At 40.4% G+C, this 576,716-nt stretch overlaps 10 protein-coding genes and 3 long non-coding RNA genes across 23 annotated transcripts; 8 read left to right on the top strand and 5 right to left on the bottom strand.

Moving 5' to 3' along the window:
* The first annotated feature begins 3,105 nt into the window (after positions 1 to 3,105).
* On the top strand, positions 3,106 to 85,389 carry ryr2b (ryanodine receptor 2b (cardiac)). 3 transcript variants are annotated; one of them, XM_074646224.1, is made up of 104 exons: positions 3,106 to 3,239; positions 6,633 to 6,752; positions 7,208 to 7,312; positions 8,930 to 9,004; positions 9,147 to 9,225; positions 9,375 to 9,487; positions 9,856 to 9,979; positions 10,876 to 10,972; positions 11,060 to 11,134; positions 11,593 to 11,749; positions 11,878 to 12,042; positions 12,584 to 12,705; positions 14,433 to 14,616; positions 14,703 to 14,838; positions 16,144 to 16,239; positions 16,449 to 16,567; positions 17,359 to 17,492; positions 20,718 to 20,959; positions 22,270 to 22,462; positions 22,730 to 22,949; positions 23,185 to 23,289; positions 23,450 to 23,553; positions 24,368 to 24,451; positions 24,664 to 24,823; positions 25,110 to 25,257; positions 25,535 to 25,743; positions 26,909 to 27,083; positions 27,281 to 27,489; positions 27,655 to 27,841; positions 28,181 to 28,313; positions 28,668 to 28,782; positions 29,110 to 29,270; positions 30,517 to 30,676; positions 30,888 to 30,974; positions 31,126 to 31,352; positions 31,638 to 31,851; positions 31,961 to 32,587; positions 32,707 to 32,907; positions 33,013 to 33,124; positions 33,261 to 33,401; positions 33,922 to 34,198; positions 34,396 to 34,510; positions 36,051 to 36,183; positions 36,584 to 36,687; positions 37,038 to 37,173; positions 37,964 to 38,150; positions 39,523 to 39,631; positions 40,759 to 40,879; positions 41,581 to 41,750; positions 42,198 to 42,418; positions 42,990 to 43,080; positions 43,671 to 43,811; positions 46,670 to 46,833; positions 47,089 to 47,167; positions 47,958 to 48,047; positions 48,310 to 48,447; positions 48,604 to 48,681; positions 50,579 to 50,654; positions 50,813 to 50,936; positions 51,159 to 51,274; positions 51,665 to 51,741; positions 53,377 to 53,489; positions 53,716 to 53,765; positions 53,914 to 53,974; positions 54,508 to 54,755; positions 55,545 to 55,626; positions 56,420 to 56,550; positions 56,692 to 57,012; positions 57,120 to 57,357; positions 57,727 to 57,814; positions 57,931 to 58,017; positions 58,186 to 58,347; positions 58,568 to 58,630; positions 60,151 to 60,273; positions 61,179 to 61,291; positions 61,602 to 61,698; positions 64,311 to 64,441; positions 65,110 to 65,161; positions 65,377 to 65,430; positions 66,149 to 66,248; positions 66,586 to 66,665; positions 67,369 to 67,445; positions 67,897 to 67,970; positions 68,268 to 68,348; positions 68,662 to 68,750; positions 68,998 to 69,126; positions 69,991 to 70,095; positions 70,356 to 70,437; positions 70,551 to 71,839; positions 71,972 to 72,045; positions 72,340 to 72,475; positions 72,548 to 72,634; positions 73,450 to 73,662; positions 74,182 to 74,312; positions 74,530 to 74,572; positions 75,697 to 75,833; positions 77,641 to 77,701; positions 78,068 to 78,214; positions 78,412 to 78,546; positions 79,669 to 79,825; positions 80,089 to 80,153; positions 82,030 to 82,130; positions 84,072 to 84,123; positions 85,098 to 85,389. In XM_074646224.1, exons 1-104 carry the CDS (start codon positions 3,192 to 3,194, stop codon positions 85,191 to 85,193), a joined length of 14,865 nt encoding a protein of 4,954 aa, XP_074502325.1. In that variant the 5' UTR covers positions 3,106 to 3,191; the 3' UTR covers positions 85,194 to 85,389. The 3 variants fall into 3 exon arrangements, with proteins under 3 accessions (XP_074502325.1, XP_074502322.1, XP_074502324.1); XM_074646221.1 differs by lacking the exons at positions 3,106 to 3,239; positions 6,633 to 6,752; positions 7,208 to 7,312; ... (2 more) ...; positions 9,375 to 9,487; positions 9,856 to 9,979 and having other exon boundaries at positions 10,877 to 10,972; XM_074646223.1 differs by lacking the exons at positions 3,106 to 3,239; positions 6,633 to 6,752; positions 7,208 to 7,312; ... (4 more) ...; positions 82,030 to 82,130; positions 84,072 to 84,123 and having other exon boundaries at positions 10,877 to 10,972.
* On the bottom strand, positions 29,538 to 30,105 carry LOC141773984 (uncharacterized). Its single transcript, XR_012595214.1, has 3 exons — positions 30,006 to 30,105; positions 29,719 to 29,905; positions 29,538 to 29,637 (listed from the first exon to the last, which is right to left on the bottom strand). It is a non-coding gene; the product is annotated as an uncharacterized LOC141773984 (long non-coding RNA).
* Positions 85,390 to 121,639: 36,250 nt separating the features above from the next.
* Positions 121,640 to 235,690, top strand: chrm3a (cholinergic receptor, muscarinic 3a). Of its 3 annotated transcripts, none has more exons than XM_074646226.1 (3): positions 121,640 to 122,081; positions 157,331 to 157,436; positions 231,819 to 235,690. In XM_074646226.1, exon 3 carries the CDS (start codon positions 231,838 to 231,840, stop codon positions 233,779 to 233,781), a length of 1,944 nt encoding a protein of 647 aa, XP_074502327.1. In that variant the 5' UTR covers positions 121,640 to 122,081; positions 157,331 to 157,436; positions 231,819 to 231,837; the 3' UTR covers positions 233,782 to 235,690. The 3 variants fall into 3 exon arrangements, with proteins under 3 accessions (XP_074502327.1, XP_074502328.1, XP_074502326.1); XM_074646227.1 differs by having other exon boundaries at positions 121,640 to 122,046; XM_074646225.1 differs by lacking the exon at positions 157,331 to 157,436.
* A 3,087-nt stretch (positions 235,691 to 238,777) lies between these two features.
* fmn2a (formin 2a) lies at positions 238,778 to 292,414 on the top strand. The gene is made up of 17 exons (XM_074646228.1): positions 238,778 to 240,966; positions 244,848 to 245,011; positions 249,052 to 249,204; positions 251,189 to 251,988; positions 252,743 to 252,884; positions 260,159 to 260,246; positions 265,662 to 265,723; positions 271,850 to 271,941; positions 272,043 to 272,172; positions 272,277 to 272,423; positions 274,165 to 274,224; positions 274,861 to 274,981; positions 278,333 to 278,425; positions 284,965 to 285,016; positions 286,795 to 286,944; positions 291,228 to 291,309; positions 291,527 to 292,414. Exons 1-17 carry the CDS (start codon positions 238,818 to 238,820, stop codon positions 291,551 to 291,553), a joined length of 4,512 nt encoding a protein of 1,503 aa, XP_074502329.1. The 5' UTR covers positions 238,778 to 238,817; the 3' UTR covers positions 291,554 to 292,414.
* Positions 292,415 to 293,230: 816 nt separating this feature from the next.
* grem2a (gremlin 2, DAN family BMP antagonist a) lies at positions 293,231 to 302,029 on the bottom strand. Of its 2 annotated transcripts, none has more exons than XM_074646231.1 (2): positions 301,532 to 302,029; positions 293,231 to 294,817 (listed from the first exon to the last, which is right to left on the bottom strand). In XM_074646231.1, the coding sequence occupies exon 2, from the start codon at positions 294,814 to 294,816 to the stop codon at positions 294,238 to 294,240; it is 579 nt and encodes a 192-aa protein (XP_074502332.1). In that variant the 5' UTR covers position 294,817; positions 301,532 to 302,029; the 3' UTR covers positions 293,231 to 294,237. The 2 variants fall into 2 exon arrangements, with proteins under 2 accessions (XP_074502332.1, XP_074502330.1); XM_074646229.1 differs by lacking the exon at positions 301,532 to 302,029 and adding an exon at positions 294,925 to 298,027.
* A 1,667-nt stretch (positions 302,030 to 303,696) lies between these two features.
* rgs7a (regulator of G protein signaling 7a) lies at positions 303,697 to 393,563 on the bottom strand. 3 transcript variants are annotated; one of them, XM_074646234.1, is made up of 18 exons: positions 393,376 to 393,516; positions 392,178 to 392,297; positions 340,527 to 340,623; positions 333,386 to 333,436; positions 318,779 to 318,885; positions 317,181 to 317,232; positions 315,366 to 315,430; positions 314,957 to 315,033; positions 314,673 to 314,754; positions 313,050 to 313,124; positions 312,800 to 312,898; positions 312,432 to 312,493; positions 311,973 to 312,083; positions 311,728 to 311,853; positions 308,400 to 308,586; positions 308,101 to 308,190; positions 306,369 to 306,405; positions 303,697 to 304,986 (listed from the first exon to the last, which is right to left on the bottom strand). In XM_074646234.1, the coding sequence occupies exons 2-17, from the start codon at positions 392,253 to 392,255 to the stop codon at positions 306,385 to 306,387; spliced, it is 1,380 nt and encodes a 459-aa protein (XP_074502335.1). In that variant the 5' UTR covers positions 392,256 to 392,297; positions 393,376 to 393,516; the 3' UTR covers positions 303,697 to 304,986; positions 306,369 to 306,384. The 3 variants fall into 3 exon arrangements, with proteins under 3 accessions (XP_074502335.1, XP_074502334.1, XP_074502333.1); XM_074646233.1 differs by lacking the exon at positions 393,376 to 393,516 and adding an exon at positions 393,237 to 393,334 and having other exon boundaries at positions 303,699 to 304,991; XM_074646232.1 differs by having other exon boundaries at positions 303,703 to 304,991; positions 393,376 to 393,563.
* LOC141773988 (uncharacterized) lies at positions 325,894 to 361,786 on the top strand. Of its 2 annotated transcripts, XR_012595216.1 has the most exons (4): positions 325,894 to 327,691; positions 343,984 to 344,075; positions 353,877 to 354,016; positions 361,613 to 361,786. It is a non-coding gene; the product is annotated as an uncharacterized LOC141773988 (long non-coding RNA). The 2 variants fall into 2 exon arrangements; XR_012595215.1 differs by lacking the exon at positions 361,613 to 361,786 and having other exon boundaries at positions 325,897 to 327,691; positions 353,877 to 355,887.
* Positions 393,564 to 402,066: 8,503 nt separating the features above from the next.
* LOC141773989 (ubiquitin-conjugating enzyme E2 D4-like) lies at positions 402,067 to 406,462 on the top strand. The gene is made up of 7 exons (XM_074646235.1): positions 402,067 to 402,253; positions 403,845 to 403,908; positions 404,091 to 404,122; positions 404,332 to 404,409; positions 404,579 to 404,684; positions 405,919 to 406,012; positions 406,106 to 406,462. Exons 1-7 carry the CDS (start codon positions 402,230 to 402,232, stop codon positions 406,149 to 406,151), a joined length of 444 nt encoding a protein of 147 aa, XP_074502336.1. The 5' UTR covers positions 402,067 to 402,229; the 3' UTR covers positions 406,152 to 406,462.
* A 5,755-nt stretch (positions 406,463 to 412,217) lies between these two features.
* Positions 412,218 to 496,455, top strand: bicc1a (BicC family RNA binding protein 1a). The gene is made up of 21 exons (XM_074646236.1): positions 412,218 to 412,750; positions 439,530 to 439,576; positions 451,922 to 451,991; positions 458,659 to 458,738; positions 461,506 to 461,664; positions 463,787 to 463,840; positions 468,919 to 469,101; positions 473,265 to 473,516; positions 475,060 to 475,191; positions 477,424 to 477,628; positions 480,520 to 480,681; positions 482,369 to 482,556; positions 482,683 to 482,824; positions 484,374 to 484,527; positions 485,797 to 485,956; positions 486,046 to 486,085; positions 487,888 to 488,042; positions 488,226 to 488,382; positions 488,927 to 489,090; positions 490,865 to 490,964; positions 493,300 to 496,455. Exons 1-21 carry the CDS (start codon positions 412,552 to 412,554, stop codon positions 493,425 to 493,427), a joined length of 2,931 nt encoding a protein of 976 aa, XP_074502337.1. The 5' UTR covers positions 412,218 to 412,551; the 3' UTR covers positions 493,428 to 496,455.
* Positions 496,456 to 502,187: 5,732 nt separating this feature from the next.
* On the top strand, positions 502,188 to 504,182 carry LOC141773500 (uncharacterized). Its single transcript, XR_012595136.1, has 3 exons — positions 502,188 to 502,624; positions 502,833 to 502,909; positions 503,626 to 504,182. It is a non-coding gene; the product is annotated as an uncharacterized LOC141773500 (long non-coding RNA).
* A 6,198-nt stretch (positions 504,183 to 510,380) lies between these two features.
* LOC141773992 (phytanoyl-CoA hydroxylase-interacting protein-like) lies at positions 510,381 to 532,140 on the top strand. The gene is made up of 5 exons (XM_074646240.1): positions 510,381 to 510,904; positions 522,288 to 522,484; positions 523,608 to 523,782; positions 526,340 to 526,457; positions 529,286 to 532,140. Exons 1-5 carry the CDS (start codon positions 510,799 to 510,801, stop codon positions 529,824 to 529,826), a joined length of 1,137 nt encoding a protein of 378 aa, XP_074502341.1. The 5' UTR covers positions 510,381 to 510,798; the 3' UTR covers positions 529,827 to 532,140.
* LOC141773991 (protein FAM13A-like) lies at positions 530,773 to 557,419 on the bottom strand. 2 transcript variants are annotated; one of them, XM_074646239.1, is made up of 22 exons: positions 557,152 to 557,418; positions 555,918 to 556,037; positions 555,644 to 555,845; positions 555,259 to 555,468; positions 552,390 to 552,570; positions 550,257 to 550,437; positions 548,981 to 549,102; positions 543,286 to 543,495; positions 543,023 to 543,131; positions 541,983 to 542,080; positions 541,358 to 541,412; positions 539,680 to 539,760; positions 538,077 to 538,278; positions 537,038 to 537,287; positions 536,680 to 536,812; positions 536,130 to 536,211; positions 534,238 to 534,470; positions 534,045 to 534,128; positions 533,778 to 533,882; positions 533,318 to 533,532; positions 532,175 to 532,276; positions 530,773 to 531,746 (listed from the first exon to the last, which is right to left on the bottom strand). In XM_074646239.1, exons 3-22 carry the CDS (start codon positions 555,699 to 555,701, stop codon positions 531,620 to 531,622), a joined length of 2,838 nt encoding a protein of 945 aa, XP_074502340.1. In that variant the 5' UTR covers positions 555,702 to 555,845; positions 555,918 to 556,037; positions 557,152 to 557,418; the 3' UTR covers positions 530,773 to 531,619. The 2 variants fall into 2 exon arrangements, with proteins under 2 accessions (XP_074502340.1, XP_074502338.1); XM_074646237.1 differs by lacking the exon at positions 555,918 to 556,037 and having other exon boundaries at positions 557,152 to 557,419.
* A 1,322-nt stretch (positions 557,420 to 558,741) lies between these two features.
* LOC141773995 (monocarboxylate transporter 9-like) lies at positions 558,742 to 568,531 on the bottom strand. 2 transcript variants are annotated; one of them, XM_074646244.1, is made up of 6 exons: positions 568,164 to 568,531; positions 567,133 to 567,399; positions 565,728 to 565,871; positions 563,344 to 563,439; positions 561,620 to 562,498; positions 558,742 to 560,369 (listed from the first exon to the last, which is right to left on the bottom strand). In XM_074646244.1, exons 2-6 carry the CDS (start codon positions 567,329 to 567,331, stop codon positions 560,185 to 560,187), a joined length of 1,503 nt encoding a protein of 500 aa, XP_074502345.1. In that variant the 5' UTR covers positions 567,332 to 567,399; positions 568,164 to 568,531; the 3' UTR covers positions 558,742 to 560,184. The 2 variants fall into 2 exon arrangements, with proteins under 2 accessions (XP_074502345.1, XP_074502344.1); XM_074646243.1 differs by lacking the exon at positions 568,164 to 568,531 and adding an exon at positions 567,488 to 567,641.
* Between the last annotated feature and the right edge of the window lie 8,185 nt (positions 568,532 to 576,716).

Raw genomic sequence — 576,716 nt, forward strand, 5'->3', positions numbered from 1 at the left:
CTTTAACGTGTGTGCTGAAGTTGTTTCCACATTTAAGACCTAGAACTATACGCTGATTCCTGATTTGTATACAGCTGTTTGGCTACATGTTACCTTTCCGTATACTCACGTTCTATACCGTTTGAGAATAAAATTAAGAAATTGTATTTAAAGAAGTTCCATATTGTCATACACGAATGGAGTATTTAAATATACAGTAGTGGCGATGCTTTAACCAAAATCTGCTAGTTACGTACATGCTCTGATGCTAACTCTATGCAATTTGCTTTCTGCTAAAAACAATAATGTAATGAAAAGAATGATAAATCAAACATTTTGTGTGCTTGATTTGGCACCCTTTTGCAATTTATGAATCATCGAGAGTGCTAAAGTACTGTCGAAGTTATCAAAGTAGTGGAACTCTCTGTGAAGAGGATCATTGGCCGCTTCACACAAACTGAAGCACAAAATTAAATTTAGATGCAAGCAATCCCGTTTAACAGAACACTGAACATTACCTTAGTCACCACTGATCTCTATAGACCCAAGAGATCTTCTCATTTTTGGTGAAAGCTTTGATTTGTTGTATAGGAAAATAAAAGATACTCAGGCGGTACTATCATCTTGAAGACATTTGCTGGCTTTGTTATCAACAAATTCAGTGAGTTAAACTTTGTACTTAAGGGTAATGGATTAATTAAATGGATAGAAAAATAAAGTTTGTGACTAATTCAAACAATTATTTCAATGAAATAAATCATTACTACTAGTACTATGTCTTTCATTTGTAATTTGTCACCATATTGGAAAATATTTAAAGCCACAATTCACAAGACTCAGTGATCAGAAAGTCTGAACGATTTATTTTGATCAGAAGTGGTTGTGGTTTTACTTGGTATAGAATAGTGATATATGCAATGACATCTTCTGAAGCTCCAATTATTCCTTCCTTATTCCTGCTTGATGTAGGAATTTGCTTTTTGTAGAGCATTGCCTCAAGATGTCTGGATGGCATTACAGAACAGGACAGTGAATCACAAAATTCAAAAGGCTTCTCTCTTCGAACACCATGAATGTGGTCAGCAAATGTCAGGGCAATCAACCTATTACATTATGCAATATCTTCTGTGGGAGCGGACTGTTTGGCGCTAGGGTGGTATAAATGTAAATCCAATTTTATTCGGAATGGAAAGGTCATGTAACCAAATGGGCAGGGGTCATCTGGGGATAATGAAGCCATCAGGGAATTTGATTGTATTTAGCCCATTTGATTTTGACATATTTGGTGTGGTAGCGAGAGAAAAGTCAAGAGGTCATCATAAAACATTCTTGTTACTCCCTCTGGGCACTGTGAATATCCAAAATCCCAAAGAAATCCATCTGTTAGATTGCAGATACAAAAGGGACTAAAGGATTAGTAAAGTGAAAGTTATGACCAGATTGTGTCTCTGGAGGAAATATTGGGGGATCATTAAAATCAAGCAGAAATACAAACAGGAACTTTTTCCTAATAAATTCCAAGATGTTTCCGAGGAAGAAAGTGGAAGATTGAGACAGTTAGAACACTTCCAATTAATTAAGCTCATACTGTAGATTATTAAAAAAAACAAAGTCTTTAGTCACAGAAGGTCAGCTAAACAAAAAAGACTAAGGTTTCAAGAAATAAATGACTACTTGAGTATTTCCATTTCATGCTACTTCATAGGCTACTTCTACTCCACTACATGTTAGTGCCAGTATTGTACTGTTTACTCCACTTAATTTGACAACAGATACTAGTTACCTTGCAGATTCTGATTATATATGTGAAATATAAATCAACTAATAAATTATGATGTATTAAGCTGATGGAATTAGTCCCACCTATACCAGCTGTAACATTGGTGACATTAATGCATCAATTACAATCCAAAAATGTAATATTATAATATTCCTCAAAAGAGGAACAGGACTTGTTGCTGAAATAACCTTTACTATCAAAAGAGCCATTTTAGGCAAAAAAAATAATAAATAATCTGTCTGGAGCCGCAAAACATTTGAGCATTGTGATGAAGGTAACACAGTTTATAGTCTAAGTTTATAGTATATAAGTCTAATGCAGTGAGGGCCACAGTGCAAATACTACGGAGTATTAGGGCCACATTGAGGGAAAAAACATGAGATTTCCAGAATAAAGTCATAATTTAACAAGGAAAAAAAGTCGTAATATATCGAGAATAAAGTCGTAACTTAACGAGGAAAAAGTCGTAATATTACAAGAATAAAGTCATAACTTAACGAGGAAATAAAGTCGTAATATTACGAGAATAAAGTCGTAACTTAACGAGGAAAAAATTTGTAATATTACGAGAATAAAGTCGTAACTTAACGAGAAAAAAAGTCGTAATATTACGAGAATAAAGTCGTAACTTAACGAGGAAATTTTTTTTAATATTACGAGAATAAAGTCGTAACTTAACGAGAAAAAAAGTCGTAATATTACGAGAATAAAGTCATAACTTAACGAGAAAATAATCATAATATTACGAGAATAAAGTCGTAACTTAACGAGTAAAAAGCCGTAATATTACGAGAATAAAGTCATAATCTAACGAGGAAAAAAAGTCGTAATATATCGAGAATAAAGTCGTAACTTAACGAGGAAAAAAGTCGTAATATTACAAGAATAAAGCCATAGCTTAACGAGGAAATAAAGTCGTAATATTACGAGAATAAAGTCATAATTTAACGAGAAATAAAGAAAATAACACATAAAATTACTACTTTATAATATTACGACTTTATTCTCGAAATATTCAGATTGCATTTTTTTCCTCAATGTGGCCCTAATACTCCGTCGTACCATAGACCTACAAAAATTATAAATAAAAATGAAAATGAAAATAAAAAAGTTATTCAGCCACTGGAGAGGGGCTAAAGAGCCGCAGGTTGCTGACCCCTGCCCCAGACTATAAGGAGAAAATATTTATCAGGTAGAAATGTAGATACTGCAGACCATAGACTGTATGCAGGCCTTAGATACTGCAGATCATAGACTGGATGCAGGCCTGGACCTTTAACCTTTCTACACAAAAAAGATGGCGTCAGGACCGCCCATTCAACCAGACTCCTCCCCTCTCATCCACGGCTGTACACACCTTCTCACTCCCGCTCCTCCAGTCCTCCTCTTTCTCCTTCTGTGCCACCAATGTTGCTCAAGTGTGCTTCAAAGAATGGCTGACACTGGAGAGGCCGACGACGAATTCCAGTTTCTACGAACGGTGAGTCAGCCATCTTTCAACCTCGTTTAGATGTAATGTTACCAGGCTGATATTTGGTCCAGAACAGAGAGGATCATGGGAGAGGATGTGTTAACCAGCTAAACTCCACAGGTGTCAACTAATTAGCTAGTTAGCTAATTAGGTAGTAAGCTAACTTAGCTCTTTGGAAGGGAGCCTCAATGTCTCATATTCTTGTTTTAAAACAGCTCAATACAGATTTAAAAGACTTTATTTGTGTAGCTAACATTAGTCCTCAGGAGTATAGTGTCTATAAGGATAAAAAAAGTAACGTTACCTAGAGGTGTTCATTAAAGTGTCCAACTCCATGTTTGCTAGTTAACACTATTTTTCAATTCAATTCAATTTGCTTTATTGATCATGACTGTCAGGTGAACAATATTGCTAAAGCGTCAATTCAATAATAAATAAGAAAAAAAAGAACAAAATAAAAACAAAAACATATATAAACATATATACAATTCATAATGCAAATTACAATATATTGATATTTAAAAAGAACATGCATTAATGTAAATGGAAAAAAACAATAAAGAAGTAATTCATGTTTGTTGTGTCAATAAAACAAACAAACAAATAAAAAACAATTAATAACAATATATTGCAATATCAAAGGATTAATGTAAAAAAAAACACAATAACAACCATGAAATAGAGGAGTAAATAAAAGGCAGAGTGTGAGTTACATCTATTATGTGTTGTTGTGGTTGTCTCTTAGGCTGTGACATGCACTGACACTAACTTTAGGCTAACGTTACATCTTTACACACTGAAGTTCAACTCTTTTTTAAAGATAAACTGCAACCTAAGAAGCTGCAACATATTTTCTTTCATTATCGTATCACCTCTGTTTTAATAATGTCTACTTTTCAGTGACTTATTGTATTAACAGATGAGCTAACATTAGTTTAATATCAAAATCAAGTATGACCTTATGATGCAAATAAAAGTTCTTAATTTCATGTTCTTCTTTTTTATTGAAATTATGTTGTATTTATATAAGTATAAGTAACATTAATAACATTTAATTTATGAATGTGCTTTACTTTTAGTGCACAGCTCCCCCAGCTGCATTTTTGCTATCTTCATCAGTTTGTTTGGTTTTGTCACTGACAGTAAAGGAAGACCACAAATGGCTTGTTTCACCCTCACTGCAAGATGCTATCATTGCTCCCTCGGTGCAAGTTGTCCTCTCACAGCTTGTTATCTTTACCCTCTGATAAGGGCATGTCACAGGCAGAGTGTCTGCTGTGGATATGAGACAAACACATACTTGCAGTGATGAGGTGGTGATATAGATGGTTACTGAACCAAGCACACAGATCAATCCGCAATATGAAATTGCACTGTAGATATCTGTGTCATACATTATTTCATTAAATGCAGGGTTCCCCCCCAGGACATTTATCAACCGAGGCTGGAAGCCACCCCGATCTGACGGATCTTGCCCCATGATCAATTTAGTTGGTAGATGACAGCAGAAACATACTGGTTAAATATATGCCGTTTGTGAAATAGCACCTCTGCTATTTGTCCCTGAAGGTCAAATAGCATTTATGTCATAAAAGTGTATTCATATTTTTTATGATGCTAGTAGAGGTGGTCTTTGTTTGATGCAAGGTGGTCCGCCTCCTCTTCAAATGTACAGATTGGAATACATAGACCAGCTTCAGTTTCAAATCCAAAACGAGACTTTTTTAAAGTCTGTTGCAGCTGAATAAACATTTTCCAATTGCCAGGCCTTTTGACATTTGGATTAAGTCCTGTAGTTTAGTAAATTTCCACTTGCCAAATGTACCTCGAAGAAGAGCCGAGTCCTTTAGCCATCTGAATGCCCCACAGTGCCTCAGCGGTGGGCAGTGTGTTTGACTGAATGCAGAGTACTGCTGATATGAAGAGTGGAAAGAAGGGTGAATCAGGGGTCAGACAGTGCAGTATCTTCCCAATATGGAGGTATGGAGAGGTGTTCGTAGTCCCGGCTGAAATTTGGAGACCAGTTGTCTGATGTTCCTCTCTATAGTTCCTTAAATAGATGTGAAACGCCTAATTCGTTTCACGTGGTTCGTTTGGCATTTAACTGAAGATAAGATGAATTCTAGGTGAGAGAGATCTACTGTACATGCCTTTACAGTAAGGCTTGACCATGTTTCGCTGATATATAAGCAAGGCTCTATGCTTACATTTATTTTTAGGGGCACTTATAAAACCTTCAGTAACAGCTCATCATTTAATATATATACTGTATATTTTCATGTAATCTGTTCAGGGGTTTTGTCCATACTTGGCAACCTTGAGACCTCAAAAATAGGGAGGATTTCAAAAAACAAAGCGAGGGGTGATTCAGAGACTTTGTTTCCTGCATTCTGGTGACATTTAAAGAATGAAATTGACAAAATAATAAGAACACTGCAACGAAATTTTTTGTTAAATAGGCCAACTTTTAATTTTACTTTTAATTCTCAGGAAAGAAAACTGAACAATTTCACCCCTCTGGCGTGAACTTGTGTGAATCTCTGGTATAAACTAGGCTAATTCTAATTCATCAGTTTTCATTCATTCATTCACTTGTTGCCCCTGCTTGAGTATTTCTTTCTCTTAGTACTCTCCATTTCTCTCTCCTTCTCTCACTCACTGAAGGCCCTTTCAGATACAATGCGATAACGGCACCACTGAGCTCTGAAACCTGTTATTTCACACACACACAGCTCAAACCGTGCCACGGTGTCACGAGCAGCTCTCCTCCACCGGGAAAAGACAATTGGTGTAGCTCTATTGCCGTCCGGCTGGAAACAGTAGGGCTTATGACTTATACACACTGTACAGTGCCAGAAACAGGTTGAGATAACGAAAAAGGAAAAAAAAGGTGTGAAAAATTGCCATAAATCGGGAGAAATGTGGGAGAAGTGTGAAACCGGGAGAGGCCAATGAAAAACGTGAGTTTCCCTGGAAAATCGGGAGGGTTGGGAAGTATGGCGTCATTTATTTCTTAGATATTTGTGGGTTTGTTCACAGGATTCCTAAAGGTCAAATGTAAGCACTGAATGGGTATGTTTGGTCACCATACCTGACGACGCTGTTAACTCCCTTAAAAGAATTCTATTAGCCGTAATATGAAATTCAGTGGTGATTTGTAGTGTTCCTGCTTCAGAGCCTACATTTCAGAGGGAGCGCCGAGTGCTAGAATTTCTTTTGCCATGATGGTCTATAATTGATCTGTATCAGCTTTGACCTTCACAAACAAATCAGTTGAATCTTAATTTGTTTTTCATTTTATGAATGTGCTTTTTTTTTTTTTTTTAAATATGTAGGAATCTGCAACTCTTATGCACATGAATTTGTGCTCATGGCTGCCATCTGTGTGTGTGTTTTCCTCAGGGAGATGAAGTGGTTTTGCAGAGTACCTTCACCTCCCATGAGGAACATGTGAAGCTCTGTCTGGCAGCAGAGGGATTTGGCAGCAGACTTTGCAGACTTGAGCCCACCTCTAACTGCAAGGTAATATAAAGAGCTCTACCTCCATTGTCTTTCCTCATTGCCAGAGCAGTCTTATTTGTCAATTATTGTCACACTTCATCTCTCTTTAAATTTGGAATAATAAAAGAGAGATGTGTAAAATGATGCAAATAATTCACAAAAAAAAGTTTAGGAATGTTTGACTTTTACAGAGTTTCCTTCTACAAATCCACCTCTAAATTAGTAACTCATCATATTTAATATTTCACAATGTTAAATTCAAGTTTAATGTTTCTTACTCATTTATTCTTTATCTTTTTATATGTCTTGTCTTTGGGTGCCAGATTTGCTTCTTTTATTCACAGTTTGGACTGCCAAATTCCCAATTCGCTGTGGTCCTTGTCACTGCTAATTGCACTATTGGCCCGTGAATGGAGTCGACAGATATGAAGCTGCCTCAATGACACACGCTCTACTGTCTTTTTTATTTCTACCAGAATGTTCCTCCAGACTTGTCTGTATGTGGCTTTGTCGTGGCCCAGTGTCTGTCTGTTCGAGCCCTGCAAGAGATGCTGGCCCACAGTGAGCACCTGGCTACAGAGGTGAGAGTCTTCTCTTCTCCCAATGCATCTCAACACTCCTGAAACTTATGTTATTTGCAATGTATATATCAATGTCACTGTGACATCCATACTATAATTTATGGAATTGGATTTAAGTACCATAATTGGAATTTCAAGATACTACAGAACAGTGCAGGAATTTCACCGGCAGCTAGTTGCCGTCATGACCCCTCTGTCTGGCCTTGATGCCCTTCTGAAAATGACCGTATCTTTCCTGTCAATACGGCTTTGAGACATCAATGTCTTTTGTTGAGATTCTGAATTCTTATTGGACAAAATCAAATGAAACGCTGTGCACATAACCAGAGGTGGGTTTGATTTCCAGCCTGGTATGAGCCACTGAAAACCGGGCTATTTATGACAATACTTTGACACTGGGCGCAGCTGCGCTGCATTCGTTGGAGCTGATCCACTGTAGACAATCAGACGCAGTGCGTTTCAGAAGCGTCCCAGAAGTGGCTCTCCATTCTGCTCCGCTAAAAATACACGCTTAGTATATTTTTGACAGAGCTGCAAGTGTCTCCATCGCTGGTTGAGGGGATGCACCCAAAACTGGCTCCTTCTCCTTCTACCCCCTTTTTCCTTTTTGTAGCCTTTCAAGGAGGAGAAGAAAATGTGAGCGTTCTCCTCCTGCTAACAGGCACTGTATGTGAATATGGACACAAACTAATGATAAGGATGACTGTCTTTTCAACAACTAAAACACAGCCACACATCTTTGATCCATGTTGTTCATAACTGGAATTTAAATTTAATTTATACATTTAATTTTATAACTTTGTCTGTAGACTAACAAAGTAGGAAATAACAACTTAAAAATATTGGTACATTTTAAATACCAATAAATTATTTTGTGATAGAAACAAACAGCTTTATTTATTTATTTGTTTCTCTGGTAGTAATACTATGTATTAAAAATAAAATCATCCTTAACCATTAAGTTAAACTCATTATTTCCATCGACTTAAAGTCATTGTTTATTGATGGCCTTGCTGCCCTGGCATTTGACCTTTGTGCCCTCAAAAAACTGACACCAAACACCAAAGGGCCAAGTGGCCTTGACCCTAAAATGATGAAAAACCAGGCCTGCTACAGACACTGTCAAAATACTGTCAAGATACCACTGCCACAACAAGTTGCCAGGTTAAACTGAGCTCATATCAGCCTTACTTGCAGTTGAAAGTAAAATACATGTTATTGTACTGACCTCTACTATTTTGTAAACTGTTGACCACAATATAGACCATTATTTTAGGGATTTGGACTGTTCAATCATCTGGAGGAACAAGGTTAACACAATCTTATAGCATTAACAAATAAAGCCATTGTAAAGCTGGAACAGCGTTAAGTATTTACAATACAATCATCATAAAATGTGATTATTTTGTTCGCTTGTTACTTAACAAGCGAACAAAATAATCACATTTTATGATGATTGTGTCTTTTATTTGCTCTATTCTGCTTAATTATTTGCTATTATTGAAATTGATCATTTTTTCATTTAGTCTTCGTTTCTATTTCTTTTTTAGTTTATTCACTTTTCACTCTACTGTGGTGTTTACTCATACTCTGAGTTAATGTGAATGTGATTCACAGGTGGGAGCTGGAGGAAGCCATCGCACCCTTCTGTATGGCCAGGCAGTGTTGTTCCTACACTCATACAGTGGCATGGTGAGTCATCTTGATATAATGCAGATATACATCAGAAGGGGTCAGTCTTACATTGCCAACAGTTTTATTAGTTTTTTTTCATTTTTTGTTCATATTTTCACTGAAATATACAGAATATCTATTGTTTATTTCACTCACACAGTATCTCAGCTGCTTGTCTTCATCTCACGCTTCAACGGACAAGCTGGCTTTTGATGTTGGTCTGCAGGAGGATAAAGCAGGTATTTGGTGCTGGGCCTTTTTAAACCGATGAAATTTGTAAATGTTTTTCTTTCAAATTCTTTGTTGAAATACTTTTTACCAAACTGTATATATCATGTGGAAGAGCAAAAACTCTTCTTGGTATATATTCTCTGTGTGTGTGGCTCAGGTGAGGCATGTTGGTGGACCGTCCACCCAGCATCCAGACAGAGGTCAGAGGGTGAGAAAGTGCGTGTTGGAGATGACCTCATACTGGTCAATGTTTCCTCAGAGAGATATCTGGTGAGTCAGTGTAGAAGTAAAGATGTTTATGCTTAAATGACAAAGAATCTGCTTTAATTATTTCAGACTATATCCAATGTCAAACACCCTCTAACCTATTTAAAGAAATCACAAACTACTAATTAAACATTTGAAGCTGTGTGTTCTTTCCCACTGCATTTCTTCTCCATCTTTCTCCGGAGCAGAATCAGAAACTGCTATATATATCATTAGTTTAATTTCCTTTGACTTAATTCGGTAGTTGGCAATCTGCATTCTCTCCGCCTCTGATGAGTTGATTAGCATAATTGTTTATGATAACAGCTATTATTGTAGAAAAATCAGAAGTTGTATTCATTGTTGATGAGCCCATTTTTGTTTCTTCCCAGCACCTGTCCTTTGGCACTGTATTTGACAACAAAAGCTTAAGTGACAGCCTGATTGTCAATGCAGCCTTCCAGCAGACTCTCTGGAGTGTCGCTCCCATTTGCTCTGGAGGTGGAGTCGCTCAAGGCAAGTTTTGTTTTCTTTTTGCTATCTAAGCATATTTGAAAAAACAAACTCTCAATCTCTAAAATTATATAATCCAACTGATTGTTGTGTCTAAGAAACGTGGTCAACGAGGTATTCCAGCCACATGTGATGTCCTCTGATGTTGGCGATGAGTCACAATCAGGTTGCAAATGTTCAAGTGCAGACTTTTAATGATGTTAGTTAGCACTCTGTATACGCTATACGTGTTCAGACCAATAGCGAAACAAATCTTCACCTCGCTTTACTTGCGCGAGTTGGACCGCCGGTATCATTTGTCTTCATTCGCGCTAGACGAGCCGGAGAGGAGAAGGAGCTTGTCTTAATAGATACCAGCAACTTTTCTTTCTGCCATTTCCGCCATCAACCATGGAAGAAATAACCACTGTTGCTGCTTTGTACATGATTGTGGAAGTCCCAGATGTCAGAAAACCAAACGGCGTCGTGTCTGGGTTCATAACATCACCCGGCGGCGAGCTGTATTCAAAAACAGTGCCATTGCACTGACTGTATCTAGCCAGCCACACGTCGCTACTGTTGTATGAACCCAAAATAAACAGATTGTGCTGTGATTTAATTACAATAAACAGATCAAAAGGATGCCGAAATAACTAAATTTCTCGCTTGAGTTGAAATATTTCAACTCCCGCAAATGATGCAAATTTTGCGTATTTGCATCTATTCACCTCTTTGCAATGACTTTGTTTGTAATAATTTCGCTCTTGGTGTGAACACACCATAAGAGCTGTGCCTACAGTTACTATGAAGCATACTCGCTTGGAGTAGTAACCCTTGTTTAACAGTTACAGCCTGCTTCAAGATGCAGTAAAATGCCTCTTTCAGTATATTATGTCTGGTGTCCGTTGTGCTAATTCTAGGATACCTGAAGGGGGACGACACATTGCGGCTACTCCACAGCCATAGTGACGCATGTCTGACTATTCCGTCCACAGAGCAGGGAGAGGAACTGCAAAGGTCAGTTGAAGGGAGCAATGTCCTGTCGTGTCAGCTAGACAAATCGTCCTTTAATTCTGTTGTCATGTCTTTTTTTTCTTAATTTAGGATAATGCATTATGAGATTGGATCAGTCTCCAGCCATGCCCGCTCTCTCTGGAGGCTGGAGATTCTGCGTGTTGTGTAAGTAGACATGGGATGTGATGATCCGCTCACTTTCAGTTTCAAGTAATATTTAGCCTCATATAAAAGAATGGTATTTTAAGCTCGACAGTTATAAACTTATTTTTGGAAAATTATCAAATTTTGAAAATATTTTTATAGTCTCATTTGCAGAAAAAAAAAGAAAATAATGAACACATAAGCACAGCAGTTGATTATCGTTAGTATTATATTGCACACACTGCTGCTAGTCATTGCCAGAGCAGGGCCCAGAATTTCTGTTTCTGCTGTTATTGCCCTCAGAGGCTGGAACCATATCTAATATCACTTGCCCAGAATGGAATTAGGGTTGTGTATCCCCTGCTTGCTCCCCCGCCATTTCAACAATAAAGAGGGAAAACTAAATGTTCTGGACTGCTCAGTGTCCTTCGAGGGAAAACAAAACCAACTAAAAACATAATTCTCTTGATACACCTTAGTTGGAGTGGTAGGCACACATGCTGGGGGCAGCCTTTTCGGCTCCGCCATGTGACCACTGGGAGGTACCTGGGTCTTACAGACGAGAAAGGCCTACATCTGGTTGATCGAGACAAGGCCGACATCAACACAACCTCCTTCTGCTTTCGATCATCGAAGGTCAGGAGTCACATGAGAAATACACTGAACTTTTTTAAGACTGCTACAGTATGATCAATTCAGATCAGTTTATTATTTGAGAAACACATCTGTTTGTGATACGTTCAACAATAGATTTTCTCTTACAGGAGAAGCTTGACGCTGGCACAAAGACTAACGTCGATGGCATGGGGATCCCAGAGATCAAGTATGGAGACTCCATTTGTTATGTTCAGCATGTAGACTCTGGACTCTGGCTCACTTACCAAGCTATTGATGCCCAATCTACACGCATGGGAGGGGCGCAGCGAAAGGTAAACCTTTTAGATAAAATAATATGATAAGAGAACCATTATTGATTAATCAAAAGGGTAAGGCTCATTTTATATAGAGTGATGACATATTTTTGTAGGCCAACCCGGAAATTAGGAATCGCACGGTTTCCCTCGACTAAAACCCAATGGGATGTTTCCATTTGAGTTTTGGATTATTGCAGAAAATAAACTCTGTGGCAAACAAACGTTTATGATGCTTACACCTTTTTATTCTGTAAGAGAATTTCCACAAATGAAACAAAACAAACTGATTTTTGAAGTGTGAATGCAATCGTTAAAATCTCTTAGGCTATTGTAAACCAAAGACCTTATTTCAGGCATCTAATTAAAAACCCATTGACTCCAAAATGAAGGACCTGGAAGTGTTAAAATACTAAAAATGTTTCGGGTTTTAGGATTCATTCCTGCACCACTCTATATTGACTATCTTATAAGAATGTTGAATATGAAAATGAACTGAATTGCACTTTAGTATAGTGAAAGAATAGATGGGAAATGATTGCAAATACTGTGTTTCCAGGCCATTTTGCACAGCGAGGGCCATATGGACGATGGGCTGACGCTGTCTCGTTCTCAGAGGGAAGAATCTCACACTGCCCGACTCATCCGGAGTGCTACTCTCCTCTTCACTCGCTTTATCAGGTACTGCATGCCATGTCTAGACCCTCAGTCCGTGTAACAATGTCTCTATCAGTGGTATCCATGAATGACTGAGTGAAGGGTGTTGTTTCCCACTGTCTAGTTGTCCTCGTTAGAGCTAGACCGATATACTGGCCTAGCCGTTATATCGATATTTGCTTATTGCAGATGTATTGGTATCCGTGTATATACCGGCCGATATGTAACAATGTGTCTCCATTACATAGTTTGTTTACCAGAGAGCACTGACAAGTTGATTTTTCCTTTCTTTTTTATACACATTTTTTTTAATTGACAATCAGCATCAAACACATTTTCTAATATTGTATGCATACATCATCCATTTATGTTTGTTTGAAATTACCCATTTTAAGATTTATGACAAACACAGAGAAAAGTAACAAACAGTGAAAACTATGTGCATTTGCACATACTACTATGTGCATTTAGGGAGACATGTTGATTTTTCAACTGTAAAATGCCCCATTCACTTTGTGTCTTGGTCACATTTCTTTAAAGGTGCTAAATTCCAAATTCAGAGCATATCTATTGCCTCCATGTGACTCTACACGGTGATGGCTGAGCTGACGGCTAGCAGCAAATGGTGCTAACAGCACGAACAGTGCGAGCAATGGCAACAGTGCTGACAGCTAACAGAGTTCACCTGAGGGGGAACCGGAGGGTGGATGCTATGCTTCCACGACAACACTGTGGGTCAGGACGGCGTTATCAGCGGTAACTGCTGTATGAGCGCAGTGCAGAGCAGCGGCGATTAGCTAGCCAGTGTGTCACACACACTGGGACTCAAATGCACTAACATACTGGTTGAGCGGCCGGACCGGCTACGTAAACAAAGCACAGAGAAGCTCGGATTACAACACACACAGAGGGAGAGTGACTTCATTCTCTGCTCAGGATGCCATTACTCCACTATATATAGCACCTTTAAAAAAAAAAAGGAAAAAAAAAGATCTAAGTGATGCATGTCAAGATTATTTGTTTTCTTGTGTTTATGGTTTAAAAAAAATCACAATCGGCCGATATACCGTTATTGGATTTTTTAAACTCAAATATTTAGGTGGCTTCAAAGGCCTTAAAAATCCATTATCTGTCATTTGTAAGTCGTTGTCGTATACGAGTGGTACTTCATTTAAGTATCACAAAGCATCCAAACTCTATGACTATGTATGAGATGTGCCACACACACACATAATACCCCGTTACACCACCACAGACTTTGGCTGTCTTGGAATATCCCAAAAAATATCCTGTGGCATACAGTACCATAGCAATAACTGAAGAAAATTTCAAAATACCATGGGAATACAACCATGCTTTTAAAAAGCTAGAACTGCATAATTAAACACTGAGAGAAAACTCTGGAAGATGGAATAACTTACGTCTCAGATACTCAGACTTTCTGTTTTTCTGTCTTTAAAAAAACAAAAATAACATTACATTTTCAAGGACTTTAACATCTGTATATAACACCCTCTATAATTAGACCTTTGATAAGGATAACATATCAGTGTCATAGATACTTCCAAGGGCCAGTCATATTGGTCAACTTCCAACCCGATCTTCTTTTAATGATGGCAGGAAGATTTGGAAGTCTGGTAGTTAGCCAGGAAATAATCACTTCTATGATATATTATTATACTTAACCTGACTTTTCTTTAAATAACATTTCCCGCTGGGATTATTAAAGTACTCTATCCATCCATCTTTAGGAAACTGGATGGTTTTACTCAACAAGGAAACCTGACATCTGTCAGCCTGCCAATGGAGATAGTGACATGTAGTCTGCAGGATCTGATAAACTATTTCCAGCCTCCACCGGAGGGGCAAGGCCATGAAGCTAAACAGAACAACATGACAGCGCTAAAGAATCGCCAGAACATGTTTCAAGAAGAGGTAAATCTATATGTGTGAATTAATAAATCACCCTACATATGATATGTTTATCACTGTTCCATAAGTATACCCCCTTTTCTTCGCAGGGTGTGATAGATTTGGTCCTAGATTGTATTGACCGTCTACACCAATATAGTAGTGGCTCTCATTTTGCTGAGGCTGCCCAGAGTGACACAGGAGAAGAGTGGGAGACCATCCTCAACCGTTTCTATGAGCTACTGGGTGAGAATTAACACACATCTTCTCAGTATAGATGGCTCAATACCACATTTTCAGTTTCAATACTGACACCACAACATTGATTATCTACTGACACAGATACCAAACAGATACACCTTTTCCTCTTTAATATTTACTGTGCTGTTAATAACCCATTAAATGCATTTTACTTTACTCAATAGACATCTTGAAAATCATCCATCTGTTTTTCCGTGAAATACATTAGTTGTGTGTTATGCCTAGTTCACACTACACGTCTTTAGCCCCGATTTTCCACTCCCTGACAGTTTTGGGAGCTCCCCAACAAAAGCGCCAGATCAGAGGCACATTGGCGCTCGAGCATCGTGTGTGAGCTGCTCAAAGACGAGAGCTGAGAGGCTCGCCGATGCCTCACACAGACACATTCCAGATATCTAGCATACTAAATATCTGGGCCTGTCGGGGACTCCGGCCACAAGCTACAGCGAATGAGAGCACAAGACACGGATTGAGGGGTAACCTGGGGGAGGAGCGGGTCGCCTGTAACAAAAGGAACTTAGAGCAAAGTTGTTGTTGCACCCAGAGGAATAAATCATAAAAAAAGAGTGTGGTAACTAGTGGGAAAAATGCTATTTTGTAAACACGTGCCAACAACAGCATCAGCATTTTGTTCAAGTTCAAGACCTGAGAATTTCAGTGGAACAAAACTTCTTAACATACAAAAAAGAAAAAACAAACAAACTGTAAACTGTCATGATGGCTGCGAATGCTAGCTTCCCTTTTGTGACTTAAACCATGCACATTAAAATCAGCTCGCCTTAAAAGAATGTTTAAAATCTCATTATTCCAGCCGCATTCTTAAAACATTTTTTTTCCAAGCTAGTAGTACACAGCTCTATGCATATAATCTTACATTTCTGACAGATCAATAATCAGTGTGTAGACACCACTGAGGGCGACGCAGAATTCAGATAACTTAAGACAAATACATTTTAAATTCTATTAAACATGGTAATACCTTATTCTAGTCATTTACCATGTATTTCTCACAGGTGTTATCGTGACAAAACATGGTTTGGAGACCTCATCAGGGATTCCTCCTGGTGAAAGATCTTGTAATGTGTGACCTCCTGTCGCCGCCTGTCAGTCATGTAGTGTGAAAACCACAATGACTTAAAGACTCACGATTATAAGACAGCAAGTTGTGTAGTGTGAACGGTACAGCGATGTGACGACTTTGAAAGTCTTGTAGTGTGAACTCGGCTTAAGTGACTAAGTCTTGTGAATCCTGAACATTGTTCTAATAAAATCCTTCCTTTTCTCCTTCAGCTGCTCTGATCCGGGGAAACCGTGCGAACTGTTCACATTTCTCAGGTTCTCTAGACTGGCTGATTAGCAGGCTAGACCGTCTGGAGGCCTCTTATGGTTGGTTGGATTTGTGGGCATTTCAATAACAATCCTTATGATATTTTTGGTACACCTGTGTTTGAGTTGTTTTACATCAGTTAGATTATGTAGTGAAATATTCTTTCTAACATTAGTTATCATATCTTATCTCAACATCATGGCGAAAATATAGACAGTAAGTGCAGGGTATCTTCCCGACGGTAATGAGCTATTGCTTCCATGTACAGGAGTCTTGGAGGTTCTACACTGCGTCTTAGTGGAAAGTCCTGAAGCACTCAACGTCATCAAGGAAGAACACATTCATTCTATCATCTCTTTTCTAGACAAGCATGGATGCAACCACAAGGTAATGTTTGCAAGGTTTTCGTGTTTTTTAAATAAAAATCGTGAGTTATGTGCATGCTTTATCAAAAATGGAAAAAATGTTGTTTTTATTAATTCAGTTTATTTCTCAGGAACAGTGCATATTAATAAACATTACTGTAAATATGCCAGAATTAGCCAGGAGGCTAGTTTTTATCCGTAGTCCCAGGGCAGGTTTGAAGTTGGCTGCCTAAAACTATAATCATTTAAGGCATATCGATTACAGTAAAAGTAAAACACAGACAGACATAAGCAGAACACAGACATGGGCCACAGTAAAAGCAGAGTAAATTATGGCTCAACAAAACAAAAAGCAAAAACAGAGAGCGATATGAGCAACAAGACAGCAGTAGCACTAAGGTAAGTCAAGCAACAGGGCAGTTTAGCGGCATACAAGTTGTATATTGACAGACATTTGACAAATGATAAAGGCATCCAAACCACTGCTGACAGATTTGGTGGCTTAAAAGCCATGTTAACCAGTTATTGTCCTTGTTGTGATGTTATTTCTGCATTTATTGGCTCAATTCAATTTAGATTTTTAGGGTAAAAACACACCTGTTATTATCTTTTCTGAGATGACATTTACACTGTTTTGTATGCATATGCAATATGGTTTGGAAATGAAACGAACTCAGTATTTCATCAAAAAGAAAAAACACAGAAACAAGTATTGCAGCTGTTAGCAGATTTTGATCTCTTCCCTAAGGGGGGATCTTTTCCATGTGTTTATCGAGCTATTGCCGGATGAAGTGCTGACAGGTTGTGTTGCAGGTGCTGGAGGTGCTGTGCTCTCTGTGTGTGTGTCACGGTGTAGCTGTGCGGTCCAATCAGAACCTCATCTGTGACAACCTGCTGCCAGACAGAGATTTGCTGCTTCAAACACGACTGGCTAATCAGGTCACCAGGTACAATTTTAGAATGTTTTAAAATCTCTAAATATGACTTTGTTTTTGTTTCTGAATCTTCTTCTGCATTTAAATCTGTCTCTAATGATGTCTGCTTGTCAATTACTATACACAAAAACAGACGTACAAAAGATATCAAAATCACAATATTTGTTATATCTGTGATATAAAAGAGCTAGGGCTGGACGATATGACCAAAAATGTTATCGCAATATGTTTTTTTATATTGATCGATGTTGATAATTATCACGATATATATTTAGTACTACTACTAATAATAATAATGCTCAAATTACAGTTTTAAGCGTATTCTCCTTAAGACAAAACCCTAAATAAATCAATCAATCCAATCAATCAATGACTTTATTCGTCCCCAGTGGGGCATTGTTTATGCAGCAGCTGGATGAATACATTTAGCACACATAAAACACAGTGAACATAAATGCAACACTAAGACAAAAAAAACATACAATAAATACACAGTAAAAATACAGTCAATTAAAAAAACAAACAATAAGTCAAACCATTATGCAAATAACTACCTATACTATAACTTAGGAGGGAGATGGCAGAGAAGGTTAATTATGATTTATAATATACAATTATTTATTTTCAGAAGTGCTGGGTTGATTACATATGTGCAGTATATATGACACATGATGGCCATCTCACTGCTGCACGCTACTTTTGCAGAATATTTGCAGCGTCTTGCCTGCAGAATCCATGGAAGGCTTCTGGGTTAGTCCTATGTTAACTTGAATGAGGATAAAATAATTGAATCGTACCTCTCTTCTAGACTTTTCAAATGTTATTGGATCGAATTAATCGAATGCAGATAGTGAAACGAATCATTTCATGGGAGTTGTGACGCTCAAATGAATTTATCCACAATTTATTCACAACCGTAGTGACGGAACGTTAGGCTACGGCGGAGCCTACGATGATGAGAACTCAAAACAACTTCATAATAATTTTATCAAAAATATATCTCTAAATGTATCATAATCGTGGAAGATTTCAGAGTGAAAATGTTTGAGATTTGTTTTATCGCCCAGCCCAAAAAAGAGCACATTTAAAAATCACGTGTGTAGCGATGGAGTGCATGTTCCCATATGCTATCTTTGCTTTTATTTAGCCTTGGAGAATCAATGAATGAGGGCTTTTGTTTCTCTAGCTCTTTTCATCCTTGGGTCGTGCATTTGTTTGGCTGAGTGCTGTTTGTCAATTGTAGAGAGCTCACTGCTGCGGGTCTTGGTCTATCTGTAATTATGTCCACATCCTTGATGCAGGAAATACTTCAGATTTCTCCGCAGTACAGCACTCATCTTTTCTCTAACAGACTTGAGTTAATTGAAGAATTATTTGTCTCCTTCAGTGTCGTCTCTTCATTTGTTGCACCAATTGCTTTTTTTCCCGAATGATGTCTGAGCACAGATGTTCTTCGTCTCAGCCTCTTCCAATGAGATTTTGGAAAAGTTGCTTGACTTAATCTTTGGACATTTTTATCCAGTTTCATCATATTTCATCTCTGAATATTTTGGCCCGGCTGTGCCAGTCTGATCTTATAGGCAGTTTCCATTTCCCTTTTCCTTTGAGCTTGTTTTTTTTTTTCACTCCATCTGCCCTTTCTTCCGTAGCAGCTGCCTTCTTTTATCACGCTTTTCTCTATCAGCAGCCGATTTCGTTCCTCAGGCCTTATAGCTTATTTTGTTTCAAATTTTTTTTCGCACCTGCTCAGTCCATTCCCAGCTCTCTCCTCCTCTTCAAGCCATTTCTCATCCTTATCACTTCTACTGCTTGTTCAACTAAATGCCTCGTTAGTGCACTTCTTTTATCTCATCAATTTCTTTTCTCTTTTCCATCTTCTCCTTGCCCACCACATTTTGTCAATGCTTCCAGATGCCCCTTTTTCTATTCTTTTTTCCTTATCCATACTTCTGATCCATTTTTATCTAATCTCTTTTAGCATCTTAACCAGGTCACACATTTCTCTCCGTCTTTTTCCCATTCTCTCAATTCCCTCTGTCTTCACTGTCAAGGGCATGGTTAGTGTCACTATATGAACTGGCCTTTATTCTCAAGACACTGTGTTGGCCAGACTTATTTCCAGCAACATATTGGTGATTTTCTTGTCCACATACCTCCATCATATTATCATACTCTGCTTCTAAATGATCTGTGGTAATTCAGTTTCAGTATTGATATTGGGGATGGCAAAAGGAGGACCTCTACAAGAGCCTGGTTCAGTATGTGTTCATTCATTTATATATTCATACCAATGCAATGTGCTGTGCCCTTGAGAGTTGAGTTATGCTCTGTGGGAACTGGAGAGAGTACCAAAGGCCCTGTGATGGTGATGAACCCTTACAAACAGGATGAAAGCCGGTGGGATTGAGGTGTAAAGCGGGATGGAGAAATGAACAGCAACAGTCAAGCAGGGATTTTTTCCATAGATGTGATTTTTACAAGTGATCACACACAAGTTACAAAAAGTTCCACAACTCTCAGCAATGTGTAGCTGGTGTACAACAAAAGCAGCCTCACAGGTGCAGCAGATTCTACCAGCTACCCTCTCTCTCTGACACCCCACTGCTTTCCCACCTGGCATATCAATATCTACGGTCTCTACCATTACACAGTGAAGGACACATAAACACTCCTACAATAAATTAAGTCATATATATACAATTTACCCTTACCAATATTTCTTTATTTATACAAAAAAATACAAACTAGAGACCTAGGGCATTCAGAGGATGTATGGCTTTCCTAGGTATGTTGACAATAAGGATAACAATAAGGGGGTTTCTGAGCAGTTTCCAGAACAGAAGTGCTCGCCATCCAATCGCCGAAAAATGCAATTCTTGCAGAAATCTCCAAATGTCAAAAGTTTTTTATACCAAATCACAGCATGGCTTTTTCTGTGGTGTTCCTCAAGGTCTTGGTGTCTTAATGTTGTATTTTGTAGGGATTATTGATCATTTTTATCAATTCTTGAGTGGTAAAAAATGGTTAGATTTAGCACCAATTCTAAATCTAAAATCAAATTAATCTCCAGGTTCCCAGCTTTCAGATGATGTACACCACTTCTATGTGACCTATACTTTTGACCGGCTATCTCCCCCTAAATACCCCCCGTCTCCCCTAAAAAAGACAAAACAACAGGTCTATTGTGCGTCTCAGCGGGTTAAGTTGTTTGTGTTGTTTTGTTTGTCTCCACCACAGCATGAGACCAAACATTTTTTTGGCTTTGGGGGAAGATTCAGCCCAGCATCGGAGGTGGTACTATGAGCTGGTTGTGGATCATGTCGACTCCTTCCTCACATCTGAGCCCACACACCTGCGTGTTGGCTGGGCTCGCACTGAGGACTACCAGCCCAGGCCCACAGGTGGTGAAGGCTGGGGGGGCAGCGGCGTGGGAGACGACCTCTGCTCGTACGGCTTTGATGGGCTTCACCTCTGGTCAGGTGAGGATGAGAGCAAACAAGAGATAAAAGATTCAGTCATTCACTGAAATATGATTATGATTATTTCAGTCGTGTTTAGTTTAGTTAGGCCTAGGAGGATCTAGGAGTGCAAGATATCTATAAAGAGCATAGACCAGCAGAAACTGTCAGCAAAACATTGTAAACAGACTGTAAACATACATACACATACAATATACACATGTTGTCTAGAATATAATGTAGGATGGGATATCACTTCCACAGGAAATATTTAAAATAGGGCTGTCAACCATTTAAAATATTTAATTGCGATTAATCGTATTGTCCATAGTTAATTGGGATTAATCGTAAATTAATCACACATTTTTTATCTTCTTATTTTTTATGGCTGCTTCATGCAAATGTATATGTATATATTTATTATTGGAAATCAATTATCAACACAAAACAATGACAAATATTGTCCAGAAACCCTCACAGGTACTGCATTTAGCATAAAAGATATGCTCAAATCATAACATGGCAAACTCAGACCCAACAGGCAACAACATCTGTCAGTATGTCAGTGTGCTGACTTGACTATGACTTGCCCCAAACTGCATGTGATTATCATAAAGTGGGCATGTTTGTAAAGGGGAGACTCGTGGGTATCCATAGAACCCATTTTCATTCACATATCTTGAGGTCAGAGGTCAAGGGATCCCTTTGAAAATGGCCATGTCAGTATTTCCTCGCCAAAACTTTGCATAAGCTTGGAGCTTTATTATTATTTAGCCTCTTTCACGACAAGCTGATATGACACGAAACAACCTCCAAAAGATCGATTGCGTTGAAAACAATTAGTGGTGTTAAAACGAATTTGCGTCAAATTGAATTTAGTGCCAAAAGGACATATATGGGATTTGTATTACTGTGGCTACTTTAAAAGAGCAACAAAGAAATTCAATAAAATAGATGTTTTTTAATTTGCCTGTTTTGGATTCTCAGCAGCTCGTTCCTTTAAGCCTGCATAGAGAGAGATTGGGAGTAATAATAATTAATCAACAGCAGCAGCAGCAGCACTAATGCTTGCAGTGAGTGATGCAGCAACAATACTTTTGGTTTTAAAAAAAAAAATAGTTTATGCCACATTGAGATCAGTTCAGAAACTTGCATTTAGTTTTATTGGAGTTGCTGTGGGGTTTTTAAAGTACTGTAAATCCTTGAATCTTAAAAAACATGTTGCTGCACTTAAATGCCGTCTGTTTTGAGTTTAGGAGAAGCTAAAAACAAACAATACAAAAGAAATCTGAACCCGGATGACTTCAAAGGCTGTGTCTCCTGAATCTCAGGCTGCGTGGGCCGCAGGGTGAGCTCTCTCTCCCCTCACCTGCTGAAAGATGACGATGTGGTCAGCTGCTGTCTAGACCTCAGTGCTCCCTGCATCTCCTTCCGGGTCAACGGTCTGCCTGTGCAGGGCATGTTGGAGAACTTCAGTGCTGATGGACTTCTTTATCCTGTTATCAGCTTCTCTGCTGGAGTCAAGTCAGTAGTGGAGATGTGTTTTTGTTTAACTGGTCTACATAGCATTAAAGTACATTTTGCTGTATTACTGAATACAGCAAAATGTACTTTAATGCTATGTAGACAAGGCTGTCCTTTTTTCTATAGTAAAGAGTAATAATAAATGTTAAAGAAAAGTCAAAACTTTACTGAAACATCATTCTTTTTGTCTCACGTAATGCTTTTGTCTCTGTAAGGAACTCAGTACATACAGTACATGTCTTCCGTTTTCCTGTTTCTGGAACTCAGGGTTCGTTTTCTGTTTGGAGGACGACATGGAGAGTTTCGCTTCTTGCCCCCACCAGGTTTTGCTCCATGCTCTGATGCTCTGCTGCCGAGAGTCAAGCTGAAGTTAGAGCCATGTCAGAAATACATCTTGGATCATGGAGAGGGGAAACAAGAGCTCATTGGCCCTTTAGTACCTGCCACTCCAGTGACCTTTACTCCCACACCAGTAGACATCAGCAAGGTAAAAAAATCTGCATAGTCAAACAGATGTTATTAAAAAATCTTACTTTTATTTATTTATTTTTTATTTTAGAACGTTGATTTAACTTTTTGGACAGGAACAGATTTAAGATTTAGAAAAATATAATATTAAATTGGATATAAAGATATTTATATCAAATTGAAGTTGATCCTTTGTGTAGAAATATACCATATCGATGTAGTTTAGTTACCTTTAACTCATATTACCCTCTTAGGTGGTATTGCCTCAACAACTTGAGGATATCCGAGAAAAAATGGCTGAGAATATCCATGAACTCTGGGCAATGGACAAGATTGATCTTGGATGGACACATGGACCTGTAAGAAATGAGAAACATCAATAATTTAATTACATTGCATAAAAGAAATCACCTTGTCACATAGTATGTAAAAGAATAATAACATTGACTACTTGACTAGTCCAGCTCGCTTCAGTTTTACTTGGCGCATAAAAAAAAAATATTGGCCTTTGTCAAACAGGTGAGAGATGAAGTCAAGAGGCACGATCCGTGTCTGGTGGAGTTCTCCAAGCTGTCTGAGCAGGAGAGGAACCAGAACCTTCAGATAGCTCAGGACACCCTCAGGTGAGCTGTCTGCTATCTGCATCATACAGTACACAACATTTTTGAAACTTTTGAAACTTTTCCACTCCACCCACACAACAAACAGCTTAACCCTCTGAGACCCACAGTAGACCTATATTTTGTCTTTTTAAGGGGAGTACAGGGGGTATTTAGGAGGAGATAGCAGGTCAACAGTAGATGTCACATAGAAGTAGTGTACATCATCTGAAAGCTGGGAACGTAAAGAATAATTTGAGATGCAGCTCAGCACTGTGTGTCAAGTTGTTCTAGTCATAAATCAGAAAAGAAAATAATAATAATTAATTAAAATACATTGTGAAAGTGTATAAGGGCTTAGAACATTAGAATGAAAGTACATGATGGCCATTCCCATGCTCTATCATGTCTCATAAGTTGTTGCAGCAATGTTTGGGTTGATACCATTTGTATACCAAACTGCTCAGAAACCTCCTTATTGTCAATATAGCTAGGAAAGCCATCCATCCTCTGAATGCCCTAGGTCTGTAGTTTGTGGTTGTAAAGTTTCATGAGGCTGTGATTGTCCTAGAGGTCACCACAGATCATTTTATACAGTGAGGGCAAGTTTAAAAAAATGTAGCATGACCTGAATGGTACCAATTACTTAGATTTTCTAGTGATATGATACCAGTCTCTTCACTATAGCTCTAAAACTGAGCCCTGCTACAGCCTCTGAAAAATGTAAAGTTTGCCGAGGGCGCCGGCGCCCTTAAGGAGTGGAGGAGGTTAAATTTACATATTTTTGATGCTTGTTTTCACGATGAGTGAATGGTTTCTGTTTGTTTTTCTACTGGAGGACTCTCCTTGCCCTTGGCTTCCACATTGGTTTGACTGATGACCACGCTGAGGAGAGAATCAACTACACAAGACTAGCCACCAAGTATGTACATGTTTGGTTGCATTTTGTTTGGAGTCCTTGCACATATGAATGTCATGTTTGTCACCGTTGTTTTTTAGCCCAACATGTGAGTTGCCTCATGTCTATTTTTTCATGAAGAGTTTGCCTAGGGCAGCTCAAATTCTGAGTTTACGATATTTATTTTAATGTGATTTCCATTTTGACACGCATCCATTTTTCATTCCCTTTCTCAGGTATGAGCAGCCCAGTGGCTATAGACCGGCCCCAGTAGACTTGAGCCAGGTTTTTCTGAGCCCAGCCCTCGAGGAAGTGGTTCACTTGCTGGCAGAGAACGATCATAATGTATGGGCCAGAGAGCGCATCAAGCAGGGATGGACCTATGGAGCCCAACAGGTTTATGTTCTGTATTTCTGCATTGGCCAGACACTGCTGAGGAGGAAATGCATTTGAACAACTTGTTTTCAGTCCTAATATTGTATGTAACCGTAATCAAAATTAGCTTTCTTGTTTTCAGATAGTATTAAGAGTATAGTATGAACAGGTATTACCTGTACATTGTCTCTCAGTCACAACATAGAAATGCACATAGTAACAACCTGCTCTGGCAACACAATCACTGATACTGTTCTCTGACTAATGTAGTAGTCCATTTTTTTCCTCTTTGCGTCTGTGATTTTAGGATGTGAAAGCGAAGCGTAGCCCGCACCTCGTGCCCTACAGCCTTCTTGATGAAAGGAGTAGGAGAGTGGGCAGGGAGAGTGTCAGAGAGGCCGTCTGTACTCTGCTGGCCTACGGTTACAGCTTGGAACCTCTCAACCAGGAACGGAGTATGTCTCAAAGCCCTGTCATCAATCTTATCCATTATAGCTCAGTTCAGTTCACTGTTGTTTATTGTAACCAGCATAAGATAACGCATGCAATGTTTAGTTAAGATAAGGCTCTGTTTGTTATCAACCAAATGAGTATTAGTTGCACCATTTTACAGAATATTCACAATACTGCAAAATATGTTAAAAATACACTGTTTTTAATGGGGGTTGAATGAAAATCAAGTTATTATTTTGGCAGATAACACAACATTTTTTCTGTTTCTTGGATTTACAGCCACATTATCAAATCCATGTCTCTTCTCTGCCGAGAAGTGCAGAGTGTTCCGACCAGATAAATCCTACTCTGTGACCCGGGGGAAGTGGTACTTTGAATTTGAAATAGTGACAGCTGGTAATATGAGAGTGGGCTGGGCCCGACCAGGCTGCACCCCTGATAAAGAGCTCGGCTCAGATGACCAGGCATTTGTCTTCGATGGATTTGAGGTGAGATATTCAAATTTGAGAGTTCTTAATATGACCACAATAAACGTCAATAAGCCCACATCACAATGTGACTTTGTTAAAGCCCCAATATGGATTTTTTTCCTCTTGTCATAATAAAACATGGCTTTATGTTCCCACAGTTCTTAATTTCCTCTCACAGTATACAGAAATATAATATGACTGGATCTAATAAAAATTCAAAATCTGTTTACAAACTGGTGAGTTTTGGCAGTGGCATCGGAAATGATGCCAGATGATGTTTTGTAGATCAGACAGAGACAGAACTGTGGTCTTATGCTTATCCTTTTCTGTAAAACAGCCGTCTAATGAGAGGAATTGAAAGAATTAGAAAGTCAAAACAAAATATCTAACTTCAACATTCAGGCACTATCATCTAAATTCAACCCCGGTGCGTGACCAAAAACACAGCTGTAATTAAGATGTGTGACCCTGATTAAACAGTGCCAGCGCCAGTACCAGTTTCTGCTGGACTATTTCCATATTATTTAAAGATAATAGACATAAGCGCAGCCACTGTTATCTGCTGAGTTGAGTCTAATGATCTTGTTGGCATCTTATCTCATGCTGTGCCTAATGGTTTTTTCACCTCTTTTCCTGTTGTGTGAGGCTTTTACACTCCGGTAATTGAAATTACAATTATGACAAGTAACAATTAGGTTGTAAATACATAAAATGTGGGGTCTTCCTAGTAAGAATTATATTGCAGATATCCAGAATGCTCATTCGTCATTTGTCCTAGGAAGAATGTCATTGTGGATATCTGAAATGTTCATTTTGATTAGGAAGAATTGCATTATAGATATCTGCAATACATATCCAGTCTAGCTATTAAATGTAAAAATGGCCACTTATACTTTTTAAGGATTTAAAGATATCTTAAATTGAATTTTGGATAGGAGAAATAAAGTTTTAGATATCTTAAACAATTTTTACTAGTAAGAATGTCATTGCAGATATCTCTAATTGCCATTCTGACTAATAAGAACACAATTTAGACTAGGAGGAGAAATATTATGTAAATCTAAAATACATAAAGTGTATTTTGGATAGACATGAGTGTAAACTTGACTGGTTGGCGGAGGCATACAACCGCGAGGCGGTAATTCTAGTTCTTTCTAACTCCTTGTCTTCCTTCTGCTCTCAGGCGCAGTGGTACCATCAGGGCGTTGAGCCCCTGGGACGTCCGTGGCAGAGAGGCGATGTGGTGGGTTGCTTGGTGGACATGGCTGAACGCACCATGATGGTCACGCTCAATGGAGAGGTGCTGTTTAATGACAGAGGATCAGAGCTGGCTGCCAAGGACTTTGATATCGGAGACGGTCAGAAAGAGTTTTTTGACTTTATACAGTGTATTTCACAGACTTAGTTACTGTTTATTAAACTGAAAGTTAAGACATTGTTTTTCAATGTGGCAGTGATATCCTTTTTTTTTGAGAAAGTCCAAACTATATCCAAGACTTAAATATATTTATCAGACGGAAATATCTTTTATCCTGTCTCTCCCCATATATCCCAGGCCTGTTGCCTATGGTCAGTGTCGGGGTGAACCAGGTGGGAAGGCTGAACCTGGGTCGTCAAGCGGGCTCTCTGCAGTACTTTACTGTGTGTGGCCTGCAGGAGGGCTATGAACCATTTGCTGTCAACATGGCCAGAGACCCAGCCCTGTGGATGAGTTGGAAACAGCCTCAGTTTACCTCTATAATGCCTGATGATCACAACCTACAGGTTAGTTTTTACCAGTCTACGGGCTTTCGTTTATCTAGTAGCTTGGTGAATATGTCTTCTCGAGCATGTAGTATGGTGCAGTGGCTGTGTGGGCTCCAGAGTCGCTTATAGCACTGCTTAATTGACAGCACTGATCCTGAAAATCTTTGTCAAATCTTATTCAAGGTCACTAGAGTCGGTGGCTCAAAGGATTCCTTATCCAGCCTGAGGGTTTCTCAGCGGTTGTTTGCACACCACGGCGGAGGCAGTGAGATGGGCTTTTACCGGCTCAGCATGTCCATCCAATGTGCTGCCATCCTCACAAGCCCTGCGGGGGGCGTGCTTCCACTGGCCTCCAACTCTCTCTCTCCAGGTTCAGATGCTATTACATCATGTCATATCACATACAGTGTGTTCAAGTTAGCCCCAGAGAACTGGGCGGGAGAACTAAGGTGACCTCACAATAAGGACCACAATAAGGATTTGTTTGGTTCCTCATAGGTTCAAATGACAAATTACATTACCCCCGATGCAGCATGTCAAAATGACGTAGCTATTACGAGATGAAAATTGAGTGAAAATTGACTGTGTGAGATCTGTGTAAGTGTTCTTTGCAGTTATCCATTGATATTCTATCCATTCTGACCTTGCTGTGTTGTTCTGCTTAAGCTCCCCAGGGCCCTGCTGTAATTAATTCCCATTGTCCTTTTAGGAAGGAAAGAGCAGGAGGAGGTGGACTCTGACTTTGAAGTACTGATGAAGTCAGCCCACAGCTTTGCTGGCTCAAGAGATGAGCTCAACCATAAGGATCATAGTCACGACAAAACATCAAGATTGAAACAACGGTAGGTTGCGGAGAAACTAAAACTGCGATCATATGTAATGAAATGTATGTAATTTGGAATATGGAAGAGTAAACACAAAAACATGACATTTGGGTCATTAGTGTTACTTTAGCTAGAGTAATAATGTTCCTGTTATTTAGAAATGATATCTGTATGCTTGTCCATATTTGTCTGCCGGGTGATTAAAATGACAAAAGCATGGTTTTGACTGAAGTTTTCCCCAAATGAAATGACAAAAAAACAGGAAATGAAGATTGTTAAAAGAAACAAACAGAGCAAACAGGCCCTCTGTCTCACCTCACTGCAGCGTTCATTGTGCTGTGTACGAATTAATGTGCATTTCTGTTCTGCAAGGTTCATGCTGAAGAGGACTAAGCCAGAGCTGGTCAGCAGCAACTCATCTGCACGGCTTCTAGAAGATGTCGTAGTCGACAAAGATAACCATGATCACCTTATCCAGAGCTCCAGAGTAAGGCTTTCATTTGCTTATCATCTCATCTCATCATAACCACAGCACATACAAAAAAACAACGCTAATGAGAAAACAAAATATTATGTACTGTTACTTCTAAATAATTCAATAACGCCCATAAACAACAGAAAAGGTGAAATGTATTTGGACACTTTGCTGCCTCATAGTGCACTAAAATGAAACTAATTGCACTGCAGGGCTTATGCACATACATTTTGCAGCTCTTCAGCTCCTTTCTGGACCATGTAATTAGTCACAATAAGAAAACGTACATTGCAAAATGCAAATACCGAACGATGACACCGACTGCCCTCTCTGTTTCAGTATTACTACTCAGTGAGGGTTCTTCCAGGCCAGGAGCCGTTCAATGTGTGGGCAGGCTGGGTGACCTCTGACTTTCATCAACACGACACGACTTTTGACCCTGACGATGTCCTCACTGTGACAGTCACCCTCGGAGATGACAGCGGCAAAGTCCAGGAAAGGTTAGTATACACCAAGACTGTTAATGCTATATTAACTCATGTGAAAAAGTTCTCAATCATCTTCTTTTGAATTTTCATGACAGATTAGCAGCAAACTGCCAATAGAGATGCACCATTTGCAATTTTCTTGGCCAATTTCAATTAACGAATTTCCAAGCCTGACCTGCCCATTACGATTTTTACCCAATTTCCTTACTTTCTAAGAACTATAATTTATCACGCTGTGGTACAGGTGGACCCAAACGCAGGACACTGCCAAGAGGTTGGTGAAGTTTTAAGAAGGTTTATTGAGAGACCAGGCTGGACGTGGGTGGGTGATGTAGGCAGGCTGAGGTTGCACCAGGGTAGCAGAAAGGATGACAAGAATCTCGGAGGACAGGAAACAGACACAAATTAATACAAGTTACAGGAATAAAAAGGATCTTATTACTAAGCTTGGCATAGCTACCGCGGTAGATGAGATAATGATCTGGCAGGAGTGGTTGACAAGCCGGGGTAGATATACTGCAGGCTGATGAGAAGCAGGTGTGCAGACTGGGAGGGATGATTAGCTGATTGCAGACAGGTGTGTATGATGAGCAGAGCCGAGAGCCAGGAGGACCACGCCCACACACACAGACACCGACACGGAGGTGCTGGAAACACAAGAAACACTAGGAAATAAGCCGGAGCACGGCCATGGCCCTGACATAATAGACAGCATACACAATTGACATTGACTATTAAATAACTTACTTTTTTCCAAAACTGCACCAAGTTACACGACCTACTCTTACTCAAACAAATCTCAAAATAAAAGTGCTTAGGGCTGACCCAAATGCTTCAAAGCTTCAACCGTTGCCATGGTAATCGACCTCCAAACCAGTATTCGAATGCTTCGTTGTTGTTGTTTTTGGTGTGTGTATGTGTGTGTGTGTGTGTGTGTTTGAGAGAGAGAGAGTAACAGAGGGAGGGGGAAGAGAACATTATTACTAACTTACTCGAAAGGCACGTTCACTTTTTGGCACGCCTGCCACGAACCTGTGATATTTTGTGTGTGTGGGGCTATGATGTTACTGTCTGTGCCGCTGTCTGCACAAAGTGAAACCATCATGCGGCTTGTGTGTAAATTTGAGCGGCAAAAAAATCTGATATATGACTCGGATCGACCGGTCACGGCTGATCAGCTGGCAACCGGACGGTTTCGACCGCTGGCCAATTGATTCGTCCATTTCTAAATTAAACATATTCCTATCCTTTTGCACAGTGTGAAGCGGTGCAACTGTTACATGGTGTGTGCTGGAGAGGCAACAGGCCTGTCTCAGAGTCGGAGAAGTGCAGGGTTGGAAATTGGCTGTTCAATCGACACAACCACTGGGCTTCTCACGTTCACCTCCAGTGGAGTGGAAATGGCCACCTTCTACCAAGTAGGTCACACAGGAATCTACGAATCAATGTTTTTGTCAAAGTAATACATGTATATTAATCTAAATTTAATACACATTAATCCTCATTTTGACCTACATGTATGTCTGTTACGCTTGGGAAAATCACTTATTGAAGTAATTATCGTGATTAATGTTTAACACGGAGCATCGCATTGTTAACCTGAGGTAGTATTGTTTCACCGCTAATCAGGTGGAAGCCGGTACAAAGCTGTTTCCGGCTGTGTTTATCAAGCCCACCACGAGCAACATGTTTCAGTTTGAACTGGGACGCGTCAAGGTAAAGGAGCTTTTAATATTTAATCCTGTTAAAGACATTAGACATTTGACCTTTGTCTGCTTGTCAATCAGTGTTTCACCCTGTTTTATTCTTTATAAATGTTGAGTGGTCTGTTACACCTTTCCCTGTATTTGTCTTCCTCTCGATCCAGAATGTGATGCCACTGTCAGCAGGTTTGCTTCGCAGCCAAAGAAGGAATGCCGCTCCTCAGTGTCCTCCAAGGTTTCAGGTCCAGCATCTCAACCCGGTTTCATGGACCAGAGTACCAGACCGTGCATTAAAGGTGATGGTGGATCGGCCAGATGAGCACCACGGCTGGAGAGTCCAATGCCATGATCCCTTGCAAGTCATGACCCTGCAGATCCCCGATGAAAACAGGTTAAAGAGCTGGAATAAATATGTGTTTTTGCAATTGGGCGTGCAGATTTAAATGCACAGGAAGTGATGCATGTGTTGTTTATCGTGTTGCTTATCAACCCACGTGCCTCTTGTTCCGCTGTGATCTGCAAGCACCAGGCAGCACACGCTTGGTTAGTGTGTAATATTCATCACTAATGCAACAGGCTGTAGCATTTGGTGCCGCCTTATTATCAACTAAAGCTTTAATTTGATCTTCAGCAAGCAACAAATACTGACACTGTCTTTTTTTGATGACACATCTAGGTCTGTTGACATCTTGGAGCTGTCGGAACTTGACGACCTCTTGACCTTTCACCACCACACTCTCCTCCTGTACTGCTCTTTGTGCGCCCTTGGAAACACCAGAGTTTGCCATGCCCTCTGCAGTCACGTGGACCAATCCCAGATCCTTCATGCCATTCAGAATCCCCACCTCCCTGGCCCACTCCGCTCTGCGTTTTATCAGCTTCTTATTCAGGTGATGCTTGTTTGAGTTCATGTTTTTTCTTTAGGTAACATTCATCAATAACAGGATGAGGAAATGTTGTTCTTCGGAGAGTAGATACATGAGTATTCTTGTTCTCTAGGTTCACCTCAGCAGCCACACCGCAGCATGTCACCTGATGAACCACGAATACATTGTGCCTATGACTGACCAGACCAGGGAAATCACCCTTTATCCCAGCCCTGCTAATGGTGTTAATGGGGAGAATGGTCAACCTCAAGAAGGCATTTCCAGCACTGGTCTCAGCACATCCCTTAAACCACGGATGCATTTCTCATCTCCTTGTTTTGTCAGGAGTGATGGGATGGACGGAGTTGCAGCAGGTGAAATAGCCTGCACAGACAGCCCAGAAATCCCTTTGGACACATTGAAGAACCTGACTGTGGAGATGCTGACTGATGGAGTACGGGCTGTGGGTCAGGGTGTGAGGGATCCTGTAGGAGGCAGCATTGAGCTTCTGCTGGTTCCCCTAATTAGACTGTTCTACACCTTACTGGTTATGGGGGTATTTGGGGATGAGGATCTGGGGAAAGTTTTGAGACTGATAGAGCCGAGAGTCTTCTCGACAGATGCCGAAACCCTCGAGAAGGAAGAGAAAGAAGAAGCTGGTGATGATGAAAAAGAATGGAAAGGGGGCAACGAAAAAGAAGATGAAACGCTTAAACAAGGACTTCTCCAAATCAAGCTTCCAGAAGCCGTCAAACTTGAGGTGAAAGAACTAGTACATTTCTTTGACGCTTGTCTTTCTTCTCCTTCCATTTGATGTAATTTTGGATTAGCTTCAGACGCTACATTATTATATTCATATAAGATCTTGTTTTTCTCCAGCTCTGCCATCTGCTGTCCTACCTGTGTGATTGCCAGGTGCGCCACAGGGTAGAAGCTGTGGTTGCCTTCTCTGACCACTTTGTGGGTCAGCTGCAGGAGAACCAACGCTTTCGTTACAACCAGGTCATGCAGGCACTCAACATGTCTGCCGCTCTCACCGCCCGCAAGACAAAGGAGTTCCGCTCACCTCCACAGGAGCAGGTTGAATTTTCTGTGTTATGTTAGCCAAGAATATTAAGGTATAAAATGCTGTGTTGTGGTTTCTGGAGCTGTGCACTGTTTGTGTCATCTGTGACCTGTCTTTAGATCAAAATGCTGCTGAGCTTCAGAGAGGATGAGCAGCAGGAGAACTGTCCTTGTCCAGTGGAAATCCAACAGCTCCTGCAAGACTTCCACCACCTGCTCAACACACACTGTGGTTGGAACACTTTTTTTATTTGACTGATTCATTATTAATCTTCATTGAGCCAGGCCACTATAAAAAAAAGCTTTGTCACAGCACTTACCGTGATTGCCACCCAGTAAATCTCATCTTTTTGGCTGCTATTGTGCAGGCATTGAATTGGACAGTGACACAGCGGATGAAGAGGATGCCGAGATGTCTCTAAAAGATCGACTTCTCAGTCTGGTGGCGAGAGTCATTGGACTGAAGAAGACACCAATAGAAGTGGAGGGGAGTAGACCGCAGAGTGCCAGTAAGTGCATCTAGGTTGTGAAAGCCCCTTCTTTGTCTCACTTTGTACATTTTTAGCCTATTCATTTACGTGCACATTGGGATCGTGTAACATGTTTTGATTCAGGATCAATACCATATAGAAACATAGCTGAGTTGTAATAAGAGAGGAGATGGGTGAAAGTGGATATGTGATCAGGGATGGGCATTTCAAGCAAAAGAACTATTCGATAATCACTGAGAAGTTTTAGGCGCCAACAAAGATAGTAATCATATCACATCCATACATGGTCAGTAGTAAACAGCTGTTAAATAGTAATAAGTTCAGGTATCAGAATTGGTATCGGGAAAGAAAATAAAATGGTATCGGAACATCTCTACTCTCTATTGACATATCTGCTGTAGCAGGTCCAACTAAATCCTTGTGTTGGACAACTACCTAAAAATGTAACATAAAAAAAATCCCAAAATGTAATAACATGACTTATTCAGTCTCCACTCTTCTGCTTTTATCACTACTTCACCTGCTGGTATTTCTTCAGAGTCCCTCAAAACGCTGATCTCTGAGACGATGGTGCATTGGGCTCAAGAGACTGAGATGGAGGACCCTGAACTGGTTAGGGCTGTCTTCTCGTTGCTGCACCGCCAGTATCAGGGCCTCGGGGGCCAAATGGCAGGACACCTCTGCAGAGCCTATACAATCAGCCAGGCGTCGGTAGAAGACACCATGGCTCTCCTGTCCTCCCTGAGCCAAATCCGCTCCCTCCTCAGTGTCCGCATGGGGAAAGAAGAGGAGCGGCTGATGATCAGAAGGCTAGGGTAAGGGGACATTTGCAATGCGTCTTGGGTTTACTTCATTTGACACCTCTGGATTATTGTGATCTTGTGTAATTATTTCTATTGGTTAATTACCAACATACTGTATATGCATCATAATATTATTTGTGGTGTGAAAAATATTCTTACAGTTTTTTTTTTTTGGTTATTTTTCCCTGCATGCGCTGTTTTATACACAGGGACATCATGAATAATAAAGTTTTCTACCAGCATCCAAATCTAATGAGGGCATTGGGGATACATGAGACAGTGATGGAGGTGATGGTCAATGTTCTTGGAGAAGGGGAATCAAAGGTAAGAGACACATTTATACTGGTAATATGGAGAAAATGTGTGTAACAAAGAAGCAGGGGCCTCATTTAGAAAAGTCTGCATAGAATCCACATTAAATGTTTACGAACATACAAATGAGGAAATTTACATACGGCATAAAATAATCTGATTTATAAAACTGTGCGTACGCCTCCCAGAACACAGTTTCCTTTTGAAAATCCCAAACCAACTTGGAAATGTGCGCACATGGATCGGCCTCATATCCTGCCCTCTAGACGCCCACATTCAACCATAAATGATCAATGCAAAGCACCTCATGAATGTTTCTGCATAGAAATTAGCCTGTTGATCAATGGTTCTTTACGGTGAATCACGGCTGCTACCAAGAGGACGACCAAGAAAAGGAGTTTTTCTGACACTGGGAGTGCCAGTGCATCCTCCATGCAGCATTACGAGTGTCACCGCAGTGTTTATATGTTTAAAGCAATCACACTGATGAGACAATCAGTTGTAGCCTATCCCCCATCCATTTGAAAATGGAAATTAGGGCAAACTTGGCCTGCATTATGATTAGGACTCATAATGAGGATATGGAGTGTAACGATTGTGCGAGAGCTGACCCTGGCTGTATTTACGAACTTTGACACTGTGATAGTTGCATCGGATAGCTGTTTTGCAGTTTGTCTATATATACTGTATTTTTCCTTATCTAATAAACCATAAATAAATAAAGTCTTGTTCACTGCAACAATTTAACACACAAAAAGTCTATGAAAATTAAAGTCGAACTTGGTGATATATACACAATATTATTAAAAGTATTGACGCTCTGTTCTACAAATTCTTTAATGCTATTTGATATAATCTTGTTATCTTGGATTTCTACCACCAATGATGATAATTTCATCAGCTGCGGTGGTTCACAGCTGACCACGATCGTTGGTAGTCCCGCCCTCTCCTGCGCTCCGGGATTGCAGACAACGCTGATCAAATATTGAGCGAAATTTGATTTGAGTTGGCTTATATCTTTCACATTTGAAAGGTGCTTATGCAATAGTTAGGTTCAAAACACTGCTGGTTTGAATGTTTATGATAAAGTGGATCTATGAGTATGAAGTGAAATAATAATAATGCCTCACATTGAATTTCTACAATCTCCAATTCACCACCTCACCATCTGTTTTGCCAATTTCCCCTGTCTCATTAATGTGCATACGCATGGGTGAGATTTTCCCTAAATATACTCACATTTCCATGTCAAGTTTCTTTTTATAAATCACAATTTATGCATAGAAAGTGGAATACGCATATTTTAAGCCCTTTTTTGTGTGTACGGTTATAAATAAGGCCCCAGGTCATTTCATTAGTTGGTTACTTGAACAGTATTGGTATTCCATAGGTCATGTTCGAAAGGTAAAGGTTGAAAAAGCCAAAGGTGAAACACTGTGTTACAGCCGAATCATTAATAGAGCAATAACTCCCTGCAGTACAGTCAGTTGTATCATCTACCGCCTCACGTCTTGCTTCTCTTAATATCCATGCATTGATTATATTTTCGTAGGAGATAACCTTTCCCAAGATGGTGGCCAGCTGCTGTCGATTCCTGTGCTATTTTTGCCGCATCAGCCGTCATAATCAGGGAGCCCTGTTTGACCATCTCAGCTACCTGCTGGAAAACAGCAGCGTTGGCCTAGGTAAATCTTATTCTTTCACTTTTCTGTGTCAGTAGTAACAGAAACTCTTATATAATGTACTGTAATGCAATAGCCCTTCATAACAATACAGAAATCAATTTGTCAAGGCTGCCAATTGTTGAGGCCCTAGTTCGTAGTGCTGTTGCAAGGCTGGCATTCAATTTTAAACATGTAACATTGAAAGTTTTACTAAGGTAGTCTACTAAGTAAGAATTTATTGCAGGACTGTTACACAATAACACATAATACACTTTTACTCTCTGTGAGGACATTATCTTGCACAAAATAACCCTGTGAAGGTGATAGGAGGTTGTCCCTGTGATGAAAAGCCCCAATATTCCTGACATTATACATAGTTTATGAGTTGGCGTTCAGATTGTTTTATGACTTCGTCCCTTAGCTTCACCGTCCATGCGTGGGGCCACTCCTCTGGATGTGGCAGCGGCCTCTGTTATGGATAATAATGAACTGGCCTTAGCGCTGAGGGAACCTGACCTAGAGAAGGTGAGTTCATATTCTGTGCCTTTTCTCTACAGTACTGCGGTAAATAGTCTCCATTATGTCATATATACAGTATATTATGTCTGCTCTGGTCTATAACTAACATGCTCTGCCACTCCATATTGTTTCGCAGTGTGATTGATATTATTTGATAATAGATAAAAAAAAAAAAAATACATCTAACACTGCACCGATTCCTTCACTTTCATTTCACTCATCTTTCATTTATTTTCGGGTGTTTAGGTGTCTCTGTCATCGTCTGTGAAATCTCAGTTGTCTTTGCTGTACCCCATTAGTTGTATAGTAGCTGCAATGACTCGTTATCTGTTACACTAATCTAATTTACTATCCAGGTGGTTCAGTACCTTGCTGGCTGTGGTCTCCAGAGCTGTCCGATGCTAGTGGCTAAAGGCTATCCTGATATCGGATGGAACCCTGTGGAGGGCGAGCGTTATCTGGATTTTCTACGTTTTGCTGTCTTCTGCAATGGTAACCTGTTAGTTCTCCCATTCATAAGACATCCTGTGATTGTTTAAATGTAGCAATTCTGTAGATAGGTGTTATTCTGATAATATCATAAAGAATTTACCTAATTACATAAACTCTATTGTCCCATTGTAGAAATCTGGTTGGCTTGATTATTTTATTTGACCATTTGTTTTTAAGTGAATTTAATTTTTTTTGGGCTGTCTGAAAAAAGCCTAAATTATTTCATTATCTGTATTATTTATGTATCCAGTTGTACTTTTGACTTTTAACCTATTCAGGGCATTCATCACTTCTCAGATATTTGCTTCAGTGCTAGAATAGCAAGAGCCAAAGTTAAACAAAGTTAAAAAGGCACAAGAGGCTGCGTCATGTCATGCTCCCAATTAAGTTAGCTATTTGCAATAGAGGTAATTAACTCTGCGGTTCTCCTACTATCGATTTTCTTACTCTGAACTGGTGCCCTCAAGGCATCAGTTCAAATTGTCCTTGAGGGTGTTGACAGTTCAGTCAAATGGGATTGAATTTCCATACCAAGTGCCTCTCAGTGATTTCAGCTGCATCTGTTTTCTATACAGTCTATAAGCTGTGCATATATTGACCTGGGTATCATTATTCTATTGGTCGTCTTGTTGTGTTTTCAGTTTATTGATTTCCTTTACTATGAAATCAATTAGAATATCTGAGAGAATTAGATTCGAAAACAAACAAATGCCCTCCCACACACAATCCACCATTTCTTCCAGTCCACCTGATGGTTAGTCTTTATCTTCTGTGCGTTTTCTAACCCCAGGTGAGAGTGTAGAGGAGAATGCTTACGTGGTGTTGAGGTTGTTGATTCGTCGGCCTGAGTGTTTTGGCCCTGCCCTGCGAGGTGACGGGGGAAATGGCCTCCTGGCAGCCATGGAGGAAGCCATCAGGATCTCAGAGGACCCTTCTATGGACGGACCTTGCACCACCTACCAGTCCAACAGAACACTGTCAGTATTAGATGTTGAGTACTGCAACGTTTTTTTTGAGTATGTGCATGTATGTGACACATAATTTAGGAACCGATACTGAGTTTCCACCAAAAGTTCCCGGGACTATTAGTACCTGGAACTACTTTTCAAGGAACTAAAAGTTTCCTTCAGCACACTGTTGTCTGTGTTTCCACCGCGTCCTAAAGACTTGCAAAGATTAGGCAAATTATTCCGCTGACGTATGAAGAAGCAACATGACATGGGACGAGGACTGCTGGTGGTCACAGAGGTAAACACACTCTGCAGCCTGCAGTTCAGTATGTCCGCCTGCTTCATCTAAAAAAATCACGTTCAGTACAAAATCAAGAAAGTACTAACCCCCGACCAAGGCCTTTTTGGGGGATTAAAAGGCCCCATAAAATGTCCCCAGAACTTACTTTAGACCCTGGTCCCTGCAGTCGAAACGCGATGAGTTCCTCAAAATGTTCTTAGTTCCAGGGGAGGGTTCCTGCGGTGGAAAAGAGGCTTTAATCAGGTATCATTAATTTGATAATGCTGCAATCAGTACAAAATTATTTTGATTCTGTACTTTAAAAATTGGTTTAATATTGTACACACACAAAGTGTCTATGCATGAAAAGCTGTCTAATGGATACTACTGGTTTTGACCTCAGCAGTTGGCAAGAATACAGGCAGTTTTAGTGCATCACATTTTATTTTCTATTTTGTAGTGTAGAGAAATACTCCTAAAATAAGTTTCAATGATTTTCTGCTGTATCACTTTTTCACACAAATTTATAAGCTCATTGATTGTGCACTGAAAGTTCTCTGGCAAATGGAATCGGAGTTCAAAATGAGTACACTTAACCGGCGTCAAGAGATTTTGTACGTGGATAAGGATTTAATGTAAATGCTATACTTTTTGTAAGCAGCATTGAAAATCAACTAAATGTAGTAAAACATTTCATTTTGTACCAGCCTGTTCAGCTCTGTTTTTTTATGCCCTATCATAATAAGTCCCAGGAGTAATTTTCTCTCAGGCTTTGTGGAGCATTTCTTGGCTGGAACACAGCTTCTGTGCTCAGCCGACCGTCCCTTGGTAAATAGAGGTTAAATAAGCTAAATACAACGCAATAATGACACTGATTATTTATAAGATGCGTATTTGGGATTCATGTAGGGTGGGAGCTGACTGCATCTCTTCTATTGCAACCGTCAGACTTTTAAATAAATATTAAGGTCATTTGAAATTAGGAGGAAAGATCTTATCTCGCTAATAGGCTGCTTTATTTAGGGACAATCAATCATTTGATTCTGTTAAAAATTATGATTAATGATTTATTTTAGTTCATGACAAGCATTTGACCGCTATGATTGTTTCCTGTAACAGAGATGTGGTCCAGGACAATGATGATGACCTCATTCACATGGGGCATGCCATCATGACCTTCTACTCAGCCCTTATCGACTTGCTGGGACGCTGTGCTCCAGAGATGCATGTGAGTGTTTTCCCAGCTTTCAGAAGCCCTCCTGCATCAATATCCGCTAATGTCTCAAACTATAAAGCCTAATGGAAAAAGTCTGCAAACTGCTTTTTAAAGAATGAGTCAGAATGAGACAAACAAACAAACAAATTGTCAGCTTGCTTTTACCTTTCCACAGAATGGCCTGGTCCACTTACTGTATGTTCAGACATAAAACTGAAAACATTTAAAAGGTAACTTTGGTATTTTTCAAGCTGGACCCTATTTTCCCATGTTTTTGTGTCTAAGTGACTAATGGGAAACGATGCAAAGTGGTCGCGCACATCTAAAAAAAAGGTTTAAGGCAGGTGCTGGGCTAATAGAATACAGCAATGAAAACATAAAGGTCTGCACACTGTAGCTCCCTTAAGTGCAATTTATTGGCACATCAATAACAATAGATTGTGCTTGAGGGAGCTACAGTACACAGACCTTTATTTATGTTTTCAGAAGTAACTAATGAGAATAACATTTACAGGATATTGAGAGTAAATGACTTACGCCTGTCAGAATTTACACACTAGGCCAGTTTGGGGAGTGAGCATGTTTACCTGACTGTCAGCATGAGTGCATTATAAAAATTGCCTTTCGAAAGGATGCATTTTTTTGTCTTTTACAGTGGCATTAAAGTGCAAAGGCAAAACAAGAGAGGGACATTTTTTGTGTTTCATCTTTCAAACATAAAGGCTGATCAAAATGCCTTATAGAAGTCTCAAAATGCATTACAAACTTTAAAAGATATTGATAAAGCAAATAAAATTGTAAAAAAGTAAACAAAATGACAAATTAACAGAACTACAACACTCGCAGGAAATAAATCTGCAAGAGTTAACACAACGAAGTTTCAGAAAACTCTACTTAGTGTCTCTGACACAAATTACGTTTGTACTGCAAAATGGGACGCAACTCAACATTAGGATGATGTCTCCAATATATTATAGAATCAGTGTACATCCTTACACTGAGGATACCATATAATACAATATATGTACATAGCAATATATCTTTATTTGTTACTGTATCATTGCGTATTATGCCTAACAGGAATCCATCATAAGCTGTAATTGACTGACCAAAAACAATGTTTTTGAATTGTTGTCCAGTTGATTCAACGAGGCAAAGGAGAGGCCATCCGCATTCGAGCCGTTCTGAGGTCGCTCATCCCCATTCAGGATCTTGAGGGAGTCATCAGCATCTCCTTTCAAATTCCTTCAGTGTCTAAAGGTCAGATGAGCCTACCGGCCAATCTTACTACAATAAGTTCAGCTTGTATTAAGCCATTGCACAGAAAGCTGACTTGTCTATGGATGCCTATTATCATTTTCTGTAAGATCTTTTTTTTTTATTTACTCATTAGTCATTAAAGGCAGAATGAGTATGATTTGTCCGTTGCGGTTTGTAAACACAACATTCAAAGTTGGCCTCTCCTCCCGGCTCAATGACACTAGCCAATGCGTTTAGGGATCTTCAGTCTTTCTAGCTAATGGGTATAGTATTTGTGTCCAGACAGGAGAATTTAGCGGAGCTTCTCAAGCTTCCGACTCAGACGACACCGATTACAGTGTCAGCTATGGCAGAACAGAGCCCCGGGGGGAAGAGGGGCAGAGAAACGGCCGTAAACGTCCCGAACACAGCAAAATGAAAAGATTAGAGAAAATACAGGCAGAGGGCTGCAGGGTCTCTGCAGATACAGACACCGCCACACACTTCTAGCGGGTCATAAGTGATGATTGAGAGGGATTATCTTTTTTTTATCAATCTATACATTGTTTCTTATTTTTAGGGAAATCCTACGTATTATGCCTTTAAAGCCCCACTCTGAGATTTTTGTAGTTAGTCAGCTTCCTGTCATGTCACCATCCTGTACAAGATGAGTACAGATTATGTCATAATATCTGATCTTTACTTTTCATTTGTTTGTCCAGATGGTCTTGTGGTTGAGCCTGACCTATCTACAGTGTTCTGCCCAGACCACAAGGCAGCCATGGTTCTGTTCCTGGACCGGGTTTATGGCATTGAGAACCAGAACTTTCTTCTCCACCTACTAGAAGTTGGCTTTCTGCCTGACCTTCAGGCAGCTGTTTCTCTCGACACTGTGAGCAGAGAAAATCCTATTTTGTTGCCCTGCTCACCTGCTTGATAGAGCCAGTTTAAGATTGTTGCAGTGACATGTGTGACTCTGTATTGATCCAAGCTGCACCCCATCACCTATGGAAAATATCCACTTCTTATCCCTAGCATTGACTGTACCATATTATAATATTACTGTGATTGTTGAAAATCCTTACTAACAGGATCAATTTGCGTCTGAAAAAAATGTGTGTAACTCAGATTTCTTCTAATGAATTGGTGTTTTGTTTTCCATGAAACTTTATTGCATGCCTCCCTCCTGATACAAGTAGATTTTTCAGCTTTAATCTTAACTCTTTGTTCAATCTGCCTGATCATGGTCCCCATTTTCTTCTTGCTGCCTCTTCACTCCATCTAGTCTGTTTTAGTTCCACTTGGACTCTGTAAGAGTAACCTCTCTTTTCCATTGCAGGCTGACTTAGGGTCCACTGATATGGCCCTGGCCCTCAACAGATACTTGTGTACATCTGTGCTTCCCCTGCTCACCAAATGTTCAGCTCTCTTCTGTGCTTTAGAGGACCACGCTTCACTGGTGGATTCTCTCATCCAGGCAATCTACAGCCTCTCCAGGGCTCTTAGCTTGACCACGGCTCAGAGAGACACTATTGAAGATTGTTTGTTGGCTGTATGCAGGTACTGCTTTTAGTTGGTATGATGAAAACAACCTACAGAGTTAGGGTTCTGTCTCTGCTTACTGCAAGGAGTAGTTGCTGTTGTTGTCTGCAGATAGAATATTGATTTTTCTGCAAGTTGTCAATATGTTATATATGTTATGCATTCAATGTTATATTTTGAAGCTGCATCTTCTGTGGTCTGACATTTTTAATTCATGAACTTTTGCACCATTAGTTTTCTGTATCCATTGATCTGACGGACTTTTTGCTGTTTGACCAAATCACATGTTGAGAAGAGAAATGAGAAACAGCAAAAAAAAATTGTTAATTGATGCACACGCATAAGTTCACTCATTATGTTTAATGAGTCACTATAAAGCCTGTTTTTGCCCAATTTAGATGTATTTTGCCAAAGTCAATAACAATGTTGACAAATTAGTTGCATCTTGCCCATGGCATCTTCTCAATTATATGTGACATTCTTCTGAGACATGATAATCAGTCATGACATCATTCATCTGGTGTGTGTGTCGGTGGATGTGATATGTATCTGCTCATGTGACTAATGCTGCCCTCATTGGCGTCCTCAGTAAACTTCAACCATCTATGATGCAGCCTCTTCTTCGACGTCTCGTCTTCGATGTTCCCCATCTCACAGACTACAGCAAGATGCCACTAAAGGTGGATAAACTAAAAGCATTTTACTACAGTAAACACCGATCCGCCATAACATTAGGACAGCATGGGCACCCTGACTGGTCTGCAGCTACTCAGCCCCATACGCAACAAACTGCGATGCACTGTGTGTTCTGACACCTTTCTATCTGAACCAGCATTAACTTTTTCAGCAATTTGAGCTACAGTAGCTCTTCCATTGGATCGGACAACACGGGCCAGCCTTCGTCCCCACGTGCATCAATGAGCCTTGGGTCTGAACCTGTCGCCGGTTCACCGGTTTTCCTTCCTTGGACCACTTTTGGTTGGTCCTGACCACTGCAGACCGGAAACATCCCACAAGAGCTGCAGTTTTGGAGATGCTCTGACCCAGTCGTCTAGCCATCACAATTTGGCCCTTGTCAAAGTCGCTCACATCCTTACGCTTGCTCATTTTTTCTGCTTCCAACACAAAGTTCAAAATTCTAAATGTTCACTTGCTGCCTAATATATCCCACCCTTAATGTTATGGCTGATCGGTGTATGTGAAAACATATTTGCATGCCAAGTTAAAATGATACATTTTATTGACTTTGGTCAATACTTTCATCCACCAGCTCTTGACCAGTCACTACGAGCAGAGGTGGAAGTACTACTCCCTAGCTGGAGGGCAGTGCGACCAGGATTTGGCCTCTGAAGAGGAGCTCCACCTGTCTAGAAAGTTGTTCTGGGGCGTATTTAAGGCCTTGGCAAAGAAGGTAAACCATAATGAATACCTGTGTCAATCTCAAAATCACATTGAAGCTATTTACAATTGGAATACAGTAGCAACCGCTTATAGTGATCACGGTTACAGCCGTGATCAACCGCTTATATGGATCAAAAAGCTTGGGACGGAATCATTCCTTTACAAATGCTGTTTAAGTAATCCGCTTATAGTTTTCATTTTAGTTCTTTTCATACATGACAACATATGAAAAACATTTTAAAACTACGTTAGACTAATGTTAATTGAATTTTTGTTTTGTTTTTTACTTTACTCTCCTGATACTTTGCCTCGTGGACCGTCTGATTTCCGGCTGAATACCTGATGCTACGTGCACATTGATATCTAAATGGGAAAAGGAAAGTAATTTTCTCTGAATAAACAATTAACGCGAATGGGGAAAGCACTTGTGGTTGAAGCCGCCCTCATCAAGTGGATTGATAATGCCTCGTCACGTAATGCCCCCAAAGTGAAACTCTGCAAACTCTCTCCTCTGAACCACAGTGCCGGCAGCTCATGCACGTCTCCCTCCATACCTCTACCAAGTGAGAGAACGAGGAGCCCCGGCAAAGGGGCGCCGTTCTGCATGCATGCTCGTGCTGCAGAGCCAACCAAAAACGGCAAAGCGTCACCCTTGGCGAAGCGATCCGTTTCATTACTTTGTATCCATGTAATAAATATATAAATATCAATTAGATGGTGATCTGCATTAGAACTGAAGCACAACAACAAAATATTGGCTTTAATAATCATCCGCTTAGAGTAATCAATTTGACCCAGACAGACGTGATCACTATAAGCGGATTCCATTGTATCTAGTGCAGCGCCCGTTCGGGGCGTGACTGTCAGAATGGGTCGATTGCTTGGCTCCCAGTATTGCTGCTAGCAGACTTGTCATGGGGGTGTGCCTGTTCGGAACGCATGCCCGAGTGGGCTGATTGCTTGGCCTCCGAAAGTGCTACTTTCAGCATTGTCGAGAACCACTCATCATTCGTTGACTCCAGGGAAGTGAAGAACAGTTAGTATATCCAGCAGCAAAAGTGGACTGCAGGCAATGAGCAGCGGCCTGTAAAGTCCTGCTGCAGACGACATGCTTGACTCTCTGCAGTCTGCAGAGCCCTGAAGCCCCGCCCCCGGTTGCTGCACAGAGCGTACATGTCTAGAAGGGAACCCTCAAGTTGAAAACTCTCGGGTGACTCGCTGCCCAACAACCCATCCTAACGTTAACTATTCATGATCAAGGACTAACCTCAACGATCTGGTGAGAGTTTCGCAACTTCTGGGTTACCTTTTAGATACGACCGCGCTGTTTGCTTGTTTATTCAAATTTAGATAAATATTGAACGTGTCGTGTGTCCAAATTGCACCAACTTTGACACTGCACATTTTTGGGTCCCCAGCAATACACCCACCAAGTGTGAAGTAGATCAGATGAACGGTTCTCGAGATATGCAAAAGACATATATACACATATAGACACAGATTCCTTGCTTTATAGCTAGATATTTTCGTGGAGCACCAAAAACTTTGTAGAAAATTAATAAATGTTTAATATTTGGACAGGTATCCCATCATTGATTTATCGCCTCTTCTTTTTCCAACCTCCTCAAAGTTCATTGGAGGAGAAACAGCAAAATACGTATTTGATTTTCTCCGTGAGTAAACTTCTAGAAGGATTTCAGTGGAGCATGATATAACACACTTGAGATTAAGAGTACATGTTTCAAATCCTCCCACCTCTGCACCAACTTCTGGGAAATGTGAGAAACATAAGCAATAACTGGATCTTTCCTCAGTTGACTGTATGCATGGACCAGCATACTTCTGAACTGATACTTACCTCATAAGAACCTTCACAAGATCATTACAGGCCCACTTGTGACCCACATCAAACAGCCTCAGAAACCGAGAACAGAAGAATCTCTTCAGAGAACAATGACAGTGTATATGTAGTGAAGCTTAAGTGTACAGTATTTCAGTTGCCCTATTTATTGTACTACTATGCTTATTTTAGATTGGCTACAATTGTACAAACCACTTAGTTAAGCGTGTTATCGTTGGCTTCATGCAGTAACCAGATTTCTTGATCATCATGTAAACGAGAAACTTCTCTTTTATTGGGATAAGGGATTTCTCAGCTAAATTCCAGTTGGGGAAATGGGATTTCTTGACCACTTAACAAGGTCTCCAACAGGGTTTTTCAGCCGAAGTATTTCTGCAACAAGGGTAGGTCTTTGTATCCAAAATAATTAAATCCAGTGTTTTATTAAATTGGATGGTTTCCTCACTTTAATAGTGTTCCGTTTGTAAAATTCAGACACAGACTCAAAGTAAAAAAAAAGCAAACAAGGACATAAATTGTTACTGCTGCAAGCAAAGCACCAAAAACCAGGCTTAACCAATATCATCCAATAGTAGAGTTGCAGTGCCAGTTCTGCAATTGGATGTCAGCTCTGCAATATGCTTCGGTATTGATTTGGTGCATGTGTGTACATAAACATAATAACAGCGCTTTTGAAAATTATAAAAAGCTGCATAAAGTGGAAAGGTGCATTCTGTCAAAATTGTACCGACCATGTCACGTTAACACACAGGGCTAAGAAATCAATGATGTATATTGATGATGTATCATTCCCTCTTAGAGCAATCACTGTCTTCTTGTAAAATGTGGAGGATGCTGACAAACAGACTGTTTAAATCAATAATTACAAACTTTGTTCTTCCTATTTTTTTGTATCTCTGTATTATTTGTCCCATTTTGTCTTATTGTGTCCCATGCTGTCTCTTTTTCTTCTTTCCTTCCTCACGCATTATGTTTCCAATACCCCCCTTCCTTCTCCAACTCTACAGCCCTATGAGCTTCAGTTATTCAGGCTGTGTGTCCAGTGTCTGGCTGCAGTGGCCAAGGCCCTGCCGCCTGACCACATGGACTCAAGCTGTGTGTCCCATACAGAGGGAAAAGCCTCGATGGACACAGAAGGACACTTTGACCCCCAACCTGTGGTTACCTCCAAGTAAGACACTGACCAGGGAATAGCATACTGTATGTTGATTCTGGATGACCTGTTCTGCTCCAGGAAAAGTGTAAACTGTAATTTGGTAGACACAATTAACTTTGGGACAACTTTTAGGTCATTTTCAAAAGAGGTGTGGATATAAAAATGTATTTTCATGCTCTTGATAATTTTTCCCATTAATAATGCGCAGTTGTATCCTAATGTGTTACTGTGCGATAGAGCTAAATTATGTCATTTCTTTCCCTGCACTAGCGTGTCAGTGCCAGAGAGACTGGAGTTTGTAGTGAACAAGTATGCAGAGCACACTCACGAGAAGTGGTCACTGGAAAAGGTAATATCACAATAATTACTCCTCAAATCTGAACGGCCTGTTAAAGCTGACAAAGTAGAGTTGATGTATGATATCTTGGTCAGGACTGAACCACTTAAAGTTACTACGAGGAACTTTCATTTTGTATTGAATGTGGCGGTCCCTGTGGGGAAAAGTGGTAGTGTTTACGAGCACCAGAGTCCCTTCAGAAAACCTCTCATTTTACTGCAGCAGGGTCTGACAGTCTGCCCCGCGCAGTCCTGGTTCTAGTTCTCCTGGGCATCCCTTCCTTTCAGTTGGCCCAGCAATACGGCATGGGCCTCCAGCAGCGTGATGTCTGTGTTGGCTCCGAGCAGGGACCAGCAGAGCAGCGTGGCAAAGCTCCACTCCTGGCCAGAGGAGAAGCCGCTGCTACCTAGCAGCAGCGAAGCCGGATCTGGGTCTGTTCACGGTTGGCTGCCGGAGGCCCCTCTGGAGTCTGAGCTAAAGGAGTTCCTGGTGAACCGCATGATTTCATCTGATTCCGGTGGCACTGATGATGATCGTTAAGAACAACTGTATATAAATAGCCAATCATCTTGCTGATGGTCTCATTTATTAATGTTGGTCATATAGAGGCTTCAGTATTACGTTGAGAGTGTTTCGTAAACAGTTAAAAGTTCCTCATAGTAACTTTAAGAATACATTCACAAGATCATTTCTCTGCTTGATGATGATGATCAATGTCAAAATATCTGTGTTGTGTGGTTGAGCTAATATATTGATGTCTGCATATTTTCTATAACGTGTGAATCTGTGTGTTATCTGGCAGTTTGCCAACGGCTGGGTTCATGGGGAGCAGCTATGCGAGAGCACCAAGGTTCACCCTCTCCTCAAGCCGTACAGGGCTGTGGCAGAAAAGGTAGAGTGAGAAGTCAAAAAAGAACAAAAAAAGAAAGCAGTGAACTGAGAAATCCCAGAAGCACTTGCATACTTAATGTGGTGTATGTAATATAAAAGATTAAAATGCCTTGGTTCGTGGTCTTTGTTGTATGGAATGGACAACAGACTTCTTTTCAAGTTTTTGAAATATGAAAATAGTTCGATGCTGTTGTTCTGCTGTCCTTCCTTGACCTTCAGTTCAGTTTTATATGAGGGATTATCTATATTTCTGTGTTTTCCAGGAGAAGGAAGCATACCGCTGGGCCATTAAAGAAACGATAAAGAGTATGCTGGCCTTTGGATGGACCATAGAGAGAACCAAAGAAGGAGATGCATTTGGCACGCATACCTGCGCACAGAGAGTATCTCAGTCTGGACAGGTATATGTACTCCATAGGCCACATTCACTTAGCCTCCGTGCACCAAACGTGTCTGTTCTAGTAAAAGTAATCTCATTCATGACTAAACTTCTTCCCACTGGACTCCCTACTGAAAGTTTTTTAATTGAGTAATCAGCCATTTGTTGTCTGCCATAGCTGTCTTTTGAAGGAGCATCAACCTTCAGCCCCAAACCTATGGACATGAGCAGCATCACCTTATCATGGGACCAATGTGTAAGTCATTTTTTTTTTGCTTTATACTTTATTAAAGTAGGTACAACTTTCTCTGTACTTTAATCCTGGCAACCAATCTGCAGAGTTGGTAACGCTGACCTGTCACCAGTGTTGTTATAAGGCAAATACATTTGAATAATCCATATAATATCTTGCATGGCATCAAGATTATAATTGTGAGTTGTCAGATGTAATGTAAGTGGCTCAACACCCAGAGACCCACGTAGACCCATTTTTGTATTTTTTTAGGGGGGTCAGGAGGTCTTTAGAGGGAGATAATAGGTCAACAGTATATGTCACATCAGAAGTGATGTACATCATCTGAAAGCTGGGAATCTGAAGATTAATTTGAGATGCAGCTCAGCACTGTGTGTCAAGTTGTTCTAGTCATAAATCAGAAATAAAAAATAATCAATTAAAATATTTAATCGATATTAATCACATGAGTGTCTATAGTTAATTGAGATTGATCGCAAATTAATCACACAATTTTTATCTGTTCAAAATGTACCTTAAAGGGAGATTTGTCAAATATGTAATTCACTTATCAACATGGTAGTGGGCAAATATGCTTGCTTTATGGATGTATATATTTATTATTGGAAAGCAATTAAAAACACAAAACAATGACAAATATTGTCCAGAAACCCTCACAGGTACTGCATTTAGCATATAACATATGCTCAAATCATAACATGGCAAACTGCAGCCCAACAGGCAACAACAGCTGTCAGTGTGTCAGTGTGCTGACTTGACTATGACTTGCCCCAAACTGCATGTGATTATCATAAAGTGGGCATGTCTATAAAGGGGAGACTCGTGGGTACCCATAGAACCCATTTTCATTCACATATCTTGGGGTCAGAGGTCAAAGGACCCCTTTGAAAATGGTCATACCAGTTTTTCCCCACCAAAATTTAGCATATGTTTGGAGTGTTATTTAGCCCCCTTTGCGACAAGCTAGTATGACATGGTTGGTACGAATGGATTCCATAGGTTTTTCTAGTTTCATGTGGTACCAGTATCTTCACTCTAGCTTTAAAACTGAGCCCGCTACAACCTCCGAAAGATCGATTGGGTTAATGCGCCAAAGAAGTTAGTGGCGTTAAAAATGAATCTGTGTTAACGCGTTATTACATTAACTTTGACAGCCCTAAAAATAATTGATTAGTTAAAACAAATTGTGAGGAACGCCATAGAAAAAGCCATGCTGTGATTTGGTATCAAAAAACTTTTGACATTTGAAGATTTCTGTAAGATTTTTTCAGGAATTGGATGGCGAGCACTTCTGTTCTGGAAACTGCTCAGAAACCCCCTTATTGTCAATCTACCTAGGAAAGCCATCCATCCTCTGAATGCCCTACGTCTCTAGTTTGTGGGTGTAACGTTTTATGAGGCTGTGATTATCCTAGAGGTCATATACATACCCAATACATTTAATTCCAAGACTGTTAAGGGACCATTAATGTACTCATACATTTTCAAATACACCATAGGTGAAAATAACTGCATGTGATTATCATAAAGTGGGTATATCTGTAAAGGGCAGACTCATGGGTACCCATAGAACCCATTATTTTCTTTTAAAACAACTCAGCGACACAAATTCCACTGCCTGGAAAGTGAAGTCGCCTTTAAAAGGTAAAATCATCTACCATTAACATAACATGTTTGGAGTGCTGTGTAATCATATTTGAGCTGCAGGACCCATTTTTCTTGATGCATTTCCTTGACAAAAGTAGTTTCCTTGTTGGAAAAGTGGGCCCGGACTCTCCACCGGATCCATTAGGATACTGTCTGCTGCCAGCTGCTTTGAAAGCAGAGTGAAAGGAGCTGATATGTTTGTGGCAGACAGTTGAATATAGATTTTTACTTTTTTCTTTTTTTTTTTCTGTAGGCTATGGCTGAACAGTTGGCTGAAAACTACCACAATGCCTGGGCTAAGAGGAAGAAATTAGAACTTGAGAGTAAAGGTACCATACTATGATGTCAACATTTTATATTTCTTCAAGTCGTCTCGTCTTCTCTCGTCTTGTCTCGTTTCCGCTCATCTCCTCTCCTCTTCTCTTCTCATAGTAAGCACAGAACAGTCAACACAGTTGCAATGTATTTGACTCATTTCTGTTCTCAGGAGGGGGTGGCCATTCAATGCTTGTACCCTATGATACCCTGACTGCCAAGGAGAAGATTAAATTCAGAGAGCGAGCCCAGGATGTCCTCAAGTTCCTTCAGCTCAATGGTTACACTGTGTGGAGGTGAGTACAGAATGAGCTTGTGATTGCGAAAGGGCAATGTGATACAGTATGTATGAGGTGGGTAGCAAATGAGGTGTTCCATTTTCATTTCACAGTGGTGTGCAGGCCTTTCCTGGAAATACAAAATACATGGCCAGATTATACAGTGATTAAGGTTAGAACTCTCTGTCTTTTCAGGTAGCGATGTGTCATTATCCCTGTTTTCTTTCACTTCCTCTACAGGGATCGGAAGACAGTGGAGATGGACTTTCCAGCCGTAGCCAACTGCTTTGGCTACACTCTCCTTCAGCGGCTGCTCTCTCACACCGAGGATGCCCAAGAGCACATGTTGGAGCTGGGTAAGATGATAATGTTCATGACTGTAAAGGCCAAAAACATAAATCATGGAAATAAAACACATAAAAGAACTTTCACATTATACATCCCAAAGGAATGAGTACATTATGTAGCTGACACTGTAAGGTTTTGATCATACCGCTGGGCCTTGAATCTTCACATTTGATCATTAATGAGCAGCAGTCTCTTGCGTCTATATTCAGCCTGTCCCCTCAGGGTAGATTTGATTTGAACCACAAAATAGCTCACAGCAGGCCTGGGTATGTGGACTGGTCTGTCTTATGTGAAAATTACCTCGAAACACTTTTATTATTTATATTATTCTATTTTATCTGCAGTATTGTGGTAGTTTAAGTCTTTGATTTTGTATTTCATTGTGTTTTTCTTTCCAGAGGTGATGCAAGCCAGAGGACAGATGTCTAAAGGAGAGAGAGCTCCACACCAGCAACCACTTCATTTTTTCCCCAAGGTTTGCTTCTGATCAAATACATATCTAAGCACTGTCGAAATCTTCTGTCTGACATGGAATTTCTAACATTGACTTAGCACCCTTCCAATTAAATTTTTCCAATGCCGTTTTCTTTCTTCTCCTTAGCCTTTTTTTTTTTTATTTCATTCACGTCATCTAATTAGTTTTGTTAGATGGTTGCCATGGGCAACCCCTCTAAGTAAAACCCTTTGTGGCTGTGTAATTTATTTAACCATTTTGGAAATCCATGTGGGCGTGTCGATTGCCATCAGGACATTGATTAAAGCTTCCCACACAGTTCTGCCTCCAAGGAGTCAGCGAATGAAAAGGGTTTATTTCTCATTGATGGGGCCCACTGAGTCAGACCCAGTCAGCCAATACAGTGAACAGTCATGCCTCAGATCTCTACACCCCACACCTCCTCAACCACACGCTCAAACAACCGCCCACGTCTCTGTCTGTCTGGCTGTCTGGCTGTCCATCTGTCTGTCTTTGAATTGCTAGTGCTTCATAAGAATAGCTAATAAAGTGCAAAATGTTTCCCCCACAGGTCCTTGTTGGGTCCATCATTACGAACTCATGTTAAACAGGCAGGCACTGCTCAGACCTCCAAACCATTTTTGAAATTGTAGTCATGATCACAATCGATTTAAATATTTAATCGCGATTAATCACAAATGAATCGCACATTTTTTATCTGTTCAAAATGTATCTTAAAGGGAGATTTGTCAAGTATTTAATACTCTTATCAACATGGGAGTGGGTAAATATGCTTTCTTTATACAAATGTATGTATATATTTATTACTGGAAATCAATTAAAAACACAAAACAATGACAAATATTGTCCAGAAACCCTCACAGGTACTGCACTTAGCATAAAAAATATAACCAAATCATAACATGGCAAACTCAAACCCAACAGGCAACAACAGCTGTCAGTGTGTCAGTGTGCTGATTTGACTATGACTTGCCCCAAACTGCATGTGATTATCATAAAGTGGGCATGTCTGTAAAGGGGAGACTCGTGGGTACCCATAGAACCCATTTTCATTCACATATCTTGAGGTCAGAGGTCAAGGGACCCCTTTGAAAATGGCCAGGTCAGTTTTTCCTCGCCAAAATTTAGCATAAGTTTGGAGCATTATTACGCCTCCATCTCAAACAAGCTAGTATGGTTGGTATCAAAAGATTCCTTAGGTTTTATAGTTTCATATGATGCCAGTATCTTCACTCTAGCTTTAAAACTGAACCTAAAACTCGCAAGATGCGTTAAAGAAATAAGTGGCGTTAAAACAAATTTGCTATAACGCGTTGTTATTATCGTGTTAACTTTGACAGCCCTAATCACAAGACACTCAAATTGGCTGAACTAAGAAATGATGAACAAGACTTCCAGATTTATCTTTTTGATGTAATGGTGCAGCCATAAAAAAAAAATGTGTCTATGAATTAGATATTCCTCTCAGCGAGTGTGATGTACCTTCAATGAAGCACTAGGAAAAGAAGGCACAGAATATAATATTATTTTTAAATAGAACTTTGAAGCTACAGTGGTCAGAGGAAATTTAAGGGGAATTGTGGGTAATACATGTTGATTTATGAAGTGACCTTTGACTATTACTCCATTCAACAGGTAATCCTTCCTCTTTTGGAACAATATGTGATGAGCCACCGTCTGTATTTCCTCACCACTTCTCTCTGCTCGCGAAGCCATGCGTCAAAAAAGGAAAAGGAGATTATTGCAAGGTATGTGTTACTCCCAACAAAACACACAGTATGTTGATAACACCAGCAGTATTTTAAAGTTTTCTTAAGCTCTTGCACATTGTATTGTATTGGGACAATTCCTTTGACGTGTTTTGCATAATAATTTTTTTGACAGAAGAAGCCTCATTCTTCTGATTATGTGTCCCGTATGTTTTCCCACTCCTCTCTCCTCATTACTGCACTTGTCTTTTCTCCTCACATCCAGTCTCTTTTGTAAGATTGCAGCTCTAGTAAGACACAGAATCTCACTCTTTGGTAAGGATGATGTGGAAATAACTCATTCTTGTTCGTTGATTCCTTGGTTTGCTCTTTGAAATGTAACAGTGTGAGATTCAACTTATTCCATGTGTGTTTGTGCATGTTCTATAGTTGCATATCTTTTCATCTCTGTGTGTTTTTCCAGGAAACGAAGCCTCAACAGTTGCAAGCTGCCTCCATGTTTTGGCTCAGGCTCTGGATGCCAGGTAGCTAGATGGCACTACCGTCACACTCTGCCAGAATCGATCTCCTTGCTCTGCCTGCGGTCACATCAGTGTCACACCACCAAGTCTGAGGATGAGATGACTGGTGTAATTGAGCCACTGATACACTGATGCTATCTAATTGTGGTTGATATCACTTTTACTCCCTGAGGACAACGCCTCTGAAGCATGACGCTAGAAGTAGAATCTAGGCTCAGCAGAGATTGATGTCATTTGGACTTGCCTGGTGGATAGATTAGCAACTGATTTAGTCCACTTAACTGCTTTTATTATAGCTTGCCGAAAGAGACACTGCATGCCACCTTTAACATTTTCATTTTCTACACTTCTCATTTAACATAAAAAAAAAAGAAAGAAAAAGAATTATAATTTTCACGGAAAGTCTCTTCTTTTTTTTTTTTTAGGTTACAACCTGTTCACACATTGGCAATAAAAAACGATTAGAAAACTTTTTTATGTGTAAAAACTTACATACAGTCCCTTTTAACTGCCATTTTTCCATCCTTTGACCTTAGGGCATTGATGAAGTCAGCACCAGAGGCTATCCAAGCATCTCTGCATTCATTCTTTGAGGCGGCTGCAGCGGATCTGGAGATGACCGTGGAAAACCTTTCTGTGACCTTAGTCTGTTTGCCTCCGAGTAGGAGTCAACAGGCTAGAGGAGTGGCCAAGGTTCTCAGCTTCACCACCTCCGTTCTCCTCCCCACCCTCACTTCCCTCTTCCAGCATCTTAGCAACCAAAACTACGGAGTGGACCTTCTGGGTAAGGGCGGGAATAATGTCTCAAATGAAAGTATGATGGATGCATTTTACATCTTAAATACACCCTAAAATACACAATAACAAATACAGTCTGTTTTATTGGCAGAAATAGAATATAATATCAATAAGTATGTTTTCTTTAGTGTATAATAACTTGAGATATGAATTGTTGTGTTTTCGTTACCTTAGAATGAGCTGTTTATATTTACATACGGAGCGGATCCAACGAACAAACCATACTCTGGCTCGAGATAGGGCCATTCACATTTTTCGCGTTGGCTACCTTAATTGTCCTACACGCTTAGCGGCACACAGGACAATTTTCCGTTGGTTACAATCTGAAACCTCCCCCGTTAGATGTCGCCAAATCCTACACACTGCACCTTTAACATACCTTCCTCTACCTTCACAATAGTACACATACAGTACAAGCACCACCACGTGTTGTCAGTAGTGTCGTTCGTTTCCCTCCGTATGCTATGGAGCTGGATGAACAGCTGGTATCCACACCCCTGAAAACACTCAGGGACACCCTCCACTCAACTTCCTACCTTCCAGATCTTTGAAACCGGCTCTCATTAAGTGTCTCAGTCATTGCCACATAGCAGCAGGAGCATATTGTCTCCCTCACTAATATCCTGACCTTCCAGGAATCATTCATTATATGAAGCAGCAGCCATCCTGCTAGTCTGTCTCTCCGTGATTGTACGCTATCAGCTTTCCTACTCAGTGTCCTTTGGCGGAAACCTAACAGGGATTCTCAGCTTTAAGTATCACCTTGTCTTTCCAGTGGGGAGTATCCAGGTGTCCTGTTACAGGATCCTCAACAGCCTCTACTCTCTTGGCACCAGTAGCAGCATCTACATGGAGGGGTACTACCTATATTGCTATGTGCTTTCAGAGTGTGTGCTAAATGCCTCTCTCCATTTAATGTCTGTCTTTCGGTTTTGAAAAAAATGATACGTCTTACTTAAATGTTACCTTAACAGTTTTTCGTGCATACTGTACATACAATACTTGATCATAGAAATCACAGACATTATGAAATACTCAAATTGTCCACTGCAGTAGCCTCACACTCAAACTAACGTCAGCTAGCCACGCTAGTCACTGTCACCAGCTTCATTTAGTGATTTACCACACTGACAGTGAATATTCATGTAGTGTATGTGGCTCAGATCTCAGTGTGAAAGCCTCGGTTAACCCGCTACACGACAGCTTTTCGTAATTTTCTCTCCTGTGACGGTGAGTTTCTTTCCCCCAAAAGGGAGCGCAGCCTTTGCGATGACACGCTGCTGGTCTGGTCTATAGCTTGGAGCCATAAAGCCCCTCAGTTATATCTTATTTAGGACATAGCAGAGGAACTAATTGGAGATCTGTGTTTTTGGATTTATTGTTGGTGCAACCAACTACACAGCAACTCTTCGGCATAGCGTTATAACTTACCGGTTTGTTTAAAGTAGAAGTTTGGAGACATGTTTCAAATTCCTCTGTTTATGCTGTTACCGTCTTCGAGGGGCACACGATTGTTTTCCCCCAAAAGGGGGCGTGGTCATATGAGCCTACTCTGGATGACGTATTGCCGGTCTGATATATAGAGTTTGATATGATTTAGACATTAGTCAGCCCCGTGCCTATACGTCCTAACACAGCATTCCCATACAGGCAGAGGTCAGCAGCAGGTGCTTGTCTTGCAGCCCTGACTGGGACTTTTCCTGTATGCTTCCTGGAGCCATCCCTAAACCAATCCAACCCTTACTCCATCTACAACACCATGAGTGCTTCTGAGAGAGAAGGTAATAGACAAAAACACTGTATACAGACTGATATTTATCAGTGTTGTCCATTTGATCTTGGCCTCCTTGAACAGCTCTCACCCCCACATCTTAACCCTCACTGTTTTCTCAGCCTTATTTTCCCACATCTGTTTCTGTTAGACCTGGGGCTGCCAGATCAGGTGGTGGACATGTGTCCTCTCTTGCCCTCTCTGGAAGAGGCTCTGGGGGAAGTAGAGGACTTGGCAGGTGCTGGCGCCGGAGCTCGCCAGGCTCACTACATCCATGTCACGAAGGTCACTTTGCCTATGCTGTGCAGCTACATGTCCCGCTGGTGGCACTGGGGCCCTGAGGGCCAGCAAGACAACCCAATCTGCACCGCTGTCATTCCTCAACATGCTAGTGACCTTCTTGGCCACATTCTCCGTATCATCCACAACCATGTGGGAGCAAGCCAGGGTGACTGGATGAAACAGCTGGCAGGTATTGTGGTCATGTACAATACTGTGACTGATTGGATTTCTTTATTCCACATCAGTTATGCCCTTTAATTTTTTCTTCCCACCATTAACAGTTGTCATGTCTTTCAGTTTTTTCTCAGCCAATTATATGCAAAGCCCGCAGTGAGCTGTTAAAGAGCCACTTCCTGCCACTGATGGAGAAGTTGAGGAAGAGGGCCGAATGCGTGCTGCTAGAGGAGGAGCAGATGAAAGCAGAAGGGTGCGATACCTCTGAAGCAGAGATGCAGATACAGGAGAAGTTCACTGTGCTGGTGCGAGACCTCTACGCCTTCTATCCCCTCCTCATCCCATTTGTGGATTCTAATCGGTAAGGCATGCTGCCAAGGAGCTTAGATTTTTCTGCGACCAAAAGCTTGTGGAGTAATTAGAAGTTTTTATAGTCTCAGTGGAAAGTGAAACTTATTTTACTCTAATTGATGATGACATTATCCACCAGTAATTAGCATCTGGCCCCTGAAGTTCTTCAGAAACCTTTTGATCTCCAAATTAATTTCCATTATTGTTGGCGAAACAACTCTCGGTGAATTGAAAAACAATGAAAAATACAACTAAAACATATGTTTTTTTTGACGATACAAATAGAGTAAGATGGATGTCGTTAAGCTTACATACGTTTAGCTTTACAGGAATAAACTTTGTAATGATACTGTGTGTTTTTTGCTTTGTCTTGTCTCAGAGCCAGCTGGCTGAAAGAGTCAAACCCTGACGCTGAGCAGCTGTTCAGCATGGTGGCAGAGGTCTTTATATTCTGGGCCAAATCTCATGTGAGGATGACACATTGTGTTTTTTAATTATTCCTCTCATGTCGATGCGATCCAAATTAATATTGTACCCTATTAATCATGATATTTATTTTCTTCACCCTTGTTTGCCATAACAGAATTTCAAATGGGAGGAACAGAACTTTGTGGTCCAAAATGAAATCAACAACTTGGCTTTCTTGGTCAACAACGACAAAATGTCCAAGGTCAGACATATTTCTGAATAGACCTTACAACTGATGTACAAGAACGGCAACTCTTTAAATCATAGACACTGGTAGTAGTTGTATGGCAATCACAAAAAAAGTTGTCAACTGCCAGTTAAGACTGAAAGTTAATTTATCTCCATGGCTTTAAACACTTTTGAATACTAGTTTGACCATGAGCAGAGGAGGATGAAGAGGAAGGGAGATCGTTATTCCACACACACCTCTCTCATTGTGGCATCCATGAAGAGACTGCTCCCTGTGGGACTCAGGGTTTGTTCTCCAAGCGACCACAGCCTTATCATGTTGGCTAAGAGCGGCTTCACTCAGGTCAGTCGGAAATGTACCAGCATTAATGTTGTCCTCATGGTGACAAATCCTTTGATGTAATGAGTGTATTTATATGTTATTCTGCAGTAGATCACAGTATGATAACCGTCACCTTTTATACCACAGTTTACCGTTACAACCCTAGGTGAAGTTGAGTGTCTTAAAATATCTATGTGTATACAGTATATATTTAATTTTGGCCTTTGTTTGCTTTTCGCAGAAGAACACCCAAGATGAGATTCGAGAGCGTGTTTTCAGTTGCCTTATACATCATCAGAGTCGGGTAAAGACTGTCACTGGATTTCCATTTTTGTGTTCTAAACATTATTTGAAGGAGTATTTTAATTGAAATAAGACGTAAAATAAGTTGAATTGAAACAATATCAAATTAAAGAAAATCCTAAAAGAATGATGTGTTGACTGATATGGTTAGTGGAATTCCTATATCACCTATATCCTTAGTTGGAGCAAAAATGTTAACGGGATAATAAAACGCAAATTTGTTTTAATGGCAATAATTACTTTAACACATTAACACAACTTGCGATTTTTAGGTTGTAGCAGGCTCAGTTTTAAAGTTAGAGTGAAGATACTGTCATCATATGAAACTACAAAACCTAAGGAATGCATGTCAAACTAGCTTGTCGTGAAGGAGGCTAAATAACGCTCCAAACTTACGTAAACATTTTGGTGAGGAAAAACTAGTATGGCCATTTTCAAAGGGGTCCCTTGACCTCTGACCTCGAGATATGTGAATGAAAATGGGCTATATGGGTACCCACGAGTCTCCCCTTTACAGACATGCCCACTTTATGATAATCACATGAGTTTGAGGCAAGTCATAGTCAAGTCAGCACACTGACACACTGACAGCTGTTGTTGCCTGTTGGGCTGCAGTTTACCATGTTATGATTTGAGCATATTTCTTATGCTAAATGCAGTACCTGTGAGGGTTTCTGTACAATATTTGTCATTATTTGTGTTGTTTATTGATTTCCAATAATAAATATATACATACATTTGCATAATGTATAATGTGTATATATATATATATTCATTCATTCCTGTTTTGGACTATCCTTAGAGTATTAATAAAGAGTACATCTTTTCGACATCCTGCAGACATTCTGCATATTCATTGCCATGCCTGAGTAAATGTGACTTTTAATTTGTGGAAGGCAGCAAGTGTGTGATAAATTAAATTGAAGAATGCTCTTTTAGCCTGCAAAATCATAAGCGGTTTCTTTCTGTTCATTTACTCATTGTTCATCAGAGACATCAATATGACATAGTCACAATACTGTTCAGAATATGCATGTAATATTTGATTATTTATGAGTCAGTGATAAATATGTTTATTCATAAGTCAGTGAGGAAAAAAAGCTTCATTCTGCTTTGTCATTACCATAAATAAACTTTTTAAACAAACATTTGATCATATTTTTTCACAGCCTATGATCTATCCTTTGTTGATTGTATGAAAATGTGTTATTAGTTGCAGTGAAATAGTCAGCTTTGTTGTTGTGGATCATTTCAGAATTCAAGCAAGGAAATTAAAGGCAACAGAGAAAGACAGATTCAGCTTTATTCTTTAATTATGTTTATGAGCCTACCAGTTTCAAACCAAGCTCCTTCATTTATTCTTTCATGTGTTTTGATGGTGCTTGCTCTGAATTCTCTCTTCTCATTACCATAGCCCTTTTACCCCTTTAGGACCTCTCCAGTAGCCTTCCTAAAAATATATGTAATTGAATGGTTGAAATACAAAAGAAACAAACATGTCGTTCTTTTTTCTCTTTACAGGCGTCAAACTGTTTGAGGCAGGAGACCCTTTATGCTGAACACCAGCTGAACACCGTCGCTGACGCCCAAAGGACTGTAGACAGGGTTCTGGAAATAGCTCGAGTCCTTTATTACCTGGACCAGGTGAGCTTTTAACCCCATGACCCATGTAAAGCTGAGACTCTTGTGGATCCAATGAGCCCAATTGTATTCATGTGTGATGATGTTAGTCCCTATAGGAGACATTTCATTGTAGTGAAGCCATTTTTTTTAATTTTACATCACTGTATAAAATGACCTGTGGTGACCTCTAGGATAATCACAGCCTCATGAAACGTTACAGTCACAAACTAGAGACCTAGGGCATTAAGATAATGATTGGCTTTCCTAGCTACAGTATATTGACAACAAGGGGGGTTATGAGCAGTTTCCAGAGCAGAAGTCCTTGCCATTCAATCGCCGGAAATGGCGAAAGTTTTTGAAACCAAAAGTGGTTAAAGCAATTTGTGTAGCAACCCAAAAGCTGCTACAGCAACTTATGAGACATAAAATGTGCACGGCAATGGCCTTCTATCATAATGTTCTTAACCCTTTTACTTATATACTTCACAATTTATTTTAATTAATTAATTGTTTCATGTTTATTTCTGATTTATGACTAGTACAATTTGACACACAGTGCTGAGCTGCATCTCAGGTTCCCAGCTTTCAGATGATGTTCACCACTTCTATGTGACATCTACTGCTGACCTGCTATTTCCTCCTAAACACCCCCTGTACCCCCCTAAAAAAAGACAAAAACAGGTCTATTGTTGGGTCTCAGAGGTTTAAAGCAATATAAAAACATCATCTGTAAAACAATTTTGTCTGAATTTCATTTGATGTGATGCCTGCAGTGCTAATGCATGATAGATGCAAGACAAATGCTTGAGCGTGAACCTCTACAACAGCTACCATTGAAACCCCTTAGGGTCCATCGGAGGTTCATGTGCACTTCCTTTTTACATTATCTATGTAACATCTTTGTTAATGTTTGGTTTCGGATTCAGGTGGAACACCCGCAGAGAAGTAAAAAACCTGCGTGGCATAAGGTCTTATCCAAACAGAGGAAACGAGCAGTGGTGGCCTGCCTAAGGATGGCTCCCCTCTACAACTTACCCAGGTACAAACATATGATGATTACATTAGCATTAACACATGAAAATCCTGTCGTATAGGAATAATATTTGAGTCTGTGTCTAGTGAATTATAGATGAGGCCTAACACGCTTTACTCCGTTGTGGACGTAACAATCCTCTCCTTGGATAGGCATGAGAGGCTTGGATGAATGATTAATAATTGGTCTAATCAGAGTTCTTTTATAGCTTAATAGTGTCCTTCTAGGCTGCCTGTTTTTCAATCTCGTATTAGCATTTGTCTATGCAAATGCTCATCTCTTGTTATCTTCTCACCCTTCCCTCTTTGTTCCCCAGGCACAGAGCTGTCAACCTGTTCCTCCAAGGCTACAATAAAACCTGGATATCAGCTGAGGACCACAACTTTGAGGAGAAGCTCGTGGAGGATTTGGCTGTGAGTGGAAAAGCAAGCCATATTGAAATTAGTAGTTTAAAATAACTCTCCTGTAACATACTGCAGTTAAAAAAGGCATATATTCTGAATTATGATCAGGTGAGAAACACAAATTACCTCTTTTCCTATAACCCAGATTTTTTAATCAGGAATGTGTTTGTACCTCAAATATGGCCCATAATTGCTTCTGATTCATTTGTTTATTTAGTTCATTTGGTTCATTTATTTAGTTTGTTTATTGCAGCTTTTGACTTTGTTCAGCACACTTTGCAGATTACTATATCAGGGATAGATGCTAATATTATTAAGCACTGGCCCCAACCCCCAAAATATGGTGACCAAAGTACATTTTTGGTGGCCCTAAATGTATGTGAAATCAATATGCAATTTAACACAATCTTCCTTAGCTGTAACATCAACAGAATGAAAATATGGAATTATTTATTTAAATTAAAAACTAATTTTTTTTGTTCTCTCACAGTCTCTTAGTACGCACACTACAAAACATACAGTCTATCTTTTTCACATTCACTAACAAAGACCACGCCGATAATGGTATGACGTATTGGAGATGGAGGGGAGCAATGATGATGTAGGAGGAATGGGTTAGGAAGGAGGATGAAGGGATGGGGGTCGAGGGATGAAGGGATGAAGGGTTGCAGATGGGGGGATAAGGGGAAGAAGTGTCGTAGAAGGATGAATGGAGGAAAGCGGTGATGGACAGGTGTCGGCTGGAGGCGGAGGGAACCGGGGGAGTCGAGACTCTAAGTGGGGAAGCTGTCTGATTTTTACAGTGCTCCCAATGGTTCCTGTAATCAAACGAGAGAGTAAGGCGCTGAGAGAAAAGAAAAAGGTGTTTTGGGGGGAAGGGATGTGAAAGCAGAATCAAGGGGAAGTGAACGGATCAGGTGTGCTTATATACTTTAGCTGCGAAAGTGGGATGTGTATGAGGTGTGGTCTTTGTTCCCAAACTTAGTTATAAAACTTCATTAAAACATACATTTCAAATGATAAGGAAATAAATGATTGTCATTTTTTTTTTAGATTTGCTTTGATTTGATTGGCATCATTCATTTTAAGGATGTATTATAAGCTGCTTAGAGCTAGTGTTAGGAAGTTAAGCAGGTCATAATTCCCTCTCTAATATCTATTTTATATTGCTGTGAAAGCATCTCCTTCAAACTATTTATTCAAGTTTCACACAAAACGCTAAATTTTTTCAAGATTAAATTTTAACACATCATGAACACACCATGATAATGTTATAATTTACCTTTGCTCAAAACATACAATACATTAACTTTTACTGAATACAGCTTAAACGCATTATAATGTAGAAGTATCATTATGTAGTCGGTAGAACTCGGTGGGTAGCTCTGTTATTTAGTCAAGCAGGACTGTGATGCCCACCGGCTGCTATCAGCTAACGGCGACAAGAAAGCATTAATGCCGATCTCCCAATTGAAGCCCTAAAGATAACTCCTCTTTTCAACTTCATTAATCAGCCGTTCCTCGTACATTTAGTCGCTTTCAAAGCGAGTGACGGGAATAAATAGAAATGTTAGCGTCCGACAAAAGTTCAGACGCTCGAAACCAGTTAGGACACTCAAATAGAAAACAATGCAATTAAACTGTTTCATTCGGTATGCAGATTATGGTTACAGACACCATAATCTCATTGAGATGCAGCCTCATTCTCAAGAGAGACCTGATGAAGCTTGGTGGCCACCGGGGGCCACCTACAGAGGATATTTGGTGGCCACAGAGTAGCTTTTTGTGGCCATCGGGCCATGGTCAAAACCACCCAGACAACTTTTTTATAAATGTCCATTTTACTCGTCTATATCTCAAAATTCTGTAGTGAAATTGATGACCTGCAAGGGCATTTTTTTGCCCTCGGTTGAGCTTTTTAGGCAGCACATCCTCTTAGCTGCATACAAATTCCACCTACTTTGTTGCAACAAATTCACACTGTATACTAATTGTGCTGTTATTGCAATACACATGAAATAAACATGCTTTACTATTCCCAATAGGAAATAATGCAAGATACTCAGTCACCAGTCAAACCATTTCTATGGGAAGCCACCACAATTTTTTCTAGTTTCTAGTCTAGTTTCTAGTAGTTTAACATCCTTTGTGAACATTAAAACATTAAACAGTTTCATGTTTTTTCCAAAGATGTAATACTTTTTTTCTAATATTAAAGCCATCTCACTCCCATGCACAATTTGGTCAACATCGATCCTAAGCAAATTGAATATGCTAATGAGAATAAACTTCACTTTGCTGTGTTTTCAGTGTGAACATGCTGTATTCTCAAACCTTCTCAAATTATGTTATTAATACTTTAAACATTTGAAATTGATTTGAAAAAGTTAAAACATCAAGGCCTTTTTGAGTGTATGTATATTTAGCATACGTTCCAAATTAAACTGGTTTTATCTTCTCTGTGCACATAAACATGATCATGTTATGTACGGTAGTGTATAGATTGGGTTTGCCAGAGAGCTAACCTGCTGAACGTTAGTCAGCCACCAGAGTGCCAGTGTGTGACTTTATTTAAGAGCACACACTGTGGGCTTTTCTCTCTCTCTCTCTCTGGACTGCAGAGGGGAGGAGTGATAGAGCTGTATGGAGGTGACAGAGAGGAAGAAAAGGATGTGGAAGAAGGTGCCAAACGAATCGATCCCCTCCTACAACTCATTACACTCTTCAGTCGAAGCGCCCTCACGGAAAGGAGGTGTGTGTGTTCATTCTAAAAGCTCTCATGCAGTAAAAAACACTTTTATTTCTGATCCTACCCATCACCATGTCAATACTAGATTCATCAGAAGCGTGATTTTTCTGTTCAACATCTGTGGCCACTGCTTTCTGAAATCTTGAAATCTATAATATGTTTCAATTCTTTGTAGGTTCACATTGCAGAAATGTTTGTGCTCTTCTTAGTCATGCATGATTTCTCCTACCAATCCCACTGAGGTATCGCTGTGATATTCTCATGATATTCTTGCAGAGACTCGCATGCCATCTGAGAGCATAATATTAAATCAACAATTTCTCTCCACGTCACTGTAAAGACATTAAGGGGTGGGCGGGCACTCTCACTGCGGAGATGTGATCAAATCACCCAGGTTCCAGGTGTACTGGTGTGGTCAATAAAAATGTACAATACCACTGGGTAGACTTGTGAATAAAACGGTCCACACGCTGCTTGGAGGCGTTTTGAGGTGGTGCTCCATTTAACTATGTTACTCAAGGGGATCACGCTTAGGCACTGTGAATGGATCCAGTGAGAATCAGCTACAGATTTGCCTGGACTCTGTCATTGACTAGCCATTTTTAGAATGCTGCGTCTGTCCATACTTTAATATACACTAATATTATCTCATCCGCCTTCCCTGTTCACAGTAAGCTCGGAAATGACGCTCTCTATAAGTCCTACGCTGCTATCATGGCCAAGGTAATAAAACACAAGAATGGTCTCATTTGAAGTATCTAAATGTTTAATATGTTCAAATAATGTATGATGTATTATAATTTTTTTTTGCTCATGTCTTTGTGCACGTCACATGCAATACATAACAAGAGTTTTTTACATTTTGTACCTCTTCTATATTGATTATTTTTCTCCCTTTTTTTCATCACCACTCTGCGTTTGTATGTTTGATCTCCCAGAGCTGCCACAGAGAGGACGATAATGATGAAGAACAGGAGGTGGAAAGCTTTGAAGTGAGAGAATGGGCTCTGTTCAAAATGCACCTTAAAGGGAGATTTGTCAAGTATTTATTATTCTTATTAACATGCGAGTGGGCAAATATGCTTGTTTTATGCAAATGTATGCATATATTTGTTATTGGAAATCAATTCATAACACACAATATTGTTCAGAGACCCTCACAGGTACTGCATAAGGCATACAAATATGCTCTGATCATAACATGGCAAACTGCAGCCCAACAGGCAACAACAGCTGTCAGTGTGTCAGTGTGCTGACTTGACTATGACTTGCCCAAAACTGCATGTGATTATCATAATGTGGACATGTCTGTAACATGTCCACATTGTTACAGACACATCTTGAGGTCAGAGGTCAAGGTCCTCTTTGAAAAGGGCCATGACAGTTTTTCCTCGCCAAAATTTAACGTAAGTTTGCGGCAACATTAACCCTCCTTCGCGACAAGCTAGTATGACATGGTTGGTGCCAATGGATTCTTTAGGTTTTTTAGTTTCATGTGATACCAGTATCTTCACTCTAGCTTTAAAAACTGAGCATGCTACAACATAAAATCACAAGTTGTGTTAACGCATTAAAGAAATTAGTGGCGTTAAAACAAATTTGCGTTAATGCGTTATTGTGTTAACTTTGACAGCCCTAATATAGATATATTTCTATTCTAAGACAAAGTAGTTTAGATACAGTAGTGAACTTAACCTTTCTGTGGCTCAGGAAAAGGAGATGGAGAAACAGAAGTTGCTGTACCAGCAGGCCAGGCTGCATCGTCGTGGAGCTTCTGAGATGGTTCTGCAAACCATCAGTGCCAGCAAAGGTACAGTAGGAAAAATGTAAAATACTGATAAATGATTTATAATACCAAATATAAGAAATGACTTATATTAAGGTTACTGTGTTTCTTAGTTGAGGGGCTTTTCTCTTTAAGTAAATCGTTGTTGCTTTAGTATGAGCCAGTCGTAAGCAAGTTACTTTATATTTGGTGAATACTAAAACAAAGATGAGCTGACACTGAGTAGTAGAGAATAAAGTAAAGCATGTCTTTGTACTTTGTCCCCTTTCTTAAAATGTCTATCATGATCTGTAGTAGCCCGTTATTCTTTTGAGTCGGTACTGCAAAGCCTCTGATTGTGATACATTTCACATCCTTTCAGGGACCATGGGCTCCATGATTGCTCCTACGTTGAAGCTGGGTATTGCTGTTCTCAACGGAGGGAATGCCATTGTTCAACAGGTACAATACTGCACCTCAAATCACACAACTTGTTTTTCTTGGGGTCCCCAAAATAGGTTTGCAGAATATAGAGTTTAATATCATGAAACAAAATATTATTATAATTAATACAGTTGAAATAAAGAAGAGGTAAGATTAGATTAGGTGACACTAAAAAAATAAGTTTTATTGCAGCAGCTAGATTTATTGCATTCAGGAGAAAAAATATAAGCACAACAATTTTGTGTATTAAAAAGTATATTAATGATTACTGATCAGTAAGTAGAAAAGTAAAGCTGTAAAATATACAGTAAACAGTTTTGGACTGTGGAAGATGTGGCCTGCTGTTATAGCAGCTGCATAACAAACAACGATGATGTTTTTAATGAATAGAGAGAGTTTTCATGTCATGGTGGCACATTATGCGATGGGCTCAGTAATGAGTACTGAGCCCATCGCTTTCATAAAGGACCTTGACTATTTATACACTAGTGTTTTAGTTCAAATTCAAAAAGGGCCAATTCTTCAACATGTACACTTTTTCCCTATTCAGAAACATATCGCTTTCATATTCTGCGTCTTCTTATGAGCATGATGCCTTGACTCGGAGATACTGCAGCAAAGCTTGCATTAATGAAAACATGATTATAAGTTAAGCATATCAGCTTCAGATGAGATCCTCCTCCATTTATCAGACCTCGTCTTTGATGCTTTTGTGTGATAGAAAATGCTGGATTATCTGAGAGAGAAGCAAGACGTCGGCTTCTTTCAGAGCATGGCCGGACTCATGCGGTCATGTAGGTGAGTGACTGTCGGACAAATCTCTTGACGAGTCCCGTCAAAATGTCACAAAGGCTTTCAGACTTGATTGATGAAAATGATAAGAGTGCAAACACTTTTTTTTAAATCCTTTTGTTGGGGGCGGCTGTGGCTCAGAGAGTAGGTCTTCCACCAATCGGAAGGTCGGCGGTTCGATCCCCGGCTCCTCCGGTCACATGCCTTGAGCAAGCCACTTAACCCCAAATGCACAATGGTGCATTGCTATTTAAAAGGTGTGAATGAGTATTTAGATTAGATCCTGATGGGCAAAATTGGTGCCTTGCATGGCAGCCTCTGCTATCAGTGCATGAATGTATGTGTGAATGCTGACATGTAGTGTAAAGCGCGTTGAGTGGTCGGAAGACTACAGAAGCGCTGTATAATAGCAAGTCCATTTACCATCCATTTATGTGTGTGGTTTTCTGCTATCCAGTGTTCTGGATCTGAATGCATTTGAGAGGCAGAACAAAGCAGAAGGATTAGGCATGGCCATGGACGAGAGCTCAGGTACTGTATTCATATGGAAATGTAAAAAAAAAATCTGTTTCTGTGAATCCATGTTATAGCAGAAGAGCCAGCTGTGAGATCCCTGGACTTGTACATACTCTAGTCATTCACACTCCAAAATCCTATTTCTTTCTCTGCTGTCTCCCTTCACTACAGTGTGAGGTGACCCTGTTTTCTTTCCTTTTTTTTCTAAATTCTTTGCACGTTTTTTCTCATTCATTCTGTCGTACCTTTCCTACAGTATTACTCCATTCCTTGTCCTTCACCCTATTATTTCTTGTCCCATCTTTTTCCCAGGAGAGAAGGTGATGCCTGACAAAGATATAACCTGTGACCTATTCCGTTTTCTACAGCTGCTCTGTGAAGGACACAACTCAGGTTATTTGTCCTATGCTGTATCCATTTACACACTGTCACAAAGTGCGCAAAGATTATAATTGTTGTCTGTGAGAAAAAGGACCACATACTGTAAGAAAGAGAAGAAATCAGGCTTTGTTGTTTTTCACTTCAATGTCACTTCATAATTATGGTAATCGGAGTTTAGCACTGATTCATAATTGCTGCTCAAAACACTTTAGCTTCGCTCTAGTCGACGTTTATTGTTTAATTGCATTGTCTACACAGGATGAATATTATTGCGACGCTCTTTTGATGTTATATTCAGCATGCTCTTACGTCCTTTATGTGTTAGATTTCCAGAATTACCTGAGAACACAAACAGGCAACAACACTACTGTCAACATCATAATAACCACTGTGGACTATTTACTGAGAGTACAGGTAAGCCTACAATGATGCTTGGCTAACTAAATAACTAACTTGATGATCACTACAAACCTTTACTTGGCTGCTGTGTAAATACGGGTTCATCTGTCATCAGATTGAAGATTCCTCAAATAGTAAATTCATCATGATGTAATAATAACATTATATTTAATCTTTTATTGATCACAATGATATTTTGTATAAAAAAAAATGTTTTATTTTAGCTCACAAACCACAAATATTTTGCTGTGCCGCACTGTAGGAGTCCATCAGTGACTTCTACTGGTACTACTCAGGGAAGCATGTGATTGATGAACACGGACAACAGAACTTCTCCAAAGCCACGAAAGTGGCCAAACAGGTCTTCAACACACTCACTGAGTACATACAGGTCGGTTTCCATTATGGGTTACAGTGTTATACGGTGTTCCATGCATAATTCTGTGAGTTCCTACAGAACATATATATATATATATATTTTAAGGCTGTCAAATTTAACGCGATAATAACGTGTTACTGCAAATTTGTTTTAATGTTAAACTAATTTCTTTAACGCATTAATGCAACTTGCGATTTTAAGGTTGTACTGGGCTCAGTTTTAAAGCTAGAGTGAAGATACTGGCATCATAGGAAACCAGAAAACCTAAGAAATCCATTGATACCAAACTTACGCTAAATTTTGGATAGGAAAAACTGTCATGGCCATTTTAAGAAGGGGTCCCTTAACCTCTGACCTCAAGATATGTGAATGAAAATGGGTTTTATGGGTACCCACGAGTCTCCCCTTTACAGACATGCCCACTTTATGATAATCACATGCAGTTTGGGGCAAGTCATAGTCAAGTCAGCACACTGACACACTGACAGCTGTTGTTGTCTGTTGGGCTTCAGTTTGCAGTGTTATGATTTGAGCATATTTTTTATGCTAAATGCAGTACCTGTGAGGGTTTCTGGACAATACTTGTCATTGTTTTGTGTTGTTAATTGATTTCCAATAATAAATATATACATGCATTTGCATAGAGCAGCATATTTGTCCACTCCCATGTTGATAAGAGTAGTAAATACTTGACAAATTGTCTTTTAAGGTACATTTTGAACAGATAAATAATGTGCAATCAATTTGCAATTAATCACGATTAACTCTGGGCAATCATGCGATTTATCACGGTTAAATATTTTAATCGATTGACAGACCTAATATATTTGTCAGAAAGTTGTGATGTTTCTTAAAATGATCAGTGTGTTCCTCCAGGGCCCATGCACTGGGAACCAACAGAGCCTAGCTCACAGTCGTCTGTGGGACGCTGTAGTGGGTTTCCTCCATGTCTTTGCCCACATGCAGATGAAGCTCTCTCAGGTATGGCACATTATTTCCCTCTAAAACTCTGCTGAGACATAACATTGTGGATGCTCTAGGTGATGTGTAGTGTACCGTATAGCACTCATTTTTGTCTTCTGGCAATGTTATTTCAAAGCATTTACTGTTAATCTGCTGTTGCACTCATTGTAAACTGCCTCTGGTAATGTGTCTTGTAAATATGTAAAATGTAAGATATGAAGTGACTCTGTTACTATTTGCTAAAAAATTTAACCGTAAATATATTTTCTTATATACAGGATTCAAGGCAAATTGAGCTTCTGAAAGAGCTTATGGATTTACAAAAGGACATGGTTGTATTTTTGCTTTCCATGTTAGAAGGCAAGATTTCCAATTATTCTGTTTTGTTTTTTTTACAATTTATGATCATATAATTTTTACAAGTTGTTACTAATCCAGAACTTTATTTCTCTGTTCGTGTCTCTTCCCTGCAGGTACCGTCGTGAATGGAACTATTGGAAAGCAGATGGTGGATATGTTGGTGGAATCATCAGGCAATGTGGAGATGATCCTCAGGTTTTTTGACATGTTCCTCAAACTTAAAGACCTCACCTCCTCAGACGCCTTCAGAGAGTACGACCCTGATCGTAAGGGCTGCATCTCCAGGAAGGACTTCCAGAAAGCCATGGAGAATCGCAAGCGTTTCTCCCAAGCTGAGATTCACTTCCTCCTCTCCTGCATGAAGTCCGACGATAGTGAAATTGTGGACTACGAGGCCTTTGTGGATTGCTTCCACGAGCCAGCCAAAGACATCGGCTTCAGCATCGCGGTCCTCCTCACCAATTTGTCCGAACACATGCCCAACGATGCGAGACTTGGGACGTTCCTGGAATTGGCGAAGTGCGTCTTGACTTACTTCCGGCCCTATTTAGGACGCATTGAGATCCTCGGCAGCGGGAAGCGCATCGAACGTGTCTACTTTGAGATCAGCGAATCCAGCCGCACACAGTGGGAGAAGCCTCAGGTCAAAGAGTCCAAGAGGCAGTTCATTTTTGATGTCATCAATTCGGGTGGAGAGAAGGAGAAAATGGAGATGTTTGTCAATTTCTGCGAGGACACCATCTTTGAGATGCAGCTAGCAGCCCAGATATCTGGCTCTGATGCTGGAGAGAGGCACGCTGATAAAGGAGGAGAAGAAAAGAGTGAAGATGAAGATCTGGACAACAAAGGAAGGTTTTTCATGCATCATTGGTTGCTATTGCTGATATCTCTACTTTCTGTCAAAAACCTGAAGGCGCTGATGAAGATGACCCTGAAGGATATCCTCATGTCAGCTGTGTTCTTCCTCAGATTCATCGTTATGGCTCAGGTCTGGTGCATTTGTGTCGTAATCCGCAGTATCTTATACGTGCTGTACATAGCCTTTGTTAATGGTGGTTTCATAGAGGGAGCCAAAAGGATGAGGATATCGGACTTGCTCGGTGGTATCCTAGAGCCAACTCTTGATGAGGTCATGGAGGTGCCAAGTGGTGTGGATCGGCTGAGGAAGTACTCTGCCAGTTTCTCTTCCCAGAGAGAATTGAGGGAGATGGGGCATGTGGCAGCTGTGACCTCCCCCGGGGAGGCCGATGTACTGTCAGACGTATTCGGCCTTAAAGTGAAGAAGGATGGAGGTCAATACAGACTTCTAACACAAGCCCTCACTGCCAGTCTGACTGACCTGTTCAACACAACCTCCAAAACGATTGCCACCGCCGATACTTCTGAGAAGCATCAGGGGACGGTATTTAATTCATTTGCATCTTTTGGATATGAGACGAGTTTTGTTCCGAATCATTTTCTAAAGTTTTGTATTGCTTTGATACTGTACTGAATCGTATTAATTTTTCATTTCCTCATGAATTTTAACTGACAGCAACTTAAGGCCCACACAGCCACAGAGGAGAAAACAGAAGATGAGGCGATGCCTGAATCAGAGAACGCAACTTTGTGAGTCTCTTGCTTCCCCATTAAATATTCAAGAGGGATTGTTTAACTTTCTCATAACATTTGAAGTATTGGATGCTGAGTTAGTTATGGTAGATTAAATAATTACAATAGCATTTGCATTACATTACAATGCACCTGGTAGTAGTGAGAGTGCATGGTGGGTCTAAAACCAATAAAAACATTGTCAAATTAAGCACTGCGGTGATGATGTCACACTTCATCAAAAAACAACTTGAAGTTATTAAGAAGTAAAAGTTTGATTTCATCATCGCTTGACCCTCCGTCTGTTTGCAGAGGGAAGGAATCTGAGAATAAAACTGGGAAAGCAGATGCAGAATGGAAAGCCAAGAGAGATAATAAGTCAGAGGAACCAGAGAGCCAACACTCTGCCCTCTGGGAGATGATAAGCACACATAACAAGAGCCTGCTGGTAATATACAAATATACTCATACTGTACATGCTTATGCATACACATACTGACACTAATCTTTTTTTTTCCAGAATTACTTTGCAAGGAATTTTTATAATATGCGTTTGCTGGCTCTGTTTGTCGCCTTTGCAATCAACTTCATCCTCCTCTTCTACAAGGTGAGAGTTTGCTTAATGCTTTGGTTTCAAAGTGGTGTCAAATTTGGAAAGTAATTAAGAACATCCAGTCAAGAACTTGTAATTAAAGGTTCTCTATCTACATTCAGAGCATTGATAGAGCAGCAAATAACTATTTGCTATGTAATGATATAGAGGAGTAATGTCTACCTGAGCTGTGTGTGTTGTAATCCGAGTTTCTCTGTGCTTTGCAAACGTAGCCAGTCCGGCCGCATGTGCCTTTTAGTGCATGTTTAGTGCATGTTTAGTGCATGTGAGCGTGCCCTGCTCACTGCCGCCGCTCTGCTCTGCTCTCATATGGCGATTACAGCTGATAATGCCGTCACGACCCACGGCGTCGTCACGGAAGCGCACTGCCCACCCTCCGGTTCCCCCACAGGTTAACACTGTTAGCTCTGTCAGCACTGTTGCCGTTGTTTTCACTGTTAGTGCTTTTAGCACTGCTGCGAGCCCCCTGCTCAGCCATTGTCATGTTGAGAGCTGCGTGGAGGCAAAAGATACACTCTGAATTTTGCATTGAACACCTTACCACCTGCTTCTTTGTACTTCAATACTACACTACATTACAGAGGGAAATATTGCACCTTTTACTTCAATACTTTTATTTGACAGCTGTAGTTACTACTTACTGAAGAGTAGATTTTACATACAAAACATGGGATCATCAGCACAACAGTCAACATAAACAGCACCTGGACCAATCCGTGTGTTCATCATACTTTGTCAAAAATGTATGCTTGTATGTCTTTGTGAAATCACTCTTACTGTCTCTTACTGGTCTCTTACTATCTTCCCAGGTAGCATCCTCGCCTGCATCACAAGCAGAGGAAGGAGTGGTCGTATCTGTCAAGAGTGAGGGACTGGACTCTGCTGCTGACGACGACAACAAGGGCAGAGATTACTTTGTGCTGGAGGAGAGCAGTGGATACATGGAGCCATCACTCCGTTTCCTGGCTGTAGCTCACACAATCATCTCTTTCTGTTGCATTATCGGGTACTACTGCCTCAAGGTACACTGGCCCGAGCACACAGCCTCGTTGTGTATATTCGCGCTCATGCGACCGTGGTGTAGTTCGTTTATAGCCTAACATTAGCTTCTTACGTCTGGCGATTGCATTCACACTTCAAAAATCATAAAAGTGGTGTTCATTTGTGAAGATTATTTTACGGAATAATAAAAAATAAAACGTGTAAGTATCATAAACGTTTTTTTGCCACAGAACTTCTTTTCTGCAATAATCCAAAACCCAATGGAAAGATCCCATCGGCTTTTTATCAAGGAAACTAGGGCGATGCTAACTTCCTGGTTGGCCTACAAAAATACGTCGTCCCTGGAGCACTCTCTTATATAGAATTAGAGTATATTTCAAAACCACAGAAGAATTGACAATTAAGCACATTTCTTACAAAGATAGGCTTTGACTCATACAGCTAATTTGATTTTCAGAGATTTGAAGTGTTGCCAACTCAACGTCAGACTGTTCATTTACAGAGACGAGTAATCACTGTATTGCATTTTTGATTGGCAGGTTCCATTGGCAATCTTCAAACGTGAGAAGGAAGTGGCACGAAGGCTGGAGTTTGACGGGCTGTATGTGACAGAGCAACCCCCTGAGGAGGACATCAAAGGGCAATGGGACCGACTGGTCATTAACACTCCGTATGTTCACAGCCATATGATCAGCTGGGCTGATTTCATATTAACATCAAACATGTTTTATGCTTTTAAGCTTTTTTTTGAGCAAATGGCACCTATTTATAGTCATGCTACATGTTGTACGGTACAGAAATGTTTCACTTACAGTGATGTTTCAGTTGTTAATACGTTTTTAATGACAATTTTGGTACTATTTTTATACTATTTTTTGTCTTTTCAGATCGTTTCCAAGTAATTACTGGGATAAATTTGTGAAGAGGAAGGTAAAATCTTCTGCAGTTTGGATTTTGCACAGCAAGATATTATATATTATATTCTAAATGTGCTTATGGATGTATGTAATTGTGTGCGTATTTCACTCCGTGACACTTCATTAAGAAACTAACTGAAATGTAATGAGCCATTTAATGGCAGTTGTAATTATTCCCCTGCCTGTTACCTAAACAGTTTTATTGTCTCCAGAGACAGGGCAACACTTATAGCTTCCTCACGTGGATTGCCTCTCCTGTTTATGAATATTATCATTTGTGTTAAGAACATTTAGTTCACCTGGAGAATTTTCAAGAAAAGCAGGTCTGTTAAATTTAACTGTAATACTTTAACTGGTTTTACTAGTTCACAGATGAATTAAATCAGGATAGCCAGTTATAAAAATGTTAAAAGTCTTCAAATGGCTGTAAAGGAGCATATCCCATCTCCATTTTTAAGTGTTTGTGCTAATCCACTTTTGAGTTTGGAGGTTGCAGATATTGATTATCATACGTTGAAGTGCTTTGTAATAACAAAATGGCTCTGTAATAAAACTAGACTTTGGTTGGCTCTTGCTTTAGGACAATAAATCAAGTGACAACGTTTCTTATAGCCACGGCAGCTCAATAAGAAGAAACCGTTCATATGGAATATGATTAAATTACGTAAATATTTACTAGCCAAGGTTCACTGTACATACACATTTTAGTAGAAAGGTAAAGAGAGAAATATAATATATATAAGATATATATATAAGATACAAGATATATATAAGATCTGTAAGATTGCAACCAATAAAAATAACAGACCAGAGTTGCCATCAGTCAGTCAGTCAGTGGTTCTCAACCAGGGGTCCCCAGAATAATGGGGAATAGTATATTTTCACTATTTAATTCACTATAGAAGTGAGCCCGATGTGAGTAAGAGTCCTAAGAGTCACTATTTTTTTTTGTTCAGTAGCTATCATAAGCAGCACCATCATCTTGTCAGCAGAACTAAGCTGCCATCTCATTATGACACCGACCATGCTGAAGAGTTCAGCCTCTTACCTCTTGCTTTCTCCTGTCATTCTTTATTCAGGTGAAAAGGCACCGGAGAGACTATTGTTTTATGTAAATCTGTCTTCCTTCTCTGTCAGGTGATGGATAAGTATGGTGATTTTTATGGCTGTGAGAAGATTAGTGAACTCTTAGGTCTGGACCAAGCTGGATTAGACTTCAGCTCTGAGAGAAATGAGAAGAGGAGACTCAAAAGAGACGCTGCCTGGAGTGCTCTGTGAGTAGAAAAAAAAAGTCCTTGCCATCTTACATTCTTAAAGGGATCTGTGGGAAACTGTAATTTATTTTGCATTGTATGCAGTTTCAGTTTCACAAAAATGTGGATTATTTAATAGGATAGCATTTGTAATAGTTTTTTCTTGTCTGTTTGTCATACACTGAGGCATGACGCATCAAAGGACACAATGTTCAAATCATATTTATTTTTTTAAATTTCAGTATAGTATAGTGTGTATATACTGTGTATATATATATATATATATATATATACAGTGTATATATATATATATAGGCTGTCAATCAATAGACATATTTAATCGTGATTAATCGCATGATTGTCCTTAGTTAATCTCAAATTAATTGCACATTTTTTATCTGTTCAAAATGTACCTTAAAGGGAGATTCGTCAAGTTTGCTGCTTCATGCAAATATATGTATATATTTGTTATTGGAAATCAATTAACAACACAAAACAATGACAAATATTGTCCAGAAACCCTCACAGGTACTGCATTTAGCATAAAAAATATGCTCAAATCATAAAATGGCAAACTCAAGCCCAACAGGTAACAACAGCTGTCAGTGTGTCAGTGTGCTGATTTGATTATGACTTTCCCCAAAACTGCATGTGATTATCATAAAGTGGGCATGTCTGTAAAGGGGAGACTCGTGGGTACCCATAGAACCAATTTTCATTCACATATCTTGAGGTCAGAGGTCAAGGGACCCCTTTGAAAATGGCTATGCCAGTTTTTCCTCGCCAAAATTTAGCACAAGTTTGGAGTGTTATTTAGCCTCCTTCATGACAAGCTAGTATGGCATGGTTGGTACCAATGGATTCGTTAGATTTTTTAAGTTTCATATAATGCCAGGATCTTCACTCTAGGTTGAAAACTGCAGCCTGCTACAACCTAGATATCACATTTCGTTAATATGTTAAAGAAATAATGGCGTAAAAACAAAATGACGTTATCGCGTTAATTTTGACAGCCCTAATTTTAAATATTTTTTTCTTGTTTATGTTTGTCATCCACTGAGGCGTAACGTATCACAGGACACAATGTTCAAATAGTCATTGTTTTATTTATTTCAGGATAATATATACTGTATATATATATGTATATATATACATATATATATATAGTTATAAATAATTAATAAATCTTGCCTTTGAAAGGTATGCTAGTATGCAGTCGAGCAGGTGGCTGTACACAAAGCAGCCTGCAGTGATGATAGCAATGTGGCTTCCTTCTCTGGAGAGTAGCTGCGAGTGGTGTTTGCATACAGACGGCCCGGTATTGATAAAAAAGGGAAATGTTCAAATAAGGAACTCAACACAGCTCTTTCTCTAATGCATTTTAGAGGTGAATGGGACTCCTGAATGACCCCTCTGCTGAACATTTACCACGAGGGGCTTGTTTACGGTATATCCAGCTCTTTTCTTGGCCTTATTAGTAACATCTTAAAATAAAAAATTTTCAGACGTTTCGAGTGCTGCTGTCATTATTAATAGCCTACGCCATTATAAATAGCCATTTTCCTAATACTGCGTACGTGTCTTAGAGTATGTGTGTGTGTATGTGTGTGTTACCTAACAGCGGCGGCCAGACAAAAGAAGGTCCTAGAACAGTATGTTGCACTTGAGGAAGAACAGGACATTCTGTAACGGAGCCACATCACAGACAAGGCTCTTTTAGAAAAGACACTGTAGCAACAAGGGGCTGATTTTTAGTCATGGCCATTTTGGCCTTTTTGTCAATGTTCTTACCATCATGTATCCGTGTGATGATGCCTATTTATTTCAGATTCAACTCCATTGACGTGAAGTACCAGGTCTGGAAACTCGGCGTTGTGTTCACTGATAACGTAAGTTCAGTTCCGTCTAATATTTAACGGCTTTTGCTTTGTTTGTGTGTGCCCTCTTGTTCCTACAAAAGCCAAGATAAAGGTGTCACTTCCTGCAGTTTGTAATAACAGATAATGTAATACGACCGAGCAGTGTGTGTAGAACATATCTGACGTTTTATGACTTAACCCTCATTTGTTTCATCTCTTGTTCTGCTGTGCTAAGATTTAGTTTGATACAATTGCACACGCTGCAGGAGTGACGGTGGTAATATCCTGTGATTCTGCCCTTATCTAAAATACACATTTGTCTCTACACATCTGTCCTGGTAATCTATATTGCCTGTTTTTTTATGTGTGTATGTCCTTGTGTGTGTGTGCTCACAGTCCTTCTTGTACTTGGCCTGGTACATGGCCATGTCGGTTCTGGGTCATTATAACAACTTCTTCTTTGCTGCCCACCTTTTGGACATCGCCATGGGCTTTAAGACACTTCGTACCATCCTTTCCTCCGTCACACACAACGGGAAACAGGTGTGTGTGTGTGTGTGTGTCGTCCTGTCTTTAATTCTCTCTCCATCTGTCTTAATGTGTGCTCATATGAGCAGTTTGCATGCATGTGATGTTTGCTTTCACGCTGTAGGGTTATATTGAGTCTTTTCTAAGATGAAGAAGCGTATTACAGCCCATCTGCCTCTGCCTATCCCTTTGTAATTATGTGTGTTTGTCAGTTGGCCCTCACTGTGGGCCTGTTGGCGGTCGTGGTGTATCTCTACACCGTCGTGGCCTTCAACTTCTTCAGGAAGTTTTACGACAAGAGTGACGACAAAGACGCTCGAGACATGAAGTGCAACGACATGCTTACTGTGAGTTAAATGTGCATACAAAACACACACACACGCACACACACAGCAGTCTGTCTCTCCACATGCATATATCCACCTATCTATCCTCTCTATCTCTCCGTGTTTATCTTTCTAACACAAACACAGCCACACACTTCATTCTCTGCCTCCTCAGATTGAGAGGGGCTCGAGGAGGATTCTGACAGTGATCCCAATTGTTGAAGTAAGAAACAGCCTCTCGTCTGAGTCCTTCCACTACTTTTCCATAAAGTGATGGACACATGGATAGAAAACAGTCCCTCAAGCCTCAGCAAAGCTTCTTTGTTTGGCTATTCACAACGTTAACACCCCGCCGCCTGCTCTATTCTAATGCGGACTCCACTGTCACTCACGTAAGCAGGCGGATGGGCAGCGATAGCATTTGAATAAAACCCTACCATTATAGGAGGCAGGGGATATTACATTAAATCCTCAGTCGCACTCGCCGTGTTATCGTCTATGCTGGGCTTTTAGTAGCACTTTTGCCACAGTCATTTGCGATCCCTCTCCCATGACTACAACACCACAACATTGTTTTTTAGACACATAATGCAAAATGTCAAACAATATGAGTCCAAAAACGAGCAGATGACATCTCACTCTTTACTGTTAAGTCTCCTTCTGATGGAAAAAAAGTTTCTGTTTTTGTTGAAGTTACTTGTGGAAAATAGCATCCTTCGCACTCACTGTGTAAAAACACAGTACAGTCCTTGCTAGACAGCTATAATGCTAATTCTTTTTGCCTCATACTCTTACATAAACTCCTTGTGGGGAAATAGGGTCTGAGGCAATGAATACTGATTGAAAAACTTCTACTGTTCTGAGAAATTGTATTAAAATACTGCCTGTTTGAAACTTTTAAATGCCTTCCCAAAAGCAACTAGCATGGAGACGACCATGAAAATCGATTGAATAAATTCTCCTTTTGTTTTGCAGCGTGAATTTTCATGTAGTGTTATCCTTGCAGTTTGGACAAACACTACTCTTAGAAACCTTACATGTCCTCGCCTTACGTCGTAGCCTTGTCAAACAGCACACAGACGGAGAAAAAAGGAAAACATAGAAAGCATAATATACATTAAATGTAAATGTGTTTTCTGTCAGTGCTACATGTTCCACATGTATGTGGGAGTGCGTGCGGGCGGGGGCATCGGTGACGAGATCGAGGACCCCGCCGGAGATGAGTTTGAAGTGGAACGCATGGTCTTCGACATCACGTTTTTCTTCTTCGTCATCGTCATCCTCCTGGCCATCATCCAGGGTGAGTCACACACGGCAGAATTTGTTTTTAGGAATGCAGCTCAGCATCGACATGTATTCCACATTTACACAGACGCACACGGATACATTTTATTCCCCTTGTTTGAGTAGAACCTGTTTGATGAATTTGTCACGCGTCTGTTTATTCCACCGAGTCCTTCAGTGACACCTGTCATTCAGAGACGAGCACAGCCGTGCACATGCATACCTGCGCACAAACAGATACGCAGACACACACACTATTGTGTCCTTTTTTGTCCCCAGGCTTGATAATTGATGCCTTTGGGGAGCTTCGTGACCAGCAGGAGCAGGTGAAAGAGGATATGGAGGTGAGATTTGACACTTTCTCTCGCACACACAAATACACGCTCTATGCACAGACGTTTGAGGTTGTACGGTATGCTGTGTCAAATTTAGATACAAATACTATTGAAAGATACATACCTACTACGTCAGTTGTAATTTAAGCGCGTGTGAAGAGATGACTGTGTGCACAAGATTGGTAGATAAAGTAAATTCAGTTGTTGTGTGATCTCGTGTCACAGGAAATGATAGTACCATTGGCCTTGATGAGAGGAAACCATTATCTCTTGCTCCTGAATAATTAGTGGATAAGAACAAAGTTCAATCTGAGAAAAACAAATCCCTGATATTTCAGCGTAATTGGCGCACATGGAATAATACATTTTTGATGAAATATCATCGTATTTTCTGTTGACTGTTTCAATCGTTATTTGCTCTGATCTTTCAGTCTCTAAGGCTTGTTTCCCTCTTGTCACGCTGCTGCTTGCATACTGACACAAGTGTAGTGTTGTTAGAGAATTTTATTTGGAGCTTTGTGAGTGGAGGCCCGATGCAGTAGAATACTAATGAAGATGCATTTCTTCTTGATTACGATTCCACAAATTGCGCCGCTTAAAGCTGCTGAACCAGACTTAGATGTAATGCTTGTTTTGTTGGAGCCTGAGGAGTAGCTTTATTGACCAAAGTAGCCACAGTGCATACTTAGTGGTATGCCTCTAAAGGCTTCACAAGGTGTGAACCAAACTCTACCAGAGCAGACTCTGCAGGTAGGATGCTGGGCACACGGTACGCGAGAATCAAGCCCATTTGGGCCCGATCCCCCCCCCTCCCGACAATCGTCAGCAAAGCCCCGATTTATTGATGTTTCTAAAGATTATCTTTCCAGATATTCCTGTGGTGTGAGATATGTTAAGAGTATTGTTTACATCCCCTGATCGGCATCAGTCCGTCCTGGCCACACCGATCTCAAATTGTAAATATTAATCATGATCAAAATTAACGATGGGATATCCTGTTGTGTGTGGGGAACCCCGAGGACAGAAAACATTTTCTAAACACAATGTTAGCGTGTTTCCTCATTTTTCAAAAATCCAGAATAACACTTATTAAAAGTCAGATTTTTCATGTGATCTAAAAGTTTCAAAGTTATATTTGTTACTTGCCCAAAGTATGTCAGTACCAAATTTCAAGACTTTTGACCAATCAGAATAAATGTTGTGGCATTTTTCCATATCATACTAAATATAGTTTTCGGGGCACAAATGGGTGTGCTTTCATGTGTCTCTCTCTCGTTTCTTTCCCACTGTGTGTGTCACATTTAAAAGTCTGGGAAAAGCAGCTGTAAATATTTGTGACACTGTTTTATTTAGACACAATTTGCTCTGCTGCAGTCGGCAATGATAAATCAGTTTTAGCTACTTCCATCCTCCCATAATCTGTAGCCCTACAGTAAATAGGAGTCCACTAAAATACATATTTGAAAAAAACATTTTCTGTCATTCTACCAGCAAAAAAGCCTTTGTACGGCTACATAGTGAATAATTGCAAAAGTAATTTGACTGCTTAGTTCCCCCAAAATGATGCAAATCCTCAGCAAATTTGCCCCGCTGTGTCTTATGAAAACCTGGCAGCGAGTAATCCTGGGAGTATTAACTTGCTTTTATTTACAGTCTTTTGCCTTTTGAGTGTCTTCTTTGTAAAAAGAAACAACTTAAAAGGTGTCATATTGTTGTGCTCGCAGACTAAATGCCACATTTGAGTCACAGAGCACTAAAACAAAAGGCCTCTGATCTAGAGGTTTGGACTGTATTATATATTTGTTTCTAATATACTCTAGAGAACTTGATGTTTGTCCAAGCCTGTTTCATGAATCATCCATGTCTTACATCTCTCCTCCTGCAGACCAAATGTTTTATATGTGGAATAGGAAGTGAATACTTTGATACGGTCCCTCACGGCTTTGAGACTCACACTCTGCAGGAGCACAACTTGGCCAACTATCTGTGAGTTGATTTAATGCTCGCTACATTCATGCCTCGAGCTGCCAGCGTCTCGACCTAATAATTTTACATACTAAATACTAAAACTCACTATTTGATGTGTTGTCACTAAAAAGGCAGATATGTGGGATGTTGCCTTTCACAGATGTAGGGAAGAGTAAATCTTCTGCATGCTCCACCATCACTAAACCTTAACATAAAAAGAAATTACACCTCCATCATTTTTATTAGTTAATCATTCATCCATTTGGCTGTTCAACAGTTTATCCCTGTAAACCTTTAGGCCTGTTCTTTGAGTGAAATATTAACGGCATTGTCATGTTCACCTTACCCAATGGACCCCTCAGCACTTGCATTTATATTTCAGATTCCAACTGCTGTCTTGTTTCATATTTATCAATAATTTACTAATATGTGCAACATTTAACATCATATCATTTTGAAGTTTGAAAATGACAATCATGTAAAACGCTGCACGCCTCACAGTCTTAGTAACAGGTGCTAAGGACCAAACTCCATAGACTGAGAGGAAGTCCATCGGCTTAAAGGGATAATTTGAGTGTTTAGAAGTAGGGTTGTATGAGGTACTTATCCATAGTCAGTGTATTACCTATAGTAGATGACGGTCGGCACGCCCCCAGTTTGAAGAAACAGGCAGGATTTACCGCACCGAAGCAAAGCAATGTACTGCTGTGGACGGTGCCGGCAGCAAAACGTATTTTAGTAACCTACAAGAAAGGCTTACCTAAAAAAAGTCAAGATCATATATAAATGTACGCTATATTTAGAATATTTTCACCGCTTTATCTTGCCGTCAGACAACACTTTCCGACGAGGAACTGAACTGAAATTGAAACGTATCTATGATCTCTCCAAAGCCACCAGACTCCGTTGACAAAAACACTATAAATACGTTTCACTTTCAGTTCAGTTTCCCATCGGAAAATATTCTAAATATAGCGTACACTTAAACGGATATCGTTTTTTTTCTTTTTTTAAGTGAGCCTTTCTTTGAGATGGCTAAAATTAATTTTGCTGCTGGCCCCGTCTACATCGCTATATTGCTTTGCTCCCATGCCGGTACTCCTGTCTTTATTTCCAAACTGGGGGCGTGCCGACCGTCATCTACTGTAGGTAATACACTGACTATGGATAAGTACCTCATACAACCCCACTTCAAAACACCTGAACTATCCCTTTAAAATGTCAAAAAGCTCTACCGCCACAAGCAGGTTAGAATCCACCAATCGCAGAACGTCAACACATCTTACAACATCCATATAAGGCTTTTTGATCACAAACAATATTACAATAGAAAATGTAATAGAACAATCCTTGTATGCTATGAGAAAAACATGACGATACAAATAAAACTCATTACAAAAGGATAAAATAAAAGTGAGGGAATGTTTGTGTAGAGCATCAAATTGATTATGACACAATTTTCTTTTAATGTTTTTGCACACAAACTGAGTAAATTAACACTTCTTCCACTATACGCATGGTTAAAACCGGTTATTTGGAAGATGTTGTTGCGCTGTGCACGGTCACCACATCAGTAATTGCCATTAGCAAGAGCTTATTGAACCTAATTAGTATGGATTCCTCGCTTTGTTTGCATCCTCTCACTGATGGAGTCTTCCTCCTCATGTCTATGTGTGTATGGTGGTCCTTCATGCAACATTTTAAGCTCAACTGATAAAGGTCTACTTGTCTTCTTGTCAATCATCACATATTTCCAAGCCTTTAAGTAAATAACCTGATTGTCAAAATGCAGCATCATCTCTAGCTGTGTTTCCACTTGAGATACCTAACAACTGCCTCCATAATCCCCACAATCCCTGGACTTGTGCACACGCTCTTAATTTAATGTAATGCTGCAACTTTCTGTGTGTGGGAGGTATGTGAGTCGCTACATGAATTCCCTCTTCTGTATCCTTGCAGATTTTTTCTGATGTACCTTATTAACAAGGATGAAACCGAACACACGGGGCAGGTATAATAGTTGTCTCTTCTGTTCTGTTGCATGATCCAATCAAAGTGAGAACAAGGATGTGCACTTTCAAAGCCCTTAAACAATTCTACTGTCATTGCCAAATGTCACATTCCTTAATATATCCTTCCACAACGGTTCCTCCACGTCTCAGTGCCCTATTTATTCCAGTCATGACAAAGCTGTAGTGTAACCTTTTCAACTTAGACAGAATGCATTCATTCTGTCTCTCACGAGCCCTATCAGCTCTGACATGCATATTTTATGATAATGCACATGCCAGGCATACCCCTTGTGATTATAATTCTGCTTTTTAGTCATAAACCATTGCAGTATTGCAGCTACATATTTGAAGTGGGGGGGGGTTTCAAGTATTTTTATTCGCCTGTCTTATCTTTTCACTATAACATATTTTAAAAGACTTGTGGAGGAAAGACGAGCGCTTCACTGTAAATCAGCGGAAACATTTCACTGCGTTTAAAGAGCTGCAACTTTTTCCTCTTGTGTCTTACACTTAGTGTACTTAAATCTATGAAAGGGATGTGCATGAGAATAGATGAGGACAGGTTTCATTCTGAATGCTGCACAGTGTAATATAAAAATAATAATTAATCCATTCTTTTTTGGATTTATCGTGGTGGCACAGAAAGTATTTTAAAAGGAAGACAGTATTACATTTTTTATCAGCCTGAAACATTTTGGACTATTGGGGGGCTTTTTCCTAATAGAGTTGGGTCCTGGGACTCATCCCTAGATATATACTGTGTCTATTCTTTCAGCTTAGTGTTTTTTCTCAGGTGTAAATTAAAGACGGAGCTGCTAGGTGGAATGTGGAAAACGTCTCTCCGTCGGGACGGACAAATAATGACAGAAATTGAAATAATATTCTCTGTGCTCACTGTTTGGATTGTTATGTTGCTGAAGAACGGCATAGTTAATGACTTAAAGATATACTGCAACTCTGTTGTCTCTGCCAGGAATCCTATGTGTGGAAAATGTACCAGGAGCGTTGCTGGGAATTCTTTCCTGTGGGAGACTGTTTCCGTAAGCAATATGAGGATCAACTGGGATGAAAGAGATCGAAAGCCTTCCTAGATAATGGCATCACACTGAAGCCATCTTGATTGATGCACTTGGACTCACTAATTTACCTTGACTTTTGTGTGTGCACTATTGATTTTGGACAGATTTTCCCACAAAGTATACTTTACATTTATGCTAATCAGTATTTCAAAATTATATTGATTAAATTATTTGGAAACTAAAGAATGAGGACCACTTGTTTGTGTTCAGATTAGGGCTGTCTATCAATTCAACTATTTAATCGCATGATTTTCCATAGTTCATCACGATTAATCGCAAATTAATCACACATTTTTTATCTGTTCAAAATGTACCTTAAAGGGAGATTTGTCAAGTATTTAATACTCTTATCAACATGGGAGTGGGCAAATATGCTTGCTTTATGCAAATGTGTGTATATATTTATTATTTGAAATCAATTAACAACACAAAAACAATGACAGATATTGTCCAGAAACCCTCACAGGTACTGCATTTAGCATAAAAAATATGCTCAAATCATAACATGGTAAACTGCAGCCCAACAGGCAACAACAGCTGTCAGTGTGTCAGTGTGCAGACTTGACTATGACTTGCCCCAAACTGCACATGATTATCATAAAGTGTGCATGTCTGTAAAGGGGAGACACGTGGGTACCCATAGAACCTATTTTCATTCACATATCGTGAGGTCAGAGGTCAATGGACCCCTTTGAAAATGTCCATGACAGTTTTTCCTCGCAAAAAATTCCCAAGTTGCGTTAATGCGTTAAAAGAATTAGTGCCGTTAAAACAAATTTGCGTTAATGCGTCATTATCGCGTTAACTTTGACAGCCCTAGTTCAGATACAAAATGTACTTGCTGTTTGTTTTGGGGATCTCATGTCATGTTCTCGGGTCTACAACAAAAGTATTTAGAGTTGCATGACAGTTTACTGTTTTATACGTCATTATTTCAAGTAGTCAAAGCTGGCGATGCAAATTCAGTTTTGACGGCACTTTGCTGACTGCATGTGTCTCTGTAAAGCTCATGTTTTGTGAATGAAGTGATTTGTCTTTCTAATCACAGCCTCCCATCCCTTTTCCCCCGTGTGACATGCAGATAAACACTCTCCCTTTGGCATTTGTTCCTTTTACCCTCCTCTTCCCTGTTTCTTCACTCTCTTTCTTCTTGTCTGCTGTGCTCATCTCTCCAGGATCCTTCTCCTCCTCCTGTCCTTGCTCCTTATTCTCTTTTTTTCCCCCTTCCTTCGGCTCTCCTCTCGTCCCTCGTCTCCAGCTCTTTTCCCTGCTCATTATCGGCCACGATGTAGCATGGCAGCAGGTGTCCCAGTGCTCAGGTCAAGACATTGCCATGGAAGCGGATCACCGAGCATTAATGACGTGATTGACCGCTGTCTCCGATGGACGTCTTTGGGGAATCCCCATGTACAACTCATTGAGTTTTGTTAAACTGTTAACAACTCACACAGAGTGTGCATGTGTGCGCGGAGCTTAGCAGCAGGATGACAGGCGTGGGACGGCCACCTACACATATTGTCCTCATTATGCAAAAGGTCGAACGCAGGGCAGACACAAAGTCTGCTACCGATATGTATTCATGTTGTTTTTGAGTCATGACTTGTAAGCATAGTTAGAACTCATTGAAGGACCAGAAAAAAGGTTTTCAGGTAAAAGATGAGAAACTTGCTTTTTTCTGAGAAATGGAAACATTTTGGATTATTGCTAAGTGGCTAATGCAATAATTCAAATCAGGTTTTATACTGTAGAATATAAAATTGCTACTGTCTGAATTAGATTGTGGCACTTGATTGCTGCACTTTCCCCATTCAAAGAGCTATAGTGGTATAACTGTCACCATTAGGACTGAGCAACGTTTTGATTAGATCTTTAATCTCTGATGTGTGAGAATCACCGATGTGAGAGATGATTTAAAGGCCCTGAAAACATATTCTCTCTATCAGCTTCTTGCTTACTGATGGGTTCCTTAATGAATGCACACTTTTCTGCTAACAGTTTTGTTTATTCCACATCAGAGGTTTCTGTGTTTGTGCTTTTGTCTTTACTCTTCTTCTTGCCTTGTTTGAATGAGAATATGATGACAGCTGGTGGGGCATGTTTTCATGTTGCTAGGCCAAGGCCACTGTCGATGAGCATGCAGCCACAGTACGTGCAGGTTGCTTTGTTGAGCCGTAAAGGGGGGGAGGAGGATCCATCTGGGTCCAGTGGGATTGTAGGTGACTTAGAAATGAAATTTCATCATCCTCGATATTGAATTGGGGAAAACCGAGCCTCGGGAGTTGGAATGGAGTCGAGAGGAATCCTCTTACTTTTCATTTCATGTGCTGTGTTGGCATGGGGGATGATTATTTGTTCGACATAAATGCTGACAATCGTAGGCCTGTTTTCACCGTCCTCCACTGGAATCTAAGAGGAGTGAGACTGGATTGTGACCTGATGCATCTAATTTTAGAATTATAAGTTGGTCTTAAAACTCAGAAGTGATAGTTTATAATTTCTTTTATCCAATTAGCAACAGTGATATCATATATTGTTGTTTTTTTTGGGGGGGAGGGTTGTGTTTTGTGATCTTAAATACCTACCTCACTATCATCTTCACCAGTTGCTGTGTTAATGATGCCCCACTGTAGCTCCAAATGATTTCATTTCATATACTGTAGCTTCGTAGTTCCACTATTATTTCTGTGGTTCCCAGCTACAGGAACTACTGTACAGTACAGAGGAATACGTCGACCGATTTATGTGTTCTGTGATCTAGCTGCGCCCCCATTACTGCGGTGGCATGTCGTAGTGAATCTACTGTCTGCTAACCGTGTTAACTGGTGACTTTCAGCCGAAAGCGTTCGTGGTTGCTCGTAGTAGCTTCTGCAACTGGTTGACGTAGATAATAAACACAGATGAGTATGTATTTAAAATGTATTAAAGTCAAATTGAAGGCTTTTACGAGGACACCTACGTGCTCTGTTTGTGTTCTCAACAGCTGCCGTTACTACAAGCGACCGCGACGCATTCGGCTGACCGTCACCAGTTAACACAGTTAACAGACACGTTGAACGTGTTCTGTTTGTGATGCCGACCGATTAATGATGTTTACTTTGTGTTCATTAGGTTGCCCTATTTAGAGCAACTAATCTTATATTTCCCAATAACACTACAGTTAGTTGATCCACCTAGACAGTGCCTTTAGCCCACCAACGTAAGTTACGCTAGCTAAACTGTGTTAGCTTAGCTGATGTTACTTGTTTCACCCGAACTCGTAGACATTGTTGTCAATAGTAACGTTACATAGAAAGTAAAGGTAAAAGTAGATAATTGTACACTTCTCAGAACAGCTTGCATTCAAACTTGTCCATATTGTAGGGAGACGCCACCGCAGTATTGGCGATTTGGTTACTTCCGGTGTTTCCCCGGATTTGTCTATATACTAAACAGATTAGGTTACTTATGTCAGAGGTTTAAATACCACTTAACGATCAGATTATTTTGGCCCTGTTCAGACGTGGTATCAACATGCGTCCTGAGTGATCCGATCACTGCTGGACAGCTCTAAGCACAGGTGTGAACACACTCAAAACGCATTGAGATCCGATCGCTCGGACCACATTCAGAAGTGGTCTGGGCCACATATGACCACGTTCTTTTAGCAGTGTGTATGCGAATGTTTCCTGGTCCACATTAAGGACGGCCTACTCAACTGATGTCCCGCTTGGATCCCCGGGGTCTCACTGCGCTTCCCTTGTGAATAGACAGGCAGATGCGAGTGCTTGTCTGCCTCGTGGCATGGAAACGGCTTCTGTGCACTACTGTATCCTGTCGGTACAATTGAATTTTATTAAAACATATCTTATCTATAGGCTACAGATCTGCAGACTATCAGACTAGGCACGCAAAGTACATTATTATCATACTGTTGGAGATGTGTCAGTGTTTTTGATCCGGTGCTCTGCACAGAGCTGACCCCCGTCCCGCCAAACGTGGCTGTGTTTCGGCGGCATGGAGGTCTCCAGGGACCGCTGGTCCAATAACCTTATATTTTTATATTAATACAATGTACACAAATTCACGAATATGTAGGATATTACTACTGACATTCCTGTAATATTATGTTGCAACGTCTGCTGTATTAGCCATGTGTTTACTACGTGTTTATTTGCATATAGAGCAGGGAAGTAAGATCGGATCACAAGTGGCCACTCAAGATGCATGTGTGAACAGACGTACTTAAAGCTGTCCATTTGTGATTGGATTACCCAGGGTGCATGTTAATGCCAGGTCTGAACAGGGCCTTTGACCACATAGTCAAATTTTTCGAATTGAGTATTGTGCCTATAAAAGAAAGGGGAAACAGGATATCCCCATTATAAATACATGTAAGGAAGGGTGCATATACAGCACCAAAAAGCATTTTCTTGCAGCACTCTATTTCATCCTGCTACTATCTATAAATAAGACCTTATCCCTGTTGAAGATTCATGAGGATCATAGCTGCCAGCTCCAAAGCCACCAGAGTCTAAAAACTAGTTGATCGGTTGCCATATCAGCCTTATTCCAGAGATTGAGGAATGGGCAAAACCTCTCTCATCAAAATCCCATTTCATTTGGAATTTCATCCCATTCTAGTTTGTATAAAAATCAATCATACCGTCAAAACACCAAACCCACAGATATCCAACCCCTCTCTGCAGGAGACACGCGGTACAATTTCACAAGTAGACTTCCACCAGTTGATCTACCAGAACACCATGTATTTGAAGCAGGGCACCCATCTCCCCCAAAATAACCCAAATTAAATATACAGACTTTTCGGTGGGTAATTGCCACATCCGCTTCTTCAAAAGATATTGTGGATAAGATGGATGTCTGTCTGTAGCCGCCAAGCTTTCTGCTCTATTCTTCTTCTTGATCTTTCCATTCTGTGGCTGAATAATGCTGAGGCCAGAATGTCTGGATGTAGTTTAGGTTGTAGAGCAAAATTGACACTGTCTGCTCGAAGTATGAACAGTACTATAACAGTACAATAGTACGTCATGACACAGATCAGGTCCCTAATGTCTAAGAAGAAAGTAATGCATTTGAAATCTGGGTTTCCTCTGTAAAGGAAAAGGGATGAAACTTATTTTGAACTGGCTTTGCAGCTGATGTGGGCTTCTCTTCTGTGCTTCTTCAGTCAATGCAGCCACCTTATTACTGTGTTAAGATAACTGCCACTTCCCTCAATCACAACCATCCAACACTGACTACCAGCCAGACATACTGATATTAAACACTTGCACATACTTGTCTAAAATGTATTTGGCATGCACAAGAGAAAGTAATTTCCTTTCCACAATGGTACTGTAGGTGCTGAAAATACAGACCTAAAATGTAGTATTTTACTTACAGAGTTTGTAACCTGCTGAAGGTCGAGCAGACCTAACATAGAAACTTAATTAATATTCCAGCAGTAAGTGCACATGGGAGAAGTTTGCCTTCAAGGCTTTCTGCCAGAAATCTCCTTAGGTTTAGGTAACAAACCTACTTGAAGCCAGTGACTGTGGGAGTTTTTAATTTTTTATTAAAGTTTTTGTACCATTACAACAGAATATGAGCAACATTAAACCAGCAGAGGAGACGTGTACTGGTTTACAACATTTGTATTTTGGTTATTATTTTTTTGGTTCCCTCGTCTCAAAGTCGATGTTTTTTTTTAATTGGTTTTTGGTTTGATGCCTGAAATAAGGTCTGTGGTTAACACAAGCTGAAGACATTTTAACATTTTGTTCTACGAAAATACATCAACAAATACCCCACTCGAGAATTTTGAAGCCTTTACGTGTCTGCAAAAAGGTGGTTGCTAACAAGTGGCTAAATGAGACTACTAAACGTCATCATGCCGAACACTAGTCCGCCTTAGCTTAGTGGTGGTGACGTGAAGTCATGTGACTATGGTGTAGTTTGTTTATAGCCTGACGTTAGCTTTTTACTTCTGGTGATTGCATTCACACTTCAAAAATCATAAAAGTGGTGTTCATTTGTGGAGATTATCTTACAGAACAAAACGTGTAAGTATCATAAACGTTTGTTTGCCACAGAGCTTATTTTCTGCAATAATCCAAAACCCAATTGAAAAATCCCATTGGCTTCTTGTTGAGGGAACCCAGTATGTTGCTAACTTCCTGGTTGACCTACAAAAATGTGAGATCCCTGCACCACTCTATATTGCTTCCCAAGGTCACTGCAACTACTGCAGTTTTATCCATACAAAATATGCAGAGCTTTACAGAAATTAAAATCTTTACATATTGTCTCACCAAAACCCAAAACCCAGACCCAAAGCAGATATCATACATGCTTTACTGCAGAGTTCCTTAAGTTCACTGGTGTCATACAACCAGTGGGCAACCTCCGGGTCTGAAAAGTGAAGCCAATACAGAAGTGCCTTAAACATGCATTCTTCATAATATCCAGCAGGGGGCGACTCCTCTGGTTGCAAAAATAATTCTGATTGTATAGAAGGCTATGAGAAAATGAGCCAACTTCTCACTTGATTTATTACCTCAGTAAACATTGTAAACGTGAGTTTATGGTCTCAATCTCTGGTTTCAAGTCTTCTTCAATACAGCATGATGTTCATTTAGTAATTTATGGTCCCATTTAGAGTCAAAAAGACTATAAAGCAGGATATGCTTTAGGGCGTGGCTACTTTGTGATTGACAGGTCGCTACCATGGCGTTGTCCGGTCTGGGTGTTTGTCTTAGAACTTTAACACTTTTCAGCTAATGAAAGTTAATTGTAACAATTTGGTCGCTAACAATTTCTTATTCAGTTTTTGGTTGTACTTAGCTCCACCCTGTTGCGTCACAACCAAGATGGCGATGGCCAAAAACCAAGATGGCGATGGCCACAATGCCGAACTTGAGGCTTCAAAACGGCAGTCCACAAAACCAATGGCTGACGTCACGGTGAATACACCCACTTCTTATATACAGTTTTTGCATAAAACCCATTACAAAATGCCAGTGGGCCTCTCAGCGACATACAGTAGAAATCATATTAACTCATCCGACTCTGTGACATTCGTGCAAAATGCATGCAGTGACTAATGGAACCAGCCGTGCTTCTCATAGTCTTCAATGGGAAATCAATGCGCCATGGATTCATCATCCATAGCCTTCAGGTTTGCATTATTTAAAGACGTGCTTGTAATGTACAGTGTGTGTAGCCAACAATAAGGAATGTAGGAATTAGTATCCGCATGGGCAGATGGCTTTAGGTTGGCATACAACAGCTGTAAAAAATGATTACGGATATGGGGGCATGTGGCTGAATATCGCCTCAGATACTTGCGGTTGTTTGGGAGATAAAGCCTCTGCAGCCAAATATGTCATAGAAATGTAATCTGACTGGTAAATCAATAAAAGATGACAAGAGGAGAGAAAGTAGGGGGGGAGAGTGCAGCTGTGAATTGACTCATACCTGAGGCCAAGTATGCTGAATTAAATATGAGAAGCGACTCTCTTTTGTTACTGCCTCTGATTTCGCTTTGGGAGCTCTTGTCTCAAACTGTGGCTGTTTTGCTCATAAATTCTGTGTTACGAGTCTGTAATTGTCGTTTATTGATTTTATCTTAACTCTTGGCAGTGTCGGTCTGTCCTTTCTTTCTTTGCTTGTTTTTGCAGTCTTGTAAAATTTTGTTGATTTTAGTGTGCTGGCACCAGGAGTGCTGCTAGTGTTTCAGTATGAAAGGACATATTTGGTGATGTGAACAAATGATCAATTTCATCCTCTCCAGTACATAAAGGGAGTACTGTGTGTGCATTTATGGGCACCTTTTGAGATTAAGCTTCAGCGATCTATTTTTCATCCATGCTGTCATCCCCAGACACTCTCTTTTCCAAAGTCACTTTCTTTGTTCCTTTTCTTAGTTTCACTGACCTGTCAGCAAATCACTTGAAGCCCTTCTGCTTCTGTGTAGCACATGAGGGCTTCTTAGGGAGATGCACAGGTAGAGTGTGGTCATGCATTAACAATAAGGCAAGTTCTTCAGTTTAAAGTCACAAAAGTTGCTTTAAGGATAGGAACTCTTTCTTTTGTTGCTCGTATTTACAGAGGCACAAATCTTTTAGATCCACCCAGTATTGGCTGAAGAAATAACCTTTTCTTCCTTACATCATTTCCCTCATGCAATAAGCAGTCTGTACTGACCTTATTGTTTCATTGTTCCTAGTATCTATCATTCACAACATCGAGTGTGCGTCAGAAATACTTCCCCTTTCAGTTGATGAAATCCTTACAGTCATTTGAAGTCATCAGCACACCCTTTAAATTAAAAAGCGCTGCACCAAAACGCTGCACCATGACGCATGTTGATCCACTGTGGTGATTAACTCAACAACGCTACCTCATGACTAGTAACCTCGGCAGTGCTACTTTTGGCCGAGTTTTCTCTTCCATTCTCCAGTAAACTTGCGGCGGCGATGTGCTCTGAGTTCAGGCTGGTGCACGCCAAGAGTAGAGTACGAGAAGGGAGGCAGGGAGGCATCTGATTGGTTCTTTCCAAGTGGACCGCAAGGCAGTGATTGGTAGACGTTTTTACAGGATTACAGCAGCTACAGATGACGTCTCTATTCCGGTACTTTTTCAGAGCTCATAAGTAATGGATCGCTGTCGGGGTGTAAAGACCATTTCAACCAATAGAACAAATAGTGTATAATTGATAACATTGTCAACCCTGCCTTTAACCATACAAACTTTTTCTGTGGCATCAATCTTGGCCACTCCTCTGCCAGTTTATGTAAACCATCTGTAAACTGTTCTTTGTTAAATTAATATGAGGGTGTCTGAAACCAGTTATCTTTGTAAATCACAACTCTATCAGGACAGTCATGCAAAATGGATTATTACGGGGGATTGCCAGTTTATGCAACCATGGCGAGCATCTTAAAAACTTCACTCACAGAAACATATTAATCCCTCAACTAAAAGCAACAAGATAGCAGTCTTTTTCACAAGGATTGTGGCCATGAAATCCTGTACCTGCAACAACAATTTTGTATATGATAAGAAATGTATCCTCTATTGATCTCATGCAACTCTCTTAAACCTTTTTCAGGCTTTAAACTGCCATATACTGTAGAATTACTTAAATTGATCAAATCACAGCGTTAGAATCATGGATGTATAAAGAGTTCTGGATATAACGTTGGAGGCGGGCTCATGTTCATTCCTATGAGAGTTGCTCAGTGGCGCATGAAGCCAAAATGGCTCGACAGTCGAGTGATAAAGTATCCGGATCATCCGGCGATCTTCGGAATCCATTGGGCCCGTAGAGCAGACGCAGTAGCGTTTTCCTTTAACCCTGCCTCCCAGCCCTCTGTGCAGGTCTCATTCACGTGAACGGAGGAAGAGAAATAACTGGATTTGGCTATTAGTGCATTTTACAACTTGAAGGACCGAATGATTTAAATAAGGGCTATTCAAGTGTTTGTATTGGGAAGTTGATTTACCTCAAAACAATTATCCACTGATTTACAGATGTCTCTTTCCCAATGTGAGTCTTTTTTGGGCCCGATGGCATTACGTGACGGACATGGAAGTTGTAGTACCGCCGTTTGGCCACTATGAAAACTTGCTTCAAAACCCGGCGCTCTTCCAGGGGGCTTGCTTAGAATGTGTTGCAAAAATGGACCCTGAAAATTCCATCCTATACATGCTGTCATGCTATCCAAAAGTGACGATGAATAAATGTGTGAAATGATGAGACCGTGCAAGGTCAGAAAAGAAGAAATAAAGCAGACGACACGATGGAAGGTTATTTTCCCAGATGCCTGTGGCTTTGACTTTAGTACTTAAATATAAAAATGACAGATGAAATTTACAACTGCTATGTATTTTATCAACAGAGAGGACATCTCACATTCTTTGGTGTGTGCAAGTAGGAAAAAGTTCTGCTAACTGCATTGAAACTGAAAGGTGATAATACAGCATTTTCGGTGGAACACAATGTTATACAACACAGAATCCAAAACCTGCAGAGAAATCATATTGCTCTTGTTATTTGTTCACCCTCATTTCCTTTCCAACACATATGATTTATTGTCTTGCTTTACTCCAATTGTTCTTTTAAAGTTTAAGGTGGCTGGATCTTATCCCAGTATCTATTTGGGGAAGGCAGGGAAGCACCTCAGACAGGTCACATCCATCACAAAGAATGAAAATTTATACCTGCGGACACTTAAGAAACTCCAATAAACCTACCTTGCATGTGTTTTGAATATGGGATGAAACCAGAGTGGTAAAACACAGGTAAACACAGAGAGAGCAGACACACTCAGAAAGGGCTTTATTGATAATATAAAGACAAACAAGTGGGTTTTTCAATCTAGACCATATTTTCTATTTCTGGGATCACAACTGCTGTGTCTCAGGCAATATGTAGTTTATCTGTGCTCAAGACCATATTCTCAGTTTTTACATGTATTGTATCATGACAGTCAGACAGATCTCTGCCTTCTCATTACAACTCTAATTTTCGTATAGAGTAACTGTCTTCCAGTAAACAAGCATTGCCACCAGTGACGAGAGAAGGGCCTTCCAAATTACCATTTAGATTGGACAACTCAATGCCAAGAGAAGGCCAATTACTCAATGAGGCTTTGGTAAGGAAAAGGGATAGAGGATGGCTGGAGAGTGAGTAGATATCTCAGCAGGTGAGGTCCTTTTTTGCATCACTCCTCTTTGAATCCCGTATCACAGCAGCATCTTATTTCATTTCGATGGCTGTTACTTTAAAATCTGCAGAGAGAGTGGATTTTGTTTCTGCAGGGCTGTTCACGCCAGTGATCAGAGCTATTGAAATTTGAAAGGAGACAGGTGCCGCCTTTAATAATTGAAACTGCCAAATTGGCTCAGTCAAAGGTAAGCCCGAGCAGTTGAGGAAATTACCCATTTTCCAGCCAAGTGGAATTATATGCATTTCAAAAAATCCACTTTGAGGAGCACTTGTTTATTGGCAGGAATTATTAGGAATTTAACATCCATTTGATTTCTGTCGTTGCACAGAAAGAGGGAGACTAACCTGAAGCCAAGAGAGATGAATATCAATATTATTATTAATCATCATTGTATTCAGTTTCTAACTACTAAAATCCGGAGTCTCAAGGCTGGCTCGGTTTAAAAGAAAGAATCGTCAAAACTGTTTTTGTATCCACAGCTGTCTGGACATCTGCCTGCTCAGCTGTTATCTTTAGCTTATGTGTATGTGTGTGTGTGTGTGTGTGTTTGTGTGTGTGTACACACAATGTTGAGGAAGGAATCCAGTAGAATCAGAATCAGTTTTATTTGCCAAATACATACATACAAGGAATTTCACTCAGTTTTTATGCATCTCTCTAAACGTCTTACACAGAAATAGAAATGACAGCTAGGGACAAGGACAACAAAGCTGGACAAATAGGTAAGGAATATTCAGGACTGTGATGTACACAAGTAGTGAAAAAATAGGTGTATATATAAATATTATATATATATGTATATATATATGTTTATGTATATACATTATATATAGCCAACAATAAAATAAAAACGTCTATATACAAGTGTTCTTTAAGTGTAAACAATACAAACAGTGCAAAGAAATAAATAGTAGTATGTAGATAAGTAATGTGTAATTTGTAACAAAAAAACTAACTTTTAGCTCAAATGAAATATAAGAAATTATTTTTTATTATTAGTCTGACAAATATATAATATTGCACAGAATTCAAGTAGTTGCTCATCTAACAATTATAATCAAAAGACAACATTTAGCAATTGTATCAAATGCTGTTTTATTGTGTTAAAGAATGCGTGTGAAAAGTTTAGTTTTTGTAGCTTTTTATTTGACCAATATGGAGATATAAAATGTAATTATTAAAATAAATAAATACAAATAAATGTAATAATATTGGGTACCCCATCGTTTGATGTTCATATTTTTTATAATAAATGAGAGCATCCCTACAATAAACTACAGCTGCAAGTAACAATTATTTTCATTATCAATTAACCTGGAGATTATTTCCTAGATTAATGGATGCATTGGTCTATAAAAATGTCAGAAAATAGTTACTAAACAATTGTCAGAAAATAGTTACTAAACAATTTTCCAAATATCCAATGGTTTGTTTTGTTCAGCCAACAGTCAAAAAAAGGTTTTCAGTTAACTATAATAGAAGACTAAGCTATCGAAATACTTGTCAATTCATTTTCTGTTGATCCACTAATCAATTTATAAAATTAAGTGTTTTATCTCTATTTTGAAAATGTCCCATTGAAAGCACAAAAATATTCTTTACTGCCCATGATCTGTGTTTAAATCTAGCTTTCAATCTTCTCCGGTACTTTAGCACATACAGTAATAATCTGGCCAATAAAACTCCAATTAAAATAAACTTTCTCACACGGAAAACCTTTTTGATTGATAGCAATCCAAGACGTAGCAAAACGATGGAGAGATCTTAAAGTCCCATCTGTGATAGCAGGACAAAATTTGACACCGATAATCTGAGGTCATCAATGTTTTCAAGTGGAATAACAGAAATAGAGAGGGGAGAGAAAGACATGGTGTTAGCAGTGTTTTGAATGCAAGACAGGAGCTCCTGCCTGATGGATGCAGAAGTCATCCTGTTCATTGTGTCCTGAGGTTCAGTTTTGCATAGAAATGTGACAAACGCCGTTCACATCCAGACACATCCCTGTCCCCGCTATCTCGGGAAACATAATGCTTTTTGCCAGACTGTCACTGTAAATAAAAGAAACAAATATATTTATTGAACTTGACGCACTGCACAAAAAGGTTTCAGAAATGGAAATTCTGAAAACAGAGGTTCCCACACGGTCTGGGAATAAACGATAAGCCTGCACCAATCCTACCTTACCTGGGCACTGCAGGGTGCAGGGTGGCAGATGGCTTTGGCTGGCTTTTGATGGCAGCACAGCTGAATGAGGGCAAATGTGCTGTGTGAATGGCCTCGCTGCTGGCAAATGCGCTTGTTTCTTGTCTCCTAAAATGACCCAGATATTGCCAAGGGGAACCCACATGTGCACACATTCATAATTAATCTCTGCGTTACAATTGACTACACACAAACACACACACTTTTTGTCCTGAGTAGACACCAATTAAACCCTGTCGAGCGTAGATAGCCCACTAGAAACATGTCATTTCAACTACATTTATGTCATCTAATTGGTCAAAACTGCTTTTTAGTGTCTGTAAATATGGCTGAAGACAATGGCACAACTTTACACAAGCTAGTGTAATTCACAGTAAATCCTCAGAATTCAGTTATGAAAACACCAGGCAGTATTGACTTATATAAACCAGCATAGTTTCTCAGTTTGGGTTTCTTTCATCGTGTAGCCGTCGGCTCTGAATACCTGCCACGGCTGTAAATCAAAAAGGAAACAATCGTGCAGTTCTTGCATGCAGTCACAGAGAGGGATAGAGGAATGAAATATGTCTGCTCCTCTGTCAAGGTCATGGCGAGACCCTTTCGCCACCAATAGAAACGCCTGACTGGAGGTTATCATGGAGATATTATCGCACACCGCACGCAGACTTGACTCAGTTACTTACTGACACTAATCTCAAACCATTTCCTCAGGGGTCAGAGTTCACGCTGCTTGCCTTGAGATGTTGAAGCATGTTTGATTAGTGGTCGTCATTTAAAGCCTCTAATCCAGCAAATAATCAGTCTGAGTTTCTATTGCTCTCAAAGGTGTTGTCGTGGGCGTCAATTTGTTTTCTTCTAATCTATACGATCAATATGTAATAGGTGAGTAATTGCGGGTTATGTTAACTTGCTTGTTTTTGTTTATTTGTGTAGTTTGTGCTCAGTGACCACAGAGGAAGGCATCCGATTGACCTTAAAAGACAAAAAGCGATTGATGCTTCATCAGTGTGTCCACTTGTGTTCCTGCAAAACAAAAGTCTCATCACATCAGTTCAACACGCTGAGCACGAGTCATCGCCACGGTCGATCTGATCACGTGCAGATGTCCCTCTCTCGAATGTCCTGCAATCAAATCTGCCTCTTGATTAAGCTCTCTGTGTGAGAGTGTGTGTATATGTGTGTGTGTGTGTGTGTGTGTGTGTGTGTGGCCTATGGAGGTTTCTGAATATAAATACGGGCTCATTGTCTTGCCTTGTGATTTGGATGGATGGCTGCTGTCTGTCCCTCTTGCTTATCTTTGTCATTATATTCAGATTGTTAAGCTATTTCTTCTGACGTCAGTCATCATGGACGTCTTTGTACCAGGTGCTTTGATCAGGTGGCATCTATTTTAATTCAGTTTGATTTTTCTCTCACTCGTTGGCCGAAGCTTAGCGTATGTGCCAATGCCAGATCCCTCATCTGTGTGCTTGTGCCAGATCCTGGTGATAATCCAGGACCATTATAGACTGGTTTCTTGTATACAAACTAGGGCTGTCAATCAATTCAAATATGTTTCCATAGTTAATCATGATTAATTGCAAATCAATTGCAATTTTTTTATCTGTTTAAAATGTACCTTAAAGGGAGATTCTTCAGGTATTTAACACTCTATTAATATTAATATCTAGCAAATATTCTTGCTTTATGCAAATGTATGTATATATTTATTACTGGAAATCAATTAATAACACAAAACAATGACAAATATTGTCCAGCAACCCTCACAGGTACTGCATTTACCCCTAATGGCCATGCCAGATTTTCCTCGCCACAATTTAGTGCAAGTTTGTAGCGTTATTTAGCCTCCTTCGCGACAAGCTGGTATGACATGGTTGGTACCAATGGATCCTTAAGTTCTATGGTCTAGTTTCATATGATGCCAGTATCTTCACTCTTGCTTTAAACTGAGCCCTCTACAACCTAAGATTCCCAAGTTGAGTTAACACGTTATCATCGCGTTAACTTTGACAGCCCTAATACAAACATTACTGCGTGCGCATTCAGCGGGCAAAATCGCTTTGGCTGCCGTTCACAAGATTGTAGTCAACCATTGTAATCAACATAGATTTTGCAAACATAATGCCAAAAGTCAATACATTTTTTCTGATCTGTCTGATATGTTTAAACGAACGTGAACGCTAACTTAAGCTTCCACGGCCGCTTGTTGTGACGGCGGGGGAGGAGGATCGGCTGCCCCGATACGTTACCAGACGTCTTCCCTACGCGCTGTAGTCGTGTAACGTTACGGCAATTTAGAGCCGTAATGAAGTCTTGCATCACTTTTAAGTTTTAAGACATAGTCGCTGAATATATATATAAATATTTCTTTAGATTGTGGGTAGATCATCCTGTTGCCATGACCACCCGCTGCTTTGCTAGCGCTGTGTGACTAGAATGCTTTTGCCCACCAGGCCTGGATCCATAATCTCTTTCTGTTTTTAGCAAAGGCATGCGATCCCCTCGGAATATTAAACAATTTCTGCGGTTGGTGCAGTTTACTGCTCAACAACTCTTTATCATCTCTGCTTTGGAGCTCGGCTCTGCTAGACATACCGTGCTTTCTGCCCGCTAGTTGCGCTGCACATCTCTGTGATGATGTTGCACAGAAACCCATCTATAAGATATGTCAGACTTACCAATGGCTATGAGAGGCAACCTTAACAATTCAGTCACTCAGGCCTTTATTGAAGCCGTTAGAGGAACAATACTAAAAATACTAAATCACTGCAGGGAAAGCGAGAAACAAATCATCACTGTCAGGCAGATGGTAAGGAGATGATGCTAATCGACCGGAGTGCTGCTCAGCAGCGCTGACACTTGTAGCCATAATTAATATTATAAATCAGTGACTGACATGTTTTGGGTGCAGCCGTTCAGGACTGTGATACATAGTGTGAAGGTGAAGTAAGCAAACATCTAGCTGGGAGATCTCGGTTGCAACAATATTTTGAGTGCTGGCGAGGTATGCCATCACCATAGTGCATTAGCGCGTCAAGTTTGCTGACCACACAGCCACATCTCTGTCCACTCTTTGTTTGTATTAATATAGTTAGATATATAATGCACTCTCTCCTATCTAATTATTTGTTACAATATTGTTCGTGAACTAATTCAATGCTGCCCCCTTTTTCGCCACATTGGGATTTTCCTGGAACAAATTAAATTCTCTCTCTTCCCCATCACCTCCTTCCATTAACATACAGTGCAGTACGTGCAAATATCAGCGCCTGCTTTCAAGGCAGGCAATTTCCCCTACAAAACTGACCCTTTGCAAATTGCATGAACCTCAATAAATCCAGCAGAATGTGCCATCAACCATACTTGCATCTCCCATTTTTTTTTTTTCACAATCCTCCTTAAACGCATACAGATTAAGAAGAGCGGTGCACTTCACTGATCAAATGAAAGGCAAAGTGCTTCCAAGTGGTTGCCCCTGTTTGATGAATAATCAACATGTCTTTGGGCACGAATGGATCTGCAATAAGGTGCAAAATGGTTCGTAAATTAATTTAGGTAAATAAAGTTGAGCACCTGAACTCTAATAAAATAATCTGACATCCAAATGACCTCTTTAACTTGTTCCATCCTGCACCGAAAATTGCAAAATGACTCTTATGAGTTACAAAAGCTGTGTTTGTAGTGTTTCCACCAGGTAACCATGCAGACATTTCGGTGTTAAACCCAGTTGCCCAAAGCTGCTCCTTTTTCAATATTTATACTTGTGGAGGGATTTGTGGTTATGAAGAGTAAGACTGCAGCTCTACAATACTAATACATTTTAGATGGAGGCATGGAAAAGTTTAATTTTTTTTTGCCCATGGGTCCTTAACAGGGACGTTTTGTGATATACAACTCCCAGAACATTGTGCGGCTATGATAAGAATCTGTTGTCATCATTGGACTCAGTGTTCCCAGACAACTGTAGCTGCTAGCTTAGTCAGTCAGTCTGTCTGTCTGTCTGTGTCTCTCTGTCTCTATCCACCCCCCTGACAGATGAGGCCTTTGCCTACAGTCAGACAGGGGCAGAGAGAGTGTGTCAGACAGATAGACTGAGTGTAGCAGTCAGTGAATATGTCAGGTCGAAATGCAGGGACATTGCTCCCCTGTAATCCCTTTGGCTCAGTAGATTAGGACAGACATGATGTAGCACCAACTGCCAAATTTGTATTCTGGTCATCTCCCTTTCTTTCTGCAAGAAGCAACTTTTGGCCATATTTAGTCCCCCTTTAGTTTTCAAAGGAAAATCAAGCCAAATAAGGGCTTAGTTTGCATTATCAACAGGTACAGTAGGCTAGAGCCTAGTCCTGAACAGCAGCGGTAGGCGGGGATGTAGTCAGATTTAATCTGCTTGTTTTCTTCACAGAAAGCCTGTGTGGTGTAACATATTCATTCATCTATGTCAAAATAAGAAAAAAAGGAAGTAGTTTCAAGAGGCTCAACGTTCAGGACTGTGAAGATGATTTAAGTGGAAGATATTGTTCATGTGAGCTGCAGTAAAATGCATGCCAACCACCATATAAATTACTGTATGTAACATTAATACACTGACTATAAGGCTGTATATACAGTATACTGTGCATACGTACTTTGACCAAAATCTGAATGTTAGGATTTGAATACATAAGGAACACCACTGAGAAGCTACAAAATGAGCAATCGATCCAATAGTTGTTGAGTCCTTTCACGGAAAATCAAAAATGTCAACATCATGGTGGCGCTTGAGGAAAAGTCAGGGGATCACCAAAGTCAGTATGATTCATCCTCTGGGAACATGAATGACGTTACTAAATTGTGTGCTAATCTATTGATTAGAAGTTGAGATATTTCACTGGATAAATGAAAACTTTGATTTAAAGATAACAGAAATTAAGTAGTCAATACCAATACCAGTGAAAATCCCTGACTCGTGATACCCAATTCAATACCACTTTAAAAACAAAATAATAAATATGTGAATTTATTATGAATTCCTGATGATCTGCCTCAAGTTTCTTTCCAAAAACAAAATTTTACAAGATTACATTTGAACACATCATGATAATGTTATAATTTACCTTTGCCCCAATAGAGCTTGAACACATCATAATGCAACTCAATGCAACAGCTGTATATTAGCTGTTAGCTCTGATATTTAGCCAAACAGGACTGTGTGTGTTGCTTTTTTCTTTCTTTTCTTTGTTGTTCACAAAGTAACATTATCAGGGCAATTTTCTATCGTCCCCAGGACGACGGGACACTGATAATCTCGAGCCCTGATCCCCGGTACCTGCGGCACTGTAGAAAAATGAGTATGTCACATTTTCCGAATTTTGGTATTGACTTGGTCCTGAAGTATCGGTTCTCCTGACATCCCTACTTTGACTTGCTAGAAAAAAAGTCGTGGGATCACCTGAGTAATTAAGGTTAATCTTCTTGGCACCATGTATATCTGTACAACATGTCATGGCAATCTACAGTAGACTGACTGATCAACAGACCGACACTGCCTGACACACAGCCACTCTGCTAGTGTGGCTAAAAAAATACAAGCGGCAGTTGCACATTCATAATGGTCTATTCACTCCAGTAGACAGGTAGAGGAGTTGCCTTTTCGACCCATGAAGAAGTGGCTGAAGAGTCGTAGTCACTTGGTCTGGTTAGCTGTCTCGTCCTGTCAGATAATGATGCTTTATCTTACTGTGGAGATTCCAGACCAGCATTCAGACTTGTATTGATTGCTCTTATTATCAGTCCTGAACACTTGTCTTTTCATTGTCGGCTTTCCATTCTAATAGGATCCGTCTCTTTCCTGCCTTTATCACTCTTGCAAGCTCACGCACACACTTCACTGTGTCTCTTATCTAGATCCTTTGTATGGTGTAAATAAGCTTCAGAGTCGGCAGACAGAGACAGTTACTTTGCTATTGGAATTGTTCAGTTACCTTGACCTGTGGCTGCTCATCTCCAGTGCAACCATTCTGGATCCAATTGAGATTCCCTCAGCTGTGTCCCCCTCTCTGTTGCTCCCTTTGCTCCCCTGTCTGTGTAAGTGGATAGTGCAAAGACTCATATCACAGAGTGTGGCTATGGTAAAGGTTTATTCATTTGATTTCTGTTCTCAAAAAAAAAAGGAGGAAATTTATACACATATTATAACTGAAGCTCTGAGGGTGGAAGAGACGGGAGCTAAACCTAGTTTCTGATTTTAGTTACTTTAATTGTCTCTGTAAATTGGACTTAATTTGTCAGCTGAAATTGCGTTATGATGATTGGCACAGGAGGGGATGGGAATTTTAACTGTTCTACGCAGCACTAATTGGTTCCTCACCCAACCCAATTTAAAGTGAGCAGCCAGCACGTCACGACCCTTCATCTTTTTAATAAGGAACACAAACATTTCACCCTGCCTATTTATGGCATTCTGTTTATTTAAGACACATACACACACAAACACACAGACACATACACACACACACTTACACACACAGTCTATTTAGCAGCTTTACAATTTAATGGATTTGAAACTTGGCTCAGTGTTGTTTACAGTAGTGGGGAATATATTGTATTCTAATGCTTGTGTTGTTTGTTAAAGAGAAGGAGATAAATATTTAAATTTGATCAGAGTTCAACGTTAAAAACAACTTTCAATTTATGAAGTTGACACCAGCCAAACTTCTAAACGCTGTTCTTCACGCAACTTTTGTTCCAATGCAATTCTTAACTGGTTGCTCATAATAATTCGAACACCTGGACAATGTACGGCTTTCAAGGACAATAGCTGGTTCCATCAGTTGAACACCATCATTTGTGGTGGAGTTTCATGATTGTGTGAAGTTGTGGGGGAATAAAATGCTGCCCTTAAGAAATACCATGTTTTAACAGGTACTTTATCAGTGTACCTTGTTTCAGAATACCCTAGCTAAAGCTCAGATGAAAAGAGGAGCAGAGCTGTAGTGAGTTAGTGGGGAAACATGTAGTGAGGGTGAACTGGGGACGTCTGACTGAAGCCCGTATTCCACTGTCCTTAAGGTCTTACCGAGGTATACAATAAATCAACAACAACTAATTCTGCTGTTCGAATACTGACCAAGACCAAAAGGAGAGCACACATTACTACACCTAGCACTTACAGATCTATTCTAAAATCCTTACACTGGTTGCCTGTTAGTTTTCGTATTGATTTTAAAATTATTTTATTAGTTTGTAAGGCACTGCATGGCCATACACCAGACTATCTATCAGAAATGTTTTTGGTTAATGAACCACAAACACCCCTCAGATCCTCTGGTTCTTCTGTTTTAGTTGTTCCACAAAGCGGAACAAAAAGATTTGGTGATGCTGCTTTCAGACATTACGCTCCAAGCTAAACTAAAAACCCATCTTTTTTAGTCTGGCTTTCACGTAGTGTTTTATACTCAATTTGTTTTATCGACATATTACTACTTTGAGTAAATTTTGATCATTATGACATTTTAAAATTTATTTGTCAATTGCTTGTAAAGCACTTTGAAGTGCATTTGATTCGTTTGAAAGGTGCTATATAATTAATAATAATAATAATTGATTCACTGAGTCATTGATTTAGGGGGATCTATTGGCAGAAATGGAATATGATAATAATAAGTTTATTTTCTTTACAGTTTAATCACCTGAAAATACGTTGTGTTGTTGTTACCTTAGAATGAGCCGTTTATATCTACATAAGGAGCGGGTCCTGTTCACGGAGCCAGTCACCATGTTTCTAGGGTAGCCCAAAACGGACAAACCGAACACTGGCTCTAGGGCCATTCGCTTTTTCACGTGGGCCACCGTTGTTCTCCTACATGCTTGACACACTGGAAAGGTTTCAGTTAGTTGCAATCTGCAACCTCACCGCTAGATGTCGCCAGATCTTATGCACTGCACCTTTAAGGCCCAGACACACCAAGCCGAATTCAGTGTTAAAAACAACTTAGAATTTGTGAAGTGAACACCAGCTAAACTTCGACCCGCTATGCTATAGGCAACTTTTGTTCCAATGCAATTCTTAACTGGCTGGGCATAATAATCCGAACACCTGGACAATGTACGGCATTAAAGGACAATATCTGGTTCAATCAGCACAGTAGCTGGTTTAACACAATCATTTGTGGTGGAGTTTTATGATGTGTAAAGTTGTTTGGGAATAAAATGACATTCTTAAGAAATGATGAAGAGAGGAACAGAGCTATCAACTGATCGCCACTTAGTAGTGAGTTTGTGGGAACACATGCAGTGAAGGTGAACTGGGGACATCTGACTGAAGCCCGTGTCCACTGTCCTTAAGTTCTTAAAGGAACAGTGTGTAGCATTTAGTGTGATCTATTGGCAGGAATGGAATATGATAATAATAAGTCTGGTTTCTTTACAGTATAATCACCTGGAAATATGAATTGTTGTGTTTTGGTTACCTTAGAATGAGCCGTTTGTATCTACATACAGAGCGGGTTCTCTTCACAGAGCCAACCGCCATGTTTCTACAGCCCAGAATGGATAAACCAAACACTGGCTCTAGATAGGACTAGTTTCACGTTTTCAGCCACCGTAGTTCTCCCTCATGCTTGGCACACAGGAGAATTTTCAGTTGGTAGCGATCTGCAACCTCACCACTAGATGCCGCCAAATCCTACATACTGCACCTTTTAAGGTCCAAACTCCAAATACATCTTTCTTGAATCCAGGAGACATGGAAATTGTGTTGTGGCAGCAACCCAAGAACCCACTGGTGGATAGCAGCAATGAAGGAACAGGTCAACCTGAAGATGGAGGCCTTTCTGGCTCGGTTGGCCATGTCTGCTGATTCAGGAGACTCAACCATCTTCGCAACAGTTGAGCAGCTCCATCAGCTGAAAAACATCACAAGATTTAGTTGAAAGCTTCGGAAACAACAGCTGTGTCTGAAATCACTCCCTTGTTAACTCGGTCACTCCCTATATAATTCACAATAGTTTTCTCAATAGTGAGCAGTAAATTGGGATTTTGGACACTTAATAATCATCAGCAGATGTGGAGTTGCACAACAGCTGTAAAATGTGATGAATGACAATAATAAATAATCATAATAATACATTTTCTCCTGTTAGTGTTAGCATGGACACTACCTTTTTATTCCATTGTGGAAATTTTGAGGATATTATATATTGGATACATTTACACACTAAAATGGCAGTAACAGTAAATATAGTGCCATATATAGTAAGTAGGAAGTGATACCGGTCACAGCCATCGAGTAGGCTGGACCTTGCATTGAGAGTTTATTGTTAAATTGCTGTTTCCTAATCTTGGAAGATCACGCAAGAATTTGTGTATCAAATGTCACACATGAAAATCTATTTTGTCATTTACATACTCCGTTGTTTTTCCCTCTACCTCTAACTTTTCCACTCCCTTGTCTCTTCTTATCACCCAGGGGGATATGATAAACAGCCTGTCAATTTTAAAAACCTGGAATCGTGTGTATGTTTATTATGTTATGTTGCCAGTCATGGGTAACTGGAATAGACCGCTCAGCTCAGATAGACGTGTTTCTGCCAGAGTCCTAAATAGATATTTATTCCTCACCAAGCGGGACTCGCAGGTCATCGTCATGCAATTTTGCTGTTGTCCAGCAATTTTACTAGACATATTGACTATATTATGCACTTTGCTTTTATTATCCAGGCGACTGTTTATTCTAAACAACAATGACAGCTCCTGAAGAGGTTAGCATAGATGCTGCAGTGGCATCAGTTATATCAGAACTGGAGTTTATTTCTTCATTGAAAGAAGAGCAAAGAATAACAATGAAGGCGATGTTTTTGGCCTTCAGTTAGTTTCGCTTTCATTAGATTGATTTATGTATGGTTCATCCAATCACCTGCCAAGTATTTTTTGAAAGTGCCTGCCCTTTTCCAAACAGTTTCCAATGACAGCTTCACAGATTGTTCTGTGAAACAAACCATCAGACAGGGTCAGGTTAGCAGTTCCCAAGGTCGAGAAAGAATCTTCAAACTCAAAATGATAAAGGTCTTTTGAGGGCATTTCAATTTTGTGTGTGGAAAAGGCCTGTACAATACACATCTGCAGTGTAGGCCTGTCACTAATCAGAAGTGGTCATTTTGATTCCATACTTCCTCCAGAATTTAAATTTATTATACTAAACATTTTAAGTTGCATCAGAAAGACATGACAACTGTGCATCTATACATGGGTATGTTGGTGTCTGAGTCAATGTCTGCCTTTCCTTCTGTCTCCATTTTTGTCTCTGCTTTTTCTTTGTGGGCACTGTCCCTCCCAGATGTAATTTGCACCTGTGCTACAGGCTGTGTCAGTCCTCCCAGGTGGCACTATCTTGGCAATCCTCGATGCAGAACCAATAACACAGAGGTGTAATCATAAACACATCAGGATCCTGGCACGGTGGCAAAGTGGTACTAATGTGCACACACACACACACATGTCCTGTGTACATACACAAAACATGTCTTTACCCTTTTTATCAAGGTTATTTTTTGAACGACCAAGATTTTGGTCCTCGCAAAGTTTTCGGTCCCCATGCAGGGACTGTGCTGACGGGCCACGGTCCCCACTAAGTGATGAAAACCAAAACACACACATGGCATTTACTGCTTTTCAGGAGAATGGATCTAAGGAAGGGGCAGCCAAAGTGTAGCTTTGTTATAGAGTTACCTGAGAGATGTGAGAACGTACAGTACTCTGCTTACTTTATGGGCCTTAGCTTTAAAATAGACTTTCAGTCAGCTCTATTCACAGATGATATTAATTTATGTGTTTATTTATCTATTCATCCATCCATCCATTCAAGTTAGCCTACACTTGTTTAAACAAGTAGTCAAACAATTATTTCAACATATCAGTTATTATAGACCATTTGGTGTGATTTTAATATTGCTCACATACTGTATGCCCTTTTGTTTATTTTTGCTGTAACAAGAACAAAGAAGTTTATTTTTCTCACGAAGCAAACTTCCTTGTTTTGCTTACAGCCAGATTTTCATTTGCAATCTTGTTGTGTTTGAACAAGCGGAGGATGGGATTTTGTTGCATCACCTCAAGTGATTTATTCACTGTGTGCGTTTAATTTTTAAATTAAAATATAAATTAATAAGCATACTTATCTTTAGTTAGAGTAGTTGGCTTCAGTGATCATTTAGATTTTTTTAAAGGTATTCCATACGATATCCAGACCATGAATATAACAGCAAACAACAATTTGCTATGTAAAGATATAGAGGAGTAATGTCTACCTGAGCAGAGAGTGAAGCCACTGTTGCTCCGTGTTTGTTGTATTTCGAGCTTCTCCTTGCTTTGTTGATATAGCCGGGGCGGCCGCGCGTGCTTTTAGTACATGTTCGTGCATGTGAGCGTGCCCCACTGGCTCGCTCACGGCTGGTACTCGGCAATGCTCCCATATGGTGGATATAGCTGATAAAGTCGTCCCGACCGACGGCGCCATTGCAGAAGCGTAGCACCCAGCCTCTGGTTCCCCTCCAAGTTAACACCGTTTCCTCTGTCAACACTGTTGCATTCGTTTGCACTGTTAGCTGTGAGCCGCCGGCTCTACTGTCGCCAGGTTGAGAGCCGTGCATTGGCATTAAAAATGCTCCCAATCTCGCATTTAGCACCTTTAAATATCTCTGACTGCCTATATCAGTGGATGTTATGCCAGGTGGGAGAAAAGTGGCTATGGATCATTTGAACATTGGATGAAAATTTGGATGCACAAAACAAAATGCTAAAGCAAAGTGTCTTGCTTTAGCCTTTGAGGGTCCATTGGAGAGGAACTCTCAGCTAACTGGAGATGCATGTTGATAGCGTAAAAATGACCAGAATACTCTTTTATCAGGGGACCAGCCTCCAATTCAGAGTTAGTTTGAAGCTGATTCATACATTAGTATTTCATTCATTGATAAATGTACAGTATAGTTGGTTCTGATGCATCCTGCTTGGCTATAGGGAATGTCACATGCCTGGATATGAATCTGGCCTGGGACTTTTGTTGTATATTTGTCTTTCTATTCCAGACATTCCTATCTCTCTTGGCAGTATATACATGGGCCTGATTTAACTTAAAAAACAAATGCAAATCTGCTTGTATTTTAATTCCATATTTGAGACTCAGAAGCAATTTGGAGGCAGATATATCTACTTTGGGGATTTTATATCTAATCTACTTTTTTAATTAAGTAAGCTTGAAGCTTTTTTTAATCTTTATATAATCAAATCTCTAAATCTGTATCTAAAGGATGGATGCTGTTGGGGATTATTTGATCAAGAACCATACGGTCAGATTTTACACTGAAGCAAGAAACTTATTTTGAGATATTGAAGAAAGGAGACAGCTCTTGGCCTTCCTGTTTAAAACACTTATACCAAAAAGTGAAGTTTCTGAGTTTCTCCACATTGATGGGAAATAAAGTTGAAGTGTCATCTACACTGGCTTTTAAAGATTGCATCTTCATATAAAGTCTGTTATGAATGGGAAAAGACAGACTGAAAACATTGTAGAGTGAGAATAACTTACATTCTCCATTGTTTTTCCTCTTCCTGTCTAACTTTTCCACTCCCTTCTCTCTGTTTATCACCCAGAGGGATATGATAAACAGCTTGTCAATTTTAAAAACCTGGAATTGTGTGTATATTTATTGTGTTGTGTTGCCAGTCATGGGTAACTGGAATAGACCGCTCAGCTTGGCTAGATACATGTTTATTCCTCACCACTCAGGACTCACATGTCATCGTCATATACTGGAAATAATGACTATATTATGCACTTTCTTTTTATTATTCAACGACAATGAAAAATACCAGTGATAGTGATAGTTCATGTTGTTTACTATGATATTACATACAATACATGATACGTAAATTTTTCATTCTGAATACATGAGAGTGCAGTATGGCACTCAGCAGGTCACTGCTGGTGTCATTAGGTTCAGTACAAAAGTTTTAAGTAGTCGATTGGTCCACTACTTTGGCCCCAGCCATCCAAACTCGTCTGGATGGCTGGGGCAAAACGCCACTTCCGTTGCTAACATGTATAGCATATTTTTTATGATGTCGTTTGTAAAAGGGTCTATACTCCTCATCGAACCTTCCTGAAAACTATTTTTAAATTGGTGCTGTCTGTCAGCCAGGTGAAGACGGTTTGGTCGGCCGCTTTCCTTTCAGCACCTCATGAGCTGCTGACAGCTTTTTCTGAGGACAGAGACGGCCAAATGGAGGTCAGGAGTCAGTGTGGATTGAACGGATTGAGCACTACAGTAGCACTTAAGCGCTGCTCACGTCACGCTTTTTATGTGGATACCCAATTAGTCTTGTTCCTAAAGCAACAAAGTTTAGTCCTAAATGGATTTTGAACATGTTAATGACCTGTGCAGTAATAAAACATATGCTGCTATAGTAACGTAGTGTATTTGTGTCAAATATATGACCTCTAACCTCTTATAGATTTTGGTTTTGGTTTAGTGCAGATATCGCTGTGCCTGTCATTGTCCCCTCAAGAGGTAATGAGACGTGATTAACTATTTCCCAGTCCATCAAAACAGTATGATCCTACATTATCCCGTAAGCCTGGCTGGGATGGCTCTGATTAGTCCTGCATGAAGAGCTAATAAGAGTCTAACAACCAAGACCAGATGTGGTTTTCTCAAGAGGGCTGATGAAGGAGGAGGATATTTATCAGCACTTAACCTGATTGTATAGTGCAAAGAGATAAACAGAGTCAATTTGGGTGCTTAAAGGTAGACATGCAGACAGACCTGCGCTGTATGTGTGGGCAGGCAGCACACACACGCACACATTATTACATTGTATCCCGTTGTTTTGCCTTTGCTTATCTCGATTATTCCTCCCATCCCTTAGATCTCTTTGGGATTTTTAACATCTGGACGTCTGGACGTTCAATTCGGTAACCGAGCCAAGAATCTGCTTGGGAGACAAAAAGGATGAACACCCTCATTTTGGCCTTTGAGGCACAGCTATTATCCAGTACATATAAGGGTTCAAAACTCAGACATTGTGCTCCGTTACTATCCATCCTTCCACTTGTTATTTTTCTATCGCTTGTTTTCTCACTGTCACACTCGTTGCTTATCACAGGCGCACACACGCGCCCCATGAGTGCTTGCGATTTCAACTGTACCCAGTAAAACCCCCGCTGGGTGTCTTTTCTTTTATGAATATTGGAAGATCAGTATTTGACTAACCAGGTGCGCGGTTGGTAAATCATTCGGAAAGGAGTGGAGCTGGGTCTCAGGGAGGAGAGACAAAGCAGCACATGGAGAGCAAGCGGTCGGTCCGTGGCATACTGATACAAATACGTGATTTATGCATTGTGTTGTCGGTTGTGGGGAAAGCCCCGTTTTTGTGGCTCGAGGAGGAATTAGTCCAACTGGGTCTGAGCCATGCTGGTAAGTTATCTCAAGCATGGAAAAGCTTCAGTCTATCCCCATGTGTGTTTGTGAGACAATGAGTGCCAGCAAACACGATTCGCTGCAGAATTGTGCAGTGAACATTTTGCAGAATATTAATGTCTGACTTTCAAGTTCATGCGTGTCGTGTGTTGACTGTACACTTGCTGAGGAGATTACTGAGGGGAGAAAGAGAGGTCAAAAGATAATTAGATTTAGTGTCTCTATCTAAAGGGATGTTCCGTACCACTGATAGTGATAATTAATTAGCTTAGGCCTTCAGCATAATTAAAACCCACAATAATCTGACTTTTGTTCTGACTGAATAGCTGCTGACTGGTAACAGATGGGACCCAGAGAAACGGGGCGAAACAAGGAAGTCTGGGGTGACTGATTGTGTTTGTCAACTTGAAGACTCTGCTATCGTGAACTGAGGAGAAAACATACAAAACAGTCATTTTAATTTCATCTGATTCCATTGAGAAGAATATGTGAAGGACATTGTGTAACATGCATCACAATGAACCGGTGGGGACAGCTTCTTCACCTTGAGTCTGACAATGAAAGCATGTGATTATCAAGAAGACCTCAAATTATTTGTGTGGCTGTGAATCAGAGTATTATTATTATTGCTATGAGTCACATTGATGACAGGAAGTAGAAAGTCAACAAACAAACTCCAATTTGAAGGTGCAATCCACTGATTTAACACATGAACATCAGTGAACTTGTGATAAAAAGTACTACTCAGCCTGTGAAAACAGTTATTTAATGTTGTCTGTGGCTACTGGAGAGCTTTCGAAAGTCTGAAAAATAATCCTGATGATATCATAGGGTGTTTCAAACTGTGTTACAAAACTGGGGGTGTGGAGAAATGTAGCCGCTGGTCAGTCTGGGAACATCTGATGAAAGACGCTATCAAGTTGACAGCCCGTATGAAATGATTGGATGGGCTTATTACAGTCTTGCCACAGCTACAGATTTGTCTTTTTTTTGTCAGAGCATTTGATTTATTGATTGCTGTCGGGATGTAATGAGAATTGCAACAAATATATAACAATAGGGTTTCTAAAATACATTACCCACCCTAGCTTTAATGGAAATGCAATACTAAATAGCTGAAGTACATCTTTAACAAAGAGTATAGAAACAAAGAGGCGAAACTCCAGTGCATTTTTGACAACAGCCGCTAGATGGCGCTGCAGTAGCGCTGCGGTAGCACTGCTACCATTTTGGACTGATAACGCCAATGAGTCTGTGGCCATGGATGTATAATTAGAATAAAAGGATATTTTCTTTTTAGGTAAATCAACTTCCCAGTAAGAACACTTAAATTGCCCTCATTTAAATCATTACGTTCTAAAAGTTGTAAAATGAACTAATAGCTGAATCCAGAGTTATTTTCCTCGGCATAATGAATTTGCATCAGACCCACGGGACTGCACCGCCCTGCACGCTCATTCTAACTTCCATCTATGTCTATCGCTCATTTTATGCTCCTCTGGGAAGCAGCCGGGCAAAAAAGTTTAATAAATGAATAAGTAAATAGTCATAATAGTATGCACATGTATAATATTTTTATTGTTCAAGACAAGACATTTTGGTAGAGAGATTAAATATATGTCAATAGAATATAAATAATTTTGTTTGATTGTGTTTTGTATGGCACTTTGTAGGCTGACGTTTTATTGGCGTCCGGTCGTCGCTTTTAGTGCAAAATGGCGGAAGCTTAGCTTTGCTGCTTGGCACTGATGGCACGAACAATTAGCTTTCACTTCTTAGCAATATACGTTATTTGCCTTTAATAAAAAAGGGAATGTGTATGTCAATGAAGGGCTGCGTGTGTGTGTGTGTGTGTGTGTGTGTGTGTAAGGTAGTGTGACAAAATAAACAAACAAAAAAGAGATATATGCATGGCACACATACTATTTGAAAATATGAACATGTCTGCAAGCTAAGCAGCCAAACACAGCCTGTCTATTAGCCTGATATAATATCATATCATCAATATATGGATAATTGTGGGATTGCATATGTGTAGGATTCTTGTTTTAAAACAAGTCAACTGGAATCAAACCAACTCATACTGTAGAGCTAACGTTGGCTGCTTTTTAGTCTACTCTTGTCTGAAAACAAGGACCCATTGTTAAGAATTTATCGTGGTAAATTCTCCACCACTATCAATGTAAAATGCATACAGTATAAAGCGCCATGTGAGTTTGTTTCAGTTCTCTCTTCATTACCATACCTTTTCTGAATACAAATTTAAATCTAGGGTTGGTTGAAATTATCATTACATCCTGACAGCAATCAATAAATCAAATGCTCTGACAAAAAAGAGAAAACAAATCCTGTATCTGTGGCTGTCGTATGACTGTAATAAACAAGTTCATTCATTTAATTTGGCCCGAAGGAAATGATTGGTCGGGTTACCTGCCTGTCTACCTGCCTGCATGCACTCTGCCCGTGCACTCATTGCGTGGCACCATAGTCTTCCACAAGCTGCTTGACAGCTGTGAGTACTAACAATTGCCATGTTTGCCGTTCACATTCATTATAATAATTTCGGGTGAGTGGCTTTGGAGGGAGGGCTGAAGGGATGGACTGTCAGTGTTGCTGACTCTGCAACTTTCTCTCTAGATATAGGGACTTTTGGAGCTAATGCTGCTAGCTACTTTCATTGGAAAAGAGTTGGCGACACTGGTCTGGGTTTTCTGGTTGGATAATTTTTAAAATGTAGTGTACTCTTGCTAGTTTCTCAGCACTACTGACCCTACTGACCCTAACTTTCAATTAGAACTAGGGCTGTCATGGTCAACGCAATAATAACATGTTCACGCAAATTTGTTTTAACACCACCAATTTCTTTACGCATTAACGCAACTTGCCATTTTTGGTTGGTGCGGGCTCAGTTTTAAAGCTGGAGTGACGATATCATCATTATATGAATCTATAAAACCTAATGAATCCATTGGTACCAACCATGTCATGCTTACGCAAAATTTTGGTGTGGAAAAACTGACATGGCCATTTTCAACGGGGTCCCTTGACCTCTGATCTCAAGATATGTGAATGAAAATGGGTTCTATGGGTACCCACGAGTCTCCCCTTTACAGACATGCCCACTTTATGATAATCACAAGTCATAGTCAAGTCAGCACACTGACACACTGACAGCTGTTGTTGCCTGTTGGGCTTGATTTGAGTTTGCCATGTTATGATTTGAGCATATTTTGTATGCTAAATGCAGTACTTGTGAGGGTTTCTTGACAATATTTGTCTTTTATTGTGTTGTTAATTGATTTCCACTGATAAATATAGACATACATTTGCATAAAGCAAGCATATTTGCCCACTCCCATGTTGATAAGAGTATTAAATACTTGACAAATCTCCCTTTAAAGTAAATTTTGAACAGATATGGACAATCATGTGAATATTTTAATCGACTGACTGCCCTAATTAGAACCTTAACTAACCTGCTGCTGAATCAGACCTGTTGCTTTACAGCATGCGTCACCTCTCCAGTCTGAAAGAAGCCCTTTTTTAATGCTTTGATTGTGATTACTCTTTGTCACAACATTGCACAAGCTCTGCAATAACCACAGGATGTTGACCTCTGAGCGATTACTGACTGATTGCCCTCCACATGGTCTCTCATAAAGGCAACATCGAGACTTAAGCAAGACTTGGAACATTTTGATGCACTGCAATCCCCTAGTCGTGTTCTCAGTGGTTTCTGCTCGTCTGAGTTCGGATGAGGAAATTCAAAGCATTCATAGTGCGGCAATAAGAAATATGCATGCAGATATTTTGTGCACTATGAAGAGCTTTCATGGTGAAGGACTGGGGATCCCTTTGACAGGCCGTATGACAAATAAGTTCTGCAGGGAGAAAGTGAGAGACCGGGCCTGCTTGTGTATTCTGCTAACAACTTGCTAAAGGACAGGGATGACAGTGGGGATGACAAGTCAGGCGGTGATCAAGGTCAGTGCTAAAATGTCTAAGAAAATGCAGAATTCTTTGGACATAGTGAGAGGATTTAGGTTTTTTATTCATATGAGCAGAGGGATGAGAAGATGCCTCTGAAAGGGAAAATATTGGACTGAATGTGTATGCTTGAGGTAAGAAAAACTCTTTGAATGAAGGTAGATGTTGGAGGAAACAGAGATGATGAGAAACCAGCGTAGAGCTGGGAATGCTTGATAGTTTTACACTTCATTGGTATTCAGATGCTATTATCTCGTAGCACATGTCAAGGAAGGACACGGACACAGTCACACTCGCATACAGGAATCACCCTGAGGGCGTTAGCTTCTAATTATTTTTCAGGGAAATAAACAGTCTTTCTAAATTGAAAAGCCCTCCAGAAAATCAAAGACTGTTGGCATTCAATATGTCATCTGCACCAGCGCCCAGCCAGCATCAAAATATGAGAACACATGCTATTCTTTTCATATAATGCAAATAATCAGTTCTTCGTCGTAGTAATTTTTTAATCAGCACAGATGTGTTTTTCTAGGAATATTTGCCAGTATGAGGATTTAAAGCTTTCTAAACAGTACGTCTAAGTTGTAATTATCGGTGGAAATTACCCATGCTTTGAAATCAGAAGTGTAGGATCAGGCAGGCAATATTTTTCTCTGAGTTTCTGAAACGACCAAATATTAAAATGAAATGGAGCCTATCCAATGGATTTTAAGGCTTTGGGTTTTTTGTCTGGTCAATCTGACTTTCTTTGGTATCTTCCCCATCTAGCGCTGTTGCTCAGGCACAAATAAAAAGTTCTCAGGAGAATATTACATTTCTGAAACCTTTCTGTTATCATTCACATTGATTTTTCATGCGATTGCCATACTTTAACAATCAGCCGAGGTGTATCCTTTATGAGCAAGAAGCTGTGAAGATTTTCTATCTCAAGACTCAGCAATGAAGAAATTAGGTTTACTGATATGCTGGCAGCACTGTATCAACTTTATTATATTATATTACACTTTATAATATCAGTCCTCTTCATTTCAAGTCATTTTCCAAAATACACACACTACTACTCACGTAGATACAGTCTGTAGTAAATTTGTTTTACAGACAACTCTTTATTTTCTCAATTAACTCCTTGACACCCGACTTCACGGTCTTTCCGAGGCTGTAGCAGGTTCAGTTTTAGAGCTAGAGTGAAGGTACTGATATGATATGACACTAGAAAACCCAAGGAATCCATTTGTACAGAGAGTTCATGTCATGTCGTCTGGAAGGAGGATAAATAAAGCTCCAAATTTAGGATACATTTTGAGGCGGAAAAACTGGCACAGACATTTTCAAAGGCGTCCCTTGACCTCTGACCTCAAGATATCTGGATGAAAATGGGTTCTATGGGTACCCACGAGTCTCCCCTTTACAGACATGCCCACTTTATGATAATCACATGCAGTTTGGGGTAAAAACATGCAGGTTTTGAATGCAGTATGAATATGTCTATTCTAAAATGGTTTGTTTGAATATTTCTGCGTACTGGGGTCTTTAAACAGTCGTGAATTACATGAATTGGGTATCACTGTAAAGCTGAGACTCATTTGGATACAATGAGCCCAATTGTATTCATTTGTGATGATGTTAGTCCCCATAGTAGACATTTCTTTGTATTGAGACCATTTTTTAAAACTTGACCTCACTGTATAAAATGACCTGCGGTGACCTCTAGGACAATCACAGCCTCATGAAACTTTACAGCCACATACTAAAGACATAGGGCAATCAAAGGATGGATGGTTTTCCGAGCTACGTTGACAATCAGGGGGTTTCTGAGCAGTTTCTATAACAGAAGTGTTCGCCATCTAATTGCTGAAAAACGCATCTCTTGCAGAAATCTCCAAATCACAGCATAACTTTTTCTATGGTGTTCTTCAAGGTCTTGGTGTCTTAATGTGGTATTTTGGAGGGGGATTATAAATATTTATTTATCAATTCTCGAGTGATAAAAAATGGTTGAATTTAGCACAAAATCTATGTAACAAATGATATCAATCCCAAAATTGCTGTAACAACTTTTGAGACATAATAGAGATTGGGAATGGCAATCATATACTTTTATCATGATGTTTTAAACCTTTTATACACTTTCACAATTTAGTTTCATTCATTCATTCATTCATTCATATTTATTTATGATTTATGACTACAATAATTTGACACACTGTGCTGAGCTGCATCTCAAATTAATCTTCAGGTTCCCAGCTTTCAGATGATGTACACCACTTCTATGTGACATCTACTGCTGACCTGCTATCTCCCACTAAAGACCCCCTGTATACCCCTTAAACAGACAAAAACGGGTCTATTGTGTGTCTCAGAGGGCTGATGGTTTATTCCTTTTGTCTATAAAATGTCAGAAAAGAGTGACAAATCCCAGTTCTAAATTCCCACAGCCTGAGGTGATGTCTTCAAATGCATTTTTTCAGACCAACAGTCCAAAACCCCCAAGATATTCAGTTTGAGAAAAAGGAAAGCATCAAATGGTTGGCATGTTTGCTTAAAAATGACTTTAACAAATAGTCAACTATAATAATAGTTGCAGATTAATTTTCTGGTGATTCGTTTTTCTTGCAATCCACTACTGTTCTCGTTTATTCATCGCAGCTCTATTCCTATGTGAATTTTATTCCACAAAAAAATAAAGCAAGTCTTTGCGGTAACCTTTGAGATCCTGGATCATATCTTTTTTATGGGCTGAGTGTGCAGTCGCTACCACAAACACTTCTTTTTCCTGAATACATGTTCAAAACACAGTATCCTGCACCTCTTGCCCTGTGGTGCACCTTGTGGGCAAAGCATCTTTCTCTATTTCACTACATTTCTATTTCCTATAGGTGAAATCATCACAGGATTGTTGGAATCTAACTCTTGCACTTATTGTTTAAAGAAACTTTAATTTTTGTCAGCACAATAGCAAAGATGTGTTCAGGTTTTAAGAAAAGGTTGAGGTAAAAAAAAAAAAAAAATTACAAAATGTTGTAATTGGGTGTTTTCCTGACGCTCGAGAGTGGGAGTTGGATGGAAGAGGCCATTATGAAGTGCAAACTGTCTCTGTAGACCAGTGGGCTACTGTGACTTGGTTATCAGTGTGTTCATGCAGTTCTTGAGGAATCAGACAGTGTGAAATTGCAGGAAGGTGAATGTTGAGGCTCAGCTCGGAGTGTGTGTTTATCTAGGCCTTCGTAGCAGGTGTGCTGGACTAGAACCACTGACTGGCTTCTCTTTACCATCTTATTATTTATGATGGGAAAAAGAAATCCTGACACCACACTAACTATGTATCTTACTTGGAGATGTCTGACACACTTTATTCCATTACACATTTCTCCATTTGCATGCTATTAACACTTAAGGTACGCTTTATATCCCAGATGTCATTTGCAGCTTTCATTTGCATTGTTTGCTCTTATCAGCCTGGGCGTAGTCGACATTGGAATAAAATAAATTGGCTTTTATGTCAATATTTGCCCTCTATCTTCATTTATTTGTCTCTTCCCATTTCCGCTTTACATCTCTGCAGAGTATACAATATTCTTTTAATACCCGCAGATTAGCAAATATCTACCAGGCTATTGGAGAGTATACACGGCACACCCAACATGATCTCCAGAATGAACCAACCAGATCAGCAAGTGTCTAAGCCATCCTTCTCATCTGCTTACATGCAGTCGCAATATTATGTAATCCTACACACACAGACGTACATACACCCAGCATCCAGATGGAAAGATCTGGTTCTCCACTCACAGGATGCAAACAAGCCACTGATGGGAAAGTACACACAGACGCAGTGTCAAATAGCCCACAAGGCATTAAGGTGATGAGAGCACTGTAAACGTTGGAGGAAGTCTGCAAGATATCCTATCCATGTCTCTAACCGCCCTGTATTTTCATAGAAATATTGCCCGTGCAACTGGGAACAGGAAATGTGGTCCGAGGGTCTGCAGTGAGTCTGAGCAGGAAGCTGTGAGGCTTCGTACCACCAGTCCCTGCAGCCAGCCGTAATTGGCTTACACATTCCTCCAAGGATTACCACTCACCCTTTATTTGTGTTGATAAAGAAATTATTGAAACATTTGCTTTGGCTCCTTGAATTACACTCGGACAAGTGTCAAAACACATTCAGTTTCCACTTGCCTTGTTTTTTCCCACACATTGGGCGAAATAAACAAGTGAAATGATGATTTTTCCAGCTCTGGTTTAACACTTTCATATAGTTTGATTTATGTGTAAGTGTCTGCAGTAGTTTCCAAGATTTAGACCAGCTCTTCACTGCTTTTCTCTTCCTCTTTTCCTCTTTATTTACTTGCATCTTTGAGAGTTCCTAAGCCCCACTTGCCTTGTTTTTTTCCCCACACATTGGGTGAAATAAACAAGTGAAATGGTTATTTTTCACCTCTGATTTAACACTTTCACATAGTTTGATTTATGTCTGTAGTAGTTTCCAAGATGTAGACTGCTTTTCTCTTCCTCCTTATTTACTTGCATTTTTTTTTATACTTTATTTTTTCCTTTTTTTCAAGACTGTTTTCATATATGCAATCCACTGTTTGTAATTACAACAGTCTATAAACCAACTATTAAGTAGATGAGCTTACAGACAAACCCATCAAGAGCACTAGTGAAAACAACCTCAACATTCAAGTGTCTGCAGTAGTTTCCAAGATGTAGACCACCTCTTCGCTGCTTTTCTCTTCCTCTTTTCCTCCTTATTTACTTGCATTTTTGAGAGCCCCATCAGAAATATTAGCTAAAATAATAATAAAAAAAGAGGCATAATTTGGACCTATTTGGGCTGCTTTACTGTGCGTAAAATAGATAATTTGCTTGCAGAAAAACAGAAGTACTCCTTTTGTGTTTTTTAAAATTGCAGCAGAATCATTTCTGGAAACAGACTGCAATTAAAAAAAACACGACATTGCTTGTGCCAAATGAAATGGCTCAGTGTTCTGGTGCCAAACGAAACAGCTTGAAGCTTTTGGGTTGATGACACTGTCCTGTTATTAAAAACGGAAATAGCGCAGACTCTGACACAGATAGACCCTGACCATTTTTGATCCTGCAAGAAGTTTGTCGTCTCCATCATCTGTTCCCGTGTGCGTGTTGAGCTCCTACACTTTTTTCCCCAGAGCTATTATATCTATGAATGAATCTGGAGTCTTTTTATCCGCCGGGTGTGCCACCTGCCGGTGCGTCACGGCCGTCTCTGGACCAATCGTGACGCACTGATTCTTAGTGCGCCCTTGAAGAAGATCCCGCGGTGCTCCTCACACATCACCGTCCAATCTGCGGCTCGGTGACGGTAGAGAAGAGCGAGCCTCTTTAGTAGATCTGTACCGTTTTAGCGCTTCAGATTCAGATGTGACTAGATTGGACTGCCGGAGCTGCTGTGCCAAAAACATGGACCCGTGACAAGTTTGGCTGGATTGCCATTTCCACATCTACTTGTACTGCTTTTGACTCTACTATTGAATGTTATGAGGTAGGTAAAAATAATAACTGAAAGTTTTTAGAAATATTGTCACAGCAAAGTATCTGTTCTTCTTCTGCCAGAATTGATTTCCCAGCTGCTTTATTTTGGCACGTGTTTTAGCCTAATGTAGTCAGGATATTATTGAAAACTCGTATTATTAGATGTGCTTTTGGTTTTAAATGCAAGTTTGGCAAACAATAGAATAGAATAGAAAGCTTTATTGTCATCGTATTAAATACAAAGAGATTCACAGTTTGCCACTTCTGGTCAGTGCTTTAAAACAAATACTTGACAAGACTAAACGAGGCAGATAAAACATATAACAGGTAAAACACACACACACAGTTTTAAAGTAAATAAAACAGGTAAAGTAGATGTAATAAATAAATATAAACAGAAGTGTTACACTAGAAGTATAAAATATATAAAAAAAATAGATGTATTGTAAACAGAGGTAATTGCACTTGTAAAATAGGTAGGGTAGATGTAATAAATAAAATATAAACAAAGTTGCACTTGAGGTGTATATTGCATCAAGGATATATTGCACAGATAATGTGTTCACATTCAGTATATTAATATTGCACAAGTGCTGCTGCTGTCTCTGTCAGCATCCTCATACCCAACCCCTCTGTGCGCTCTGCGCTCCTCAGATGCTTCTCCTTCAAACGCAGCTTCTCAAGCAAATATGTAAAGTTAATTAAAAAACAACAAAAAAAAAATATTAATTTTCATATCTTGAATCCTTTCAATGTGAAAGTTAATGAAAAAAAAGAAGAAAAAGCATTGTGATGTTTGATGCCTATTGTCCCTCTTGTGGCTCATTTTTTTTATTATTATAGTGATCAGATAATAAAGTATTTGTTACTGCATTGGCTGTGGACAAGAGGAGGAAATTAATTGTGTCCTTACATGGCAAGTGGAAGGCTTTCATGATTTGGGGGTGACTGTTTATTTGTGATGCCCATAGATGGCAATGTGAAGGAATGTTCCCTCTCAGTGACCTGCATGGGGGTACTTTGACATTGTGCTAGATAATGAGTAAGAGCAGAGGGAATGGCATCTGTGCCATTGTGCAAATATTTTCCTTTTAGTTCCACAGCTGCATGTTCTTCATCACAGGCAGCCACGGTGTGAGTTTGACAGTCACAAACTATTCCCTCCATGGCTGCAAAACCCCGATAGTTTAACATTTTAATATGTTGCATATATCAACATGACCTGCGGTGTTTTTATATCAACATATCAACAAAGCCATTGTTAGGGAACAGTGCAGTCAAGTTGTGTGTCATGGTGAATGCACGGTCTGCTACTAGTCTGTTAAAGGTGGAGCAGGAATGTGTTTAGATGATTGTGACTTTCCATTGCCTGCTGTGGGGAGAGAGACGCAGTGGAGGGCATTCAGAAAAAAGAGACACATGAAGGAGAAGAGAGAGAGAAAGGTGAACAGTCGACTTTCCTGGCTTGATTTATTGTTTGAGCCACAGTCAATATTGGTTGACCAATATTTTTTCAGGCTTACCTCTCTTGATAGATGGTTTTGTTGTGCACGACGCTACTACCGTATTGATCATCATTATGACTTTTCCCCAAATGGGTTTGTGTGGGTGGAGGATAGTACATTGTGACATTGTTGGAGATGGCTCCAAGTGGGATGAAAATATCTTTGCTTTTACCTTTCGGCTGTACCTGTGGTTCTGCGTGGGTGCTGCACACGGTGCACAGATGCTTTTGGTTCATTAGTCCCGAGCTTGTGAATATGTACTGCTGCTGTTGAAAAAAATAATGCACACTGTTGAGAAGTGCCAGACTAAAACCATTCGTAAGCCATATATGGGGTGTTATTCTGCTATAGTTTATTGGAACTGAAACTCAATCTTTTTCCCTACATTTCATCAATAAAGGAATGTTTTGACTTTTTTTAGGAAAAACTACCATCGCTTTCGTTCAATACACTCATGTCTGTTCGGTAAATCTGAAACTACATCCAGCAGATTTTAGCTTAGCATCAAGACTGGAAATGGGGTGAAACAGGGTGAAACAGCTAGCCTGGCTCTGTCCGCAGGCAAGAAAAATGGCCTAAAAGCGCCTCCAAGCGGCCGTTCACCAGATGCGTCTAAAAACACTTTGAAAACGCCAGCTGTGCCCGCTTTCATCCTTTTAATCCAAGGTGCCTGGGAGGTTGCGCTCCTGTCACACCTGCCATTACTAAGCAACAAAAACCCGCTTGCTGCGATGCCGATGATGATGAAGTTGCACTATTTTAGCAGTAAGCCTGCACTGACTATATTAAATAACAGTCAAAACAAAGATAAATGGATTTCCAGCACCGAAAATCCCTCACGGTAGCTTCACTGCTTGATTTGTGTATGTGTCAATTTGGCTGACCTTTTAACAGGATATTGTGACGTCCTGGGACGGAAATGGGGAAGCAAGTAAAATAGCCCGTGGGACAGATGGTAAAGCTCTGGGTAGTCCTGCCTGCACTAAAGGAATTAATTTCTCCTCCGTATATTTACTCTAGACTAATATTTATGGAAAAAATAAAAGATATCTGATGGCTGTGATTGGTTGTTCCTCGTCACATGACATGCGGTGTGCGTTCCAAAAGTTGAACTCTTTTTTATCTCAGAGCGCAAAAAAATATAGGCCCTCGGAAACTAGGGATGCTAATCGATAACCGACCCTCGTTAACCGATTATTAACCGTTAACCGACAAGATTAGTGCGTGTCACGCAGCGGTGCTATTTGTAGTGCCTAACAAGCTGGCCAGCTGCAACGATAAGCTGATGAACAAACAGGTTAATTCCATCATTTAGAGTCCCCAGTTCACCCGACTGGGAGAGTTAGCAGCCACGATGCTGCGTGTATTGTCGTGGACACATGCAGCCACTTTCCCAGTAAGTCACCACCTCATCATTTAGTTTTTGCTGCAAGGTTGTCAGCTGTGTCACCAGTTTTCCTGGTGTATTCTGTCAGCCCGGCATTAACGTCAGGGAGTGTTCAACAGACCGTGTGTGTGTGGCAGCGGCGGTGAGTGTTATCGCACTCAGTGTTAAACGGTTAATTATTAACATCTCTATCGGGAAGGCTTGCGCACCAGGACACTTTCACTTCTGAGCGCACCTTCCGTGCGTCTATATTGACCACAGTAGATTTGAGGGCACAAAAAACACAGCTTGTGAACGGCCCCTAATGCTCACTATTTAATTTATAACCAATTTCTTTACGCCTTACAAAAACCCAAGAGTAAATTCAACAAGTTGTGGTGCTTGGAGTCAGATTTTTTTTGCCTTCGGACTGAGCCAGGTTAGCTGTTTGCCCGGTTCCAGTCTTTGTGCTAAACTAAGCTAATTGGCTTCGGCTGTAGCTCCATATTTAAAGTGCAGACATTGCAACTCTCTTCAAGAAAGCAAATAAGCGTATTTCCCAAAATGTCGAGCTTTCATGGTTCATATCAGACAAATCATTTTCAGTTTTAAATGGAAGTTGGACAGATGTGTTAGGCAACGATTGACACTGGTGTGTTATCATTTCAAAAAGGACAGGTTGAATAAAACACAACAAGAATATGTGATACACATGTATGATTAGGTGAACATGTGAGTATGTATGATCCAAAAAAAAAGCATCAAACAGTAGGCGGTAACCATCAAGCCGGCACCACCAGGCTACTTTTAGAGCAGGCAACAGGAAACACTGATGGGTATTTTACAGGAGTCAGCTGGCCAAACAGACAGGCTAACTCCCCCATTGGGTTTCATTAGAGCTTGTCTTGATGTTAAAGCCTGTTTTAATCCACTTTCACAGCCATGCAGACCACAGCAGAGCGAAGCGCAGCATCTATCTTTAGACAGCACATGGGTAGAAACTTTTCCATCTCAGTTCAGTCATTAAAACAATAGCACAAATTCCCCACAGTTGGCCTTAAAATGTCTCTGTTGAAGTGTTTTTCTTTGTGCTGGTAATCTCCCGTGCTGATGGGGAAGGTGATTCAGCAATAGATACCAAGATGTCGATCAGTGTCTGCTCGTTTCGCTTGTCCATAAAGAGATGTATTGTGTTTATGAGGCGCTGCGCTCCTTCCTTGTTCCTCCAGTAAGTAGACAAGCTGCCAGAGGGTGCGATTACAGTAAAGCCTTGTGAGGTGAGCGCTTGGCCTCTTTGTCTTTGTCTCCACTCTCTGGGAAGCCACTGTTGTTGTCCCCCCTGTTCGTAGCACCTGTTTAGTTTCAGAGACACAGTGCTGGGAAGACACTGACTTGAGTGGCCTGATGAGAAGCTGGACGTTTTAAGCAGAAATATATTTTATATTAGGGGTGGGGACAAAATTTGATTCACCTATGTATTGCGATTTTGTTTTTAAAAAAATTTGAAATTGATTTTGTAATGCCATAATCTATATATTTGCTTAATTTGAGTCTATGCGGAGGTAGAAGGAAGTTACCACTATTATTGTTGTAATCTGAGTAACATGACGTCATATCCGTTCCATATCCGTCAACCAAAACAAACTGCAGTCGGCCGCAGCGAGAAACAAGAAAGTAGAATTCAGTGGAGGGTCTGCGGGGATGCAACACTACACATACAATAAAGTATGGAAACATTTTGGGTTGCCACACATTGCCAGGAAAAGCAGAGCTAGACATCACGGCTAAAGCTGCATGCTAACTCCGACGCTACAACTGTAGAGCACCCATATACTGACATTTATGTTAAATTCATTCAAACGTCCCAGATGGAGCTGATCATGGATGTATATAGAGAACGGAGCTGACAGTAGAGCTCGCGACGGACTTGGCGAAGTTAGCGGAAGTACACATGTGTGACTACGTCCGGTTTTCAAAGGTGTTAACAAAGGGAGCTGTATGTACAAAATACCTATATGGAAATAAGATTGATTGGATTTCATTCACCAGAAGTATAACACATTACATGTCCCATACTGTATAAATAAAAAATAAAAAAATACCACTAATTTGTGAGGGAAGTCATCTTTATTCTTTGATTTTTGGGTTGCTGGAAAAAAATTTATAAATAATGCCTGACAATGACTGATATATTTGACTTCAGGACATCTCTGACTATATAAATGCTGAAAATCAAACATTTTTAATGTATCCATTTAGATATTTAAAGTATATGACTTAACTTTTTAAAGTTAAAAATGTAAACAAAAATCACAATAAATCGTAATATTGAATCACAATTCTTGTAGAATCGCAATGCTTAGAAATCGCAATGCATATCGAATCAGCACCCAAGTATCATGATAACATCAAATCAGGAAATAGGTATATCGTCCCAGCCCTAGTTTATATGTCCATCAATTACGATAAGTACATAAGAAGGGGTTTTCTCATAATTATATTGGCGCCTAATGCAAATAAAATGTTATTGACTTAACTTTTTTTGTCGTCTCATGGTTATATTACTTGCAATAATGGCGCCATGCGGATGCAGTTGAGGCTTTTATAGCTGACATAACTGACACTCATCACTCGCTGACCTTTTACAAGTTGTCATAAGCCGAGCTGGAGCTGCCCCTTATTGGTGGCAATAAGGTGCTCACTTCAGGGCTGTTAACAACTGCTGCTCCGTGTTTACCTTCGGATATTGTGTATGTTCAGCAAACAGCAATCCGCACACACACAAATCAAGATAATGCAAGTGAGATATAGTTCAAAGGTCGGGTATTGGGCAGGAAAGGCAGGTTGATTTACAGAGGCAAAGTGGAGGTCAGCAATGTTATGTACATACAGTAGGTTCCCGTAGGTCTTTTAGGTATATAAACTCCCCGGTGCGCTGACAACTGTAAATGTTGCACTAAGAAACAGCCCGCATGCCTTCCATACTAGTATTTCCATACAGTTTGCAAATGTCTAGCAAGCTGGCACGCTCCACTGCACCAGCAATCTTTATTTTTCTTCTTGCCTCTTTGAACGTTTTTCTTTCTTCAGTCCAAATTCTAAGTCATTCCTTTTCTGTCACCCACTCTGTCTGTCACATTTCACTGCCCCTCTCTTCTCTCTCCAACTGTCTCACTCTCTTTACTTCTGCTCTCTTGACAACGTAAACCTCACTTGAGGGAATTCAGATTCATGTCTAATATATGACTGCTCTTTTATGCTCTGTGCCTGTGCTTAGCAAATAAATCAATACCAACTGGCCCTCCCGTCATTTTCAGGGGCGGTCCGGGGGGATGGATTCCAGGTAAAAAGAGAGCAGTACTACAAAGAGACAGCGAAGCGAGACAACAGAGAATGATAGAGCGCAAGTGAAATATGTAGAGCTTACTGTGAGAGTGAATCTGTACCAGCTCCAGCTCAACATGTTGATGGATGTTTGACTCGGCCTGGACTAACTAGCCTCTAACCCTCAATAGTCAGCTGTATGTTTCTTTGTCCCGATTAACGTTGCTCTCATCGATGGCTTGTTTATTATTCTGAGTTAATGTAGTTTCACACAGTATCGATTACATTAAAGATTAAACTCTAACATGCAGCACTGCACGTTCTTTTTTCTCAGTGGAGCACCTTGATCTCTTAAAAAACTATCCACACAGTAGCTCTGGAACATTGAAGCTTATGTAAAACTAACAATTATCTCTTCATAAACAGTTTGAGGTAATATGAGCTGCAGTGCTTGAAGTTGAAAGTACTCCTCTTATTCACATGTTGGTGTGTGTATCGGCCGGTATCAGCAGTCTCTTGCGAGTTATTCCTATTTATTCATTATTTCTTTAAGCCTGTTATACTGTGTCAGACATAATCAGTTGTGGTTTTATTATTATACTAGGGATATGCATCTTCTGTAGTTGGCCTTTAATACTCCAAAAGTGCTTTCCTGTGTTATTTTGTAGTATCGCTCTATAATACCAGGTTTTTGACATAAAACTATGCAATTTTACATAATTTTGCACCATTATTACGAATTAAATTCTTATTATTATTTATCACAGCCTTTGTTTGAAACTTTTAAATAATGTTTCACTTATTATATTTGTTCACAAATAAAAAAAGTTATGACGAACAGTTCGATCGTATCGATGAATTAAAGCACCTCGTGCTCAACCCCACTCCCCCCTGCCTTGGTGTCGTGCGTCGGCTCATCCAGATGCTCCCGACATTGTTTTTATGTTCATACGGCTTATGAGGCACAGCCAAAAACGCTGGGGGCTGTTGTGATTCGCCATTATGAATCTCCCAGGGAACCTGATATGGAGAGTACCGGCAGCTTGTGAAAAGTTCCGGTACGCAAGAAAAAGTCACTGTACACCGAGGAGTAAAATGAAGAAATGCCAGTACTGCATACCAGTGAGTACAGGCCCACTTCGAGCACTGGTGAGCTGAATGTTTAGTCCTCTTAATAAACTCTGTGGTTTCTTGTAGGGACTGGTGGTCATTGCCAGATTAAAGTGTTAATAAGATAGCAATTAGCCTCTGTTGACACATTCATATCGGCTTCAGTCTCATAACGCTCTACAGCTAATGATCCTGAGAGTAGCTCAAGATCATGTTTAGAGAGCGCTGACTAGATGCCTGTTAATTGGATGAACTGCTTCTGTGCATGAAGGGAAACTGAAAGTAGGAAAGAAGAAAGAAAGGAATACATGTAAAATACTTTAACCACCAGGGGGAAAATGGATACAACAAAACAAAATACAAAGACACCTTCTAAAGCATTTTAAAAAATTGAGGCTGAAAACACGATGCTGCCATTCTGCAATGCATCTTTTCCCTTTTAAGCAAACGCTGCCTTGATATTTTAAGAATAGAGTTACTCTTTGAGAGTTATTGATTCTTGTTTTCCACATTGCTGAATTCTCCAAAGAGCATGTCTGCCTTCTTCATCCTCCTAACAATGCAGCGTTCGTTGTTATTATTTATTTATTTCCACAAAGGGATATGTTGTCTGAAGCAGAGCCATTTATGTACGATTTGGATAAATGCTCACAATGAACTGAAACGCTTCCACTCATCAAACGTATTGTCTGGCACACACAAGGCAAGACTATACGATGCAATTTGCAGTTATAGGTTATGATTGCAAAGTGACAGAAATGTCTGCCAGCGGGATATTCCATTCAATTTTTCAAACTGAAGGACATCACATACTGTGACATGTTGTATGCACTGAATAACGGTATGATGGGGTTAAAAGCAGTGATATTATACTTAGGCAGAGATGAGTGGATAGAACGCTGTCACACCTGCTAGGGGATGTAATGAATATGTATGTGTTTAAGGTAATCTATAATTCATGATGAGGATCTCCCGTGACAGATGTTGGTGTAGACGAACAAACATCTGTTGTTGGTTCAATAAAAAAATCCTCCTTTAACTCTTAGATGCTAAGATAAGTCAATTTTATTTCTATAGCCCATTATCACAAATCACAATTTACGTCAAGGGGCTTTACAATCAGCATACAACACCCTATATGGAAGAAACCTCGGGAAGAGTAACAGAGGAGGGAACCTTCCTGCGATGACCATACAATCTGATTACATATCACTTAATATGCTCAGTAGGGCTTTCGGTAAGAATCTGTAGGGCTGGGCAATAATTCAATATGATGACTGATAGTCTTTCAATGGAATCGTATCTTGATGATATCATATATCGAGATATCATGATAGACAACGATGTTGTCTAAATTGATAATTATAACAAGCGCATACTAAAATTACTCGGAAAATCTGAATTGATAAGAATTATGCTCATGGGAATACCCCAGCTTAGTTAAAACTATCCTATGTATATGTATTGTCTTATCCTGTATTGTCAAAATGTGTGTGCGTGCATGTAAACATACCGTAGTCAGTGTATAGCTGGAAATATTTATTCATTTTTCTCTATAATTTTACTCAAAACTGTTCATTTTGCACTAAAGGTCTTAATTACAGTAAATGAGAAAATACTCAGTACTTTTCATTTGTCTAGTATTTAATTCACACAGGAGTGTACAAAAATGGGCTTTACCATGTGGTTATTTCATATAGACTATTTATTGACTTACCAGAAAGCATGCTATATCGTGATATATATCGTTATCGAGATATGAAATGACAAGGGCTGTCAATCAGATTCCATATTTAATAGTGATTAACTGCATGATTGTCCATAGTTAATCATGATTAATCGCAAATGAATCATACTTTTTGAATCTGTTCAAAATGTACCTTAATGTACCAAAATTTTGCGTACGTTTTTTAGCCTCCTTTCCGAAAAGCTACTTTGACATGGTACCAATGGTTTCCTTAGGTTTTCTAGTTTCATGTGATGCCAGTATCTTCACTCTAGCTGAAAAACGGAGCCGCTACAACCTAAAAATCGCAAGTTGCGTTAATGCGTATAAGAAATTAGTGTTTAAAACTAATTTGTGTTAGAAGAAGACCTAGAAATGACCTATATCAAAATAAAAGATTTTGGGCATATCGCCCAGCCCTACTCTGGCGATACGGTATGTTTATTGATTCAGGAGTTATGATTCAATATATTGCGATATATCGCATATATATATATATATATATATATATAAGAAAACTGTCATCTTATAAAGAAGACACCTCCCTATGCATAAAATCAAAGTAAAATAAGTTTCAATTTGTATGCAATCAGAACAGCAAGATCTGCATTTGCATTTATCACAGTTCCTGTAACATCCAACATCATAGTGCTACTTTTTGTGAAATATGAGCCACCGTCCCACAAAAAATCTTTGTATGCAAACTATTAATTAAAAATCAATACAGTGTTTTTGCGAATCAATAAAGTATTAAAAACATATCACGATGCTCAAATGTATGGATATTTTCTTACACCCCTAATGCTCAAGCACATATATTTCTGGGATTAGTGAGGATACCATATCATTATCAGTGTGAGATGATTGCTGATGAATCAAATTGTACTAATGTCACAACAAGAACCTCCTAATTTAAAACTAAATTGAAAGTGTTTGAAGTCTAATCACGGCAACGTAAAAGTTAGATTAGATGCTGCTGTGTGATTAGGTTCCTGTCAAAATGGATTTGCCAGAATTTATCAGCAAGTGAGTTCTTTTTAGGACTCTGCTGTGAAATAATTTTTTTGTTTTCTCCAGTTGTTTGCTCCTGGCTGACACCCTCTCGCTTTTGTAATACAGCTCATCAAGCACAAATCAAGTGAGTCAAATTGTGTGTCAAGCACAACACGCATCCTGACTAAATCACATTTTTTGCCTTTGTAATGTTCCATCTCCAAATCGTGTCAGAGGTTGTGGTGAGGTGAACTTTCTAACATAAATGATTTATCGTTGCTCCTCTATGCCTTCTTCATTTCACACCATTTTTGTTTTCCACTGGAGGAAAGAGGCAGCCATGTCATGAGGACTAGGTTCACCATATCAGATTAGTTTTTCAATTTATGGTTAAGACAAGTGTAGACAGTATAGCCGGTGTAGTTGCACATAGATTTGGCCCTTGGATATATTTAAGATGTTTAAGAAATGAAATTGCTCCAGTCTCATGTTTTTTTGTGGATCACCACTTGGTTTAATCTTCATTCAGCAATGTGTCTGCACTGCTGTTGTTTTGACATCATCTCTGTTAATGGGCCTCCGTAACTTAGAGTGAAGTATAGGCCCTCTTATATGTAACACCTGTCACACAATTAAAACAGTGTGAAGGATGTTTTTCCAAATCAAAACTAATCACAAACTACTTGTGGAGCAGCATATGGCACACGAGAGGCTGAATGGGCTGGCCATTATGTCTACTGAGAGGATCATAGCCGTGGGTGTCAATATAGGACACTGTTGAGGATTTTTACACGATGCCAAGCTCATGGGACGCAGTTTTAAAATGGTGAGCGAGTGCTTTTTCAAGGGGATTTGGAGCTGGTGATTGGCCGCTGTGCCAACCTGTTAGAGCTAATATCTCTGCTGCGTCGCTGCCAGCTGTGTTTTTGATAAGATTTTGGCAGAGCTGCTGTGCAAAACAGCAGCGTTTCTATAAGCTTACTATACAGTGTGTGCTGTGGTTTAAACTCCTGGACTCCTGGTGTTCAGCTTAGTGTCTGATGTGTTGTGCTTTTCCTCTGCTACTGAGACATGAGTTATGTCAATTTATAGACATCCCAACAATAGTTGATGTGTTAAAGAGGAACTATTGTGCCTTTGTGCTTTTTCCCTTTCCTGTAGTGTGTTATATAGTTTTTTGTGCATGTAAAAGGTCTACAAAGTTACAAAGCCAAAAGGAATTACTCTCCCCCACAGAAACACTGCTCCTGAACTGCCTGAAATGACTTGCTTGAAGTCCCGCCTTTTCTTCTGTAACATGGTGATGTCACCAAGTAAGTCATTTGCATAATACCTGCCTAGTGGATGGTTTGGCAAGCCCCTCAAACAAAGCTAGTTAGAGTGGAATTGGATCGGAGTCTGAAGAGTTTGGTTCGGTTGACCAATCCCAACCGTGTTGGCCAGCTGACCAATCAGAGCAGACTGGACGTTTTTGGGAGAGGGGAGGCATGGGAGGGTCAAACAGAGCGTTTCAGACAGATGGTGAAAAGAGACACAACCAGTAGGAGAAAAGTAAAGCGTTTTTTTTTTTTTTTTTAACATTTAAGCATTTAAACATGATCTATTAGCAACCCAAAAAACAACTATGCACCTGAAAATAAGCATAATAGGTCCTCTTTAAGTTGTTGATTTGGTTTTGTGACAGTGACTGTGGTTTTAAAGGGTTTTCTAGCGTATTAAATTCAAAACATTTTCTGTAAAAATCAGTCTTTTTGGGTGCATGTACAGTATATATGTGTTTGTATTGCATACATATGCCTTGAGGTGGAGGGCCCATTCAAAATTGTGTTCAAACCAACATATTTGTATTTCTTATGAAGCCCTTAAGAAAAACATCTGTGCTTTATTTTCCCTGAATAGTACTATTAAGAATTTGAGCAGATGTTGCAGTCATGCTTTCAGAGTCAGAATCAGAAATACTTTATTGATCCCCAGGGGGAAATTGGAAAAATATTTGGGGATCAAATATTGATTTTAACTTCAATGTTATGGAACTAGTTAATTGTTTATGCAGCTGGTTTTCATGATACCAATTCACCTGATTCATCCGTCCTACCGAAGTTTCTTTGTTATACCTACACTCTAAATGATACTTGAAAGTTGCGTCTTGTTGTAGCTCTATGCCTGTCTCAGTATTATCACCAGCCTGAGTTCCCCCCAAATGTCAAAGTTAGACTGACATGTTCAAAGTACAGTCAAAATGAACAACTCTACTTGAAATTTCGATTTCCTAGTTTTTGCCCTGGAGGAGGTGTAAGAGTGCCAATTTGCCCCATTCTTTAAGGGAGTTCAAACCACTACCTGTCTTTGAGACTTCCTCCCTCCTCAGTTTGATTGACATTTCAGAAAGAGACGGGGAGTTGTAGAAGTTGTACCAGGCTATGGCGAGATGTAGAGCGAGCCCTCTGGCTAAACTCTGTAGAGGGAAATTAATCCAAGCCAACAAGACTTGCAGCCTCCAGGCCAGTGAATCAAATCCGCTGCTGACATTTACATGAGTCTAAAGCAACAAAAGGGAATGCAAATCATTTTACTCCAATTTGCTCTCTTGTCGGTGTGCGTCTGAAGAAGTGTGTGGTTCAATACTTTATTGTCAGTGTTTTACTGCACACAGTGAGGTCCTCCCGCTGGATAGGTTGAAAGCAGATACAGAATTAGACAAGAGGGACGCAGATGTACAATGTTCCTTTGGGGAGTTGAAGTGTTTCATAACAGTAACAAGGAGACAACAGCCTAATTATAAAGTGGAGTCAGTGAAACCCTCTTAGTCCATCAACCAAATTAAAAATGTTGCCTTCAGGCTTCCATCTTAACAATTAGCTCCTTACTCCTTTTACCTGCAGGCCTATATATTAAGAAACTGTACAAATAATATTAATCACAGTACTGTTACACTGATAGAACACACCTTTTTGTAGAAAAATTACAATTATGAATGATGAATAATCAGTGATAGTAGTGTACTGTTTAGCTGTAAAATGAGAAAGTTTGCTCCGGCTGGTGGGCGGTGCTTGGTATTTCCTCAACTGATCTCATCATGGCTGCCGGATCACAAACCTTCTCATTTTCCAGCTTAACAGTACACTACAAGATGTTTCTGAAAACATTTTATGTGAGAAATAGGCGTTACAGTTACAGAATATTGATTTATATTTGATCAGCGCTGCCTAGTTTGACCGTTTGATCAGAGTTTTCGAGTGATTGACAGCTGCTCAGAGACGGCAGGCTCCAGCTCGGCTCTGATTGGTTGTTTTCCTCCAGTCTGTGAAATCTTGCAGATGCCATTAGGAGCACCAGGGGACACCAGAGGACACACAGGCAAATTATTTTTTTCAGATTACATTTGTCGTGCTCTGCTGTCAGGATATAGTGACCGTTTTATAAAAATATTTTTCTTTAATCATATTTGCTCCAATTCTACCCATTGCTGCTCTAAATAGCACTACAACTATGTAAAAATATGCAAGTCCCAAGCAGGATGCAGTATATTTCTTTTAACCCCCAAAAATTTAATTAAGGAAATTAGGTTTAAAGCTTTAATATCAGTTTGTGCCAAAACCAACAAAAGTAAAGCAAAACAACAATTTTGATTTAGTCTCTAGGGTCCAAAATCCCTGTCATGACCAGAGAATGACAGCTTTCCCTTGCTGGTATTTTCCCTCCTGCATGTTTTGTGGATGGACCGATGTAAACCTTTACCGACTCCCCAGGGATTACTTCCATTTAGCAAAGTGATAATAATCTGGAGCTCATCGCAGGAATGTGTGTAACTTGGCATGGCATGAAAGCATTGTGGGAGAAGGGCAATGACATGAATCACTGGAGTAGGTTTTAGGATCGGTCATCTGTATTGTGTTCATCCTTATCAGCTGTGTGAACTCACTGACAATAACAGGCACAAGCCTTATCGAACAGCTTTGTGAAGGAAAAGTCGAAGAAGTGTTTTTGTAGCCTTCGATCCAATTTCAAATCGGCGTAGCAAAAGCTCAACAGATTCGGAGGTATTACAGAAATGGGGGAGATTTGGTGGAGGACTAGACAGCCAGAGTACATTAACTTTAGTGGTGCCTTTGGGATGAAACGCAGGCCAGAAGCAAGAGAGGATGGATGGAATTGCCTGGCATGTCTCCATACAAAAGTTTCTGGCAGGGTACGTTGGTAGAAAAAAAAAGGAAACTGTTTATTGGCTTCATACCCTCAGTGTTTCTATGAAATGTAATCATAACCCGAGCTGGGCATATTTATTGCATATACAGGCAACACACTGGAGTTGCGGGAGCTTATTATTTATCAATATTTATTCAGCTAAATATATGGTGTAAACATGAAAATACAATGGTTACATCAGCTTGATTTATAAAGGCTGGATTCCAGGCAAAGAGCTGAGTTTAAATCTTTTCAAATCAAAGCGGCAAACAAGGACTTATTCTCCAGCAGTAGCAAAGCTGGCAGAGGCACACAGCAAGACACCATTTTAGTTTCAGTTTGGGAAATTTTAGCTGCTTCAAACAAACCTTCTTAGTAGCAAAGCTAAATTGCTATTAAGCACTAAACACAAAGTACATGTGAGGCTGATGGAAAAGCCATTCATTTTACAGGTATTTGGTCATAAACAAAAGACTGACTGTTTTAAATTTTGACCTTACGATGGTGGAAAAGTCAGGGCATCACCAAAGTGATGACAAATCATCCTGATACCTGATATTCTTTACTACTTTTAATGGCAATCCATCCTGTTGTTTCACTCAAAACCACAAATGTTAACCTTGTGGTGGTGCTACAGGAAAGAGATCTGTCCTCTGGGGAACATGAATATCTGTACAAAATTAAAAACAGTAGTTGTTGAAATATTTCTTGGCTGGCCGACAGTGCCATCCATAGAGCCATGCCGCTAACGTGGCTTAACAGACTTTGGCGCTGCCCGGTGGTAGTTTTAAAAAAGATACTGTGGCAGACAACACTGCACACAAAAACAAACATTAAAGGGATAGTTTGGGTGTTTTGAAGTGGGGTTGTATGAGGTATTTATCCATAGTCAGTGTATTACCTTAAGCAGATGACAATTGGCACACCAAAGCACGGGAACACGGGAGTTGCTAGTGACTGCTGCCTCTTTGGTTAGTTTGTTTGTGTGATTGTGTGACTTTGGTTAGTTTGGATTCACCAAAGTTGCACAATAGCAAAAAACAAACTAACCGATCGATATACATTTTTTTAGGTGAGCCTTTCTTTTAGGTGGCTAAAATACGTTTTGCTGCCGGCCCCCCCCCACAGCAGTACATTGCTTTGCTTCTGTGCGGTAACTCCTGTCTGCTTCCTCAAACTGTGGGCGTGCTCACCATCATCTACTGTAGGTAATACACTGACTATGGATAAGTACCTCATACAACCTCATACAATTAGTTACTAGCTAATTCCTGTATGCACTCCCTGGGGAAACTATCTTACCTGTGGCCACTGAGATGAATGGACTGAGAACAACAAGCAAGTTTTTACCAGGATTATTTAGTTTTGCTGCATATGAAAAATTAACAGATGCTATAGTGACATACTAATTCTGCACAGAGTGGCTTTAAATAATTAAAACTTTCAACACGGCACTGGGATCTAGCAAATACCGTAAATGCTGGGAGTGTGATTACAGAAAGCTTTGAGCTGGTAGGATAAATTGCTGCAGCTCTTCTCCGCTCACGCACTCGTGTTCGCAATGATATTTCATTTAAAAGGCTACATGTTGTCGACGACCCTGAGTAAACTCTGCTGAAGTTTTCTCTCAGGCTGTGCCACCTCTTTGTTCCTTCCTCTTTGCTGTCCATGTTTATTTAACTACTGTTTTTTATCCAGATTAGTCTCACTAAAGCTCTTATATTAATCTCATTAAATCTCTTTTTTTCCTTAGAGACATGGAGGGGCAGTTAGAGTTTTATACTCATCGGTTTCATTTTCCTTAAGCTGCTATCATTACATCAGTCACATTCTGCTTAATCCTGAACTGCTGAGAACCACCAGGGGAGCGGGATCACAACTGTGACCTCTCTGCTGCCTCTCTATTTATTATTTGTACGGTAGATATCAAGATCTGAGGTGATATAATGAATTAACAATGATCGACGGTTCTTTGGAGAGCAAGTGAAACAGTCTGAGTCATTTCCCTGGTTTGGTAATGACCCCTTTTATTGTATCACAGCTTTGGCAGCAAGGTTGAGTGCAGCACTTTGCTCTCCATATATCATAATCAGGATGTGGCAGTAGTTATTTACATAGTTAACAATCCAGTGTTTGGGCTCCTCCATGCTTAGTTTCCAAACACTATCTTTTACTAATGTGAAGAAAGTTAATCATATTACTGCCAAGTCTGTGTTTGAAAAATAGTGGCTTGGTGGGGAATTGAGACTGCTTGGCTGTTGTATTAAAGGCTTTGTCACTGTAACATTAACAAGGCAAGAATGCTGATGAGGTCTGGAGACTCCAGACAGCCGGAATTCCTCGACTCGTAGCTTTGACTCTTTTCAGTCTTGCAGGACCAGGTGTCCCTGCTGATTAGAGCTGCTGAAGGTTGAAAAGAGAAACCTGTCAAAGTGCGTAAAACATAGCTAGTTTATCAGTTGGTCATAACATTTTAATCAGGTTATTTAATTAAGCGGAACAGATTGTCTCTGCAGATGATTCAGATGCAGCTGTTTGGTAGATAATTCTTTAAAGGTGGTCTAGAGCATTAATATTGCGTCAAACAACTATTTGCTATGTAAAAATATAGTAGAGTAATGTCTACCTGAGCAGAGAATGAAGTCACCCTCTGTGTGTGTTGTTTGAATGCATGCTAGTGCACTTGAGCGAGCCTCACGCACTGCTCTCATACAGCGTTTACAGCAGATAATGCCATCCTGACTCATAACGCCGTTGCGGAAGCGTAGCACCTATCCTGTGGTTCCCACCCTGGTTGGCACTGTTAGATCTTTCAGCAGTGTTTGCCATTGTTTTCACTGTTAGTGCTGTTAACACCCTTAGTTACAGGTCGCCAACTGGTCGTGTCTAGAAGGTAACCTGCGAGTTGGGTAAACGATGGTTAAGGTTAGGCATTGATCTCAAATAGTTAAGGTTAGGATAGGTCGTCGGGCAGCGAGTCTCGCAAGAGTTTTTGCAGATTTCAGATCAGATTTTCCAATTTGCGGGTCACCTTCTAGACACAACCTCACTGGCTCAGCCAAAGAGTATAGAAGCAAAGAGACGAAACTCCGATGTTTTTCCCGGTGACAGCCACTGCTGCCATTAAGGACTGAAAACGCCTATTATAATATTTTATTATAAAGCAATTTTGGTACAGTATGACGATAAAATAGAAATAATTATGTTTTACTTGTACGGCACCTTTAAGGCAGACTTTTAATGGCGTCCGGTTGTCGCTTTCAGTCCAGAATGGTGGAAGCGTCGCTTTGCTGCTGACGCTGATGTTGCAATGGAGTGAACAATTGACTTTCACTTCTTGATAATATCTGTTTTTTGGTTCAGATGTCGCCATGCTGAGAGCCATGCAGAGGCAATCGGGGTGCATCCCTGCAGCTTTGACAGGATATGCTGATTTAAGCAGCTTTATACTTCAATGCTTCCTGTAGAAACCTGTCAAACAGGCTCTGCATCATACTGGTGTGTCTGACCCTCTTCTCAACATGCGGACAATAATACAGGTACTGTAGCTTCCTATCTCATTGAATGCTACTTTGACTGGCTGCATAAGAGACTGGGAGATGGAATAAGAATCCATTTGTCTCTTTGTGAAATGCTTCAAAGAGCCATGAAAAAAATTAAATGACAGTTTGCGTTGAAGATGACTGCATTCGAGGCAGACACTTTTCCCTCGGAGCTGCAGTCACTTTTCTTTGTTTTACAGAACAAACTTGAAAGCACTACTATTGCCAAAGGATTAACATTTTCAGTTTAGTTATGCAAGTTTGTTATCATTACTTCCCCACCATTTGAGCAGTAACAATTTAATACCTCAAAGCAAATAATTACAATGATTCTGTCACTGTAAGGATGTTGTTTTAGTTTTCCTTCTTGTTGTAACATAAATGATAGAATGTGCAAGTATCTGGCAAGTATGAAAAGAAGTTTTAATTATGTCATATTTTATTGAATCAGTCTTGAAAGTGTGTCCCTATTAGGAGTTTTTTTGGGGGGTGATTTAATATATCCCTCTCTGCAGGGGAATGAAATGAGAAATCCCTCGTCTTTTAATATGCGCTGAATTTATTTGCTTGCAGAGTGCTGCTGGGGCATCGTTATTCCAGAGTTTTTAAATTTAGTCTAGTATTTATCAACAGCATTTACTCTACTTTTACTCTATTTTCTCATTGATAGATATACTACAAAAATGCATGTACATTGATTAGATTCTATCTCAGGAATAGACATATTCCCTCACTGCCATTATTGGAGCCTTGCCATCCTGATCGCACGGGCGTGTTCACATTCAATGCGACCATCAGTCAGTTGTAGTGAGAGGACGGGGCCCAACCTAACACAGCGAGGTCATTCGATCTCTGCTCACGCCTCATCCATCAGAATGACATATGCAGATGTATCGCTGTACATCCATAAGACCTCTAGACATCAGGGGCTCTATATATTTAACCTTCTCATAAGTCTTGTCTGAATAAGACGATCCATTTCAAACTGGAAACTTTAAAAAAATCTGGTGATGTGTTATTTAATTTTTCTGATATTAAGCTTTTTAATACATTAACACAAGCTCAAAGGCTCGACTTAAAGCGGCAGTACGTAGAATACTTTTGGCATCTGTGGGCAAAGATTCCATAATAACCTTCCAGCATATTGTATTTCAAGTGTTCTGAGATAAAACTAGACGTCTGCACCTCCTCTTGGCTCTGTTTTCAGGCTTTAGAAAATCTAGCCCATGACGGGAGACTTCGGCCAATCACAGGTCATTTCAGAGAGAGAGCGTTCCTATTGGCTGTTGATTCAATTGAGGGAGCTGTCAATCACTCACAAACGGTCAAACTAGGCAGCGCTGATCAAATATGAATCAATATTCTTTTACTGTAATGCCTATTTCTCGCCTTAAATGTTTTCAGAAACATCTTGTAGTGTATTGTTTAGCTGTGAAATGAGAAAGTTTGCTCCGGCGGTGCTTGGTATTTTCTGAACTGATCTCAACATGGCTACTGGGTCACAAACTTTCTCATTTTACAGCTAAATAGTACACTAAAAGATGTTTCTGAAAACATTTTATTCAAGAAATAGGCATTACAGTACAGAATATTGATTCATAGGTGATCAGTGCTGCTTAGTTTGACCGTTTGATCGGAGTTTGCGAGTGATTGACAGCTGATCAGAGACAGCAGGCTCCAGCTCGGCTCTGATTGGTTGTTTTCCTCCTGTCTGTGAAATCTTGCAGATGCCATCATATGTGCCCCAACTCTACACACTGCTGCTTTAAACACGAATTTGACTTAATTAAATAATTAACACGTGCGATCCCTTTGGGTCGTGACAAAGACAGAGAGGAAAAGGTAGGAGGAAGGGATGATATAACATTTGTGAACTTGAACAACACTCTCCCTAAAATAGAAGCTAGAGAAGCAAGACTCTAATCTGTGATGCTCTGCTGAATTTACAGCCTTGAGGTGATCCGTGGACACAGGAGATTAAGAGGTTTGTAGACTCGCATGTGCAACCCGAAAAGAGCTCTCGTATTATAGTTCTGAACCAGAGGAAATAGTCTTATGTGTTGGACACAAACTGTCCCAAAGCACATCATCAGTGCGGTGTGTCTCTAAATGGAAAATGCATGTACTACACGTTCTGCAATTGTGCAGTTTCCCCGCATTAATAAGCCCACACTGTTTTTCTACATGAACTATCAATTTTTTATGATGTCCTCTACAGCATCAAGCACCCTGCACACTCAACAGAGTCCTAAGTTTATTTTTTTTAGTTACACTTCTTCATCTTGTACCTCTGAACATATGGCGAGGCTAGTGAGGACTCAAGTGACTGGCCTGAATAAAAAGAAAATGGAAAATTCATTTAGAAGAAAGCCCCAGGCAGAGCAAGCAATATATCACATTTATAATGAATGATTATGAATGTCGAAGTTTTTGGGTTTCAGATTTCTTAAGAAGTAGTTAAAAAAAAAAAAAAAGTGGATCTGAGCAGCACATTTGGCGTGTTCTTTTTAAAAAAATCCTGTGGTTTTACAAACCAGTGGTGCTTTTAACTTCTTCTCCATGGATATGGGAATAGCTGAAGAGATGTCATGGTTGGCGTTGGATGCGTGTAAATCCATTTTCCTCCATCACCGGCTCACTATTTGCTTACACTGGGTGTAATGAATCATTAATTCACCGCTGTCACTTTGCAGCCCACAGTCACTCTGAGCAGAATTAACTCCTGATCCAGCAGAGCAGAGAAGGAACAAAGAAGTGCAGGAGCATGAGCCTTTCTATATTTGTTTCACTCCAAACAGCAAACTATGGATCCGTTTATATGTTGACGGGATGGCTGTTTTCTAATAAGGCTGTTACGCTGCACTCGCTGATGCGTGTTGTTTTGATTGTGTTTTGCATTTTTATAATTTTATTGTCGCTCATTATTCCTCGACCTCCTGTTCATCTGTGCTGCAGGTATTTTCAGGCTTTGAACAACAGATGAGTTTCTATTCCACAGAGGGTGATAGAGCATTGCAGGAGGTGCTAATTTGTTTTTTTCCTTTTTAAATAAAGTACCATCTCAAACCATAAATAGGCTATTTGTTATAGAATAGTGGTTCCCAACCAGTGGTATTTGTACCCCAGGGGGTACTTCTGCAGTTGCCAGGGGAGATGTGGAAAAATTGGAAGTCTTAGCAGTTTGCTAAAAGTTGGGATGCACTGAGTTATCAGCTGAACATCAATATCGCCGATATTTGCCCAAATAAGATGACACTCACCGAAGGCAGTGACCGATGTTTATCTGTTGTGTCGCATACCTAAAAAGCAAAATGTCGGTGGGCAAGTAATGTAATCGGTGTATGCCCAAACACTGTGTAACACCTTTAACACCGTCTACTGTGGCAAGCCTATTATAGGTAGCTGTATAGCAGCTAAAAAGGCATTTGAAGTAGTTATTATTTTATTATATTAATTTTAAAAAAAATTGTAGGAGTGAGTGACTGAAAGATGAAGTTACACGATTGGTCAGCCGAGTGTTGGAGTTTCCTCATTGGCCGTTGCTCTTTCAAAATGAAAAGGTGGGGAACAGTCCTTTAAGCAAATGAGCCCGTCCAGCGCTACGTGGCCGGCTCACGAAACTTGGACCAATCGCCAACTAGGCGACTAGTTCTAAAATGAAACCAGATTCAGCAGTGACATCGCCTATTACTATCTTAAAATGTTTTCAGAAGTAGATTTTAGTGGATTGTTTGGACGGAATAACAGAAAGTTTACGAGCAGTTCACCATGTTGTTTCCTATTTGAAACGGCAAGCAGAAAACCAGGGAGCAATCAGGTGCATTCCACAGTAAGGTACGTCACCGCTTGAACGGCCAGTTGAGTGGAACAGAGCGTCCCATAGTGTCCTCACCGGACCTGGTGGACATGTACCGCTGGAATTAACATTATAGACATGACCACTGACTATTTGTATAATAATTTAGCAACAAATTCACAGACTGACCGTACACGGTCCAGCCATATACTCGGTTTTGACAGAGTCTTGTTTTTATAATGAAGATGTCTTTGTTTCCATGACACAATATGGGAATGAATAACAACAAAAACAGAATAAATAACAACAATAAAAAGTACTTACATCGGCTATTGGCCAAATTGTTTTTTTAAACATTGGTATTGGCCTAGAATTTCACAATCAGTGCATCAAGCTAAAATGTATGGATGAAATGTCCAGCTACTGCCACCCCAAATACTAAAAGTACAGTACAATTTCATACTTGACCAAACCAACATAAACACTGACATTTCAACTGTATTAAAAAGTTATTCCAACAAAACTTTGGTAAATGGTGAATGGACTAAATACTCATTCACACACCGATGTCTGAACCTTCAGAAGCAATTTCGGGTTAAGTGTCTTGCTTAAGGACACATCGACATGTAACGGAGCAGCCGGGGATCGAACCACCGACCTTCCGATTGGTGGACGACCTGCTCTACCCTCTGAGGCTGCCCCAACTACATATATACGTATATATATATATTAACTTTATATATATTAAATATCATCCAGTTTAAAAAGAGTTCAAATTAACACATTTCTCAATTATTATGGATGATCCATTTTAGTCAAGTAGACGAGGCACTGCTAAGAACTTAAGTGAAAGCATCTCTCTCGGATGATGTAGTGTTTTTAATTAGTCTGGATTGCTATTCCATAATATCTCGTTAATACCCAGTTGAAATCAATGTAGTTACTGTGGAGACATTAGCATGCATCTCAACATCATTATCTCTTCACTGGATAATAAACTGTGCCCCACAGATAAGGTCGCTGGCATCCCGACGGACAATGAGGCAGCTGCAAAATGAAATAAATCATAGACCGAGAGACATACTTTGTAATTTTGTTAAAGGACCATATAAACCCTCAAATGACTTCCAGCTCACTGCTGATGTTTTAAACTCATCTGTGAGCTCCATTGAGTCAGTGTATCTTTAGAAGTTCTAACTTTTAAAGTTAGTGTTGCTCGTGTTGAGGCAACATGTTTTTTCAAACAGAGAAAATGTGCAATTTCGTAAGATGACTGCAGGTAGTCTGGTATTCTAAAAACATATCCCTTGGTTTTATTCTCACCGGCTGCAGGGCTCAGTTTCTAAATCCTTTTCTCTTTTCGATTCTGTTTTCCCTTCTGTGGTCCTGAGGAGAATTTTTTTCCAATAAGGCTGGTTGACTGCTGCTGCTCGTCTCTCTGTCTTTGTCAGGTCCTGTGGCAGAGGCTCAGCTGTTCTGTTCCCCCCCCGCACCCCCCTACAGTCACACAGGCATAGAGACACAGCCGGTCTAATTGGTAATAACCCTTCAGCTGTCATAACTGTGGTTCACCGCAGCTTTTCTGAGAAAAGTGAAGACGGTGGCGTTAACACGCTGGAGTCTTATAGCTTACAGCGTTACTGGGATATGTTGTTTGTGTTTTACAGTTCAGCATGTTGTTGTTTGTCGTTCTCTCTCTGCACAATTATTAGCTTAAACTACAGATGTTCCTATTCCATTTTTATCCTTCCTGATACCGATTCCGATACCTGAACTTGCGGTATCTATCGATACAGAGTACCGATCTATATATGGTTATTATCATCATTATTATTTAACAGGCTGTTCACTACTAACCATGTATGGATGTGATATGATTACTATCTGTGTTGTATGGCCTGGCTCAGGTTTAACCCTTTGTAGAACATGAACAAATACAGACAGAGAAAGAATGCACTAGAACTTTCTTTTATTATTCAGTTTGTCAGTTACAAAGAACATAAATACATGAAGTTAGGAATGAAAAACAATTCTGTATTCTCTTAGCTTTCTCCTCAGTGGACAGCTTGTGTGCTAAGTTGTCCTGCAGGGTGTAATATTCAAACACCCTATTTTGGTACTGCCGCCCCTCGAAACGGAAGCCTTACATACTAAACATGTCGTGACGGCGAAGATGAATTGATTTCTGGTTAAACAAGTTTTTTTTTCTGGTTTAATAAATTATGGTATCAGATCGGTGCATAGACTGGCGTACTCGCCGATACCCAATACCAAATTTTAGGCAGTATCGGACACATTTCTGATACTGGTATCGGAACAACTCTTGGTTAAATATTGTACTTTCTCTTTACAAATCCTACACAGATCTTTTCTCCATTATTGCTATTTTTTCCAATATGTTCTCTCAGTGGAGATCCTGTCTGCTCCTCTCTGTTTATGACTTACTGTTTGTGCAGCATTAAAAGGTCAAATTGGACAAATAACTTGTGAAAAAGAAAAAGAAATGTCCCAAAGATGTTGTTCCCAAGATGTCTAAAGGCAAGTTTTCACAACACGAGTAGACGTAAGATTCTCTCTGAAGCGTTTCCTTGAAAACACAAACACTTTTCAGCATTCTGTGTGTCGAATTATGGCCACGACATATTAAAAATCACCCAGTGAGCCGCTCACTGATCTGTGAGAAAAAGCTTTGTCTTCATCTGTGTGTTTGTTTGTGTGAGACATACAGTGTGTTCTGATTTAAGGAACCAAAGGGAGCGGGATTTCATAATAAGTTTGTTCTCCTGATGTTTTGTTATTGAAGACCTTTTGCCTAGATTGTTCGCTTCTTTTTTTGGAGCACACAGGAAGTATTTGATGATTATTAGCGGTCTCGCAAGATGAAGGTTAGAAATAGCTTTCGCCCGATGGAAGGCCATCTTTATATGAAAACCAAGACTATTCTTTTGTTGGTACTGGCGCTGAGACAATGCAGTTAAATTCCTTTGTGCATGAGTGATTGTTTCTGCTCTTTTGGGACATTGTAATAAAGCCTTCTTTATTTTCTCATTCTTTCGTGTCTCAACGGGTCCTGAGCTAAACGAAATTGGAATGGAGTGCAGTGTTTTGGAGTCGGTGTTCTTCCATTTCTGATGACCGATGGCAGGAGAGAGATGAAAGGCCTAATGTAAAAAGCCATGCCTCTGCTTCTTTTCCTCCTCACCTCCGCTCCTCTGTCCTCCTTCCTCACCTAACGCTGCAGTGCATCTTTTCACAGTCATGAAAGAATGCAGAGGGGTCCGCCAGTCCTGTTCATATAAAGAGCACAGATGCAAAGACACGCGCCCTGTCATCCCTTCCATACTCCTACTTTATCCCATTCCCGCTTTTCTTTCCACCTTGTTTCCGAGGTACAATACACTTTATGGGGGAAAACAACCCACGCAGTTTTGCCTGAGTGAACACGCTAAGAGCTTTGAGCTTTTGGGATTCGGAATTCTTTTATGCTACTTTGTGTTATTTGTGCTGATGAAGCTCTGGGTGAACCCTGAAAGGATACACATCATTTGTCAAGCAAACTGCCTTCAATTAAATCAAACACAATGCTAACCATTAACATGAACTTCAATGAAGAGCTTATTTGTACACCAGCTGGATATCACACATTCAGAGCAGCTCATGAACAGGAATTAGGTTGTGCTTTGGTCATCTTGCTACCAGACAGAGCTGGTGCAATTTTTTATTTTTTTTTCCTTCTTCACAATTTGTCCTCCTGCAGCTAAAGAGAGACGATTTCATCTGCTCTTTTTCTTTGTTTTGCTCAGTTTGTGGTCCCATTTGTCCTAATAGTTGCGTTTATTATCACCTCATGCCTCCTCTTACGCTGTCGGCTCACATTCAGAGTAGCTCTAATTGAGTTATTGGACAGCCAGCCCGGTCTCAAACGCTCCACGAGAGATAAAAGAATTTTGCATGACAACATCAAAGGGGCGCTGCCGCACCGTCGCCCTCACCCCATTCTACCTCCACGCCCACCAAACCGTGATGAGATCAAATGAACATCTAAGGTCAGCGCAGCTCCGAAGGGTTAATGATGTGGAGTCCGCGCTCAGATTCTTAATTCACACTCCGGCCAGATAACTACCCTCAGCCCATTCAAGTCTCATCCTCCCACTGATGACTCATGCACTTTGCGAGCAACCTGTTTATTTAAAGCACTTTATATGAATACGTTTGACTGTAATTTGATGTGGCTTGGCTTTAGATGTGTCATTATCTGACACTGTCTGCTTCTCCAGGATCAATAGGCTGTTAATGGCGGCAGACGTGAGGTAGACGCCACATCTAAATGCAGCAGTGGCATGAAGTATCCTGTAGTACAGGTACTTACTGTATATGAAATTGGAGGTAATTCACAGTGAAGTGGCTCATTCTTGAGATATTTTCACCAAGGTTCAAATTCAGTTTTCTTATCATTTCTCATATAACTCTCTATTTAATTAACTATCTAATTTCTATTTTTATAAGAGTATATAATAGCCATGCCTCTGACTTGCGGCAAGACAATTATGCAACTATATTATACCCTGACATTGAGGAAGCAATCCCTTTTAAACTATATAAAAATGTGATAAACAATGATAAAAGTATTAATCCTATAACACTGTTTTTACTATTGAAACAGCATATATTCCTAGTGCAGCTGTATAGACCCCAGTGCTGTAATACTCACACTGGCCGCTGTAACTCACAGCTCTAATGACGTAACGCAAACGAACTTCAAGTCGCATCATAGCTGTGTAGAAAAAGATGCCGCCCCAAAAGGCCCAAAAAAGGGCAACTCTAACTCTAAACGGATGGCAAAGGAGGACGAGTTTATGCTGATTTGTAGGCTAGTTTGACGGCGACCAGTAGAAGTAGAGAACGTAAATTTTATTGATGACAAGATAAGAAGGATGTGTCTTTTGGTTCAAGCATATAACTATATGATGATAAGCGAGCGGGCAGTCGTGTTCCGGATCGGCTCGGGTTTGATTGTGTTTTGTCTTCTGATTTTTAAAACACAATAAAACTCTATTTTTCTTGCAACATACTTGTACAGCATCAAGTGATTCTTTCGAGTAACCTGTGTTGACTTTCTGACACTATTAGGATTGAACATTGAGTAACATTGAGCTGTGATCTCAGCCGTCTAGGCCCAAGGCCTGAGATTTTCAGACTCAACAACATCCTCTACATTTCTACTTCTCTACTTCCTGCCTACACCTCTGTATATATATTTTTAGTACTTTTCATCATGCATATACATACTACATCCTGTTTACATTTAGTTTTCCCATCTGAAATACTGTCATCAACTAAATTACTAATTTAAAAATGTACATGTACATTACTATTTTATATTTACTTATGTTTACATTAGGGCTGTCAATCGATTAAAATATTGAATCACGATTAATCGCATGATTGTCCGTGATTAATCGCAGTTTATCGCAAATTAATATTTTTTTATCTGTTCAAAATGTAGCTTAAAGGAAGATTTGTCAAGTATTTAATACTCTTATCCACATGCGAGTGGACAAATATGCTTGCTTTATGCAAACATATGTATAAAATTTAGCCTACGTTTGGAACGTTATTTAACCTCCTTAAGCTAGTATGACATGGTTGATACCAATGGATTCCTTCGATTTTTTAGTTTCATATGGTGCCAGTATCTTCTCTTCAGCTTTAAATCGGATCCCGCTACAACCTAAAAAACGCAAGTTGCCTTAATGCGTTAAAGGAATTAGTGTCGTTAAAACGAATTTGCGTTTACGCATCATTATCGCGTTGACTTTGACAGCCCTAGTTTATATTTATTTTAACTGCACTATTTTTTGCATCAGATTATCATTTTGCTTTTAGTTGTGTGATTTCCTCTTTTATATATATATATATATATATATATATATATATAAATATATATATATATATACATATTTTATGAGCATTGTTGAAGGAACCTGAGACCAAAGATTTCCATTGCCAATGACTGCTTTGCTGGAATTGACAAATGACAAATAAAGAACCTTGAACCTTGAAAGTAAAGTGGGGGGTATTTTGAGTATGCTGCTGTACCCTCAAACAGTATGTAGAGATTTATATGAAGCTTTCATTTCCGGCCCAACAAGACAGATTGTAATCCACTGATCTCGACTGAGAGAAGTCAGCTAGAAAAACATAGGGAAGTGTGTGTGTGTGTGTGTGTGTGTGTGTGTGTGTGTGTGTGTGTGTTTGTGTGTTTGCCTGCCCCCATTCAACACAGGAGATTCATACGGCAATGTGTCATTTGCACTGGTGATGACAAAAGGTTTTTATCCGAGTGGCCATTCAGCGTAGATGTTGTATCAACCCAGCGAGTATTACAGGGTATTTCAAGAGCGCACATTTGCACCCACAATCGGCTATCGTTTCAATGTTGGTATCACTTGCACTACAGGGTCATTGTTGTCATTGTCATAACTATCATTTCGAGGTAACCTGTGGCGTTTTCTTGTGTATCCTTGACCGTTTCCTTAGCAAAGCTGATTTTGTTTAAATATTTTAAATCCTGCATTTTTTACATCTCAGCCAGCAGTCTTCTTCTTCTTCATTGCTTTTTGTTGGTGCATTGCCACACGTCTTTGCCTTTTACCGCCGCCAACTGTGGAGAAGCTTGAAACTTGTGTGTCCTCATACGAACGCATGATGCAAACAAAGTGGTAACCCAGTTTAAAATGCTCTGTAGCCCTATTAGTGGACAAACACTCCACAGTGTACCTTCCAAGTTACTCCTCATAGTCATTACAAAAGTCTGCCAGTACAAATTCTATCTGTTTGACTTCAACTTAAAAGCTAACTCCTTCATTTTTGGGCAATATGACTTTCAGCTAAATTCACATATATAACTGAAGGATTTGTCTTAATGATTATGACGAACAGCTTCCGACAACATTAATAACTTTGATTTAGTTGCTGTCTAGAGTATATATTAAAAGATGTGTTAATTTGAGAGTGTGTTGCCGGTTCCTTTGAATTTCGGTGGTAGGGTGACCCTGGTGTTTATATTTGGATCACGGATTTTGCCTTTTGAAGAGCTTGGCAACTGTCTAGTACTCGTGGCATTTCTTTGTAAGGTCACGAAGACCCGTTCTACTGTTAGTGTTGATGTCTGAAAACAAAGATTGAATGGATCTTGAATCTGTCTTAAAATTGGCTCTGACGGCGGAGATATTGTCTCTGTGTGTAACTCTTTCGAAAGATGTCTTTTAACAAATGAGGGCGAGAATGCTTTGCGTTTGGCATATTTTCAAGGCCTCTCGTGTGTCTTGTTTCTTAGAAAGATTGCATAAGAATACAGCAAATAACAGTGTTACAGATCGCTTTCAGTGAAGCAGATGCATTTTGTTCAAATGCATTACTGACAGATCTGAATGTCACCGGTCAAAGTTGAACATTTTGCTCGGACACCTTGACAAATATAGATCTCAATTCATTGATTTTACAGAGGAAATTGCTTTATTCTGTTCTCACGTTCCACAGCTCTCTCTCTCTCTCTGTCTCATTTCCATTTTCACCCCTCATTCCTTTTCCATCCTTTACAGCCTCATGGGCTTCATAGTGGCTGCTTGTCTTCCATCTGTTTCCCAATCAATTTGGTCTCATTTCCTGCCAATTGGTCCACCTCCATGGGCTAAGGCTCATTTAACAGGAAGCATCGCATGTCGAGTTTGTCGGCTGTAGTTATGGTGATCAGGCCGTGAACCTCTCGGCGTCACAGAAGCTTGCCTGGAGTTTGGCCATTTGATTGAAGGATATAGTCCTTTACAAGGCCACTGGGGGGGCAATGTTTTAGCAGATGGCTCCCAGATTTACTCATTTAACAACGTGAACGTTTAATGAAGAAAACATTGTGCCTGTGGTCAGGTTGCTGTCAAAGTTTCTGTGGTTTATTGATGTAGCCTCATGGTTTCTGTTAGGGCGATGCACAAATGCACAATGTGTTTGATATGCAAGCTGGAAGTAATAGCTGACTGTATTCTGCATACAGTCAGTTAGTTTTAAGTGCAGAATCGCATGTTAACAGTTCGCAAACAACAAAACCATCCTCCCACTACAGCAAATATGATTCATTACTTTATTGCCACTTTCTTAAACACTGTATAATCTGTTACCATCATCATCATGCATTTGCTTAAGACTGGCACCAACTTGGCGCCAACCTAATCTCTATAAACAGTAATGTCTCACCCATATAGTATTTTATCATCACTCATATCTCTCTTTCTGATAGAGCTGCTGTCCTTAACCGAGCCGTATTCTTGAATTCATGTGGTTCTCTCAGTACAACAGAAGGCTTACAGAAATAAAACTGAAATGTGTTCCTCACTGATGTGCCAGAAAGATATATATTTTTTTTTTCTCTCATGAATTTTAAAGGGAGCTTTAGCTGGCAGGGTGGTGACTAGGGCTGGGATGATAGCCCTATCGCCCCATTCGATACAATCACGATACTTGGGTGCCCATTCAATATTTTAAGTATTGCGATTCTACAAATATTGCGATTCGATATTACAATTTATTGCGATTTTTGTAAAACCCGACATAGTCACGCGCGTATACTTCCGCTAACATCACCAAGTTCGTTGCTAGCTTTCCCGTCAGCTCCGTTCTCTTCATACATCCATTGTCAGCTCCGGCTCGCCAGATTTGACCACGGAGATGAGAGTACCGGCTGGCTTGATCGCATGTTTCTGCAATACGATAACGTTTCCTGTCCATGACAGAGGTAGAATGCAGCTTCAGCTGTGATGTCTAGCTTTGCTTTTCTTGGCAATGTGTGAAACCCAAAGTGTTTCCATACTTTACTGTATGTGTAGTGTATACCACTTTGGATTTAAAATGTGAGGGTACAGGTCGTATTCAAGTGGACCCTCCACCTCTACTTTCTCGTTTCGGCTCGCTGCGGTTTGTTTTGGTTTTCGACGGATACAGAACAAATATGAAGTCATGTTACTCAGACGACAGCAATAATAGCAGTAACTTCCTTCTACCTCCGCAAATATATTGATTCTGGCATTAAAAAATCCATTTCAAAATTGTTAAAAAAAAAATCGTGATAAATAGGTGAATCAATTTTTTTGTGTTGATCAGGAGAAAGCAAAGCAGTCCTGCTGGTCAGCGAGTTGCACTTACACCTCACCACTTTACACAGGCTTCAGACGCTGAAGAAAAATATGTGGACTGTTGACAGACTGGGTAAGGTTTTATTTGGGTTAAGCTGTTTCAGGCCTTTTTGATAGCCTGCAATTGAGTTTCCCGGCTGACATGCATAAACCAATTAACAGAATATCCCTGTCCACCTTTGTGGCTGGAAAGGTCTTTTAATGGAATTATTCCCCACTGAGCTGCAATGTGCTTCCCCTGCTTTACAGTAGCTCGTACATAGACTGTTTTTACATCGTTACATATTCATAAATGCAACTGGAAATATTAGAAATATGCACCAGAGAAGGCATGTACCCTAGTATAACATGATATTTAAACTATACAATACCCGTCTTAAGATCTTTTTAAAGGCATATATACCTGTAAATGTGAGAATACTGCCTTCTTTATTGCGATTCAATAAAACTCTAAATGTGGTTTTAATCACACTAGATCAGCGCGATACAGAGCCATGCGTGGTGTCACCCTGCTTCACATGAAGTAGCCGGTCTTATCAGTGGGAGCGGATGGAGAGCATCCAAGTGAGAGGCTCAGTCTGGCTCCATGTATGTCATAAGTAAGAGGATGACCTTGGCTGAATCTCAGCTACAGTTCAACCATGAAAACACACACACATCCTTTCTGTATGTCTGTCTTTTTGACTCTCTCTCTCTCTCTCTCTCTCTCTCTCTCACACACACACACACACACACAAACTGCCTTGCTCCTACACATTCCTGTATGCAGTGTTACAGCTGGAGACAATATAAACTCCTCCGCACCATCACTTCATCAAAAAAAGCCATTTGTAAGACACTCACTGAGGCACAGAGGTTCTTGCAAAGCCCTTACATGCAGGTGATTAGATACTGAGTCATTTGTAGCAGTTACCGCGTCAGATGAAGTATTCGCTTCAAGGTTAAGATGTTGCTTGGTAGTTAATATCAGAAGCAGACTCAAGTAAACATTCTTCCACTTTTGTCTAAGCATCCAGTGAAGTTTGAGCCCCATTTTTATCATAACCCGACAGAACTCGCAGCTCTTAAATCAGCCCGACGCTGGGTGTTTGGGTCATATAACACAAATCCCCAAAGACATTAATCAAGGGCAGTTTTTCTGTGTAGTTGCACTCGCACGGCTGGATAAACAATCGGTGAAAGGTGATATAAATGTATTTTCGGACAATAAATTTGAAGCGCTTTGCTAGTAGATTTATATTGGACCATAGCTCGGTGAGATAAGGGGCTGCATTTAGGAGGAAGAGAGAAGTGAGACTGAGAGTGAAAGTGCCATGGGATTTGCAGTGCGTAGTCTGCACAGTCCGACCTATCAAGTTTTAGTTGTTGCCACTGTCCTTTCTATCTGTACCACTGTGGCCGTGCGCTGCAATGTTGGCCTGAGGAGGCTGTCGACTCCTGTGTGCCTCCTTTAAAGGTGCAATTGAAAACATTCAGCCTAGAGACATGTCACATTCTCCCTCCCCAGTTCCATTGCATTTACTTCACAACAAGTCGTTTCCAGTCACTTACCATCAATCTCAGCCATTTATCTGCTTTTTCCACACTAACTGACGACCCAGAGATACCACGTGATACTAACGTTGTTTTAATATAAGGCTGACAAGCCTTGTTAGAAGTGGGAACCAAACGTCAGATATCTTCCAAAGAGATAAACAAAACATTAATTTTGGACCCGCCAACATTTTTTAAATGATAAATTCCCAATCTGTATTTTTTTTTCAGGAAAAGTCATACTTTTATTCGGCACCTTTCTAAAGGCTAAGGGGATGTCCATTTTTTTTTTTTTAATATCCGTCTACATAAAAATGTTATCAATAGGACCTTTAATACACAAACGTTAGCTTGCTAACATATTGTCTGTTTCGAGTATGAGAGATTAAAATGGAATATGGTGAACACATCTGACCTGACACTGACAACAAATGCTGTTTAAACTGTGAAGATTTGAAATGACATTTTGCAAAAGTAACACAACATATCTAAATAAATAAAACGTTATGCCGTTAATGTTTTCATAATAGCCTAATAACATCAGCTAGGTTAGCATAATCAGTTATTTCCCACTCATTCTAAACAGCATGCACACTACAGAAACACACATACTGAGACATTTATATATTGATTGATTGCTTTTGTTCCCGCTCCATTGCATTAACCTTGTTAGCCTTTGTTAGAAGTAGGAACCAACTGATATCTTCCACAGAGATAAACAAAACATATCACAATCATAATATAAAATATGTTTTTTAAGGAAAAGGGATACTTTTATTCTGCACCTTTCTAAAAGCTCTGTGGATTTTTTTCTTTTTTTTAATATCTGTGAGTATTACCCAGTGAAATGGAATATTTGAGCAATGTACAATTAGAAGAGGGATTTAAATCAAATCCTTTGCATTTGAGTGGGCTTAGAATGTAGCACCATACGGAGCTAAAGAGGACTGTGACTTCACACACACCTCCCTTGTGGCTAAAGGTTGCTGATTGATTGATGGATGGATGTCATGATATTATTGGTTGCAATTGGTTGGTACTAGCTCATGTAAGCACCCATCATTTTTTGTTATACAGGAAGAAATTTGAATTGGATTTATATATAAAGATATTTTTATATTATTATATTGTATTATATATATTTGTTTGTATTTATTGTTAAATAGGTGCACATTATGACCGGGGATGTGATCTAAAAGGGTTAAAAAGGCATTTTTTTTATTTCATCTTAACATTAATGGTGCATCTTGATTTCATTATACACTATTTTGAAACTAGCTAGTAGTTACTAAGAACATCACGCCCAAACTTGGCAATGGGTTTGCGAATAGCTGGTGCAAAACAACTGGAATCCCCAAATTGTCACAAATTTAAACACACACACCCTGTTGAGTCGCCATAGCAGCAATCAGACAAAGACCTGCTGCATGGGAATTGTTGCATTGTTTTTTGATTTCTCATTATGCCTTTCAGATGCCCGGTATATGGATGGATATTCTCACATGTAACAAAACGTAACTGATTAAAAATGAGTTTCTTTTCATATTTCTCTCAGTTGCATTTTGAAAATGAGCACTTCAAGATGTTCTTCTTCAGAGCACTCCGCTTTGAGACTTAGAACCAAAGCCTATATAATTACTTGACCTTTTTATCTTTTACTTTAAAGGAGTGGCCTTCACATGTACTGTGTCTCAGATTGGTAATGAGCTATGGTACATTCACATTCGCACTCTATCTGGATAATTACCATTTCATATTATTGTGGGAAAAGACCGCTCATTCATCGGGTATTTCATGCAAATTGAGACTCCGATCAAGTCGGGTTGCAGATTTAAAGTGGAAACTTGAAAATGCTAATTGTCTCATTCAGTCCTCTTTATGTCTCACTTGAGAGCCCCCCTGCAGACTCAGCTAAAACGTGGAGCAGATAGGCCAAGTGAGGTCGTCAGTATTAGGATGAAGTACTCCATCTTGTTAGAAGGCCTTTTATGCAATGCAAGAAAGAAAACGGTTGTGGATTTTTATTTAAATTAGTTTTGGTCGTTGTGCAGCCAGTGAAAATGTCAGTGTTACTAAAAAAAAGAGCATCGCCCTCGCCCCGAAATGTCATGTAACTCCCTATTAGAAGAGAAATGTTTCCCCAATTGACCTTTGAGGTGTAATTTGCAAGTGTGACACGAAAAGGCGAGTAGCGTGCTCATTTGTTTCACAATACACAAGGCGTTTGTGAACTGTTTGAATATTAGTGCCGAGCCCCTGCCTTGACCGTCCTCCCCTCTGTCACCCTTTCTCATTTACCCATCCAATCCTGCCAGGGCTTCCATTTTTAATAAATGCCTTTTCCATCTGGGAACTGCTCCATTACTCTCGATTATTTTTAATGGCAAGCTTATTTTTTTTTCTAGTGCATTCATATTTGTCTCTTAAGACTTGAAGACTGTTTTAATGAGCTCTCATAAGGTCTGCTTCCTTAGCCCCTGGCTAGATCCAGCTATGTGCAGCAGGCAACTCTACTAGACCAAGACTATATAAGGCATGAACACTTCCCTAGACATGAAGACATGCCATTCTTCCCTTTGACAGATATTATCCTGTGGGGAATGGTAGCTACACTATTCAAGTAGATCCTTGATTAAAACATATTGCATAAAGAACTATTTTAACACTGCTGCAGATGGAAAGGTAGATTACTGAGAGTAATATGAGCTATTTGGCAGTGACACACATGAAAAGATATACAAATTAGTTGCTGACAAAAGACCTTTGGCTCTACACTAAGAGGCCAGATGTAGAGAAAGAGCAGTCAAGATGGCTTAACTTGCAGTGACATGGTGTTATAGTCTTTCCTACCTGTTGAAGCATTTCAAATGTTAAAGAAGTCTGTGAGCTATAGGTGTTCCACTTCCTAATTTGGACACATCGTCTTTACAGTAACTCATCCGCTCCTTTCCTCTCCTTCTCCCTCTGCCCCCTTGCTCCCTCTCTGCCTCCCAGACGCCATGATCCGGCCAGAGGAGGATAATCGCACACCCCCAGTAGACAGCATGGACACCATCGCTGAAAGGTGACCTCCAAACACCTCACCTCCCCAAAACATTTGGTGAGTTAACAGTCAGAGAATCCCTTGTATTCACAAATGACACCATCTTCCCCCCCCCTCCCTGTCAACGTTTGGCAGGATGAGCAGCTCCAAGCCATTTGCTAATGTTTGTGTTAGACGTTTTAAATGACGCCCTCGAAAACAGAACACATAATAATGTCTTTTTCTTGGATTTTATCTCCGCTGCCTTTGAAAAGAAAAAGTGAAATGTGGAATTTCTTCTTTTTTCCTTCCTGATGCTTAAAGGGACTATTTGTAACTTTCAGAATTGCTTGTTAACAGCGAGACCTGTGGCCGTGAAGTCAACGAAAGTCAGCGTCGGGCTCACGCTTGCTCGCTCTAAATAGACATGAACGAGCGTCGCTCAAAACAGTGAGGCGACACACGTCAGCTAAAACCACAATATCACTCTATATTTCAGCTGCTTGGCAGTAATGTTAGCTGACCAGACGAAGGTCTCTCCATGAATCAATGCTGATCCTAGTGTTGGCTTTTCCTGCTTCAGCCTCCGGGGCTAGCAGGAAGAGAAACGTTATCGTCTCCGAGCGCGCCCGCAGTGAGACACCGGCACCCGGTCGGAGGCGATAACGTTTCTCTCTGCGGAGCCCCGTCACTTCACAAGACACGGGAAACCTCTGTTGGTCTGGAGGAGCTGCAGCATTTATTTCTGCACCAACCTCCACTGTACATTCACTAGATATTCTCAGAGCTACGAAGTCTTCTGCAGTGTGTAGGGAGTGCGCATGAACGTGAGGTGGCGCGAGAACGCGCGCGTTGTGTTCGTGCAGGTAGGCAGCCAGAGGAGCGGTCTGAACAGCGCAGCCACACGTGAGCGAGCATATGCGAGCGCGCATGGGATCCCGACCCGGTAGATTTATACCTGTAAAAAGTTACAAACAGTCCCTTTAAAGGTTCTCTATACGATATACAGAACATTAATAAAGCAGGAAACAACTATTTGCTATGTAAAGATATAGAGCAGAGAATGAAGTCACTCTCCCTCTGTGTGTGTTGTAATCCAAGCTTGTCCTTGCTTTGTTTACATAGCCGGGCTGGCTGTGCGTGCTTTTAGTGCATGTTAGTGAATGGGAGCATGCCACTGGCTAGCTCACGGCCGCTGCTCTACAATACTCTCATACGGCGGTTACAGCTAATAACACCATCCCGATTGACACCGCCATCACGGAATAGTAGCCCCCCCCACCCTCCGGTTACCCCCAGGTTAACACTGTTAGCTCTGTCAGCACTGTTGGGGTTGTTTGCACTGTTAGCACTGTTAAGCCGTCGTCATATTGAGAGATGTGTGGAGGCAATAGATATGCTCTCAATTTCACATTCAGCACTTTTAAGAACTGCCAGAATTGATAACCCGTCAAGCCAGAAAAAAAAACCTAATATTTATTTCTTAATTAAGGTTTTTTAATGACCAAAGTATATATTGGTATTTTATCTGAAATAGCCTTCAATGGGATCAATAAACCTTTGCGTGTGTGTGTGTGTGTGTGTGTGTGTGTGTGTGTGTGTGTGTGTGCGCGCGTGTGTGTATGTGTGTGTCAGTGTGTGAAAAAGATACCGCGTTGGGTATAATCATTCATTGAAGACTTAAATCGTCTCCTTGCAGGTTTGTGTTTCATGATTACACGTCTAACTCTATTAAGGTAGAAATGTGCTATATAAATGCAGTCCATGTCCACACTGAGGGAGTGATCACATGGCCGTGCTTAAACAAGATATATGACCCCACTCACAGTTGTTTTCATATTGTCTCAATCCTATTGTCTTGAAGAGAGAGGCTGGCAATATAATATATTTTATTTCATTGTCAACAAATCCCATTAAAAAGACGAAAAACAACAACAAAAAGCCCATCTCTCAATACTTTCCAACTACAACCCGAATGAGTATTTATAGCAGCGGGATGGCTTATGTGGGATTGACTCAAAATAGACTACAATGCACATGTTAATCAGTAGGGAACGTGTCAGCCGCTGTAACAGTGTGGCTTATTATTGATGTGTTTGTAATAGTTTTTGGGCAACATTGGAGGTCTATATAAAAGATATTTATGAGGCAGTACTTGTTAGTGGGATCAATTCATTGTTGGGTCGGTGTTTTCATGAGCTTTGTTGACAATACTGTAGGAAAAATATAGAATATCACACTTATTCTTTAAACTTATTTGTTAAATCTCATCCATGAAGCAAGTGCAGACCACTAGCCATGTGAAAGCGTCGGTGAATCGTGTTTGATCTTAATTTGGATGCACATTCCAGGCCGTTTGTTATTAGCATAAGCAAAGAGCCATATAGGGAAGCGGTCCTCAGTGATGGGTGCAAACCATCTGTAAGTTATTACCTGTGGAAACTAAATATCAGCACACACAAGACCGAAACAAAAAATAAACAAACATAATAATGATAGCCTGACAACAAGAACCCCTCATACCACTACTTCTACTACTAATTATGTGATGTGTAATAATGTGCAACTTGATTAGGAGCCCAGAGAAATAGAGAGCTTGTGATATAATGTTGGCTGCATGAGCACAGCATATGTGTGGTTTGATTGAAACAAGTGGTTTGAGTTAAAATAAGAACCTTAGAAATGTTGTTGAAGGCAATGTATTAGCGCCGCAGGAGGGTGGCAGGCACTTCCTCAGCAACTGAAATAGACATTTGAGCCAGAATTTGGAGAGGCTGGGATTTTGGTTGCATGTCCTGAAATGCCACTTGTGACCTGCATGCAGACATCGAAGCATCCAGGTCCTGTATTTCTGGGATTATACTCTTGTGTGCCAAAAATGGTAATATTACGGCTCATGCAAAGGGCTGAATTCAACTAGGGTGAGGAAAAATATGAATATTTCATATTTCCATCGTGTAGGTTATGCTTTAATTATTAATCCATGGCCTAAAAGATTTGGCTTATGAGTGGTCCTGACCACACATAAAAAGCTTTTGCATTCACTGTAGTTGCGTGATTGTGTATAGTTGATCGCGATTAATCATAAATGAACCGCACATCTGTTCAAAATGTACCTTAAAGGGAGATTTGTCAAGTATTTTATACTCTCATCAACATGTAAGTGAGCAAATATGCTAGCTTTATGCAAATCAGGGCCGGCTCGAGCCCTTTTGGTGCCCTAAGTGAAATTCGGATTTGGACTGGAGGGGTCTTTGTAGGCTTTCTTTTCCTCCTCCTCCTCCTCTTTTCTCCGTTTTCTTCCTTGCGCACCTGAAGGCCTGGACCTTTTCATTATGAAGAAATAAAATGTAAAAATACTAGATATCTGCGCCTCTTGACATCTGTCCATCTAGCGATCTTACGTCCTGACCCGAACTCGGGCTGTTGTGATGCGCACGGCATGGTGCAACTCTATGGTGCGACTTGTGGGTACCCATAGAACCCATTTTCATTCACATACTGTATCATGAGGTCAGAGGTCAAGGGACACCTTTGAATCTTCTATTCACTCTAATCCTATCTTCACTCTAGCTTAAAACTGAGCCCGCTAAAACCTAAAAATCGCAAGGTGCTTTAATGCGTTATTATCGTGTTAACTTTGACAGCCCTGAGACATTGTAACAGACATATGGCTGATTTTGTGTGATAGTACTATCTACATGGTGCATCGTGCTGCAATGCTTGTTCTGTGATAAAATATTGCCTTCAGCTTCTCTGAAAACTATTAAATGAAGTAGCCTTTGGCGAGAGTGCCTCTTTATGGAAATCAGGTTTGCACTGAAGCAATGATTGATAGCGGACTTGCATTCATATGAGAGTAGAGTACCTCAGGCTAGAATCAATGCAATCTGTGTAAGTGAAACTACAAAAAAAAAACATTAAAATCAAGTAAATGTAAAATTATAATTTGTGTTAACTGGCCAAAGGCAAGGCTCATTTGTCATGGAGGAAAATGCTCCATATGTACAGTGTAAACAGTGTTACTCCATACAGAGTTCAGTGGGTTTACAGTGTGAGTGTGGGTACAACAGCAGGGCTGGTTCAAAGCATTCGAGCATTGGATATAATTCAGTCAGCGTGCATTTAACTTGGCTTCTCAGAAACAGGAGGCACAGACATGGTTATACAAGGGATATGGACGAGCACATTTGGGCGTGCGAGCGTAGGAAGGCACAGATAAACCATTTCTGTCACCTCATTTCTTGGAATATGATTACCTGTTTGAAATAATGTGTTTGTCCGACGCTTCTTCTATCTTATCCGTTTCAGCTATCGGTTACACTGTTAGATTTTATTGCACTTTCACAATGTCTAGTGGCAGATTGCAATCATTGATTCAAGGTTTGAAATGCTTTGAGGAATATTGTTTATCAGAAACCCACAATTGTGAAGAGATCAGTGGGGAAATCTTTTCGAAACAGGATTATATTGATATTCCAGAAACTTTAGCGCATGTTCTCCAGTCTTATTTGTTACTATAGTTTACAGTTAAAATTTACAATAATAACATTTTCTCATCATTAAAAGTTATTTTTTTTGCAAAAGTTCACTGTGAAATCACACTGCACACCAGATCTATAAAAGATACTCTTAATTCCTGCATGCCTTACATCTCTTTCATGTATCTCATGCAGAAATAACTTTTTAAAAGCGATTTAAAAGAAACCCTCAAGTTGTGCGAGTGTGAGTAAACTCTTTAGTTTTTGCTCATTTCTGTAGGCTAGTCTCAGATGTTGAAAAAGTTGCAAATTAATCACAACTACATACAGAATTTTTGCATTTACTCCACTTTTTAAAGCCACAAGTCTCAGTCAGTCTCTGCAATAATCTGTCGGCTGTTTCTTGCTGGATATCCTAACCATGTCTGTCAAAACCGAACTGATGGAGTGTTTGTGAGAACAAAAGGTGAGTTATAGTGAGGGAAACCAGTCCGGTGGGACTTCATTAGGCAGCAGCGTTCTGCATTATGATACTTCAAACATTACAAAAACCTATTAAGTATTCAGCTGCAGCTCTCAGGGGCTCATACTTGCAATTACAGAATAATCCTTGACTAAGTTAGGAAATCTCTGATATAACAAGCCCATTAATATACACACACACACGCACACACATACACACACTCTAAGTTTACTCTGCTTCACCGTCCACACAGTGTTTTGATTAAACTACGGCAAGATTATGCATTTTTAAAACGCAGCAATGTTTGTTTTCAGTCTCCTTAAAAACTCTCCAGCTGTGCCAAATTAGTATTTCAGTCTTCATTAATAGTTTTTGAATTTCAGCTTCAGTGTTTGTAAGCAGTTGTCAAATATGTGTTTTCTAGGAAAACACTAATCATGTTTTTTTGCCCAAATCTTTTTCCAAGCTATTAAAGATTTACCAGAGTTGATAACTTTATATTTACATAACGCAGCAGCACATTAAATACTAAATTAGGTGTACGCTAAAACGAGTAAAACGTCTTATTGTACATTTTATTTCAGCATGGTTAGCCCAAGTGTTTTTTACACTTAATCAACACTTGTTCATCATGCAAAACACACTTGAAAAAGAATTGTCTAATAGATATTTTTTATAGTGTAAGTTTCTGTACTGATTTTGCTCTGTATAATATTTTTAGCTGGACCGCAGTGGGACAGCCCTACAAACGCAAAAGTCTGTCACTGACTGACTGATGAATTTACAAGATTGGTCGGCCGAGTGTTGGAGTTTCCTCATTGGCCGTTGCTCTTTTAAAATGAAAAGGCGGGAACAGTCTTTTATGCAAATGAGCTTGTCCAGCGTGATGCTTCTTGCTCACGAAACTTGGACCAAGCTGTCAAACTAGACGATCTAGTTGAAAAAAGGAAACCAAATTGAGCAGTGGCATAGACTATTTCTCACTTAAATGTTTGTGTTTTCAGTTGTTTCAGTTGTTTTCAGAAATAGATTTTGGTGGATTGTTTAGACGGAATGACGAGCAGGCCGCCATGTGGTCAACAGGTGCATTCCTCGAGAGGGTACGTCACCGTTTGAACGGCCAGTTGAGTGGAGCAGTGCATCCCCTAGTGTCCTCGCTGGATCTGGTGGACATGTAGCACTGGATTTAACATTGTAGACATGACCACTGACTATTTGTGTAACAATTTAGTCTCAACTTCACAGACAGAGCATACTGTACATGGTCCAGCCATAAACTCGGTTTTGACTGAGTCTAGTTAAATGTTGAGCGTCTGTTTGGATCTGTTGGGACAGGAACGTTAGGACAGGGTTTGGACAGCCTCTCTGTCCTAAGCACTGAAGTTCAAATACAGTTTTTAACTAATTGCAGCACTTGAGAAAAATGGTATTTGTGCAAAAATGTTGTTGAAATAGATGCCAAGTGATTTTATTTTTTTGTTTAATCTCGGCTCTCTTTGCTGTCAGCGTGTCTATATGTCTTCATTGAAACATCTGGCTGCTGTACAGTTTTTGTGCAACTCTGTCTTTCTCTTGTTCATTAATCAAACTATATTTTTGCAATATTAGAGTTTTAACAATGGAACATTTTGACAGCTGTACAATGGGTTACAATGAAAGAAGGATCTGATTTGGATCAGCCTTTATACAGTGATTAGCTAAGTGATCGGCTTATGACATTTCATTCTGGTGAAGAGTAATATGTTCACTTGTTGCGTAGTGTAAATCGCATACAAACTGTATATTACAGGTTAGACATCACTTAGATTTCTACACATTTATTGCAAGGATTATTGCAATAATAATTATACTTTCTGAGTATTGAATATCGGGCAATTTGAGTCTTTCTATATGGTATACCTGCAGACTTGGATTGACCATATGGGGTTTAAGAAAATATTGAAAGAATTTTCTAATTAATTAATTTTTTAATTAATAGTTTACATGCAAAGATCAAAGATCGTCATATATTGCAATATATTGAATCGTTACCCCTGTATCATGATACGTATCGTATCGCCAGATTCTTGCCAATACACAGCCCAAATTGACCAATGGAATAAGATTGATTTTTCATCACACCGTCTAAACCTTCATTTGTTTTATGTTATATAAAATACAATAAACCTATCTACATGTTGCATATTGGGACACAGTACAACGTGTATTAAATCCAACTACAACATACAAAAAACAAACATACACCTTGTTATGCATGTGTATCATTTGTAGCCAGAAATATGTCTTTTCCAGTCCATTTGTTTTACTGTCTAGAGCCTTTTTATGTGTGTGTCATATCTATTTGTTGCTGTGGGGGACAGTGCTGAACACAGGGGTGCTGAAGTGGAGCCGCTCTGTGGGTTTTGAGGTGAAGCCTCTGGGGACAGTTATGAAGAAGTCATGGGTGTTAAGGAAAGGGAAAGTACCACAGCTGCAACACTTGCAGACCCACAGCTGTGATACTGTTTCTGATGATTTTTTATTCTGGAGTCAGAGCCTAGAGGTGCTGTCATGTCAAGACTGAATGCTGTGTCATTCCCGCTAAAGTATGCAATAGATAGATCAAGTCATTTGAATTGTTTAACAATGTATAATTACAATTAGTTGTGAGTGGCTATCACACTGTTTTGTTGCGACTGGTGTTTTAAATATTTCGCAGTAATTTTTGATTATTATTTGCATTGCTATTCTCCAGTATTCTCTAGTCTTTTCTCACCCTCACTCACTCACCCACCCACTGAGGTTTGGGAGGGGAAGATGGCACATATTATGTTGCACGTAATGAGTCTAATTTGGTTTCCTTCCATGTTGCACAACCCTTAAGCCAAGTCCCTTCCCTGCTCTCTACCAGCTCATCCATTGACTGCTTTCTCCAGAGGCACTTTTTGCTCAAATTGCTGCCTTTTTTCTGTCAATATGTTTGCTCCACAGCAATCTTTCTTTTTTTGTGATTGAGTTTCCCTGCTGCAAGAAATTTGCCCTATGCTCAGAACTAATCTTCTGCATCTTCGGTGTACATGTTATATAACTTATTATGCCTTTCAGGCACTTCTTTTTAATGTCATTATCACCTTGTTGGAACCGTAAACTCTTTACTCCTACACTATGCTGCTGTGCACTTTGTAAAAATTGATATACTGTAGGCAGTTTCAAAGTGGTTTCCTAAACAAAGCCAGACTATGAAGACTTATTTCCTAACCTCTCCAACGTCTATAACTTTGATATTTCTGTCTCCTAATGCCTATGACTGCATTAGCCAAAGGAAACATACCAACTTTATCACCACACAGAAATTCAGAGCACCTTCCTAAGTGTTTTCCTATGCTCTCAGTGATGTAGATGTTCTTTTTTTATCCTTTTGTCGTTTCTGCTTGCCAGGTCTTAACTGTGAATACGGTTTTAGCTTCCATTTGCAGGTTAAGTGTTTTTCGATTTCTGTATAGGAACGTTTTAGTACATGGAAGTAAGGCACTGCTGTCCTAACAGCTTTTTCCACACCCAACACCCACTTTTATGTTGTGATTAGTAAGACATATGTGTGTGTGTGTGTGTGTGTGTGTGTGTGTGTGTGTGTGTGTGTGTTAGGGCTGTCAATCGCTTAAAATATTTAATGGCGATTAATCGCATGATTGTCCATAATTAATCCAAATGAATCATGCATTTTTTATCCATAGTTAATCGCGATTAATAGCAAATTAATCGCACATTTTTTATCTGTTCAAAATGTACGTTAAAGGGAGATTTGTCAAGTATTTAATACTCTTTTCAACATGGGAGTGTGCAACTATGTTTGCTTTATTCAAATGTATGTATATATTTATTACTGGAAATCAGTTAACAACACAAAACAATGACAAATATTGTCCAGAAACCCTCACAGGTTGTGCATTTAGCATAAAAAATATGCTCAAATCATGACATGGCAAACTGCAGCCCAACAGGCAACAACAGCTGTCAGTGTGTCAGTTTGCTGACTTGACTATGACTTGCCCAAAACTGCTTTTGATTATCATAAATTGGGCATGTCTGTAAAGGGGAGATCTGTGGGTACCAATAGAACCCATTTTCAGGTCAAGGGACCCCTTTGAAAATGGACATGCCAGTTTTTCCTCTCCAAAATTTAGCCAATAGTGAAAGCTGAAGGAAAACTTTTTGTGAAGTACACCTAAACATGGGCAACAATACTTTACACTACTCTACTTTTAACTTTGTTTTCCTCACCTCCCTTCTTTTCCTTTTCCTCCCTGCACAAAATTCCCTTGTTTTATTATCCTTCCTACTTCAGCTGCCAGAACACACAGTCCCATACCTGTTGGAGACAGTGTCCAGATGTATCTCTCCAACTATTCTCCTGTGGCATAAATATATTTTTATGTGGTGGCGTTCGATTCATGCAGCTCTTCAGTAAACCTGTAGACAAGTTATTTTGCGGTCGTGGAATGCATTGGTGGAAACAGCGCTGTAGTCTAACCTCTGTAAAATGTTTGCAATGTCGCAACCCGCTCTCACGAGACCGTCCAGGAAGTTGAATGGCTACACATTGCCTTCTGTTGGCTATTATGGATTTAGCTGTTGTTTTTACGGGTTATATTCACACGACACAAAATATTTCTTGACTGGCAATAAAACTTGGAATGTAAAAGTGTTCAAACCAAAATACCCTACCATTGGAATCTGAATAAAAACTACCTGTATTATCTAGCTTCTTTTCGAGACAACATGATGGAATTTTATGGTGAATTACCCATTTCATAAGCTTTATAGTCTTACTGGACCTCACGCATTCTGTTAAGTACAAGCAGGACAAAATGGCAAAATACTTGTTAGTGCACAGTACTCAAATACACACAAAACAAATGTTTTAAAGCAGTACATTTAAAGGCAAGAGCATAGTATTGTCACAACACTTAATTAAATTTTATTAGCTCAAAACGACTCCATTGCACTAAAAGTGTTGTTTTATCGCTGAAAGTTATTGACTGGAACAAGGCAGCACTAACTTGTATTGCACAATGCCAAACAGCAGCTTATTATTTGAGGGAGGGAAAAATGGCCTTTTAAGTCAATGATTTTTAGGCTTTAATTCTGTTTCTTCTCTTAATCAATTTGTAGCAGGCCTTGAGTTTAATTTGCCAATCTCTTTTCTTCTGTTTGATCAAGAATAACATTGTTGGTGTTTCACTGCTGGATCGATTAAACTGTGAAATAAAAGTTTGCAACTAGAGAAACTAAATAGTAGTGGCCCAAGCAGTGCCGGTTGGTCGGTTGGTCCCACCACTTCGTTCCAGACTGAAATATCTCAACAACAGTTGTGGACTGCATTGCAATTTTGTACAGACATTCACAGTCTGCAATGGATGAATCCTAATGGCATGACTTTTTCTCTTGCAGCACCATGATGTTGATATTTTTGATTTTGAGTGAAATGTCTCAACAATTATGAGATGGATTGCCATAAAGTTTGGTTCAAACATTCATGCCCCCCTCGAGCGCCACAATTATATCAAATATTTATGTCCATTACTTTTTTTTTTTTCTTCTTTTAACAACGTTTATTTCTGAATTTTGTTAATGCAACTTTGACGCTCCACTGTATAAACACTTTTGGACTGATAGATACCCCCTCCACCCACCTATGATAACATTCAGGGGGTATACAACTAAAGCTGAGCAAGGTAAATTAGTGAATAAATAAATACACATAAATATACAAATGATATAAGATAATCATAGTTTAAGAAAGAAAATAAATAAATAAATAATGATAAATTGTTAGGGGTCTAAGGCAGTACACCCTATTATCTATTGCACTGACATGCATAAAAACAAGCATAGGAGAGAAGCAGAAAAATGTGAACACGTAGATAAATCAGGGGTCTTGCCAAAGCTTCATTTGCAACGGTTTTAGTGACATACCTGATCTTCTCCTACTTAATTAAATACAACATATCCCTAAGCCATTGTGCACATGTTGGAGGATTACAGTCTTTCCGTTTAATCAAAATTTGTCGTCTGGCCACTAGCATAGCAAAAGACAAAAGGTTTCGTTTATTGTTGTTTGAAGTAAGATTTTGTGTTAACACACCAAATAAAGCAAGGCAGGCTGATCGTTCTAAGGATTTGGAAAGCATCTTGAATATTAATTGCCAAAACTAAACAATTTAGGACAATCCCAAAATGTGAATTAGAGCGACTTCGTTCTGTTTGCAACAGTCACACACATTGGGTCTATATATTTGATGTGAATTGGGATAGTTTAACTTTTTGTCCAGTGCAGTTGGTGGAAAATGTTAAACTGCATAACAGTAGGTTTCATACATATGGAAGATGAATATATTCCCTGTCTGAAATGTCTATACCCAGATCCTCCTCCCACTGGTCTTTAAGGGAGTTGAGACTTGTCTTATTTTCTCTCTTATACTCGGTATGTCACCTGTCTTTCGCATTCTGGATGATGTGATGTCATTGTTGAGTCTAGGAGTGTCATCGGGGGCTGTGAATAGAATTGAGTGATATTTGAGGACATGAGGCTGTGAATGTGTAGGTATTTGAAAGAGTGTAACCTTGTTATATAGACTTTCTGAAGAATTTGCTCAAAAGAGGCAAATAAGCCATGTATGAACATGTCTTTGAATGAGCAGACCCCATGTTTGAGCTAAGCACTGAATAAAACATCTGTCCAACGTGGCAGCAATCAGGCATGCAAACCTGACACCTTTGGCGAAATTCGCTGTTTGAATCCAAAATAGATCACCTATGTGATTCATGCAGATCGGCTAGTGGTTAGCTAGTGCGTTAGTTTTGACAGGCCCGGTCGTTGCAGTGTTAGTATTGAGAGACCTTTAGTGGTTTTACCAGCCATGGTTTGTTTTTTTCATTTGGTTAGTGAGCAAGTTTGATGAAAGACTATGGGTGTCTTTGTCTATATTATCCCAAAATAATACTTCATCTAATTAACAAATGCCAGCTTGCTAACCAATATGGTGAGCATGGTAAACATAATTTGCTAAACATCAGCATGCCATCATTGTTATTTTGAGCATGTTACGTTGCGTACATATATACATGCATAAGTTAAGTGCTAAAACAAATTGTGCTAGCCACAGATACACAAATAAGGAGGAGAGGGGCCTGCAACTTATATTTGATGTATTTATGTTTGTAGTTCCATTACACATACATCCAATGGTGCGTTCATATGAAACTCGTGAGCTTGTATTTACAACATGGGAAGTCGTGTACAAGACATGCTTTGCGTTCAAGTGGTTAAGTCGTGAGAATGCTGCTCAGAATGCTGCAAAGCAACGGCAATATTAATGTTACTGTCGCCATCTAGAGGCCACAGAGGATAACAATTTAGCAAGCTAGCAAGTGGGTAACATAATGCAGGAAATGCAAAGGCATAATGACTATCGACTAATGAATATCAACATTTTCCTCAGACATATTATGAAATTACGAAGAATTACAATGTACGATTCAAATTACAATATATTAACTTATTATGCGCCGAAAAATGAACTCCATGGCCTCCGCCATTTCTGACAACGTCAACAAACACGTCACAAGTTGTGAACTCTGAGCTTTCAGAAACTTTCCACTTACGAGGTCGTGAGTACCACAAGAGTTCACGTTCATATGGAGTCATCTCGTGAACACTTTAAGCTTGACCCCATTTGAAGGCACCATAAAAGACCAAATAAGAAGACCCTCAAAAGGAAAATAAGCATTTCTCAGGCAGTCATGTTTCTCATCTTTCCAAATATAGTTTTTTTCCAGTGTCTCTCAAATTAATTAACAAATCCACCAGTAACCTTGAAAAGGCACATATACACTTTCTCCCTTTTGTCTTTTGACCTTCTGTCAAACTAGTTTAGTTATTTGGTTTACACAACCCCTTAGGAATTTTTCCTATTCAAAACCAATGATAGAGACCATGGCATGTGTCCTAATGGCGTGGGAATGAATCGGTAAACTGTATCTGCCGAACACTGTGTCTTAGGTCTGTTTCATTATTATGATAAATTATCACAGCTTCTTCATTTGCTGAGCAACAGACAGACGGTAAAGGATCAGAGCATCTTGGGTGCTAATTTTTTCGTTGGACAAGCCTGACAAACAGACGTACTCTCCGGTGTTTTATTCACAAAGGTTTCAAAGAGCAAACCAAACCAAACACAGGGAACGTCATCGTTTTGACGTATATGTCTGAGGGTCAAAGCCAATAAAACATCTTCGTCAGAGAAGCTTTTGACTCATCGTTCCTAGTCAATGTTGAATTCCTCTGTGTGGGAAACTCAGCAATATTTTTGCTCCACCTGTTTCTGAGATGAAACAGAATGTTCAGTATATTTTCCTTATCTCAAAACGCAGTTCTCTGCTCATTTGTTTTCTGTCATATTGTACCTTGCCGTCTCCTTGGTTTTTCCCTCTCTGTCTCACACTCGCACCCTCCCCACTCCTCTCTTTTTCTTCCTTATGCTCCATTCATTTCTTTTTCACCAGGCCATCTATTATGGGCAGGGTGTCATTGACAAGCTGGTCCTGGTGTGATGCATTGTGCACGGTATAATTCACAGATGTGGCTTCTGTGTGATAAAGACTGCTTATAGAACAGGTGGACATCTGTCCTATTGACCCTTTTTCTGCTCCTGTGCTGCTCTGAACTGTAATGCACCATGTGTTGAACACTCACAGTGTGAAAAGGGATTTGAAAACTGGAAGTATTTCCAACACCCGGCTTAAGTGATGTGAAAACAAAAACTGTTTAACTTCCCTTTCCCCCTTAACAGGACGGAAGATAAGATTGTTTGTTTAATATGTAATGAATGTATTTTTTCAAATTTAAAGTTATTCTTCACATTCCAGTTTCTCATGTGCTTTTCTTTCAACTCCCATTCATCTACTCACCTTTTGATGCTAACGTTTGATTCGTTTCCAGCTTTAGCTTCGCTTGGAACCAAACCTCTCTTGTCCGAAGATCTGAATTGATGATTCTGGCTTTAATTAGTATAGCCTGTTTTAGTGATATCAGCAATTCTTTACAGGCTATGCTAATCTGTGCCAGAATCAGCAATGCAATTGGGATGGATGCATTTCTCCATGACGCACATTTTAAGGCTGTTCATTGCGCTGCTGCTGTTCCCTGCTGAATTCCTCTTTTTATTCATTGCTGGTTTTGAGTAAGAGAAAAAAAAGAGCAAAGAAAATTGTTCCTCAAGATGGAAGAAAGTTGATGAAGGCCGTCTGTCAAGGTGCTTGTCTGCCGACTAGATATAATTTGTAACAAATAGATCTATATGTCTTATGTGCAGCAAACAAGTGGCCTTTTCTGAGACTCAACTGGGCAACAACTCAATAAGTGTAAATGTCAAAGATGACGTCAGTTTCTCACCACCCCCTCCCTGTTTTCTCGCCTCACCTTTGTTGTTGGATAAGGTGGATCAATGGTGTCAAAAACTGACTGTGGATAACACTGGCTCAAGTAGCTGCTGTCATGTTCTGTTTGATGTGATTCCCATTAACCCACCATGTTAGAGGTGCCTAACCTGTAGAGACTTAATTTAATAGCATGCCAGTACCTGAAGAAGCCATTGTCTGTGCAGAAACTCATTGACCTTTTCAATGATAAATGTATAATGCTGTGTCTTGTTCTTAATGCATATATGGAGAACGTACAGTATTCCCTCTGGAAGCAGCTTGATAAAGAGTATTTGGAACAATCTGTTTAAAGTTGTAATCTTTAAGATTTTCATTGTTATTGTCTCTTCAGCTTGTGTTAACCACAGATCTTATTTCAGGCATTTCAATACCCATTAAAAAAAAAACATTGACTTTCAGAGGAGGAAACAGGAAGGTTTAAAATTCTAACGCCTTTCCAGGTTTTAGGACTCATTTGTGTAGAACTGTAGTAGAATCATTATTGGCCTCGCTATAGTTTGCATTGTCAGTTGCGGATTCAAATGGCGTGCACATGCACAAGGGATTCAAAGGAAAGCCTGTCGGGGACTCCGGCCACGAGCTACAGCCAATGAGAGCGCATGACACAGGTTGAGGGGAAACCTGGGGGAGGATGGGTCGCCTGTAACAATAGGAACTTACTGTGTGTGTTGCATTTGCAACACAAAGCAAAGTTGTTCTTGCACCTAGAGGAAAAAATAGTAAATAAAAGAGTGTGAAAACTGGCTATTTTTGAGAACAGCAACATCAGCAATGTGTCTTGCGTATTGTATCACGTTATTTACTGTGTATTTCTTGTGTGTGTTTTTGTGACAAAACGTAGTTTGGAGACCTCATCAGGGATTCCTCCTGGTGAAAGATCTCGTAGCGTGCGACCTCCTGTTGCCTGTCAGTCATGTAGTGTGAAAAACACTTAAAGAACTCCCGATTACAAGACAGCAAGCTGTGTAGTGTGAACAGTACAGCGATCTGACGGCTTTTAAAGTCGTGCAGTGTGAACTTGGCTTAACTGTAGCTACACAGATTTATAAAGACAACGTCAAATTTTCATCATAGCTGAACAGAGAAGCTGCTCATAGTGCATTTTCTGCCCCCAGTGATTGATAAACGTGTCATTTTGAATTGAACTGGGACTTGGCCAGATCAACCAGAACTGAAATCTTAAGGATTAAAACTCTGTGTTTTTTGTACTCCTGGCAGTTAATTACATACTAATCTGATTATAAATATTTATAAATTATTTATTTCAGCTAGACTATTTCGTGCCTGTCACTCACAACTATTAAATTGTGCTTGAACTCTGGGAAAATGTTCCCTTTGTATGACTTAACCGCTACAGGGATAGAGCACAGTGTGCATCCGAGTAATACTGAGATACAGGTAAGCCGCCTGTAAACCAGGGGCTCTCAGGGACTGGCATTCTGCTGTGGCCTTTGATTGGCAGGGGAGCAAATGGCAGCAGCATCTGGAGGCACTCGGATCAGACCCTGATAAAAAATGCAGACACACACAGCGGCAAACGGATAAACACATGCAAACACGCACACTCATGCACACATGCAACGAGTGCGACTGGCCTCACACTAACCCTCCAGGCCTCTCTGCTTTGTCTGGCTTTGAGCAGGAATATCAATCCACCTGTGTTGGCTTCACTTTGAAGCGGCCGAGGAGGAAATGTGCTCTCATTAACATAATCACCCTTGGAGTTTTTTCTCATGTACGTCCTTTAAAGCTTAATGTTTTAAGTAAGTTGCCATTAGTCATTATTTAGTTTTCATTAGTGGCATGATTAAGTTCTCGTGTCTCTCCATTGCTCTCTCACACACACAATTTACTCTGAATGTGAAACATGCTTTAGACCTGGGGTGATTGATTTTGGTATCTGGTATATTAGTCTACTGCCCACTGTGTCATGTTATCTACATCTATGCTGATGAATCATCTGTCTTTATGGCTAACCGCAATTAACTTACATGCTTAAGATTCCATTCATCTTGTCCAGCTGTGTTTAAAACACTAATGTGGCTCTTTAAATCAGACCTTCAGAGCATTGGACTTTACAGAAAGCCAATGATTGCATTACTCCCCCCGTAACATCAGCTTAGGCCCAATGAAGTTAATGCTCTCAATTATCTATTCCTCAGTCTGGCTTTTATCCCTGTCTGTCTTTCGTCTGCTCAATCAGCTCATCAATGGAAATAATGTTTTAATATTTCTGGGTAATTATGTTAATGTAACTAAGGAAAAAACTTAAGTAGTTGGTATAACTTTTTCTCAATGCTCACATATGTCTTAATATTAATGCTGTCAATCGATTGAAATATTTAATCGTGATCACATAATTGTCCAATTAATCACAAATGAATCACATATTTTTTATCTGTTCAAAATGTACCTTAAATGGAGATTTGTCAAGTATTTAATACTCTTATCAACATGGGAGTGGGCAAATGTGCTGCTTTATTCAAATCAGGGCCGGCTTTAGCCCTTTTTGGTGCCCCAGGCGAAATTCGGATTTGGACTGGGGGTGTCTTTGTAGGCTTTCTTTTCCTCCTCCTCTTTTCTCTGTTTTCTTCCTTGGACCTTTTCATTTTGAAGAAATAAAATATAAAAATACTAGATATCTGCGCCTCTTGAAAACTGTCCATCTAGCAATCTTACGTCCTGACCCGAACTCAGGCTGTTGCCATGCGCATCACAACTTGACTATGACTTGCCCCAAACTGCATGTCATTATCGTAAAGTGGGAATATCTGTAAAGGGGAGACTTCATTCACATATCTTGAGGTCAGAGGTCAAGGGACCCCCTTAAAAATGGCCCTGCCAGTTTCTCCTCACCAAAATTTAAGATAAGAGCGGTAAGATAAGATATTCCTTTATTAGTCCCACAGTGGGGAAATTTGCAAGTTAGTGCAAGTTTGGAGCGACAAGCTAGTATGACATGGTTGGTACCAATGGATCCATTAGGTTTTCTAATTTCATATGATACCGGTATCTTCACTCTCGCTTAAACCTGAGCCCACTACAACCTTAAAATCGCAAGTTGCTTTAATGCCTTAAAGAAATTAGTGGCTTTAAAACAAATTTGTATGAATTGTTATTATCTCGTTAACTTTACCGGCCCTACTTAATCTCAAGTCAAACTGATTTTCATCTATATATAATAGTTATAAAATTGTAACCCGTGTGGTGTGTTTATGGATTTGTAACTTTGTAATTTGAATATTTATGTGACATTTCAGACTAATACCCTCCTCCTCAGTCTGTTACCTTTAATCCACCGGTCGGTGATAGAGCCTGTTTAACCTTGCTGATAACATCCCAGCTGATTCCCGCCCATCATCAGAGAGAGAGATAGAACTGAATAAAGTGCAGCCCCCCTCCCCCCCGAGGTCACCTCCTCACAGTGCTATACTCCAGAGCACCAGGCCCTTCCATTTAGCAAACTAATTCAACTCATTACCTCCCTCCTCTCCAAACTGTATGCATGGAAAGTGTTATGCTTGAGCAGCTAGGCTCTTAAGCTGCCTTACTTTATGAGGTACCCGCTATGTGTGTGGGTGCATGAGCAATCGCACATGCTGAGCATCTCTCCCTCTGTCTCCAAACATTGATAAGATGCTCGGAGGGAGAATTTCTCTATTTTGCATCATAGCCCGCAGCAAAAGATAAACTGTAACGCAAGTTCAATTTTAGCTTTGCCGTAAATCAAGACGAGAACATATGATAAGTAGTTGGAATCCCAGTAATGTGCCCGTGCATTGAGGTAAAAAAAATGAGTTATTGAAGATGGAGGTGCTTGGTTCTGCAGTGTGCAACATATTTTACCCTCTCCTGTGTTTGCCACCTAGTTGTTTATGTGCATGTATTTATATTATGATTTGTAAAAGCTGGATTTGCAAAGAGTCTGGTGTGCTGACTCTGATGGTGACAGATTTCTAATAGCAATTTGATGCATTGTTGTGATGGAAATTAGGGTTGGGTGATAAGACGATATACATTTGTCAGATATTTTCCCATACGTCTGTATTGTGACATGTACCTTCTTAATATCTGTAAGTGTAGAAGGTCGTTGTGGGCAATGTTGCAAATCAATGAGCAGAGCAGACTGGCCTTTGTTTTTTGGGGGTGGACAAACATGTTCTAGTAGAAGCTGAAACGATGAATCAATTAGTCGATTGAGAGAATTTTTTTATTAATAATTCAAGTCACTTTTCAAGCAAAAACGATGCTTCTCAATTTTGTGAATTTGCTCATATGTGACAGTAAAAATAATATCTTTGGGGTTCAGACTGTTGGTCGGACAGAACAAATAGTTCGAAGTCCTTTGTGCTTTTGCAAATGGGCATTTTTCATAGACCAAACGATTATCATTGTCATCAACAGATGAATCAATAATGAAAACATTTGTTTGTGAGGCTGCAACTAACGATTACTTTTCACTTTCCTTCTCTGCCGTTATTTTCTCAATTCATCTTTGGTGAAATCATAATTTTCAGAATTCTCTGCAAATTTGTTTTAACGCCACTAATTTCTTTAACGCATTGAAGCAACTTGCGATTTTTAGGTTGTAACAGACTCAGTTTTAAAGCTTGAGTGAAGATACTGGCATCATATGAAACTAAAAACCTAAAGAATCCATTTTTCTCCAGCTTGTCGTGGAGGCTGAATTATGCTCCAAAGTCTATTTTCAAAAGGGTCTTTTGACCTTTGACCTCAAGATATGTGAATGAAAATGGGTTCTATGGGTACCCACGAGTTTCCCCTTTACAGACATGCCCACTTTATGACACACTGACAGCTGTTGTTGCCTATTGGGCTGCAGTTTGCCATGTTATGATTTGAGCATATTTTTATACTAAATGCAGTAGGTTTCTGGACAATATCTGTCATTGTTTTGTGTTGTTAATTGATTTCCAATAATAAATATACACATACATTTGCATAAAGCAGCATATTCATCCACTCCCATGTTGATAAGAATATTAAATACTTGACAAATTTGCCTTTAAGGTACATTTTAGCAGATAAAAAATGTGTGATTAATTTACGATTAATCTTAATTAACTATGGATAATCATGTGATTAACTGTGATTAAATATTTTAATTGATTTAGAGCCCTATTTAAAATGTGAGCTAATCATCACAAATGAATCTAGAGAATATTTGGCCTTTTTGCTTGAAAAATGACTTTGATGATTAATTAATCATCTAAATGGTAGCAGATTAATTTTCTGTAAATTGACTAATCAATGAATCGACTTATCTTTCAACTCTAATTGTTATTTGCAGCCCTAATCAAAACAATCACGTACATTGTGATCACCCACCCCTAGTGGGAATCTTAAATCATGTCTTTCCTCTTCATTTATGTTGCATGACATTTTTATTTATACTGTCACCTATGAGAATAACAGAAGGATGGATGTGGGGTGGGAAGTATTTCTCCGACTTTTAATCAGATTCAGAAAATTTCACTTTAATGGAGCTTCACTCTAATGTATCATTTCTTGTTCATTTCTCTGGAACACTCAAGCAATGGCTGCTCCTTGTCCATCAGCTAAGCTAACTGCCAGTGTGATTTGTGCGGTGCAATAATGCTCACAGCTATTTCCTCTGTGAATTATTGGAGCTGAGAATACCGCCCTGTCCTGCAGTTAATGACACTCCATCGATTCAGCCTATTCCCTTATGGCAGGAAAAAAAAAGCCCTCTGGATGATTGTTCTTCCCTGGGGATGCCTCTGTGAGTAACATTTCTTTAGCTTAATGCATTTAGTTAAAATGTTTCTCTGGGGACATAACCAGCAGAGCTTTGCCGAAATATTAGCCTTAACAGACCCTACATCAGGAGTCCACTCAACATTTGATTTGCCGGCCAGTGCTGGTTTATTTGCAAAAGCTAACGTTGTGTTAAAGTGGATTTTTCTGCCCAGTCAAACACGTCTGCTTTTCAACATTTCACTTCACCCGCTGAGACTGAGGTCAGTTCAGGCTCTGCTGAGGTCTGAATATTCATGATCAGTTCAAAGTACTGTTGGGATTGGATAAAAATTCATTTCCAACAGAGTTCAGCTCATTTAGAAGACTACTACTCATATGATTTGATTTGAAAGCCAAGATTTAAATAGAAGTGTGGATTATTTCACATCCCAGTGGATTTCAGCAGCGAGGCTTAAAGCAGTCTCTGACATCTCGTGATATTCCTCCATTGTTACTTTGAGGAATGGGAGCAGGTTAAGAAGAAAAAAAGATCATTATCCTCCACTGGGTCTCGTTCTTTCTGTCGTGATACTGTACGTTTTCCTACCGTTCCTCCTCTGTCTTCTCTCTCCTTCCTTCCTTTACACAGCATATACTGTACACCACATCAGAAATAACCTTACAGATGCACTTGCATCCACACTCGCAAATTTACATAGCTGGCAGATGGCGCAGAAAGGCCTCCATCAGCATTATAGGGTGAGGGACTGTGCTATTGGTCAGCATCCAATACTGAGGGACACAGAGTCCTGCAGCATGAGGCAGAGGCTATTGAGAGGAAAGTAAAAGCTCTCATATGTATTGAGAGTGATAAAGGAGAGAGGTTGAGAGAGTTTTGAGTAGCCTGCAGTTCAGCTATAAAACTACTAACTTTCCAAAGTTACTGTATAGCGTGGAGCATAAAAGATATACCTTGAATGAAACCCAAATGGATTTTCTTCACCTCCCTGTCCTTGATGATGGGTCGATCTGTGCACACTGTGAGAGATGCTGATTGCATACTGTGGGTCTCATGCAGCTAGGAAATGTAAAGAAAAAGATCTAGCATTGTACTGTCTTCATATAAATGACAGATTTTAGCGCCCTGGTCGTGCTTCGATCTTTCATTTTACAGTATAATCGTAACAGTGGTAGATCATAACCAAGAACATTGGCAAAAGTTTTTTATTTCATTTATTCAGAAGTTTAGGCTGCTTTATACTTCTTCTTCCCCACATCTCAGAGGGAAATATTGTACCCTTTACTGTACTACGTTTATCTTATTTTACATACAAAACCAATTTATAGAATATGGTGCATTGTTGACTGTACCGCAGAGGGCCAGTCCTACAAACATAAAAGTGATGAAGTTACACGATTGGTCGGCCGAGTGCTGGAGTTTCCTCATAGTCTCTTTCATTGCTCTTTCATGATGAAAAGGCGGGGCGTGTCAGCGGTTCCACTTACCTTCGCGAGTGATCACATAACCTTCATCAGGACATTATACACACTCATAGGATGGGGTGCCACTGGACACACGACACTAGGCTCCTGATTGGACGAACGCTTTCCCTCTCGGCAAACATGGATCGATATATGCTCTTTGCTCGTGGGCTGCTGCTGCTTCCAGCTTTCATACCGAAACCAATATGGCAACTCGTTTGGAAACTTTCTTTTCTTATATCACGAAAATAGTTCACCGAAATGTGTTTCTGAAAACATTTTATGCAAGAAATAAACCACACCGTTGCTAAATCTGTCTTTATTTTGGATAGACAACGGTTAGTTTAAAAGTTTTTCTTGGGAGTTTCCAGAGGCGGTGAGTCGTGTCGGTCATGAATAAGCCTAGAGCTCAAATTTATGCAAATATGGGGCGGCCAATGTGACGCCCCGTCTCCTGAATTGTGCCACCACACTACCAGAATGCATTTCACGGCTGCTTACATAGACAATGAATGGGAAGTGTGGAAAGGACAGAAGCTTTGGACATGTACCATTAGTGGATTTAACATTATAGACATGACCACTGACTATTTGTGTAACAATATAGCCACAAATTCACAGACTGACTATTCATGGTCCAGCCATATCATCGATAATCAGTAATAATACACTACTGATGGGGGCCATTCTGCTGCATAATGAGTGCTTTCACTGTGCATGATAACACTTCTGTATTTATTATTATTATAAGAAGCATTAAATTAAAATAAATAGATGCAAATTGCCTTATTTAAGAAAAAAAAAGTAATCCTGAAATCTTTCCAATAGAAGTTTTTTGGAGAATTTAGAAGCCTCGAATGTCGATATAACACCTAGGAAGCAGGGAAATCTAATTTGCAGTTGAGATGGCCGATGACTCATTTTCACAGCTGACAAACTTGCTGGGCATCCGCTCGTCTGCTGAATTGCCCTGGTTTCTCAGCTCTTTAGGAAATGAATGTCGTTGATCATGATGTGCTCTGTGTGAATCCTTGAAGGGTAACTTTGATATTTTATAACCTGGACCCTATTTTCCCATGTTTTTGTGTCAAAGTGAGGAATGGGGATAACTCTCCCTCAATATTGGACCAATTTCAGAAATTGTTGTCCTAAAAATATGTGAAAATAGGGTCTAAGTCAAGTCACGTCAATTTTATTTATATAGCCCAATCACAAATTTGCCTCGGGGCTTTACAAGGTTGAAAAATACCGAAGTTACCCTTTAAGTTTAATTTGCTGACCTCTTGCACATTAATCTGCAATGACAAGAAGTGTGTTGCTCCTTTTCAGGTATAAATGAAAGTGAAATATCTGTCCTTCTTGCTCTTGTAAAAAGAAATCGGTTATAGCTCAGGAGCAAGAAGAATTTGCCTGTTCACCTTTATAAAGCACACAGCAGCTAAACACATTTACTCGCACCATGCAATCAATCCAACTTACTAGCAATGAAACAACCCGCGCGACTAACTGGCTAATGGATTTCTGTCTTGATTTCCTGTCTCGGCCAGTTGCCAGTTTGTATTGGTTTGTGTGTGCATTCACCTCGCTTTCACTGCGATGCGTCTCGCCACACAAGTGGGCCCAATGAGATTGAAAATCCCTTTTTTCAGCGAGACCAGCAGCAATGAAGAGCGTCTAGCTGATTCTGCTGCTGCACCTGCCGCTGATGGAGACAAAAGAAGAGACGATGAGATTTGATCTGATGTGAATTCTGATAGCCACTTCTGTGCGTAGCCAGTGACAGAGAAGCACCTCGGTGACACAGTGTTAATGGCTTCACTTGGACAACATAATGCAAAAGTCAATGCCTCAGGGCGCCGCCTGAACAATGCTAATGAATTTGCAGCAACATTCCAGCAGAGAGGAACGAGAATGACAAAACATTTCTCACTATTTATGCATAAGGCGTGATGCAGATTTGTGCCCAGCTGCTGAAGTAGCTAATGATAGTCACTAATATTCAAAGTATTCCCCCACAGCCCCAGCCCATCTGTGTTTTTAATCATTTCAGCATGTCTGAAATCAAATGTACTTATGTCTTAATCTTCATACTATATTTAGGTCAAATCATGTTTATGTGTAGTGCGCATTGTGCTTTACGAAGAGATACAACATAAAGAACAGGTATGCTCAAATAAAAACACAGACATAAATAAGGCGATATAAGTGACTAACGTGACTAATGACTGGCGTGACAAAATAAGTCAACGTTACTTTTAGCTTCACACGGGACACGAACACCGGTCTCCTGGTTAAAAGTCTTGTGTTTGTTTGATCCATCCACCAAACCTCCCACCCACCCTGAGTGGACTTTCACGCCATTAATACTACGTCATTTGCTCCGACCGTCAAATAACACCACGGGTTTACATTGGAGTTAGTTGAAAGCCTGATTCATCACATACTGTCGCTAAAGGGTACCTCCGTGCGTCGGTTTCCGATGCAGAGGGGCGCTGCCCAATCGACTGGATTTGTCAGGCATGTCTTCATGATGCTATTTAAGAGGCTAAAGAAAAGAGATGGGTCTTTAGACAAGTTTTAATGGTATCATTACAGGGGGGAAGATCTAATTGTTAGTGGCAAGCTATTCCACAATTTAGGGCCAACAACTGAAAATGCCAGATCACCTTTGGTGTTTAACTGGGTGCGTGAAGTGGAGAGCAGGGAATGTTTACCAGATCTGAGGGGTCGGGAGGTGGAATAAGGGTGAGCAGTTCAAAGATGTAATCAGGTGCCAGTCCCTGCAGGGCTTTAAAGTATATACAGTATATTTATCGGTATATTTGTATGTGGTTGAGTATGACGGACCATACTAAAACTGTCATGGGAGTCTATGGATGAGAACAACAAAAGTGGTTAAAAGCAGTGGGACTTCACTAGTTTCTGGAATGAAAGGAGAAAATAAAAGGCGAAGACAGAATGGGGATGTGGAAAAACAGGGGCAGATCAAGAGAATACAGAAGTTGAGAGATAAAAGAAGAAGAGAAGAGCAAATACTTCCTCTCCAAGCAATTTGAAGGTCCTCTAGCTGACTTCCTAACCGTACCACTTGCCTTCAAATGAGAGGTATCCCTTTGAAGTAATATCTCATTGCGTCCAATCTAATGTGATTAAACCCAACAAAACTTTGAAACTTGTTTGACTCTATTCCGTACTGTTGGAAGAGCAGCTGTCCTCTGTCCAAGAGGCTGTTGCTGTGTCAGACTAATTGATAAGTATGCATAGTTAATAAAATCTATAGCCATCTGTCTTAGAGTTATAGCCTTGCTGTACAAAAGCTCTGGCACATGGTGGGTAAGAGCAAAAATGACACAGAAAATGGGATCATATTAGGCGACTGCTCATCCACTGGACAGAAGATCGAATAGTCCCATTAGTTGCAGTATGATATGATTGGCAGGTCTGTTTTATGACTGACATAGTGATGTACGCCAGTTTGTTTGTATGACCCCCAGACATGGAGGTCATATCCTTGACATCACACATCATCTGTAAAATTGTGAATTATCGAAGTCAAGAAAATTAGCCTACTTCTCACTTGATTTATTACCTCAGTAAACATTGTAAACATGAGTTTATGGTCTCAATCGCTATAGTTTCAAGTCTTCTTCAATACAGCATGATGTTCATTTAGTAAATTATGGTCCCATTTAGAGTCAAATGGCCCATAAAGCAGGGGATGCTTTAGGGCGAGTCTACCTTTTTATTGACAGGTCGCTACCACGGCGTCCGGTCTGGGAGTTATCCGTGTTTCTGTCTTCTGTCTTTCAGTTCATGAAAGGTAATTATAACATTTTGGTCTCCTAAAAATGTTTTATTCAGCATTTGGTTGTACTTAATTCCACCCTCTAGTGTCACTTCTGGTTATAAATAACCAAAATGGCAATGGCCAAAAACCAAGATTGCAGCGGCCAAAATGACAAACTCAAGGCTACAAAACGGCAGTCTACAAACCAATGGGTGACGTCACGGTGACTACGTCCACTCCTTATATACAGCCTACACCCTAGACACAGAGCAAATTTGACATAAGCCAGAAATTAAATTAGATTCAAATGACCACAAACCTGACCTATAAGCGGTCAGGTTGTTGTCTCTGATTATTTAAACATCGTATACAGCAGTGTGTATCAGTACATCATCTAAACTCATATTTTCCACAGTGATTACAGACAGATTTTGGTTTGTCATTGTTTGTTATTTTTTCAGTCTCATAATATTCCAACATAAGCCACAATTTTGTCCTCTGTTTGGGTGGCCAATACTTGGCATAACTCAGACATGACTAAGCCAAGACATGTTTCATAACAAACTGAGGTTTGATACCATCAGTGAGAGGCTCTATAGTCACACAGTGAAGTTACTCTGTGCGCTAACACAATCACAGCTCCAGGACAACGGTGTAACAGACACCCGGCCTGGAAGCCAAACGTAGCATGTCATTTGTTTGCTCGCGAACTTAATACAGTTCACATGTGCTGTGTAATATCAGAAAATTCAATTCCCAAGTGGGGAAGTGGAGGAGAAGGCCATAAAATATGTCCTTACTCACACAGGCCGGAAATCTGCCTTCCAAATGGCTCCTTCGCTGATTTAAGGTTCACAGCAATAAATGTCTCACATGGCAGTATTTCATCAGGCGAGGCGCTCGGGTTATAAAATCCTAACTTGATTCTGTTGTCTCACCTCCCACAGTTAGAACGCTATTTCATCCCTCTCAGGGAACCTTATCTCAGCATGTCCTCAACACCTTAAATGTATGTTCAGCTCACACTGATTTTATAATGAATCAGCCAAAAAGAGGGCTGCACATCAACCACCAGCTGACAAACTGACTGGCTGTGACAGTGGTTGTCAGTAAAGCATAAAAGACATGATATAAAGTATTAAACAGTTCTTGAAGTGGAAAAAAATAAGTGCCTTTACACCCTTTATTCACATGTTGGGATGTGTATCGGCCGGTATCTTAGTCCTATTTATTCATTATTTCTTTAAGCATGTTATACTGTGTCCGTCATAATCAGTTGTGATTTAATTGCTATACTATTATGCTTGGGCTATTAATATTCCAACTGGAACATTAGAGGGTTAAGATGGTGTGTTTGTATATAGCGTTAATACTTAAAGTGCTTTCTTGTTATTTGTGGTATTACTCTATAATATATTTTAGGATGCATATAGGCTATTGCTAGTTTTAGCAGCAGTGTTTTGTGTCCCAGAAAACCTGATATGGAGAGGGCAGGCAAGAGTCCCAACAGCTTGTGAGAAGTTCCAGTACACAAGAAAAAGTCACGGTACGCCAAGGAGTAAAATGTAGTAGTGCCGGTGCAGCGTACCGGTGAGTACTGGCCCACTCCGAGCACTGGTATTAAGTGGCATTTCTTTTCAATACAGTGTACGTAGTTTCCTGATTCTCCACAGCTCTGCAGCTGGGTGCCATCAGAGGAAGCTTCCTTAATGGAGTTTCACTTTTCACACACACCATGTTGTGAGGACTGGCTCACTTTTAGGGGGAAGTCCTCCCTTGTTCTCCCTGAGTGACTGGGACTGCGGAAACGTGGCACAGAGCGTCGTGATGTTCGGTACTGAGCCGTCACTCTCAGTCAGATAACCTGTTTGTCCAGCTCTTGAAGACAGATAAATAGTTTCCTGTCAGGAATAGGCAGACGGGCGTAACTCTGAGCTTGCTAGTAATCCTGTCTCCTCTTCATTGAACCGCTGCCCGTGCCTTGAAACGGATGCTGTTGAATTTCTTGGCATATGCCTCCACTGATGGACAGCTACAGTTGGAAGGTCTCATGCTTGTCACTCTTCATTTATATCCTCTGCCTGTTGCACTGTATTTTAAGAGCACTGTAAAATACACTTTGATTTACGCATGCATTTTACGCAGCGATGATAACTGACAAAGTGACTTTGACAGATCATTAAGTATACTGTATACACGTCGTACTGGTCTTGTTAGATTAGTTGTATAGCTTAATTTTAAATCCACAGGCAGCTGTCACCGCTTTAATCTGTACATTCAGTCATAGATGTCGGGAATTGTAATAACTTGATTATTATTTTGAAGGGTGATTTGCCAAAGCCTCTGTAATGTCAAGCGAACGTTCCCCGTGCATGTTGATGTGGACCACTTGTTATTCAGCTGAGGTGGTTGGGGTGTCATAGATGACTAAAATGAATACCTTCTCTCACTAATGAGCCCACAAAAGACAGGGTAATTCTGAGTATCATCCCCTGTTGCGCAATTAGGCTTAAAGTCTGAAAATAAAAAAGCTATTGTAATGACTAATTATTTCCCACAGTGTTTGCATGTGTAAATGTGTGCCAGCATTTCTCACTTGCTGTCTGAGTGACTGCAGGTGTCTTTATTTGCTCGTGAGCAAATGCTACTGAGCATAAACACCTGTAGACAGCTGTTGTTTTTGTTTGTCCCACCGCTTCAAAGACATCAACTCCATATACCTATATCTTAATTTCCACCCGGACAACTTTATTTCTTTCCTAATGATGAATTATTTGACTCTGAATGACAGCTTTAAAATGAGTTTCATGAGTAATAATAACAGAAAGTTTGAGTTGTAGTCAAGAATATGTTGCTTGATGAAACGAGTCTCACAGTTCTATTATTCAGGTTCTGTCTCCATCATTATATTGATAGAAGAAGAAAAGAGCATCCCTCTCATTAGATAGTGAAGGCAGGGAGTCTTCATCGTGACGCGTCTTAGGAGTACTTCTGTTAGATCTCGAGACGTTTTAAAGGAAGTTGCTGATGTTTGAAAAGGAGTCTGCATTCAGATGCACACGAGTTGATATAATGATACTCGATTGAGAAAAAAAATGACCAGATAAAGCAGCAGTTACAGGAAGTTTAGACTGTCCGTTAAGCCCCGCGGCTACGCCTGTCAAGCTTTCTATTCTCACACAGCACATGTGGAGTTTACAATGATAATGGTGGCAGACTTACCACTCGCTGCTAACTCGAGTCTACAGTGGGGAAATATTACAATGTGGACAGGGCTTTTTTTAACATAACTTTTAAAGCTGCATTCAGTGACTTTGAGCAAATATGATAGAAAAGTTATTTTTATAAAATGGTCACTATATCCTGACAGTAGCGCATGAAACAGATAATCTGTGAATAAATTATGTTCCTCTGCCTCCTCCTAGTGCTCCTAATGGCATATGCAAGATTTCATTGCGCCGAGCAGTCTCTAATGCAGCTGTCAATCACTTCTCGTGAAGCTCATGAACTCCGATCAAACTGTTAAACTAGGCAGCGCTGATAAAATAGGTATGTAGATTATGTTACTGTGATGTAGTTTGTCTCAGCCTTGAGGGCGGATGGCTTGACTGTTTTCAACATAGCTGCCGGGCCACAAACTTTCTCATTTCACAGCTAAACAGTACACTACCAGATGTTTTTGAAAACATTTGAGGCAAGAAATTGACATTACAGTAACAGAATATTGATTCATATTTGATCAGCGCTGCCTAGTTTGAACGTTTGATCGGAGTTTGCCGGTTTCGCGAGCAGTGATTGATAGCTGCTGTAGAGACTCCTTACCTCTGTTGGCTTGTTCTCCTTTGGCTGGTGAAATCTTGCAAATACCATTCGGGACACTCAGGGCCGGCTCTAACTCTTTTGCGCACAGCCACAGTGTGACGTTCAAGTGCGGGCGGGCAGATGAAAAAGTTTGAGAAAGACAGTTACAGGGGTGAAAAGTGTATTTATTTCTTCATTTATTTGTTCATTTGTTACCTCAATGCAGAAAGTGAGGAAGGGCGCCCATCGGCATTTTTTTTTTTATAGGGCAACCAGCGCCCCCTAGAAGGTGACACCCTAGGCGATCGCCTATATGGCCTATGCCTTAAGCCGGCTCTGGGAGCATTAGGAGGAAACAGAGGAACAGATTATCTGTCTCATGTATTACTCTCAGGATATAGTGACAGTTTTATAAATATAACTTTTTACCATATTTGCTCAAAGTTACCGACTGCAGCTTTAAATCCACAAAATGTAGTTTGTTAACAACATGCTCCTTGGCCTTGGAAGTAATGACAGATTTCTACTGTAGGTAGCAAGCTATTTATCCAGACATGCTAATGTTTGCAGCTTGCATTAGAGCAGATAAACACAAAGGTTAATCCATTGCTTACACTTTGCGCTTGTGTTTTTCGGATATAGGAAATACAAAAAAAGACATCTCCATTAAAACTCTTCATACACAGATTATCTCTGTTACTACAGCCCCATGCACAACAATCATGCCACGGAATTTTATAAACATGTGCCTTTGAGATTTTGCAGTAATTGCAAAAATAAAACTCCTGATACAACTCACATAATTTGTTGGCTGTAAAGAGAAAATACAACTAAATGTTGCCATATTCCAACAGCAATTATTCCCACTTTAACTCCTCATTTCCTCATCTCAATGTGGCCTTACGTTACCTTCATTGTGCACCGAGGAGGACCGAGCAGTGTAGCCAGGTGGAACTGGCTGTAATTAGACCGTAGAGAGAAATGATGGACACACAAACCAGTCACAGACAATTTAGCAGGGACGAGAAGATGCATTTCCCGCTGCCTTTTTCACCCCGTACTGCACTGCAGCCTCCCACAACTCCACCAGCCCAGTCGGCTGTTACAACCACATAATCACCTCACTCCATTACAGGGCCATAACTTGTTTTTATGTGCTTATCATGTTTTTCCTCTTACCTTGACCTCACCTCTCACGTCCTCATGTCATGCCTCGTTACCTGCTCGTGTTTTCCCTGACACTCTCTTATGTAATATTTCTGTCTTCGGCTGCTGCAACCTGTTTGCACTTTCCTGCGTTTTTGGTCATTTGTCTTTCCTCTTGGCATTCAGTCAAATAGATCGTGTTTACCCATAGTTCGCCTTTTATGTGTTTATGTCACAAACAACATATTTTGAGTGATTTTTTCACTTATGGTACTATCATCGTCGTCACCCTGGGCAACATAGTTTTAAATCACCTTTTTCCCCAGAGATTATTATTCATGATAATGGGTAGTTTCATATTGGCAAAGTGCCTCTTGGCATAGACAGTGGCTCTGTATTGTCTCTTTCCAAACTGCGTTTTCACATTTTAACAGCTTGGCTATCCATCACACATGCTGTGTTTGAATGTCTCCCGGCTAGAGGTGATTTATTATCCCACTGGAAATTACTGTGCTGATGCTGTCGTTTGGTTAAAAAGAAAAACACCCCGACTCGGAAATTCTGGGAAGAGAAATAAACTCTAAGCGGTGTTTTTTCTTCTTGATAGTCTGTGCGAATCAACGCAGTTATTTAATAAGGCTTTCTTAACTGAGATCTGTTTTTTAAATGTATGAAGGAGACTCTCGGCCAAAGACAATTTGGATAATTTCATCTCTGATTGAATCTTACTCTCCAGTTACCCCCGTGTAGTATGCTAAAATCTTATTATGAATTGCACCCAAATTGCATCATCTTGAAGGCATCATCAAATTAGTTTTTACCAAAGTATCCTTTAATTTCTACATTTCCATTCCCACATTCGGTATTAGAAATATTCACAGATGGATATTGAAAAAGACAGGCCCTGCTGCTTTCATTCAGGAAAGTGCCAACATGCATCCACCTCAATTAGGGAAATCTGGAGTTTTCTAGGAGTTTTAAATGTTGTTTTGTGGGCCTCAGCAGCTCAGCAATAACACTACACTACCAGGAGGAATACAAGTTACAAATGGAGAGGGAATCAAATGTTTCTTATCCTGCAAATAGAAAACAAACTTGCCACAGGAAGCACACAGCCATCACATTGTGTTTTCAGAGGGGGGGAAAAGTCAATATAGAGTTGACTGTAATGTCCTCTAGTGAGTATTGACGAACTCTTCCCCGCGCGAGTGAAGGTTAATGATATATGCACAAATTTAATGGCAGACCTATTGCAATCACACTGTAAATGTGTAACATGTGTCACCTTCTAAAAAAAGACTGAATTTGTTTCCACTGTGTGTCCTCTCTGTGTGACGTTCTAGTGAAGGTAACCTGCACTTCAGTTTGCCAAATTTCCTGGAAAAATACAGAGGACATGACCACAGTGTCCTCACTATTAGCGCCAGCGCTGACTCAGACAGCTCAAACTGTATCTTCTCTAAAAGGCATAGTTAATGACACATGAAAGACACATTTAGGGGGAAGATATCACTTATTCTAATAAAATCGCAGGTGACACTTAATAATAATAATAATAAAAATAATAATAATAAATAGGTGTTATCAGTCACTATAAGCACCTTAGATGTGGATCATTAGGGGCCTACTACGCCTACTACATTGTGAAAGTGAAACTTAAAAGCAACACATTCTTACATGTTGTAATACTGAATAAAACGTCATGTTTTGAACACAAACTATAAAATAACATATAAGTTGAATTTTAAGTTAATTTAAAATTAAACTAAATTTAAGTTAAAATAAATGACATATTATAGTATTACTAATAATTGGTAAACATTGTTATCATTTCATTGTTTGTTAACAGTAAAATCACTTAACTAATTTCAATCAATTTACCATTTATAAATGATGGTTATTATAAAGTGTTCAAATCCCACGCTTTAAATTGGATCAGTAAATCTTCATTCAACTAAATTGTTAAACACAGTGATGGACGGTTTGTTGAAATAATGTTGTGATGGTTGGTTGGCTTGGCGGTCTACCGCTTTGGTCGTGGCTGAAATACCTCATCAACTATCAGATGGATTGACATGAAATTTGGCGCATTCCCCCAGGGAGTGAAGCCAATTGACTTTGGTGACCCCCTGACTTTTCCAATAGTGCTACCATGTGGTTGACATTTGTGGATTGTCTCGCAAACTCCTGGATGGATTGCCATGAAATGACATCTCATCTAACGTCAACATTAGGTCAACGTTTTAATTTGTCCAGTACTTTGGTTTATGACCAATTACCTGCAAAACTAATGACATTCCCATCAGCGTCTGGCGTAATGTGTGTTTAGTGTTAATGAACAAATGTTAGCATGCTAAAACGCTAAACTAAGATGGTGAACATATTGGAGCAATACTGAACTTGATTAAGACAAACTACATCTGAATTTTATTGATTTTGGCATTCAGTTTTTGATGTTTCATGCGACTAAGTGTTTTGTATGCTGTGTTTTGACTCTGTGTGTTGGTGTGACAAATACAGGAAGGAGAGAAACCAAGAAACAGACTGGTTTTGACAAATCTTGGCTGGTGATATTTAATTTGGCATGTGGCATTCAGCCTTTTCAAATATTTCAAAAGTGCCGTTTAACAAAAAAAACCAAATACGATTTACTTCAGCACCAAGTGCACCAAAATTACTGCAGATTTTGTTAGATTATGCTGCTTAATGCACAAGGGCCAACACAAAATGAGTATTACTAGTATTACATGCAGTTATGCTATACAGTGCTGTATTGAATCATCCAAAAGTTAAAAAAAATGCACTTACTGATTAAGAAAATCATAGCAAACTTTGGTGTTCTGCTTGGTGTTCCTTCAAGAGGTCTCATCATGGCTGTCGGGTACAAACTTTCTCATTTCACAGCTCAACCGTGCACTACAAGATGATTCTGAAAACATTTGAGGCGAGAAATAGCCATTAACGTAACATAATATTGATTCATATTTTATCAGCGCTACCTAGTTTGACCGTTTGGTCAGAGTTTGCGAGTGATTGACAGCCGTCTAATAGACGGAAGCTGGACAGCAGATTCCAGATCAGATCTGACTTCTTGTTTTCCTCCGGTCTGGGAAGTCTTGCAGATGCCGTTAGGAGCACCGGCGGACACAGAGGCACATGATTTCTTCACAAGATATAGCAACCGTTTAATAAAAATAACTTTTTTTAATCAGATTTGCTCCAATCGCGCCTACTTCACCTTTAAGTAAAGAAGTTTTATTAAGTTTTATTAACTTCCCAAGAAGAAAAAAGAAACTGCCATTCATCATCTTTTCTTTGGAAGAATTGAGTGAACAACATATAAGACATGTCATTCAGGTTTTTCCACCACAGATATAAGTGGAAAAAAGATGCCTGAGATTGGATTTCGGGATAAAAATCATTTGCGGGGTTATCCAAGAGGGAGCTGCTGGGCTCCATTGACTTCTCCGTCACCCGTTTGTGGATGATGAGGAGGGGTGAGGTCAGTCGGAAGGGACTCTATCATCCGTGACAGAATCCTGTACCAGAAAAAACAGCAACATGGATTGATTGGCCAGATAAAGGAGATGATGATGAGTTTGATTGAACACTGAGCAAACATTGGAACTCCACTCCACTGAGCATTTGTCTTACTTTGCTTTTCTCATTTAAATTTTCCGATTGGGTCAGTGGAAGTTAATTAATTTCCCTTCCCATGATTTTATCAGTGCCACACAGACACCTTTGGGGGTGAATTTGCAGATAGTACTTTTTAAACTCGAAATAGCAGCCAATAACTTATTGGGAATAACGCCAGGTTTACAGAAACTTACAAATAGAGCAAAAATGTAAATGATTGTCCCTCCATATTTTGGTATTTTTTCCCCAAAGCACCAAACCCTCACCCATTACCAATGCAAAAAGGATAAAGAACAAAAAAGTTAAATTAAATAAAAAAAGAAGAAGAAAAAAAAGAGGAAAAAATAGATTAAAATAACATAAATAATGATAAATAAAGAACACAATGACAGTAATGATAATTGTAGAATAAATCCCAAACTACAGATAAACTAGGCTGATAAACTTTACCATGTACAAATGAACAAATTAACGGTCATTTCTGTTTACATAAATCAAACTTTATGATGTTATACATTTTAGCTGATGGAGAGAAATAGATCTCATATGCCATAAGTCCATTAGTCTGCCCAAATACACTATGTCCAAATAAAATTAAAACCTATACTACAAAAAATTAAAGTGGTCTTAATCATACAGAAGCACTGTCAGTCGGACAAGATAAGATAAGAGTGGCTGCCAGGTATAGTAACATTTCTGGGCTGCTCCACGAATAGCAATTTCATTTTTTTTCCAGTCTCGTCCTCCATCAGGGATAATGACAAAGGTTACGCAGAGGACTTCCAAAGGAGTAATATCCTTCTGCGAGCAAGAAGAGAAATGAAAGCGATGATGTATAGCTTCATCAATGTAAAATGTTCAACTGACTCAGGTACTCCAAATATAGCTATCCCTTCACCAGATAGGGATTTGGACAATATTGAGATCAAAATTATTTAACACGATTACTCATTGACTTTGGAAACATCATGCATTTAGACAGAACATTTTGTATTCTACATTTTAAAGTTAAATGCATAAATTTTGTGCACTTTGAGAGCAAAATGTAGAGGCTAGATCTATGAAGAACTTTGTGCTTTTGTAAACAATTTAATCATAAACACATCGGTTGTATCGATATAAATGATAATCACACGGCAAAAAAAAATTCATCGCCACACTGAAGACAATCCGTCCTGATTGACAGTTGCACCAGGAGCATGGGGAGAGTGCACAGGGAGCACTAAGTAGTGAGTTCCACGCGAGCCTTTCCAAACCGACCTAGAGCCCATCGTGACGCACCACTAATATGCCCAGCAGGGGCCAGCTGGGGAGAGTTCCCACGAGGGGATCCTCCCACACCGAGCGACTGTCCCTGACCTGCTGAGCGGGGCGAAAGCGCACCACTGTAAAGGGAAGGGATGTTCTGGATTTATAACACAAGACAAAACAATATTGTCATTGTGAAACGAAATGTGGCACAAGAATATTTTGATGTTGATATCTTTATTTTCATAATCGTTGGAAGCCAAAGTTGTATTTTTGTAATTTGATTCATTACACAGCCCCAGTAAACACTAAAACTTCCGATGAAAGTTTGTGACCAAGAAATACACCAATATAAGACTTAAACTTTTGTTGCAAGAATTGTCTTTTCTCTACTAAGCTGCATTGGAAAGTGACCATCTGTGTGCTTTATCTATACAAGCATAAAGTCCCATCATTCATCCCCAAGACAGGAAGTATTATTTATACCAACCAAACAGACTGACAGTGGGACACTGAGGTTGTCCTTCAGACTAACAAACACCAAAAGAAATACTCTGTAACATCCCAGAGAACGATAAATCCTGCTAATGTTGAGCAGTGTTTGCTGTGTGCACAAACAACATTTAAGATCACTCTCTGCTGACTGTGTCCCAATGTGTGACTCAAAACAAACACTGCGCAGACGGCTTGTGATAACGGAGGAGGCGAGGGAGAGCTGTACGGGAAACGCTTTGGAAATGTAATTGGGAATGGGCCAGCAGTATGAAATAGGCTGATAGTGCCTAGAGCTGAAGCACAGAGCAGATCAAAGCAGCCTGCTATGGTCAGTCTCATCTGATCAATGAAATCTCATCCAGCCCTGTCCCTCCTCCATCTAAGCCTCCCGTAAGAGCAGCGGTATCCCGGCACAAATCCCTCAACTGAAGAGACAGAGAGTGTCTGAGTCAGAGGAGCATCAGAGACAGGAAGAGGGTGATTGACGGACAGGAGAAGGAAAAGCTACACAGTCAGTTTACAACAGTTTACAAGGCCTGTTTGAACAAAGTTTCTAGTGAACGGCAGCGTTACTATCTATGATTAGAGAGGCATATTTATATTTTAAAGACAACTTCCTTTGACAGATTTTCATAAGATGCAAAAAGGAGAAAGAGCTAAGAGGACAAGTAGAAACAAATTGACTGAACTTGGTAGTTGAAGTGTAAGATAATGAGATACAGATTAAAATCTTAAAAGAAAATTGGGTGGAATATTTTTGACATATCTTTGCTAATTCTCTTTGATAACTGAGATACGGTACTATAGTGCTGTTACTCCGGCACCTACAGTCCCAGGTTGAAGCTCAAGTATCTGCTCAAATTTAGCCACTATAATTTCCGACGCAAGTTATTAAGTCCCAGTCATACCGAACTAACATCAAACCATTGTGTCAGGGTGTTAAGTCTAATTTCTAATGGCATACAGTAGTAACTTACAATTACAAGTGTTTTTGTTGTTATTGGTATTTAGTATATTTTGTTTTGTTAAATAAAAAGATAATTGAAGTAGCACGTTGGATCTAAAAAGTCAATTTCAAGTGATATTATCTGTTTGGTTATCTCTTTTATATTTAGTTATTTTTGCTTTGAAACCAATCACAACAGATATGTTAGGGACATGAGAAGACATGAAGCTTCCATTTACACTCCAGCCGCAGCTTACGCAGTAAATATAAATGTTTTAATAGGACTGTTTGACTTCATTTGCAGTATAAATGGCATGTGTTGGCATGAACAAACGGAAAGAGGAAGTCAGAAAGTCTAATAAACAAACCGATCATTTTATGAGTACACACTGGTATTACAACTTCATCACAGGGTCAATGAAGGACTACACTGCATACTTCAAGGGATGAATGTTAGACTGGCAAAAGAATACTCAAGGTGTGGCATTTTAGGAAATTCTGTGCTAATTAAACAACAGATAAATGTAATTTGTTTGGGCTTGTGCGTGATCATGATAGATTTTCCATAGTATTAACACTCAGTTCTCACTTGATTATTCCTTGAACCGATATAGACTCTGGAGTAGATTATTAACATATGAACGGTTACCAGGCTTGAGGAGTAACAGATTACATGGAACGGCGTTACGTAATTACATAACAAAAAAGGTAGCTGTAATCTGTTATAATTCTAGAAAAAAAAGATGTAATCAGATTACAGATACATTTGGTAAAAAATGGGGATTACTAGCAGTATTACAATTCTAAAATACATTTAAAATAAAAAATATATATTATATTCAGGACACGAGTCTCACACCGCAGCAGCAGCAGGAACGCTGTCTGTGCGTGAGCTGCAGCACATCAGCCGGCAGGTAGAGGTAGGCGGTGTGGCTCCCGTTAGTGAAAAACAATGTTTTCACTGGGTTGAAATTTCACCATTATTTTATATGTAAAGCAGAAAAGGGGAACAACATAACAGTACAGCGCTAGTTATCACAAAGAAGGATGGTTTTTGTGTACTTTCCAGTTCATCAAGGTTATTGTTTTTGCTGAGAGGCATCCCAGCGTGACCAGACGGTTTGAAGGAAACGAGCAAACTGCTTCATATTTCTGGTCCAGCAAACATAATCCTGGCCAAACCAGGATATTAGTAGACCTGTACGGAATAGTTCAAAGCTTCATTCCTAACGCTGACATTCGAGTTATTATTATGAACAACTTCCAGAAACATTATGTGCAGCTTCTCTTCCCCTCCTCTCTCTCTTGACACAGTCGTCTCTGTAATTGTCTCCGTCCAAAAGTCCAAATTTAGCGGCTATAGCATTGATCTAACAGCACCATAAATTACATTTATAACCACAATAACACACAATAAAGCCCTAGAAATTTGCATGTAGGTTGATTTAATTTCATTTATATGTGTACTGGGCTGCACGATGGTGCCGTGGTTAGCACTGTCGCCTCACAGCAAGAGGGTCGCAGGTTCAACGGTTCTTGCATGTTCTCCTCTTATTAGCGTGGGTTTCCCCCTTGGTTCTCCAGCTTCCTCCCACCGTCCAAAGAGCAGGTTAGATTAATTATTGACTCTAAATTGCCCGTAGGTGTGAATGCGAGCATGAATGGTTGTCTGTCTTTATGTGTCGTTGCTGTGATAGTCCGGCGACCTGTCCAGGGTGTACCCCGCGTTTGCCTAATGTCAGCTGGGATCGGCTCCAGCCACCTCGCGACCCTGAATAGGATGAGCGGTTACAGATAATGGATGGATAGATGGGTGCTGCTGCTGCTGCTGTAAGTTAAAATCCGGTTACTAATATGCCACTGATTGGAGTCCTTTGATGATGACATAATTTACACAGCTGGAATGCAGAACTTGCACTCTACTGTGATGTTGCTCCTCTTTTCTGCTTTACATACAAAATACTGGCACAATTTCAGTATTTTTCTTTTCTCTTGTTTGTATTTGCATATTTGGTATTGAGGTAATCAAAAAGTAAAAACGAAAATAATCAGATTACATTACTTTGATATTGTAATATTTGGATTAGTTTAGTAGTAATTGTATCGTATTACATTTTTAAAATAACCCTCCCAACCCTGACGCTTACCTAAATTTCCCGGTTTAACAGGACATCATGACAGGAAATGTCATACGTACAGTACCACCACAGACTCCCATGAATCCATTATGAGATGACGGGTCTCGGGGCACAGATGCCTAAAAGGCCTGCCCTTCTACCTCGCAGCCCCCCCTCCCCAGAGCCACAGGGCCCATATTGCATGGTGTCAGTACAGAGCCTGTAAGTCCTACAGACAGAACACCTAAGGGGACGAGCCCTCCCTGTGAAGCTGTCATGATGGTCTCTTCGTTGGGAAGTGAATGTGAAGGCTATTTCTTTAGTGTTTTAGGAGGACTGTTTCTTTAGGAGAATGCACAGAGGCTCTGTAGTCCATCAACTCCTCTGATAAAATAGACCTTCTCATTACATTCGGGAGATGGTGCTGCTTAAATTTGCATACTGATTTTAATATAACTCCATAAAGCTAAGCATTTAATAACTTAAATATAATAAATATTAATACAGCACGGCATTTGGAGACAAGTATGTTTACATAGCAATATTTACTAATTTAATTTGATTAAGTAATGGAATCATTAGCGAAGCTAGTTTTGTTTATAATACATCCTAATGATAATGTTGGGTTATTAGGCAGCTGAAATGCCTCAAGTAATTTAGATGTAATTTTTTAATATACCTTTTTATTTAGTGCTGTAATTTCCCTCTCTGCAGACGTACCAAACAATATACACACAAGTCGAAATGCCAAGAGTACTGAAAGGACCTAGCGGATGAGAAAATAAGATTAAAAACATTAAGTAGGAATATTCAATACATCTATTTGCTTAAAAATCGTTTCTAAATCATACAAAATTTGAAGGAAGAAAACATCTAACCACATGAAAACACCCCATCAAATTCCACTGGCAGGGAAACAATCAGCCTTGGTAAACACACAGAAACAGACAGCCCGGTCGCACGAAAAAGGAATGTGAATGACACGATAATGGCCAATGTTATAAGAATGCTGTTCTTGCTTTAGTAATATCATTTTCACGCATGTAGTCTGTAATGTAAATGCGAATAAGTTATGCTCAGATCTAGTGATGTAGAATAAAAAGGGAGAAAGACTGTTGAAGGCGGGCGGGAGGGGAGATGGATGGGTCCAACAAACACAGGACTTTCAACCAGGACACCGGTGATCAAGACCAGTGTTTTGTTTTGTAAGTTATGTTGGTGATGTTTGTGTTTGTTTTCCGTAGTGGCATTTGTCATTACATGCTTTGGAGTGCTATCTGGTTGAAACAGAACATAAACAGCTAATGTTAACTGAAGTTAACTGGCATCGGTTTCAGTCATGCTCGGCATAACACAAATTATAAATTAGAGTTCACTCATGAATTTCACTAGTTGGAGCCTGTGGGGCCTAGATAGCACAAGACCACCTAAAGAAGGCTACAGTAGTGGTGTTGTTTGACCTTTAATAACATCACGTAGTCTACTGTAGTCAATCCAAACCCCCCAAGCGTCTTCGTAGTTCAGTAGTAACTTCCACATCAGCTATAGTGTGTGTTGCCCACGGCTAATATGTCTGTTTGATGGACGAGTCTTCATCCTCCGGGGACCGAAGATTCTTTTATTCTTTCATTCCACGTTCTTCTGGAGATAATCCAAGAAAAGCTCAGCTACAGTGTGTCTGATCACTGACTGCATTATAGTCCTCTCACTTTAGACTGGACTGCTCTTTGTAGAAACGTATAGCCTCTAAATTGAAGAGCAGCATCATAAATGGGTCTCTCTTAAGTTTTAAAAGACGTAATGTAATGAGTTTATATTAGATGCATCAAATGAGCAGCGATGCTTCTTCCCCGAGGAGGAAATATGTGGTAAAAACATCAACTCGTGTCAAAAATTGACGGATCTTCAAAGTTTGTTACATTGAAAATGAACTTTTCACAGCAGTCCATCTCTTTTCCACTGATATGTTATACTGTATATATATACTGATTCATATAAAAATTATTTGAGCATAAACCTGACAGTTTTTGTTATTCTTCTGACTGCAATTAGCAAAAAGGAATTCATATAAAAAAGATTTGAGCATAAACACGGCAGCTCTTGTTATTCTGTTGACTGCAGTCAGTAACATCAAAAGCAATTATCACCCAGTCATTTTTTACAAACTCAGAAAACGTTTGCCAGGAAAGTAAACTATTAACTGTAATAGTCTGTGAGTCGTGTCCTTGACAATCAGCGGAGGCTGCGTGCAGAGGTGACGGCTTCCCACATGAAATAGAGAAAGACCACCTGCAGAGTATCAAAGTGGTTAATTATCTCCGGGTTTCTTATATTGTAGCGAGTGCTGCTCGCCTCTCTGACGGCAGCTTCTAAGCATTCATGTTTTTGTTTTAAAACCACAGAGAAACACAGGAACTTCAGTCAGGAAGAGCTTTTGTGTCTGTTTCTCGCACTATGTTGGGTCGTGTTGCTCTGTCAGCATGCTTAGCACCGTCTGCATAAAGCCCGAAGTAAAGTCATCTACTAGGCCTGTCAAAACTAACACAATAATAAGGCGTTAACACAAATTTGTTTCAACGCCACTAATTTCTTTAACGCAATAACGCAACTTGTGATTTTGAGGTTGTAGCGGGCTCACTTTTAAAGCTAGAGTGAAGATGGCATCATATAAAACTAGAAAAACCTAAGGAATCCATTGGTACCAACCATGTCATACTAGCTTTTTTTTAACCTTTTTATTTATTTATTCAGGGGAGATTCACTGAGAGCTGTTGAGATCTCTTCAGGGAATACCAAGCACCGCTCACATGACCGGAGTACAGGCAACAGGAACGCTCTCTGTCTGAAATGACCTGTGATTGGGTAAAGTCTTATATCAAGGGCTAGATTTTTTAAAGCCTGAAAACAGAGCCATGAGGAGGTGCAGAAGTGTAGTTTTCTTTTAGAACACTTGAATTACAATATGCTGAAAGGTTTTAATGCAATGGACAATCACACGATTAATCGCGATTAAATATGTTAATCGATTGACAGCCCTAATAATTGCATATTTCAGAAGTTACATGACAAAACTTCTGACAAATAGAAAGAACGAGGCACTGAGATTTAGTCTAATATGTTCAAGAGAAAGAAAGAAGTGATAAAGTGTAAATAACAGCATTGTTGTTATTTCACACCAGCCTACGTCTCTTGTTGTCCACCAAGGCAACCTGTCACTGCTCCCCTCTCTATTCCTCACAGTCACACACAACCTGCTCAGCTGCCTTAATGTCAGACAAATGAATGAAGACAATGATAGAGAGAAAATTATAATAGATAGAGATACAATGTGAGATAATATTTAAAATTCCAAGGCTGCAGAAAGCAAATTTTGTTGTAAAAATGCTCCCTTGTAGTCACCTAAGAGGGCTACATGTAGCCTCTTGCATTTTCGAAATCCTGCAGATATGCTCTCTTGCTTATGCTGGTGTCAGGTCTCTCTGGACGCATCTCCACCCACGATTAATCAAAACTTAAAAACTGCACCCTCAATAGCAATGAGTGATCACTCTTTCAATAAAAGCAAGACTTGCCCATGATGAAACTTTTGTTCATGTCCTGTAACTGCTGGATTAAAATTTGATGTATGATCTCAAGAGTCCCAATTCTCAAAACCGGAAATCTCGCAAAATCTCTCGCGATCAAATGTGACTTTAGTGTAAACAAACGTGGCGGACGACGGGCAGGAAAAATTAGCAATATTAGTTTTTGCACTACTTTGTATTGAAAATTCCCGTAGGGTGGATGGATGAAGTCATGGAGACCCGTCAAATAAACACTCACGTTGTTGCCACAAATTAACAAGTTGGTCCTCCATTTCTGAGGTTCATCTTACTACTACTTTATGCTTTAGCTCATGCATGAGATCATGCATGAGCTCATGCATTAGCTGCGTCCACCATAACTGCAATTGTTGTCCTTCTTCTTCAGTCAGCTTGGTTCCCAATTGGCTATCGCACTTTCCCACGTGACTGCGTCATCGGCTGTCCTCAGGGTTCGCCACACACAACAGGACATCCGATCGTAAATATTGAACATGTTTAATATTTACGATTTTAAATCGGTGTGGCCAGGATGGACTTTCGAGCCGATCAGGGGATTTAAAAAACACTCTCAACATACCTCACACCACAGGAATATCTGGAAAGATAATCTTTAGAACCATCAAATAATCTGGGTTTTGCTGACAATTGTCGGGAGGGAGGGATCGGGCCCAAAATCAGCTTGATTCCCCTCTAGTGTGTACCAGGCATTAATACAGCAAAAGTGTATAAATAAATAGATTGTTTGTATAACTGGCACGTAAACCTGAATCATATAACCTTACAGTCACTCGTCATAGTTTGATTGAAATAACAGTGTCTGCATATCAGCAATTACATTTATTTTTGGTATCTTCATCTTTGTGGGAACAAAGATCTGATGTTCTGCAGCATCTAATAATCGTGCACACACATGGAATAATGATAGACTGCAATTTCAGAATTTCCTCAGTCTGTCCACCCCCAGAGGGAGAGACTCTTAAAAAGCATTCATTAAATATCCACAGCACTGACAGACACGGGGAGCCTAATATGGTATTTTTGGGAAGTCTACATTAACATGTTCTAAATTTAACACCACCATGACACTGGGAGATCATTCATTTCGCATTATATCAGCAGAACTCCATCTATGCTTATATGCTTAATGCCAAGAAAGAACAATTCGGGTTTGGTTCAAATTGATTTCATGGTAAGACTAGAGGCACAGAGTCTCATTAGTAGGAAGTCATGCTAGCATGCTATGAATCATTCTCACCAAAATAACAAATCAGACACATCCAAACAGCTTCCTTGCATGCTGTCATTCTTGCAACCAAAGTTTCTGTTTGGGTCTGTTTACCACTAAAGAGAAAACTTCCCCACAAGGTTGTTAGAAGAGATAAAAGCAGGGACAATGCAACACAGAATAAATTATATGTCTTAGCTGAAAACACCCCTTCTCTATAAAGGATTTTTTTTAAAAGCAGAGATTTAAAGTTGCTATTGACAACATTGATTAAACCCAGACACTAGATATTCTGCCTCCCCCGTTCCATTGCATTCACTTCACAACAAGTCATTGCCAGGCGCTTACCGTTAAACTCAGACAGTTTTTTCCACACTAACTGGGAACTTGATTGCTGACGACACAGAGATACCACATGATACCAACGTTGTTATACTATTGGCTCACAAGCCTTGTTAGAGGTGCGAACCAAATGTCAGATATCTTCCACAGACATAAACAAAACATTCATTTTGGACCCGTCACAATTTCTAAAATGATTAATTCACAGTCATGATATTTTTTTTTTAGGAAAAGCCATACTTTTAATTGGCACCAAGGTCTCAGACCTTTAATCCTCTGAGACCCACAATAGACTTGCTTTTGTCTTTTTTAGGGGGGTACAGGGGGTCTTTAGGGGGAGACAGTAGGTCAACAGTATAGGTCACATAGAAGTGGTGTACATCATCTGAAAACTGGGAACCTGAAGATAAATTTGAGATGCAGCTCAGCACAGTGTGTCAAGTTGTTCTAGTCATAAATCAGAAATAAACATAATTCATTTATTAGTTAAAAATAAATAGTAAAATTGTATAAGGTCTTAGAACATTATGATAAAAGCATATGATAGTCATTCTCATGCTCTTTTGTGTCTCATAAGTTGCTGCAGCGATTTTTGGGTTGATACCATTTGTTAAAATGATCAATAATCCCTCCAAAATACCATGTTAAGACACAAAGACCTTGTGGAACACCATAGAAAAAGCCATGATGTGATTTGGTATCAAAAACGTTTGACATTTCTGCAAGAATTGCATTTTTCGGTGACTGGCCTTCTGAATGCCCTTACTAGGTCTGTAGTTTGTGGCTGTAAAGTTTCATGAGGCTATGATTAACCTAGAGGTCACCACAGCTCATTTTATACAGATAGGTCAATTAAATGGCCACTTTGGGGACTAACATCATCCCACATGAATACAATTGGGCTCATTGGATCCACAACAGTCTCAGCTTTCCAATGATACACAATTTATGTAATTCCAAGACTGTTTAGGGACCCCAGTATGCAGAAATATTCAAATACACCATTTTTAGAATAGGTGGAAAATAACACATTTATACTGCATTCAAAAAACTGCATGTTTTTTGCCCAAAACTGCATGTGATTATCATAAAGTGGGCATGTCTGTAAAGGGGAGACTCGTGGGTACCCATAGAACCCATTTTCATTAACATATCTTGAGGTCAGAGGTCAAGGGACCCCTTTGAAAATTACCATGCCAGTTTTTCCTTGCCAAAATTTAGCCTAACTGTGGAGCGTTATTTAACCTCCTTTCCGACAAGCGAGTATACCAATGGATTCCTTAGGTTTTTTAGTTTAAAAAGATATCAGTATCTTCCCTCTAGCTCTAAAACTGAACCTACTACAGCCTCTGAAAGACGGTAAAGTCGGTTGGGATTGCGGGTCTCAGGGGGTTAAAAGATTACCTATACTTCAGGGTTTATTTCTTCTGGCTGCAAAAAGGTGGAAAGTGTGACAGTGTGAAAATGTCTTTTAGGTTAAAGAATGGATCTAGAAACACATTTGTTGCTCAAGCAGGAGGTCATAGGATCAACTTGAGTCTAGACCTCATTGAGCTTTACAAAACGAACTGTAAGATCTTAAAATCAATTCTTAAATTAAGGGGAAGCTGATGCAGGGAAGCTACTAGTGTTATTCTGTGCGGTCCATGCCTCTGGGGCTGACGGAGCTCCTGCTCAGACAGGAGAACAGAGAGCTGCAGTAATTCAAGCATGATGAAATAAAGGCACAGATTACTTTTTTTTCCCCAGATCAGGAGAAGAGAGTTGGAGATGTTTTTTTAGCTGAAAAGAAAAAGGAAAAAGGAAAAGGAGTTTATTATGCAATGTGTCCATGTGATTGGGAAACGTGATTCTCATTGCATTGCGTGTTTGGTTTTAGCCGTGTTTACAGAGAGGGTTGAGGCATTAAAGGCAGAGTCGCATTGTGTCGCGTAGACAAACAAGTGAGTGGGCAGATATGCATCCATTAATCTGACAGTTCCCGGATGTGGATTTGATCTGAAACTCCTGGTTCAAACTTATTGCGTGCCGTGAAAACGCAGCAGTGAAGATTACTGTGCTTGCTAACACCTAAATCTTGTATTGATCTTGGTGTACCGTGATTCAGTCTCCCAAAAGCAGAGTCAGACAAGCAATCAGATGCTTATTGAGTTGTTTGGGAAAGAACTGAGTTTCAAGTTTCTACAGGAGCTTGTGAAGTGTGAATTGCGCTTCGTCTTCCTAATAAAATTTTTTTACCTCCTCTAACCTGATCCTCCTCTTGCAGTGTTTGTTTGAAACAGTTGAGAGTATTCGACATCAGTTATTTGTGTTTGCACATGAGTGGAGTACAGCACTTTGATATGGCTTTGAGTTGTAAAGTGAATGAGTCTATCCACTTTGGGACTTGGAGGAAGAATAGATAGAATAAGTTAATGAGGCATTGCGTTAGTTCAGGCAGGACGTGCGCTGTAAGTCATGTGCACCCGGCAGCTGATCATCAGCTGATCCAACAAACATCAATCACGTTCAGTGATTCAAACAAGGCGATTGTCTGCTCAAGCTGCCGGCTCCTCGTTCATCCTTCCAGTTCACATCTTTCAGGTCTTATAGGTAATAGAAATCTTGTTTTATTGGATACTAATTTGGGCTGTCAATCTATTAAAATATTTAATTGGCATCGATCACATGATTGTCCATACTTAATCGTGGTTAATCACAAATTAATCATACATTTTTTTATCTGTTCAAAATGTACCTTAAAGGGAGATTTGTCAAGTATTTAATACTCATATCATATGAGCAAATATGCTTGCTTTATGCAAATGTATGTATATATTTATTATTGGAAATCAATGAACAACACAAAACAATGACAAATATTGTCCAGAAACCCTCACAGGTACTGCATTTAGTAGAAAAAATATGCTCAAATCATAACAAGGCAAACTGCAGCCCAACAGGCAACAACAGCTGTCAGTGTGTCAGTGTGCTGACTTGACTATGATTTTTCCCCAAACTGCATGTGATTATCATAAAGTGGGCATGTCTGTAAAGGGGAGACTGGTGGGTACCCAAAGAACCCATTTTCATTCACATATCTTGAGGTCAGAGGTCAAGGGACCCCTTTGAAAATGGTCGGTACCAATGGATTCCTTAGGTTTTCTAGTTTCATATGATACCAGTATCTTTACTCTTGCTTTAAAACTGAGCACACTACAACCTAAATATAGCAAGTTGCAATAATGTGTTGAAGCGTTACTATCGTGTTGTAGCATTACTTTGACAGTCCTAATAATTATCCAATAATTACACCAGAATACTTGGAGAAGAGTGACTTTTCCTCTGCATATTGTGTTCATCTTTGCAGAATTATTGTTAATTGTTGTAGATGTTGTTACCTGGCGATTTTTATATGTGAGTGTGGATGTTTTGAAATGCCAAAACAATGTTCTGGCATCACTTTCTGATAAATGATTCAAAAGATTGTGATTGGAGTCTGACCTTTTGATTTTGACATCAGATTAATGACGGCACTAACTACGTGCAGTGGACACACTTTGCTTTCTGTGCGTCATCAAGTTGATCTTTAATATAGGCGTTCAATATTTACAGAGCTCAATGACCTGCATTTTTTCACAAGATAATCCCCTCCCATCACAATTGAGTCCTTTCATATTAAATGCTAATATATTGCAGGAGTGACAACCTCAACCTTATGTTCGTCAGTTAGTCCATGGTACTCCCACATGTAGGAAATAGATGTAATAGACACACTGTATGGGTTTTTAATAGGTGCAACTATTTAGAGCAGCTTCTTACTAATACCTGGATGACAACCCAACTTTAATTCCCACATAGTATAGGCTAAGGTTACCTGGGGAAAAAAATAGAAAGAGGGATAATGGAATAATATCAGTCAAATCCAGGCCGCTGGGGGATGTTGTGCTTTCCTCTGTCTAACAGGCTGCTCTCCATGTCCTCCTGTCTCTCTATTTCTTCCCCTCTAAACACTCTTGAATCCATTGAAATTCATGAGATAAATCCATGAGCCTATAGGAAGAAATTCTGTACAGGGGATGAGATAAGGAGAGGAATTGTACTCCAGTAGGGCTTTTTTTCTTTTTTCTACAAAATGCCTGCAACCTTTGGATCATACTCTTCAGGAATGACTGAGACACTTGAGTGGTTATGGTGTTTATCTTCATCCACTATTGAGTAATATACTCACTCTCAGCACTGTTTAAATAAGTTTAAGGGCCTCAGAGCCTCCTCGTTTGGCGTCGACATCTGAAAAGAGCGACACACAAGAAGGCTCTAGGGTGAGAAGAACGGCCCAGTTGATTATGAGAGAGAGAGATAGCTAAAAAGAAAATTCTTGGTATTGCATGAGGCAAGAAGGGAGAGATTTTTATTTTCTGGCAGGGGAGACAAGCTCGAACAGGGGGAAAGAAATTGATTTTTTTTTTTTTTCTCACAAGAGTAATAGAGTAATTTAATGGAAATCTAAAACCTTCACCATTCTGCGCAGCTTTTTGAAAATCAACCCAGATGTGTTGCTGCTTTTAGCGCGTCCAACAGCAAAGTATCAATAAACACTGTGATTTATGCAGCGAGCGCTCTGGCACCAAGCGTTCGGAACCGCAGGTGTGATGTGATTATGACAAATGAAAGTTCTCTAGTTGTAGATAATTTTTGACGAATAGCAGGGGATTACTGATAGCCACAGCAGTGATTTGTTATATTACATGCCGTACGTGTGTTACCCTTCATAGTGTGAGTGGTATTGTGTTCCCGAAGCCCTGAGAAGAGAGTTTTGAAAGCTATAAACTGATGACACCTGAAGAAGAAAAATCAAGAGGTGAATATTCATAGAGTCATTACAGCCCAAATGTAATTTCATTGTATGATTCCTTTATAGCCTGAGAATGATTTTTATGGCTGAGCCGCCGCCCACGTAATAATCTGGGAGCCTAGCTGTTCTGGTTTGTGTTGTCTCTTGCAGTGAGTTCTCCCACTCATATTAGCCGCGTTGTAAGTGCAATGGGAGTCTTTTATTCCACTCAGCATGGCTCCATACAGTATCACAGGCTTATGAGGATCTCATCACTCTCCATCCTCATAATGTTCCTGTCAGTGTGCCGGATGGGAACTATTACATGCCACAGATCATCGTTCATAAGATGCAGGAGCCCCCCGTAAATACTGGCGGTTTTATTATGCAAGATATTAGTCCGTTTGTGTATTAGCTCAGTGGTGATGCTAATTTCAGCATGTGTCTCATGTGCTTTGTAGTTCGTTCTAAGGACGGCGAAAGACAAGAAGATGCTCTTGTCAAAGGGATTACACCACTATTCAGATTTATTTCGCAATATGTCAGTTTACATCTCTGGCTCCTTCTCAGATCAGCTCCATTGTAATCCCGCCGCTGTAGAGCCCTTGGCTACGGCTGGACTCTTTTTTTCATGTCTCCCTCCCGTGTTGGATGTTTTTCTGACAGACCAATAACAACAAGCCTCGGCAAGCAAAAGCCAATTGTCAGTGCGGCTGATCCATCACTCGTCTGTCGCCATTAGCATTCAAGGCTCATTAGCCAGCAAGCGCCCAATATAAAATATAATTGTAGGCAATAAACTTTGTGGTGGCACTCGACCACTGGCACCCACTGAACATGTTTCAGAAATAGGACTCTTATGGAGGCTCTATTCTGACTGTGCATCATGTTTAGGGCTGTCAATCGATTAAAATATTTAATCGCATGATTGTCCTTTGTGTGTGTCAAGTGGTAGAGCAGTGAAAATGTTGTTTTTGAAGGCTAAACTCCAACAAATATGGATTGAAGCAGGATATTTCGTTCGATTTTGCTACTAAGTAGCAAAAAAACCTAATTTTAAATAGTTTTATACATGGATTTATAAATGTATAAATTAGGGCTGTCAATCGATTAAAATATTTATTCGCGATTAATCGCATGATTGTCCATGGTTAATCATGATCATGATTATCTATTCAAAATGTAACTTAAAGGGAGATTTGTCAAGTATTTAATACTCTTATCAACATGGGAGTATGCAACTATGCCCAGAGAAATAGAGAGCTTGCGATAATGTTAGTTGTGCTGCATGAGCACATTATGTGTGGTTTGATTGAAACAAGTGGTTTGATTTAAAATAAGAACCTTAGAAATGTTGTTGAAGGCAATGTATTAGCGCCGCAGGAGGGAGGCAGGCACTTCCTCAGCAACTGAAATAGATATTTGAGCCAGTATTGGAGAGGATTTTGGTTGTATGGCCTGAAATGCCACTTGTGACCTGCAGGCAGACATAGAGGCATCCAGGTCCTGTATTCCCGGGATTTACTCTCTAGTGTGCCAAAAATGGTAACCTTACGGATCATGTAAAGGGCTGATTTCAACTGTGATTTTATATTTTCATTGTGTAGGTTATGCTTTATTTATTAATCCATGGCCTAAAACATTTGGCTTGTGAGTGGTCTTGACCACGCATAAAAAGCTTTTGCATTCGCTGTACTCTTCATTTTCTGAATGAAAACAAATGGAGTTATTGACATAGTAGGGCTGTTTATGGATTAAAATTTTTAATCACGATTAATGACATGATGGTCCATAGGTAAAAGCAATTGATCGCAAATTAATTGAACATTTTTTGTCTGTTCAAAATGTACCTTTAAGGGAGATTTGTCAATTTGTATTTGATACTCTTATCAACTTGGGAGTGGGTCAGAGGTCAAGGGGCCACTTTGAAAATGGCCATGCAAGTTTTTCCTTGCCAAAATTTAGAGCAAGTTTGGAGCGTTATTTAACCTCCTTCAAGACCAGCTAGTGTGACATAGTAGGTGCCAATGGATTCCTTAGGTTTTCTAGTTTCATATGATGCCAGTATCTTCACTCTTGCTTTCAAACTGAGCCCACTACAACTTAAAATTCACAAGTTGTGTTAATGCGATAAAGAAATTAGTGGAATTAAAACAAATTTAAGTTAACGCGTTCACTTTGACAGTGCTAATCATATTATATTTGACCAAATCCTCTCTAAACCTTTTTTAATACTGTAAGGTCTGTTTTTTTTTGTCTTACTTTGTTTTTTCTAATGCTTAACATCAACCTGCAGATGAAAATATGCCTTTATGCTTGCACCCATTCATGTTAATTAAGGTACCGTCGCTGATAGATAAAATAAAATAAAGTAACTTATCTGTCTTAGAGTGCACTTTCCCTACATCCACACAACTTCTGTATGCTGTCTTATGGTGCGTTCACATTGAACGTGAAGCGAATTTTTACCCCGGTGGACTGTTTGCCCAATCTGTGTTTATCCAACCCAAACAGCCGACGTGTCTATCTACTGTACTTGTGTGACAGCTCAGACTCTTGACTGCTGTCAAAATCTACCAAGAACTAACCAAGGTCTTCTTCTTATTGCCTTCCAGACCTTTACTTTCCCTTTCTCTCTATGTTCATGAAACGGTGTCTTAAAGCCACGGCATAAGTGCATTTTTTGCTTAATTGAAAACATCTTCAACTCACATTAATACGTCTATAGACCTTTTCAAACTTGACAACATAAACATTATAAATGGGTCCCTTTTATATCTCCTGTTGCAATGTCTGGTAATGCAGTAGCTGACAGGAAGTAAACAGGGACCACAGCTGTTGTCCTAGCAACAGGATGACTGTCTCTGTCCTCATCTTCCCTACAGCGCCATGACTTTTGTTGAATAACCAACTTTTTAAAAACAAAACCTGAGCCAACCACAACTTCTGTATGAAGTCTGTTATCCTTCCATATAATCACGTGCCAAATCCAATTTTTTTTTGAACTCGGTGAATTCAATATTACAGAGTTATACTGAAAGGTCAGAGGAGTGGAAATTAATAATACAAGGGGAGGTAAACACAAATAAATTAATCCAGCGGGCCAAACAGTTTGCATAAGGTGCTGTGTTGGCAAGGACATTAAATATTGATAAAAGGAATGTGAGATGCAATCAATTCTGATGAACTCAGTCCAACTCTGCAAGTAAACAACTTTCTCCAATGAAATCTACAATATTATGATACTCTATACACTGTTGGGACTGCATTCTATGATGGGAGCGAAGTGGAGATTGTACTTTTGAAAAAAACATTTCTTTATTTATCTGAGCTAAGTGAGTGAGTAAGGATTCAGCAAGTGGGGATGAAGAAATGTTTATCTGCATGTTCTGCCCAGTTTAAGCTCTGTGTGTGTATGCATGTGTAAAACAACCATATGCACAAGCCCATCCACTGATGTTTGTGTGCGTTTGTGTTTTAGCAGGTGATTTGTTTTATGCCTCCGTGCCGGCGACAGCCAGCAGGAGGCATTATGTTTTCCGATTGTCCGTCTGTTCGTCCCATTTTCATGAACTTGATATTTCAGGAACACCTGGAGGGAATATCTTCAAATTTAGCACAAACATCCACTTGTATTCAAGGATGAATCATAGACTTTATATAAGAAGTAGACGTAGTCACCGTGACGTCACCCATTGGTTTCTGGACTGCCGTTTTGAAGCCTCGAGTTCGGCATTTTGGCCATTGCCATCTTGGTTTTTGCAACCATAAGTGGCACGAAAGGGTGGAGCTAAGTACAACCAAAGCTAAGTAAGACATTTTTAGGCGACCAAAAAGGTTTTAATTAACTTTCATGAACTGAAAACACACTGTGAAAGTTGTAAGAGGAAAACACAGACAACCTCCAGACCGGACAACGCTGTGGTAGCGACCTGTCAATCACAAGGTTGCCACGCCCTAAAGCATACCCTGCTTTATGGTCTATTTGACTCTAAATGGGTCCATAATTTACTAAATGAACATCACGCTGTATTGAAGAAGACTTGAAACTAGCGATTGAGACCATAAACTCATGTTTACAATGTTTACTGAGGTAATAAATCAAGTGAGAAGTAGGGCCATTTTCTCATTGACTTCTAAACAATCAGACTTATTTCTGCAACCAGAGGGGTCGCCCCCTGCTGGCTATTAGAGAGAATGCAAGTTTAAAGTACCTCCGCACTGGCTTCACTTTTCAGGCCCGGAGGTAGCCCACTGGGAAGATCTGGTTCGATTTTGGTGGGCAAAGGTCTCAAGAACTCAAGAATTCATATGCTATAATGACAATTTCACCAAAATGTCTAACAGGATAAAATTATTGGCACAGGCATACAACCGCTTGGTGGTAATTCTAGTTTTATTTTTATGACCAGACCTGTCTTTCCAGATCTCCACATCTGGGTTCGGGTTCATCTGGAGCTGGTTAACAGAGAATTGGCTTTTAATACTGAGAAAGACAGATGAGACCGCTATGACTTCCCCAGAGAATTTAGAGAATCAAATTTAAAAGCTATTTCAGGCTCCAGTGCCAGGTACAGTCACGTCACCTGGGTTGATATTATTGGATGAAACGGGATACACCCTCTGCCAAGTCGATGCGCGTGTGTGTGTGTGTCGGGAAAGACGCCGCCAGAGAGAGAGTGGGAAGGGGAGGGTTGGCTGGGTCGTCAATGCTTGAGTGAATGAGACAGAGGGGCAGCCACAGACGTGAGATTGTGTGTGTGCGTGTATATGTGTGTGTGTTTTTCCATGTCCCTGCGAGTGTTCGTGTTTGTAATACAGTTAGCGCTTCGTTGACTGTCTATGTAAGCCAGCCTGTCTACATCCGCCAGTAGAAGTGTTTGGACTGTATTATAACCAGTTCTGTCAGCGCCGCCCGTCTTTGTGGCGAAACGGTACTTGGGATCAGTTTCAAGACTTCCTTGTAATCACCTTGTTGACTCACTGCCCCCTCAAAGTGTTTGAGCTTTGGCAAACGGGCGATGTGTGTGTTTGCCTTTAAAGTGTGTTAGTGAAAGAGGAACAGAGTGTGTGATAGAGTGTGTACGGGTGTGCTTTTGTCTGTGTGTGTTTGTGTATATCCAACAATGCTTGACGTGGAAGAAAAATAAGTGTGAGTTCTCTCTTATTCACATGTTGGGGTGTTATCTGCCGGTGTCATATTCCTGTATATTCATTATTTCTTTAAGCATGTTATACTGTGTCAGTCATAATCAGATGTGGTTTTATTGCTTTATTATTATACTTGGGTTATGCATCTTCTATAGTAGGCCTATATAATCCAATAATATTCCAACTGGAACATTATAGGGTTAAGGTGGTGTGTTTGTATGTGGTGTGAATACTGAAAGTGCTTTCCTGTGTTATTTGTAGCATCGCTCTATAATATATTATAGGATGCTTATAGCCTGGAATCAACAGCAGCCAGCCAGACTGGCAGGTACTCATGGAGAGCTGAGGTGTGTGAGCTTCATTCAGCTTTTAGGAGCAGAGTCCCAGTCGGGATGTTCCTACATATTGTACAGAAACACATTCTGAATTTCTTCAGTGAATAAAATGTACTAGGAGATATTGGGTTTGGGGGTCCTACCCCAAGACAATTTGTAGGTATTTGAATTAAAACTATGCAATTTTACATAATTTTAGACCATTATTATTACTAATTAAATTATTTTTTATTATATATCACAGTCTTCATCTGAACATTTAATTCTTCAGGACATGTTTACTAAATCATATTCTATGAATCAAAAGAGCGGATTCAGAAAACTTTAAAATAATGTTTCGTTAAATATTAGGGCTGTCAAAGTTAACGTGAAAATAACGTGTTAACACAAATTTGTTTTAACGCCACTAATTTCTTTAACGCAATATTGGGCTCAGTTTTAAAGCTCGAGTGAAGATACTGGTATCATATGAAACTAGAAAACCTAATGAATCCATTGGTTCTAGTCATACAAGCTTGTCAACACGGACACCTACCTACCCAAACACCTACTTTGGGGACATCTACGACTTGGAAGTTTGAATCATTTCATTCAAACTGTTTCATATGTAAATAAAACCTTTAGTGTCTGAATGATTCCATTTTATCTGTCACAATGGTTATTGTATAATTATAGTTAATATATTATTGAAGGAAAGAAGAAGAAGCTGATTACTAACATTTACTACTAACAATGGTGGATGTCAACAGTCAGTTTCTCCGTGTAAAAGTTAAAGTTAAAGCAGAAGAGCGATAGCTGCTGATTAGTTTCTGTTCCTCAGACGACAGAAATTGTTTTCATTAACGTCTCCAGATCATTCTGAGGAAATCAACCATCCAACAACAGGAGAACAGGAAAGCATAAAACACAATTAGTCAGTCATTTTCATTGGCGTCATCGTTTCAAGTTTTCATTTCCTCACACATGGTTTCACTTTCAATCATCTGCTCCTCTGAATTTCCATCAGCCAGGACGGTCCTGACTCCACATCCCCTCTCGCATCGCAGTACCGCGTACCGCTGAGTACCGGCCCGCTTCCAGCACTGTATATCAATCTTATGCAAGCAAATCTGCAAAGAAGAGTGCGCATGCATGTGTGTTGTGTGGCGTAGAAGCACAGAGTACAGTGGTAGACATGGTCTCCATCATCTGACAGCCCTCTGCCTTGAGATGAGAAGTCTGTTTTGTTCCTCCTCCCTCACATAAACTCATAATAGCCAACTGCTGCATAACTTACACTCCCCGAGCAGGAGGTGCAACTACATTCCTAGCTTTCCCGACAATATCCTTTCACCTCACTCTCCCGTACCCCCTGCACAACCCCGCATCTCTGCCCCAGCATTTAAAGACCCCTCGCCTGCTGCTGAAGCATGTTTACACAGGAGTGAGTGTGTGTTCTTTCTCCCTCTCCGTCTCGTTCGAGTGCCTGTTCAATAGACAGATGGTTGCACTTCCTTTTAAGGATTGATCGCAATAAGCCTATCACTTACATGTGTATAGCATCTGTGTAGGGTCGTGTTGAAACGCAGGCATGAGGAGCGAGGCAAAAGGGTCGGGGCCTGGAATTAGCCTCACACGGAACAACATTGTTTCTCAAAGCGTGGTATTTCATAGTTTGGATTGTGGGAATTGTTAGGAACGAGCTGTCACTGTGGCCAATTTAATGCACAAGCTTTTTTTCTTCTCTCTCATGTTCCACTCACACATTCACCACAAAACTCAGCCTCATTTCAATGACAGTAACTTAGCTCTTGTTTTAAAACACACCGCAAGGTATGCATTGGACCTAATCCAGGTTGAGATTTACTGTGAGAACGAAAGAAAGGTGAACTTTCAACGTTCTTCGAGCAGTCACCCTCAAGTGGCTGCAGCCCTTTTGGTTTGACATATTCCTGAGCCGCTCTTCCACCGTTTCTATTTTGCCTCTCTATTTTTCTTCCCGTCTCTAGCTTCACGAACACACATACTACACAGGCATGTCTAAGTGTCTGAGAGTGCCGTGACGAAAGATTCCAGCAGCTTGTTACTGAGGCTGTCAAAAAAGCACGGAGACCCACCACAGAGGTGAGGATGTGTGTGAAATCCCACGAGCCTCTAGCACTGGTTGGGAGCATAACAACGTCCTACTTCTCTTTTCACATGTAGATTTTTAGCTACTATAATAAACCAGCTGAAGCCTATAACAAGAGGAATTTCCTTCATACTGTATACAACTGTCTAGCATTAATACATTTTGGAGGAAATTAAAGGTTGCCCAGATTTGTTTTTTGTAAAAAAATATTTACTACAACAAGTTCGGTACAAAATGCATGTTTGTAATTGCCCTCAATATGACACCTTTAAGCATTTTTGGCCTGCCCTACAAGTGCAAAAGTCTGTCATTGCCTGACCGAGTGATGGAGTTTCCTCATTGACTGTTGCTCTTTCAAAATTAAAAGGTGGGAACAGTCCTTTATGCAAATGAGGCCGTCAAGCGCAAGACGTCCGGCTCACGAAACTTAGACCAAGCTGTGAAACTAGGCGATCTAGGTAGCTATGGTTAGGGTTTGGTCAGGTTTAGGCACCAAAATTACATGGTTTGGTTATAGGCAAGGATCATAGTTTAGGTTAAAATAATAACTTTGTTAAGATGAGGGAACAAGTGGGTCATGGCAACAAAACCACTTAGTTAGGTTTAGGAAAAATGTCATGGTTTGGCTTAAAATAAGTACGTAAACTAAGTAAAATATATACGAAAACAACGTAACATAAGTACAGAAAACACATGACAGACATTGCTAATGTAACTTACAAAACAAAACATCGGTCTCCTGGTTGAAAGTCCTGTGTTTGTTGGATCCATTCACCTTCCCTCCCGCCCGCCAAAAGCAGTCTTTCTCCCTTTTTATTCTACATCACTAGCTCTGAGCATAGCATATTCACTCGGATGTATTTACATTGCCGTCAGTACGGACTACATGACATGAAAATGACACGCCTAAAGCAAGAACGTCGTTCTTATTGCACGCTTCTGCCTTGGCCTGTATTGTGTCATTCACACGCCTTTTTGCGCGACCGGGCTGTCATAGGTTAGATTATCTTTATTGTCCCAAAATTGTCCTTTCATTTTGTTCACATATTATAATCAAAGGTTTTTACATAGGGTATTTCGGATAAATATTTGTATCACTCCAAAAATCATAAAATACTTTCTTTTTTTTAAAATAAATTTTCACCATGTTTAATTAATAAGATTTTGCAGTAAATCGGGCTATGAATGATATATGAACAAACCCCTCTGTAAAAACCTTCAGAATATAGATTGGAATGAAACTGGAAAGTTTTGTGTTACTGAAGTTGAAATTTCTGACTCAGAATATGAGAAAAAACTCATTTTGAGAAATCTATTCCATACATTTTACAAGACACTACAGGGGAATAGGGTAACACATATTAACTATCAGATACCACTATGAAACTTCCCCAGTTGATAACTTACATTAAGAGAATACTTTTTTTTGCATCACAAATTTTTTGAAATTGTATGTTTAAATATACAAATGAGGCATTATCTAATGCTAACTTTTGATGACTTTGGGGAGAAATCTTGAGACGCAAATAGACAAAGTAGTAAAATAAACACCTAAATGTGTATTTTGGATGTTTTCTTTCCACCCGTCTGAAAGAAAACATTTTGGAAGCAAAATATCCCAAAATCTCAAATTTGACCAGAGCATGTAAAACATGTTTTTGTTTTCTGGGGTGTCTCCCCTTAAATTAGTTTTTCCAACAAGCTTGGTAGCCCAGCTTGCCAGCTAAAGCATGATTCACTTCATAAAAGTAATACTTTTATTCTGCACCTTTCTAAAAGTTCTGTGGATGTATTATTAATTAAAAATGATTTGTCTACATAAAAATGTTATCAATAAGACCTTTAAATAAAACCCCAAATGAACCTGAAGCATGACACAGGAAATGAACCCTGATGCCGGTCAAGCACTTTGTAAAACCATCCATTCACCTCAACCTCCTCTCTGTGCCTTCACTGTAAGAACGTTTCCTGTATTGGAACTAAAGTGAATGTAATTAGTTGCATGAACATTGGAGACAGGGTGGCAAAATATACTGCCGTATGTTCATATTTACAGTAACAAAATGTAATAAAAACAGAGAGGCATCCTACATAGCTCACATTTTGCAACTTGTAAATAATTGTGCTGTCCCTCTACCTGCTCTTGGTACAGCAGAGATCTTTCCAAGTATCCTGTTTTGGCAGGATCCTATGCACAGCCATCCTTGGCACACTGCATAACCTCTCACACTGATTATTATTTCACTTCCTCGCATTGTTATTTTATCTGACTAAGCTCCCGTCAAACTGCCGTCTGTTTATGGCCGCTGGTGCCAGTGTAAGCAGGACTCTGCTGCAGTAATCTGGATTGCAGCAAAAAAAAAAAAAAAGCCACCTCAATAAAAGCAGATCTCCTGGCTGCCCACGGTCATAAAGGAGAATAAACAAGGTTAGGGCAGAATAATTATGCCGAGCTGCTTCCTGGTATTAAGGGACTGACGGGATTTCTTCCATTGTGCTGAAACAAGTTCTGTTTTTCTGTCTCGACAGGCAGAAGAGTTAACACTGGTCACGTTTACATTTTCACACTTGATGACTGAAGTATTGATATTTCTGCTAATGCTCATACATGCATCAACATTTATGTAAACAATTTTCTTCCTTCTCGGGGCTGGCTTGGAAACTAAAGTGTGAACAAACTGTATATAACAGTTAAATAAATAACTATGCTCAACCATTTTCAGCTAGACCTTGATCTATACTCGGGCACCTGGCTGCTGATATGCTGGGTTTTTTTTGGCACTGTCGGTCCACTACTATGGTCCAGACTGAAATATCTAAATACCTATATATCTACCTTAACCAGCAGTTATCACCAAGCTGTTGCCCAGCAGATGAAATCATTATTACATGATCACATTGTCTGACAAAATTAACAAAAATAGATATAGAGGCCCCCCCTCCATCCATTGCCGGATTGTCTATCAGTAATCTTGGGTAATGACAATTTGACAATATGAAAATACAGATGACAGCCCAACCTTACCATGTATCAACCCAACTTATAAACCTCTTTTGACCTCAGCAACCTTCATCTCATTTGAAACTAATTAGCATTAGAAAACTGTGATTGTCTCTGAATTGCTGAAGCAATAGAAATCTGAAATTAGTTTAAGCATGAGCTCACATCAGCAGCAATAACAAACAAAGTGATTAGTTTTCATTCATTACCGAGTGCTAAGAGACAACACAGCCAGTTAGACTGCTATCAGGTCATTAAATGGGCGTTATCAGTGGTTATAAGCCTCATAGATGTGGGTCAGAAGGGGCCTGCTACACCCACTAGTAGGTTTTATCATCTATTCACGTGGGCGATCACCGATAGAAGGCATAAAAGAAGACGACAACAACCTCTAGCGGCAGTATTGATTATGACAGGAGTACAAAAACACAGGAGTTTTGCCCAGGAGATCAGTGTTCGTGTTGATTTATTTGTCACGTAACTTCCGTACTTAAGTTATGGCACTTCCAGAGTTATTTTAACACAAACCGCAATCTTTTCATAAAGCTAACTAAATAATTTTTGTCATAGCTTCCGTACTTAAGTTACGCCACGTCCGGTGTTATTTAAACCCAAACCGCGATAATTTCCTAAACCTAACTAAGTAGTTTTGTTGCCTCAGCCTAAGCAAATCAATCTTTTCTTAATTCTAAGTAAGTAGTTTTATTTTGAAAAGACTGGAGCAGAAATTGACACGTGCGTCACATTGCGGGGTTTTCTTTGGAAAACGCACAAAATATACGTTGTTGAAAGTTGAACTGAGCGTCACAAAAAAAAAAAAATTCTTGTGTCTACACAAATCAAATACATAAAATTTTGCCGTGAGACTTTGTTGAAACTCCAAATGGGGTGGACACAGAACTGACAGCCAGGCCGGGGTTCGCATCCTGTGTGAAAACCAACAACATATAGTTGTCTTAGTGTTCAAGCTTAAATTTCACTTTTCAAACGCATTCATTTTAAGCCAAAAAACACATCTTTTCCCTAACCTTAACTAAGTGTTTTTTTTGCCTAAACCTAAAAAAGCTTTTGTGTATGTGTTCAAAATGTAACGTTTCATTCAGTTTTACAACGTGTTAGAACGTGTTGCTTTTAAGATTCACTTTGACTTTTACAACGTATTAGTGAAGCAGGCCCCTACTGACCCACATCTATGAGGCTTACAATGACTGATAACACACATTTAATGAGCTGATAACAGACCACCATGATGGCTGCTGCAAAGTCACTTGCTGACAGGAGGAATTTGTGTTCAGTTTTATGCAAATGAGGAGCAACATAATGTAATAATGGCCAACTGAGGGATAGATATATTCACTTTATGTTTCTTAGCTGCAAATAGTGTCCCTTTAGTCTTCATCAGTCGGCTTCCATCAGTCATTGTAGTTATTTTCAGTGTAATTTACAAGTGTGGAGGAAAATTTCAAAAGGGGTTTGAGATACTTGTAACTTCATGACCATAGCAAATTGGATTATTATATGTTAAATGAATACTGTATTACCTCAGTTATTATTATATGATTATGTAGTTATTATGTATAGACATATTCATCAACAATTTAATGAAAACAAATTCTTAACAAAATCCACATTATGCACATAACACACACATGACATCAGGCACACTGGCCAGAAGAGACGTCCAATGTCACCCAGTGCAGTTAACTTTTTCATTTACCTTATCTCCACGGAAAAAATCCTCCGATGTTTGCTACTACTTTGTAGATAATCTCTCACGCATGATGAATGGTTGGCTGCTTTTGACAGGAACATTTATTGTCAGTTGGACGCACAGTTTAAAAGATGGGCCTATCAGATGCCACCCATAAATTACGGAGACATATGTGAAGTTGAACGCGTCCTTGTGTGACTCTTGGCTCGTTGGAAAACACACACAGTAACTGCAGAATGTCTGACACGTGCTTGGTAAATAATGCAAATACTTAGTATTAATGCCACATAGACTGTGTTTACACCAAAACCCAAATTTGAACGGGTTTTGCTTCAGAGACAGCTGCAGGGATCAACATGTCTGAAATTCAAGCACGATGTTAGCAGATGGAGATGTTCCCCAGTCTAAATGCCATGTTAGTTTTGGGAACAGAGCAAATGTGTCAAGACAAACATTTCTGCTCCCTAATTTCTCCAGTATTATTGGACATATGATGCATTTAATGAAGGAAACAGGGTGATGCTTCACAGGCTTTTGTCATTTAACTCAGTAGAAGTTGGTTTAAAGTTTTTCGTTCCCTCTGGCAGATTTTGATTAATTAGAAGGGGACCCTTTATTTTGATAGTTCATTCATGACATTAACTTGTTTGCAAGTAATTATAATTTGTGTGAAAAAGAGTTTGCAGATATTCAGTATTTGAGTGAACTTTTTTTAATTCTTTTAATTTTAATATTTAAATTTTTTTTTGTGCATACAACCGAAAGTACTGTGTATTTTATAATGGGTTTTTTTACAATCAGAAAGATAGAAAAAGAAAACCCAATGAAGAAAATATAAAAACTAACAAACAGAACAGTCATGGTTACAATAGTTGGGTGAACATTAAGTGTAAAATTTAAACACCATCATGTCAACAAATTGGGAAAATCGAATTATTAAAGTTCTAGGCTAAACCTTAAAGACTCTGAACACCCATACAGGTGTTTTCAGTTAATCTGGCTGATTAGACCTCTGCTCAGGACTGTGTGGGCGTGTATAGACTGTAATTGATTGACATCTTCCTGAGTCTCCTTTTAGCTTTGTTGAACCTGTTAGGGCGGGACAAATTACACATTTATTATTCTTATTGGTAGATGAACTTTTGTGACCTCATAAATTCCCATCAAAGGTTTTAAAGGATAGTTTTGGGTGTTTTGAAGTGGGGTTGCATGAGGTACTTATCCATAGTCAGTGTATTACCTACAGTAGATGGTGGTTGGCACACCCCTCAGGTTGGAGAAAAAGACAAGAGTACCAGCACGGGAGCAAAGCAATGTACTGAAAGGCTCACCTTAAAAAATACCCCTTTAAGTGTACGCTATATTAAGAATATTTATTTATTTATAAAAGATACGTTTCACTTTCAGTTCAGTTCGCCATCAGAAAATATTCTAAATATAGCGTACACTTAAACGGATATTAATTTTATTTAAAAAAAACTTATTTTAGGTGGCTAAAGTATGTTTTATGCCATCTCCATCCACAGCACTGTATTGCTTTGCTCCCGTGCCGGTACTCCTGTCTGTTTCTCCAAGCTGGGGGCGAACTGACCATCATTTACTGTAGGTAATACACTGACACACTTTTGTAGACGCATTTTTTGATGAATGATTGCTGTCAGTGCTAAACTCAGTGACAAGTACATTGCGTTTCATGTGACTGCTTCACAACAAAATCCACCAAGTGTATCGCCAATGGAACGCTTTTAATGTGAAGCAGCAACAGCAGGAAATGTTCGGTTTGCATTAGCATTACCTCAGTAGAGCTCTGATACCGCTGGAGGAGAGAGAACAGTAAACAGTGAGGCTGATATCAGTAACTCTACATTAAATATGCATCATTTCCTGTGAACCGTTCGTTGGGTTTATGGATCGTGGTCGACCTCCACCATCAGACACCTCTTTCATTTTGTCACCATCATTCTTGTTACCGTTGTGCCTTGAAGCGTGGCTCCGGCGGCGATGACTTGTCCAGCAAGTCATCTTTTGCTTTGTCACATTTCTCACTGAGACAGACCATGATGGTGGACATCCTTTGTGAGCTGTCTCCACAGGTTTCGCAAAGAAGAGGTGCTGGAAAGGCTTCACATAATAACACACTCACTTCAGATTTGCCTGACTGAAAATCTGTGAACTTTAAGAGTGGACTCCTGCAAGTCCATCTCCTGCTGAGTAGGGAATGCTTGTACTTGTCAGCAGTGAGTACCTGACAGATGGCCTTGGGCTGTTTCACAACCCTTGCCACCATCTTCTGGCAGCAGCCCCATCATCACCAGCTTGTGATAGATTTAGCTCATCCTGCGCGGTCCCCTTTTCTTTAATGAATGACAAGGCCAACACTTCTCCATCACAAATACCTCTTCATAACCTCTCACTGATGAAATTGTTAGAAATTGTTATCACCATTGTTTAAAATCATATTTGTATTGTATATCTCTATTATATCTGTCTCTTACATCTTTATATCAGTACAATTATATCACAAAACGGGAAAAATATAATTATTAGTATTGTAATTAGCATTATCAACCATCCTATGCGGGTTTTTAAGTCTCTGTTATCACTGCCTGTACACTGTAATGGTATAGAGATTTGTGTTGAATCAGAAAGAAAATACATTAAATGATTTAATCACATGATTGTCCATAGTTAATCACGATTAATCGCAAATTAATCACACATTTTTCATCTTTTCAAAATGTACCTTAAAGGGCATTAAAACAAATTTGGGTTAATGTGTTATTATTGCGTTAACTTTGACAGCCCTAATATTTATATCTCTATTATATCCATGTCTTATATCTTTTTTTTTTCTAGGAACAATTATATAACAAAAGTGAGGGGAAAAAATATACTTAATTAGCATTGCAATTAGCATTATCAACCATCCTATGCAGGTTTATCAGTCTCTGTTATCACTGCCTGTATTAAATTAAGGTTTTGAAATCCAGCTTTGGCTTCACAATTTTCACCAGACACCGTAATGGTATAGATCTCTGTGTTGAATCAGAAAAGTGTAGATTCACACAGTTCTTTTAATAATTATATATCAGGGCTGTCAAAGTTAACGTGATAATAGCGCATTTACGCAAATTCATTTTAACATCGCTAATTTCTTTAACACATTAACGCAATGCAATTTTTAGGATGTAGCTGGCTCAGTTTTAAATCTAGAGTAGGTAAGTATCATATGAAACTAGAAGACCTCAGGAATCCATTGGTACCAACCATGTCACAATAGGAGGCTAAATAACGCTTCAAACGTGTTAAATTTTGGCGAGGAGAAACTGTCATGGCCATTTTCAAAGGGGTCCCTTGACCTCTGACCTCAAGATATGTGAATGAAAATGGGTTCTCTGGGTACCCACGAGTCTCCCCTTTACAGACATGCCCACTTTATGATAATCACATGCAGTTTGGGGCAAGTCATAGTCAAGTCAGCACGCTGAGGATGGACAATATTTGTCATTGTTTTGTGCTATTAATTGATTTCCAATAATAAATATATACATAAAGTACATTTGCATAAAGCAAGCATATTTGCCCACTCCCATGTTGATAAACAATTTAAATAAAAAAAATAAAAAATCTCCCTTTAAGGTACTAATATGTGATAAATGTGCGACTAATCACGATTAACTATGGACAATCATGCAATTAATCCTGATTAAATATTTTAATCAATTGACAGTCCTGATACATATACTACTGGTTCAGTCGGGAAAAGAAAGCCATTTATGAGTCTACAAAATGCTTTGTCACAGTGGTGTTTTACTGGGCTGCATGTCAGAGGTGGTGGGGAAAGAGCAACAGACTGCAGTTGCTCCTCTGCTATCTTCCTCCGCTCTGTGTGCAGCTGGAGGATGTATAATGTATGAAAAAAAAAACTTTCTAACACGGAGCTTGCGCAAAGGTTAAGAACTTTAATGAGCTTCTTGAACTTCTCATTTTTAAATGTGCTGAATAGCAGCATATCTACACAGAAGTGAACTAATCCCAAAGATATGTGGTTGCTCTTTGGACTAGAAAAAGTCAGCCTTTTTTGAGTTTCGTATTTAGTAACACGTCCTGCATGTGCTATCCATCTCTAAGGAAACAGCTACCGACTCCCACCACATGCTGTCTCTCTACTCCCTAGAATCTTGATCTTGGTCATTGTAGTTAATAGGCATGAGTGTTATTATTAGTTTGTCATAATTATTATTATTTTGACTTTATTGCATGATTTCCATTTTAAGACACTATCAAGGAAACATTTCTGCTGTGTGACACTTTTACATCCCATGTTTTTAGCTAGTTCAGGATGTGATTGCTTTAAATATTGATATTAGGGCTGTCAATGGATTAAACTATTTAATCGTGATTAATCGCATGATTGTCCATAGTTAATCATGATTAATCGCAAATTAATCACACATTTTTATCTGTTCAAAATGTACCTTAAAGGGAGATTTGTCAAGTATTTAATACTCTTATCAATATGGGAGTGAGCAAATATGCTTACTTTATGCCATGGTATGTATATATTTATTATTGGAAATCAATTAACATCACAAAACAATAAAAAATATTGTCCAGAAACCCTCACAGGTACTGCATTTAGCATACAAAATATGCTCAAATCATAACATGGCAAACTGCAGCCCAACAGGCAACAACAGCTGTCAGTGTGTCAGTGTGCTGACTTGACTATGACTTGCCCCAAACTGCATGTGATTATCATAAAGTGGGCATGTTTGTAAAGGGAAGACTCGTGGGTACCCATAGAACCCATTTTCATTCACATATCTTGAGGTCAGAGGTCAAGGGACCCCTTTTAAAATGGCCATGACAGTTTCTCCTTGCCAACATTTTGCGTAAGTTTGTAGCGTTATTTAGCCTCCTTCGCGACAAGCTAGTATGATATGTTTGGCACCAATGGATTCCTTAGGTTAGGGTTGGTTTTTCATATGATGCCAGTATCTTTACCATAGCTTAAAAACTGAACCTGCTACAACCAAAAAATAGCAAGTCGCCTTAATGCATTAAAGAAATGAGTTGGTTTAATGTGTTATTATCGCGTTAACTTTGACAGCCCTAATTGATAAACATTTGTAGTGTTGCTGATCTTTTCTTCTCTACCTCCTGCTCTGGTAGTCACTGTGTGCATTTGTCTGTGTGTTTGTGTCTAAATTAAGGGAGATTTGATCTATACTTAGTATACTTAGGGTCAAATTGTATTAGTTTTGTGCCTCCCAAGTTGTTAGCTGTTGTGGCATTGCCTCCTTTATAATTTAAGGATGGTCAATATGAAATTATAAATATTATTAGATTGTGAATTATAGACTATTGAATCCACGGGGCAGACAATGCAGTGTTTGTATTATTCTAGAGATGACTGTGCCTTCCTTTAAGTCTGTTACAGCAAATGCCACTGCAGTTGTAGCTTAAGTCTGTGGGTGTAGTATTTGTAATTGTAAGATAAAACTTCTGGGTCAGAGTTGGCTTACCAGCGAGGCTGCTTCGCTCAATAGACGGAGATCGATAACTCCACAGAGCCCTCTGTGTTTTGGTACTACTTGCCAGATCACATTTCACCCTGAAACATCCCCTTCACCACCTTCTATCACTCAGGATGACCTGGTATCTTCGAGTGTTATCCTTTATCGTGCAACACCGCATCATCCAGCTCTGAGGGACAGCAGAGGCTTTACTGAGATGATCTAGTGGATTGTTTTCTTACAGAGAACAAATCAAAGGAATAGTTGCTTTTAAAGGGGACATATCATGAAAACGTGTGATTCAACGAGCTATTCAGATTTGGTTCGCCTTCCTACAGTATGTAACATGCAGGCTCATTAGAATATACCATCCTAAAGCTCGCCGCTGTATTTAAACCCTACACCTTAAAGAAGGGTGCTTCATTCAGCTGAGAGTGTGACTACATACGGAGTTCACTTTGCCACAGAGTGGGAGACGGGAGGGTCCGGTTTGAGAAACCCCCCTTGAGAGCTACCTTTGGAAAGGTGCTCCATATTTATCTCACAAGCCAATCTGAGTAGACTGGACTTTTTGTAGGAGAGGGACTTACGGCCGGGCGACACAGGCCGCACGAGCAGCGCGAGATGTCTACCTAGCTGAACTGAGAAAGAGAGAGCACATCGGAAAAATACTGCCCTTCACCTGATGTTCTTCAAAATGAAAGGCCGGTATTCTATAACTTTACGGAGACCTGCAAGTAATTGCTTTTCCACAACCCTTTCCTGCGAATATTTCAGAATAAAAGCAGTGTTAACGAATTAATTGATTCTTTGCACCAAAAAACACTACAGGGCTTTTATTTTGAAATGAAGAAAGGAAGTGTTAAATATTTGTAGTCTGTGACATATTCTACAGATGTAGACATTGAAACTGTAGTAATGTTGCTGGTATGATGTCAATATACGATCAAAAGAACATTTTCATCGTGCGTGGCACGCGGTAAAAATAGGCGAGACCTCGAATCCGTCTGGCTGCTCTAACTTGTAACATGGATGCCGAAATACATTGCTGGCGTTCCGTGCTTTAAAGAGACAGGCGCTAAAACAGAGCGAGCGTGAATACGGGTACAGTATATTCAGACACACAGTAAGAGTGCTTTTTGAACAGTAAAGCATATAAACATGTTCCAGAAGAAACCCAAAATACAAGTATGAACCTGAAAATAAGCATGATATGTCCCCTTTAATACGCGGTCAGTTATCACTGTTTGAAGTCCTGACTCTCTCCTACGCTTGCTGTCTGCCCTCTTGCCACAAGGCAGCAATCTGCATACTATATGATAATGCAGCCAATTATGGTAATCAAAGTCATAGCTTGCATCTGTTGGGTCAACTAAATATGTATGCATTCAGGCTGTAGTTGCTCCTTTGGAATTGCCAAATGCCCGACAACTCTAGTTTTGTCAGTCCAATCTAGCTCTCCAGTTGTTGATTAGTTTGCCTCCGCCTGTGTAGTAACCTTTAGATTATGTTTGTTCTGCTTCGTTTGGCAGTAGCCTTTTTTGTGTTCAAGCTGTTGACATCGGACTTGTTTTTACAATAATGCCTTATAATAGTAAACTGCTAAAATCTTTGCCTGCCTTGGCCCCAGCACAGAAGTAGACATTACATAAGGTGCTAAATGAGCCAATTTTAAAGAGTTTTAGACAAGCCAACATGAAAAAACAATCTCTTCTTTATTTCTTTTAAAACTGTTGATTAAACATTAAAACTATATAAAGAATGGGAGACATTTTCAGACCAGCATCTCTTTAACTGGAGGTATATTGTGGCACTCAAGGGGTTTCTTCAAATTATAGCAGCTTTAACCTTTATTAAAAAAGCACTTGTCAACATGACTCATCCTTGCTGGACATCATCAGCCCATATCGCCGCTCGGGGTAGATTAGTTGCTGAAAATAGCAACCTGAAATGGTCTTGTATTAGTCACCCAATCATTTAGATGGATCCTTGGACCCAACTTGGATTGCGCTGTCCAACCCTGCTGGGACAAATGCTTCAAAATGTCAAGGAACGAGTTGTGTGCGACACAGTAAACGAGTATCGATCTCTCTCTGTGCACCTGAAACCATCGCACCTACGTGACTGTGAGTCAAACTTAAGATATAGAGCTTAGCGTGGGCTTGGCGAGAGAGAGAGATAGACACAATAATGGCTTCACTGTAATAGCAGCTGGTTTTCAAAGGCTTGCTAGGCCACCCGTGTTGTCATCTGCCACATACTGTTTTCATTCTAAAAGGCTTGATCAGTTCAATTTTAGGGGTAAACAAACAAACAAAACCACTCTCACTCTGTTGTGCAGCCAGTTTCTGCTCCTGGGGGACTAAATTGTAAATTTATGGTAACCATTGCACTCTGAGACACCAGTATATGGAGAATGGAAGCTGCCAAAATCAAAAATAAATGAATAAATAAATAAATGACTCGGTAAATAAATAAATATGTCATTAAATATACTACATACTATATACAATACATACAACTTACAAAATAAATGTAGCCATTAATTAATGGATGAAATGACACGTTGAGTACGTAAAGAAATGTATGAAGAAAAGAATACAGAAATAAATACGTTTGGGGAAATAAATAAGGAGTGAAATGCAAGGAGAAAATTGTGATGAAATAAATAGAGAAATAATTCATAAATACATAATTAAATACGTACATTTAAAAATAAAAAACAATGAATGCAAAAATTAAAAAATAAACGCAAAAATAAATAAATATATATAAAAATAAATACATCAATAAATGAAAGGAAAAAATAAACAAAAAGGTAAATAAATAAGGAAATTAATACAACGATAAATACATAAAGAAGCAAATTAAAACGGAAATATCAATTTGTGTCACATTTTATCAATTAATTAATGGCTACATTTATTTTTGATATTATTTTTGCTAAATTTAATCACATATTTATCCATTGATTGAGTCATTTATTTATCAATTCATTTATTTTTGATTTTGGAAGGTTCCGTTCTCCATAACAGCAAGGCTTAATTGTTCCATGTATAAATATTTTTGCCCTGGTATAAGTCAATATTGTGCACGGAAATGGAACATGAATAAACACAGTATACATATATAGACACATACATCGTATATACTGTAAATCCTTACATCACACCTTTGTCTACCTACACTGAACTATCCTGTGACTCCCAAAGAGACAGCAGCAGGTACAGAGGGTTCTGACATTTGTCCTTTTCCCTTTTTGCCTTTATTCCCCAGATGTGACACCATGCACTTCACTCTGCAGTTGTTTGTCTGATTTTCCATTTTATAATTTCATTATTTGCTTTTCTAATTTTTATTTTTTTCCATCCTGTGTTTATGCCAAGTCAAGGTAGCAGATTAAAGACTGATTTCCCTGCTGCTAAGCCCTTAGCGTATCTTCACACAGACACATTTTGCCCTCATAAGCCAATTAAAAGATGTTTAACACTCATTAGCAACACATCGCTGTCTGGCACTCTCAGTAGAATTTGCTTTGTGAAAAGTTAAAAGTAGACTTTGTTTTCTTAAGAGGCTTTTAAGTTTGCTGTCTATCGTAAACGTTGCGGTTCTTTACGTTTGTTCATGCATGCGGGCATAGTTGTTTTATACTCAATCTGAAATTGTTTCATTTGTATTCATCTACATCGGGTTTTGTTTTTCACAACGATACAATTGTAGGTTTGTTATTCATATGTGTGTGCACATGCATGCACTGTATTTCTCTATGCGCATAAATGTACACAACACTTGCAAGTGGCCGTGTATGCTCATGTAACATAGAGGGTATGTGTGTGAAATGTGAGAGCACACTCTCTGTGTACGTGCATAGATGCAGTGATATATGTCCACAGAGGGGATAGCAGGGAGCCTGCTGATAATAGTAGTAGCAGCGTGCGCTCAGTGTCACAAACGGCTGTCAGTCGCTGTCGGCTACTGGGGTTCTTTAACAGCTCTGTGGGAGGCCTGAGATTCTGTCAGGGCACAGGTGCAGCACTCAGCTTCAAATACCTTTGCCTGTGGTTTGAAATAGTGTGTGTGCCATTGTGGTTTTATACGTGGTTTACATGTGTTCTCAGCACATGTATTTGTCAGTATATTTGTCTAAATGGGTTGAGAGGAGGGGGGTAAATGTTCCTACTTGTACCCCATGGTAACAGGTCGTTTAATTGTTGCCTTCACACAGACTGGTTCAGGTTAATGTCAGGTTTCAAACTGAATTATTGTCATAAATGTCAGCGGAAGAACATCAAGTCTGTGGCTTTCACAATAAAAATAAGGCATTTACTAAACTGATATACATATACATATCCTAAACAGATCTTAAAGGTGCTAAATACGGCATTGGGAGCATTTCTATTTCTATTCTATTCATCTATTGCCTTCGCACAGCTCTCAACATGGTGACGGTGAGCTGGTGGCTTGCAGCTAACGGCAAAGAACGTACATTGCCAAGATGTGAAAGTCAATTGCTCGTTCCATTGCACTCCATTCCGCCATTTTGGACTGAAATCGACTACCAGACATAGTTAAACGTCCGCCTAAAAAGTGCCGTACAAAAGTAAAACAAAATTATTTCTATTTTATTGTCATATTTTCCTGAAATGGCCTGTGTTGACCAATAAGATATTACAAATATAATAAGCGTTTTAATAAGTCCAAAATTGCGGTAGCGGCGCAAACAGCGCAAAAAAACGGGCTGACAAAGATAACAGTGTTAAACTAGGGGGAACCGTAGCCCAAAGAGGGCTGTGTTGGGATTGCACCTTGCATAACATTAGGCCTTGGACAGGGGCGGTTTTCTCCTGTCAGATCAGGTGTGGAGGTTGCATGCTGGTGATCTTTATTCAAAATTTAGCTCTGGTGTCTGCTGTCAGTCTGTCAGTCAAACACATACAGAGCAAAACAGTTTTCTAGTGATGTGTTTTGTAGTTATACAATTAAACTCAGTTGATTGATTTTAAAATATGAACATGACAGGCAACAGCCACAAAAGAAGTTGCAGACTACGTTGCTGGCTACAACATTATCATTATCATTATCATTATTAACAGATGTAATCATCATCCAAAAGGACCTGACATACCAAGCCGACGGTCAGGACAGTGTTATCAGCTGTAACCACCGTATGATAGCAGTGCAGAGCGGCGGCCGTGAGCTAGGCAGTGGGGCACGCTCATATGCACGAACATGCACTAAAAGGCACGCACGGCTGCCCTGGCTGTGTCAATAAAGCAAGAAGAAGCTCTGGTTAGAACACACACAGAGGGAGAGTGACTTCATTCATATCGAATTTAGCATCATTGAAGGTGCAGTGTGTAGGATCTGGCGGCATCTAGCGGTAAGATTGCAGATTGCAACCAACTTAAGCTTCTCCAATGTGCCAGGCGTGTAGGAAAACTATGGTGGCCGGCATGAAAATGTGAAAACATGAATGGCCCTATCTAGAGCCAGTGTTTGGTTTGTCCGCTCTGAGCTACTGTAGAAACATGGCAGTGAAAGAGGACCTGCTCTCTGTAGATATAGACGGTTCATTCTAATGCAACAAAAACACAATGATTCTTATTTTCAGGTGATTATACACTAAAGTAAACATACTTATTAATATTATATTCCATCCCTGAAATGTTACACACTGTTCCTTTAAGAAAGTAGTACACACATATCTTTATTTATTTATTAATTTTTTTTTAAATAAATACACATGCCTTCATGGGTGTCCACTCTGCTCATACATGACTGTGTGGTGTAACTGTAGAGACATTTACAGACATTTACTTATAGCACACATTTTCTTTTTGACAGTAAACATTCTACATTCCTATCTTCACTATATTTGTTGTCAAGCATCTTTTTTTTGTTTTCAACACAAACAGACACATGCACACACCTGAATGCAAAACCCGACAGTGATTTTCACTGAAATGGATAGGACATGCTGCTTTACAAAATGGCAGGTCCTCGTCTTATTATGAAATTATCAAGAACTGCTTTGACAAAAACGGCAGGATCCTCCATCTATTGTTTCCATTGTGAAGTGATTCCCAAGCTAACAGCACTCTCAGGGTCATGCTGCTATCAGATCTCGCAGTGCTATTTTCTCTGTTTCACCATTAGGTTTTGTCTCTGTGTCGCTTTCTCTGCCAAAAATCTGTCTTCAACCTTTTTTTTTTCTTAGAGGGCTCCTGGAACACTAGATCAAGTCTGGTGGCAAATTAACCACCGCAGGATTTGCTTTATCAAAGTGACACCAGAAACGTTTTGTATTCAGGCAGGAAGACATGTGAGAATACCTCTCAAGGTCTCGGAGTGCGTCCTCAATTCATTTATCTCCTCTTTGTCCTCCATTCTTCGTGCTGTCTGTAAGCCTATGCCTGAGGCCCAGACACACCATGCAGACATCAAAGAACTAGTGGCGATGAAGGCAGACTGTTGCGTCGCCTCATGTGGCCTTTGTCTTGGCCGACAAATTGCACTTGAACACACCGCAAAGACTACAGCCGACGGCCAATTACCACGTACATCCTTCGACTGCGTGAGAGGAAATAACTCTCCAAATCAGCAGGCGTTGAAAGTCTGTATTCGTCATTCAAAAAGGGAAACCGGAAAACCAAGGACGGCAGATATACAAGCCGTTGTTATGATACGTAATTGAAACAAAGCGGCGTTTGACGACCATTTTCGCATCCCTCTCACTCACCACTTAGCTTCATTCCAGATGTCGTTGTGAAAATATCCGTTTATTGGACTGATCAGATGAGATGAAAATGAAAAATGAGAAGAGCCCTCTGTGTTTCTTCTCTTGACTTTACTCGTTGGCTCGTTTTCCTCACTTCCGTTTCTCTTCTGGCGCAATGATTTGCTTAAGCTGAACAGCCAATCAGAGTGATTTCTCTCACCGACGGGCTCTGCCGCCAATTCAACATGCTGAATTGGCTGAAAAGCCACCGACAAGGGCAGACTAGAGCCGACGGTGTTGAGGCACCGCAAAAACTAAGCTGAAAGAAGGTCACCGACGGCCCCAAACTGTCCGACGGCCGACCATCGGCTTGGTATGTCAGGGCCTTTAGGATGATGTTTACATAATGTTATAGCCAGCAACATAGTCTGTAACTTCTTTTCTGGCTGTTGCCTGTCATGTTCATATTTTAAAATCAATCAACAGAGTTTGAGCGATATAACTACAAAACACATCACTAGAAAACTGTTTCACTCTGTATGTGTTTGACTGACAGACTGACAGCAGACACCAGAGCTAAATTTTGAATAAAGATCACCAGCATGCAACCTCCACACCTGATCTGACAGGAGAAAACCGCCCCTGTCCAAGGCCTAATGTTATGCAAGGTGCAATCCTAACACAGCTCTCTTTGGGCAGAATACATTACCTGTGTGCAAGTAAAATGACTTTGCAATTTGCTGGGTGTCATAAGAAACAAGTGTTGATTGCAGTCAGTCTCCCTCACTGGAAGTGTTGGCTGTCTGGCCTTGGTGATTCAGATGTCAAGTTGTAATTTGATATATGGCCTGCAATGCATTCACAGTGTCCATACAGATCGTCTGCAATGTGATGAGTGATTGTTTAACAAGGTGGACAAATCAGAACCAAACATCTTTGCCATTTTCAGGCATTCAGCTTGATAGAGTAGGTTTCTAGCCTCACCTACTGGATATGAATAGGAATGGCAACTGCTCATGTGTCATTTCTCCATTTAATTCTCCCTGTCACTCTATTCCCCCTTTCTACTTCTCCTTTTGTGCCTATTCCCTCTTCCCTCTCCCTGTCCCTTCCTTCTTCCCTTCCCTTTCTGTCTCTGTCTTTAGAATATGCCAGGACATAACAATGAGCTCCAACAGCACAGACCCTGGTCTCTTCCTGACTGCAAACACCTCACTACCAGCAGCCGGAGCCTACCCACCATCCAATGCTCTCCACCAAGGAGGAAGTAGAGAAATCCCCTGGCTTTTTCATGTGAATACCCTGGATTATAATTCCTCTTCCACCAGCAAATTCTCAAACCTCACCTCAGAACGCCAAGATGGGAACATAACTGCACCCCTCGATCCCTTGGGTGGCCACCCTTTGTGGCAGGTTTTCATCATTGTCTTGCTGACAGGCATGCTGTCACTGGTCACCATCATCGGCAACATCCTGGTGGTGGTATCCTTCAAGGTTAATCGCCAGCTAAAGACAGTCAATAACTACTTCCTGCTGAGCTTGGCTGTGGCGGACCTCATCATAGGGGTCATCTCCATGAACCTCTACACAGCTTATCTTGTGATGGGCTACTGGGCCATGGGCAGCTGGGCCTGCGACATGTGGCTGGCTGTAGACTATGTGGCCAGCAATGCATCAGTTATGAACTTACTGGTCATCAGCTTTGACCGCTACTTTTCTATCACCAGGCCTTTGACCTACCGGGCCAAACGGACCACAAAGCGAGCTGGGATCATGATCGGCCTAGCCTGGTTTGTTTCTCTTGTTCTGTGGGCCCCCGCCATCCTACTATGGCAGTATTTTGAGGGTCAAAGGACAGTACCCTCAGATGAGTGCTATATTCAGTTCCTCACAGAGCCCACTATAACCTTCTGCACAGCCGTGGCGGCTTTCTACCTGCCTGTGACGATAATGAGTGTTCTCTACTGGCGCATTTACCAGGAGACCCAGAACCGTTCGAAGGAGCTAGCTGGGTTGCAGGGTTCAGGGAGTCGTGGTGGGATAGGGGGAAGAGGTGGTAATGGCGGAGCCGAGAAAGCCCGTTTTGTCCATCAGACAGGAAGTTCTAAAAGTTGCAGCAGCTATGAGCTGACCAGGTTGTCCCGGAGGAGGAGCACATGTCGGGAGCTGGTTGGCCGCTTCCACTGCTGGCCTGGGGTTCGTTCTTGGAGACCTGGTAGTATCCGGCAGGGGGAGGGTGATCCAGACCAGAGCAGCAGCGACAGCTGGAACAACAACGATACTGCAATCTCGTTGGACCACTCTGGGTCTTCAGAGGATGAGGACTGTGGGGGCAAAGAGACGAGTCATGCTATTTTCTCCATTGTTCTCAGCCTGCCTGGTATAAAGGCTGCTGTCAACTCCCAACTCACCTCATGTGAGGATCTAGATGCAGCCACTGAGGAGGATCCCCTCAAGGGAGCAGAGTATAACCGAGACAGCCTCTCCCCAGCCACCACTGACACCACTGCCGCCACTACTCCCGTTGGAGAAATCGGTTCCGAAAATAGCTACCATCAACGCTTCTGCTCACGCAAGATTCAATCAATGCCTACCATCCAGGCGACCTCTAACCAAGGCTCGGATGGTCCTCCAACAACTACTACCACAGCCGCCGACAATACTACCACCAGCACCACCACCAAATCCCCCTCTGTCCCATTGTCCTTCAAAGATGCAGCTCTGGCGAAGCGTTTTGCAACCCGAGCCCGGACTCAGATCACAAAGAGGAAGCGCATGTCCTTAGTGAAAGAGAAGAAGGCGGCTCAAACTCTCAGTGCCATCCTCTTTGCATTCATCATCACATGGACACCTTACAACATCATGGTGCTGATCAATACCTTCTGTAATGTTTGCATCCCGGAGACCCTGTGGGCAGTAGGGTACTGGCTATGCTACGTCAACAGCACCGTCAACCCTATGTGCTATGCCCTGTGCAACAAGACTTTCCGTACAACCTTTAAGATGATACTGCTGTGCCGCTGGGACCAGAAAAAAAGGAGGAAGCAGCAGTTCCAGCAGAGGCAGTCGGTGGTATTCCACAGGAGGATTCCCAGAGAGTCCACGTAAAGGACAGGAAGATCAGATGTTTGAAAAATTTAACATAGGATAAGGAAAAGAAAGAAGCATCCATGTAGTTGTTTCTGTGGAGTTCCTTTGCTTAGAGATCCTTAATGTGTTTCTCTGCTGGTATGTCAAGCACAGCAATCCTGCGTGGTGGTCTTGAGGTATGTGTTTGTATCGGTGCATCCATTTAGCAAAGCTGTGTGTGTGCGTAAAGGGTTGTGTAAGGCGAGGTACAGAGATGAAAACTTTCCCTCTGTCCTTGAAGAACTCTTACAGTAGAAAAGGGCTTTTAAATGCATTGCAAGAGATTTTTTGAAGTGCAATTGACACAAGGGGAAAGGATATCTTTGTCACAGGGGTTGGGGATTCACATTTCTTATCATTTCTCTCTGTGGGTAGCTAGATGTGTAACGTGCAGAGTGGTTTTGCATTTGAAACAAAACTATGTATCTGTAATACGTCACTGAAAGCCAATACAAAAACTATTTTGTGCTCACAGGCTTCTACATTGTACTGATTTGACCGGTCATCCTCTTGACGTGTGTTTTTATCAGAACTTATGTACATTGCCTTTCTACATAGATATAGCTTTCCTGTGTCTGATGGAATATAAAAACGTTCTTGAATTGTGTCCTTACTCTGTCAGCAGAGATCTTGTTATTTTTGTGATATTAATTTTTTTGGTTTTCTAGATATTCCTGAGATTTTGAGCCAGTCTGAAAATTATTCTTCTGATGATCTGAGTTGTGAATATTTTGTGTGGCACCACAGTCAGTGAACTGCTGTTGTGTTCAATGTGATTGTTGTGGTTTTTATGGTGGAGACAGTAAGTACATTGGTTGTGTTTTATGTACTTGCAGTTCTCTGTCAAGAGTAATGATTATACATTGATGATATTCTGTTTGTGTACATTTGGATATTTCTGACTTGATACACGATGATTGATTGCACACAAAAAAAGATGTCCATTTATAAAGATGTGTGTTTTGATTTTACACTACCTTTTAGATTTCTACAAAATGATACATCTAAGGAGCTCTTTGTAAAAGGCCGCACTTCTTTGATATAGTAGAGCAATGGCAGCCTCCAGTGGCTTGAGAAAGAACTGTTGTCCAGGCTGTATTTATGTCAGTCCAACTTCTACAATGCAGTATCAAAATCCCATTCTGCAAATATGAAGAAGACCAAAAAAAAAAGCAATTTTTATCATAATTGTGCAACAATTTCTCATTCTTTAAGCCTGTTTAATCTTGTGAATTGGCTTATAGTTATTCAATTTAATTTTGATTTTAAATAAAAAACTATTTGGCATTTAAAAGTGAATGGCCACAATCATTGAGGTTACAATATTTAAATTTTCTGTCATAACCTGATTTTTTTTTTCGTTTGCTTTCATATGATTTATGGTTGAAGTTTTTCTTTATTAATAATGTCATCAGGTACAGAAAGTGGCCAAACACCACAGACCAACAAAAGTCAGCATAAAAAGAAGGACTTATTTAAGTTTTTTATTTGTATTGCACATTATGTTATTCTTATCTGAAGTAGATGTTTTTTACATTGTTGCTGCACATTGTGCAAAATGTATTGAAGGCAAAGGATAAACTGTATTATGACAACTGGCATACTGAAGATAGATTTGATTATGTCGGATGCAAAGGTATGACTTAGTATGTGCTGTATGCAAAAGAGATGTTAAATAGTATCTCATGCCTGTCAGTGGGTATTTTGTTTGCTTTCAACGCAATGTGCTCCAGTGTCATGATACATTCTTCATCAAAATATGAGATTTTTGTACTTAAATATTGGGAATGTAAACTACCAAAATGGTGAACACAAACATTTTGTTACATTTCAAGTATGCCGATCATACTCATATTTTAAGTCAATAAAAAAACAAAAAACTTTTTGACAGAAATTCTCTCTTTTTTGATGCTGCAACACATGATTGTGTTATTTTCATTTATGTTTTTTTTTACCTTAATTTACCCAAGGTGGGTTGAAAAATATGACCTTATTATCTTAGCAGGATGCTGGGTGTATAATTCATTCCCTGCCTCTAAAATATTGTATTGGAAAACACTGCATGATATAATAAAGAATAGATCTTTATTTTTTTTGGGACTTATTAAAATCTAAAACACTGTCCTTGTAATGGTGATAGTTTCAGTGGTCTACCTGCCCTAACAGTTGCATGCTTTTTTTTTAATTTTGCTATATTTTTCCAGTTGGTAGAATTGTTTTTCCCCCCCTATGACTTTAATGTTCTCTTTGTTATTGAATTAGTTTGTTTCCCCTCTCCCGTCAGAAACCTGTACATGTTTAAATGACTAATTAAGGTCAGTGACGTGTCTGTGAGGAGGATGCGGCTAAAACTAGCCTCTTGATTGGAGGGACTTAATAAGTGACACCAGGCTTCACCAAACCAAAAGTAGAAAATACCAAGCTAATATCATGTGTGGATGCTTTTGTCCAATTGTTTGTTAAATATGATTCTTGCGTCACTGTCCGACACCACCACAACAACGTCAGCACAGAGAGTCTAGTTTTAACTGAATAAGCACAGGAGTGGTCTTTGACTGTTGCACAGTTGTGTATGTTCCCATGGTGATGATGAGGCCTGATGCAGTTAGTGAGGGGAAGCTCAGACAGTGTGAATGGAAGATGGCCAAGGAGACCAGACATGTGATGAGGGAAATACCAACTTCATGTGACCCATGGCTGAGGAGCGGCTAATAAACGAAGACAAACACCCGTTTGTGTTGTTTTCCTCAGTCATTGCTGAACCACAGAGGAGAATCCACCAGTCAGGCAAGTACACTGTCATTTATAATATCTTTTATCATATCATATATGTATATAATCATACTATATCTACAGTTTTTTTTATATATTGTTCAATTTGACTGCAAATTTTGCAAACTTGGCTCATGTTGCAAAGTGATTACAAAATGTGTTAGTTTTATCAAGAAGATGTTCTGAAGGGCTCTAGAAGAAGAAACTTTTTAGTTATTCAAGTGTTTGGAAAAGCACAAACTTTAATGAACGTGTGAGTTGATAATTTCTGGTAAATAAGTTTCTCTTTTAATTAGGAGCCTTCGAGAATGTGTCATTTATTTATTAGTTTATGTTTTTGTTTGGGTGTAATTGGTTCCACCAAATTAACTTGCGTTCTTGCTTTAAACCAATTATCCTTTTGACTATCTTTGAGTCTTTAAGTAAGAAAGGCACTCTTTATAATTAGTGTCAAATGGCCCAACTTTATCTGTACCACACCCATAGGCGTTAAACAGTCCTAACGCCCCTACACACACATACACAATTAGATAAATATCCACTATCAGCTCTAAGAGATGTTTGTAAATGAAATGTTTTGCAATAATAACACTGTACTGTCTTTACTGTAGGCACATTATCTTTCACCGGAGAATATTTTATCAGTAAATGACAGATTGAACATTTTTTTATTTGCGACACAAAATTTTCAATTTTGACAGACTGGTTTGGTCTGATTTTTTTGACTAATATTTGCTATATAATTATATTACAGTTGCAACTAACTATTATTTTCATTATGAATAAGTCTACTGATTATTTTCTCGGAGAATTGCTTATTGATTTAATCTGTTAATGTCAGAAAATAGGGAACAATTCATTTTGTTTTGTTTTTTGTAAGTTGTTTAATTATGTATATATTTTTTTCTCTTTGGGCTTTATGACTGCTATTTGTTAGGATGTCTATATTCTTATGTGTTTTTGAAGTATCTTTGTATTGTATCTCACTGACCAGTGTTATGATGTGTATAAGAAATATAGCTCACAAAAAAAAGCAAATAGTGAAAAATGTCAATCACAAGTTCCCAGTCCATCAGCTGTCCAAAACCCAAATATATCTAATATACTATCACAGAAGATGAAGAAAAATAAAATATTCCCTTTTTAGAAACCTGTAACCACTACATATTATGTGTTTTTGCTTTAAAGTGGGCATGTTATGCTTTTGTGGTTTTTCCCTTTTCTTTAGTGTGATATATGCAAAGTTACAAAGCCCAAAGTCCACACCAAAGGGAGTTCCTCTCCCCCACAGAAACACTGCTCCTGAACTGCCTGAAACGCCTTGCTTTAAGTCCTGCCTTTTCTTCCGTAACGTGGTGATGTCACCAAGTAAAACATTTTGCCTAGCGGCTAGTTTAGCACGCCCTCAAACAAAGCGAGTCCGAGCAGAGCTGGGGCCTGTACTACAAAGCGAGTTCAACATACCCAGTTCTACCCGGTCCTACAACAGTGGTTATCAACTCTCGGTGCAAGTAGGTCAAATAGAGTGTTTCAGACAGAGGTTGAAAAGAGGTGCTGCAACACAGCCGGTATGAGAAAAATTGTGTTTACTGAACACTATAGCCTATAAAGATGTTCTAGTAGAGACCCAAAATATAAGTATGAACCTGAAAATAAGCATCAGAGGTCCCCTTTAAACAAATATGACCAAAAAAATTCTGTAGATCAGTTGCCAATTAATTTTCTTTAGATCGACTGATTGATTAATTAACTAATCATTTCAGCCCTACATTTTTAATATATGCCTGCTTGTAATTAATAATAGTCACTTTGTTTCTCTTGCTGTCATCAGTAGTGTCACATGAATCTCAATCTAGCTTTTCCTGAAATCAATCCGGATAACTGTCTGGGAAAACAAAACATCTATATAAGTAATTGACTCATACATAACTAACAAAGTGCAAAAACACACAATGGAAGATTTTCAATGAACAATCAAAACAAGAGAAAACAGTTAACTACTGTGTATACAAAATAATGTATACACTGCATGGCAACAAGAGACATAAGACTTCTTATGTCTGCTTGCACTCGTGTTCAACTTTTACCTCATGACTCCCCTGAGAACAGATTGCCTCTCCTCCGTTATTGTGAAGCTAAACTTAAGTATAACATGAATCAATGTGATTGTAACTTGTTCTTTTTACCCTTTATACTTCAGCCTGCCTAGATCGTCTCCCCTCTGGAGAAGCCACAGTGTCAGGATGCACACCATAAAGACAGTGGAGACCCAGGTGCCTTTCCTGAAAGAGAGTTTCTTCACCACCACTTTCAAAGGCAGGAGGAAGAGCAGCGTTACCAACCTCCTCCGTAAACAACAGCACTCCCTCCTCAATCAACAGCACCTGCAGCAACAACAGTGCATTTTAGAGCAGCAGCAGCAGCATCTGAAGCAATTTCTTCCCCCTTCGGTCCAGAATGAACAAGGGCAGCGCACTCCGGATCATCAGCGGCTTGCTCGCTCGACCAGCAACCCGTTATGCAAGACAGCCGAGCGTGCAGGAGCAGATGTGGATAGAAAGGAGGGGCAAAAAGAGAGGAAGGATCAGAGAGTGAGAGAGGCTGTGCAGGGTAGGGGGGGAGAGCGAGGAGTGAGTGGTAGCGAGCCCGCGGCTGTCAGTGCCAGTCCCCTCCTCCTTTTAGTATCAGCATCAGCATCAGCGGCGCTGGGAGAGGCAGCAGTATTCTCACAACTGCCTTTAACTGTGGTGGGCAGACAGCAGGGATCAGGCAGCTCTGACAGGGCTCCGACCAACAGAGGACCACCACCAGCAGCATCAGTAGCCCAGGAGGAAGTCCGGCATGCCCAACCTCGACCCCAGCAGCATGGCCTGTTAGCCAAGGGTGTCCGCTTGCTCAGGAACATGGGCAACCAGGAAACGAAGCAGAAGAAAGGAGGAGGAAGTGGTGGAGCAGCAGCTGGGGATGTGACCGGCGATGGCGATGCTGATGAGAGGGAAGTGGACAAAAAATCTAAAAAGTCCCACGGTAAGATAAGTAAAGGAGGAGAACACAGTGGTAGGAAGAAATCAAAGTCAGAGTCAAAGGGCTCTGTGTTTTCCGGCATGAAGATCAGGAAGAGTTTATCAAAGGCGAAAGGGTTGTCTAAGGATGACATGGTACACTTGGGCAAAGCAGCGTTCAGGCCTGATGCAGCTGATGAGACGGGCATGCTATCAGATGTCAGGGGGGATCTATGCCATATGCCTGCAGACGGCGACCAGTCCATGGTGGATGAGATTGGTCGAAAGACGAGCTCGGGGTCGGATGACCTCTACAGTTTTCACTCAGCAGCAGCTGAAAATGAAGATCTGCTCTCTGACATCCAGCAGGCCATGAGAGACCAATGTGTGGCCAGTGACGGACTGGAAATGGTGACTGGCTACTTATCTGAAGGGTCAACATCTGCAAGGAACAAAGTCTCTGAAGAGGTAATGTCCCACCAGCTATTTAATCTGGATACAGACGTTTTCTCAATCCCTAATGGTGGTGAACCTCAAAAAGTAAGCGAAGAGTATGATAATTTAGAGAATGAAAACATACCAAGGTCAAGAAATTCTTCTGGTCCAGGGTCTCTGAGTGAAAGTGGTCTAACGTCTTCGGCCCCGGACAGCAGTGGCAGCCTCCTCCCAAAGACCAACAGCTCGTACAGCTTCCCTGACACCACAGCCACCAGCACCTCGTATGAGAGTGCTGAGGAAACCCAGGATGGCCTGGAGAGCCCGGTTCTGCACCCACAGGTGCCACAGAGCATAAACGCATGTGTGCCAAGTGTCTGCGTGGATCCCATAGGGTCTCAGAAGAGTGCGAGCAGCATGGACCTGTCTATTGAGAGGGAGGAAGAACCAGGCAGACGGGACTTCCTGTCCCTGAAAAGGAGGAAGAGCAGCTTGTCTATTGGTCTGCTAACAGCAGACGGCTCCAATGTTTCTCAGCCCAGACGGACGTCTTCCACCACATCCCCCTCAACAGTCAAACTCTACCCCCCAGTCCACCCTTCCTATGTTAAGACCACCACCAGGCAGCTCACCTCTCCAATTGCCTCCCCTGTTACCAGCCCGAACGTGCCCAGGAAGACAGACGCCACCATCGCTTCAGTAGAATCATCTACCCAAGGGTTCAGGAGGCAGAAGCAGAGGTCTTGCTCCGTTGCCGGGCCCCTCGGTGAGTCTGTAGAGTGGTTCGCAGAGCTCGATAAGCTGAGATGGAGGCAGGGTGGCGGGGCCAGATGTCCAGAGCAGGAGACACCAGAGAAGAGTTCCACAGGCGGGGCGTACTGGACTCTGGGCTCCAGGAGAGCACATTATGGACGGCAGCACTCCACTACAGTACCCTACCTGGATGTCTTCTCTGGTGAGTCACACATAACACAGGTAACTGAACTGCTGGCACACACATACAGCTTAATCAGACAGATATGAAGTGCTGTTAATATAACACAGATTAGACTCCCTCTCTGGTTAATGCCTGATTATGAGTCCATTAACAACATAACCCCACATCTTATAGCCATCATTGCACTGATTATGGATGGCATTGCGATGCCAGTAATAGTGTTTAGATGTTGCTATCAACTTTATGAACTACAGATGTGGCTGATTTGGTTAGAACACAGTGATCGATGATAGCTTCTAGTTTAGGTAGGAAGGATTCGTTTTTTGGCGCTTCATGATTGGATGGTGTGAACCAGGAGGGAGTAGCTTGTTATTGGATGTGGAAGTTGGAAGTGATAAATGAAGATTTAGTATTAACTAAATAGTTTACATCACAGCCCCACACTATATAACACAACCTGCATCTATATACTATTAGCTAAATCCCATATTATACTGAAGTGTTAGCATGGGTTTACATGGCAATATTCTATAATTTTCCTGTAAAATTACCAAAACCAGCAATATGTTAGTCCCTCACTTGATACTTTCCCACTTCCTGTCTGTGGTACTCAGCTTTAAGCCTATTTGTTCCAGCTGAAGAGCTGAATCTTTTTTTTTAAAGGCAAAACTATGTAATCTCATTTAAAATGCTAAGTAGTTTCCTAAAACAGCTGGACACTGTAGCTCTCAACAAGTGTTACTCAAACAGGAGTAAATAGTGCAATTGTTGCAGACTATTTTCAGCCGCAGATTGTTTTGAAATAAAACAACATAGTTTTCTGACAACAATGGAGGTCTATGGTACAGAGGAATAAGCTTTAGTTAATATGAGCCATACTTGTTAGTAGGATCAATACATTGCTGGTTTTCATCAGTTATCTACCTCCAGTTCTGAAAAGTGAAGTGCCTTAAACTTGCATTCTTTCTAACAGCCAGCAGGGGGCGACTCCTCTGGTTGCAAAATGAAGTCTGATTGTATAGAAGTCTATGAGAAAATGACCCTACTTCTCACTTGATTTATTACCTCAGTAAACATCATAAACATGTGTTTATGGTCTCAATCACGAGTTTCAAGTCCTCTTCAATACAGCATGGTGGTCATTTAGTAAATTATGGTCCCATTTAGAGTCAAATAGACCATAAAGCAGGGTATGCTTTAGGGCGTGGCTACCTTGTGATTGACCGGTTGCTACCATGGCATTGTCCGGTCTGAGAGTGGTCCGTGTTTTCGTCTTACAACTTTAACCCTTTCACAGTGTGTTTTCAGTTCATTAAAGTTAATTGTAACGTTTTGGTAGCCTAAAAATGTTCGATTGTACTTAGCTCCACACTCTCGTGTCACTTCCGGTTGTAAAAAAACAAGATGGCGACGGCCAAAATGCCGAACTCAAGGCTTCAAAACGGCAGTCCACAAACCAATGAGTGATTTCTCGGGTACTACGTCTACTTCTTACAGTCTAGTATTCACAGACAGAGAGAAAAATATAGAACATCAGCAGACCTAGCATTTTATGAAGTAGAAAATCATATTATAGACTCCTTTGCTCTCACAGAAGCAACCTTTGACTGACCAAGCAATGAATCAGGAGAAAACACAGAATCCTCCCATTCAAATATTGTAGTTAGTTCTTCATTTATTCCCATTGTTGCTGGGAAATCCCCAATGGGCCCGATGGGACTCCTATTTGTTTGGTTCCAATCCTCGTCCATATTTGAGATTAGGTTATTATGCAATGGTATTGTGAAATAATTAGGGTAATTGCCCAGTAATTTAAATTCTAGTGACTTACAAATGATCACATTATGCAAATGATCACAGCGGGATTAATAATAGTTGTGATTTAAAAGTACAATAGCTCATGAAAACAGTGGGGGTTCTCTATTGAGAAGTGTCTCCAGAACAAATACCTCCTTCTACTAAAACAATGCCACTCTGTCCTCCTTTCTGTTGTGGCGCATTTCAAGAGCTCTGTCTGAGCCTGTGCTCATAAATCAGACCGAATGACAACACGGCCACCCACCCACCCAGGGCCATGTCATCCTCTGATTCCACTGGCTTAGATACAAAACACACACACACACACACACACACACACACACACACACACACACACACACACACACACACACACACACACACAGTGCACACTTGTGGATGCTAAACCCAAGTGACAGTTTATCTGCATGACAAAAATGAGTCATGATTTCAGATCCATTCTCATTTCGTCAGGTGAATTTATTGAGGCCAAACAATGGAGGTCCACTGTGTCTTGAACATTTGGCCTATCTAGAATTTCTAAATTATAGGACATATGCTGTCCTGTTTTTGTTCACCATTTTTATTTCACCATTCCATCGCCAGTTTTCCAGGTCACATCAGGCCCTTAGGAGGGAGTAGGACGACAGAGTGGAAAAGGCTGATTTAACTGTCAAATAACTGGTTAATAAAACAAATTCTGTATCTAAATGCCTTAACCTGAACTGATTTGACTCAGGATTTTAATTAAATGTGAGACTTAAAGGTCATATTGATAAAATTTTATGTAGATGAATATTTAAAAAAATAATAATAATAAATCCACAGAGCTTTTAGAATGGTGCTGAAAGAAAGTATGGCTTTTCTAGCTTATTAATTCCTCCATACTTTCATGCAACACTGGTTACAGAAAATGAGCCCAACAGCGGGCTGGTGGCCAGCAGCAGTGCTGGGTCTAAAGGTCTCTCAGCCTCACAAAGTTAACATGTTGGTTAATGTTAACTTTCTCAACTAACACTCATGATCCTGGAGAGTGAGTGACAGCACATATTGAGAAAAACTAGAATTTCTCCAGCCATTGTTAAAAAAACAAGCCAACAATACTTGCTAGCCAGAGTTAACTAAAGTGTTCAGAGAATTTTTCTGCCTCCACATGATGTATACTAAAAGAAAAGGGATCTATAGCACCTTTTAAGTCGGTCTGTGTTCTGAAGATTGTGCCTGCGAATTATGTCACACAACTCACGAAACACAATCAATTTTCAGAGTTAGCCTTCATTAGTGTCTGCTCCAAAGTGCTCAAAATCAATGTCCACAAGACCATGAGTCACAGGACTTTGTTAATGTCCCCTGAATCACATGGTTTAAAGAAATATCAAGCTTGTCTAACAGCATTAACAACTGACCACACGATGCGTCATGGTCGGACTCTGAAGCAACAGAGCTGTGTTTTTCCTCTAAGCTCTACATCCTCTGTCGATGTCACATAGTCAATATTGTTTTATTACAAGCCCTAATGATTGCTTCTGCTCCTGCCATCATCAAGAAACAGGATTCTTCCTTATCTGGGATCCAGGCCTGGTTCAGGGAGTTTGAGACTATGACAAATTTCTTACAGCTCGAACTCCCTTTTCTTTCTTACTGTGGCTCCATGACCAAAAAAACAGTCTTTATTTGTTGCCTTATTACCAATACAGAGACAATCCACTGTGTTTTTCCAATGCATTATATTAATATGTAGAATTAACAAGCCCTACAACCACAGCACAAGGTTAATCCATGTGCTTTTTTTTACATGCACTGGTAACTTGTATCTTGAATATCATTTTGCAGTTGTTAATCCTATGCACAGCACAATTAACACCATCTCTCCTGTCACCCACGTGCAAATTGCGTGAAGAGTTTGCACTTGAAGGTGTTTAATTATCACATCTGAAACTGAGACTCCTCTTCTCAACTCTTAGGTCAGAATAACTCAAGGTGTTTTGTTGAACACTTGTGATATCTAAAGATAAGTAATATATAGTCCAGAATCCTTCTCTAGAGTTCTGTATCCTTTAGGCCAGTTTCATTCTTGCACTTCATTGCTTTCCTGTTCTCAGGTCACACTCTGTTGGACTGGCTGTGTATGCATCATGGAGATGGGTCTGCAGAAGAGGAGGCGAAGGAACTGTGTCACCGATTGTTGGTCCAGGGTCTGCTGCACCCCTTCAGCCACAGCTCAGCAGAGCTCCATGGTGACAGCCCTGCCCCAGCAGTCTTTAATGTAAGACTTTTCTCTTCACTGTCTGCCATCACGCTTGTTTTACAAAAATGATGACATGAGCTGCTTTGCATCTGCAACTCGAGGGGATATATGTTATTGTTACAAATATTTAGGTCAAAATTTCACACTTTCACAGGCGAAATGTTACACACTGTTCCTTTAAACTTCCCACATTGTGATGCATCTTGTTAGTGATTGACCTGGAGAACTGTGGCTGGATGTTGCAGTCAACAAAGTACAGTATGTACTGTATACAGAGTAATGCAAAGCTTATCCAATCGGTGTTTCTATATTTATCGCTCTATTGCTTTGATTCATCCTGGAGACATTTCTCATTATCTGAAGAGATGCAGTGGTGCATGTAGACAGGGTGACCACATGAAAGTTAATTTCATGAATCTTTAATTCTCCATTCCCGTAATGCTTTGCTCAGACCTAATCTCATGTGCATCACATCCCTCTGCACAGTTCACAACAGCCACAGCCTGGCGGAGTTTCCCTTGTAGCTGCATCCATCCAACTGAACTTCATATTGGTAGTCTGAAAGGTTAACATATAACTCGTGTACAAATGATATTGCCCTATATTCATATAAATTCTTGCTCAGTAGGATATGTATATGTGTCAGCAGCTGGATTCTCGTGATCTCACGAGATCACACGAGAATCGCAGGATCACATATCACACGAAAATCCATCTTGTCATCTTGTTCAACTAATGCATTTGTGTCTGGCAAACCACAGCATGGACCAATCAGCGTCCTGTGTACTCTGGAGTCTGAAAAGTGAAGCCAATGCGGAAGTGCCTTAACCTTGCATGCAAGTCAGACTGTGTAGAAGTCTATGAGAAAATGATCCTACTTTTCACTTGATCTACTACCTCAGGAAACATTGTAAACATGAGTTTAGGGCGTGGCTACCTTGTGATTGACAGGTCGCTACCACAGCGTTGTCCGGTCTGGGAGTTGTCCATGTTTTCGACTTACAACCTTAACCCTTTTCCCATTTTGGTCGCCTAAAAATGTCTTATTCAGCGTTCGGTTGCACTTAGCTCCACCCTCTCGTGTCACTTCTGGTACCAAGACTGCGACGGCCAAAACGCTCAACTCGAGGCTACAAAACGGCAGTCCACAAACCCATGGGTGACATTTTGTACAGATACTAATGTTGGCCACAGGATGAATTATAACCACTTTGGTGATCCCATTGACTCAAAGATGTATGTCAAAGTACAGGCTCACAGAGCTGTTAGCATGGCTGTAGACTCCTCATCTTGTTATGTTGTCTGTTGAATCTGAAAGTGTTGGTCTCCAGCTGCACAGTGCACCTCCCCCGCAGATGTATGTGCATGGACATAATTGCATCATGCTCAAATGAATGCTCATATGCACATAAAGGTACAGTATGCATATATCTTAATACATCGTGTTCACCAGAACATGCATGCTCTAAGCTGTTTTGTCCTCATAAATAAAAATCTCTCAAATACAGTCCATCTTATCCTGCATGCCTAGTGTGCAGTCACAATGGGTGGAGAATGCAGAGCACTTTATTTTTGTTTACAACTCTACCACATGTGCACTCATATACAAAAGGACAGCCCCAGACACTCATACATGTTCAGGCATTTCCTCGCATGGCTGGATTAATAGCAGTCCCTCTGACACTGACTCAGTCTCACACACACACACACACGCACACACACACACACACACACACACACACACACACACACACACACACATCTGTGCTTGCGTAGACCATCTGCTGACCATGTTATGTAACGACTCCACGTGCCTTGGGCTCAGGCTGCTCTTCCCCAGCAAAAAGCTCACCATGTCAGGATAGGACAGGATTGCACTCCCACCCCCCCCTCTTTTTGTTGTTGTTGGGTTCAGCCTGGAGTCCTGCATTATTCAGCTCGATCAAAAATAACCTTTGCCGTTGCCATTCAGAGTGCGGAGCTCATTGTTATGGCTTTGTATTGTACAGCTAATCCCCCTTTTAAAATAAATCACCACGAACCTTTTCACTTAAAGCAGCAGTAGGCAGATTGGAGCACATATGATTAAAAACAATATCTTTATAAAACGGTCACTATATCCTGACACTAATGCATGAGACAGGTAATCTGAAAAAAAACATGTTCCTCTGAGTCCTCCGGTGCTCCTAATGGCATCTGCAGTATTTCACAGGCCGGAAGAAACAACCAATCAGAGCCAAGCTTGAGCCTTGCCGTCTCTGAGCAGCTGTCAATCACTCGCCATCTCTGTTCAAACGGTCAAACTAGGCAGCTCTGATCAAATATGAATCAATATTATGTTACTGTAATGTCTATTTCTCACATAAAAGGTTTTCAGAAATATCTTGTAGTGTACTGTTTAGCTGTAAAATGAGAAAGTTTGTGACCCGGCAGCCATGATGAGATAAGCTGAGGAAATACCGAGCACCGCCCGCCAGCCGGGGCAAACTTTTCAGGAGAAAACTGATTTTACAGCTAAACGGTACACTACAAGATATTTCTGAAAACCTTTCACGCGAGAAATAGGCCTCCGTTGAATGAACAGCCAATAGGAACGCTTTCTCTCTCTGGAATGACCTGTGATTGGCCAAAGTCTCCGGTCACGGGCCAGATTTTCTAAAGCCTAAAAACAGAGCCATGATGAGGTGCAGAAGTCTAGTTTTCTCTCAGAACACTTGAATTACAATATGCTGAAAGGTTATTATGGAATTTTTGCCCAATGATGCCAAAAATATTCTGCCTACTGAAGCTTTAAACCCCTTTTAATATCTCAAACTTTTAGATTTGTTTTCTTTTTACAGTTAAATTCCACCTTGAAATGATAAACTTACAGCATCACCTCTGTTTTGTCTTTCTCTAACTCCCTATGCTTTTATTTCCATCTTTATCTCTCATCTCCTATTTGTCCTCCAATTTGCTACCTAAATATGGTGTTGTATCTAATTTCGTTACGTTGCTGGAGTGAACAAATGTATGAGTTGTTGGCTTCTTGTTCTGCATACCGCCTGAAATTTGATACTCCATCAGCTTTATTCTGTCAAAAAATGGGGTTTGGGGAGGATGAGTATCTATAAATCAAGTGTCATCCCTTTTACACGCCAAACATTGCTGAGTGGATAAATACGAATGAATCTAGCATGATTTGTACCTCGGTGTGTGTTGGGCGTGTGTGTGTTTCTGGCTGTAGGTCAGGTTACCATTATCGAGCTAATGGGTTCTGTTCTTAGAAAAACACTGTCTCATTAAGCTCTACACGCCAGTTTCCTGGGAACTAATTGTTTGCATTGGGAAAATAGAAAGCACCCAAGTATTTAGCAAAGAAAGGAAAGTTCTGAGCATATTTTTGGAATAACTTGATCACTAAAGCTTTATTAAAGGGGCAACAAGCACTGGTTTGATTTGACACATATTCATATTTGCACTGTTGAGATCACGCCTCTCCTCTGAGAGAGCCATACGATCTTTGTGGTTGTCTGTTTTAGTGAGAAAAAAGTTTCCAAACGAGCCGCCATGTTGGTTCCAGTTTGAAAGATGGACCACCCCACTTGGCTGCAGTAGTTCCTCACAGGACGCCGATTGGACTGTTGTCTGGCGAGCAAAACATAAAAGCCTTACTTGAAGCCTGACGAGACGGATTTTCATGTAACATTTGATCCACGATTCTCGTGTGATCTCGTGACATAGCGAGAATCCAGCTGCCGTGCAAGGTTATAGAAATCCAACTCAGCCCACCAAGTAGTAGTCATTGATTATTGTACCTTTTAACAATAAAGGTAAACAATAAGAAAAGCTTCATGGTTCTACTGCTGCTTGTTATCCTGAAGTGTTTCTACACTTGAAGCGTGCAGAAAGAGCTACAGCTTGACCTATATCCCCAGTGGATGTTGTTAACCTTTTAATCATGTGTTCACACTGTATGATGTATACAGTGAGTAGTAGGCCTGGGTGGGAGCAAGTGGTTTTACCCACAAACATCTGACCTTGGATCTGATCTACAGTAATACTCTAACTGTGTGCAGGAGGAGCAGCTGTACACCTGGGCATCTGTAGGTGTGCCAGTGTCCTCTCACGTGTGGGAACAGTATGGGGGGCGAACCACAGGCAGAGAACAGAGCTTGAGATCCCCTTTGCATCAATCATCAGCCAAGATAGCAGGAGCTCTGCACTCTCAGGTTGGTTACATCCTCTCTTCATCTATAAATACTTTACAGTCTGATTGTCTAATGCTTGATTTGATTTATAGTCTTTTGTTTTACTACCAACATCCGAGCATCTTCCTGCTTCTAACCTGTTACATAAATACAGTATAATAGATTTTAGATATTTGTTCCGTTTTTATTTTTGCGGAAATTTGTGTACCTCCTAATTTGATTTTTAAAAAAATATTTAGAATATTATATTCAAAACTATTATCTTTACAAAACCAAATAATGTGTTGAAAATACATCTGATAAATACATGTTTCTGCAGGACCCTCTCACTGGCTGATACATTCATTGGATGCAGTGTTACTATGAATGGGTTTTTTTTGCAATAAAAGTCTGACTCATACTAGGATGAGACCTTTAGGGGGGCTTGTGACGTATACAGTAGGGCTGTCCCGAATACAATTTTTTTGGGCTTTGAAGCTGCGGTGAGAAATATTTGAAGCTTTGCGACGCAGCCGTGAGACAGCGCCGCTGCCGCACTACTGTACACACAGGCACCTCTACACAGAACAAATAGCGATGTCCATCTGAGAATAACTCATAATAAATAATGTTGAATATAAATAATCAATAATACTGTGGGATTATTCCTTATTTCATATTTTGGGATTTATACTTGATCATTACATACATACTGTACATTAAAAAAAATTTATCAAGTTATGGTGGAAATGTATTTATTTATGTAAAAAAAAATGTTAATAAAGACATTTCTGAATTCCGGCACCAGCCAGTGAGAATTCAATTTATTGGATCCGCAAGATTCTCAGCTTTCCAGTGATACCCAATTTATGTTATTCCAAGACTGTTTATGGATCCCAGCATGCAGAAATATTAATATACACAATATACATATTTTTAGAAAAAGGCAAAAGTAACACATTTACACTGAATGCAAAAATAACTGCATGTTTCTTGACCAAAACTGCATGTGATTATCATAAAGTGGGCACCTCTGTAAAGGAGAAACTCGTGTGTACCCATAGAACCCATTTTCATTCACATATCTTGGGACCCCTGTAAATAAGGCCATGCCAGTTTTCCCTCCCCAGAATTTAGTCTAAATTTGGAGTGTTATTTCTCCGACAAGCTAACATCACATGGTTGATACTGTGTATTGGATACTATAGGTCTTCTAGTTTCACAATATACCAACATCTTCACTTCACTTAGCTTTAAGACTGAGCAACAGTAATGTCGGCTGGGATCGCTGGCGATCATAATTTAGAATAGTAGTTTGAGTGAAGAGCAGAAAATGGGACATGCATATTTTGAAATACAATCATACAATACAATCCATACAGGGTTATCAGACAAACCTCAATCTCATCACTCAGAAGTTGCTGCATCAACTAAATGGCACAACTGTAAATTGTCGTTTGTCCACCAGAGGTCAGGCTCGTCTTGAAGGACTTGTTAGATGATCACAGTGAAGCTCCCTGTTTCCTAGAAGAGTTAATAAATTAGGAAGGCCATACTGACTGAACATTCTCCATAAGAGTCGACTATGTGACCACAACTGGGGAATGTGTACCAGCAGACACAAGCCCTCCCCATGTGAGGCCCAGCGAGACTCACTGTCTCTGGGGTCAAATCTCTCGGTATCCCCTCATCCCCGCTCTAACCAGTCTGGAGCCAGAGGTCTGATGGAGTCTAGACATAATGGACTTTCTTGACCCTTCTTTAGCTCACAGCTCTGTCACTAAGCTCCCTCAGTTGTGGGTGTTTTACCGTTTATAAAGCGTAATTTATTGAATGATGTGTCCCTGGATTTTAACAGCAACATTTTAATGTACAAGATGGGCTTGACTGCCTGCTTTTGAAGAAGGTTTCACGTAGCAAAAGCACAAACTCTTGGGGTTTTTATTTTCTCCAGTTTTCATTTGTGAACACTAATAATGTCGTTGCATGCTAAGTTAAAATCTTTTTTTATTTTGTTCACTGACAGACAGAATCCAGCAGGTTGAAGTCAGGCCAGTCGTCCTCAGAGGATGAAAGCTGCCTCATCCCTCAGCTGGAGAGGACCGTCGATGACCTGCGGATTAAGATCGCTGTGTTGCAGGGCCAGCAGGCCTCCTTGGCAAAGGGCAGCGGGGATAATATGGGAGTTCTGGGCGCTGCCCACCCCAAGGCCTCACAGATGAGAGGAGGGAGACTGGGAAAGATGAGCCAGGAGGCGTCTGTCCAGACCTCACCTGTGGAGGAGGGCTTTAAGTTCGACGTGCCTTTCAGCGGAGGATCAGGCGGCGTGTCGTCTTCTGTTTCATCCTCCGTCCCCAAATCTACAGGGAGCTTTGTCTGCACGTGCCAGCAGAGGCAACAGAGCAGCGCCCATCAAGCTCCTCCGCCCCCACCACCACCTCCCCCACCTTTACCCGGGTTTGGACCTTGTCCACCACCGCCTCCTCCTCCTCCTCCACTACCAGGTTTCGGACCTCCACCACCGCCTCCCCCTCCTCCTCCTCCAATACCAGGCTTCGGACCTCCACCACCTCCTCCTCCCCCGCCTGGTTTTGGACCTCCACCCCCACCTCCTCCCCCGCCTGGTTTTGGACCTCCACCCCCACCCCCTCCGCCTGGAATGGGGCCCCCTCCTCCACCTCCACCCCCAGGCTTTGGGCCTCCACCACCACCAGGCCCCATGCCCTCCATGATGGCCCAGGAAGCTGCCCCTGCCAAGGCTGCGATAGAGCCCCCCAAGCCAATGAAGCCACTCTACTGGACACGCATACAGCTAAATGATAAAAAGTAAGGATACGCAGCGTAAAGTGAAGATAGATACGCATCATTTGTAGAAAGGTATTCTCTGAACAGTAGAGAATTGAGAGGAAGCTTGTCCACTTAAGATAAAGATCGCCACGTGCTCTGACGGCAACAGAGATGCTAACCTTGTGGAAAATAAAAGTGATGCAGTCCAGGCGTTGTGGTCAGCACTGAAACCAGGATTTCTTTCCTTAATAAGGCTTGGAAAATTGTAGCTGAATAAACGTCCAGAAATAGACTACTTGATTTACTTACAAGTAAGGAACTTGATGCTGAATTCTAAATGTAATTCGTTGGCTGATGGATTTGACAAGAGGATTTATATAAGTGGATTTTTAGGCTGCAAAAGATGACAAATGAGTACTCCTAAAACAGCAGACGACAATCTACAAATGTCAAAAATGCCTTTTGTGGTGAAGTGAAAACATGAATTAGACTATAAAAGTGGACTTTGCTGTACTTTTTCAAACAAGAGATGGCAGATTTAAGCTGTAGTGGGTAGAATTGGCGCAAATATGATTAAAAAAAGTCACTATATCCATATTTTTAGATTTTTTAAAGCCTGAAAACAGAGCCATGAGGAGGTGCAGAAGTCTAGTTATCTCTCAGAACACTTGAATTACAATATGCTGAAAGGTTATTATGGAATTTTTCCTGATGATGCCAAAAACATTCTGCCTACTGCAACTTTAAAGCTCTACTTGTACTGTAAATAATTCCTCTTTCCCCCAATCTTTAGACCCATTGGCGCACTGGTGTGGGACACAATCGAGGAACCAAGTGTGAACTTTGAAGAATTTGTGGAACTATTCTCCAAAAGTGCTGTTAAGGAGAAGAAAAAGCCAATTTCAGACACAATCAGCAAGTCCAAGGCCAAGCAGGTACAGTTATGGTTGTGTGTTCCTCTCTGTTTGTCTCCATATACAGTACAGTATACAACATCTGTGCTTTTTTATGTATGCAAATGTGTGTGTGTTTCCATATCCCCCTGGGTCACCAAATATGGCTTCTCTTCAGGGCTTTTCCCATCTTCACTCTCACTCCTCTGATGCCCCGTTCCTTTCCATTTCTCCACACTGTCGCTCTCCGAGTTGCTTTGAGTGACAGGAGGAACTGCTACAGCCAGACAGTTATTATGTGGTGTGAGCTCTGGCTCCCACCCGACTCCCCCGTGACCATCCAGTGGCACCGAGCCAATGTCTCGCGTGCGGTGAGGAAACCTCACGACGGTGATGACTGTTGAGCGAGAGAGAGAGAGAGAGAGAGAGGGTGGGGAGTGAAGGAAAAAAGGAGGGAGGGAGGGAGACGCCTGGGAGCTGTATTTCGTGATGTGGTTCCTCCCATTGTGCTTTCTGTATGACTTAGTTTAATAGTTCGACTGTTTACCTCCCCATTGCCCTTTATGCCACTCCATCAATCTGCAAGTCAAACATTTGATCTACAATTTAAAGCCGCTCCAGTCAAGATTTTTATGTTAATGTATTATTTTCCCAAATGATGTGTCTAAATCACAAATAATGTTGCACCGGGGACGAACATTTCACCCCTCTAATTGAGACCCAGTAGGATCACCCGACAGTTGTTGCTGAGATAAAAAGTTGGTCCCAGGTGTGGACGTTAGTGGGAAATCTTCTTAGTTTATGGGAAGTGATGAATTGAAACTCGACACCAAAATATAAAACAAAAAAAGGTTCCAGCTGAGTGAAAGTTTAATTTGCAAACAATTGTTGAACTCCCCTACCCTTAACATAATAACATAATAACAATAATAACAATAATAATGTAGGTCTAATTGAGTAGTTTCTGAGGCCACATTACATCATTACTTTTAATAGTTTCTAAATCTCCAAAGCTGTATTTTCCCATTGTTACATGGTCCATCCCAGGTGTGTAAAAGTTGATGACCCTTTCATCATGGTTTTATAGTCCACTGGGCCAATTTTGGCATTTTTCTTTTGCTTTCAGCTTTGACGTGTGCTGCTTTAAGGAGTTTTTTTTTGTAAGTGGGCACAATGAAGATTGACTGGTTTAAAGGAACAGTGTGTAACAGTTAGGGGGATCTATAGGCAGAAATGTAATATAATATTAATAAGTATGTTTTCTTTAGTGTATAATCACCTGATAATAAGAATCGTTATGTTTTCTTTACCTCAGAATGAGCTGTTTATATCTACATAGGGAGCGGGTCCTCTTCACGGAATCCGCCATGTTGCACCGCCATGTTTCTACAGTAGCCCAGAACGAACAAACCAAACACTGTTAACTTTTCCTGCTTGGGCCGGAGTCGATAACGTTCCTCGCACCCGACGCCGCCGCTGTCTCTCTCTCTTGCTTCACCACTCACTTCCCACGTACACACACACTCTACGCACTGGCTCTGCTCCAAATGACCAACAAGTGGTTCTAGAGAGGGCCATTCGCGTTTTTGCGTCGGCCACCGTAGTTCTCCTACATGCTTGGCACACGAGAGAGGCTTCATTGACCAACAACTGGTTCTAGAGAGCGCCATTCGCGTTTTTGCGTCGGCCACCGTAGTACTCTTATATGCTTGGCACACAGGTGAGGCTTCAGTTGGTTGCATTCTGCAACCTCACCGCTAGATACCGCCAGATCCTACACACTGTTCCTTTAATCTTTAACAATTTTATTATGTTTTATAAGCTTATTATATGTTTTTTATGTAAAATCTGAATCTATAGGCTATATCTATAATATCTATAATTGTCAAATAAATGTAGTGGAGGAAAAAGTACAATATTTCAGAAAATGAAAATAGAACAGACAATACTGATGTACAAGTACCTCAAAATTGTACTTAAGGGTGCTAAATTCTATATCTATGACTGAGAGATTGCCTCCACACGTCTCTCAACATGGCGACAGCTGAGCCAGGGGCTAGCAGCTTACAGTGTAAACAACAGCAACAGTACTGACAGAGCAAACAGAGTTTACGTGGGGGGGAACCGGAGGGTGGGCGCTACGCTTCCACGCCGACGCCGTCGGTCAGGACGGCCCTATCAGCTGTAAGTGCTGTATGAGAGCAGTGCACATGGGGAAACAACAGAGAGACCCACAGCCGTCCCGGCTAGTTAAACAAAGCGTGTGGATTACAACACACGCAGAGGGAGAGAGACTTCAATCTCCGCTCAGGTAGACATCACTCCACTTTATCTTTACATAGCAAATAGATGTTATCAATGCGCTGAATTTGCAATTTAGCACCTTCAAGTAGAGTAATTGAGTAAAAATACTTGGTTACTTTCCACCACTGAGTTTGACCCAAAGAAATTGATCAAAAATTGTATATCTGAAACATGATGATCCCCAGCCTCTATGTGTTTATATTTCAATCTCTGTTCATGGTTTCCATTGAGTGTGACAATGCTCAGGAGAATTATGTGATCTTCAAGCAGTGAAGAGTCCCGTATGAAGCTCATGCTTGTACATCAGCCACAAGCGTGTTTTTATGAGGAATATGAACATACCGGGAAGTAAGAGTTAAAGCCCCTATGTATAGCACAGGAGAGGAAAAACACTCACCGTGCAGCTTTGATTCAATAGAGCACAAAAGTCAACAACATGGGAAACAGTAGATAAGCTAAGGGAGTTTGCCCTTCACAAGAAAATTTCATACAGGGATTCTTTTTCAAATGCACTTCAGAAAATAGCCGTCATCAAGCATGTTGACACTCCAGGAGCTATCAGACGATTTCCACCTGAGAGACCTAATAAAGGGAATCCACTTCTGTACAGAGCAGCACTACACCTGCAAGTCTAGATTTAGGAGATGACGCAGGGTAGGGAGACGAGGAGACAACCACAAAGAGTGTCCCATTCTCTATTAAAATAGACTTTCTGATTGATGGAGCTCTGAATAAGTCTGCTACCACATTATGAAGTAGCTCGAGGCTGTTGTGGTTGTATTGCTAAATTGGGAGGGACAAGAGACAATCCCCTGGGTCCTCGCTGAATGATACTGCTGTGGATGTTCTCCAACACAACAATGGTGCTGAAGATGTCTAAGTCAATAACGAAAAAAATAAAATCCAATCTTGACCCCAATTTGGAGCCGAACCTTTGACATTTCCAGCTCACAAGGACCGGTCCCAGGCCTCAAGGCAATCGACCACATCTCCTACGACTCGCAGCTATTCCCGTCCCCCCTGTGTGTTGTGAGTTCAACTGTCTTGCTGATGAGAGGGGGCAAGCATCCTCTCCAGAGCTACCACTAGAGAGCAGCTTTGACGTCAGTAGTGAGCCAGTGTAAAGGCCTCTGCAGACATCAGTATCAGATGGGTCCATGTTTACTTCCTGTCAGCTGATGTCATTCACATATGGTGCCTTCAAATGAAACTCGTGAGCTTACGTTTACAATATGGGAAGTCGTGTACACAATATGCTTGGCGTTCAAGTGGTTAAGTCGTGAGAACACCGCTGCTAAGCAACGGCAATATTAACGTTGCTGTCAGCGTCTAGAAGCCACAGAGGCTAACAATTTAGCAAGCTAGCAAGTGAGTAACATATTCACTTATTATGCATTGAAAAAACTCCCATGGCGTCATTTCTGACAATATCAACGAACACGATACAACTCGGGAACTCAGAGCTTTCAGAGGGGGGCATTCATATGGACTCTTCTCATGAACGTGGTAAACACAACCCCATTTGAAGGCACCAATACGCTGCAACTGGAAATGGTATATATTTTGTATATTTGTGACATCACAAAATTACAGAAATCCTGATGGCTTGTTTCAAAGTCACAGTTTATAAATACGGGCTGTGTGTATTTCTCTGTGAATTTAGTTTTTCGATACTTTCACAGTATTTAAATATCATTAAAACCTGTTTTATAGTGAAGAAGACATGAAAATCTCACTTTTTACAATATGGGACCTTTAAAGTTTTCCATCTCGCATTAATGAAGATATCTTTTAAGCAGGTTAATAGAAGATATGAATGACAGGAGGGCTGCAACTAATGATTGTTTTCATTATTGTCTCTATCTTGTGATTACATTTGTTTGGTTTATAAACTGTTAGAAATGTGATAAAGTGATAAATGTCCTTGTTTTGTCTGAACAATAGTCCAAAGCCCAAAGACATTCAATTTGCGATCACAAAAGACTAAAAAGCTGCAAATCCTCCCAGAGGCTGAAACTCTGGGATGTTTGGCATTTGTGCTTGAGAAATGAACTGAGAAATTAATCAATTAGAGTAGTTGCAGATTAATTTTCTGTCAATCCTCTAATCCAGAGCCTTTCAAAGTCTGATGCTGTGGGTCTTGGTTCACAGCACATTTTTCCTAACCTAAACAAACCATGACAGGTCAGAGGTAGATTGGTAATATCGCTGGTTATTGTTATAACGTGTGGCTCTTGTGCAGACTGTTAATCGATCAATACATGGATTCTGCAGAATTGTTTGTATTCCCTCTACCTCTTTTTAAAATATTGTATTTGAAATATGTTTAGAGCTGTTATGGGTTATAAACATGCTCTTTTATCACAATAGAAAACTGTAGGTCAGGATAAGTCTTATAAGTAGTTTTAGTTCAACTCAGTGCTCTATCCCAAAGTTCAATGACAACGAGATTTGATTATCTTTTGTATTATTAGGGCTCTTTCAGCTTCTTTTGAGAGTACACGTTGTACCTCAGTGACTTGTTTCTCACATGCGATTCAGAGCTGTATGGGATTGATGGAAGTCCACATTGGCAAACCCTGAAATGATAAATGGATCAAAAGATCAACATATGATTAATGTGACTTAAAGGATTTCTTTAAAGCAAAAACCTAGACACATGGATCTCATCAGACTGTTGAAAGACGCTGCATTAAATGAATCTTTTAGGGTTGTTTTGTTGTCCTTGACAATTGCTATTGATGAAAATGTTTGTCACGAAAATGATCTGGTTCTTGGATCCAGCTGTGTTTCATTATGAAATAGTACCACTGATACACTGCGAGGGCATTTTAGATTTATGTAAAAAGTGTAAAGTGATCCTCTGTAATATCAGGCAGCTCTGTAAACCACTGGACTCTGTTTTAAGTAAGTTTAACCTGCTTGTACATTTGGGAGAGTCAGGTCATCTGATAAAACATGACTAATCACTGCCATTAAACAGCTACCCTACACTTACTATCACAGCCTCCCCATGAAAGTCATTGGGCATCATATCTCGAACAGCCTGTCCCCTGAATCTGTGGTTGGGCCGGGAAAACGGAGACAATTCGGGACTGCTGATATAACTTCCTGTGTGTTTGAGAGGTCTGTGGTCGGTATGATCTGGTTTAGATGGAAGCGTTCTGTCTGGATCGCAGTAGGCTACGGGTTTCCTGTCCTGTCCCTTCACCACTTCGCTACCCGGCGCACACTTCTGCTTACTCAGGCGGGCTGTGGTTCATAATGGCCCCCTTGGATACAGTTTTTCATGCATAACAACAACACTGGCTTAATATTCAACTCCTGGCTGTTTGACAAGTGGAAGCTATTATTATTCAGCAAACATTTGTTTAAGGGTAACTTCGTTATTTTCAACCTGGAACCTATTTTCCCATATTTTTGTGCCTAAGTGACTGATAAGGACAACATTTTTTGAAAGGGCAAGTGAGGAGCGTATATGTGATGTAACGTCCACTGAAAGTGCTTGTTTTTGCCACTGACAGGCTGAGATTTTTATTATAAGTGTCAACATTAAGGAAAGGAGCCTAGAGAGAAATAAAATGGTTTTCTTACGCTGAATTCACACCAGGCAGCAGCAAAGTGCGGCTCGCCACAATTATTACATTTTTCTATGGCCAGGAGTATTGTATTTCTGTGTTTCATGCGGGAAGAAATTATTTTGTAGCATAGGTCAACATGTAACAGGAGTCACAGGATCTGTTTACTGATTGGCTGCGGGTCCTCACTGACCGCACGCTAAAAGTCAAACCTTTCTCAACTTTTGTTTGGCTGCACTTCGGCGCAGAATCAAACGGTCGCAGCTCGCTGAGCTTGGAAGCGGCGGCCCCAGCTTTTCATAGACATTGCGTGGCAGTTCGCTGTCGGCCGCACTTCTCCGCTGCTCTGGTGTGAATTCGGCGTTACCTCTCACTCGATCTGGTCTGCTTGTTATTGTGTCCAAGTCCTGCTCAAGGAGAAGTCTCGTGAAATCTGAATATCTGTATACTCTGGCTGAAATAAATACGGGCGGCCATCAATTTCAAAGACCTCATCCACATTGTCGATCCATCTAAATATTCAGCCTTGACGCTGAAAGTCTTTTAGATAACACTAGGCTACGCTTTCTGTACTCCAACACAACAAACTCTGCCCAGCTAGCACTCGTGTTTCCACCATGGATGTATTCTTCTATTCCACTGTTGTCTTCTGGCAACACGGCACCACGCCAGATTTCAGAAACACACCTCATTGAGCGAGACTCTTTCCATAATGTCAGACACTTATAATAACAATCAGAGCCTGTCTGGGCAAAAAAAAGCACTTTTAGTGGATGTAAATGACGGTGCCAGCTTGCCCCAATAGCACCATATTGCAGCTCATGAGCAGCTGCCATCTACAGCGCTCTCCCTCAATACTGGACCAGTTTCAGACATTGTTGTTCCTGTTAGTCAGTTAGACACAAAAATATGGGGAAATAGGGTCCAGGTTGAAAAATACCAAAGTTACCCTTTAATATTGCAACTTTTGGAGCAGGTTTGATCTTGGGATTCAATCGTTTTGACTCCAAGTTATTGTAGTCATGTTTGCTTTGAAAAGATTATTCCTGCATTGTGCAATTCCATTAGATAAAATGTAGACAAAACAATAGGGATTCTCTGTATATTTAATCAGTCGTGCGGCTTCATGTGATCATACTTCATTTAGCAAATATGCCTCTTGTTGGGTAAAAGTTGCTGAAAGATAATGGATGTGGAGAAATAGAGGAGAAGAAGAAATTGTTAATCATCATAATACAGCTAGACAGCATCTTAATTTCACTAACGTCTGCGGACGAATGACCTTAAGTTGTCCTCCTCCACAGAAGGAGACAGACAAAGGGGAGTGGTGTTCCTGTCTTTTGTTTCCAGTCAGTTATTAAATGTGTTGTCTGCATGTCGTGGAGTATTAATATCATGCCTGTTCTCTTTGGCCTTTGTCTCATTTCCTCTTAGGTGGTGAAGCTCTTGAGCAACAAGCGCTCGCAGGCCGTCGGTATTCTGATGTCCAGCATTCATCTTGATATGAAGGACATCCAGAATGGTGAGTGTTATCATGAGGTCATCTATATGAACTTATCTTCCTGTGACTCTTTGAGAAGAACCCTGTGACACAGGTTACAGTAAAATAACGTTATGATCGGTCTACACACTGTAAAGAGAGTAGTTGTTATGGTTTGCATGTTACTACAGTGTGCAGGTGATATTGAAAGCAGCACTGTGATGGTCATTGTGGGGAAAATGGCAAATAGATCTGTAAGTACAGTAGATTTGTCAGTGATGAATTAATTTTCTATATTCCAACATTTTCCCAAACATATACAATATAATAACTACCATTGACATAGTTTACCTGTATTTCATACAATAAAAAGGCACACAACTGTTGTATTTCTACTTTGTAGCATAGCTCATGAGTGTAATATTAAATTCGATACATTTATCAGTGTAAGAACTTTGGTATTAATCCCTTCACTTTAAATATAGCGCCATCATCAGCCAACATTTGGATTTATCCAAGACTTTGGTTTAAATGTTAAAATCTCTTATATTCTTATATACTTATAGGCATCTAACTAAAAATGCTTTAAAAAAAAACCATTGACTTCCAGACGAGGGAACCGGAAGTACTAAAATGCTAACTCATTTCTAGGTTTTAGGACTCATTCCTGTAGCACTCTAGTATCTGCGACAGCCACAGATACCAGATTTTCTTCTCTTTTTTCTGATTTTCATTTGATTTATTTATTGCTGTCGGGATGTAATGAAAATTTCAACTAATATAACAAGAATGTTTTTGAATTGCCAACCCCAGCTTTAAACCACAACATCTTTTATAGAACAATTTCTGTATACAAAATCAAAATGTTGGCCACAGTATTGAGATTGTTCTGTTTGTTTTTGGAGTGCAAAATACATGTTGTTCCCAGTCTACTAGGAAGTGAGTAACATTGAATATTGTCTGAGGTCATTGCCAAAGCTTAAAGCTCCCTCTAGTAGTTAGCTTTATCACAAGTCATAATGTCGCAAGGCATCTGAAATGTTTTTCCTTTGTTGCTCTCCCCTCCGTCTGTTTTTCTTTGCTCTCATTTTGCATAATCTCCCCCCATCTAACATCCACATCATGTTTCTCCGCGGCGCTCTGTCTCTCTCTCTCTGATGAGTTGTCACCATCTTGTCTAAGACGGCTTTGTTAAAGTGAAGTCATTCAGGAGATGTTGATGGGAACAGACTGTTTTCCTGTTTTAGTTTCTCTCTCTGATTGCTCTCCAGTCTTCGCTCATCCATGTGTCTAAACACTTCGTCCTCATCTCCCCATCCTTTTCAGTCCTCCTACGGTAGAGCCTTTGTTACAGCTTTGAACCTTTATCTCAATGGCAGCTGTAACATTAAAATAAATGTGCACCACAGAAACCACGTTGGTACATTTTATACACTTATAGTAATAAACTGTTAAACTCCGTGGAGCTGTTTCGCCTTCAAAGCATCTTGTGGATTTCCACTCTTCTGTGTTTCTGTCTTTGGTGCATCCATCTCAGGTCAGAGTGGGAGGGCAAGCGAGGGCCACTCTCATCAGCACTGTCATTCATCTCCTGTGTTAGGACAGTTTTTAACATGGTGCATAATTAGCGCTGATTGGAAACTTCAGTATATCATGGAGAGTAAGATCAGCATGAAGATTTCTCAGTGGTTTGGTGGTGAAGTACTTCTTAATATAACTTGCTTGTTATTCCCCCAAAACAATAGCATGCCTACTGAGTCAGTCAAGCATTTTAATTGAATGATTATTAGGCGTGAATAATTATAGCCTTAATAATACTCATTATTCCACCAAAAGTCTGTATTAGCAATGCTGCTGTTTACTCATTCCTGGAATGATCTCATGTTCCTTTTGTGCTGAGGTTTAAGATGATTAAAGAATCTAAGAACAATTTGTTCACAACGGCGAAAGATTCATTCGTCAAAACCTTGTAATTGTACCTTTCAGTGTAGTGAATCATTGTTTTTTTTTCGTTTTTATTCCACGTTGAAGACAATGACTAGCAAAGGCATCATCCCTTAGACATCTCTGACTTGAAGAAAAACAACTTCTGAATCATTGATTTTGATCGTGTTTGTTTTATAAAGAACCCCGATTAGTCACTGAGCAGTCACACACATTTGTTTTTTCCTCACAGCTGTTGTTGTTTGGTGTCAGGCTTGGCCGACGCTCTGCGTGTTTCATATGACACTTCCGTGTGGCGTCTGCTTCCGGTGGTTGCCGGCGCCATGCTGGGGTCGAATGTGGTAGTCGGGGTACACCCAGGCAGATGGATCTGGTCATAAGAGGTCTGTGTCAGAGTGATGATACGGCTTTCTCCCATGTCTTTTTTTTTTTTTTTTTTTAAAAGACGTCTCCGATCAGACCAGCCAGCCAGACTCGGGCTCAGATAGTAATGAAAACCAAATGGTTACAAGAGAAGAGTGCGAGAAACAGGGAAGGGGGAGAGTCAGAGAGAAGGAAGTTATTTCTGTGGTGGCTTTGGAAGAGTGTGAAGAGTTTAAGAGAGTGACAGCAAAGAAGTGGGAAAGAAGGAGTGGATTTGCCCTTGTGGCACAAGAGTGAAGAGATTAAAAAGGCTGAAGGGTTACATAAAGCGAGATAAAGCAATATCAGAGCTAAAAGTACCAGACAGAACTGACTGGATCAGTACAATAGTCACTCCAGGCTTATTTTCCCCCAAAATGCCTGACCTTCTTTCTAATTTAGTTTCTTCTTTCTTGTTGTTTCTTAAAGGGACTCTCTGTAAGAATCTTAGATTCTCATTTTGCTTTTATTTTGTGATTTTCCTTTTTTTTTATAGCCTGTTTAATGAGCATTGTTGGAGGGAGTCGGATATCGAAGATTGTCATTGCCAACGACTGCTTCACTGTAATGTTGAACACATGATTATAAAGAACCAACCAAATTTAAATGAGATTGCGATTATGACGTTTAGGAATTTAGGGTAGACAAACAGGCAGACAGACAGACACGGCAAAAACAAACTATTAACGGTTCTACCTGTACCTGGATCTGCTTTGCCTCTCTCAAAACTCTCCTGCAACGTCTTTTGTCGGACGGAGGGTGGTGCAGGAGACTTGGACATATGGCCATCTTCGTGTTTTTGTTCCGCCTCCTTGTAACTTTCAGGGTGTGTTGTTTTTAAATGTTTAAAGAGGTTACGGTGTTGCTGCTACTGGTGTTAACCTTCGCTGCTTCAGCCTCCAGAGATTGGTCAGAAGGCAGACGGGAGACACCGTAGTTTTGGTCTCCGGAGCTGGAGTCGACAACGTTACTCGCTCCGAAGCCCCGTCACTCCACTCAGCAGCAGAGAAACAAGACACATTTCTGCACAAACTGCAACTTCCACTCTACATTCACTGATATTCTCAAAGCTAACTCTCTTCTGCTCCGCTGCTCGCTGGCTTTCTCACACACTTGCCGCCGCTCTCTCTCTCTCTTGCTTCACCACTCACTTCCCACGTGCACACACCCACTCTTCACACTGGTGCGGCTATTCTCCCACAACACTAGTTTTCGCCCAACGGTCACATTCCTGTTTTGCAAGACGGGCTTCACTAGATATAACTTAGTTTTTTTGTGCTTCTGTGGAGTTTGTGTTGGAGTCTGAGTTGTGGTGGGGGCTGGTCGTTGTTGGCGTTAGTGGACACCATTTCTAACCGAACTTTAGCTACGGCTAAGGCACTTGCGAGTGTGCTTGACGAGACATCCATTGGATTTTCCCAGAAAAATCGGCCTGGGTTCTTCACATTAAAAGCAGTCTACAGGCTGATAGAGGAAACCCAAAAAGTTGTGGAAGGTCTCGTTTTTTAGGTTGGGTTACACCTGTTCACACATTGGCAATAAGGAATGTGTAAAAAAAAAAAGTTACAGTCCCTTTAAGTTAAGTTAGTGAAAAGCTTATAAGAAGTCCAGTCACATTCAGTGTCCAAGCATAAGATGAAGAAGAACATTGTGCACTGAGTCCATTACTCCCAAGTCCCTTTATCCCCTCTGACACTTTTCCCCTTGTACCTCAACAGCAAATCAGCAGATCAAAACAATGTGAGTAATTTGGACACCCACAGCACAGTGAGATACATACAGTATATAGGTGTCGAGTGCTCCACTGGGTGATTGTGCGTACAGCAACACCTCAGCCTCAACACCACAGACCCCCGGGCTCTGTTTGTCTTTAAACATTTACTTTCAAAGGATTAATGCTCACGGGCGCCAGGTCCTCGCGCCGAGACAAAAAGGCGACACAAGGAATTCAAACACAGGAGTTCAAACACAGATCTTTGTACCTTTGACAGATTTCCAAGACCTTCGTATTTATGTTTTAGTTTGCGGCCCCTTCTATGCGCTATCGTGATGAGAGCTGATATCTATGCGAGTCACAGCATACCGCGTACGGTGCTCTATGTGGGCCGTGCAGGGAGAAGTTTGCCCTTGTTTCATGCCACATTCAGCTCCAGAAAAGCAACAGGTCTCACAGATTTGAAAAGGTGTTCCACCAATGTTTATGATTTCTGTTTCGGCCAAAGAAAAATGTGATAATCTAGAATTTATAAAAGTGGAGGCCTGTTGGTTTTCTGACTTGTTAAAGGTGAAGTCGGTAACTTTGAGCAAATATGATCATAAAAGTTATTTTTATAAAACGGTCACTCTATTCGGACAATATTGCATGAGACAGATAATCTGAAAAAAATTGTGCTCCTCTGCCTCCTTTTAGTGCTCCTAATGGCATTTGCAAGATTTCACAGCACTGAAAGCAAGCAATCAGAGCCAAGCAGCCTCTAAAGCAGCTGTCAATCACTGCTCAGGAAACTCGTAAACTCCGATCAAACTGTCAAACAGCACTGATCAAATATGAATCAAGATTCTGTTACTGTAATGCCTATTTTTCAACTCAAATGTTTTCAGAAGCAGCACAACAGAAAATTTGGACCAAGCTGTGAAACTGGGCGATCTAGTTCTATAATGAAACGAGAGGCCGCCATGTTGTTTCCTGTTTGAAATGGCAAGCAGAAAACCAGCGACCAATCAGGTGCATTCCACGATAGGATACGTTACCGCTTGAACGGCCAGTTGAGTGGAGCAGTGTGTCCCCTAGTGTCCTCACCGGACCTGGTGGACATGTACCACTGGATTTAACATTATAGACATGACCACTGACTATTTGTGTAACAATTTAGCCACAAATTCACAGACTGACCGTACACAGTCCAGCTATATACTCGGTTTTGACCAACTTTATATCTGTCTCATGCACTACTGTCAGTATATAGAGACCGTTTTATAAAAATAACTTTTTATCATAAAGTTCCCGAATGCAGCTTTAATGGAGTTCCTCTAAGGAAGCAGAGAAATGTCATGTCATGCTTTAGTGTTAACATTCACATTCACCATGTCATCTTGTCCTTCCATCCACAGCCGTCCTAAATATGGACAACACTGTTGTTGATCTGGAGACTCTGCAAGCCCTTTATGAAAATGTGAGTATAACAACAGGATGAAGAGCTACTTGGAATTGGAGATACGTCTTTTATGGTTACAACAGTTATAAACATGTTTTAACTTTGCAAATGTTTGACTCTGAAGAGAGGATGATCAAGTCTCATGTGGACAGCGGTTTCAGTAAAGTCAATAGAGCAGTGAAAAGCCAATATCCCAAACTGAATTACATTTCTGTATTTCCCTGCCAATGCAAAACCATATAAATACACAGTGTTGAGCAACAAAGCCAGCATAATTATACAAAGTAACACCAGTGACAGCTCAGGCTGATCTCAACTGCAGCATTCGGTGTGGGAAAACCTTTTCTTTTCCTCTGTGGTTCGCAGTAGGAGTGTTATTTTGGAAAGAGTTTGCTTGTGACAAATAGAATGATTTATGGTTACGCATTCATGCCATATATGAATAGCAGGCAATCATTTTATTATAGAGTGAAACCCAAGAAGGCTCAACGAGCCGCGATATCAACAAAATGGTAAAAAAAGATAATCATTCATCAGCTGTTAGTGTTGTTTTATTTGGCACTTCCCTGAGGGTAAGCCACAAAACACCGACTGTTATCCATCAAAAGATGCCTTTCGAACATTATTAGAACCTGAACGTTAGTATACAGTGTATAGGTGAGAAATTAATCCACTTTTAATTAAATTGGTGTGTTTATAATTAGGTTTATCAAAGTTAACATGATATCTTTAACGCATTAACGCAACTTGCGATTTTTAGATGTAGCGGGCTCAGTTTTAAAGCTAGAGTGAAAATACTGACATCATGGGAAATTAGAAAACCTCTGAGAAGGAGGTTTAATAACGCTCCAAACTTACGCTAAATTTTGGCGAGGAAAAACTGTCATTTTCAAAGGAGTTTGACCTCTGACCTCAAGATATGTGAATGAAAATGGGTTTCTCTGGCTACCCACGAGTCTCCCCTTTACAGACATGCCCATTTTATGATAATCGCATGCAGTTTGGGGCAAGTCATAGTCAAGTCAGCACACTGACACACTGACAGCTGTTGTTGCCTGTTGGGCTTGAGTTTGCTTGCTTTGTTAATTGATTTCCAATAATAAATATATACATTTGCATAAAGCAGCATATTTGCCCACTTCCATGTTGATAAGAGTATTAAATACTTGACAAATCTCCCTTTTAAGGTACATTTTGAACAGATAAAAACTGTGCGATTAATCACTATAAAATATTTTAATCAATTGACAACCTTATTTATAATATAAAGCAACAGTCAGAGACGTCACTTCACTGTGAATATATTTCTCCATGTGAACTTCTCATTCTATGTTCCACTTGAAAGGGTGAACTAAAGGAAGTGTGCATTAGATACCAAAACAAACAGGCGAGCCACAAACCGTACTGGTATGTGCGCTGCTTGGCGACAGAGTCAGTCTTCTGTAGGTCTGTCTGCTGGCCTGGAAGGGGACCAGCGCTTTGACACAGTAAACATGTTTTCTTCACGCTGGATCGGATTGACTTCACTTTTGTAATGCCCCTGTGCGGAGGAAATGATAGTTGTGAAACTCCGGCGTTTGTGTCACACTGCTCCTCTTGAAAGTGCTGGTGTGGTTTAACAAAAAAAAAAAGATAGACTACACTGAGCTTTTCCAAGTGAGACGACTACATTGTATCGTATGACATTAGCATAAAGAGAATTAAGGAGCTGTCATCACTACTTTCCAATATGTCTCCATTTCGGCCATGAAGGGCTCCTTGTATACAGCAAATACATATTCATCACTGATAGAAAATCTCCCCCGCCCAGTGGAAGCGGTTCAGGACCCGTTCGAAGGCAGGTCAGTAAATAATGGAACATGAAAACGGCCGTGTTTTCCACATTTCAGCTGCAATACACTTTTAAGATGCTGTGAAATTCCTGTGAATCGCTTTTTGGCACAACTACACAGGAGAGGCCTGGACCTTTGGCTGCCAGAGGCATATTAATAATGTTGATCATGGGAATGAGGCCGAGGCTCGAGACAAGCTGTAGTTTCTGAACCAATGTGTCATAACCGAGGATCAAAAGTCGTCTAACCTCTCCGCTCACCCCGAGACTTTCAAGCCCGCTCCCTCTCTCTCCTTCTCCCCCTTATGGCCTAAGGCTGTGTTATTGAGTCGAGGAGCCAAATTGTTTCTCTTTTGTATTGCGAGACTCCATCCTGTCTGTGGGTCTCCAGCCCCCTAAACCACAGTTGGCAGCGCAGTCAGCCTGTCTTGAGGAATGCGAGGGGCTTCTAATGGTTACACCCTCGCTCACTGTGCGAGGAGCGAGATCACACGCTGCTCTCTCCCTCGCTCTCTTTTTTTCCTCTCGCAAACACACTCACAAACAAACACGTTGACCCGCACAAAATGTGCACATACTGTACTGGGCGCACTACGCAGGCAGGGGCAGAGTCGCCCAGTCTATGAGCTGCGGATTACAGCCACTCCTGTTCTTTGAACAATGAGCCGCCACCATTAAAGGGGTCACAGTGATAGTGGGACACCACTCCCTCCCCTCTAATATCACAAGCCATAATCTGGGTCCAGACAGTCTGAAGTTCAGACTCCTTTCAGCTGACGGTAGCTAAATGTCATGGAGGTCAGCCAGAGCCACAGTCCCTCCTACGGACTTTTACACTACAAATAATCACCTCATACTTAAGGGCTGTTGCGGTGAAGGAATTTCCCCTGCGGTGATAATGATTGGCTCAACAGTGCGATATGCGGTATTATTGCATGTGTTTTTTTACTTTATCTTTTTTTTTTACTGACTTTTATTAGGTATATTGTTGCTTTTTAAATGACAGTTTTAAAAGTAATATATGAGTTTCTTGTATACAAACATTACTGGGTGCGTGCGCATTCGGGGGGCAAAACCACCGTTGTAATCAAAGTAGATGTTTGTACATTCTTGTTGACTATACTAGGCCCCTGCAGAGTCCGACCACCAGATGCCATTATCATATGACGTATTAGTATGAGATTTGTTTTAGATTATTATCACCTGTTATGAAACGGGTAATGTTAGATCAGACATGTGATTTGTCTTGGGGAACCAGGGTCTGTTTGGTTGACAAGTTACGTGAGTCCCTCCTGATGGCTGCCGCCAGACACTTTTTCCTTAGCGATTCCTAAACAGGTATAACATTCATATAAAACTGGAGACTTGGATTTTGGTCTTGTTCTTAGTACAACCAGTCACACAGCAGCTCTTCGTATGTCGGGCAGGTGAACATTAACATTAGACCCCTGACGGAAATGTAACGCCAAAACTCAATACAATATTGCAGATATGTCAGACTCAAACGAACATTAGCTAACGTTAGTTTTCACAGCTGCTTGTTGTTGTGACCGCGGGGGGAGGAGGAGCAGCTGCCCCGGTAGACTACCAGACGTCTTCCCTTCAAAATGTAACGTTACGGCATACCGGAGTGAGCTTTCAACCACCGTAGTTGTGTAAAGTCATAGTAATTTAGAACTGTAATGAAGTCTTGCATCACTTTTATGTTTTAAGGCATAGTTGCTAAATATATATAAATATTTCCTTAGAGTGCTGGTCGATCACTCAGTTGTTGATCAGTTCATTTTTATCGATCTGTGGAGCATGACAGCTCGCCATGACCACCCTTTCCCTTACTAGCACTGTGTGACTAGAATGCTTTTGCCCATCAGGCCTGGATTCATATTCCTCCTTCTGCTTTTAAGCAAAAGCATGTGATCCCCTAAACATTTTTGCAGTAACAACTCCTTGTCATCTCTGCATTGGAGCTTGATTACGCTAGACATGCTGTGCTTTCTGCCCCCCTAGCTGCGTGCGCATCTCTGTGATGACGTTGCACAGAAACCCGTCTATTAAATACTTGTTTATTGTTAAATGCAGAACAGCACATGCAGCCTGACATGTAGGATGTGACGGTTGGTCTTTGTCCCTCCCCTCCTCCATTGGGATTGGACGGCTGGGTAAAAAGTGACAGTGACGAGTGCAGCGTTTTACCCAAAGTTAAAAAATGTTAAACTCTCTGCTACTAGAAAAAAAACACCAATAGCGCAGCGCTCAGCGCAGAATAGACGCTCAGCGCCTCGTCATGCTGCTGGCGTTTGTAGCATAGTATAAATATGCGGCGCTCCCATTGCAAAGAATTCCAAAAAAATTAAAAAACGTGAACATATCGGTTGTGGTGGTTGCTTGCCATCCCCTGCTGTTTGCTTGTCAATATTGCAATATTCCGGTTATTGTGACATCCTTATTCATACTACTTCTTTTTTACGACAAGGCCTTGTGATGTCTAAATATATTTCACATGTTTATAACATGAAGCAACTTGTCATTTAGACACTATTCTTTGGCATCTCAGTGTACAAATAATCTCAAAATTCAGTTGAATCCATCCAATCCATTGAAAATTGAGTGACATATATAGTGATTAAGCCCTGGCTGGCTCTGTTTATCCCTGTGCTAGGAACCTGGCTAATGAATACCACTTGGCTACCGCTCGAATTCTGGCATCACAAATATCATCGTACTTTTACTTTGCATTCGATATTCCACATGGGACTGTATTTCTCATGCTAACAACCACTGCAACATGCCCTAGCAATTCAAAGATCACACGCTAATGCCTACTTGTCCCCAATTACACCAAACACTGCTGGGCTCCGCTGCTGCCCTTTGAAAAGGATCTGCTTTGTATTAAATATATTTACACTTTAAAACATCTCGAGAGAAGGCGAAGGAGAGCTTGCCCTCGTCGACAGAAGGCAGCGGTGTGTAGAATACTAATCGGGCCCTCAGTGCTTTTGATGCTGCCGTTTGATGTTTTCCAAGGATCCATGCCGAGGCCAAAACCCTAGAGAGAAAGATGGAGAAGAACAGAGGGAGAGACCAGAACGCTGAGACTTCGGGGGTCTATACTGTATGAGATGGTTTACATTCTCTTCCTGGGGATGGTTTTATTGTTTTGCCTGTCTGCGTCAGACACATTAACATCTATTGTCTTTTCCTCTTGTGAAACGAAGGGGCATTTCTGGCCTGTTTTTTTTATACCACCTTGTATAAAACTGTGGTCCGGGGCCTGACAGCAGGATAATAGTCAGGAATGTAGTCTGGCTGAAGCAACATTTCTCAAACTCATACTGTATAGACAGGCATTGAGTTTAAGTACAAAACAGCAGAATTCTTTTACGCTCGAGCTAAAGTTTGTCTACATAAAGAAGTGGAGAACTAAACAAACCCACCTCAAGTTTAGCTGCTCTGGAGCTCTTGATCACACCAGTTGTCATGGAACTGTAGATGTTCAAATGTCCATTTTGTCTGAGCACTTTAAGGACTTCTTGTCCATGTTGGCTTGAAAGTCGAGGTTCAAGATTCATTCTTGATCCTGAAAACAGCAATTGACAAAAAATCATCAGCTCAAGGTCCATTTATGTCCTGGTGCTGTTGATCATATCACATGGTCTTCAACAGCAGAAAACTATCTATACCAGGGGTTGTTTTTTACCTTTTTTACATTTTCTTGTTACTCAGTGTGCCATATCAACATCAAGGTTAGCCATTAAGTTTAATTATGACACCACATCTAAATTTAAATCTCCAACGGATCTGTAATCCTATTCCATCCATATAGGCAACATGCATGGCAAAATTTTTAAAAGACATTTTCTCCCCTAATCCAGGACATTGTAATTTTATAGAGTGCTACAGGAATGAGTCCTAAAACCCGGAAATGAGTTGGCATTTTAGCACTTGCTACACCCCCAATCTATTCCAATATAAAAGAAACGCACATACAAAATGTGTCCAAAAGACGCAGTGTATGTTCACCTGCAGAAGCATAATTCCAGTTTAATACCAATGTGTTTGGCATTAAGGGTTCAATTTTAACAGTTCCTCATGTTTCCCTGATCAAACTATGTGCATACTGTATTTTGGTCAGCTAGTCTTCAAATGGATAAAAAAAACTCCTTTGTTAACTGTGAGACTATTCATGGCATTATACATTCATATATGTAGACATTTTTATGGTATCCTGTACCCTATGTACTTTTGGGTTTCGCGTGCCTATACACTGTAACATACATTCCCATTTTAACTTTATCTTCATTTTCATTTGACAGAGAGCTCAAAATGACGAGATGGACGGCATTAAAAAGCATATTAAATCATCCGAAGACAAGAAGGACGCCAAGCCGCTGGACAAGCCTGAACAGTAAGAGCCAGACCTACCTTCAGAACCAAATTCATTAATACATATGAGAGCTGTGTCATTAAATCGATGTGTCATGGTGACTGATCTTGTGCCTTCATCAGGTTTCTATTCCAGTTATCCCAAATCCCCAACTTCTCTGAGCGAGTGTTCTGCATCCTGTTTCAGTCAACTTTCCATGAATGTATCCTCTCAATCCTCCGCAAAATAGAAATCCTCCAGAGAGTCTGCAAGGTGAGCCACTGGCCCTCTTCTCCTTTCATTTTCTCTTCCGTCGCTCAATTTAACCTTCATCTCTTCATTTCATTTGTTTGTGTGTGTGTGTGTGTGTGCACCAGACTCTCCAGGATGGTAAGTGTGTATTGCAGGTGCTTGGCCTGGTGCTGGCTTTCGGCAACTTCATGAACGGAGGGAATCGGACTCGAGGGCAGGCTGACGGCTTCACCTTGGACATTCTGCCAAAACTGAAGGACGTCAAGAGCAGCGTGAGTCTGTGTGTTACTTGGGTGAAAGCAAACATCACTCTCTCTACAAGAGCAGACACTCAGTTGAGTGTTATTCACAAGCAAACAGGAGACTGGAACTTTGTGTATCAGAAGCCAATGCAGAAGTGCCTAAAACTTGCATTCTTTCTGGTTGTAAAAAGAAGTCTGATTGTATTGAAGTCTATGAGAAAATCACCCCACTTCTCACTTGATTTATTACCTCAGTAAACATTGTAAACATGAGTTTATGGTCTCAATCACTAGTTTCAAGTCTTCTTCAATACAGCATGATGTTCATTTAGTAAATTATGGTCCCATTTAGAGTCAAATAGACCATAAAGCGGGGTATGCTTCAGGGCGTGGCTACCTTGTGATTGACAGCTACGACGGCGTTGTCCATGTTTTTGTCTTACCACTTGTTCTTCAGTTCATGATAGTTAATTGTAACATTTTGGTCGCATAAAAATGTCTTATTCAGCGTTCGGTCGTGCTTAGCTCCACCCTCTCGTGTCACATGTGGTTGCAAAATAACAAGATGGTGACGGTCAAAAACCAAGATGGACAAAAATGCCAAACTCAAGGCTTCAAAACGGCAGTCCACAAACCAATGGGTGACGTCACAGTGACTACGTCCACTTCTTATATACAGTCAGTGTACAGTGTGTACAGTATACAGTGTGTAAACATTTTTGTAAAATACGTAAAGGATAATTTATGAGCTCCCGCACAAACCGCTTCATTCTGTAATTAACATTGTGTGAGAGCAGGGGTCGGCAACCTTTACAATAAAAAGAGACATGTTTTGCTAAATTAAGTCTATTAAATCTAAATTAGCCTATCAATATTACTAATAGGTCTAAATGAGCATTTAGTAATGTGTTTTTATCAGAATGCAGTGACGACCCAAGTGCAAATAAAGTGGAAATGTCTTTCAATATTGAGTTTTTCTTGTTGTTTCTCACTGCTGATCAAGCATACCGGTAAGCCGGCAGCATTGGCGGTGAAAGCAAACAAACCTGACTTTCCTCTTTTAGATTTGGAATCCATAGCTAGAATAGCGAGGGAAACTCAATACTAGCCACCGCCGTTGAGGTTCGGCTACACATTTTTACAATTGGAGAATGTAAGAATAACTTTAGGGCTACTACATAAAAAAACATACCGTTATTTATTTCCAGATCATTTTTTGTCAAAGCCACAGGGAGCCACTGTAGAGGGCTCAGGAGCCACAGGGAGCCACTGTAAAGGGCTCAGGAGCCGCAGCTCGCTGACCCCTGTGCTAGAAAATAAGTGGTGTGGGTTGTTCCATCTATGTTTTGAGCCCAGAGCTGAGAATCCAGGAGTTGAATGGGACCTTCATTGCTGCCAAACATAAGGACCATACCGTAGCTGTGCAGATTTAGAGGGGAGGCCTTTCTGTTTACTGTTCTTATTCAATATCACAACGGGCTCAGCGTGCCCTTGGCACTGCCATATAAGGACACAGTGGTTTGTGTTTTTGTGGTGGTGGACCGGGTAAGGTATCCATAAAGAACATCAAACTTTCCACCAACTCTGAGTTATGAAAGCCATCCCAGCACAGTCGGGTTTTGTTGTATTGCCCTTCCGATGCCATGATTTATCTACGACCGCTGTCTCTATTCTTGTTTGCCACGCACAAATTAAAACGTCCTGCTCCGAAATGATTAAATTAATAAATAAAGTGGTTTATTTATTTGAGTCCTTTTTTTCTTTCTTCCAGGATAACTCCAGGAGTCTTTTGTCCTACATCGTTGCTTACTATCTAAGGCACTTTGATGAGGTATGTTTTGGTTCCTGTTTATTTGAATCACTTTTCTGTTTTAGTCTGATTTGCTTAGAAATCCTTCCAGAGCTCTCTTTTCATCTCCTCTCTTGCCAGAGGATACAATGGCTTATCCTTTATCAAATTATTTATTTTCTCTTTCCTCATTTACAGCAGAAACAAATCTCTCTCCTTCCTTGGCTCTCGCTTCTAATTCTCTTTCTGTCTTTCACTCTTCATCTCTGCTTTCGGTCTGGGTTCATTCAAACCTGCAGTCTGTTCATTGGCACAGCATCCAAAGGAGCGCTAGTGTAAATAATTAGGTTCTCCAGATGAGATGAACTCAGTAGAGTGCTGCTTGCCAAAATCAACCTGCATGACATGGCTCTAGCACTCATAATGGCTTTGTAGTAACTCCGATGAAGGGAACTGCAGTGCACCAAGCTTAATACTGATTATCTGCTGTGGTTTCAGCCGTATCTTATCTGGGATGTTTGGACTGCTGATAAGAACATGTAGGGCTCTGAAGACATTTATTTCAATCTTGCGCGGTGTCTACAGTATATACTAGAGAGGCCCTCTCCCGTTTGAGGAAGATTGACTTTGACACCGTGTGTGTGTTTTTGTGCATGAATGTGTTTTGTGCTTCACCAGGATGCTGGCAGAGAGACGTGTGTCTACTCTCTGCCCGAGCCCCAGGACCTTTTCCAGGCCTCCCAGATGAAGTTTGAGGACTTTCAAAGAGATCTGCGCAAGCTGAAGAAGGACCTCAATGGTACTGTCTATGTTTATTTCTCCGTTTGAGCACATCCAAAATCCTTAAAGGGCATATTTACGACAAGCTTACCAGATTGTAAAGTTGGCCGTGCCATATCCAGCAAATTATGGCAGGTGTCATATCATGTTTAAGATACCATCAAATGGAAATAGATTATGTATTAATCCATGCACATTATCTCCTAGCACAATGGAAACAAAAATAATAATTTTCCAAACCTGACCAGCTATGGTCATGTGTGGATCGTAGAGGCGGGTCAACAGAGAGATAGCATCTGTTTGTCGTACAGACGAGCTAACCAGAAGCAGATGGGACTTGTCAGATGTAGACTCCTGTTGGACCTGGCGGGCCTTTACTGTCCTCATGAAATAGAGATCAAAATATAGAGGGGGCAAGGTCAGGGAACTTCCAGTACCTGCGCACACTATCACAAGGTTCAGCAGCTATTCACTGAACTGCAAGAGGCTCTCCGGGAGCTCTGAATCGCCTCACCCTGCATGCTTCAAACCTCCAACACACAACTGTTTTGAGGAGGATTTCAGAATACTGCTTCGTGTCTCTGTGCATGCTGTGCACTTCGCCCAGAGGCATCATAAATATGATTCATGAATGGACTGATTTGTTAATGCCTGCACTCTTTGACTCTTTAATTCATTCATTGTTTTTCATTCATCAATCATCAGTTGTTCAAGCAGTTCCTTAATCTATTAAATAACTTTCCATGACTATACACTTTCTACTAACCAGCGTTTTCTGTGTTATGAACATATCAATATTACTAGGTAAAACAGTTTATCATCAAAATTTTGTCACCACTTAAGCCAAGTTCCCACTACACAACATTCAAAGTCGTCAGATCGCCGTACTGTTCACACAACACAACTTGCTGTCTTGTTATCAGGAGTCTTTAAGTCGTTGTGGTTTTCACTCTACATGACTGACCGGAGACAGGGGGGGTCACACACTACAAGATCTTTCACCAGGAGGAATCCCCGATGAGGTCTCCAAACTACGTTTTGTCACGAAAACACGCAAGAAACACACTGTAAATTACGTTATACCATACGCGAGACACATTGCTGATGTGTTCACGAAATATAAAGAAAACTGGATAACGCGATGTAGGCTGGCTCCCGTTCATTCCTATGAGAGTTGCTCAGTGCTGCATGAAGCCAAAATGGCACGACTGCCGAGCGATAAAGTACCCGGATCATCCGGTGATCTTCTGCATCAATTCGGCCCATAGAACAGGCGCAGTAGCGTTTTCTTTAACTCCGCCTCCCACCCCTCGCTCCAGCCTCGGTCTGGGTCTCATTCACATGAATGAAGGAAGGGATATAACTCTGGATTTGGCTATTAGTGCATTTTACATCTTTTAGGACCTAATGATTTAAATAAGGGCTATTCAAGTGTTCGTACTGGGAAGTTGATTTCCCTCAAAAAAAATTATCCGCTGAGTGACAGACGTCTCTTTCCTAATGTAATTCTATGGGAAAAAGTATTTTTGGGCCCAATGGCATCACTTGATGGACACAGAAGTTGTAGTTCCAGCGTTTGGCCACTACGACAATTTGCCTCAAACGCCAGTGCTCTTCCTGGGGGCTCGGTTTCCACCAGTTTCCACACTCTTTTTTTCTTTACTATTTATTAGCTGCAACAACAACTTTGTTCCGTGTTGCAAATGCAACACATAGAGTACGTTCCTATTGTTACAGGCGACCCCTCCTCCCCCAGGCTTCCCCTCAACCCGTGTCTTGTGCTCTCATTGGCTGTAGCTTGTGGCCTGGAGTCCCCGACAGGTCCAGATATTTAGCATGCTAGATATCTGGAATGTGACTGCGAGGCATTGGCTCACTTTTTTTAGCGGTTCACACGTGACGCTTGAATGCCGACGTGCGAGCGGCGAGCCAACGCCGATTTGCCTCTGATCTGGGGCTTTTGTCTGGGAGCTCCAAAAACTGTCGGGGAGCGGAAAATCAGGGCCAAAGTCGTGCAGTTTGAACTAGCTTTTACCATCAACTTTAGGTGGAAGGGGGGGGTATTTATATTTTTTAGTGGGTTTCACAAGCCAAGGAGTTGGTAGCTATGATTACAATAATATAATATGATATACTGTATGATGAGAGTGTTGCTTCATGTAGGAACTTCATATCTTGCATTTTTTACATACAGATATACATACATACAGTATATAAAACACATAAAGTATATTATATTTAATTAGTAAACATAAAAGCTTATAAAAAATCTGTTATATTATTGCATATCAAGACGTCCGGAAAATAGTGTGGAAATTGGATTATGCTTGACATGCCAAACTGATTGGTTGAGTGTAAATAGTCCTAATGAACGAGGCAGTTGGGAAATACTCCCTTTCATTACTCGGTCTCAAGTCACTCAGCACTCGGAACACTTTCCAAGGACTGAAGTGCCTACAGGTGGTTAAAAAAAAAAAACGACTGTGTATTTTTTGTGTGCTAATGTGTGTGTGTGCACACGTGTGAGCATGTACATGTGTATGTGTGCTTGCAGCTCGATCGACAATTCCCCAAACCTGGTCTGTTCTCTATCATGTTTTATGTATCTTTGCTGCTAAACCAATCAGGCGCCTGATCCGTGTTGCCAAATATTGTTTTTCCTCTGCCATAATGATTCTTTAAGCTGTTCATTATTTGCTATTCATAAAGATGGAGTTGCCGGCAGGGGAAATGGACTTGCGTCTGCTTTCGACCCCAGTGGCAGTGACACATGCTGGCCGTACATAAATACATCATCACATGCTTTACCTGCAGACCTCTTCATTACCTAGCGGAGCCAGCTGAGCGCTCTAACAGACGTGAGCTTCGATGACAGTTCCCAGAGGGGGGTTCCGATAGGTAGGCGGCGCAGAAATGGCCTTGGCCGGCCTGAAGGACATCAGTAAGCAACACAGTGGAGGGAACTGGCTGTGTACCTTTTTGGTCGAGGCACCATATGGTCTATGAATTACCACTTGCCCAGTCCCGACCTCCCCGTTCCCTGAAGCGCCTCATGGCCTCTCCACCTCTAAGGCACTTGAGCGGAGTTTGTGTATCCGTTATGGTTGCAGATAGAGCGTGACGATAAGTTTCTCCCGGGATCAGAGCGCAGGCCTTCCTGGTTCCTGGGGGTGCCTTATTAGTCATTATGGGTCATTATGTCTTTGCCGACACTTATTCAGCAGAAATTCAGCAGAGATTTATCATAGCGGGCTCAGCCAGGGCGAAGGGCACTGTAGAGTTTGTAATTACAACACAAATGCTGGATAACATATTATCGCTCTGAAAGACTTTTTCCTCCTCTCATCATGATCATCTCTTGTTGTTTCAGCATGCTCGGCTGAGACTGAGAAAGTTTGCAAGTTTTCCTCTGAAGAGAACCTGCAACCATTTAAGGACAAGATGGACGAATTTCTTATCCAAGGTGAGCCTGTTTTCCAAATCAATTGAAGCTGATGGTTGATAAGACTTCCACCAGTCTCATTAAAGGATATTCTCTATTTTTCTTATTGCCAACAAATCCCATGAAAATACCAGAAACAACAATGAACTGATCCTACTAGCAAGTTCTGTCTGTGTACAGCCCAGTTGCCAGGAACAAATGTTGGCATTAAATGTATACCTGTCAAGTATTTAATACTCGTATCAACATGGTAGTGAACAAATATGCTTGCACACAAAACAATGACAAATATTGTCCAGAAACAGGGTTGCTGTGTAGCCAAGCTATCTCATTGCTCTGTGCCATAGGCTTCCATTCAAACTACTGAAAGAACGTCAGTGAGTCACACCCTTGCATTAGGTGACCTGTTCCTTCATTACCCTGAATGTGGGCAATGTAGTTAATTTTGATTTCTATATAATGTTCTATTAACTCATATTTTTAGTAACATTAAGTGTCAAACTTTATATTTAACCTTTTTCAAAAAAAAAAATGAATGCATATATTTGCAACCTGTTTTTTAAAGATCTGTGTGTTTAGTTGGAATAAAGTTGCCTTGGGGCAGAGCACCACAGTCAGCATAAGGAAATTGGAAAATATTGATTATCTAACTAATGCATTGTTAGTTTTTCATGAGATTTGTTGACAATAAATATATATATATATAGAATATCGCCAGCCTTATTCTTTAAATATGATGAAACATGTGATTGTCAGTCTGTTTAAGCATATGATTTGCTCATCTGCGTTACCATCACGAGTTAAAACTTGAAGAAGCAAATAATTTATCCCTCCTGATTCAAACCGTATTCTGTGCTGGGGTAACCCTTGGCACATCTAAGCTTAAAATGCATCTGTGGTGTGAGAGTACGTGCAGCAGCTCATCAATCAGAATGCTGCTAGTCTTCTATGTCTGCAGACACATTTCCAAATCTGTTTCATGCTGGTTTCTGGTTGATATACACACACACAAGGGTTCAGTCAGTGTTGTTTCCATAGGGACATCTGTTTATACCAGCGTGTAGTGAATAACTCACAGCTATCGTTTCAAAGTATGCCTATCTGCTTTGATGGATCATGACAGCACTTGGTAGCTGGCTCTTTTATCTTGATCTCTACCTTTTATAAAACAGAGTATACCTTGCTCTGCCTCGAAGGAAGATTCAGGATGGCCTAAGTTGAACCTGTCATGCAGTCTGTTAAATTGTCTGCAGAGAACAGAACTGGAATAAAACGGACTTGTTCGGTACCTGATCCCTTTTACTTAGTACTTTTGACGCCATGATATGTTATTGTCATATATTTATTTATTTTTTTCTGCTGTAAAAATGTCCTCAGTCCCTGTCTTCCTTTATTTTTCCACTCTGTCCGCTGTCCTGTTTAATAACACATTTTTTTTCTGTTTTCTGTCAGAGGAATGAGAGATTAGAAGCACCCCGTTGCCTCCTTGACCTCTCCTCTTTTTCCATACCTCCGTCACTCCTGTTAGGAAATCAAATAAACCTTCACAGTGAGGTGTTTACTAAGAGGGCTGTTAAAATGATGATGATGAATTGATGGTAAAAGATGAGCTTCCTCTTCCATTGCCATTTAATTCCAACAAGAGTCTACAGCCATGCAAGTGGCTCTGTGAGGCTGTACGCTCACAATGACATAAAGCTAACATGCTGATGTTTAGTAGGTTTAATGTTTACCGTATTTACCATCTTGGTCCAACGTATTAGCATGCTAACATTTGCTTATTAGCAGTGTTGTTGTAGTAAAGGCCACCTAAACCGAGACCAAGTCATTATCAAGACCAGAGTGTATCGAGACCAAGACAAGACCAAGACCAGAGTGTATCGAGACCAAGACAAGACCAGGACTTTGAGGGGTTGAGAGCAAGTCAAGACCAAGACCAGAGGGTGTTGAGACCAAGACAAGACCAAGACTTTGAGGGGTTGAGACCAAGTCAAGACCAAGACCAGAGTGTATCGAGACCAAGACAAGACCAGGACTTTGAGGGGTTGAGAGCAAGTCAAGACCAAGACCAGAGGGTGTTGAGACCAAGACAAGACCAAGACTTTGAGGGGTTGAGTCCAAGACAAGACCAGGACTTTGAGGGGTTGAGAGCAAGTCAAGACCAAGACCAGAGTGTATAGAGACCAAAACAAGACCAGGACTTTGAGGGGTTGAGACCAAGTCAAGACCAAGGCCAGAGTGTATCGAGACCAGGACAAGACCAAGAATTTTAGGGGTTGAGACCAAGTCAAGACACAAGACTTTCAACCAGGGCCGCTGTTTGTGTCCCGTGTGAAACTAAAAGTAACGTTGACTTATTTTGTCACATCAGTTGTTAGTCAAGTGAGTTGTGAGTCGCCAGTCACGTGAGTTGTTTGTCAGTGAAGTTAACGTGACCGTTTCCTAACCCTATCTAAGTGGTTGTGTTGCCTAAAACTAAGTTTATTTTGAAAGGACACTATGCATGTTACGAGCATAAATTGACACGCCGTCCCTGGTCGGTCCAAAAGTAATGCAAGAAGGGTACCCCGTCCGTCAGTTTCCAATGCCGAGGGGCACTGACCAAGCGGCGGTATTTGATGAGTTTGAAGTGAGAATGTGTTGTCCGGGAGGCCGCTGTTTGTGTCCTGTGTGAAACCAACAAAGTGTAATTTTGTTATTTGATGCAATGAGCTACAGTGCGTTATAAAAGTGATGCTAAAGGGTCCTGACAAAGCGTTTGTATATTATGAGTTGTGATGAGAACGTGTTGGACATTTCACTCAAAGCCACAAACCAGTCAACCTCATGGTGGTAAAAGATGAGAAGTTTTGTGTCAATCCGTCAAGTGGATGTTGTGAGATTTGGATAAATGAAAACCGTGACGTGCTGTAGATGAAAAATCAGGATCACCAAAGTCAGTAGGATTCATCCTCTGGGCATCACGAATATCTATACCAAATTTCATGGTAATCCATTCAGTGGTTGTTGAGATATTTCAGTCTGGACCAACGTTGCCATCCCCAGTGCCACTAGCGTTTTAAGTTCTAAAGGCTACTGTACCACATTTTTGTTCTAGATATTGTTCCAATAAAATCCACTGTAAATGTAGTCGTGTTTACCCGTCATGTCTACCAGATGTCACACAGACACGCCTTAGTTTCTCCTCCATAATATGACATCTACAACAATATTGGGATATTGCGGTCCACTTCAAAGGTGTAAGACTTAGTTTGTTATGCTTGTTTTAACATAACAAGCCAAATGTCATTCTTTATGTAGCTTTGGCTTTGACCTTGGCTACACTCAGTTGGCTGTGACCAATCTTTCTGAAGGACCCGACTCACAGGCCTCTCTCCCAACTGCTTTTGTATTCAGATGAGAGTATAATATATAGCATATGTTCTTCCGCGGTAATGCTCACTGTCCATTTTAAAGGAAGTCTGCAGATGAAAGCATCTCTCTCCCCATTTCCACCCCTTTCTTTTTCCTTTTTCTCTCTGTGTCTGAGAGAAATATGGGAGCTCTCTCTTTGATGCAAATGATGAGGTTTTTCCTCTCCGAGAGCAGAATGTAAGCACCGTAACATGGACATGTGACTCAGAAGGCTCCAGACGGGATTCTTGGGGTTCCTCCACTGCGGCGGTGAAAAAAAGAACAACAGCCAAATGCCTTATTTTTGTTATTTCTGTAATTTCTAAAAAGCCTGGGGTTAAACTGTTTCTGGCTCCACAGTTTAAACCGCTTTTGTTTATTTTCTGACCATGAAACTAACCACAGAATAACAGTGGGAGCGGACTTGTTGGAGCTCGGCTGTTTGGTCTAGCTCGATTTTCCCCGCTCGCTTCACAAATTCTCATGCATGCAGGCCTTTGATGGAGTCACTGTGACTAGCAAGAGAGCACTGGCCATGTGATAATCTGTTTCTGATGGACATAAAGATTAGAAGGACTGATGTCAAACCCTCCCTCCCTTTTCGACCAACTACAACTCTGCTGCTTAGGATGTCACATCATGCAGGCAGATGACGGTTAAAATCAACATATACACCACGTTATGGTAAAATCACGTATTAAATAGACATGTTGATATGTATCTTGTTGAACCACATGAGGCGATAACATGTTTTCCTATTTTTGTTGCAAGTACCACAGTGGAAGAATAAGTGCTGTACTTAAAGCTGGGGTGGATAGTTTACTGTTGACAGTTTATTTGCGTCATTGGGCAAAAATTCCATAGTAACCTTTCAGCATATTGTAATTCAATTCAAGTGTTCTTAGAGATAACTAGACTTCTGCACCTCCTCGTTGCTCTGTTTTCAATCTAGCCCGTGATGGGAGACTTTGGCCAATCACAGGTCCTTTCAGAGAGAGAGCGTTCGTATTGGTTGTTCTACAAATGCAGATGTGCATGCATGTCCCTTCAGTGAAAGCCTGATTCAACAGCAGAAAATCCTGCAGAAAAAGTTGCCATTCCAGCATTGGCAACAACTGCCAAAGACAGACTTACTCGAAAAAAATATTGGCGAAGCTTTTCAGAGATGGAGAGGGGAATATTGCTTATGGTTTAGCCTTCTGCTAACCGTAGCCAAAGGCTCACGACTAGCTCATGGCCACGGCTAGGTTATATCTAGAAAGGATCCATCTTGTGTAAAACTCTCACGAGAGTTTGTATGTGTTTGCGAGAGTTTGTGTTCATGTGCTACGTTCTGGCGCCAGCCTTGCAGTCTTGCATCTCTATACTTACTTATAGGAAGGTTGCATTTTGCAGTTCTGTGTGACATGTTTACATGCTAACTTGAATGCAGTGTGTAATTTGTTTTACATTTAGGTTCTAGTAATGTAATGAAGCCATGAATCAAGTCCAAGGTTAAGGTTATTTTTTTTATTATTTTAAAGTTACTATGAGGAACTTTCATTTTGTGTCAATTTTGGCGGTCCCTGTGGACAAAAGCGGTAGTGTTTCCGAGCACCAGAGTCTCTTTAGAAGACTGCTGGGAAGCCGGATCTGGGTCTATCGGCAGCGGGCTGGTTGCTAATGGAGGCCCCGCTGAAGTGAGCTGAGGGAGTTTCTAGTGAACCTGCATGATTTTGTTTGATTTCGCCCCGTGGCAAGACTAATATAGCCAATCTTCTCACTGATGGTCTCGTTGATGTAGGTCATATAGATGCATCAGTATTACGACCTGTTAAAAGTAGCATTTATACAACAGTAACAGTCTTCTCTCCCGTGTGAAGGGCATCCCGCCCATCTCGGAATACTGATCCCTTCCAAGGTTTTTTCCCTGAGTCACTCCGATTACGAGAACGTGATGTCATATTTACACAAGATGGATCCTTTCTAGCCATAACCCTGCAGCTATAGCTCACGGCTACGGTTAGCAGCAGGCTAAACTGTTAGCAACATTTTCTCTCCATCTCTCTAATAGTTCAGCCTTCTGCTAACCATACAATTCCAACCTGTAAATGGTTAAGTAGCATCTTAAAACAGCTTTCCTCAAAGAACAAAGCACAGCCCTGATATTAAGACGCTTCTAGCAAGCCCCGTTCATATTATTTATCAATTTGTCATCATTGAATTGATGAGCCGTCAGCAGAGAGAGACACGATTGTGGGATACAGCGACGTTTAGCACTGTGGAATGGTAAAGCACAGTGCTGGGCTCAAAGGGTTTGTCTGAGATCTTTAGATGTGGCTCTGGCTTCAATTACACGTAGCAACCAGATATTCCCGGGATAAGAGCAGAACACAGACTTGTGCCAGGACAGATTCTCCGTCCCATCTACTGTCATGTCTGTCTTGGAAAGCCATGAGGAGGTCATAGGTCACTTCTGATCATTTGACAGTTTAAGGCGGATGGATAAAGATAATTGAGGGGACAGAGGAGATGTGTGGGAGAGAATTTAATGTCTAACCTTTAAGATATAGACCAGCCCAAAAAAAACAAAAACAGCTGGATTGACTCTACTACGATACATTTGAAAATGGGTGGAAAAATCAGCATGGGTCTGAAATTTGATAAGTAGTAACCTCCTGACTGAGGCTGTCACATTTCACTGCAGTTCTCTTATATCATCATTTATAACACAGTCCAAATGATCCTGATGGCCCACCGAGATAAATGTTGTGGCCTGCTGGAAATATGTCCTAATGTGTACCATGGTGTCCAACTCCCAGTTTTCTTACCCTCTCGCTGTCTCTCTTTTACTCTCACACCTCTTTGCACACACCCACACACACACAGTCATCTGTCTCCATTCGAAGTAACTCTGCACAAAGAAGCACTTGTCCCGCGATCTGCAGCACTCATTTGTCAGTTGTGCAACAGCGGACAATCCAACACTTAATAACTCGGTGGCACAGCACTGACCTTGAAGATGACTGTTGATTTAAGTAATGGTGACATGAGGAATCCCCCTATATACAAGTTGCATTGTGGGTGAAAGATGTATTTTCTGATGTAACAGGAAATCCTGAACCCGTCCTAATCCTGATATAATCCTGTATTTACTTGTGCACTCAAAAACGTGCCTTCTTTTACAGCCAAAACCAAACTGGAAACGCAAGAAAAGCAGCTGGCAGACACTCAGAAGATGTAAGAGCTTTCTTTTTTTCTTTAAACACAGCTTCTTCACCTGAAAAGTAGTCACTTCTGTTCCATTTAACGGGTTTACATTTGATCTATTCTCAAGCGTCAAAACAGTGATCACAGTTATGAATTTCAAAAGTTAAGTCAATCCCGTTTGAAGTGATATACGCTCACTGCGGTGAAGAAATATAATCGTGATACTTTGTCAATATTTGGGACTCCTGGTTCCTTCAGTTACATGGAAGGTGCAGGCCATCATGCCAGGCCTTCAGTAGACGGGAGGCCCCCCGTGCGGTGTCTGTGTTGTTTATCTAAGCGGAGCGAGAGTAGACAGGCTTGGCTCCAGGCTTCTGTTACTGCTGGCTAGGAATGTGTTCCTATAGCACACTCCAAACAAAGAGACCCCGACCTGTCCACTGTATTGATCCACTGCAAACGGCCTCCACATTTAACACTTTAACGCGTCATGCCCCGCCGTATGCACGCCTTCCTTTCGCCAGATCTGTCTTTGTCTCCTTGTTGGGCATCTTTTTTTTACTTCCCCTCTTTCCTCACCCATGCTTACATGTACTGTGCAGTATGTGCTCATATACAGTATGATGGTGTTTCTGCAATTACGGTCATTTTTAAGTACCAGCAATTTCAATGTTGACATGTAAAATGAGCTAATTAAATTATAATATGACATATTTCCAATATAATTATTTCATATACATATTACTTTACACCATATTAAATATTTTTTTTGTTTACATTTCATTTATATGATTTTTTCATCTAAATGTGCCTGTCCCACACTTCTGAGTCCTTACGGCGACACTGAACAAATGCCATAGTAAAACTTTTATTCAAAGCCGAACAAATCTAGTGTCTATGGAAACAGAAGTTAGCAAATGAGCACATGGATGACAGGTTGGGCCACCCACTAGGTGACATCTCAAGATCAAGAAAAACAAGGTTAAGATCACCTTTTCTTCTATAAAGTATTTATTGTGTGTCCTTACCATACAGCTTAATGATGAATCACCTGATTCGACTCTTATCAGGCCATTAAATAGGTGTTATCAGTCACTATAAGCACCATAGATGTGGGTCAGTAGGGGCCTACTATGTTGTAAAAGACATTAGACATTAGAATTGCAATTTCTGTCATAAAACACAACATGTTTTATATTTTTTTGTGTATGAAGACTGACATCAGTGGTAACTGTCAAATGTCTTAAAAATATTATATAAATTAAAAAAAGTGAAATGCATAAAATTAACGTTATTGTAATAAGAACATTTAGTAAGAACAAGTGATGAAAACCATAAAAAAATAAACATGTTACAGATTAAAATCTTAACGACTATTTGCAAGGTGTGTATTTGGGAGAATTAGAAGTGACGTCAGTTGCAGAAACACCCATGTACACAAACTTACATAGAGGCTTATTCACACCAGAGGAGTGACGAAGCTAAACACTATGAGATGTGTAAGAGTTCTATTTTAGTACTGGATTTTAATCCGTCAGAAAAATATTCAATGCGGCTTTAGTGGCAGTAATTCCATTTTGAGTGCAATGTTTTTCTCTGAACTGCACAGTCACCATTGGCTTGCTTTTTTTTCCTTTTTTTTTAGGTTGCTCTACTATTAAATCTTTGAAAAAGCATATTATTCCAAGATTAACTTTTTTGCATATTTGCTCAGCACGACCATGTTTCACAACGATTGGTGAAGGTTTCTGGAATCTTGTGGTGTAATAGTTTGGTGTGGAAGTAATGTTTTTGTTCTTTGTCCTCAGCTTCTTGGAGTTGAGTGTGTCCTTCTCAGTTAAACCCAAGGCGGGAGAGAAAGAGGTCTCTCCCAACACGTTCTTCTCCATTTGGCACGAGTTTTCCACTGATTTCAAAGACCAGTGGAAGAAGCAGAATAAGCTGATGTTGCAGGAGCGGTGAGAATATGATGACAAGTTTACTATTTCAGAATGTGACATTATATACTTGACACAGATACCTTTTTCTGATTGGACATATTGTCCTAAGATCAAATCCTGCTGAGATATTAGGGTCTTCCAGTAATTTTTTCTGTGTCTTTGGGAAGGGTACACCACTCTCTGACCTTTAAAATGTCATTACATGTACACCAATGTTCCTTCCCCAAGCAAAAGTTCCCGAACCATTAATAACTTGCAGTGCATCTCGTGTTCACTGAAGATCCTATCACATTCATTCAAATTCATGAAGGGAAAAGAGGTTAAATGACCCAAATCTTTGTCCTCACCCCAGTAATGAAAAGAACACATGCAGCATCCAGTTAGCTTCCAGTGGTTTGATGAATATAAAGATACTGTTGCATATGTCAACAAAAAGCAAATTGGTCCATTATGCCAAATGAAGATCGAATTCTGATATGTATTTGTAAGAGAAGCAAAATGTCACAAGCTTTGCTTGTTCAGTAGGAAAGACTAAAAACAAATTTAAAAGCATTAGCTCTTTGCCATCGGCAATCATCCCAATCCTCCCTCCGCTGGTTTCCTTTTTAGACTCCAGTGGAACTATAGATATTAATCCTCACCTGTATGGACATGCAACACTGGCACACACAGTACCATTATAATGACTACAGGCTAGATAAATGTCTGTTGCTATAAATTGTTACTCACTCAATGCCAACATGCTGATCATTGTCTTTTTAAAGGGGAGACACCCAAGGTGAATAGGGTCAAACATTTAAAGCAGCAGTAGGCAGATTGGAGCAAATATGATTAAAAAGAATATTTTTATAAAACGGTCACTATATCCTGACACTAGTGCATGAGACAGGTAATCTGAAAAAGAATCATGTGCCTCTGTGTCCTCTGGTGTCCTCTGATGCTCCTAACGGCATCTGCAAGATTTCACAGACTGGAGGAAAAAAAACAATCAGAGCCGAGCTGGAGCCTTGCCGTCTCTGAGCAGCTGTCAATCACTCGCAAACTCCGACCAAACGGTCAAACTAGGCAGCGCTGATCAAATATGAATCAGTATTCTGTTACTGTAATGCCTATTTCTCAACTCACACGTTTTCAGAAACATCTTGTAGTGTACTGTTTAGCTGTAAAATAAGTACGTTTCTGACCCAGCAGCCATGTTGAGATAAGTTGAGTAAATACCAAGCACCGCCCACCAGCCGGAGCAAACTCTCTCATTTTACAGCTCAACAATACACTACAAGATGTTTCTGAAAAAATTTTATGTGAGAAATAGGCATTACAGTAACAGAATATTAATTCATTTGATCAGCACTGCCTAGTTTGACCGTTTGATCGGTATTCGCAAGTGATTTACAGCTGCCTCCGTTGAATGAACAACCAATAGGAACGCTCTCTCTCTGAAATGACCTCTGATTGGCCAAAGCCTCCCATCACAGGCTAGATTTTTTAAAACCTGAAAACAGCCATGAGGAGGTGCAGAGGACTATTTTTCTCTCAGAACACTTGAATTACAATATGTTGAAAGTTTATTATGGATTTTTTGCCCAATGATGCCAAAAAACATTCTGCCTACTGAAGCTCTAACTAATAGATATCACCATGAAACTTCCCCAGTTGATTACTTAGATTAAGACAGTTATATTTTGTATTTCAAGTTTTCTGAATATGTGTGTTTAAATATGCAAATTAGGCATCATTATGTGCAAATTTTCATACATTTCCCCAACAGAAATCTGAACATTGGATAAATCCAGGTTACAAAATCTTGTTTCATTTTGTTGACATATAAGAGTCAAAGGTTTTTACCGAGGGAGTTTTGGATATCTTTTTTTATTACTCCATAAATCAGAAAACTGTCAACAACCATAGAAAATCCATGTTTGTCAAGTTTTTAGAAATAAAATATATAAATCAGGCTATGAATCATATATGAAGCAACCCAACTGTAAAAACCTTCAGAGATAGGAATGGAACTGGGAAGTTTGGTGGATGTAAGAGCTGCTGATGTGGAGATTTCTGGCTCAGAGTGACAAAAAACAGCCTTGAAAGATATGTATAGAGGCAAAATCCTGTCCCTTCCAGTGGACCACCATGGGACCTTATTTCAGAAAAAATATGAACAGTAGTCAACGGGCGAGAGACAAATATTTTTTGATCCCGTTTGAATTGCGCCATGAATCACACATAGATGTTTGTCAATTTAAAAGATAATTTTGCAAGTCAAGGAAGTTGCAGGTTGTTGTAAAACTGTTAAAGTATGAGAAAATACGTAATTAGAAAGACTACACACCCAAAAGTTGCGTAAGAGAGGTCTCTCTTGATGCAGCTATACGAGGTCTGTGTGTTTCGTACAGGGATGTACTACCACCATCGATGTATAATCAGAAGTGGATGCAGCATTGTAGGCTGGCTCCCGTTCATTCCTATGAGAGTTGCTCAGTGCCTCATGAGGCCAAAATGACTGCCAAGTGATAAAGTTCCCAGATCTTCCGTCGATCTTCCGCATCAATTGGGCCCATAGAGCAGGCGCAGTAGCGTTTCCTTTAACTCCGCCTTCCAGCCCTCGCTCCAGCTGTGGTCTCCGGAAGGAGCTGTTGTCAAACGGAATCAAAGAATTATTTGTCTCATGACCCCATGTGGTCCACCGGAAGGGGAGGGACTTCACCTCTCTGTGGAAGCAAAGAGACGAATCTCCGGAGTTTTTTGACAACAGCTGCTGCCGCCATTTGGACTGAAAACGCTTATACTTATATAATCTTTTATTGTTCAACACAGGCCATTTCGGTAGAATATGACAGTAGAATAGAAATCATTTGGTTTTACTTTTGGACGGCACTTTTTAGGCGGATGTTTTACTGGCATTCGGTCTATAATGGTGTAAACATGGAACGAACTGACTTTCACTTCTTGGCAATATATACGTTCTTAGCCCTACCACTGCATTTAACATTATAGACATGACCACTTACTATTTCTGTAACAATTTAGCCACAAATTCACAGACTGATCATACACGGTCCAAACATATACCCGGTGTTGAGTCTTGTTAAGGGGAGACACCCAAGGTGAATAGGGTAAAACATTGAACTTATAGATATCAACATGACACTTCTTCAGTTGATTACTTACATTAAGTTTTCCGAATATGTATGTTTAAATATGCAAATGAGGCAGATTGTGTGCTAACTTGCATATGTTTCTAGAACAGAAATCTGAACATTGGATAAAGTCAGGTTCAAAATTCTTGTTTCATTTTGTTGACATATTACAGTCAATGGTTTTTACGGAGGGGATTTTGGAAGTTTACTACCACTTTAGGTGAATGTGGTCAAAATCTTTAACTAGCCTAATAGATATCACCACGAAACTTCTCCAGTTGATTACTCACATTAAGAAAATTCTTTTTTGTACTAGAAGTTTTTTTAAATGAATTAATTATATGCATATTTTGTTAATTCAGTAAATATGTAAATATGTCTCATTTGCATATTCAGCTGTGTTGAATACTCGATTCTGATTGGTCAATCGCGGCGTTCTGCGGTCTGCAATTTCTGTATAACAGACCGTTGCTATGTGCGCAGTTCAGATGTCGGACTCTGGCGGACCATTTTTGTGTCAAAATATAGATTTTTCAGTAAGTAGCCGTGTAATAAGTGAGATAATGTACAGCTAGCGGGTCATTGTTGTGAAAGAATCCCCTTCAGGGTGATTAGAAACCGCAGTATCATCCTGTCGGGGATTCTTTCAACTATGGCCGACTCGCTGTTCATTATCCCTTACTTAACTTTTGGTGAATTTAGGAGAAATCTACATATGTAAATAGATTAGGTGTAGTAAAATAAACACCTAAATGTGTATTTTGGATGTTTCTTTCCACTAGTCTGAAAGAGGACGGAAGCAAAAAAGCCCCAAATCTCAAAATCGACCAGTGTATGAAAAATAATGTTTTTGCCTGGGGTGTCTCCCCTTAAAGCACAAATGAGTAGTGACAGCGCTGGCTCTCTCCATGCAGTAGTAAACTATGTGAGTGAGTCATTTCAGAGGAGGAGGACAAACCGAGATCATTGCGTCCAAATACTGTATGCCAAAAATACCAAATACCCCAATGAACATAGTCTGGATGAGACAAGCTGGACTTTTTTGTAGTGCATCTTTCTTTTTTTATGGTGAGTTTCAGCAGCAGAGTGAATGAATGTGTGTCTAATCCAGTTTTTGTACGTCTCCATAGGATGTCTGATGATTATTACCGGTGTTTTTTTCAGGGTCAAAAGGGCTGAAGAGTGCTTCAAACAGGCCAAGGAGAAGGCTGCCTACAATGTGAAACCCAAACATGCAACTGGAATAGTACGTCTTTACACTTTCTTGTCTTAGTAACTATACGGTCTCATCTGTGCTTTTTATTTGTTAATGAAGCTCCATCAGTACCGGCCATCTTATTTTTCTTTCTTTGGTGCAAATTGTCTCCTTCTTCCACACACTTTTCAGGGTGTGGAAGAAGCAACACTCGTAAGTGCCAGCACTGCCAGCTGTAAATAACCAGGGCCTGTTTTTTATTCCACAGAAAGCAAAGCTGGGCCAGAAGATCTGAAGCAGAGAATGGAAAATGATCATCAGCCAGCCTATTGCACAAGCACTGTTTGTACAATCGGACATCAGTCATTTGACAACATTTATTTGCTTCCGGTACTTGTTTTCAGTTGATCTAGACCTGTTGTTTATTGTGATTTAGTTCAAAGTAGATATTATATTGTTTACAAGTGGAATGAAAAATTGCATTCTCAGCCACCCTTTCATAGCACTCGCATAATTAAATGACATATTGCTACCAAAAGACATCCGTAAGCTGAGATGATTAAATGGAGTTGCCAGAAAATGCTCCGTGGAGAAATTTGTAGCAACACTATATCCAAGCTTACTCAGTATTTTATAAGCCATATGTAGCCTGTTTTCTTTTTTTTAGTGCAATTCAAAAGCCTAGTTTATATGAAGGAATGAATGCCTTCTCTTTATATCTCCCTTAACGGTGAAAAGCACAGAGTTTTCTAACATTTCTACACGGTAGGTACGGATCACCTGCCAGACAGAAAGTGCCTTATCGCACAGTGGAGGGGTCAAATCAGTGCTGCAGAGCTTATTTTATAGACATATCACCTGCAATTAAATGTTAACATGTTACATAGGCTGAAACGTGACAAATTTGCTTTTCTTAATAATTTCATCAAGTTTGTTTCAGAACATTGTAATAATTAGCAGCTCCAGTATTGTAGTTTAATATGTGTTTTCATCCAAAAAAGGCTTAAGTGGTATGATCTGATTTAGACCACTATTGTTTTATTCAGCAGTATTGTCAACATTGCTTTGTGTTTTAAAGGGATAGTTCAGGTGCTTTGAAGTGGGGTTGTATGAGGTAATTATCCATAGTCAGTGTATTACCTACAGTAGATGACGGTCGGCAAAACGTATTTTAGCTTCCTAAAAGAAAGGCCCACTTAAAAAAAATAATATCAGTTTAATTGAACGCTAAATTTAGAATATTTTCCTACGGGGAACTGAACTGAAAGTGAAACGTATCTTTACTGTTTTTTATATAGTTTTGGTCATTTGTTGGCGTTAGCGGACTCCATTTCTAACTGAATGTTAGCTATCGTTGCACACTGTTAGCCCTGTAAGCAGAGCTGAAGAGATTAAAGACACTCGAGAGCGCGCATGACGTCGCATCCGTTGGATTTTCCCAGAAAAAACGGCCCGCATTCTTCACATTAAAAGTAGTCTACAGGCTGATAGAGGAAACCCAGAAAGTTGCGAAGGGTCTAATTTTTTAGTTTAGGTTACAATCATTTCACACATTGGCAATAAAAACGATTAAAACACGTTTATACGTGTAAAAACTTGCATACAGTCCCTGTAAACTGATATTGATTTTTGTAAGTGGGCCTTTCTTTTAGGTGGCTAAAGTATGTTTTGCTGCTGGCCCCGTACACAGCAGTGCATTGCATTTCCCGTGTCATAACTCCTGTCTGCTTCTCCAAACTGGGGGTGTGTTGACCCTCATCTACTTTAGGTAATACACTGACTATGGATAAGTACCTCATAAAACCCCACTTCAAAACACCCGGACTGTCCCTTTAAGTAACATCCTATGCAGTTAGTTTTGCCTTTCCTACTATGTGTGAGTGTGTGAACTCCCATATGCAAATGGAGCAATAGGACCATGTGATTTGACGTTCATGTGCAATACCAAACAACGTGTTTTGACTGAATACCCTTGACCATGAAAAAATATATTTATTGAATTAAAGAAAATGACATAACATTTTTAATAAAAATTCTACTGTTGCTGATTATTTTTCCATTTATCATTCGTCAAACGGTGATGTTAAGTGGTACAGAACTACATGCACTGTTGTTTTTATATGAAATAGATTTAATATACTTTTCACATACATTTTTGCACACATACATAAAATATATATACTGTATATATTGCATTGCACCTCCATTACACATGCTGCAGTATGTTTTTCCTACTGGCTAGTATATTTGTGGCAGTATACAGCCAGGCTTGTGTCCGAGCAGGTGGATGCCACTGGTCATTGTTGCTTCGTGTTTCATGAAATCTTTTCCTTGACATCAGCTTGTGTACCATTTGGGACATAATAGAAGTTAAGGAAAAGATACAGGATAACGGATACAATACTTGTAAAACACCATCAACATCTCCTACAGGTTAAAACATTGTGCCCAACTGTAATTACTGTAGATCCACCTGCAGAAAAAAAAGTTTTATAGGGGTCACACTATTTCTACAGTTTCTTTAAGATGCTGAATTACCAGCAGAATCCATAATGTTTTGTACTTTTAAAGCTTAATTTTCTTAACTCCTTTATCACAAAGAATCTAACGTACAAGTAGTGATGTAGATACAAGCTTTTTGAAATAACAGGAAGGGGGAAAACTTGAAAATTGGCCACTTCATCATCAGTGTCTCTTGCGCAGCCACTTGAATCAGTCTCTTTCAACAGCATCAGCTTGCCAACACGGCTGCTAGTCTCTGATTAAGTCATCGTTGAGCCTTTGTTTAATAATACCAGTTCCATGTTTCATGTCATTTTATTGTGGGACGAGCCATTATTTGTACAACGCGATGCAGAATAGTTCAACTTGAAGCCAGTCCTTGTTTGGCAAAGTTTGTGAATTTCTGCCTTTGACAATACTCATATGTCATTTCAATTTTCAATTTAAATTTTTCAAAGACCTTTTTTAAGTCCTTCTTCACAGTTTCCCATGGCCGCCCACATCTACAGACATGCAGCGACACTGTTTGACCCTCTGCACCTTACGGTGTCTGAAAGGGGGCTGCAGGTCTGGGCAGTCCAGCTGCACCGTGAGCTGTGTGATGCGGTGCGGCCTGCAGAAGGAGCAGGACTGGAACGGCTCCTGGGCCTTGTTGTGATTTTTCCTTCCGGAGCCCGAGGCCTGGCCTCGATTCTGGCCCTGACCCGAGCTGGGGCCCATGTGGCGGGGGATGTAGAAGGAGTTGCACTGGCCGTAGCAAAAGCGGTTGACCACAGTGCGGCTGCGGCAGCCCTCCTCGCTGATGGTCTGGCGGAGCGGTTGGGTCTTGCACCAGTCTCTGCGGAGGTAGCGGCGCTCCGTCACCACCAGGGCTTCCCGGCTGGAGGACAGCACCTCTGGTTTCTGATGCAGTAGCCGGTGGTGACGTTCTGAGGACAGGTTCCCTTTGGTCTTGTACGGGGATGGGATGGATCCCTGGGGCCGGTGCTTTTTGGTCTCTGCGGTGATGCAGAACACCCCAGCCAGTATGACCGGGAGAGTTATTCTCCACAGCATTCTGCAAAAAAAGAGAGCGGCACATTACTATGCATTACATTTTAACATTTTAAACACTGTGATGATACATGACAATACAATTATACAATCAATCATACAATTGCAAACCTGATGTTAATATTGCCAATCATGTTTCCAGATTGTGTGAATATGCATTCACGTTGGAACTACCTTTGCAGTCCAGCCTTCCAGGCATCATTGAGGAAATGAATCCATCACCAGGGCCCCCATTTGTCAGCATCTCTGTGTCATTACTTCTATTTGCTTTCCTCTCGGCTACGCAACTCTTCCAAAAATAAACAAAGCCCAGCCATCAAAGGATACACTTAAACACCCATAACGAGAAGGGGAAGTTGATTTTATTGGTCCCGTCGCCGGGTAAAATAATTAGGGCTTTGCTTACTTTAGTCATGAACTATGCCGCAGATATGTAAACAGGCATTAGAGAGGCCCATCTGCATGTTATTAGGGGAAGAGTTGGGGAACTCTACAGATACCCCTTTGGGAGTCCACTCTTCTACTCTTTGGTGATATACTATGGAGTCCAGTCTGAACTGGGAATGACCCAGAGTGTCCATAATCGCCATAATGTAAAAAGAAAGATCCAGAGGAATGATTTCTCTGCCATTCAGGATGGAGTATCCGCCTGTGTGTGCATGCTGTCAGTATTCGCGCCAGCACATTTTTGACCATCACTCAAGCATCTTTTCAGCAGATGTTGCTCTTGACAAACGTTGCATGACATCAAGTCAGAAATTCTGACAGAGAACCAAACTGCCTCAAGGCCATTGGCTGCTCCTATTCACAGACTCTTCTCCGCTGTGCAAATGTTGTATGTTCGCTTTCCTCCTCTCCTGGACCTGCAGCTCAGTCTGACATGCAACAAATTACTTTTATCATAATCCACTTTGTTTTTTGTCTCCTTTTTTTCTGCCCTTGACCCTGAGGTCATGGCAGCTCTGTCCGAGCTGCATGAGCACTCAAGTCTGTATATCACCATCTAGGCAGTACTTAACGTAAGCTAAATAGCAGCTGTTTGTCCATTTAGCAGAGATGTAGTTTGAATTCCAACCAAATTTTTTTTCTATAGGATATCAGGAGATGTACGTATGTTCAACACAGTCTCACGGCAGTTTGTTAAATAGTCACGAAATTTAATCTATTTGATTCGTGTACATAGACACAAATTCCTTTCTTTTTTTACGCTCAGCACGAATTTCAACAACGTATTTTTGGGGCATATTCCTTGCATGTGGCATGTGTCAATTTCCACTCATGTCTTTTCAAAATAAAACTACTTGGTTAGGGTTAAGGAATAGATCGACTTGGTTAGGCTTAAGCAACAAACTACTTAGTTAGGTTTAGGAAAAGATTGTGGTTTCCGTTGAAATAACACCGGAAATGCCGTAACTTAAGTTAGGAAGTTATGTGACAAAAACTACTTAGTTAGGTTTAGGAAAAGATCGCGGTTTGGGGTTAAAATAACTTCGGAGGTGCTGTAACTTAAGTAACAGGAGTTACATGACAAAAACGACTAAGTTAGCTTTAGGAAAATATCGCGGTTTGAGTTTAAATAACACCAGAGGTGCCTTAACTTAAGTACGGAAGTTACTTGCCAAATAAATCAACTTTGACTTGTGGTTTCACACGGGACACGAATAGCAGTCTCCTGGGCTAAAGTCCTGTTTTTTTTTTACCACCCATCCACCCCGACCTCATCCCTACGTGGCGTTCGCTGCTGACCATCAAGAAAAAAGTTTATTTCTATGTACATGAATCAATACATTAAATTGTGTGACTATTTCATGAACTGCTGTGCAACTGGGCTGCTACACTGGAGTTAGACACAGAAGATACTTGACAGTAACGTTTTCTTGTGTAAATCTGATCTGTGTTTTGAGATCAAACCTGTGCAGACAGGAAGTATTTGGGATTTGGTTTACACTCTGCCAAGAAATCAGATGTGCTCTACACTTACAATCAAGTCTATTGTTGATATTTGGTATTTTCCATCTGAGGACGTCCAGAAGACAAATGCATTTTGCACTGAGAGCATCACAGGAAAATTATATATACATATTTATATAAATTCATATATGTATATATTTTAATCCGGGCTACTCAGTGCTGTGCTTCTTCTGCAGAGACACACATTTTTATACATTCGCACACCCATCATAAGGTTAGAATAACTAAACCGAAGACTCCCGCTGGGTCCTTCCACCACCTACTGCATCGGGGAGTCATGCCCCCACTCCATCTTCCCGTGATCTACCTTCCATGTACAACGCAGTCTCATTTGTCTTAAGCTGCTCCATCTCATTCCATGCTGACTTTGTATTTAAATGCATGAACCCCCGGTCAGGGGAGCAGGCTCTGCTTCTGTGTGCTGGCTCTTGTTCTCTAGTGTCTCCCTGTCTCCTGCTGTCCATCGTTTAAAGAGGCACCCTGGGACTCTGGTGAGCTACAGTCTACAATGCCCCGGGGACTTTTTGAGGGATGACCTGACCGACTGTGTACATAGGGCATGACTGATGGCCTACACAGCCAGCAGCAGCGCTCCTTCTCCACTCCCAAACTCTGGTTAAGTATGATAGTGCTGTTTCTGCTAAGCTATCCTCATCAATCTTTGCTGCAAGACAAATTGCGGTTTGGTTGTAGGGATTCAGGGGCTTCGGGGGGAGCCCCTGAGGTGGTTAGTGGTTGGGGTTAGGAGATAGAAGAAAAGGGGCTGAAGAGATGGTGGGGTTTGGGACAGATGACCTACTGGGAAACAAAACCAACACCACTTGGGCCTCATATATAGTCCTATATGTCCTCCTTCCAAAGCTGTATAGCTCTCCACAAGCTGTCTGTGTCTCTTCAGTTCCATCTGTCTCTCCTTGATGCTCGGCAGTAATCATCACAGAGTCCCGCAGACGGAAGGAGACTGTGGTTTCGTGTGTTAATGCTGAGGCAGAACTGAACCGGACCTTTCTGTCTGCTGAACACTAATATTGTCCACAAACACGGCTTTATGTTTTACCAGAACCGCAAAATACTCAGGGGGATATGCTTCACTGAACTGTGGCAGACCTTGGTTCCAAAATTGAGACCCCTAATGAAATTACAAATACCAGAAACAAATACCGGAGAGACTGCTGAGCAAGACACAAGCCCTTTCTGAAAACAGCTATTATTATCAGTGGGAACTTGTTATGTTTTGTTTTACAGAATGGAATTATAATACCATGGTAATGTTCCCTGTCTGGATAACAATGGGTCCTTTTTTCAAAATGTCAAAAAGAAAGAAAAAACAAAATTAGTCATGAAAATCTGCAGCCTAGAAGCAACATATTTCAATATTTTAAAATTCAAGTTGTTAAATAATTGAAAAAAGACTCCTTTCAAGGCTTTCAAATTTGTGCGCACAGATGTATTTCCACTAAACCATGTGAAACATCTTCCCAGCATGTCTTCAAAGGCAGGTTAAAACAAACAAAACCTGATGCCTCAATTATTGGTGCGTCAGAAAGTCTCATACACAGACTGGTAAGTGCAGTTAATTACAGTAGAACTGCATTTAATTCACCGTGCAGCTCAGACCTCAATCACACAAGGGTAGCTGCATACACACACGCACACACACACACAAACACAGACAGACTCACACACACATACACAGGATAAAAAGAGGGAAAGAGAGGTAAATGAAATGTTTTCACTTGGAGCCAATTACAAAGAGGAACCATGTCATTATCTGCATTTGCGGATTCTGTTTTCCCAAACTACACTCGGCTGTTGGCTCATTAACAGTTGTGGGGGTGGGTGGGGGGGGGTGGAGGTCCGTTCGGGGTCTTTTCTGTGTAAATGTGTCTAATGCCAATATTGCCAGGAGGCTGCTTTAGGCAGTTTGGGCAGCCATTTGTCACCACAATCCATCTTGATAATGACTAGCAGCCCATATATAATGCTTTCCAAGTTAAGTACTGGCAAGAATGTGAGGCAACTCCTTCACCTCAGCAACACTGAGTGCTTTAGTGGAGGATGAGAGGCAATTAGAGATGCTATGATAGCGTAGGGTTTCTCATTTCACATCACGATGACACTACTTAGCTGCGGTGATTAACACCACCTTCCTTTAAAAGTGGAATGTCTTTGTTTAATCCCTTAACGTACAGGTTTCCCCTTTTGTTTCCCTTTGTGTAGCTTTAAAGGTGCTCAATACGAAATTCAGAGCATTTCTATTGCCCCCGCCTCTGAGAAGTGAAGCTAATGTGGTAATGCATTAAACTTGCATTTTTTCTAATAGCCAGCAGGGGGCGACTGCTCTGGTTGCAAAAAGAAGTCTGATTGTATAGAAGTCTATGAGAAAATGACCCTACTTCTCACTTGATTTATTACCTCAGTAAACATTGTAAACATGAGTTTATGGTCTCAATCACTAGTTTCAAGTCCTCTTCAAAACAGCATGACATCATTTAGTAAATTATGGTCCCATTTAGAGTCAAATAGACCATAAAGCAGGGAATGCTTTAGGGCGTGGCTACCTTGTGATTTACAGGTCGCCACGGTGTTGCCCGGTCTGGTTGTTGTCCATGTTTTCGTCTTAGAACTTTAACCCTTAAACCCTTAAGTGTGTTTTCAGTTCTTGAAAGTTAATTATAACATTTTGGTCGCCTGAAAATGTATTCAGCGTTCAGTTGAATTTAGCTTCACCCTCTCGTGTCACTTCTCGTTGCAAAAGACCAACATGACGACTTCACGGCGACTACGTCCACTGCTTATATACAGCCTACGGTCATGACAGCGTTATCGGCTGTAACCACAAAGCGGCAGCCATTAGCTAGCCAGTGTAGCACAACAGAGAGACTCACATATGCGTAGAAGCACAAACGGCCGGCCCGGCTGTATAAATTAAGCGCAGAGAAGCTCTGAATACAACACACACAGAGGGAGAGCAACTTCATTCTCTGCTCAGGTAGACATTACTCCTCTATATCTTTACATATAGCAAATAGTTGTTTGCTGCTACATTAGTGCTCTGACTCCCATATACTGTACAAAACCCTTTAAAGGTGCTAAATGCCAGATTGGGAGCATTTCTATTGCCTCTGCACAGCTCTCAACATGTGCGGCCGGCCAAGCTATGTCAACAAAGCACAGAGAAGCTTGGCTACAACACACACAGAGGGAGAGTGACTTCATTCTCTGCTCAGGTTACTCCTCTATATCTTTATATAGCAAATAGTTGTTTGCTGCTATATAAATGCTGTGGATACCGTAAAGACAACCTTTAAGTTGCTAAAAGGGCCTGTCTGACAGAATCACATTTATATTCTCTACCAGCTTGTTCCAGTTGTTTTTAATGCTATACATGTTTACAAATCAAATATCCAAGCTAAATATTTTATGGCTTTACCATTACATCAAACAGAAATATTCTTATTCTGTGGGTTTGAACAATTTTTGGTTGCTCAGCATGAGTTTGCAATGACTAGCGCACCAGCAGGCCACTGCCTGTTAAGGGGTTTAAACATTGTTCTTTTAAGCCATATGCTCACAAGGTGAATTTTCTGTTGGTTTAAAAAAAAGGTTGATTTTAACTGTCTTTAGAGGCTTACAATGAAGTGTTTTCTGCTGCTAAAGAAACTGTAATGTGTCTGTGCTGTGCTAAATCCTTTTCTGACATCAGAGCGGACTGTACAAGGTGGTGCAGTCACCAGAGCTGTAAGAAGGATCAGACGGCAAACTCCCACCATTCGCCGCACGCATACTGTAAGAACACACATATGGTTCACACACCAACATCAGTATACACATAACTGCACACTTAATGATACATACAAGGGTATACACCTGTACACATGAACAGAGAGATAAGGCATAGATTATTTTGTACACACAGAATACAGGTTCACTATGTACGTTATCATCATTATCTCTTATTCTCTCTTTCTCATATTCACTGGAATATCCGACTCCTAATCTCACTGAGATGCACAGTACAACCTGCTGTCATCACTCACTAATTCTCTCACTCACAACACTAATTCCCTGGAACCTCCAGCCACTAATTATAGTTATTTAGTCGACACTTTTATCCAGAACACCTCACAGTACCTTGAAGGCGTATATTTCTTTTACTATGGGTGGCCCCAGTGGGAATCAAACCCTCACTGCTGGCAGAAATACTAAATAGCTGTGCAACTCCTGCTGGTCGGATTACATGGTTCTGCGCTTAGTCATTCAGAGACTCACTGAGTCACTCCGGCTCATTATCTCCGTCAGTCTCTTACTGCCCACTTGTTGGAAGCGATCATATATCGAACCAGTACTCACTTATCTACACTTTTCTCAGTAAATCCAAATGGTACATGGTACTATCACGTATATAATTACTGTTTCCTCACATTCACTGCAAAGAATGCCCATCCTCAAAGCATTCATCATTGTATTTTGATTATTTGTGATCTGATTTATTATTTATTGAAAATGCAAAATTCAGCCAATGAATTGGGGTAATTTCTACGTCCACGTGTTTCATCTGGCATCAAGAACTTTCTTGAATGACATGGCATTCATTTGTAATTAGTGCATGCTGTTTGTTTTGATAGTTGCCATTCTAAAATACCCTCAGAAAGTTCTTGCAACTGGTAAAACACTGTTGAAAGGCTCTTAAATTACTTGTTAAATAGGTATTATAGCAGTGAAACATAAAGTATGGTCTATGTACCTCTCACCACAGGGTTCAGCGGGACAGTAACGTGTCGAGGATGCAGTCAAGGGAGGTCGTCCACCTTCAGTGGTCCTTGCGTCCGCTTCCAGGTTTCGGTTTCCATGGCAACATAATCTGTAGTATCCTCAGGCTTGTCCTTGCTCCTCTTTTTACCCCCCCACTAAAGTTTCAAAGTCTTGAATGCGATCAGTTTCCCATCTCCCTGGACGAGTTTCTTACTTTCTCGGTCGTACTTTCTCTTTTTGTAGGCTTTTTGTTTTTAGGTTTCAGAGAGAAGCTCCAGGTCTCAGTCACAGTAAGCCCATATCTTAGTGCTGCAGAGACTGTCTGTAGTCTGTCTTTGAGAGTGTTTGACTCACTGTAAAGCCTGCCTTAGTTTGAATCCCCACCACCCCCTTCCCTCCTCAAGACTGGGAGGGTTTATCCTATTGGTCATTGTGTGAATCAAACCAAGCTCCACTTCTTTCATGTAAGTCTGTCTCTCCCTGTGTCTGTCTCTCTCTCTGATGTTTTTCTTTGATATCTTTTTTTGTGATGCCCACCCAACCGTGATATATCAAACCAATCAAAATGACAGATTTTCCTTTGCCTTCTTTTTTTTCCATTGTAAGTTTTCTTTCCCCTGTTTGTGTTTGACATTGACATTTGTAAGAGGAGGGGATGACATTTTGCCACCATGGGCAATAAAGGACAAACTTGTGAAGAGACAATGATCTCCTTCAAACCCCCCAAATTACCCTCTCTCATTGGCACTGCGACCACATCACATTACAACCCATAATCCCCAATCCATAAATCATTGTTTGGATGTACCGAGACACACTAACAGGCTGCTTTGAAAAAAAAAAAAGAAGCCACATTTCACATTCCTTGATGCAACTGAGACAATAATGTTTGTCTGTTTTGTGGCTCTTGCTAAGCTGACCACTGGGCACAGAGACTGGCTGTCACTTCTGCCATCAAAGGGCTGAAACATCAACAGAACCTACAAAACCTCAGATGGGTACAGTCTGAACAATAACCCCTTCAGCGGGCCAGAGGATGATGACACTATTGCATGACAAAACTTCATTTGTCTACAGAGTGCTGTGGTGCATTTATCTGATCCCTGTTGAGGAGGAGCTGGTTGCTGAGAGGAGGTAGATCCCTGCTGTAGGAAATAGTTTAACACCCTCTAGTGGCAGAAAGAAGAAGTGCATTATTCAAGCACTGTTATTGGGATTCTTTCAACCCTGCAGATTGAATGCTACAGACTTCATTACCTGGGTTTCCACCAAAAGTTTCCAGGACGTTTAGACCCTGGAACTACTTTTCAAGGAACTAGAAGGTTCCTTCAGCCCACTGTTGTCTGCGTTTCCACCACGGTCAAAAAACCTGCGTAGCTTAAGCAAATTAGTCCACTGACGTATGAAAAAGCAATATGACATGTGCTGGTGGCCACAGCAGTAAACACACTCTGCTGACTGCAGGTTTTGTTTACTGATGCACGATGAATATAATGAATAAAATGCGGAGAAAAATGAAACTAAGAGCATCTGTCTCCACAGTAAATGATCTATTGAGTGTTTGAGGGTTATTTATTTGTGCTTTAGAACGTTAACGCCATGAAACAATTCCCTCATTCACAGTCTGTCTCTCTTCTACCGCTCACCCCCTCAGCTTGCTCGCACGATCTCTCTCTCTCTCTTTTTTCTCCCTGTCTTTTTTAAATGAGTTGGGAAGCCGACAGCAGGGCCTAACTTCACTTTTAGTTAGGGCTGTCAATCGATTAAAATATTTAATAACACTTAATCACCATTGTCCATAGTTAATCTTGATTAAACGCAAATGAATCACACATTTTTAACTGTGCAAAATATACCTTGAAGAGAGATTTGTCAAGTATTTATTACTGCCATTAATATGGGAGTGGGCAAATATTCTTGATTTATGCAAATGTATGTATATATTTATTATCGGAAATCAATTAATAGCACAAAACAATTACAAATATTGTCCAGAAACCCTCACAGGTACTGCATTTAGCATATAAAATATGCTCAAATCATAACATGGCAAACTCGCGCCCATCAGGCAACAACAGCTGTCAGTGTGTCAGTGTGCTGACAGTGTGCTGAGCCCACTACAACCTAAAAATCGCAAGTTGCGTTAATGTGTTAAAGAATTTAGTGGCGTTAAACGATTTGGTGTTAAAGCGTTATTATTGAGTTAATTTTGACAGCCCTACTCTTAATGTTATCAAACAAAGAGAAATGATCTCCTCTCGTCCTAAAATGGTCCTAAATCGATACTAGAGTACTTCCTTGTTTTATGAATGAAGCGGTACAGTTGAAGCAGCAGTGCTGTGTGTGTTTCATTAATCAGCGACTGTCATCTCTGCAAACTCCACCCCAAGAGTTCCGGTACTTTCAGAAAGTACTACCCCCCCAACCAGGGCCTTTTTGGGGGGCAAAAGGTCCCTGGAACTTAATTTAGACCCTGGTCCCTGCGGTCGAAACGCAAACAGTTCCTTGGGGGAAAAGGCCTGCGGTCGAACAAGGCTATTGCTAAAGTAGAACTTTGTGCGTTCAAAAAGTTAGAAGAAAATCCATAGCCAGGCCATAGTAACAGATAGAGGGCCAACTTTAATAATACAAGTAAGTAAAAGTGTCTTTAAATATGGTATAAAAATAAATGCAGGAGAGAATAACAAAGAATTATGTTCTACATAAGACAGGAGACAGCATTTTTGTAATTCTGAATGTGACTTTACAAGTGCAATGAAAACCATATGTGCTAATTATTGTAGTGCAATAAAATAATGCAAAGCAAATTAAATGCACAATAAATAATCATAATAATAATAATAATAATAATAATATATATGTATATATATATTGTATATTCATTCTGCACAACACTTCCCATAGCGTGACAAAGTATCTGTGACCTCAGATCATGTAAAGCGATGACATTGGTTAGAGTTATCAGTTTAAGCTGTCATTTTATTTATTTTTTTCTATGTGTTTTTTTCTTTTTCTTTCTTCTCTCTGACATCATTTGTTTCAGCTGGAAGTGAGAGAGGGGCCTTCGGTCCAGCAGTTACGATCGAAAGAGCTGGAACGCTGGGTTTGATTTTTCTTCAATGGCATTTTCCATCTCGCCAGTCTGTCAGTGTCCTCACAAGTCCAGCCAGCAGTGCCTCCCTTCTGAGAATACTGGAAATATATCAGGTACTGTAAGAGGAGAGAGAAGAAGGAGCATCCTCTCCATGGACATGCAACATCCGGTGGACAACAGACGAACAGACGGTCCGGCTCATCGCCCGGCTGAGCCGAGAGCGGATGGACAGACAATGATGACGAAGAGATGAGATGGTCCCCCCCCCTCTCCATGTCCCAGAGAGAGAGATGGCATTGATTTGAGCATGATGGCACACGACTGGTCAGCCTCTTGGATGCTAGTGGTTTCCCCTGCGCTGGGAAGGAGAGGAGAAAAACAGACAGGTGGAAAAGAGAATGAGGTCAGTATGTAAATGAATGAGAGAGAATAAATGCATTTATTTTCTGGTTGAATAACAATATGAGCAGCTGTGGACATGATGCTGGAATTGCACATTTTGTATTGCATGCACTGTGCAAAATTTAGGATTTGAACTGAATGTAAATGTAACATTACTTATAGTGTGTATATTTAAAACCTGTAAAGGTGCAAAAAAGAGTGTCTATCGCAACATATCTACAGTAATTGGCAGTATCACTGACAATACAACAACAAACTGACAATGTAGAGCAATGGTTTCCAACCTGTTTTCCTTGAAGCCCCCAAATTGTATATAACAAAAGCTGAACCCCCCAACCCCACTACTGAGTAGTGCTACTAAATAGCAAAATAAATACCTTCAAAATAGTTTTATACACAGACTTATAAACGTATAAATTAGGGCTGTCAATTGATTCAAATATTTAATCGTGATTAATCGCAAATTAATCACACATTTTATTTATCTGTTCAAAATGTATCTTAAAGGGAGACTTGTCAAGTGTTTAACACTCTTATCAACATGGGAGTGGGCAAATGCGTGCTTTATGCAAATGTATGTGTATATTTATTATTGCAAATCAATTAGCAACACAAAACAATTACAAATATTGTGCAGAAACCCTCTCAGGTACTGCATTTTGCATAAAAAATATGCTCAAATCATAACATGGCAAACTCAAGCCCAAAAGACAACAACAGCTGCCAGTGTGTCAGTGTGCTGACTTGACTATGACTATGACAAACTGCATGTGATTATCATAAAGTGTGCATGTCTGTAAAGGGGAGACTCGTGGGTACCCATAGAACCCATTTTCATTCACATATCTTGAGGTCAGAGGTCAACCGACCCCTTTGAAAATGGCCATGCCAGTTCATCCTCGCCAAAATTTAGTGCAAGTTTAGAGCGTCATTTAGACTTCTTTGTGACACACTAGTATAACATTATTGGTACCAATGGATTCCTTAGGTTTTTAGTGTCATATGATACCAGTATCTTCACTCTAGCTTTAAAATTGAGCCCGCTACAACCTAAAAATCACAAGTTGTGTTAATGCATTAAAGAAATTATTGGCGTTAAAACAAATTTGCGTTAACATGCTATTATTGCATTAACTTTGACAGCCCTAGTATAAATTATCCAGTGAGTGTCTTACTATGATTTTAGTTATACATGAGCAAATCTAATTTTGACAACCTCAGAGCAGACAAATTCTGGTGCACCCCCTGTGATCTTTGGCGCCTCCCTAAGGGGACCGGACCCCAGGTTGGGAACCACTGATGTAGCGATGTATGATTTTGTATTGGACATTACCTGTAAGCAAGAGCCTTCAGAACAAGTTCTTACTTTTCTGTGGGGACAAAGACAAAAAGGACACGTTAATTGAAGTAATTTTACCGCGCAGAAGATTCAGGGGTCCATGTTTAAATTGTAATATTTAGAGAATAACAAGCCAGATATACATGAGCTGCACTTTCATTTCAGCTTACCTCAAAAACAGAATAGAAAAAGAGTATATCAGTATAAAGCTATTAAAAAAGTCTCTTCCAATGTAATGCATTCACATGATATTTGATCAAAAAACCCTAGCTAGAATAGCACAATCTTCTTTGTCAGAATGACAAGCAGGGGAAGTGTAGGAGGCATGAGACAGAGCAGGTTCAAAACACAAAAATACACCTGTGTTATTCAGAATTATTCATCATGCTATGACAGCCTCTGGTATTCATGATGGTTTGTACAAACCCAACAGGAGTCCTGCTCAGCTACTCCATCATCCACACCTGAAGCAGACTCTGGTAATGTGCTGCATTCTCTCTATCTGCCCCTCATTGGTATTGCTGGCATGCAGGTGCCATTTTGTTCTTTGGTTTGACCTTGTTTGAACCTTTAAGTTAAGGAACTCATACCACATACACTTCTGTATTCAGGAATAGTATATCCATTTCAGACACGGTACATTTTTGGGGGGAGACATATAATTTAATCATTATTAAGCAATATTATTGTTATTAAAGGAACAGTGTGTAGCATTTTGGGGGATCTATTAGCAAATGGAATATTATATTCACAACTGTGTTTTCATTAGTGTGTAATCACTAATCAACTATGAATCGTTGTGTTTTCGTTAGCTTAGAATGAGCCTTTCATATCTGCATAGGGAGCGGGTCCTTTTCACAGAGTCAGCCATGTTTCTACAGTAGCCCAGAATGGACAAACCAAACACTGGCTCTAGAGAGAGCCTTTCACGTTTTACGTTACCTGAAGGCCGCCGTAGTTCTCTGACTCACTTGTGAAACTGCGGTAACGTGAGCCGCAGAGGGCAAAATCATGGTACCGCCAACTGCCGTCTGACTTCCATTGCTCCTAAAGTAGTGTTATTATGGTAAGGATGGCCTCCGAGCGAGGTGACCGGCATTACCACGGTTTTACACTCAATGGCTCACATTATCGCAGTTTTGGAAAGGGAGGGGTGAGCTGAGGGGTACTCAGTTGGTTGCAATCTGCAACCACACCACTACATTTCGCCAAATCCTACACACTGTCCCTTTAACACAATAAAAACTGCAGGTAATTTCAAGGACTTGCTTGGAGCGCCAAATCCACATCCAACTGTGCAGCTCAAGACAGACTGGCCTTTAATTAGGAGTTAGTGGAGACCAAAGCACAACTAAAAAGAACACAACTCCAGTGGGAAGATCATGTTGTTCTAAACCCAGATTGATTTTCTGCCCCTTAGTGGTGAAAAAGATCTGTATATACTCACTGAGCAGGATTATATCAACCTTGGCCCTGTAGCAGAATATATGTCACTACAGGTGAGTGCAACAGCAACGTGTGAAAGGATTACCGGCAATGGGCTTAAAGTGTGATTTAACAGACTTTGAAAAGGCGTGAGTGTGGGTGCCAGGAGGGCAGGTTTCAGCATCACTGAAGAGTCTGTGTATACATGCAGTGTATACTGTATATGCATATATTTCCCTGCATCTCATCTTATTTTCAAACTAAGACTTGTATTCGATGTTTTGAGCCATGTGTTTTTTACCTTCTTCTTGGCCTGTAATAACTCCTGGTAGGCACTGGAGCGGATGAAACGGCTGTAAGAATCACTCTTCATCAACTTGTAGATGTGTTCCTGTTGTAGAAACACATCAAGTGAAAATAATGTACAAAGGCACAGGTAATTTATAAAATTGCCAGGGGTGAAGATGTTGCTGTTGTATCAGTTGTAAAATACAGATTCAGATCACATGTGCACTATGCTCATGTACAGTGTAAAATTGTACATAAGCCACTACAGACGTAAGCTATGGATGTGATTTAATGTATTTGTATCGTTTGTACCTGTGCATCCTCGAAGGCGTAGCGTCCAGGATCTTTGACATTCTGGGTGGTTTTGTCGTAGCTCTTGGAGTCCACGTTGATGGCACTGGGCGCTCCTGGGGCTAGGAACTCCTGCCAGATCTCCTGAACCCGGGTTGGAACCTCTCTGATGGGACGTTTCTTTAGTTCCTGGACCGCTAGCCAGAACCTACAGACCAAAGTTAACGGTAAGTAAAGACAATCTTTTATGCTCATTTTCAGGTGCTTACTTGTATTTTGGGTTTCTACTAGAACCTTACTGGTCAAAAAAGGCTTTATTTTTCTCATACCAGCTGTGCTGCAGCACCTCTTTTCACCCTCTGTCTGAAAAGTCCAGTTTGCTCTGATTGGACATCTGGCCCACTATTATGATTGGTCAATCGAACCAAACTTTTAGGACTCCACTCCAGCTCCGTTTTAACTAGCTCTATTTGAGGGTGTGCCAATCTAGCTGCTAGGCAGGTATTATGCGAATGTATTACTTGGTGACATCACCACGTTACGGAAGAAAAGGCGAGACTTCCATCAAGGCGTTTCAGGCAGTTCATGGAGCAGTGCTTCTGTGGGGGAGAGTAACTCCCTTTGGCCTGGACTTTGGGCTTTGTAACTTTGCAGACCTTTCGTATGCACAAAAAACTATATAACACACTAAAGGTAAAGGAAAAGGCACAAAAGCATAATAGGTCCCCTTTAATACAGTAGCTCTGACCACAAATTGAAAGTGGCACCAGAATTATTAAGCAATATAAATCAGTCTTTATGTACACATTTTGTTTAAGAAAATAATCTCCAATAATAATTAAATAATTCATTTGAAAAGCATCTATTTTACAAATATTACATTAAGGAATCTGGTCCATCATCTTATCATCACAGAGGAGAAAAAAATACATGGTGAGAAGTAGAAGTAGAAGTTTGCCTCCGCAGAGCCTGATTTAATAGTGAATATTTGCAGCACCATGCAGCAAGTTAAATTTAAAAAAGTTACAGGGTTAATGTGTCCATTATTAGCAGTATTATTAGTGATACATCCATTCAATTATGGGAGAGTTAAAACGATGCTCAACTGATTGAGATATTAAATTACAATTCAATTAAACTGACCACATTATCAGCTTTGGGCAGAAACAATACAGGCATGTACCATCAGAGGGAGCAGGGGAGCTATCCTGCACAGTGTTCATATTTAGCTGTTTGCATGCATCTTTGATACTCTGCAGTATTCCTGTTACCATGAATAAACCGATTAACATAATATTCCTTCCCACCTGTGTTATTCTGGCCACAGCTACAACTGAGCATAAAAAATCTGCATCTAACAGCTCTCCCTGCTTTGATTAAACAGTTTCACTGTAGGTTACCTCTCATGCATGGGAGAAGCAACGACCCTAGTAATAACAGTGATAGTTGTTAGCATCCCATAATTATGTGTACAGACAGTAAAAGCCTATTCAAGTGAAATATTAATGATCATGTCTGTTATCATCAGAGAACCACAAATGTTCAGTTATTCCAATTTAACCATATGGGCATGTGCAGTGGGAAAGCATATACTGTGAGTGTTTCGTATAGTGTATGTGAACATTTCATATTCGTGGTTGTGTCTGTGTGTGTGTGTGGGGGGGGGGGGGGGTTAAGTGTGAGTTAAATCCTGCAGTCTCTCACGTGTGCATTGAGTGTGCGTGTGCTCATAGTTAATCACATTGTGGAGACCCATGCGGAAACAAAACACCGGTCCCACGAAAGTTAACCGTTTATTTTAGGCTTAAGACTCGGTCTGTGGTTGAAGGTGCAATTTGCTCAGGTTCAGGCAGCTGTTAGAGTTGTGATTCGGCATGTGGCAATTACGGTTAAAGGCGCAGTCTGTAATACAAATCAAAACACATAACTGGATCCTGCTATCTTTCCAGCTATAACAGTAGAAAGTGACTAAGTACATTTACGCAAGTACTGTACATTTTTAGCTACTTCACTTGAGTATTTCTACTTTATGCTACTTTTTACATTTTTAATTATATTTCAGAAACAAATATACTTTTTGTACTATTTATTTGACAGCTTACTGGTTGCTTTGCAAATATTATACATTAAACATATGATCATCTTATAAATTTGATGAATTATTATAGATTAAACTATAACAATAAATTAGGGCTGTCAGTCAATTCAACATTTAATCGCGATTAATCGCAAATTAATCACTCATTTGTTTTAACGGGAGATTTGTCTTTAGTATTTAATATTCTTATCAACATGGGAGTGGGCTAATATATTGCTTTATACAAATGTATGAATATATTAATTATTGGAAATCAATTAACAACACAAAACAATGACAAATATTGTCCAGAAACCCTCACAGGTACTGCATTTAGCATAAAAATATGCTCAAATCATAACATGGCAAACTCAAGCAACAGGCAACAACAGCTGTCAGTGTGTCAGTGTGCTGACTTGACTATGACTTGCCCCAAAACTGCATGCGATTATCATAAAGTGGGCATGTCTGTAAAGGGGAGACTCGTGGGTACCCAAAAAAAGCATTTTCATTCACATATCTTGAGGTCAGAGGTCAAGGGACCCCTTTGAATTAAATGGCCATGACACATTTGGAGCGTTATTTAACCTCCTTTGCTAGTATGACATTGTTGGTACCGATGGATTCCTTAGGTTTTGCAGTTTCATATGATACCAGGATCTTCACTCTAGCTTTAAAACTGAGTTGCGTTAATGCGCTAAAGAAATTAGTAGCGTTAAAACGAATATGCATTATTATTGCTTTAACTTTGAAAGCCCTACAAAAAATGTCATCATGTAAAATATTATTTTACACATCACTGTGGAGTAAACATGGCAGTAAAACGGTCCGATATTTTAAAGGTGCCAAATGCGAGATTGGCTCTCAACATGGTTACGGCTGAGCAGGCGGCTAGCAGCAAATGGTGCTAACAGCGCTAACAGTGACAACATTGTTGTCAACCTGGTGGGTTCCGCGATATCACCGGTCAGGATGGCATAATCAGTTGTAACTGCCGTATGAGAGCAGTGCAGAGCGGCGGCCGAGAGCTAGCCAGTGAAGCACGCTCAAATTTACTAACATGCACTAAAAGCATGTGCTTACAACACACACAGAGGGAGCGTGACTTCAATCACTGCTCAGGTAGACATTACTCCTCTATATCTTTATCTTTGCTATATTAATGCTCCTGACATCAAAAAGAGCACCTTTAAATTAGTTGAGAACCAAAATGCTTTTTTTTATTTGGATATGAGTCACACTGTGTGAGTGTGCATGCATTTTGGTGAGTACCTGAGATTCTCTGAGCTGAACTCGGACTCCAGGAACTTGAGGAACTGCTCTCTCCCCACCGGATCTTTGAGAACCTCATCGATGCCAAAAGCCCACCTCTTTACCCTCTGCTGGCCTGGCTCCTTACTGGCGGAGGACACACACAAATGCATCACAGATACACAACAAAACACATTTAATATATATCAGCTAATCTCTGTATCCATGTAGGCTATATTGCTGTTTCTCTGGAGACATGCACCCACCTGGCTTCAAGCTCCCAGAGTGTGGCGTCATCTGAGATCCAGGGGTTGGATGGATCTGGAGGCGTGAGGAAGGGGTCGTATTCGATGTACTGCTCTGTGTAGGCCAGTAAACTGAGGAGAAACATAGAAAGCATATGAATGACAGCGATCTGTACTACTGGCGGAAATTTTACGTGTATTATAATCTATTTATCACATCTAGTGTAATTTTGCTCCAGTGAAATTCTCATTCTTGCCGAATGCACCTCTCTTTTCAGTGCATGAAATGACAAATCAACACTTTGTGTGCCATCCAGTATCTGGTATCATCAGCACTGACGCTCACTGAAGGCATTGTCTGGGCCGGATCACTCTCCAAGGTCATCGGCGCTCTTAATTCCACGCCGTGTTAGGCCATTTAAAGGCTCAATAAACAGATCGATGGCTAAACTGAATAAAGACACAAAGAACATCGCTCACCTCTCTGCCACTTTGGACATTTTCAGTCGATGCCTGTCTAATTGCAATTGCCAAAAGGCGATCTGAAACCACAGCAGGGAACAATTAGCATGCATCACTCTCCACAAATTCACAAGAAATTGTTGGTTTGCAAGTATATTTACATACCAACTGCATGATATTTTTATTATTTTACTCTATGTGTGCACTTTAAACTCTGTATTCATTGTACTAAGTTATGTACATATCACATTTTTATTAAAATGTTAATGTAACTATGAAGTTATAGATGAAAAATAAGAACTGCAGTTACAATGTGAGTGTTAGCATTGACTTCAAATGATTAAAGATCCTATCTTTAGTGGTAGAGTGCCACCTGCAGGTCTAACCTGTTCCTGCAGTTCTTCTTGTGTCGGCTGCTTGGCCTCTGGGGCGGGGGTGTGGGTTGGGCTGTGGGTACGGATATCATTCTGCAGCCCATACACAGACTGAGACGGCAAAAAAACATGAAAACAAAACAGAACTATCAATAGTAGAAGTCTCACAGCTGTTGACAAGCACAGCAAGGAACAATGAGCCTGTCTGTGTTACAATGTTATCGACCCTGACCTTAAAAGAGAGTGTGGAAATGTACTGTACCTTTCTGGTTTTGTGGGGGTTTTTCATTCTGGACGACTTCTTTATGTCAACTTCCGTCGTATTCACACATCCGGGCTGTGAGAGAAAATCTTAAAATTCAGCTAATTCAATTTAAAGGTCCCATATCATGCTCATTTCAAGGTTCCTACTTGTATTTTGTTTCTATTAGAACATGTTGACACGCTTTAATGTTCAAAAGAAACTTTATTTTTCTCATGTTATGTGTCTGAATATACCTATATTCACCCTCTGGCTGAAACGCTCCGTTTTAGCGCATTTCGATGGGATTGCAATGGAATTGCGTTGCTAGGCAATGGTGCCTTCAAATGAAACTCATGAAATTGTGTTTACAACATTGGAAGTCGTGTACACAATAATAAACTACATTTTAGTCTCATCGTTTCTTGTCAAACTGGTCTAACTATTGTAGATTTGTGACATCACAAATGGACAGAAATCCTGACGGCTTGTTTCAAAGGCACAGTTTTCTGAATAATGGCTGTGTGTATTTCTCTGTAGATTGAGTGTTTCGATACTTTCACAGTATCCATATATCACTTAAATATGCATTATAATATAAAACACAAGAAAAACTCACTTTTTACAATATGGGACCTTTAATTATTACAACTTCAGCTGTTTATGCTTTGCTCTCCAGCATGACGCCCCAAACGGTGAAGGTGCAATTTCACCACCGTGATATGATTTTGCAGGTAATATAATCCAATATGGCCCTGCGATGGACTGGCGACCTGTCCAGGGTGTACCCTGCCTTCGCCCAATGTCGGCTGGGATCGGCTCCAGCCCCCCCGCGACCCCTAACGGGATAAGCGGTTGCAGATGGATGGATGGATAATCCAATATGCTTAGCTGATTCTGAGAAGTCTCCAGGACAATGTGTTAGATGGTGGTTAATTAAACATGAAATGTGCCAATCCTAGCAAAACAAGTAAACCAGCGGGAAATAGTGTGCAAATTCTGGTTGATTGAACAAGTGGTATAATCTCGGTCTCTTCCAGAAGAACAGAGCTAAGTAGCTCGACAGCATCAGTGTGAAATTTGAATTAATATTGATTATGTTGCTCCAAGGACGCATAAATTGAACTTATTTTCCAATTAAGCATGGAGCGGCGGCTTTCGGAGAAATACGGCAGCGAAGATCCTTTAACCTCAGGGGGTAGGGGATAAATGCTAATGCTAAGCAAGTGTGTGTGTGAACGAGGTAAAGAGCAGCAGTGAAGCTGATGTGTTGTGGCAGCTATTGATGTGGCATTTCATGTTTACAGTATGACAGAGGAATACATGACAGAGGTGTGCTCACCTCTTTTGCAACATTCCTATATAGCTTGTGTACATGAAGTGCATTTTCAAAACATTATTTCTTTGTCACACAGCTTGATGCATCCTGTGAAATGTGTGCAATGGATTAAAATAACCCAGAGTGATATATCTACAGTATGCAATTTTGATTCTATGTGTGTGGTTTGAGAGTTATCAGTGTGAAATTATTTTTTCTATATCATTCAGTTTTGCAGGAACGATTAAGATGATGTTGATAATGTCAGCAGTTGTATCAGTGACAGCAAAGGTGGCGGTGACGACAACATCAGTAATTTCACTCACCACTGGTCTGTGTACGTCCCAGAATGCTCTTTCCTGACTGTCGAGAATTTTCCTCTCAATTTTGTCTCTTTTCTTATCCACTCTGAGGAGCAAAAAGGCAGTTCAGTACTGTTTTTTTTCAGAGCATGTAGCTTATTCCAACACATGTATGATGCATTTACTCCATCCTCATCTGTGAAGTTGTGTGCTGGCAATTACAGGGAAGTTGGAGTAAGTTTAATCATGTCAGAATGAGGGTGTAAGAGGACTCACTCAATGCGTGTGTGGTTCTTATAGAAACCTACTTCGCTTGTGCTTCTGCTTGCATAAAAATGAACTCCCATTTCCTGGCGAAAGCTCTCTGTAGCCTTGCTAAGCTCTCCTGCAAGTAAAACAAAGAACAATAAAGGGGGGTGGGGGTGGGGGGGCTTTTGAGGGATTTGGGCTGATTATGTTTATTGTGCATGATGTGTGTACAGTGCACGGCTGGATACCATCTTTAATGTTCAAAAGAAAAAACCCTGAGTATAACTAACCCGGTGATTCATTTAATAGCTTTGGTGAAAGGAGAGTTACAAATGATGCAGTGGCATACTAGAAAAAAAACAAATGTGCTCAGTGTCAGTGCGAACAAAAAGGCAAGAGATAAAGCCTGAAAGCAGAACAGATATGTGAAGAGGGGAGCGCTGACACTAAACGACCTCTTTCACTTACCGCTTCGTAGTCTGCAAGCTCCAGACGTGCTTTATTTTGCATTGTTCTTTTGCAGAGGTAAACAGCTGAGAGACAGAGAGAGATCGGTATTACAGAGAGAACGGGATCCCAGCTTGGTTTTAACAGCCTTAAGTGGCCCTGCGTTTACTCATTTAATCCTCTCAACTGCACATTTAAACTGGCCTGCAAACCACAAAGGTCACTGGCTTTGCATGGTGTCTGAGCGCCTGTTACAGTGTGTGTGCATGTGTGTGCGTGTGTTTGTGTGTGCGCCTGACTTTTGATGTCTTCCTGTGCTATATCATCATCCCTTCATCTCTTTGTTAACTGACCATTATGTGGAAGCTTCATTATGCCATTACACTGTTTTCATTAAGGGGCATTATTCATGTGAATCTGTTGCTACATCTGAGACACTCTAACTTCCTCTATAACACTCACGGGATGATTCTCACAGCGAGCCTTAGAACAACTCAAACAACAGATGAAAAGACCTGCAAAGCTGCAGCTATTGGCTCAAACCATTTTTTGGCACCATGAAATGTCTATCTCTCCTCTCCTCTGTAAACAATGAAAATGCTCATCCCCGTGGCACCGTTAAAACCTTCGGCCAACAGGTGCACATATACAAACAAACATCCCTGGTTTCCGTTACTGTAATCAGTGTGTATCTGTTAGAGACAGGCAATTGGCTGAGGACAATAGAAATAAGCAGCCACAAGTCAACACTTAACTTCCGTACCTAAGTTACAGCACTTCTGGAGTTATTTTAACCCAAGCCACGATCTTTTCCTAAAGCTAACTAGATATTTTTTGTCCCGTAACTTCTGTACTTAAGTTACGCACTTCCAGTGTTATTTTAAGCCGAACCGCAATCTTTTCCTAAAGCTAACCAAATAGTTTTTGTCACGTAACTTCCATACTTAAGCTTTGCCACTTCCAGTTTTATTTGAACCCAAACCGCGATATTTTCCTAAAGTTGACTAAGTAATATTTGTCACATAACTTCCCTATTTAAGTTACGGCACTTCTGGTGTTATTTAAACCAAAACCATGATCTTTTCCTTAAGATAACTAAGTAGTTTTGTCGTCTTAACCTAACCAAGTCAATCTTTTCCTAAAGCTAACTAAGTAGTTTTTGTCACGTAACTTCCGTACTTAAGTTACAGCATTTCCATTGTCATTTAAACCAAAACCCAGATTTTTTTCCTAAGCCTAAATTAGTAGTTTGTTGCCTAAACCTAATCAAGTTGATCTATTCCTGAGCCTAACTTAGTAGTTTGTTGCCTAAGCCTAACCAAGTTGATCTTTTCCTCAACCTAACTAAGCAGTTTTATTTTGAAAAGACTGGAGCAGAAATTGACAGGTGCGTCACGTGTTGCTGGACATTTGTAGGAAAACGCCCGAGAAAAACGTTGTTGAAAGTCGGGCTGAGCGCAATGAAAAAAAGGGAAATTTGAGCGTATATACACAAATCAAATAGATTCAATTTTGTGACTATTTCATGAACTGCCGTGAGACTGTGTTGAAGTAAGATAGAAAGCACACCATTATTGCATGCCAACTGCACTATGCATGATTCTAATTGTGGGCCAAGCATCAAAAACGAAATGTGATTTTATGTTTCTACCTACCATCTTCATACTGCAGTTGCATCATTTGTGTTTCATCTTTTGAATTTTTTGGCAAACACCAACAGTAAAAAAATATCTACTGGACAAATGCACTACACAAACAGTCATTGCATCATCAGCCCCTTTAGTGCTGCACAATGCACAAAGTAGGAATTAGACTATAACAGAACAGCTCTCTCACCATAGTCTGTGTTTTCTGGTTCCCAGCAGTTTGATGGCCAAAAGTATGGAGTCTGAAGGGAAAAACAGGTCATTAAGAAACAAAACGAAAAGAAACCTTACATCTTTGACAGCGTAGCGAACCACATGGTGTTTCGAGTCAAAGTGTGCACTGTCATGCACAGCCCTGCATCTGTCACAATGAAATATTTTTGTTGTTGTATAATGGTTTCTGAGTAACGTCTAAAGCACATAAGCTCCTTTCCGCCAGCACTGAAAGCAGACACCAGCATGAATCTTGACCCTCCTCGGGCAGCGCTGTATGGACTGGACTAGCTTCAGATGAAAGCCCATTACACGTAAAGAGCAAAGCGAAGTCTGCCACTAACACAAACAGCCTTGGGCATTGATTTACTTTGGTTAGTTGTGTGCTGCACACTTGGGGGAGCTCGCTGGGTGCAAAATCACTAAAACTGTCAATCCCACTATTGACAGTCAGAGTGATGTGTTTTTTTTTGTTGTTTTTTTCATAAACCAGTAAGAGCTATGAGGCACAGCGACTCCTCATCACCGTTTTGACTCCAGCATATCACACAGAGGCACTTCAACAGATTTATCATGACTGCAGCTATTCGAGTTGGAAATTTGTCATGTGTAAAGTGATTTCTTTGTATTTTTATTTTCAACAACAAGGAAGGAGCTTCAGACGTTTTGTATTAAAATGACAATACGTATTACTTTGGTCGTGTGTGTGCGTGCCTGTGTGAGCATGTCTGTCTGTCCACGGCTAATCTCGCATATCACTCATCAGCCTAATATTTTTTGAGGTTATTTATGACTATGTTCAAGGACCTCTCGTGGTTGCAGTAACACACACTTTTTGAAGACATATTTTATTGACAGTTTTATACAGTCATTAACTGTGAACTCCTCACTACTCTGAACCAGCCGGTAGGGGTCGCATTGATCAACAACTGCTTCAGTTTGGACTCTTGTATGTGTTTCCACTATGTATTATGAATTGTTTCCCTCTTGATTTGCATGCCTACGTAATGCCAAATTCATACCATACAATTCATGTGTTTCTTTGTAACATAGGTCAACATGTCACAGGAGTCACAGGACCCGTTTACTGATTGGCTGTGGGTCCTCTCTGTGCTGCACTTCGCCCAACTTTTGTTTGGCCGCCACAGAATCAAATGGACCCAGCTCGCTGAAACTTGGAAGCGGCCGCTGCTCACTGGCAGCTTGCCGCAGGCCACGATTCGCCACTGCTCTGGTGTGAATTTAGCGTAAGACTATTACTATTACTACTATTATTAAGACAATTACATGTATGTACAGTATGTATGTATGTATGTGTGTACATATACCTGTTGCTGTTGAATTAAAACCTTCTGTTCACACCTAATCAAAAATTGTTGTTATAGTTGTCTATAGTTCATGTGATGACATACAGTAACACATGGTAAAGCCTGTTTAAAAAAATAATCGCATGTAAAGCATTTCCTCTTCTTGGGTCATTTTTAAACATTGCCATAGATATCTAGAGACTAATAGAGATGTAGTAAGATCCTTCGACACAAATAAGAGCCAGAAAGTACAAATTATTATTCTTACCTGAAACCTATAGAAAGTACCATCATCTTTGAGAGTGAGGACGTGGTCTGAGATGGGGAAGAAGTAACCATGTGCAGCCATCAGAGTTCCTAGGTGAAGAGCCTCCACTGGGACAAAACACAGACAGGAAGTCTATTTACAACTTGGTATACTTTCAGTCAGTTTTCCCATGTACACCAGCATATACAACGTTGCATTCATGTATATATAGCATTCACACACGTATCGGCGTATTTTGGGAGTGTGTTAGATGGAATGGGCGTGGAGCAGGAAGGCGCTGTCTTTCACAAGTTTAATTCAACAACACAGATATTATATAGATATTCTGTGCTCTGAAGGAAACTTTCAGAAGGAAACCTCATTCAGAAATGTGTCTTTGTGCTAAGCTAAGCTAACCGGCTGCTGGCTGTAACCTTATGTTAACAGACTGATATGAGAGAGGTATCAATCTCATCATCTAATGGCCCTTTATCTCCTTCCTCGCCCTTAACTCTCCACCAGAACATGACTAAGCGCATTTCCAAAGTGTCAAACTTTTGCTTTAAGGATCAGGGTGATAAGGCCTCACCTTTAATATAAATGATAATTTATCCTCTTTAAACACTCTTTATTCAGCTTTATACTCGGGCATTAAAAGATAAACCTGCTTTGGGATCTCTTTCATTAAAAGAAGATTCTCTGATTATCCTGCAATCAATAGTTCCTCATCACAGATCCTGAGCCAGCATGCTGTTTTTTTTTTTTTTTTGTCACATAAGCTAATTTTATTCACCTTTCATCCCCAGGTAGAAATTCATTGTTGACAAGAATGAACATTAGGATCTGAATAATGAGCTGCTGCTCTAATAATAATAATAATATAATAATAAACTTTATTTATATAGCATTTTTCTTAACAGTTTTAAAAAGTGCTTTACCAAGGGAAATAAAACCAGACAGATAAAATGAGAATAAGGCTAAAGGACAGGAGCACAGTGGAAGTAAAGACAATAAAATGAAAAAGATCAGATAAACACTTTTTCATCAGCCCGTACAGCTCGCACTTATTTGTTAATAAAAGTGTAAATTGTAGTGAAACTGACTCAATACTTTTAAGTCAACAATATCAGGGACCAATTTATTTATATTATAATAAATACATTTATTTATGAAAATAAAATCTTAATTTTTGTCTTAAATCTAGGGCTTTCAATAGATTAAAAATATTTTATCGTGATTAATGTCCTGATTGTCCATAGTTAATCGTGATTAATCGCAAATTAATCACACATTTTATATCTGTTCAGAAGGGAGATTTGTTAAGGATATAATACTCTTATCAACATGGGAGTGGGCAAATATGCTTGTTTTCTGCAAATGTATGTATATTTATTATTATAAATCAATCAACAATACAGAACAATGACAAATATTGTCCAGAAACCCTCACAGGTACTGCATTTAGCATTAAAAATATACTCAAATCATAACATGGCAAACTCAAGCCCAACAGGCAACAACAGCTGTCAGTGTGTCAGTGTGCTGACTTGACTATGACTTGCCCCAAACTGCATGTGATCACTATATGAAATGGCTTCTATGGAGGCTAACATCATCACACATGAATACCATAAGGCTCATTGGATCCACAAGCTTTACAGTGATACCCAATTTATGCAATTCCAAAACTGTTTAGGGGCCACAGTATGCAGTAATATTCAAAAAAACATTTTTAGAACAGGCGAAAATAACACATTTATACTACATGCAAAACACTGCATGTTTTTTCCCCAAACTGCATGTGATTATTATAAAGTGGGCATGTCTGTAAAGGGGAGACCCGTGGGTACCCATAGGACCCATTTTCATTCACCCCTTTGAAAAATGGCCATGCCAATTTTTCTTCGCCAATATTTAGCATAAGTTTTGGAGCATTATTTAGCCTCCTTCCCAACAACCTCCGGAAGATTGACTGCATTAATGCTTTAAGGAAATTAGTGGTGTTAAAACGAATTTGCGTTAACGCGTTATTATTACGTTAACTTTGACAGCCCTACTTAAAACCATTGTGATGTCTGATGTGTGTTGCGGTTTATGGGGCTAGAATTAGAGTTCTGGGGGGGTTGAACCCTAACTCTAGAGCGATGGCTGGGGGCTTAAAAATCTAAATTTTGCCTAGGGCACCAAAAGGACTACAGCCAGCCCTGAAAAACAGTATCATAGACTCTGGCACTGCTTTGACAGGATGGGCAGGTCTCCGATCCAACCAAACAGCACAGCAGGAGGCCTCGCTGATTAGCCCACCTTCAGCCGGAGAGGCGGAACTCATCAGTCAAATCACCTGGTGTTGTGCTTGGTTGGAGTGGAAACCTGCTTCCCTCTGGCGCTCGGCGGCACTTGGCCGTCTCTCCCTGATTTAAAACCATCAGATAATGAAAACATGTAATCATCATCAACTGGGTGTCTCATCTGCCTCCAGTTATTCCCCGCTGCTCTCAACCTGTAACCCCTTCATGGTGTCGACATCTATTATTCATGTTACTATAATGTGTTGACATTCCATCTTAACGCTGCCCTTTTCTCGGTCATTATGAACAGCAGAGGAAACAGTTTATTTACATGTCGTTTCATACTGTAGTGTCTACTTCAGCCATGCAATTTGATTATTTATTGAATTTTTGGTGTGAAGCCCAGGGGAGTCTAGCAGTAAACTGTGATCTTAACACACTAATAAGCTAACAGATGCAAATGCTTGACATAGTCCAAGCAGGCAGAGTTATGAATGCTTTGACAGGAGCTTACTGCATGCATGCATAAAATATTCACATCTCTGCTCCCTCGCTCTCTAAAACACACACACACACATCCATATATCCACAAGTACCTGGTGGATGTGTGTGTGAGATAAATATAGATTGGCTTTTCCTTTAGCACTGAGGTGTGACAGCTTTGAGAGGTCAGGATGCCGATGTGAATTCATGTGGGTGTGGGTGTGTGTGTGTGGGTGTCTGTGTGTATGTGTGTGTGCGTGTGTGTGTGTGTGTGTGTGTGTGTGTGTGTGTGTGTGTGTGTGTGTGTGTGTGTGTGTGTGCGCGCGGGCGACTGGGCTCCATTTATTAATAAATGATGACTCATAAGTTATTTAAACCTGTTTACTTATAAACACACCTCTTCCTCCTTATCCACTGTACTATTTCTTATAGAGATATTATCCCACCATGTATATATATATAATTTATTGTATATTATATTCCTTGTGTTATTAAGTCAGAAGAAGAAAGAGTCTTTTCTGTCAACAGAGACCAACTAGGCTCGTGTGCGTCATCTGCTTCTGTCCACGAAACACAGTGTAACTCAAGAAGAGAGACATTTACAAGCAAAAATCCACTCATCCATGTGTCTTTTTACTTACTATCCTTTCAAAATGTTCATTTTCTGGATCGTTATCTCAGACGGGACGAATGTCAGATGAAAGTAAAGTCAGCAAAGTATGGAAAGTGACATCTAACAGTGCAGTTAGAGCTGGCTGTCTCCTATTTTTCAACCACGGGGCTGATCCGCACTCATTCTCTAGGGAGCATCTACGCCACCTGTTTGCTCGCTCTCTCTGCTTTTGTTGAAGTGAAGCTGAGGTTTTTCCTGATGCCGTTTTAAGGATGAATGTTGAATGTCATCCCCACACACAGTAACTGATTTCTCTAAATCCCACAAAGCTTTTCCTAACACTGCATAGCCTGCTATTTTGCTAATTTCAAATTTAGGAAATCATCCTGCACAATTTAAAAAGGCAGTCTCATACAATTACATCAAGCTGAGCAGCAGGTGCTTATTTAGTATCAAGTACAAAGATTTAATTTATTTTCATGTATATAGACAGCATACTGTATGATGGGCTCAAAAGAATAACTCTGAAAATGCAAAATCAGACTAATGTGATGGAGGATTTTCCGTGGGATAAATAAAAGATTAATAAAGCTTGTTTTGTATGCTTTTAAAGGGGACCTATTGTGCTTTTCTCCCTTTACTTTAGTGTGTTATATAGTTTTTTTTGTGCATGTAAAAGGTCTGCAAAGTCATAAAGCTCAAAGTCCAGGACAAAGGGAGTTACTCTCTCTCCCCCACATAAACACTGCTCCTGAACTGCCTGAAACGCCTCACTTGAAGTCCCGCCTTTTCTTCCGCAACGTGGTGATGTCACCAAGTAACACTCTTTGCCTAGCAGCTAGTTTGCATGCCCTCATACAAATCTAGTAACAGCAGAGCTGGAGCGTAGTGTGAAAAGTTAGATTCGGTTGACCAATCACAACAGTGGGCCAGCTGACCTATCAGAGCAGACTGGGCTTAAACAGAGCGTTTCAGACGGAGGATGAAAAGAGGTGAGGCAGCACAGCCGGTATGAGAAAAAAAAAGTGTTTTTTGAACATTAAAAAATGTAGACATGTTCTAGTAGAAACCCAAAATACAAGTGTGAATCTGAAAATAAGCATAATAGGTCCTCTTTAAGAGTCTATAAAGATCAATTCCTGGCTTTCATTTAACATACTGCAGGGTTCTCTATAGCTTTATAGCTGACTAAACCTTGGACTGGAATTAGTCAAGTTGTCAAGACGGGCCGGCCTCGGAGTCCGTGGGGAAAACACCCTTTGATTTCATCATATTACCAGCTCTGTGCCAAATACCAGTTTGGAGCCCTGCCAAGTGGAGTGTGGGAGTATTCTTCCTGCTGAGCTTTGTCCAAAGACAACAGAAGAGATTCTGTATTTGTAGTTCAGTCAGGACCACTTTAGTCAAAGACACTATTACATTGCAGTAATATATACATTATATTTGGCGGTATGGCTCTGCTCTGGGACCTCCCTGCCCATCCACGCGCATACGTGGATCCACGAGCCTACGTGGTAGCATGAGGCAAGGAGAGCACTCCTCCTTGCCCTTCCATGTGCACACATGGAAAGCCAAAGGCAGGGAGAGCAGCAGCAAAGACCCCCAAGGGTGCAGAACAGAGCCGGAATCAATGACAACAGAATTGACATTGATTAAGTCATAAACAGTTAGGGGTGGGCGACACATCGAATATAGTCGATGTATCGCGGCTTGTCCCCCTGCGGTACAGAAAACGACTACATCGCGAACATCGAACACAAATTGTCATGTAATGTTTCCAAGCCAACCCTTTTTGTATGAAAGATTAAAATTGTTCCAAAGAACCACTAATGAATATCAACAGAGATTTTAATGCAGACATATACTGCAGGGACTACAAGATCATAATATTGGTGTGATTGTATGCATCAAAGGGTTAAATTGAGCATTTATGAAGTGCTTAGAGGATATTTGAAAATATTGCGATATAGCCTAAAATATCGCGATATTATCCTAGGCCATACCGCCCAGCCCTAGAAACAGTATTAAAAGGAGGTGGTGGGGTGGAGGTGGGTTGCGAGCGGCTTGTAGAGGAAGCAGCAACGGTAGGCCGGCTGAAGCAGCTTAAATAAGGTGCCCTGTATGAAATTGACCAATGAATGCATAGAGAGGAATCAGCTGATCTGTCAGCTGATGCATCAGCTGATTGGGCTGGCTTAAGATCAGCTGTTATCAGCTGATCCCCATCTTATGAGCAGAGCTTGACATCATGGCCTGCATGAACTAACGCTACGCTCGATTTATATTTTTGATTATTATTGTTTGCAGTATGTGCTGTTTGGAGATGTTGAGATGATGAAGAATCTCTCTCCCTGCTACTTTATAATTCTATTCCACTGCATTTCACAGGAAAATACCGGTTTTTTGTTTCTAGTTACTTTGCAGATTCAGATTTTACAATGTAAAAAAACATAGAATGAGCGACGCCTCTCCTCGTCTGTGTAATTGTCCCGGTCCTCAGTCCAAAATTTATTGAAAAAAAGATAGATGTAATCATTTCCAAAAATCCTGTTTTTTTATCTAACGAAATACTCTGCTTCAATCCATATTTGTTGGCATTTAGCCTTTCAGAAACAACATCATCACAGCACCTTTATTAACGGGGCAGTCTAGGAGCAATCTAAGAGCACCATAAATTACATTTATAAAACCACAAGAACACGACATCATATCTTTCCCATTTTCACTCGCAGCGGTCATTTGCAGACTTACAAAGGTATTTGTGATACGTAAAAGACGAACGTAATCCGCGACAAAATACGTTTCCTTCCAAACGTAATTGAGATTGCAATTAAATTGTATGGCAATGTAATTTTTAGGAGCTGCATGCTGATAAACAGGGCTCAGCAGATGGACATGCCTTTCACCAGAAACATCTCTAAATGCACAGTAAGGCGCAGATTCTAGAGATATCTTAGTTCTGATGGTAAGTTAGTTAAAATCGCCTTAATATCGGCGTAGGAAAGACCAATCGTCGATCATCCCTTCAATAGTCGATACACGATCAGATCGCCAAACGATTCAAGCCTAATATATGTAATTGTTTAATCATTCTGTGTGTCCAACATTCAAGATCATTTGAAGTGCTCCACCACAAGAGTGACTCTCGAGACAGCTAGAAGAGGAGGAGGTTTAAAGAAGGCTGGAGGAGAAGACGAGAACCATTATACTGAGCCGTAGCCTATGCCCCCTCTCCATGTTGACGTCATCCCTCAGAGATCATTTTACCGTTCGCTGGTGTTCCACTGAGCAGATTAGGTGCTCTTTCATATGCAATTCCCACCTTTAATAACACACAGGTACACACTCACTGACAGCTTGACAGTTTGTTTGTTGATGTCCTGTTGCGGCGAGTATTTCATTTATCTAATGTTGTTTAGTCATGTTAAGTGTTTTGGCTGTTGCTGTTTGACAACTAAATTATTATATACTAAACTAATATTGTTTATATGTATTTGGAGCATCGCGATAAACTGTTTTTCACAACTGTGATGACATTTACAAAGTCAAAATAGTAATATCTATTTATGTATTTATTTTATTTTTTTCGAGAAATCCACTCATCTGTAATTTGGGCCTCTCTCTCACAGACAGGTATAAAAAACACACACACAAGCAGAGGCAATAATAATAATAATAATAATAATAATAACTTGGATTTATATAGCGCCTTTCAAGAAACCCAAGGACGCTTTAGGCATAAATAAACACAACAAAAGGAACATATCAGTAGCTAGTGGCTATAGGCCTTGGTGAAGAGGTGGGTTTTTAGAAGTTTTTTGAAACTGTCCAGAGATGGTGCGTTGCGGAGCTCTATGGGGAGAGAGTTCCAGAGGGTGGGGGCTGTCACACTGAAAGCTCTGTCCCCAAAAGTTCGCATTTTTGTGTGAGGGATGGAGAGCTGACCCGTGCCTGAGGATCTAAGGTTCCGGGGCTGTGTGTAAGGGTGGAGGAGGTCAGATAAGTACTGAGGAGCCAGGGTGTTGAGGGATTTGTAGGTGAGGAGGAGGATTTTGTAGGTGATGCGGGACTTGACCGGGAGCCAGTGGAGGTGGATGAGGGTGGGGGTGATGTGCTGCCAGGGCTTGGTGCGGGTGAAAACCCTGGCAGCTGAGTTTTGCACGTACTGGAGCCTGTCCAGGGCTTTGCTGGGAACCCCGGACAGTACTCCATTGCAGTAGTCCAAACGGGAGGTGACGAAAGCGTGGATGAGGTTTTCTGCCACAGAGTCAGAGAGTGATTGCCAGAGACGGGAGATGTTTTTTAGGTGGAAGAAAGCGGATTTGGCAATGACTCCGGCTCTATGCCAACAACATGTCGGTGAAACAAAACATTATCCTGAGTTAGGGAGGGATTTTATCACCCTTTAGGAATTTGACTTGGATGAGCCAGTGTTATCTTCTCATCATATGTGTATTTCAGCTTTTTCTCATCTGCACTCATAGATGTATATGCATGTACAGATGTTCACACATGCATACAGAACGTATACTGTGTTTCCCACCTCCCTGTCTCACATTCTCATTTACCCAGCTATAGGCTTACTATGTGGCTAATTATTATCGGAATACTTTAAAGCTGTCAACGATTTGCAGCAAAAGTCAGCTGAAGCTAAAGTGATGTTATTGTTATGTTGCAGTTTCATTTGCCAGAGGATTTGCTTTTGAATTTGACAATGAAAACCACAATAGACAATGTTAAAGATTAATTTTTTTAATCTATGATAGTATTTGATCTAGATTTTACAGACAGACACAGACAGGGGTTTGACAGTAGATTGACGTTCTTGCCGGTACTACTAAGCTACCCCAACCTCCATCACTTGATATTGTTCTCCTCCAGCTTCATGCATCCCTGAACACACGAAACAATTGACGTCACGTAAAGCAAATTATTTATTAAAATGATGAAAGTGCTGCAGAATCGTTTGTAAATGTTGACAAAACAAGTTTCAAATCAAGTTTTGAGTTCCGACTTAAGGGGGCATTCATGTAAATTGTACCATTATTCCGACACCACATGAATGCAGCACAAATGCTCACACTGTTAATGAAAGTGAAACAGCATTGCTACATGTGTCGACAAATCAAGTTGTTATGTCATGTTACTCGTGGAGGGCTTGTCTGCATGAGGAGCGCAGTCAGTCCCCCGCAGATGTTTTTCCTTGTTTCCTTTTTCATTCATGTTTAATGTTTCCGGTTTTATTTTGATACTCACCTTCTCTTTCATTGCAGACTACTTCACTTCCTGCCTCTGTGTGTTTTCCCGCCTGTGTGATTGTCTGCTCCTCCCTGATCGTTTACACCTGTTCCTCATTAGCCCTGCTGTCACCGGTCCCTCCTTATCTCCTTTCCTTGTGTTTCTGCTACCTTCTCCTTGTGACTCTTCATCATTGTTCTTTGTTCCTTACCTTCCAGACATTGTTCCCAGTATTTAGTTCTTCCCAGTGTTTAGCGTTCCGGGTGTTTTTTAGGATTTACTGTTTTCTGCCTGCTTTTGGACCCTCAACCTGTTAGTAATCCTCAATTAATCATTGAACTCTTCCTGCTGCCTCCTCATCGGTTCTTCTACATTTGGGTCCAAACCTGTAATTCCTGAGATTTGTCACTTTACAGTGTCATAGAATCTATTTTTAATAATAACATGATCGTATTGATACCCCTGAAGGGATTTATTTTCAGACAGGTCGGAGGTCAGAAGAGCTGCAGACTGATGCTGAAGCTTATTGAGTTTTTAGAAGAGCCTACAGGGGGTGATCAAAACGATAATGTAGCAAAGCTAATTCATACTGTAAGTGTCTCTGTGAGTGAATCAGTCCAGAGTCCATTAACCCAGGGGTTCTCAACCTTTTGCAACTGAAGGCCCACTTGTGATTGTCAAAACATTTCCGAGGACCACCTTCCCAAATAAATGAGTAAAAAACCTAACATGTTTATACAACAAATAATAAACTGGGCTGTAGATATGTGTTATGCCACTGTCAGCTGTAATGACCAAAATACATATTCTGCTTACCCTCAGTGAGACACTTGGGCTTGCCTCTGGGAAATAATGAGATCAAGTCGTGATGGGATGGGTGAGAGGCTGACACGCAGAGTAGCATTCAAAGTTGCTTTCAGTTTGTTCCTTGCCTTTGATTTTGTGACAGTCACAATGGAAAACCCTGACTCACATAAATAGGTGGTGGTGAAAGGCAACAGAAATTTGATTGCCCGTTTTGACAAAGAGGGATATTGACTGGCAGCCAGTATCCAGAATGAAGCAAGGTCAACTTGTGTGAGCTGAAGCTTCAGGCTGCTGTCTGCTGATAGTTCCATCAGTTCATTTTCCAACACAGTGGAGAGAGCTATGTCTTCTGAAGCAGGATCCACAGAGAAAGGGTCCAAAATCTAAAGGTTTCCATCTCGTGCATCTTCTGGGAAGTAGTCTGTAAACTTTCCTGACAACTGAGTCAAATGCTGGGTTATAACACTGGATATGTTGACATGAGGAGTGGCTTCCAAAGTTTCACTTAGGAGTGAAAACACATCAAATCGTCCCTCCTTGACTCTTCTGTTCCACAGAATAAGTTTTTTCTTGAAGCCCTCAATTTTGTCTGAAACCAAAAACACTGTGCTGTTTCTGCCTTGCATTGATATATTGAGCTGATTTAACTGGTCAAATATATCTGATAAGTAGGCCAGTTTTGCACAAAAGTTACCATCAGTGTAATGCTCATCAAGAGGGGAGTGCTGCTCTTCCAGAAATGTGTGCACTTCTCATATTTCCTCACCACACGCTTCGGAGCTTTTACTGGCGCAGGGTTGTCTCCCACATCACTTTTTCGCTTTAAAAACCGATCCATTTTGTCTCACTGCATCCGAGAACGTTAGCTAGCTAACAGTGGCAAACACGTTTGTCTCTACCTGATGATGTTTGGTGTTTTTACACAAGGCCTATTGAAGGAGGTTGGGCCACACTTAATCAACGCGCCTTCGGGGTACCGCACATGCGCAGTAATATCTGCTCTGCACTCGCCGAAATTGAGCCGATCGCAACGCACGACCGCAGCTCCAGTTACACTGCGCATGTGTTATACCCAATACAAGACCCGTGTCCGCCCGTGTCTCAGCCTCCTTCAATAGGCTTTGGTTTTACGGCAGCTGGCATCTTACCTCCTTTAGGTTTTACCTGTTCACTTTGCTAAATAATAATAAAAAAATAATCTAGTACCACTGCCTCCGCGGCCCACTAGATGGCGCTCTGCGGCCCACTGGTTGAGAATGGCTGCATTAACCCCTTTGAACCGAAGGCTGTTTTGGCTCAATTGTCACCGCCTTCATTTACATGCTTATGTTACTGTAGGCATATCATACACTATATCAATAATGTAAAGCAAAAAAAATATTTGTTCATGGATTTTGTCACTGCTGTTGTTTTTCTTTGACTTATGAGATGAATATATTTTGAGATTTCCCCAAAATGGATGTCCAATAGACCACAGACCATGGATGTTTAAGAGGTTGTGCCCTGTGTTTTTGCCCTGCGTGTTTGTAAATTGCCGACAACTACATTAAAAAATGTTTATGTCGTGCTACTAGCGCTACTAGCTACTGGCCGATAGCCGGTTGTTTGGGAACAGAGAAGTTAATACATCCACCACGGTACAGGCTTACAGCATCAGCCCATGGGTGTATTATAAGAAAATAAAAGTGATGAATTACAGCCAATACATCCATTATTAAAGCTGCATAGAGCTAGCAGGAAACTGGCAGAACCGGATATGTCATAAAAGCGCGCAGGGTGGTACAGTTCTTTGGGTCTGATGCACGTTCATTATGCCGAGGAAAATAACTCTGGATTCGGCTATTAGTGACTTTTACATCTTTTAGGACATAACGATTTAAATGAGGGCTATTTAAGTGTTTGTACTGTGAAGTTGATTTACCTAAAAAAAAAATGATCCTGTGATTTACAGACATCTCTTTATACATTCATGGCTATGGACTCATTGGCATTTACAGTCCAAAATGGCGGCAGCTCTACCGCAGCGCCATCTAGCGGCCATTGTCAAAAAAGCACCAGAGTTTCACCTCTTTGCTTCTATACTCTTCGCCTACTCCCTATGTTGATATAAACAGACAACACAATAATTCTTATTTTCAGGTGATTATACACTAAAGAAAACATACTTATTAATATTATATTCCATTTTTGCCAATAGATTCCCCTAATTGTTACACACTGGTCCTTTTAAGGTTGTAGATCATGTCAACCTGTGTCTCCTCATTCACATTTCTCTTCTCAATGTTTCCAATCCCTTTGTGAGCTGTCTGAAGAGCACAGTTATGCATGCTAATGAATCAAGCCTGGACTCCCCTAAACGTGGTAAGCACTTAATTCCAATAGCTCCTATGCCAGATAAAGCAATTGGCTTTAGAAATGCGATGAACAGTAATGATCTGAAATGGTCTGAATTGTAATGAAAGTATCATGGCAACGAGTGCACGCACACGTGCAAAAAACTTTGGAGGCAGGAATCTGCGTCGGCTAATCAAATAGAATTGGAGACTACAGAGATTGCAAAATAAAGATGATAATGAGTTCAGCCGGAGTGTGTCAGTATATTATCTGTGGCATTTATTCAGGGAAAAAACTCCCAATCCCCAGTCAACTTTGATATAAGCTAATCTGCCTTTACATAATAAACACGCTGCTATCGTGCTGTGAGCCAAATTAATTGCATTTCACTTTGCTGTGTTTGCCAGACCCGCCAGGAGTTATTCTGTGCTGAAGTCACTTAGTTTTGCACAACACTCTGTTCACAACACTCTGTTCACCACCGCAGGGCAATTGACAGCTTGTTTTGTGTCTGTTTGCAAAAAACGTGCACTGCTTTAAAAAAAAAAAAAAAAAAAGTGTTAAAGGACAGAGAACATCTGCTTGTTGACACATGTTTTCAGACTCTTCACTTTCATAAAATTGCAGTTTTTGACTATTTTGATCTGGAAAACTATTATGGAAGAGCATTTTCAATATTGCAGGTGACACAAAATGTAACACTTTAAATGTAAATTTGCTTGAGGGGCTGGCATATGTGTGTTATTGCCAACCTCGGTAAACAGTGCAACGAAAATGAACATTCTTGGGCCAGTTTGGCACATTAAGCAGAAGTAATTTGACAGGCTGTTTTTGTTGTTTTATCTTTTGTTTTGTTTTGGCATATCAGAGGTGCTGCAACACAGATGCATTATTATTATGCTGTCTGTGGCCTGAGGCATGGGGGGAAAGCATAATCTCTTGGGCAAATTTAAATGTCTGAAACTGTGTTTTACTCAAATAAGAATCTCGACGTTAATGAAAAGACGAAAAGAGAACAAAAGCACAGGAACAGTCTGTCCGCTCCGGAAAGTTCAACTGGTCTCAAACATTGCAGAGGTGTTTTATCATGATCTAACTGTTTCCATGCGCCTTTAAAATCACACAATTGCACATAAGTAAGTGCATGCCTGTTTGATATTAACACAGAATTGACAAACAGAAAAAGAGAGGCAGGTCCTTGCATACAAATGAAACAACACACAAAGGCATTGTGAGCTGTTGAGTCAGTTGAGTATTGGCTGACTAAGAATTGGCTGAACTATGAATACTGAGGCACACACTAGATCAGACAAACACTGGAAAGCACACCCACACACATAAACACTCCAACATCTAAGTAAACGCACACTTACAGTACACACACACACATCTAAAACTCAGAAAAGATTATTTTCCATGTTGTCAGCTATATTTCTTTATCACCATCTTTTATGCAAGCAAGCATTTATCACGGTTCAAGCTGCCCACTTTTGAGTCATCCTATTATGTGCAATGAGAGGCTCAACTAATGATCCAACAACTCCTTCTAGACTGTCTAGTTCTGCTTTATCACACTGGAATAAAGTAGAAGCCCTATATTTGGGCTGTCAATCAATTAAAATATTAAATCGCGATTAATCACATGATTGTCCATAGTTAATCGCTATTAATCATAAATTAATCAGAGATTTTTAATCTGTTCAAAATGTTCCTTAAAGGGAAATTTGTAAATTATTTAATACTCTTATCAACATGGGAGTGGGCAAATATACTTGCTTTATGCAAATATATGTATATATTTATTATTGGAAATCAATTAACAACAAAAAACAATGACAAATATTGTCCAGAAACCCTCACAGGTACTGCATTTGGCATAAAAAAAAAAGTCATAACATAACATGGCAAACTCAAACCCAACAGGCAACAACAGCTGTCATTGTGTCAGTGTGCTGACTTGACTATGACTTGCCCCAAACTGCATGTGATTATCATAAAGTAGGCATGTCTTTAAAGGGGAGACTCGTGGGTACCCATAGAACACATTTTCATTCACATATCTTGAGGTCAGACGTCAAGAATAATGGCCATGTCAGCTTTTCCTCACTAAAATTTGGAGCGTTGTTTAGCCTCCTTCGCGAGCTAGTATGACGTGGTTGCTACCAATGGATTCCTTAGGTTTTCTTTTTATATATATATATATATTTATATATAGTCTTCAAATCAACATTAGCATTACCTAGTAATGGGGTTCAAAGTCTGACTGTGGCATGGGACTGTGGGCCCCGGTCCCCCCTCTGGAGGATGTTTGCTGGATGTAAACAAGAAGTGTAATGTTGCCATGGGGTCAGTTCGGGTCAGTTAGCTAGTTAGCTACGGGCTACTGCTTGAGCTCCGTATTTAAGCCTATATATTTGTTTACATTTCGGCAAACTAGCTATTAGCAGTTCCTTTTTCAAATGTATCCTTGGATGTAGAGACAACTATCACTGAATTACTTTGACACTGAAGAAAACTTAGAAACCTGTTGATTCTCAGGCAGGTTCTGGAGTTAGCTATGAGAAGCGTCTTCTTTCTGGGATTTATGGAGGTTTATTCGCGACGGACGTCGGAGATAATGATCTCCCCGGAGAGCTTAAGTAACTCTAAATCTAAAAATATGTTTGTCATGTTTGTGTGTTCAGATGTGACTAGGTTATGACTCCGAGAAGGAGTGTGATTTCTATTTTTATTTTATGCAAATTTTGGACCGGCATGCACCTGTCCCTTCCGCCTCACGCAGTGTCTTTGCTTCACACCCATCCCTTCGCACACCCCCTGCAACTCAGCCTCTGCCTTAGATCATATATTCATTAGCGTTTTTACCTTGATCTTCGATGTCCAGATTCTTGATCATCCACTGTACAATATCAGAACCTGAAATGAGAGAAAGCACATAAACATGAATCACTTATATATCTAATATATTCGCAGAGTGCTGAAACACCTTTTGCATAAAAAATGCAAATGAAAGGGAAAACAATGACACTCTTAACCCTCCCCACCTCCCCTCATCATCACAGTGCATACCAATTCCTCTCGCCTTGCACCACGTGTGTGGGTAATAGGCCATCCATTACCAATTTTTTATTTTCTGACACCCTCTCCAAGCCAGCTCTCTTTGGATGTAGTCCATTAATATAAATGACCAGAGAGGTAGGCCACAATGGCATAATGAAGCCTCCATTGTGTACTGTCACAACACAATTTGTCTGACTCAGTCACAGCACAGACACTGCAGTCACAATTTAATAAGTCAGTGCATCACATCGGACATTTCAAAGTGTCAAACAAAAACTAAGATGACTAAGATTAGTAGTCTCTTGTTAGCAACCGCCTTTTTTAAGACACATTAAGACTTCATAATTCATGAGTAGGATATTTACTGACGTATTTTACATCGTAGAACAAAACTTTCAAATCGCTTAAGCTTGTGTTAACCACAGACCTTATTTCAGGCATCTAACTAAAAACCCATTCAAAAAACCCATTGACTTCCAGACAAGGGAACCAGAAATGCTAACTCAATTCCTGCAGCACTCTATCCACTTTATTCCTAGCTTCCATGAAGCCTTGCGTGAATTATAGGTTTAACTTCCGACAACACAGACGCTGTTTGCACGTAATCCTGCACGCAATATTGATGTTACAGCAGTGTTATTTAATTAAAGGTCAATAAAGTTAAGGTTTATTACATCAATTGAATATTTTTACATTTTAAATGTCCATTAATCGCCGCTGAAATCACGTTATTCGCTCTGTATGGAACACTGTTGGTCTTAAGCTTAATGATCTTCCGTACACAGGCGGAGGTGTTACTTTGCCCTACTTTTTCTCAAAAACGAGTGGTCCAAAAGACATCAGTCAAAGTGTAGACTTTCTAATGGATATCCCCCTGGAGAATGAGCACACACACTTGCTTTTCTGGCTCTTAACAACAGAGGAATGCTGCCTGGCATGGCGCTGGTGGCCAAAAAGTGTACGGAACACCATATCAGAGCTCCACAAGGACATGTAATGTTAATAGAAAATGCTAATTTCATGTTCATGAGTCTCTTGAACATGAACTCATATATCCTGTGACTCGCCTGCACTATGGACTATTTCCTATGACCTCCTATATACATTTTTTGATCTGAGCTGTACCAGTGTTTGTTTGTTTGTTGTTGTTTTCTTTTTTTTATTCTTATTGTGTTTGTGAAAATTAGAAAACCCAATAAACATATTAAACATAAACATAAAAAAGAAAAGAAAATGCTAATTTAACATTAGTTAAAGGGACTATTTGTAAGATTCAGAAATGCTGCTTAACAGCGACACCTTTGGCCTTGAAATCAACGAAAGTCAGTGTCGAGCTCGCGCTTGCTCGCTCTACATAGACATGAACGAGCATCGCTCAAAACAGTGAGGCGACAGACGTCAGCTAAAACCACAATATCACTCTATATTTCAGCTGCTTCCCAACCGCAGCCGTCAGCCGAAGACACTGGCAACCGGTCGGTAACGAGACGATAACGTAACTCGTTGAGGAGCCCCGTCACTTCACAAGACACGGAAAACCTCTGTCTGTCTGGAGGAGCTGCAGCAGTTATTTCTGCACAAACGTCCACTCTACATTCACTAGATATTCTCAGAGCTAAACTAACTCTTCTGCAGTGTGTAGTGAGCGCGCGTTCACGTCGAGGCTCCGGCCACACGCGAGCGCGCATATGCGGACGCGCTTGTGTGACGACCCGCTACATTTATACGCTTAAAAAGTTACAAACAGTCCCTTTAAATATCTGTTAAAAATAAAGCAAGATTTTGTAAAATGAAGGCAAAAAAGCACCGTTGGTGGTTAGTCACTATGGTTAGCCTATGGGACTAACTAGCTTACTGCTACTACCGCTACCTCACCGGAAGTTACGGCCAAAATCATTTCTACAGAAACACCCCCGAGAATAAGGTGGATAGGCATCCAAAGACGTATATGCCCTCAATTTATCTTTACAGTGCTGCTGTTGGCCACCTTTTTCTGCCTCAACTTAAGGCTCCGCCCACAAAATATGTCATCATTTTTACTAACAGAAAATGGGTCTATACATGTGTACCTTCTTTTTTAAAACAAGTCTAGAGGTGACTCGTATATCACTTCTGGCATTTTTCTTATTTGAACATCACATTTTTTTATATGGTGGATGTCATTTTGCAATTCATCTTCTCCGTCTGAGAAAGCAACTGAATAATTTTCACATCTCAGGAAAAAAAACATAACAGCATCCTCTGCCCACTGGGCGTTTTCACACCCCGTCACAACATGTGACTTTGGCACTTTGGCTAAATATATATTTTCCAAGCTATTATTACTGTCTGTCATGCTGAGAAGGTGAAGGTATGTTGAGAAGACGAGAGCCACAGAAGGCAGGAAAAAAAGGTGTCGGTTGCAAATGGAGACATGAGGGAATTCATGCAGTGAGACAGTCGGTCCCTGTGGCTGTCTCTCTGTCCATCAAGCTGTATCTTTCTCGTCTCGTCTGTGTTTTTTTTGTCTTCACTGCGCCCTCTTGCTTTTTCGCGCCCCCATAACCAGATGAGATTTTCCATGTATTAACATCATTAATACAACCCCATTTTCACACTATCAAAGTTGACCCACTTTCTAAAAGAGAGCTTAAATGAGACGTGTAAGGTAATCCTCTAACAAGGCTGTTCTCCGAGTTTGATTAATATCATGCCCATAGATTGGGCTGTGCATGTGGGTGGGCGTGCACGGGCGCAAGCATGTGTGTGCATCAGAATGTGCCAATAATATAGAGTGATAAGCGACAACATCAACAATTAACGATCCCAGTGATGGCAAATATTGTATAATCGCTGCAGGAAAAAGTCACAGAATACAGCAAAAGGGCAACATGCACAGCTGAAAATTTATACTTGAACATACCCTCTGAGACTCCTGACTTTACTGTCTTTCAGAGGCTGCAGCAAGCTCAGTTTTAGAGGGAAGGTACTGACATATGAAACTAGAAAACTAGTAAGGAATCCATTGGTGCCAACTATGTCGTGTTGGCTTGTCGGGAAGGAGACTAATTAAAGCTCCAAGGTTTGGTTACATTTTGGAGAGGAAAAAACTGACATGGCTATTTTCACAGGGATCCCTTGACCTCTGGATTAAAAATGGGTTGTGTGGGTACCCAGGAGTCTCCCCTTTATAGACATGCCCACTTTATAATAATCACATGCATTTTGGGGAAAAAAAACATGCAGCGTTTTGCATGCAGTATAAATGTGTTATTTTCGCCTATTCTAAAAATGTGTTTTTGAATATTACTGCGTACTGTGGCCCCTAAACAGTCTTGGAATTACATAAATTGGGTATCACTGTAAAGGTTGTGGATCCAATGGGCCTTGTTGTATTCATGTGTGATGATGTTCTTCCCCATAGAAGCCATTTCATATAGTGAGACCATTTTTTGAAACTTGACCTCCCTGTATAAAATGACCTGTGGTGACCTCTAGTATAATCACAGCCTCATGAAACTTTACAACCACAGATAAGAGACATAGGGCATTCAGAGGATGGATGGATTTCTTAGGTATATTGACAATAAGGGGGTCTCTGAGCAGTTTACAGAACAGAAGTGTTCGCCATCCAGTTGCCAAAAAATGCAATTCATGCAGAAATCTCCAAATGTTCAAAGTTTTTGATACCAAATCCCAGCATGACTTTTTCTATGGTGTTCCTCAAGGTCTTTGTGTCTTAATGTGGTATTTTTGAGTCATTTTTGATAATTTATCAATTCTCGAGTGGTAAATTTATTTTCAATTTAGCACCAAAAATCTGTGTAACAGATGATATCAACCCAAATATTGCTGCAACAACTTATGAGTCATAATAGAGCATGAGAATGGCCATGTGACATCTACTGTTGACCTGCTGTCTCCTCAGAGAAAACAAACTGCGAGAGCAGCAGAGCGGTTCTGATTTTCAATTTATGTAATGAAGGATTCTGTAGGGACTATAAGTCCTATACTTCAGCCGCTACTGGCTGCTAATTGATCTGAATTGTGCTCAGAAAAATGATTCAGATCAATTAGCAGTCAGTAGCGGCTAAAGTATAGGATTATTTATAGTCACTACAATTAAGTCAATAACTGTTTGCTTCTTTCACAATCAGCCGCAGCTACGATAACTGGCATGTGGCTTAAATTTCCTGTGGCCTGCACCAAACACCCGCTAGTGCTTGAGGGCATATTAAACTTCACACAATGAAATACATGGCACCTACAGATACCTTACACAAAATACCACAAAACACACCGCAATAACTAACTCATATTGTACGTTCACACACAGTATACCTATACCTAGAGGGCTTAACATTAAAAGTATGTTAGTCATATACCTAAAAATATATGGGTGACAAATACGAGCACAGAAATTGACATTTAAGGTTAAAAGATAAAATTTTATAACTCGGCTCACCAGTAAAATAAGGAAAAATAACCACATTTGCAACAGTTATTATGAAAAACTACACTGAGGATGTGGAATGTAGGTAGATACACCACTTCTCTCAGCAATGCAGTCATTTAAGAGCAAGTGCTGTTACTGTAACAAGTGAATAAATTGGCAAGTGGAAAAATCAATGTGTTTTATTAAAACTTGAGGCTGCAAAAAGTGGTGCAGAGGAAAAACACACAGCAGCAACCTTGGTTACATCCCCGACTTGTGCTTACAGCTTGGCTGAGTGCTCCAATGAACACGGATGGAGTGGCAGTGTTCACAGAGGGGAAGCTGCAGAGGGACTGTGTCTTTGTTGCAGCCTTAGAAACTGCCAGGGGACTGGTGTTTTGGGGGAAGTAGCATAAAGTCTGAGCTCTTGGAGAAACATTTGCTTCTCAATGATGCTATCTTGATAGAAATTGCATGCATTTTGGCAAAAATATATTAAAGCATGATTATGATGTAGTTTTTGGACATATTGAAGTTTAAGTATAGTACTGTAGTTAGGTATAGGTATGTATAGGGTAGGTGCAATATAGAGCTACAAATAAGTCATATGTTGCAGTAGAGTGGTGCAGGAATGAGTCCTAAAACCCGGAAATGAGTTAGCATTTTAGCACTTCTGGTTCCCTCATCTTGAAGGCAATGGGTTTTTAGTTAGATGCCTGAAATAAAGTCTGTGGTTAACATAAGCTTAGGAGAACGTTTTGTTCTTTGATATAAAATCAAAGTGTGGTATACTCTCCTATATATTCCAATGGCTTTTCGGCTTATAGGTGATTATACTGTAAAGGTAAAACTCTGTATAACCACATATACCCTCCACTACACTGGATATGATGTGTTATAGTGGGACTTGCCATGCTCGCCCCATTCACTTGAATAGAATTGGCACCAATGCAAAATTCAAATGCTGTCGCATGACATAACACACGACCCTTTCCTTATTTTATGTGTTCCTCGGTATAATATCTGACAAAAATATGAGAAAAACAGAGATGGATCTGAGCTGATGTTGCCAGATGTAAAATCATTAATCAATATGGCCTCCCACTATTGTAAACAAAGACAAACACACACAAACGCTGTGTAGTAGACTTGGAATGAAAAGGGAAACAAAACAACAACAAAAAGAACTGTGCGTCAGCTGCCCTTTATATGCCCAAAGCATTCGTCATTGTTTCACTCACGTCTGTAAAGCTAAAGTTAGCTATTTTAATTTATCTGTGTCTGTGTCTATATGTTGGTGCTCACTGCCAACCTTTCAACCTCATCTTAGCCACCCATCGCAAAAAAGGGCCTGGACATGTCACTGGTTGTGACAAGCTAAGCGTGGCCCTTAGTTAACAGTGAGGGGGACCGGTGGTGGTTCAGGCATTGTTGGTGCACAGAGACAAAATCGTACACAATTTTTAGGAACAAGCACTTGTAGGAAAATCTGAGAATTGCATTATTGGATTATTAATGCTTTTGTAAATCCTTAATGTTTTATCAATGTAAATGATAATGATTATGTAAAACTCTAACCGTTGTTAGCTGATACAAGCTTTTAATTTGATACTGTAGGGTTTCATCAACGAATCGTCATCTAAGGGCTCATATGATATCTTATGAAAAGTTATTCCTCATTTTTCGTGCGTTTCCTTCGAATGTCCAGGTACACATGTCAATTTCCGCTTGTTACATGCATACAGTCTTTTCAAAATTAAAGTCTGTCTTCACAGGAAACAACTTGGTTAGATTTAGACAACAAAACTACTTAGGTTTAGAGAAAAGATTAACTTGGTTAGGTTTAGCCAACAAAATTACTTGGTTAGGTTTAGGAAAAGATTGTAGGTAAAATAAGTGACGTAACTTTAAGTATGGAAGTTACATGACAAATAAATCAAAGTTGACTTCTGGTTTCACACTGGATACGAACACCGGTCTAATGGGCGAAAGTCCGGTGTTTTTTGACCCACCCATACACCCCGAACTCCTCCCTACGCAGCGCTTGTTGCTCTTTATACTTCCTGGGTCATGATTACGTGGATTACATACGAATTGATTTGGTAGGATTTATACGAAGTACAGTACATTACTTTGTGTAGGTATAGCTACGAACGGTTTATGTGAACAGCCTGGTTTAATACTATAAGTTTATATTACAGTAAGTAGTGCATGACAGTGATGATGCCTGCCTCACTCCTCTTAGCTTTTGCATGTAGTGTTTATCTTGAACAATCTCTTACGGAGTATCTCTCCAGCATGGATTCTTATCTATTAGGTTGCACAGCTCAAAAAAATCCAATACGATCCTCTCGACATTCTGGCACTGCTGGTGTGAAATGCAAAACGGACAACTCTCTAAATACTTTCAGTGTTTTGTTTGGCCAGAACAGAGTACTAGCCGGGTACTTAGTGGGTGGGAGCCAAGTGGAGGAGAGGAGAGAGGAGAAGAGCGCAACAGAACAGAGCAGAGCAGAGAGATAAGAGCCTTACCTGAAAAAACACTGGGGATCTTGGTTAGAAAACTTTTCACTGTTCGGATGGGGATGCCATTTTTCTCGTCCTGCATGCGTGCTATTACTTCCTCCATCTGGACAACACAGGGACAAGGGGTGGGGGACAAGAGAGAGAGAGAGTTTTCATCAACTTGCATTAATAAGTGGAGGTTGTGTGAAGACAGAAAGAGGTAAACGGATACAAACAGGTTCCTGTGTGGTACAACCATTTCTCCAGAGAGTGAGACCAGGAAGTTGGTGACTAACAATCACTGCCAACAGATTCTTGCCTCCCCTTTGACTCTGGTTTGCGTCATTTGTCACATAAAACCTCCAGTAAGCTGCATTTATTGATTTCGGCAACAGCTAGCCTATCGAATTTCGTAGGTCTAGCAATGAAGTTTCTTGTCGTGATCCATCACAGTATATTTGTGTCCTGAAACAGCCACACTTCCGAACTTTACAGAGCAGAAAAGAAAAATTCTCAACGTCAAAAGACATTTTTTTCCCCTTAATAATTTATTGGAAGTAACATCAGGTGTACAGAAACATACAAAAGAGCACAAATGTAAATGATTGTCCCTCCATATTTTGGTATTTTTCACCCAAAGCCCCCTCCCACCCAACCCTCACCCATTGTCAATGCAAAAAGGATAGAGGAAGAAAAAACAAAGTTCAATTTTGAAAAAGAGGGGGAAAAAATAAAGAAATTAAAATAATTATATATTTTTATAATAAAAATAAAATAAAATAAATAATAAATAAAGTACACATTGACAGTAATAATAAAATATAAATCCCAAACTACAGATAAAATAAGCTGATAAACTTTACCATGTACAAATGGACAAATAAACTGTTAGTGGTCATTTCTGATTCATCATTTTAGCTGATGGAGAGAAATACATCTCATATGCCGTAAGTCCATCAAAAAAACATTTAAGACACAAATGTTTTGTGTTGAACATTGACTGAGTTATAAATTTGAACCAAAAGCTGCACCGGGGAAAGACATGCACAGGCGAATAGACACACATGGAAAACACGCAAACATTTACACGCGCCACTGAGACCGAAATGTACTTGGAGTTGTCTCAAGGGCCTGGCAGGGCAACACAAGGCTGCCTCGTTTCCAAGAACACACAGAAGGGAGCAGAGCAGAGAGTAGAGCATGGCTCCGAGGCGGAGCGGAGGCCAAGAGATCTCCCCAAACTCCCCCTTTGGTGTAAAAATATACACGTGGAAAATGTGTACACACAGTGCAAGGGACTGGCAACACACTAATATGTGCTACACACACAAGCACACATTAACAAACAAACAAAATGTGTTGCTTCATATCCCTCCACCTGTTAAGGATTTTCTGTACTAAGAGGTATTCATTGGGGATGGTCGATTTCCAGTTTTTTCCAGTTGTAGTGATTCTGTCAAGGTTTGTCCATTCACAGATAAATACCAACATTACTGAAAGATCATTCTGAAAACAGGCACTCATGGGTATGAGGTTTCAGGTTTAATTAATTAAATTGTCATGTAATAACATATTTGACATTTTAAATCTCACAGGGAAGAGAAGCAATAATAATTGGAAATGTGTTTTCTCACTGAGTCCAGTACAGAGAGTAGTCTAGCCATCACGGATTACTTTTTCCTGGTCGTAATAAAGACTTCATTTTGGCTGTGTTCCTCAGCCAGACAGCCCTTGTCTATAAAAAGAAAATCAAAAAAGTATGCCCAAATTACAGTTGGCATACTTGACAATAGTTGACAAGCTGCCAAGATTTATTTTGAACATGCTGATGGAAATAAAAGCATCTTAGACTTCAACCGGATTCATTGGGGTGCAGAAAGTTCTATGACATCCATCAAAAACATCCAATGTAAGACAAAGTTGCCATTTTCACTGGATTGAAGTAGAACATTTAGCCGACTATCATTCAGCTGTTAGTTTTTTCTAAAAAAAAGATGGGAACACCACATGACGGGGGGTTGGAGGAGATCCAAGATAACACAGAAATCTAACCCTCTTGAAGACATAGTGAGAGCACAACCAATCAAGAGCCGGATCCCTAATTTCAACACAATTTTCTTAATTAATCATCTGCTCAAACATGTCAAAAGCTGAGCACAGAGCAAGATATTAAAATGCAACAATCATTTCAATAAAATCTAAAATGAATCTTGTTGTCTACTTTCAAATATTACCATTAGTAGTTGTTTATTTAGCATTAGTATTCATGAATATGTAGTAGCAGTAGTTTGAGTAATTTACCTTCTGGATTAATAAAGTACTCTATGGCTGTGTTTTGTGATGTGTTTTGTATTGGTATTTAAAATGGTCTTTTTGGTTTCAAATGTTTCCTTTTTATCCAGGCTGTTCTCATACACCGTTAGTAGCTATACCTACAAAAAGAGAGATGTCTGACTTTACAATTCAGAAATGTTTATTGAGATACCAGATGAACGACAAGGTGAACATGAAGTTGCATGTGGTTCTGAAATACAAACAAATAATAAAAAATGTACATTTCTCCCAGGAGACCGGGGTTCGTACCCCTTGTGAGTCACGTAACTTCCGCACTTAAGTTATGCCACATACATATTTTAACCCAAACGTTGATTTAGTTGTCACATAACTTCAGTACCTAAGTAGCCCCACTTCCACAATCTTTTCCTAAACCTAACTAAGTCGTTTTGTTGCCTAAACCAAGTATTTCAAGCGTAGCTATATTAACCAAAACCACAATCATTTCCTAAACCTAAGTAGTTTCCTGTGAAGACGGAAGTTTATCTTGAAAATGTACTGTAGTAGGGGTGTAAGAAAATACAGTATCAATACACATGAGTATCAAAATATGATGTTGTGTGATACTGTATCAATTTGGGTTCAGTTTTAAAACTAGTGAAGTTATTGGAATTACAAGAATCCATTAGTATCAACCCATACTAACTGGTCGCGAAGGAGGCTAAATGACGCTCCAAAGTTATGCAAAATTTTAGCGAGGAAAAACTGGCATGGCCATTTTCACAGGCGTCCCAATTGGCCTCTCACATCAAGATATGTGAATGAAAATGGGTCCAATGGGTACCCATGAGGTGATAAGCAAAGGCAGTTTGGGGCAAAAAACATGTCGTTTTTTGCATGAAATATACATTTGTTGTTTTTGCCTATTCTAAAATGGTTTATTTCTGGTGTGTTCTTGATACTATGACAGTTTTTCTAAAGTTAAATTAAAAAAATTGCCAATATAGCGTTGCTTACAGTATCGCGATATATTGAATCGTTACCCAGTATCGTGATACGTATCGTTTTGCCAGATTCTTGCCAAGACACAGCCCTTTATTGTAGGCTATGCATGTAAGGAGTGTAAATCATACAACCAATTGTAACTTAGCGTGTGGTGCCTGTATGTTGTGACTGTGCACTGCACTGAAGTGTTATGTTGTTCTCACAGGTCAGACTTCATGGCTCATCCCCTTCAATTTTGCTTCCTCTCCGTCCTCGTACCACACACAACAACTGATAAGTGGAGCTCATGTGGGAAAGGTAACACAATTTGTTCTATTTCGTACAAATGAAGGTTTTGTGTGGGTGGAAATGAACTTCTGTGGCCACATTTGTGAGAACGGGAACACTTGCGATGAGAACGCTGGGTTTGATATGTAAATGTGTGACTACTTTGGCTTGGCAGTTCATGAGCTAGTGCTGTAGCATTGTGTTATAATGAAAGCTTGTAGCTAGTCAAATACCCTGGAGCTCAAAATCATCCCAGTTAGGGATTGGAGCCTAATTGACAATGATGGAGCACAGGCAAATACTGTAACTAAAGAGCTGCTGGAGGACAATTGGAGGCCCAGCAAGACTGAGAGAGATCAAAAATATGCATTTTCAGATTATTTTCAGTCTGTTCTGTTAATCTCTTTCTACCACAAACGTACTGCAGGCAGGTCAGTAGATCTGCCTCTACAAAATATTTCCTTGGAGGTTCGCCAGTGTGAATGAGGTGGGTGCTTATGGCAACTATAAAATTAGAGTTCAGAAAACAACTTAAATTTCTCACACAATATCAAGACCTCAGTGGAAAAATCAATCCTAACTGCTTCTGGCTGTATCCTCCTCAGATCTCTGCATCCATTCTGTTGTTTCTTGGTGGATTTTATCTTATACCCACACATAACTGATGTCTGGATCGTTCCCTACTGAAGCCAATGTCACACCAATGTTATACCGATGTCTTTGCCAGCGGGAGTCTTATTAATGGACCTCAACGCACTGCAGCCACAAAGATCATATTTAATAAGGGGCACTGCTGCAATCATAAGACTTTCACTACTTTGTTAATAGTCATCCTGGGAAATGTAAGAAGTCACTGACTGAATTAATGCGAGACGAGGCAGGTTGAAAGAGAAAAAGGGCGAATCTCAAAGAGACTTACAGTGTTTGATCACAACATAATGGAAGCTGTTGAAGTTCAGAAAATGTTGATCTAACAGTTTAAGTATCAGAGGGTGAGGGTTTTTCTTTGGTGTTTCTCAACGAACGCTAGTTAAAGTTGGAGGAGAAGGTGTGATTCTAAAAATAAAGATGTGTTTTTAATTCCAGAAAGAAACTCAACCGTGCTAAAAAAAATCAAACCAAAAAAACATTCCCGTATAAATACATCATTATATAATTCAGGCTTGCACCTAAAACCGACGCACAGAAAACCCAGAATTAATAGTATTCATGTGGCCTCCTTTTTTATGTGTCGCATGCATCATTCCTTGGGTTGTTTTTAAACACGTCTCTCTAAATGAATCCTAATTGTGTTCATCTCATCCCCCCGTTGAATAAGCGTTCTAAGCCTTCTGACGCCAACCTTCCCTCTGTATCCATGTCTCACCGTCTTTCTCTGAGAGTTAACTGGCACTTTTAGACACGGAGCATACAAGGACAGCAGCGTCAGTGATCAATACTTCACACACTCTCTCCTATCTCTGCAAACCATCACCGCCTACACATGGTAAAATGCCACCAGCGTGAATATTCAGGATCTAAAGCTCTTGAAGTCGGGATGCTCTCTGGCTTCGTGTTGTGAGGAAGAGAGGAAAGTCGTCTCCCCCTAGAGAGAGAGAGAGAGAGCAAGAGTCTCTCTCTCTCTCTCTCTCTCTCTCTCTCTCTGTCCCCCACCCATCCACCCACCCAGAGCTGTCTGACTGCGTCTCTGCAGCCTCTTAACAGATAAGAGTGAGTGTTTTGGCTGCACAGTGTGAATCACTGAATAATGATGGCACAGGACTCAGTACATATGAAGTGACTAACAAAAGCTCCGGATATAAGCACATACTGAGCTTCGGCACACGGCTCCAAGCACTTCAAAGACTATCACTGAGGGCACTCAGGGTGCAATCAGAATGTTCTGAAGCACCATTTGGAGCAAAAAAAAACCCATTTCAAACTGGGTTCGTAAATCAATGCTGGCCCGTTAGGTTTCTTTCTAACCCCTTGTTAAGTGCACCATAAGTCCCTTATTTGATGGGTTGTTTCTAAGAAAAGCAAGCCGATAAAAGGATCAGTTGTTGGAAAGCTTCTATCTTGAGCACATCAAAAAGGTGGGAGGTTTTTTAGGAGGAAATCTCAGCTATTTTATTGTTTATCCTCCGATAGCTCATTTGGAAGTGACCTTTATCAGTTACCCGGGCAATAAAGAAAGGAGATTGGTAAAAGGGTTGTTTTTCTGCCTTGGTAAAGATGGTGTAAGGCTGAAATGTTGAGTAAACTGTGTTAACGTCCACGAAGATCAGTGTTGTAAAGCAGTGATTCAGGGGTCAGGGGTCTGTGGCACTCTGCCAGGGGGTTCGCAAAATAATTTGCTATAAATTACAAAATTGTGCTGTATCATTAGAAATTGCATATTTACAGATGGGGACTATTTACACTAATAAAACAAGCGACAGGTTCTGCACTGCAGGGGCGTGGGCAGGCGCACTGATCGCTCGTGTGACTGGACATTTGTAGGAGAACACACGAAAAATGAGCAGTGGTGGAAGAAGTACTCAGTAAAAGTAGTAATACCACAGTGTAAAAATACTGTTACAAGTAAAAGTCCTTCATTCAACATTTTACTTCAGTAAAAGTGCAAAAGTTTTAGCATTTTAATATACTTAGAGTACCATATATATCATATATATCGCTGGATTGTAATTATTGATGCATTAATGTGTTCATCACTAATGTTGCAGCTGGTAAAAGTGGAGCTAAATCCAACCACTTTATATACTGCTGGGTAGCTTAATCTATAATAGATTATTATGCGATTAAATATTAATAACCTAAATCTGTTAAGTCACTAATGTTGTCAAATAAATATAGTGGAGTAAAACGTGCAGTAGAAGTATAAAGTAGCATAAAATGGAAATACTCAAGTAAAGTACAAGTATGTCAATACAGTACTTGAGTAAATGTATTTAGTTACAGTACATTCCACCACTGAAAATGACAAATAACTTTTTGTAAGATATCATACGAAGCGTTGTATGAGGATACATTGCTTGAAGATACATGCTGTAAACTACTATGACCATGACATTTGAAGGAAGTTCTACCAAAGAACGTATATTGCTAAGAAGTGAAAACATTTTCATTCCATTGCAACGTCCGCGCCCAGCAGCAAAGCTACGCTTCTACCATTTTGGACTGAAAGCAATTACCGGACGCAAGTAAAAGTGTCTTACAAAAGTAAATCTAAATCTATTTCTATTCTATTGTCATATTTAATGTCTCTACCAAATGTCCTGTGTTTAACAATACAAATATTATAAATATGCATACTATTATGACAATTTATTTACTTAATTATTTATTAATTAAACTTTTTTGCTTCTCAGAGGAGCATAAAGTGAGCGATGGACATAAATGGAAGTTAGGAAAATCCAACAAACTGAATTTGAGAGCAATCTCAAACTTTTTCATGTCGAGGACCTCCAAAATGGAAAAACATGAATTACTTGATTGTGCTGTACATCCCAAAGGTTGCATTAAATTGTTTCTTTCCTTAACAAATGTTGCTATCTCTCTCTAGTGTTGGCCTAGATTTAAGTAAAAAAAATCCTCAGTACTTGATGAGCTCAAACTTATTTTTCAAACAGCTTTAATTAGATCATCATTACCTACATACGCTTTAAATCCCTGAAGACAGATGAGTGTTTATTAGAGCATGAGGGCCGTATCAAGATACATTAACAAAATGCAACTCGGAAGCAGTTCAGACGACATACTGTAAAGGTGAGCTCACCCTCAATTACAATTTCTAAAATAAATCTAGCCAAATGCAGCTTGTCCCGTCTTTCAATTGGAAACTCATCTACAGTTCGTATCAGTTTCTGTCTGCCTGTGCAGATGTAAAAACCTCACTGACTGCTGCTGAGGAAATTAAAAGCTCTCCTTTTCTTTTTCTTCTCCCCCTCTTTTCATGCTTCCTCCTTTTCCCCACTCTCTCTCTCTCTTGGTCTCATTGCCTGGGCTGGGATGGTGGATGTTACCGCATCAGACGTGCCAGGGGAGAACGGTGTTACCTTGACAGTGTTATCTGAGGACAAGTGTGTCTACATGAAGAGAACAGATATTCCTCCCAACTCTGCATCACACAAATACACACTCTCATATCACAGAAGAACACATGCATCCGCACACAGATATTCCCATCATGACACGACACACAGCCATTATCAGTCACATTGCAAGCAGAGCATATATAGTCTGACAGAACTCAGAGATGCACACACACACACAAGGACACACATTATGAAAGCTTATGAACCCAGAAGGTGGGGATTATTATATTTCAAAAAGCGCAGCATCAAAATAGGTGAGCAACGCAGCTCAAGTCTGGCTGCCTGAGGCGCCGAGAGCAGCCTGAATAGAACCTGTGGCTATATAGCATGACAGCTCGACTAGATAAAACAGCCTTTGCAGTTACTTGATCTCATTTCCTTCTGAACCGCAGGCAGAACCTGTGGTGAAGGCTGAGAGATAATATTTCACATTTTGTTTGCCCTCAAAAAACCGACAGTGGTTTACCAAATAAATACAACAAGCATACCCGATCCAAGGTCAATAACTTTTAATAGGATCAATACTGTTATAACAAAAGCACTGAAATGTTAACATTACAGCTGCATGAAAGCACAGTGAAGCGCTGTGCTACCACAACCCAGTCAGTCACACATCTCTTCTAGACAGGCTGCTGCATTTGCATATGGAGCATATCCAGAAGCACAATCTTCATTCTTCATAGTTTCAAAGATTTCCAGTGCAGTTTTGGGATGTTTATATATTATGAGCTATATTATTTCAAGTGTGTAATAAGCCTGTCTGTCCACCAGAGGATAGCTATCAGGAGGCATGAATATTACACTCATGCATGTAGTTGCAGTACTAGCAGGGGACAACAAAACCACTCACTTAGGTAGGAAAAACTTCATGGATGTGCTTAAAATAAGTACGTAAACTAGGTACAATACATATTGGAACAATGTAACATAAGTACGGAAAACACGTTACAAACATCACTAACGTAACTTACAAAACAAAACACCATTCTCGAATACCGGTCTCCTGGTTGAAAGTCCTGTGTTTGTTGGACCCAGTGGGCAACTCCGGGGTCTGAAAAGGGAAGCCAATGCTGCAGTGCCTTAAATGTGCATTATTTCTAATAGCCATCAGGGGGCGACTCCTCTGGTTGCAAAAATAAGTCAGATTGTATAGAAGGCTATTAGAAAATGACCCTAATTGTCACTTGATTTATTACCTCACTAAACATTGTAAACATGAGTTTATGGTTTCAATCGCTAGTTTCAAGTCTTCTTCAATACAGCATGATGTTCATTAGTAAATGATGGTCCCATTTAGAGTCAAATAGACCATAAAGCAGGTGATGCATGAGGGCATGGCTACCTTGTAAATGATAGGTTGCTACATAGAAATAAAATAACTTCACCTCAGTGAGTCTGCGAGTTGCCGCAAGTCGGCTTAGATCATGTGAAAGTCAGCCTCCTACAACGCTATGGCAACGGTACACATAAAAATGTCCGCCGCTCTGACCATCCTGCTACGTTGATTTGAATGGGAATGTCCGTTCTACTGCGATATTCTATTTTCTATGGGTCGCTACCATGGTGTTGTCTGGTCTGGGAGTTGTCCGTGTTTCCGTTTTAGAACTTTAAGCAAGAACCACGTTTATCCCCCGCTTTTGCCTCGAGCATTATCGTGTCATTCACGCGCCTTTTCATGCAACCGGGCTGATTATTTTGTCTGGTATTATGTTCCCTGCTTGTCTAGCCCTTATATTCTATATCTGTATACAATGATGACATTTTCAAGTGATGCTGCTCCTCTCCAGTGGTGACCTAGATTTAGGCACGGAGGAGAAATCTCAACACTTGATGAACTCAAACACCTTTTTCAAACAGCCTTAATTAGATTATCACTTCTTATATAAACTCTAAATCTCTGAAGACTTACCAGTGTTTATCTCTTTTTCATCTTTCTCTACTCATGGAGAGACCTTAAACAAACACTTGACTGAGTGAAGTGAACTCAGTAATGTAGAGGTCAACTGCTCATTTACTACCAAACACACAGGCGATATGCTGACCATTCATACTGTAATGGCCTCTGACAGAGCAGAGCACTTTGTGCGGCCCTGATAGAGATTTTATATTCACCACAAAGCTTTTTTTTAATCAATCACATACAGAACAGCAGTAACAAAACACCACTGACATCGTAAAGCAACCGTTGGATAACAAAACACAAAGTCAAAAGCCTCACATCTATTTTAATTATTAAAGGGAAAAAATCGATAGCACTGCAAAGTGTCAGACAAACCGATTAGTAATATTGCTGAAGTGTGTAAAGGATAATGTACAGCAAGCCGGTCATTGTTGTGAAAGAATCCCTGACAGGGCGATGCTGCACAACAATGGACCCCGACGCTAAGCGGAGGGGTCTTTCATCACCCTGAAGAGGATTCTTTCACAACAATGACCCGCTATAGCTGTACATTATCCCGCCTTTTACACGGCTACTTACTTAAGAAATCAATATTTTGACACAAAAACGGTCCGCCAGAGTCCGACATCAGAACTGTGCCCATAGCAACAGTCTGTTATACAGACCGCAGAACGCCGTGACTGACCAATCAGAATCAGGTATTCAACACAGCCGTGTAATAAAACATTTTAATAACCCTCCATAATTTTTACATTAATACAATGGCAAAATTGAAGGAGAAAATTATTTTTTTCTTTTTCTTTTTTCCCAACTGCAATTAAAATATTCACTGCAGAACCCCCCCACGCAATGAAACACCAACTACTGACGATTAGATATCAGCGCACTAGTTTCTGTGTCAGAATAAACACTTTGCCTGTCAAATATACAAGCAAAATGAAAGCTGCAAACAGCGATGAACGGGCCCTCGCCCCTTTACGCACTTCGGTGGTACCCGCTGTAGTGCATTTCCATGAAAGTCGGACACTGCACGCTATAGTTACAACAGGGTATTTCCTGCGTGGAGCGTGCGGCGCTGCAAATGACCTGTTTAGAACATGTGGGGCATCCTTAAAAGGCACTTCTATAAGGGTGAGTGGGAGTATACAACCATTTCCTGTTGCCAGTAGGTGGCGCTATCACCATAACTCAATAATAAAACATGTCAAATTTGGGGAAGATTGGACAATGCATAGTCAATTAGTCATAGGGACACCGTTGGGTCCATGGCACTTTCGTGCTCAGGCCCTAATAATGCATGCACTGTTACAGCACCTATACAACAACCACCTGCAATTTTGAGCTCGACTGGGAAGTGTCAGATAAAACAATAAACATATTAACTCAATGAACATGAACAAAACATTGTTACATCGCCAGCTAAATACAAACAAAGTTAGTCAGACACTTCAGTGGTGCACCTGCGCAGCACTGCACCACTTGGGCATTCAAAATAAAATTACCCTGCAGAAAGGTGGGGGAAGTTATTGAGCTCATGCTGACAAGGTTGTTGAATAGATGCCATGAATCCTAAGCCTCCGAGTTACCACAGCAACACCGTCTGCGGCCACTATCACAAGGACATCTTTGGCAGCTCGCCATCGCTCTTTCATAAGAGAGAAAGAAAGAAGGTGGTTGTGGGGGTAGTACGAGGGGCAGGATGGAGAGAAAGATATTGTCTATAGGGGGGGGGAAATCATAAAAGGAGCGGCATCTTTCTTTCCTTTTCCTTTTGTTCCCATCATATATGGGTTACCTTTATTCCTTAAAGGCAGGGTGGGTAAAGATTTTAGAAACATTTGTTGTTATATAAGTTGAAATTTTCATTACATCTCGACAGCAATCAATAAATCAAATGCTCTGACGAAAAAAAGAAAAAAATGTTGGTATCTGTGGCTGTCACAGGACTGGAATAAAACCGTCCAATCATTTCATTCGGCTCAAATGTAATGATTGTCTTCCACAAGCTACTAGCTTGAAAGCGGTGAGTACTAACAATAGCCATGTTCATTGTTTACGTCCATTATATGTAAATGTTCATAATAATAATTGTGGCTTTGGAGGGAGGCCTGAAGCTAACGGCTGACAGTGTTGCCGATTTCGCGACTTTCTCTCTAGATTTAGGGACTTTTGGAGCTAGTGCTGATAGCTACTTCATTGGAAAAGAGTTGGAAACACTGGGCTGGGATTTTTGTTTGGATCATTTTTAAAAATCTAGTGTACTCTTGCTGGTTTCTCAAGATCGCCCACCCTGCCTTTAACTATACTTTGTTCATTTATGCTGTGTAACGAAGCTGTACGATACACTTCATGTGGTGCATTACACTTCCAGTAATATTTTTTTGGGTATAATTCTACAATATTATTTTGGGCTGCAGCAGAGTTGAGTTCTACTATTCGTTCTCCAGCATTTGTTATTTCATTATCACTTACAGCAATATAATTATTATTATAGATGTGTGATATTTAAGTTGCCCACTCATTGGGATAATTTTAGATCCTACCTGCTGTATGAGAGAGAGAATTTGGGTCTGTTTTTGTCTCGCCGTGTTTGTGTTGATTATTCTAAGATAAAGTGTTGCTCATTTCATTGATTGATTAATCTCCCAATTACTTTCTCAAGCAATCGATCAATTGTTTGGTGTACAAAATGTCAAATCACAATTTCCCACAGGTCAAGGTAACATCTGAAAAGTGAAGCCAATGCAGAAGTGCCTTGTACTTGCATTCTTTCTAATAGCCAGCAGGGGGCGACTCCACTGGTTGCAAAAAGAAGTCTGATTGTATAGAAGTCTATGAGAAAATGAGCCTACTTCTCACTTTATTTATAACATCAGTAAACATTGTAAACATGAGTTTATGGTCTCAATCGCTAGTTTCAGGTCTTCCTCAATACAGCGTGATGTTCATTTAGAAAATGATGGTCCCATTTAGAGTCAAATAGACCATAAAGCAGGGTATGCTGCTTTAGGGCGTGGCTACCTTGTGATTGACAGGTCGCTACCACGGTGTTGTCCGGTCTGGGAATCGTCTGTTTTTCCATCTTAGAACTTTAACTCTTTCACAATACGTTTTCAGTTCATGAAAGTTAATTATAACATTTTGGTCACCTGAAAATGTCTTATTCAACGTTCGGTTGTAGGTCCACCCTCTTGTGTCACTTCTGGTTGCAAAAGACCAACATGGTGACGGCCAAATACCAAGATGGCGACGGCCAAAATGCTGAACTCGATGCTTCAAAACGGCAGTCCACAAACCAATGGGTGACTACATCCACTTTTTATATACAGACTATGATCTATAGATATTACAGATATCTCGGAAGTAAACAAAGAGTAAAAGAAGAGCGGACTCCTGTTGCAGAAATAACAATGGAGCGGGTTGATCTTGCTCTTGGTCATCATTTGCATTTATCCCTTTAGGCAAACGATACAGTTTGAAAATGAGGTGCAGCTGCGGCTGCATAATAATGTGTTGATGCAGTGTGGAGTGCAGTGCGTTCGCTGTGTTCACACCTGCCCAAACGAACCCAGCCAGGGGTGTAAACGCTGCAGGGTTCGATTCAACCCAACTAAACAAGGCAGGTGTGAAAATGCCCTAAAGACTCTAAGCGAGGAGCCAGATGGTCATGCTCTGTTTGCTTTGCTCACCTTTGATTTTACATGAACTATTCTGATTTATAATCCATCCTTTTTTTAAATGACTTTCTCTGCCCCCGTATTGAGTTTCTTCCTTTATGCTCATAGCTGCATATTTAGCATTTTCATTGTCTTTTCGCACTTTCTCTCTATTCACCCAACCCTTCACTTCTCATAGGTATGCCGAGGCTCTCGGATGGAGAACGAGAACGGACAGCAGTCTGTCTCACAGCAGGCCGGCATCGTAGAACACAACGAACAGATGCCCAGGTGACAACACTGCCTGGAGTGAAGGCAATTACTCCATCCAAACTGAAAGTTCATTTCTATATGCTACGAGGCAGATTCTGCAAACCAGTGATTAGCCATTTAACAACATCTGCAGTTTGGTGCTTGACGAACCCTGCGTTCGGTTGCATTCATCAATACACTTCTGTCTCTGTGTACACAATCAGGCTCTATTTAGCCATCAGTCAAATAGAGCGTCTGTTTATTGGGATGCCGCTTCACTGTTTCACACTTCAGGATGTTTTCTCAGTCTGCACATTTGTTCCCTCTGTCGTCTTTATTCTTCATTATATGCCTTTTGTGATAACATTGCATGCTAGAAGGTGCGGTATAAAGAAACCTGAGGATGCTTCTCTGCCGTTTGCAGCTCATGGCTTTATCTTCGCAGCAAACTGCAAAGATCCATGAATTTTTTAGATGATAATTATTCCTCCTCAATGCCTCCTCTTCTCACACCTAATATCATTAATGCGTTCTATAATGTACCAGTTGATGGTGTACTAATTTGTGCATTATTTAAATAATGGAGGACTCTGATAAGAAAAACCTGAAGCCATTGTTAAAGGTATAATATGCAAGAATTAACAAAAAAAATAATTTATAGACTGATACATAAATAATCCCTCTCAATCATCACTTATGCCCCACTAGCAGTGTGTGGCTGTGTCTATTTCTGCAGAGACCCAGCACTCTGCCTGTATTTTCTCTTTTCTTCTTTTTTTACTTTACTCGGGACGCTTCTGGGCGTCAGCAAAGTGGCTTTGGGCCCCACGTGGTGATGCAACCCCCAGCCAATAACAGCGCGCAGGGTGTGCAGCCCGTTCAGGTGGTCAAATATGGTAGCTTTGTCACGCCCCTCGACTTCTGATACCGACTCACAAGTCCCCCTTTACTCTTGTTAGATACAAAGCGGCCGTATTTCACGGATGAGAACGGGTTGTGTTATGTGCATGTGTTCCAGTGATCCCCCTGCTTCTCTCTGTGCTGTGAGTGCAGCTATGATCGGTGTGTGTCTGTAGTTTGACGAGACAGGAAGCCTGAATTCATTAAAAATCTGGCAACTCTGTGCCTTCCTTCAGAGTTGTGCGGAGTTAGTTTTGTGTTTTAGAACATAACAATCAGAAAATAACGTTTTATTTCTCAGATTTGCTGCTTTGTTCTCACTAACGCCGCTCTCTCTCTTCAGTCACTCTGTAGCTCGCTCGACCATCGCTGCTCTCTCTCTCCCTCTCGGCTCATTTAGCTGTGGAGGTGTGGCCACCTTTTGTGTTTACAAACAGGAACCGACAGCGGTTACATAATATACCTTTAAACACTCTTGCTCGCAGCAGCAGCAGCAGTGTTATTATAAGAAAGCTCAGATGGAGGGTGCAGGACAGATGGCTTTCTTACTACAGAATTTGGTTCATTTGGATGTTGTCAGCCATGATGCCTCCTCAGCATTGAATTGCTCCTCGAGGTGTGACTGAGAGCCTTTTAATGACTTGATCTGATTTGGTCTGATTTGCTAATGGATCAAAGTGAGACTGATGTTTGCAGGCAAACAAGAAGATCTTTCATTCAACGTGTGTTGTTATTGACCTAAGTTACCTGAGTGGCATGTTGTTGTTGTGTTGTTTTCTGTGTGCTTGAATATAGCAGCATATTTTTTTGTTCTAAGTTGGAAGGATAATAATGTGAATAATGCATTAAGTTTGAACTAAAACAAATCTACTTTAATCAAACTGGGTTGTGCCATGCTGCTAAAGGTGCCCTGTGCTACTCACCAAAACACATTGTGTGTATCCTTGATGTCTGACAAACGCGCATTTTGTCCTCATAAAACATTTGCAAAGTCATTTTTTTTATCCGATGCCAAGGGGCACATACCAAACGGTGTATTTGACAAGTTGGGAGTGGATTCCGTTGTTATTTTAAGCCAAACTATGACTTTTTTTTTTGTGTTGCCTAAACCTAACGAAGTAGTATAGTTGCCTAAATATAACCAAGTAGTTTTGTTGCGTTTTTTTTTTTTTGTGTCAATTTACAACATTGACCGCATGTTTAAAACAGTTTAAAATAGCAACCGTAATCCAGAAGAAAATACCTTTCTCTCAAAATGTAATTGAGAATGCAGTTTAGTTCTGTCTAATTTTGTAGGAGACAGGATTGGTACATCAGTGGAGAAGTGTGAAACCACCGTTGAACTATGTATCGCGTCACTGAAACCAACAATCGCACGCCGATTTCACACAGCAATTTTCCAGGCGTGCAGAGGTGAGAAAGTAAGCATCTTTCTCTTGTCTTTCATTTTTCACACAATTTTTTTCGTCACTTTTTGTGAGTACAACCGAGCGCAACATCATAAATGCGTTCAAGGAATGAATGTCTGAAAGTGTTTGTGGTTATCCTAATTTGTATGAGTCATTGCATCTCATCTCTCTATGTGAAAGCCGGCTTTTCACCCGGCCTTCGACTGTGGCCGTTACAAAAAGCTATTAACACTTTTGTCCTCGGACGTGGTCGGACGACACGTTGTATGAACTCATTTTTAGCATACTAACACCTTCAGTGTCAAAACTCATCTCTTTACACAGTTATCCTACGGTAGCAATACAGACTCTTCTTTTAAGATTGAAGAATTAATAAAATATAGATGTAACAGAAGTCACAACCTTGTAAATTCACACTAGACTACATCTTGCTCAGTTTTTGCTGCAAGAATACAGCCAAGGCGGATGTTATCCAGAACTAACATCCAACATTTATGATGGGTCACTCCCTAACCTCAAAAACAAATATTTAAACCTGGTGCTGAAGGCTGCAGCTGCATGATGTACGTCTTGCCTGTAATATATTCAGAAACGAGTTTCAGGGGATAGTCCGTATAGTTCCGGGCTGAAAATCAGAAACCAAAGAACAGTCCTAGCCCTGTGAGTGGTGTCTTTGTCTCACCAGGTGTAGGAAAGGTTCATGTTGATGTCTGAGTGACAGAGAGAACTGGAGGTCATCTGTTGCACATCCTTTTTGATGTCTGTCTCAAGCTTATTCATCCAAAGACTGCATTGGGAGAAGTGAAAACCTGCATGATTTTAACAGGCTAATAATTAGCAGTATTTGCTAAATTATTCTTTTCACTTTCCAAAGTTATCATTCTCGGAAACTGAAGTAATCTAGGTATTCTTTCTATATAACAATCCATCTCCCTTTACGCCTCCAGCATCATTAAAGTGGCAGTAGGGAGAATATTGTTGGCATCATTGGGCAAGACTAGACTTCTGCATCTCCTCATGGCTCTGTTTTCAGGTTTTAAAAAATCTAGCCCGTGACGGGAGACTTTGGCCAATCACAGGTCATCTCACAGAGAGAGCGTTCCTATTGGCTGTTCATTCAACGGAGGCAGCTGTCAATCACTCGCGAATGTCAGTGAAACGATCAAATTGGGCAGCGCTGATTAAATATGATTTAATATTCTGTTACTGTAATGCCTATTTCTCGCCTCAAATGTTTTCAGAAACATCTTGTAGTGTACTGTTTAGCTGTAAAATGAGAAAGTTTGCTCCGGCTGGTGGGTGGTGCTTGGTATTTCCTCAACTGATCTCAACATGGCTGCCGGGTCACAAATTTTACAGCTAAACAGTACACTTCAAGATGTTTATGAAAACATTAGAGGCGAGAAATAGACATTACAGTAACAGAATATTGATTCATATTTGATCAGCGCTGCCTAGTTTGACCCTTTTGATTGGAGTTTGTGAGTGATTGACAGCTGCTCAGAGACGGCAAGGCTTCAGCTCGGCTCTGATTGGTTGTTTTCTTCCGGTCTGTGAAATCTTGCAGACGCCATGAGGACAGTGCAGTTCTTGTTCCAAATTTGCCAGCCAGTAGGTTTCAGCCACCTCATGCTTTATGCAACCGCAGCACATTTTAGAGTACCATCCCGAAGGATATGGTCTTATGTTCCAATGCAAATTAAAGATCTATGACTTTTTCATCGGAAAAACATTAACTTTTCATTTTCACCATCATAATAGTTCACAAAGGAACTGGATGTTCTATGACCTTTTAGTTTAACATCAGAGCCTTCAGAATTTCTTATTCTGATCCATACTGAATGGTATACTGGCACAAAATTGTAGCTGGAGCAGGAAGTGCGGTTTCTTTCAAATTTTTTTTTTTTTTATAATTAAAAGAAATGGTAAAAACAATGTTGGTGATGTGTCCACTGTGATCTACAAGCACCAGGCGTGTTTATAGTCAAGTAGAAGAAAATAGACTGCCGTTCCAGTTTCAGACTTTCTGTCCAGGATGGTGCTATCGTGCCAAGAACATTAACACTGATATTTCTACTGCTAGCTCTATAATAATCATATCTATCTGACAAGTGAAGTAAATAAACTTACATTTATTCAAATTAAAGGTGCTAAAGTTGAAATTCAGAACATATCTATGACTGAGGGATTGCCTCCACACAGCTCTGGCACATGGCACCGGTGCTAACAGTGGCACACATGCACTAACATGCACGCACGGCCTAGCTGGCTACGTAAACAAAGCACAGAGAAGCTCGGATTACAACACGCACAGAGGGGGAGTGACTTCATTCTCTGCTCAGGTAGACATTACTCCTCTATATCTTTACATAGCAAATAGTTGTTTGCTGCTATATTAATGCGCTGAGTTTCAAATTCAGCATCTTTAAAGCTGCACTTCTCAGCAACTAGCTAGTGAATATAGTGGATTATTATCAAGCAGCCAAATATTTCCCTCAGTGTGAATACCAGACTTACATTCATCAGGTGGACAGAAACACGACTCTAAATAAATGCTTATGTCGCTCTGTGTCTGCTGAATATGTAGATGAGCAACTGCTTGCTAACACATTCACCATATTGTGTATACAGTTCAGTGGGCTGCCTCCAGGCCTGAAATGTGAAACCATTGCAGAAGTGCCTTAAACTTGCATTCCTTCTAATAGCCAGCAGGGGGCGACTCCTCTGGTGGCAAAAAGAAGTCTGATTGTATAGAAGTCTATGAGAAAATGGGTCTACTTCTCACTTGATTTATTATCTCAGTAAACATTGTAAACACAAGTTTATGGTCTCAATCGCTAGTTTCAAGTCTTGTTCATTTAGTTTTATGGCCCCATTTAGAGTCAAATAGACCATAAAGCAGGGTATGTTTTAGGGCGTGGCTATCTTGTGATTGACAGGTCGCTACCAAGGCGTTGTCCGTGTTTTTGTTTTACAATTTTAACCTGTTCACAGTGTGTTTTCAGTTCATGAATTTTGGCGAGGAAAAACTGGCATGGCCATTTTAAAAGGGGTCCCTTGACCTCTGACCTCAAGATATGTGAATGAAAATTGGTACTATGGGTACCCACGAGTCTCCCCTTTACAGACATGCCCACTTTATGATAATCACATGCAGTTTGGGGCAAGTCATATTCAAGTCAGCACACTGACACACTGACAGCTGTTGTTGCCTGTTGGGCTTGGATTTGCCATGTTATGATTTGAGCATATTTTGTATGCTAAATGCAGTACCTGTGAGGGTTTCTGGACAATATTTGTCATTGTTTTGTGTTGTTAATTTATTTCCAATAATAAATATATACATACATTTACATAAAGCTGCATATTTGCCCACTCCCATGTTGATAAGAGTGTTAAATACTTGACAAATCTCACTTTAAGGTACATTTTGAACAGATAAAAAATGTACGATTAATTTGTGATTAATCGCAGTTAGCTATGGACAATCATGTGATTAATAGCAATTAAATATTTGAATCGATTGACAGTCTTAAGTATTAGTCGTAGTAGTGTTTTTATTGGTAGGCAACAAGGGACAGTAAGTGGTGGAACTTTTATGTGTGGGAAAAGATCTATTATACACTTGCTTATACTTTTATTTGCTGAGTAACAAATGTAATATTGTGCTTTTTCTGATACAGATGACCTAAGGCACAGTATCCCACCCTCACACACACTCATTTGTTCTGTATTACTTCTGTTTTCAGTGTTCTCTTTATTGTTTGTATTAATCTAATCTCTATTACATATCAGTTTCTGGTTCATGATGGAATAGCACTCTCGAGGCTGGACCTTCTTCACTCTCCTGTCTTAGCTGACTCTGTTTTCTAGACACTGATTTCTGCCTATTTCTAAATCCACTATGATCTGGTGTTCCTGGCTGGCGGTGGGATAGTGTTCCTAGGGCAAGGCCTATCTCTCACTCTCACTCTCTCTCTCTCACTCTCATCTCCTTGGTGGGCGGGCAGTGGGCGCGATGACTAAGCCAAGGTTGGCCATGTGCTAGAACATAATCCACTGAAAGCCAATATCCCTCCTGCCCACCTACCGTGATTTCATCACTAAAACAGCATGCAATCATAAATTAGTAGATAAAGGAAGAAGAAAGCTGCATGTTTCTGCAACTATGGTCACTTTTGACTCCCAAATTAAAAAAATCAACCTTTTTGAATTAAAAAATAACAGAGTATGTAATACATATAAACAGGTTCACAAAATGACATATAGTCAATACGATTTTAATCTGTAACATGTTTATTTTTGATGGTTTTCATCACTTGTTCTTACTAAATTCCTTACCACAACATTACAATAACGTTCATTTTATACATTTTCCTTTTTTTAAACTCTATGATATTTCTAAGGAATATAAGACATTTGAATTCATTTTCATCAAACTTTGTGCATCATTGTAAATATTGATATAAAAACCTTTTCTGAAATAGGGGATTTCATGATTTTCTCTAAACCCTGAAAAATTTGACAGTAACCATAGTTGTCTGTCTTCATACACAAAATATATAACATATGGTGTTTTTTATGACAGATATTGTACTTCTAATGTCTAACGTCCTTACTGTGAGGACATGATGCAGAAATGTCATTTTTGCTAATATTGCAGATAAATGGCAGCTAACAAGGTCTGCTATGTTAGCTTTGACACTTAGCATCTAATGAATGAATTCAACAGTAATATTAATATGCAACAATTTCATTAAAAAAAAACAATGTATAGGCTGATACAAACATAATCCTATTCAATCATCATCTATGCCCCACTAGAAGTGTGTGGCGGTGTCTGTTTCTGCAGAGATCCTAAAGCCCTCTGCCTGTATTTTCTCTTTTCTTATTTTGCTTTACACTTATTTTGCAGTGTGCAGCCAGTTCAGGTGGTCAAATACCGCTACTTTGTCACGCCCCTCGGCTTCTGATACCAAGGCATAAGCATTAGGCTATACATCAATGGGTACAAGTCCCCCTTTAGACGCTTTGTGGCCGTATTTGACGTATGAAAACGGGTTTGTTACATCGCTGTGAGTTCCCCTGTTCCTCTGTCCTCTCCTCTGTTGTGTGCTGCTATCGGTGTGTCACTTTGACCGAGGCACACACACCAGGCAGAGAGGACAGCCTGCCTTTCGACTGCATTCATTAAAGATCCGGCAGCTCGGCAACCTTCCCGCAGGGTTGTGCGGAGGTGTGCAGAGTTAGTTGTGTGTTTATTTGTGTTTTAGAACGTAACCGCCGTGAAACAATTTAAAATGATAACATTTCATTTCTCTGATTTCGCTGCTTTGTTCCCACAAATGGTACTCTGTCTCCGTTCATTCTATAGCTCGTTCGACCACTGCTGCTCTCTGCGATGAGCCGAGGAGGAGCGGCCAACTTTGAATGTGGTGTGTTTAAAAACAGCCCCAGCAACTGTTGCATATTGTACCTTTATGTTATTTTTACAATGTAGTTAAAAATACACAATTACTAAGCTGTTTGGTAAGGACAATAAATACTTCAGAAGAAACGATGATCTTAACCTTGTTTTTCTTGATTTTGAGGAACTGGGTGGCCAGCCTGTCATCCATGTGCTCACCTGCTAACTTATGTTTCCATGGAAACTAGATTTGTTTGGCTTTCACAAAAACGTTGACTACGGTATTTGTTCAGTGCCGTGTGGGACAATCGATTTAGATGAAAAAATCATATAAATGATTTGTAAACAAATAATTAAAGTAATATGTGTATGAAACAACTCAATTTGAAATAATGTCATATTATAATAAGAATTATTATATTATATTATAATTGCCTTATTTTACATAATTCAACATTGAAACCACAGTTGTGGGACATTAAGAAAAGTGGTGTTTGGACCCATAAAATGCTTCATAAATTTTATTAAATCACATTATTTAGTAATTATTTTTTAATGTCAAGATGGGTAATAACACTGTGCATTTATTTATCAAGCATTGCACTACAAGTTTTGATAGAAATCCAAAATGTCATTGCTGGGACTTAAATAAACACCCATTAGCAAAAGTTTTCCAAAAATTTAAATTACTAACTACTTATAGTTGGTAAAAAACATGCTGTCATCTATTGGTGCAGCCATGCCTAGACAATTACAATAAAACAATAATAAAAGACTGATTTTAAAGATCATATTTCAAGCACGTATTCGTGATTAGCCATCAGCAGACACTAAGGGGATTTGTACTTAGGAGCTTTTAATCATGGTGCTTTTATTTTTGGTGGTTGAACAGTGCAGTCTGGCCATGGGAATACTGTAGTGTTTAATGAAATCACCCCTATAGTTAATCCTTCATCAAGGCAAACCTGTTAGCACTGTCCAAACCGTCTGGCGCTGCACTCGAGGAGTCTTATCATTGGGCACCAGAGAGCATGTTTACTTAGACCAACCGGAGAGACAAGGAGGAAGAGGACAAGGATGAGAGAAGGAGATCCAGGTAGGGAGGCTGGCTATGGAAACAGATGAACTGGGAATAGAAAAGAAAGGGAGGATGCTGTCTATTTTTAGGTCTAGAAAACATGAGAGGGGGGGGGGCCTCACTCCTTTCTCCATCCCCTCATTTCCCACATTCCTCCTTGGCACGTGCAACAGACACTCAGGACGGCTCCATGTGCCCCGAATACCAATAAGGGAGAAGCAGCTGGATACTGGCAGGCTGACATTCTTCTGCCTCCTCCTGTCTGCAGAACAGAGACGAGACGAGGACTGGGTATCTGACAGGACACGCTCGCATGCACACTTCAGAGGACACCGACAGTCAGGATAGACAATAAACCGATAAGGGCAGACTGTTTGACGCAAGTGACACTTGAACCACGGAGCAATGGAGATGATGGACGATAGGCTTTGTTGAACCGCTCAAAGCGGCCGTCACTTGTGGAGGGATTCAGACCGCCATCAGGTAGAAACTAGGGCTGTCGATCGATACAAATATTTAATCGTGATTCATCGCATGATTGTCCGTAGTTAATCGCAATTAATTGCAAAGTAATCACACATTTTGTATCTGTTCAAAATGCACCTTAAAGGGAGACTTGTCAAGTATTTAATACTCTCATCAACATGGGAGTGCGTAAATATGCTTGCTTTATGCAAATTAATGTAAAATATTAGTGAAAATCAATTAACAACACAAAACAATGACACATATAGTTGGAAAAACCATCACAGGTACTGCATTTAGCATAAAAAATATGCTCAAATCAAGTGTCAGTGTGTTGACTTGACCATGACTTGCCCCAAACTGCATGTGATTATCACAAAGTGTCTGTAAAGAGATGACCCGTGGGTACCCATAGAATCTATTTTCATTCACATATATTGAGGTCAGAGGTCAAGGTACCCCTTTGAAAATGGCCATGGCAGTTTTTCCTCGTCAAAATTTAGCATTATTTAGCCACCTTTGCTTCCCCTTCGACATGGTTGGTATCAATGGATTCCTTAGGTTTTTTAGCTCTAAAGCTAAAGCTTTAAAACTGAGCCCTCTACAACCTAAAAATCGCAATTTGAGTTAATGCATTACAGAAATTAGTGTTGTTAAAACAAATTTGCGTTAAGGTGTTATCACATTAAACAAGATGTTTCTGAAAACATTTGAGGCGAGAAATAGAAATTACAGTAACAGAATTTTAATTCATATTTGATCAGCGTTGCCTAGTTTGACAGTTTGATCTGAGTTTGCGAGTCATTGACAGCTGCTCAGAGACAGCAGGGCTCCAGCTCGGCTCTGATTGGTTTTTCTTTCCGGTCTGTGAAATCTTGCAGATGCCATTAGGAGCACTGGAAGACATGAGGAACATGTTGTTGTTTTTTCAGATTAACTCATGCACTACTGTCAGGGCATAGTGACTGTTTTATAAAAATAACTTTTTTTAATCATATTTCCTCCAATTCTACCAACTGCTGCTTTAACCATTAACAACCCTAGTAGAAAACAATAATATGGTGATTCTTCAGACACATAGGTAGACTCCCAAAAATAAAAAAGCAGTCAAATTAAACCTTTATCACTGCTACGACTGGTCGATACAATTTAGAGGATAGGGATGTTGCAAATGAGGCCCATTGCAAAAAAAAGAAATTGCCTCAATTCATACAGTCATGCAGGACAGCTTCAATGGCAAAACTTGTCAAAATATGACGATTCAAATCAAGTGCATCCATCCTCGCTCTGACACATCCTCTCTCACCTGCTCCAACACCAGCTCTTCCATTTCCACGCAGGGCTCGACTGACAGGCAAGGGAAGCTAATATCAACAAATCAAATCAGACCCTTCCCACCATATCCTAATGCATTGTTAAACCTGACCTTGTCCTTTTTTTCACTCTGCTCAAGCCTAGATAACATATTTTATCTTTTGTCCAGCACAGGCAGAGAGAAAGAAGACGCAATGCTGCCAATATACATGTCCACGAGATCAGTGGTGGGGCTTTATTGGGAGATGAGAAACACTGTTAACAATGTCCAGCCACTGATTTACAGGCGGAGCAAAGAGGAGATAGAGGAACTGATATACAGTATGTTCTAATTAAATTGTGTGAAAAGGTGAGAAAAGGTATATTAGTATTAGCAGCAAAATGTCCATAAAGAGCAACTTCACACCTGCAGCTGAAAATCTTATTTCTGCAGAGCTTCAGTGGTTTTAATTAATGTAGTTATAAGTGAAAGGTGTTGGTAAAAGATGTATAAGGTCAGGCACCACTGCAGGCAGAGGTGGAAGAGGTATTCAGATATTTTACTTAAAGGTGCAGTGCGTAACATTTGGGGGGATCTTAGCAGAAATGGAATATAATATAACTTTGTTTTCATTTGTGTATAATCATCTGAAACTCGTGGTTTTGTTAGCTTAGAATATATTAATTGTATATATTCATATATTCATTATATTCATTGTTCATATCTACACAGAGTCCGCCATATTGCTCCGCCATGTTTCTATGGTAGCCAAGAATGGACAAACCAAACGCTGGCTCTACAGCTTCTTGTGTGAGCGGAGGGATACTCACTTGGTTGCAATCTGCAACAACACCACTAGATGCCGCCAAATCCTACACACTATACCGTTAAGTAAAAGTAGCATTAATACAATGTAAAAATACTCTGTTGCGAGGAAAAGTCCTGCATTCAATATAGTACTCAAGAAAAAGTACAAAAGTACCAGCATCAAAATATACTTGTATGAAGGTAGAAATGGAGCAAATATGATTAAAAAAAAAAATTTGTATCAAACAGTCACTATATCCAGACAATAGTGCATGAGATAGGTAACTTAAAAAAAAATCATGTTCCTCTGTGTCCTCTGGCTGTCAATCACTCGCGAACTCTGACCAAATGGTCAAACTAGGCAGCGCTGATCAGATGTGAATCAATATTCTGTCACTGTAATGCCTATTTCTCACTTTAAATGTTTTCAGAAACATCTTGTCGTGTGCTGTTTAGCAGTAAAATGAGAACGTTTGTGATCCGACAGTCATGTTGAGATCAGTCAAAGAAATACCAAGCACTGCCCACCAGCCGGAGCACAGCCAATAGGAACGCTCTTTTTGAAATGTGACCTGTGATTGGTCAAAGTCTTCCATCACAGGCTAGATTTTTTAAAGCCTGAAAACAGAGCCAAGAGGAGGTGCAGACGTCTAGTTTTCTCTCAGAACACTTGAATTACAATATGCTGAAAGGTTATTATGGAACTTTTGCCCGAAGATGCCAAAAATATTCTGCCTACTGCCACTTTAAGTACCAAAAGTAAAAGTACTTATGCAGACTGGCCCATTTCATTATGAGATATATTATATCACTGAATGTGCATCACTTTAGTGTTGCAACTGGTAAAGATGGGGCTAATTTAATATAAACTGCTGGGTATCTTAACCTATAATAATACATCATCATTTATTAGTTGAATTATAGTTTATATTAATAATCTAAATCTGCAAAGTAACTCGTGACTTTGCTTATCAAATAAATGTAATGGAGTAAAAAGTACAATATTTGCCTCTGAGATATTGTGGAGTAGAAGTATAAATTAGCAGAAAAGGGAAATACTCAAGTACCTCAAAATACATCTCAGTACTTCTTAAATTTCTTCCCACCACTTACTCAGGTTTTCATGGACTGAGCAGCACTCTTTAAAATGAGTGTTTGCACAGAAAAACAGAAACACACATACACACACACTCATGTTCTGTCACTTTGCTAGCTAAGGGTGTGCTGGACATATTGTTGAAGTGTTTGAGATAATAGCATTTGACAGACTGCTGGTGTGGTTGTCATGGGGATTCCAACAGAGCAGCCACCAGCAGAAACAAAACGGACGGCAGGAGAAAGCACAACCGTTCCAGACAGTATTGTCCACAGGAATCTCTCAATTAGCTGATGAGACATTATAACTAGGAGTGTCTGAGAACCAAGGTAAATAATAAAATAATGGTTACCAAGATAAGGAATTCTAATGAAAGTGGTGGTATGGTGGTATTGCATTATTAAGATGAGGGCTTTGTCTTAAATCACTTTCTATTTACTATATAGTGCACTACATTTACTGTCCGCTATTTTATTTGAGTGTCCAAATTTTGAGTGTGTAACTGTGTGTTCCAATACCGATACTAGCATACCATTTAGTATGCCAGAAAAATATTTAGTATGTCCCAAATACATATGTCCTACTGCATCCAGTCGTATTTTGCACTATGCAAGCCGGCATGCTTTTCTGGCTATTCTGACTCACAATCCTCTGCGCAGTAGATAAATGAGCAAGAGAGTCAAAGTTCAAGGTACAACGTTATGAAAAAGTATGTGACAAATATGTCCCAATTGTACATACTTTGCAAGGGCAGCTACAGTACAGTATGTACTACTAGAAAACAATTTTAAAAATTACCGTTGTGCATCTCTACAGCTGTCAGTGATGATGCAAAATTATGATGATTAGTAAGTGTCCAAAATCTGAATTTACTGCTCACTATTGAGTAAAGAATTAAGTGTTATATAGGAAGTGGTGAATGAGTGGACAAGGGGGTGATGTTGGACACAGCCTGGAGTCTACAGCCTTGCTAGCAGTGGTGCTATGAGCCAAATGCTAGAATATCTAGCAGGCATAATGTTTACCGTCTTAGTTTAGAGAGTTAGCATTGTCATTTGCTCAGTAAGTGATAATGAACAGCGAACCGGTTGTGAAATAAATCCCGACAGGGCGATGCAGGACCCCGACAAAAACTCTGAAGGGGTTTATTTCACAACAATAACCCGCTAGCTGTACATTATCACGCTTATTACACAGCTACTTACTTAAGAAATCAATAATTTGACACAAAAATGGTCCACCAGAGTCTGACATCAGAACTGAGTCCATAGCAACTGTTATACATAGCAACAGTGTGCTATAAAGAAAAAACAGACCATAGAACACCGTAATTGACCAATCAGAATCGAGCATTCAACAAAGCCGTATGTAAAGCACAGCAAAGGCTGATGGGAATGTCAATGGTTTTGCACATACTTGGTCATAAAACAAAGTATTGAGCAAATTCAAAAATGTTGACCTTATGATGATGATTCTAGGGGAAAAGAGCACCAATGTGATTACGATTCATCTTCCGAGGAACATGAATGTCTGTACAAAATCTCATGGCAATCCATCCAATAGTTGTTTAGATATTTTAATCTGGATCGACCAACATTGCCACCCATAGAGACACACGTCTAGCATGGCAAAAAACAGCTCTTATCATAACCACACATATATTTTGAAGATCATGGTATATTATTAGGCATTTCCATTGGCACTCTGGCAATTGGCTATATCAGCATAGCTATGATTAATCATCTTGTTTACATAGCAGCCTGGACAAGAAAGACAGACTTTAAATTCATTTAATGAGGCCAATATTCCTCCACGCAGATCCTAATTCACCTCCTCATATTGAACAACTGACAAATTATTTCAAGTGCACCTCCAAATATTGAAATATATGGAAATAATATAGACTGTTCCCTCTCCGGGAACCATCACCTTAACGTGGTGGAGAGGTTTGTGTGTCCCTATGACCCTGAGGGCTGTGTTGTCTGGAGCCTCGTGCTCCTGGTAGGGTCTCCCATGGCAAATTGGTCTTAGGTGAGGGGCCGGACTAAGAATGGTTCACAAAAACCCCAATGACGACACGAGGCAGAGGAGGAGTTACCCGGCCCGGAGGAAGCCCGGGGCCCACGTCTGGAGCCAGGCCCAGACGGAGGGCCCGTCAACGAGCGTCTGGTGGCCGGGCTTGCCACGGAGCCCGGCCGGGGATACCCCGAAGAAGGAACGTGGCACCCCCCTCCTCTCCATCCTGTGGGCTCACCACCTGCGGGAAGAACCGCTTGGGTCGGGTGCGCTGCCACACGGGTGGCAGTGAAGGCCAGGGACCTCGACGGACTGGACCCGGGCGGCAGAGGCTGGCTCTGGGGACGTGGAACGTCACCTCTCTGTGGGGGAAGGAGCCGGAGCTTGTGCGGGAGGTGGAGCGCTATCAGTTGGATCTGGTAGGGCTTACCTCTACGCACAGCCTCGGTTCTGGAACCGTACTCTTGGATAGGGGTTGGACTCTATTCTTCTCTGGAGTTGCCCATGGTGTGAGGCGCCGAGCGGGTGTGGGGATACTCACAAATCCCCGGCTGAGTGCCTCTATGTTGGAGTTTACCCCGGTGGACGAGAGGGTCGCCTCCCTACGCCTTCGGGTTATGGGGGGGAAAACTCTGACTGTTGTTTGTGCGTATGCACCAAACAGCAGTTCGGAGTATTCGGCCTTCTTGGAGACCCTGAATGGAGTCCTGTATGGGGCTCCAGTAGGGGACTCCATAGTTCTCCTGGGAGACTTCAACGCGCACGTGGGCAACGATGGAGACACCTGGAGTGGCGTGATTGGGAGGAACGGCCTCCCTGATCTAAACCCGAGTGGTCGTTTGTTGTTGGACTTCTGTGCTAGTCATGGATTGTCCATCACGAACACCATGTTCGAACATAAGGATGCTCATAAGTGTACGTGGTACCAGAGCACCCTAGGCCGAAGGTCGATGATCGATTTTGTAATCGTATCATCTGATCTGAGGCCGCATGTTTTGGACACTCGGGTGAAGAGAGGGGCGGAGCTGTCAACTGATCACCATCTGGTGGTGAGTTGGGTCAGAGGGTGGGGGAAGACTCTGGACAGACCTGGTAAGCCCAAACGCGTAGTGAGGGTGAACTGGGAACGTCTGGAGGAGGCCCCTGTCCGAGAGATCTTCAACTCACACCTCCGGCGGAGCTTTTCTGGCATCCCTGTGGAGGTTGGGGGCATTGAACCCGAGTGGACGATGTTCAAAGCTTCCATTGCTGAAGCTGCGGCGGTGAGCTGTGGTTTTAAGGTCTTAGGTGCCTCAAGGGGCGGCAACCCTCGAACACCGTGGTGGACACCGGTGGTCAGGGAAGCCGTCCGACTGAAGAAGGAGGCCTTCCGGGATATGTTATCTCGGAGGTCTCCGGAGGCAGTTGCAGGGTACCGACGGGCCCGAAGAGCAGCAGCCACTGCCGTGACGGAGGCAAAGCAGCGGGTGTGGGAGGAGTTCGGAGCAGCCATGGAGAAGGACTTTCGGTCGGCACCAAAGTGCTTCTGGAAAACCATCCGGCACCTTAGGAGGGGGAAACGGGGAACCATCCAAGCTGTGTACAGTAAGGATGGGACACTGTTGACCTCAACTGAGGAGGTAATCGGGCGGTGGAAGGAGCACTTTGAGGAACTTCTGAATCCGACCAATACGCCCTCTATGGTAGAGGCAGAGCTGGAAGCTGATGGGGGACCATCATCAATTACCCTGGTGGAAGTCACTGAGGTAGTCAAACAACTCCACAGTGGCAAAGCCCCGGGGGTTGATGAGATCCGCCCAGAAATGTTGAAGGCTCTGGGTGGGGAGGGGCTGTCTTGGATGACACGTCTCTTCAACACCGCGTGGAAGTCGGTGACAGTGCCTAAGGAGTGGCAGACCGGGGTGGTGGTTCCCCTTTTCAAAAAGGGGGACCAGAGAGTGTGTGCCAATTACAGGGGTATCACACTGCTCAGCCTCCCTGGTAAAGTCTACTCCAAGGTGCTGGAAAGGAGGGTTCGGCCGATAGTCGAACCTCAGATCGAAGAGGAACAATGCGGATTCCGTCCTGGCCGTGGAACAACGGACCAGCTCTTCACTCTCGCAAGGATCCTGGAGGGGGCCTGGGAGTATGCCCATCCAGTCTACATGTGTTTTGTGGACTTGGAGAAGGCATATGACCGGGTCCCCCGGGAGATACTGTGGGGGGTGCTGCGGGAGTATGGGGTGAGGGGGGCACTTCTCAGGGCCATCCAATCCCTGTACGCCCAAAGCGAGAGCTGTGTTCGGATCCTCGGCAGTAAGTCGGACTCGTTTCCGGTGGGGGTTGGCCTCCGCCAGGGCTGCGCTTTGTCACCAATCCTGTTCGTGATATTCATGGACAGGATATCGAGGCGTAGTCGGGTGGAGGAGGGTTTGCAGATCGGTGTGCTGAGGATCTCATCGCTGCTTTTTGCAGATGATGTGGTCCTGTTGGCATCATCGGTCTGCGACCTCCAGCACTCACTGGATCGGTTCGCAGCCGAGTGTGACGCAGTCGGGATGAGAATCAGCACCTCTAAATCTGAGGCCATGGTTCTCAGCAGGAAACCGATGGATTGCCTACTCCGGGTAGGGAATGAGTCCTTACCCCAAGTGAAGGAGTTTAAGTATCTCGGGGTCTTGTTCGCGAGTGAGGGGACGATGGAACGTGAGATTGGTCGGAGAATCGGAGCAGCAGGGGCGGTATTGCATTCGCTTTACCGCACCGTTGTGACGAAAAGAGAGCTGAGCCGGAAGGCAAAGCTCTCGATCTACCGGTCAATCTTCGTTCCTACTCTCACCTATGGTCATGAGGGTTGGGTCATGACTGAAAGAACGAGGTCGCGGGTGCAAGCGGCCGAAATGGGTTTCCTCAGGAGGGTGGCTGGCGTCTCCCTTAGAGATAGGGTAAGAAGCTCAGTCATCCGTGAGGGACTCGGAGTAGAGTCCTTGCTCCTTTGCGTCGAAAGGAGCCAGTTGAGGTGGTTCGGGCATCTAGCACGGATGCCTCCTGGGCGCCTCCCTTGGGAGGTGTTCCAGGCACGACCAGCTGGGAGGAGACCACGGGGAAGACCCAGGACTAGGTGGAGAGATTATATCTCTACTCTGGCCTGGGAACGCCTCGGGATCCCCCAGTCAGAGCTGGTTAATGTGGCCCGGGAAAGGGAAGTTTGGGGTCCCCTGCTGGAGCTGTTGCCCCCGCGACCCGACCCCGGATAAGCGGTTGAAGATGGATGGATGGAATATAGACTGCTTTGCATTTGCTTCAGATTACGTAACCAGCAAGCTAAGCTAATTAAACCCCACATCTCCTTACCTCCTTGTATTTAGATAAAACATAAAACTCTCAACCATGTAATAGTAGAATTAATGGGTGACTTGAACTACGTTATTAGGGTAGTTTGCTGAAGCAGACACTTACATACTGTATATATCGCCACGCTATTTAACGCACCAGCCGCATACATTTTGTTTTGCGGCTGGAAATCATTATTTTTGCTGCATTTTAGCAGTGGGAGAAAAAAAAAGCAGCAGCCGCTTGAGTCAAGATGGCGCCCGGGGTTTATAGACTAGGCTGTACTGTGGATGGCTGTGCTTGCTAAGCTGAACTAATGGTGTGAAGCTGTGAGGCTCAGTAGGCTGCAGGTGGAAGCTGCTCAACGCACTGCAACCTGCAAGCTAAGGAAGGGTGTGTTTTTGTGTGTTTGTGTGCACCACAATGAGTTTGGAAGCGCACAGTTTCAGACAAAGGTGTGTCTCAGTCTATTTGGCAAATGAAAATGTCTCGAAACGTATGAAAATGCCCCCTTTGGAACAATTGCTGTTTGACTTTTATTATTTCGCCGGTATTGGATTTGCGCGATGGCACTCAGTCACGGCAGGCTAATCACTGAGACGTGATTGCTTTTTTTTGGAGAGTGATTCCTCGTGTACTGTTGAGAGAGGCGGCGAGCTGCGGGGGGACAATCGGGCCAGCACTCTCAGTTACAGTTACAGTCAATTTGGAATGGAAAATGCCACATCCAATGGTTGTTTGTTTAGAGAGAGTCCCCAATGAAGCTATGAGTCACGAGTGAATCATTTCACACAGGAGGAGAGATGACTGCGCTCCGGCAGGGTGTAAATACATGCCTCTCCTTTTTTCTCTCTGTGAGGATAAAAGCTGACTGGAGTGGCATGGGCTCCGACTAGGGCTCTGATGACTTCAAAGAGAGGCGAGGGATGTGAGAGGAGGGGACACAGGGAGACAAGAGGTGGATGGATGCTGCACTGGTAAAGGAAGCACACACTGGAGGGGGAGGGCGGGGAGAGTAGAAAGAGAGGGAGAGTGCATCAGGGTGAGTGCAAGAGAGAGACAAAGAGACAAAGTTAGTGTGATATTGCGGGTATATGAGAAACATCAAAGACATGAAACGGAACAAAAGAGGGCACGAGAGTGGGCGGGGGAGAGCGAGAGGAGGGGAGGGAATAAAAGGGATAGAAATGGAAAGGGCAAAGTGTGAACACAAGAGCGAGAGACAGACAGTGAGGGAAACTGGGATGAAAAAGTCTTGGGACTGAGAGAAATGTTTTCATAAGTCTAGACAAACAGACAGACAGAGAGAGAAAGAGAGAGAGAGAGAGAGAGAGAGAGAGAGGGGGGAGAAAAGTGAAACGGTGTTTTCCAGAAAGACTACATTCTTGCGTCAAGCTGCCAAAATCCACTGCAGTGAAGGGGAGGTAATGCGTGAAACACTCTGCGGAGGAGATAACAAGATTTCGTATTTCTATTTACTTTTGAAGGCTCTTGACGTGCAAATATTATTTTAGCTTTGGCAATGATTTGAGGTGAAATATACAGCGGTTGTTTTTTGGAGAACGGCACTCCTCCAAATATTACATTTTTCTCTGGCAGAGCGCATGAGAAGAGATGACACTTTCCAAAAAAAGGTTAATTTTTGCAATTAGGAGAAATTCTGTGATAGTGTTGCGGTCCATGTTTCACATAATGGATCTGATGTCTATTAAAAATTATTCTATACACAACCAAATACATGTTAAGATGACAACTTATACTAAAATACCTCAGCACCTTAATATTACTTGTGGCCCCGGGGCTATGGTTGTTTTGGAGGCCCTCCCTTCCCTTCACAATATACGGTACCACGGCAACTTTAATTCAGAACAAATATTAAATGAGTGCCCTCCTGATCAGTAAACAGAATATGAAACTCATCATTATGAGACAATATGTCAAGACGAAGCTAGGTTACTGAGCCAAGTACGCCCATGTGTGGCAACACGAGAAGATCTCTTTTCAATTAAAAACCCACAAACATCCCAGGCAAAGAATTGCTATAAATATAAATAAGGCGCCATTGTGAGCAGCACTTTATAAAGACTTGCGCCACAGCAAGAAGAAAATGCTGTAGACCTGACAAGGAATCACTTTCTATAGGCTAAATGAACCTGCAAAATGTGAATCAAACAGGATACCAAGTTTCTACAGTGAACAGAGACACAATGTCTAGCGCATCTGGACATAGAGATGAGCAGGCAAGCGGGAATTTGTATATTGTAGACGAGAGTCTGGGAAGGAACCAGCCATCACCAGAAACAACAGGAGACTGCATTAGAAAGTAGAGACTGCATGGACACAGTTGAGATTCAGATGGTGTATGTAGAGATGGGGGGTCAGGAGAGGAGGGACGGAGTTATAAACAAGGAGAAAACAAGGACACATAGAGTATATGTATGCACAGACACATACCCAGTGTGTGGTGAATACAGAGAAATACAGCGAATAAAACGTTCACTTGTGTCTGTTTCCTCTACATGTTACCCCTTTTCATTTTCTCTCTTCCTAATGGAGCGTCTCTGTCCCCATTAAGACCATCACACTGGAGATGGATTCATTCACAACTCTGGCCGGGGTTCTCCTGTAATCTTTCGCTAAATGTGGAGCTGGAATTAAATGACCAGACAGAGGCGAGGCCTGAGTCAGCCTCTATCTTAATGCCCAGGCTTCCTTAGACCCTTATATAACCCTAACAGACAGGATAAAGACTCCAGCTGTGGCAGACATACACAGAGGGGAGAGCTTAGAGCAAGACAGGCCTGAGTATCTTTTCACTGTCTTCACAGAGCAGCCAAACCATCACCCAGTGAAGTCCACTATTAAGGCCAGACATTTTTGAGAATTTGTGCTATTTAGCTTCCATAACATGTCTTTTTTTCAGACAGAAAACATCCCAAATACATATTTAGGTGTTTATTAGGGTTGTCAATCGATTAAAATATTGAATCGCGATCAATTGCATGGTTGTCCATAGTTAAATCGTGAATTAATCACACATTTTATAACAGCTGTCAGTGTACTGACTTGACTACCCCATACATACACTAGGGCTGTGTATGGGTAAGAATCTGGCAATACCATAGGTATCATGATACAGGGGTAATGATTCAATATATTGCAATATATTGCGATGCTGTATAAAGAACACATCATAAATAAACCATTTTAGAATAACACATTTAAACTGCATTAAAAAAACTGCTTGTTTTTGTCCAAAACTGCATGTGATTATCTTAAAGTGGACATGTCTGTAAAGTGGAGACTCGTGGGTACCCATAGAACCCATTTTCATTCACATATCTAGAGGTCAGAGGTCAAGGGACCTCTGTGAAAATGGCCATGCCGGTTTTTCCTCGCCAAAATTTAGCATAGATTTTGAGTTATTTAGCCTTCTTCCCGACAACCTAGCATGACTTGGCACCAGTGGATTCCTTAGTTTTTTCAGTTTTCATATGATGCTAGTATCTTCACTGTAGCTTTAAAACTGAGCCCGCTAGAACCTAAAAATCGCAATTAGCCCTGGAATAATACACATTTAGGTGTTTATTTTACTATACTTTGTCTGTTTGCATCTGTAGATCTTTCCTAAATTCACCAAAAATTTGAATTAGATAATACCTAATTTGCATATTTAAATCTAAAATTTCAGAAAACGTGTAATGCAAAAGATAATTGTCTTAATGTAAGTAATCAACTGGGGAATTTTCATGGTGATATCTATTTGTTACTTTCCCCACCTGTTGTGTCTCACTTTAATATTTAAACTCTCAGCTAACTGACGAGCCTTGCGGTACAAGGTGAACTATGTCTGTTCATACACAGTTATGATTTATGCTCACTGGCAGCATTTAGTGCCAATGCAGGAAGTACTGTGCCATTATGAGTTCAATGACTTTGAGATTGGAGTCCACGTTTGGATCCTGTCTTAGAGGTAAATGTTGAATTTTGTCATGTTTAACTATAACAGCCTAAAATTAACCATACTTTAAAGGAATAGTCCTACCTTTTTTTAGAAAGATGCATATTAATTTTCTTCCTGAGAGTTTTAATGAGAAGATTGAAACCACTCTCATGTTTGTGCCTTTAAAATGAAGCTGGAGCCAGTTAGCCTAGCTTTAGCATAAAGGCCGGAAACAAAATCTGCCTATACCAGCATCTCTAAAGCGTGCTAATTAACACATTATATCTAATTTATTCAATCCGTACAAACACGTACAACGTGTTAATTAGAGAGCTTTAGAGGTAGGTAGGCAGAGCAGACAGATGTGAGTGCTATTGATCCTGTTATCTAACTCTTGACAAAAAAGCAAATAAACATTCCTCCTCAGCAAGTTTTATTTATATAGAACAACACCGACAATTCAAAGCGCTTTACAAGTGAGCAGATAAAAGAATCATTGAAAAGAACACATGAAAATAAAAGGTTATAAAGGACAAGTGCAGTAGATCAGCTAAAAAGACCATAGAAAGTGGAGTGCATTCGATCAGCTAACAAAAGCATCTGAGAACAGCTGGGTTTCAAGTCTAGATTTGAAGCTGGCTACAGTTGGAGCATACAATGAGGAAGTTGGTTCCAGCTATGCAGCTGAGCAGCATAGCAGCTCAAATCTGCTTCAACATGTTTAGTTATGACATTAGGTCTAGCAGCAGGTGTGTGCTGCTCAAACATAACTGAGAGTTATTTTGGTCGTGCCCTATTTAGTGATTAACAAGCAACAGTGCTTTAATCCTCTGAGGTTGATACCATTTGTAACACAGATTTGTTGCTAAATTTAACCATTTTTTGACACTCGAGAATTGATAAAAAATAAAAAAGATCAATAATCCCTAAAAATACCACATCAAGACACCGAGACCTTGAGGAACACGATAGAAAAAGCCATGCTGTGATTTGGTTTGGTTGGGTCATTTTGAGATTCCTGCAGGAATGCATTTTTCGGCTATTAGATGGCAAGCACTTCTGTTCTGGAAACTGCTCAGAACCTCCCTTATTGTCAATATAGCTAGGAAAGCCATACATAGCCATACTCTGAATGCCCTAGGTCTTTAGTTTGTGTTTGTAAAGTTTCATGAGGCTTTGATTATCCTAGAGGTCACAACAAGGTCATTTTATACAGTGAAATCAAACAAACAGAAAAAGGTCTCAATACAATTAAATGGCTACTATGGGGACTAACATCATCACACATGAATACAATTGGGTTACTGCATGTAATTATCATAAAGTGGGAATGTCTGTAAAGGGGAGACTCGTGGGTACCTATAGAACCCATTTTCAGTCACATTAAAATATAGACAATAGGCGATGGGGTTGAGTGATGTTTGTTATTTTATTAAGCTGATTTAATGGTCTGTCTGCAAAAAACGAGAGCCGATCAGGTTCTCAGCGGGCAGAGAGAGAGACGGTGTGGGGGGGGGACAACATGTAGAGTCGGCCTATTTTCATATCAAACTCGGTGAAATAACAGTTTATTTTGGCCAAACCAGAGTTGGTGATTGTTGGAAAGACTAACGACGACAATATTGGTGAGCTTTATTTTGTTTCTGTCCAGTTTGAATGAAGTGTTTTACGATGCTCCTCCCCTAGAACAGCTGATCTCAACATAAACAAATACACGTGGATGATGAAACAAGTGTACTCGGGTACGGAACAACTTTACTAATGTGAAAGCTGACCAGAGAGGGGAGGCAATTGTACTCGGGCACAGTACGGATCAATTATACCTGATGTGAAAACGCCCTTAGCATGATATGGCTGATGCCAATGGATTCCTTGGGCTTTCTAGTTTTATATGATATCTTTACCTTCATTCTAGCTCTAGAACTGAACCTGCTACAGCCTCTGAGACAGTAAAGTCAGTCAGGATCGCGAGTCTCAGGGACTGTGACTTTTTGTACAAGCTGAAGCTGTTGGATGGTCATTTTAGGAAGACCTGTGAAAAGACCACTGCAGTAATCAACGCTGCTGGAAATAAAAGCATGAATGAGTTTTTCTAAATCATGTTCTGACATAAAGCCTCTAGGTTTGGATACGTTTTGAGAGGGTAAAAAGCTAATGTAGTTATTGCTTTCACTGGAATCTCAAACAATTAAGACACCAAGGTTTTAAACAGTGTCCTTGGCTTTAAGTCCTTTTGTGTCGAGATGAGTGGCAATCTTAAGTCTCTCCTCATTTTTCCCCATATAAGAGTATTTCAGTTTTTTGTCCTTATTCAGCCAAAGAATATTTGGAGACATCCAGCTGTTTGGTCAATGGAAAAAGAGATTCTAGGGGACCAAAGTCGTTAAGTGAGAGGGCTAAGTAAATTTGGGTATCATCAGCATACAGTATGTGGTCTTTCTTACTTTTTATACTATGTCACTAACTCTTACCGTAGCATTTATACTTGGATGCATTTACATTGCGTTGTTGCGATGTTATAGAAAAAAAGACTGTCTTGTTTTGCATATTTTAGTATTATATGTGCAAAGCATGTCTTGATGGATTTCATAGCGGATCTAGAGTTTGTATTTTTACACCATTTCAATGGTGCTCTCTGTTTGTTGGTGACTGTCTTAACTTTTACTGGAGCAATGCCATCCATAACATTTACCATGTTTGAATTAAAATGATTCAGGAAAATCATCTACAAAGTCTGACAGTTGACTTGAGGTCCTTGAAAGTGTCTGCTCAAAGAGTGCACCCGTGTGATCATTTATGACTCCCTTTTTTACAGTCATAGATCTGTTCTGTGTGTGGGAACATAGACACATCAAAGAAGACGACGGAATTATCAGACAAAGCCAAGTCCTTGACGGTTGTACATGCTGTGTTAGGCTAAAGGTATCAAGTAGTGCATTTAGTTTCTGGCATAACTGTTCTTTGGATTATCTACTTGAGAGTTGAAATCCCCTGGTATGGTAAAACAATCAAAATCCGCACAAATTATGGACAATAGTTTGCTTAGCTCATTAAAAAAACTTAAGCCGAGTGTTTTAGAGGCCAGTAAATATTTAATAACTCTACCTTGCTGATCATTGAAACACACTTCATTCAAACTTGATAAAATAAAACTCATCAAAACTGTCTTTGTTAGACTTTCCACTGTTCCAACAATCGCCAACTCTGGTTCAGTCTAAATAAGCCCTTTAACCACAGAGTTAGATGTGAAAACAAACAGCCATTATATGCCCTCCTCAAAGCTACCAGACTTCATTGACAGAAACAGTCATTTTACCTCGCTGATCATTGTAAAAGACACTTCAATCAAACTTGACAGAAACAAAATAAAACTCATCAAAACCCTCTTTGTTAGTCTGTCCTTATCCAACAATCACCAACTCTGATTTGAGAGTTTCTGATAACTGATACAACAAAGACGTAACCACCGTAACATTTTCACTGTTTATCAACCCTGTTTTCCGGTGTATTAGTGATGTTGAACATAACACACCAGAAACAAGACTCAAAACCAAGTATATTGCTGGACCGTGTATGGTCAATCTGTGAATTTGTGGCTAAATTGTTATACAAATAGTCAGTGGCCATGTCTATAATGTTAAATCCAGCGCTACATGTCCATCATGGTCCAGCAAGGACACTAGGGACACGCTGCTTCACGTTCAAGCGGTGACGTACCCTATCGTACCTGATTGGTCCCTGTTATTCCGTCTAAACAATCCACTGCTGCCTCTGTGGTCCAGCTTAAAAAACAGAAAGGCATAGCCCACTCATCTACTGCTGGTCTACTGGCAATGGGAGAGAAGTCTATCACTTGTTTAAGCAGGTTTTTCTGTGTTAAAGAACCTACATATACACGCTAATTTTGGTGGGTTAAGGGTATAGGATAGGCACTGTATTGTTGAGTATGTGAGCACACAGTGCCCTGACTTAAACTGTCATGACCCGGCTCTGATGGCCATTACAAAAGAGGAGATACATAACGTTAAAATTGAACAAAAGGAGGTTTTATTTAATCAATTAAAGCAAATTGAGCCAAATGAAGGAGACAAATTAATACCTAAAGTATGTGGGGTGGAAATCAGTGTTTTATATAAATAGACGCCTCTGCAAGACTTAACGCTTCTGCATGGTAGCTCTCGGAGTTATCAGGGAGTCTCTTCTGGGAGTATCTTAGTCTCTGTTATAGTTGGTGTGATAGTCTGTGATAGTTAATTTCATCGGTTGAGTGGCTTGAGAAATGGTGATAATTAGCACGGTATGTCATGAGGTGGGGGCCTTGCATGAGTGTAATGTTACATGAAGTTCGATGTTCATGGATGACAGACGAGATCCTGTTTGGTTAGGATGCAGACGATCAGGCTTAAAGAGTTCACTACCGTGACAGTGGATCCTGCATGTTTTACAGGTTTTTAATATGTTGTCTGCCAAAACATTTGCGGTAATATTTACATGTCACCACAAGTGAGATGACAAGTTAAGGGTCAAGGAATTCACTCACTCCCTTTCCTTCGGCTTCATTACAGTCAGTTGGATGACAGTTATTGTTGGTGGGGGGGCTGGGATTCTTGGTCCAACTGCATGACTGTCATCACTCTGCTCATCAAATGTCTCTTTACATGCATAAATGACGAAATGGAGGTCCTTCAGGGCTGTCAATCGATTCAACTAATTAGTCACGATTAATCGCAAATTAATCGCACATTTTTTTTATCTGTTCAAAATATACCTCAAAGGGAGATTTGTCAAGTATTTCATATCAACATGGGAGTGGGCAAATATGCTTGCTTTATGCAAATATATGTATATATTTACTATTGGAAATTACACAAAACAATGACAAATATTGTCCAGAAACCGTCACAGGTACTGCATTTAGCATAAAAAAAAAGCTCAAATCATAACATGGCAAATCCAAGCCCAACAGGCAACAACAGCTGTCAGTGTGTCAGTGTGCTGACTTGACTATGACTTGTCCCAACCTGCATGTGATTATCATAAAGTGGGCATGTCTGTAAAGGGGAGACTCGTGGGTACCCATAGAACCCATTTTTATTCACATATCTTGAGGTCAGAGGTCAAGGGACCCCTTTGAAAATGGCCATGCCAGTTTTTCCTCGCCAAATTTTAGTGCAAGTTTGGAGCGTTATTTAGTCTCCTTCTTGACAAGCTAGTATGACATGGTTGGTACCAATGGATTCCTTAGGTTTTCTTGAGTATTAGTGGCGTTAACTTTGACAACCCTAGTTTTTAAAAATATCTGTATACGTGTATACAGGGCCTAAATAGTTGCATACTGTAGTTGTAAAGTGTCACTTTAATGGCTCTGGCTTCCAGCCCAAGATAGTTTATGGATCCAAACAAAGCATACTTAATGTCAATAGCCACTAATACTGACTAATTGCTAAGCTATCATAGAAGGAGGACTTTTAATATTATTCAGATGTATTGCGTGATAGAGTAACAGTGAGAGCTTTGCCACCTTCCCTGTGTGCCTTTCTTTCTGTTTATTTTGCAGTTTTATAATATCTCTTTGAAGTAGGACTGAGGAGAGGGAACCGCTCACAGAAACTGTGCTGTACGCATTCTCAAATTGGATTTATCGAGAAAGCCTCCAGTCAATCATGGTGTTTGTGGAATGTATCAGTTATAGATTGCATTGTGTCAAAGACGCAGCATATTTCAGCCCCCGTAGTATGATGACATATACCAGAACTACACCACTATCGACTGTAGCATGTGTCACTAATGCCAGCCCCTCTAATTGGCGTTGAGGTCTTGACGTCAGCAAATACAGGCAAAAATGGATTAGTTTGAAACACACAAAGACATAAATGCCAAATTTCCATCTAACAGCATCTGCCAAACACCCACACTCTCCCGCAACCGTGTATGCAAAAGAGAACATGCATGTTTTCACACACAGGAAGAGAAGTCGCCTGGCTGGCAAGCTGACATACAAAGAGCCCTACTTCACACACAAAGATTTCTCTCTGATCTGGCAATTATAGATCATCCCACCTCAGCCTCCCCCCCTCCACCCTCCTCTCTCCCTCTTTCTCTCGGTCTTCCTGATCTTCTGATTGCAGATTGAGGCAGACAGGCAGCACAAGAACCCTTCAATCTGGCTCTCGACTGAGAAAAAGCTGAAAATGCATTCGGTTCCCTCCGCTTTGTGACTCACGAACAATGTGGGATGGTTTGGAAATTGTATTGATAACAGGGCAGGCTGATATAGGTCAGGTTTAACAGATGCAGATCAGGCCTGGATTGAAAATATGAAAGCTGAATATCTCGGCTGAATTTGTAGCAGTCTAAACCAAGGCTCGTGTATTAATAATGGCTGCAGTTCTGCATCATGTAACAATACTGTATTACCGTTGTGTTGCAGCGATGCAGAGGGAGGAGAGGGAAAGTCTTGTTCCTGCAAAATGATCTCTTTGTACACAACCGCTTCATCAATTGACAAATCAATAGCTTGCACTAATACCTTTGCCCTGTTTGTTATTTGTTTGTTCATTACTTCATTACTGAGTCACACTTAGTTCAAATCTCACAGTGTGGCATCAACACCCTTTTCAAAAGTGTGAAGGACAGATTTTCCTGTGAAAGAATTCTAGCATTGTGAGAAGGAAAGCTTGTAAAGAAATGTTAATAATCTCTTTGACTTTGCCCATAATTATTATCTCTGGCCTAATTATTTCTGTTATGCAGTATGTTACATGCAAAAGCTATTTTTGGCTGAGAGCAGTCCAAAACAGGCATTCCAGGGGAACCTTACAGGGGAGAAAAAGATTCCTAAGACCCCTTCTTAATTGTGACACAGATTAAAGGGCAGAATATTTTTGGCATCATTGGGGCAAAACTTCCATAATAACCTTTCAACATATTGTAATTCAAGTGTTCTGAGAGAAAACTAGACTTCACAGGTCATTTCCGAGAGAGAGCGTTCCTATTGGCTGTTCATTCAACGGAGGCAGCTGTCAATCACTTGCAAACTCTGATCAAACGGTCAAACTAGGCAGCGCTGATCAAATATGAATCAATATTCTGTTACTGTAATGCCTATTTCTCGCCTCAAATGTTTTCAGAAACATCTTGTAGTGCACTCTTTAGCTGTAAAATGAGAATGTTTGCTCCGGCTGGTGGACGGTGCTTGGTAGAACTGATCTCAACATGGCTGCCGGGTCACAAACTTTTTAATTTTACAGCTAAACAGTACACTACAAGATGTTTCTGAAAACATTTTGTGTGAAAATAGGCATTACAGTAACAGAATATTGATTAATATTTGATCAGCGCTGCCTAGTTTGACCGTTTGATCAGAGTTTGCGAGTGATTGACAGCTGCTCAAAGACGGCAGGCTCCAGCTCGGCTCTGATTGGTTGTTTTCCTCCGGTCTGTGAAATTTTGCAGATGCTATTAGGAGCACCGGGGGACACATCATATTTGCTCCAACCTTGCCTATTGCTGCTTCAATCGTAACACCGATTAAGCAAAATGTTTACTACCTTTTGGACTCTTAGATGCCATTTAAACTATTTGTATTCTAAAACCTTTCAACCTAAATAAATTACAATTTGAATTATGTTAAAATGAGATAATCCTTTATGAGTCCCACAGCGCGGAAATTTGTAATGTTATTGAATGTTATTATCATTTATATACCTTTAAACAGAGGTTGATTTTTTTCAAATAGTATTTGGACTCAAATTGACAGCATTTATAGCTTCAATTTCAAATAATTGATCTTAAAAGCTTTCAGAAAACAGTAGGAAGACTGGCATAGTCCTAATATATCCAGATATTTATAATTCTCTAATTACCAGTCTAAAGCACCATTTATAATTAATAGCAAATCATTTTGATGACCCCCTGACGGAGTGCCAAGGACCCCTGTGGGTCCGCAGATCCCACTTTGAGAATCACTTGTGAAAGAATCAGAATCGGAGTAATGTTGCCACAAACTAAAGTTATAACCATGTCTAATGTAGTATTTGGCCTAATGACTATGATGAACGATGAAGCTTATATTCATCAGGGACTAGCTAATTTTGACTAATGTATGTAAAGGAACTACCGGGGGGAAAAAACATGTCTGTATTCCATGTTAGTTTCACATCTACTATCAGGTCAAATAGCTAGCTGAACTTGGCATAAAAGTCACAATAAATATACTTAAATACTATATTTGATTGTTCCATTATCTGACATTTGATTGGCCATTATGCCTACACTTAGCTTGTTTACATACTGTAAAGTGGTGAAATGTGCAATAAGAACCACAGACTCATACACTTTAGATTGTTATCTGCAGAAAAGACTGTGTTTCACCAGCGACCAATTACCTCATAGATGCACAGTATTGACATTTATGTAAGCAGCAGAATGTAAAACCGTACTCTCCCTGAAGGACTGAAGACAGCAATGAGAGTGTGATGCAATGTTGCATGTGCTGCCATGGAAAAGAAAAAACAGAATAAGATGAATACACATACATATAGGATAATGTCTCCGCACAGAGACAGAAGCCAAACTGGCCGCTGGAAGAACAATTACTGGATGTCGACAGCTCAGATGTAAATAAGAGTGGGCTGGTGCCTCAGCTGTCAGATACTACACCACAGAGGAAGATCAGACTCCAGTAGATACGATATACTGCAAAACAACCACCTGATTCGACTGTTACCAGGCCATTAAATAGGCGTTATCAGTTGCTATAAGCACCATAGATGTGGGTTATTAGGGGCCTACTACGCCTACTACATTGTAAAAGTGAAAGTGAAACTTAAAAGCAACACATTCTACATGTTGTCACGATTTTAACACAGACAAAAAGGCTTCATTAGGTTTAGGCAACAAAATTACAACTTCTTTATGTTTAGGCAAAAAAAACACTTGGTTAAGTTTAGAGGAAAACACTGTGTTTTGGGTTAAAATAACTACGATCACAAACACAACTACACATTGTTGGTTACAAACGGGATGCAAACTCCAGTCTCCTGGGTGAAAGTCCCATCCATCATCCCCGACCTCCACCCCTTATGGAGTTTCACTCTGTCTATACTACAACGCCTGACTACCGCTTCTGCTCCTGTCATCATTACGATGGTCGCTAGCGGTCACTATCGTGTTCTTTTATACCTTCTTTCGGTGATCTACCATGTGAATAGATGATAAAACCTACTAATGGGAGTAGTAGGCCCCTACTGACCCACATCGATGGGGCTTATAACGACTGATAACGCCTATTTAATAGCCTGACAATAGTCTAATCGGCTGGAAAAAAAAAAAGTTCTCTTGATTTGTTTTATATGAGATCCTAAAAATCCTACTTTTCCAGATAAAAGAGGGATTTTGTAGCTTGTGGATTGTTAAATTATTACATTTCAAGCCAAATAACTGGTGGAAAATGAACGTTTTGTTACAATGTTTGAAAATTTATGTCAATTTTATGGGGTGGGAGAAGCAACAGAAAATGTTCACTCCCGTAACATCTCACGTGTTCTCTGGAGCAACAAAAAAACGTCCTGTGCCGTTGCTAAGGGAAAATGTGTCAACGCAAAGGTGAGGTTGTAAAGGTGGGTGGTAACTGCGTCTTCAGCCTTTGTGCTCATCTGAAGATTTTTATTTACCGGCTGAATGAAGTTGTAGGAGACTGGCAAGCACTGTAGATTTTCACTTACGGAAGATGAAGTGACATCAATATTTTACTATATCTATCTATGTTAAGTCTAATAATTTAAATATATATTACCTCTTTCGTCTTTCTTACCACTCACTTAATTAGTCAGCACACACAGACGCACACCTACAGAGACACAAACACACACGCAAACACAAAGCGCCGGCTGTTCCCTCCTCTCTCGCGCTGAGTGGCTATGAACTTCGTCAGAGCTGTTTTAGGCTCGCATAAAAAATTCAGGACTCTCTCTTAGCAACATTCGCCCTACATACACATGCTCGCACATGCATCGCAGCATTATTCATGTTGCACACATGTGAGCAGGCGTGAAAAAAATAAAACACGCACCCACATACTGTACACTCTGGTACATTTGATGTTATAAAGTAAGCCTGACATGTTTAATGTGAGAGCAGCAAGACATCACAAAGACTTTTATATGCTAAGTAATGATTCTAGACCCTCGGACGTGCAGTGCACATCCGCTGAATCCTTCCATTGAACATTTTATTGGCTTTTCTTGATAAACAGGAGGAGTTCTGACGCATCGCTTGTTGGTAGGGTTACCAGCGTCAATAAATCAGTTCATCACGAAGACAACAAATGTAACTGTTTAAAGGGCAGGTCCATCTGCGTTCTGTTTCTTTTTTCTTCTTCTTTTTTTCAAATGGATACGCCCACTCAGCCATTAGCAAAAAGCAGTGACGTAGTGTCAGTGATTCTCAAAGTGGGGTCCGAGGACCCCCGCGGGGTCGGGGGCACTCTGTCAGGCGGTCCCTGAAACAATTTGCTATAAAGTATGAAATAATAAAAAGTCCATATCTACAAATGGGGACCATTAAAACAAACATATTGTGTCACATAACGTCATTATTTTTAAATTGAAGCACTAAATAACAGTCAGCTTTAGACTGGTTTAGTTTAAATATCTGGATTAATTAGGACTATGCCAGTCTTGCTGCTGTTAATTTTCTGAAATTGTTCATCAATTACTTCGAAACGTGGGCTACAAATGCTTTTATGTTGAGCAATTTCAATGAAATCAAACTCTGTTTAAAGGTATATAAGTGGATTTAACATTCAGTGACAATGCAAAAATCCCCGCTGTTGGACTAATAAAGGGTTATGTCATCTTATCTTAGCATGATTCAAATTGAAACGTGTTACTGTACTGTACCCTTTAAAGGAGCAGTGTGTAGGATTTAGTGGCATCTGGCGGTGACGTCGCAGATTGCAACTGCTCGCCCGTCCATTTCCAAGAGTGTCGGAGAACTATGGTGGCCTTCAGATGACAAAAACACGCAAATGGCTCTCTCTTGAGCGCAGGGTTTGGTTTGTCCGTTCTGGGCTACTGTAGAAACATGGCATAACAACATGGTGGACCTGCTCCCTATGCAGATAGAAAAGGCTCATTCTAAGTTAACGAAAACACAACTATTCTTAGTTTCAGGTGATTACACACTAATGAAAACATAGTTGTTATATATTACATTCTATTTCTGCCAATAGCTTCCCTGAAATCCTACACACTGGCCCTTTAAATGCTGTGTGTGTACAGTTTCAATACATGTAGTATATGTGCATTCAAGCGAGGTCCTAGTGTGCATGCGTCCTTGAGGAAAACAGACATCTCTGCACACATCTCTGCAGCAAGCAGGTCAACACCTCAGCTCACCCATCTGTTTTCATTAGGATGTTAATGAGGAGCGGGGGGGGTGGACGGGCCGGAATGGAAGAAAGACTGAGAGAGTTAAATGATGTAGTTATGCTCCCAGCGGAATGACTATCAAACCACTATCTGCTGTCCTCGACCATAAAGCTCCCTCTGCTCATATTACATAATCCTTCCTGTACTAGCCCATATACTACTCTCTACCGAGTAGATGTGCTTCAATATCAACATTTTATATAGCATCTCCCCTGTGTATTTGTGATATTCCCGCACAAGATGTCTGAACAGCAACACAGAACATAAAAGCATGTTTTCCACTTGAGAATTTAGCTCAAGCGGTATAGCGAGGGCCCAGTCAGTGTGGGTTGCAACACCTCTGCCAAGTCATCTCCATCTGAAAAGCATTTGGGGGCACCTGTTCATCCTGGCGGTGTCCGCGCGTATACAGACAGCTCTCCTCCAACTGCAGTTTTGAATTAAACCCACTCCAGAAGCACAATTTGGTCCTCGCCGCCTTCACCGCGTTCTTTCATTCTGCGGTGCATCTAGGTCAGTCAGTGTCAGTCAGTGTACAGAAGCCATGTGTGGTCAAGTGTTGGGAGGTGAAGGGGGACTGGACGGTGGAGGAAAGCTTCATGACCAAGATATTAATCTGATCAAACAGCCCCTTAAGTCTAAAATCCTTCTTGCCTCCGAATTTTGAAGAAATAAAAACATTTAAAGCAGCAGTAGGCAGAATATTTTTGGCGTCATTGGGCAAAAATTCCATAATAATCTTTCAGTATATTGTAATTCAAGTGTTCTGAGAGAAAACTAGACTTCTGCACCTCCTCATGGCTCTGTTTTCAGGCTTTAGAAAATCTAGCCCATGACAAGAGACATTTTGGCCAATCACAGGTCATTTCAGAAAGAGAGGGTTCCTATTGGCTGTTCATTCAACGGAGGCAGCTGTCAATCACTCGCAAACTCCGATCAAACGGTCAAACTAGGCAGCGCTGATCAAATATGAATCAATATTTCACATAAAATGTTTTCAGAAACATTTTGTAGTGTACTCTTTAGCTGTAGAATGAGAAAGTTTGTGACCCAGCCATGTTGAGATCAGTTGAGGGAATACCAAGCACCGCCCACCAGCCAGAGCAAACTTTCTCATTTTATAGCTAAACAGTGCACTACAAGATGTTTCTGAAAACATTTGAGGAGAGAAATAGGCATTACAGTAACAGAATATTGATTAATATTTGATCAGCGCTGCCTAGTTTGACCGTTTGATCTCTCTGAAATGACCTGTGATTGGCTAAAGTCCCCCGTCACAGGCTAGATTTTTTAAATCCTGAAAACAGAGCCATGAGGAGAGGCAGAAGTCTAGTTTTCTCTCAGAACACTTGAATTACAATATGCTGAAAGGTTATTATGGAATTTTTTGCCCAATGATGGCAAAAACATTCTGCCTACTGCCACTTTAAGTCTGGTTGCTGAAGCTGCAAAGTAAACACACAGGCTACGGATATTTTTCTTATTTGCATACTCGGTTCTACAGATCCCTCATGGCGTGATCGAAAAAGCAGGACGTTCGGATCAATAGCAGGAAAAAGGAAGAGCCATCACATGTAATTCAATAGCTGAAAAGACCTCGAGTCAATATTTAATAAACAGGATGCAACTAGTTTCCATGCCTTAGCATTTTTTTATACTGTTTAATATTAAAATGAAGTTTAATAAGAGACATGGTTTCCTCCAAAATTACAAAACCAGTCCCATTCATCTATCTCCATTATCCTCAATATTTGACCTACTTTATGATCAATCTATTTTATGAGCCAGTCATCCTGCTTTGGGAAGATCCTGAAAATTGAGAGATAGAAAATAAAAAAGCAACCTTTCTGCTGCAAGCATACAGCGGCCCTTCCAGCAAATCTCGTCCCACACTGGCAGTGATATTGCCTAACGCGCTGCGAGTGCTATAAAAGACCGTCAATCTATGATATCATGCTAAGCGTATCCTCTTCCTGGGGTGCAGATGCTGTCACAGATGGAACGGGAGCATTCGCTGAAGGGTGAAGAGAATGAAATGAAGGAATTCACTCAACGCTTGAGTCATCCTCAAGTAAGATGGAGAAAATTATCACTTCATCGGTGCGTCTGAGAGTGAAGTAAAACATTACGCCGCCCGTCAGGCAACGTCCACGTACGTACAGCTGTTGTTGCTCTGGTGTGATACTGGAGGTGTTTATTCGCAGGACACCATAAGCTAGAATCCAGCCATATTTAATTATGGAATACCTGGGATGAGTGAATTAGGCATTGGATTTTATGTGCAAGACATGTAACACATGCTGCATGGTTCATACTAAACAGATCAGAGAAATTCCCTAGCTATAAGACAATAACAGCACCACCAGGGAACAGATGCCTCTCCTGATGTAAAGCACTTTTCAGAATGGTTTATTTGTAGGCAAATCTTAAATGTAGCTGTTTTTGTCAAGGGAGAACAAAAGATTACAGCCACGAATGCACATGAGGAGCAGTGCACACACCCTCATCGTATATACAGTGTATATACTGTATATATAGTCAGTGGCTCCCAGTATCTTTTAGTTAGAAAATAGGTTTTTAAGGTTCTTTTACTTGTTTTTAAAGCTCTTAAAGGAACAATGTGTAACATATAGGGGGACTTATTGGCAGAAATGGAAAATAATATGAATAAGTATGTTTTCTTTAGTGTATGTTTACTGATAATAAGAATTGTTGTGTTTTCATTACCTTAGAATAAGCCGTTAATATCTACATAGGGAGCGGATCCTCTTCACGGAGTTCGCCATGTTGCACCGCCATGTTTCAAAAGTAGCCCAGAACGGACAAACCAAACACTGTTAACTTCTGCTGCTTGGGCCGAAGTCAATAACGTTACTCGCTCCCATCTCAGACGCTCTCTCTCTCTCTGGCTTCACCACTCACTTCCCACGTACACACACACACTCTCACACTGGCTCTGCTCCAAATGGCCTACGCTACTCTTACAACAAATGGCTCTGGAGGGCCATTCGTGTTTTCGCGTCGGCCACCGTAGTTCTCCAACGTGCTTGGCACACGGGAGAGGCTTCAGTTGGTTGCAATCTCCTCACCTCATCACTAGATACCGCCAGATCCTACACACTGGACGTGTAAAGGTTTGATGGTTTGGGACCGGCCTGCACTGCAGACTCTCTGTTGTTTTAGAAGCATCCACAAGCTCTCAGATCTTTTATTGCTGGGTATTTAAATGCAATTACACGCACAACAAAATAGGCAGTGCAGCTTTTTTAACTATTTTCCAAAATTATGTAATGCTCTACCAAAAGGTATAAGAGATGCGGTCTGTGTGGACATTTTTAAACAACAGCTAAAAATCTTTTTATTTAATTTAGCTCATAATTAATGTCATTGTAATTATTATTATTATTATTATTATTATTATTATTATTATTATTATTATTATTATTTTGATTTATTCTCTCATTCTATTATTCTTAATGGTCTGTGTTTTGAATTTCGCTTATATATTTTATAGGGCTGTCAAAGTTAATATGATAACACGTTAACGCAAATTAGTTTTAACGCCACTAATTTCTTTAACGCATTAACGCAACTTGCGAATTTTAGGTTGTAGCAGGCTCAGTCTTAAAGCTAGAGTGAAGATACTGGCCTCATATGAAACTAGAAAACCGTAGGAATCTATCGATACCAACTATTTTATACCAGCTAGGAGCGAAGGAATGAAGGAGGTTAAATAACGCTCCAAACTTACGCTAACTTTTGGCAAGGAAAAATTGGCATGGCCATTTTCAAAGGGGTCCCTTGACCTCTGACCTCACGATATGTGAATGAAAATGTGTTCTATGGGTACCCATGAGTCTCCTCTTTACAGACATGCCCACTTTATGATAATCACATGCAATTTGGGGCAAGTTATAGTCAAGTCAGCACACTGACACACTGACAGCTGTTGTTACCTGTTGGGCTCGAGTTGGCCATGTTATGATTTGAGCATATTTTTTATGCTAGATACAGTACCTGTGAGGGTTTCTGTACAATATTTGTAATTGTTTTGTGTTATTAATTGATTTACAATAATAAATAATATACATACATTTGCATAAAACAAGCATATTTGCCCACTCTCATGTTGATAAGAGTATTAAATACTTGACAAATCTCCCTTTAAGGAACAATTTGAACAGATAAAAAATGTGCGATTAATTTGCGATTAATCACGATTAACTATAGACAATCATGCAATTATTTGCGATTAAATATTTGAATCGATTGACAGCCCTATTATATTATTATTGTTTTTTTATTAATTCACTCATTTTTATTATTCTTAATGGTCTCTGTTTTTAATTTCACTCATATATTTTAGCATCTACTGTCCTCCTATTGTCTGATTTAATTTCCTATCTTCCCTTGTTTGAATTTGTTGCATTTGTATTTCGCACTGCAGGTGTTAAAGTTTCTAAATGAAACTATAATTGGCCCTCAAGCCTCAAAGCATCCATCCATCCATCCATCCATCTTCAACCGCTTATCCGGGATCGGGTCGCGGGGGCAACAAAGCAAACAAATGTTATCTTCCCTGCACATTATTATTTTATTAATCCGCAGCACTGCATTAAGGTGTCTCAGCAGAGGGCCAGTTCCCTCCCCTCCCTTTCTCTACTTCTCTAATGTAGTAACACATTTACAGTAACAGTGAAATAATACACCAGTAGCAGTGTAATGAGCATAGTTAAAAAGCCTGTGGCTTCCTTTTGGGTTCCATTAATGTCAGTCAGTTAAAACGCCATCCTCTAACATGTTAGCAATAAAAGATGATAGTTCAACTGGGAAATGTGGGCATGCCTGTCAGGGTGTCTCACTGCATGTTTGAGCATGGTCTGAATTTGCATGGCATGCATGTTTGTGAGAGATAAATTGCATGTACTCTCATCAAGCTGATAAACCAAACCATGGAACCAGAACACTGCCATGCCATTAGTATTAGCAATTTCCACTGCACAGCTCATCGTCAAGTGAATTGATACAAGAGAGACACTCACAAACACACACACACACACGTGCAGACTAAAAATAGCAGCTGCCTTACCTTTCTGTACACTATCATGTTGGGGGACTCATCCGCTACCCCGTTGGTCCCCTGCCCACCGCTGTTGGTCTGTGCCATGATCCAGTGAGTAAATCTGCCACAGGAAAATGTCAGGTGCTCCTGTTGTGGACAGAAAGGGATATTTTGGTCCATCAGAAGAACAATGCAGTACACTGGACGTGACCTGCCCCTTACCTTGCCTTGCCAAGAAGAGAAGAATTTACATAACTTGTGGGGCCTGGATGTCACCGTTTGGAACATATTTGGCATTTTCCACGTGGAACAGCTACATGTGTTTCACATTTTTACAAGGTCTTGACAAGGACATTTTTTTTTTTAAAGAATGCTGGTGGTTGTGGTGGTGGCTTATTTGGGGGTTACTGGTAAGGAATGTGAATTCCCAGTGAATGGGGACACAGAAGTTGAACTTGAAAAGCAGTGATTGGCTCACCATGTACTCTTTTTTTCTCAGATGGATTCATTGCACCACAAATGATCTTTTTTTTACTGTTTGTTGACATCAGAGGATGTTCAATCCTCTCGCATCCTACATGGCACCTATACTCTGCAATTTTTTTATTCATATTTTATTCTAACGTTTTTATCTATTCTGTTGTTGTTATACTGTTTGACTTGCACCAACAAAACCAAAGCAAATTCCTAGTGTATACCTCTTTTACACCTGGCAATAAACACGATTCTGATTCTGATTCATCCTAAGATTGCAATGGCAACATGAGATGAAGACCCTCACAACCCTGACAACGGTATAAATGCAGTAAAAAAAAAATTAAAAAAACACAGTCCCTGGAGGAGGTACACAATGCAGCTTAGATACATCCATTCGTGCAGAGCAGCAAAACAAAAACGCGCAAAACCTGTGCGTAATGTAACCGATATGGTACAGTATGCACGTTTACAGATGCATCGTTCTTTCTGTACGACACCCACACGACATCCTGCAACACTAAATAGCCTACAGCATGCAAACAGCGAAGTCATGAAAACATGAGGCCGTCATCTCTCTACTACACAGTGGTTGTGTTTTTTTATTCTTACCAGCAGCCACTGCCCGTTTCAGCACCTTGGACAGCTCTACTGCAAAACGCCCGCACCCTTTAAAGCACGGATAGCGCGTAAACACACCGACATACACATCGGTGGATGGAGGAGGAGAGAGGAGGAGGAGGAGGCTTACCTGGAAAAAACGTGCAACCCGCAGTCGGAGTCCTGAATCCTCAGAGCAGAGGTGGAAGCCTGGTCGTTCAGTGTGTCATTTGGCAGACATAGGAATGCGAGGATCGTTCATTGGCAGCGGGAAGAGGCAGACATTCGGTGGACAACTTGGTGGTGGTGTGGTTAACAGCTCTCTCTGTCTCTCTCTGTCTCTCCTCCTCCTCTTCTTCTTCTTCCAAGCGATGCTCTCACAAGCACACGGAGGCGCGCCGCCTCGGAGCGTCGCGAACGCGCATCGATCCGTGACCAATCCCTTGAGAGGAATAAATTACAACCCGTTTTTTGGAGACATACAGCTATTCCCCAACTCAGATTGTACTGCTGTGCACTGCAGGGATGTGATGTGATGTGCTGGCCCTGAAAGCTATAGGTCAAAATAGAATAGACTTGCAGTATATTCATATTTTTTGCAATATTGCAGTCAACAGACAAGGACCAAAAATGTAGCACCGGTTTTATTCCACAACCAGCACTGCTCCCAGTAGACCACTTACACACCAAAAAACTGACAATAACCTGATATTTTCAGGTGGAATTTCACTCATTCATTCATTCATTTCATTCTCACTGTGCAATATCATTTCCCACTTGTGCAATTTTGTTAATAGTCTGTTTTGAAATGAATGCTTCATATATATACTTTAGTTATATATTTCAGTTTTAACAGTTTTCTTCATCTCTTTGTATTTATATATATATATATCTGGTATATTTTTTTGTACTTTGTACTTTGCACTACTAACTTTTTTACTGCCTTTTTCCTAACATGTTTTGCACTATGGAACTGATGCTGGAAACTTGAATTTCCCTCGGGATCAATAAAGTTTATATCTATCTATCTATCTATCTATCTATCTATCTATCTATCTATACCAAAAAACTGACCTAACCTTTTAATTTCATGCATTCATTCATTTCATTCTCACTGTGCAATATAATTTTCCACTTGTGCAATTGTGTTAATAATCTGTTTATTGTCAATACTGTATATACTGCTCCTATTGTTATACTTCCTTCTATTTAAATGGTTCATATTTTGTTACACTTTGTTTAGCTCTTTTTTTCCGTGTTAGCTGATGCATCTTGTTTTTTTAACTATCCCCTTTTGCTGCTGTACACTGCAAATTTCCCCACTGCGGGATTAATAAAGGAATATCTTATCTTATTTTATCTTATTTTATATTTTTTTCTACTCCACTACATTTCAGAAAAACTTACAAATGGCGTATAAGTTAGGCAGTAAATTAAACCAACAGTATATAATTCACTCCACTCCAGCCACTCCATACATGTTATTCCTATGGTCTAAGACAGTCCAAAAACATTTTTATCTGTTCAAAATGTACCTTAAGGGGAGATTTGTCAAGTATTTAATACTCTTATCAACATGGGAGTGGGCAAATATGCTTGCTTTATGCAAATGTATGTATATATTTATTATTGGAAATCAATTAACATGGAGACATGCAGCTCTTCTCTCTCCCCCCTCTCCCCAACTCAAATTGTACTGCTGTGCACTGTGGTGATGTGCTGGCCCTTGAAAGCTTTAGGTCAAGATGCAATACACTTGCAGTATATTCATATTTTAGCAATATTGCAGTCAACAGACAAGGACAAAAATGTTTGAGCACCTGTTTTATTCCACAACCAGCACTGGACTTTTACATTTAATGGAGCATTTTTTACATTACATACATTTTGTGGTATTGCTAGTTTTGTAAAGGAATACTGATGCAAGTAGGATCGTAATACTTCCTCTACTGTCCTTTGTATAGCATTCATGAGTGGTATATAATCAGATAGTACTTTCTCAGAGTCAAAACTCTTCAGATGCCGTATCAATGGACACAATGGGGCTCCACGACGGTTAATGAGGTGCCAACCTTTGTAGACAGAATAGTAACACCTTGGAGGAGCTATTAATATACGAGCATCTGGTTGAAGACAAGGTCACTCTTATTAGAGCAGTCTTGACATTTTTTTCTGACTGACTCTGGAGTTTACATGTGCCTTATTAGTTCATTTGTGTTTCGACATCAAGGTTTTTTTTTTAATTTTTGCATCAAGGTTTCAATTTTAACTAAAATAACCAGAACAAGATAATTAACAGCTGAAAATAGATTTTTCTCCTACGTAAGATAAGGTATTTCACTCAAACTACAGCACTTGAATTGTTGTGTTAGAAATTAGCTGTCTGAAATTAGCTATGGGTGTCTGGGAAAGAGAAATGGGTGTATCATTTGATGAACATGAATGGGATGAGATTTGCAGCAACTCCCAAATAATGTCAAGAGATCTGAAGGTGAGGCTTATTCAATTTAAAATTTTACATAATTTCTACTGGACCCCAAGTAGGTTATATAGATTTGGTTTAAAAGATTCTGCAACCTGCTGGAAATGTAGTGATGATGAAGGTACATGTGCTATGGACATGCCCCAAAGTCCATTGGTTCTGGATGAAGATTCACTGTTACATTGCTAATATCATAAAATAAGCAGTTTGTATTCTGTCTAAAGCTTTATATATTAGGAGACTTTTAAGGTGTTATCTGCTTTTCCACAATCACTGAAGTATTGGACTCAGACTGCTATTATGATTAGACAAAGCAAATCATTCTCAGGAACTGGAAGATGCCTGGGTGGCTGAATTAGGAAAAGTAGCTGCATATGAAAGAATGTCATATAGGCTGCAGGACAGGACAGAAAAACATCTCCTGAAGTGGGGCATGTATATTTCTTCTAAAAAAGAGTCGTCAGTGCAAAGATGAGGTGGACGTTTTTAAGCTTGTCTTTTATTATTATTATCATTATCATTATCATTATCATTATCATTATCATTATCATTATCATTATCATTATCATTATTATTATTATTATCATTATTATTATTATTATTATTATTATCATCATTATTATTTCATTTAATTTATAAATCTATTTTTCTTAAAAATGTAATAATTTATATAATACAGTATATATACAGTATACAGTATCTATATATACAGTATATATGTATATATATATATATATATATATATATATATATATATATAAGCAAGCCACTCATAAGAGGCAGACCCCTCTTGTTTCCGTTTTGGATGGGGGGGTTGAGTCAGTTTGAAATATGTATTTAAATATGTATGTAGAATGTATCATATTGTATTTCATCTTTATATGATTAATGTGCCGATGGTAAAATAGAAATTGCACGCCATAAAATAAGAAATTAGCTATGAGTTTCTGTGATTCAATGCATCCAGTGCTGCAGATATAAATAGACAGCTGCATAGATAGAGAATCTCTTAATTTAATGCAATCTGTGGCTTTGAGGTATATGCAGCAGTCCAGGCGTGAAAGATGACAGATGTGCCCCTCCTCCCTGTACATGTATGTATCTGTATGTTCGTCTGTCTTCTGTCTTCCTCTTTGCTCTCTCGGGACTGACTCCGCTCAGTTTTCCTGTGAGCTGCAACATCAGAATTACAATAATGTACAACCATCATTGTTAAGATAACAGGTTACTAAGCCATACTGAAATACATATTACAGCCTGGGGGGATACTGAGTCAACTGATGTCCGTATTGCATCTTATCTTTCCATTATGTTCCTGTTTCCTCATCATCTGTTTGTGTGCTGTAGCTTCTTTAAAACTGGATGTGCTCAAAAGTAAAATTTCATGTACCTGTATGTATACGACAAATAAAGGTTTCTTCTTCTTCTTTCTTCTTAAAGTCATTTCATTCATCCTTAAAAACATGCAACCTGATGTTGCTTCTATACTCAATACACCCATCTCAAATCTTAAATGTATTGGGAAATGATTGAGAAAGTTAATTTTATTCAGCTCAACAACAAAATCATAAATGTTAATTGAGTTCTTGACCATTGTTATTTTGGCTTGATTGACTAAATGACTTTCGTCTGATTCAGGAAAAGCATCCGGCTGTGCTTCGGGAAACTAAAGCAGCCTTTGATAGACTGGGAAACAAGGTATAATGGCTGTCTCCTATTGTCTGTAGTTGGTTTAGGTTATATAGAAAAGGGGTTCTCAAAGTTTTTGGGGCCAGGGGAGAAAAATCGTAACACCGATTAAGCATAATGCTTACTACCATTTATACTCTTAGATGCCATTGGAACTATTCGTATTTAAATTAGTTTCAACCTAAATACTTCTGACCTGTTTGATAGTGATAAAAAGAATCACATTTCAATTTGAATCATGTTAACGCCACTTTGTTTTCCCCTGATATTCCGGGTGCTTTGTAATCAGATGTTGCTTTAGCTTGGCCGACTTCATGGCTTCGTTCGCCAGCACCTGAAGACACATGACGGATTTTAGTCTCCCGACGCTGTCGCTCGATATAACTGTCATCATATTTTCTCAATTTAGTTAGTTTGGGCTTAGTGTCACTTGACAATGTGGACTGACTCAAATATTTCTCCATGCTCGCTGGCTAATGACTAGTCACTAGTGACTGATTCATGAGTTTCTATTGGCCCAAAAGCTAACGTGGGTGGGAGTAATGGACACAATATGCTTGTTTTAGTGGCGCAAATGGTCCCCATCTGTAGATATGTACTTTTTAAAGATACAGCACAATTTTATAATTTATAGTTAATTATTTCACGGACCCCCTGACAGAGTCCCACTGACCACACTTTGAGAATCACTGGTATATAAGGCAGGGGTTATGTTGATGTGGACATTTGCAATCATGAATCTGAGCCAATCACCATAACGCCCTCATCCCTGACTCTCTGAAGCTCTGTACCCCGCTGTTGCCTGGCAAAGGCAGCGATGCTGGCGGCACGGAGGTCCCCGGGGACCGCCGGTACAATAACCTTATATTTTGATGTTAATAAAATGTACCCAAATTCATGAATATGGGATAGGATATTACTACTGACATTCCTGTAGTATTACATCACAACATCTGCTGTGTTAGCCATGTGTTTACTATACGTGTTTATTTACATATAGAGCGGGGAAGTGAGATCGGATCGCAAGTGGCCACTCAAGACGCATGTGGAGACACAATCTAATGCAAGGTGTGAACAGACGTACTTAAAGCTGTCCACTTGTGATCCGATCACTCAGGACGCATGCTAATGCAAGGTCTGAACAGGGCCTATGACATGGAGATTCACCCAGAGGTCAATTCTTGGGCCTTTTGAACCCCATACATGCTACCTTTCAGCCAAATCCAGTAATCCTGTAAATTACTCTAAACTCACTTCATGGATGCAACTGGACTAAACGACTCAAAGTCAGAGTTGGAAATGTTGGTGTTATAATGGAAAAAGATTCAAGCTTCAGCATCAGAATAACTTACATCAGATCTACAAATAAATAGCAAGCATTAAAAGATTCATGTCATAGAAGATTTAGAGAAACTCATTCATGCCCTCATCTCAGCAGGGTGGACTTTAGCAACGGTCCCTTTGTTTGGTTTTCCCAACAGATCCCTGCAGACCCTTTCAGGAGGCCGCCGCAAGAAGCATTCTTACATCTTTACACTGGCTTCCTGTTAAAGTTATGGAACGAATTTTAAAGTACTGGTGTTAGTTTACAAATCACTTAATGCCTGAGGGCCGAAATGCATTTCTGATATGCTTGAAGAATATAAACCCAGTAAGCCCTTTAGATCTTTAGGAGGCAGCCAGCTAGAAGTGCCTCGAGATAAAAAAAAAAAAAAAACACCATATTGGATTTAGCCGCTATGTTGCAGACAGAATGAGCCAGCTTCCTATTGATCCTAAATGCACCCCAATTTTAGCCACTTTCAAATCTAAATTAAAGACTTCCTTATTCTCCTGCGCCTTGGATTGATTATATTCTCTGCTTCACTTTTCCCTTATTAAATTTAGGGACATCTATTACTGCTCTGTATTATTACTGTAGAGTCACTTTTATTTATTTATTATCAATATTTTGTGTATTTTTGTGAGTTAATTTCATTCTGTTTCAATACATTTAGCATCCATATATTTCATTATATTATAAGATGTTGTTTTAGCCTTTTAGTGTTGGAAAGGTATAATACAAATAAACTAGCCTTGCCTTATTTTTACACACTAATATTTCATGGTAATGATGATGTCATCCATCCATCTTCCCTCACCCTGACCCCTAATAAATGGTCCCCTGTGAACAGAAGCACAGCTACAACTCATTATTCACCAGCAAGAACATTTACCTCAAAGCAATGTTAGGTGAAGTTATTCAATATTTCACTGTATGGCTTTAATCACCAGAGCACCAAGATGTCAAGCTTTAATTAGTTAAGCTTACATCATAGTCAGGTTTTGCAATTCAAATACTTTATGTTCCTGAAAAATGCTGTCGTAATAGTGACGTTAGGGCATCTCAGCTCATACAACAGAATGTCACTGTCTCTAATGCTGTAACTGTAATGAATAAGAGGCCAAAGTCAAGACCATATCCAATCATTTCATCAGGGTTATAGACTATAGACATTCAGTGAAAGATATACACACCTCAAGCTTTATTTTGAATATAGCTTTGTTACCTAATATCTCACTTTAATAGTGAAAATATATTCTAAAAAATGTCAATCAACTGTGATAGGCAAGGCAAGGCAGCTTTATTTGTAGAGCACATTTCAGCAATAGGGCAATTCAAAGTGCTTTACATAAACATTCAAGAACATTGCGACAAAGTGCAAAGAACATTAAGACATAATTAAAACAGTTATAAAAACATAAAAACATTAAATATAAGAAAATAAAAACAAGCTAAAAATAAAAGCTAGGATCGAAGCTAAAATAGAATATAACACACAAGAGTAAAAGCTCTAGTGCAGTATCAGATCATTATCTGGTTTAATAAAAGGCAGCAGCAAACAGGAACGTTTTAAGCTTTGATTTAAAAGAACTCAGAGTTGGAGTTGGTCCTGCAGGTTTCTGGGAGCTTGTTCCAAATATTTGGTGCATAAAAACTGAACGCTGCTTCTGCATGTTTAGTTTTGACTCTGGGGACACTTAGCAGGCCTGATCCAGATGACCTGAGAGGTCTGGATGGTTCATAACATAGCAGAAGATCAGAAATGTATTTTGGCCCTAAACCATTTAGTGCTTTGTAAACCAGCAGGAGTATTTTGAAATAAATTGTCTGAGAGACAGGGAGCCAGTGTAGAGACCTCAGAACTGGAATGATATGATTCACTTTCTTGGTCTTAGTGAGGACTCTGAGAGACAGGGAGTCAGTGTAGAGACCTCAGAACTGGACTGATATGATCCACTATCTTGGTCTTAGTGAGGACTCTAGCAGCAGCAGGTTCTGAATCAGCTGCAGCTGTCTGATCGAATTTTTAGGAAGACCAGTAAAGACGCCGTTACAGTAGTCAAGTCGGCTGAAGATAAATGCATGGACTAGTTTTTCCAAATCCTGCTGAGACATCAGTCCTCTAATTCTTCTTATATTCTTCAGGTGATAGAAGGCTGTCTTTGTAATTGTCTTAATATGGCTGTTAAAGCTCAGGTCTGAGTCCATGACTACACCAAGGTTTCTGGCTTGGTCCGAGCTTTTTAACATCACAGATTGTAGGTGAGCACTAACCTTTAATCTTTCTTTTTTGGCTCCAAAAACTACGACCTCAGTTTTGTCTTTGTTCAGCTGAAGAAAATTCTGGCACATCCAATTATTGACTTGTTCAATGCACTCACTCAGTGCTTGTATTGGACTGTAGTCTCCTGGTGATAGAGTTATGTAAATTTGTGTGTCGTCTGCATAGTAGTAAAGTAGTAAAGGTGCACTATCAGAGTATAATATATAGTCTAATATAGTATAATATTTGATATAATAGCCTACAATGTAGCATCATAGCCTATTATAGGTGAGGAAGGCTGGCTCTGTGGTTGGATCTGAGCTGGACGGTCTGGCGGTGGTGGCAGAGGGCAGGATGAGGAGGAAGCTGGACGCTATCCTGGAAAACCCCTTCCACCCCCTCCATGATGAGCTAGTCAATATGAGGAGCACCTTCAGCCACAGACTCATCCCTCCTCGGCACAACACAAAGCGCCTGGGTCAGTCCTTCATGCTGGTAGCCATCAGGCTCCACAACCAAGGCTGACCCCCATATGACAACTATTAGGACTTTTAAGAAATTTAAACATGCACTATCTGGCGCACTTTACACTCACTTTACACTATACATCCTATATACCACTTTATTGCTGACTGCACATATGTACATATTACATTTATTTATTGATTTATTTATTGTACATACTACATTTATTTATTGACGGACTGTATACACTATGTTCACCCATTCACTCTGTATCTTTTATATCTCTATTATTGTCTTTATAATTTTTGTATACCTTTACCTCTCCTGTGATTCACTCTGTTTGCTGATGTTGCTGCTTTGACACCTGAATTTCCCTCTGGGGATTAATAAAGGTCCATCTTATCTTATCTTATCTTATCTTATTAGTCCTAGTTTGTTTGGGTTTCTTATCGTTATGTTATAAACTTTACTATTTTTACTACTGTGTTTACTAACTTCCTAACAGTGTTTTTTTCAAGGGATAAGCTGTGTGTCCATATATAGATATATATATTTCAGTGTACGGCCCCTTTATGTGACTTTGGCATTAAATAAAAAACTCAACTTCCCACAGTGCACCGGGGCATTCTTCGTCGTCGAACAGACAAAAACGCGGAAACAAAAGAACTAAACCAGTTTGTCAAAACAAATATAAGACAGACGAGCAGAAGCACACAAAGTGAGTTGTAGCTGTAGCTGACAGCTGTCCAAGGTAACACCTCGATCTCTCTGAAAGCTTGGCCATGGCCCTGAAAAGATTACAGAAGGTAAGAAACCGTGTTATGTTATTTAATGTCATGTAATGGTTGTTGGGGCGATGCGGAAACGTCGCTCTGAGCTAACGCTAAGCTAATAGCATGATGTTGCTAACATAACGTAGCAACGCTTGTGAACGACTTCACGATTAAATAGCTCACAAGACAGCTGCTACTGTCGATGTTTATGTCACTAGTGATGGCATTACATAGTTAGCTACGCTGTTAAAGGTAAAAACGAGCTACTTTCCAGCTAGCTACGAGCTAAAGTTGGCCTAGCAGAGCTAACATAGCAGAGAGTGAAACGCCCTGTGTGTGTTTCTAGGCTACTCTTCTGGAAGTTTCTGTGTCGTTCACTAACCTTACTTTACAATTAGGAGACTTTAAACTGTCTGTCTTTTGTTTTTTATGTTTTAACTTAGTTTTTATTTCAGTTTCAGCAACTTATACAATCATTATCATATTCTTTCTTACTGTATTTTCATTTTACAGCTGTCTCTGTTTTTTCACACAACATTTCACAACTTAAAACACATTCTTTCCTATTATATTTACATTTTTACAGCTGTCTCTTTTGTTTTTACACAACATTTCACAACTTAAAACAAGAGGGGGAGAGAGAAAACACAAAATGACTAAACAAAACGTCATCTTAAACTGTCATTTCAATTGAATTCAGAGGAAAAGGGAGGACACATACTTAAACAATCCAAAGAATTAAAATAAAGTCAAATTAATTAATTAATAAAAATAAAAATACATGTTTACAATTGTAGTTATAATTAGGAGACTGTAAACTGTCTCTTTCTTTTCTTTTTTTAACTTAGTTTTTATTGCAGTTTCAGACACTTATACAATCATTATCATATTCTCTTACTGTATTTTCATTTTACAGCTGTCTCTGTTTTTTCACACAACATTTCACAACTTAAAACACATTCTTTCCTACTATATTTTCATTTTTACAGCTGTCTCTTTTGTTTTTACACAACATTTCACAACTTAAAACAAGAGGGGGAGAGAGAAAACACAAAAAAAACTTCATCTTAAACTGTCATTTCAATTGAATTCAGAGGAAAAGGGAGGACACATACTTAAACAATCCAAAGAATTAAAATTAATTAATTAATTAAAATAAAAACATGTTTACAATTAGGAGACTGTAAATAAATTAGCTAATGTTAGTTTACAATTAGGAGACTGTCAACTGTCTCTTTTGTTTTATTTTTTAACTTAGTTTTTATTGCAGTTTCAGCAACTTATACAATCATCACATTATTTCCTACTGTATTTTCATTTTTACAGCTGTCACTTATGTTTTTACACAACATTTCACAACTTAAAACAAGAGGGGAGAGAGGAAAATTAAAACAAGACTTCATCTTAAACTGTAATTTATATTGAATTCAGAGAAAAAAGGGACACATACTTTAACAATCCAAAGATTAAAATAAAATAAAGTAAAATAAATAAATACATTTAAACAAAAATAAATGTGGTGAAGGGTCGGAGGTCAGGACGGGAAAGTGTAACTTTCTGTCTTTCTGTCAGTGTGGATGAAGCTGTCAAAGTCTAAAAAATAAAATGTGTTTTATTTGTACAGGAGTTACAAGACTTTGGGAAGGACCCTCCAGCTTCTTGTTCAGCTGGACCTGTGGGGGATGACTGTAAGTGTGAGAAATACCTGCTGACGTGTAACAGTGTTATATAAGCCTGTCATTTGTCTTAATTTATAATCCATGTAATCTGCCACTGTCTGTGTTGCAGTGTAATTGATTTGTGGGTATTAATAAAGCCTTGATACCAACTAATGTTCTCACAAATTGTTGTCATCTTTGTTTCTTTTCAGTGTTTCACTGGCAGGCTTCCATCTCAGGACCGGTGAGTTTTCTTTCTGGATTAGTTTCCTAGATTTTTTTTATTATTAGAAAAAACAAGTTTCTTCTGGATCTTTAGACAATAGTGTTTTATGTTGACTTTACAGACCTTTCTGTTCTGTATGGAAAGAAAGCACAGGCTGGCACACTCTATCCCAGTGTTACTCTCTAAAAGCCCCATGCTTTAACAATAACTTTTCCTCTCCATTTCAGAATGACAGCCCGTATCACGGAGGAGTGTTCTTCCTTTCTGTCCATTTTCCCACCGACTATCCTTTTAAACCACCAAAGGTAAGATTATTTATCTTGGGGGATTGAGTAGCTACATCACCTCGTTATAATACTATTTTCTGAACTATTTTATGGAAGAAATGATTAATAAAAAATGAATCGTTAGATTCAGCCCTACTCACAAGATCAGAAGGTTATTTTATCTATTAATGCTTTGTTTGTTTTTTAGCTTGCCTTTACAACGAAAATCTATCACCCAAACATCAACAGCAATGGTAGCATCTGCCTTGACATCTTGAGATCGCAGTGGTCACCTGCTCTTACAGTATCAAAAGGTAACTAATATCTTCATTTTGCCTGTACAATACAGTGTAGTTAATTACAACTGCACTGTGTAGGATCTTATTTGTACCTAGGATTTACTTTGAATGAGATTTGAAGTGCTTAAAGCTGCAGTGGGTAGAAATGGAGCAAATATGATTTTTTTTTTAAAAGTATTTTTTATATAACGGTCACCATATCCTGACAGTAGTGCATGAGACAGGTAATCTGAAAAAAAAATCATGTGCCTCTGTGTCCTCTGGTGCTCCTAATGGCATCTGCAAGATTTCACAGATCGGCGGAAAACATCCAATCAGAGACGGCAGCTGGAGCCTGTCGTCCAGCTGAATTGATTCCATATGAATCAATATTCTGTTACTGTAATGCCTGTTTCTCGCCTCAAATGTTTTCAGAAACATCTTGTAGTGTTCCGTTTAGCTGTTAAATGAGAAAGTTTGTGACCCGGCCGCCATGTTGAGATCTGTTGAGGAAATACCAAGCACCGCCCACCGGCCAGAGCACAGACAATAGGAACGCTCTCTCTGAAATTATTTGTGATTTGCTAAAGTGTTCCGTCACGGGCTAGATTTTTTTTAAAGCCTGAAAACAGAGCCAAGACAAGGTGCAGAAGTCTAGTTTTCTCTCAGAACACTTGAAATACAATATGCTGAAAGGTTATTATGGATTTTTTTTCCCAATAATGCCAAATACATTCTGCTTACTGCCGCTTTAAGGGTAAATTAGGATGTTGGGGCAAAAGGTAACATGGAGAGGCAATGTCAAAGATGGGTATGTTGAATTATATGAAACATGGTAAAGCAGTGATGCCCCTTTGGTGAAACAATCCACCATGCTGTCAAAAAATCTTGGTCCTTCCAAATGAATGATTTCCAGCCTCTACGAACACAAGTAACAGGATTTTCAGGGCCGATTATCCAAAAATGAACCTCTGCACCCTGTGTGCTTTTGTCACTTTCAGAATTGTGAAATTGCAGGTTTTGCACTGTATAATTGGAAGAGAAAAAAATGGGTGGATGTTCAGATATCTGTGATGAAAGTAATGGCTAAAAATGTGTATTTTTTTCAAGGACCTAAACTAAAGGGATTTTGATATAAAGGTGCATGAAAGTAGAGTTTGTCCATTTGTAATGTAATTGGTATACGGAGAAGGAGTTAAGAAGTGGAGAAAGTCGTTTTTAATTTAATTGAAACCTATGTGCATACTAATTTTTGGTCCTTTTCTTCCAGTTTTATTATCCATATGCTCCTTGCTATGTGACCCAAATCCAGATGATCCGCTAGTGCCAGACATTGCGCACATGTACAAGTCCGACCGACAGAAGTGAGTACGCAAGCCAAAGAATTTGGAATGTGGAAAAACTTCAATCAGTCAACTGTTCTTGACGAACTCGTTCTGCTTGTCTTTCCTCTTTAGGTACAACAAAACAGCCAGGGAATGGACCTCGAAGTATGCAATGTGAGGAACCGAAGTTTCAGCAACAATGACGCATCCCAAACACCTCAAAATATGACAGTACTGTTTCAACTGCTCATCCACACTGGTTCTAGTTGAGGTGTTTTATTCGCTTGAAGCACTTTCTCTCCTTGGACTTTACTTGACTTCACTGTTTTTACTGTTTATTTTATTTTCCCCTTAAATTTGCGTCATTATCATTATCAAGGGTTGTGGTGAGATGGCCTGATCATACTTTTTCTTTTAAGAGATATATATTGTACAAGACCATACTGGATTTCATTTTCATTATTTTGCATTAAAGACATTAATCGATAACTGAATTGTGAATTCTTTCTTGGCAACACGCATGAGTAAACTGAAATGATGAACCATCTTGTGGTGGGATAAAATGTTTGATTCAGTATATTTCTATAACCAACAAATCCCAGTCTGCCCCTCATTCTACTATTCACATGGCCACTAGGTGGTAGCCTTTACTTTTTACCGCCCAAGCCTTTTACATCAGGAAGTTTCTCTCCTTGACAACTTAATATTCTTGTCTGTGTTGCTTTTAATGCAGGCCCATTTGCTTAGTGGTTATTCATGTGGATAGTGACTATTATAGTGTCATGCTTTAGCAATGAAATTAAAATGAGAAGATATGTTATGTCTATTGGAATTATCACCTCTGCTTGATGTACACTGGTTAAACTAGTGTACACACATTAATTAAGCAGTTTATGTCCCCTATTAATGTGTCTAAAATACAAACATGTTGATATTAATGTAAAGAGGGGCATACACATTTAATTTCTGCAGTGCTATGTGACTTAATCAGACTACTGGGTTTAGTGAGGACTTGTTTTGTCCTTACACCAATGCTGGCCCTCAGCTTTTCAACTCTTAATTACCTGCCAGAAGAAAAAACATAGTTGGAGTTTCCTGGTAATTTTAAATTAAACATTTTTCAATAGTTAGGTGACCGCCCTTAACCTTGACGGATTTATTTGCAAGTTTAGGTTAAGAGCTCAAAATGTCAAAGCTGACCTGAATTTTTAGAAACACAGTCAATGTTTTTCCTCATGATTAAAATCATGTTTTCTATCTTTAATCCCATATGATGGAAGTTTTCACTCCAAATGAGCAAGTGGGACTGGGCAATATAAAAATATATATCATCAAAACGATACAAAAATGTCTTGTGTATATTTTTCTACATCATTTCTATTGTGATATAGACTAGGCCTTTTCTCTTTAATTTCACTTCATTTTGCACTCAAGTTCTTAAAATACTAAGTACTTTTCATTTGTCAAGTATTTAATTCACACAGTAGTATACAAATAACTATGCTTTACCATGTAGTTATTTCATGTAGACCATGTATTTATTGAATTACCAGAAATCTTGCTATATTGTGATATATAGCGAGTCAGAAGATTTTGGCCGTATCGCCCAGCCCTATGACCAAGAAGTGTCCTGGTAGAGAGCCATTGGTAGTGTCTGCAGCACTATGGTTACTTAGCTTTGTAATGAAAGCTCCAGCTGTCAGATTCAAGTGGGACTATCTGAAGTCCGACATGGCTAGTAAGTGAGACTCACATGAGTTTATTTAAATATGAAGCATAACAATGATGGTAGAACATCACTAGCACCTGGTAGGTTCCTGTTGTGGAGGACAAACCATAAATACAGCAGAACAAAATACTAGACAATGACATAATCCAGAGAATTACCAACACAAAGAGGTTAGAAACCATAAAAATGTCAATCCAGCAAATAGTCCATGGGCTCAGACCCTAAGTGTTACGTACTGGTACCATCTGGGTGGGAAAATTCAAGTTGTGATTTTTTAAATTCCTATACATCCTTAAATTATGTTTTGATGTAATAGACCATGCTGACTGGCAGCTTATTAGTAGTTATCACCTCTAAAAGTAATGGACCGCTGTCGTTCGAAACCGTGAAAGTGCCTTTCCTGGAAAATCATCTTTAATTATATCCTCTCCCTGAGGTGTGTCTGGACTACTGGCCACCCATAGGTACTTGTAATAAGCTCATAAGTAGTGTTTGAAGTAAATATTATCTAATACACAGAGATATTTAAGATACCTTTGGCAGATTTTCCGGCCTAAATCATTGCAATGAATTTTCTAATTAAGGATACTTTTTCACAAATTGTCATTTTTAATCCCAATACTTAATTCAATTTCTGTAGAGCCCAAAAAAATATAGCTTTAAAGTGAGAGAACCACTTTTGGATATATATTTTATATGACAATTTTATTATTATTTAATTATTTTAAAGGAACTGTAACATCTCGGGGCCTCTATTAGCAGAAATGGAATATAATATTCATAACTATGTTTCCATTGGTGTATAATCACCTGAAACTAAGAACCATGTTATTGTTAGCTTAGAATGAGCCCTTCATATCTACTGTACATAGGGAGCGGTCCCTCTTCAAGCAGTCCGCCATGTTGCTCCACCATGTTTCTACAGTAGCCCAGAAGGGACAAACCAAACACTGGCTCTAGAGAGAGCCTTTCACGTTTTTACGTTACCTGAAGGCCATCATAGTTCTCCGCCACGCTTGTGAAACTGCGGTAGAGTGAGCCGCAGAGTGTAAAACCGTGGTACCGTCACCCGCCGTCTGACTTCTGTTGCTCCTAAAGTAGTGTTATTATGGTAAGGATGGCCACTGAGCGAAGCGAACGCCGTTACAGTTTTGCGCACGGCCGCTCACGTTACTGCAGTCTTGGAAAGGGAGGAGTGAGCGGAGGGGTACTCGGTTGCAATCTGCAACCACACCACTAGATGCCTTCAAATCCTACACTCTGTACCTTTAATACTTGCCACGTGTATTGTTTGTAGCATGCCACCCTGAACCTAAATAGAGGAATGAATATTGGTTGACATGAAATTACCAACCTGACTTATCCTAAACTAAAATGTTATCAACTAATAAATGGACTTATATTGAATTATTTCACTTGATTCGGTAGCGTCGTCTTGAAGGAACAGCTTAACTTATACCTGATATTTAATATTTCTTCCATTTTTATGTTAAAAGCTGAAACTAGAATGCATCACGGAACATGTTCGTGGTCACAAAAACTTGGGTAGCACTTTATATGAAGTTCATGTCTATAATGCATCATAAGCACATTCATAAGACATTAAAATATATTTATAAGGCTTTATAAAACTCTTTATAAATGTTTCTAATGATGCGTGACAACTTATAACAAGGTTTATAAAGTATAAGAAGAAGAAGAACCTGAGTCCTAGGTTACAAAGCACATTATAACTACCATAACTTTAACCAGTTATAAAGACACATAGGCTATGTTCATATCATCAGAGCAAAATGATATGAACGTAGCCTATGTGTCTTTATAACTGGTTATAATGTGTTGTGTAACCCAGGTCTCAGATTTCAAACACTGTTGTCACTTCGGCATGGAGGTATGACACATTATGACCACCACTTATAATACTGTATAAACCTTGTTATAAGTTGTCATGCATGATTTTAAACATGTATAGAGTTGAAGCTTACAATGTATTATAGACATGACCTTCATATAAAGTGTTACCAAAATATCTTCAAATAATATTATAGGTTATGTAAATACTGATTTGAGGGCAAACTCAAATTTTTCACTTGTCAATATTATATGTACATACTTTAACAGCATTTCTTTCTTTTCAAAACAACATGTGTATGCAGATTCAATAACAACCTTTATAAATGTTTAAGTTGCCTTAGGTTCAAGATTACATCACTGTTAATATGATGTTGGCGGTTTGTGTGCTTTTTGGAAATTATGCAACGGTGCTAATGGGAAAATAACAAAATGTCCAATAAATATGAAAAGCTGCTCCTGTGGAAAGGCTATCATATATTAATTTTACTTGTTTACTTTAGAAGCAATTTAGTATAGGTAAGGTTTTGCCCACCCAGATGGTACCGGTATCTGGTCTGGCCCATGGACTAAGATGGAAAATCGTACTTAACAAGGCCATATATCACTGGAAGCTGACATTAATCATTTCCTGGCCACAGCATGAGAAGAATACTGGAATTTTCTATCTACAGGGACTTGCAAACCTTTTACTGTATATGCTACTGACCTCCTGGTTCTGTATTACTTAGTTAGTTAGAAACTTTATTGTCCACAATGTAGAAAATGATCTTTGACTTCACCACAATCAACATGAGTTACAAATAAGACAATAGTAAGAAACAATAAAAACATTGAAGGAGCTTTGAGTTCCATCATAATGCAATCCAGTACAGCTACGTATGCCTTATGCAAATGTACAATGTGCAAATGCCGCAAACATGAGACAAATGTGCGAATTCAGCGCAGGGTGGGGGAGAGGGGGATTCATTTAAGAATTGAACTGTGCTTGGGACAAATGATTTCTTATAGACATTTTTGGTGGCTCGTGGCAGTCTAAAGCGCCTTCCTTGAGGGAAGCAATTCAAATTGTGGGTACAATGGATGGGACGGGTCACTTGTTATGTCAAGAGTTTTGTTTTTGGTATTCAGTACATGCCTGCTGCTTAGTTGCATCTGTGGTTTCCCTATAATTTTACTGGCCGTGTTAACCACTCTTGACAGTTTCCCTTTTACATTTGACATTCAAGAGTCCGTACCAAGCGACCATGTTAAAGGACAAGATGCTTTTCCACCACATTCTTGTACACCATTTCAAGAATATTCTGGCTCACCCCGAAGTCATTAAGCTGCTTAAGTAGGTGTAAACTCTGCATAGCTTCTTTTTAAAAAAAAAACATATATAGTGGTATCTATAAAAAATAAGGTTGCCAGGGTGTCCCATGATTGTTAGGGGTTGGCATAAGTCTGGAATGTAATGCTTACTGGATATGACCATTTCTTTGGTTTTTACTAATGTTTATCTCAACTCCACTTACTTTATTCAGCATCAGTACATAAACAGCATCTTTGGATTGTGGCTCCTTTTTGAGTTCTTAATGTAGGCTTGCTTTGGTTTCTCTTTCCTGTATTGCTTCCCTTTACACACTCTACAGGATGTGGAGTGTTTCCTCTATAAACCAATAAATTGGTTGCATGGGGTCTTATTATAAACTGCCAGCCTGAGTGAAAAAAGGATATAAAAATATGCATTTGCACAAGTAAAGCCTGCCTTGGTTTTTTTTATTTTATTTAACCTTTATTTAACCAGGTTAGTCCCATTGAGATTAAGATCCTCTTTTCCAAGGGAGACCTGGCCAAGATGGTCAGCCGCAAGAACACAAAGTTGCAGACACAGACACAAATAGAGATAAAATACAATTCACAAACACTAAAAGCACTATAATTTGCATTAAAAGAGAACTATCTAAAGGCAAATGGGGGGACAAAAGGGAACTTTTCTGTGAGTCAGCTGTACAACAAGGGGGCTAAAAACATTGGCTTGCCATAGAGTCTGCTTCTAAAGCCTTAAAAATATTTAATGATACCAGCTCCTTGATTTTTATATCATTTTGGAGCAAATTCCAGGCTGAGGGTGGAGAATACGTGTCTCTGTGTCTTTATAACTGGTTAAAGTTATGGTAGTTATAATGTGCTGTGTAACCAAGGACTCAGATTCTTCCTTCATATGGTATAAATAGACTTGTAATGTAACTAAACTTGTGCGTTTTGTATGTTCTTTCTTGTATGACTCTGTAGTATGCTTCTTTGTTTTGACATGCCAAGGGACAACAGATGTGAATTAGCTTAAAGCTATAATCTGGTACAGTGCATCAAATGGTGACATTTATGTTTGAAACTGTACATGGTCCCTTTTAAATAAAATAATTAAATAAAACAAATAAATTAAATGTTAACAAAATTAAATAAATGTAATTGGCTATAAGAATAATCCCTCAACAGTTTCCTATAAAAATGAGATATAAAAGTTGTGTCCCACAGACAGAAAAACACAATCTAGTGAAAATACTTTGGAGACTTCACTTGAACCTCAGGAGGAGGAAGATGTTAAAAAAAAAAAGTGTTTCTGGGAGGAGTCCTGTTTTTTTTTTTCTTGTTTTTTTGTAGGGTGACACGTGAAACTTTGTGGAGGAGCTGGTTGGTATGTTTGCTGTGTGCTGCTGGACGACGCTCCGTTAACTCTGTGGACAACCTATAGCTGGTGGACGGACCAGTGCTGCTGCTGCTGCCTATTTTTAGAAGAGTGTGTCTGTAATGTAATGGGGGAAAACGAAGAGGCTTGAAGAAGAAAACTTGCAGAGGAAAAGCTCTCAAACTGCGCCGCAATGAATTGGAATTAAAAAAAAAAAAAAAGTTAAAAGTTAAAAGTTCAACTTTGCTTTTGCTTCCAGCTCGACTTCTTAACTTTTTGATTTAAAAACGCAGTGGGCCACTGCGAGAGAAGTAGCTGCGCAGCGCCATGGCTGCCCAGTGCGACACTTTGAGCGGATACTTGCAGCAGCAGCAGTCGGACCAGGGCTCCAACAGCGAGCGGAGCACCGACTCTCCTCTACCCGGATCAGAGGACGACCTGAGCGGACTCCATCCGCTGCCAGACCCGGAGTGGACGGAGGAGAGGTTTCGGGTGGACCGTAAGAAGTTGGAAATCATGTTATTAGGTAAAAATAAATAAAAAAGTAAAAGAAAAGTTCGTAGAATAGGAAGTATTTTCACCGAATAATGCAGTTTTTCGACATCCTAACTTACTTTACTGCATACATCTCCTAATTATTGTAGCCCGTCGTTGTTTCCGAGAAGTGTGCAGCACACTTCTTCAGCAGGCCCTTTATTTCAGTTAGACTCATAAAAGTACACTTTCTGTAAACAATTCCTATTTAACTTCAAATTTTAGCACTCTTTCTTAGCTAGCATGCGCAGGAAACGTGAGCGTGTCGTGTGTTTGTGATCCTGAACGCACCAATTAGTGAGCTGAGACAATTAGGCGTCAATTAGCCTTCCAATTAGCTATAGTGTGTTAGCACGTTTACAGCTACATGGGACTGTAGGTGTTGTCTGAAACTAAACTTTTGGGCAGAAGGTTGAAGAGGTCAAATACATGAGAAGATAATAATCAATAGTTGTCCCTGTGGAGGCAGTAACATGCCCCGACCACAGGCTGTCGCTGCACACAGACTGCCATGGTGTTGCATTTTGTTTGTTGACTAAACTGAAACTGACCTGAACATGCAGTTTGCTTACTTTTCAGTAAAGCTTAGAAAGAGGCTGAAGGGTTATAAAAGTACAGTGTCAACAGTTTGCATTAGAAAAGAACATCGACATTTTTTTTTCAGGACTTATTGATGCATTCTGCCTCAACTTAAAGCAGCAGTAGGTAGAATTGGAGCAAATATGATTTTTAAAAAAAAAGGTTATTTTTATAAAACTTTCACTATATCCTGACAGTGGTGTATGAGACGGGGAATCTGAAAAAAAAAATCATGTGCCCCCGGTGTCCTCCGGTGCTCCTAATTACATCTGTGAGATTTCACAGACCGGAGGAAAACAACCAATCAGAGCCGAGCTGGAGCCTTACCGTCTCTGAGCAGCTGTCAATCACTCGCGAACTCTGATCAAACGGTCAAACTAGGCAGTGCTGATCAAATATGAATTAAGATTCTGTTATTGTAATGCTTATTTCTTGCTTCAAATGATTTCAGAAACATCTTGTAGTGTATTGTTTAGATGTAAAATTAGAAAGTTTGTGACCCAGCAGCCATGTTGACATCAGTTGAGGGAATACCATTCACCGCCCACCAGCCGGAACAAACTTTTTTACTGCCTAGTTTGACCGTTTGATCAGAGTTCGTGAGTGATTGACAGCTGCCTCCGTTGAATGAACAGCCAATAGGAACGCTCTCTCTCTGAAATGACCTGTGATTGGCCAAAGTCTCCCGTTACAGGCTAGATTTTTAAAGCCTGTAAACAGAGCCATGAGGAGGTGCAGAAGTCTAGTTTTCTCTCAGAACACTTGAATAACAATATACTGAAAGGTTATTATGGAATTTTTGTCCATGGATGCCAAAAATATTCTTCCTACTGAAGCTTTACTGTTAGATTCCTTTTAAAAAAAAAAAAAAGTCATCTTTGTTCTTTTACACCATCATGTTGACTTTTCCTGCACTTGTGGTATTAATTTTGTTTTGGTGATACATTTGATTCGTTGTGTGATCTCTCCTCTAATGACGTGCAAGTGACAGTGAACATTAAACAAGCGATGACAGGCTAAAATAAAGATGGGCCAGGCCGGTCTCTGTTGAGATGTCCTGGAAGCTCAGAGGTTGAGGTAATTTATTATCACACATTTCAAAACATAAGCGTGTGGAACATTAGAGCCTTAGGTACAGCAAATGGGCTGGATTCTTTGTCATTTCCGAGAAGGCTGAGAAGCAGCCAAACAAGACCTGAGGAGGAACATCAGTCATAAGCATAGTGTAATTAAAACAAGCGTTCCTTTGTAATGTTGAAGTTGTGATTTGAATTTGTTACTAAGCGTCTGGTCTTGAAAGAAGTTTATCCTATACACATGCACTCACACACACGTAGTTCCCCCTGAGAATGTCCTGGTTGCTGCCTCGCTGCTCGGTACATTCCTCAAAGCTCCATGTCATCCCCAACTCTTCCAGGAAAACAACTTAACCAGGGGCCGGCCCTAAATCTGAGCGTCCCGGACAAACCGTGCGCCACGTTCCTAAAAGTGTCTGTGATTGTACGTCTGTATGTGTTATGTATAATCTATCCAGTCTACCGGCCATTTACCGTTTTGTTAGTTTGGTTTTGTATCTCTCCCAACATCTTGTTTTACAATCGCTGCATCATGACATCATGGATGACATTGCTCATGTTGACATCACAGCTAGGGTTGTTGAATAGAAAACGGCTGCTGTGTTTCACCATCTCCTGGTCTTTCTGGACTGGTTGTAGGTTCAGGTTTGAATAGCACACTATCTCAACTGTGAAACGGCTTTAACCTTTGGCATCAGGAAGAATCCAGGATGTCTGGAGGCGTTGTATGTAGCTACACAGTCTCAGCATCTGTTGAGTTTTGCACATGATGTAATGATTATAGGGCGGCAACTAACGATTATCTTCCTTGTTGATTATTTTCTTGATTATCTATTAGTTGTTTGGTCTATAAAATGTCAGAAAAATGGTGAAAAATGTCGATCAGTGTTTGTGAAAGCCCTAGATGATGTCCTCAAATGTCTTGTTTTGTCCACAACTCAAAGATATTCAGTTTACTGTCATAGAGGAGTAAAGAAACCAGACTGGAATCAGAATTTTTAATTTTTTAATTTTTAATTTTTAATTACTCAAACCAGTTATTTAGTTATCAAAATAGTTGCTGGTTAATTCTGATACATCGTTGTAGCTCTAAGTGAATACAGAAAGCTACAGTCGTAGTCTAGATTTGTTTCAGCTCATAAGTGTAAATTCAAATTCCAATAAATGGCTCTTTTAGCCTCATCCAGTTGGGTCAGAGCTGTAACATCTGGCCGTGTTTTGATTGGATGAGGTGCAGACTTTGACGTGGTACGTACATCATGTTCTGAAGGCCAGAATCTGGACTCTAATGAAATCATTTTATGGGAACTCCAGTATATTTTTACTCAGCGTTTTATTATCTGTGACGGTATCTCTGGCTTCTCTTTCCTGGAAAAGTAAGAGAGCTTGAACCTCGGCAAATAGCCACAGGTCGTTCCGTGCTGCGATCACTTCCTAAACAACAATAGCTCAGCATCTCAACTTTTTTATCAGATCTAAGTAATACATCTGCACTAGTTTTAATTTTTTTGGGGGGCTGAAATTGCCATCTGTTTCAGCAACAACCACCTCTTTTACAAATCATTATGCCAGTGGTTAATTTTTAAGTAAACTGCTGTGAGGTACACTTGCTTATGTACAGTATGGCTAAACATTAATTCACTCTCTTCCATATGGATAACACATTTCTGCCCTAAACCTACATAGGAGGTTTTAAGTGAAAGACAGAGACATTGATTTATTGCTTCTTTTTTTTCAAATGGTGGACAAAATCCAAACTGATAAATGCATGAATCGATGAAATTTACAAAGAATAGGAACACAGTATATATCAAATAAACATTGATATGGAAAGAAACATGACATTTAAAATTGAGCTGCAACTGATGATTATTTTTGAACGATCAATCTGCCAGTAACCGGTTAACCTATTACAGGTCACAAAATAGTAAGAAATGCTCATTAGATATCCCAGAGCCCAGGGTGTCGTCTTAAAATGTCTTGTTTTGTCCGATGAGCAGCCCAAATCTCATAGATATTTAAAATATAAAACTGAAAACAATTTAAATCCTCACATTGTAGAAATTGGAACCACAAAACATTTGGCATGTACAGTATACTTAAGAAATGACTGACAACTAATATAATATCAAAATAGTCTTTTATTCAGTTTCTGTTGATCAACTAATCGATTAATGGACTAATCATTGCAGCTCTAATTTAAAAACGGATAATAGGAAAAGCGTTACTACAACACGAAGATATTTAGGATTAAATAAATTGTGTAATTTTTAGGGCTGTCAATCGATTCAAATATTTAATTGCATTATAGTCTATCGTGATCAGTCATTTTCTGTATTTATTTTATATTTAATATAATATTTAATATTTTAATATTTATTTATTTAATACTCTTATCAACGTGGTAGTGGGCAAATATGCTGCTTTATGCAAATGTATGTATACATTTATCATTGGAAATCAATTAACAACACAAAACAATGACAAATATTGTCCAGAAACCCTCACAGGTACTGCATTTAGCATAAAAAAATATGCTCAAATCATAACATGGCAAACTGCAGCCCAACAGGCAACAACAGCTGTCAGTGTGTCAGTGTGCTGACTTGACTATGACTTGCCTCAAACTGCATGTGATTATCATAAAGTGGGCATGTCTGGAAAGGGGAGACTCGTTGGTACATACTGTAGAATCCCTTTTCATTCACATATCTTGAGGTCAGAGGTCAAGGGACCCCTTTGAAAATGGCCATGCCAGTTTTTCCTCGCCAAAAGTTTGAGTAAGTTAAGAGCGTTATTTAGCCTCCTTCCCGACAAGCTAGTATGACATGGTTGTTACCAATGGATTCCTTAGGTTAACTAGTTTCATATGTACGTATCTTCACTCTAGCTTTAAAACTGAGCCCGCTAAAACCTAACTTAAAATCACAAGTTGTGTTCATGCGTTAAAGAAATTAGTGGCATTAAATTAATTTGCATTAACGCATTATTATTGACAGCCCTAGTAATTTAGTTTTTGATGCATGGATTACATTTGACTGCTGCAGTTCAATTTCATTTACTTCCAGTATATGTTAATCCAGTATATAGACTAATCCCTTTATGTGCCCGACTCACTGATTGCAGTAGTGCATGTGACAGATAATCCGTGCTTTTAATGACATTTGTAAGATTTTGCCACGGCCAAAGGAAAACAACCAATCAGAGCAGAGCACTCTCTAAAGCAGTGATCTAGTGATTTGCAGCTGCTTTAGAGAATGCTCGGCTCTGATTGGTTGTTTTCCTTTGGGTGCTGTGAAGTCTTGCAAATGCCATTAGATCATCTCACTGTAAGAATATAGTGACAGTTTTATAAAAAATATCTTTTCATCATATTTACATTGACCGACTGCAGCTTTAATGTTTTTTCATCATCTTTTTACTATTGTATTTGTTTGTATCTATCATTTACCCTATCTCACCCTCAGCATTTTATTCACTATTTGGTTAATTGATATGGCAGACAGGGTAATCTCATCTCCTGTAAGTGCATTTACCCCAGTGCATGTTAAGTCTAGGGCCATAATGGCAATTATATTAGCTTTTAGTCAGGAATTTGAAAATGTTTTTGCTAATGATAAACCTGTACTCAGAAAAAAGGGGTCAGAGTGGGACATCAGACTGGTGAAGAGCCTTATAGTCAGGGGTTGCACACATTTTGCCCTCTGTGCCCATTCAAATATAATAATACATTTGACTTACATAGCGCTTTTCAGGAACTCAGAGACGCTTAAAATATGTTAGACTCACCAGCATGTTTCCACACCGAAGCAAAATCCCAGTGTATACACTTAAACTACGCTTTATTTGGATCTGTTCTTTACGCCCCCGTCCTGGCACCGTTCGCATCGGGAGAAAATGGAAATTGTTAGCTGCTTAGCAATTACAAATTTACTGTCTCTGGCGTTGGCAGGGACGCAGGTACGTGGGCCTACATCAGTAAATAGTGTAAAGCGACAAAACAATCTCACCCTGACAGCCATCTGGGTTTAACTGTTGTACTGTTGGCACCCTAGAATAGAACTCCCAAGTTATTGGCTTGGGTGCCTTGACATGGGCATTAAAGCTTGAAAGATAGTTTTATGTGTAGAGAACAGTGTAAGAGAACTTGGGTGCCTTTTTTTACATTCATTATGAAGTTAAGAGACCAGAGGCAAGTGTGGGAAAGAGGTAACATTTACTCCAACTGAATTGAGTGTGTCCACAACAAGATTTCCCATGTTTTTTTTTAAGCGTACATCGCCAATATGTTCAACTATGTATGTTAGGGGTGTAAGAAAATATTGATACACATGAGTATTGTGATATTATGTCGCAATACTGTATCATTCATTCATTCATTATCCGTAACCGCTTATCCTATGCAGGGTTGCGGGGGGGCTGGAGCCGATCCCAGCTGACATTGCTGACATTGCAATACAATTTTTAATTAACCTCTTAAAAATCTGATGGCCTGCCGTTGGACCCGGCCGCTATTTGATCTTTTGGAGGTTGTAGCTAGGTATGCACAGATTTGACTTTTTCAGTCCCAGTACCGATAGCGATACCTGGGCTTTGGGTACCGGCCGATACTGAGAAACGATCCGATACCAGTGTTTAATTAATAAGCTCTATGCCTCACTGTGTAGAATGAGAAAGTGACTGGGATCATTATTTTATGTGTAAGGCAACATCACGCTTGACTTAAACCTTGCTTTCCTAACTTTTTAAAATAACATGTAACAAATAATACATAGATATAAATTTGCTGACTTATTTATTTATTAATAAAATAATAAATCGTACACTAGCAACTTGGTAAAAAATCATAAAAATAAACAGGAATTACAATTCAAGTGTAAACCTTTTTAATGCAGCAACAAGTTGGTCAAAACATAAACAGGAATTCAAATCCAGTATATATACAGTATATAGTATATAAACATAGAATTGAATTGAATAGATCGGCCTGATTCAGCTATTTGAGTCAGTCGGCCTGATATCCGATCTGGTATCAGTATCGGTGCATCTCTAGATGTAGCGTGCTCCGTTTTAAAGTTAAAGTGAAGTTACTGGCATCCCATGAAACTAGAAAACCTTAAGAATCCAAGCATGTCATACTAGCTTGTCGAGAAGGAGGCTATGGCGATTTTCACAGGGGTCCCTTGACTTCTGACCTCAAGATATGTGAATGAAAATGGGTTATATGGGTACCCACGAGTCTCCCCTTTACAGACATGCCCACTTTATGATAATCACATGCAGTTTGGGGCAAAAACAAGCAGTTTTATGAATGCAGTTTAAATGTGTTATTCTAAAATGGTTTATTTATGATGTGTTCTTTATACTATGACAGTTTTCCTAAAATTCAATTTAAAAAATGGCAACATATCGCCTTGCGTACAGTATCGCAATATATTGCAATATATTGAATCGTTACCCCTGTATCATGATACGTATGGTATCGCCAGATTCTTACCCGTACACAGCCCTAGTGTATGTATGGTGTAATTTCAGGAGCTGTGGGGTTCCCTGCTCAGACTAGCGATGGTGAGACTTAAGTGTTTTTTGTGACTGAGCATGGCCTCCTGGTGGGCCAGTGTGTGCACACATCTTAACTACATGTTGGGTTGAGAAACTGCAACAACAACCTATAATTAGGCTAAGTGAATCATTTTCTTCATTGAACTAATTTGTTTCCCTGCTCCTGAACCACAGACTATTATTGAATGCCTTTGTCTCAGAACCGAAACAAACTGTTGTTGCATGCAAGGTCTTAACACGTATTGTCGGTATGTTGTGATAATGTTATCAGTAGTGTTTAATATTAGATAATAAGTACTGCTGCTTCACTTAATATCCTCTCTGTAGAGGATGCTGATGCTAATTCTTTGAAATGTCTGTCACACACAACTTCATTTGTTGAAGACTGTATTAATTTGGAAGCCGGTGGAAACTCTTCCTCTGAGAAAGGAAAATTGCTCTTGAGTGAAAATGTAGTTATTATAGTTTTCAGTATTTTTCCTTTTTTTATTGTTTAGGGAATAATTTTTCTGGCTTCTATACCCACATAATGAGGGGAGTATGTGTGAGGGCCTCATCCTCCTCTTCCTCCTGGGTGCTGAGTAAGACTCGCAGACAGGAAGTGAGTGTCTTGTGGGGAATGTGCTGCAGGCTCTCTCTCTTCTCTCTCTCTCGTTCTCCCCCTCTATTGCTCCCTCTCGAGCATTCGAACACTGCGCTGTTGTTCCAGCTTCCATCAGATCCACCGTGGAGTTGTTGGACTTTCCCCGGTCTTTATCCCGACACTAAGACACAATCCTCACCTTCTAACCCGACCAAATCCAGGCAGAAATATTATTGAAAACACTCCAGACTCATCAGAAGCACTTGTGTTTCTGTATCTTGCACTCTGTTTTGCAGCTAAAACGTTGATAGTAGGGCTGCACAATTAATTGCATATAATCATGATCTCTGTAATTGATTATTAGGTACAACATGAGTTGTTTTGATTTTCAGGTGCAGTACTCTTAGGTCATGTAAAGCCATTCTATTGGTCTAAAGATGGAGAAGCAGGGAATTTTGAGAGAAACCTTACACGGACCACCTTTTGGAAAAAATGCAGTGAAAAGTGGAAAACAATAGACAGAGCCAGCGCTAGAGAGGAAAATCCTTTCTGATGTGAAAATTGCGTATTCCCTCAGATGAGGTTGACATCTGTCATTTGGAGATTTTGTGATGTTCAAACCAGATGCAGACTGGATTCTGTACAAAATGCGTGTGAATGCGCCGAAGCAGCAGCAGCAGTTCTTATTGTGTAGTTGTGGACCACAATAAGAGTAGTCGCCACTGTCAAGACAAAAAAAAGTTGCCAGATGTACAATAATTATCGGAGTACTATACTTTTGCCCTCTGTACGATGTATAATCAATAACGCCATCTCTTCTTACTTGACCTCTTTCCAGCCAATCATGCTTGCTGGTGCAGGTTATGATGTTGAGGAACGTGACTCTCGAGCACGGCTGCTCGATGCTCATTTGAAAAGCGTTTGCATGAGAAATAGCTCTGAATGCACCATTAAGCCCAGTTATTTATTTAGTTAGCTATATCTTATCGCCTTAACTTCCATGCAGAATATGAACAGGCTTTCAGTAGGGATGGGTCATGATTTAAAATTTTTATAATAGTTATTCAATTATAAAGAATTGAATAGTTTATAGTAGGGTTTATAGTCAGTATTGTCTTGTCTTAAAAAAATAATTTTCACTTGTTTTAAACATATGTGGCACATTCAGCTAGGCTCTTTTCCATTGTGTGTGGGTGTGTGCGCCGCGCCCCCCGTAGTTTCAGCTGGTAGATCGGCTGTTCGAGTGGCGGAACATCGTAAAACACACTTTATTCGAACCAGACCGAAACAAAATAAAACTCACCAAAACTGTCTTACTTAGTTTTCCCACTGGTCTTTTCCACTGTTCCAACAATATGGTAGAAATAAACCCTTAATTCATTCATTGATTGAAATGCACATCCCTAGCTTCCAGTCGAGCTGTCTTGTAATTAAATTTTGTAATAGTAGGCTGTTGTCAGACTGATGGACATATGGACACATACCCCCTGCCACGCATCATAGGTACGTCACATTGCTTTAAAAAAACAAAACAACGTGGGTAGTGTCAAAAAGTTGTTTAAATACGGGTTTTGTAAAACTATACATTTAGGCTACGCCTATTTGTCATCGTGGTTATGACTCGCGTGCGATAATTTTCCTCAAAATATGATAATTTGAAGCCTCCGGTACGATAGTTTAACGTTTCCCATCTGGCAATGCTGCTTCTCATTCATTTCAACAAAGTAGAGATGCATTCACTTCTGTCAGGAGTAGGTTCTGCCTCATTTGCCTCACACGAGTTCAGTCTGATTGAACTTTAACCTGTGAAATAGCGAGACTCTCCACTTGGCAATTTTCAGTATAGGGGAAAAGGTAGGATTGACTTGTTTTTCAGGAAGTATTGATTAATTGTGTATATTCTTGTTTATCTGCTGTCGTGACTGAGTAGAAGGGATACTGCATGGCTTACATTAAGTGGAAGGACAAAGATATATGGGGAAAATAAGTGTTGGATTAAAGAGGTATCATTTTCATCTTGAGGAAGTTAGCTTGCTATAGCCATGCCAGCTCCAGCAGTTCATGCTTAATAACTCTTGTCATATTATTTTCAAAACTTTTTTTACTGCTGCACCTTTTGTGAAGCACTGCCATGTCTGTGTCAATGAAAAGCAGCTGTGCGTTCCAATACCCATACTACCATACTATTTAGCATGCCAGAAAATGATTTAGTGTATCCCAATGCATAGTATCTCAAATCCAGTATTCCAAAATACCAGGATGTCTTACTGCATCCGGTCATATTTTGCAGTATGCAAGCCAGCATGCTTTTCTGGCTATTCTGACCCACAATCCTCTGCACAGCGGATTTATGAGCTAGAGGGTCAAAATTTATGGTGCAATGTAATGACAAATTAGAATGTCCCAATTCTATGCATACGTACCTTGTAAGGGCAGTGAAGTAAAAAACAATCATGAAACGGGGGAAAACAGCCTGGTATATGCATTTAACCCTAACCTGACCTGCTAGCCGTCATTGGAAACTGTTTGGCAGGTGATTGGATAAACCATCTGTCAATCAAACTGTTGCTGAAGCCAGTTGGGAGACGAGCAAAAACATGTTTTCCATTGAGAAAAGCCTTCAGTTCCATTCCTTGTTCTTCTTTCAATGAAGAAATACTCTTCATTCAACTCTGTTATTGCAGCATCTACACTAACCGTTTCAGGAGCTGCCATTCTTGTTTTGTCAGTCTGTCGCTTCTCCTCCGTGTCACATCACATACATAAACCACCAGTGGCTCTCTGGAAATGTTATTATTTGTACCTGCGCTCTGCAGCCCAAAGCGTTGGGCAAGACAAATCACGGACACCTACATTGACAAGATCTCTCTACGTGTGTATTGTACACATTTAGAGAGAGGAAGCTTGTAATTTAAATGGTTCCGTTGATTTAACTGCTGAATTTTGTTCTTCAGTGGGCTTTTTCTCAGTTGCCACTTTGCCACTTTCCCTCTCTCTCTCTCTCTCCGTTTCTCTCTGATTTTACTGAAACATGCTGATACAATTAAACAATTCTATTCGACTCTGCTTACGCGTTGAATTCCTTCATCCTGGGCATGATGAAGCTTTCAGGAGCTGTAATATAATTGAGCTTCAGTCGGCGGAAAAACCTGTAATTCATTACTCAAGAAAATAAAACCAGGAGTCCTATTTCAGCCATCCGAGTGGAGCTGGAGTGCTGTGACCCATTTCTCTGCTCCTGGAACTGTAAATGGGCTGAAATGAATACCTGTTTTTCTACGTCTCTCAAAGCTCTTTTTCTTCAACCCTTTTCAAAGTGCAGATTTACATTCTGTCTGGTTTGCGGTTGCTATTTTAGAAACCTTTCTCGGGGGGGCAACCCTGACTTTTCCCGCACGCGTGCGCACTCACCACACACACACATAAATGCAGAAACACACACACACACACACACACACACACACACCACCCGGCCCTTAACCACTCCCCCAAGAGCTTTCAGTGTTTATCTTTGGAGAACCTCGGGTTTTGGTTTGTTGTTCTCTCTCCTCATTCAACATCCAGGACAATCTGCCTTTTCTCCACTTGCCTTGATTGGAGAGAAAGCGTTTTTATAAGAGTAGCTTTTTTATCGAGTCCTGGCTGCTTGAACAAAAGAGAGGGTGGAAAAAAAGAAGTTAGTCCAAAGGCAACGATTTCATTACAGACCAGGGTTCAGTGTTAATGTTTTTATTTATTTTTTCCCAGAAATCTACTTTGCCGAAGTGAATTTCTACCTGTCCTTATACAATATGTTTTATTTATTAGTGGTTATAAAATAACAACAAAGAGTTATGTTAATTGTCAGCACGGCTAGGCTAAATATAAATGATGCATGGTTTTGCTCTGGCCTGACAAAAGGAGGCCTCTAAAGAAAAGTTTTGGGAACCACTGCACGCCACCCAACTATACTCCTGTTTCCAGGATAATTGAAATGCTCGCTTGCGCTTCGCTCATAAACTTTGTCTTTACCTGCCGCCATTTTTTTCATGAGTGTCTGATCAGTACTGAGCATGTGCAACTCTCAACAGAGAGAATGGAAGCGAGATTGCTCACTTCTTAGTTACTTCCATCATCAGCTCCGGAAAAAACCCGATTAAAATGAACACCAGAATAACGTGTTAACGCAAATTTGTTTTAACGCCACTAATTTCTTTAATGCATTAACTCAACTTGCTATTTTAAGGTTGTAGTGGGCTCAATTTTAAAAGGTAGGGTGAAGATACTGGCATCATATGAAACTAGAACCTAAGGAATCCATCGGTACCAACCATGTCATACTAGCTTGTCGCTCCAAACTTCTGCTAAATTTTAATCAATTGACAGCCCTACTATATTCCAATACTAGTTCAACAACACTCCCTTTAAGGTACATTTTGAACAGATAACATTTTTTTGATTAACTTGTGATTAATTGCGATTAAATATTTTAATCGATTGACAGCCCTGGTTTTATTCTTTTCTACCTAGATTTACTAGCCCCACGTGGCATTTTACTTGCCCTGGCCAAGCAGGCAATCCTTACTGCTGAGCCCTTAAGGCCCTAACTGAATTATGTTAATTTCCTTAGAGCTGTTCTGTTATGCATAAACTACTCTGATTGGATATATCAGTGGAGATAACTTCAGTAATCGGATACCATAATCAAGGACAGAATTCCCATCACAGATTTGTCATGTCTTTTATGGAGACATGTATGACCTTAAGGTCGAAATGCTTATGAATGTGAAAGGCCAATGATTTCCCAATAGCACGGCTTAATGTTTACAGTGCAACTCTCGGTCTGTTAAGCGAGACTGACTCCCTATGCTCCGTGGGGGATCTAACACAGTAGATACCAGGCACCAGGAATGCGCAGCGTTGTGTAATCACTTGGCAGCATTCACCAGAGGGAGATAAAGGAGGAGATGATAACCCAAACATGTTACCAACAACAGCTTGATGCTAGATGTCTTACATCCTGGACTGGACGATCCTCCTGCAAAGATGCTCGTGTGTAAATAAAACTTGCTGTTAATTTGAGGTCATAACGGATCGTTTACGGATATAGTGGAACACTGTTAAGTCCATAGACTACAACTTAAAGTCTATATTCTAAATCTTTTTAGACCACCTCATCTGTGTAACCTCGGGGTCAGTGAGTCTAGTTTCTCTGGCAGGCTGTCATCTTTCTCTGCCAGAAAGTAACATGTGGCACTTAGTGCATTTATTTGATAGCACAGTTGCTTGGCAACCCTGCAGGAGTTGAGAGGAGAGAGGAGCCGTTTTGAGTACAGAGAGTGTCTTCTGCTCGGCACAGAAGTACGCTGACAGGTGTTCAATTCTGTGGGTATTAACTTGGTTTACCAAAGCTGGAGAAGTGCTGGTGGTTTCAAAGCATCAAGTTATATTCCTTAAGATTGCAGTTCTGGTTGATTTGGTGACACACAGGGCTACTGTGTGCGGTTATATACCACAACAATAACTCAGTGAGCAGCTGCTTTGTCAGAAATCCAACGTAAGAGCAAAAGGTCTGTCTGTTTTAGTGATGCCAAACAAACTTCTTAATAAAGAAGTCAGTCAAAAATAATAATAATAATTGCAAATGTGATATATTGATTCTTTGGACAACCATACGATATTTGCCGATATCACAAAGTTTTCCACGATATGATTTTGATTCAATTCAGGGGCCTGCAATCGATATGAGACGATATCATATGCCCATGTAAAGGCCCAGACACACCAACACGACATCAAAGAAATGAACGTTGACGAAGGCCACCAGTTGCATTGCCTCTGTGTTTTTCCTCTTGACTTTACTTGTTGGCTTGTTTTCCTCACTTCCGTTTCTCTTCTCGTGCACTGATTTGTTTAAGCTGAAGCACCAATCAGTGTTTCTCTCACCAACGAGCGCCGCCGCAGAGTGCTGCTAGCACTGTTTGGATGTTTAGGAATGAGGTGCGCTTGGACGGAAATGGTTAAACAGACGTGGCATGGGAATTTCAAAATAAAGGCGCATCTTAAAGATGATATGTATCTATGTTTTCACTTTGCATTGATGATATTGGGTCGTTAATCATTCAATCGATAGATCGATCCAGATCGATGGATCGTTACACCCACGTTAGTGGGAATGGCGGACTGCGCCACTAACAATATATAGAGGTAATTACAGAATGTAAATACAATAAATTGCTATTGCTTAAAAAAAAAATGATGACAATAACATCAAAAATGTGCTATGAATTCCTGAAAACCTTAAGGATAATAACTTTAAAGGAATCCTCAACCCCTCAACAAACAGATAGCTAGATATTTTGTGCATAATCACATAATATATTTCTTGTTTATGTTGTAGAAAATGAGCAGTAAAATATAATTTGTAAGGAAACAAGCTATGGTGCCAAAATATAAGATTTTGCACTTTCGCTTCAAAGCACCACATCTCTTTTCACAGACTACTTTCAAAAAGTAAAGGGAGTCTTAAGATGCAGCTATAAGGTTAACAAGTGATCTCACATGATAGATAAATGGTATACCAGTTTTATACCAAAAGCAAGATTTGTATTAGGAGGCAATTTTAATAACCTCAAAAAAGTAGGTGTTGAAAGCTCAGGATGCTTCTCTGGCAGAGTTTATGTGAAAGATCACATAAAGCAAACAGACGGTTCTGCTGTAATTGTGAACTTCCCCAGTCCTCAATTGGTGATTAGATACCACTGTTGTCTTGGAGAAGCAGTTAATGTGTTTCTCAGGCGCTGGAGTCTTGTTTAGGGGCCAACGTGCGTAACGTATGCCAAAGCAGTTCACAGGGAAAATCTTAAGCGCTGGCTTTTGTCTATTTTCATTCAGATGTCAACCGTATTACTGCCAACTGCCTGTCAGCTGCAAGGTGATACACTTGTAGAAACATCCTGTCTTTGAAGTGAGGCGTTTAGGCTTGATTGATGAGAACAGCCCCCAACTCCCGTCACTGTGTAACAACCTGCTGAATGCTATTTATTGTACTGAATGCACTGTTTCCTTTTATACTCTACACTTCTTATTTACCTTTCAAATAGCCTTTTTGGATTAAAATCCCCCTGTGTGCGTGAGGAATATAAGTGGGTGATAGAAAGATGTGTACTGTGAGACATTATAGATTTGTCACCTGTCAGAGACTTTGCTGCACCATTTATACAAAGGAAGCTATTCCTTTTACTATCAACCAAAGTTGGACATTCCCAGCTAGGGATTTTATCAAAATCTTCAATTGAACTTCCAGGAAATATGCTAGATAAAGATAACACATTTCCTTCTTGAGGACAATTAATAAACGGCCTATCTTAGGGATATCACGATACCAGAAATGTAGTAGTTGATACCAATACCAGTGAAATTCATCGATTCTCGATACCCAATTCGATACCATGCTAAAAAACAAAACCCTAAATCCCATGTACTTCAACATACACTCCTTTTTTACCGTTTGCATACTGTTTTTTGTGAATTTACTATTAATCCCTGATGATCCGCCTCAAGTTTCTCACAAAATACAGAATTTTACAATATTACATTTGAACACATCATGATAACATTATAATTTAATCCTTCGTCCTATATTTATTTTTACTAAATAGAGCCTGAATACATCATAATGTAACATAACCAACTCGCAAAAAAAGTCAGTAAAACATTACCAAGGTGTATTGATGAATTGTGTAATGCTTATTTTATTGTATTTCCATATTTGTAGTGTATTGTGGTTTTATGATATAGGAAGTGCGATATTTTAATTACACTGTACATGTAAAAGCCCAACAAGGGACAAAGGTTGAAAACTAGCAATAGATATAAACTCTTTGCAGCAACATCAGTTTCAAGCCCTGTATTGGAACTATGTCAAATTGCATCGTCTTTACCAAATAAAAATTAAATCTAATCAATGCAGCCTCCATACATTAGCGGTTAGCTCCGTTATTTAGCCGAGGAGGTCTGTGCTGCCCACCTGCTGCTAACCGTTAACGTTAACTAGCTCTCTTCCTGCTGATTTGTTGTTCGCAATGTAGCATTATCAGGGAAATGTCCTATCGTCCCTGGGACAACAGGACACCATTAGCCTCAAGCCCTGATCCCCGGTATCTACAGTACTGTAGAAAAAACAGTACTGTCACGTTTTCGTCTTGGTACCAAAGTATCTATATCATGATACTATATATCAATATCACAATATAACATTATACCTTGATTGAAGTTTCATCCATTTTACCCACCTTGAATAAGTAAAACAACTATGTATGGCTACTGATACAGCGGTTGATAAGTCAAATGGTGATTCTCCCTACATTTGTCATTAACATCTAGTGAAGATGTCATTTCAGATTAAGTTTTGACTGTGACATCTGGTATTACAGTGAACAAAATCTGATCCCAGATTAATTTGGACACATTTTTGTTGATTGCAGATTATTTTGTAATCATAATTTTTTTCTCTAATGATCTAAATCTAGGTTGAAAAAACGATCCTGTCTTGCTCAGGCTTTAAGACATCCCATCTGTACATTACAGTAGAAAATGCACATGTAACATATTAATGAGCATGGGTGCACCCAGTGCATTGCATCATTGCATTGCGTGTGTATTCATGTTTTCCTACAGCTCCCCGAGGCCCCCTCATTAGCTCCATGTCGAATCAGCTGAGAGCTGCTGCGCACACCGGAGGGAGGGACGTTGGAGAGCTGGTGTAAAAACATCATGCTTCTCCCGCCCTTTTCATAAAATATGGGAAATGTAGTTCTTTCATACTAGTCGTCATGCTGTAAGCCACACAAGTCTGGCCTTAATAGTCATCTGTCTCACTTTAGTGAAGGCATTCTGAGCAGAAGGTGGACTGAGATGTCAAACCTTTCCTGGATTAGAGTTGTCATTTTGTTATTAAATCCCATCCTGGGGAAATAGGAGTTGTATAATGTTTCTCATTTTAATGCTTACGAAGACTTTTCTGTGAATGTCCCAAGTTTCACCTTAAGTCCTCTTGTGATTATTGCCAGTGCCGAGGATTTTGTCTAAGCAGCTCTGCGAATTTAGAGATTTAGCTGCTGCCTTTAGGGGCTCTCTTTGCTTTTTATAATCTAAAAAGCTCCCGTCTTCACAGAAATCCTTTGACATGAAGGAGTTTGCTTGATAATTCTGGCACGTCACAAATGTTGGGTTAACCAGGTGTATAAACTCCCCCGTTATTATATGGTGGTTATTGAATGACTGATGTAGCGCGTTCAAAATAAATGCATATTGGCTTACATCTGAGCTCTGAGGTATTTGCCCTCTTATTGGAAAGTCATTGTGGATTTGTCCACCCTTCCATTAAGCCTGCATAGTGTTGACTGAAACTAGGTAATGGTGAAAATAATCATGTCAAGATGTCGTGATTTGGTTTATTATGGCCTGTGTCTCTATTGTTTGTTTGATTGTTGTGTGTGTGGATCGAAGCCATAACTGTAGAAATCAACCGTTTACATTCCTTTGGTGTCAAAACAGCGGAATCTCCCAGAAAGTTAGTCTCTCCACAAAATAATGGAAACCAGACCCCGCTCAGTCTGCCAGCGTCGAGCCCTTTATGCCTTTCACTGCAACTCCTCTCAGTTCTTTACGTCCACTGACAATGATTAGATACATGAGATAATTAGATAGAGAGAATTAGAGGATGTGGATCTGATTAACTGTAACCGCCGTGTTTGCTTTGTCAAATTAATAGACAATCCAGATAATTGCTTTAAATTAGTGCCACATTATTTGCTCCATATTTTGAAAGTACACCAGAGGACAGAATCGATTGCAACATGCGATGTGGGCTCAGGGGTCTTGTGTCGTGTTTTTTTTTATGCTTTTACAATCTGCTGCCTGGAAGGGAGAGCGCTGCATTGTCCTCGTGTAACCTGGGGCCGAGAAAGCCCCATTCTAGCGCTCGAGAAAACAAATCTTTGATATAAATCAGAGCCGCTAAATGCTGAAAAATATAATTTTGAATTGGAGATGTTCTTTTCGGCTCTTGTCCAACCGTTCAGTCTTAAGGAAAGCCTATCATTTAAAAAGGGTTTTTTCGGTTGGCAGACAAAATAATAGGGTACTTGGTTATCTGAGTAATGAGGCATGAGCTATGCGTTTTTGTGGTGAAAATGTCTGTCAATTATTTGAGTAAAGGGACCAAGACGAATGTAAAAGATGTTATGTTGTTGCCAAATCAAGTCTACAAGACAACACAAGCAAGCATGAATGTTTGGAACAGTAGATTATGCATTTGAGAGCCACCGTATTTGGGTTTGGTGGTTTCCTGCATTGAGAAGGTTGCCAGTCAGCAGCTGACTTTCAAATCCCAGATGTTGGTCTTCAGTACAACAATAACTTTTAACAAAATGTTCAGCAGGGATCACAAAATATATACAACTTGTAGTCGGTGCATTAAAAGATGCCAAACCATCAATGACCTTTTTAAATGATGTCACAAGGCGCTGCTGAGGTAGCCTTATAATTGGGTTGAATTGCCACTTTGTTTCAGTCACATCATGTTCATGTTAGCTGTTTTCCGTTTCAGAAGGGGGGTATTTTGCTCTAACTAACCAGTGTCTGACTAATGCTCAGTTCACACTACATGACTTTGGCCCTGATTTTCCGCTCCCCGACAAAAGCCCCAGATCAGAGGTAAATTGGCATTGGCTTGCCGTTGGCACATCGGCGCTCAAGTGTCATGTTTAAACTGCTCAAAGACGCGAGACATGGGTTGAGGGGAAACCTGGGGAAGGAGGGGTCGCCTGTAACAATAGGAAACTTACTGTTTGTGTTGCATTTGTAACACGGAGCAAAGTTGTTGTTGCACATAGAGGAATAAATAGTAAAAAAAAAGTGTGGAAACAGGCTATTTTGTGTCCATGTGCCAGCAACAAAATCAGCAATGTGTCTTGCGCATGGTATCACTTCATTTACCATGTATTTCTTGTGTGTTTTCGTGACAAAAAGCAGTTTGGAGATCTCATCAGGGATTCCTCCTGTTGACAAATCTTGTAGTGTGTGACCCCCTGTTGCCGGTCAGTCATGTAGTGTGAAAACCACAACAACTTCAAGACTCCCGATTACAAGACAGCAAGTTGTGTAATTTAATAGCACTCCACTGATTTAGCATTACAGCCCTTTAACATTGTTGGACTCATGATTGTCGGTTTAAAAAAAAAAAGAAAGGACCAAAATCGATTCAGCAGAACCAGAAATATTGTCTTTGTTATTCCACACATTCTTCTTCCTTGTCAAAACCTGGTGCCTACATTACCCACAATGCAATTCAACCCCAAGCAGTTCAGTCAGAGATTGGGATGTGTTTATGCGATTAGTGACCCTGACCTGTTAGCCTCAAGCAGAGATGAGGAGCGGGCTACAGATGTCTGGTGAGCTCACTTCTTTCTCCACGACTCCAACTCTACACCCTCAGATTTCTGTTCATTTTCAAACTCTTCAGCCCCAATGTTTATCTTGTCAGTTAAAGAAATCCATTGATTTTAAGAGTTCTTACTTCTGCAACTCATCCTACAACAACCTACCTGTGATAATCTCATTCATGCTTTTCACCATTCTTATGGCTCTGGCACAGGATGATGACATCCCCACTCTTAATCCCACCTACAAAGAGCTCTCAATGGCTCATTTGTTTTTCCAACCCAAAGGACGGTGAAAAGAGTAGATGTCCTGCGCCATCAATGCGCCATATCTTTGGGGTCCAACACATGCGCAGTAAAATCAGGTCTGCAAAGGGATAGTTCAGGTGTTTTGAAGTGGGGTTATATGAGGTACTTATCCATAGTTGGTGTATTACCTACAGTAGATGACGGTCAGCACGCCCCCACTTTGGAGAAACAGACAGGAGTTTTTGCACGGAAGCAAAGCAATGTACTGCTGTGGACGGGGCTGGCAGCAAAACGTATTTTAGACACCCAAACAAATCAATATCTGTCTAAGTGTACACTCTATTTAGAATATTTTCACAGCTATACAGTTTACAACGGGGAAATTAAGTTGTTGTCTATGCTTTTGCCAGTGTAAAAAAAATATAATTTTTCCATTGCCTCGAGCGGTTAGTTTGTTTGTGCTATTGTATGACTTTGGTGAATCTGAACTAACCAAAGTCACACAATGGCACAAACAAACTAACTGATCGAGACAGCGGTAGACCAGCAACTCCAATGTTCTGCGAGGTAAAGTTACTGTTTTTTTCAATGGAGTCTGGTTGCTTTGGAGAGAGCATAGATAACGTCTTCAGTTCCATCTCAGAAATACACTGTGTAGCTGTCTCACGGCAACGTAAACCAGCAAAAATATTCTAAATATAGCGTACACTTAAACTGATATAGATTTTTTTAAGTGGGCCTTTCTTTTAGGTGTCTAAAATACATTTTGCTGCTGGCCGCGTCCACAGCAGTGCATTGCTTTGCTCCTGTGCAGTAACTCCTGTATGCTTCTCCAAGATGGGGGCGGTTTGACCGTCATATACTGTAGGTAATACACTGACTATGGAAAAGTACCTCATACAACCCCACTTCAAAACACCCAAACTATCCCTTTAACCTTCTATTCAGAGGCCTTGAATCAGGCTAGTGCTTGGGGTAATGAAGAAAGTTTGTCTGCTCTAAGAAGCCCTCCAAGTAGCTAAGTCAAAAATGTTCTCATTCATGTATTTTTAGAAAGCTGAACCTCTACAGTACTTTTTTTTTTTTAACTTATAGCACAGTGCAGATTTAGAATTAGTGTGGATTAGGATGAGACTATCATCTCCATATGGTTACATATCCCAGAGCTTATAGGACACCCCTCTGCACCCCTCATGTCTCTGCTCCGGGTTCGCACACGGCCGGTTTACACACCACACATGTGCCAACAGGATGTTTTGCTCTCAGCACATGGTTCATGTTTTCACTCATGTTCCATATCAGATTCCTCTCAGCTCGCTGCGCTCACATGCCAAAAATGTTGTAGCAGTTGTTTGTCTTGGTCTTTTTGTTGTTTCAAGGTTAAAAACCAAACACATTGTATTTATTTTTGTAATTGTCTCCTGAATCGTGTCATTGGGCCTTGTTTGACCTTATTGTTTGACTTTGACATCAGAGTTTTGGCTTAAATGTTAATATGTGGAAAGTTTTCTAGTTTGTGTGCTGTTTTAATTCATCAGTTGGCTTCATAGGCTGATTGGAGTAAAAAGGACAGAGCTGCTATTTGATATGTGCACATCTGTATGACTCTCTCCTGTATCTCCCACTAGAGGCTGATGTTAAATTAAATACTTGCTCAAAAATCAGCATGTACAGTAATGCATCATTGTATGTGCATGTGTTTAGGAGAAGAGGAGATTGCATATAATTCTTTGTAATTTAGTGTTTCTATGGAAATATGAATTTCATGCATAAATGCTTTCAAATTTAACATTTCTTTAGGCAATCATTATTGCCTTCAGGTGCAGCTGAAATGGAATTTGAATTCACTCTGGCAGTGTTGTTGAACTAGTATTGGAGTATAGTAGGCTGTCAATTGATTAAAATATTTAATCGCATGATTGTCCATAGTTATTCAGCATAAATCGCACATTGTTTATCTGTTCATATTGTACCTTAAAGGGAGATTTGTCAAGTATTTAATACTCTTATCAACAGGGGAGTGGGCAAATGTGCTTGCTTTATGCAAATGTATGTATATATTTATTATTGGAAATCAATTAACAACACAAAACAATGACATATGTTGTCCAGAAACCCTCACAGGTACTGCATTTAGCATAAAAACAGCTGTCAGTCTGTCAGTGTGCTGACTCGACTATGACTTGCCCGAAACTGCATGTGATTCTCATAAAGTGGGCATGTCTGTAAAGGGGAGACTCGTGGGTACCCATAGAACCCATTTTCATTCACATATCTTGAGGTCAGAGGTCAGAGGTCAAGGCAAGTTTGGAGCGACAAGCTTGTATGACATGGTTGATACCAATGGATTTCTTAGGTTTTCATATGATATCTTCTCTCTAGCTTTAAGACTCAGCCTGCTACAACCTAAAAATCACACGTTGCATTAATGTGTTAAAGAAATTAGCAGCGTTAAAACAAATTTGCGTTATCGCGTTGACTTTGACAGCCCTAGAATATAGTCATCATGCCAATGCTACCTGCACATGCCCGCCCAGTTGGTGGTGTTGTTGTGTAATTACTGGCCCTTAATTGTTGTGCTTTCTTGCCGAGTGTCTCAGAAGCAGTAGGTACACATAGTCATCAACATCTGCCTGACAGCATCCTCTCAGCTCGGGCAAACATAAAGCAGAGCTTGTTTTTCTCTCTCCCTCTCAGTAAATGTTTCCCCTGTGAATAATAAGAGCCCTCTGTTCCATATCCAGTAAGTGTACAAATCACCGACGGTTCAAGTGAAGCGTATAATGGGATATACTGTATGATCAAAAGAAACTAAAGTTCAACACCATCGCTGAGGAGAGTATTATGGCATGTTTGTAAGTGTCATTTTAATCGGCTCACCATGTTTTATATCTGTCTCATTAATTTGCCACTGACAGAGACTTTACCTTTGGGATTTACTTTTGTTTAGTGGATAAAAGAACACCACAGAGAGAGAGCAACTGGCCTGATCTACTAGACAGGTTTTCAGTAGACATGTAGGAAAAAAAAACAGTCTCTTGGATGTTGCTGCACTGTTTGTCTTAGTTCTTACAGGAAATGCTCACAGTAACGGGGTCTTTCATAAACTTGGATAACGTCAGGCCACCTAAGAACTCAACACTTCAGTCAGATCTGTTCTTAGTCATTCTACCTCAAAGCCAAACCTTATCTAAACTAAATATTGGATGTAAACACTTCTACTTACTATCATTGAGATTTAGCAAACATATTTACTTTTGTGTAAATGCAGCACAGATTGCAGAGAGAGATTGTAGCAGAGAGAGAGATGCGCTACGAGCAGATCAGCCGTTTGGCCATCGTCGAAGCAGAGAAGGAATTAGCGGTAAAGTTGCCTCGTGGTATTAAATGTCCAGTATTGTCACACACACACACACACACCCACAATTTTTGCTCTCCCCTCTTGTAAAATGGTGCCATGTTCAGGTTAAGGCATCTTAAGGGGACCAGGGGGGACAGGTGGTGGAGCGGTTACCTCCGCTGGTGATGTCGGTCTGGGCCGTTTAGGGCCAGGGACAGGTATAACGGGCACCGCAGCTTTTTTTGTTGTTGACAAAGATCACTAGTTCTCTTCATGTTTTATGGTTGTGATGTTGCTCGAGGAGGAGTAGGCTACAGGACGCGGTTTCACACACACACACACACGCACACACAGACCTGGCACCGGTGCGCCGAATGAAAATATTTAGTCACACTCCATAGGTTTTTGGTTGCATATACTAATCGAAGAATGGTTTTAAGAAGTGTTAAATTCAGTCCACGGTGTTTATGGCGAGCTGCATGCCATTTCCTTTGTCATGACTATTTACGCACAGCAGTTGGCTGTACGCCGAGTGCATCACTGCAAGCATCATCCGCCGCTCCGTAAAATTCCCGTAACTTTAAACAAAACTCTGAGGCACTTGAAGCTGCTAAAGAGGCGTCCAACATTGCTTCAGGAACTTTGGTATTTACCCATCTGTGACACTCCATCTGCTGATGTCACCCTTCCATGGGAGTCACGACGGTTGGGATTTTCTTTGGACAACTTACTTCATGGATTGGCATGGTCTTCTTTACCTCACTTTGTGGGTGAAGTATTGAATTGGACATTTTCTCGTTTAAGTTGAGGTTATGTGGTATAGTGATATAGGGTGATAGTTGGTGGTGGGAATATCTCTTTCATTTCTGTGACCGATTTATGAAAAGTGACTGTGACATGCTGTTAAAGTATTGTGTTTCCCTACTTTGGCATCAGTTTCTCATCTTCATCCTTCTCAGATTTCCTTTCATTGTTACTCTGTTTGTAATGATTGGCCATAGAGGAACCAGTAGTTATCAGCGTGATGGGGTGCTGAGCGTTTGATGTACACACATTTCATGTGAAATTGACTTACCCGTTGAGCCAAGGGTCTGTCTGTCTCCATGGCTTCATAAACTGTGGCCTGTGCTTGTTTACTGGGCAGCCTTCGTTAAGTACAAGCATGTGTTAAATGCTCGTGATGTGATCGCCAGAGGCCATAATGGCGGTCTGGTGGAAAATGAAACAGTGTTTAGTGAGGGTTTTCAATTTCTGTGTTTGTGCTTTGAAATGTGGTGTTGATGGGTGAAGTCTCTCGATGCCTTTCACACCCAGGTTTCACATCAGAGAGTACTGTGTGCGCTGCAGCCATTATATGCATTAAGGGGAGCATATTTTATTTGTTTGAAGATATGTTACACTATATACAGCATGTACAGTCATGATACACACAATCTGGAGGAGAAAAGGATGGATATTAATGGGGCTGTTTATTTCTTACTTATTATGTATGGATGTGATATGATTACTATCTTTGTTGTATGGCCGGGCCCGAGTTAAACGCATTAAAACATGAACAAATACATACAGAGAATGAATGCAATACAACTTTCTTTTATTATTCAGTTTTACTTGTTGGAATTTCCCCTGTGAAATATTGCCAAATGGCTGACATTTTTCTTGCTATGACTACTCTTACTGTTCACTAGCACTAGCACCGCACTGTTGTTGTTTGCTATCGTCACGTGACAAACTACCTGCAATCAGTTCTTCTTTGCTACTAAAGCAGTAGTTGGCAGTGGCAGCCATGATACATACAGGGCAACAGCACAGTGAAGGCTGCTGTTTTGGAGCGGCGAAGATGAATTTTTTTTCTGTGTTTATAAATGATGGTATTGGATCGGTGCATAGACTGGTGTGCTCGCCGATACCTGATCCCGGATTTTGGGCCGTATCGGACGCATTTCCGATACTGGTATTGGTATCGAAACAACTCTATATAATAAGAACTGGACACCAATATGGCGCCTATTCATTCAAATGAGAATTGCTCGCCTGGCGCATACGCCAAAAAAGTTTTCTAGCTTCCGGGCCTAATGATTTTACATTGTGATGACGTCACTGATTTTTAAATCGCTTTTCTCGGCTAGAGGAAAGTTTTACAAATATAAAACCTCCATGGATCAAAATGTATAAAGAATAGAGTCATAATTGACCTTGTTTGCAGTTCAAGGTGTCCTGTTAATAGTTTTACATAAGTCTCTTTTACAATGGTGGTCCATACCGCTCGTGGCCACTGGGCAAATTTGACAGCAAGGCTCACTGTATCCAGTTTAGTTTTTAAGTATAGTGTATAGGGATGCAACTAACAACTATTTTCATTATTGGTTAATCATTTGGTCGTTAAAATATCGCAAAATAGGGACAAATGTCCATCACAATTTCCTAAAGCCCAAAGAGATGTTTACATATAGCATGTTTTGTCCCACCAACAGTCCAAAACATAAGGATACAGAATTTCCTTTCATATAAGACAAAGAGAATCAGCACATCCTTACAATTGCGGAGCTGGAACTAGAGAATCTTTTGCCATTTTTTGCTTTTGAAACAGTTAATCAGTTCTAAAAATAGTTGCTGATCTATCTGTGTGGAAATGTGTAATCTGTAAATATAAAACACCTACCACAAATAGAAAAAAAATCTAAAACAGATCTGCAAATACACAAATTCTACAAATAAAAAAAAAATCTTTGAATACATTATAATAATTTGCAAATAAATGAAAAGCATTTGTGAATATCTAAACATCTCTTAGAAAGACTGCATGCTCTTACTTTTAAATGACGTCGTCAGCAGGTGCTATCTGAAAATGGCCGGATGATACAAGTGGATTTTCCTTCGGACTGGCGGAAAGTTTGTCTCAAAAAATTGTGTGTAAAATGCAAATCCAGCAAGCGCAGAATTGCGATCCATTACTGCCTTTTGGAAAGTTGTAAATGTTAGGAAGATATTCATAAATGCTTTTAATTTATTTGTAAATGAATTGAATGTGTTCACAAATCATTTTTTATTTGTTTATGTATTAATTTGCAGATCCGTTTTTTATTTGCAAAATATTGTTTTGCTTTTTTGTATTTGTGGAAAGTGTTTTTATTTTTTACAGATCACACATTCACACACGGATTGTCGCTCTGTTCACACAAATAATATTGAGACAAATCTATCTCCATAAGACAGATCCATCTGGAGAACGCTGGCTGTAATGCATCATTGAACCTTCCCTGTTCTCCCAAATGACAGAGGAATATGAGAATCCTCCTCGGAGAGCAGATTTGTGTTTTGCATCAACAGAGCCGCAGTTGGAAGGACTTACAGATGTGTTGGAGGGACTATTTGTCTGATTTGTTTGGTGGTTGGCCTTCTGTTTCCATCCAGCTTACTGTATCAGCCGAGGGAGCTTCTTGGCGTCTTTACCTGAAAATTGCTTTAAAACACCAGGGCTTTCCTGAGGGCTTATTTTATTTACAGGTGATTTTGGACAGTTCACTCTACAAGTTTTCATATACTGTAGTCCTCATGTGTACAGTATGCTAACAGACGAATTTCTAAAGTGTGAAAGCCTTTTTAAGAAGTGCGAAACGGACACCAGTTGACCCCAGTGTGCTATGAAATACTTAATTAACACCTACTGCAAAATACCCAAATATTTTCAGTGTATCCATCAATTTGTTACCCGGTAGCTATCCAATCTCCAGGATTATAGAACATTACTTGGAACATTTTCTTCCATTCCTGCGCGCAGTAGCCGTGCCAAACACAATATCCAAAGAAATGGAGATCCACCATAAACACCGCTCTGAGTGAAGATACCGTAACATTTTGAGGAGACTGGATAATCTGTGTGTGATTTGGCTGTGTGAAGGTTACGTTGTGTCTCTGTGTGGATTCATGAATTTATTTTTTTCTCTGTCTCACTCTAGCTGCCTCTGAGGGGAGAGTCAACGGCGGGGAGGATTTCTTTCAGAAGGTGAGTGTGTAGTCTGCGCTCGGATAGTGTTTGCTTTGTCTTTTGGGGGGTTGCGTTCAAGCCCACTGAGCAGCGCTTCTCTCCCGGTTAAGGGAGTAGATATCAGGTGCTCCTCCAGTCACTTGTAATCATAAATGAAAACAAACAAAAACAAGGGGACGACACTGACGTTGAATCGCTCCGGGGCTCTGATCCTACAACACAGCTGACACAACACTGTGGGCCTTACATAATATACCACAATACACCAGATCATCCCTTCAGTTTACAATGAGAGAGGGAGGTCAAACGCAGGCCCGCTCCGGCCCGCTCTGCCTCACCGACTTTTCTTCGTCACTGATTTAATTAGCTCTGAAGCGTCATTTCATCCAATAAACCAAGACGGATTCGCCTCGGTGATCTTAAATAGTCTCGAATGGGTTTTTCTTTTAATCACAACTTGCTCACATTGTGTCGCTGGTGCTCATTGATCAGTCAAGTGTGTGACCCTGTGTGCTGTTAAAGAGTCACTGTAGAGTTTAAACTGTCATTTGTATTCATTAATGGTCTTTTTTTACAAGCTCCAACTACAAGGATTAGTTTTAAGTACATGCTCTATTAAGACCTCCAGCTCTCTCTAAGAATGAAATCATTTCTGAATGTTTATTAATAACGCTACAGTGACTTTCCTTTTCATTTCTACAACTAATCCTGACCAGGGCTGGGTGATATAAACGATATATAACACTGATCATGATAGAAAATGTCCCCAATAACACAATTATACATTACATTGCTCGACAGCATACTAACTAGGGGTGTAAGAAAACATCCATACACATGAGTATCGCGATATTATGTTTTGCGATACTGTAGCGATTGTCCAAAACGCTGTATTTAATTAACCTCAGACCCGGCCGCTATTCTGTCTTTCGAAGGTTTTATATGAAACTAGAAAACTTAAGGAATCCATATGTGACTGAAAATGGGTGCTGTGGTTACCCACGAGTCTCCCCTTCACAGACATGCCCACTTTATGATAATCACATGCAGTTTTTTGCATGCAGTACAAATGTGTTATTTCCACCTATTCTAAATGGGTTTTAGAATAGGTTTGAATATAGTTTGAATATTTCTGCATACTGGGGTCCCTAAACAGTCTTAGAATTACATAAATTGGATATCACTGGAAAGCTGAGACTCTTGTGGATCCAATGAGTCTAATTGTATTCATGTGTGATGATGTTAATCCCCACGTTAGCCATTGCACATAGTGACTTTTATTACTCTTGACTTTTATAGTACATCTGGTGGTGTGTCTTTATGCTATGACAGTTTTCCGCAATATATCAACTTGCTTACAGTATCACAATATAACTCAATATATTGAATCGTTACCCCTGTATCATGATGTGTATCGTATCGCCAGATTCTTGCCAATACACAGCTCTAATACAAACAACCATTCACATCACAGAAAGAAAGCTATTTCTTAACAATAGATTAAGATTTAGATGTATTTGTCCCAAGAGGGATATTTGTTTGGCAGTCTATCATGAAAACATTTTATCTGAACATCTGAATTAATGTAGTACAAGGGAATTGTATGCTTAAAGGTGCTCAATATGGAACTCAGAGCATTTCTATTGCCTCCACATGGCTCAACATTGAGACGGCGGCTCGCAGATAACAGCACTAACGGTGCAAACAACAGCAACAGTACTGACAGAGCTAACAGTGTTAACCTGGGGGGGAACCGGAGGGTAGGTGATACGCTTCCGCTTCGACGTAATGGGTCGGGAAGTTATCAGCTGTAACCGCTGTATGAACGCAGTGCAGAGCGGCGGTGATTAGCTAGCCAGTAGGGCACAACAGAGAGCGTCACATACACAGCCGGCCCGGCTACGTTAACAAAGCACAGAGAAGCTCGGATTACAACACGCACAGAGGGAGAGTGACCTCATTCTCTGCTCAGGTAGACATTACTCCACTATATCTTTACATAGTAAATATTTGTTTGCTGCTATAGGCCTATTAATGCTCTGAATTTAGCACCTTTAAGAGAATCTTCATACAGAAATAGTGAAAAAACATATTGATATGAAACGTTTAGCCTTATTGCCCAACCCTAATCCTGACACAGTTCATTTCTATTTGTGAAGCATCATTATGAGGGTAAACAACCATTGACATTAGTTGAGACAGTGAATGTATGAACTGGCAAATAAACTACCTTGATCTGCTCCTTTTGTTTAATTTGAACCTCAAGTATTTGAGTGAAAGTGTGTGTGTGGTGTCTCGAAATGAATCAGGAGAAGACTAATCACATGGCGCTGAAAGAAAGCAATCACATTTTAAACAATCAAAGTTGAAGGTGCTATTGAAAACATTAATAACGTTCAGCCACTAGATGTCGTGTTCTCCCGTTCCATTGCATTCACTTCACAACAAGTCGTTGCCAGGAACTTACCGTCAATCTCAGCCATTTATCTGTTTTTCCACACTAACTGACGACACAGAGAAACCATGTGATACCAACGTTGTTTTACTATTGACTCACAAGCCTTGTTAGAAGTGGGAACCAAACGTCAGATATCTTCCACAGAGATAAACAAAACATTAATTTTGGACCCGCCAACATTTTTAAAATGATTAATTCACACTCATAATAATTTATTTCAGGACCTTTCTAAAAGATCTGTGGACGTATTATTTTTTTTTTTATATATTTGTCTATGTAAAACATTTTATCAATGATACCTTTAACTGCTAATTGAATTTTGACAGCTGGTATCGCATTACTTACGTGGTTCTCTTTATTTTGTATCTTATCTCGAATGGATTCGTTCTTGTTTAAAATCCAATTTCCTGATATGTTAAACCCCCTCCATGGTATGTTAATGGCCTGTAATGAAATAAATGATGGACGGCGGTTTGTTTTAGCATTCCTCTTTTGTCTATTTTCCGTGTTTGGTTTTGGAGGTTAGGACGCTGAGTTAAATGTCAAAGAAGGAGGCAATTTAACTGTCCCTGAAGCAGTTTTTAAAAACCAAGTAATGCAAGCCAGGCGCCTTAAGATCCTCCTCCTTGGAATCTTAACAAGGACTCTGGATATTCTGTACATCTGTCTCCACCTCTTCTTGATTTGGATATAACTGTTAATGTTTAAGATATCCAGCGGAGGTGTCTACATCACTCCACAAAGCTACACTGACAAAATCCGGCTGTGGGTATGTTGACTTTGCCAGTCACGTTTTTCAAAGTCTCTGGCTTGAATGCTGTCACAGCTCGTTCAAAGAAACGGTGGTTACTAGCGGTTAAATTGTCAATTAGAAATTAGTGTGCAGCTGTTTGGCTTGGCAGGTTGGCGAGGAGCAGTAAAGGAGGAGTGCTAGAGTCATGTTTTTATTGTAGAATTTCCATTTGGATAACTCCGTATAGTTTCCCTCTGATAGCGTGATCACCGTACATGCACAATTAAAGCCAGGAAAATAAACACGGAGTGCGACTGTGGAACGGTATTGTTGAAAGAAAATGGATGAGGTGTGTGAAATACCTTGAAGTTGATGAAAGTGGAAACTCTTAGCTGGGCTGCTTCCACACCCATCCACCGCACATACTCAGTGAGACTAATAAAGTACATGCGTAGCAGCTCTCTCCCTCACGTAAGGTAGTTTTTGACGCACAAACTTTTACACGTTTGGGAATGAGATTTCCCCGTTGCCTCGGCAGCGAGTTTTTAGAGTTCAGTCGCTGAACATAAAAATCGTCAACCCCCGCACTTTCTCCCTCAGGCCCGGTGACTGTGGTTGATCAAACCCTCTTACTCACTGTCTGCTGGACTTCCTTTGAGTCCAGAGGAACATTTTTTAATAGAGAGCAATCCATCCTCTTCATGTAGTCAATGAGAAAGTTAAGAGGATAGCAGACAAAGTGGGACCACAGGAGGGTGCCACAGCTGGGAAATTAGCCTCGTGCAAGTCTCTGCAGCTCACGAGGGGGAATCTCGCCAGCTTCATGTCCCTGTTTCTTGTTTTGGTCTCTCCCTGCTCTTCCCTCCTGCTGTTATTTCATCTTTGTATTTCATTAAACCACTGGTGTGTTATTGTTGTCAGTCTGCTATAACAAGGGTATTTTTCTGCAAATGAATTGCGTCAGTGAACAATCCCATAACACTGGTGTGCAGCCAGTGGTGGGAATAGTACTCAGATCCTTTACTTAAAGCAGCAGTAGGCGAGAGAAAGTATGTGACCCGGCCGCCATGTTGAGATCAGTTGAGGAAATACAAAGCACCAGCCACCAGCCGGAGCAAACTTTCTCATTTTACAGCTAAACAGTACACTACAAGATGTTTTTGAGAACATTTGATGTGAGAAATAGACATTACAGTAACAGAATATTGATTCATGTTTGATCAGCGCTGCCTAGTTTGACCGTTTGATGGGAGTTTGTGAGTGATTGACAGCTGCCTCAGTTGAATGAACAGCCAATAGGAACGCGCTCTCTCTGAAATGACCTGTGATTGGCCAAAGTCTCCTCTCACGGGCTAGATTATTTAAAGCCTGAAAACAGCCATGATGAGGTGCAGAAGTCTGTTAGTAGTTATCTCTCAGAACACTTGAATTGCAAAATGCTGAAAGGTTTTTATGTATTTTTTGCACAATGATGCCAAAAATATTCTGCCTACTGCAGGTTTTAGTAAAAGTAAGTAGTAAGAGTAGTAACTAAGTAAAATTACTAGAGTATTACTCGCAAAATGTACTTAAAGTAGCAAAAGTAAAAGTCCTCAATACTCAATATGCAAAATGACCCGTTCAGAGTGCCTCAAAATGAAGTGCAGTACTTGAGTAAATGTACTTTGTTGTTTCCCACCACTGTGTGCAGTCAAAGTTTTGGACTGAGAACTGTTGGAGTGTCACATCATGGCACAGACCACTAAGCTGTTTGGAGAGCTGTGCAGAAGTCGAGCCGTGGGACAGAGAAGTAGCGGAGAAGCTCGGCTGGTTGAGACGATAACTGTCCGCGCCACAGAGGAGCTCCGAGTGGATTTCAGTTGAGGGATGCCTTTGAACCCCTCGCAAGTTCATCCCTGATCCCCCTTCCATCGCTCCTTCCCAGCAGTTGCGGCTCTGTAAATGATGCCAGGCGTGACGTACAAGTGCCAGCGCACTCGGATCTCGAGCCAGGCCTAATTCATTTCATTTGCTTTATAGCACTGAAGCATCTTGTATTTCTCTGCTGCGACACAGGGAAAATAGGAAAACTGAAGACCGTCGAGATGAAATATTTGGTTGGCATAAAATTGTGAAATGTTGAAATAACAGGGCCAGATATTTTGATATCCAAAATCCAAGACGATATCTAGTCTCACATCACAATATCGATATAATATCGATATATTGCCAAGCCCTGATTTAGAAAATACAGGAATTATCATCTAAGAAAGGACACACACAATGTTGCTATTTTTTAGTTAACGCGATAATAACACGTCAACGCAAATTCGTTTTAACGCCACTACTTTCTTTAACGCAACTTGCCGATTTTACGTTGTAGCGGGCTCAGTTAGCTAGAGTGCTAAGATACTGGTGTCATAAGGAACTAGAAACCCTAAGGAATCCATTGGTACCAACCATGTCTTACTAGCTTGTTGCAAAGGAGGTTAAATAAAGCTCCAAACTTGTCCTAAATTTTAGCAAGGAAAAATTGGCATGGCCATTTTCATAGTGAAATGGATAAAATGGGTTCTCTATTTAACGACATGTCCACTTTATGATAATCACATGCAGTTTCGGGCAAGTCATAGTCAAGTCAGCACACTGATGTTGTTGTTGCCTGTTGGGCTTGAGTTTACCATGTTATGTTTTATGCTAAATGCAGTACCTGTGAGGGTTTCTGGACAATATTTGTCATTGTTTTGCCCACTCCCATGTTGATGAGATAAGAAATACTTGATAAATCTCTCTATTAGGTACATTTTGAACAGATAAAAATTGTGCAACTAATTTGCGATTAATTGCAATTAACTATGGACAATCATGCGATTAATTGCGATTAAATATTTTAATCGACTGACAGCCCTAATTTTTATTTATCCTTTATTTATGCAGGGGGACCCTTATGATTTCTAGTTACCTTATTTAAGATTGTTTGATTGTTTGTTTTTAACCAAAAAGGATGTTCACTAAAAAAAAAGCTGCATATCCTATCTGTGATTCCAGGATGTTTTAGTACCATTTGAAGAGTTTTAAGCATATTTTGATGATTATCGGGATAATAACGTGAATCGCATTTATTTTGGCCAGGATAATCATGACATGAAATTTTCATATCATCCTATGCCTACATGCTTCATCCCGTGAAGGACATGGATGCATTTGAACAGTGGACATTTTTGCAGAAGTGCCCTTCCACTAATGTGTGTTTCTCTCTCATAACCATGCATGTGTTAGCATTAGCCCCACGGTGTAATGGGGCTTTAGCTGCGAGTTAGCACTCTGGTTGTTAACATGAACTCAGTTATGACTGTCGAGTCTCGTGGGGATGGTTCAGTCCATGCTGTTCCCTCAGTCAGTCGCTTTACATCCCCCTCCCCCCAACAGGCCTCTGTGTCCCCCTCCCAAACACACACACACACATATTCCAGCTGAATCAACAGCTGCACCATCGCAGTCCGGGCCAGGAAACACGCCTCTGCCATGTCGATTGCCGCTGTGCTACAGTATAGTACACTCTCATCCAGACGTACACATAACAGTCACGTGTGTTAAGCACATGTGCTGTCCTTCGGGACCTTAATGATATCCTGTTTGATTTCTACGCACGGCTCTGCGCACGTCTGCACACACCAGGTGCAAACCTCCTAAGAACCTATCATCATGTCAAGGTCGTGCCGTGAAACTGATCAGAACCTTTTATGTATTTATTCATTTCAGAAAGGGGTGGGGTGGCAGAGAAGAAAGGGCGGAACGCTAAAAATGTATAGGTAACTTAATTTGTGCAAATATCTTGACCCATTTGAGAGGTATTCGCTAGCCCCTCCACAAAAATAAACGCCGTCCACCCTTTAAAATGGTGTGTGGTCTGTCAGAAATCAGTCCCATCTGCACGACGCTGCCAAGAACAGCAACGCTGGACAGGAAACAGGTCTCTCTGAACAAGGCCCTTTTTAGAAGAAAAACTTGATGAGGCATAGGCCTTAAAGTTAGATCATTTTAGGGAGGTGTTATTGGTGTAACTTCTGTTACTTTTGTCATTTTTATCATACACTTTACACATACTTTATTGTTCTTTCTACACTGCATGTTTCTACATCTTAGCACTTTTTAATGACATGTGTTTATTTGGAGCTCACAATCACTCGTCTGCCATTCGCCCCCACGTTGCTGCCACTGTAATTTCAACGGCCTCTGAGCGGTTGCGGGCGGCGGGCGTTATATTTTCTTTTAAACGTGTGGATTTTGTCAAGGAGGCGTTCAATTTAAAACCAGACGCATCTGTCATTGTCATAGACAAAGGAATGGGAACAGTGGAAGCAAAAGTAAAGGAATTTCTCCTTATCACTGGGAACAGGATGTCCTTTTAATGTTGTGATACATCCAGCTGTTGGTGCGAGCACGTGACTTCAGTGGATGGAGGAAACGTTTGCATTTAGCTGCAGGGTATTTGTGATTTATTGTCTTTTTACCAGACAACGGTGGGAGGGAGTTGCTTGTACCTCGAGCTAGTATGAAACCCCAAAACACAGAACCCCAATTTGGTTTCAGGCCTAGGTTGCATTGCGTGCAAAACCATTCTGAATGAATGGACTGATAATATTATCGTGGTGCTTGTGATTATATTGCAGACAGGAGGGATGGGAAGGTTTCCAGTAGGAGGACATTAATGGGGGGGATCATTACCACGCTGGATGCTAAAGCTGGAACTGTTTGCAGCTTAGTCACGTTAAATGATTCCACGGAAGAATTCCTTACAGAAATAGTTGAGCGAGATCATCTGAAAAGAATTCTCCTTTATTTTCATTGCACAAAATGATACTAAAATTCCTTTTGGTTCTGTGATTCACTCATAAACGCAGAGCCACAGGCAGGAGCAATCGTGAGGATGAAGGGTGTTTCTCTGCCGCTGGATCATAATAACGATGCCCAAAGATGTGCAGCTTGGGCCAAGAGCTTAAGAGAGAGAGAAGGAAGAATGCAGCAAAACACCAACTGTTGTACAACTGTGTTTTGCAACAATTTTATTGGCTTAAAACAATCAGTTTTATGAGCTTTTCTGAGAGAATTGCAGAATCCAGTTTTTCTAAAGAATGGACAAACTCGCTTTTTGAAGGAAGAGTTTTTAATTTTGCTGTTGTGCATTTACAACACAGAGAACCTAAAAAATAACCCGCAGCTTGCTTTGATGAATCACATGGTGCTTAAAGGGATAGTTTGGGTGTTTTTAAAGTGGGGTTGTATGAGGTACTCATCTATAGTCAGTGTATTACCTACAGTAGTTGACGGTCAGCACGCCACCAGTTTGGAGAAACAGCTGGAGTTACTGCACCGAAGCAAAGTAATGAACTGCTGTGGACGGGGCCGGCTGCAAAACGTATTTTAGCCACCTAAAAAAAATCAATATCAGTTTAAGTGTACGATATATTTATAGTATTTTCTCGGGTTTATCTTGCCATCAGACCTTTCTGCCGTTGTATCCATCTATGCTCTCGCCAAAGCCACCAGACTCCATTGGGAAAAAAACCCTGTAATTTTACCTTGCAGAACATGGGGTTGCTGGTCTACCGCTGCCTTGATTGGTAAGTTCATTTTTGCTATTGTGTGACTTAAGTGATTCTGAATTAACCAAAGTCACACAATAGCAAAAACAAACTAACCGTTCGAAGCAGCGGCAGACCAGCAACCCCATGTTCTGCAAGGTCAAATTACTGTTTTTTTCAATGGAGTATGGTTGCTTTGGCGAGAACATAGATAACGGCTTCAGTTCCCCATCAGGAACAAAGACCGTATAGACCGTATCTATGTAACTATTTGTTAAATTTAGTTTTATAAAGTTATGAAAGCAATGATCCCAGTCACTTCCACACAGTGAGGCATACAGCTGATTAATTAAACACTGGTATCAGATCGGTAATCGGTATTGGCCGATACCCAAAGCCCAGGTATCGGTATTGGGACTAAAAAAGTAGGATCGGTGCATCGCTAGCGGTAACTCCTGTCTGCTTCTCCAAACTGGGGACGTGCCGATCGTCATCTACTGTAGGTAATACACTGACTATGGATAAGTACCTCATACAACCCCACTTCAAAGCACCCAAACTATCCTTTTAATAAAAGTAAAAAAGTGTTTTATTTTGGTCTGCTAGTGGCATATGTGCCTCCATCCTGCTGCTCATCTAGGCTGTGGATTTTTATATGGGATTATAGGAGGTTGTAGAAAATCAGTGAACCATCATGGACTCTGTGAGTGTATAGCTGCAAAGTAAAGAGGGGCTCACATCAGGCCTTTCAAAGCTGTTTTACAGGTACGTGAGGCTGGCAGTGGATAAGCTGTCAGAGTTTGTTGTAAAGGATGCCAAATAGACCATGCTGCTTCCAGGAGAGCATATGGAGGAATTTAAGCACTTCCCTTTTGGATTTGTGCTCCAGCTCCCCGAGGAATACAGGCTGTAGTTGTTGTTATTTGGCAAGGAAAAATAGCAGATATAATTTTAAAGTGTTTTAAAGGTTGTGGATTGCTGTGCTAATAAACATCCTATCTTCATTGGGAGCGCTGGTGGCTCTTAATGCACTCTCTCTCTCTCAATTGTGGCTCACTGCTTAATGTACTGGACCACCAAGGAATATTAAGTGCTGCTAATGTAATGGGTCGAAGCAGTCCTCCTCCTCCTCCTCGGGTGCTTGATCACGTGCCTGAAGCTTTGAGAACTTAGAGAAATTCATATCTTCTCCACCCCGAAAACACAAACCCCTGGAAAGTATTAAAACAAACAAAAAAAACACAGCACCGTTGTGAAAACAAGGATAGTGCACATCGAGGACAGAGCCATTTGGAGAGAACATGTCAGCTCCTCATTTTTTGGAAGGTTTGACTGTTTTTCCCCATGTTTTATTTTCCCACTAACATCAACCGCTCGTCATGGCGGGCAGTTCCCAAGGGTTTTGTTTGTGGATTTGTAGCCAGGAAGCGAAGCAAGGTGAGCTTCCTCGCGGTTGAAAAGAGGAGCAGGAGGTTGGGTTATAGATTTCCTCTGATTGGAACGCTGACAGCGTCTTGACCAGCTCCTTACTCTTTTTTTTTTGCACTACAAGCAGTTTTTCACTTCGATACATATGCTCCTGGTTACGATGACTAGACTCGTCAAAGGGCTCTCACATAGATTGTTGTTGGCATTTTTCACGTGTACCAAAGCCAAGTGTACTCAACGTTTTTTCTTTTTTTGTTTCATATGTTTGACGGTGTCAGGCTGGGAGGATTTGGGTGTTGAGCAGAAACAAAGCAACGTTTGGAAATATAAGCTTATATCATCAGGCATGTTTAAATTGGACTCTTTTGACTCCTCTGGGTTCCATGAGATTTTTTTTTTGTCATTTTAACTTTTTTTTTGTTGTAACCGCTGGATGCTAATACTTGTTTCATGTTCTCTGACGTCAAAAAAATGTATGTTTGCCAGTACAGAAAAAGCAGTGAAGAGCTGTCCACACTTCAAGCGAAGCCAAAGCCACATTCAGACGCTAAAAAGAAATCTACAAACTGGTCCTATATAATACTGATTAGAGCCCAATGATACTAGACTGTTTTTTGTGACCAATACTGGTACTTAAGTATGAAATAATTAGGATCAATTAGGGATGTCAAAGTTAACGCGATAATAACGCATTATTGCAAATTCATTTTAACGCCATTAATTTCTTTATCGCATTAACGCAAGTTGCAATTTCGGAGGTGAAGATACTGGCATGAGGGATGCTAATTTAGATTTTTTTTTCTAACCGATTACCGCCCCTCGTTAACCGATTAGTAACCGTTAACCGACAAGATTAGTGCATAGCATGCAGCGGTGCTATTTTTAGTGCCTAACAAGGTACCGAGCTGCAGCGAAAAGCTGATGCAAAAACAGGTTAAATCCATCATTTATCACCAGTTGCAGTGTATGTGCAAAACAGAGTCCCCTGTTCACCCTTCCGGGAAAGTTACTGTAGCAGCCACGATGCTGCGTGTATTGTCCCAGTAACTCTCCACCACATCATTTAGCTGCGAGGTTGTCAGCTGTTTGTTTGCCTGGCGTAACGTTACTCTGTCTGCCAGGCGCAACAATAGTGACTGTCTGTCAAACCGTGAGTTTGTGCTGCGGTCGTAGCTGTAGTGTTGCTGGCGGCTTCGGGCTCACCATTTTCACACACATACGGTCTGTCAGCACGGCGTAACTTACAACTCCTCCAAGCCAAGCTCCTTTATCCTGCAACACCGGCTCAGACTCTCTTAAGGTGGGCTGTTAAGGTGGACCAGCTATTCTCCTTTAAGTGACAAGCTGCTCCTGAGTTTTGCTCAGCTTTTTAGCTAATTTTTTATATTTATTTTAACCGATAGTATTTTTTGGTTAAAATTTTTAATGTCTTCTAATGGTTAAATAATTAATTATTAACATCCATAACTGGCATCATATGAAACTAAAAAACGTAAGGAATCCATTGGTACCAACCGTGTCATACTAGCTTGTCGAGAAGGAGGTTAAATAATGCTCTAAACTTACGCTAAAATTTAGCAAGGAAAAACTGTCATGGCCATTTTCAAAGGGGTCCATTGACCTCTGACCTCAAGATATATGAATGTAAATGGGTTCTATGGGTACCCACGAGTCTCCCCTTTACAGACATGCCCACTTTATGATAATCACATGCAGTTTGGGGCAAGTCATAGTCAAGTCAGCACACTGACACACTGACAGCTGGTGTTGCCTGTTGGGCTGCAGTTTGTCAAAGTATGATTTAAGCATATTTTTTATGCTAACTGCAGTACCTGTGAGGGTCTCTGGTCAATATTTGTCATAGTTTTGCATTATTTGAACAGATAAAAATGTGTGATTAATTTGCAAATAATCGCGATTAACTTTGGACATTAAATGCGGTTAAATATTTTAATCGATTGACTGCCCTATGATCAACATACAGTATACTGTATAAAGGCTGATTAATTGTTCTTCTGCCAACTTCAAAATATTGTGAGTTCAGAGTGTGCTGCTACAAAACTATATAATCACCATTGTCAAGATTGGAGAATCAACATTGTACTTTGTTTGTTTGTTTTCGTTTCTCCCATACTGCTATCTGTGATGAGCTAATGTAGCCCTCCTTCACTCTGTTCCAGATCATGGATGAGACCCAAACGCAGATCGCCTGGCCGTCCAAACTCAAAATCGGAGCCAAGTCCAAAAAAGGTAACTATTTCTTTCTTTTCTTTTTTTTTTTGTTATTCTACTGTATATTCATATTATTCTTATATTGGATCCATGTGCTGCTTTCCCTGCTTTTGCCTTGTGCAACTTCGTGAATGATGGCCCTACAACTGGGCCTTAACATGGGCCTTAACTTGCCATGCATCAAAGTCCATAAGCTTACTTAAACGTATTAATTCAATACCTTTCACTCTATCTAACCGGTGCTCGAAGTTGGCCTGTACTCACCAGTACACAGTACCAGCACTTCTACATTTTACTCTTTGGTGTTCCGTGACTTTTTCTTGCGCACCAACACTTGGCACAAGCTGTCGGTACTCTTTTCTGCCCCCTCCATATCAGGTTTACTATGCGTTTTTTCTTACCATACAGCGCAGCGCCAGCATTTTTTGCCTCCTTTTTTTCCTCCATTTCAAGCACTGTATCTAACAGAGATGCAATGCTTGAAAGTCATTTCTAAGATGTGTAGCAACAAAACTAAACCTCATGTGTGAATGTCAAATAACAACATAGTTGTGTTAGTTTTCCATCTATCATAGGTTAATGATTATGAGTCGATGTTGCTTTAACCAGAATGCATGTATGTTCCAAGGAAGTCATTGGACTCAGATGAACAAGAGGGAATCATTTCAAGGTTGCACTATCATTATTAAAATAATAATGCCAGTAACTTCAGGAGAAATGATTTTTGCTGTGGAGGCGGAGTTGCTCCCTCGTTTATTGGCTCAGTTGTTCTCGCACTCTGTTACCAATAAAACATTATCACGGTTATTTAAAGCTCTTCCGGGAGGGGGCGAGGCGGGGTTTCGAGGAGTAGGTGTAGCTGTGCCCGCTTTGTTGTCCTCAGGAGAATTGCCAGCATGGGTCCTCAAGCCAGATGTGGAATCCAGTGACGTTATGTAACTTCCTCACTCGCTCTGTACAGAAAATAGTTGTCAGGGTTACATCCGAACCTTTAACATTTTTCCCCTCTAGATACTTAATCAACTGTAAACCCTGGCAATCCATTCACTCACAACCATCCATTCATCCCAAGTATGAGTTCATTCACAAAACTTGCCTCCGACAACACCTGGAAATGATGTTCTGTATATGAGTATTTAAAATTCTGACCTGTGACTTGTAGCGGATTTTTCCTCAGTGTTGCGTAAACCGAGAGGAGCAGAGGGGAAGAATGTTGGCTAATCACTTACAGTTATCTTATGAACGAAGAGGCATGTTGAACTGACCGTGTGTTTTAACAACCTGGGCTCATGGGAGGGGAGGAGGAAGACTAAATACAGCACATTCTACTTCTTACAGAGTCTTAACCCTTTGAACTCTGCAATAGAAATGGTCTACCAGTGCTTATATTGATATTTTTACTTATTGTGATGTCATTTCTCGGAGCATCTTCAAATGCTTCATATCCCTAAAATCTCTACAACCTAAGCTAAAAGGTTATGTAAGTCAATAAACCATAATAATTGACAAAAGTATTGAAATTGTGTCATAAATAAAAGAATAAAAAATCGAAAGACAGAAGCCTTAGCTTTCCACTGCAAAAAGAATGAATGGGTCGTGGCTAGAAGGGAGCCCGCAAATTGGGAAACCCTCTCAAGATTTTTAAGGTTAGGCATTGACCTTGAATGATTAAGGTTAGGATAAGTCATCGGGCAGCGAGTCTCGCTAGAGTTTTTGCAGATCTCCGATCAAATTTCATAATTTTTGCGCTCCCTTCCAGACAGGACCAAATGAATGCTCTAGCTATTATGGTTTTTATGTTAGACTACCGGACGCCAGTAAAACGTCCGGCTCCAAAGTGATGTACAAAAATAAAATAAAATGATTTCTATTTCATTGTCATATTCTACCGAAATGGCCTGTGTTGAACGATAAAATATTATAAATATAATAAGCGTTTTCAGTCCAAAATGCCGGCAGCGGCTGAGATTTGTCTCTGTGCTTCTCCACTCTTTGTTTCCGCTGCAAAAACAATTAATGTTCCAGCTGTTAACGTTTTTATTTTAGATCGATTTAAACAGAATCTCCCATAGGGAAATCTCCAAAGGGTTAAATTCTGTGATGATCCGCATTCCTTTCGTCCCCTTCACTGGATATGACCAACACAAAACTCACTTCTTCTGCCCGTAAAATAGCTGACGTCGTTGTTTTGTTGTGATGCTGGATGACAAGATAGTTTTCTTGATCTAAAATTATACTCTTTAAGGGTGACATAGTTTGCCTTGTCGTCCTGGACCGTTGCATTATTAGTGTTGTCTTTCATGTGCAGCCTGGAATCGGTTACACTCGGCAGGATAGCGGCAGATGTGAGGGGGATTTGTGTGTTTGTAACCTCTCCCCACACAGGGCCACACTCCATCAAAATGCCAGCTCCTCTATTTCATTCATCACTTGCGGCTGGCTGTCCCTGCCACCTGCACACGTGTGATAAGGCCAGTTGTTAGCCTCTGGGGCACGCCGTCATCAGCACACTGTTAGTGATTTAACACAGTGAGGAGCTGTATCACTCACGCACGACCAGACAGGTCTGCAACTTGAGCACAGAATGGTCAATACTGTGAGATGATCTTTATGCTTTTAAGCATGTTTTCATTTCTAAAAGCCAGATTTTTGTTTTCATGTGATAAATATCTTAATACTACTCCTGCTTGCCAGTTCAACATTTCCCGCAGATGTTTTGAATGAGAAACACCAAGCCGAACGGACTTAATTCCCTTCATTTGTGTGGTATTTTTCAAATGCAGTCCTCAGCTGGAAAAATGCTTTAGCGTTGCCAGCGCGGAGCTCCGGGTCAAAAGGTTTCTTCTTTGTCAAGTGGAACTGTGTAAAATCTGTGAGACTGAAAACATTCACTTTTTGCAGCTGCAAGTCTGCTCTTGTTTTTTGTTTGCTTTTCCAGCTGTTGCCAAATTAAGACTTTAAGGTGTTCATTTTTTATTCCATAATCAATCATAAAGAAGGGGAAAAAAGAGCATGCAGCACACTCCGTTTCAAAAATGCGGGGGTGTTCTACATCACGACTGCAACACTCGTTTAGGCTGGCTAATGTTTGCCAGATGTGCAGGTTGGTCACTGGAAGAGCCATACTCCCTCTAATGGTTGCAGCGGGTGCCACAGGAGGAAGTGGAGGGATTTCTATTGTTCACAGCAACAGCTTTATGATGGGAAAATAACCTGGAACCAGCACTGAGACTGTGATAGGTCTCTAACCGCTCTCTCCTTTGTTTTCCTTTGTCTCAGACTGCAGCTTGGTTTTTGTTGTGTTCCTTCCCCTCAAGCCTTCTAAGAGCTGCTGTTACTCCTGTAGTGCTGCGGTTGCCTGACCCCTGTGACACGCTAACACCACCAGTGCTTGTTTGCTGGCACTCTATGGTTCCCATAGTTCCCAGTGTACATTATTAAACAGAGGGCTTAAAGCTGCAGTAGGTAGATTTAAAGAAAATATGATTTTAAAAAAGTATTTTTTATAAAACGGTCACTATATTCTGACAGTGCATGAGACAGGTAATCTGAAAAAAAATCATGTTCCTCTCTGTCCTCCGGTGCTCCTAATGGCATCTGCAAGATTTCACAGACCGGAGGAAAACAACCAATCAGAGACGAGTTTGAGCTTTGCCGTCTATGAGCAGCTGTCAATCACTCGCAAACTCTGGTCAAACTAGGCAGCGCTGATCGAATATGAATCAATATTCTGTTACTATAGTGCCTGTTTCTAGCATAAAATGTTTTCAGAATCATCTTGTAGTGTACTGTTTGGCTGTAAAAAGGGAAAGTTTGTGACCCGGCAGCCAGGATGAGATCATTTGAGGAAATACCAAGCACCGCCCACCAGCCGGAGCAAACTTTCTCATTTTACAGCTAAACGTTACACTAAAAGATGTTTCTGAAAGCTTTTGAGGCGAGAAATAGGCATTACAGTAACAGAATATTGATTCATATTTGATCAGCGCTGCCTAGTTTGACCGTTTGATCGGAGTTTGCGAGTGATTGACAGCTGCCTCCGTTGAATGAACAGCCAATAGGAACGCTCTCTCTCTGAAATGACCTGTGATTGGCCAAAGTCTACCGTCACAGGATCGATTTTTTAAAGCCTGAAAACAGAGTCATGAAGTGCAGACGTTTTCACTCAGAACACTTGAATTACAATATGCTGAAAGGTTATTATGGAATTTTTGCCCAATGATACCAAAAACATTCTGCCTACTGCCACTTTAACCTTCTTCAGATACCTTTTAAAAAACAGAATTTAATTCGAGCCAACCCGTGTTCTGCTGCTCTCTAAAGAAGACGTGACATCATGTGCTCTCCTTGTATTTTGCAGCTCCATGGCGGTTTGGCTTTTGGGAGTTATTCATCTTCAAAAACATACTGTAAACTGGGAACTTCCCTTGTCATCAGAAAAAAAATGTTCCGACCATCGTTTTTTTTTTCATTTCAGCACTGTTTAGGATTTTTCACTCCCGAGCTCCTCGAAAGTCTAAACACGCATCCGTGGGGTTTCTCTGAAGCCCCGGCGACTTTGTAACACTACATCTGCTTCAGTGAGTCGTGTCTGAAGGCTATACTGTAGATGCTGTAAGTGTGTGTGTGTGTGTGTATGGGGAGGGGTGTTCCTGGAAGGGGGCTTAGTCGACTTCCTGCTGCTCAGTACAGTTAACACAGGGGCAATGGACCACGGGTGTGTAGTACATGTGTGAATTTGTGTGCGTTTTCACATTTGCGTTCTCCAGGGGTCAGGCATGCAGCACAGCCAGATGTAGGCTGCTTACCCAATGTTATACAGACACAAGCATTAGCTCCGAATGGTTTCGGTATGCAGTGTTTGGTTATTTTAAGCTGAAGTATTTAGAGGCTGAGGAGGTCTCTGAAAGTACAGTTTACTCAAGCTATTAGGACCTTTTAACTTGTACAATCTTCTAGGTGCCAACAGATGGGGATACACCAATCCGTCTTTTTCAGTCCCGATATCTATACCTGGGCTTCACTGTGTGGAAGTGACTGGGATCATTCTTTTATGTGTAACGCAATGTTAGGCTTGACTTAAATATTGCTTTCTTAATTTTGTAAAACAAAATGTAACAAATGAATACATGGATATAAATTTACTGAATTGATATTTATTATTGAAATTATTTAATCATACACTAGTAGCTCGACAAGAAATCTTCAAAAGGAATAACAATTCAAGTGTAAACTTTTTTTAATGCAGCAACAATGTTCAAAACTTAAACAGGAATTAAAAGGCCAGTTTATAATGTATATGGTATATAAACATAGAATTGAATTTAATATATCGGCCCCATTGTCACCGATACCCGATCCAGCTATTTGAGTCAGTATCGGCCCGATATCCGATACGGTATCAGTATCGGTGCATCTCTACCCACCGAATGCATTTACACAAGAATTTTAGGAAGTGGCAGTTTCTGTTGCGTCGTCGTATCTTGTCTTTTCTTCAGGAGACAGCATTGGTTCTGTGTAGGGCTGCTCAATTATGGCAAAAATCATAATCACAATTATTTTGGTCAATATTGGGATCCCAATTATTTATTACTCATTGACTTTGGAAACCTCGTGCATTTAGAAAAAAAATGTTGTAGCCTATATTTTAAAGTTAAATGCATCAATTGGGTGCACTTTGAGAGCAAAATTAAGAGGCTAGATCTATGAAAAACTTGTTAACAATGTAATCATAAACACATTGATTGTATAGATATGAATGGTGATGACACGGCAAAAAAGTCACACCCACAAATAATAGGTAAACAAGACAAGAGAGAGCATAGCAGGCTCTAAGCGGCGAGGCCCGGTGAGGGGGGGGCTGTAAAATGCCACCTTCATCCTGGGCCTTTCCAAGTTGACCTAGAGCTGGTTGCGGCGCACCACCTCGGAGGAAATAGGCGCGGAGAGACTTCCCACAAGATGATCCTCCCACACCGAGTGGCCGTCCCTGACCCCCCCTGAGCGGGGCGAAAGCACTTCCAACTCAAGACAAAACGAGAGCGCCATTGCGAAACATAATGCCGCACAATAATTGTTTTATGTCAATTATCTTGTTTTCATAATCGTAGGAAGCCAAAATCCTAGTTGAATTTGATTAATTGCACAGCCCTCGTTCTGTGTGCGACAGCTGATAAAGAGCACATATCGACATGCTGAGTCATGTGCAACAAAGAAAGACGTTGACAAATGACTATATCTTTGCAGTGACAGAATGAGGTTCAGCAAAATGAGGTGATAAGTATCAAATGTCTCTTTTCTATCAGGGCTAAATTGCAACAGAACAGTTCTCTCCAGCTCATAGTGTTCCTGCAGGCTCCGCTGACTGATGGATTGGCTGAATATAGATCCACAGAGCTGCACCCCCCATCCCCTCCCCCAGCCCGCACGGTGTGGTTGCTCGCCGACTTAAATGAGACTCGGCAGATATCAAAGCAGCAATTACTGTCGCGGAGCTTTTCTCTTGACGCGCTCTAATTTCTTGACACATCCAGACTGCTGTGTCATGTTTTGGTTAAATGGATTTAACTTGTTTGCCACTCTCTCACGTTGTATCTCTTCCCTTTTATCAGCGCCGACACTCACTAAACATGCTCTCTCTCTGCCAGTTTTAATGTCTCCCTTTCTCTTTTTTCCCCGCCTGCAGATCCACACATCAAGGTGTGCGGGAAGAGGGAGAACGTGAGGGAAGCCAAAGACAGAATCATGTCCGTGCTTGACACAAAGGTACAGTAAACATCTTTATCCCAGTGAAGATAGACATCATGTGTATGTGTGTAATTGTCTCTCCTCTTTCTCGCCCTTTCCCGGCGTTCAGTTGGACCGAATGTATTTCACCTCGGCTCTCACGCTGCACCGAGTGGCAGATTGCACACAGCAGTGTGGTACAAACTTGGCACTAATGTCTCCAGATACTGTCATCCCGAGCCTTGTCGTGGATTGCATGTATGTGTGTGCATGCAGGCTTTCATTGCCATGGCAACACAAGAAATACCGTACCTGGGCGACCGCACTGTAGCACCCCCTGGGGGCAGGCAATCATCCTCCACACACGAAAGAGCAACACATGATTGGCTCAGTTTATAGCATCTCATGTGGCTTTGTCACGAAAAGGCCATTTCATTGTGCCAGACACAGTTATTCGACAATATCATTCCTTTCCTTTTGATGCACTGCATGTTTTGTTGCTCATTTGCCTCTATTTCCAAATGACTGCAGCATGTGAAAGTGTTTAGAGGAGGGGAAATTGTAAGTTTTGGGTCTTGGGACTATTAAGGTGTCACGATTTGGATTGTAAATCGGAAATTGATTGATCCTAGTTTCCCATTTTGACCATCGAAATCAAAAGCAGGATCAGCAATTACTTTTTTCTCTCCGCCCCCACTTACTTGCGTGCATCTGAAGGCCACAGCCACCTCACGCATGGTTAAAGCTATAAACCAGCACAAAAATCACAATTACCAATATAAGCCACTATGTTCTGAACAGACACATTACTTTACAAACACTAACATTTGCATTTTGGAACATAAAACAGCAAACTTAAACTACTCAGTCGAGCACTCGGGACGAGGCAGGCATGATGGGAAATGTGGGACGTCCCTGTCGCTACGATACTCGGGGCACTTGCTGCATATGCCTATGTTATTTTACACTGCATGAATTAGCTAGTGAACTTTAGTAAGTTAGTTAGTTTCCTTACTCATCATAGCTCTTCTACTCTCACTTGGTTTAACATTGATTCACTGCATCTCCCAACAGAACAACACCACGGTTTCAGCCTACATGCACGTGTTTTCAGCTCAACATTGTTGAATCAGAGCAGCTGACAACAAAACCGTATTTTTGTAGATTACAGCACACTTGTAATGCACTACAGAAGGATTTCTGTTTTGTTTTTGTAATGAATATGTACTGAGGTGGGTCATACAGATACTGTCCTGATGCAGCTTTTTACAGTATATTGTAAACTGTTGTAGTCTAACTTTTGAAACACTTTCTAAATAAAAAGGGAGTTCAGTTCTCTTTTTTAAAGAAGAATTTGAAAGTTTAAATGACAGTTTTCAGGGCTTAAAACTAATGATCTGTTGATCTTTATGAATCAAGACTCCATAGTTTAACAATGGCATGTTTAAATTGAAAGTCAAATCGAATCGTGACCTTAAAATCAAAAGTTAAATCAAATCGTGGATTTGGAGAATCGTGACACCCCTAATTTAAGATGGAGTGAAAGGGACAGATGCTGCACTGGGCTATCAGTGAAGTAGCATTTATAATCAGAGGGGAACCAGAGAGTGCCATTTGTCCTGATCCTCCCTGTTGTTTGTTTATACACTTTAAAATGTCACATCGCCATGAAAAACAGACAAATTAGATTTAATCCGAGCTGTCTGTGGTGATATTGGAGACACTGTCATGCTTCAGGGACACTGAAGACTGCAGTGTTTTTGACAGTGCAACTTGCAATGAATGCAGTGCATGAAATTTACTTTAGAAAATGTTATATTTGGTAAGACATTTCTGAATTGTTTTGTCATTTCTATCTTTGCTGTTAAAGGTAGGGCTGGTAGTGTTGTTCAAATGCATTTTTTGTCTGGATCGCAGAGGGCCAGCCCTACAAACGCAAAAGTCTGTCACTGAGCGACTGTGACTGAGTGATGAAGTATCACGATTGGTCGGCCGTGTGTTGGAGTTTCCTCATTGGCCGTTGCTCTTTCATAATGAAAAGGCAGGAACCGTCCTTTATGCTTTCCATTCATTTCCTATGGACAGCAGGAGAAGCAGTCACCCGGTGTTGCGGCCAGTTGGAAAGGGTCTGTATTTTCATAAGGTCGAAAAATCTCGGCCAGTTGAGTGGAGCAGCGCATCCCCTAATGTCCTCACAGGACATGGTGGACATGTACCTCTGGATTTAACATTATAGACATGACCACTGACTATTTGTGTAACAATTTAGCCACAAATTCACAGACTGACCATACACGGTCCAGACATATACTCGGTTTTGACTCGGTATTACAATCAACCTGAATGAAATGATTGGACGGGCTACTTGCCTGTCTACCTGCATGCACTCTGCCCGTGCACTCGTTGCGCTTCCGCAAGCTGCTAGCCATGTTCATTGTTTACATTCATAATGAAAATTGTTGGGGAGTGGCTTTGGAGGGAGGCCTGAAGGGACGGGATGTCAGTGTTGCTGACTTGACGACTTTCTCTCTAGATTTATGGACTTTCTGAGCTAGTGCTGCTAGCTACTTTCATTGGAAAAGAGTTGGCGACACTGGGTTGGGTTTTTCGTTCGAATCATTTTTAAAATCTAGTGTACTCTTGCTGGTTTCTCAGCATTACCGACCCTACCTTTAAGTGCCTTTCAATTACACGTATAATAACATGCACTTTTCCGTTTGCACCATGTTCCACTCACTGAGTTATTGCAAGCGTTATCAATCATCATTTCACTGCAGCCCTCTCTCTTTTTTTTCCTGCTCATTAGAGTAACAGGGTAACTCTGAAGATGGACGTCTCCCACACAGAGCACTCCCACGTTATTGGCAAAGGTGGCAACAACATCAAGAGGGTGATGGAGGAGACGGGTTGCCACATCCATTTCCCGGACTCTAACAGGAACAACCAGGCGGAGAAAAGCAACCAGGTTTGTGGGGCTAAAACATAGATTTATACTGTGCTGTTTCACTGAGACATGAGAGAGATAGATGGATGGAGGGAGCTGTTTACTGCCAGTCCATCAAAGAGTTCGCCTCATCAAATATTTGGCTTTAATCTCTTGAACCGCAACATTGCACCGTGATTGATGTTTTGAGTGAAAGTATATTGCATTCTGCTGCCTCGAGTGTTTACCATCATCACCCCTCCACAATTTATTTTCTTCTTTTGTAGCTTAAGTTGTTCCAAATAGTCTTTTGATCCGTACACATGCCGCCCTCCAGCCCATTCATTAACTGTCACAGGGTCTCAGACTGGACAGGTTGCAGAGAGTTGGTCCAGCTGGCTGTTTTGATTGGCCGGCCCAGAGGAAGCCGGTGTGTTTTGGCTGGACTCGCTATAGAAGAGCAGCAGGATCCAGTTTAATTACTATTAAAGTGTAGTATGAGGAGTTCAGAAGAGCACACTGCCAGTAAATAAACGTGTCCGGTTCTCTACAGTGCACCTCGCGTTCATTTATTTTTAAAGGGTTACTTCACTGATTTCAACCACAGACTGTATATAAGAAGTGGGCATAGTCACCGTGACGTCGCCCATTGGTTTGCGTACTACAGTTTTGAAGCCTCGAGTTCTAAAGGGTGCACCAATACTGGATTGGAAAGCCCAGGTATCGGTTTTGGGAATAAAAAAATCGTATTGGTGCATCCCTTTTCGCCATTTTGGTTTCTGGCCGTCGCTATCTTGTTTTTTTGCAACCAGAAGTAAATCGATAGGGTGGAGCTAAGACATTTTTAGGCGACCAAAATGTTATAATTAACTTGAATTAACTGAAAACACACTGTGAAAGTTCTAAGACAAACACACGGACAACTACCAGACCGGACAGCGGCGTGGTGGTGACCTGTCAATCACAAGGTAGCCACACCCTAAAGCATATTTGACTCTAAATGGGATAATAATTTTTATTTTCATGCTGTATTGAAGAAGACTTGAAACTAGCAATTGAGACCATAAACTCTTACTTACACTGTTTACTGAGGTAATAAATCAAGTGAGAAGTAGGGTCATTTTCTCATAGACTTCTCTACGATAAGACTTCTTTTTGCAACCAGAGGAGTCGCCCCCTGCTGGACATTAGAAAGAATGCAAGTTTAAGGCGCTTCACTTTTCAGACCCGAAGGTTGCTGCCTGATTTCAACCTTCTCTCTGTGTATTTTGCATAGTAAGCTATGCCTACATTGTGTAGACCATTAAACTTGCCAGTACTCTGCTTCTCATAGCCTGTTCAACCCCCTTCAGTCTTACTCTGATGATCTAATCTGATGCAAGTTCAGGCAGATAAGTAGCAAGAGACCCAAGATCCCTTGAAGCTGTTTATTTTTCTGGTTTCAAAAGCTCACTGACTGCAGCAGAGCCATGAGATACAGAGCATATTGAAGTGCAGTGGTGTTGATAAGCAAATATACAGTATATAACCTTGAAAATCAATGTGGCTACTTCCTTCTCACTGGAGCTGGTAGGATTAAGGATATTAATCAAGCCCATTTCGACACGGCAGATGTTTGCTAACATGAGGCTTAACAATGGCAGCACTACACTGCCCTGTGTGTGCATATACTGTATATATACGTATACAGTATATATGTATACTTTGTGTATATATATATATATAATGTGTGTGTTTTGTTCATGTTCAGGCTCCCAAAAGCAAGTTTTTCTTTGCTCCACAATGGGTGAGCAGTTGTCTACGACAGTGGGAAAATAATGAGAGGAGAAATCGAATGACATTATTTATCACTTTTTAAAATCTCCTAACTTAATCTGTCCTCTCACAGTAAATTCAATTTTAGAGGCAGTTTTTCTAATCACAATGTTAGATTCATGGTAACTGTAATGATGTGGTTCAAGAATATAAAACACTAACTGGAAATATGTCACAGAAGGGGATACGGTTTCAGTTTAGAGGAAGCCTTTAAACCTTTGCTGTTTCCAAAGTGTTTGTTCTGGATTTTCCCTCGACATTGAAATGAAGTGCAACTGTATGTCTTGGATTGGGTTTTGAACTGGCTAACTGATTTACAGATACTGATGATACTTTTTATTGTGAACAGGTGTCCATCGCAGGGCAGCCAGGAGGGGTGGAGGCAGCTCGAGTAAAAATAAGGGTAAGTTGGAAACAGTCTCATTTGTCTTAAAGGGATAGTCCACGCAGAATTTTGAGTGTGAAACACTCATTCCCTGCAGGCTTGTAAGTTTGTAGTTTTGAACTTCGTGGAGCACAGCGACTCTGGGCGGCTTAAATTTTACTTTGTAAAAAAAAAGTACCATAACATCATCAAATCATAATTTTGCCAAATACTGTATATGGCTGTTGCAGTTTGCACACACAACCCCGTTGAGCTTGTGAGCAGTTCAATCAGATTGAAATTTGACACATGAATTCGTGAGGCTCTCCGGTGCCCTGCCACTTTGAGAGAGGAAGTCGGTTTGACGTCACATTCAGGAAATAGTTATTATTTATACTTTATATCTACTTTTATAATTGAACGGCGAAATAATACAAGCAGCAGAGAAGGAGGGATGCTGCTTGGCTGCAGTGTGAGATTAATTACAGGAAAGCATTTAATAAAATCCCTATAATTAACAAATTTGTTGACTGCTGCTGTTAGCCTGCTAGCCATGTTAGCTCCTGCAATTCAACTCTACCCACACTATTTCCTGTCCCTCCTGCTTTTGGCCACACTCACGTGATGAATTTGGGACTGCAGCTTCAGAGTACCCATCTCCTGCTCTTACACTGTAATTACCACTCCATCCGTACTCACCATTGAATGTATATAAAGATGGACGACATGACAGCTCCTCAAAAGTGAAGCCAAAACATCTCGATCGCCCCCCTGGTGGCTGGCTGCAGTATAGGTCATAAATCCCGCCCCCTCCATGTTAGTGGATGGGACATGGGCCAAAATAAAAAGTCAAAGTACACGTCAAATCATTTTTTCCCAGAGATGGTTTCTGTCATTTTAGGTCATTCTTATCACGCTGATGTATATTCTAGTGTTCATTTTTCTGATAAGTTTGGTTTAAATTAGTTATTTGATGCTATAAAAAGGGGGTTAGACGTCATGATTGAAAGCTGTGAGTCTCTCTCGCTGACCAGCTGTGGCCGTGCTCGGCTCGCAATTGGTTCGGGCGGGTTACCTTAACGTCTCCAAGACGTTCTGGCTGGTTTGTATTTCTTTAAACATATCGCGGTCGTCTTGGGCGGCGCTAAGCCCAGGATGCAGCGATGGTGCCCTTCCAAAATAAATAGCCCAGATAGCGGAAGGGGAGGAGAATGTCACGTGAGATACGCGGCCAACGGCAGGCATATACCCACAGTCTAACCAAACCAGTCAGACTAAACCCCACCAGCTCATGTGTCAGTCTGAAATCCTGTTGTAGTTTACTTATGTGCTCCCAAGTGCATCGCTCAAAACAGTTATAAACAAAAACACCAGACTCCAGACAGCCAAGTTCTCTACCTAATCCTACCAATGGAAGAGCTCCAGGGTTAAAGTAGACAATTGTGCACTCCAAGCTCAGTTTCAGTGCTTCCCCTGAGCCGCATGCACCATTCCTAACCTATTCCCAGACCACTTCCCAAGAACAATTGTAAAATACAAGCTTGAGCCTCAGCCCCTTTGGCAGGCTCATCTCCAGCCCATTTTCTAGCCTCTCCTTCATCTTCAGTTTCAGTCTGACTGGAAGGCCGACCTCCAGCCTCAGCTCTGTGGGCGGAGGACCTCTGCGCTCGTGTGAAGTGTTACATCCCTGAACTTTTGCCGTATTTCAACACCGCAGCAGTTGTCTACAATGAACACGTTTCTCCACTATGGACTGACCAAAACTAACAAGTGAAGTGTGTGAGATGGAGAGAGAGAAAGGAGAAGGTCATGCTGGATATTTCTGCAGTGTGTATTGGCAAACGTCTGCATGTACGCATACCCATACCTCTCCGTGCTTAGTGGTTGTTTTCATAAGCAGCAGGCCGCAACCCAGATCATCTACTTTTTTTTGCTGTGGGGGAAAAAAAGGATAATCAAACCTAACCGTAGCAGGGTTGTACAAAGAGGTTTATAATATAAGCTGTAGAGAACCACAAAGATTGTTCTGGCCTCCAAAGAACACACAGTCAGCGGATGACGAGGGTGGATCAAAAGACAGGTTTCCCTCTCTGTTAACTTGGCTTCTTCTGATGGAAGCAGGCCTTGATTCTCACCTTATCCCATGATACCCAAATACCTCCAATGCTGTTCATTAAAACACTCAATACTCACAACTACCTTGACAGTCCTTCCACGCATAGCTTTAATCATGTATGAGCTACGTCCCTTAACCTGGAGGCAATTTCCTCAAATGCAGCACGTAGGAGAGATTTCCTTTTCATCTAATTATTGCATAGTTTGTCCAGTACTGACAACTGACTGACTACAAACTGTCCAACGTATTTCTTCACAAATGAAATATATGCACAGTAATTGGTCAAACACACTACTTTGTCCAGAGTGACTGTAATTGAAGGGTTTCTTTGTAAATGCTAGCAAACGCCTTATTAGTCAAAGTGCCGTTATTTTCAAATGTCTAATTTTGCCCAGATTTGCTTTAAAGGAATAGTTCATCATTTTGGGAAATACGCTTATTTACTGTCTTGCTGAGAGTTGGATGAGAAGATTGATACCACTTTGATTTGTATCTATTCAATATGAAGCTGGAGACTGTTCGCTTAGCTTAGCATAAAGACTGGACAGTTAGCTATCTTGTTGGTTTAATTTGTATAAAATTGGAGTGAAAAAAGAGACGTTAAACTGTAAAAGTGCATCGAACTTAAGCTTATTGTGCATATGGTAAAAGTGGTATCAATCTTCTCATCTAAAGGCCTTTACACACCAGGGGCGTGATGAATAAACGACACAAAAACGAACGGAAGGAGGGGATCTGGTCCGCGCTGCCTTTGTCAAGGTTGAAAGGAGGAATAGTTTGCAGTCTTGGTTCAGACTACGGGTGTTGCTGTTTCATAAATATAGGCGCAATTCGACCCATTCTGCACAACGTGATTGCTTGATGCCTTTATTCGCGGTGCGAAAGCTCAGAAAAATCGACCTCGCTCTAAAAAGAAAAGAGCTTTTTCGCAGAGTAATATTCGTGTTCTGTGTGAAAGTATTCATGACAAAAACAACTGTTAGAAAAACATATATTGACGAGTGAATTAATCAAACGGGGGGAGAAAAACGCCTCTCGAATGTAAAGGTCTTAAAGGCAGGGTGGGCGATCTTGAGAAACTAGAAAGAGTACATTCGATTTTTAAAAATGATCCAGCCGAAAAAAACAGGCCCAGCACTAGCTGCTAACTAGCTACAAAAGTCCCTAAATCTCGAGAGAAATTTGCTAAGTTGGAGAACTGACCGTCCATCGCTTCAGGCCTCCCTCCAAAGCCACTCCCCCAAAGTTATCATTATGAACATAAACGCATCATAATGAATGTGAACAGCTTACAACTTTATGGATTGCTGTCGGGATGTAATGATAATTTCAAAAAATACAACAAAAAAGGTTTCTAATATCTTTTCCAACCCTGCCTTTAACTCTCAAAAAATTTATAAAGGGGATTGAGGGGGGAGTTTTTGATGGTGGTATTGTGTTGATTATTAAAGCACCACACTGTAAAATGAGAGAGGGTTTATCCCAGTTTGTTGACCCCCTACTGTTGAGGTCGCCAGTGCATAACAATACACAGTATGCTATTCTGGGTGGCCCTTAGACCACATCCTCCCCCATCTCTCCTGAAACCAGCAGTGGCTGAGGTTGTGCAATGAATGTAATGTCCCTTTAACATTTAGACACACTACAGCGGACTTGTAAGGTCTACTGTATTTCTGAGGCCCTCTCGGGTGGAGATGTGTTTGAGTCTGTAACGAGTCGGTTGTTGAGGTGATGGATTCTCGGGGGGTTTCTTGGCGCTTTCGAAGGTGGAGCTGACATGCAGGTGATGAAAGGTCTGGCCAGTTGCTTTACCTCGAAGATATTTTCATTTTTCTTCATCTCCCACCCTCATGTCAGGAGAACTTAGGCGTTTTATCGTCGCTTTCAGATTGAATACATGTGAAACTCATATCTGCCAGGTAGATTCGAAAAAGCTGAGGTCAGCTCCACCATAAAAATCAGTCTATTCTTCATTCAGCGCCTGACTCCTGCTGCTCCGCTTGTCCTCTCTTGCGTTTCCCTCAGTGCTGACCTACATTTCTCAAGCCCTCTGAGAGCGAGTGCTGAAACGTGATATAAATGTAAGGCCAAGCGCATATGGGACTGATCAGGGATGCATTTCTTTGGTCAGAGCAATTCATGCTGCTTGCCCTTCACTGGCAGCCAAAACCATAGTGGCGCTCTGCCCAAGAGTCAGTGTTTGTATAACACTGTGTGTATTCATTCTCTTCTTTGTGTGTGTGTGTGTGTGTGTGTGTGTGTGTGTGTGTGTATATGTGCGTTCCCTTCAGTTTGTGTGTGCGTACGGGTGGGTGTGTGCCTGTGTGATTTCTCTCCCATGCATGCATAAGTATGTGTATGCATGAAGCGAGGCCCTTCCTGTCTGCATCTGTTTTGTTCGGATGGCTGCTGTGATACAAATGACAAGAGCTGATGTCTGTTGCCGCTCCTGTGGTTTGATTCGGGCGACTTGAAATGAATGTATGAGAATGAGCAGGCCATCGACCACTGACGCTTTGCAGGATTGTTAAACAGCTGCAGCCATAATGTTCAAATCTGTAGCACACTTCATGTAACAAAGGGTGTCTCTTTTACTGCTGGCACTGCTGACCTCGTTTTGATAAACTTCTCCGGGTTTATTTGAGCTGACAGATTTCCATGCTGCCACCTTCTGCTAAAGGAACTGTTGTTATGTCTGTGCGTCAGTTCACATAAGTCTCCACTATGTAAAGAAGTCACCATTTTACTGTGTTTTTGCTTGGCGTCCAAATGGTCTTAATCAGTGTGAATGACAGCACAACGTGATACGAGCCACTATACACAGTGCCTGTTTAGGATTTTGTCAAGAAATCGGACACGTCATGTTTTATTTCCCCATTTTCCGGCAGCAGCAGTGGCAGCACAATGATAAGCTATCCAGCTTAACATAGCTGCAGTATTTCAGCACAGTGGTGGTTTTCTCTCGGTAATTTCACTTTTTTTTCTCTTCTCCATATTGCAGGAGCTGCTCCCTCTCGTGCTGTCGTTCGAGCTTCCCGCCATCATGCAGTCGGACCCCAGCTCCCCCACCGTGCAGCACATCTCGCAAACCTACAGCCTCACAGTCTCCTTCAAGCCCCCGACTCGCCTCTACAGGGCCACCGGCGTGGTTCGCGGCTCACAGAACAACGCCAACGCCGTCAAGGTGAGGAGGGTCTCGTAACTGTGAAGTGAATATTGGTAGAAGGTGTTGGATAGTTGAGTAAATGATCAGTGCCCACAACCCAATGGCATTCAATTTACAAACATGAAATAAAGAAAAGTTGCACATTTCATCAGCTGGAATGTGCTTGATAAGTGACTTACAGCTGCAGTTGGTAACCTTTAACGAATATGATAAAAAGTTATTTTTAATAAAACTGTCACTATATCCTGACAGTAGTGCACGAGACAGATAATCTGTGATTAAAATAATTTTCCTCTGCCTGATCCTACTGCTCCCAATGGCATTTACAAGATTTAGAATTTTTTTGGCCTACTGCAATTTTCAAATTGCAATATTTGTGAAAGGTGTGTCGAAAAAACATTTTGAATTAAATATTATTTTGTTGCTGAAATGTCCTGCCCTACACATTATAATCTACAGGCTTTGTAAAACATCTCTGTTTGGTACAGATCCCTGCACAAATCATGCCATAATCATTTCAATGTTTTTCAATGAAAATGAGAATAATGATGTAAAAATTATCATTCCCTCTCATATCGCAAATCATATCACAATTTTAATATTAGTCAAAATAATCGCAATCAGATATTTTTTCTAAATCCTGCAGCTCTAGTCAATTGTCTAATCAATTAATCAATAGGGGTGTAATGATCCATCGATCTGGATCAATGTATCGCTTCAATGATCAACGATCCAATATCATTGATGCAAAGTGGAAACATTAAGATACGCCTTTATTTTGAAATTTTCACGGAGAGTCTGAAAGTCTGTTTAGCTGTAAAATGAGAAAATTGGTGACTCGGCCGCCAGGTTGAAAACAGTCAAACCAAAACCAAGGACCGCCCACCGACCGCAGCAAACTCAGGATATAGTGACAGTTTTATAAAAATAACCATCGCATATCACAATCCTATTTGCTCAAAGTTACCGACTGCAGCTTTAAATGATTAATCAGTCAAGTCAAAATCATTTTCTGTCAGTTGACTAATTGTTTCAGCACTAGATTAAATTCAATATAAGCCCAGGGCTTCAGAACTAATTGACCAGCTCAGTCACATGATCGTGTCATCAGTTCATTTTGATGCTCCAATTTCCATTCTTGAGAAAACTTTTGTCTGTTTCCTGTTGCAACAATGGCAACAATATCAATTCTGTTTAGTTTGGATTTCCCCTTTTAAAATTACAAAGAGACCAAATCATAAAGGTCATAGGTTCAACCCTCCCAGCAGCCAGCGTGTCCTGTTAAAGCTGCTTGAATAACTAACCGAACCCTAACCTGTGCACTCCTTGTCAGTCATTTCAGTGTAACAATATTTGAGATAATAGCCTCATTCTTCTCCACCCGTTTACATGGCGAACCGCAGGCCAGGAAAAGGTTTCCAGAGCTGCACCGCGTCAAAGGCCCACCAACACTGTCAGCGTTCCTCACTTTTCACGTTTTAAGTGCCTCATTACATTCAACGCCACGGGGGCAAGAGAGCGCTGAGAGATGTTTGGTCGCTTGAACTGGACAGCTGCTGGTTCTGCTCTCCAGTAGGAGGGAGACACCCCCTCCACCACTGTAGCAGCAAGTCCAGAAGGCTCTCCTCAGTTCAATTTCTTTTTAAATAGATTTAGGAGTTTCTTACTGTCCCTGCAGCTTGTTTCTGCATAAACATACTGTATATTATATATACTGTATGTATATACACACGGATTCACTTCCTCAACTGGCATCTGAGTTGTGGCTATTCAAAGCCTGCCAAAGGAGTCTTTTCATCAGCTCTGCCAAGTCATACCTACCAACTCCCTTTGCTTCCAATACTCTGTTAACAATATGGTGCTCAGTTCTGTCTGGCAGTGACTGCATTTGGCATAATACGCATCCATGCATATATTTATTCATGTATGCTTGTGCACTTTTATTTGGATTTGCATTCTAATGTGCATTTGTGCAGTTAATATGTGCACATGGATGCATGCAGAAGCACGGCCCCTGAGTGTGTGGTAGGTCTGTGGGGTCAGCCGGCATTGGGAAGCATGCCAGATGAAGGCCAGAGGATTAGAGGAATATGTGCGCTATGCTATGTGGTGGTGTGAGACACTCGGAGTACCTTCGAGGATTGCCAAAACCGCTTTGGATTGTTGTATTACGCTGGCCGCAGTGTGTGGATTCCCGTCTCACACTGGAAATGGCTTACTTTTACTGGGCCAAGTGATGGCTTGCAGAGGCACAGCAGAGCCGGCGAGGAATGAGAGCGTTCAACAGGCCAGCAGATGAAGTGGAAAATATAATAGTTTCCACGGGTTTTATAGAAAACACTGGTGTTTTCTCTGGGAAACGGGCAACATGGCTCCACTGCTGTCCTCGTTAACTGATTAGTTTATGTGGTCTGGCTATTGCTCTCAATGAAATATTGTTCCAACTTCTTTGTCACGTCTTTACATGATTTAATTTCAACTGTTTGATACTCTTGTGAGAAGTCAGTCAATTGTCCATTATATTCTTTCGTTTTATTGTTGGTAGAATTAATTTTCACACCCACGGGGCAACCTCTCCGACAATTAGCATGCATCTGGAATGAGATGGCAAGCTTTCATTTTATTTTCCCACTCACTATTATACTGTAAACCGGTGGTTCTCAACCTTTTTCTTGTCAAGGAAAGGACCCATAAATTGGTACACATTATGTCACGGACAAGATTTTGCTTCAGGGAACCTCCATCTGAAAATATTTTGGTCGTTAAACATGATTAAGACCAGAAGACTACAGTTGTCGACTACAGTTGAGGAGATAACTGTGGAGGAAGTGAAACCTCTGATCAGATTAGTCACTCTTATGACTCTTACTAACATTGGGCTCACTTCCATAATGAATTAAATAGTGAAAATAAACTATTCCCCATTATTCTGGGGACCCCCTGGAAATCCCTCAAGGACCCCTGTGGGTCCATGGACCCCTGGTTGAGAACCACTGCTCATACAAAATGAATGTTGGCATTACTGCCAAAAATAGAAGTTGATTAATTGTTTAGACAATTGACAGAAGATTTATCTACAGCAATTTTGACAATCGATTAATGGTTGGATTATTTCTCAAGCACAAATGCCAAACATTTGCTTGTTCCAGCCTCTCAAATGTGATGATTTGTGGTTTTATTTCATAATAAATTTAACATCTTTGGGTTTTGGATTGTTGGTTGAACAAAACAAGAACGTTTGTTGACATCACGTTGTTATAGACGGAAAGATTAATAAAGAAATAATCAACCGATGAATTCATTATGAATGTTGTAATATTGTCATGTGAAATATGATTAAAGGTGCTAAATTCTATATTCAGAGCATTGATATAGCAGCAAACAACTATTTGCTATGTAAAGATATAGAGGAGTAATGTCTACCTGAGCAGAGAATGAAGTCACTCTTCCTCTGTGTGTGTTGTAATCTGAGCTTCTACCTGCTTTGTTGACATAGCCGGGCCAAAATCATGTTTGGATTTTTAGCCATGCTAGTGACGTGGCTCAATGGATGACCATGTCAGGCGGTCCACCAATTTGATCCACACTGAAATATCTTAGCTATTGGATGGCTTGACATTCATGGTCCCCAGACATTGTATCCTAAAGACTTTGGTGACGCTAGCATTTAGCTCAAAGCACCACTGTATCTATGCATAGTTTCACAGAGTCACTAGAATGAATGTAGACTCTAAATTATACGTGTACTTTTATGCCTCTGTGTCCGGCGAGAGCCGTGGCCGGATCGAGGCATTATTTTTTCGGGTTGTCCATCCTTTCAGTCAGTTCTTGTGCATGCAATTTCTCAGGAACGCCTGAAGCAAAGTTCTTCAAATTTGGCACAAACATCCAATTGGATTTAAGGACGAACTGGTTCGATTTTGGTGGTCAGAGGTCAAAGTCAGTGTGACCTAACAAAACACGTTTTGGGCCATAACTCAAGAATTAATTTGCTAATTATGACCATTCCACACAGATGTCTAATAGGATAAAATTATTAAATGATGACATTTTGGATGTAAACTGCATCTTGACTGGTTGGCGGAGGCATACAGCCGCAAGGTGGTAATTCTAGTTCTTTATATATTCATATGATTTCTCACATTACCTGTTACATTACCTTGTGGTCCTTGTTTCCCCAGAGGGGTACAGCTCTGCTATTGGAGCACCTGGCTGGTAGCCTGGCGAGCACCATCTCCGTCACCACCCACCTGGACATCGCACCCCAGCACCACCTCTTCATGAAGGGACGCAACGGCAGCAACATCAAGCACATCACCCAGAGAACGGGAGCCCAGATCCACTTCCCTGACCCCAACAGCCCCCAAAAGAAATCCACAGTCTACATTCAGGGCACCATCGAATCGGTCTGCCTTGCACGGCAGTATCTCATGGTGGGTACCTTTTGTGTATTATATTTATTAATATCCTCTGGTTGAAACTGCTTTGTCTTTGGGGGTTAATGGTTGGCATTGGCATTAGATCCTTTACATATACAGATTCCGCACGCTGTGCGGTAGCTATAATGGATGTCATTGTTTCACCAACATCATCATGGTGTGTGTGAATGATGCGTGGGTTTTGAGACGGGGTTTAAGAAGCAAACCATGATTGCCTTTTGGGGTTTTGCATAGCCTTGGGAGAGATGTGCTTGGCACTGCTCCCGCCGCTGAAACGTCCAGTTATACAACAATCTGTAGCCGACTCAAGGTCAGCTCGCGTGATTTATAGCCACATACCTGCATGTGAGATGGACACACACATTTGCGTCAGCTTGACTCGAGTTCTTAATGTCCTGGCTGTATACAGATGATCCTTCTTGATGTTAATGGTAATGGTTTGGCTTGCATACACAGGAGATTTGGTTGGATTTAAATTTCAGCCCAGTCTGTGATTTAAAGATCAGCACATTACTGTTTTGTTTTGTTTTTACCAGGAAGACGCGCCTCACATTTAGATTTAAAAATGCTCTGTGGTCATTCTTGTCTTATTGCCTGTAACCGCCGAGGCTACCCTTATCTGAATTACTTAGGGTTATAATCAGATGTCTGTTTAAAAAATGTGTAAAAGTGATGGCTGTTTAATTACCACCGGCTAAAAGCTTCTGCTGAGCTGGTGCTTATGAGACATCTCGGCCGTAAACAGATTTGGCTTTCTGTTTGGAGATCCATAATGTGGGGCGGTAATTCAGCCAGAGCCTTCTTTGTCTGCGGTCTCCCATTTGGCCCCAAAGACATTTAGCAAATGCCAAAGTTGTTGCAGTGGCTAAACATGACTTTCTCCTGGTCTGGACACACAAGAGGGAGCCTCTCCACTGTCTGGCTGTCTGAGCGAGGCCGTAAAAACAATTGATTTGTTAGAGAAGTTAGAGGGGAGATGAGAAGCATAGAAAGCAGGGGATGAGAGAGGAGGTTGAGAAAGAAGAGAAGGAGATAAAGTAGCTTTGTACAGGAGGAAGAGAGGAGTCCCACTCTCAGCTGCTGTGTACTGTGTGATTTGGCCTCTTCCAGCCAGACTGTAGATTACAGCTCCAATCTCAGGACCATGTCAGGGCCAGCCGGGCCTCTATACTCTGCTGCTAATTACACCCACTCACAAGAGGAGCGCTGTCCAGCACTCGGCCCAAAATATAGATGTCTGTGGTGCTTGTGGTGGTGATCATGCAAAACAGATTGCTCTTGGCGGAATTTCCCAAGCTCTGTGTGGGATGAATCCAGCAGTGAATCTTGTATTTATTGGTATGTCTAACATGTAGGTCTAAAAAATTGTTTAGTATAAAGGGAAATTTACTACTGTTATGAGAAATAGCCTATAATATAGGAACACGGGTATGTTACAGTATACTCTGTAGGCTCTGAAAGACATTAGTCTGCAGCTGACATAAGAAAACAAAGAGTGTGTTGCTGATATGCCTTTAATTGTGTGTTTGCTCCGCAGGGCTGCTTGCCTCTGGTATTAATGTTTGACATTAAAGAGGACATTGAGGTGGAGCCCCAGTGTATCACAGCGCTAATGGAGCAGCTAGACGTCTTCATCAGCATCAAACCAAAGCCAAAACAGCCCAGCAAGGTATGACACCGGGCTTACACTCACACAGCACGGAGAGTTTAAAGGTGCAGTGTGTAGGATTTGGTGGCATCTAGCGGAGGGGTTGCAGATTGGAACCAACTGAAACTGTTGGTGCATGTGCCAAGCGTGTAGGAGAACTACGGTGGCCAATGCGACAACACGAATGGCCCTATCTATAGTCAGTGTTTGGTTTGTCCTTTCTGGGCTACTGCGGTAAACATGGCGGCCGGCTCCGTGAAGAGGACCCGCTCCCTATGTAGATATAAACGGCTCATTCTAAGGTAACAAAAACACAACGATTCGCGTTTTCAGGTGATTATACACTAAAGAAAACATACTTATTAATATCACATTTCTGCTAATACTTCTCCCTAAATGCTACACACTGTACCTTAAAGTTGTTTTTTAGCCATGCTAGTGGTATGACTCTAGGGATGGCAATGTTGGTCGGTCGGGCGCCCGTATGCGGCGCACCGCCTCGTATGCGGGACTCCCCAGCTTGCTGTGTGTCGCTCACACCCTCCAGCTGGCTGTTAACGAGGGTCTTTTGGCACAGAAAAGTACCCGATACTTGTATCGGTGCATCCCTAAATATAAAAACAAACAAACAAAAATTCTAAAATCCTTACGAACTATTCCTTTAAAAAACATTCCTTTTGCACTTCTTCATCTGTATTTGGCAGCGTTAATGTCTATTTTAAGGGACAATGTTTGGACATAGAATGGACAAGATCAATGAAATCAATCACTGAAGTAAACATGTCCTAACTTTTCACCCCCTTAGAAAAACATAGCTGCTGTCTTACTCGTTTAAACGCTGTGTCAGGCAGAGAGAGAGAAAAAAAGACTACCAAGAAACAAATAAGCCACTGTTCCATTGGAGAATTACTCACAGCATGAAATAATTTATGGATCGCCATGTCACATTTCACCGCTATGTGATGAAATTTAAAAGGAAAAACTAGAACCTTACTCCAAGGGGAATCATGCCATACCAACACTGAGACGGGTTTTGGCAAATCATCGTCGGTCACAGTGGGGAATCCCAGCCTGCACCTGATGGGCTCAATCTTTCTATTATGTCTCTCAGCTATTCCAACAACAAAATAACTGGCTTGATTTGCATGTTTTCTTTGTAAATTGGAGGAACGCTCATTCGTTTATTAAATAGAATTAAATTGGTGAAATATGTCGATCATTTCTATATTGTGATTTAAAAACTCTGGCGATAACTGTGGTACGCCTGTTTTATATATATCCAAAGCCAACCTCTGCTGTTACTCTACTGTTGTACAACACATAATATTCCTAATCATATTTCAACACTTGGCCCCGTCCTGACTGTCTCTTCGAGGTGCCCACGTCCCATCCCGAGCCAGGGCTCTGTGCCCAAACCAGACGGGCCTGCGGGGACTGATGTTGAGGTGCCAATGTAAACACCGACCCAGCCCAGATCCTCTTAAAAACCCTTCACTTAAACATTTTAACGAGGTGACAGCAGTAATCCAAAAAGGGCCCGTCCAAATGCACGCCGTAGCCTCTGTGCTCCCGGCTCTTTGGCAGGCCCATAAAGGAGGGTGTGTGTGTGTGTGTGTGTGTGTGTGTGTGTGTGTGTGTGTGTGTGTGTGTGTGTGTGTGTGTCGGAGAGACTGATCGTGATTGGAATCCATTTTTCAAACTCTGGCAAAAAGCAAAGCGCCAGGACATGATTTGTGCTCACGTTCATTTTTATTTGATGTTTATTAAAGGCATGGTTTCTGGTGATGTGGAAAAATGTAGAAGTCATTTCTCCCACTGATTTAAAATCTTTTCTGTTAGTAATTTTGCATTGCTGATTTAGTGCCTCATAGTATAATAGTCATTGCTTCATATTCTCTATCAATGAACGGGATATGGTTATGTTATGCAACTGATTAAGAAACTCTTTCTCTCAAACTTTTGCTCCCATTTCTCCTCCTCTCTCCCACACTGCCTCAATGTTTATCCTTCCAATCTACCCTAATTCCCTTTTCCTTCCTCCCCTTTATGTTCGTCTCCCCCTCATCTTCCCTTTCACTCCCTATCTCTGGTGCCAACATTCCCTTCCATATCTATCCCTCGTCTCCTCCTCTGCCTCTCTCTCACGAATCCCCCCCCCCCCCCCCCTCCGCTTCTCTTTTGCCTTCCCATTTTCCCTCCAACTTCCTCGTCTTTACTCCATCACCTCTTCCTCCTTCTCCCTCAACCTCTCAGTCTGTGATAGTCAAAAGCGTGGAGAGGAACGCAGTCAACATGTACGAAGCCCGAAAATTCCTCCTGGGTCTGGAGAGCAACGGGGTGTCGTCTTCCTCGCCCTCCGTGGCGTTGAATCCCGCTACCAACATCCCGTCCCCGTCCCTCATCTGTCCCGTTGGCCTGGACATCCTGGCCTCAGCTGGCCTGGGGCTGAGCAATCTGGGTAAAAAAAACTGTCTTAACTTCTTAAGAGAGTTCGACTTGTGTTTCTTTTACTTTTTCCACGATGCGGGGGAAATAAATTAGTGAGGAAAGATAAGAAGTGACCCCCTTTTTCCTTGCAAGAAATGCATTAAAGATGAAATGTCTTTGTAGAGGAACTAATGTCCTCATACATCAATGTCGTTCGCATCTGTGCCAGTCACACACACAGAGTATTCTCTCCTAGCAACACCATCCACTGAAGATATCTCTGAACCAGATCTCCTCAAAGCCTGTTGTCACCTGGTTAACTGAATCGCCGAGCGCAAGTGACTTTTTGAAATCAGATATAAGGATCCTCTCAGCATCCACATTAATCACAGCCAGTGAGTCATGGCACCATCATCTGTATGCGCTTTACAGTAGTTCATCTGCAGGACTGACCTCACCATGATGGTATGACTTTCATGCCAAAAAAATGAGTCCCGCATGTACAAATCTTTGATCAGCCAACCATCAGAAAATGACCTCAATACAAATTTAGTCGTGCTTTTGAATAAATCGCGAGCTTATGAATCACAGGAAGATGATGAGCGGTTATAAGTCGCGTAGGAGTTTTGTTTGTTTGTCTGCAGTGCAGACCTCACCATGAAGTCACAGAGTTCAGCTTGGAAGAGGATTGTTTTTTGTTTCCAAGGATTTTAGTACGAGTTGTGTCATAGGATGGATTTTTAACACCAGCTATGTGCTTTTTGCTTTCATACGATGTTTTTTTTTTGGGGTTCAGAATTAGAAATCATTGAAGGGAGGACATGAGTAATGCATCAATAGCAGTAGGAAAAGCAGATAGTGGAATAAGTCGACAGGAAGTAGCTCATGGCTGTAAACGCATGTCAGCAATAGATCCATCACATCATATTCCTCATTGCGTATAGAGGGCATTGAACATATTTAAACCTTTGGTTGGGGGGGAGACAGGTTACAAAAACCTTAATAGTGGGACACTTTTTGGATCCATCATTTGGATGCCTTTTAAGTATCTTAAAGTTAGTGATGTCAATCGCAAATTAATCACAGTTTTTATCTGTTCAAATGTACCTCAAAGGGAGATTTGTCAAGTATTTAATACTCTTATCAACATGGGAGTAGACAAATATGCTGCTTTATGCAAATGTATGTATATATTTATTATTGGAAATCAATTAACAACACAAAACAATGACAAATATTGTCCAGAAACCTGAAACATGGCAAACTGCAGCCCAACAGGCAACAACAGCTGTCAGTGTGTCCATGTGCTGACTTGACTATAACTTTCCCAAAACTGCATGTGATTATCATAAAGTGGGCATGTCTGTAAAGGGGAGACTCGTGGGTACCCATAGAACCCATTTTCATTCACATATCTTGAGGTCAGAGGTCAAGGGACCCCTTTGAAAATGGACATGACAGTTTTTCCTTGCCAAAATGTAGCGTAAGTTTGGAGCGTTATTTAGCCTCCTTCACAATAAGCTAGTGTACCATGTTGGTACCAATAGATTCCTTAGATTTTCTAGTTCCATATGCTGCCAGTATCTTCACTCCAGCTTTAAAACTGAGCCCACTACAACCTCCGAAATATCGGTTGCGTTAATGCGTTGTTGTGTTTATGAGCCTATGTTAAATCCTAGGAGTGCTTTTCGTTGATGATGTATATGAATTACTTTCTTCTGTGTTATTTCTTCATTATGTTTTGCTATTAGTATTATGGTGATCATGCGATTGCCTCCCAATGGTTGTCGATACCACATAGGTGAGGCCACATCCGCTTTGTCCGTTTGTTACATTTCTGTCCTCGTTTGCCCCTTGTTTTAATATTTCGGAGTGCCTGGATTGCCTTCCTGTCTATCCTGATTTGTCCCTGTTTTCCAAGAGCACCCGATGCGTTTTGCCTTACGGTTGAGTAGGCTTACGCAGAGCAGCCAGTTGTCTCTCTTTCCAAATAGATCCATCACAGTTTATCTGTTTAAATATAAATAGTTTGTTTTGTGTGTCATTCTCATCAAATGCTAACCACAGGAATTTAGTTTGAGAGAGGAGCAATATGACAATAATTTAATAATATCCTTAATTTTTTTGTTTGTATTTATTTAATTTCTGCGGGGTAACATGGGGTTATATGTATATAGGGCATATGGGGTAGGTGAGCACTGATATTAGGTCTGTATTTGTGTTGACGATTTTCAATTAGATTTTTGATATTATATATAATATATATATTAGTTAGTATTTCATTTATTTATTTTTTTCCAAATCACTTTTATTTTATGTCCTTATGTGCCCACCAAATGAGATGGGACGATTACATTTTTAAAAGATTGGTCACACAAAAACAACAATGTGCCATGAAGTCCCAGTGCAGCAGAAACGGTGTCTTGCTGTCTCGTTTAAACCCAGGGGCCCGGGGGTGAAGCTGTGGATGGCCACATCCTGGCCTTTAGTAATTGCTACATGCTTCTTTTCCTCAGATTACAGACCAGTCTGCCAGAAGAAGTCCGGGCCTTATTCCTGGAGCCAAACTAGACCCTTGTTAAAGCCACAGACCTGCTTCTTTCTGTTTTCATACACTGTGTTTGGGTTAAGACACCAAGCACCACATTGTTGGTGCTCTCAATAACATGGTTTTATTGGGTATGAGGACACACGAGATATGTACTTCTGCACCCATGACCTTGTAGAAATGTAAGAAATTCTTCCTCTTGTTTGCCGTCTGGTTGATGACAGCTGTGATGGAATGCCAGTTAAATAGCTGCGAGACCAAGATTATTTTCTGAAGGCCGGAGTGCAACATGTGATTTGGTTGAAAAATGCCTCTGTGCTTTGACAGGACCACCGCTGATCTGTTCATCTCTCCTTCCCCTCTGTTCTCCTCAGGTTTCCTGGGTGCGGCGGCAGCTCACTCCCTCGCCAACTCTGCCGCACCAAATGCCATCCTTAATAGCTTAAACTCCTCCATGAGCCCTCTGCAGACCCCGAGCCCCAGCACCCCCTCACCCTCCTCGTCCCTCTGGTCCAGCGCACTCACTAGCACCCAAGGTTTGTATATTGGACAGTGTCTTTTTTGTACTGGCGTGGGTTCTCTAAGATCTATTTCAATATATGCATGGTTCAAGAAAAAATCATTATAATAATAAAAAATAATAATAAAACAATATTTCTAGTTCTGCTATCGACTTTGATCCTTTTTTTTAAACTGTCCACTGCGAGTCCATGATTTTTGTCCAAGTGTCTGAATACATCTTTCTCTAAGTTGGAAATACTGGACTCGTAAATATCATTTCAGTTGTTTGAAGTGTTTCATTTTACGGAGGTCGATGGATAGACAAATAAACCTACATGCAGGGTGCGATTTGTGATGGGAGGATGTTTTTATTAATGAAAAAGAATAACGAACCACAGTAGGTCTATATAGACAATGAAGCTTGTTAGGTTATTTTTCTTGCAGTAACATTTATAGAACAATTATGGACTTCAATAAAACAATTTTGGAACTTAAACTTAACCACTGCATTTAATCAATTTTTTCAAATTTAATTTATTGAGTAGCGCAATATTTTAACTCTCTTGCCTCAATTGTCCTTTCCTTATATGGACACGTTGGGGATGCTGTGACGACAGTCATGTTTTTTGCTTTAATTTGAATGGCCAGGACCATTTATATTTCAGCCCCCAGGATTTTTTAGAGGGCTTAGGTGCTTTGGGGGTCCTCATCCCAAAAAAATTTAAGGTTTTTGACTTAAAACTATGCAATTTGACATCATTTTGGACCGTTAGCATTACTATATATATTGCCTGAACATTTAATTATTCTGGCACTGTTGTAAAATCATATTCTGTAAATCAAAAGAGCAGATTCAGAAAACTGAACATGGTTTTATCAGTGCTTATCATTACAGTTCAGCCCGGCATTCTAACAGAATGACTGGTGGATGGTTTGCTCTCATCTGTGATATTTTGTAACCTTACTGCTTTTGCAGGACGTGAACATCGTATCGAAAAATTACAGAACCCTCGTTCTCGCCCCCGTGCCGTGCCTTCCCGTGCGTTGGCTCGTCCAAGATGCTCTCGACGATGTTTTTACACAGCGCAAAAACCCTGATTTTAGAAAAGCAAACTTGAACATGAACATAGACCGACTGTATGTCGAAGCAGCCACAGCAACAAGTCAACAACACGGGGTTAATGCATGAGAACTGAGAAGAGGGAGTGGGAGTGGGGCAGCGTATAAATGACCCAGGACAGTGAGGGAACAGCCATTTCATACAGGAGACGAGCGAGGATCTACCGATCCGCATTCACCCCGTGGATTTACATATGAGAAAGTATAAAAAATATTTTAATAATAGCCTATATTTTTACTCTCTATTGCAGTTAAACAATAGGCAGCACCCTCACCCCAGCTCCCGCACAGATGCTATAGACTGTTTTCACGTTGCAGCACTTTACTTAGATATATTTTTTTTATATTTTCATTTTATATTGTCTTTTGGTAAAGTAGCAATAATCACTATGACGGGGGGGATGAATTTCGTCCCCACCGGAGATAAAAATGATTCAGCAGAGGTAGGGATATAAAGACCAGAGGGGGGGAAATCTCCCCCATCCCCCTCCGGCAATGCGCACCCTACCTACACGTCTCCAAGATAACTGTACACATATCCCTTATGAACTACTAGAAGTTCAAAATTGTTAATGCTACATTCTTCACTGCTTATGTTGTCAGCCTTCTCATCTCAGCTGATGCTGCACCCCGCCGCCCAGGCCACATTGAGCAGCATCCTGCTGTCAGGTGTCCAAGGTTACACACAGAATACACCGTCCCCTCCGCCTGGTCTCGCCCCGATAGACAAGCAGCCCAACGGGGTCCCTGACTGCACTAAGGGCTCCTGCACTCTTAATGGACATGTCAAGGTTGGCCCATTTATATACTTTATGCTGCATTATTTTGAGTTCACTTAGACATTTTTTGTTTTGTAAATTTGTCTTGTATGTGTTTTTGCTCCGTATGTGTATGTCCGTGTGTGCATGCATGTGTAGCATCCTGGTTCAGTCTATGGGAGGATGGCAACTGCGTCACTTGCAGAAACCGTTTTGAGTCCAGCCCCATGTGACTCGGTCCAGGAGGCCGGCGGACACAATCCATCAGAACCGCTGTCCAGCAAGTCCAGCCCAGATGAAGGTATTCCTCTTGAAGGTCCTTTATACGATATCCAGATCATTAATATAACAGCAAACAACTATTTGCTATGTAAAGATATGGAGTAGTGTCTACCTGAGCAGAGAATGAAGTCACTCTCCCTCTGTGTGTGTTGTAATCAGAGCTTCTCTGTGTTTTATTGACATAGCCGCGCCAGCCGCGTGTGCCATGTATTTTTATACCCCTGTGACAACGTAGTCGGAGGTATATAGCACTCCACGTGTCCATCCTTCCGTCCGTCCGTTCGCACGTCACACTTTCGTTTCCGGAGTATAACTCAGGAACTATTTAACTTAGGAACTACAGATTTGGTATGATGGTTGACAGTGTGGTCTAGGTATGCCTTTTGGGGGTTAGAAGTCCAGGGTGCCCAAAATTTCTGAAATTCTTCCAAAAGGGCAAAACCTCTGGCCCTACTTTAGCAGAGGTCAGGCAGTGAGTAGAGGTACAGTATGTGAGCCATGCTCACTTTTGCCTTGTTTAAGGAAATTATAGTCAATGTTTATATAAAGTATTACTTTCAATTCACTTAAGAAGTTCATTGTAGAGGTCTACTTATAGCAGGAGTCTTGCCCTCTTGTGGGTCAGTAATGTTAAAGACACACTTAAAGTCTTGTGATTTATGTGTGATTTTAACCTTGGGCAGACAAAAATTGAGTAGTCAACATTTTCAACTCTGCTGGACCTTGCAGACTTAACATAAATGATCCAATTTAAGCTTTTTCATTTGAGATTTATGTAACCCTTAAACCCGCTTTGAGAAAACTGCCTTGAATGAACTTATTTCTATTTCTCCGTACTGTCCTCCTAACCTCATACTCCCTCTGACTCCGTTTATTGAGTTGGAACGGAGACAGATTAACTGCTGGTCTCCTAGTGGTTCAGAAAGGCCCTCATTTCCTCCGCGTCTTACACTCGCGGTTTTCCCCTCAAACTTGCACTCTCACGCGTCTCGTTTTTCCCCGCCGCTGTTTTCTGAGCCGGTCCTCCCCCCGATGCGGTGCATCCCGGTAAGGTTTCCTCTCCCTCCCTTACCTCCTCCTGTGTCCCAGAATGTGTTTGGACTGGCTCGCCCAGTCCGACTCGACTCTGCTGCTCCGTGGAATGAGGGAGTGCAGGGGGATTGTTCAAACATTAAACCCCAGAGAGCTTCATTAGATTGACTGACATCATATTATTTTACGCTATACAGTACACCATGCACATTCAGCATACACACACATCCTGTTACACAGAGCGGGTTCCTGTCGAGCTGGAAGTAGAGTAGTTGGGGGTCGGGGGAGAACCACTATAATTACAGCTGCTGTGTTTTTAATTAATCCAGGATCCAACTGAGAGTTATCACACTTAAACGCCTGCACACATACAACATACACACCAAGCTACACACACAGAAATGAGATGAAGTATTTCAGCTTTGGTTGTCATAGTATTTTCTGTGTAGACGACATAGGGCAGCTGTAAATTCTCTTTTTTAACTAGAAAGAAATGAAAAAGATAATCAAAATATGTTTGTATTTGTTTCCTTCAGGCTCTGACACATTTGTGGAAGTGGGCATGCCCAGAAGCCCCTCTCACTCAGCCAATGGGAGTGAGCTGAAACAGATGCTGGCTTCGTGTAAGACGTCATCAGGGAAGCGACAGGCCGTGGAGCTACTGCAGGGCACCAAGAACTCCCATCTACAGTATGTTTGAATCTAAAGATCATTTACAACTTGTGTTGTTACTGTTTAGCATCTCCTCTGAGATCTTTCACAGCTCATGCTGTCTTTAGGGGGAGATAGCAGGTCAGCAGTAAGTAAGTCAAGTCACTGTGTCAAGTTGTTCTAGTCATATATCAGAAGTCAAAATTAATTGATTAATTCATTAAAGTAAATTGTAAAAATGTATAAGGGTTTAGAACATTATGATAGAAGTATATGATGGCCATTCCCATGCTCTATTATGTCTCATAAGTTGTTGCAGCAATTTTGGGGTTGATACCATTTGTTGCACAGATTTGGTGCTGAATTTAACAATTTTTTACCACTCGAGAATTGATATAAATGATCAACAATCCTTCCAAAATACCACATTAAGACACCAAGACCTTGAAGAACACCATAGAAAGAAACAAAACTTTTGACGTTTGGAGATTTTTGCAAGAATTGCATTTTTCTGCGATTGGATGGAAAACACTTCTGTTCTGGAAACTGCTCAGAAACCCCCTTATTGTCAATCTACCTAGGAAAGCAATCCATCCTCTGAATGCCCTAGGTCTTTAGTTTGTGGTTGTAAAGTTTCATGAGGTTGTGATTATCCTAGAGGTCACCACAGGTCATTTTATACAGTGACGTCAAATAATAAAAAAAATGGTCTCAGTCTCACTACAATGAAATGGCTACTATGGGGACTAACATCATCACACATGAATACAATTGGGCTCATTGGATCCACAAGAGTCTCAGCTTTACAGTGATACCCAATTGATTTAATTCCATGACTGTTTAGGGACCCCAGTATGCAGAAATATTCAAATTCATCATTTTTAAAATAGGTACAAATAACACATTTATACTGCATGTTTTTGCCCCAAACTGCATGTGATTATCATAAAGTGGGCATGTCTGTAAAGGGGAGACTCGTGGGTACCCATAGAACCCATTTTCATTCACATATCTTGAGGTCAGAGGTCAAGGGACCCCTTTGAAAATGGCCATGCCAGTTTTTCCTCGCCAAAATTTAGCGCAAATTCGTAGCATCATTTAGCGTTCTTCCTGACATGCTAGCATGACATGGTTGGTACCAACTGATTCCTTAGGTTTCTTAGTTTTTATATGATACCAGTTCCTTCACTGTAGCTCTAAAACTTAGCCTGCTACAGCTTCTGAAAAAGAGGAGTGGAAGAGGTTAAGAATTGGCTGTCATGTTGACTGGGTTACACTCACAATACTATATCTGTGTAACCTCAACAGCTCTGACTGTCTTCTCTCGGACGCCGAGTCCAGCTCGTCAGACAGCCCCGTGGCCGATAAGAGGGCACCAGGCAGCGAGCGGGCGGCTGAGAGGGCGGCACAGCAGAACGAGAGGGAGAGAATCCGACTGGTACCTGGGTCCACCTTCGCAAACATCCAGGTACACACACATCCAACACACACAGAAAAACACACAGTTTCAGGTGTATTATTAAACTAAAGGAATAAAACGGTCTTCTGTCTTTTCAGGCATTTGACTATGAACAGAAAAAGCTGTTGGCAACCAAAGGTAAGTTGACATTTGTGTCTGGTCAAATCCTACAACGTCATTAGTAGTGCCTGGATGGGCCTTGCGGGAGCACAGACTGCCACGTCATCTAAAGGTCACAACTGCCATCAATAGTTATGTGTTCCCTGAAAAAGTATCTTTGAAAGAAGACTCAATTTCCCTCTTGCAAACGTTTATCCCAATGGATAGTGCTCAAACACACAAAACCTAATGTAAAAATGTTGTAGTTAAGATTCCAAGGCTTCTAAAGATACCAAGTATGTGACATACAGGCTTCGGTAGTAACAGATTTCATGGAACAGCGTTACGTAATTATGATACAAAAAACCTCGTTACAGAAAAGACAATCAGATTACAGATACATTTGGTGAAAATGGTTACTTTAATGGTTACTAACAGGATTACAATTTTAAAATAAAGAAAGATATGCTATGCAGATGCAAACACATTACTACACTTCAGGACAGGAGTCTCACACTGCAGCAGCAGCAGCAGCAGCGCTGTCTGTGTGTGAGCTGCAGCTGATCAGCGAGGAGCTGTCAGGTAGAGGTAGGTAGTGTGGCTCCCGTTAGTGAAAAACATGCTTTCACTGGGTGGAAATTTCACAATTATTTTGTATATAAAGCAGAATTGTAAATGTAAATCAGTTTTTATTGTCACACATTGTATTGTACATATACACACAAATTGTACACAGTACAGCACACAGTGAAATTTAGTCTCTACATTTAACCAATCCTAGTATTAGGAGCAGTGGGCAGCTACCATACAGTACTTGAGGAGCAGTTTGGGGGTCAGGTGCCTTGCTCAAGGGCACCTTGGCAGTGCCCAGTAGGTGAGCTGGCACCTCTCCAGCTACCAGTCCACAGTCCGTACTTGGTCCATGCAGGGACTTGAATCGGTGACCCTCCGGTTCCCAAGCCAAGTCCTTACTGACTGAGCAGTACAGTTTAAGTTATCACAAAGCAGGATAGTTTGCATACTTTCCAGTTCATCAGGATTATTGTTTTTTGCCGAGAGGCATCCAAGCATGAAAAGACGGTTCGTAGGAAATGATATTCATATTTCTGCTCCAGCAAACATAATACTGGACAAACCGGGATATTAGTAGACCTGTACTGAATAGTTCAAAGCTTCATTGATAACATTGACATTCAAATTATTATTAACAACTTACAGAAACACTGCCTGCGAAGTCCACCTTATCTTCTCCTCCTCTCTCTCTCTCTCACAGAGCGAGCGACACGGTGTCTCTGTAATTGTCTCAGTCCAAAAGTAAACATTTAGCAGCTACAGCATTAAAAATTACATTTATATAACCACAAGAACACACCGTAAAGCCCTAGAAATTTGCATGTATGTTAATTTAATTTGATTTAATTTATATGAGTACTGCTGCTGCTCTAAGTTAAAAGATTCCTCTTTTCCTCTTTTCTGCTTTATACAAAATAATGGTAAAATTTCAGCATTTTTCTTTTGTCTTGTCTTTATTGTCATATTTGATATTGAGGTAATCCAAAAGTAACAGAAAGTAATTAGATTACAATGTTTTTTTATTGGGATACTTGGATTAGGTTACTTATTACATTTTTAACAGGTAAATTAATTAGTAATAGTATCGGATTACATTTTTAAAGTAACCCTCCCAACCCTGGTGAAATGTGTGCATAAAATACTGAAAATGTAAAATATTAAATTTTTTTGCTGCTTAAACAAGTAAATACATTTTAACCAGTGTGTAAAAACTTTAAAACTATTAACGAGGAACTGTATGAGTCATCATTGTGTGTCTGTATTCACAGCTATGTTAAAGAAGCCAGTGGTGACTGAGGTGCGGACGCCTACCAACACCTGGAGTGGTCTGGGCTTCTCAAAGTCCATGCCAGCTGAGACCATCAAGGAGCTGCGGAGAGCCAATCACGTTTCATACAAGCCCAGCATGAGCACCACCTACGAGGTTAGACATACACGGCCTCAGTGTTCGCTGTTCTCCTCGTCTTTGATAAATAACTTTTTAGCTCAAGAGCAGACTGAAGATTGTATTTGTCTTACGATATACTGTATATGTACAGTATATAGTGTAGTCACTCAGAACTCCTTGTTAAATATTTGGACTGTCTTCCTTCGTATTCTCTCTCAGGATTCCCCGCTGTCTTTGTCTCGATCCGGCAGCCGGGAAGGCCTCGGGAACGGCAGCGACTCTGAGAACTGGAGAGACAGGAACGGCAACAGCCTGCCGATTCATGGCGAGTTCCCCTCCGCTGTCGGCAGCCCAAAGAGGAAGCAGAACAAATCTGGTCAGTTAAGCAAATTTTATTAGTCGTACAAGGACAAACCAAGCACTGATCAATTTCAAGCATCGCATTGGCAAACTATGCAAGCATCAAGGACGACGACAGTTTGCCAGCGAGATTTGTTAGAGAGATATTCTTCTGCAAAGTGTCCCAGAATATGTTATTAACATTTTTGGCATTGAATGGGAAATATTTTCACTGAAGGACTTAATAGATTCAGGTGAAACGGTCACATTTTCCATTTAATTTTGTGTTTAATAAGCTTGAAAAAATACCACACTGTGAATGGCAAAACACTGAAGGAGAGCAGAGGAAGTATACACTCAAAATAAAACACCATCTACACAAAAGTGAATCTAAATTTGTAGCACATTAAATATTGTTTTCTCACTTTATTTAAAGTCTACATTTGTTGACTAAAACTGTGATCACTTTATGCTAAATATTCTGTGACAGCTGAGATGTGAATGAATTATTGCTGCTTTTTTTTGCTTGCTTCAGAATTCTCATAATTATTTCATTTTTGTCTCAATCCCTCGATGGACAGCTGCAGAGCATTACCTCAGCAGCAGCAACTACATGGACTGCATCTCCTCGGTGACCGGCAGCAACGGCTGCAGTCTGAACTCGTCTGTGAAAGGCTCAGACCTGCCAGAGCTGTTCAGCAAGCTGGGTTTGGGGAAGTACACAGACGTCTTCCAGCAACAAGAGGTAGTGTAGAACGTGAACTTGCTTCTTCCAGTGTTATAATTTTAACTATGGGACTGTGGAGCTGAAGACAGGCACTGACATTTACCAGAATAGCAAAGAAATTCAGTTTTTGATCCACACTAGCAGCCAGGCTCTCGGACCACCACTTTGGTCCAGACTGAAATTCAACAACTACTGGATGAATTACCACGACATTTCATACAGAAATGTTGTGGTCCCCAGAGGATGAATCATACTGACTGTGGTAATCCCTTAACTGTTCCTTTACCACCACAATAAAGTTCACAGTTGTGGTTCAGAGTGAAATATCTTGACAACTATAGAGTGCTCCAGGGATTACGTTTTTTTTGTTGGCCAACCAGGAAGTTAGCTTCGCCTGGTTCCCTCAACAAAAAGCCAATGGGATTTTTCCATTGGATTTTGGTTCGTTGCAGAAAACAAACTCTGTGGCAAACAAACGTTTATGATATTTGCACGTTTTGTTCAGCAAGATAATCTTTACAAATGAAACACCACTTTTATGATTTTTGAAGTGTGAATGCAATCGGCAGAAGTATAAAGCTAACGTAGGCTATAAATGAACTACACCACGGTCGCATGAGCGCGAGTATACACAACGAGGCTGTAAAGGAGGACGAGTCGGCGTGATGACATCTCATTTAGCCACTTTTAAGACACTAAAGGCTTCAAAATTCACGAGTGGGATGTATTTACTGACTGTCGTAGACCAAAACGTTAAAATCTCCTCAGCTTGTGTTAACCACAGACCTTATTTCAGGAATCTAACTAAAAGCCCATTCAAACAACCCATTGACTTCCAGACGAGGGAACTGGAAGTGCTAGAATGCGAACTCATTTCTGGGTTTTAGGACTCATTTCCTGTAGCGCTCTATTGGATGGATTGCTACAGACATTCAAGGACTCTAGAGGACAAATGCTAATGACTTTGGTGATCCCTTAACTTTTCATACAGCACAATCATAAGGTGAAAATACTTAGGTTGTCCAACACTTAAGTTTATGACCAAATACCTGCAAAACTAGCACAGGTTTGCATGCAATCCTTACTTTTGTCCTTCCGTACATTCTTCTGTCCGTTCGCGTGTCACACTTTCGTTTCCGGAGAAGAACTCGAAAACTATTTAACTTAGGAACTTCAAATTTGGTATGATGGTTGACAATGTTGTCTAGTTGTGCCTTTTGGGGGTTAGAAGTCCAAGGTGCCCAAAATTTCATTACATTTTTCCAAAAGGGCAAAACCTTTGGCCCTATTTTAATAAGGGTCAAGCAGTGAGCGGGGGAATGTAAGCCATGCTCACTTTTGCCTTGTTAGCTCAAAGCATCGCGGCTAGCATGGCCACAGCTGAAGCTATGAGCTGTAAATGCTCTTTGCCCTTTTGAACTCTTAACTTCTTCAATGCATATGTTGCATTGTAGTGTATTTTTTTTAATTGAATTCCCATATTATATATAAACAAGAGATAAAAGTAGGGAGAAACTAAAAGGACCTGTGAAGGAACTTTTTGCGGCTTCTATGCCATTCAAACATAATAGTTGGAGGATGGCATGTATAGTATGTTTGTTGGAAATGATTTGATAATGCAAAGGCTGTTATAGTAAAAAAAAAAGGGCCGGCAATTTTAATACGACACTTGTACTAGCAACGCCATTGTTTTAGTCAGTTTAGTTAGTTTATGGTTGAAGGTCTATTCTATTAGTAGAAGTTGCTGAATTGTGGGTATAGTAGTGTTAACTGGACTTGTTGCTGCTTCCAGATTGACCTCCAGACATTCCTGACTCTAACAGACCAGGACCTGAAGGAACTGGGCATCACCACCTTTGGAGCCCGCAGGAAAATGCTGCTCGCCATCTCAGGTAACAAATGAAGAAGAGCGTTTGTTTGTTACATTTTGTCTTTTATGTCGCCCTTCGTCACGGTCTTTCTCTGTTATCCACGCTATCCAAGGCTGTCAAAGTTGCAAGATGCAAATTTGTTTTAACGCCACTAATTTCTTTAACGCATTAACGCGTTTTAAAGCTAGAGTAAAGTCAGTGATATCATATGAAACTACAAAGCCTAAGGAATCCATTGGTACCAACAATGTTATACTAGCTCGTTGTGAGGAGGCTAAATAACGCTCCAAACTTACACTAAATTTTATCGTGGTAAAAACTGGCATGGCCATTTTCAAAGGGGTCCCTTGACCTCTGACCTCAAGATATGTGAATGAAAATGTGTTTTATGGGTACCCACAAGTCTCCCCTTTACAGACATGCCCACTTTATGATAATCACATGCAGTTTGGGGCAAGTTATAGTCAAGTCAGCACACTGACACACTGACAGCTGTTGTTGCCTGTTGGGCTGCAGTTTGCCATGTTATGATTTGAGCGTATTTTTTTATGCTAAATGCAGTACCTGTGAGGGTTTCTGGACAATATTTGCCATTGATTTGTGTTTTTAATTGATTTCCAATAATAAATATATTCATTTATTTGCATACATCAAGCATATTTGCCCACTTCCATATTGATAAGAGTATTAAATTCTTGACAAATCTCCCTTTAAATACATTTTGAACAGCATTAATCATGATTAACTGTGGACAATCATATGATTAATCATGATTAAATATTTTAATCAATTGACGGCCCTTAAAAAAAAACTATTAACATAAGGTAAGATAAAGTATAGAGATGCCTGGACACGACCACCTCTGTCTCAAGTTGGTCCTTTTCTGTGCTGATAATCAGTGATACCAGCTGGAGCCTCGTCCTGCCGGCTCCCGCTGAAGGCAGGTCACACAAATTGGCTCTTGTGTTTCATTAATGTTTCCTATTTTGTCTGTCGCCGCAACAAGCCTGAGTGGAGCTCAGCTGTGCAAAAGGCAAAGAGTGAACTCTCTAGTGACAGAGGTCACCGACACTGCCAACCACTAGATTTGAAAGCTATAGGTGGCCCCTTATTATTGGCAGAGTAGTAGAGAAGTACAGGAGAGTGATGTTGCAACTAATTTATCTTGTAAAGACCCAATAAAACATGTTGCAGTAATTTGCACCAGCAGGAATAAATGGGATTAAGGCACATTCTTGTCAGATGAGTGTGTTGGTATTTCTCCAGTTGCTCCAGCTGCCTCCCTGATGCTGATCTGTCCTGTTGTTGCTCTGGATCCAATGTGAATGCTGTGGGTGTCACACTTCATTACTGATGTCATATTTTGGACATTGTAATAGCCGGAGCTGTTGAGCTGCGTAAGGTAATCATGCTCATGAGCTCCCTGTCATGGATATTCAGTAAAAGTCCAGAAACCTCAGACCAGAGCCAGGGTTGACAGGAAGAGCAACAAGGGGAAACGGCGAGGCCTGATTATTAAGAAAGCAGAGCGATCCAAGGCCAGAATTGGGTTTTGCTGCCTGACGCCTCAGCCAAGAGCAGCTCAACTTTCATCTCCGCTGACGGATGGACTCTAGGGCTCCAGACCAGGAACACGCACGGATCTGTCTGTCTCTTTGTCTTTTCTGTATTTTTTTGCCTCTCGTTATAAAGCGATAGAATGCCAGTCGAGGCGATCCGGGTTTCAACTTCCTGCCAGTGAGGAGCGAGCTGCCTGTCTCCAGTAATCAAACGGAAGGTTTATGCTGGCAGCGACAGACCGAACGTGGTTATCATATGAATAACTCAGAGTTGCCGTGACGTGACATTTTTATGAAAGCATTTTGTCCAAACTGCTGTGTAAAACCCAGATGGGTACAAAGAGGGCTTTTGTTGATCTTGTAGTGATTCAAATCCAATTTTCTTGTCTTTCTTGATCAATGGAGGCCTTAAAAGAAATGTTAACATACTCTTTCCCTGTGTTTATTTTTTGACTTTGATTTACTACAGCTCCCAAAGCAACACTAGAGGCCTGTATTATGAAGAAGTATTTGGGGTTAGCGAGGTAACTTCAGGGTTAACCCTGGGTTTGCAGTCCTACGACGGTGGTTCTTACTAGAGTAGATCGCCATGGTAACTTATGCTGAACACCTAACCTGCTCCGGAACAGGTTATGTTTGAGATAGGACTTCATCGAGGTTGTTAGGGATAATTAAGCCACATAACGAGAAGATACTCTGGGTGTGTTGAACTTGTTTCGTAGCACAGGCCTCAGTTGTTGTTTTGTATCACCTTTGCTAATGCTGATGTTTTGTGGTGCTCTTTTTTTTCCACACAGAACTAAACAAGAACCGGAGGAAGCTATTCGAGCCGCCCATCAGGTCCTCCTTCCTGGAGGGGGGAGCGAGTGGCCGCCTCTCCCGTCAGTTTCATGCAGACATGGCCAGCGTCAGCGGGCGATGGTAGGCGCCTCCAGACCTCCCAGGCCATCCCACAACCGTCCATGATGGAGACCAGCCTCCAGTGTCACTCTGTGCCTCAGCAGCCCAGGTTTCAGAGGTTGTTTACCCTTGTTCAGCTTCAGCTGAATTAAGACTGTTCAAAATGTCGTCGTTGCCATATAGTATAAATATATATATTAAAAAAAAGCCATAGTTTTACCTGAAGTGCCAACTAGAAAAAAAAGGGATTTTCTCAGATACATGAGGTTCAAGTGTTCACTCCTTATATGGCCATTGAGCCTGTCTGGAGCATTTATATATGAAGGTTTGTTGTTCTGGTTCTGATGAAGGGTACTGTCCAGTATTTCTGTCCACTTTTCGTTCAAGGGAACAGGCAGAATGATTAGTACAATCATTTTACACATTGATACTACCTGCATTCATATAATGCCGTAGTATCAGTGACATGCACTTTAATAATACTAGACTTTTGCCTGTGAGAGCCTAATTCCTTAGATTGAAATAATAACTATGCATTTATTTTTTATTGACTAAAAGCACAGATGCATTTTGTACCAAACCAAATGGAAGCACTTACCAGTGAGTTTAGGAGGGCGCCGCCAAATGAAATGCAAAATATGTCAGCATACCAAAGTGGTGACTCCAATAATCAACTTTAACACGTGTATATATACCAAAGGAAAGTATCATTGTGGCCTTTGACCTTTGGCTGCCTTAAGTGTTTTGATTGGTGGACATTCCTCCGAGGTCAGTGTTTGTGTCCAACCGCAGTCTGTTTGTATTTTCTAGACAAAAAAAAAAAAATCTAATATTTTGTACTCATTATGCATTATGATTTTATTTTTAGTTTTTATTACCATTTTAGGGGAATGGGTGGGATGTTTAACGGTAATCAGTTTACATTTGTATTTTTTTATACATTCATGAATGAGTTTCTATGATTTTGTTATTAGTATCTTTTACCTTTTATTTCCTGCCTTTTTAATCTGTGGAGCCGTAATATGGCTGTGCCATAAGACAGCAGCAGAGACATGAGGCAGTTCGGCTCAGCTTTAAAGGCCTCTCTCTGATTGTGTCAACAGGCATCTTTCTGTGGTTCTCCTTCTCTGTTTGTTTATAGTACGTGGTCTTTTGTCTCATCTGTTATTTGTCAGTGTTGGCCTCCCCGCGGCCCCGTCTGTGTGCCGAATATCTCACAAAGCACTCCTCCATGTATCCGGACCACGAGTTGCTATGCTATGTGCCCTTCTTTGTCCTCCCATTCACTGGCTGTTCCGTTCAGAGCAAGGAAGCACCTAACAGAGCAAGGCCATGCCTTTTTTTTGTAGCGAAAAGTGCCAATGTACATAACTAGTTTTTCAGCAGGGAGATATTTCGTTAAGAACACTAATATTTTGGTCTCCAGAAAGGAGGTGCATCACACAAAGAAGCAGTATATTCACAGCCAAAATCGGTCTCGCATGAGAGTTTCTTCAAGAGACACAAATATGAACCAAAGTCATCTGGAAGGACTGTGAGATTTAAGATGAAAACAAATCCAAATCTGGAATTTTCTAGTATCAGCCGTGTAATCTAATACCCAGGAAACCTGGTTAAGCGGTGTTTAATGAAGTAACAGGATTATGCATGCAGCAGTGTTTATCACCAGAGCTCGTGTTTGTTCTGGGCTCCTGTATTATGTTCCGTCATGTGTTTCGAAAAGGAAAACATCCTTCTCAAACAGTTCATTAACTTTGGATAACTCCAGTGTTATTTTTGTGTGATGTTCTTAAGATTTAGCTGAGGATTTAGCTGACAAACCGGTCCATCGTCCAAGGTCTTGAGCACTTTGTATCAAGTGCAATTAAGTGCCTCTTTGTAAAGATTTTTTTTTCTGGGAAAATGTTTATATTTGCGGTACGAAGGGCATAAAAAACTACGACTGACAAATGTCTTATTTTGGTTTAAATGAGAGCACAGTGTATTAAAATCTATTAGGTACGTAGAGGACATTATCGCGGTCGAGTGCATGAACGTTTACCTCGCCAAGTTTAACTATGACAGAAAGTAACAGCAGTCCTCGCATAAAGAGAGAAATCGATAATTTGTCACCTCTCACTGATTCCCCTTTAAGGTGATTTGTCATTCATCATGTTCACTTCTAACCACTTTCCACCCTCGCATCTGATTTGAGCCATTCTCAATGTGGTTGTCAAGTAGATAACGCTATACTAAATAATATTCTGACACGGTTGCCGACGCCAACCAGGTATTTGTCTTTTTTTTCTCCCTTGGAAGTCTTGAGAAAAGAGATGAAGAGGGAGAAAGCTACTATAGAAAGGGATTCTTTATCCTGAGAGGAACCCCGGGGCCGGTTCGCCCCCACTCATCATGGTACTACATTGAAACTGTTGAGCACTGATTCTCCCAGTGCTGTGACTCGTGTTCCTGCCTAGCAGACATTTGTTCTCATCCTTTACCTTGTTTGCATGTGTTTGCTCGGAGGGCAGTAGAGGTTCTTGTCTTATCAAGTGAATGTTGTTTAAAGAAATATTGACGCACGTTATTGCAGATATATTACGGATCAGTGAAGGGACTCAAGTCAAAACGTTTACTGCCAGCTTGTCTAGTCTTTGCCCTCGATAGAATAGTTTCAAAATGATGTCTTCGACGTGTTTTATTAGTCCTATTGTTGTTCCCAAAGGGATTTATTTGAAGGAGTCTTTGTACTGCAATCAAATGGTACATTTATAATAAATGTAAACCACTAAGGAAATGATGTAATACGTAACTTTTGTACAACTTTTTCATCTTATGCAACCATTGTTTTTGTGTGAGAAAGGTACAATTCTGCACAAGGTTCCAGAGAACAATTTGTGTATAAACATTGCCATGTGGCCAAAGCTCTGTTCACTGTGGCATCTGTTGATGCTGTTGTTATTCTAGTACAGATATAGAAATGGGCTTTTTTTGGAGAAACTGTCAAGCAGGCAAAAAAAAAAGTTTGTTCAAACATTCAAATATTATGAAGTTAATAAATGTATGCAAACAAAGTCTCTTTTTTTGTTTTGTTTTCTGCATATGGCACAGAAATGTCAAGACTGACACATCGTTGTCCATAATAAGTGTCTTCTTCAAAGTCACAAAAAGGAAGGAAGATGATAATAGCTCTAAGCTATCAGGAAATCCAGACTTATCTGTTTGATGCTGTAACCGTGTGACTCCCAGAATGTTCACATGCAGCAAATAAACAGCACACGGAAAGTGTTAAAATGGCAAAGCACAGATACATTGAAGCCCCTGCTCCAAAGTTAGGCTAAATTTTGGCGAGGAAAAATTGGCATGGCCATTTTCAAAGGGGTCCCTTGACCTCTGACCTCAAGATATGTGATTGAAAATGGGTTCCACTTTATGATAATCACATGCAGATTGGGGCAAAAATCATGCAGTTTTTATAATGCATTATAAATGTTTTATTTTGGCCTAGTCTGAAAACGGTGTGTTTGAATATTTCTGCATACTGGGGTCCATAAACAGTCTCAGAATTGCATAAATTGGGTATGACTGGGAAGCTGAAACTCTTGTGGATCCAGTGAGCCCAATAGGATTCATGTGTGACGATGTATAAAATGACCTGTGGTGACCTCTAGGATAATCACAGCCTCATGAAACTTTACAGCCACACACTAGAGACCTAGAGCATTCAGAGGATGGGTGGCTTTCCTAGGTACATTGACAATAAGAGGGTTTCTGAGCAGTTTCCAGAACAGAAGTGCTCGCCATCCAATCGCCGTTTTTGATACCAAATCACAGCGTGGCTTTTCCTATGGTGTTCCTCAAGGTCTTGGTGTCTTAATGTGGTATTTCGGAGGGATTATTGATCATTTTTTATAAATTCTCGAGTGGTAAAAAAATTGTTAAATTTGGCACCAAATCTGTGTAACAAATGATATCAACCCAGAAATTGCACCAACAACTTATGAGACATGATGGAGCATGGGAATGGCCATCATATACATATACATCTATCATAATGTTCTAAACTCTTATACACTTTCACAATTTATTTTATTTATTAATTGATGTTTATTTCTGATTTATGACTACAACAATTTGACACATAGTGCTGAGCTGCATCTCAAATTAATCTCCAGGTTTCCAGCTTTCAGATGATGTACACCACTTCTATGTGACATCTACTGTTGACCTGCTATCTCCCCCTAAAGACTCCCTGTCCCCCCTAAAAAAGACATAAACTGATCTATTGTGGGTCTCAGAGAGTTAATGTGGTATTATGAAATCAGTACATTCTAAATATATATGCCAAAAAAATACCATTAACAAATTTTAGTACCCATAAAGAATGAGGCTTATGAATATTTAGCCACACACTTCATTCACTTTATCCTCTCTGTTTGAAAGCCTCACAGCTACACATACTCTGCAGGTTCAGAAACAACCCAGTCAAGGGCCATGTGGTTACGGTGCCATTCATGCCTACATGAGGCCTAATCCGCATAGCCAGGATCTGCTTAATCCAAGAGAATAAATCTGCTGCCACTGATGGAGACTCTGGCAGAGACAATATATATAGTGTAATGTACGAGAACAAATAAATTTTAAGTCCGGGGCTTTTAACTTACTGCCCATCTGTCCTGTCCTCCAGGCTGCTGGACTATCTAGGAAGTGGAATTTATTTTGAGATTTTTTTTTTTTTTTAAAGAGAGGAAAAGGGTTTCCTCTGTTTTTTTCATTTTTTCAAGCATTATCCAGGTCATATCATCCAGTTCTTCTGTGATGAATTGTTAGGTGAAGAGTTCAGATTTGAAAATCATCTGTTTGAGTGCTTGGTTGGTTGTGGCACATTAACATTAATCCATGATAATATCTGTTATTTAATATGAGCAGCTCAGCAAAATTAGAGAATGACTGTAAAGAATAGACAACCACTTGGTTTGTAGGTTGGTAGTACTATTGAAAACCTCAAGGGGGCAGTGTTGCCACTCAAAATGACTCACTTCTCCAGTAAACCATGGACAATGGTTACTTGGCAACAGATTATTTAATGTTTAGAACTTATTAAATTAAATAATACATAATTATATATTATACAAAATGTATTTGTGTGATTTTACACATATGCTTCAAAAAGAAAATGCCATTTACTTATGAGATTTGACTGTTTTTGTAACAAACAGTATCACCTCTAACATACCTTGTATTTTTTTAAATCAGAATTTAGCTTTTGAAACGTAGAGATTTACACGCACAAACAATTTTACCAAGCTGCATTTTGCCTGAGGTAAGGAGGGTGATTCAATTGTTCCATTTAATTTATGATTATCATAACTGCTCTAAACCTCCTCCACAGGCCTTTCTTGTTTATGGCTGCAAATTAATGTTCAAATGGTGAATAGAGCGCGAGGGAGAGCCTCTCATCCGACGCAAATGAGCCCTTAACAAAAACAGGTGGTGTCAGTGAACTATGTTCAGCTTGTGACTCACTCACTCACTCTCTCTCTCTCATCCTCTGTCATTATTGTCCACAAAGAAAACAGAACGCCTTCACTGGAGGATGTAAATACTGGTGTGTTATCCCTGAGGTGCTCGGAGTGGAAGGATGTTAAGAAAACATTCATTATAGTATCTGCTGCCAATTCCTCGTATGAGAAATAAATTAGAGCTGTAATGAAATCTCAATTTTTATACTTTACTCAGAAAATAGTTTTATCTTAAAGCTTCCATAAGAACAAATACACTTACATTTTACCCCGTCAATCAATCCCACACGCTTCAAGCATAATGGCTCTAGAGAGAAGCTATTAAATCACAAAATATCAAAGTCTCTCTTTGCCACACTTAGGGTGATTATGTGTACGGCACAGCTGGCAATCATTCTCATTGCCCAGCATGCCTAATTTGAATTTCATGTTCTATTATGAGAGGCGCGCAGAGTGAAAGACGGCTAAATTGCAGAGAAAAGAAGCCATGGGCTTTTTATGACTACCCAACCGTGCATTTATTCTGCATCCTGGCGGCCTCCCCACTTGAACACCAGCAGAGTCCACAGCGTCACATATTGTTCTCATGAGCAGCTTGCCTTTGCAGGAAAGGTGTAAATGAGAAGAGCTGTGAGTTGGTTGCTACCTCGCTGGCTCTTATCCAATAAGCAATATGCTCACAGTGTCTGATAAGTCTGGCTCGTTGTGTCCGTCTACCTGTTCTTTTTCTCCGTGTTCATGCAAAATGACACAAATCTCACAAAAACAGATTATTGTTTGCATATCTGCAGCTCTTTAGTGCATCAAGTAACATTATTTCAGTATGAGATTGTGCAGTTATAATGCAATTGGTGTAGTGTACATTTTTTTCAGGATAACCCAAACCCATTATCAGGCTATTGTTATTGGGTTTCAGCCTTGGAAGCATATTTTCTTAGGAGGGAAATGTTAATCCAGCCCCAAGTGAAGCTAAATCAGGAATCCCACTTTTCATAACCTCACTCACTCTTGATAATGATTTTTCTTTTCCCACCTCCAACTCAATCAGCTGGCTCAGGGCATTTAACCGAGATTTAACCCTATTCACCTCTACTAGAGGCAACAGGAAAAAGCCCCACCTGCTGGCAGCAGAAAAATAATTCTGCATTAACGCATGACATAAAACATCTTCGGTTGCTGATGTTATTTATCATATTTCTCAATATCTCCAGTGGGAACAGGTGTTGTGTCGATTACTGTTCCCCATCGATATGTGTTTACCCCACCTAAACCTGAACCAACTCCCTAACCCTAGTGGGTGCTGTAATGGGTGGCAAACTGTCAAGCTCCTTCTAATTCGTAAGGTTTGATATCATTAACTAACTTCAATTTTGTAATATGTGGCCCCTTTGCCTCTGTCAGCCTCTCTTTATATGGGTATTTGTCTGTCGCACGTACTTTATACATTTCTGATGATGAACAATTGACAGATGACAGATGAATAGACCAGTGACAGATAATGAGATTGACAGTCTACCATCATAGCTCCCATGGATGTTTTTTTATTTTTTTATTGAACAAATTCAGATTTACAAACAACATAGCTCATAGATTATTGCATTACAGTAAAAGGACAAGTTGCAGACAGAACAAGAACAGATAAAATATGTAAAATGATACATTCAAATAATAATAAATTAAATTAAGTGCTATGGGGCTGTACCTGTAATTCATATTCTTCTATTATGCTAGGAACTTTCAATGCATTTTTGTTTCTTCATGACTTTAAGGGCTTTTATGTAAGAAAGAAACTCAGAATGAAACACATTAATCCTAGATTTCACTTTCATAAACTTGGATTTGTGAAAAAAAAAATTTCCAAGAATGAGTCATCTTTGTTATTGTCCATGACAAGTCCATAAACAATGTCCTTTTGAGAGATGGATGTATTAAGAGAAAAAAGGATAGCTCCTTCATGCTACCCTCCAAAAAGCGCGGCTCGCCCAGAATGCACCGCGTTTCCCAATCCCTATGGCAACAGCCAAGAAGCAATCAGCACATATAGCCTTACGTTTTGTTCAATTAAGAAATAGACGACAGGCTGTAAAGCTGAAGCTCTAAAATAAGTGGTTATGATGCATAATGCTTACAGTTAGTCAAGCTAACACAACCAGATAACATTAAAGACATTGTGTTGGTTTACCTGTTGAGATGTAACGTTGTGTTACGTTACTATTGGATTGATAACAGGATGGGAAAGACAGCGTTTCATTCAGGGTGTGTAGGCATACATGTATTTTATTAGTGGTGTTTTATTTAGTGAGGGGTAATGTGCCACTAGGGGGTGTATGGTGTAGGCAGAGTAGCTAACAGGCCTCATGCCAGTGACCACAGGTGCTTCTGATTAGAAGGAGCACACAGTTTCTGACTCTGCTCTGTGACATCGTGGGCTAGTTTGTGTTTATTAAACGACATTGGGGATAGGGAATAGTGCAGAAACAAGAAGCAGCAGTAAAAAACAAAAAATAAGATAAAACACAGTGCAAAACAAAAGTAGACAGGCATATAAAATATGAACAATTTAAATAGAAGGAATATACAAATAGGAACAATATAAACAGTGTTGACAATAAACAGGCTATTAACACAATTGCCTATATTAGCCTGTATTGTTGCAGCTGGTAAAGGTGAAGCTCATTTAAATTACTTTATATTCTGCTGGGTAGCTTAATCTATAATAATCTATAATAATTTATTAGTTGATACTATTTTGTATTAATGACCTGAACCTGCAAAATAACAAAAGTGATCATATAAATCTAGTGAAGTAAAAATTACAATATATCCCTCTGAGGTGTAGTGGAGTAGAAGTATAAAGTAGCAGAAAATGGAAATATTCAAGTAAAGTAAAAGTACCTCAAAATTGTACCTCAGTACAGTACTTGAGTAAATGTGCTTTGTTACTTCCCACCACTGGTTCTGACTGGTTTTAATTAAATTAATCATTCAAGTCATTTACTAAATAAAAAAAAAGTAAAATAATAAAGTAAAAATAAATGTAAAAAAGTATGAGATGAGTATGTGAGATTTATGACTTTGAACTTCTATCTCTAAAATGTATTATTATTATTTTTAACAATATGTCTATTAGGTATTTTTTAAATACATGATGCACACATTACGTATAACAACAAACAAACAAACAAATGGGTGCCTTTTCTATAGCCAGATTCTGTATTCTTGTTGAACGAGCAATTAAGCGGATAAAAGGGTACCACATTTGGGATTCAGCAGTTCCCCTCACCTTGGCAGGCACACACACAAATCAGATATGGTCCTGCTGTTGCATGATGGCAAATTACCATGGTCCTCTGTTGCTACCCAAATAACAACAATAGCAGCTCCTCAGAAAACTCCAGTAAAGACAGCAACCGTTCAACTCCAGTAAAGAATCAAAGGCTTGATTCAAAACAAGACTAAATGTCCTCACTGCTCGTGCTTGCCTTTTTTTTCAAGACACAGAATAAAAAAAAAACACGTTGATGATGCCATTTCTTTTCTTTTACACACACAGAAAAAAACAGAAAACAAGAAGAGAAATACAGACTACAGGGGCTACAGCAATGAGGACAGCAGCAGTTCCTGTGAGGGCCAAAAGGATCATCAGTGAGAACCCAAGTAACAACAGCAGCGTTTGACAGGACTCCAATGAAGAAGCAGCATCCCAACACAAGATACGGAGGTAACATTAACCAATGTGACTAAGAACTGGAATTTCATGTTTTTATTTTAGTGTCTATTATGATGAGTGCACGGACAAAGGTATACAGTACACCGCTATGTTGTTTTCTTTGACTTCTCTACTGAATTCAAATACAGTTGTCATGATGTCTTTTGCTTTTGTGTACTTCCTCTGAAAAAGCACCTTTTTGGTCTTATTTTATTATTAGGTCTTATTCAGCGTCCTGTTGTACTTAGCTCCACCCTCGTCACGGTGACTACGTCCACTTCTTATATACAGTCTCAGGTACAGAGTCCCTTTATTTTTTTAACAACTCTTTTATTGTGAGGACCGTGTTTTGTGGAAAATGTAGGGACTTGCATTGGCTCCATAAATTAGTGGAATACCGGCTTTTAAAATACAGTATATATAAATAACATTTATAATTAATTATGTAAGGCAAACTCGATGTAGAAACTCATAGGGCTGGCCGGTGTGGACACAGCACACGTGCGAGCCGTTCAGTGAGGTAGCCGTCACACACGGGCAGAGGCTAGGCAGTGTGGCCTAGGCGTTAGGCTTTTGCACTAAAAACTCATCCACTGGAACTTTGTCAGGGCGTCAGTGACACCCTGACAAAACATGTTATACATTTTGCACTAGATTGTAAATTGTTTTGCAACTGTCATGCGCTTTTAAATGTTTTTTTTTGGTAATGGTTATGAAATTAAAACTGTATAAAGAATGAGTTGTTTTTTCTTTTTTTACCTTGGGGCGGGGCCTGTGCCAGGCTTTCTGTTTGCTTGGCAAGCAGCAGCTGGAACATTTTTGGTTCCCAGTGTACTAAAATTAGCCATCTGCAAACTTCTTCCAGAAGCAAAACAGCATGTATATGCCATACATACAAACTCGTTGCCTGTAATTTTCTTGTTTTGCATCTGTCCAGACTAGTTGCTGTCTCACTATTTTTTTGATGCTGTCAGAATGTAAAACTTAACCTCTTTGGGCTGCTGTAATTTCAGGACTGATGTGACCAACCTCCACCTCCAGGTTTCATTAGAGCCAGACCCTGAGTTCCTCTATGAGACCCCCAGATATCCCTCTCCAGGGCTCAACCATCTACATATGTCTAGACTCCATTGGGGGATATTCCCATTCTGCTCATGACAAAACATCAATTTCAAGATGAGGTATAACTGGTAAATACTTCTCATATCCATGATACCTCCGAAAGGAATAGTTGAACATGTGCTTATTCGTTTGTTGCCAAGAGATGGATGTGAAGATCGATACCACTTATGTCTGTATGCTAAATATGAAGCAAGAGCCAGAAGCCAGTTAGCTTAGAATAAACTGGAAACAGAGGACAGATCTAGCCTCTAGTAGGACTGCACGATTATGGCCAAAATTATATTTTTTTATTTTGATCAATATTGAGATCACAATTATTTATCACGATTATTATTATTCAGACTAAATATTTTTATTGCAATTTCACATTTAAACAAACAGAGCGCTGCTTCCACTTCCATGTTGCGCTGCATTCCAACTGTCAAAAATTCGTAATGCTGTCCTTTTACTTTAATACTGTCGTCTACAGTGGTTATTTGCAAATGATTAGGAAAATAAATGATATGTATTTTCATATAAATTTTTGCTTTGATTAAAAAAAAATCTTGACACAAGTAGCTCTAATTATCTGTTTAGAGCTAGTGTTAGGAAGTTAAACAGGTCATAATTCTTTCTCTAATAGCTACTCATGCTGTGAAAACATCTCCTCAAAGAACTATTTATTCAAGTTTCTCACCAAAAACTACATTTAACAAGATTACATTTGAACGCATCATGATAGCGTTATAATTTGCCATCGCTCAATTCTAATTTTAGAGCTTGAACGCACCATAATGTAACTCAATGGAACCTCCGTTAACGGAGCTCTTTAGCTCCGTGCTGTCACTGCATTACTCTGAGCAGCATGCATGGGAATGAATTACAACATAATAAGTGTTAGTTGTTCTTAATGTTTTTAAGGTTGTTCCTCCACAGCTTATTATGGACTTGCAGTTGTGACGAATTGCAGTGTGTGTGTGTATATGTGTGACGTTACTGACTGTGCCACTGTGTGCCGACGTAAGACCATCATGTGGCGGCTTCACAAGTGTGTGACCGGCAAAAAATAGGATATATGAGACTGCAGAAAATGGGCCGTCTTTGATCAGTTGCTGATTGACGGTGCACCTCTAGCTGTTTGTTTAAGAAGTGCTTGATTTATGCAGCAGAGTTTTCTATGAGCGAAGCATTTTAAACTTCAATATCACAGTCGACCATGTTCATTTAATTGTGGGAAGCCAAAATTGTGATTGCGATTAGCCTCTAGGTAACAAAACTCACCAACCAGCACCATTTAAAGCTCACTAATTTACATATAAACTGGAAAAACAAAGTTCGGAAACTTGTGTTTGGTTGATTATTTCTCTGTTGTTACAATGCTAATTGGCATTGTATTTTACATCGTTGGAAAGCCTGTTTCTTTACCTTCACAATGATGTCCAACTTGTAAGGATTATGCATTTGTGGGATGAGCAGCACAGCTGATTATGTGGGTAGCGCCCAAGAAAAATTTGCCAAAATGCTCCGTCAATGGTAAACAGTGTATTCTCCTGTTGGTATTGACTCTTGTTTTGAGTTGTTTGGTGGATCGGATGATTGTACTCTCTTTCAGTAACAAGGAACAAACAAGAAATATTAGCAATTTTACACTTTATTCATTTAATCCACCGTCAGGAGCCTCGGTAGTGGTGGAAGATCCATACGCAGCCACATGCTGGTCACCAGCCTGGTCACACGTTGCTGTGGGATGGCGTTCCATTCCTCAACCAGGATTCGTTGCAGGTCCGCCAGCGTGGTTTTGTTGGTCACTCTAACACGTACAGCAAGTGTTGAATTGGGTTGAGGTGTGGACTCTTGGCAGGCCGTTCCATTCTCTCTACTCCCACGTTGTGGAGGTAGTCTGTGATAACCCTGGCTCTGTGGGGGTGAGCGTTGTTTCTTGGAGGATGAAGTTAGGTGCCAGATTGTGGAGATATGGGATCACCACGGGCTGCAGAATCTCATCCCGATATCTCCCTGCATTGAGATGGCCTTCAATGATGACAAGCCTTGTTTTGCCAGTGAGGGAGATGCCGCCCCACACCATGACACTGCCCCCACCAAAAGCTGTTACTCCATCGGTGCAACAATCAGCATAGCGTTCTCCACGTCGTCTCCATACTTTGACCCTGCCATCCAGCTTTCGCAGACAGAACTTGGACTCATCACTGAACATGACATTCCCCCTCATGTTCAGGTTCCATTGTCTGTGTTGTCGACACCAGCGCAAACGGGAAGGACGGTGAAGGGCAGTCATTGCAGGCTTCCTGGTAGCCTTATGAGAATACACTGTTTACCATTGACGGAGCATTTTGGCAAATATTTCTTGGGCGCTACCCACATAATCAGCTGTGCTGCTCATCCCACAAATGCATGATCCTTACAAGTTGGACATCATTGCGAAGGTAAATAAACAGGCTTTCCAACGATGTAAAATACAATGACCATTAGCATTGTAACAACAGAGAAATAATTGACCAAACACAAGTTTCCGAACTTTGTTTTTCCAGTATATATCTAATTTGTTTAATCTGGCTAAATTGTGGTTCTACTGGGGGTGATGAGTCCACTATTTTCTTGGCGAGGCAACCAGACAAGAAATAGTTAAGCGCATGACCCCCTGTAAAATGACAAAATGTTATTTTTACACATTGGATTTTGTTCCTATTTATCAAACAAGTTATAACGAGTAATCAGTGAGCTTTAGAGGTGCTGGTAGATGGATTATGTTTCCTTCAGACAGAGCCAGGCAAGCTGTAGGCTCTAGCTACATATTTATCTTACAAAGCGAATAAGCATATTTCCCAAAATGTCAAACTATTCCTTTAAGCTTTTCCTATATTGTGCACACTCCTATCAGTTTAATTAATTGCATTATTAACATCCCTGTTTTTAATTAGTGTTTCCTGATTAAACATGTGGGCTTGTTGCGTGTTTTCTAGCAATGAATTTCATTATTCATTAGATTTTACTGCAACAACCGGGATAGAAGGCAAAGGCGTATAATTCCTGAAAAGCTCGGACAAACTGAGATTTCATTTGGAGACTGAGGCACACATGGGCAATATCAATCAAACTGCAGCTATAAGCTAAGGCCAGAGTTCACACTGCAAATCAATGACACGCTTCATTTGCTTCCCCCAGACAAATGTGTTTGTGTTGTGCTGTGACACACACACACACACACATTGAACCCCGGAGACTCAGTATTGTTTTCTGCTAATGTAAAATGTGGTGGCCTGTGCTCCATATACTGGCTCAGAACTGACCTCTTGGATGAGGAGGGATGTGGTGGCTGCAGGCTGGGTGTGTGGGAGGAAAACGTAGAAAGCAGGGAGTGAATATGATGAGAGGGATATTTGGATTTTTTTCTTCATCCTTCTAAATTTCACACCTATTTGGCCTGTTTTCTCATTTTGGTTCTCAGCTGATTTTAAAATACTCTATACGATATCCAGAGCAATATTATAGCAGCAAACAACTATTTGCTATGTAAATATATATGATATAGAGGAGTAATGTCTACCTGAGCAGAGAATGAAGTTGCTCTCTCTCTCTGTGTGTTGTAATCCGAGCTTCTCCATGCTTTTAGTGCATGTCCGTGCATGTGAGCGTGCCCCACTGGCTAGCTCCCGGCCGCCGCTCTGCACTGCTCTCATACGGCGGTTACAGCTGATAACACCATCCCGACCGACGGCGTCGTCACGGAACCCACCAGGTTAACACTGTTAGCTCTGTCAGCACTGTTGCCGTTGTTTTCACTGTTAGCACCGTTAGCTGCTAGCAGCCGGCTCAGCCGTCGCCATGTTGAGAGCCGTGTGGAGGCAATAGAAATGCTCCCAATCTCGCATTCATCACCTTTAAAATATTGGACTGTTTTACTGCCATGTTTACTCCACAGTGATGCAAATACATATTTTACATCAACATACATTTTCTATTATAATTTAATCTACAACAACTCATCAGATTTTTATAAAATGATGATATGTTTAATATTTTATATCTGCAACCAGTAAGCTGTCAAATAAATGTCGTAAGAAGTACATTTGTCTCTGAAATAAAATTAAAGTATACAGTGGGACCGATCTATTCAATTAAATTCTATGTTTATATTCTATATACATTATATACTGGAATTTGAATTTCTGTTTAAGTTTTGACCGATTTGTCGCGGCATTAAAAAGGTTTACACTTGAGTTGTAATTCCTGTTAATTTTGAAGATTTTTTTACCAAATTGTTGGTGTGTGATTTATCATTTTAATAATAAATAAGAATTCAGTAAATGTGTATATATATATATATATATTTATTTATTTGTTAGGAAAGCAATGTTTAAGTGATCCCAGTCACTTCCACACAGTGAGGCATACGTCTTATTAATCAAACATTGGTATCGGTACTCGGTATCGACCGATACCCAAAGCCCAGGTATCGGTAACAGGACTGAAAAAGTTAGATCGGTGCATCCCTAGTTGAAGTACCTTAAACTGTACAGTACTTGAGTAAATGTGTTTAGTTATGTTCTACCGCTGTAGCTGGTAAGATAGTCATGTGTTTTACTACAGTACACCTCTCTCCCTGCTATTCCCCCATCTGTCACTGTGTGTCCACGTGGCATCTGAGCTCTATAAGCACAGCAGAGTGAGCAAATCGGAGTGGACTGCCAATACAGGGCACACCATGACTTGCAGTGTACAAACACACAAATGCACACTTAGTAATATGCACTTTATATGAACAGCAGAGAGAATGTAGGAAAAGTGACAGAAAGAAAAGGAGATAAAGACGGTAGAAGGTGAAGTAGGAAAAAAGGTATAGGTGAAGAGAGGGAAGGATTTGGGGGGGGAGGTGGAGAAGGGAGGAGGGGATGAACTTGGCTGGGTGTGTGTTACATAGGACACAGTGTCTCTCTCCCTCGTCTTCCTGCAGCTCTACTGGAAACATTGACGCTAACGCATGATGACTCTCGCTGGGGGGGATACGGCTGGGTGGAGAGAGGGATGGTAGGAGGAGATGGAACCCTCCAGAATCGGTCGGCCTCCTCCTCCTCCTCCTCCTCTCCCGTACCAGATAAGCACAGCAGGCGGAGCAGGGAGATGGGGAGGGGAAGGGAGACAGGCCGACAAAGAGAAATAGGTGATGCCGTACATAACAATGAGCTTTTTTGAAATGTTGTGTGCCATTAGCTGTGCTCTAGTTCCTTTCGTTTATGTTTTCCATGACTGGCCGTAAACGTTTGATGAGCTTACTCACTGGTTTATGCAATTATAGTAGAAACAGTCATTCAAACAGATGCTGTGTTAATCTGTGACTATCAGTGCAAAGCTCTTTAGTAATCAAGCCATCTTAGACAGCAGGTGGGGCAGTTGGTAAGACATGCATAACGATAAAAATCATAATAACTTTACACTAAATAACATTGCTTTCAAAAGTCGATATTGATATCCCGCAGCATCTTCTCCTCAGACACAGATGGCTCTGCGTTTGCACGGAGAGATCTGCATGCTGACCTTCACTTTTAATGAATTGTATTTCCCAGGCAGGACATTTGAGCCCGATGCAGCGTCGCAGTCATGAAATCTGAGCGTGGAATAGATGCAGGCACTTCAGTGGTGCGTCTGATATGTTTCCTACTGAATGCCACAGTGATTATGAGCTTACCAGGATTTTAATTCGCCTGCCTGCTAAAACCCCATTTTTTAAAATCCTCCAAAATGTGCATGAGAATCACCAACTACTTTACTGTATCTACAAATGAGGAATTGGAATATAGAAATGGTGTATTATGTAATGCTCACTCTCCCTCCTTTTCTCTGTACCAACTTTATAGAGGCAGTGATGATGCTGTGTCACAACAGAGATGAGATAGGGTGGCAGTCCCTCCTATAATTCGCAGTGTAGCCTACTAGTGCGGCGCTTTTGAAACAGCATGACTCAGGGGTCCCATCCAGTGCTCAGCTGCAGAATCCGTTGAATAGATACACACTCGGCCTCCTCAGGCGTCTTGTGTAACACTGAAAAAGACAGCAACAAATAGAAAGTGACATGATGCTCCCCTGAATGGAGAGGAAACAATGCTGCTGTAGGAAATATGACTTCATTATGATAACAGAAATGATTTCAGCATTGGACCAACAGTGTTTATAAGAGGCGCCTGCAGCCTTCAGTGTGTTTTAGCCACAATCTGCCCGTTGCACTTGACCTTTTTAATGCCTTAGCACTCCTGTTCCTGGGAGCCACTGATAAAGAGGGTGTAGTAGGGGGAGATAATTATATAAACACATAACGCCCCACAGCCAAGCATGAAGCATGGTTTTCTGACTGTGAACTGACAGGGTTTTAGCATTTTATTATGTGTCATTAACGTCTATAAGATGGAAAAGCAGGGGGTTCATTCATTATGTGAGCTCATTATTGTAAGGTCCATTTGGCACCTGCGTCTCCTGCAAGAGAGGACTATACACCGCACCAAATAAGGACATGTGAGAGGCCCCTTGTTGGGATGACGTTGAACGTGAAATAGGACCGAATGGAGACCTTTAAACCGGAGGGGAAACACCGGGCTATAATCTGGTTACATAATAAAACCATTGAATTTGCAGAACGTCTCTCTGCGCTATAATCCGCTGAAGTATTCATGTTCAACAACAACACAGGCGCACACTTGTGGATCTGACGCGCTGCATGCACACGGGGAAAATAAGATAGAAACAGTTTGAGCTTCGTGCATTTTTTTTAAACGCATCTCTTTCTGGAGCTGCTATGCTTCACGTTGTTGCAAAAAACCTGAACTGGCTGCTTGTGCTGTGCGCGCCGGTGACGATTCCGCTGACGCGCCACTAGCCGCACCACCCAGGAGGAGACGGAGAGGAGAGGAGAGCTGTGTAGAGGACTGACTGACTGGAAACCGGTTTCTCTTTCTCTTTCTCCATTCTTGACGAACGTGTGAAGCCTTGCTTTTGGTGCAAGAACCCGTGGACGATATTTATAACGCTATTTAACCAGTCATCATCCACCAGGCTCTTCTTCTTCCTGCAGAGAGATGGAGGTACCGGGTTTGGCGCACAACCTCACCAGTCCATTAAGTCCCTGCGAGGGGATGATCAAGGACCTGAGCTTAGACGCCATCCAGTTATGCGAGCGAGATGGTAAGGAGAGAAAGGTTGTCTTTGCTCTTCACTGCGCATAATATCGGTGCATTATAATAGGCCCTATTGTTAATGTCAGCTTCTGCATTGCATTCTGCTTTTTATCTGTACCCTTATTGTGTGTCTGGAAGGCTATACGGGATGTTGCGCTTGTGCGTGTGTGGAATAGCTGAGTGCCTTAACAGTGGCATCAAGGTTTTGTTCATTCATATAAGAGAGAGGGGACTCTGCTCAAAAGAAACATGCAAACTGAACATGCATAGCTGAGGAAAACCATGTTAAAGTGTCTTTATTTCAGCACCACAGACATGGACAGAGATCAGCATGCAGCCACCCCGCCTATAACCGCTGCTGCTGATGGGCTTTTTGTCAAAGGAGTTGCCATAATCGATTTATTTGCACATATAGTGCATTGCATCCTGTACATTTTTATGATTGCAATTTTTTAATCTTATAAAACCATCCTCAACTTAAGAAAAACTCTCCTCCTGCTTTTCCATTTATAATTCATCAAAGTCATCCAGCTGCATCCATGCTGGATATAGTCTGGTTGACTTCTCTAAATTCAAAAGTTTTTTTTTTAGATATGTACCATCAAACAAAGCCAATTTGATTATAAATTTAGAAGGAATCTATAAGCTGTTTTTTTTTATAATGTCAAAACGGATGAGCAGTTTTTTACAGGAGCAGGCTGCATGGACCCTGATGTGAATTTAATGGTGGGGAGGGAAGAAAAAAAAGCAAGTCATCATCAGGAGAGAATGAGAGGCTCAAACATGGCTGCACCCACGTGTGTGTGCACAGGCGGTGCAGCCCTACACACCCATCAGTGCAATTACACACAACTGATTCCACATCTGATGCACAGGTCACAGAGATTTTAATTAAGATTGTAGATTAAGTCACATAGCCTACAGCGATGAAATGAGATCACACCTTTTTCACAGCCCAATGGGTTTAATTTCTTTTTTTTTTAGCTATACTAGATCTTTTTTGATATATCTGTAATTGGATTGGCGAGTTAGTGGAGTCAATGGTGTGCCTTCATTGAGCCTCCAAAGGACCCCCAGCATCTGACCACAGTGCAGTCTTTGTACCACCGCCTCATTCTCATCATCTGCCAGGGCTGCTCCTCATAATGTAATACAGCAGGACACAGTTTATATCCTCTTAGTGCTTTGTTGGCCTGATCCTAAAGCTGTAATTTCAATAATGGTATATAGGCTAGGGCTGGACTTCTCTCAACGGATCCTGTGCCAGCTTTGTGCTTCCTGCTGCAGGTTTGCTGGCCTTTTGCAGGCACAGCAGCCACTTTCCTATTTATCAAGTGGATTAACCAATGCAAATAGTGTCTGTGTGTCCTTGAGACACCCACATACACTCTGTTTATGGAGCAACACAGCAACAATGTCCACCTTCTGTGCAGATTGTGCAGGACAATAAGTGGTTGTCGTGTAGCAGTGTAGTTTTTAGAATTGTTAGTTCAGATAGTTCATGTACTGTAGGTGGTGTACTACTCAAATTATCATTTGTGCATTTTAAGTATCGTCACTACACAATGCATGCCAGCGCCATTATAATCTGCCCATATTGCCTATTAGATACCGTATGCACAGATTCACTAATTAGGATACTGTGGACTAGAGATGCACCAATCTGACTTTTTCATTCCTGGTACCAACAGCGATACCTGGGCTTTGGGTATCGGACGATACCGAGTACTGATCTGATACCAGTGTTTAATGAATAAGCAAGCTGTATGCCTCACTGTGTGGAAGTGACTGGGATCATTCTTTTATGTGTTAGGCAACATCAGACTTGACTTAAACATTGCTTTCTAACTTTGTAAAAGAAAATGTGACCAGTAAATACATAGATATATATATCTATTTAATTGTTCTTTATTAAAATAATAAATCGTACACCAAAAATTTGGTAAAAAATATCTTCAAAATTGACAGGAATTACAATTGAAGTGTAAACCTTTTTTTGTTTTGTTTTTTATATTATTTTCTGCATTTTCAAGCCTTTATTGATAGGACAGTGGACAGTTTAGAAAGGGGGTGAGAGAGAAGGGGCGACATGCGGAAATGGCCGCAGATTGGATTCGATACCCAGGCCGCCGCGGTTAGGACTCGACCTTGTTATATGGGCGCCCGCTCTACCTACTAAGCTATCAGGTTGCCTGGGTAAACCTTTTTAATGCAGCAACAAATTGGTCAAAACTTGAACAGGAATTGAAATTACAGTATCAAATGTATAAAGTATATAAACATAGAATTGAATTGAATAGATTAGCCCCATCGCCACCATATCCGATGCCGCTATTTGAATCCGTATCGGCCCGATATCCGATCCAGTATCGGTGCATCCCAACTGTAGGCAACATACTTCAGCTTCACGTGTAGGATACGGACCTTGCTATGCAGATGATCTGCTCTTTTCAGTCTGATCACTAAGATTTGGTTTTGACAGACACACAATGGACACAATATGTATGCTATAAATTGCAATCCAGTACTCCTGTATGAAATACTAAGTGAAGCTTGTGATGTTGAGAATGCTTTGTAGTGTTTCTGCTATTTTCACCAACCCCTGAATTTTGATGTAGCAGTTTCTCGCTTAAAATGACCTCCAGAAATACTGTCAACTTTGCACTTCCCCTGCCACTCCCTATGTAAATGACTGCATAGCCCAGGTTTCCAGCTTTCTTGGAAATGGACCGCTTTATTATCTGGTCAATGCGTATGTTTCCCAAGGACGGTATTCCTTTCAGCTCCACGTAGACTTCTAAATTTATCTCCTAAATCCATTAATATTTAATTGTCAGCATGAGAGGCTTTTGTGCCTACGCTGACCAAGCAAATGGAAATGCATACAGCTTCAGTAGGCCTACTGTCTGTAGGAACGAGCTCTCTCACACACACACTGAGGACTGTTCGAGCATTTCAATGCACAAAAGAAATGTTGTTTCAAGTTGTTTCTATGTGTCCCCGGTGTTAGAGGGGCTTTTGCAGCTTCAATGGTGCGGTTATGTGACGGGGTTGTGACTTGAATAAGTGTGGGGTAGGGAATGTTTTGCGAAGAGTGATGAGCAGTGGGTTACAGAAGCTGCTGGTGTGCGGATGTCTGGGGACAGACAGAAGTGCCTCCATGATGTTGTACTGGTTGCAAATTTGCCGCCAACCTCTGCGAGGCTGAATTGGACCACCATTTTGATTTTATATCCACAGTTAGTGCGTACTTAACAGTGTTGTGTATTATGAAATGCACACTGCATGTCTTGCAAGGCCTTTGTGCTGTGGCCGTCGACATAATTAAGTTGTCATGATGGATGGCTGCCATTTATGCAACCAAGCACTGTGTCTAAAATCTCTCTGCCCGAAATACTGTTGCTCAAGCTGTAACACCCCAAGTCTGGCAGTGTGTGCCCATGATGGATAGACTGACAGATAGACGGACGGATGGATAGATAGGAAACCTTCTGCTAAAGGTACCTTAACTTCACCAGCTTGAAAGTTCAAGTTGAAGAAAAAGCTCCCTCAGTGTTGAGCCTGCCAATTACTCGACAATGGCATTGTTTTCTTGAATGCAGTGCTGTAACACTTGAACAAAAGGCTTTACTTTTCAACACACTGAGAGGAAGTTTTGCAAGATTAAACAGGCAGTGGGAGAAATGATTGTGAAGGGGCCAAATGTTATGCATTTCAGATATTATAAAAAGATTTTTAATAGCCACAGCAATGTGGCTCTATGGCAGTGTTGATTGGTCAACCACTTGGGTCCAGACTGAAATGTCTCAACAACTGTTGAGTGGATTGCCATGATATTTGGTATAGATATCCATGGTCCCCAGAATATGAAGTCTCCTGGTTTTGGTGATCATCCCCTGACTTTTCCTTTAGCGCCACCATGAGGATGATATTTGTGGGTTTTTTGGGGGGGGGGTTTTGTCAAATGTCTCGACTACAATTTGATCAATTGATATGAAGTTTTGTACAGACATCCCCTCACATCGAATTGTATCCCTTCACTTTTCACCTAGTTCTATCATCAGTTCAATATTTTTTGGTTTATGACCAAATACCTAAAAAATGAGTGATATTACCATCAGCCTTAGTTTTCATTGTGCAAATGTTAGTGTGCTTACATGCCAAACTAAGATGCTGAACATGGTAAACACAATCAGTGTGTTAGCATGCTGACGTTAGCATTTAGCCCAAAGCACCGCTGTGTCCAAGAGAGTGCTCCAGGGATGACGTATTTTTGTAGACCAACCAGGAAGTTAGCATCACCTTGGGTTCCCTCGACAAAAAGCCAATGAGATTTTTCCATTGGGTTTTGGATTATTGCAGAAAGTAAGCTCTGTGGCAAACACACATTTATGATACTTACATGTTTTGTTAAGCAAGATCATCTTCACAAATTATCACCACTTTTATGATTTTTGAAGTGTAAATGCAATCGCCAGAAGTAAAAAGCTAACGTTAGGCTATAAATGAACTACACCACGGTCGCATGAGCGCGAGTATACACAACGGGGCCGTAAAGGTGGACGAGTCGCTGTGATGACGTTTAGTTGTCTCATTTAGCCACTTGTTAGCAACCGCCTTTTTTAAGACACGTAAAGATGTATTTTATGTCGTTGAAGATAAAACGTTAAAATCTCTTCAGCTTGTGTTAACCACAGACCTTATTTTAGGCATCTAACTAAAAACCCATTCAAAAAAACAAAACATTGACTTCCAGACAAGGGAACCGGAAGTGCTAAAATGCTAACTCATTTCTGGGTTTTAGGACTCATTCCTGTAGCACTCTATAGTACAGCCTCACAGAGCTGCCAGCATGGCCGTAGACTCTAGTCCTGTATAGAATGTAATCCTGTGATAACTTGTGTAGAGCTTATCCCATATGCTCCAAGATGATACAACAGCAGGACGTCCTTATGACGTACAACATCGCCTGAGTAAGCTGACATTTTAGTTTGGCCAATGTTCAGTGGGAGCAGTTGTGTACCATGACTGTGCTGGCAAGACTTTCAAGTACATATTATGCAGCCACTTATTGGCTGCATAATATATCCACTTGCAATTGACTTTACTGTGTCACATAGTTCTGAACATTCGTCGAGACTGATTGAAGAGCAGTCTGGCCCTCGAAATCCCCTTCAAACATTTATACTAGTTTTCTTTTTGTCTGTCTTTTACAATGCCTTGACTGCTGTTATATAAAATCCTTCTATACAAGATTCTATTCAAGCTAGTTGAAGGATTTTACATCAGCCTGTTGTTTGGAAATTCAAATTCTATGCAAATGAGAAATGATGACTCATCCTGGTTTTGGACAAGTTTAGAAAAACAGATCTGTCCTCCTTGAAGGTCTTCTTCATTTAATTAGTTTGTAAGAATAGGGAAGGCTCGATTCTGAACCTCTTAGAGTCCACTTTATCCCTGAAGGTTGCGTTATTAAAGTGTCTTTACTGGGTTTTTTGTTTGCTCTTCAGGGCCTTATTGATGTGCAAAAGGTGGACCACAGACTGTGCAAGCATTGTTTATGCTCTCTGTCTCAGTCTAGCCTGTGCATTGAGAGGAACAAAGGCGTGATTTTCAAAGGCTTACAAACATCGATGTCTAGTGAGTGTCTGTAGCACTGCTCATGTCTACAGTTCAATTTTAAACCTATCACTGCAATTTAAAAAGAAGGAGGCTCGTCTGTCTGAAGTGAGTGCAGTCAGAAACTATCAGTACTACCATCACCTGTCAATTCTTTTTGCACACAACACACCCGCCAACGATACTCTGCAGAATCATTTTTCAACATTAACCTTGACAGAAAGTTTTGAAATCAAGAAGCGTGGACCTTCAAATGGAGCACCATAGTCTCGCACGGTGGACAACAATCAGTGAGAGAGAATACGTTTACATTATGCGGGTGGCCTGAATGGAAATCAAATCACTTTCCTCTCACCGGTAAAGAGTTCTAACAAGTAATTCACGGTATCAAGCCAGGTGTGACTGGAACAAATCCTATCACAGAGAGCCATTAGGATGGCCCTACATATGCATGTTAACAAGATTTTTATTGATCCTTCTGCATCTGTTGCTATTCCACACTGTGGCATTTGACTGCATGCTGAGGCCAATACCCAATAAGGTCCATTTGATAGGGCTTAGCAGATTCATCAGAATAGGCTTTCCATCTTTTGAAATTGAATTATTTTGCTATAGGGCAGATACTTCTGCTCAAGCATGTATACGGTGCTCCTATGTCATCTTGAACCCTCTGTACATGCGTGCACAGCATGAGTAATCTGTGCTCCCTAAGCTCCTAAGCAAGGGCTCAAAAACTGACACACATTCTGCTTCATCATGATGAGGCAATCCTCCGCCTCCTGCACAGCATTATAATACAGCGCAATAAATAATAAGACAAGTTCATTACAGTATAATGGCTTCCATGGTAAATTATGACTCGACAAAATTAATATTACACTAGCAACCTTGATGCGAGCAGCGAGAGCCGAGGTACAATACTAGCGTATAAATTAAAGTCAGACTGAGGGTTTAGGCCTCCTGTGTGAGATTGTAAAAGGTTTGACTCTCTCCCTTACCGCCTGACCTTCATCCTGCTTGGCTTTCGTTCCTCCATCTTTCATCCCGCGCTCTCAGAGTCCCAGAGGATTCAGAGCGCAGCTTAGCACTGTGCCGGTCTATTTACCTGCTGGCAAGAGTAAACGGTACCCATTGTATTCATGAGTGTATTCAGATTCATATTTAGAGCCAGCAAGTTGTAGGTAATTCTATTTATGTATTTTGTAGGGCTGTCAATCGATTAAAATATTTAATCGCATGATTGTCCATAGTGAATCGCCGTTAATCGCAAATAAATCAAGCATTTTTGTATCTGTTCAAAATGTACCTTAAACGGAGATTTGTCAAGTCTTTAATACTCTTATGAACATGGGAGTGGGCAAACATGCTTAGTTTATGCTAATGTATGTATATATTTATTATTGGAAATTGATTAACAACACAAAACAATGACAAATATTGTCCAGAAACCCTCACAGGCATGTCTGTAAAAATGTAGTGTAAGTTTGGAGCATTATTTAGCCTCCTTCATGACAAGCAAGCATGACATGGCTGGTACCAAAGGATTCCTTAGGTTTTTTTAGTTTCATATGATACCAGTATCTTCACTTTACCTTTAAAACTTGATACAACCTAAAAATTGCAAGTCGCATTAATGCATCAAAAGAATTAGTGATGTTAAAACAAATTAGCGTTAACATTTTATTATCGTGTTAACTTTGACAGCTCAGTTTAGTATGTTGGCTCAATTTTTTTGTTTTGTTTTTATATTTTTTACCCCTTTTTTAAAACCCTAGAGAACATGAATAGTGGTGGTTGCAGATTTCTGTCTGTCCCATGAGCATTTCCTTTGATTTTTTCTCAGTAAACCTTCAAGCCTCCAGGGCTTGTTTTCCCAGATAACATCACTTTTAGCTCGACTGCGTAGCCTTAAGAGTATTATGTAAGCAATATCTGACTGCATTTGTAAAGCTCCACTGTGTCTGTGTAATGCCTCCATTTGCGGGTTAATTAGGAGAGGTATTAGAGTAAACGGGAGGGGAGCTAAATCAGCACTGTGGAGTCACAAGGAGCTTGGAGGGCAAAAAGACCTGCATGTTGACATTAACACTTGAAGGGCAAGGAAGTTACTCTGCTTCAGGCACTATATAACAACTGAGTTAGCAGGTTTTTCATCTTTGGTGTTTGTTTTTAGTTAGTGTTTCATACCATGTCATATACTGATGGTGTCCTGAAAGTGAGAATGTGAGATAGAATGAGTGCCCTGAAAACTTAAGATTTATGATCTATGATCAATGATAAATGCTTCTGATGAATCGGCACAAATGGCTGTCTGAAGTCGTAATACTTCCTATAAAATATGCAATAATGTCCACATTTGAAATACACTTGTACTGACTATTACTCAGCCTTTTTTAGGAACTCTGCAATTAAGCATTTTTGAAAACTATTTAACTTTCTTTGAGTATATTTCCCTCACACAGTATGTCAGAGAACGACAGCAAGCCTGGTGTTTTTCTTGTTTTTGTTAAAGGGCAGCAATATAAAGTGTTGTTACAGTGCTGACATCACCGTCTGGTTCGCGCTGACTTGCTAGAGCCGACAGAGGTCTGCTCCATCATGTCTGCTCTCAGGCTGAGTCAAACGTATCTGCTCAGTGGGGTTTAAGTATAATGAGATTGGCTTTAAATGTGGACCAGCAGCAGGATGAGATGTTTTAACAAATCAAAGCACAGAGGTGTAGGAGTGCCCGCATTACATTAGGTCTGAGAGCCAAGTGTAATGCAGTTAGGCTGAGGATGTAACTTCTGGCCTGTTTACATTTTTACACACTCAGGAATCCTCTTACCCCAAGTGCCATTAAAATCTAGTGTATGCCATGTGCAGTAAGTCCAGATAAAAAATCACATTTAAAGGGGAACTATGCCCATTTTTTTTAAATTCATGCATTTTATTCCTATGGTCTAAGACAGTCCAAAAAATATAAGTAAACATGAACAACTCTCTCCCAAATCCAAAAACTAGAGTGCTTAAACTCAAACCTGTGATGTCATAGGGTATAAAGTGAGGAAGTCCATAGACAGTGAATGGGGAGAGATTTTATAGATGACACTGAGAGCACCCAGGAGAATGATCTGAGAATATCTGGGTACATTTTCTGTTTCACAGCTGACAACACTACAATAGAATAAAGCTCATTTTGGTATAAAAAAAGAAACATTTTGTGGGTCCACAAAATCAGTTTCTTATTCATTGTCTATGGAGCAGCTCCAGACTTCACAAGTTTGAGACTTGCTTCTCTGGTTTCTGGCTTTGAGAGAGAGCAGCTCATGTTCACACATATTGAGTGAACTTTCCAAGGCCACTGACTGATTTACTGTGTGAAGATTTATATAAAAAAAAATCTCAAATCAAGTCATCAAAGTCATCTTTCCACACTAAATGCACAAGTGCATAAGATATATTAGCACGTAACAATAGGAGGTCTTTTCTTTTAGGTTAAAGAGGATTATTTTTGGTAATCAACTAGTTGTGATTAGGAATTAGCACAAAAATAAGCAGGGGGTCTGGTCTGATCTGGTGCTCAAAAAAATGTGTCTCTTGGGGATGTTATTTTAAAGACAGTGATAAGTCATGATTTGAAAAAAAAGAGCCACGCTTGGATAAAAGTGCAAGGCTACAGTCAAGGGCACGATACACATTGGGTGTTGGAATTACCTCCTGGTTTCCTAAAATTAATCAACCTACAAACGCTTCACTGTTCGAGTGTTGTGCGTAGGCGAGACAGGAGAGTCCACACAGCCCAATTATGGGATAACTCTTTTATGCAACCCTCTCTCAGCTGATGAGTGGAGATGGATGTTCCATGCTCCGCCGCTCCTGCCATTGTTTGCTCTCTATAGTGTCCAGCCGTGTTGTGCGCTACTCCCAAATTCTTGTGTTTTACGCACTCTCGTGTTTAGACCACGGAGTGTGCACAGAAAACCCATTGTTGCCATGCCAAGTGGGCGTCCCCGAGTGTGGCGCAAGGTCTATATTCATCCTAATTCTACAAAGCTCTCATTCAACCCTGTTTTGACATTTTCACTGTCCTCAGTGTGCACTTTGGGTCGTACGCCTTCGCTACATGTACAGTACATGTTGTGTTACTTAAGGGATCTGACTAATGCATGACATCTATGCCGCTCAGAGAAATGTAAGATTTATCAACTTATTTGATGGAAAACGATGTTGCAAAGGTCTCTCTGTTTAGGTCAAATAGGCTAGAAAAGGCTCATGTGTATTGCCTGCAGTGTGGTAGCTGAATTTTTTATATATCTTACTGTTGATTATAAATGGACCCATCTCTTCTGAGAGGAGAGGAGATTCAATCAGCAGCGTTTGAAATATTTAATGCCACGTATGTTCTGGAAAGCAAGACAGGTGTGTGAGTGTGTAGAGGGGCTGATGTGTTTCCATGGCAACATATATGGTAGTCAGCGACACAGTCAGTTGTGTGTGTGTGTGATATGGTGGATATACTACGGTTATTGCTGCCTGTGGAATAATTACTGAGAAAATGCAGTAGTATAGGAGGGTTATAGTAAGTAAGACAGAAGAGAAACAAAAGATATTTTGAAGGGCTGAATAAAAGGTTTAAAAGGTGTGTACTACTGACTTAAAATGGCCTATAGTTTCTCAGATTATAAAGATGTGATTTACAATCATAGACTGTATATAAGAAGTGGACGTAGTCACCGTGATGTCACCCATTGTTTTGTAGACTGCGGTTTTGAAGCCTCGAGTTCAGCATTTTGGCCGTCGGCATCATGTTTTTTTGCAACCAGAAGTGATACGAGAGGGTGCCACTAAGTACAACCAAACGCAAGACATTTTTAGGCCAAAATTTTGATATTCAATTTCATGAACTGAAAACACTTTGAAAGAGACAACTCCCAGACCAGAGAACCCCATGGTAGCCACGCCCTAAAGCATACCCTACTTTATCATCTATTTTACTCTAAATGGGACCATAATTTACAATCAGCATCATGATTGAAGAAGACTCGCTACTAGCGATTGAGACCATAAACTCATGTTTACAATGTTTACAGAGTTAATAAATCAAATGAGAAGTAGAGTAATTTTTTCATAGATTTCTATTCAATCAGACTTCTTTTTGCAACCAGAGGTTCGCCCCCTGCAGGCTATTAGAAAGAATGCAAGTTTAAGGCACTTCAGAATTAGCTTCACTTTTCAAACCCGGACGTAGCCCACTGCTCACAAGCAAACGCTTTGCTCACGAGCAAAGATTCAAAACTGATATTGTATCAAATTGAAATAACATTCACAGGCCAGAACACGATGTGTGTCGTCAAAGGAAATATGAACCATATCATTTTATTTTGGTATATATTGTTGTGCAGTCGCCTCGCAGCAAGAGCGTTCTGGGTTCAAACCCGCTGGCCGGCTGACGGCCTTCTATGTGGAGTTTACGTGTTCTACCCGTGTTAGCGTGTGTTTTCTCCGGCTTCCTCCCACAGTCCAGAGACATGCAAGTTAGGTTAATTGTTGACTCTAAATTGCCCGTAGGTGTGAATGTGAGTGTGAATGGTTGTCTGTCTCTATGTGTCAGCCCTGTGATAGTCTGGCGACCTGTCCAGGGTGTACCCCGCCTTCACCCAATGTCAGCTCAGATCAACACCCCCCGTGACCCTGAATAGGATAAGTGGTTACAGATAATGGATGGATATTGTTGTTCTATTTGACATTGATTTATATCAACGTTGCTCATTGTTTTTTCCTCTACACAGGAAGTAAATCCCAGGATGGCAGCATCTCCGAGCTGGAGGAGCTCCCTGTTCCTCAGAACATCAAGATCAGCAACATCACCTGCGACTCCTTCAAGATCTGCTGGGACATGGAGCCGCGCAGCAAGGAGCGCATCACACACTACTTCATTGACCTGAACAAGAAGGAGAACAAAAACTCAAACAAGTTCAAACACAAGGTAAACCTTGAATCAGCACAGATAAACTCCTTTTAAAGATAACATTGCGGAGAGATGACTCAACAAAAGGCCTCTCGTTGTAGTCTCACTGAATAGAATTTGCTGCGTTTCATAAATACGGAAGAAGTGTGTCAAGAATAAGAAGTGTTGTGTCAATGAATCAGTGTGTGAGAAAAATCACAATGAGCCTTGAGAGCACAAACTGGGCAATGTGCCATTATAAATCAAGTGAATAATTCTTTTGATCGTTATTTAGTCCTAAAACAAAAGTAATCTGACACATTTGAAGTCCTTCTGTACATTTTTCCTGGAGGAAGGTTCGCTTTTTTTCCCCAACTTCGTCGGCTGTAGAATATTGTGAGAATGAGGGCCATATTGATTTTTACTTCCGCACATATACGTTTGTACGCAGGTAAACGGACCATACAGTACTTTAGTGAATTAAAATGAAGTGTTAATAAATAATGTACATTTAAAAGTAATGCAAATTTTAAGGAACCTTTAACCTTTATTTAATGCTTGAGGAAAAAAGACTCGCTTCAAGGTGGTTTTGTTCAAAGACCCCACAGCGAGCCGTTGCTCCGAGCTCTAATAGGCACTCACACGGTTGAGGGTAATTTAACCAGCAGCAGGGCGACTGCAGCTCTTTCAGTGGACGGTCAGCCAATCTTACAGCCTTGTTTCATCAGCCTCCTTCCTTTTCTTCCTGCAGTCACTCCCTGGGCGATGTGCAGCTGAGTGTTTCTCCTCTTCCTCGCAGGCGACCCCGTACCAGTATTTTGATTTTGGTGTGCAGCAACAGTGTTGGTGGCTGAATGGGCTGACTCTGTTGCTAGGCAGGGGCTCCTGGTCCAATCAATGAGCTGCTAAGGCCCACTGAGGTTTGGGGAGGGGGGGTGAATAGTGTACAGGATAGTGTACATACATAAACAAAAGGGCAGCTACAGGTAAAAACTGCAGTCGGCCACCTACACGAAGTGTGTGCATGTGTGTGTTTACAAGCAAGTGTCTGCAAATCCTTGCTAGTGGTTGAAAGAAAGCCATAACTGGAGTTATCTCTTTCTGACTAATGTCCTCCTGTCATCATTCACCTCTTTTTCCATCCCTCCTTCCCTCCCTCCAGGATGTTCCTACAAAGCTGGTAGCCAAAGCAGTGCCCCTGCCCATGACGGTTCGGGGCCACTGGTTCCTGAGCCCGCGCACAGAGTACACCGTGGCCGTCCAGACCGCGTCAAAACAGCCCGACGGGGACTACGCCATCTCCGAGTGGAGCGAGATCATCGAGTTCTGCACCGCTGGTGAGCAATAGTCTGCTTACAGTACCATGAGTACATGTGTTTTCAGGATGTGTGACATCAGTGCTGCCTTTGGAAAACAGGATAGAGCACAATATGAGAGAGTGGAGGGAAAGATGGATGGAGAGATGGAGATGGAGGAGGGGAGGGTGAGGTAAGAGAAGGATTACAGGGAGGGGAGCTGTGCTGTATGTCTTCGGATGCAGAGGTCACCAAGTTCAACATCGCCGGCTAGTGGCTTAGAGTGGGGGAGGGGAGAAGGGGGAGGAGATGATGACATGGAAACTGGAGGGGGGGATGAGGAGCAGCAGCTGAGATGGGAGGAAGGAGAACAGGAAGGGGAAGAGTGTGTGTGATGAAGGTGTAGTAAGATAAATTGCTTAAGGAGGATGCTTAATGATGTTGTTGATCCTCTACATCTCAAGCAGGCTAAAGATGCTGTTGCTAAGACCTTCCATTCCAGTTTAATTGTTTAACTAGCATTTATTCAGTTCTATCTCACTGTCAACAGTACAAGGCTTAACTTATAATAGGCTCAAGGTAAAAGAAAAAAAAGGTAAAATATTGCTGATTGCATCACAATGACTACTGAGAAATCCACTTGAAATTAATAATCTCCTTAATAGTCTTCTTTCATTTTTGTTCAAGTAGGGCTGCACAATTAATCTTACATTAATCGCTATCACGATTTTGGCTGCCCACAATTAAATAAACATGATTGACTGTGATATTGACATCTAAAATGCTGCGCTCATAGAAAACTATGCTGCATAAATCAAACGCTTCAATCCATCAATCAGTTTCGAGCAGTCTATTTACCCGATTTTTTGACAGTCATACATTTATGTGCAGCCGCCACATGATGGTTTACGTCGGCACACAGCGGCACAGTCAATAACGTCACACAATATGTCGTCGGTGTGGAAGTTCTTCAGCGTGAGTGAAGAAGACATAAAGCTGCAATTTTTCACAACTGCAAGTCCAAAACAAGCCGTGGAGGAACAACCTTAAAACATTCGGAACTACTAACTTAATCAGACACATATTATATTGTAATTCGTTCCCGTGATGCTGCTCTGAGTAATCACAGTGACCAGCTCGTCTGCCGACAGCACGGAGCTGCAGAGCTCAGTTAATGGAGGTTCCATTGAGTTACATTATGCGTTCAAGCTCTACTCAGTAAAAATTGGGCCTGCACGATATGAAGAAAATCTGCGATGGATGTGTGATAACATTGTTCAATTTTGCAATGACGGTGTCACTTGCGTAAATAAACAAATATTGAAGTGTCCATATTAGATATACATATATTTTAAATATAACTTGGCTAAATGTTGTTTCTAGAGCAGCAACAATAATTTTAACAACAGCAAATGCACTATATAAACTCTATAATATCTCACTGGAAACAAACTAAAATGTTATTAAAATAAATGACAGTATATTCCTGACATCAACATACTGAGATAAGCTTAGAAAGACTGAAGAACACAGACATCAGTCAGTATCAGTCCTTCCTCCTGTCCTCTGATGATGTGAATCACTGCAGGTACCGCTGGTAGAGGGAGGGAGGGAGGGCGGGCTGCTCTGTCTCAGCCAGCTGATGTCATAACAGCGCATCACCGCTTCACGTCTTCTATTCCACCATGCACAATAAACTCCCCGGACACATACACTGCAACACGGCATACTAGAGGGAACTAAAGTCATTCACAACTCAACAAAATAACTTACACTTGTTGACAATGCGCTGTGCTGGATGAGAAACTGCGGACACAGCAGATTGAAAAATCGCTTTCCTACATGTTTAACCGTTTCATCATGTTTATGCATGTTGAACAGGTGTACTGATAAAGTACTGGCAAAGTTTTATTGCACTTACTTACAGTAACGAGCGTAGTTGTCGTCAACTCAACTCTCACCTGGTTCACTTCTCCGTCCCCACCGCCGCCTCTCTGATCAGCTGATTCACACACTGATGGCACAGCCTTCGGGAGCAATTTGTGGTTAAGTATCTTGCTCAAGGACACTTCGACAGGGGATCGAACCGCCGACCTTCCGATCGGTTGACGACCCACTCTACCTCTGAGTCACAGCCGCCCCCATAATCGTGCAGTCCTATGTTCAAGGTTCTCTTTTGCATGAAAGAGCAGGCAATTTTCCCCAAAGCGTCCTTGTCAGTGTGTTCAAGTGCTTGTAAAATAAATTGGAATGGAGGAAAAGAGCCTCTATCATTATGAAACTTTATTATATGCTTTGGAATAAATCCACACCCATTTGGCAGGCCAGCTTACATGGTGGTGGGTGAAAGGAGACTGTATTACAGGACTTAAATGCTGAGTCATTTCAAGCTATGAATATGAAGAAGTTAAGAATGAAAGGATCTCAGGGTCATCGAGGACACATGCACAGTTCATATTCCATCCTAGCCAGTGCACACAGTCTCTCTTGTTGATAATTAAAGAATTGAATTTCTACTAATGACATTTGTACACTGGTTTCCGATCCTCTGATGACAGCATATTCATTTTCACTGTGATATGTGTTGTCTGTTTTCCAGATTATTCCACAGTGCATCTAAACCAGCTTATGGAAAAGGCAGAGGTCATCGCCGGCCGGATGCTGCGTTTCTCCGTCTTCTACAGGAACCAGAATAAGGAGTACTTTGACCACGCCAGGTAGACGTTATTACTGAAATGTAGTGTATATTGTCTATAGTTTCATTTTGATCTTGTCTTTGATTTTGAATTAATGAGACCATTTATTCAAAATGGTCACGGTCAGTTTTTGGCTGTGTATGAATATGTTTGCATTGCTTTACTCCACTCTCTCCCTTAGATTTCTTCGCTGCTTAAATATCACTGGCAGGACTGTTTTGTTAATGTCAAATTTTCATCACATTGGATGATTAACGTGTGATTTATTACTCTTTAAAAAAAAAAATTAGATTTTTGTTGTTAACAATTTAGCTTATTGTCGTTGGCTATTGCTGTTATTTCTACATTTGTAGTTTAAAAGTCAGAGTCTGGGCTTTCTGAATGAGTTAACACATAGCCCCGGTGGCAAGCTTTCCACATTTTTAACAACAACAATTTAATTTTCACCTTTCCAGTCTCTAGCATTATGGGTAATGTAGTCTTTTATACAACATTTAGCATTTAGATATATTTGTGCTCTTATTGTTATGCTATTTTTTTATTATAGATTACAATAAAATACTGTATATTGTATTTAAATAAACAGTTTCTCATTAACTATTTTTATGTCCTGCCAATAACTATTTTCTTCAACATCACATTAAATTTCCAACTTTAGCTAGTATATCTCTTGCAACTTACAGACCTTAGAGCCTTGAGATGTTATTTGATGCTAATATGACCTTTAAACTAAGGTTGTGCTGCATTTAGTGTTAATATACTGCTGTGATAAGAATTCTGTGATGCTGATAGTAAATTACTGATAATGAGAAAATGGCAATACAATGAATCCATCCTAGGACTCTACTACATTTTTGTGTATCACTGCAGCACCTTTGCACCTGCAAACAGCATGATGACCATGTCATTTTGGGCTCATGTATTCCCTTCTAGAGAAACCTACTATACTATGACTTTTTTTTACTTTTCCACATACTATACTATAGCTTTTTTATGACATGCTATACTATGACTCATGGCTTTTATTGACAAAGTCATAGTATAGCCTGTCACAAAAATGTCATAGTATAGTATGTCACAAAAAATGGCATGAAAAAAGCCATAGTATGGTATGTCGAAAAAACTCATAAAAAAGCCATGGTATCGTGTGTCGAAACAAGTCCAAGAATAGTATATTGGAAAAAAGTAAGAAAAAAGTCATAGTATAGTATGTCATAAAAGTAATAAAAAGCCACAATATAGTATGTCGAAGAAAGTAATAAAAAGTCATAGTTTAGTATGTCAAAAAGTCATAGTATAATGTCGAAAAAAGTCATAAAAAGTAATAGTATAGTATGTTGAAAATGTCCTAAAAAGTCATAGTATCGTATGTCGAAAAAAGTCATAAAAACCCATATTGTAATATGTCGAAAAAAGTCATAGTATAGTATGTCGATAAGTCATTAAAAAGTCAGTATAGTACGTCGAATAAAAGTCATACAAATCCCATAGTGTAGTATTTTCAAAAAGTCATAAAATGTGATAGTAAAGCATGTCAAAGAAAGCAATAAAAAGTCATTGTATAGTATGACAAAGAAAGTAACACAAAGTCATAGTATAGTATGTAAAAAGACGTCAGAAAAAGCCTTAGTATAGAATGCTGAAAATGTCATTAAAAAAAATAGTATATGTCGAAAAAAGTCAGTATAGTATGTTGAATAAGTTATACAAATCCCATAGTATAGTATTGTCAAAAAGTCATAAAATGTCATAGTATAGCATGTCAAAGAAAGCAATAAAAAGTCATAGTATAGTATGTCACAAAAAACATAGTATAGTTAGTCATAAAAATGACAGTATGGTATGTCATGAAAATGTCATAGTATAGTACGTTATAAAATATGTCATAGTATAGTATTCCATAGAAATGTTATAGTATATATTGTCATAAATAAAACAACATTAAAATAGTATAGCCATAAAAATGATGTCTGTAAATAGTATGTCTTAAAAATACATTTAAAAAAAGTCATAGTATTTTGTCAAGTCTCCCGTAATGGTGACTTTTTGCCTCATTTTCTCTCCATGGTCTGACAAAGCCCGTTGTTTCTGTACTGAAGCTACAGCTCTTTTGTTGGAGCATTACAACATGACATCATCTAGACAGACCTCTCCCTCTGAGTTTGCATCTGCTTCTGTTAAACTGCTCCACCATGTGGGGAGTAACAGTACTGACATTACTTAATGAGGCCTCTGCTCCAGTGACCTGGGGTTGGAGCTGACTAATTCCATAATGCCCACAACAAAGCACCAATTATGGATATAATGACAACCTCTGGAGTGATAGCAGCGTAATTACAATTCATAGTTGGAGCTTCGGAGCTCAGATTTACTCTGTGAGGAAAAATATGCAGCTGCCACAGATTCAGTCATCGCTTTCAATATTCATCTGTTAATTCGTTTTCTGAAAGCTGCTTTTGTTTTCTAGCAATTCGTCATAATGATAAAGAAATGTTTCCTCGGAGCAGTTTTCTCTCTCTAAGGTTTCTGTGAGAAAAACTGGACTAAGCTAATGTCATTACTGTTCCAGAAATAGTGAAACTAGATATGTATTCCATTCAGTTCGCTCTGTTTGTGTTCATGAGACTCTGGCTGCATCTTTACACATTTAATCAGCTTCTCTCCCCATGTGTCACACTGGCTCTCAAACACTAATGATATTTTAATGAAACTTGATAAAGTGATGCTACTGCCTTCTGGAATTTCGCAAAATGACTGATTGGCTGAGGGGGGAAATACAAAAAACGCAGATCAAAACAATGTGCATGTTTGTTCACAGCCCAATTTCATTCTGTTTTTCTAAACTCCAGGGATGCGCAGGAGAACCGGATGCTGCAGTCAGTGAAAGACAACAGCGGCAGCCACGGCTCGCCCATCAGTGGCAAGCTGGAGGGCCTCTTCTTCAGCTGCAACACGGAGTTCAACACAGGTAAGCCTCCGCAAGACTCCCCGTACGGCCGCCAACGCTTCGAGGTCCCGGCCGACACGCTTTTCAACCAAGACACCAACCTGTACTTTGGAGACTTCTACTGCATGTACACGGCCTACCACTTCGTCATCGTGGTCCTGGCGCCGAAGGGCTCCGCGGGAGACGAGTTCTGCAAGCAGAGGCTTCCCGCGCTAGACATCACCGACAACCGCTTCCTCACCTGCAAGCAGGACGAAGAGGGAGGCAGCCTGACGTTTCACCACGCCCAGGACGTCATCCTGGAGGTGATCTACACAGAGCCCGTGGACCTGGCGTTAGGCACGGTGGCTGAGATCAGCGGGCACCAGCTGGGGAGTATGTCCACAGTAAACGCCAAGAAGGACCCCAGCTGCAAGACCTGCAACATCAGTGTGGGACGCTAAGAAGACGCAGAAGAATGTAGAAGGAGGACTAGAGGTGACTGACCTCTAAAACACACACAGGTACAGTCCACATGTACTGATGAAGCAGACCAACACATGCATGAAGCAGCAGATTTAGTAGGTTTCCCTCGACATGCACACCAACGTATCTGACACCGCTCTGTACTCTGAAGAGACCATCATTCCCAAAGAAGAGTGGAGAGAAAAAAGAGGAAGGTAAACTCTGACACCTGCACTGTTGTTCTCCTCATCTGAAAAGGGTTACCCTAAATGTTGAAAACATACATAAAGATATCCCACTTAAGGGACCACCAACAACACCGATCCATCCATCCTGCTAGTCGACAACACTGGCGTACTGACTTAAACCCTTTAACTGTACTAACAAACATGGGCTGCTTCAATTTCCCATTGATTACTTTAAACATTTGTCCCATATTTTGTTAATGACCGTTGCCTTGTTATTATTGATATGCTGATGACTGTCCACTGTCTGTGTGGACAAGCATTTTCTTGGTTCCAATTACTTTGTCGTTTTAGAAATGTTTTCTTCTCGTTCCACAGTAGACTATTTCAGACTTTTTTTTTTTTTTTACCTACTACTAGTGGCACAGATTGGTACTACAATATTCTAGGGCTGCAGCATCTACGGACATCTTTCTTTATACCAAAGGTATGAAAAACCAGACGTGAAACCGCTGTGAAATCTTAACACTACTAATGCAACAGCCTCTAAGATGTGTATTCACTAAGTCTTTGATGACCAAGTGTTTGTTAACCTTTAAAAAAAAAAAAAAAAAAAGCATGATGCAGCTCTGTGCAGCATGAGTTTTTCAGCAGAGTATGAACGCTATCAGTACCTCTACCATAGCAACCTTTTTCTGCAACAGTCGCTCTTATTTTATTGTAGTCTGTGGAAAGAAAGAAAGTAGAACCATAAACTGTGTTTAGCAGAATAAATGTGAAAAAATATTTATTTTTATTGATACATTCATATATAATCTATATATATATATATATATATATAGAAAGTTATATAAACCAGAAGTGCACAATGTCAAAAGCTCTGATCATTAACAACTGCATTTAGGGGGAATTAACTACTATACAGACAAACTGGGGGGGATAAACACTAATTTGACAGCAGATAGAACTTGCACTACAACGCCAACGTTCACGTATTTTCCAAGGTGAACATGTAAATTGGTCACAATTTATATCAACTATGAAATTCTTAATGCATATCATAGCACAATGTAGGACTAAAAAAAACAACTGACATGCACAAACACGACAGGATTGTCTCATTGATTGCATTTAAGCTTACAACTTTTTTTGCCAAGATAGCACTTTTTTTTTTTTAAATGCAGTTTCCACATATACATTTCCAAAAATAGTATTTTAGCGAGGAAAAAAAAAGCAAGTAACAATGTGCCATAATAAACATAGAGTAATCTTAAAATTACTAATATGTAACTAACATCAAATTGTTACAGCTCGTCATCCTTGACATAAGTTAGTGCTACATAAAATACACTTGCTACATGAGGTTGTAATAAGATGCGTCATTAATGACAACGGATGTGTTTTTGGGACAAAAAAAAAAAACTGCAGTTGTGCAGCATTTCATTAAGATTGTCACCAATTTCCATCAGTTTTTAGTCATGTACAGTAAAGTGCATCAACATAATGAGCATGGCATGAAACAAGACCAGACCCACCGTCTTCACAACCTGATTTTTTTTTCCAGAAATGATCGAACTGTTAAGATAAAAGTCCCACTGTGAGTTCACTCAACTGGTCTTGGTTGAGTGCTGTTGTTTACTGAGCAGGGCCTCCAGTAGACGGAGCTTCGCTTTGAGGTTCTTATACTGGCAGTACTCCTCCGCCATCGGCCCGCGGTCCTCCTTCTGACAAACCCTGTTAATACACGGAGGAAAAAAAAGAGATGCAAACAAAACTTCAGTAGTTTCAAAGAACCTGCAGCAGCTTCCATAACTGGTTGATAGTCCCTATGTTGCCTTACTCAGATAGCTTTGTACAGAGTGTAATGTAATCAAAAAACTTACTGTATTTACTTTGAAGGACTAACATGTACAGAACAAAAGGATGTGTACAGTTCAGAGCAAAACGTCCATCTCTTCGTCTCTTTCCTGAGCTCTCTGTGCTGTATTAACGTTAAGTGAGTGTGTATTACACTGTCGTACCATTACGATGGGATTTCTTTTGTGGATGTTTTTTTTTTTTCACAAGGCATTGTTGAAAACCAAATGTTCCAAGTTTATTAAAAGACAAAATAAAATTCAAAAGCCAAGTAGTTTGGATGTGCTGTGTTTGTAACCCTTTACCTGCCGGTCTGCGTGTAGAAATGGTCCTCAAACTCTCGGAGCGCTTGGTGAACCCTCCGCTTCTCTGATCGTGCCATCCTGAGGTGATCTAGTAATTCTGGTCTGTCGAGGAAGAATAAAAGAATTTCTTAGATTATTTAAATTGATGCTACGCAAAGGCTTCGTCCGCATACATACTCAATATGTGTGTACTATCGTTCAACATACTTTTGTGTGAATTAACCGTAGTGTGTATCTTTTCAGACGCACTGAGCTGTAATTTACGTCGTCACTTCCTGAGAGCCTCCTTGCCGGTTGGAGACGTGTAACCATGGTAACCCGTGCCAACCTCATGTGACCAAACAACGGTTTGGGCCAATCAAAGCCTGAATTAATTTAAAATATATATTACGCCTAGCAAAGTGAAATCTTAAACCTAACACTTAAATTGAAGCGTTATTGTTGTTGCAAAGCCGTCCGTCAACGTCCGTTATGAATGTTGTAGTCACTACGGCATTGCATTGTGGGATATTTATGCCACTGTATTATTTCACCGGAAATGGTATGCAATTCGCGTCCTATTGGTTTCATATAGGGCTGTCAAAGTTAACACCTTAACGCAAATTAATTTTAACGCCACTAATTTCTTTAACACAATCGATCTTCCGGAGGTTGTAGCGGGCTCAGTTTTAAAGCTAGAGTGAAGATACTGGTATCATATGAAACTAGAAAACTAACTAACCCTAACCTTAAGGAATGTCATTGTCGCAAAGGAGGCTAAATAACACTGACAGCTGTTGTTGCCTGTTGGGCTTGAGTTTGCCATGTTATGATTTGAGCATATTTTTTTATGCTAAATGCAGTACCTGTGAGGGTTTCTGGACAATATTAATCGTTGTTTTGTGTTAATTGATTTCCAATAATAAATATATACATATATTTGCATAAAGCAAGAACATTTGCCCACTCCCATGTTGATAAGAGTATTAAATACTTGACAAATCTCCCTTTAAGGTACATTTTGAACAGATAAAAAATGTGCGATTAAATATTTGAATCGATTGAAAGCCCTAGTTTCATACTAAGGTTTCGCACATACTAAAATATCGAGCGTACTAAATAATATGTTAGTGTGGAATTTCGAACGCAACTAAAAAACTGTACCTGGAAGCTTCATGTAGTGTTGCCATGGTGACGATCTGTGGCTGGAAACCCTTCACCTCCTCCAGCGGGGATACCAGAGGTGTTTCAGACGTTTCTAGGGAAGGCAGATGCAGCGACTCATCTGAAGACAAACACCTGGGCGATTGCAGTCGGAGTGGCTGCAGCCTGGGGCTTTGCTGTTTGGGACACTCTTCGTCAGAGCTCTCCTCTTCCTCCTATGTACGTACACACACACATACATACATACATACAGAGGGATCACTAATCTGTGGTAGTAAACCGAGAAACAGAGGGTGGCAATGCTTGTCGTGTAGCTCTCATATCTTGCCTCTAGAGGGCAACAGAGTGACACACTTCTGTATACCATGGTCAGTTTTATCCACATGAGTGAAATACTTTGTGTAGTTCAAGAAATCCCATCATTCTTTTATTTAAAAGTCAGTGTTAGATGTTTACTCACAATGGTCGTAATGACTGTTGCAGCAGAAGAAGAAAGCAGCAGCTGCTTGAGAAGACGGTACCGATCGTAGAAAGGTTTCATTAGAGTGCGCTCCTGCCTGTTACTCTGAAGACACATAACAGAAACCGCTTTGTTATTGTTGGTAATATATGACAAGAAAGAAAGCAAATCTCACGATGTAAGGAGAAGGAGATGATAACTAAATCAAGTTTCATCAAGTAAAAAAAAAAAGAGAGATAAACAGGGAATCATCCAGGCTGGTCTTACCGGTCGTCCGTGCAGATTCTCAAAGTAGAGCAAACACTTCTGCAGACTGGCCTTCTCCATAGTAATCTGGAAATGGGACATCTCCTGCACATAAAGGCACAGTGAAAACTGTTAACTGGTAATCCATCCAGTCCACAAATTTTATTCTTATTACAATATTTGTGTGTGGTGAAAGCATTTCTGCAATACCAACCTTAACGTTGTCAGGCAGGCCCAGCTCTCTACGTCTTTCCTTCAGTCTGTTGGTTATCATGTTGACCGTTTCCTCCACATTTGGCTTTGTGTTGCTGTTGTTCCGTTGCTGTAGCTCAGTCCCTGTTAGTGCTGCCTCCCTCTGGTTTATGTTGGTCCTGCATGTTTCAACTGATGGGTTTGAGTCTCCCTGCCCCGTCAGACCCCCTTCTGCTGATTGTCGCAGCTTCAGCTCTAAAAAAGAGAAAAGCGGTTCAGAAAAATGTGGTATGAGAACAGGGACCATGTGAATGGAAAATGTGGCATTTGTTGTGACATTTTTTCCCCCCGACTTTTTTACAACTTATTTTTCGACAAGTTGTAAAAAAACAGTTTTTTTTTGACATACTATATTACGACTTTTACAACTTATTATACTATGACTTTTTTACATACTATAGTATGACTTTTAAAAAAAATTTCAACATACTATACTATGACTTATTTTTTCAACATACTATTCTATGACTTTTAAAAAATTTTCGAAATACTATACGGTGGCTTATTTTTTCGACATACTATATTACGACTTTTTTACGACTTACTATAATATGACTTTTTTTTACATATTATAGTATGACAATTTTTATTTTTTCAACATACTATGACTTATTTTTTGGACATACTGTATTATGACTTTTTTACGACATACTATACTATGACTTTTTTTTATTTTTTAGAGATACTATATGACTTTTATTTTTTTTGACATACTGTACTATGACTTTTTTTCGACATACTATACTATGAACTTTATTTGTTTGACATTCTATACTATGACTTTTTTTTTTTAAATTCGTCGACATACTATACTATGACTATTTTTTAATGAAATTCGTCGACATACTATACTATGACTTTTTTTCATGAAAGTTTTCGAAAAAAATTTTGTTCTCGATAAATTATACTATGACTTCTTTTATTTTTTCGACATACTATACTATGACTTGAACCTGAAAAGCCTCGGCACATCTGTCTGTGGTCCGTGTACAGCTGGGTTATTAAGGCAGCGAATATTTGAGACACACAGCCGGTGAAGTGATTTCGACTACTGCTGATCAGAGGCTAACACAGTTGTGTCTAGAAGGTAACCCTCAAATTGCGAACATTTGCGCTAACTCTCATCAGTCACACCTGAGGAGCGGACGGGCCACAGCTCCAATGTTTTGAATTTATACTGCAGTACCCATTTTAAAAAGCTAGCTGTCAGTGCTACATATTGCTCCTTTAAATTTTCATTTATTTTTAATGATGTACTGTGAATTTTTTATGGAATACTATACTATGACGTTTTTACAACATACTACATTATGACTTTTTAATGAAATTTTTTATGGCACACTATACTGTATTATAACTTTTTATATAACATACTAGAATATGAAATTTTTATTACTTTTTAAGGGCTTCGCTCACCATATAACGCTTCTATGACATTTTTTATGAAATCTTTTGTGACATACTAACCCAATTAATAATTTCACGACCCCTCACATTTATCTTGTGACCCTTTGATAGGGCCAAACCCCTCGGCTTGGAACCACTCAACCAAACTAGCTGTATATAAAGTAGTTAAAACTAGCTCGACCAGCTACAACAGAAAAGAGGTACTTATGCATCAATGCATCATTATTAACAAGCTAATAATGTCATATTACAATCACAGGGTACTTTTATTTTTGATACTATAAGTACATTTGGGTGATAACTTTTTTTTTTACAGTACTATTAATTGTAATGGAGTATTTTTACATTGTTGCATAATACTTTTACTCGGGTAATCTGAATACATCTTCCACCACTGCAATCACTAATTCATGTGTTTGAGTGTGTGTTTATGGTTATGAAACTGACCCTTAAGCTGCTTGCGACACTTGATGAGCTCCTTCATCAGTCTGGCCATCTCTGGATGTGCCGTCTTGTCGTTGTGGGCCGGCTGAAAAAAAACACATCAATGAAAAACTCACATCAGTGACAGTACAGGGTCTCTTGCATTAAGTACCTGTAACTGTTTTCTCTATTTTGTCCCCTGGTCTGGGTGCATTCTAACTTTACTAACATTTTGTTCTGTAGCAGGCCTCTCAAACCGTTGACCAAGGACCCATTATGTAACAAAATGTAATTTTTCCAATGTACCAGTAGAGGGAGTAATTCACTCTAGTATGATGTTTGTGGTTAGCATATCATTTTAGAACTTAAACATCACTAATTCACTCTCAGACCAGACATACACACACACAAAAACAGGAAAAAAGAAAAATGGATCTGTGAGAGCTGGTTATTGGCTTTAGAAAAAGACAACACTAAGCTTCACACTCTGAGGCAATAACTTCCAATCCAATCATGACACAATCATGACACAGGAGAATCCAGCTGACGGAGCATCTCTGATTTCCCCCCTCACCTTATAGTGCTTCTCCTGTTCAAAACGCTCCTCGAAACACCTGATCCTCTTCTTCAGTGTGTGAATGTGTCTGTTGAGCACTGAAATGGACACAGAGCCCTCCTCTAACTCTGTATGGACAATGTTGCGAGCCCTGGAGATAGAAAGACGCATACAGTTCCATGATACATAAGGACTGATAACGTGCAGTTACCCAACATGGTAGCCATTCAGAAATCCTCCACGCTGCATCTGTACGGTATTAGCACTGTGATCTTTTTTAAACCACTTCTCATTTGAGGCACAGAAGTAAAGAAAGAACATTTAATCCCATCTGAGTCACTATTCCTAAATAAAGTATGTGAGGAAACAGTCTTACATGCGTATGTGCTGTGAGCACGGTGGAGAAGGGGCTGAATCAGGGTCTAGGTTGTAGCGCAGGCTGTGACTGAGGCTGGGGCAGCGCGGCGAGGGAACTGGGCAGTCGCTCGTCGTAAAACGAGAGAGGAGTGGGCTAGTTTTAGGGCCTGGTGGGCTCAGCAGGGTGTCGTTTCCTGAAATCCCCTCAGAAAGAATGGTGGCAGAGAGGACAGGACTGGACTCTGATGAATCAGGGGAAGGGGTGTGTCCTGTAAGAGAGAGCAAGGACAAAATATCAAGTTCAATTTCTAAAAATCTTGACTTTTTCTCATTTGAGTCTGTTAGATTAAAAAAATTTTACTTAATAATCAAGGATAGATAGAGAGAAAAAATTGAGAAAAAATGGTAGAGGGAGGAGGTAGATAGAAAACAATAAGGAGTAAGGACGGGACAGAAAGAAAGGGAGACAAGAAGGAGAATGAAAGAAGGACAAATAGCTCTTTTCATTTCAAGCTACTATCTTTCCTGGGTAAGAACATAAAAAAACCTTTCCTTGCAATGTTTGGCCAGAACAATTAGAGGGAAATAAAGAACAGCAAGACAAAAATGTAAAAAAACAAAAAACATTAGAATTAAAAAGTAAATATTATTGTATATAATATACCAATTCATCATGTGCAGTGATGCAACAGTAACATTAATTTACCTTGGTGCGTCGTTGCTCAACTTATCAAGAAAAGACACACCCAGCTCTGAGAAATGATGAAGCTCATAGCTCGCTGTCAAGCTTTATTAGCCTGTATTTAATATGCACCAAAGGAATTACAGCAGCTAGGAAGATCAACTTAAAACTTAAACTGCTCTGAATGAAAACAGATGATGAATTAGATAGTATAAATAATGACACTAATAAAAGTATATATGAAGTGTGGCTCTAAATACAATCATGACAAAAGTAGATCAATTAATGGCCAATGGGCTTTTACAATCCCAAAATAGATATTTATCATTGAAAGTTCAGAAATCAGTGTATCAGCACTTCATTGCCATTGTCTTACCAGACTGTGATGAGCCGACCTGATCCTGAGCTGGTGGCGGCGACGGCGAGTGGAGAAGCAGCTTGTGGGTCAAATACAGGCTCTGCTCTTCAGTACAAAGAGGCTGTTGCTGGGCAGGTAGGTTATCCTGAGCTTGGGGGTCTACTGGTGCAGGCAGGGGTCCCAAGTCAGCCTCCAGGGCTTGTAGCTTGAGGGAGGGGCTCTGGAAACAGAAGCAGAACATGGCTTCAGGGATGCAGACGGGCAACGGCGGGAGAAGTCAGCACGACGTGTCGCAGTTTTGCAGAGGGAGTCGTCAATGTTTCACATGCTGCTCGGGAATCTTGAGAAGTCCTGTAAAACCATTTTACTCTCTCATATGAAAATATATATCCTGGTGCTGAAGCGTGGTTGGGCAGAGAGTTGCAGGATGAGGTGAGATGAGTGGTTGCCTTGTCCCCCTGAGAAAGGAATGAGTCAGAACACGGTGAATATAGCTCGACGAGCAGGCTGCTTTCGCGGGTGGCTGAAGAACGAGGAACAAACTTCTCAAAATTGATCGTCCAAAGGCTCCCAGTCAGTTACAAAAGCAGATAGAAATAGTCGATACAAGCAGCACATTTGAGGTGGTGCGTATTTTTCAGTAAACAGACTTTCCTCTGCTGTAGCTCACAGCCAGGCATTCAACCAGCTAGACAAGAATCCCACTGAGTTATGTCAGTCGGTGAGTAAGATTCCTATCGTGAATCAGCATACAACGTGGGATCCCTGATGAGCAACACGCTGTAATTCCATTAGCAGTATCGCTGTGATTCCCAGGTCAACTGATCCGCGTGTTTGTGGAGTGTGAAAGAGAAACCCTACATCCACATGGTTTTCCTTCTGACCGGCATTCACGACACTTCTGCTGCTGAACTGCCTCCACATGGATTATTCAACATGCACGGAAGAAGGGGGGCGGCGGGAATGCCGCTCATGGTGGTGGTGTGGGTGTGCGCGCGAGGGAAGGGAGAGGTACTGTAGATGACGAGGTGTTTCCACGGCAACGTTGTCAGACCGAGCTAAGGAGCCTATTTGATGGAGCTGCAAGGAGTCACGTAACTGTTTGCCTCTGTATGAGTGTGCGTGTGTGTCATCGGGTGCATATGCAATGAATTCTGATGCACAGCGGTAAAAAAGAAGGTTGGAACATAATGCAGATTTTGCATTTGTTTGTTCATTTAGGTGCTCTGACATCATTCAGCATCATTCAGCATCATCATCATCAACAGCAGCAGCAGCAGCAGCAGCCGAAAAAGGGCTCGGCTTCTCCTTTCTCACCCTCCTCGGCTGTTCATTCATAAAAAATAAAAAAAAAACACTGCTTTGTGCGTCACGCAGAGGAGGTGGAAGGATGGAAAGGGAGGGGAAGGAGTGAGGCTGTTATCACTGAAGCAAAACACCCACAGGCAAGAAAGCTCACACCTAGAAATACACAAACAGGTATGCACGTAAATGCACACGCGCACAAATACACACAATCACCAGAGCTTATCAGCAGTCTTGTTGTCATAGACACCCTCATCCTAAAAAAAAGTGTTAATTTGTGTATCTAAAAAAAAGACTGTAGGGAAGGAGAACTTACGTCATGGCTGGTGTTCCTGCCTCTGCAATCGTCGTGTCTGTCAGGAGAACCACTACATCTTCCTCTGCCTCCTCTTCTCCCCTGAAGAAATAGACAGCATACGCACTGATGAAGTGTCTCATTCACCAAGCCCGTGGGCACACACTCACACACCCCCATGTACACGCAAAAAATGTGGGTTGCAATGACACATATAGAGATAATGAATTTCTTTTCTTTCATCGACTTTTTCAACAGACCCAAATAAGACCAAATTATTTTCAAATTGAACTGATTGTGAGAGGAAATCATTGGTTCAGGTTGGACAGAGATTACCCTTATTGTTATCATCATACAGTTGTGTGACCCTCTAAACTTAAAAGGGCATCCTGAGTGTTTTTTGTTATCTACTGCGAAACAACATCTTGTTTTTATTATGGGTCAATCTGGTAACCCTGTTGTATGTCAGACCAGAGGCCTGCACGACGAAGTGAGTTCATCCAGGGTATCTTCTCGTTATCTGGCTTCTCTAACCCTAACAACCGCGATCCCACTAAGCAGTCCCATGACGGCGGTTATCAACTCAGTAAGTAAACCCAGGGATTCTCAATCTTGCTATGAGCGTGTTCACATAAAAGGGGCGGTGTGTGCAGCAAACACAAACAATTAACAGACTTATAATATTACTGCCCCATCTAGAGCACGAATACATCGGACTATAATTACTTTGGGTATTCTGTTAAATGAATTTGATGCTTTTAGAATAGAAGAATAGAAGATACTTTATTATTCCCTTTGGGTAAATTGTGGCGTGTCTGACTGTTTAACCTTCTTTCAGCTGCATCCCCGACCCCGGCCGTGTAAAACATACTTTAAAGCAAATACAAAAAAAATATGAGAATATAATTCAAAGCGGTAAGCCGGCTTTCTTTCATATCTTATAATCACCCACAGCATACATAGAAGTACTGGTAGCAAAGTAACGCAAGACAATTCATACAGCCTGCAGGACTGTAAACGCACAACTCCGACGTATTTATTCATTTATTTTTTATTTGCTCCGTTTCACACAGCTGTCCTTCCTGCATTTGGCAGTTTAAACTGTGTTGCTTTTAGCCGCCTGGGTTATGACTGCAACTTCTTCGTGTTTGTTTAATATTATCTTGAGATCTGTGCACCAAGTTTTGATTGGTCAGTAAGCGGTGCTTTTATACAAGTTGATCTCTTAACTGGAACATAACAACATGCTCTGGAGCAGGTTAGGTGTTGAGCATAAGTTACCATGGCGATCTACCCCGGTAAGATGTGAACCACTGTCGTAGGACTGAAAAACCCAGGGTTAACCCTGAAGTTACCTCGCTAACCCCAAATCCTGCTTTGTAGTACAGGCCCCTGGTGTCAATGAAGACTAGCAACACAACAGTTTAACATCTTCCCTTTTTCCTCTGTCTGTGCTGAGAATTTAAACCAAGCATTCACTTTGAAACTTTGTTTATCTGAAACCGTAGGTGAACTGACTAGACTTTAAGGCTCTCTCAGAGGTGGTTTTTATGTGCATTAGTGAATTGCATTTTACTAGCTTGCACGCCTAAGGCTACAAACTCTCAGACTTGACCTATCACAGAATGAATGAATTTAAATGGTAGCCTGTGAAATGATTTGGAGATGACAGCCATACACTTCACAAAGGCCTGTTTACCTTCTCAGATACTGTGGTTTTGGCTTCTGTCTTGTACTCTATGCAGCACAGCATGCTGAAAAAACAAAAATTCTGTCAACAACAGGCAAATACAGTAAAATTGCATTAAATATTAGAAGCACCGCAAACAAAAAGTCAGCGTGCCACCATGCTAGGGTTGACCTAATCCAGCTAGTTGGTCGGCTCCACGTGAGCCCCTGTGGCAAGTCAGTGTTATTTGGACTGGAATCATATCAAAACCATGACTGTGAGCAGCACACTGCTAGGATAACCTACTTCTAAACCGGCTGCGGGGCTGAGAGATGAGCTGAACTGAGACGAACCGCAGACCAACCAAAGGAATCAGATTAAACTGATACATTTTAACTGCTCCAAAACTACCAACACAGCCCCTTTTGTTAATGGCTCTCTTTCTTTGACTTGAGATTGTGCTTGAATCTTTTCAAATAGCTGATTTAAGAAAGTGTGAAACGAGGGATTCTGTATTCCACTTGCATGTTATCTGTCAAGACAAATGAATAAGTAGTTGTTTCTATAAAACCAGTGCAAAGCAGAAACAAAGGAGGAAAACAACTGCAACAAAATGTCATCTTGTGTAGTCTTCATGCTGAAATGTTCCTCTCACCTCTTCCTGTGCTGAGTCTGTGTTTGGGTGTAGCTCTGTGACTCAGTGGCTATGCAGCAGTCTGAAATAGATGATTTCTGCCCTGCATCTGTGGAAGCCTGAAAAACAATTCAGCCCGTGATATATAATCTTCCACTCACATGTTAAGCTAAAAGATTTTCCACTCTAAACATTAAAGGGGACCTATTACGCATATTTTCCGGTTATTTTCAGGCTACTAGAACATGTTTACATCCTTTAATGTTCAAAAAACACTTATTTTTCTCATACGGGCTGTGCTGCAGCATCTCTTCTCACCCTCTGTCTGAAACACTTTGTTTGAGCTCCTGCCTCCAGCCCCCCTCCCGAAAAGCCCAGTCTGCTCTGATTGGTTAATTGGCCCACTCTGTTGTGTTTGGTCAACCAAACCAAACTCTTCGAACTCCGCTTCAGCCTCGCTCTAACTAGCTTTGTTTGAGGGCGTGCCAAACTAGCCACTAGGCAGGTATTATGCAAATGTTTTACTTGGTGACATCACCACGTTACGGAAGAAAAGGCGGGACTTCAAGCAAAGTGTTTCAGGCAGTTCAGGAGCAGTGTTTCTGTGGGGAGTAACTCCCTTTGGCGTGGACTTTGGGCTTTGTAACTTTGCAGACCTTTTACATGTACAAAAAAACTGTGTAACACTAAAGGAAAGGGAAAAATTACAAAATCATAATAGGTCCCCTTTAAAAACTGAATTGTGCTTTGTTACTTAATTTAACACTACACCCTCCAAAGAGTATTTTGCAGCACGTGCAGGGGGCAGCAGGTGACTGTACTTTTACTTTCTTTCAAATAACCACATTTTTACAGATCTAGTCTTGAAATAAATGTGAAAGATCATAGAAACAGCTGTTGCTGAATGAAATTGACACAAATTTCCCAGCAGGATATGTTGAGTGCTAAGAACTGGAGACAGTTTAACAGGCTCGAGAAAGGGAGAGAAAGAAAGGATAATGAAAAATGTGAAAGAAAACAAAAAAAACAAAGATATGAGGGCTAAAATAAAATAATAATACCGTTGAACAGTCGTCTTTGATGGGTGAGGAAGGTGTCCTATTCTCTACCTCTTCCTCCTTGTTCTCCTTTGATCTGGAGGTGAGTGGTATCTTGTACTGTGAAAAGGTCCTGTTGATGAAGAAACACTCATTAAACTGTAAAGGAGTTACACAATTCCTAACTGTTGTATTAATGAAACTTTATTGTACGTTTTGAGGAGAAAGTAAAGTGGAAAATGTTTCTTATCTTCTCAAAAGGAAAGACAAAGGGAAGAAGTGCTCACCCTTGGGTGGTACACTCCAGCTCCGGTGGCTCTCCCTGGAGGCTCTGTTGCGGGTGTTGCTTTGGCCCTGGGTCAGTGGGGTAGGAGTGCACACAGCCTGCCTCTGTGCTGTCACTGCTCTCCTCCGGTGCCTCCTGGTCTGGAATCAGCTTCTGAATGTCAACGCTGACGTCAGAGATGGTTTCACAACCCTGCGCCAGTGTGTCAGAGCTATGGAGAGCCACAGAGACAGAGAGTAAGACAGACAGAGGGGTGCACACACAGGAGGAGAAATCATGAAGAGAAAATCATGAAGAACTAACGTTACATTACTGAGCGCCAGTTACTCTGTTGTTGAAGTGGCATAATATTTGGTGAGGAGCACATTATAACTTGATTAGGACTCGAAACTCAAAGTTTAGGACTTTTGACTTAAGACTCATCAATCTTGACTTGTGACAATGAAAAAGACTAGAATTACTGCCTTGCGAATGTATGCCTGTGCAAACCAGTCAAGTTGCAGTTTACATCCATGTCTGCCCAAAATGTCATCACTTCATCATTTTATCCTATTAGACATTTGTGTTAAATTGTCATAATTAGCATATGAATTCTTGAGTTATGGCCAAAAACTTCGGTCACGTACTTGCTTAAGGTTTTGACCAACAAAATCTTATACGTTCATCCTTGAGTCCAAGTGGACGTTTGTGGCAAATTTGAAGAAATTTGTTCAAGGCGTTCTCGAGATATCACGAGAACGGGACGAACATGAGGTCACAGTGACCTTGACCTTTGACCATCAAATTCCAACCAACACATCCTTGAGTCCGAGTGGACATCTGTGCCAAATTTGAAGATATTTGCTCAAGGCGTTCCCGAGATATCACGAGAATGGGACGAACATGAGGTCACAGTGGCCTTGACCTTTGACCACCAATCCATTCCAGTCAGTTCATCCTTGAATCCTAGTGGACGTTTGTGCCAAATTTGAATAATCTCCCTCCGAGTGTTCATGCCAATGGTACATACGGACGGTTGGACAACCCGAAAACATAATACCTCCGGCCACAGCTGGTACTGGCACGGAGGCATAAAAAGATTTAGAGTGAGAAGGGGGGACATCAAGGGACTTTTAAAAGACACAAATATACTAGGCTTGAAGATAGTAAAGAAAGAATCAAAATTCAAACCAAATCAGTAGAATATTGTACAAATATTTTGAAAATGGCACTAGTATAATGTTATGTTAAGAACACAGGAATACAATACAGGTAAAATGTAACACAGGAGATTTTAAGTATCAATCTGCATATCACGAGGCTAACATGAGTTAAGTCTGGAACAATGAATCCCTGAGAAACCTGCTGTCCTCCGCACCAGGTAACATCCAGGAGGTCATGAATCAGCAGTGCTTAATCTAATGCTACACTATGACACGACTCATGAAGCTCTAATGAGCAGCTCCTAGCAAAAATAAGCACGACTGATTTGCTGCAATGTGAACCAAAAACCGCCCATCGGTCACGTACTTGCTTAAAGTGGTGTATGACTCCAGAGCTGTACACGACAACAGCAGCAAGAAACTAATGTTAGCTGCTTAGGCTATTGTCAAAGAATGAGCCAGGCAGACAGCAGCCTGATGCATGAACTGCTTTTCTACTTCCAAGTTTCCCTTCCTCAAACAATCTTCATCTCAACATAGATTGACCAGACGAGGTAAAAATAACCCAACCTTTGCATGGATAACTAGGAAAGACTAAGACAGAAACTGCACACAACAGTAAGTGTAACGTAAACTGTTCACATGCAAGATGCACACTTTAGTCCCAGCTTCTCAAACCACAGATTTCTTGATGTGTAGATAACAGCATGCTAAGAATAGTTTTCTGCATTATTGACTGCTCTAAAGCAACAACACTTCTCTTCTGCATCTAAAACCGCTTTGCATTATCTCACTCACTTGAGGAGGACTGTAGACCCATGGGTGTTGTCACTGATGCCGAAGCAGATGAGACAAGAAAACATCCTTTGCCAAGATGTCTAAACTCGCAGCAGTCTAGCATACGAAATAACACGCGACAATGCAGCTTGCTGCTTCGGAGGGACGGGAAAAGCCAAAGACATAAAGAAAAGAGAGCAAAGAGGGTGAGTGCTTAGTGGACAACAACACGACTGACACCCGGAGGCAGAGAGCTCACTCACTCCCTTCAATTACCGGTGCCCACACACACAGTTATGTACAAGCGCACAGACACAGATATAAACTCGCATAGAGCAGCACTCAGTCATATTAGGGATCAACAAGGCCAGTTCTAGGACGGCAATATAGATGAAAGTGGGCCAGAGAGGCCGAGATAAAACAGCTCATACAAATTGACAAATTCCATACAGCTGCATACATTCATACTCAAACACACCAGTTTAAAAGGGACTGTTTGTAACTTCTTACACGTATAAATCAATCCGAGCCGGTGTCCCATGCGCTCTCACGTGTGGCTACGCTGTTCAGACTCAGACTCCAACACAAACTACACGGAAGCACCAAAACCGCAAAGTTATATGTAGTGAAGCCCGTCTTGCAAAACAGTGTTGGCCGCGGTCGGAGGACGCGGGGGAGACCGTAGCTTTGGTCTCCAGGGCCGGAGTCTCTGCTCCTCTGCCTGCTTGCCTTCACTCACAGCTCGCTCCACCTCACGTTCATGCGCGCTCACTACACACTGCAGAAGAGTTAGTTTAGCTCTGAGAATATCTAGTGAATGTACAGTGGACGTTTGTGCAGAAATAACTGCTGCAGCTCCTCCAGACCAACAGAGGTTTCCCGTGTCTTGTGAAGTGACGGGGCTTCGCATCGAGTTACGTTATCGTCTCCGACCGGGTGGCGTTGTCTCCCCTGTTCCTTATGACCACGGTCGGGAAGCTGAAGCAGGAAAAGCCAACACTAAGATCAGCAGTGATTCATGGAGAGACCTTCGTCTGGTCAGCTAACATTACTGCCAAGCAGCTGAAATGTAGAGAAATATTGTGGTTTTATCTGATGTGTGTCGCCTCACTGCTGACGGATGCTCGCTCACATTCAGGTAGCGTGTGCACATGGGCGAGCGCGAGCAACAGGACACTGACTTTCGTTGACTTAACGGCCACAGGTCTCGCTGTTACAACCAATTTCTGATTCTTACAAACAGTCCCTTTAAATGCCGACTGATATGCGCAATCAGAGTTACTGATGAGAAGTTCAATACTGATGTTAAAAAAAGTGTTCTACAAAAGGAAGATTATTCATGTGCATTGACCAACAAACCCCATTATTTAACATATTTCTTGACCTACATATCCAGACTTGACCTGAAAATGGGTAATTTTAGGAATAAATAAAATGATTTACATGGTAGAGACAAAATATGATTGAAGCAAATGGCTTACTGAAAACCCTCTGTCCTTTTCACACTTAGACACAAAGCCTTTGTAGGTATAATTAGACTAGAATCAATCTGGACTGTGACGTTGGTTGGAAGCATAGTGGTCCAGACATGACCAGACGGAACAGCATGCAAATTGGTATTTTTGGAGAAGCATCCCAGTGACAAATCCCAGTCTGACATGGGCAGAAGAAAATGGATGGAAAATGCCCCATTTTTATTTGTTCATGCCTAATTTAACCTGAGGCAAACATTTATAACAAAAGAACCATGAGAAATGTGGCTACTTGTTCTGGATCCTGTGCTGCAGCTCCGGTCATGAAGAACAAATAAATAAATACAAGAAGATAATACATTTTCACACCCCAGCATTTACTGTAGTTATTGAATCTGGACCCCCCTCGGTTAAGGAAACAGGGCTTGGACTAATAAGGAAAGAGGAAAAGCTGCGTGCCTTAGATTTCAGACGATATATCAGATCTAGAAAGACAGACAGTTGATTATGCAGCATCGTATGCCTGATGAGAGTGGGAAGCTGTTAAGATGAAAAATTGTGCTGAAAAAAAACAAAAAACACTTCTAAGTGGTGAGAACACAAACCTGGCATGTTATAGCTTCTACTTGAAGCTCGGCACTCAGCAGCAGTGGGCTACCTCCAGTACTGAAAAGTGAAGCTAATGTGGAAGTGCCTAAACTTGCATTCTTTCTAATAGCCAGCAGGGGGCGACTCGTCTGGTTGCAAAAAAGAAGATCGTTTGTATTGGAATCTATGAGAAAATGACCCTACTTCAAACTTGATTTATTTCCTCAGTAAACATTGTAAACATGAGTTTATGGTCTCCGACGCTAGTTTCAAGTCTTCTTCAAAACAGCATGATGTGCATTTAGTAAATTATGGTTTTCGGTTGTACTTAGCTCCACCCTCCCCAAACCAATGGGTGACATCACAGTGACTACGTCCACTTCTTATATACAGTCTATGGTCAACAGATTTGACTGATTTTAAAGCTTAGATTCTAATATCTGTAGGAGTGTCCACATGTGTACATGTTGTATGAAATGACAGGGTTAGGGCAAACTAATGGACAGTGACGGTCATTTGGCAGGAGGGCAGCTGGATTGGGTGCATCAATGTGAGCTGTGGAAATAAATAGAAGGTTGTGTCTGTCGGCGGACTGCAATTCAAAGAACTGGACGGCCACCAACCCTTTGCCCCGTCTCAGCTGGTAAAGACACACATTGTACATGTCATGCCATCTGTTGGACCTGTGCAGCTGCATCTACTGATGACTCTGCTGTAAACTGACACGTGTGAGTAGTTAAATTACAGTCTGGTCAGTCTGACATCTGGCTGCCATGCTGCTGTCTGGTAATATTTCCGTGACCTTCATATCAAATGTTGCCAGTAGTCCACAAGGATTTTCTGAGTACTACATCATGCTTGTTTTCAGATGACATCTTCATTAACCTGAATTCCACTGACGGATCTGTTTCATCACAAGGTGAACAGAACCACAACGTTTGCTTAAAATGACAACAAGAGAGTGTCTGTATCTCCATTAGCTTCAAGCAAAACTGAAAATACAAATTAAAACACCAGACGCACAGCTATACTCGCATACATGGGTGACAGCCTCAAAACTAATCAGCAAATGCATGTGAATGCCATGTCGCATCATCTCGCATGCTGACTAGGGGCTGACAAAAAATTGAAAATATATAAATGTAATTTGATGTCTGCAACCTTGTGGCAAACCCACAGTCACAATTTAAAAATAGAAGCACAGAAGCCTCTCAAGTTCTGAGTTGGAAAAGTTCCCCACAAGCAGATGGCAGCCAGTATGTAGATTCTGTCTGGGGGACCTATTTGCCATTGTTCCACTTCTCTGCTCCTTCGAGCAGCAAAACTGGGATGCTATTTTTTACTTGCCATTAGACTGAAAGTCAGCTGTACTGTCAAGCAACAGCACATTTCCCTGTTGACTACAGATACTGGGTGTCAAGGTTTCTGTAGAGAGGTTTGAGACATCTTACTTCCATGAACGTGAGTGAAAAACACCTCCAGAGGTTGGCCTTAATTCACTGCGAATGACGTCTCAGCCTTATCACCAATGATACAACCATCAACATGACAACTGACTTAACGATGGTGAATACAAAGTGAAATGCTACAGGGGAAAAGGTCAGGTCCTAATTATTCCCCCAGGACCAGCTATGTAAAGGGAGAGCCATGTGTATATTCATCCCACATGATCTATCTTTCTAGTGCAGTTATAAAGATGCTAAGGTGATAACGGTACCTGTTGAGTTGAATTTGCATCCAAATTGTTTGGTTAAAAGCACTGGACGCTGAGACTGAAGTGGTCTCTCCCTCCAACCTCTCCACACTGCTCTGCTCTAAGTGACAGCTGCTGGATCGGACCTATCAAGGACAAGAGTAAATACACACATACACACACCATAACAAAAACTCAAAGCATTTTTTTGCATTATCTTTAAACATTTACTATATACAGGGTTTCTGCAAATGATATTTCAGACTTTTTAAGACCTTTTTAAAAGCAGAGAGAATGCAATTTTATATTGTTTTCACTGTCATACCGGTCAAAGAATGAGAAATAGCCAGTACGCACCATAAGGCCTACAATTATTTTTTAAGAGTATGAATTTATTGACATTAATGAAAATTTTGTTAGAACTTCCCAGCTGTATATATCAGTAATACCTAGTAATTTAATTAATCTCTCTCTCTCTCTCATATATATATATATATATATATATATATATATAATAACTATGTGTATGTGTATATATATATATACACATACACATAGTTATTACTTCTCATCATGCATATACATACTACATCTTGTTTGCATTCAGCTTATCCATTTGAAATGCCGCCTTCCACTAGTTTATATTTACAGTACTTATTTTATATTTATGTATGTTAATATTTAAGCCCTATATTTTAACTTGCACTATTTTATGTCTTTGACTCTCAGTTTGCTTTTACTTGTGTGATTTTCCTTCGTTATATATAATGAGCATTGTTGTAAGGGTACCTGAGACCCACGATTTTCATTGGCAACGACTGCTTGCTGTAATCATTGTGCATATGACAAATAAAGAAACTTAAGAAACTTGAACTTGAACTAATCATTTAACATGACCTGGAACCGGATAAGTGGATCAGCTCCATCCACAGCTACTGTGGCTAGCAGTAGCAACAGTGATAACTACAGGTCTGATGGCGCTGAGTCAAACTCCTCAAAAAAGGATCAAACAGCCTACTGCATGCACAGTCCACTGTTGCAGCAAGACCACTTCTAGTTTGAAGGTTTGTAATCTCCCATAACCAAAAAAAAAAAATCTAAATAAAGCCACTGTTACACCTTTATAAATGAAATTCAAGACTTTTTCACAACTTACTGATACCCTATACATAGTACATGAGCTCAAAGATAAAACAGATAATAGTTCTGTTTGTTTGTAAGTGCTGTGATTAATCAAAAACGTGTAAAAAGACAGACCATGAAATTCAATCAATTATGTAACAATTTGTGTCAAATTCACCTCAAAGTGTGAAAGCGCCGAGAGAATAGGAGGAGGGGGTGAGGAGGAGGAGGACGTGATCGAGGAAGCCACAGTGTCCTCGGCGGGGACTGGAAAGAGAACCTTGTGATGCCTCAGAAGATGGAGCAACAAGGCGTTACACACATACTGCTCCTCCAGCATCCTGGGTCCTGAAGGAACACTGCAGAAAAAAGAGCAGAACAACAACACAATGTCACATATACTATGCAGTGCGTGTTCAAAATGGTCCTCTGTTAAGTGTTGTAACAAACATAAAAGAAAAGGGTTCCATCTAGTGGAAGGAGACACATACAGTAGTGAACTGAGATGAACCAGTCAGACAGCATAAGGTGAATCAAAATCTAACAATCAAGAAAATAAATTTCCAACTGACCAAAATAAACAGTCAGGCAGTAAAAACTTGTCCAGCTTCACTTTGACAACTTCTAAATTGTGAAAAATGTGCAGATTCTGGTCATAACATTTACAATATGGAGGTAAGTGCCACCTCAGACCAAAATAGTCTTCAAATGTTTACCTTGAAGCAGCGATTTGTTTTCAATTTTCTGTGTTGTGGTTGTTGCTGTGTGTGTTGATATCATAAATGTATGGTTTTTTTGGAAGGCTTATCCTATGAATACATGGTAGATAAAGGTCAACATAGCATACTTCCAGGGAATAGAATGTGAAAACTTTGAGTATTAATAGATGTGTTTACATGGTGGGCAGGTTGATTGGGATGACAGGAGAAGGCTGCCTGATGGATTACATAACATACACATACAAGGGCATCAAGCTGTTAAGAGGCTTGGATGACAAATATGCATGAGTTATTGGGCGGGGGCCAAAGAAGCTGTCACACATGCTGCACGGCAAGAACATGTGCTACAATGTCTGCATACAAAGTCATTTAATCTTAGATTGATAGCATTATTAAAATCTTGGAACAGCCACCCAATAAAACTTAAAGGTAGCTTAAATGGACTGTATGTAAGTATTTACACGTATAAACATTTTTTGATCGTTTTGTGTAACCTAACCTAAAAAATTAGACCTTTTGCTACTTTCTGGGTTTCCAAACAAACAATATAACAGAAGGAATATAACAGAAAATCCCAAAACTCGGGAACCAAAATTCTCTTCTGGACAAATCAGAACTAATTATAGACCACTAAGAATTGATATAATACAAGAAAATCAAAAGTCAATTAAAATTCCGAGGGCTTCTGGCCACAGAGCCAAACCGTGAAACTTCCTCTTTTGTTGTTCTAATGCCTGTAAAACCACGAAAAAAAAATGCAGAGGACATTCTCCAACTCTTTTTTCAGCTACCGCAACCTAAACCCACTCCCAACTTTTTCCAAGCCTCCAACTCTTCGTACCCTGTAATCATATAATCTATAAACTATAATCATCTGACATTTTCCCCTCATATGGAGAACTTAACGGCGTGACTGACGCCACATTCCACTGACATGCTATTAACTTTCGGAGAACACAGGGCTGGCATACTGCAGATGAGACTGGGAGATCAAGGGATGGGAGAAGAGTAGAAAGGGTGTTGACTGATTAGAATACGTCCTTTCCACTGTGGTAAAAACTGAAACAAGTCTAATGTAAGTGTGTCTCCCTAGAGATTGTGTTTGTTTACGGTGATGGCTGCGTTCTGTAAACAGGAGGGGAGAAGCAACCGACAAAATCGTGATGACATCCGTTATATCGGTCTGTTTTTTTGTGTGCCATGCTATGCGTTATCAACCACAATCCAAACTAATTTCCTTGAAAGGGCAAATCCGACTCCACCCCAACTTAGCGGTGAAGCTGTGGAAAAATGTAGCAGATCTCATGACGAACAGATAAAGTTTTTTTTTTTCTACATCTGGATCTGACAAAGACGAGCATGAGGAGAAACCATAACCAGCAATTTTGATGGGAACATTTGCGCTCTCATTTGTTGTGATACTTTTAAAGAAATCCTGCTGTCTCTCTCTTTAAAACTAAGTGTACAAACCAACACTTTAGAATGTCACTAAACTGTCTGCTCAGGCTTAATGTCAGAGTGTACCCAGGAACACCGTGTCCCAGCACAGGTCTGGAGAGCATTTGAACATGGCATTAACAACAGCAACTTACTGAAATATACACGGCCCAAAGATGGTTGCCAGACTTTGCACAGGCATGTGATTTGATTGGCTGTGGGCGTCCACTCTGGACAGGAAGTGGATGAGGTAAGACAAAATGATGAGGTTGTCATCGGGAAGGTGGCAAATTTCTTCCCTCAGAGACTGGTTCATCACTGCCTCATCTGCATATCCTAAAAATAAGCAAAAACATCAAAACAGCATTTATTAAAATGCACTTCAATCACTAGGCTTTGGTATCTATGAATATACAGTATATAACCAGCCTCGGATTCGTATTAGTTGGTATGTTAACATACTGGACACAGCACTTTTCTGCCTTAAACACTGCATGAAATTGAAGAATATAAGCAGCTTAAATACAAAAGAACCATACATTTATAAACAATTATCATACACACATCAAATTATCAATAATTAATTCATTTAAAGACATACCTTTACACTCTAGTAATATGAGATGGGCAACTGTCAATAGTTGTTGCAGTTTGCTGAGTAAATAATTAATTGGTTACTCAAAGCATCATCATAATTGAAGCAATGGTCATGTCTATTGTTACTGTACTTAGAGGAGAAGACATTGAGCACAGAAGGGGATTCATTTATACTCAAGAGTGTACAAGATGCTGTAGATCTCACAACACTTCTAAGCAAATATTTGTTCCCCATTGTAGAAGATGAAGTGTGGACTCACTGTTAGCTTATACTGCAGTCTACATTACCTCAGCTTCATAAATGTGTTATTCTTTAGGACAGTGGTTCCCAACCGACTTTCCTTGTAGCCCAATTACTTTTATCTAAGAAAAGCTGAGCCTGAGAAAAAGAATTACAAATCCTTGAACAAAATCCTCTCCAATTTGAATAAAGCGATTCAGTGTATTGCATGAGTAAATGGATCAACTTTTTTTAATGAATATAACTCGAAAACGAGAGTTCAAGCACTTTTTTCACCACATTTAAAATGTTGTTTTTGAAAGGCTAAATGCCAACAAATAAGGATTGAAGCAGAATATGTCATTACATAAAAAAAAATGTTGTGAATTTTGTAAATGATTAAATCTCTTATTTTCAGTAGTTTTTTACTTTGGGACTTTACAACACTCTGGAGTTATTGGAACTGTTTGGATCACATGAGTCGGAAACAACGCAGCCACCACTGGAATCTAATTCTTCAAATAGTATACCAATAATATTAGTGTAGCCTGATCTTTATCTGCAACTGAGCAGAAATAACGGAAACAAAATGTGGCCTACCCCTGAGGGGGGCCCGGACACCAGGTTGGGAACCACTGCTTTAGGACGTGCTCACTTCCCTTGTTTTTCACCACACACAAGTTGGAATACAGTTGGCTACAGAATATTGATGCAAGGAAGACTTCAGCTTGTCATCAACAGGCCTAGACTGACAGTTTCCCTACTCTGCCACTCTCCTGTCTCAGCAGTTTAATGCTTGGACTGTAGCTCAGATAAAAAATAAATAGTTTGATATTAAAGTTGTTGTGAAAAAAGAATAACAGACCAGAAGAAAAAGAAGGAAACAGGTGGAGGAGGAGGAGGACCACCTGATCTGTCAGCACAAGATGAGAGACTCGCCGCAATTATTGGACAAACATCCATAAATGGGATATGTCCAAGAAATGAGGGTGAAAGTGATGACATCCAGCAAGAACTTTCACCCAGAGGTATTATTTTTACATAATTCTATTAGGGCTGTACCGAATGGTTTGACGCTTCATTTATCACGTTGACAAATTCTAAATCAACATTTGAATGCAATTAATTCTGTTTAAACTCGTTATTTCTGCTCAGTTGCAGATAAAGATCAGGCTACACTAATGTTATTAGTATTAATAGAATTCGATTCCAGTGGTGGCTGCGTTGTTTCCGAGGTACTGAAAAAAGATAGATGTAATCATTTCTAATATTGTTGTAAATCTTTTTATCTAATGAAATGCTTCAATCCATATGTGTTGGCATTTAGATGAAACAAAATGTTCACTTTGGTTAAAAAAACAGTTTGATACCATTTTTTCCTCTTTTTTTTTAGTGTGATGGAGTTGTAAAATGTGACGGCAGACAGACATTTGAAGCTTAATTCGGAAAACTTAATAGAAGCTTTGAATATAATATATTTTAATTATGACAATAATTGATGAGGACGAAAGGACGTCAATTTCATAGTTATTTAATACATTCGGCCAATGTATTAGTAAAATAACTACCTTGATCTAACATGCAAGAGGTTGTTCACCTTAGAGACCTGCTGCGGATATGGGTACGGCCTGGCGCGAGATTTACACCTTCTCCCCCAGATTTTCAAGGTTTTAAATATTGTTGTCTATTGAAGCCTTTCTTAATGAATGTGGTTTTAGGAGATGCATTTAGTTAAAAGGTGTGTTTATATTAAGACAGTCGGCCGGGCCTTCATTTGTGCGTACGCATGGTCTGAGGCAGTTCTAGATTTGTTCGCAGAGTAAGAACAACTTCACGTAAGAAAATATTGATGAATCCTGGATTTGTGCGTTAAACTTTCGTATGCACAGTTTAAGCACAGATTTGTGGGTACACACTGTTTGTGAATGAGGCCCATTGTTTCCCTGATGTCAAATTATTAATGTTAAGATGCCGGTCATATTATCTGCCCAGAGAATTCACCAGTGTTTTTGTTGCTCCTGATGCAAATTGAAAAACTGCACTACAGGAATGCACTGCTGTTTTTGTTTTGTCATGTTTTTCTTGTGCGGCATAAATGGACTAAGTTACAACTACATTTCGTTGTTTAACCCTGTGTCGAAACAATGACAATTGATCCTTGAATCCTAGAATTAACCCGACAGTGCCAGTCCAACATGCTTTCCTACCTTCGAGGCTCAGAACCAGTTGTTTGCGCTGGGGTTCGGGAACTATGGGAGTGGGCATTTCCCGAAAGAAGAGTTTGAGGAGCGAGGCCACAGTGGAGACGTCTCCCTCATGCTCCAGGTCCACCCTCTCTCCATGGTCCCACCGCTGTCTCAGCTTCCTGGTCCGCACCACCGACCCACACAGGCGAAACAGGCCTTTGTAGTGCATTCCTATGATGAGAAACCAGTAGATTCAGTCAGTACACATACAGGTGATGTTTGAGTATTGTTCTGCATTGAGAAAGCGAGATAAAGATAGAGGGAAGTAAGGGAGAAGGAAGGAGGGATGCGATAAAATGAATGAAAAAATAGAGGAGTCACAGTAGCAAGGATGTGCCTCAATTACCATTCTTATCCAGGAACTCCACCATGTCTCTTAGCACAAGGGGTATTCCACAGACCATCTGCTCGTGCTCTCGCAGTGTTTCCAAGGCAACACCAAACACACACCTGGCAGACAGTTTAGGCTCTGAAACCAGGGTGGGAGCAATGGGCTCTGGACTGACCTTAGCGCTGGGTCTCAGGACTCTCACTGAGGACGGGTCACTCTGCATGGAAAGAAGAGGACATGCAACAGCTGACTCATATACAGAAATCAAATTGTCCGATCATTAACTTACTATAATCACATTCCTTGGTGGACAGATATGCTTTAGAAAAGTAGTGAGGGCCAGTCATCTCCTTATATGAGATCTAGAAGTGTCCACTACATAGGCATTTTTTCACAGCAGATATTTTGACTTGTCGTAGTGGGAAAAGCACAGGTGTTACTACTGACACTAACGATGGCTCTGTTCTATTCAAGTGTCCCAGTGAGAGTAAATCAGCATGCATAACACCTGGATACTAAAATCAAAGCAGTTAAATGGAATTTAGCCATCATTCATTTCATTACTTACACCTGTGCTTGTCCTGCTGTGATGTCTAAATGTCTTCCTGGAAAAAGGCCTATTACTTGATCCATTTTATGATGTGAAAAAGTTAGCTCATTAGCATTATAAAATGATACACTAAGTCAAGACAACATTGCATCCCAGCAAACGTGTGACGTCAGTAAGACGTTCAGATCATGTCTGTATAACGTCCGTCAGTCCAGACCCACTTTTGTACGTCTGGTGGACGTGCAATGCGGGTTCAATATTTGAACGCCTGACAAGGATCCATCTTGGACGTCTATAGACGTGCAAAACAGGTTCAATATCTGACTAGGGACCATCTTGGACGTCTATGGACGTGAAAAACAGGGTCAATATCTGGACGTCTGACTAGGACCTCTTTTGGATGTCTACGGACATGCAAGAATTTATTATGAATAAATATACATATATATATTTATTATATATATATATTTATTATAAATATACATATATATATTTATTATATATGTATATTTATTATAAATATACATATATATATATATATATTCTGCTCGTTTCTGCAATACCGCCTGTGAAAATAATGAATTCATATTTCAACTTTAAATTGAATTTGCATCTGAATTTGATCTTTGATTCTCCCCTATACCCTAAAATGCCAGTTTCAGATGCAGTCACAGTGTATTTCATTGCTTTTCAATCAAAAGCAGAGCGTTGATCATTTCTTAGAGAAAACGACACGTCCAGGAATGAATGTACATTTAACTACTCTCTTATAAAAGGCACAACAACAACATCATGGTAAACAAAGTTATAGCCACCAGATATACTGAATATTGTAAGTTAGCGTTAGCTGTCTTTCTTTGTGTGTGGTGATAATAAAGCGGTGGAGAAAAGACTCTCAGACCTGATAGTAACAGGTAACACTGAAGACACAGAAGGTAATAGTCTAGATAAGTTAGCAGCTAGCTATACTTACACAGAGCGACAGTGAGGCGCTAGCTCCCATCTCTCATCTCTCAGCTCAACTCTTCATTTCTCACTTCCAGTTGTATTTCTCCCTCTTCGACATGCCGCTCCGCTCTCACAAACTCTCGGGAAAAAGCCCGACACACGACGAATAATGACTGCCATCGTCCTCACATCTCAACGCGGGGCTCACACACTACTATGTGATGAAGTGTTGTTGTTAATGTGAGTAGTGTTAGCTAGCTAGCTCACTTCCACCCTTGACAATTGTTTAATGTTGCGTTGTCATGTGACACACCGTGGCGTAACCATGGCGACCTGTGATAGCAGGGTTGCCAGGAGACGGAGAAGGAGAAGCAGCAGGCTGGTTCAGGATGCAAAAGAAGAGTATTAGGGCGACTGACTTTGTCTGATCTAAATTGATTCCTCCAGGGAGCAGTTTGATAGTTTTCCTGTTAAAGGAGTGGAAAAGAATAAGGTATGGTCGACATGTGTTTTAATGTTTACATGGGAGCTTTGCAACAGTGTGTGCCTGTTTACTGCTCACAAATAAGACTCAACATGTTTACTAGTTAACTAGTAAGGGGTAAAAAAGTCCACTAGTTGCACTAGTGAAGGTCTTTTTTGCCTTACTAGTTAACTAGTGCAGGCCAAAAAGAGCCACTAGTTAACTAGTGCGGCTCAAAATGTTCACTAGTTAACTAGTAAGGGACAAAATGTTCACTAGTAACACTAGTCATTGTCTTTTTGACCTTACTAGTTAACTAATGTGGGCCAAAAAGAGCCACTAGTTAACTAGTGAGAGCCAACATGTTTACTAGTTAACTAGTTAAAGCCTTTTTGACCTTACTAGTTAACTAATGAGGCTCAAAAAGCTTTAACTAGTTAACTAGTAAGGGGGGGAAAAGAGCCACTAGTTAACTAGTAAGGTCAAAAAGCTTTAACTAGTTAACTAGTGGACATTTTGGCCTTCACTAGTTAACTAGTGCAGGAAATTGTAGGTGACTAGTTAACTAGTGAGGTGAATATGTCCTTTACTAGTTAACATGTCAAAGCTTTTGCAGCTTACTAGTTAACTAGTAAGACTGTCAGCATTACTAGTTCTGTCCAGAGGTCCACTAGTGCGTCAAAAAGCTGACTAGTTGGGACTTTGGTCTTAGTAGTGTGGTGCAGTCTGACTAGTAAGGCTTCTGTTGGAACTAGTTGGATAAAAATGCCACTAGTTGCTGAAAAACAGTGACTAGTAAGAGTTTTTGTTCAACTAGTAAGACAAAATGTCCAACTAGTGCTGACAAAGACCGAACTAGTGGAGGACACTGATGTCTGGAATAAATGCTCAAACGGCTTTCCATATAGGGCGACTGACTTTGTCTGATCTAAATTGATTCCTCCAGGGAGCAGTTTGATAGTTTTCCCGTTAGAGGAGCTTAAGTGGAAAAGAATAGGGTCAGGTCGACATGTTTTTTAATGTTTTCATGGGAGCTTTTCAACAGTGTGTGCCTGTTTACTGCTCACAAATATGGCCTACATTTACCATTTACTTGAGATTCAAAATGTAGTTCAAACTCCATGATAAATATGTCACACACCTTGACACTCATTATCATAAATCCAAATATCTTTTATTGGCACTTTTTAAATAAAAAGATATAATAAAATAATAACAGACATAAATATTGTAATACTGGCATACAAAAAAAAAGAGTGGATAAGAGGTGACAGCCAAAACACACTGTCTCTTCTAGGTCAGTACTAATTGTACCTCATCTGCACCTTGTAAATACCCTCTACAAACACAAAAAGCCAATGCTATTGTCCCAGATTTTACCCTTAGGCTATGCCTGAAACCGGAACTATCAAAAATACATTTGTAGTGGTGTAGTTAATAACATTCAAGTGATTCTAAAAGCCTATTGCAATGTATTCATTACAATTATGATCACGATAATCAACTTCCAACTTAAACAAAAACAGTTTTTTACAGCTCTGTGGCCGGTTTTGTGCATATAAAAGTCACTAGCACATAGGACTTAACAAACTAGTGCTAATACAAAAGTTTATCAAACAATGCACACACACACAATCCTGTGCACGTGTGCAGATTCGTACACACACGATGTACACATAAACATATACGGCACCACACACACACAACAATGATGGAAAAGGACCTGCCTGGTCACAATCGATGCCAGCAGAGGTCATGATAATCATGCCACAAAGAGAATCAACATGCTGTTTAAGGTTGGAAATACAGTAGGATATCTTCAGTGTTTTACATGTGTTTGAATCAGCATAACTGAATTAAAAAGTCTCTGTCTGATCTAGAAACAGGAGGTTATGTGGAACTCAAAAATGATCTATAAAGCAAGGCTTTTGGATTGTTCCAACAGGCATTATGTGTCGACAGGCATTGACTATCATTGATGCTTTGGAAAGATACATAGTGGTGTAATTAAGATATATATTAAAACCAAGATACAAAATAAAGAAAATGTGTTTTCTAAAATGATGATTATCAAAAAAGCGTTCACTCCCTCATTCCAATCCCTGTTCCAGTAAGATTCCTGGGAGATCTCTTGTGCATTTGCAGAGCGGTTTCCAAAGTTGTGTTAAATTAACACCCAACAATGTTTTTCTCCCAGGCATTATGAACGGCACCGTGTCTTTTTTTCAGAGCTACAGTAAAGTGAAAACCAGTGTTTACATATTAAACACAATGTAGAATTTGGGAGTTGAACAATATTGTTCAGTTGACCTCGTAAAATGAGGCAATAATAAAAAAATCAACACAAACCTTTAAAAAGATCTGCAGTATATGGTTTGAACCTGAGAAATGCAGGCAACGTTCAGAGGAAAGGCCTGTATTTCAAAACCTCTGGCAAGTATTTTGGTATATTAGAACCTGGCAGCAGACGTAAAGGAGGAAACTCCTGTAAAGTCAAAGAAAGAAAGTTCCTCCCAGAGGTGGTTCGGGTATAGTTCATCAGTTTGCTGGGCAGTATAGGGGTGAGATTTGAGTCCATATGAAAGGTGCTTATATTCAGGCTACGGAGGCAACTTTCTCACAGTTGCTGGTGTAGTGGACGTCTGGTCTGTTGTTCTCCGAGTGCTTCTTGTTCCAGCAGGGGAGGTTGAGCAGAAAGAGAATGACTGCTCCCAGCTCTACGCAGCCCCCGCTGAAGTAGAACGCCAAGTCATACGACTGCGTATAGTCAAAGAACCACCCTGGAAAGTGATGAGAAAAAACAGACATTGTGAGCAGAGTCAGCAGGAATTCCTGGCACACACAGCGGTCAGCTAAATAATGACAAGCTGGTTCCTTATTGAAGTCGACATGCCCTTTTCCTTACTCTGCCTGCCGGCCTGATTTAACGTTTAGGTTTTTGAAAGGAAAACATGGCCTTACGACTAGAGGTGTTCCAATCCTTCCCGATACCGATTCCGATATCTGAACGTGCGGTATCGGCCGATACTGAGTACCTATCCAATACCAGCGTGATAAAAAATTTATAATTATTATTATTATTATTATTATTACTACTATTATTTTACAGCTTGTCGAATTTTCCTCTGTGAAATATTGCCGAATGGCTGACATTTACCGCGCTCTGACTACCGTTACCGTTGCCGTTAGGCATTGACCTAGAATAGTTAAGGTTCGGCATTGACTTTGAATATTTAAGGTTAGGCATTGACCTTGAATATTTAAGGTTTGGCACTGACCTCGAATGGTTAAGGTTAGGCATTGACCTTACATAGTTAAAGGCAGGGTTGACGATGTTATCCAGTTATATTGGTTGAAATGGTCTTTACACCCCGACAGCGATCCATTACTTATGAGCTCTGAAAAAGGACCGAAAAAGAGCCGTCATCTGCAGCTGCTGTAATCCTGTAAAAACGTCTACCAATCACTGCCTCGAGGTCTATTTGGAAAGAACCAATCAAATGCCTCCCTGCCTCCCTGCTCGTACTCTACCCTTGGCGTGCACCAGCCTGAACTCAAAGCGCGTCGTTACTGGAGAATGGAAGAGAAAACTCGGCCAAAAGTAGCACTGCCGCGGTTACTTGTCATGAGGTAGCGTTGTCGAGTTGAGGTCCTCTCTCCGCTCTGTGTCTGTGAAATAGTTACGATGCGGCGGTGCTCGTGCATGTGGGTGGGGGGTGTTGCTTTGGAAGGAGCCCCGAGGGGAGGGGGTGGGTTTAGACAGAGCTCCTGAGGCGATGCTACTTTCAAATTATGCCAGCTTTCCAACATCGTCGACCCTATCTTTAAGGTTAGCGTCGTCGGGTAGCAAGTCTCGCAAGAGTTTAAGAAGTTTTTGCAAATCTCAGATCAGATTTCGCAATTTGCGGGCTCCCTTCTAGACCAACCTGAATTTTGGGCAGTATCAGACGCATTTCCGATACTGGTATCAGTACAGGAACAACTCTACTTAGAACAGGGTTTCTATCTATCAAAAGAAATGTCCTCCTACCGACAACAGGGGGTCCAAGCATGATCCCAAATCCCCCGAAGAACATGAGGATGCCGTGGGCTTGTGTCAGTCTGTCCAAGCCGACAATGTTAGTGGTGATGTAGGAGGTGAGAGACCAGTTTCCAGAGAAGAAACCCAGGACGGCAGACAGGATCTGCAGTCCCAGATAACTCTTAGTGAGAGGGATAAGCAACAGTGACACACCTCCAGCAAACATGGTGAAGGCGTACAGATAGATGCCGTTAATCCACCTGATGTCCACCAGCACACCCAGCGCTAGTTTACCCACGCAACTGGCGATGGCCCCTATTGATACCAGAGGAATGACACTAACTTCTTCAATGAGTCCTTGACTCTGCGCCACATCCTCTATAAAGAGCACAGGAGGGAACGCCCCCAGGCTGAACAGGAACACAGCTATACAGAAGGCCACCATGGCTTGGTCCTGCATGATCTCATGCATGCCGTGCATGTACTTGCAGTAAGCCTGCTGCTTCTTCTTGATGACTTTCATGATGGCCAACCCAGACAGGAAGCTGTCTTTCTTCTTCTCTGTGTTAACGGTCACGTCTTTGGCATCGATGGTGATGAGCAGCTCCTTCACCATCAGGGTTTTCTCCGGAGTGGTCGAGGTGGAACCTGCCGTGATCGTCAGGTCGTCCAACGGGGGCTTCTCGAAAAGTTGCCCCTCTGTGTTGCGCTCCAGGGCGGCCTTCTGCTTGAGGTAGTACCCTGGCATGTTAAGGGGCCTCATGAAGCCCGCGCAGGCCATGAGGTTTAGCGCTAGGGCTCCAATGATTAGCAGGCAGCCGTCCAGGCCGTACAACACGATCAGCTCGTTTTGAGCGGAGGCGTAGATGAACGCTCCGACGCTTGTGCCTGAGTGAGCAGAGGAAGACAGAAATTCAGTGTTTAAGTAATAAATTGTCAGATCAATCAATATAAATTAAAGCCACTATGTGGAGAATTTTATGTGAGTTTTTATTTGTAGAAAAAGGGCCATCTTGTTAAAAACTGATGCAGTCTATGTGATCCTTTAGCTCCTTCATCTCAGTGTTCCCAGGTTGCAGCAATCTTTTTTTGATACTGCCACTGAGGGGCGCCAACGCCAGAAATGTTCACATAGTCCACATAGTGGCATTAATAACTTTAAAGACTTAACACCAGGATGAAAATCACCATCTGGTTGAAACCTTCAAGTCAATCACTGATGGGCTGTAACACCATGTAACAACATCCAACAATGATGTCACCCTGGAGTACACCTCCATATCACTGCAGCAAAGTTAAACCATTGTAGGTCAGCAGGAACATGATTTTCATGAGACGTTGAATTGCTCTTTAATATTAAGACTGTGAGATATGGTGCCTTCAAATGGAGTCGTGTTTACCGTGTTCATGAGTTTACGAGTTTCATTTGAAGACACCAATAGCTCAGTAGATTTACACTTTAAAGATAAACTTTGGGTGCTACTAATAACTCTCATCATTAAAGGCTATTCTGTCTAATATAGCTTTAAAGTGCACTTTACCTAAAGTTCTGATATTCAGCCAAACCAGATCTAGTCCGTGGCCACCAGTCCACGTCCCTACTTATGAGACCAATCTGCCTTTGCTACACTACAGATGTTTACCTCAGCATCCCAAGGCTCCCAGCAGCTCATACATGAACGCAGTGTGCATGGAGAACTGGTGTGCACCCAGTGAGGGCGGGGCGGCAGTACCTGTGGTGACAATGCCGAGGGCAAGGCCGCGTCTCTTGTCAAAATATTGACAGGTGATTGTCAATGTGGCTGCGTAGACGAGACCACAACCCAGGCCTGTGGAAGGAGAGAGGACAAGGACAGATGGAGGAAGAATTTCCGTTAGCTCAGGTGAAAGGGGCAAAAGATGTTCACTTCTATAATACATACATTTGCATAAAGCAAGAATATTTGCCCACTCCCATGTTGATAAGACTATTAAATACTTGACAAATCTCCCTTTAAGGTACATTTTGAACAGATAAAAAATGTGTGATTAATTTGTGACTAATCGCGATTAACTATGGATAATCATGTGATTAATCGGGATTAAACATTTTAATCGATTGACAGCCCTAAAAAATACACAACAATGGGAATTCATTTGCACAGTACACATCAAGAAAATGTGTAACCTTTAATATAAAGGCCACTTATATTTTATCCAAATTCCAGAAATATGTATATTAGTCTACTACTTTGCAGAACAACATTGAGCTCTGTGTATTTCAGTGGAGGAATTTGCAATGTAAATCCATAAATTCAAAGCGTACTGTACATAGGGTTTCTTGTGCAATACAAATAGCAGAACATAAAAGAAACGCGTGACCAGCAGTAAACAAGCCGCACGTGGACGTACAGCCACCGGCATCATTCTGAGGACATCTCTAAAAATAAATAACTGTCTTCAAATATGCATGGCCTCCCCTCTGCAGTGATGCCTGTGCCGAAAGGCATCGCTGACCGCGAGGGGTTCACCAGGCTTAAGCACGGCTGAGCTGTCACTTAATGCGCGATAACAGGTGGTGTTGGGCACATGTAGGCACACTGGTGGGGCTGCAGAGGCAATAAAGGGTCACCTGGGGATCAGGTTAAGCCATAATGATATTTTTCTGTTAACATCCCTAAAATAAACAAAGAGCAATGTCAAACAAATGGTGCAATGCTCAAATGTGTATCTACGTACTTTCGGTGGAAAGGGTATTTATTCAACTGGTACTTTATGATACAGTCAGCCTCTGATGTTACATAATATTTGAATTTCACATCGGCCCCTGCTACTTTCATATTATTATACAATTTGTTACGAGATTCTCATATGTTAGAGGGATAAGAAGCTTAGTTAACTCCCACGACCACAACGACCTAAAATACTTTTCTTCTCAAACTGGCAAGACCCAAGCCTCTACCTGACGGGCTGTTAGCATGGACTTTGCAGGCATGTGTCCCTTCCCCCCCCCCCCCCCCCCAAGGCAGTGGTGGAAGAAGTATCCACTGTCTAAAAATACTCCATTACAAGTACAAGTCCTGAATTCAGAATGTTAAGTAAAAGTACCGAAGTATTATCAGCAAAATGTAATTAAAGTATTAAAAGTAAAAGTACTCACTATGCAGAATGGCTCCTTATAAAGTGATATATTCTTATAGAATATTATATTATTCTGTTTCTATCACTAACATACACATTTGAATGTTGTAGTTCTTCAATTTTGTATATTACTGCATCATATCACAAAAACACATGTTTTTTTATCTAAAAAGTAACTAGTGGCTAAAGTGTAAAACAAATGTAGGGGAGTTAGTAAAAAGTACAATATTTCCCTCTATCTCAGAGGGAAATATTGTAGTGGAGTAGAAGAATAAAGTTGCGTAAAATGGAAATACTCAAGTAAAGTACAAGTACCTCAAAATTGTAATTAAAGTCAATCACTCGCGAACTCAAACTGTCAAACTAGGCAGCACTGATCAAATATGAATCAATATTCTGTTACTGTAATGCCTATTTCTCGCCTCAAATGTTTTCAGATACATCTTGTAATGTACTGTTTAGCTGTAAAATGAGTTTATGACCCGGCAGCCATGTTGAGATCAGTTGAAGAAATACCAAGCACCGCCCACCAGCCGGAGCGAACTCTCTCATTTTACAGCTAAACAGTACACTACAAGATGTTTCTGAAAACATTTGAGGTGGGAAATAGTCATTACAGTAACATAATATTGGTTTGTACTGTATTTGATCAGCGCTGCCTAGTTTGACTGTTTGATCGGAGTTCACGAGTGATTGACACATGCCTTCGTTGAGTGAACAGCCAATAGGAACGCTCTCTCTCTCTCTCTTTGAAATGACCTGTGATTGGCTAAAGTCTTCCATCATGGGTTAGATTTTAAAGCCTGAAAACAGAGCCATGAGGAGGTGCAGAAGTCTAGTTTTCTCTCAGAACACTTGAATTACAATATGCTGAAAGGTTATTTATGGAATTTTTGCCCAATGATGCCAAAAACATTCTGTACAGTACTTGAGTAAATGTAGGTTGCTTGGTTTCATTCAACCACTGCCCCAAGATTATCATCAAGTGTTTCCTTACCAACCACGATCCCATAGGAAAAGATGAGGAACTGGACATTGGGAGCAAAGGCACTGAGCATCAGGCCGCCCGCCACCATCACGCCACTGAAGATGGTCACGGGACGAGCCCCAAAGTTGTCCACACAGGCACTGCAGACAGGACCTGTCAGGTAGACACAAAGAGGGAAAAGATGAGTGACAAGAGGAACAAAGACATTCAGTGAATCATGATATTATGCTGCTTAACTTGCTGTATTCGCGATAACAGATAGCAGAGCTTCTGAGGAAAAACAAGACTGCTTGACTCATCCATCACGTGACATTTACTGCTTCCTTCCCCCCCCTCCCCTAACCAGGGGAAGTCCAGCAGAAACTGCAGCACTGCAGCTGTCTGACAGCTGGGGCACGTGTCCAGGACTTGGCCCGAGCCCCGAGGCCAGATCTGTCCAGTCATGTTTTTCACCTCACGTCTTCTGAGAAAGCGGACAGCCAGACACCAGGCCGGCGGGACGGCTCACGGAAATGTCAACCGAGACCACCATCTATCACTGATCCTGTTTGCTCAACACTGTCAGTCGTGGAGCATAACTTTCTAATAATGTCCAGACTGAGAGGTTTGTTTGCTCACACGCTAGGATTCCCATGATTCTTCTGTTTTTCTATTTCCATTATATATCAAGTTCATATACAACAAATACAGTATTTGTTGTGTTTCTCTCCTTTTATGTCCCTCAATCTGTCTTTCTTTTCCTCCCTCTATGGTCAGATTAAGGGCTAAGTGATCCTCCTACATTCATAGCATGGATGGATGACTTGCACTTGCTTTGCTCTCCTAGAAAATCAATAACAGCAAGTCTGCTCGGGGAGCCACAAAGTGCCCATCTTTGTCACGACATCGCCACTTCTCTCCACCCCGTTGAAACATTACAGTAAGGAGAGGAACTTCTTTGACACCTGAAGCTACAGTCAACGTATTCCTCGGTGATCGCTTGTATTGACCCCTCACATGCCAGTCATTGTCCAGACTTTGACACAAACATCGTGTCTACTTTATTATCAGCGGTACGATGATTGATGATGGAAATGGCAGGTAGATAAAGGTGAGTGCTTAGTGATCACACTAATCTCTCCCTAAATCACACGTCAGCAGATATATTGCACATAACGGCAGTGCCAAAACACCAATTTACTGCTCTGCATATAATTACCAGATGCTAAAACAATCATCTGAAGGAAAAAATGCTGAAAGATTCCACACATTTTTAGCATCCATCTCTCTAAAAAGCCCTGACATAACTCCAAAACCTCACAGCAGTATCAGCAGCACCCTCGCTGATCTAATTCAACAGCCATTTAGTGTGTCACTTTAACCACTATGTGTGGACCCATGTCGAGGATTACATAACAGTGTGTGTGCTACTCACTTGCTATTAGTCCCACTCCAGCCACCAGCGAGCCCACCCAGGCAGTCATGCCTTTGCTCTCCTGGAAGGCGTGCAGCCACTCCGGGTAGAGGACGCCCACCGACTGGGGCGACCCATAGGCCAGGAGCTGGGCCATGAAGGAGGCCACGACAATCGCCCATCCCCAGCCTCCGTCCAGCACGTCAGTAGAAGGAGCCATGGTGCTGCTGATGGTGTCACTGCTGCCCTCTGGGATCTGCTACAGCTCTGACAGAGAAGAAGGGGCTCCTGGGAAATGACAAGACAACAAACAATTACAGTAGATAGATTAAAAATCGAGGTTATACGACCTACAGCTTCCAACATATACACTCACATAAAGCCTTGATGTAGTGAAGGCTGCAGCAGCGCTTGGCCCTGGTGCAAACAGGCAGGTCACCTGTGTGAGGTCCTCCTGAACACACAGACTGACTGCAACTTACCCACAGACAAGCTGCCCCTTTTGTCCCTGCCTCTATGAAACCACACCTTGGAGGAGGAGGAAAAAGTAAAAGCACTGCTTTGTGTGCCCCCCCCCCCCCCCCCCCCCCTTCCCCTCCTCCTGCACCTTTAACCTGCCTCCTCCTCCACGATTCAGCTCTGATCTCTCTCTCTTAAAACATATATATAAAGGGGGAGAGATCTGTTTCCTGTGCTGACACAAGTTTTTCAGACCTCTTTCATAAATAATTTGCAGCCCAGAGCAACTTTATCCATCACTGCTGCAGCAATATCTCCCATTGGTCACACTTTGTTTACAATACTTCTTCTTATTATAGGGGGGGTGGTGGGGGGGGTACCTCACATTTCAGATGTGTTTAAGGCTTACAGCATGTTGACAGTATACTTTTTCATTCAAATCATTCAAAAGACAATAATATCCTGAAGAAAATCCCAGTATAATTCAAATGGCACCTTCTCTATTTACCAACAACAACAGCCTGTATTTTCTCTCACAAACACCTGGCACGTTTGCGCTTATTTTTGGTTATAATAACACATGCGACACTCACCTAAGCATCTACAAAAACAGCAGCAGGACCCTGCAGAGCAGAGCCGAGGAGCTCTGCGGGAACTTTCCATGCAGCAGAGTTTTTCTCTGTTTAAAATCTTATAAAATCACCGCAGATGACAGTGAACGTGAAAGCATTGCACACAGGACGCCGGAGAGCTGGAGTCTTCTTATGATGATGCTGTCAAGAGAAGAGAAACCACTCTGCTTCAACAATGCGCACTATGCATCCCTCATACTGCTTTGTAGCCGGCGACAGAACCGGTTCAAAGCTGTTCTTGCTGGTCCAGCAGCAACAGCAACAGCAACAGCAGCAGCTTGAACGCAGCTAGAGAGGAGGAAAGGGAGGAAGAGCGCTGCTTCCTCTTGCGCGCCTCTTGAAGCGCACCGCAGACAGAGACGCGCGCGCACACACAGAGAGGCTTTCTGCCGATGTTGCTTCATGTGACAAACTGTACACTGTACACTGTACACAAATGTGACATTTGAAGTAAACTTATGAGGAGTGTGCAGACACACATGCACAAAAACACCAAAACTACACTGTAAACAATTGCTGTTAATTTACAGCAGGATTTTAACAGTATTAACCCGTTATTGCTAAAAACAGTGTTTTACTGTTAATACAAAAGAAAACCTGTTAAATTACGCTCATAGGCCGTTTTTTAACTGAACTATAATGCATTCTTAAAAAACAGCACTTTACTGCTGATCAACTGTCTAAAGTATCATCAGTAACAGTTTCATGCAGTATTTTTTTAATTCTGGGACCTGATCTGCTCATGTGAGGCTTGTACATTGTACACGATTGTAAAATCAGTGAATTAGCTCTGTTCTTCACTCACATTGTGTTATGGTTTGCATTCTGTGCTTGCAGCCAGCTATAGACAGATATTTTTGGAAAAGTGTCAACAAGTCTATTATAGCCTTTTTCCTAACAAGTGCCTTTAATTGTATTCAGTGTGACTATTCCTATGTCTGTAACCTGCTAGCACACACAGAGAGGCTTTAAACTTATAAGGAGGAGTGTGTAGACTCACATGCACAAAAACACAAAACTATTTACCTGATAATCAGGACAAATCAGGCTCTATTCTTTTCTTGGTTTTGTTTCGGTTTTGAATGTTGAGGTTGTTACACTTCTTCTTTTCTTCTAAGATGCATGTGACATTTTAAGTAAAACTAATAAGGAGGTGTTTGCAGACACACATGCACAAAAACACAAAACTATTTGTTTTTGTTTGTTTATTTGTTTTGCACAATTTAAGACTATACAACATAACAAAAAAAATAATTAATAATATAAAGTGCAGGAAGAGGCAAAAAAAAAACACTGGGCTTATTATCTGAAGCCTCCACCTATAGAGACAAGATTCATATAAAGAAATAATATGACTACATAATAGTGATAAACAATTAGGACAAGATATATATATATATAATAACAACAATAACAATACAGTAAATATATCAAAAAAGATAAGTGTGTGTGTTGCTTCATGTGTCAACACTTCTTTTCTCTAAAGATACATGTGACATCTTTTAAAGAAACATTTTCTTTAGTGTACTTGATGGGTTTGTCTGTAAGCCCATCTACTTAAAAGTTGGTTTATAGACTGTTGTAATTACAAACAGTGGATTGCATATATGAAAACAGCCTCGAAAAAAGGAAAAAATAAAGTATAAAAATATATATATATAATCAGGACAAATCAGGCTCTTTTAAGAAGCACCTCACAATTGGAAAAAGTTTAAATAATAATTAGAAAAATCATGAATGAATCATCTAACTGTACTTCTGTCTGGTGTAGCTGAAAGTTGGGGGATTTATGTGCTGACGCTGCTGTTAGTCCTCTCCAGGAACAATGTTTATATTCAGTCCAGTCTGAACCGGTTGATGGATTGTAACAACACCACTCTGCACCAGCAGGGCTGCACTTCCTGGAGGGCTCTCCCTGCTGAGCTGTGATTAAAGCAGTACATACATGCACAAAGCTCACTCTTGAATTATCTTATAATCGGCCTTCCCGTCACCAAAACATATGAGGTTGATTTTAAAAGGAATATAAGAGTGACACACAGAATAGGCAGCAACATGTAGACAGTCTATTAAAAATAACCTGAATGAAATGCTACAGGAGGGGAGATAGATGACTACAGGATATGCTTAGTGTCTTAGTAATACAGATTGTTCATATATGACTATTGCAGGAATTTTTCAGTAAGTCAGGGACGGCTTAAGGCATATAGGCCATATAGGCGGTCACCCTAGGGTGCCACCTTCTGGGGGACGCTGGTCGCCCTGTAAAAATAAATTATTACATTTTAAAAATGCCAGTTGGTGCTCTTCCTCTTTTTCTGCATTGAATTAACAAATGAACAAGTTAAGAGAGAAAGAAAGAAAGAAATACACTTTTCAAACCTGTAACTCTTTCTCACACTTTTTCATCTGCCCGGCCGCACTTATTTGTTAATAAAATTGTAAACTGTAGTCAGACTAAAAATGTCAAGGACCAATTTATATTATAATAAATAGTTATTTATGAAAATAAAGATCTTAATTTTTGTATTATAACCATTGGGATGTCTGATGTGTGTTGCGGTTTAAGGGGGGGTTCTTGGCCTATAGGGCATCAAAAGGGCTAGAGTCGACCCTGCAGTATAAAGAGTAGGCGTACAGTACATCAACACAAAGTGGTCAACTAAAATAGATGCAGCCAAGAAAACATAAGTGAATTATAGGCCCACGCCCTGACAGAATTTATATTGCTCCACATAACTAAGATCTACATAACTTGGTGGAGTTTATTTCTCTTCTTCTCGTTTGGTAATTTCCTGCATTCATTCTGTGGTGTGAGTGCAGACAGTAGAGATGCTCATGGTCACATTGCAGCAGCAGCATCATAAAGTTATATCATCATGTGATTTCACCCATTCGCATAACCTCAGGTCAGAAACACAGTGGAACCAAGTCAGAAGGAAACTGCCGAGAAGAGGAGTGGAGAAAGAAGAAGTCAAAGAAGAGACGTGGAAGATGAAAGGACGGGGTGGCAGAGTGAGAACAGGGGAGGGAGGGATGGAAAGAGCAGAGCAGAGCAGAGCAGAGGACAAACTGGTTTTCACACTCATCTAAAATTCTTCAGGAACTTTGATGCTTTTTCCCATAGCTGGGGTCGGCTGCCAGGAAGGGTCTTACAGAAACGATTTAGGCTTCATAATCCCCTTCTGCCTGAAAAAATGATGTGGAAAAAAAAAGAACAAGGGAGGCACAGTTAATTGTACTGTACACTGGTATTGCACTGACATGTTGCTTCAGACCAGTTTCAACCAGATATAGGGCATGTAGGGGACAGTGTGTAGGAAACGGAGAGAGGATGGGGAGTGGATTACAGAGCGGCTATGATACACATGTGGCGGTACTGATTCCCCCAGACTTTAGTTGATCAGGCAGAAGACTGAAAACCAGTTCCCATCCACATAATAATATAAAATAAAATGCCTCCTTAATAATAATAATGCTAATAATGAACAAATGCCTCTACAATAACAAACAATTAGGGAAACTGAAATATTTTTATTTTTCCATTTACCCTCCTTTAAAGTTTCCCCAAATAAAATACTCTAAAAGAAATGGGTATAAAAGGGTTTCAGTGAAAATCAACAAATAACAAAATAAAGCCTGCAGGCGTTAGGCAAGCCAGATTCTTGCACAAATAGCACCTAAACGTCCTAGTGCAGGTAACCCAACTGAATGGTATTAATTTTGTTTCCCCAACTAGGATAGTCAACACTCTCAATAAGCAAAACACAAAGAGCACAGAATCTCAAAAGGGCCTAAAACAGACACAGAGTTTCTGGTTTGGCTGATAACACATGTTGCATTTAGTGAAGGAGAGATTAGAATGACCCTGGGAGTGCAGTTTCCCTTCTCTTTTAAGCCCTACAGAAAGGGCTGCACCAAGCTGCTCTCAACTATCATTTAAGAGCCAGTCCCCACACCCTGCAACAGGTGAACTGAATAACCCTCCAATCACTCAGCAATTCAACCAAAAAAACACCAGGGAAAAGGTAAACAACAGCAAGCAGCAGAGAATTGGCAGCCGCCACACTCGAGTAACACAATCAATGTTGGTGCTGAATTTCACTTGCTAAGTTATTGAATACACACACATACTATAACACTAATTCTGGGTTAGAAAAGTTAAGAATAGGGCTTAAAATCAAAATCTATCATGATAAAGGTCATTTTATATCTCGATAATATATATCATGTAGCAACATATAGCATGTTTTCTGGCTATTCAATAAATAAATAGTCTACATAAAATAACCACATGGGAAAGCCTATTTTTGTATACTCCTGTATTAATGAAATACTTGATCTTCATATTGTCCAGCTCTATTAAGAACTAATTAACTAACTAAAGTTTTTAAGTTTAAGGCTTTGTAATATTGATACAGAAAAGAAAAATTGATTATTGTAGAGTAGTAGTAGAAGAAGTAAAGGTAATGACACCGGAGTCTGGATTCAATAAAGTCTCCACACTATTATTAATCAGCGATATGGTTGAAACTTTGCACAGCGTAATTGTTTCATTTCATCATGAAATCTATTTGGTAACTATCTACGTACAATATTCACCACCTCAAGACTGACATGGCACAGAGTACATGAGGGCAAGGATAAAGTCTGCTGCAGAAACTCATTTGGATCTGTGCCCTCTTTGTCATAGCGATACTGATATTACAACATTAAGTGGTTGCACTGCATCAGGGTGGAGAAACTGTTGAGCTAAATAATTATTGGCCCATATCTAAGCTGGCTCAAATCCCAGACTTACGGTAAACTCGCAACTCTGCCTTTTCCTGGAGGTCAATAATGTCCTCATCTCAACTCGAGGACCCACAAGGATATACAGTATTTGCTGAGGTCGACAAAGTGGATTATTTATGTCTCATTGGTATCAACCCTTAGACTTTGTGTAAATACTCATCAAAAACACATTCCAGCTAGTCTCCAATTGTCTATGTATGCATGAATATCGTTGTTTTTCTTTTTCCTTCATGCTTGAACGGTCTTCATGTCCATATGGTTTTTATTCATTCTCGGTTTGAAAGTACAAAAACAATAACAATAAAGTCAGCCACAGATGCAAGGATTCAGACCTCATCCTAATTGATAACTGCTGCAACTGCTGTTGTGCGTGACATTAATTTGCTTGATGAAAAGCAGCAGTGTGAAGCAGTCTTTGTGGGTTCCACTAAGGTTCTTGAGACTGTGGCGGTACTGAGTATTGATCAGAACATTTGGTCAGATCAGTTGCACATGGCTTGTTTAACTCATAACTTGTTGGCAGAACTCAAAACTGTTCTTACGGATGTTTTGAAATCAAACCCCTGAAATGTTGATGTTGTCCTACAGGGATCCATTTTAGGGCCCCTAATATTTACTCGATATAGTAATTAGGTCTGTCAAAGTTAACGCGATAACGCTGGAGTGAAGATACTGGTATCATATGAAACTAGAAAACCTAGGGAATCCATTGGTAGCATCAACCATGTCATACTAGCATGTCGTGAAGGAGAATAATTCTCCAAACCTACGCTAAGTTTTGGCGAGGAAAAGCTGGCATGGCCATTTTCAAAGGGGTCCCTTGACCTCTGACTTCAAGATATGTGAATGAAAATGGGTTCTATGGGTACCCACGAGTCTCCCCTTTACAGACATGCCCACTTTATGATAATCACATGCAGTTTGGGGCAAGTCATAGTCAAGTCAGCACACTGACACACTGACAGCTGTTGTTGCCTGTTGGGCTGCAGTTTGCCATGTTATGATTTGAGCATATTTTTTATGTTGAATGCAGTACCTGTGAGGGTTTCTGGACAATATTAGTCATTGTTTTGTGTTGTTAATTGATGTCCAATAGAAAATATATACATACATTTGCATAAAGCAAGAATATTTGCCCACTCCCATATTGATAAGAGTATTAAATACTTGACCAATCTCCCTTTAAAGGTACATTTTGAACAGAAAAAAAGATTGCGATTAATTAGCGATTAATCACGATTAAACATTTTAATCGATTGACAACCCGAATAGTAATCTAGGTAGCAACTCTTCACCAACTGTGCTCTCCAATTTTATGCGGAAGATACCGTCCTTTATCCACTTTTATTGGCTCTGCTCTACAAATCAATACCGTGTATAACCATATGTAATAACCTGAAAGACAATGGTCTATGTGGCAGAATATCACATGCAAATTATGTGAGACATCTATTGGCTGAATGTTATCAATGTTATTAATAGCATCTTTAATTATAATGTGTGCTGTACTCAAATACAGCACACAATATATATCAAACCTGGTGAAGCTAAGCTCTTTATGGAGGTGATGGTCCTCTTGGAAGATCAAATATTAACACAATGATTTACCATTTTTTAAGCCTATGAAAGAAAAAGCATCTCCTACTCAGATATCAAACAAACTTGGCATAAAAGCATGCATTTGCAGTGGTAACAGCTGTTTCATATTCCTCATATTACATCGCCCTGGAACAAGGTTTTGGTGTTTATTTATGTGTAATGTGCCATCTCAAAATGTATTGTTAATATAAGAATATGGGCAAATGTGAAAAAATCATCTTATTAAGATTATTTCTCACTTACTTCTGCCCTAGCTGCACATGAATCATCCACAGCCCATTAATAAACACACATTTCCCAGCAGTTTTTACATAAGCTGACCTGATATCCTGACATTTTTGAGCATCTTTTCTTCTTCTCTAGTACCTTTTTTTGACACCTGAGAAGCAGCGGCCTGCTGTTCTTTTCCGTAAGAGCCTTGGCAGGTGTAAACATACAGAGCCACCCTGCAGTCTGGATAAATGTCTCTTGGTTTCGGCCGCCCAGCACCATAAAGCCGCAGGGGTCAAAGGCCATTTTAGCACCCAGCATGGCCACCATGAGCCTCCAGTCCAGATTCCTGCTTGGATTAGTTCAGGTTGCTGGATTCAGCAGCAAGAGAGAGCACTGTAACACGGTAGAAAAACACAGGGAACACTTAAGTTGTATCAGAACGCTCAGCAAGTCTTCGGACAAAGATCTACTCGTGTCACCCCTCGCATGATGGGGTGTATGTTTTGATTGTGGTGAGTTTGAACCGGCCGTATGTGTGAATGAGCTACAGTTACCTGTAGAGACCTAATGGAAGCCTAATGTGTTCCGTATGCTGTCATCTTTGCCCTGTTCTCCCCACACCACAGGTTATTGCACCCACATTACAAAGGTTTACCATGTTAAATGACCCTGGAATGATTGATATATGGAAAACACTCCTCCGTGTTTCAGCCAGTTAGAACCGGTTAAAACCATGTCGACTAGGAAATGGAAATTACATACTGGCACAGAATCAAGATTCAATGGCGCTGCTGTGCGTAAGAGGCGCTGCTGTGTGTAAGAGGCTTATCACATGATGCGGTTGTGTTACAATAGATAAGCATCTGCTGAGAACTGATTCTATATTTCAGCTTTTAGTCAAGCTAGCGGCACGGTATGACTGTCTTGATCGGTCCAGACTGAAATAACTGGATTGATTTACATAACATGTAATTCACCATGGGTGAAAGGGAAGTTTTTGTTTAGCATACGCAATGATTTATATTTTATTTTTAACCCTCTGAGACACACAATAGACCCATTTTTGTCTTTTTTAGGGGGGTACAGGTGGTTTTAGGGAAATGATAGCAGGTCAGCAATAGATGTCTCAAAAAAGTGGTGTACGTCATCTGAAAGCTGGGAACCTGAAGATGCAGCTAAGAGCTGTGTGTCAAGTTGTTCTAGGCATAAATCAGAAGTATATATGAATGAATGAATTAATTTTAATAAATTGTGAGAGTGTACAAGGGTTTAGAACATGATGACAGAAGTATATGATGGCTATTCTCATGCTCACTCATGTCTCATAAGTTGTTGCAGCCATGTTTGGATTGATACCATTTGATACACAGATTTGGTGCTGAATTTAACCATTTTTTACCACTCGAGAATCGATCAAAATGATCAAAAATCCCTCCAAAATACCACATTAAGACACCAAGACCTTGAGCAACACCATAGAAAAAGCCATTTGTGATTTTGGTATAAAAAACTTTTGACATTTGGAGATTTCTGCAAGAATTTCATTTTTCGGTGATTGGATGGCGAGCACTTCTTTTCTGAAAACTGCTCAGAAACCCTCTTATTGTCAATCTACTGTACATAGGAAAGCCATCCATCCATCCTCTGAATGCTCTAGGTCTCTAGTTTGTGGTTGTAAAGTTTCATGACGCTCTGATTATCCTGGAGGTCACCACAGGTCATTTTATACAGTGACGTCAAGTTTAAAAAAAACGATCTCACTATAATGAAATGGCTACTATGGGGACAAATATCATTACACATGAATACAGTTGTGCTCAATGGATCCACAAGAGTCTCAGCTTTACAGTGATACCCAATTATGCAATTCCAAGACTGTTTAGGGACCCCAGTATGCAGAAATATTCA

The sequence above is a fragment of the Sebastes fasciatus genome, chromosome 9 (assembly GCF_043250625.1).
Source record: "Sebastes fasciatus isolate fSebFas1 chromosome 9, fSebFas1.pri, whole genome shotgun sequence".
Taxonomy (NCBI): domain Eukaryota; kingdom Metazoa; phylum Chordata; class Actinopteri; order Perciformes; family Sebastidae; genus Sebastes; species Sebastes fasciatus.

What these genes read in the sequence shown, in the direction of transcription:
- LOC141773992 (XM_074646240.1), top strand. Translation starts at nt 510,799, where the DNA reads ATGGAGGTACCGGGTTTGGCGCACAACCTCACCAGTCCATTAAGTCCC. An exon ending in CCAGTTATGCGAGCGAGATG is followed by an intron (nt 510,905 to 522,287) that starts GTAAGGAGAGAA and finishes TCCTCTACACAG; the next exon opens with GAAGTAAATCCCAGGATGGC. An exon ending in GAGTACTTTGACCACGCCAG is followed by an intron (nt 526,458 to 529,285) that starts GTAGACGTTATT and finishes TCTAAACTCCAG; the next exon opens with GGATGCGCAGGAGAACCGGA.
- ryr2b (XM_074646224.1), top strand. Translation starts at nt 3,192, where the DNA reads ATGGCTGACACTGGAGAGGCCGACGACGAATTCCAGTTTCTACGAACG. An exon ending in CTGGCTAATCAGGTCACCAG is followed by an intron (nt 17,493 to 20,717) that starts GTACAATTTTAG and finishes TCTCCACCACAG; the next exon opens with CATGAGACCAAACATTTTTT. An exon ending in ACAACGACAAAATGTCCAAG is followed by an intron (nt 58,018 to 58,185) that starts GTCAGACATATT and finishes TTTGAATACTAG; the next exon opens with TTTGACCATGAGCAGAGGAG.
- fmn2a (XM_074646228.1), top strand. Translation starts at nt 238,818, where the DNA reads ATGCACACCATAAAGACAGTGGAGACCCAGGTGCCTTTCCTGAAAGAG. An exon ending in TGCAAGCCCTTTATGAAAAT is followed by an intron (nt 265,724 to 271,849) that starts GTGAGTATAACA and finishes TTCATTTGACAG; the next exon opens with AGAGCTCAAAATGACGAGAT. An exon ending in TGAAGGACGTCAAGAGCAGC is followed by an intron (nt 272,424 to 274,164) that starts GTGAGTCTGTGT and finishes TCTTTCTTCCAG; the next exon opens with GATAACTCCAGGAGTCTTTT.
- grem2a (XM_074646229.1), bottom strand. Translation starts at nt 294,947, where the DNA reads ATGATTGGCAATATTAACATCAG. An exon ending in ATTGGCAATATTAACATCAG is followed by an intron (nt 294,818 to 294,924) that starts GTTTGCAATTGT and finishes CTTTTTTTGCAG; the next exon opens with AATGCTGTGGAGAATAACTC.
- LOC141773995 (XM_074646244.1), bottom strand. Translation starts at nt 567,331, where the DNA reads ATGGCTCCTTCTACTGACGTGCTGGACGGAGGCTGGGGATGGGCGATT. An exon ending in TTCCTATGGGATCGTGGTTG is followed by an intron (nt 563,440 to 565,727) that starts GTAAGGAAACAC and finishes CTCCTTCCACAG; the next exon opens with GCCTGGGTTGTGGTCTCGTC. An exon ending in GCTTGGACCCCCTGTTGTCG is followed by an intron (nt 560,370 to 561,619) that starts GTAGGAGGACAT and finishes ATCACTTTCCAG; the next exon opens with GGTGGTTCTTTGACTATACG.
- LOC141773991 (XM_074646237.1), bottom strand. Translation starts at nt 557,181, where the DNA reads ATGGGAGCTAGCGCCTCACTGTCGCTCTGT. An exon ending in ACTGGTTCTGAGCCTCGAAG is followed by an intron (nt 552,571 to 555,258) that starts GTAGGAAAGCAT and finishes GCTTATTTTTAG; the next exon opens with GATATGCAGATGAGGCAGTG. An exon ending in CAGACTCAGCACAGGAAGAG is followed by an intron (nt 541,413 to 541,982) that starts GTGAGAGGAACA and finishes TTGTTTTTTCAG; the next exon opens with CATGCTGTGCTGCATAGAGT.
- LOC141773989 (XM_074646235.1), top strand. Translation starts at nt 402,230, where the DNA reads ATGGCCCTGAAAAGATTACAGAAG. An exon ending in CCCTGAAAAGATTACAGAAG is followed by an intron (nt 402,254 to 403,844) that starts GTAAGAAACCGT and finishes TTATTTGTACAG; the next exon opens with GAGTTACAAGACTTTGGGAA. An exon ending in TACAAGTCCGACCGACAGAA is followed by an intron (nt 406,013 to 406,105) that starts GTGAGTACGCAA and finishes TTTCCTCTTTAG; the next exon opens with GTACAACAAAACAGCCAGGG.
- rgs7a (XM_074646234.1), bottom strand. Translation starts at nt 392,255, where the DNA reads ATGGCACAGACCAACAGCGGTGGGCAGGGGACCAACGGGGTAGCGGAT. An exon ending in ACCAGAAAACACAGACTATG is followed by an intron (nt 315,431 to 317,180) that starts GTGAGAGAGCTG and finishes TCTGTCTCTCAG; the next exon opens with CTGTTTACCTCTGCAAAAGA. An exon ending in TATTACAGGCCAAGAAGAAG is followed by an intron (nt 306,406 to 308,100) that starts GTAAAAAACACA and finishes TTGTCCCCACAG; the next exon opens with AAAAGTAAGAACTTGTTCTG.
- bicc1a (XM_074646236.1), top strand. Translation starts at nt 412,552, where the DNA reads ATGGCTGCCCAGTGCGACACTTTGAGCGGATACTTGCAGCAGCAGCAG. An exon ending in ACAACGCCAACGCCGTCAAG is followed by an intron (nt 469,102 to 473,264) that starts GTGAGGAGGGTC and finishes TTGTTTCCCCAG; the next exon opens with AGGGGTACAGCTCTGCTATT. An exon ending in GAGGAAGCAGAACAAATCTG is followed by an intron (nt 488,383 to 488,926) that starts GTCAGTTAAGCA and finishes CTCGATGGACAG; the next exon opens with CTGCAGAGCATTACCTCAGC.